At 38.3% G+C, this 576,716-nt stretch overlaps 2 protein-coding genes and 1 long non-coding RNA gene across 5 annotated transcripts; all 3 read right to left on the bottom strand.

Annotated features, from left to right (window-relative positions):
- Window positions 1-153,373: 153,373 nt before the first annotated feature.
- On the bottom strand, window positions 153,374-486,281 carry GABRG3 (gamma-aminobutyric acid type A receptor subunit gamma3). Of its 2 annotated transcripts, XM_068681340.1 has the most exons (10): window positions 485,753-486,280; window positions 482,937-483,085; window positions 468,174-468,241; window positions 303,185-303,405; window positions 300,809-300,891; window positions 203,108-203,245; window positions 171,133-171,285; window positions 162,532-162,728; window positions 160,942-160,971; window positions 153,374-155,791 (listed from the first exon to the last, which is right to left on the bottom strand). In XM_068681340.1, exons 1-10 carry the CDS (start codon window positions 485,803-485,805, stop codon window positions 155,513-155,515), a joined length of 1,371 nt encoding a protein of 456 aa, XP_068537441.1. In that variant the 5' UTR covers window positions 485,806-486,280; the 3' UTR covers window positions 153,374-155,512. The 2 variants fall into 2 exon arrangements, with proteins under 2 accessions (XP_068537441.1, XP_068537450.1); XM_068681349.1 differs by lacking the exon at window positions 160,942-160,971 and having other exon boundaries at window positions 485,753-486,281.
- LOC137850154 (uncharacterized) lies at window positions 424,412-436,748 on the bottom strand. The gene is made up of 3 exons (XR_011092303.1): window positions 436,477-436,748; window positions 428,281-428,360; window positions 424,412-427,240 (listed from the first exon to the last, which is right to left on the bottom strand). It is a non-coding gene; the product is annotated as an uncharacterized lncRNA (long non-coding RNA).
- A 6,564-nt stretch (window positions 486,282-492,845) lies between the features above and the next one.
- On the bottom strand, window positions 492,846-549,757 carry GABRA5 (gamma-aminobutyric acid type A receptor subunit alpha5). Of its 2 annotated transcripts, none has more exons than XM_068681330.1 (11): window positions 549,622-549,757; window positions 549,046-549,104; window positions 548,302-548,454; window positions 539,934-540,055; window positions 538,692-538,759; window positions 538,358-538,578; window positions 522,046-522,128; window positions 502,811-502,954; window positions 496,939-497,091; window positions 495,311-495,522; window positions 492,846-494,396 (listed from the first exon to the last, which is right to left on the bottom strand). In XM_068681330.1, exons 3-11 carry the CDS (start codon window positions 548,385-548,387, stop codon window positions 494,094-494,096), a joined length of 1,392 nt encoding a protein of 463 aa, XP_068537431.1. In that variant the 5' UTR covers window positions 548,388-548,454; window positions 549,046-549,104; window positions 549,622-549,757; the 3' UTR covers window positions 492,846-494,093. The 2 variants fall into 2 exon arrangements, with proteins under 2 accessions (XP_068537431.1, XP_068537419.1); XM_068681318.1 differs by having other exon boundaries at window positions 549,050-549,104.
- Window positions 549,758-576,716: the final 26,959 nt, after the last annotated feature.

Genomic DNA, 576,716 nt, shown 5'->3' with positions numbered 1-576,716 from the left:
CCACCAGCCCATCCTTGTTGGTGAGAATGAGGCCCATCATAGCACCTCTCCTAGTTGGCTCCTCTACCACTTGGAGAATGCAGGTATCATCAATACATTCCAGGAGTCTTGTGGATTGCATGTGCCCTTCTGTGTTGTCCCTCCAACAAACATCAGGGTGGTTGAAGTCCCCCATAAGGACCAGGGCTTGTGAATCTCCTGTCTGTCTGTAGAGGGCCTCATCTGCTCAGTCTTCATGGTTGGGTGGCCTGTAGCACAAGCCCTTTTTCTCCCCTGCCTGTCCTTCCTCAAGTCCCTCTATCCCTCCATTCCAACATGCTTGCCATGGGAGCCATCCCACCATGAGTCTGTAATGCCAGTGAGGTCATACCTGTGGGCGAGCATACATCTCTAACTCTTCTTGTTTATTCCCCATGCTATGTGTATTAGCACAGAGACATTTAAGTTGGACCCTTGATTAAATATTAAAGTGTACTTTTTGTTTTGTTTTGTTTTGTTTTGAAAAGAAAGCATCTGTGCTCTTCTTTAATGGTGAAACTTGCTTATTTGTTTTCCTGCACTGGGGCTTAGATTGAATATTTAAGATTATTTATCTTGGTACTGTTTTGACCCTCTGCACTAGGAGAAAGGGACTGAATTTGTCACTGAAAATGTGCTGTATCTAGTTACCCCATTTGTACATGCAACACTGAATTTGGAGGGTTACTAAATAATATGTCCCCATATTGCAAGCCTTTAATAGAACAAACCTATCTGGCCTAAGAAATTGGAAGACTAGCCATATCAATGCATGGACCCTTCATAATCCTCCAGAAATCCATGGGACAAAAGACAGTGAGCACTGTGTGTGAGCACAAATTCAGGGTGTCTGAGAAAGTATGGCTTCTCCAAAAAAGAGCAGCCGAGGAGAACAGGTTGTTTGAAGCAGACAGCATTCTTATTATGTTAATAGGTTTTGTGCTAAAACAAAATCTGCATTAAAGTCCTGGATTTTGTAAACAAGCTGTCAACAACACTTTTTATGTATTCATATTACATTTTGTCTTATTATTCTTAGTAAAATTGTTGCCAACTTGCATTACATTTGATTGTGAAATGATAAACACATCCCAGGGATAGAAGATAAAGGGATTCATACAGATTTCTCCTCTATAAAGCTGAGCAAAATATCTTGCATACCATAAATATGCATTTAGTTTCTCAATGTGTTTAAGAGGAAAATGTCTCATAATTGCAAGAGGTAAGCAACAGTGAAGGCACTGTGTCTCATTACAATTCAGGGAATGATAGAGGAAAATGATGGCAAGAGGTCTGATGCAGCAAATGGAAAATGTATGTTCAATTTGAATTCTCCGTGCCATTTAACAGTACAGTTGGAGTCAGACCTGTTCTATTTTCTGCAGTTTTAGTTATCCAGTGCCTAGCAGCTTGTTGTAAGCTTTTCACTTCTATTCGCTTTATCATCATTACATTGGGGAGATGAATTAATCAAAGCTACTTCAAACTGCACAGCAGTGACATTTGCTTTGGTAACTGAAGGATTACAGAGCTCAAGGGTGACAATGAAAGGAAAGAGGATAACCTTAGCCCTGCTTATGAGCCAGACTAGCCCTTGGGATGGAGCCATCGATTCTGACATCAGACATGTTTGCATCTTGGTGGGCTTTACAGCTCCCCCTCACAGATAATTTAGGACTCTGTAGTGGATTCTCCCAGGCTGCAATGGAGCAAGAAGTAAGATTTTGTTTCTGGTGTGCTCTGACTGGTAGCACGAAAATAACTCCTTACTGCCTCCACCCCAAACTATCCAGCTGGTCACAGCTCCCAACAGCTCCTGACAGCAGCTTCATTTCATGCTGAGTTGCTCTGTTTTGTGGAAACTATATTGTTTGTCATTGCATCCAATGACAACTCAAAACAGCTGCTTAGTACAGCCAAGGGACCATCACAGAACCAAAAGCAAAAGGCAGCAAACATTAAACAAGCTCCCCAGAGAAGACCGATGAAAACAAAAAACAAACAAGAAAAACCCCACCAACAAACACCAACAAAATCCTGGCTGCATGGCTCTTCTAAGAAAGAAATGATTTGAACCCTGCAGCCTACTGGAAGTGCCTGCTCTCCATTTCTGGCGTAGTCACAAAGGCTGTAGAACATGGGATGAGGCTTCATGGCTATAAGCAACTGCCAACCAATAGTGTCTCCTACAGCAATATCTCATGCCACAACTAATATGGGAGTGAGAGGGTAACCGAACCATGACCAAAAAGCCTGCAAGGTATCCTAGCAGTTATCTAGTCATTTATGTAATTTCAAATGTTTTTCAAATGTTTCCAGGGCAGGTGTTAGGTGTGTTTTATTTCTGATTTTGTGCAGGAGCAAATGATTGTGCAGTGGAGGAGAAGCCATTTAAATCACTTGGCACTCATAAAATCTTGTATCTTATGCAGGTTGACTTTTTTTTTGGATGCATCTAGGGATGGGCCAAGGAACTGTGAAGGAAAAAAAATGATTCTTCTGGTGCAAGGGTGGCTCATACCTGTGCCTGTCTCCAGCCTGGAAATAAGCTTAGCAAGTATGATACAAACACTATGAGTTGGATAAATAGTTTTGAGGCAATAAACATGTGCAGAGCTTAGTTCAATTCATATCTCAGTGGAATTCTCTGTTTAGGAGATGTTTTAGTCCCCATTAATTCTAATACTGCCTCTTCTGATCAAAATAGATGTCCTGACCTTTTAAACCTGCCTCAGCTAAGTACCTGAAGCCCTGAAGTGATCTTGTTGCAAATTTATGCTAAATGCTCATTTCTTCTCCATGCTTTTTGATTCCTCTTGTTTATTTCTGAGGAGTTCTCCCAAGTCTTCCTGCAGCTTGTTCACCTCTACAGTATAAAAGGGTACTTTAATGACTCCTAAATAAATGACCAACTAGCTTTGGAAATATTGTGAATTTGTGCCATTGTCAAAGGAAACTATACTCGGAAGCCTAAGCCATCAACAGGAACTGAAATTTCACTTATATGTGGAAAAATAGTAGCTCTTCTGATGAGATACACAAGTCAGAATACTAGCATAAAATGACTGACTACACATACATCTATCTATAGGCAACTTACTCAAGAGGTCAGAGAAAACTGACACACAACGGTCTACCTGGCTGTTACCTTTGTCACACCTGATGATAACCTTTTTGTGACTCAAAATGCAGTCAGATGAGCCTATGTTTTTTACACAAAGAAACCCGATCTGGCAAATTCATTGCACCTCTGTTATAAAGCACCCGTCTTTCTGATGAAAGGAGAATGAGATCTAACCTTCCCATACATCTGAAACAACTGTTGTTCAGTGGCCTGATAGGGACATAAATCTGCCTCTCTATCAATATCTTTTTCTCTAATAATTATTAGGTTATGTGTTAGTGTGTTAACATACACTTACCTATGTTATTAATGAGCTTAACTTCACTGATTATCACAGAATCACAGAATCACAGAATCACAGAATTTCTAGGTTGGAAGAGACCTCAAGATCATCGAGTCCAACCTCTAAGCTAACACTAACAGTCCCCACTAACCCATATCCCTAAGCTCTACATCTAAACGTCTTTTAAAGACTTCCAGGGATGGTGACTCCACCACCTCCCTGGGCAGCCCGTTCCAGTGCCTAACAACCCTTTCAGTAAAGAAATTCTTCCTAACATCTAACCTAAAACTCCCCTGGCGTAACTTTAGCCCATTCCCCCTCGTCCTGTCACCAGGCACATGGGAGAACAGGCCAACCCCCACCTCTCTACAGCCTCCTTTAATGTACTTATACAGAGCAATAAGGTCACCCCTGAGCCTCCTCTTCTCCAGGCTGAACAAGCCCAGCTCCTTCAGCCGCTCCTCGTAGGACTTGTTCTCCAGGCCCCTCACCAGCTTCGTCACCCTTCTCTGGACCTGCTCAAGCACCTCGATGTCCTTCTTGTAGCGAGGGGCCCAAAACTGAACACAATACTCGAGGTGCGGCCTCACCAGAGCCGAGTACAGGGGGACGATCACCTCCCTAGCCCTGCTGGTCACAGTGTTTCTGATACAAGCCAGGATGCCGTTGGCCTTCTTGGCCACCTGAGCACACTGCTGGCTCATATTCAGCCGACTGTCCACCATCACTCCCAGGTCCTTCTCTGCCTGGCAGCTCTCCAACCATTCCTCTCCCAGCCTGTAGTTCTGCTTGGGGTTATTGCGCCCCAGGTGCAGGACCCGGCACTTGGCCGTGTTGAACTTCATACAGTTGACCTCAGCCCATCGGTGCAGCCTATCCAGATCCTCCTGCAGAGCCTTTCTACCCTCGAGCAGATCGACACACGCACCTAGCTTGGTGTCATCTGCAAACTTACTGAGGGTGCACTCAATGCCGTCATCCAGATCATTGATGAAGATGTTAAAGAGGACCGGCCCCAGCACCGAGCCCTGGGGGACGCCACTAGTGACTGGCCTCCAACTTATAATTTATAATTAATTATACTTCATTATGGAAATGTCTGTAATATAGGGATGTCTCTATCGCTGTAGGACTGGGTTTATTAAAATGCAGATTAGTGAGATGGGGCCATGTCACCTTTAAGACTGACCTACCCAGGACCTCACTTTGGATCCTTGCATCAAGATGAGCTTCTGTGGTGATGTACCTGCTCACGCTATAATTAAAATAGGTGCTCTGTATTCACTTGGTGTGAAACTGAATATAAAAATTACAGCAGCTCCAACTCTGCTTCGATCTGGTTTGTTAAAAGTGATAAATTGATAGAGAAAACCCTTTTAGACACGAATACACAGTAAAAGAAAACCAATTAATTAGAGCTTGGATTAAACGAGCATCAGTGTTTAGTGAGGAAGTGGTCCCTGCTGCTATATAGAAAGCTTTAGCCCTCAAGAGGATGTGACTAAAGGACACCAGACTGAATCACTTAAGTAGTCATGCTGTCAGTAGACATTAACAAAGGTTGCTTTTGCATACTGATAATAGAGACCCTGGCCTGTATCATGAGAATCTTTATTATCTTCTATCTAAGAAAGCAAACCAACTGAAAAAAATGTTAATGGTAAAAAGGGAAAAGCATAGCAGTAAGTGCTGATCAGCTGTGCTTGAATTATCTGGCTTCACATCTACCAAGATGCCCTTGTTGCCCAGGCACTGGTTCATTCAGCTGAAATCCACAGTGCCTCAAATGCAGTGTAATTGCTCTGAAACTCAAGAGAAAAGGGGATTAGTCTGTACAGCAATCTTGCTCTCTTTGATGTGATTCTTAACTGCATTGGAAAATGTGTTCAAAATATTTAAACACCAGGCTACCTCCCCAGAGTCCAGCACTGATTGCAGCACATCCCAGCACAATATATGGGTATTCCTGCCACCTACATTTGGCCTTGAACATACGTGCAGAAGAGGACTGAAGCTAGAAGCCCAGAGTTCCAAGTCTGCCCCCAGAACCTCAAGTGTGCATGCAAGGGGCAAATACAATTACCTAAGCTGAAGAAAATATACCAGAAAATATGCAGTCCAGGTCTGTGTCTGAAGTAACTTGGCGAGGGAGGGAAGCGTGTTTTGAACACTTTGGAAGCTGAGTTTATTGTTTGATTGTAGAAGTGAAACCTTTCTGCTATCAAATTTAAAAGGCACCATTAAAATGCTGCTCTGTTGCTACTGCTGAGCAGAACGTGCAATTTCTTATCTCTCTTTCCAACTTGACTGTTGCTTTGTCTTCACTGCTATTAGCTATATTCCTGCCTCGCAGATTTTCCATCTCTTTCATGAATATGCTCCACTGATACAAACACATTTAGATCTATACTGCTGAGTCTATGCTCAGGAGGTTTTACTAGTGTAACTACATAGCATGATTAGAGTAATATGACTTCTTGTGTCCTTATTCTTTCCCTGTGGCTGTTTTGCCTCAGATACACTTTTATTCAGTCTCACTAGAATTTTCCTACTTTTTCTCCTATTACATCTCTGTTTTATTTTCCCTTTTCAGATGTGTACATTAAACGTTTCTGTCTTCAATTTTTCCAATTTTTCTCCTCATTTAATATCTTTTTTTTTTTTCTTTTTTCTTTTTTCTTTCCTTTTTTTTTTCTTCTTAACTTCAACTAGTTCCACTTCCCCCCCCCCCCCTTCCCCATCTAGTGCCTTGTATTCTCTTCTCTTCTTCCAAATATTTACAGGCTTCTTGAGAGCAGAAATTGGACCATTTTGTTATTTGCTCACTCCTCAACTTTCTGACATTACAGGTATCTACCAAAGGTTAATTTTGTAAAAAGATATTCATATTTGACGTCTCTATGTTCTTTTGAGGGAGGGAAGGAAAAAGATGCTACTGCTTTTCCAAGTTATCTATCACCCTGTCAGTTTTTGTATTTTTCTCCTAAAATTGTGGTAAAAGATTTTGGCTACTTGTATAAGATGGTCCTTTAAATTCTACATTGTATGTGTGGTACAGGCATGGCACATATTTCTGTATAAGAAATCCCAGATAGGAAAATGAGTCTGTTACAGCTTACTAGCCAGGATGCCACATTTGGTCTGTTGAGTGGTGGCAGGTGTGTTTATAGCAGCATAGATCAGAATCCTCTCTATGAAAGTGTATTCCTCACACTACTATTTTCATATGACTGCCACCTTCCTCCAAAGAGGAGCTTAAAAAAACCAGAAAATCTGTTTGTGGCAGGGTATATATGGTGTAAACAACACATGTTGCAGTACTTTTAAGCCAGAAATGATCCTAATGATGCTTTAAATAAAAGAGCTTTTGTGCATCACAATAGCACAAAATCAAAGACCTGTCAGGAAAAAAAAGGTTTTCTGAATATTCAAACAATACAACTGCAGCCCCCAAAACAGATCTGAGACATCCATAAATTATAAATGCACCACCTTGAATATAATTAATATTAGCTTCCTTTGAGCCCAATTATAAATGCACTAAAACAGTGCCACCTGCAACAGCAAATAAGCATTTTGTAACACTGTGGAGGACTGACACAATGCTTAAGCATTTTACAAAGGTTTGCGAGTGTGACCAAAGGAACAACAAAAGATTTGTGTAGCCACAGGTAGGAGACATGGGAAAACGTAAACAGGAACATAAATTGCCAAATTTTAGGCAAAATAGCATTAGCAGGAACATGTTGTAAGCAAACTTGGTAACAGTTTGTTTTAAAGTTTAACCTTGGCCTAATTTGTCCATCTCTTAAACATTCCCATCATAACAACCTAATGGATCTGTATGCATATACCTACATGCACAGTTGCAATGTAGCGCAACTACACTGTAGGAGAGGTTGATCTGAATGGGTTCTGTGCCTCAGAGTTGAAGCCAACACAAGCACCACTGAGATACGTTGTCGCACTGACCAAACCAGCTGAGAGCAAGACTTACTCTCTCTTGGTAGAGCTGGTGTTCCTGGGGAGATGAGAAATACCTCTGTAACCTCCATTATCTTCTTACACCTCCGAATTTGGTTCTTCTCAGAAGTCAAAACCCTTCAGCAATGTCTTGCAGATGTACAGGAAGGAGAAAATGCTCATTGTTTGCCTGTGACATGTGGGAGGTCTCAGCAAGGAAGAAGAGCTTTTTTCTGCTTCATTTGTTGTTACTCCTGAATTTCATCTGAATGGATGGTCCCCAGATCCCCATAAGTATCTCTTTTTCAGAGTTATCAGTGCAGGCAGTTTTGAGTATAGCAATGAAGTGTACTGTTTGATGCCCAGCTGGCTTTGGGCTTTTAATCTTCCCAGCATGTGGACAGCAACTGTTGAGAGGGGACAGGGAGAAGGTAGCCCCTGTGGACATCAGCAGCCATGGGGATGTGATGGTCAGCAAGTGAGCACCTGGAGTCTCCTGGTGGGCAGGATGGTACTTGTTCAGTGGTTCAGGCCCAATGGACATCCTTGGAGTGGGGCTGGAAGGAGCCTGATGCTGGCCAAGAGGACTGTCACAAGCAACTGGCTGGGACCTGCAGAAGGATCCAGGAGTTAAGCAAAAAGGCTTCACAGCAGGTAGAGGAGAAGAGGAAAAAAAAAGGTGAGTGTGGAAATTTATCTTGATTGAGTAGTATTTTTTCTGGCAAGGGAGGAAGAGAATATTTCTTTAGCCTAATGGGGCAGGAAGGACAGGGGAAGAAAAGGTCAGCCTGGGAGATGTGTCAGGTAGTGGTTAACCACAGTCCCAAAGGCTTGTGCTGCAGCAAGGGTTTTGTAAGCCAGGAAAAATACGCATGTGGAGCACTAGTAACCTCGCCTTGGTGGTTCTTGCATTCCCTTTGAAAATATTTATGTGCAGCTCTTGGTGTCAGAGTGCAACCCTTTCAAATGTTTCCACTTTTCTTCCAGTAAAACACTTTTTCTTAGACACATAAATCATAAAGATTAATTTTCTCTAACATTTCCTGAGATAAACACTGGCTAATAAAGTCCAAAGAGACATAAATGAATTCTCATTATTAAATTAAAATTGTAGGGTGCATGTCAGCAATTTGGTATTTGTGTACAAATATTCAGCAGCTACAATGAAAAATAATTCCAGGATTAGATTAATCTGCATATTCATCTTTAGTTGTGTTCAAAATGGAAAACAAGAACACTTGAGAAATAAAGTTAGTTTAACTAGCAATTTATGAATATTCTGAGTTTGATTAATGGTCTTTAAGTTGCCATTCTTCTACTGGAACAGAATCACCTCATCACAGTTCCTCTTATCTTTTACTTTATAGCAATGGTTGCTTTCATGTCTCGCTTGCTGTAGCTTGGATTTTAAATTTGTGTCTTATTCTTTCTTGACAGTATTTGTCTTTCTTTTTTGCCTCATTGGTTCCAGATAATTATTTATACCCATTTTACTTTCAGATTTTTGTAATCTTGACAGCTTTGCCTACAGGGATGTTTTTCTGTTTTACCACACAATTTCCTAACCACCTGGCTGTTCCGATGGGATTAGATTCTTTAATAATTCTCCTTTATTGACAGGGATAGGTAACTCGTGGTACTAGACTACCTTTTGGGGTGCTGCCAGTCTTGAGTGACTCTTATGCTACAGAGTGGAGAAATTTTGATTGCCTTTTATACTGCCTTTCCAGTGATGCTTTGTGGTGGACCTCAGACTTGTTCAGGCACTGTGACATTAAAGTTTTAGCACTGAAGTTTTGGTTTAAATTATTAGGGAAGTTGACTCTGGATGTTTACTTAAATGCTCCTGATATCATTTAAATTCTGTCTCTGCTACCACAAGAGTTATAGCTCTGATCACTTCTGATTTGGTGAAAGACCTGGATGACATTCAGGTCCATAATCATCGAAGCCTATGCTGCAATGATGGTTTAGACTGGGGAATAGATGCCAGTCTCTATACAACAGGCACTTCTCAAGGAAATACATGTATAAGCAAGACAAAATAGGTTCTCCAGGAATTTTCCAGCCAAAGCTGGGAAGTGTTTAAGGAGTTGCAGGGCTTACAGTCATGAGAATCTAGCACTGAGGACAGAGATAAGTTTTCAGTCTATGAGTATTGTAGATATTTAAAACATTTAATTTTATATATATAAAATGTTTGTCTGTGTATATATATGTATATATATGTATATATATGTGTTGTCACAGGTATTACCAAAGTGGATTGACTTCTTTGCATAGTTTTGTAAAACATGACTGAAATACTCATTTTAGTCTATTGTTCTGTAGCAGAAGTGGTGTAAAGGATAAAGAACAAACTGTTGAGTACAGGTAGAGATAAGTGACTCAGAGCAAATGAGACAATTAAATTCTCAAAGATATTTGAGTGCCCTTTTCCTGTTTGATTATTTTTTCTATTTTTTTACTTTTTTTTTTTTTTTTTTTTTCCATTGGGAAAAGCAAAAGGGTTTTTTTTTTTTTTTTAGACAATTGAGTTTGGCAGACTGTAACTATTGCAGATGATGGCATCATCCTAGTTCCTGAGAGGGTTCATACAGGTAAGGTGCTGCTCTTGCCTCTACCACTGTGCTGAGAGAGTCAGTGGGAGAAAACTTTAGATGTTGCTTTTTTTAAAAAGTAGTAAATCTATGTTTCCATTAAAAATAATGGAAGTTCTGTCACTAGGTTGAAAAAATGTACGGATATGTTTTCTTTTTGTTTTCATGTTTTTCCAAATATTTACCTTGCAAATTGATACAACATCTCCTAACATTGACACTCTGGTGGCCTAGCACTCTTCTCCTCTGTATATAGTGGGTTCCTTCAGACAGTTGCTGACTCCCTTAGGGATGACCAAAATCCCTATTGCACTGCCTACTGCCAGAGGCACCTGTGTGCCTTAGGGCATGCTACATGCCCTCTGGGACCTCAGGTGAAGGAGAGAAGAGGCATATCAGGATGAGAATATATCAGGAAATCTTGACAAAAATGAGTGTGTGCATACTCGTATGTATGTATATATGTGTATATCTGTATACAAAGTAGTTTTTGTAACCTTGGCATGCAGGAACCCTCTCTGTCTCCATGTTTCCCAATGACCTGCACTGGCTGCTGCTAGTGTGCAGTTCAGCAACCATTTCTGTAACAGACAGCTTCCTGTCATGTCTCTGTCCGGATGTCAATACACTTGTATCTGAATGGAGATCGACTGGAACATGCAGTAGGTATTTCTTGTTTTTACTTTTATTATTTGTGTGCTTACTCTCTGGCATTCTTCACATAAAGAAGAAGAAAAAAGGCCTGCAGCATATGTTTCACAATCCCATTTACTCCCATTAGCACACAGACATATTCTGTTTCAAATTGACTTTTAAAACAGACTTCATATCAAATCCATTTTAAAAATAGTTTGTACCTACCCCAGGGAGATCTGGAATCCTTTAAAGCCTACAGCAATTTGCATTCATAAAAAAATGTTCAAGTCAAGCTTTATCAGCTCACGCTGTGCACAGTTTGGTGTGTTCAGAGAGGATTGTAAAAACTAAGAGCTTTGCAACTTGTAGCAGTGTGAACATAGGGCTGATACAGTGTTTAGGATAAAAGAACAGCTTCTTACTCTTAAATAAAAGGAACAAAATCAGTGTTTTGAACCTTGCATCTTCTCTGCTTGATTAGAGGTGTTAATTATTTCAGCATAATCACTGTCTGTGTTCACAAAGTGTGGTCCCCTCAGGACACTGTGCTACCTCTTATCAGCTGCCTTTGAATGGCACCACTCTGCTCAGCTGGAGTCGTGCTTTGCAAAGCGTGTCAGATGGGGTCAATAGATCTTTTCAGTTCCTGCTTTACAGCCGTGTATCTGCCTGAGTGCTCCTTGGTTATTCATCTTCTTTGTGTAACTGGGCATTACAGGAGGAAAAGTCATTTTTCCTTCTGCATGTTTTAGTTACACACAGTTCCATCCTTATTTTAAGCTAAGTTTTAGGGAATCATTTTGGGATAAAAGCAAAAAGCTTTATTGGGTCTTCTGTAAACCCACCTATAAAGCTTTCAACTGCCTCTCTGGAGTAATCCTAGATGTGTTCTCGAGGACAAAGGCCTTTGGACATCTGAGTTCTTGAGCTTCTGATGGGTGCAGCTACCTTTCTTTCAGCAACAGCAAATGTGAATTTACTAAGGGGACACTCTTTGGTTTTTGTGTCAACAGTGTTATTGATAAGCCTAGTATATGGAAGGAAAAGAACAGAAAAGTGATGGGCAACCCAGTCTTCTGAATCCAGGCAGCTTCAAGTGCTGTTTGCTCTTTGATGACTCAAAGTCTTGAAGAATTTGTGCTCAATTTTTATTGCAACAAGCCTTTGTTGACATTACTATTTTTCAATATTCTCCTTGTTTTCTATATCTCTTCATGCCAAGTAATTGCTTTTTTACCTTGGCAGTTTTCTGCACAACATGAGCCGTCCTGGGAGAATTCTAAATATTAGCAGCAGAGCTGTGTCCTAGATTGGATATTATATTATAAATATATAATAGAGTGAATATAATATTATAAATATACTCTGTACCTGAAAGTTAGTTTTCACTTTCTCTTCTCAAAGAGAATCTCTTCTTCTTCTACAACATCTCCCTTGAGCTAAGTTTTCATGGATTGTAGTCATTATCCTTTGTCTTTCTGTATCCCTCACAAGAAAAAATTAAAGTCATAAGTATTTCTTTGTATTCTGTTGTCCTGATTTCTTCTAGGTTATTGCCAGGTTATAATTTTAAAGGCAAAACTGGTTGGAGAAGACAAATCATTTCCTGGTAGGAAATTTCCTAGTAGGAATTTGTAAATCAAGAAAGAAACACATCTTTGGACTGTGGTGCAATGTCTGAGCATTTCCAGTGAGCTGAAACATGATTCACAATTGTCTGCATATTGACAGAAATGTTCTCTGGCGCACTCTTGCTGCAGGTCCTATAATTCATACCCTTTAAGAGCTTCAAGAGCAAGCTGGAGCTTTTTAAATAATAATTTGCAAAAATGATAATTGCAGACCTGTCATACAGTGGATAATGCCATAGAGACATTCAGACAAGGGAGGCCTATGTTTTTTAGGAAAAAATCATGATTGCCTCTAAGGACAGATGAATTACAAGTAACTGTTCCATGACATGTCAAGAGAGCAGCTGGAGATCAAGCACAATCTGTAGCTGAAATATTTTAATGGTGGACTGCAAAGAAAAAATCTGACTTTTTGCCTTTCTCTTTCCATCATGTGTACAATTTTTCAAGGACTAATGGATTTCTTCTCTTTACTTGTTAGTATAATTAGCAGCTATGTCCCCTTATTCAACTCCCTTTAGCAGGAGAAATCTATTATTCACATGGGTGATATAGAATCATAGAATCATAGAATATCCTAGTTGAAAGGAACCCACAAGGATCATCGAGTCCAATTCCTGGGTCCACACAGAACCACCCAAAAATTCAGACCATGTATTTGAGAGCGTTGTCCAAACACTTTTTGAATTCCTGAAGGCTTGGTGCCATGACCACTTCACTGGGGAGCCTGTCCTAGTGCTCAACCACCCTCTTGGTGAAGAACCATTTCCTGGTATCCATTCTAACTGTTCCATGTCACAGCTTCAAGCTGTTCCCTCAGGTCCTATCACTGGTCACCAGAAAGCAGAGATCAGCACCTGCCCCTCCGCTCCCCCTCATCAGGAAGCTGTAGACCATGATGAGACTTCTCAGTCTCCTCTTCCTTGAGCTGAACAAAACAAGGGATCTCAGCTGCTCCTCATATATCTTGCCCTCTAGACACCTCAGACAATCTTCACCTTATTATGCTTTTATCTAACTGTATTCTGGTCATTTTGTCCAGAAGGATACTGTGAGAGACAGTATCAGAAACTTTATTGAAATCCAGAAAGTTTACATCGTCTGATTTCCTTTGGTCAAATAGCTGGGTAATCTTGTGACATCAACATTTAGGTCTTTTAAAGGCCTTACCGAAACTGTAGAAGAAACTGAAACAGTTTAAGAAATCAAGGAAAAGAGGCAGTTATAAGCACAAGACACATATGAGCGCAATAAAAGTGGCCGTTTAGCACATGCATGAGCAGTGTTTTGTAGATAATACAGCACCATCACCTCTGCAATAACAGGAAAATTGATGCAAGGGAAGGACTCTGTGTAGCAGAACCACAGCCTCCCTCCCTCTTTTTACTAACTCTGTGAAACAGGAGGGGAGATATGAAAAGGACCCACTTTTTAAACTTTCTAACTCTGGTGGAAGAGATGATTCCCTATGGGGCACCCACAGGAACGATCGGCTCTGGGCTGCCACTGACAGAGCTGAAGACTGGTCTGCCAGGGAACCTGCTTACTTCCCTCCCATGCTGCAAATTTACTCCCCAAGAGTCTCATTTGTCTCTGTTCCGTATTCTCTCTCTATTTTTCACAGGTCTTCCTGAAGCATAGCTAACTGTTTCTTCCATTTCATAAATCTTGCTACTTGTTTTCATCACTCTGTGTGGCAGTGCTCTCCTATCTGAGACCATCTGAGATTGCCTTGCCATTTCTCTGAGACTGACTCTAGGTCTCCCCACTGACTTTTCTAAGTTATTCCTTCCTTCCACCCCCATATGCCTGTGGTTTGTTCTTTCACGAAGAGAAGAGAAACAAGGCACTGTTGCATACCTGAAGCCTGGGATGTCTCTGACTTGCCTGTCATGCCTGTTAGTCAAACTTCAACTATTTCTTTGTTAGAGCATCTTTTGACAGAGGATTAACCTAGGAGAACAGTGAAAACAAAGGTTATCCTGAATAATCACTGCATTATGCTTATGCTGCTTCATCTCTTCCCAGTGATTCAGTCTAGACTATTCCTTATTTGTATGTTCTAAAAAGATCTGGGAAAGAAAAAAGAAAAGGAAGGGTGGGGGAGGGGGGAGGAAGAGAGTTTGAAGGAAAATAACAATAACAACAACAATAATAATAATCAGATTTTGTTGTTGTTGTTTCCCAGCAAGTAAGTTAACTTTTCTGCCTCCCACTGTTTCACCAAGCATGCCATTCCTTTCCATGTAAATCACTTTGGGAAGTGGATATGTCCTTTCTGCTCATCCAGGTTCAGCAGTTTCAGTGGTTCCATCATTCTGGTATCAGTGACAATGAGCTGTTTTAGTACTGTACCACATTTGGGGACAAGCTGTGTCTAGCTGGGCATATATGAAAAATAAAAAATAAAAAATTCTTGAGACAGGAACTAACACTCAAAATCTAAACAAACAGATCTTCAAATTTCCAGTAACCTCATGACGAAAGAAGCCTGAACCTGTTAAAAATGCTAAGTAAGAAAATAACTTATTCCTTGAAGGTTGCTCTCAAAGAATTGTGGTCAACTCAATTTACAAGTGGAGATCAGTAATAAGCGGTGTTCTGCAGGGGTCAGTATTGGGACTGGTGCTGTTTAACAACTTTGTTAGTGATGTGGACAATGGGATTGAGATCAGTAAGTTTGCCAGTGACACCAAGCTGTGTGGTGTGGTTGACACACTGGAAAGGAGAGATGCCATCCAGAGGGACCCAGAAAGGCTTGAGAAGTGGGCCTGTGTGAAAATCATGACATTCAAAAAGGCCAAGTGCACCTGGGCTGGGGCAATCCCAAACACAATTACAGGCTGGGTAGAGAACGGATTAAGAACTTGTAAGCCAACCATATCCTGGGCTGCATCAAAAGCAGTGTGGCCAGTAGGTTGAGAGAGGTGATTCTCCCCCTCTGCTCTGCCCTTGTAAGACCCCACCTGGAGCACTGCGTTCAGCTCTGGGGCACCCAGCACAAGAAGAGCATGGATGTATTAGAACAAGTCCAGAGGAGGGCCACATAGATGCTCAAGGGTCTGAAGCACCTCTCCAGGCTGAGGAAGTTGGGGTTTAGCCTGGAGAAGAGAAGGCTCCAGGGAGACCTTGCAGTGGTCTTCCAGTACCTAAAGGGGGCCTACAGAAAAGTTGGGAAGGGACTCCCCAGGACAAGGATTACTGGTTTTAAACTAAAAAAGGGTAGATTTATATTAGATAATAGGAATAAATTATTTATGCAGAGGTTGATGAGGCCCTAGAACAGGTTTCTCAGAGAAGCTGTGGATGCCCCACACTTAGAAGTGTTTAAGGCCAGGCTGGATGGGGCTTTGGACAACCTGGTTTGGTGGGAGGTGTTCCTGCCCATGGCCAGATCATCAATTAGATGATCTTTAAGGTTCTCTCCAACCCAAACCACTGTATGATTCTATGATTTTATGGTCCTGTGATCTTGCTGAACAGGGTTTCAGTACAAGGCCATCATAATAAATATAATGAAAATAACTAGAAAGATTATTTGCCCATTTATTCAGCTGCCTTTAAATCTGAGCAGATTATGATGTTGATATTTCAAAGTTGCTGAAAAATTGTGGAGACAAGCTCATGCTGCAAATCACAGCTTTTGAAATGACAAGTGATATTTCTCAGACTTCTGGAAAATGACATGCACTATTGCTGATGAAACAACAGATCCTGTCACACTAGCAGACATTTAAAAGCAGAGACAGACTCAGTAAAGATTTTGAAAATGTTGCAAGATCACTGAATTAGTTAAAGAATTGTCCAAATGACAAGGAGTACATTAAGATCTGAAATATATTCTGATACTCCACTGGGCTATCATCCTGCTATCCACCTGCATGTTATAGCAGTATCAAAACATCAATTTCAAAATTTTAGGCATACAGCTATAACATGCTGTTCAGCTCCATAGACAAACAAGACTCCTCATATCCTGCATTTCAAGGAAAGGTGTTCTGAAAAGGCAGTGAGTTTTGTTTTATTTATTTTTAATGACTCAAAGACTCAACAAAATGGAGTATCAGGCAGAATCTAAGCAAGAACTGTGCCTGGATTTATGGAAAATTTGAACTGACTGCTTTCAAAAGGAAAAAAAAAAAAGTATGAGGGAATTGCCTTTTGCATGCTTCTCCTGACTCAGGCATCTTTAATCTTCACACAGCCATTTGTGCATACTGTCAGCTGTGCATGAATGTAATTTTATTGTCTTCATTGGAGTAGCACATATTTTAAATTCTCAGCAATGCAATGATTATATTTAGGAGATTAATATAATTAAATATTGTTTTCCCTTATTTTTTTCCCATATATTGGTGCGTCACCTACCATGCTACATCATGTTGTATGGTATCTCATTGCAAAATTATCCCACATTAATTAAAACATTTTAAAAGGAATTTTTATAAAACTCCTTCATTGTTAAAAAGCTTCATTTCCATCCAAAATGTCAAAAGACACAAACAGTGGTTAAGAATGCAAAGCACTGAAATAATTTATTTAATCAGGTAGTATCTGGTTTTGGCCTGAATCAAAATAATTAAAAATATATTTTGCATTAGAAATGAATCTTAGGTCTTTGTGCAATTATCTGTGATTAATAATATGGGTGGAATTTCCTTTTATTCCTCTTGCTTTTGTCTTCTTGTAGTTACAAGGAAACTACCTAATGACTGTTTACCTCACTTTCTGCACCTGTAAAATTGGAGTTATACTACTAATTCCTACAGTGCTCTTATATGGGTGAATGAGAATCCCAGAATACCAGAATGATTGAGATTGGAAGGGAATTCTGGAGCCCACCTGCTTCAAGACCTGCTCCAGCAGGGCCACCCAGTGCAGGCTGCCTGGGCCCATCTCCAGGCGGCTTTTGAAGGCCTCCAAGGAGGAGACCCCACAGCCCCTCTGGGCAGCCTGTGCAGGGATCCTCACCCACAGAGCACAGAAGTGCTGCCTGGTGCTCAGAGGGAGCCTCCTGTATGCTTGTTTGTGCCTCTTGTCCAGGCACTAGGCACTAGGCACCACTGAAAAGAGCCTGGGTATTTCTTCGTTGCACCTGCCCTTCAGTTGTTTATAGGCATTGGTGAGATCCCCCTGAACCTCCTCTTCTCTAGGATGAACAAACCCAGCTCTCTCAGCCTGCTCATAGAAGAAGGGTTCCAGTCCCTAAAAAATCTTTGTGGCCCTATGTTGGGCTCTTTTCAGTATGTCCACGTTGCTTCTGTGATGGAGAAGAAGCCCCATGCAAGTTTTCTTTTTCTTTTGCTAACTCTTGAATAGAGAATTTTGAATAATTTTTGAGTTTCTCAAGTGATAATTTAAAATGTTGGCATAATGCTTTGCTAATACAGACTCCCCTCAACTACCACCAGCAGAAGTTGCTGTCTCCCACTGCTTCTATTCTCTTTTATCTTTGCAAAGACTCTCTGGGCACCTGGAATGCAACCATTAAAAGCTGCTGGGATGAAACAGGGAAAATCTTTCCTTTGGACACTTGTTGGCACACACTATACGATAGTAAAGGAATATCCTTTGTGCTTCATTGCTATGGTGATCTGAGTTAAATAAAGACAGAGAAGACTTGCAGGACTTGAGCTGAAAAAGACTTGAGAAATCACGCTGGTTACACAGGGAGTTTTGAAGGTGGTGAGCTGACTTTTGTGATGCCACCAGTCACCTGGTACCAGACAAACCCAGGGAGGGGAGAGATGCACTGAGGCTGCAGGCAGCCCTGGCATGTATTACAGAGGGTCTGGGTATGTTTTTTTTTATAAAGACTGATTGTGTCCTTCAACAAATTTCCTTTTACTGGTATAACATTTAATTTTCACATATGAACTGATGAAGTTTCATCTGATGCTAATCACAGAAAGAAAAATCATTGGATTTTTCCAATTTTTTGTGTTTTGAAAAAACACAATTGAAAATTAAGTTTTAGTTTCCATTTTTTAATTAGTCCAATTTTTGTCTGGCTAGTAATTAAGTGAGAATGGGCTTGATTTTTATGCCTGTATGCAATGGTACATAAATAATAGGAAAAAGAATACATACGCACACACACAAACAACTATAACACACCGAATCTGATAGCCTGAGAGAGGTGAAGCTGTAGTAGCTCTATGCCCCAGGTCCAATCAGTAGTGGAGCTGAAGATGGATTTTCAGTAGGTTCAGAGCACATATATACACCACATATATACTTACTTGCATATGTATGTGCATATATGCCTGTATACATGTCTGGCCACACAGATCACAGACAGAGAGAGTACTCACATACACACAAACAGCACTGATGGTCTTGTTCTGTCTCTACCCCAGCTGAGCAGGATGGAGATCCACTGGTGTGAACATACATAATATACATATGTAGACAATTACAGTGTGGATCCCTCCAGCAGCTGGGCTCCAACACTCACTCTGCCCAGTATCTATCCCTGGATCCCAGTCTCCCCAGTTGTTGGACCCTGAACATATGAGTCCCTGAGGCCACGGATCCCTTCCAGTTGGTTCCTTCCCTAAAACATCCCATAAAACATCCTTCCTTAACATCCCATAGTCAGCTTTGTGCAATCCCCAGATGCTCTTCCCCTGTAAGGTGTCCCATGTACCTAGACAACCTCTTGGCCCAAAACATTCTTCAGACTTGATTCATCTTGATGGGTTTCATGTCTGGGTCATGGCGCTGAAGCTGTTCTGGGACAGCCTTGAGAAGAACCCAGACAAGTTGTCCCTTCCTCCAAGTAAGTCTTTAATTTGGGTTTGCTTTTGTGTCCCTTTGCTTCTCTGGGCTTGTGAAGATAGGTATTTGATGGGCTAACAGTGCCTGTGATGAGCCTAGGAACACCTGGGGCATGATGTGATGTTGTCTTTCCCCTGGTACTCCTTTGAGGTGTGCTGACAAACTTTTATCACATAACCTATGATGAATATGCTCTTATTACTGCACCACCCTTTACATAAAACTCCTTCACTCCTCTGCAAATTTTACTTATTTGAAAGGGTAGATTTTGTCTTTGGGCAATGCTAGGAGACAAAATTTTCATTAGACTAGCTAACTGGTTTAAAGGCAAACCCTCTAAAAATCAGCATTACAATAGTGAAATTTAGTAAGTGTTTTGTAGTCATGTTTTAATCTCAGTATACCAGCAGAAATATTCCTCCCACACTGTCCTACAGGCTCAGAATGACAGTACTAATGTAATTCTGCAAATGATGTATAAGCATGAAGTCTTCTATCTGGACAGGAGCCTATCAACCTCAGCAGACTCTTAGCAGGTGTAATAATGTCCTTGTAAATTCAAAGGTAACCTGCACAAATCAAAAGGTCCTCCGTGTGAGTCTCTTCCTGTGTCCTTGGAAGAGATGTTGCTAACTTTCCTGATACTTGGTGTTGGTCTCAAAGCCCCTGAATCTTGGTTTTCATTTTTTCAATTTTCAGCATTGCAGAGAAAAACTCGAAAATGCCAGACCTGTGGCAACTTGAAGAAGAATAAAAGGAAAAAAAAATTTTTTTAAGTGTTATTTTTACACATCTCATTCAGTGTGTTTCCATGGCATAATGTATGAAATCTGGATAGCCACAAGAGTGTTGTAGAGAGGCAATATAACACATTTTTAGTGTAAATTATTATTAAAAATTGCAGTAGACTCCAAGGACAAGCAATTCAAAAGTTATGAAAACAACCTTACACTGAGATGTAAAAATAACAGTTTATGTCATCTGGAAATAAAGCATGAGTGTTGAGGAAGGAAACAAAATAGTTGCTTTCATAATTCATTTAAGACCATTTGGGCCTAGGCCCCAAATCCTCTCTCATTTTCAGTTTGGCATTCTGTACTTACAGTCCTCTGAGGAACTATAAAAGCAGTATCTGCACCCAACATACAGAAATAACATTTGAAGGCAGAATACACACTGGTAAAACCAGAGCATTTTCAAAGCTCAGTAAACCCTTAACAGCTCCTTACACTCAAGCTATTATTCGTGTTTCTACAGATATTTAGGATTTTTTATTTATTTATTTTTTTTTAGCCCAATGGCGAGTGGTAGATAATGATTCAACTTGGAGGCACAACATGTAGGTTAGATACTGTGTGTTTATACATTTCTTTTTAGAAAATCTGTATTCTATAGCAAATGCTTCTGATAAATGCTCTCTCTTTGTTTTATCTGGAAAATAAGTAAATTATTAAAAATAAAATTGAAAACTGTGTGGGTCTGGAAGTTCATCATTGAGAAAAACTGTCATTCTAGTAAACTCCCTGTTTTCTAAAACTTTTATCCATGATCTGGAAGGGTGGAAATGCTTAGTATTAATCAAGAATTTTAGTGTGCAATATGTCTATAAGTAGTAAATATTAATTTCTATAACTGAGGGGGAAGTAACAATGCTCCACCAAAGATGCTTAATACCATATCTTTATTTTATTTATTTATTTTTTATCTTCTCTTTAAAAGTACATTTCTCCCTTCCCCCTTGATAATCTGGGAAGATCAGATGTATGAAAATCTATCACATTACATTTGCTTGTTGTAGGAAGTCAAACACTTAACAAATAAGATATCTACTGAAATGCTAATATAGCATCAGAGATGATATTTACATTCTCAGTTTGCCTTTTTAAAGGTGGATCTTAATGTGATATTTCTCATTAAAATGCACCTACAAATGTAAACTGAAATAGAAAACTACAATTTTGTCTTCTCTAATAAGAGCAGCAGTAGGTTTTTTGACTTTTCTGATGTAGAAAAACTTCATCTCGGATTCACTGCTTTCACTGTGTAAGGATTTCATGATGTACTGTGTATACAAATACAAATCTTTTACATTTGACCTCTGAAAAGCAGTGTGCTCTTACTGCTTGAAGAATAGTTTCCTTGCATTGCTACTTTTCTCTGGTGACAGTCAAGGAAATTCAAAAGTCTTTCAAATGTATTTTATATTTTTTGAGAATTTGAGGAGGAAACAAAGAAGCTTTTTGGTGGTATCTTTGTTTCTGTCTTCAGAAAATACCATTAATTTAACTTCTCAGGAAATTATATTAGCCTCAGAACAACAAAGCCCCAAAAGATTGCTTCTATGACATGCATTATATGTAGAAGAAAAAGAAATGAATGAGTATCTGGTCTAATTTTTTAAAACTCTGAAAATAAAAGAGCATGTTCTCTACATATCCCCAGATGGGTGCTAGAAAAGGAAAATGTGCAGTTAAGGTGATCTCATTTGGAAATGACATCCCAGAGATCAGAGGCACTGAATTGCTTTCATCTCTGCCTACAATACATTTCCTTTTAGAAACCACATATGTTCAAATAAAAAACATAGGCCAAATTAGTTCTGTGGCAGCCAGATCCCTGCAAATGTACATCATCTTCAAATATGCATTGGAGAAGAGTTTAAATTTGTGTTTGTATCCTAATCCTCTCAGGATAACATCAGAATTATCCAGACACTGTCACTGCCTCTAGGTTAAGTAAAAGCTTCCAAACCTGCTTGCATCTGTCAGTGGCAGATTTCATCTAACACCATGCAATTGGCACCATGCAACCGGAGACTGATTAGAAAGAGCCAAGAGATTTTGCTGCTTAGTCCTATTCTTTTGTTTGTTAATTAATTAATGTATACATTAAATTAAAAGAAAACAAACAAACAAAACAAAACAAAACAAAAAACTAGTGCGTAACTTACCCAGTTTTGTTGAAGTCGTGTGTAATGAGGATGCATATATTTTGTATGGTTTTCTGTAGGTGTATGCTGTAATTTCCCAGAACATCAGAAAAATGTGATAAGACATAACTTTTTTCAATTCCACAACTGCTCTTTGAAAGATTGCTTTTTGGTTTATAGAAGAAATTTATTGCTGGACAGATTTTTCAACCTACTGAATTCCTGTTAACAGCTAAAAATATTGATGCCCGCTATTTCAGAAGTCTTCTATTTAGCTAAAGTATTTGGATAGTTATGTACTGTCCTCCTACTCTGAGACTTTCCTACATCTAAATAAAGATTTTTCCTACACCTAAATTGCCCATCAACGAGCAGTTGCTATTTGGCAGACAATTAACATAATGAGAAAAAAAAATGCACATTGGAGCAGTATGCTTCTTTCAGCTGAGAAGAGGAACCCTTATAAGCAGAAGCAATAAAGATATCCGATTTTATCTATTGCCAGTAAAGATGAGGCATTTGTTCAAAGTTAATGTATACTACACAATAAATTAAATACATGACTTTCTTTATCAGAGAAGCTGCAGGCACCTCTGGGAAACCATCCTCATTTATGAAGGAAGAAAGAGGAAAACCTGCAATGTAGTTTAAGATTAGCATCCTACAGCATGCTAATGCTCTTCTGCTTCCCCTCCTTGGTCCAAACAGAAGGCAGTAAGTATGGGAAGTGTTTTAAAAAGTGTTTGTCTCCATCTTCAGCATTAAACTCAGGCAAGTGACTGTGTGCATAAAAGGTTGCTTTTAAAAAGAGGACTGCTCTTGGCTGATGTGTCTGGCAAGAACCTGCCGCTGTAGCTTCATATAGGGAAAAGAAAGCAGAGCCAGTCTTTTGGTCCTTTCAGTCTAGGTCCAGATTAAGGAATTAACAGATATTTAGAAAGCAGAAATACAGGAGATGATTAACTGAGTTTCTAAGAGCAGGTATTTGGCTTGTCCTTGGCTTGCCTAAACTGTGGGAACATGAGAAAGTGATGTTCTGCAAAGCTGAAATGCTATCTGAATGAATCATAGAATGAATGGCGCAGGAGCGGTCTGTTCCCATGTGCCCAAAGATGAGCCAGCGGGGAAGAAGACCAGCCTGGCTCAACAGAGAACTGTGGCTTGAGCTTAGGAGAAAAAAGAGGGTTTATAATCTTTGGAAAAGTGGGCAGGCCACTAGGGAGGACTATAAGGATGTAGCGAGGCTGTGCAGGAACAAAATTAGGAAGGCCAAAGCTCATCTGGAGCTCAATCTGGCTATTGGCGTTAAAGATAACAAAAAATGCTTTTATAAATACATCAACACAAAAAGGAGAACTAAGGAGAATCTCCATCCTTTACTAGATGCGGGGGGAAACTTAGTTACAAGAGATGAGGAAAAGGCGGAGGTGCTCAATGCCTTCTTTGCCTCAGTCTTTAGCGGCAATACCGGTTGTTCTCTGGATACCCAGTACCCTGAGCTGGTGGAAGGGGATGGGGAGCAGGATGTGGCCCTCACCATCCACGAAGAACTGGTTGGTGACCTGCTACGGCACTTGGATGTGCACAAGTCAATGGGGCCGGATGGGATCCACCCAAGGGTACTGAGAGAACTGGCAGAGGAGCTGGCCAAGCCCCTATCCATCATTTATCAGCAGTCCTGGCTATCGGGAGAGGTCCCAGCTGACTGGCGGCTAGCGAATGTGACGCCCATCTACAAGAAGGGCCGGAGGGCTGACCCGGGGAACTACAGGCCTGTCAGTTTGACCTCAGTACCAGGGAAGCTCATGGAGAAGATCCTCTTGGGAGTCATCATGCGGCACTTGAAGGGCAAGCAGGCGATCAGGCCCAGTCAGCATGGGTTTATGGAAGGCAGGTCCTGCTTGACGAACCTGATCTCCTTCTATGACAAAGTGACGCGCTGGGTGGACGAGGGAAAGGCTGTGGATGTGGTCTACCTTGACTTCAGCAAGGCTTTTGACACCGTCTCCCACAGCATTCTCCTCAAGAAACTGGCTGCTCTTGGCTTGGACTGGCGCACGATTCGTTGGGTTAGAAACTGGCTGGATAGCCGGGCCCAAAGAGTTGTGGTAAATGGAGTCAAGTCCAGTTGGAGGCCAGTCACTAGTGGCGTCCCCCAGGGCTCGGTGCTGGGGCCGGTCCTCTTCAACATCTTCATCGATGATCTGGACAAGGGCATTGAGTGCACCCTCAGTAAGTTTGCAGATGACACCAAGTTAGGTGCGTGTGTCGATCTGCTCGAGGGTAGGAAGGCTCTGCAGGAGGATCTGGATAGGCTGCACCGATGGGCTGAGGTCAACTGCATGAGGTTCAACAAGGCCAAGTGCCGGGTCCGGCACCTGGGGCGCAATAACCCCAAGCAGAGCTACAGGCTGGGAGATGAGTGGTTGGAGAGCTGCCAGGCAGAGAAGGACCTGGGAGTGATGGTGGACAGTCGGCTGAATATGAGCCAGCAGTGTGCTCAGGTGGCCAAGAAGGCCAACGGCATCCTGGCTTGTATCAGAAACAGCGTGACCAGCAGGGCTAGGGAGGTGATCGTCCCCCTGTACTCGGCTCTGGTGAGGCCGCACCTCGAGTATTGTGTTCAGTTTTGGGCCCCTCGCTACAAGAAAGACATCGAGGTGCCTGAGCGGGTCCAGAGAAGGGCGACGAAGCTGGTGAGGGGCCTGGAGAACAAGTCCTACGAGGAGCGGCTGAAGGAGCTGGGCTTGTTCAGCCTGGAGAAGAGGAGGCTCAGGGGCGACCTTATCGCTCTCTACAGATACCTTAAAGGAGGCTGTAGTGAGGTGGGGGTTGGCCTGTTCTCCCATGTGCCTGGTGACAGGACGAGGGGGAATGGGCTTAAGTTGCGCCAGGGGAGTTTTAGGTTGGATCTTAGGAAGAACTTCTTTACCAAAAGGTTTGTTAGACATTGGAACAGGCTGCCCAGGGAAGTGGTGGAGTCACCATCCCTGGAAGTCTTCAAAAGACGTTTAGATGTAGAGCTTAGGGATATGGTTTAGTGGGGACTGTTAGTGTTAGGTTAGAGGTTGGACTCGATGATCTTGAGGTCTCTTCCAACCTAGAAATTCTGTGATTCTGTGATTCTGTGAATCCTTGTCTTGGGTTGGAAGGGACCTTAAACATCACCTGGCTCTAACCCCTCTGCCATAGGCAGGGTTGCCATCCACTAGATCAGGTTGCCCAGGGCCTCACGTAACCTGGTCTTGAACACCTCCAGGGATGGGTCATCTACAGCTTCTCTGGGAAACCTGTTCCAGTGTCTCACCACCCTCTAAGTGAAGATTTTCCTTCTAACATCTATTTTAATATAAATTTAAATTTAAATTTATACTTTTTTTTTTTTTTATAATATAAAACTATTCCCCTTTGTCCTGTCATTATTTGATTGAGCAAAGAGTCACCCTCCATCTTTTTTTATAAATCCCCTTTATGTCCTTAAAGGCCACAATGAGGTCACCCTGGAGCCTTCTTTTCTGTAGGCTGAACATCTTCTGTGTCAAAAACCTTACAGGATTCCAGGTAGATGACATCGTTCGGTCTTCCCTTGTCCAGTGATGCAGTCACTCTGTTGTAGAAAGCCACCAGACTGGTCCGTCATGATTTGTTCTTGGTGAAGCCATGTTGGCTGTCTTGGGTGACCTTTTTATCTTTCATGTACCTTGAAACAGAAGATACCGAAACATCAAGAATAGGATACCTACATCAACTACATCATCCATAAATATAAGTCTTAAACTTCAGACTTCATGAACAATGTTGTGTTTAGACTTCATGGTGGGGCTGTTCTGGATGAGGGCTGAAAAGAGAAGTATCTGATGTAGGCACAGAACCATTTAGCTGGGTGGGATGGGAGGCTGGTGTGAGGGATGGGAAGGAGACCAGTGACAACAAGACAGAATATTGGCCTTTTCAAGGAAGCCTTTGCAAGCCTTCCATGCATGCCCTCCAGCCCTTTCAGGGCTGATATTACTCTGAGGGACCTTTGCAGAACCTTTGACCAAATACTTCTACTGTGACAGACCCCAGATCAGCCTTTCTTGCTGGTCCCTAAATCATCTGAATACCTACCAGTGAGGTGGACAGTGCATTCCTACCATCTCAGCCTACCTTGAAGCCTGTGAAGAGTGGCCAGTTCCTGACTAAGACATGCCTGGTGGTCCTTTGAATGTGTGGTGAGTGTTGGCAGTTGTGGAAGCACTTGACTTGTGTGCAAGGCATTCTGACATTCCACCTAAAGACAGATGAAAGGTTGTCACCTCTTCCCACCCTGTGACACTGATCACCCTTTGCCCAAATATGCAGCTCCTCTATCCTCACCACTGGGACTGCTGCTTCCAGAGTAAGGATGAACCTTTTCATATGTATGTCTGTGCTGTTAATAGAATAAGTGAATAAGAGCAGTCTGGAGACCAAAGAAGGAGGTTGTGAAGACCTGAAAGCCGCCTTTCAGGGAAATTTATTTTGGATTAGAGCTGTCTTGCTCTTACTCACTGCATGCCCAATAGGAGCTGGAGAGCTTTAGGTGTGCTCCTGGCATGAATCTTCTAGTTTGCTTTAATCCAAGAGTAACTTTGAGCATTCTAATGTCACTCCAGTGATGTGAACCAAGGTCACACCATACGATGCATGAGAATAAAATTTGCTTCAAAATTGTGCTTTCAGTGAGACACCAATGCAGACTCACTCAAAGAAACACAAAATATTTTAGACTGGAGAATCTGTACCCAGGGTGTTAAATGTACCCCTTGAACGTGCCTTCTTTTGCTAGTCCAGGCCCTCTGTTTTGTGTATTTTGAAAGATGTACACAGAATGTGATAATCCTGTTGAACATAGTGAAATATTTCCTTGAGGTGATGTCTTCAACTGGCACTGGGTAGTCAGAACACCTGTGCCAAAAACTGTAATAAAAAAGTCTCACTCAGGAAAGGATATAAAAAAGAACAGAAGGGTTTGTTGACCTTTCTTTTGCTACAGAATACTAAAACCTGAATAAATAATTAGGTGCATAAGTTTTCCTTCCTAATACACCTCTCATGATTTTATAGGGATGCTGAGTGCACCACCTCATAGAAAAGCTGCACACTGAGTGCTTTGGAAATGTTATATGCAGGGCTTTTCCATAATCAGCAACTGTTACTGCCTTTTCCTTAGAAGACCACAACAAAACTGAGAGAACAGTAATATCTGAGCTGTACAACTGATTGAATTTCTTTTTCAGCCAATACAATGAAGCATTTGCAAACATTTATAAGTTGATGTGAAATAAGGCTCTTCACTTATAGCTGTTCCACTTTACATTGCTAAATATTCTTCAAGCTAGAGAGAGGAAGAATATCTCAGTGGTAAGTTAATTAAGGGCCTTACTGAAAAATGTAGTTTTAAATCCCTGTTTGTATGAATATTCAATTTACAGAAAGTATAACAGGAGACACTGTACTTACTGATAAACTAATTAGCTTCTGTGAGGGCTGAAATGCTTGCTGTTAGTCAGACAGAATGGGGATTTGAATCATGGCTTCTGGCTTGGAGTTGCCAAGGTGGGTTCCAGGGCTGTTGTGGAGGGAGGGAGGAGAGAGCCATGACACCTCTTTTCCCTTACTTTTATAAGGGAGTATGATCACATGCCTGGCCCTTAAAAAACAAAACAAAACAAAACAATGCTGATGGGATGCAGATGCCTAAATGTGTCTAATGCCATTCTATCTGTCTTAGGATAGGTGAACATGGAGTTAATTGGAGGTTAGGTCCCGGGCTGCTTTACAGTTGGAGCCAAATGGGATATTCACAGGCATGTCAAATGACTTTAGGTATCATAATAGGTGGTGAAGCCTCAGTCTCAGTTTCAGAAATGCAAAAAGAATATACTGATTTTTAGTTTTTTGTACGTGGCTAAAGTTGAGTGTTTATCAGACTATGTCTCTCAGTAATCTCCCTATTTATGTGACAACAGGTACTTACTTATATGATAATGAAGAATAAATTGCCAAGAACAATTGGCATGCCATTGTTGTAGGTAAAGAGCAAAAGAGATATTTCAGTCCATTGTTTCACTCACAGATACTTCTCTAGGAAATAAACACAGGAGCAGAAATTCTTCAAATGTCACATGCAGGCTGACATTATGAAGCTTTAAGTGTCTGGAGAAAATGAGGTGGTAGCACAGGGCAGCAAATTCCTCATTTCAGTGGAAAAAACATCTCTGTGGCAACCAGAGTGATCCAGCACCAGCAAAGGTTTAGCACTGTATACCGTACTGGGCTTTCCTAAACAAGTATTTGATGCCAGCACAAAATCACATCTCAGAAGATAGAGGGATTTTGCTTGTCAGCTGAGATCATGTAATATATGGGCTTTATATAAAAATTCCTCAGGTTTTCTCAACTCAACCATTTGCTGCAATGCATATGGCAGCTCAGACAAACTGGCACAGTCTCCCTGAAAGTATTGGCTAAGTGCTTTCAATTTCAGTTAAAAATAATTTGCAGTTTAACTACAGTCAGCTTTAGTTACATGAAAAAATGGGGGATGATCAACAATATTAACATTTAAAAGTTCACTTAATGAATGGAACTACTGTTACAATGGGGAGCATTCTGGTTTCCACATGATGGGCAGGTTTTTTACAGTTTATTTTGCATAGGTCTCTCTGGTGATGTCCATGAGCTCAGATGCTGCCTGCCCAAGAGCACCACTGCTGTCTTTACATGGGCTGTCTGAGCAGCCGCACCACCTGTGCATTCCATTTCTAACACCTCCTCAAGTAGAAGAATGAGCTGAACAATGTCATATGCCCAGGGCAGACATTAGTTATCAGATTGTTGTTATGTAGGTCACTGAATGCACAGCTTTGCTCAATGTTTTTGCAAGCCAAGACCCACGTGAGCATTACTCAGATATATTTTAAGAGGACAACCTCATAAGTTTTATAAAAGTCTGAAGAAATCTCATGCATTTGAAAGGTTGATATGAATTTCAGCATAGTCTGCTAGGCCAGAGACATACCTGTCAGCTGTTTGCTGTAAACCACAGTTGTATTAACACCTAAAAAATTCTCCATACTACATAGGTCCTTGGCCTATGTGAATCTCTTGGAGAATAATTTAGTAGTGTGTGTGTATTTTTGAATTATGTGTTTCTTCCATACTCAGGACAGCTGATTAGTTAGTTTATGATCACATTACAATTTAATTTGTAAAATGGTTTATGTGGTCTCTCCTTACCTTGTTTAAAACTCATCTCAAGGTGTCCAGTCAGTTGTCGTTGCAATTATTTGTCTGTCAATAAATAAAAACAAAATGTCCTTGTGTTGAGTGCACCTTACAGTTGAGATGGTCTTTTCTTCAGAAAGTGGAATAACATATACTCACAATTGCTAAGTTGAGAAGGCTTACACTGTTTAAATCAGTCCTCTCCATCTTGCATACACATTGTTAGGTTTGGAGAAAGTCTTTCTAGTAATCCTACTAGAGCCAGTCTACAAACTGTCACAAAGGTTTGCCTGGTATGATGTGGTAAGGTGCTAATTATTTTTCCTTGCAATTTAGAAACTCCCATTTTTCTTTGCTATACTCATGGCATAAGGAGTCCCTGGGTCCAAAAAGATTATCTTTGCAATGTTAATCCTCACGATGTATGATTTTACCCTGCTATGCAGCCAAACTCTACCACAGCCACTATCTCACTCCCCAACCTCAAAGGGAAAGGGGGAGAAAATATGATGGAAAGGTCTCAGGGGTTGAGATAAGGATGGGGAGATTACTCAGCGATTGCCATCATGGGCAAAACAGACTCAGCATAGGCAGATTAATAGATTTTTTTTTGGCCTATCACTAGCAGGCAGTGAGTAACCAAAAGCAAGTAAAAAACACTTGGTCTGGATTATGTTTTACAGTGTAATTCTGCATATTATAACAGCAAATCTGTCATTTAATATATCTGTGCATAAGAAAAGAAGGATTTTGTTTTGTTTTGTTTTTACTCCGATTCATTATGTAGAATTGCATAAAGCTTGACTGTGGTGGTATAGCTCTGTCTTGACCCAGGGATGTCTGTAAGAAACCTAAGGCTTCGATTCAGAGAAAAAAAAAAAAAAAAAAAAAAAAAGGTCAGCAAAAAAAAAGCAAACAGTTTTGCTGGTACAATAGCTTTTCATCATAGATATCATTTTAGTTGAAGAGCTCACTGCTCTGGGCTAGATTTCCTTTCTCAGAATATAAGATTTTTACTCAGAAATTTAACTGGACAAGTAGTAGACTTTTCATTCTAGTGGCTGAGTAACAAATTAAGAAAAGTGTGAGACAGAACAAAAGTAAGCATGTATTTATGTATTTACTTAATCCTTGAAATGACATTTAAACATATACTCCCCCGAGTTGCACAGAAAGATATTTGCAGGTCAATAAATGAAATTTACTTCAGTGTAAGTCAAAGGTGTTTTTATGTATGTGTGTATGTATATATTTCTTTATTTATTTTTATTTGTCAATGAGGAATTATTTACATCCATTATATACAGATTATTATTTTTTTTTCTTAATTTAATGTTTAAAACTTCTCCTGACTGTCATCAGGACATGGCTTGAGGTCACTTATAATGCTGCCAGCCAAGCATATTAATCCATCCTGCATTTCAAATGTGGAAAGAAATAATTTACAGATACTCAGATTTCCTTTCTCCTTGCTCTGTTGGAACTACTGGGGTAGAATTTAGTTGTTTCTTCCAGATTACAGAAAAAGAAAAGAAAAGAGAAGAAAAGAAAAGAGAAGAAAAGAAAAGAGAAGAAAAGAGAAGAAAAGAGAAGAGAAGAGAAGAAAAGAGAAGAGAAGAGAAGAGAAGAGAAAAGAAGAGAAGAGAAGAGAAGAGAAGAGAAGAGAAGAGAAGAAAAGAAAAGAAAAGAAAAGAAAAGAAAAGAAAAGAAAAGAAAAGAAAAGAAAAGAAAAGAAAAGAGAAGAGAAGAAAAGAGAAGAAAAGAAAAGAAAAGAAAAGAAAAGAAAAAAAGAGAAGAAAATAAAAGAGAAAAGAAAAAGCAAACATTAATGTATCAAAGCTTGATCTATGGTGTTTGATATATATATTGGTCAGAAATGTCACCGTCTGGGCTGATCTGACTTAGGAAAAGACTAGATGAGTCCAGACTTCCATTTTCCTCCATGACTCCCAGTGAGCCTCATTTCTTTTTGTGCCTGTCTCTGCACATTCAGGTTTGCAAAACACAGGCATCCTTTAAATGCTTTTGGTTCAAACTCCAGTAGCCCTGAGGTAAAGATTAGCAAGCTGCAGTACTGAGCTGGTCACTGTGACATTTTTCATATCAACACCTGGTTTGGAACATTTTAAGAACTATAAGTAATGAGGTTAGCTTTCTCATTCAACCTGCTTTTGATTAATATGCTGAGACAAAATGTCCTCATCAGTTTTTTTTTTTTTTTTTTTTCCCTCATGGTGTTCTATATAAACAAAATATACTGTAGGAGTAAGTACCCCATGTGGCTGACTGAGCTAGGCTGTCCTGGGAAAGCAAAGGTTGTGTGTGCAATAATTTCTTACAGCACAGTCAGGAAGATGAGAGAGCAAGCCATAACACCTTAGTCACCCGAGTCCTCACAGCCAGCCCACAAAGTAACAGTACCGTGCTATTTATAATAAACATTATGTCTGTAGAAAGGATTACAGATGCTCTGAACTTTTTCAGTATTTATAAACCAAACAATACAAAAGTAAAATAATTCTCAGAATATTACCCTAGGTCTGAGGTGGTGATTTTGGGAGGTTCTGGTCATGTTTCTTGACATTTTTCCCATAGCTCATGTGAAAACACCATTCCTGTCTCATAAGCTTCACAGCGCTTCTCAAGTAGTTAAAAAAATAAATTTAAAAATTAAAAATGACAGCAATATTTGTCAAATAAATTTAAAATCTTCTTTTCATTTAGTAGCCTGTAATGTGAACAATGACTTCAAGCTAGTTTTTGAGACATCTTCATAGAAGAGGAAGTCTAAGCACTCAAAGAAGGCTAAGCAGTGTGGATGTGTATTACTGGGTAAGACTTATCAGATATATAAATGACTGTTATGCACTATGTTATTCCTAAGTCTTTTTTTTTTTTTTTTCCTCTAGTGTAAGCTAAATTTTAAACAAGAAGGTATATGAAAAAGCAGGAAAGAAGAGGTAATTGTCATATCAGGGCAATCCTTTCCTCTGAGAAACCTGAAGCATCTTTGACATCTGAGTTTAGAGGTGTTAGAGATAGAAGGACATGATAGTAACAGCATAAGGATACCAGCAAGAGAACAATATAGGGAAAAAAAAGACACAGCATTTCAGGTGAAAGATTATAGAGCTGCAAGTGAAAGACAGACTACAGAACTGCAAATCTAAGATCTTTAACATCACAAAGGTTAAGGCAAAGACCAACGTGGGGACTTAAAGAATTTGATGGGACATTCATTATTCCTCAAAGAGAAGAAGATAAGATCAATAGGAGAATAAATAGACCACTTGCAGCTTGACAGGGTTTTACAGGTTCCCTTAATTGCTCAGTTCCCTCCCTTTGCATCTTTCAAAACAATAATGATACCTGGTTCTATAGGTCAGTGACAAGAATCAAGAATCCAGTTTGACAACTTTGAAGGAGGAATTTAGATTTCAGTTTAGATCTCCCTCATGGTTCCCATAACTGCTCCAGGAAAGGGAGAAAATATTAGGTGTATGGTAAATATGCCAACAGATGTGGTTGATGGATGTTGACCTTTTTTTTTTTTTTTTTTTTGGATATTTGGAATCAGAATAATTCTGTGTTTTTTGGGGCTTGCTAAGCCTGAGATAATTTTATGACCATCATCTGCTGTCATGCAAAATGACACTGGGGGAAGGTCCCAGCTTCTTTGTCAGCCAAAGTTTTAACTGTAACCAAACTCAGGACAACCCTTGTGAAGCCTCCATCATTTTGACCACCTGGGGACACAACTGAAGAAAGTTAAGTATTGCCAGGAGAATTTCTTAATCATCTTTGCTTAACAGCAACAGCTTGGAGTATTGAAGCCAAACATCTGAAACACTAAATAAGATGAGTAAAAGAACTTACAGGTGGGAATCTGTTTGCAGTGTTGCTTCCTTGACAAAGAACAAATGCCTGGCAGGGATTTCTATCATAAAAGGAACTTGGTGGTAAATAGAGAGAATGGCCTCTCTGGAGAACAAAATAATGCCCTTAGTGGCATACACTGTGGTGGTCACTGATAGAGTACAGTAGATGCTAGTGGGTTGTTCAGACTCAGGTAATTGAAATGACTTTGTTGCTACTTCTTTGTTCTAAATATTTTCAAGTTACAGATGTTCTGCTACTATAAATTGAACACAAATAATTTTGTGTAAGAGTAATAATTTAACAACAATTTAACAATCAATTATTTGTACACTGCCTAAAACCATGCTGCTACTATTCGTTTCATGGCTCAGTGCTCAAAATTTGTAAAGAGAGTGGCGCTACACTGAAAACCCTTGAGAAATGATTGTCTCAATTGTCTACTTGGGAATGACATTAATTAAAGAATACCCAGGCACAGTAACCACGTAGAAAGCCGTCAGTGACAATAGCATGAATGCTCCTAAGGGCTTTGTTCATACAACCAGCATGCTTTTGCATCAATAAAATGTTAATTAATAAGATGTCAGATTAAAAGGTTGTTTTTTTTTTTCTAACCCTAAAATTCAAAACCAAGCATTGCTACAAATCTCAAAATTGTACTCCTTCTGTTATGATGCTTCTTTGGGCCGTTTATGCTGCACGTTTAGCCATTTACAGAGACTTTGCAAACAGGGTATACACATATTTAAATGATAAGAAAATTATATCTTGACCAACACACACAAAATTTAGCCTGTATTTAACAAACCACATAATTTGTTATACTATCCACACCAGTAAGACATTCAGAGTATTTGCAGGCTGGGCAGGCATTAGTCAGAAAGGGAAGGATTGAATTGCTTTGGTGTATGGCATGGAACATGTTCCCAAGCTGTAGGCCTCCAATTTTTTTTTTTATTTTTTTATTTTTATTAGAGATCCTGTCTCAGCAATCTTACCTTTGTGTGGAACGTTATGTTCTTTATCTTTGTTCTACAGACTATTTCACAGTTCTTTCTCAACACTCAACAATGTCCACAGCACTCTGAACTAAGGTTATGCAGCTGAGCCATGTCAGTAGCTTCCCAATCCTGATATGCAGGAAGCCAAGTCCCTCAGACAAGTTACAGAGGGGTAAAGGAAGGGAGACTTACACTGTCTCCCATTTCATATTCCCCATTCAGTTGAGGCCAATGAAACAAGGAACAGAAACCGCAGCAGAGACTTTCCCATATGCTGAAATTTAACTTTAGAAAAGATAATAGTTGAAAGATATTCTGAGGTAAATCCTTTGATTTTTTTCCTGACCCCTTTCAAATTGGATAGTTGGTATTACTCAAATTGCTCTGCACTAGTCAGATGATCCTGAAGTACAGGTTCAAAGTGGTTAAAAAGGAAGGATCCCTGCATATGAGTTTGAGTTTCCTTCTGGTTGAATATCATCCATTCACAAACATAGAATCATAGAATCATAGAATATCCTGAGTTGGAAGGGACCCTTAAGGATCATCAAGTCCAACTCTTGACACTGCACAGGTCTACCCAAAAGTTCAGACCATGTGACTAAGTGCACAGTCCAATCCCTTCGTAAATTCAGACAGGCTCGGTGCAGTGACCACTTCCCTGGGCAGCCTGTTCTTGTGTGCAACCACCCTCTCTGTGAAGAACCCCCTCCTGATGTCAAGCCTAAAAAAAAATAAAATGGCTGGGTTTGCTTTCTGGCAGTGAAGCTCCTGCTCCTGTCCGTCTGTCTGTCCGTCCCCGTGGCTGCTGGTGGCGATCGCCACCTCTGCTCCTCAGCTTTGTGCCTGCTAACGTGGCTGAGCAAATCAACATGATGTCCCTTGTATTTTCCTGGCTCACACTAGACTGTTATAAAGATTATAGTGATATCTCTTATATTGTTAAATTATTTATGGAATTGAACAATATTTTAAACCTCACACAAACCTCATATAAGTTTGAAGGAAGCTCAGGAGTTCTCTAGTCCACAGCCTGATCAAAATAGTGCTGGCTTCAAAGATGTATCAGGTTGCTCAGAGCCTGTTGTCCAGAGAAGTTTTGAAAACCTTCAAGGATGATGATCACAAAAAATATCCAGGCAAGATGTTCCAGTATTTGACAGTCCTCATGGTGAATATTTTTTTCTTTACTTTCAGTCAGAATTTTTGTGGCAAGTTGTGCCTGTTGCCTTTTGTTCTTTGTAGTGCATGTCTGAGAAGAGTCTGACTCTATCTTCTCTGCAACCCCTTTTTACATAGTATAAGATGGTAGTAAAATTCTCATTTTACATTTTTTTTCCAGGCTAAATAAGTCCAGCTCCATTAATTTCATATTTTAAGCCACATGCTCCAGTACCCCTCATTTACCCTTCTCTGTACTCTCAAGTCTGTCAACATCTTTCTTGTACTGGGGAGCCCAAACTAGACACAATGCTCCAGAAGTGTCCCCACAGGTGAACAGCAAGGAGAATAACCACTTCCCCTGACCTGATGACTCTGATACTGCTCATACAGCCCAGGATGCAGTTGGTCTTCATCTCTGGTCACTCTGCTGATGACTCTGATACTGCTCATACAGCCCAGGATGCAGTTGGTCTTCATCTCTGGTCACTCTGCTGACCTATATTCCAGTTGATGTCCACCAGGATATATAGGCCTTGTTTGTAAATCTGTTTTTAAACAGCCTTCCAGTTAGCGCCCAGCATGTTCTTATGCTAACCCAGGTGTAGGGCTTTGCACTTATGTTTGTTGAACTTCATGAGGTTCCTGTCAGCCCTTTTCTCCAGCCTGTTGAGGTCCCTCTGGATGCTAGACCTACCTTTGAGTTTATCATCCACTCCTCTATGCCTCTACTTTGTAAATAATAAAAAATTACATACAAATGTGCATAATTTTCAAACTTACACTGCCCTTTTTCCTCAAATGCTGTCAGTAAGAATACAGTAGTTTTTCCTAATTACAAGGGATAAGAAGCAATCTTTGAGCTTGGGGCAAATTTTACAAATGTGCATTCACCTGATTATGTATAGGGTCAGATCTCCAGTGGTTATGCATTATTCCCTCTACTGGCTTTAATTTTTGCTTTTCCACTGCTTTTCTCCCCTTGCTTTTGGATGATCAGGAAAGAAGTGAAAGATATGCAAAGTTCTCCCAAAACAGTGGGAAAATCATCCTTTACTTCAATAGACCAGCATTCCCTTCAATATTTCAGCTTCGCTGTTGTAAAAACAAAAACTTCAGCTGAAAGAATGCAGTGAAGAACATAACAGGACATTTTATAGTTTACACTGCTAAACAGAACAAAGCATAACAATCTTTAAAAATGATATAAAGACACAAGATGTTTACTATAGAATAACACATTTTGCACTTTATGTTCATTTTGGCTTCTAATTTGCTTAAAAGCCCTGCAGAGAGAAGCATTTACATTTTGATAAAAAGGGCCAGCATATACATTAGCGCACTTAGGTGGCCTTGTTTGCATGGGCAATGGAGTTTGATTTTAATCTCATCTAATCTAAATGATGTTTATGTTAGATTGTCCCAGAGAGCTGCAGTGAGGGATCCCATGTCTGTGCAGTGACGGAGGCACTTCCCAGATTTCTTAAAAGAAACACCATTTCCAGATGCCTTTGCTTATATTTTGTCCTTAGTTCTACTCAAATGTCAGAAAGCAATTAACTGTTTTCATCCTTGTTTCTGGCTGGATGCAGTCAGAAGGAAGGTGCTTCATTTTCAGAACATTTGATGTGAAGGGCTAAATTTTCACTTCAGTGCGTGGGTTTCGTCCCTCTGCCTCTTATTAATGCTAATGGGGATCCATTCACTAAATCCTCTGTAGTACACTGAAAATCTCTTCCTGTTTATAACTCAGTGTCATGTTGTTGTTTCTCCCTGGATTGTTTCTTGAGTGGATTATTTCCATTTTTATGCCCATGCTTTCATATAAAATAGGAGATGGTTTTAACATTTCCAGGCAGTATAATTTGCCTTTCGTGAGTCTAGGAGCTTTAAGATGATTAATATGTTGTAGTTTTCATTTCCCTCTAAACTTGCACATTCAAAGAAGCACTTCTTGCTTCCCCCAAAAAGGAATAAAGTACACATCCTTAGGTTTTTTCTTCAGTTTTATTGCAAGTTACTTCTGTGCCTACTTCTTCAAGACACAAAATCCCAATATGTGGCTCATCCTCACCAACACCTAGCAAGAGTACATTGCAGTTCCTGCAGGGGCCATGTGCTCAGGTCTTATCTTAATGTATTGCTGGGAGTGTCGAGGAATTTGAAACACTGGAAAACACTCTCAAATTTCACACCATACAAGTGCTCCTTCTGTGGAAAAGCATTGCTCTGGGCATGTGTAAGGTGTGTTACTGACTTGTCAGCTGGAGGTACATAATACCAATTAAATACAGAGTTATGTGGACAGATGAAAGCTGATCACAACTGCCACTTCAGTGTGGAGGAAAGCTGCAGCAAGAAATGAAGTGAGAAAGCTGTGCAAACATGAAGGTTTTAAGAAATACCTGAAATGTCTAGCATGCCTGGAGAGCAAAATGAACATGTTGTGTTCAAAGGCTATGTTTACAGCAGTAAATAAAACACGGCTAGGAACTATCCTGGGCATTGATGTCAATTGGTGCTGACTGGTATGATTCTCTGCAAAGGAACTGTCTTATTCTCCGAAGTGGTTTGCCTGCGCACAAACTGTATGCATACTGAGGATAGTCTCTGGCATGTGCAAACTCCTGAACCATGCCTGGGAATCATTTATATGACATGGGCCAGTTTGAGCTTGAACTGTTTCAGAGACTTGTCCACCTGCTTAACAGTACAGAGGGTTACACTGCTTAATTCACTGGTATAAATATATCCATACTGTTTTCATATATACATTTGCCACTTTGGATGGCTGACATGAGAAAAATAGCAAAGGTAGGTCAGCTCAGGCTTTATCTGAGATGGCAGCCAAGGTGCAAAGTTTTGACTCAGCAAGCTGACTCTGAATGTAGCCTTCTAGCAGCACATGTTAACACTCAAACTATCCCATCCTTGCTGTTGCTGTCCTTCCTATCTAGATTAAATCTGCCACATTCATTATATGATGTGGACAGATAATATGTTCCCTAGAATTCAATTTCCATTTTAAAAATCATTTGGGTGTTCAGCTTCCTAAAACTTCCAGAAAGTCAGTAGAGTTTAGGTCTCAAACTATTCAACCTCTTTTTCAAAGGCTGCTCTGCCTATCTCCCTATGTGGTTCACTCCCTATTGCTTATGAACACTACCAGCAAGTCTCTAATAACTATAAATGGCTAGGGATCATGATTGTGGTTCTCCACTGGAAAACAAACACACAAACAAAACACACAAACAAACAAACAACAACAGAACCCACAAGTTTTTAGTTCACTGCCCATTAAAAGTAAAACAGATTGAGTAAGATGGAAGAGTCCTGACAGCTGAATGATTCACACCACTCAGAGAAATCTTAATTATTCTGGCTACTGGCACTTCTACTTCTTTAAATAAAGACTGCCATAGCCTGTTACAAAATAAAAATACACTTTTAAATAGGAAAAAAAAAAAAGAAAAAAGAAGAAGAATAGAAGGGTTTGGGTCTGTTGAATTTATGCCTGAAAACCATCTCCATCATATCTTACTTGAAGATCAACAAAAGGATCTAGCATTTCTCCTTTTCCCTTCCAAATAAACACTTGCATTTTACAAAAAGTGTAGATAATGTGCAGATGATTTTTAAGTTCCAATTTAAAACTACAAGTGACAACAATTATCATAGAGTCACAGAATCATGGAATAATTAAGGTTGGAAAAGACCTCCAAGATCATCTAGTCCAACCGTCACCCTACCACCAATGTCACCCAATGAACCACCCAATGTCCCTAAGCACCAGGTCCAACCTTTCCTTAAACACCACCAGGGAGGGTGACACCACCACCTCCCTGGGCAACCCATTCCAATGCCTGACTGCTCTTTCTGAGAAGAAATGTCTCCTGTTTCCAACCTGAACCTCCCCTTGTTCAACTTGAGGCCATTCCCTCTAGTCCTATTGCTGGTTATCTGTGAGAAGAGGCTGACCCCCAGCTTCTCACACCTTCCTTTTAGGTAGTTGTAGAGAGCAATAAGGTCTCCCCTGAGCCTCCTCTTCTCCAGACTAAACAACCAGAGTTCCTTCAGCTGCTCCTCACAGGACTTGTGTTCCAGGCCCTTCACCAGCTTTGTAGCCTTCTCTGGACACACTCACACTCTGGACACACTGGGGCCTCGGTGTCTTTCTTGTAATGAGGGGCCCAAAACTCAACACAGTACTTGAAGTGTGGCCTCACCAGAGCTGAGTACAGGGAGATGATCATGTCCCTGGTCCTTCTGGCTGCACTATTCCTGATACAAGCCAGGATGCCGTTGGCCTTCTTGGCCACCTGGGCACACTGCCTACTCATGTTCAGGTGAGCATAAGTCAGCACCCCCAGGTCCTTATCCTCTGCACAGCTTTCGAGCCACTCTGCCCAAAGCATGTAGCATGGGGTTGTTTTGACCAAAGTGCAGGACCTGGTACTTAGCCATTTTGAACCTCATCCCATTGGCATCTGCCGGTTGATTCAACCTGTCGAGGTCTCTCTGCAGAGACTTCCTACCCTCCAGCAAATTGACACTTCTCCCCAACATGGTGTCACCTGCAAACTTACTAAGGGTGTGCTCAATTCCCTCATCCAAATCATCAATAAAGATGTTAAAGAGGATGGGCCCCAACACTGACCCCTGGGGAACCTCACTCATGACTGGTCACCTGTTGCAGGAAGAATGGCCGAAAACATGACAGACACTATTATGGTCAAATCATGCTCTCCCTTTATTACCCAAATAGCCCGACTTTTATAGCAAACTTAACAGGGGTGGATAGTGTCTCACACAAGATTATTGGTCAAAAGCGCTCAGACAAACAACTGCAAGAAAACAACCCCACCCGCAAGAAAACCACCCCCTTGTGATTAGCAGTCACATAGATCCCGTCCTTGAAGCCAGCTGCTGGCAACAATATTTTTCTAAATTCCTCAATTGGGTGATGTGGGAACACTGTCATGGGAACTTCTCATGGTCATCCTGGTAGCTTGGTTTGCTCAGCTGCAACAAGTCATGGGATCTTTGCTGTTTCAAAAATCCCTCAACAGTCACCAGCTGGATTTCACTCCGTTCACCACTACTCTCTGGGCCTGGCCATCCATCTAGTTTTTAACCCGGTAAGGAATGTACCTGTCCAAGCCATGGGCTGACAGCTTCTCCAGGAGAATACTGTGGGAGACTGTGTCAAAGACCTCGCTGAAGTCTAGGTAGACTACATCAACAGCCTTTTCTGCATCTACCAGGTGTGTCACCTAGTCATAGAAGAAGATGAGGTTGGTCAGGCTGGACTTGCCTTTCATGAACCCATGCTGACTGGACCTGAGCCCCCAGTGGTCCCGCATACTTTCCATGATTGCATTCAAGATGACCTGCTCCATCACCTTTCATGGCACTGAGGTCAGGCTGACAGGCCTATAGTTGCCTGGGTCCTCCTTACGACCCTACTTACAGACGGGTGTCACATTAGCAAGTCTCCAGTCATCCAAGACCTCTCTGGATGATCACGACTGCTGATGGATGATGGAAAGTGGCCCAGCAATCATGTCCACCAGCTCCCTCAGCACCCTCGGGTAGATCCCATCTGGCCCCATGGACTCGTGACAGCCCAGGTGGAGCAGCAGGTCTCTAACTGTTTCCACCTGAACTGTGGGCAGGTTCCGTCTGCTCCCTATGCCAGACTTACAGGTTGAGAGGCTGAGTACCCCAAGGATAAGTGGTCTGACAAGTAAAGACAGATGTAAATAAGGCATTAAGAACCTCAGCCTTTTCCTTATCCTCAGTAGTCATGTTCTCCCCTGTGTTCAGTAAAGGATGAAGATTCTCCTTGGCCCTCATCTTGCTGTTAGTATATTTATAAAAACATTTTTTGGGGGGTTATTGTATGTTTTATTATAGTTGTCATATTTCTTTCAGTGAGCTTTGAACCAGACTCATTAGATGGTGGAAAAGACTGAAGTGCAAGTCCCTAAACATCAGAAAAAAACTCTCACAGACCTTCCATTTTTTTTTTTGTCAGCTCATGAATGAGTGTCAAGAATCACATTTCTGAGATTCACTGACTATGTTCCTGCTGGCTGTTAAAAGGCACTAATAACTGCAGTTACATTTCATTTATCATTGTCTTCCAGCACTTCAGAGCATTGTTTTCCCCCCACACATTTCAATGGATTTGATACCAATTTTTAAAAAAAAATTGGGGGGTAAGTTTATGACAGCCATATCCTGATAATGGAACAAGTCAAATCCTCAAGGAATGCTGGTAGCTCTTTTCAATTATACGCACAACCAGAGTCCAACTGACTGCACTTTACTCCCTTCACATTTTTCATTCAGATTATATTCCTCTGAGGCATGCTTATTGTACTCTAATAAATTATGTTGGTCAATCTATTGCAAACAATATTTTAACTCATGAATATCTCTAGAAATTATTGCTATATTTGGAGAGCCTGATGTCTTGTGGAAGATGAGACCTTCTACAGAGCTCAGGTGAGCTGAGTTGAGCTTGAGTTGACAGACTTTGGGCAGCTAGAAACCTAAGAGTTACATCCAGGTTTTGAAAGATCATGTAATGATGTCTTTTTCATCCTATTCTCCCCATGTTCCTCTCTCAATTATTTTTCAACGATCCTGGGAGTCTGGAGAGGTCCCGGTAGACTGGAAGCTGGCAAATGTTGTGCCGATTTTCAAGAAGGGTCAGAAAGAAGACCCTAGCAATTACAGGCCTGTCAGTCTCACATCAGTGCCTGGTAAAATCATGGAGAAGATGGTTCTCGAGCGTATTGAGGCGCACCTGGGGGACAATGCAGTCATTGGTCCCAGCCAGCATGGGTTTGTGAAGGGTAGGTCCTGCCTAACTAACCTGATTTCCTTTTATGATAAGATCACCCGTATGGTGGACCAAGGGAAACCAGCTGATGTGATTTTTTTGGACTTCAGCAAGGCTTTTGACACGGTTTCCCATAGGATCCTACTGGACAAAATGTCCACCATACAGCTAAATAAAAACATCATACGATGGGTGAGCAATTGGCTAACGGGCAGGGCCCAAAGGGTTATGGTAAATGGGGCTGCGTCAGGCTGGCGGGCGGTCACCAGTGGGGTCCCTCAAGGCTCCATTTTAGGGCCGGTACTTTTCAATATTTTTATAAACGATCTGGATGTAGGAATAGAAGGCATTTTGAGCAAGTTTGCTGATGACACCAAACTTGGAGGAGTTGTGGACTCGAATGAGGGTGGAAAGGCCTTGCAGAGGGATCTGGATAGGTTGGAGAGCTGGGCGATCGCCAACCGCATGAAGTTCAATAAGAGCAAGTGCCGGGTCCTGCACCTGGGACGGGGAAACCCTGGCTGCACGTACAGACTGGGCGACGAGACGCTGGAGAGCAGCCTAGAAGAGAGGGATCTGGGGGTCGTGGTAGACAACAAGTTGAATATGAGCCGGCAGTGTGCCCTGGCAGCCAGGAGGGCCAACCGTGTCCTGGGGTGCATCAAGCACGGCATCGCTAGTAGGTCAAGGGAGGTGATTGTCCCGCTCTACTCTGCGCTGGTGCGGCCTCACCTCGAGTACTGTGTGCAGTTCTGGGCACCACAGTATAAAAAGGACATGAAACTGTTGGAGAGTGTCCAGAGGAGGGCTACGAAGATGGTGAAAGGCCTGGAGGGGAAGACGTACGAGGAACGGCTGAGGGCACTGGGCCTGTTCAGCCTGGAGAAGAGGAGGCTGAGGGGAGACCTCATCGCAGTCTACAACTTCCTCGTAAGGGGGTGTCGAGAGGCAGGAGACCTTTTCTCCATTAACACCAGCGACAGGACCCGCGGGAACGGGGTTAAGCTGAGGCAGGGGAAGTTTAGGCTGGACATCAGGAAGGGGTTCTTCACAGAGAGAGTGGTTGCACACTGGAACAGGCTCCCCAGGGAAGTGGTCACTGCACCGAGCCTGACTGAATTTAAGAAGAGATTGGACTGTGCACTTAGTCACATGGTCTGAACTTGGGTAGACCTGTGCGGTGTCAAGAGTTGGACTTGATGATCCTTAAGGGTCCCTTCCAACTCAGGATATTCTATGATTCTATGATTCTATGTTTTTTCCTGTAAAAGGATATAATTTAGACAGAGGGCCTGTTTTTCCTGTGTTTCTTGTTCTGTGTTGAAATAAGGAACAGCACATAAAGAACAGAATAAAGAAAGAACAGAATAAAGGTTAGGAATTCTCTGTATTCCAGCTTTTTTTTTTTTTTTTAATACATTCTTTATTATTTGAGGTTTTAAAAATTCCTTGTAATAGAATTAGTAAGGACATTTTTTTTTTCAGGATGTAAGTCTCCCACTTTTTCAAGGTGCTAAACCTTCTGATAAGTATTTGCAGGTAATCACTGGAGGAGATTACTTGGTGGTGGATACTAAAATTGCCTTACTTTAGGAACCTCTGCTAGGAATGTCATAAGTTTAGCAAGATCAGAACTGGGTAGAAGCAGACAGACTGAATGACTTCTTGAGGTCTCTTGTAAGCATTTTCTATGAGCTTTGTATGAGTTAAATCAGAAAAATAAACCACAAAGAAGTAAAATTACTTAGGAAGACAGAGGACTAAAAACAGTACTTCTGTTTCTCTTAAAGTTTGTAGAGTGAAAACTGGAAAAAAGCATTGATTATCGTACAAGATTTATGTGTACAAAATAAGCTTCAAACAAGTTTCAAAAATAAAATAGTGCCCTTGGAAATATGCCCTTGGAAATAGATATTCAACAAAATGACTGTATTGATTTGATTACTGCCTTCCTAGTGTTTCTGGTTTTGGTGGCTTGCAAATGCTCAGAGACCATGTGAAATTTCTTAGGTTTGTCATCTTCCTTGTAGAAAAAAGTTCCTATCTGTTTTCTTCAAATATTAGAGTTCTGATATTAAAATTATTAAATTAATTGATATTATGTTATTAAATAAACTCACAATATGTGAGACAGATTTTTAAATCCCCTTCCATTTTACAAGACTAATGTAGCTTTCTACAGTGTTAAAACTACAGTATCCACATAAGGACAATTTATTCAGTGTTTTACAGAAAAAGGACATTTTTATTTATATATATATATATATTTGTTAAGATATAATGCAAGGTTGTCCACCAAATGTCAAAGACACATAATTGCCTCTGTAACTATTACTTCAGCTCTTTCCACAATTATTTAATGACTAAGATGTACTTACTTAATTAAAATGTTGGAAATCAAGGAAGCAAGCTCAAAGAAATGTTGCCAGGGCTCACTGCTTGTGTTTCTAAGCCGTTTCTCTGCACACTTGAGTGAGTTCTGCTTCTTCTCTCTGTTTGTTGTCATTGTTCGTTATGTGTTTTGGTGGATGACTGTACCAGGAGAAAAAAAATAATAAAGAGAGAGAGAGAAAAAAAAAAAAGATAAAAAGAGGGAATACAGGTCAGAGCTGAATAAAGTTATCTCTTGGTAAGCCCAGAAGATGTCTGGCAGTTGGACTAGAGGACCTTTGAAGGTCCCTTCCATCTGAACTGTTCTAGTCTAGTATAATCTAGTCTATGAAGGAAATCTGTTGAAACAAGAGCATATGAAGTAAAAGTGAATTACATATTATTTCAATTGCCCTCTATATTTTAGCTTTATAACATATTATACATTATAACATCTGTCTATATATTATGTTCCATCACTATAATAGTTTTTAAACAGTTTTTCAAAAAGGAAGAATTATAGACAGTTATTTATGCCAAAGATATGCTCAGGAAGTTTGGAAAACTGTAAATAATTCAGGTTTTATGGCCCATCTTCCAAGAAAAACTTATAGCATGGGCAGTTCTACAACAATACTTCTAGAAGGTCAAGTGGACTGCTTAAATGAGTTCTGGCTCAGCTTATGAGAGAAAGCCTGGTCTTGATACAGGTATGCTATTAACACCTTTGCCACTTGATTTCTGGCTTGTGACATAAGAATTCAGAGAACAGAAAACTCTCTCTACATAAAGAATATGTAGCACTAGATTTCCTGATACCTTTTTAAGATTCTCATGTCCTCTGAAGAAAGAAAAAAATGCTATCAAAACAAAACATACTTCATAGATTCACGGAATATCCAAGTTGGAAGAGACCCACAAGGATCACTGAGTCCAACTCCTGGGTTCTTAAAGGACCACTCAAAAAATCAGACCATATGTCTGAGAGCATTGTCCAAATGCTTCTTGAACTTCTGCAGGCTCAGTGCCATGACCACTTTCCTGGGGAGCCTGTTCTAGTGCCTGGCCACCCTCTCAGTGAAGAACCTTTCCCTAATATGAGCCTCCCCTGTCACAGCTCCATGCCATTTCCATTGCTGGTCACCAGAGAGAAGAGCTCAGCACTGTCTCTCTGCTTTCCCTCAAGGGGTAGTTGTAGACTTAGATGAGGTCTCCCCTCAGTCTCCTTCTCTGGGCTGAACATTCCAAGTGACCTCAGCTGCTCCTCATATGTCTTCCACTCTAGACTCTTTACCATGTTTGTTGCCCTCCTTTGGACACTTACAGCTTTATATCTTATACCATGGCATCCCAAACTGCACACAGTAGTGAGGCCACACCAGTGCAGCGTAGAGTGGGACAATCACTTCCCTTGACTGGCTAGCTGTGCCATGCTTGATGTACATGATGGTGTTCCCTCCTGGCTGCCAGGGCACACTGCTGGCTCATGTTCAGCTTGCTGTCAAGCAAAACACCCAGATCCCTTTCTGCGGGGCTGATCTCCAGCATCTTGTCCCCCAGTCTGTATGTGTAACCAGGGTTGGTCCTTCCTAGGTGCAGAATCCAATACTTGTTCTTGTAAAACTTCATATTGTTGGTGATTGCCCAGCTCTCTAATTTGTCAAGATCTCTCTAAAGTCTCGCTATCCTTGACAGAGTCAACAGCTCCACCCAATTTTCTATCATCCACAAACTTGTTCAAAAAACCTTCAAGTCCTTCATCCAAATCATTTATGAAAACATTGAAGAGGACTAGTCCTAAAATGGAGCCCCCAGTTTGCATTCATTTTGCTGTAGATGATACAAAGAGGTGGAGAACCTGTCTCCTGATATTTTTGCTGTTTAAGGTGAGCAAATCACTTAGACATGTTAACAGAAAATGAAAAGAGGTGAAGTCTCTGAAGAACTCACTGAAGGGAATATAAACTTCCAGTGAACAGAAGTGTGCTGTACTAATATAGCAAGGATTTCCATATTTCTTTGCTCATAGGCCAGTATGGACAGAGAAGACAGTAGTGCTGTCACTGAACTGATGATCTATTTGTTTCATGCACTTCTGAAAGTTATCATGATTCATGCTGACACTTTCTCTGCGGTTTATTATTGCATTGAAAAATACTGTTATACATCAAGTTTTTCAAATTGGTCTGTGGAGACACATGCTACTTATGGAATCATATATCAAAACCTCATTCAGTAAACAATGAGAAAAGCACATTTTCTTAGTATATATTGTACAAAACCTATTATGGAAACTATTGATAGTTGTCATAAAGGTAAAGAGCTTAGGCCTCAAATTGATTCTAGACATGGTTATGTAAGCTTGAGAGGATGCATAGTATGCAGTAAATGCATTCCTGTTCATTATGCTCCAAGCTCGGACAGGAGATAGTAATAACAACTATAAAAATAGTTCTGCCACTGATTTTCCAGTTATATTAGGAAGACAGGATTTTCTAAAATCATATATCAAGTCTTTTCTGAAAAAGCCTGAAAGAATGAGGACTTGGGTGTAAACATTTTATAAGTTTACTATGAATTATTTTTGACTTGTGAAGTGGCAACAGTAGGACCTAATGGTTAAAGAAGATATAAATGCAAGTGATAAACAAAAAGAAAGAACCAAAATTTGACTTTAGGTCATATTTAAATGCACAAGCAAAATCTGTATACTGATGGCAAACCAATTTCATCTTAATGACTTTCTTTTTAGAAAGATTCTGACAGATCCTGGCAGATCACCTGGCACATCTACAAGTTACATGAGGAATCGTACAGAAAAAATTATCAAATTTTTCAGGGAACATCAAGGAGAAGCTCTTAAACACTTAGACACAGTTACCTGTGGAGGTTAATAATCAATAAAAGGCTGTCATGAATTAATTACAAATATAGGGATAACTATATTCTTTATTTTAACTTCCCAGGATGTCATGCTCTATTCCTCTGGCAAAGCTCCCTGTTCAGTGATGTGGCATTTAAACTGAAATATGGGTCCTGCTTGGAGATCTGAACTAGTGTGCAAGCATTGTTCTGGCCTTTGATCCCCAAAAGAGAGGATTTTCACAGAAGATGGATATGGTTTTGTTAAAACATATACAAAATAATTCTGAAAAATAAGTTTAAATCACCCGATTCCACACACATAGTTAAGTTAAGATTCTTTGATATAGAATAGTATTCAATAGAGTATTGAATAGTGTTCTTAGGGCAAGAATAACATTAGTAGCTAAGCATAAATGCATATTTTAACTTAACCTTTCAGTAAAACATACCTAATGCAAGGTTTTAATCTTCTTTCCCATGGATGTTCTTCTGCAATGTACTCTTATTCCCTCCTAGTATCTTCTCCGAAAAAAAACAAAACCCTCTGTATTCATGAATATGATATTCATGACTATTCAGAATGACTTTTGACCATAAAGATTCATCAAGAGAAGATAAACAAAATCCATCAGATCTAATGCTGTGAAATAAGAATTAACAGTTCAAGTTTGTTTAGACTGTACAAGTATGTAAGGGCAATTATTATCCAAACACTCTATCCAGATGAGAACTGCACTGCAGATTGGATTTAGAATAAGTATAATAAATAAATAAATGATATAAATATAATCTATAATGTATACTTTGGAGTACAGTTCTCACCTATGTTTGCTGATACTAAGACAACAGCTTGTCACTCACTTACACAGGGAGATTTTCTAATGACATTAGCATTTTGAGTAGGTTTGAATGTGGCCAAGACCCTGAAAATAGCTGCTTTGATATCTGTGCGATATTCACTCTGGTTCATTTTTTGTGTATTTCTACTATTCTCATATTTACAGCTTTTTTTTTCTTTTTTTCTTTTTTTGTTTTCTTCCCCTGTGTTTGAATAACTCTTCAATTCTCAATGGCTGAACTTGCCACTTGTGTGACGTCAGCTGAGGAGTAGACTTTTTGTTCTTTTTATGATGGCAGTAACATACTAACTGGTTTATATAAACTCACTTTACACCTCCCAGTGATGCCAATGAAGATAGCTTACTGTCTGACCTTTTTTATTCACAGAAGATTTCAAATCAATCTCATGTTGGACTTAAAATATTTTTTTCTTTTTAGCCACAGAAGACTAACCCTCCCAATTTTCTCCTGTAGCCTCTGCCCCATAAATCCCTCATATTACTTTACTCCTTCCTGTGAACCTCAGAAGTGGTACCCTGCACTGTGTTTCCCTTGTAGAGCTAGCAGGATATCTCTGTGCTGGGTGTGAGCAGGGCACTATAAGAAAGGGAAGTGAGATAGGGAGCGAGTGTGACAGCCATGTTGGCTGGTCTCTACCTCCAGCCTACCTCAAAATTTGGAGTTTGGAATTAGGGCTCTCACATTCTGACATACATGCCAAACAGAGCTGTGAGAGACATCTGTGCTGTTTTCTCTCATTTGTAAGGTTATAATGCTCAATCTGAAATTTATTCAGGACTTTTGCTTGCCTCTCCCTCCTTTTCTCTCTGAACCTCCTGAGAGTTTCCTCAAGTACTGAAGTTTGGGTATGTAGGATCATTCTCCTAATGTACATGTTCACCCTACTAATTAAACCATTTGTTAACCAGTTAAACCATTTGTTCCTTGTGGAAGTGTACTTCAGTCTTCCTAATATGTCCTTCTGTCTTTCTGGTAAGTTTTCATCATAATCTCTTCTGGCCTAGACTTCACCAGATTAGACACATTATGTTTAATCTCCTCTCATATAGTACAGCCTTAATTTTCCTCCTATGTTAACATCTCCTTCTGCACTTTTTCCAATTTTAATTTATTTTTTCTAATCATAGCTGACAAGAAACGTGTGCATTCGACACACTGTATAACATGTAACACTGCAATAACACTTGTATTTCCCTGTGACCACAAACATCTCAAAGATATCATTTCACCTTTCTGAATGTAACCTTGTATTGATTGCACATAATTATGGTGTCAGTGACAAGACTTTCCAAAGCTTTGTCCCTGGCTCCTTTCCTACTTCAGAGTCCATCTCTTTGTGAGAGATGGAGAGGTGAGACTGTCCTATGTGTCACAATGTTTATCTAGTCAAAGAAATGAATAAGGAGAACTGAAGTTTATAATTTTCCTGGCAAGCACAGTTAAAAAGTTATGGTGATAAAAGTAATGAAAAATCTATTGGAAAAAAATGCATCCTAATAGCTTCCAAAAATCTCACAAGCACTTTAAAGAAACTTGAATAATAATTGCAGGGGAAAATGGGGAAAAGAGGATGCAGTAAAAATGGTATAATGATCACTTGCTAATTTTGGTTACTCATCCCACTGGCTAATTGACCCTGTGTATATTCCTCTGTGTTAATCACCATGCATTGTATATCATAATAGCTAAGAAGACCAGCATTTTCTTTTATTGCTATTTTTAGTAGGTTTTACTGGGTAATATTTGAATTCTTTGATAACCAGTAACATTTCTTTCTGTCAGAAGAGATTTACACATTTTATTTCTTGCCTGGTTAATTGCTAGTTGTGTGTAGTACAAGGAAATAGTGCCACTTGCTAGTTATAAATAGATAATGACACCTTAAATAGTTGTATTATGACCTATACTCATAAATAATATTATGTTGAGTTCCTGAGGCTCTGAGTGAAGTAGATGGACAGTGAAAAAAGTATAGCTGTCTTTGAATGAGATTCTTTTGCTTCGATAATCATGGCATTTTATTCAAAACTATGCAGAATAACTGCAGCCTGCAGTGCCCTGTAGACACATTAAGAATGTTTCAACAGATGCTGATGCAAATCTGATATTTAAATCTAGCCTCATGTTTAGAATGATATTCTAATTTACTTAAAGTCCCCAGTTTCCAGCTGTGTGTGGTTTGTAAGCTAAAGAATGCATTATTGCAACTATATTCAGCAGAAAATATTCCATAATGGACTTAAAAAATGATCATAGTCAAGTAAATATATTCCTTTCTGAGTGGTGAATCAATAGGCACATAAAATTTTGCAGTAGGAGTGGATATGTTTCTTTTTGCTTCAGAAACATGAGAAGTCTAGGAAAACTTTAATGAGAAACAAGTGCATATAACAAAGGTTTCGTAGGCCTAGTTTATCTTCTGCAAAAGGAATGGAAGCTAGGCCTGGTGCTGTTGTGGAAGTGATGAACTGAAACATGGAATTAGCAAGATAATACTCAAGAAGGAAAACAGAAGTTTCAGACTATAAAACCAATGGAAATAACTCTAATCTTTGTCCAAGTGATTTGCTTAACTTTCTGGTAACTTCCTAAGTCAGATATGACTTTCTGGGAGGCATTGTTAACAAACTAAGGAAAGTCTCAATAAGGAGAATTAGTTATCTGGTTAATGTTGAGATGATACTTTGTGAGTTAAGGACTCGGGCTGCAAAATAACTTACTTAAATACAGTGATTTAGACTGATCAACTGTTACTCTGTGAATTTAGTGACAGCAGGTTTTAGATATAGATATCTCTCAAGATTTTAGACATAAATAGCTCTCAAGCTATTTCCTGTAGTGTTTGTAGTCCTGCTAATTTAGTTTAATCTCCTTCTACATTAAAAGGAGAGGCTCAAATTCCCAGACCAGCTTCTTAGCATATGTACACATGACACATTAAACTAAATGAATATCTGATCTCTCAGGACTCACCTTCTTTAACTGAGGTTAAATCTAAAATATCTTTGGTATTCATAGTAGAAAGCACCTTCTTGTGAACACTTTTCCCAAGAGTTTTTCTCTAGAGCTCCAGACCAGCTACTCTCTATTAACTTTTACAGCTTGAGCTATTCTGCAAGGTTAATAATTTTAAAAATGACCCTTTAAACCACCTGTCTGGAATTCACATATACTTAACACCATTTGAATAAAAGCTGAACATGCTGACTTTTTACAGAAATCACCTAGGCCAGTTTTCTTTTTTAATAGATTGTTAAAGAATGGAAGAAGAGTCTTATCAGTGGAGACAAAACACACGGTGAATCCTTTGTTTTGTACAGAAACTATAGCTTTCTTAATTATTAGTAGTAAAATGTGAAAAAATACTTGAAAAAGATGTATTATTTTTAGATATCAGGTCACATAATGGTGCAAATGTTCCTAAATGGGGAAGTTTTATGTACTGGGACAATAGTGCTAATAACCGTGCACTGGGGAGTTATTAGGAATTTTTCCCCTGACCACTTCTATGTGGAGTATGAATAGTCTACTTACTAAAATTAAAGAAAAAAATATTCCTCTAATTGTGTTGCTTTTGAAAGAACATTTATGCAATTAAATGGTCAGAAAAAAAAAATCTCAGTAACCGTCTTGGTAATAAAGGGATATCTCTACATAAAGCGTTTCTGAAGAGGCATGCTCCAGGCCAGCCAGCAGCCAGCTATTAACCGTGGTGTTGCCAAGCAACACCACCTTGCTTTCTTAAAATTAAAATGAGATCCTCTCTCATTTTGCAGAGCACTGGGGTTGAAATGGAGGGGACACAGAAGTCCTTCAAGTGAAAAAAAAAAAGAGCTGGAACTTTGCAGAGTTACTTATTCTCTATGTAGTTGAATAATTTATGATTATTTTTATTCTGTAGCTCAAAGATTCATTTGTTGTGGCTATCACTGTAATGTTTGAGCAGGTGTGTATATCAGATGTAGCATACCAGCACTTCAGTATAGATTTATCAAAATCAAATTACAATCAAATTACATATTCTTAGTGTTTTGTTTTGTTTTCAGTCACCACATTGTTCTGTGTTAGTGCAGTTATCTTTCTATCATATATCTCATGTTGAACTGGAAAGTAAGATCGTGATAACAGGTGACTAACACAACAAAGACAAGTGTGGATTATGACCTCTCATCATCATCATAAAACAGCAGCTGCAGTCTAGAGGACCAGCTACTCTACAGTGTTACCCAAAAAATCAACTAATGAAGTCCCTGGATGAGGTTTGTGAATTCATAAACTAGGGAGAAACAATGTAATACACTGTAAAATCAGGGTGTAAGAAGACTTTCCCACTGGCTGCTTGAGGAAGGAGAATGTTGAATTTTGCAGGGTGAAAGCTTAGACATGGACCTGAGAGTTGCAACAGAAATATCTCTTAGGGATTCCCAGAAAGGGAGACTGCATTATACTCTTTTGCTGCCTATCCATAGTGCCTTCCTGTGGGAGAGAGGTATTTGTTTGCAGATTTCCCAGAAAAGGCTGCATGAAATGTTCACTCCACTAGGTCTTGAAGAGAGAAATAATGTATTCACAAATTTTAGCTTCTTATTTCTGAAACATTGTGAGCGTACAAGAAATCTAGTAGGGACCTGGGAGAGCTGGCACTAATTTTTAGATGTAGGAAGTTGATTTCTGATTCATTGCTAGGAGTATGAAACTAGAAAGAGATCTCAAAAAATCCCCCAAAATCAAAGGGTTGGGTACAGCTCTGGATTGAGACACTGGTCCTGTAGGTGTCCACATGTGAGACAGGTACCTAAGCCACTGTGATGGAGCCAAAATAGCATAACTACTTTAGAGAGTTACCCATCTCATCCTCCAAGGATTGCTTAGGTGCCAGTGTTTGGTCAACTGAACAGATGTCTTTAGGCTCCCCTGTCCTTACTGATAAATTCAGTTGCCTAAATCTAGGTGGTTGAGTGAAGATCTAGAACACCAGTGATGATAATGAACACTTAGGTAGCTCACAAACTAAGTCACAGACACTTGTTGATACCTGAATGTTAGGCTAAATAATTCCTCCCCATAGGAGATAATTCAGTTACCTAACATTAACACCTATTCCCATTCTAGGTCACTGGAGATAGCCACCTGGCTGGTAGGTGTCAGTTTTGAAGGATAAAGTCCTACATTCTTCTGTCATTTCATCTCACCCACAAATCTTGGACATTGCAGGACTTCTAAAAGAATACTGGCTGGTTTTTTTTTTTTTTTTTTTTTTTTTTTTTCCCAGGTGGAAGACTCCATAACATCCACTGCTTTGCTCCACATGAAGAAGCCTGCTACCTGTTTTCTGAGGATCTGACCAGTGCAATTCTAAAGCAAAGGGTATGATTCGTCTCACCAAACTTCAGAGATTAGAAGTGTAGGAGCAATTTTCAATTGCCAAGCATACCTTTCTAGTGCCATTTCAGACAGCTGATATGATCTGAGACTTCTGCATGGGCCAGTTAGGTACTATACAGCACATACAGGAGGACGGGTCTGGAAACAAGGTGGGTTAATGTGGTAGATTTAAAATAGTAATAGGTACCAGTGTTTAGGTAACTAAATCCCATTATAGGTGTCTATATCTAAGCTAGATACTCTCTACTCATTTAACAGTCTACATAGGGAAAGGGGGCCTGCAAAGGATATTTTTGAATGCAGATCTAGGTCTACTTCAGTAAAGCAGAATGAAGATGTCTCAAGAGGTGATAACACAAGATTCACCTATGGTTCTCATGACTATATAAGCATTACTATTGTGCTGAATATGTTCTGCAGAGGTCAACAACCTCCAAAGCAGTAAGGTAATAAAGCTTAATAGTCTAAGATATAGTGACATTTTTTATGCTGACATTATGTCATGCTCTCTGATCCACTGTGCCGCTTGCACTGCTTGGTAAAGGTGAAAATTATTTCTGATCTCATTCATATAAAGTTTGCTCCTGTGATACTGTTTAAGCAAGCCTAATTAGTGAGGTGTGAATTAATGTAAAGCATTGCATTATTACACAGTAGATGGCAGGATTTCCAGGAGTGAAAGGATATTCTACCTTTGTATTGTTTGTAGTCACAAGTGCTTAGCCGTACTTTTTTAACAGAAAAACAAAACAAACAAACAAACAAAAACCAAATGATGTAAGTTAAAGATAATTACTGTTTCCCATAAGCAAAACAGAGAGTTTTTCTTCAGGTACAGACAACACAGCCCTAACTGTATAAGTGGAAGTGATTTCCATAGTAATCTTTCAGTTGATCTGTCAGGTTTCTTTGGAGCCTTATAGAAGGTCATCTGAGGTTAACCCTTGTTTTTCATGTTACACTAAGCAGAACACCTTTAACTGACAAGAAATTATTAATGTATATGTGGGACTTTCATAACCTCCTCTGATTACAAGCTGAAGATCTTTAGATCATTATCATATTTTTCCCATACAACTAAGAGGAAAAGTCCAGATTCAGCCCTGTTGAGGATAAGGTCCTAAATTAGGAAAAAATGGTGGGAAAAGACTATTGGTGTACCAAAAACTAAGAGGCCCTATTACAGTGTAGCTAATGTAGGAGATATTGACAGTCATATTTCCAAGAAAATTTCTATCCAATAACAGCATAAAAATCTCTTGAATTTTTTAATGTTTGTTTGTGTGTGGTGGCATGATAATATTTTTTGTCATATTATTGATTACTATCTCAAATGATCTATTTTTTTTTGTGTGAGGATCTACTAAGAGGTTTTTACATGGGAAAAAATCTGTCTTTGCCAAATCACAGGATCACAGGATGGCTGCAGCTTGAAGACAACTCTGGAGATTAGCTCATCCAACTTCTTACTCAGAGCAGGGTCAGTTACAGGGTCAGCTGCCTAGGGTTGTGCTCAAATACAGATATTAATTGTGCTGATCCTCAGGGCTGGCCTTTGAAAGCATCTATGATACTTTTGTGATGCTATTTGGGCTTGAACTGGTGACTACCAAGAAAAACTGGTAGAAATAAAGTCTTCAGAAGATTAGAAGGGTTGAAATAACGGTTATAATTGTCTAAACTCATATACTATAAACAAAATAAGACATATACATATGACTGATTGTCCTAAAACTTCTTTGAAATATCCTCTCAGTCTGATTTATAAAATGTACCACATTCTTTGAATTAGAATGACATTTTATCTTATTTAGATACATCTGGACTAGGACAGCTCCCTTATATTTTATTTATATGTGCCTGATTTTTCTCATTGTCCCATCTTGTCTTCATGGTTTTAATGAAACATTCGAGTGCCCAGTAGAGATAGTAAGAATGTCTGACATTTACAAATGCCACTTTAATAAACACCTCTGGAAACCCTGTGTATTGTCATTGGCTTGACTGAACATTAGAAGAATGAAAAGCAACTGCTCCTTTCCAGTTAGAGCTTATGAACCATTATAACCTATGAATAGCAGAAACACTCTTCTGCTAGCTATCAGGATATACAGTGTACCTCAAAAGTACCTTCTTCATCATAATTCCTGTTGATTATCTTACAGAAACATACAGTTTAAAGTTCACTTGTCTTCCTCAATTACTTCTTCCAACTACTGTAGGTTTTTTCACTTGGCTTTCATAAATCTTAATTTTAAACACAAGGATCTTTTTGACAGCTGTTTTGTTTGCTTTCATTAAAAAGAAACTAGCACTTTTCTTCTAAATATACTTTCTATTACTGTGTTTTGTACTTCTCTGACAAAAGTCATAGCAAGATTTGTCTTCTCCAGGTTTGGCTGTCCTAGAGTAGCCATGAGTACAGTGGCCACTTCTGCAGTATGTGAGAAAGAGACCCAACTTCTCTGGGTATATTAATGTCATCTCTTGGGCTGCAAAGGTGATTTTAAATTCTTAGTAGAAAACACTACAGACTTAAAAGCCAAAGCTGCTAATCAGGATACATTCTACACTGTAGTATTTTTAAAAGACAATGCTGCAAATAACTAACATTTTATGGGACAGCTGCTGTTGAATACCTAGAGGAGCAAGAGTAAATGTACTGTGGGAAAAAGAATTTCCTTGGCTTCTTTCTTATGGATATACTACAATGTTACTGTCAGCATGAACTTGCTGGAAGAGAGATTGAGAGCTGTAGCTTTCTCAGTTTAGTGTTCAGGGACGTCTGCCAGGTGGTGGAGAAATCAATGTGAATGAAACACTGGAGAGCGGCAAGCATGAAGGAACATGCATGAACCTGTCATTTGGCACAAGGCAGTAGCAAAAATCATAATACATACAACTAATGTTGGAAACAAAGCAAATAAACTTAGGGAAATAATGTATAACTGAAGTACCAACAAAACTAAGGATGATCTCAAATACCATTCTACTGCATGTTGCTGTAAAAATATTACTCTAATCAAGCCCTTCACATCCATTTGAAGCACAAAAGGTAAATATCATTACCCATAACTCACACAGAGAGAAATGAATCAGAGAGATTAGATAACCCAGGATAACAGCAGAGGACATTGACAATGGGGACAGGATTATAACAAAGAATTCCTGGGTCCCCAAAAGATCATACCCTTTTATGCCTGAAAAACAAAGCAGAAGATTTTAAGACTGCTGGAGATAGTGATTGGACACAGAGAAAAAAATGATGAGGTAGGTGACAGTGTCAGGAACTGAAAGTTCTAAGAAAATAAGAAAAAGAAGATAAAATTGTCTTGAAAAATGAGGACTGCCTTAGTGTCTGAGTTGTGAATGTGCAAGAACTGAAACAACTCATTAATGCTGATATTTGCTAACATTCAGTGTTAATCTCATGTTCTGTCCTTGAAAAATCCAGCACCCCATCGCTGTGGTGTAGATAAAATTTGGGGAAATAAAAACCTTTTCCAGTAACCTATCATGAATATATTTGGTCCAAATATTAAATTCAGGGAAAAAATGCAAACATTTGTATTTTGGACTCCTGGCATTGATCTATATGCTGTTTTCATCCCAAGAGCACTTTTGACTCTTACTGATCATTCAAGTTAGCTGATAAAGGTGTTATTTTTTCTTTTTTACTTTAAAGAAAAAAAAACAAAAACACAACAAACTTTGGTTGTTTTTGTTTAATTTTATCAAACAGTTACTTTCCATCTTTCCATTCTATATGCTGTGTTTCCATGCTATTGCAAGCTTTGGGGTTCCTTTCAGATATCCATTAATGAAAAAGGAAAACAAGACTCTTCAGGGCAGCAGAATGATCAGCAAAAAAAAAGCAGAAGCTTGGGTAATAAGAGCAGCTATTTGAGTCTTAAGAACAACAAAAACCTTTGGTATATCTGAAGATTTGACTTGTGGTGAAATTGTGGGGAAAGAACTGTGAAGCAATGATATAAGTCTTTGAAACACCAGAAAAGATGAAAGTGTTTTGGGTAAAAGATAAGTAGCTTTGTTAGAAATGTTGCAGTGGCTTTCTAAGAGCTCCTTATGGCAATGGGTCTCTAAGGATCCTGGTGAAGTGTCACTTGACCTCAGACAATGGTGAATCAGAAGACAATGAAGGAAGTTCTACAGAACTGGAAATATCATCCCTCTAAATTTTTTTTTTTTTTTTTTACATATGTTCCAGTGCCCACAAACAAAGAAAATGAAGCAAACTGCAAAAGATGAATAACAATTCAAAATCTGGCTTTAATTGACTGTAAATGAAGAAGCTGTACAAAGTGTTTGAAGCAGCTCCTTATCTCAAAAGCTAGGAAAGATTGTTCTCATGTTTATGAAGCACATTTTGATCATCTTAACAAAGCACAGTGTATTCTTCAGCTTGGATGAAAGCACAAATGGTTTGTGAATAATTAGCAACAAAGCAAGGATAGGGAACACTTCCATAAGTTGAAGGATCTGTTCAGCACTGACAGTGTTAATAGTTGCTGATGCAAGAAGCTATGTGCTGGTTTTGACAAAGTTTGCTTAGGACATCATAAATTACAGTCTGTAGCATGCATTGATTTGTATTTCTATCTTTCCCACCAAACCAAATGAACTGTAATTAGGAAGCGTTTTTAGCTGATCACTGTTCATACTTCATCTGCTAAGATGAAGCTTAAAATGATTTCATACTTTTGTGTGAAACTAGTGCTTGTGCAATCTCAAGGACTGAGTAGAGATGAGTTACTCTCAACCATGTTAGTGTTGTGCATTTTAGATTAAGGTTCCAACATTTTTAAAATTTTGAAATAAATAACTGTTTCATTTTAATGAAACAGTTATGCCTGTCACCCTGAAACATCACTGTAAAATGAGTTTCATTTAAATTGGTGCAAATCTGTGGAGCAGCTTAAGGGACTATAAATTTGATTAGTGGGGGATTTAGGAGAATAACCACATTCACATACTTTCTTACACTATTTTCGATTTCAACTTGTTCTCAGTGGCTGTTTTCACATATGAGATCACCTCAAAATTTCTATCCCAGAAGAGCAGCTTGCACATAAATCATTGTTATGTTGCCTCATCCAATTTGTTCATCATACTTAATATACTCTGCATTGCAATACCTTTTATCAATGGTTTCAAAAGCAAAATAAACTTTTCTGGTGTTTGGGTATGCAACACTGCATCCAGAGGAACTTTAGGCTACAATTCTGCTTTTCTCCAGTATTCATATTCAAAACAAGTTCTCCAAAGGAGACAATGAGATGAAAAGGACACATATAATGACTTCATTATTTTCATGTACTATGAGCTTGTCAGGAGAAAGCTATTGAAGCTCTATTAAAACCTGTACATTTCAGCAGTGCTGTTATAGCTACACAGTAAACACCTGAAAACAGAAAGAACAAGAGATGAAAATGGGATGATGCTGTCTTTATTGTTCAATTTAAGTTGCTCGGAAGGGCACAAAACTCAATGTGGCTTTCCACATTATCTCTGTAGTGGACAAAAAGCTTTAAGAAGCATTTACATTAGTGATTTTGACTGCATCAGAACATGTGTTTCAAGAAAATCTCTAGATTGTCCATGCTTACCTCAACTTGATTCATAACCTGGAGCAACGCAAGTGTGGAAATTGGATTCCTTTAAATGAAACTTAAAGTAGAGGTTGCCCAATTGCTAACTGTTAATTATAGGAACAGTTTAAGGTAGTCTGAAGGAGCCCTTTATTGAGTGGATATAGCAGGGATATCTAATACTTGGTATGAAAAGTCACTCTCCATATCACCTCCTACTGCACTATGCTATTTGCTAGTGGAGCCAGAATCACATATATTGTCAGGGAATCACAGAATCACAGAATCACAGAATTTCTAGGTTGGAAGAGACCTCAAGATAATTGAGTCCAACCTCTGACCTAACACTAACAGTCCCCACTAAACCATATCCCTAAACTCTACATCTAAACGTCTTTTAAAGACTTCCAGGGATGGTGACTCCACCACCTCCCTGGGCAGCCCGTTCCAAATGTCTAACAACCCTTTCAGTAAAGAAGTTCTTCCTAATATCCAACCTAAAACTCCCCTAGCGCAACTTAAGCCCATTCCCCCTCGTCCTGTCACCAGGCACGTGGGAGAACAGACCAACCCCCACCTCTCTACAGCCTCTTTTAAGGTACCTGTAGAGAGCAATAAGGTCACCCCTGAGCCTCCTTTTCTCCAGGCTGAGCAAGCCCAGCTCCCTCAGCTGCTCCTCGTAGGACTTGTTCTCCAGGCCCCTCACCAGCTTCGTCGCCCTTCTCTGGACCCGCTCAAGCACCTCGATGTCCTTCTTGTAGCGAGGGGCCCAAAACTGAATGGCCAAGTCTAGAGAAGAAAACTAAGAAACATCCAGAAAGGGCTTTCAAAATTTCCCTAGGAATTCAAAGTCCATCAAGTACTCTGTATGAAGAATTGCACACAAATATTAAAATCATGAGTTATTAAGCAATCTGAATGTTGCTTGTTTGAGATGGAAGGCTTATTTTTACCAGGAACAGAGCTTCTCAGCCAAAATGGAGCTGTTGATGGTTTTGCAGGCATAGCGAAAGATCTGTTAGGTGGCATTTGGGCTAAGAGAGGTCACATCATCTTTGTCAAACATGGAGTTAACGATTGCCAGCATCTTTGACTATAAGCAAATAAGAACTGTTTTTGGTATGGATGTTACAACACTCTTTCTGCTCTTGATCTTCCTTAGAATTAACAACAATAAAAGGGTGAAGCAGTGAGAGAGTGACTCTTGTCTCCTCTTGAGCTGTATCTGATGTTCAAGAAAAAGAAAGTTTATTTTTTATCCTTAGGAACCCAAAATATTTCGGTGTGATTGACTTAAAGAAGAGGCTTATCAGAAAAAGAAACCTCAAGAAACTGGCTGCTTGTGGCTTGGACTGGTGTACGCTTCGTTGGGTTAAAAACTGGCTGGATAACCGGGCCTAAAGAGTTGTGGTGAATGGAGTCAAATCCACTTGGAGGCTGGTCACTGGTGGACTCCCCCAGGGCTTGGTACTGGGGCCAGTCCTCTTTAATATCTTAATATCTTTATTGATGATCTGGATGAGGGGATCGAGTGCACCCTCAGTAAGTTCGCAGATGACACCAAGTTAGGTGTGTGTGTCGATCTGCTCGAGGGTAGGAAGGCTCTGCAGAAGGATCTGGATAGGCTGGACCGATGGGCTGGGGCCAACTGTATGAAGCTCAACAAGGCCAAGCGCTGGGTCCTGCACATGGGGCACAATAACCCCAAGCAGAGCTACAGGCTGGGAGATGAGTGGTTGGAAAGCTGCCTGGCAAAGCAGGACCTGGGAGTATTAGTTGATAGTCGGCTGAATATGAGCCAGCAGTGTGCTCAGGTGGCCAAGAAGGCCAACGGCATCCTGGCTTGTATAAGAAGCAGCGTGGCCAGCAGGTCTACGGAAGTGACTGTCCTCCTGTAGTTGGCTTTGGTGAGGCTGCACCTTGAGTACTGTGTTCAGTTTTGGGCCCCTCGCTACAAGTGAGGTGCGGGTTGGTCTATTCTCCCATGTGCCAGGTGAAAGAATGAAGGGTAACGGGCTAAAGTTGCACCAGGGGTGTTTTAGGTTGGATATTAGGAAGAACTTCTTTACTGAGGGTTGTGAGGCATTGGAATGGGCTGCCCAGGGCAGTGGTGGAGTCACCCTCCCTGGAGGTCTTTAAAAGACATTTAGATGTTGAACTTAGTGATATGGTTTAGTAGAAGAATTGTTAGTGTTAGGTCAGAGGTTGGACTTGATGATCTTGAGGTCTCTTCCAACCTAGAAATTCTATGATTCTGTGATTCTGTGAAAAAGTCTGATTTCATATTAAACAAGTTCAAAATTATATCTCCAAGATTTGTTAACGCAAGAGCTACATATCAGAGGTGGTTCAGGAAAATGCTGACAAGACTATGATTTTTAGTCATTTATGTTGAATTTTAGCAAAAGTTGGAAGGACTACAAGTAACAAATAACATATGGGGGTTTGTTAGGAATATATTTGCTTTAAAACTGGTGAAGAGTTTGTTTATTGATAAGTGTAGAGAAAAGTGGGATTCATCTTACATTTGCATCTGACCTTGTTATCTCAGCTTTCTTCAGTAGCTGGTTAGAGGAATGGACAACTTCAGAGTGTAATTTTAGGCTTCTACTTTAAGATAAGTATTAAATTTTCCATAAAGTTTGCAACTATAGGATAACACAGGCACTTCAGAAGGCACTGGGGAGCACGGTGCATAAACAGTCAAGTTGGCTCTACACAGAATCAGATCTTACTTGGCTTTAGCATATTGTGGAATATAAATGAAGTGCTTAACTTTGGACCTGAATTAAGAATTAACCATATGCCTACTACTAGCTCAGCATGGCATAAACACAGTTATGTGGCTATCAGACCAGAAACAGTACTACATCTTACTCCATCTTCTTGAAAGACTTATGTTTGCAAAAAGCAGTCAGTACTTGGAGGCAGGTCATTTTGTTCCCCTCCAGTCTTCTCAGGGCACAGTTTGAACCACTGAAAGAACCCAGACTGTCCATGGAAAAAGGCAACTGTGTCCACCCCATAGGACTTAGGTATGCTTCCCTTCATCAGTGCCAGATTTCTACAAGCCTGAATTCATTGTTTTCCATTTATTTATGAATGTCTCTTTTGACTTTATGTTGATAGCCATGTAAGTTTGTAACGAATAAATTACACTGAAGAAAGGCAGGATATAATTTAACGGTATCTAAGGTCCTAATAATTCATATATTATTTTATATGGGTAATGTATATTTAACATATTGTGAGCTAGGATAAAAGGTATTAGCTCTTTGAATTTTAGCTATTTGTCTTGTTGAGAGGGTGAGGGGTTTTTGCTTTAGTACTCTGGCACTTTTCAGCTGCTTATGATTATCTGCATCAAGTCACAGATTGGTAGTCCTAGGCTTTTGCCACAGACTGGTTCAAGCATTGGTAAACATCACAGACTTGTAATGCTCCATACCTCATGTGCTCTTCCCACTTTGCCTTTCCCTTTCCTTCCAATGACTGGGCACACAGTTTTCCCTGTCTTCTAGCCTACCACATTCCTCCTTCTTTCTGTGCTGGCCCTTCTTTCCATTCCCTTAATGGTCATCCCCTCTGCTTACCTTCCATGGTCATCTCAGTTCACTTCCTTGTTCCCTGTCACTCCTTGCTGTCTGCTACACCTTCCCATTTATTAAAAAGAGGTTTTATGGGGAAGACAACATGGTTGTGTGTTTAAATGATGCCTTAGGTGACTTAATACTGTGAGACTAGAGCTTGGTGACACATGCATTTTTTTCAGTACCCCAGATTAGCACCCCATTGTGCTTAAAGTCATGAGATAATATTACTAAATATACACACATAATATTCCTGTATCAAAACCCATGAAGATTAAATATTTTCTGTACATACACACAATTTTTTTTTTCCTATTTTTGCTTTCTGGAGTATAACTTCATGTGTTCAAATATTTTCCCAAACAAAGGCAAGAAATCTGCTATTAAAAAAAAAAAAAAGGTAGATAAAAATATTGTGCAGATAAATATTGTGCAAATGTAACTTTTTTTTCATTTTTTTTTTCCTTTGCTTAGATATATATGGTAAATGTAGAGTATTTCACAAATTTAAGATGGAGTGAAATTTCATACTGAGACATAAGACCTAGACTTGGCTCTCAGTGCCCCGTGTGCAGCCAGAAAATGCATCTTGAATATGAAGTGACCACTGCTCCTGTTGTCATGTTAATGTGGCACGCGAACACAGCACTTCCTAGTGACAAGGCGACACTTCTATACTATCTCATAAAAAAGATTAAAAATATTTTTCTTATGAAAAGGACTTTGATGTTTGCATGCTATTTTTATATCTATTCATCAGCTTCTCTTCATACTGATTACACTTTTTAGTTAATATATACAAAAACTGTTTCCAGGCAAGTACTAATTAAAGCTATCTTTATGGACAAATAGGAGAAAAGAAAGAAAAACAGTTTGAATACAGAGTTTTGCATTTAACCCTTTCATACACATCTGGGAATTGTCTTCACAGCTTTGTAAAGAAAAATTAATAATTCTTGCTACTACTTTGTTTCCTGAAACACATTAACATAATTATTTTTTCAACCATTATGATCCCCTAATAATGTAAGTAAGTCAGAATTAATATCCCTATATAAGAGAAGGAAAAATAGCTAAGTCAGGGAATTATCAAAACTCAAGAAATTCAGGGTTCACACTGTCACTGTGTCTCACTGCACTGAGATGCCAGTAACCTCTTCATATCTTCTTCACAAAAAATAGAGTTTCAGGATATTTTAGGCACATGTTCTGCTCATAACTTGGGAACAAATGTTGTGAAACCAGTTCCTAAAGCACATATATTGATGTATTTTTCTGACATCGGTGAAATTATAACGCAAATCTGAAATACTAAAAATATTGCCACTCACTTTATTCAGAGCAGAAATGGGTTTAAAAAGAGATTTTCAGTGCTGTTCAGAACCCAAATTCTGATTGATTTAGCTAATTCAGTAATTCCCTTCTCAAATTTTAGTCTGATTTTGTAAAGAAACATAGCTAACAAGATTATAGTGAGTATTTATCTGTATAGTCAAGTGTGTCCAGTGAGATCTGGACAATATTTAAACTACAGATCAAATTCAGTCAAACGGATGGAGAGGGAGAGTTATGAAAATAGGATATCAAGTAGAGAATACAGAGACTTTAGTTTGTTTTCTTATGGGAGAAAGGCTGAAAAAAGCACACACTTGCATCTTTTATCTCATCAGAGAATCAATATATGCTTTGCTGTATCATCTGCTCACAAATTTACTCCAGTGTGTTTTTCCATATCACTTGTTTATCCTGTGCCTGTAAGTTCTCGCATGAGTATACACAAATATGATTCACCACACTATCTTTATTCACCAATAAGCACATCCTTAGTGAACTATGTTTACCAGGATCTACTCACAGATTGTGTTGAATTAGATTAGGGTAAAAAAGATAAAAAAGATGGTGGCTGTTTGCCTCCTCTTTGTACTCCTGAGTGACATAGGTTCAGGTTGGCAATGGCGTTGCAGCCACGCTGTGCAGAAGGACAGCTTGTTGGGACAAGATTGCTAGACATGCTTTCAGTTAGTTAATCTGGGTACTCAAAGTGTAGTGTAGTGTAGCAACTGCAGGTTTACCCTCCATGTGTGTGACTTCTTGATGCCATGGCTGGATTGCTTTGGACAAATTGGTTTGGACAACCAAATTTTTCTGGAGCAGTTATAGGCATGTATGACTTAGGCTGCCTGTTTGCTTTAGACATATTGCTTTGGTTGAAGGTGTGTTTGCTTTGTTATTGTATTGTTGCTTGTATCGGACTCTGATCGGTCAATAACCCACAGTGAACGGTTAGTCACTGCAAGTTGACAGAGAACCTTGAAATAAGACATCTGAATTTAAATGTTGCTAGTTTCAAGGTTTGTGGGTATTCATTAGAGATAAAAAAAAAAATAAATAAACATAAAATATAAAACCTTTGCAATTCCCAGTTCTTGAATGGAAGACAATACTTAAAATGAAGGGCTCGGTCTTTAACTTAGCCATATCTCTAGACCTCAGATCAAGAAAAATCTTAAAAGAACTTAGTCTTGATCCAGACTGTTCAAATTACATGAAGGTTACACGTGTGTAAGGACGTTGTTGTAACGGAATGACAACATTCAGCAGAATTGGGCCAGTATTTCTCCAAACTGCAAATGTAAAACCCATCTTGGCAATTTCATGATGTAAAAGTGCAAATTCAGCTGGTTTTACTAACCAAATTAGATTAATATACTAAGAGGAAACAGAACCCAGCTATATTTTTTTGTGTGCTGACAGGTTATGAATCTGTGAGAAATGCAACTACACGCTAGGTCTGCATATGTCCACATGAAATAGGCTATGCATTTTGAAAAAAAATCTTTAATTTATAAAAAAAATAATAATAATGAAATGGTGGATGACTATAACTGAGCAAATTGATTGCTTAATATCCAGTATATATAAATACATACATATATAATACAAATATGTACAAAATATTTGTGTTTGATGTATCCATCATTGATTTGACTTATAAAAGAAGCTGTTGAAAGTTTTTAACATATTCCACACCATTTCATCCATATACATTTTCTACTTTTTCCTGTGCTATGGAAAACAAAATATCTAAATGCAGTTACTATATGTTTGGGTTGGCTCAATTATCACTAGGAGATTAAAAAAGAAATAAAAAAAATATATATATATATATAATAGGTATATTTGATTTTGGCAAAAGGTTAAATCCTTAGAGTTATACATAACTCTTGAATAATCCCACTTTGTCAATATACTCTTATTCTCAGTAAAATACATCTTAATTTGGCCAAGGACTCAGAACTTTTGAAGTTCCTCACCTCTTCGAAATAAGGCTTTTGTGTGATAGAAATCATATTAAGAACCTGTTTTGGCTATGTGTACATAAAAATATGTCTTGTAGACAAAAGAATCCGTGTTACTTTGATGTTTTACTGCTAGGAGTTCACAAGGTCATGAGGACATGTACAGAAACACCCTCACAGTAAGCCAAACTATCATTATTTTTTAGCCAGACCATCAAGTAAAACATCAAATACTGTGATGTTGCCAATGAAAACACAGCAGAAAGTCCTAAAACTCCCTGCTCTTTTATTATTTTTCTTCGTATAGTCTGTCAAATTTTCAATGACAAAAAAACAAAAAACAAAAAACAAAACATATTATTTCAGATGCAAGTGTCTTCATTTGGATGTGTGATTGTAAATTTAGAGGCAGTCTATTTGCACGTTGACAGTTAATTTCATCTTTAAACACTCTACTGAACAGAGATTTCTGTGGACCTAAAATTTGTCAGTATTTTATGCTCCTTTGAATATGTAGCTGTCTTATATCCTGTACTTACTGAATGGACTGACATAAAATCATGACAAATGTGTTACATGGAATTGTACAATGTTAATACACACAACTCACTTAAACTGGAAAGGTCATTTAACGATAATCTTTTGTTGAGGTGAGTAAGGTGAGGGTAGGGGCTGATTTAAATATTTGCCTTAGTAGCTGTAATGACTATGACTCAACATAAATTTTTGCTGGTAGTTTTTCACTTCCCTTTTATATTTTTTTTAAGTCTTTCCATATGAACCAACAGTCGTTTAAGAAAATAGCTACACCATTGCTTCACTCATATTAAAACAGCACCCCAGTGAGAGAGCTCTGGTCACCTGTTGTCTTTGTTACAAACAAATGTCACAAATATTGTACCCTTCAAAATTTTTATGGACATTTTTTCACATTGGAAAGACTGAACGGGTCAATATTGATTGAGTGGCTGAGATAGCTGAAAGAAATGATTTAGTCTTTTTCAAAGTCATACATGGCTGCAAATAGACTGAGTTAAGAGGCCAAAGGGAACACACAGAACCTGTAAGAACCAATTTTTTCATTTCTTTCCTGTTATGTGTCACTTATCTTCAGCTGAGATGTTAAGGTGAATAATAATGAGAATGGGAAAAATGGTTATATTATTTTCAGGGCACATATATATATATAAATATATATATTGCTGCTTATATTTTTTTTTTTTTTTTTTTTTTTTTTTTTTTAAGTATGATAAAGGACAATAAATGCTTTTTTACATCTGAAATTATGCATCATTTCATTAAGGTCAGTGAAGAGACCATGGCAATTTATCCCCGGACATTTCCTATACTAGTCTTTCCTGATTTCTAAGTATTGCAGCACTGCACACTTAGCTAGTAAAGAAGACACCCTGTGACTCCTATCTCTGATGAGTTGCTTAAATTTATTCCAAAGCTTTAGTGGAAGCATGACTCAAAGTGAAGTTGAACACATGATTAGTCAAATAAGTCATCAAGAAGTTTATCAAATACAAATGCAAAATTAATTCTAATATTAGATTAAATATTTTAACATCACTTATATGATATGTGATTTGGAAAATGTGTCTTTATTAGCTTAGTGTTGACTTTAATGTATTTTGTCTTCATATTGCACCTCCAAAATCATTTTTTAATTCAATACATTTTTTACATTAGTACATCTGCCTGCTACCAATTTGAATTCTGTGCATGTTGGTTATATTTTTATATGAGCAATTATATTATTGATATTGCTGTGGTAATGAAAAATCAAATGGCCCTTCAATGTGTATAACACTTAATGGAAACAGATGTCATTCGAGCTAGTGAAAGTGCTGAGACCCACAAGGGTCCACAAAGAGACTGAAAGCTGAATAGTTTATCCTTGCAAGAGAAAGAAGGCTATTGCTGTGAGAAATTATAGCTCTCCTTTCATTCTCTATACTGATCCAGCTCCTATTGGAATGAAAGGAAAGGCTCCTGTTGTCAGACTGGAGGTTTATAATGCAAGCAAGTTTCTGAAATAGAATAAATCTTCCTCTCTTGTTACTTTTTAGCTGCCTGATTTGTAAGTGCAGAGTTCTGCTGTTATCTTCCATGCTGTGCAATCCAAAACATCACCAAAGCAATTGTACTAGTTCCTCCATGCTCAGCCTCCCAGATGAAGTTGGTGCCATGAGTAGGATGTCAGAAGGGAAAACGGGTAGGACAAGATCCATGGTGCTTCTTAATGTATTTCAAGGCACAGGTACCAAGAACTGAAGGGAGGAGACAGAGTGAACTGAGGACAGGATAAGCAGCAAGTTTTTTTTGTTTGTTTGTTTGTTTTGTTTTGTTTTGTTTTGTGAAATTAAAGAGATGTATTAGAATCAAAGTAAGAACCAGAGTGGGGATAAATTATTGATAGAGGCTAAGGAAATAATAATAAAAAAATAAATGTTTAATATATGCTCATCTTTAAATAGCAAACCTACTCTTGGCCAGTTCAGTACAGCACTTAAAATACACTCTGTATGTTTGTCATCTAATCAGTTCCAGCTGGAATCAGAGACTTTGTTTTCAAGTTTGCAAACCTAGCCTGACACAGTGCTTTGTTGATTCAGGTACTAAAAAGGAAGTGTTTTCAGGACAATAAGATTCAAAGATTGCATAGAAGAAGAAGAAGAAAAAAAAAAATCATTGCAAAATATCATTTAAAATGTATAGAATAAAGAACAGTAACATGAATCACTGGGGAGACACAGTGATTACAACCCTCTAACCTACTGCAATTACACAATTCTAATTCAACATTGAATTTAAATTCATTGAGAAAAGATATGTGGAGTGGGAATTACAATTTATTCACTAGAATTTCTGTGTGCTTATTATTTCTGCATTACGTTGTCAGGTACCTCATAGCACTTACTCAAAAAAGTGGGTTCAATTACTTCCTTTCAAGCATCCCTCAAAACATACACATAATGATCTGTTTTGTTTAAAATATGTTTTGTGGAAAGGTACAGTTACGGAATAGTAACTAGGCTCATATCCTGGACCTTATTTTTAGATGAACACTCTGGATACGTTACAGCCATATTACAGTCTATGTCTAATGCAATCTGTGTATTGCAGTATAATGAATATCAGCTTCTCCCCACTCCCTTCCTAGTTCTTAGTCCTAGTGTCTCAGTCTTACCAGAATAAAACCTGAACGAACAAGTTGCACAGGATCTCCAGCATAATCCAAACAGGTTTCTTATTTTCCATTTTTATTATTTATTTATTTATTTATAGGGATAGAACTGTTCCCTCTTTTTTTCTGTAAGGCCACGTGCATTTATGAGCATGATCCATTAGGAATATTAAGATAGCATTTTAATATACAAAAGGAAAACAATAAACATAATATCCGATATACAGATAAATCTTATTAGATTTATTTAAATATGAAAGATGATCACTTTTTTCTTGACTAATAATGAAAATTTAATTTTTTCTTAATTTTTCTTTCTGTCACAGAACGCAATCAGCACCACTTACTAAGTAAGCACTGTCCCCAGTAAAGAAGAATGCAAGAACTCAGATAACACCTCTGGTTACTCTTTTTATTATTATTATTATTATTATTATTATTATTATTATTATTATTATTATTATTTTCCTTCTACCTCTTTGAGAGAACAAGCAAAGGTTATTGCCACTTAAAGAAACAATTAATACAGGATCAGTTTTATGGCAAATATGCCTTCCAGAGCTTCTGTTAGTGCAGCTTCTCTCCTAAAGGAGCTTGCTCTTATTGTATTACCATCACTGCTGGTATGATGACTTGAAAGCATAGGAAGGTTCATGACCCCTCTAGAACCTTCCTAATGGCGGTATGGATCATTGCATTCCTTCATGGTATGTCTCTTCCTACCCAAAGAACTAAATAGTTGGATTTGTTTTACTGTATTTTATAATACATGTTTAAGTGTCCTAATAACAAAACAGTGCTTCAAGAACAGTTTTTATTTCAATGAAACAAATCCAGTCACTCTTTTTTGGTGGAGAAGGTGGCAGACATTTGACCAAAATCAAAATATTTTCTCTATGACACTTATCTTCAGCTTCATTCCCTTTCCCAGAATTTAAATCTGCAACCTTCCTTCTCTTACCTATTGTTAATCTGGCTTGCAGAGCTAAATGTGACTATGTGCTATTCGTGCTTGGGGCAGGGAAGTCTGATTTTGCCTACTATGAGTTAAAAAGTTTCTAGCATTCATTCTTAACAATAAATGCTATCTTGGTAGAGATAGCATTGACAGGTTTTCCTCTGTCAGTCAATTTCTGTTTTAGGTGTGAGCAAAACTCCAACAAAATATGACTATGTTTGTAATCTAGCAGATGAAGGATATTTTTCACCTTTATAACATATATTTCCACTTGTGGAAGCAAGAGTAATAGGCAGGGTTATTTGAAATGGAGTTTAGGTATGAGTCGAAGCCTACTGTCAGTTGCATGCTGAAATGCAAATATTCATTATGCTTGATTTGGAATTCTGTATGTGGGAGATGCTATGAATTTGTGAAATGATGGGACAATAGAAGTATATTTTTGGGATTTAATTTGTCCACAGATGTTAATTAAATAGGCTAAGTTACAAGGTATTTTTAATAAAATACTAATAAAAGCAAGGCATACAGAGATGTGTTTCTTCTCTGAGTTGCAACGGGTAATGTACCACTGAATATTTTGTATTGCACCATTGCAAACAAGTGAAATACAGTTTTATTCAGAGCTTTCTGTTCATTTGTTTACTGCAATTACAGTAAAAATGGTTTTAAGAAGTTTTACAAGCATTTGGAAACTATTCAGATTTTGTAGATGAATAAGCCAAATGCCATCTTCTAGTAGCCACATGGATAGGTCCACCTGGAGCCAGCTTGGCACATCTGAGCCAAGACATCATATGATTGTTCCTGCACTGTGTGAGCTACATCACATGATTGATGAGACAGACTTCTTGCATATGGGGTTCCTGCAATGTCTAGCTGCTCAGTGCAGACCAACACTGAGTCTGGATCTACCAAAATGGAGGTGTGGTAACTCATATGTTGGAAGCTATCTGGAGTTCACCAGGAGCTACCTGACCCTGATCCCCTTTGCATGCATTCTCCTGACTTTGTGGGTGCCATTCCCTGTATGACAGGAAGGAGTTTGCTGAGCAATGTGATGTGAAGGCCTCAACCTTGGCACAGGGTATGTGTGGGCACCTTGGAAGAAATGGAAATGTGGTAGGATCAGGTTATTAATGTCTCAGTGTGGAGTGAATGAGTCTGGCTCAACATCTTGCTAGCACAGCAGGCATTACAAGTCCTCAGTAGTTTGTTGTTTTGATGCCAAACCAGTCTGTTTTGAAGGAAACTGATAAGGGAAGGCAAATCTGATGGCTTCCAAGATCCAAAATTTCTTCCCAGTTTAGACTAGACATTAGGAGGAAATTCTTCACTGTAAGGTTAGTGAGGCACAGGAACAGGTTGCCCAGAGAAGCTGTGGATGCCCCATCCCTGAAGGTGTTCAAGGACAGGCTGGATGGGGTCTTGGCCAACCTGATCTAGTGGGTGGCATCCTTGCCCATAGCAGGGTGGTTGGAGTTAGATGATCTTTAAGGTGCCTTCCAACTCAAACCTTTCAATGATTCTATAATCCAGCAGACTTCTCATCCAATTTCCTGTTTGCTGTTGTTGAGCGGGTTCTTCAGAGACACTAATACACACACACACACACACACACACACACACACACACACACACTTCCAACAATGGCCAGCCAAAAAGACCAATAGAAAGTGAGGGAGCATTCCTTAACCAGCACAAGAACTTTGAATGGTGGGAAGGCTCTAACAGCATGTGAACTGTGCTTTATCACTCTTGAGCTTTCTCACCACTCACCTACACGGACACAGACTCTGGCTGTGGAGGCCCGTTTTATGTCTACTCCCCTCCATTTTCTTACACTTCTCCCTGCCTTTGGCCCTTCTCCTAAGCATCCTATAAAGAGCTTTGCATGTTCCTAAAATGCCTTTAAATAACCCTTAGTAATCTTGGTCTTCCCCTGTAATACTCATGATTATATTCTTGCCTCATTCTAATTTACTGAGATCTGTCTGAAACTCTTCAAGGCAACCAGATTGTCTTAAAAATTGTTCCCTTGACCTGAGGTAGGTAGATGCACCTTAGCTACCTAACACTTAATTAAATTTTGGAAAGCCTTCTTAGATAAATTCTCCCTTTTATGAATTCTCTGATGAGAATAAATGGAAATAAGATTTTTCATGTAAGTTTTTTTCTTAATCCCTTATTTTAAAATTCGTTATTTGAGGCTATGAAGTTATTTAATAAATAGGATATCTTGTAAGAATAAGAGTTGCAAAAGTAAGTTTCTTGGGCTTGAAACGTGCTGCCTAACTACTTCTAGGATGTCTCTTCTTGCACTGTATAGAGAATGTGAGTTCCTAAACTTGGAATTTACGTTCTTCTGAGTAAATGGGAGGGTCGAAATTTTGCTTACTCAGCTCTCACCATCTTATGAGCTCTTCTGTGGATGTAGCCCTTTATATTGTAATGCTGTTATTTATATTATTCATATTAAGACAAAACATGTGGAAAAGAAATATTTTTCTTAGAAAGAAAAACAGAACTTGTGAGTCATTACACCTATTTTCTGATTTTTATATTCATTTTATGGACTTTCTCAGTCTATAAATTGGAAATAATCCCAGAAAATGAATAAATGGATTACTCTGATTACATTTTCAATTAAAAAAAAAAAAAAGATGGAGAGAGAGAATGCACAGTGTAGTCAATCAGGAAATATTATGCTAATTACTGTAAAGATAACAGCTGTTCATACTCTTCAGATTATTAACACCTTCTACACTCCAGCAGGGAAGCATCCCATGCAATGCTAATCTTCCATGTGCAAACAACTGCTGTTCCTTCACAGGGAAGTGGGTAATACATTCTTCTCTCTGACAGAACAATAGACAAGCAACAGCAGCCAGAACAGAAGTTTTATGACTTTCAAGATTTTGTTAATGTCATTGGTGCTACAAACTGTACAATACATATGCTACTAGCAGAAAACAAATGTGGTTCATATAAAGAAAAAATCACATCCAGACTTTTATATTTAAATAAATTACTAGATTGTGCCAGTTTTTTTTTTGTTTTTTTTTTTACTTTTCCTTCCTTTTTTTTTTCCTTTTTTTTTTTTTTTTTTTTCCTTTTTAAATTGATTTAAAAATGGTGAATACCCAACATTAGCTCTGAACTGCTATTCTTAAAAGCTATGTTTTTGACTTTGTAAATCAGATCTATAACCAGATTACTATGCTGCTCACTGTTGTTCATTTTCTGGATTATGGAAGTAACTTCCAGCATATTGGTACCCTACATGTTCAGTTCATGCTACATAGCAGATAAAAAAATAAAAATAAAAAAAATCTATTGAAAAATCATTTCCTATCATGGAATATCTGCTGTGATGTGCTGAAGTGATGGAACAACATTTTATGTACAAAATACACAACTTGAAAAACAAAAATCTCCACTCTACATCTCTGCAGCATAGGCTTTGAAAATGAAGTGATACATCCAACAGAAAAAACACAAGTGAGTTGTGGAATTAGCAAATATGAAGGCTCTCTGAGCTGTTACACTTTATGAGAGTTAAATTAAAATTAAATGAGAAATTTAAAAGTTGTAAAGACTGACAAAAAGAGGGGGAAAAGTCATGTAACCCTTGAGCAAATGAGATAATTGCATAATAACACTATCCTTTAGCATTATGTGTGGATTTTGTTCAGTGAATGAATCACGTATCAATGCAGGTGCTGTGTGCTAGTCTTTGCAAAAGTGTAGGCAGGTTCCTGTGTTGTGGCTGGAAATTAGAAAGTTTGTCACACTCAGCATCCCCAACTTCACCACTCCCACTAGACAGAAAGTTGAAAATTGATATTTCCTACTCTGATGCATAGGCAGTTCCCTCTAGTATGGTCCTCTCAAAGTGCTCTACATCTGCTGTTCTTCCTCCCTACCCCTCTTGGAGCACTGTTCAGGTGCATGAACTATTTTGAGTCATTTTGACAACAGTGGGACATTCTGAGAGCAGCTGTGTCAGCAGAACTGAGGGTTTGTAACTCTTGACAAAGTTACTAATTTATAAGTTCTGAAGAGTTCAGTTTTCATTGCTCACAAACATTCATGTTTTGCTGTTACTTCTGGTCAGCCTACAGATAAGGAACGTCATTAACAGGGTGAGTCACTGGGTGAATCAGTTCTGCAGAACCTTGAAGTGTTGAAAAGGGTTATACTTCCTCACCTAGACTAGGGCTGAGCTCAAGAAAAAAGCCAAATGACCTCCATAATCCACATACAGAAGGACAGCAGTGACGTACTCTTAACCTTTTTCCTCTTTAGTTTGTCCACAGGCTTCATTATCTCAGAGATATTTAGTGCATCAGGCTGCTTATTTGTGTGGATGATGAGCTATTCCACAACACATCTCAAACAGGAGGCCACTTTACTTCAGCATTCATGGGACACCAGAAAATGCAAAATGCTTTATTATTAACAGATCATCTAGAAAAATTATTTTAAAAAGAATTACACTCTCAGGTGTGTGACATAGATATCAGATGTAGACAAGCTGGTAGCAGACTGAGTTTAGCAAACTGATGGTTTTTCAGGACATCTAAATGAATGTTAATATTTCACAGCTGATCTGATTGAGATTCTCTTCACCAAACCTTAGGTGTTATCAGCATAGACATCTGAGCTAGCTGGCAGTCCTTGTGGACTTCTTGACAGGCAATGGTTACTCTGAGGGCAAAAGTTTTGAAAAAAAAAATATCTGAGCAAATGGTAGTGCTAAATTTAGGATGAGATCAAGTGAATCACTGAAATGCTTCCACAGACTAAAAAGAGAGGATACAGATATTCACTGGCATGCATTGTCTCTATTCAATCAGATTAATACCATCTTTTGTACAAAAAGATGTAATTTACAGTAAACTTCGTTCTAATTTAGTTGAACATTAAAATACAGTAGATGCATTAGTGTATAATTCTACTTTAGAAGCATACCATGCAATAACAACATTTTTAATGAAGAAAAACTTTCACAGAAGGTGACTTATTAAGTATTGTCTTAAAATCTCCAGACATTTTTTAAAATCTGAAGCAAAACAAACATCCCTGCCCCCTCCCAGTTTTAATAAAGGACAGTGCCATATTAAAATCTTCTGTAAGGTTTGTTCTCCTTTAGACATCTGCAGCTCTGTTAGAAGGAGTTTGTAATGAATTCAATTTTAAGAGTTTGTTTAGATATTTAAAATCTCCAAAGAGTGACTTCCTAGCTTCTGTGCCAGGGATTATGTGGTGCTTGATTTCTGAGTCCAACTCTTTCTAAGTAATTACTGTTTTAACTGGAGTGTAAAATTACGCATCTGAAAATGTGTATCTATTGATTATAGTAGTGAAGAGGAAAAGGAAAAGATAGTCTTTAAGAAGCTCTTATCTGTAAGTATGATAGAAACATGTGACATATTAATGAAACATTTATAGTCCCCCAAAATGTAGTGCTACTCATGTTTTACTGTTAGGATGGAATGTACAGGAAGAATTTAAATTAGAAAGTATTTCTCTTGTGTACTAAGAAAGTCTTTAACATATGCTAAAGTTAGATGTATACGGAAATGGTCTTTTCTACATTTTTGACAGAAAAATACACTAGATACACAATGATCAATGACATTCAAGTCATGAGGTTAAAGATTTCTCTGATCATTTCATCTGTTGTGCTTTTGTTTGTTTGTTTCTTGTGAGTATAACACTTTCTAACGAATATGTATACACGTTTTAAAATTTAAATGTGGAAAAATTGGAACATTCCAGGGAAAAAAATCACTTATTAAATTTAGGGAAAAGTTGTCATGTGATGTACAACTTCCTTTTTATTTATTTTTATTTTTTATTTTTTGGTACCGCTTCCTGTAAGAAAATGAATGTCTCTCCTTATATATGTGTTCCTATGACCCCCTCCCCACAGAACAAAACACCCCATCCTTTCATCCTTTCTGGTGGGGTTGTGTTCTCAGGAAAATATTTTGTATACTGTGTTCTGTGTTGCAGACTGTGGCTGTACTAGATTTGCTCTGAGATAAAACCCTGACAATTAAGCTTGGGGAATAAAGAGTTTGGGGAACTCTGTGTGCATCAACATTTTGTCTGGTTCCTTCCATCAGCAGGAGTTGGAAAAAAGCTTCCCACATTCATGAAGGTGTTTGTGTCATGTTTGTAAGTATATGTTTTCTTACTTTGGGTCATCTTGGGTTTCCAGTTCATGTGTTTGAAGCCTGTTTTTGTGATATATGTGTTAGCATTCTGTTATTCCATATGAAGTTGGCTGAATGTTTTGGGAAGCCTGGGATAGTTTTCAATAGTTGTTTATAATTAGGAGCATCTCAAGTGGTGGTATTTTTTCACATCAGTGAAAAATAGGAAAAATAGTTACTTTTAGTACTCATTTAATCATAAGCATTGCTAAACTATATTTTTTGTATAATCTTTTTCATTCCATGTATTATGCATTGCTCCTTTTCTTCTGTATTATTATTTTATTTCTCCTGCACAAGAACATTCTGTCATTTTGAAACAGGAACTGCCACAATCTAGATTGAAAGTATCTGTCATAAAACTCACTTAAATTTTCACCCTGTGATTCCATGGGCTTTGAATCAATCCCAGAGAAACTGGTCATTGAGTTGGAGGTGGTTATTACTTCCACAACACAATTGCTAATTAATGCTGTACTTGCTTTGCTGATTCATGGGAAGGTGCTGAATTAACCAGAGCAAGTGATTCATGACATACAGCTGAGCAAAGACATAGTCCTTTGTGGAAATCTTGATTGTCAAGTTTGTAGCTTTCTTTCCTGTATTTAGAACCTACAGGAGGAACTGATACCTCCATGCAAACTAGCAGGATTCTGGAGGATACTGTGTAATAACTGTAAAGGTTGGCTCCTGTGCTCAACCTCCTGCTTCCCAGTTCTTCTGACACACCAAAATTAAATTTTATCATACTCCCCTGACAAGAAGTAAGTATACAGACAGTTATCAGTTCTGGGACAAGGCTTGACTTCTCTTAATTTCTCAATCTAACAACATCCCCTCTGCTTTCTTAGGGCCTGGGTCACATGAGATCAGGAACAAGAAAGCCTCTTATCTTCACTGAAGCCAACTGTAGACAGAAATGACATTTATTAACAGGTTATTGTATCTGTATTCCACTTTCCAGGATAATTTATAGAGGTGGAAAACTGCAAAAGATTTTTCCAGACTTGTCCGAAGACAAGTCTTTATCCTGGAAAGTGGTGAAGCTCTCCTGGAGGGGAGTCCCTGGCTGTGAAATGGGGCTTTGGAACCAAAATTATGTAGGTTTGCTAAAAGCTCTTTTCCTCCCTCTGTCATCGCCTCTTTTATACAGAGTAGTCAATTATGCTGTCCTCAGCCCACTCACCAGGTAAAGGTCCCATACTACCCTCACATCTTCTGGGGGGAGAGTACCGAGGAAACGGTTCTAATGACAGAATTAGTATCCAGATAAGACTGGGATGAGGCTATTTCTTGTCCAGTCAAGAAGATATTCTGTAGCTAAGAACATGAAAGACCAATTGCACACATATCCGGGTTAGGACTTAAAGGTCTGGATGGCTTGACAACTACATGGACAAAAAGCTGGATGGATTATCAGCGGTTGACAGGTCATGCCTTACATACATGTAGATGCCTGTGATGTGTACTGAAGAGGTGTGTCATGGGACCTGTCTTGTTTAACATCTTTGTTAATGAATAAGCCCAGCAGAGGGCCCAAAAGGTGGTAGGGCTAGGGCACTTGCCCCATGAGGAGAGAGGGAGGGAGCTGCCCTTATTCAGACTGCAAAAGGGATGGCACTGGGGAACCTAGCAGTCCCCCCATCCAATACCTACATTGAGGAAATGCAACTAGGTTTGTCATGATGGTGGGAAGGGTAACAGACAGTGGGCACAAATTGAAATAACAGAGGAGAAACTTTTCCCCATGAGCAACTTGATGAGGTCTCATAGCTGACCCTACTTTGGGCAGGTTTTTAGACTACCTGACTTCCTGAGGTTCCTTTCAACCTGCATTTTCCTTAAATTCCTATGATCCTCCAACATCTTCTCCTAGACATTTTTTAACCAAGATTTCCATTGTTACAGCCTTTCCAGATCCTTTTACAGCAATTTTGACTTTTTCTATTTTATCTTTCTATTTTATCTATCTCTCTACTCATTATTTCTATCTGTGATTCTCTGTAAAGTGTCTCTTATCATTGGATGAAGAAGGAAATTCAAAAATCAATAACCTGACTGTTAGGATGTACCAGCATAGATCCTTACATTTAGACTACTTGCCCAGAGGCCCACTGTAACTCACAGAGAGAAAGAGACATTTTTGGAATTACATTCATCTTATCAGAAGGTGGACATTAAAATAGCTTGTCTGGATAGTGTGTAAGAATACTTTTCTCCACTGGCTATTCAGGAAGTTTAGATGAATAGCTTAGATGTAGCTGCCTGTAATACAGTTGCCCACAGAGTTAAATGAGATCATTCATACCTGAAGTGCCTGCAATTACCCACTACCCTTTCTCCCTTCTCTTTACACTGAGAGCTGTATGACAGACTGAAACAAACTAGCTCCTGAGATCTTTTGCCTTTGTTGGTGGTGGCGTGTGAAGCCCTGTGGGAATAATTCAAGAGTAACATGAATCTGTGAGTAAAAATGGCTTTGCCCATTGTACAGAAACCATAAATGGCTGACAGGTCTTCAGAAAAAAATTGATCTTGATAACGCTAATGGCAATTTTCTCATACTTGTCACCATAGCATGAACTGGCCAGAAATATTTTCCCCTTTCCCCTACTTTGTATTTAGTAGATGATAACTCAATTTTCAAGGCTTAATATTTCTACGGGTGGAGGAAAGGAGAAAAAATACCAGGAAAATGATGTTGCAACTCTATATCTTAAACCTACCAGCTGAACGATAATCCCAAATTATTCCTTCTGCTCACAGGAAGATCAAGAACTGATCTTGAATCATTCATTAGGTCTGTGCACAGATCCTCTGAGCCCATTAGATTTATGAAAGAATTGTATGCTGAAGAGTCTGGCTGTTGTTGCAAAATTTCAGGAGGAGGAGAGGAATACAATTTTAAGATTGAAGTCTGAGTGATCTTTTAAATCTCTTATATGGGGATATACAAACAAGTCTGCAGAATACCTAGGTTATGGGAAATTAATCATGCTATCTCCAGTTGACAGTTACAGTGATTAATGTGCAGAGACCTTTCATATCTCAAAGCACCAGCATATTAATCTCATAAATTTAGGCAAGTGACATCAGTTATACGCAGTCATATCATAGCAGAAGTCTCAAATTTGCAATGATAGTGCTGTGTTAATTTATTGCCTACGTACTGCATTGGCTTACAAGAAAACTTATTTTTGACTGTTGAAAAACACATAAGTTCCATTTCTAGGTAGGAGCTTTTCATAACTAGATTCAGTCCTGTAAATCAGAGTGAAAAATTTAATACTTTTGGTCCTGTTCCCATTAAGTCAATGGCAAAAACACAATTTTGCTCTTTATGTTCCTTTCAGCAAGTAATTTGTGACTCATAAATTTACTTATTATTACCTGACAATATTTTTCTGTCTTCTTCTCCCTTCTCCCTACTGTGTGATTTTCTGTGAATGGTTTGTGGCAGATAATGAAGAAACAGCATTTGAAACCAGATTTATTCTGGCCAAAGCTGTTTGAATTTTTTCTTCTTTCTTATAGAGTATGTGACAGTCAGTATGAAGTGTACCTGAGAGAAAAGAGCATTTAAGATGTCAACAGGTAAGCAAGGAATATGCCTGGAACAGGTGGAGGTTTAGACGTGATAAGGAGGAGTTGGAAGAATTTTTGCAATTAAAAATTTTTCTTTTCTTCATCTAAACTATGCCAGTGAAGGAAAATAACCTAACATTCATGTTTCTGGATCATTATTGAATAGAATTTAAGAATTTAATAAAAATTTAATTTAATAGAATATAAAAGTAATTTTTCATTGCATTTGACCAAGGTAATTGTACAAAAACATAATAGAAATGGGAGGCATATTTCTTCATTAAATTCACATAAAATAATTGTACATAAGCATAATAAAAACAGTAGGTGTATTTTTGGTTCTGATCCTGTTAATTAGGAAGATAGTTGTCATTGATTTCAATGAAATGATTTCACACAAGTTCTTTAAAGTTTTCCAATCTAGGTAGAGCATATACAGCACGTATAGGAGACAAAAATGATCTATGGGTTTGAACTCCTTTTTTTTTGTACGTGTACAAATAAGTGTGATAAGTCTTGCAAATTTAAATTACTTCTGTACTTTTTTTTTTTTTTTGCAGGTAGAAATGGATAATGAAAGAATATTTGAAACCATGGTTTATAAAGTTAAGGTTATGGAGCACTGAACAGACCAGTTTTTGACACTTCTAATGAAAGAGAAGAACTTTAATGAATTTGTGGATTAGAATGGAAAGAATGTTAGCAACTGAAAGGTAATTAAACCTGAAGAGGGAACAAAATGTAAAATGCAGTTATTGTGTAGCAGCACACAACTGGCAAGTGTGTGCAGCTCCCTGAAGTCTAAATATCATAGGAAAGTATTGACCACATGATTACAGTGGTGAGGGTCAGAGAAAGACACTTATGCCTCTGTTTATATTGAAGGATACTGAAAAGCTTTAAAAAATTACTTCTACCTACTGAAACAAGATGGTATGGATTTTCTGGCTTAAGAATATCTGAAAGGGAAAGAAAGATAAAGGTTTATTTGCTCAAGCTTCATAGGAATTCCTACAGAAAGATGGGAAAAAAAAAGAAAGAAAGAAAGAAAGAAAGAAAGAAAGAAAGAAAGAAAGAAAGAAAGAAAGAAAGAAAGAAAGAAAGAAAGAAAGAAAGAAAGAAAGAAAAAAACAACAAACACAAAAGAGCAAGAGAGAGAGATAGAAAAGTTTTGGGATTTGAGTGGCATAGATTTATACAGTATATAATGACAACTACTTTAGCTCAAAATCATATGATTGCAAACCACTTATTTGGTACAGAGGGATAGAGAGGTCTTTATTTTTATGGATGTTTGTAAAAGTTTGTCCTGGTATTGGCCGGCAGAGTTACTGTTCTTCACAGAGGCTCATACAGCGCTGTGTTTTGAATTTGTAGTGAAGGTAGTGGTGATAACACACCGATGTTTAGTTGTTGCCAAGCAGTGCTTGCACCGATTCAAATACTTTTCTGTTTATTGTGCTGCCCTCCCAGCAAGGAGGCTGGAGGTGCACAAGCAGCTGAGAGGGGATGTAGACAGGACAGCTGATCCAAACTGACCGAAGGGGTAACCCATACTGTATGGTGTCATGGTCATCAGAAAAACTGGTGTAAAGGAGTAAGTGGTGGATGTCGAAGTGATGGCATGTGTCTTCCCAAGAAAGGTTACACTCAAGCTTCTGCTTTCCAGGAAATGGCTGAGGGGAAGTAGTGAATTCTGTGTTCTGCTTTGCTTGTGCATGCAGTTTTGCTAGACCTAGTAAACTGTCTTTATCTCAGGACATGAACTCTTGCACTTTTACTTTTCCAGTTCTCTTCTCTCGTCCCATCTGGGAAGAGGGAGTGGCTCTGTACTGCTGAGCTGCCTACTGGGGTTAAACTACAATAAAGCTAGTGTTTACTACTATGTAATACTTCCCTGTTCCGTTCAAACAGAGAAGAGATATTTAACTTACTGGGTAATAGACTGGCACTGGGGGATGTTACTGGATGGGATGGGAGTTTCAGCATTTTGTCCTCCCATTACAACAAACACTCTTGAATAATGAAATAATTGTCTCTGCTTGCACCAAGCTTTGACTGCTGGAAGTAACAATAATATTGTCATACTGAATTAAAAATTGTTTCCCATTTAAATTTGAGAACAAGTTAAACCGAGAATCTTCTTCAGCAAAAGACCTGGAATCTCAGTTTTCATTCCTTTTCTTTTTTAAAGTCTCTGTTGTATTTATCCTGTAGAATGAAGCATCCCTCAAAGACTTTGCCTGATCTCTAGTTCTGCTGAAATCAAATACCTCTCTGTAGAGACCAACAATGTCATCATAAAGTACTAGTATGTACTTTATAACACAGGGAATAACATCGTTCCCTGAAAGATAGAGAAAATTAGATTCATCATAGGCAGGTGTAAGCATCGAGGATCATAGAAAGTCTTGTGCTTTGACACTATATATCGTCTTCTGAACAATTCACTCTGATGTTCACTTTCCTTGTAGTTGATGGAGAGGAACAGGCACCTTTAGGGCATGATTAAGCTACTGTTTTAGATAACTATTCAGGATGAGTTCTGCTGAACATTTTTTTTTCCTTTTACTGTAGGAGAAGCTTGAGGTCATTAACACCCATGTAGGTGCTGTAATGTGTTTAGATGAATACTCACTTGAGAGTCTAATTTTCTCTGAAGAAAATATTTCTGCCTTCTTTTCCACCTGTGACTGAACAAGCAGAACTGCCTGGCTACTTTGGGAAAACTAGATGGCTTTATGAAGTAGACAAATGCAAATATAGAAAAGCATCATCTGTCACCATCTCTAAACAAAACCATGGCAGCAGAGGAACAAACAAGTCCTTATATTAAAGAGCATTATATCCATTTTGGCAATGTTGGCCAACATGGTAATTCTATCTACCAAAACCTGCAATAGTAGCTGGTAAATTTGATCAAATAGTGATGTTTATGGAAGCTATATCAATCTGTTTGAGGTAAATGATATTTTTTAATTAACAGTTGTGTGCATTAATTAATTTATGTATTTGTTGTTTTCCTAGTGAGACTTGCTTTTTAAACAAATTTTTTTTTTTTTTTTCAGATAATCAAACTGTTGTGTTATCATCTAAATGCAGTACTGTATGTGCACAGGAAAATACAGAAATTGTTATAAGTCTTCCTTTCAGGGTGAATAGAAAGATTAATACAGATATGAAACCCATTAATATGTTGATTTAGACAATAACAATAATAACAACAAACACTCCCCATAGTCTCCTGATTAATTTAGTCCACAATGCTCTGGACCTACTAAAGTAAGAAACAAAGGACCAATGAGTACTGGGATTATAAGTCTCTTCCATGTCTTTGGTTTTATTACTTCTCAAATTCATTCTTTGAAATGTACCGTCTATCAAGTATAACACTCTATTTACACAAGTAGTACTCCAGCAGTGCCAGGCTCCCTCCTGCCACCCCAAAACCCCCAGGCCAAATCTCTCTGTGCAGGATGTCTAGAAGCTGCCCATACACAAATCCTGCCATACACATCGACAGCTACCCATGCAGATAGATAAGAAGAAACGAAATTGCCTCTGGATAAACACCTATTCCATGGAAGCTGCAAAGAATAGACTTAATTAGTATAGTGCACTTAAAGGACGCATTGTTCCACCTGGAATAAAAGCTCTTTGAACATAATCTCCCTAGCAACCACAGCACTGAAAGCCACAGCTCCCCCTGAAAGGTCATAGGGTGCACCCCTGTTTTGTCCAGTCCTTTTAATTACTAATCCTGCCAGGAGCTTGGCAAAGAGCAGGTTCAACATCTTTTTCAAAACAGACCACTGTAATTCTAAAATTAACTATTGAAGCTGCCTCTGCCAAGTGTAAGTAAAGAGTTGAAAGACTATGGGGAACAAGAAGAGGTGGAGCTGAAGCTTTGATCTTCTTCATGAATTCAATACTGATTGCAAGTGGACTGAGAACACTACAGTAACTGCACTGACATATCCTGCTTGCTTACTGTAGTGTGCCAAGATGCTTTGGACAGTCGCCTTTTCTGAAAGCGGGTCTGTCAAAGTGTTGTGGTACAGCAGTCTCTGAAAGTTTGACTCAGAGGAATATGCTAGAAGAGAAACAGTACCAACTTCATCAGTAAGAAGACACAGACTGCTTGAGAAGTCCTCAATACTGTGTACAGCCACAGGCAAACACATGCTTCTGTACAGTGTCAAATAAAGTAAATGATTCTGATGCCTGCAGTGTGTTTATTCCTCTGCCATGCTTCCTACTTGCTATGAAGATACGGAACCATTGCTCTATGCCATTAAAAGCTCACCCCACTGAAGTATGTACTGCACATCAGTCCAATTTACCATAAAAAGATGGCTTTATCATAACTTTTGGCAGCAGATGACTTTTCAGAAGCAGAATGAGTAATCATTTGTGCTTTCAAAACTCCTCACCTAGTTATTCAGCTGGCTTGCTCTGCATCCTCCCAGGCAGCTGTTACTTCCTCCATCTGGCTTACTTTGTCACCACCCCTTGCTGCTCCTTTTGGCTTTGTTGATTCTCTCCTAAGTTCCCTGACTACTCCTGAGTTTGTTGCACTTATCAAACCCTTTCAGCTGGTGCTGTGATCTCTGGTTGTCCTGCAGTAAGTATTGCTAGGGCTGACTGTTCCATTTGGAGGAATGATCTCCAAAGAATATTTGAGTCCCTCAGGAAATGGCATTATGCAGTAGAGCAGTTAGTAATCTTTACAGGCATTAATATTAATCCAGACCCTGGCATCATGACAGCAAGCTGTGCTGCTTGGAAGCTTTGTCTTGCTGAGGTGATGTACAGCTAAATGATTGACTATTCTTGGCTATTAATGAAATATTTCTTTGTGGGTCAAATGAAAATTGAAATGTTTCAAATGTATTTTGATTCAAGCTGATTTTTTTTCCTCTCCAGTGTGATCATTAAACAGAAAAATAAATTATTCACACAGCCGTACTGAAGATATTTTTTACTCTCTTTCTGTTATTATCTGACACAAGCAACATTTAGTCACAATTCTAGACAGATATTATTTGTGTACAGCTAAGAGAAAAATTACCTTCTTAATCCTAAATCCCTGCAAATTGTAAGGGAAAATTGGAAGACAATAACTAAAAGACCAAATATGAATGACCACAGAGAGGAAGTACTGGTTCTTTTGCTACTAGACAAAGATCTTTTTTTGTGACTAATACACGATGAACCTGTATTTGCATGAAAGCATATTTACCCCCTAGAAGGTCCCATAGAAATGCCTGTAATTATTCAACTGAAATCTGCAAAGGGTTGATAATATGAGGCACAGAAAATGAGAAGATGAAGGTAGAGCCCAATTCACAATCCTTGCAGAGCCAAACACAGGGCGGTCACAGCCACTCATCAGCATGATAAAGGTTACGGGAGCCACTGGAGGGCTAAGCTCTTCTGTGGACATCTCTCCAGCTGTAGGCAATCTTCCCATTTCTGTTCATTCCTTGGACCCTTAGTTTTGAGACTGGACAAAGATGTTTCTTTTTCTCTCCAATTCCAGTGGGACTAACTCAGAAAAGGAACAGTAAAAGGAGTCAAAAAGGATAGTAAAGGGTCCTCATCTGGAGAAAGCTTATTAGAAGTTCCTGCTGTGTGTATGTTAAATGAACACACAGAGACAAACACACAAATCATCTGCAGAGATAGACTTGTATAATTGCAACTATTTTGTAAGCTGATAAAAACAAAGAAGGAAATAACTTATTTGGAAAGAGCAGAAAATTTGCCCCCTCACAATACTCAAACGTCCGAATTCTGAAGTCCTTTGCATGGACAAAGATAATTACACAATTTTTAATCATTTCATGATGATCTTATCCAGTTGTTACAGAGGTGTAATTAATGTATGCATTACACTTTTTTTCCCTAATTTCTATATGTGAAAATTATTTTTAATAATTTGCTTTTAAAAGCAAAAACTTGTAAATTATTACTATCACTGAGAATGCAGAGATGAAATTTGCTATTTTAACTTGTTTATGCATTTGTCAGTACATAGTTTTCATTGTTATGTTTGCAGAAATAGGTCTGAAATCAATTTCCTTTGACAGTTTTACATTTTACACAGCAATAGTGTAGAAAAAGATATTTACAAACTAGGAAAATATCACACCACAGAAATGGGCACAGAGGAACAAAGGCAATAAAACACATGAAATTATTTTCACAGCATTTTTGTACAAAAGGACTAGAATTTACACCTTGAAACAGCAAATTATGTTAATATATTTTCATTCTCTAAATAAAATATCTGAAGTACCTTAGAGCATTGCATGAATGAGAGAGGAAGAAGTTAGCAATGTTTTGATAGAAACTTCTATGTGTCCTATAGCAATTTCATTAGACAAATGTGGGGTTGTGGACAGTAGGATTATTCACAGCCTTTCTCTGTGAATGTGTACTTTGAGCATATGATACAAACTGGACAGTAACTGAACTAGGAGTTCATGTAAAACTGAAATTGTGAAGGATGACTCAGGTACTTCAAGTACTGACAAATCAACTGCTAAAAGCAAACAGGGACAGATTTGTTCTGCTAACTTAAAATTTGACTAAGTTAATTAACACTGATTTATTACTGACTCTTACCTTGTAACCCCAATCATCATCAACAGATCCTCCTCTGCAGACTTGCTGTTTATCCAGTCATTCAGACTTCATTCCAGGAGCAATACTTTAGATTTGACCCTACTGTATTTCACACTATTTCAGTTGAATGTGGAAGTGTTAACAGGTTGTTTTAATATTTTTAGTTCACATACATTAGAAATCAGTCGTATGAAGTTTTCAATACAGGTATGTATCTGAATATATTTTTCTTTCTCTACAGGCAGGACATTTGTCTTCGTATCACAGTAGGAAACCTTCAGATAGCTGTGGTGAAATTCCAAGACGGAATGAAGTGAACAGCTTTCAAAGCTAACCATAAATCATAATCTGAATGTCACACAAGAGTTTTAGGAGGTGGAATTTCAAGGTAAATGCGATGCTTTCTGAGAAAGTTCCCTTCCCTTGCCTTGCCTTCCCCTCCCTTGCCTTATTCTTCCCCTATCCTTCCCTTCCCTAACCTTCACTTCCCCCCCCTCATCCCCCCCCTTCTCCCTTCCCCCTCCTCCCCTCTCTCCCTTCTCCCTTCCTCCCTCTCCCTTACTCTTCCCCTTCCCTTTCCTTGAAATTTAACTAACCTCAAAATCATAGAATAAAATATCCCATGTTGGAAAGGACCCATAAGGATCATCGAGTCTATCTCCTGGCACCACAGAGAGATAGGGGGTCAAAAACTTCCCTCAACTGACTAGCAACGCCGTGCTTGATTCCTCCTATGATTTCTAATTAATTTTTGTGTCAGGTAGTATTGTTCATTATTTCAAATCTACTACTCTGGTTTATATCTTATGTTAAATGTGCCAAGTACTAAAGCTTCCACTACTCCTAATTTACCCTTTTTATTATTATTTATTTATTTATTTCTTTTTTCAATGTCTTTTCTTCACACATGACAGGTGCCCCTGAGGAAACAGGAACTCTTCTCTTGTGCAGACTACTTGGAGAAATTAAAAAAAATTCCTTGTTTAAATGAAAAAGACCGGGGTACAAACAGTTCAGAAAAGAGTAAAATAAGCAAAATCACAACACAGGCATGCTCACATTCAAGGAGATCAATCCTCTGTATACAGATCCTTCATTCATATCTTTCATGGAAGATTCATCTTACTCAGTTAATACCATGTAAGTCTCAAAGCACATCTTCTTCCTCTGAAGTCTGAGGTATCTTTTTCTCATCTCTTTTTGTGTGATGACTGATGTCTAGATAAGAATAGGTCCACAGTAGGTCCAGGGACTTATTCTTCCAGGACAATTATTTTTAGATGCAGAAGAAAGTCAACCAGGACTCTGCAAATAACTGTGTTTCTATTTATAATTAGCATCCCTTTCTCCAGCTGAGCATTGCAGCTTAAAGGTCAAGTGATGCTTGATACTACATACAGCTTTCTTGACAATGTCATTAAAGCCCTAACCATCTACAGAATTTGTCGTTAGACAAATGTTGATGTGTTCTCCTTAATATCCTTCTCTATCCCAAAATAGATTAGGTGAATTCTAAAATCACCTAATTACAACAAGAGGAGATTAATTCTTTATAAGAAATTGCCTATCGTGTGTACATTTTACACACTTTTTTCTTTTTTTTTTTTTTCCCCATAAAATTATTCCAGATACAAATGGTTAAAGGGGAAGCACATTCATACTTGCTGGGGAGTGGAGGCGGGGGAAATCCCTTACTCTACCCATTTATAATTATATTAATTACATGCATATACAAATATACTGTTCCTTTGACATTAATTGCTTATAGTAAAGAGCTTTGTGAAATATTCAGTGCTGCACACACAAAAGTGGCTAAGAAACCAATGGTCACAAATATAGTGGGAACTCAAGTAAGGATCATAGAAAAGTTTCCTGTTAGCAGCTGAGAAAGAAACATAAAAATACAAAGATAAATAAGCTGTAGGTTTGTTTACAAAATATAATTCAAACTGTCTTTGCAGATCGAATCTTTGATCTTTGTAGTAATTTTCCACTAGAATGGGTAGTCTGTAATAGACTTTTTTTTTTTTTTTTAACCCTAATAAAGTTTAATTTTGTTAAAGTTTTGCTTAAGTTTCTCCCCAAGTCTTAGGTCTTTGTCTTTATATTTCCATTTCTGAACAACGGAGAAAATTTCACAGAACAGTTGAAGTGGAAAGGGACCTCTGAAGATCATCTGGTACAACCCCCTGCCGAGCAGGATCACCTAAAGCATATTGCACAGGATGGCATCCAGGTGGGTTTTGAATATTTCCAGAGAAGGAGACTCCACAACCTTTCTGGGCAACCTGTGCCTGTGCTCTTTCACCCTTACAGTATAGAAATGCTTTCTCACAAATTTACCACTGAAGGGAACAATGGTAGCATTGTTGCTTTTCTCCTTGCAAGAAATGTTTTTATGGCTAAGTTTATGCAGGGGGGAAAATCCAATTAGAGTTAACCAAAGTCCCAGTAGTGAATGAAGTAGGGCTTAGAAGTACTAGTAGGGTATTACATGGAAGTTCCCTCAAAGGAAAAAATAAATCCTATTATGCCATGAGTGCCAGATTACCTATAGGTAGAGAAATTATGTCATTCCGCTCTCAAATTCCAGCCTGACATACAAGCATGGCATGTCTAATACAAATGTGTGTACTAAGCTGTTTTAACCACTGGTTCCAAATATCGTCATAGTTTCTGTACAGTTAATTTAATTTGAAGTTCTGTAAGCACTGCCACCTAAAATATGAAGTCAAAACAACATTATATAATTGTATAATATTTGTATAATAATTGAGTACGTCCTCAAAATTCTGCACCTTTAAAGCAAAAAAAAAAAAAAAAAAAAAAAAAAGGTGTATTTGAAATTAGGTGTATTAGGGAAGTACTCTGATTTTATAGCTTTGGTACAGAGGAAAAGACACAAGCAAAACTGAACACTTATTTCTGAATCTCACACAGATGACTGACTTCACAACAAAACCGCTTACTTCCTATAGTCATATGGAGACGTACAGTGACTTAGCTATAAGTACATGGACATTTATATGGAATTCTAGAGGCTTGTGTGGTATAGTTGCCACTGGCTAAGGGCATCAGTCTTTTCATCACTAAAGCCTTAAAACTCTTTCAAGCAGTAGCTCACCACATCACCTTTGTTAAGGCTCCCATGAAAGACTTCACTGCCTGTATCCTCCTGCTTAACTACTACGTACGTTTGCACATCTTAGGTAATTGTTTATATTTCTGCTGTTCTTCCTCTTTTTGCATGACTCATTCTGTAATTGATAGATGTTTTGCAGGATAAAGTGTTCAGGAAAATTATGCTTGAACTTAAATATTGTTAGATTGAATTTTATGGCTTTGTTTAGCTGTATTTGTTTAGCTGTATAGGTCAAGTGCACCAGTGTGATAACTGAAAGTGCAAATGAGTCACTGCTTGCTATCCTATTGCTCATCATTAATTTTAGAATAATACCGGTTCTCTGTTGTGGAAAGGAAATGAAGTCTTTGAAATAGCTTGTATGCAAATGCAACTCTGATCCCAATAACATAAGTGTTGTAACAGGGGTTAACGTTAATTATGTGTGGAAGGGTTTGCATGATCAAGCCTCCCATCTTTCCTCAGAGCAGAAAACTACTTTTACCTAATGAGTAGAGGTGTATTTAGTCCAAGCTTTATAAAATGTTGGGTACCTCAATCAGTGAAAGCTAATTTGAGCTATTTCAAAGGAACTTATTTTACATATATAGTGCAAGAAATACCTCTTTGAATATATTAATCAGGTTTAATTTAGATATTTCACACTAGGAACCTAAAACACTTCTGAATCTTCTAAAAATTTATAGACATGTTCTTTTATTTTTCCAGAATTTAAGAAGAAATGGAAAACTATATGCAATTTTAGAGAAGGAAACAAAACACACAAGCTTTTTGCTATACATTCGTTTCTTCCCTAGACTTAGAATGATTATAGAGGAAAAGAATTTTCTCAAACTGAACTAAAATCTTCATGTGGTCTATTTAAAAATTCCATTTTCAGAAAGAAAATTGTCACTTTGACAGAACTTGCTTCTCCCAGGATGTCAGTAATGGCTATCTGGAAAAAACAACAACAACAACAACAACAACAACAACAAAAAAACAAAAAACAAAAAACAAAAAACAAAAAACAACACACATACCTAGCACATTAATCTGCAAAACCATCAGGGTATAAAAAGAACTGACTGTATGAAAGACATTGCAATAAACGCAGTCATTATCTTTACAGGTTTACTCAACTCATTTAAAATTCAAACCCTACAGCCTAGAAAAATGCATTATGACAACTTCTCTGTGTATTGATTTCTCTGTTATATGTTGAAATAAAGAATACAGTGTAGGAAACTGACTCCTATAACTATGTTTCTAGAGTTACTTTTGTCATTGTAGAATAAGAATATTGAGAATGTACCTTCTTTAGAAGATAACCCATTTTTATTTTGTGTCTTGCACTGAAAAATTATTCCTTAAGTGCCAGGAAAAAATAAATGAATAAAATAATTGGTGCTTCGCAAAATGTATAATGTTTATGTTCCACACCTGCAACAGAAAATGGAAGGGCTTGATCTTTGAGTCAAGTCATATTCTTACCTTAACAGTAGCATTAGGTTCTTAACCTCTAGAATTTTGGCATAGTTTAGGCATTCTTCATTTTCTTTCTGAACTCCACCTTGAGCTGAACTAAGATTTATGTCATCCCGTGCATGTTTTGTTAACAAATAATGTACTTAAGGAATAAGAACCCACAGAATATAAGAACCTACAGAATATATATTTTTTGGAAGATAATAACTTACCTGGGTGTTTAGTCTCAGAGGATTTTGTATGTTCCATGATTTTATAGCTAGCTATTTAATAATTGTCCTGTGTGAAATAAAATGGACATGCTGATGTAAAATCTATGGCCAGCAGAAGAGTACCGTAACTAACATATATTTATTTATTTGTTTGTTTGTTTATCCTGAATTTAAAGCCACAGAGGATTTCCAGTTCACTTCTTCTGACCTGTAGTATATCACAGGTGGTATATCATGTATAGATTGGCCTTCCAGACACCGTTATTTTATTAGTGTAGTACTTTTTAATGGTGAATGCAGAATGCACACTTTGCAGGTGCTTTTTTCCAGGTCAGCCCAGAATCTGTAAGAGGATGCTTGTCTCAACATGAAAAAGTAGGTAAGTGCATATTATTTTGGTAGTGCAGGTACAGATAGAAGAAGGGTGAGAGTGACAAGACACTGTGCAACTAGAAGATGTTTCATGATTTTTCTTAGGTTACTACACACAAATGTCTGACCCCCTTTTGTGAGAAAACTTAAACCTTGTACTTCTCCTGAAGCCATTGTGATGGTATTGAAGACTTAAAATAAATTTTATGTACTAGTGCTGTTAAAAAGAGTGATGGGAAGGAAATTTCTGAGAATAAAATAAGCCTGAAGCTTATCTGGTATACCCAGTATACCCTTCTCTACCGACTGTTAATTCAACAATGAAGGGGGTGAAAATTATATGCTGTGATCTACTTATTTTTTCCAGTTATTTTCTTATTGTGTTAATTCAGAATAACTAAATAGCTGTATAAGGCCACAGAACTGTGTCTTTATGCTCAAATAAACAAATAGAAGCAACAATTGTTTAACTTGGCAACTATTGTGTGGCAATGATGAATGTGAAAACAAAGATGCAAGAAACAAGCATCAAAATGGAAGCTCTCTTTCCATCTGTTTGCTTCTGTTTAAAAGAGGTTGAAATGAGGGCATGACATCAATAAAAGTTGAAGATATTATCATTCCTGCACCCTTGCTATTTGTGCAATATGAGGAATATTACAAACCTACCCTTGCAGAGTGGGATTTCAGGATGCTGTGATTTTTGCCATGTACAGATGTGTGAGGCTTGTTTAACTGTGCAAGGTTCCCCATACACCGAAGGCAGGGATAAGTCATGAAGAGCTCTGCGCTGTTTCAAAGGAGACCCCCTAGCCTCCACATACAGTGGGACAATCAATCTAGCTTGAGGATGACTATCTCTGACACTCTCTGAGCTATTGAGGAGCCAGCTAGCTCCAATCTAGCTGTTTTTAACCTAACCCAATGAGTCTTGCTGGTATAGACCTTGCATAACACCATATGCATCAGTTCTTACTTCTGTGTCAGAGCTAACTGGCCAGACAAGTGTCTGGCCAGCTCAGAGTGGACATAGGCATACAAACATGTGTCTGTCTACCCCATCCACATATTTTCGTCCCTCCATAAATGCAAAAAAAAGCACACAGCAACATAGAGCCATCAAAGTAAAACACACTGCTAGAAATCATGATTAAATGGAAATGATGTACTGAGTATGATTCACTCCACAGAAGTCTCTCTCAAGGCCAGCTGCATGCACAGTATATTGAGGAGTTGTGCTTTTGTCTAGATAAGTAACAAAAATATTCAGTTAAAGTTATACAACAGTGGCAACATTAGCCCATTGTTGTTTTGTACATATAAACCAAAATCAAAACAAGTATGTCACTGGGCAGTTTAGTCCAATGCAAAGACTGGACGTGTTGAAAGAGAAAAGCCTGACTAAATTATTAGTTATTCATGGACCACAAGGACAGGAAAAAAGTGTGCACCTTTCCTTCCCCCACTTGCCAAACAAAAGAAACTTACTCAAAGTTTGAATAATTGCACGTAAGATAAAGGGGAAAAATGCAAAACATTAATGAAGAATAACATGTAAGAATTTCTGAAGGTGAATTATCTGAGGAGAAAAAAATGCAAGGAAAACATAATCCTATTGCTCAATAGAAGTGGAAAGTTCTATAGCAGATGACTAGTAAAACAATTAATAAGAAGGTCAGTGTTTGCTGTCATTTTGCCACACTTCACTAAACAGGTCAATCGTAATCAGGTGGGTAGCTTTAAAAAAACAAGTTAGCGAATATCAAAATCTGTCCTACATTATCTGAGTGACTGAAGGACTTTCAAAACTGCAAGTAGTTACTTTTGAAAATGTGAAGGAGATAGCATTGAATTAAATATCCATGACTGGAAAAAGACAATGAAAATGCCTGTGTCCTTAAAATGAGAAGGCAAAAGAAAAGGAAAAAAAAAAATAGAAAAGAAAAAAAAAAAAGAAAGAAAAGGATGACAAATAGCATGCTTAGATACTCTAAATTTCTGGAAAATAAATTAATTATAAAAAATATAATAAAGCAAATCTTGTTTAAACACACATAAAAATAACTCTTCAAAATTATAATTTGTCAAATGTATCAAACCAATCTAATGCAGTGAAGTAAGAAGCCCTATGTTACAAAGGTTCTTATATCTATCTCACTTTATCATTTGGAATGCAAGCTATGAAAATATTCAACAGAAAGGGTAGACTGAGGAAGATAACACCAGACCTCCAGATATTCAAGGCCAGTTGAAGAAATGGTGCATCTCAGGATTCACTTCCATGAGAACGAGAACCAAGTGAGACCTGCAGGCGGGAACTGTGGGTTTTGCAAAAAGCAGGCTAGAGAACATCTGTTGAGACAGCAGCTCAGTGAATGAAGGTGTGTCCCTGGATGTATAAACACCTCTATCATGTATTTGGGACTTGCAGTAATTCTTCTTCTTTGATCCTAGTAACATGTGAGCAGAACTCTGAGCAGTGTTTATTACATAACATAAATTCAACAAATAAATAAATAAATGCATACCTGGAGAAAATCAGATGGCAAATATGGTTTAGAAAATATTATGAATAAGGAAAAGTTAAAGGTTTGGAGTTCTTTGGTTCAGAAAGGAAATAGCTTAATACAGTGATGAGATGACATTTCAAAAAGTTAGCTATAGAGACCAAAGGAATAAAGTCTTTATATTTTCTGTGAAAAGGACAAAATGTCACTGAAAGTCTTTAAGTATTTGACAGGACTGACATAAGTATAGTTGAACCTGCCTTGGGGAGGGACAGGGGATGGATGATCTAAGTGCTTTCCAGTCCTGTGGTTTGTGAACTGTAGCCCAATATCTATATTAAGTAAAGCTGAGATATTAATTTATTATTGATGGCGCAATTTTTAAGTGGTTTTATTTAAAAGAAGGATTTTTGAGATAAATAATCCATAACATTCATACCTTTTTTGAGCTGACTTGGAGAATAACTATATAAATTGAGTAAGTCATCATTTCCCTGTCTGATCTCAGCTGGACATGACCAGAATCAATGCAAGAACCTGAGTCAGATCTTTAGAAAGGCTTCAATTATTTTGGATTGATTTCATTTTAAGGCGTTACAGTCACACTGTGATTAATGACTCTAGTAATGGTACAGTTTTTCACTGGAGCTGTCACAGGCAGTCCATTTTTAAAGAGATCTTTTGGGCTTTATTCCAAAGAACAAATGGGCAGCACTGACCCACCAAGAAAGCAATTAGTTATAGCTGTTAGTATTTCCACATGTATTTGCCCACCAAAGCTTCCCACTGACACACATTGGTGTCGCCAGCCATTTCAGGTTCTTGTGCCTAGATTCTTACCATTACACACCACATCATGCTTTGCTGGAGCATCCCAGCAAGAGTGTTCAAAATCTCTGTGTTTTCTGAGTCAAAGCATGAACTTGCATCCATGGAGATTCTATGTTTAGACACTGAATATTAGGATGAGGTCTTTTCCAGATGCTTCTGCTTCAGGAGCATCATACTTTGCAGCAGGTATGCAATATTCACTTTGTCATGAAGAACAAGAGGTACCTGCAATCCCATTGCTTCATGTACTCACAGGAATGTGAATTCCATTCACCAAATCACAAAGCAAGCTTTTGGTTGGTGTTGAACTAAATTTGAAGTCTTCCAGGACTTAGAGGAGGGAAATGTTTATTTTATCTATCTGCTGGTTTATCAGCTAGGTATTTTGTTTTTCAGCTGCTTGTTTGCATGGACATGGTGTGTCTTGTGGGTAGGCTATCCCTGACTGAAGCCGTGCTCTGGCCATTCCCCAGAAAGTTCAGTCCTGTGGCAGCAGAGGCTGGGGAAGGCTTAAAAATATTAAAAAAATGTCCAGGAGCTGTGACTGTGCTTGGCTTTCAAAAGCCTTGTGTATTAAACTGTTGGCCAGCATCTGCCTTCTGGCAGCTCCGTACATACCAAACAGCAGTAACTGAAGAATTTGCTGCATAAGATAACTGCCAAGTGATGGGTTGAGATGCTTAGTGATGCTTTAAACCCGTAATGGCTTGTTCCATTGGTGAAGCAGGGAATTTGAATCCTTGAGCATTCCCGGTGTCTCACTGAAATCAGTTGTGCATCACCACTGCTGGAGACAGGGTGCTCTGCAGCCTCTGGAGGGCTCAGTCTCGGATTGTTCATTTGCTGTGTTACTGGTGGCTGCTCTACCTGAGTCTGCCATGCCCTCCCACTCTGCTCACAGATTTGTGGGAGAAGCAGAGAGCAGCAGAGCAGTACATGTTAATTTACTCATGGCTTCTAAACATTCAGGAAAGCCTATGTTAGGAAAGAGATTTGACCTACATCTTTGCTCTTTCAATATTGAGTTAGCATGAGTGGGGTTTCATCTGCTGAACTCTTGACTTCTGAAAATGTAACTAGTTGTCTAGACTCAATTTATTGTAAGAAAAAAGAGAAAAAGAGTGTTTCAACATGGCATTTGTTCTTACTTATTTTGGATGCCTGCTCTGAGGTTGCAGTGATTCTCTCTGTAAAGGTTAATATTGTGGGAACCCCAAAGACTGCCGTTGTTGGATAAAATGCTTGAGGTGTATATGCAGCACCTGTTCATTTACGCCTTTTTACTTTTTTTTTTTCCTTTCCTTTCCTTTCCTTTCCTTTCCTTTCCTTTCCTTTCCTTTCCTTTCCTTTCCTTTCCTTTCCTTTCCTTTCCTTTCCTTTCCTTTCCTTTCCTTTCCTTTCCTTTCCTTTCCTTTCCTTTCCTTTCCTTTCCTTTCCTTTCCTTTCCTTTCCTTTCCTTTCCTTTCCTTTCCTTTCCTTTCCTTTCCTTTCCTTTCCTTTCCTTTCCTTTCCTTTCCTTTCCTTTCCTTTCCTTTTCATCACAGCGTTCACCTTCACAGGTGACTTTTTCCACCTTTTCTCTTTCTTTCTTCTGGTTCTTTAATATGTCTCCTTTTCTAAGAAGGCCAGCTGCATCCCAGGCTGCATCAACGGAGGAGTGGTCAGCAGGTTGAGGGAGGTGATTGCGCCCCTATGCTCTGCTCTTGTGAGGTTGCACCTGGAGTACTGTGAACAGGTTTGGGGCCCCCGGCACAAGAAGGGCATGGAGCTGTTAGAACAGGTCCAGAGGAGGGCTAAGAAGATTATCAAGGGGCTGGAGCACCTCTCCTATGAAGAAAGGGTGAGAGAGCTGGGGCTGTTCACTCTGGAGAAGAGAAGGCTCTGAGTTGACCACATTGAAGCTTTTCAGTACTTAAAGGGGGCTTACAAAAAAGATGGAGAGACACTCTTTGCTCAATCATATAATGACAGGACCAGGGGGAATGGTTTCAAACTAAAAGAGGAAAGATTTAGATTAGAGATTAAGAGGAAATTCTTCACTCAGAGGGTGGTGAGGCCCTGGAACAGGTTGCCCAGAGAAGTTGTGGATGCCTCATCCCTGGAGGTGTTCAAGACCAGGTTAGATGAGGCTCTGGTTAACCTGATCTAGTGGGTGGCATCCATACCTATGGTGGGGGACTTGAACTAGATGGTCTTTAACGTGGCTTCCAACCCAAGCCATTCTATGATTCTAGGTGTCTTCCCAAGATCTGCATTATCCTGAAATATCAGCTTGGTAAATGCTGTGTGATAGCAGAATTGGCATCCCAGATGAATCATATTTGACATACATTAAAATTATGCAGAAACATGTAATAAAATTATGACTAATACAGGAATGACACACTGTCTGACAAGTTAGGCAAACATAAGTCACTACCCTTAAATGGAGATGCCAGAATCAGCTGAAAAGCAGTTAACTTTTTCAACCTGGAATAACACAACCTGTGTTTATTGATCTCTGTCTTTGTGCACATAAGAAGAAAGATTGATCTGAGATGTCTAAGCTCCTCTGTGAATGGTCTCTATTTAAAACTTTTAAAGGCACAAAAATCCATCTCAGTGTTTTACATCAAAGTGGATATAACACAAAGTGGGTATGACTGGCCTGGGATGGATTCATGTGAAGTGAGTAGTGCAGGTGCTGTCTGCAGCACAGGCTCCACTGCCTCTAGGTACCCAGGGTCCCACTGGCCCCTGCCAGGCAGAGAGAGAGCCTCAAGCTTTAATATATAAGGCTGGAGAAATATAAACTTATGGGCACTGCAATAGCATGGCCACAGTGGTGTGGTGCTATTCTAATTAGCCTCATCTGAATTAATTAACAAACGTGTAAACTGAACTCAGTCAGGCGGTGCTTTTGCCTCCAGTTCTGGAAGAAGCTCATTCAGAGCCTGTTCGGGGTCTGTGCACTGAGCACCACTGCACCTTCTAGCAACACCCTTCAAAAGGCAGTGACCTAATGCCACTTTGATGCCAGCAGAGGCTCAGGGAGCCATCAGGACTCAGAGGGCATGGTCCAGCAAAGAGGCAAGGTCACAAGCAGTGGTGCTGTGAAGGTTGTCTGTGCATTGGGGCAGGTCAGGGAGAGTGAACTGGCACTGGCACAATGACAACGGTGGCATCAGAGCAGGGACTGGGGAGCTGCCTGCAGCACTGACTGCCCCTAGCAGTGGGCTTCCAAGCAGCAGGCTTCTCAGGAGACAAAAGCTGTGCCTTCACCGCAAATACATGCTGCAGCTTTGCGGTCCCCTCTTATGCCATGTGTTGACCTTGCTTGTCTCCAAAGAAGGTAGGAATAACAGCAGCAACAGAAGCCCTGCTCTATCTCGACTATTTTTTCCCCTTGAAAGAAAGGAATTAGTCTTTTCAATACAGTATAAACTACAGTCATACAGGAGCTTTTCTTATAAAACTTCTCATTGAAAAAGAAAAGGATTGAGGACATCATTAAAGTAAAAGCTTCCTTAATACCTTATATCAACATGGCCTTTACTGCTTTAATTTTCTTCCTTTCCTGCATTATTAATAGGTCTTATCAAGATTTTTAATTTTAACCATTACTGTGGAACAAAGCAACCCAAAATCACTGTTCAAATCCCTGAACTTTTTAACCCGTTTGTTGCTGTATCTGGTTGTCATGTTAACTCTGTTGTGACACTGGTCCCACTGGTTCTGATAAAAATAAAACACTGTAGCACAAACAATTCCAGCTTCTGGATCTGAATCTGCACCTGCAGCTCTCATGGGACTCTGTGGCTATGCACAACACTGCTCATTGTAGCTGAGGAGCGACCAGAACCAACACAGGAGGAAGATTTTCCCAGTGTTACTTGATGTATCTGTTAAAGAAACAAAGACAGATTTACACAGTTCTCCTAAGCTAGTTCAGAGTCTTAATTCCAGATCACGATGTCTACATATGTGCTGTTCCAAGGATGTTCAGATGTTCCAAGGAATGTTAAAATGAATACATGCAATAATATGTATTTAAAAAATTTCTGGAACTTTTGTTTCTTTTCCTGAGTTTTTCATATTTTGTATTTGAAAACCCTTCTGAATTTAAAATTTGTGTAACTTTTTGAATCAGTGCTAAAAGATAGTTTCATTAGCAGGTAACATCTGATGTGCTCTGGACCAAATATTTTTGAGGTGACTGAATTGTTCCTGGTTAAAACATGAGGGAAGACAACTTTGGGTCCAATTTTATGAGTTCAGAGAGCATTTATTCAGCCATTTGAACAGTTATAAGCTGGGATACTTCAGTTATCACCAAATTTGCAATGTGATAGCCAAAGCATCACAAGGGTGACTTTTTTGTTTGTTTGTTTTTTCCTACCATAGGACAAAATATGAAGTTTCTTTGGTCAGTAATTTTAATTTTCATCTTTATTTTCTGAAAATCAATGCTCATACCACCCCCCCAGGGGGCATGTTTTCACAGGGCAAGGACAGATGATATTTTTAATGGGATCTGTGCAGCAAGTGTGGCAGAGCTTATTATTATTCTCTCATAGGGTGCATTGAAAAGTAACACTTAATAAAAAGGACCACAGGAAGCCAACATCAAGTGGTACCTTTTATTAAATACAAAGCATCTGTGGCTTACACATTTTGGGGGAAAGTGAAGCTTAGTCTTATCTTTTGTCTATTCTTTTAAATGCATCAGGAAAGAAATTACAAAACTGTTTAGGGCCCTAAACACAGGCAAGCACTCAGATTCATCATAAGCACTGGAGCATTGCCGTGCAGCCCTCAGCGGAACCTAACATTCAGGTACCAGATTTTCTAGAAGCAGCCACATCCAGCTAGTGTACCCCAGAACCCCTCCCCCTTTGCCCTACACACCCACACCCAAGAAGGGGACAGTGTGTGACTGAATAAAGCAGCCCTGTCTGGAGTTATAGGTACTTTCTGTAGGGACTCTAGGATTTTATTTTATTTTATTTTTTAAATTGGAATCCACAGTCCTGCTGCTATCTAACATGTAAACCAAGATTATTATTTTTAAAATAAAAAATTATTAAGTGTCTTTGTTCCAGCTCCAGATAACTAAAAATGTAGGTGAATTTACAAGTCCATGCTCTGCATAAGGTGTTTCAACTCTGAGAATAGCACATACAGAGAACTGTTCAGTTTAACAAATGTAATATCAACTTTAGAGTGGTTTGAACAGGTCTCTGTACTTCAGTGAAGTGAGATTTACTTCCTAGATCAAATCAAATGCTTACTTGTGGGTGTCCAGCACCTTGTCAGTTGCTCTGAGGCACCTGGCTTGTTTTCCAGATGCCCTACCAGGGGTTCTGCCCATGTCTTGCAGGAGTCTCAGGTACTCACTCCATAGTACCAAATGTATGTATACCAAATGTGGGCAAATGACTCAAACTCTTCATTGTCTGTCATGGAAACTTAAACAGTCAGGGTGTAACTCAGTTGACTAACTCTAGCCAGTCATAGAACACCTTTTTAGGAACTATGGGAAATCTCTCTGGGCCTCCAGAAGTTGTCACAAAGGCACCAGTCCTCTGTCACATCCATGCATACAGATCATAAAATCACGGAAAGGGACTTTAAAGGGAAATTGGAAGGGACTTTAAATATCATCTAGTTCCAACCCCCCACCATAGGCAGGGATACCACCCACTAGAGCATCAGAGACCAGAAGGTTAACTTCAGCTCTCAGAGCTGTAATTTCATTGTCTTGACAGGCTTGGCTGGAGAAAACAAAACAAAACAAAAAAGGTCACTGAAAGCATCTGGGGAACTTTTTGATACTTCATTTTCAAAATGAAGGCTAAGCTGCAATGCAATCAGGTCATCCCAGAGGTGAGATATGCAGCTGAGAGTTACTACAAGCTGTGCTGTTTCAGTTGATTGCAAGACAAATCAGGACATTTTAGTAACTCACAACTGTTTTCAGGAGTTTCAGAAATTTTGTGAAGAAAAAAACTTCTGCTTGGAACCACTAGCTCCATGACCCTGAAATACTTCATTCAAAGCTTCTTGGAGTCAGCACAGTTCCTCTCTAGCCAAAATAGGTTTGTGCCTATCACTGAGCTTTAGATTCCGTGAGCATCAGGTCAGAGTCTTGGCATCACACCAACTGATCTGCTGTGGACAGGAGAAAGAATAGTGAACCCCCTGCAACAGCTCTCATAAATCAATGTTGCAGCTATTTTTAGTTAAACTGTCAAGGATGTTGCTTTCGCAGAACCGTTGCTGGCTCTGGGGAATTTCTGCTTCACAGTAAATTTTTATAAAAGTGGGTTTTAATCTGCTTTGAATTAAGATCATATGTCAAAAAAAATCCTTTTACACTGAAACTTCTGTTTTATTGGCTACAGTGAGACAGGAAATCATACTGGAAAAGGGTGGTCAGAGTATAGCTGAAACTAAAGATGTCTCTGCTTTTACCATGCCATGTCTGCAATTGCCAAGCACTTAGAACCAGTACACATTCACTCATTGATACTGGATTAAACCCTCCTGTTCATTTTATTAAATTACCCAGAATCAGCCTAAGGTATATGAAAGTAATTGTTTCAGTCTCAATGGCTCATCTAAATCCACATATTGAAGGAAAAAGGCAAAATATTCTTTCCATGAATTTCATTAGAAGTAATAAATAAACAGGAATCAATTCAACAAAGACACGATAGTTAGCTAATCCTACTACAAATTCTTCCAAATCAGTTAGGAGTAGATCTGTGCAAATATCAAATTATGGTTGAAATAATATCATGTAACAATTTGTCAGTATCACTAGCAGTAAATCCTCAGATTAGTCAAAACCATCAAATGAACACTGCAAATAATCACTTCTAAATCCTAAAGCAAGAAGGTCAAGGAGGAAACCATTCATTTAGTTCCAAAACACAATTGACATACAGCCATGGCATAAATCCTTAGTTGGGTAAATATTTTAGCATAAAAAGCAAGTGAGCATATATCTACATTACAATCTCAGAAGCCAATTAATATGTTCTTTTGGAAGTTCACCATCTAGTACAAATGTTAATCAGCATGCTCTCTCCCAGGGAATATAAATATTACAAAGGTATGTTGATGAGCAAGTGTATCAGCAGTTCTCTCACTGATCTACTACTGACAAAAACCTAGGAAAATCACAATGTTTCATTGGAAAGGAATACATTTTACTTTACTGCAGATATATTCTCTGGTGCTTTCCTGTGCAGCTATAATTCAGACTTAGACAAGGCTACAAGGATTCCAAAGATTGCACACACACACACACCTTGCCACCCACCAATGGAGTTCAATGGTTACATGGATAACATAAAAGATATTCAAACATTTCAGCTCTTGTAGTCTGTGGACCTACTTGGAATGGGGAACTTCCACTGCAGTTAGATGTATTTCTGATGTTTGTTTTCTGCACTGCAAGGTGTCTCTAGATCTTTCCCTCATTTCAGACTGAAGAACGAGGGTTGTCATTTCTCCCGGGGATTTTGGAAGGGAAGGTTTAAAGTGATGGTGCCTGGACATACATGCAGGCCTCAGAGGGGCTTATGGTGGATGGATCATCCCTACCTCATCTTACCCCACTAACTTCCTTGGTCATCAGTCAAACAGGGATGTCATATAACAGAGAGCAGGATCTGATGTCAATATAGTGACCACATGCAATTTGTGGCTAATTACAGAGTCACTTTTGAAACCATCCATCTTTCACATCTCCTAATTTTGACTTTCATCCACAAATGAAAAAAAAAACATCAGGTGAATCTTTGAGAATGAATCTAAGATTTGGATTTGAAGTTTCACTTCTTCAGCTTCTGGGACTGGTGACAAAACAACACTTCACCTGGTTGTCCAAAACAGCACTTAAACAGCCACTCCAGAGAGCAGTCCAATAAACACATTTGTTCCCTTCACCTCTGTCAAACTTCTGTGCACACCTCAGAGTAAATCTGAATATATTTAATGACAGCTGTCAAATCAGTTCATTCATAAGGGAGAATTAGGGTAGTCTGGCTTCTTGTTTGAAGGCTAAGAAAACATCTTTTTTTGTTGAAGGTCACTACATTTTCTGTATTCTAGAATAACAGCAAAGTTTTTAAATGGTAATTAAACTAAAGCCATTAACATTTATTTAAGTCTGAATTTGTATAAGGACAATATTTTACATTTATTCTGAATAGTTTATTACACATTACATTTATTTCTTTTACCTCTTTCTTTACCTCTTTCTCTCTCTCTCTCCTTTTTTTTTTTTTTTTTCTTTCTACATTTTTTTAATGTCTTAAAGGAAGAAATTTTAGGTATTCAGATTATCTGCCTAGATCCTGCTTCCATATGAAATCCATAGCCCTGATGTTGAGCTACTGGGGCCTGCAGAAAAATTACAGTTTTATAGATGAGTGCTGCTAACAGAGGTGAAGTAAAATGAATTACACAAAAATGTGCCTAGTAGACCCAATTCTCATATCTAAGCTCTGGAGAGGAGCTAAGATTTCTGATCTATTCTGGGCTTTAGAACTTACCACTAGGTATTTCCCTGCTTACCACAAAAAATTTGGAGCACCTCTAATTTGCAGTGTTCTCCATGCTGTCACTAGGATCTCTAGATGCTTTGCATTACAGCTCAGACTCGGGTACATGTACCTGAAAATATAAACTTGGTAACTTACAGGAACAAAAGTCTTCTAGTAGATCTGGCCCAAGGTGACTATCAGTTGGAATGAAAAGTTTACCAAAACATAGACATTGAGAACACCATAGAAAGCAATGTGAGCAATTCTGTTGTGTTCAAACACTTGTATGTACATATATTTTAAATAAGAAATAATTTTAAAGAAACTTAGTCAAAATTAAAGTGATTTTTTCTCTCTGTAGCACTGCAGACAAGTTTTCCCTCATCAAGACTTCAGCTGAAAGTGCCAAGACTCACAGTTCTTGACAGAAATTACTCTAACTGAAAACCGAATGAATGGCTTTGGGTGCAAAATTGATACTGTAGTGCAGTCCAGACAGGAGAGAGCTGTATGTTCAATGGGTCCCATCTTTGTGAATAATACAGACAAAGGAAAAAAAATAGTGTTGTCACATCAACTTAGATGAATGACAGAACATTAGGTCACACTGTCCAGATGTTCGTTTAATCTCATCTGATAGTTTGTTCATGACTTTTTGAAAAGAACCAGTAGGCAAAGAAAAAGATATATCATTTATCTGAAAGGTTAAGATGTATCTTAACTATGAACTGCTGTACTTATCTAGAAAAGATTTCTGGTGGAAAATGACAAGAAAAAGAAACAGTCCTACTGATATTAGGCAGACCTTTCAGACTGTAAACATTTTTAAGTCTAGATGGACCTTCATTTGAGGCCTGCCTGTTAGTACTTATCCAGTCACAACTATCACTCCTCAATGCCAGAGTATTATTCTCAAATTGCAGTGATCTGAAACAGAATAGAGAAGGACAGATACCGCTGCAAAACTGACAAGCAAAGTGGAAAAGCTTTGCTGAAGATCATACTCTTCCTCGTCATGTGAGCTGGAGCACATACTAGCACAGATGGACAGAGAGGCAACCACAATGCCTCCAGCTTCCCCAGAAAATGATCTTCAGCTATTAAGTGTTGCATAACAGTTCATAGTTTTTGGCTGAGAGAGTGGTGCATCAAGACCTGACAAAAAATGATACTAGAGTTTCTTCAGGTTACATCTCCACTATACTCACAGTGCCATGATGTGTCACCAAGGCGAAGCCCCAGCTCAGTGGGATCCCCACTTTTATGGAACCCCAGAGGAGCTGCAGAGCCAATGGCAGATATAGTGACTGAGGTACTATTTCTCACTCTTCAGCCAAACTGGGCCACATCCAGAAAATGTTCCAGATGTTTGGATTGCGCTGGTGGTGTATATCATTCTGGGTGATATTTAATGCTTGGGAGGAAAATGTCCTAAAGGCTAACGTCCATCTAATCTCTCTCTTGCCATAGTGTGACAGAGATTAAGTAGTAATGCAGCTACCAGCTGAGCCTGGTAATCTGAATTTAGATTACCATGCACTCTAAAATAAACATTTTTTCCAACTATATGGCAAAACAGTTTACATTTGTCATATCAAACTGGGAGACTGGTGAAACCTGCTAGCACAACAATGATCCCAGGTATGGTCTGAATAGAAAGCATGATTTCTGAGCAGTTCTACTGCAACGTTTAATGAACAGTTTGTCCTGGGATTTAAAATGTTATTAATTAAGGTTCACAATTGCCCATAAGTACTGACTGTCTTATTATAACCAATACCTGTAAATGGTATCATTGCTAATTGTCATGTTCCGTGTAATACTGAGTCATAATATTTAGGAATATAAATGAAACTAAATAGTGTAACCCTTTTCTTGGGTTAGAAAGAAAAAACAATTATTACATCAATGACAGCAAAAAGAAAAGATTGCCAGTTAAGGTGGTTTTGAAACTATTGTTACCACAAGACAAGATATTATAATATGGAGCCATGAATAGCTACTGGAAGCTTCCATCAAGATTCCAGTCAACTTTATAGAAACCCTGAGACACAGTTTTCTGCAGAAAGATAGGTAGAAAATATTCAGTTGGTATTGCTCAGTCATTTTAAGCCACAGTTCTCTTACAACAGTATTTAGCTCTCAGCTACACAATATAAGGCAGCCTCTAGCCTTTAAATTGTCTTTAAGTGAGTTTCCTGTGGAGATAAAACAGAAAAGAAGCTATAAAATCCAATCTCGGTAATGGATTGCTAGACTAGTGGTTCCCCAATGAATTTTGCAGCCACCGTGATGCTGGCTATCATTTGGACAGTTACTGTCTGATTGCTATTTAGGGGTATATATATTTTGTTACACCAGGAAATTGTTGCAGAAATTATTAACAAAAATAGATTAACATTTAACCTTTGAATTGAATTGGGAAACTATTTTAAAATTTAGGAACGTACCCTTAGTTGACATATGTCCCTCTGTATCTGTCAAAGACAAGAAAATATTTTACTATAGTTGAGGAAAGAGGTTTGGGCTAATATGTAATCTGAAATATTTATATTTTACCTGTGCTGTACAGGGATTCATATTAAAAAACATCAAGTGGCCAGGAGATACACACAAATTACTACTGGTCTGCAGACTTGGCTTCGTGCAGTTCCCATATCTCATAACTGTAATAGTAGTTGTGTGTTCCTCATACACTTTTAAAATAGTGACCATAGTAATCAGAAGCCATTACATGACTAAATTATTTCACTGGTCTAGGTGAAATACTAAAAAACAAACAAAAAAAACGAATGCATTTTTTTCTGTTTGCCTTGACTGGTACCCACACCAGAACTATTTGGGAGACACAGTGGAATCTCTAACACTGAGTAAGTGTCAGTGGAAGAGATAAGCGAACAAATCACAAAATTATTCTTTATAAATTGCACTGTCTTTTCTTGCAATTCACCCAACAGCTCTCTAAATGAAGAATATCTGAACTGGTGCACAACATTAAGCTTACAATTACTTCCATGTTACAGTACCAGGCTATTGTGGCACAATTTTCTGTAAAGGATTCCAGGTTAGGTGTAATGAAATACTGAGCGGTAAGCAATTCGGAGGAACAACGTTACATGAATAACTACTAATTATTGGGGAAGACTGAACACAGATTTTGTAAAGGGAAGTCCCATCTCACAGAATTGCTACATTACGGTGAAGGCATTACTGTAGACATGATAAGATCTGATTGCCAGGTATATTTGGTGTTCCGAAAGCAATTTGTCCAGGTTCCTCACCAATGATAGATTCTTTAAGGGCATAACAGGGGATGCATCTGCATTTGACTAAAGAGAAAAGGGAAATAAATGTTCAGGATTCAAGCTGAAGGAAATAACCAGTGAAGTTATCCAAGATAATAAAAATAAGGGTAAAGGTAAGGTGTAAAAAGAGTAAAGACTACAGAAGGTCCTAGTGACACAGAGTAGATGAAATAGCAGATGAAACTAAATAAACATAAACCACAGTCAAAGTTTTGGGATGGCTTCTGTGCAAGGAATAACTGAAATAGATACAGACTCTTCAGCCTTGAAAATAGACAACTGACAGGATACATATGATACAGCTCTAAAAAGTCTTCATGGATAAGGGGTGCAGGAAACAAATTCAATGTAAGAACTAAATGGCCTCCAAACAGGATAGCAGGAGGAAAATTCAAAACATTGAAAAAGAGGTGAATCTTCAGTTAATATATTGTTAAACTAAAGATGTTGTAGACATGCAAAGTGTTGTACATGTAGGTACTATCTTACAGGTTTTCAAAGAGTTACTAGATGAAGCAATGGGAGACAAACCCACAGAAAGGTTTGAAATGCAAAGAGACCACTTCTGCTTTGGAGTGTCATGATATGAGATGCCTTGTGGTATACTCAGCCAAGGTGTATTAACTCAGCCACCTTGTATTTGTATTTTTATTTTTTAAATCATTATTTTAAAGTAAAAATGCAGGATTGGGAAGAGGGAGTGAAGGGGCAGTATCAGGTCTGGAGTGGGAGCTCAGCTCTTTGCCCAGTCTGGCAGGGAGTTGCAGTAAATACTGGGAGTCCCCAGGGATTGGTTATTTCAGGAAGGAGAGGACCAGGCTGCTTCACACCATGGAGTGTGGAGCAGTAATGAATGATTTGGAGGTGTACATAATATCGACAAATCAAGATGCAGATAAGTAGCGACGGTGATGTATTAATATGTTAAAATAATTTCAGAATTGCAAGCTATTATACTGTTGTAACAACACTTGATGTATTAGCATTTTGTTGAGTTATGAATTTGTTTCCTATAAATCCAATATGTTTAAAATCCTTGTGTTTCTCAAACTGTTTTGCAATTAAGAACATGGTGCTGTTTCATGTCTAATCAGTGACGTAAACTAAAATGAATAAAGACATTTTCATTTGAAATTAACAGAAATTGAGATCCTTTAATGAATAAAATATAAACTGCAGCCCCTTCACACATAGCAATCACCTTCAAAAAGACCTTGGTAAAGGTATGGCAAAGGTTGAAGATGTTTACTATAGAATATTACTGTTTTATTATATTTTCCCAAATAGTTCTAGTCTTCAAGCAGAGACAAGATATATAATGTCTTGGTTGCCTCTCTTTCTAAAAAAAAAAAGACTGATCTGGAAAGTATATACTCTAGATCCCTTTTCACCTATTTCTAGCTGGAAGATAGTGGACAGCAAAACTTTTCTGGATTATCTGTTAAACTCTTTTCTGGTCTCTTCCTTCAAGTCTGGTAGAAATACTCAGTAGCTGTTTTAAATATGTCTCCTTGCTTTAGCATACAGTCTTTTTTGGTGTTTATATCTGGTATATTTAATCTGCCTTACACTAATTCTCTCTCCTCATCACCAAAGGAGAGGTGCATCATTATGACTTTACCTAACAACCTCCTCTACCTGTTGAAATACACATAATATACTTTCATTGTTTATCATCTGATCCTTTTGCCTAACTATTCTCTGATCCTTTTGACCCAGTAATATTTAGATTTTTAAAAATCTGTCTTCCTCAGTCAGTGCTTTGACTGTAAATTCAACTAAAATTAGGACTCCAATCCTAATATGAAATGATGGCTCAACAAGAAGTAGAGGAAGTGCTAGAGTTACAAATAAACACAGCAGTATTTAATTCATCTACTAATCAGTTCCTTAGGATTTTGAAAGATCTAAAACAGTCTGGTACTGAGTGACAGATGTTCAACCACTGTATCCGGGCTCTGAAGACATTGCAGCTGCACCACAAAAAAAAAAAAAAAAAAAAAAAAAGTATGTGGGCTCTCCCCAGATGCAAATATGATGTAAATGCAAATTTATACAGTCAGAGGCTATGTGCAAACTTTCATGTGCAATCTTATTTGCTGCAATTCCAATCAATGTGATTCTGTTGGATGAAAATCATGAACAGTGGGGCCATTAATCAAATAGAAGAAAGGGTCACCAGCACATCTGACCTCCATAGTGCCAACGAATATGAAATGTGAAAGCAGTAATTCTGAATGCTGTAGGATTGCTGATTGCAGAGTCTTTATGCCTCATAGTGATCCTGAGATATGCCATTTATTCTGTCATATCTGATAAGTCCTCCGACACTTGTTTTTGAATTCCCTCCCTTCCCCCTTCTGACTTCTATCTGACCAGATCTCTTAGCAGAGAGTCTCATAACAAGCAGTGATTAAATTTTACATCTATAAAAAAATATCTGATTTTCCAGACACCTAGTTATTTAGACAGCTGGTGGCTTTTGTCAACTACATTGTGTAGATATGTGATCTGTGTCACTGCAATGAACTTTGTAACAGGACATGAAATATCTCAAGATGTGCAGATAAACCCTAGATTGGAAAGTACTTGAATTAAGACAGAATTAATAAAATGGGACTGAATGATTTGCTATTGACTGTTTTATTGATCATTTCTGCTCCAGTGATTTAACTATACAGTTCATTAGAAGCTAATTATTTTCTTGTAGCACTTAAAATGCTAATGAAATATGGAGTGCTTGCGAGCAAATTGCTTCCACACACTGAAGAGATAGCACAACTGACAGGCATCAGTCTGTCTAACTATCAGCTCCACAGAACATCAGGTGAACTTCACTAAAAGCTCATGTGAATATCTGTTTCCACCCTATAAAAAGTTTTATGTGAAGAAAATATTCTAGGTGTGACTGTTGTGCTCGAGACTGTCATGTAGAGTACCAATGACTTTCAAGTTGACCCTAATTTTGATTTTTGCCTTGATGTTCTTGTCTTTTCTGTTTTGTATCCTTCTAACATTGATGTTTCTGGGAGGCTTCCTAGAAAAGTACTCTTAAAAACAAAACAAGAAAAAAACAAAACAAAATAAACAAACAAAAAAACCACCTTCAAATACATCTGAAACTGAACAGTATTATAATTCTCATTTAACTAAAAATAGGTGAAACAGTGTATGCTCTTCGAGGTTATGTATGTTGTTTGTCTACATAATGCTCCAATGCTTGGACTTTTCACAGATTTTAAGGAACTGTCCAGGAGATTGTTTGCAGAAAATGAAATTTGCAGTAACGAGGCCAGTCAAAATCACTAACTGGGTAAAGCTTGGTTGTTTTCTTTCCAATAGCACTTGCTGTAACTATTAACCAAAATTGAGAAAGGTGTTGTATGTTACTGCAAGTATACGTAGTAGAGTGTACACTGACGGCCAGATTTCATGGTTACCTTATCTTCTTGGAAAGCTTCAGGAATAATAATGAAATAACCTCAGCATAAACAAGGAAGTATATTGTTTCCCAAGGGATTTGTTAATTTCATTTTCATAATATGAGATTTCTTAAAATGAAAATCTGACAGTCCTTCTGACCTTGACACAGTGATGAGCATTACCCTTCAGAAAGCAAAATTTCTTTGATATTTCTGTTTTGTCTAAGATTTCTGGCAATCAATACCTGCTGGGAAAAAAACTTATTCTGGATAGGAACCAACAGAAAGGATGTCTGTTTTGTTGTTGTTGTTGTTTGTTTGTTGTCTCCTAAGTAGAAGAAGTAGATTTGTGCATAGACTTACTTAACATGTCCAGTCTTCTGTGGCAGGAATAGAGTTAATATTGCAAGTAAGCTCCCCCAAGAAAGAAAGTCAATTAACTGAGAAAAAAAAACATTAACTGCATAATAACAAAAACATTGTTTTGAGCCTTTGGGGCTACGAAGTGACTGTTCTTAATCATTTAACCAAGAAACATCAGAAGAGAAGGCATAATATGTATTTAAAGAGAATAAAAATATCAGTGGACTGTTTTGGATCATCTGGGCCATCTTAGGTTCCACAGAGCACCTCTGGCACTTCATGCAGTCTTCCTCTACATGTGAGGGAGGTTGTACAGTATTACATAATTTCAGAAACACTTCAGTTTTCTCTTGCTAAGAGGAAACAAAACAAAACAAAAATCTAAGATTCCTGCAGTTGGTAAAAACAGGGGATAGTAGGTAGGTCTCATACAGTGATATCAGATACTTCTAGCAGCTTCAAACAACAGAGTCAAAACGGCAAAATCATATTATTCTACTCCAAGATCCATTTGACTGCCACAGCATCCTGAAAGTTATATCAGTCATGGCAATGGGCTCGTCAGTCTGCAGTTTTACTCATAGGGATTCTTTGATAAATTGGGAGGGACCTCATACTTCAAATTCATTTTTGTAGATAACACAGGTGCTTATTAGTGCAAGATATATGGTTCTGTATCTACCACACCTGCACAAAGCAGCCCTGCTGCAGGGAACGTGGGTCACAGGGGGGAACTGTACACACCTGGGCATTTCACAGAGCAAGTGAATGAAGTGGGCTTACTGTTTTGTCTCTCTTGATGTGTGCTGAGGAAGTTACGTCTTTGGATCTGTGATTTCCAACCAGGTAAACCTCTTTTTTTTTTTTTTTTTTTGTGGCACAGAGCATTCATACTGGAAGGAGGGGAGACATCATGCACTGCTTTTACCACATGCATGGCTAGAAAGAGGTGAGGGAAGCTGGAAAACTGGGTGAGAGAGATACTTGATTTAGGTAAATTATTTAATCAGTAGGAAGAGAGATACTGGAGACTTGTTTGTTTCTTTCCTGATTTCACCATTAGGAATGTTGTATTGTATTACAGAAAATGGCTTTCCTCTCTGATTCCATAGCCCCAGAAGATGCTAAGATATTATTTAAGATTGTGTATGATGCCTTCCTTAAACAGAGCAGGAAAAAAAATCATACAGATTGAACTGTATAAGAACTCAGATAATTCCTCTATGGCATTTCCAGCTGTGAAAGACAACATATGTCTCCTGTCCTGTTCATCTCTGGGAAACACAGGCTTCCTCCATTACCCATCTAAGTTTAGATCACTCGTGTATGCGTGGGTATTCACATGAAGGTTAACAACTCCTAAGGCTATTAAAAGTTAAAGAACAGATACCTTCTTTATAAATCCCTGTAAGATTGTTTTATATTAAACAATCGTAGGAAAAATTGTTTGTAGCTTGCAGCATCTATTTTGCTGGCAAAGGGATAAATGTTGTAATCAATATTGCAGATTTTTCCCAAGAATATACTCATTTCCATCATTAATGAGCTAGAAAGTTGAACTGCCTCAAGTTTCATTTGACTGGCAGCTTCAGTGACTTGGTCAAAAACAAAGTGATGTTAAGAAATTCTGGGAAAAAAAAAAAATCCTCTTTTTTTTTCTTCCTTCTTTTTTTTTTTTCTTTTTCTTTTTTCTTTCTCTTCTTTTCTTTGAATGTTCTGAATTTGCTGATGCTTTGAAGCCAAACTTACCTGCAGGAAAGGCTTGTTCTTTTCAGGAGTTTGTGCTAATCTTAAGCACAATTGTTACTGAACTGGGGACTTCTACAACTGCACATGCTTTGATAACAACCACAGAATAAAGTACACATGGTTTTTGATAGGTTCAGTGCTGAGTCAAAAAGGGGCTGAGAACTGTACAAATTTAATTTGGCTCCAGCCAGAGCCTGCTTGGTACCAGCTCGGTCCCCAGCCCAGGAATGCCTATCAGGCTCTAGTGACTCCATGCTCTTGGGCAGGGAAATTCTCTTCTGGGAACAGCTTCTCACATTTGGCATTTTAATGTCCAATGTTCATTACTGAAACATGTTTTGCAAATAATAACAATGACAGCAACTACAATAGTAGCAAGAAACAGGAAATAATAGCAAGAAACAGTGTTGTTACCACTGATTTTATCAAGCCCTTGGTTTTCTGTTCAGTCATATTCACAGACATAGCATGCATGCACTATTTTAACAGTTAATTAATTAACTCATTAATACCTCAGAGGGTTCCTGCTATTGTCATTTTATTCATAGGACCTCTCTGTTCACACCCTTTTTGGAATAAATGAGTTGCTCGTAGAAGTCAAACTGTGCTTTGTGGTATGCCTTTTATTTGTTCTTGAATAAATGTCAAGAGAGGCTTTCTTGGAAGCTTTATTGTGTTCCTTTGGCCCCTGGCAAAAAAGACAGACTGCTATAAACTTAGACTGTTATCATTGAAGTTGATTACACTGTGGAAATTTTAGCATCTGACCACATGCTAGTTATCCATATTTTGTACCACTTCAGTGTTACACACTTAGATGGTGACTTTCAGCAAAAAAAATAACTTCTCATGCATGTTCCAGGTAAGTAGGATTTACACTAAAAACGAACTTAGAATGGAGAATTTTGCTGAATACTACAACTATTTACAACAGGAGAAGCTCTGTCTTTCTACTCCTGATTTCCAAACACCTTTTTTTGCATTTCCATATTTGGAATCAAGAACTTGAACAGGGATGTACTTATGTAATGCAGCGCTTAGTGATACATCTGGCACAAATACTTCTTATTCATTAAAACAACGACTGTAAGTACTATTCATTCAAGAGCTGCAGTAATACAAACTCTGCTAAATATTTCAGATCCAAGTCCAACACAGAATGTAACAAAATAACTTGCACTATTGTAATTGGTCTTCTTACTAAATAATATATATATATATATTTGTGGATGTGAAAGCAGCAGGCTGTTAATCATACTGCTGTTGGCAAAGGATAATTTGCATTACTGAATTTGTTACATATTTGATGAAATGCCAGGATAAGATAGGTTGTATCTCTCACAAACAACAGAAGATAAAAATTATAAAGCTCTAGAGGCACATTAAGAAATACAAGCATTAGCTACTCGCTGTGGGCCAGATTTTTATAGGTGTATGTGATAAGTACTGAATACATAATTTCTGGATATGCTTTCATTTCAATGTCTTAGATCATAAGCAATATGGTTGGATTAAATCAGTATTTGCCACAGTATAACTAAAAATAGAACTTGGAATGAAACGTGAGAAAAAAAAATAAAAATTCTTATTTTCCTCAATAATATTACTGCCTTTTCTTGTTGTAACACGTCTTATCCTACACATTCATAATTAAAATGAAAGTCTCCCTTTTATCCTTTTATCATGTGTTATAGATTCCAGTGGATATGAAATCATTTTTTTTCTTCTTTCTTTCTTTGTTTTTCTTATGGAATAAGGAAGCACATAATAATGTACAGGTGTTCATAGTCATAATTTCTCTTGCCCCATAGAATGCTTTTTTCTTTCAGAGATGAGAAGAATTTTTTTTTTCTCCCCTCTGTAAAGGTGAGGAGGAATAAGGGATGGGGTGGGTGATGCTCTTTGTAGCAGAGGCAAATTCTGGAGCACTAGTGATATTTATGGCTCCAAATTGACAAGAGCTCACAGTGTCAGTTATAGATATTTAAATCCATGAGGTGTTATTAGATCACCTAGTCTGACTTCTGAATAACACCTGCATTACACTTCATCCATTTCCCTCTGTTCTGAAACTAATAGCTTGCATTTAGCAAAATCATCAAACCTTGATGTGAAGACTTCAAAAGATGTTTTTCTCCCAGTTACTAATCATATGTGCTTTCAAAAGTTTCTTCTGTATCTTGAAGCTCTGTGTGTGTCTTGAAGCATATAAACCTTGAAGCTCTACATGGTTATATAATTTGCACTGAGCCTTTCTGTTTTTACTTCTTTCTGTTCTTACTGCTTGGGATTTACCAATGTGTCAAGCAAAGGCTCTCCCTTCTGGGACAGGGACTAGGGATCGACTTCTACTCTAGATGGCCCTGCTTGGGCAGGGGTGGGACGAGATGATCTCCAGAGGTCCTTTCCAACCTCTGACATCTTATGGCTCAGTGAAACACCTCCATGTGTTAGGTAGTGGCAAGGGCAACCTGGGCAGGGTTTTCAGGAGCACGAAGTGAAACCCTCTCAGATCAGCTGCAGTCACATGGATACACAAGCTGATCTGTGAGCCTTTCTTATGACTCAGGTGAATATTTTAGAAGACGGTGAAGCCATGGAGTAAAAGCTTAAAACAACAAAACACTTACATGGCTGGACTGAGATTATTTGCCACACTATTTGACACAATGATTCATCCATCAGCTAAAGCTCATCCATGGCTACAGATTTGTTCAGCAACCAGCCATCACACAGGAAGGGGTCACATTGGTTCTGGAAATGAGGCTGTGAATGTGAGGTCACAATTCAGGTGCTACCCAAATTCAAAGGCTTGGCTCCCTACATTTAGTAGCTGACTGTTTCAAACTCATAGGACTGGGTGAGGTTCTGGGAAATAAGATGTTCTTAAACCATTATGACACTGGCCTGTAATTTCCTTTTTCCTAAACAGAAGTCCAGATGGTCAATAGCAATATTCTTCAATCAAAATTTAGATAAGTCAAGGGAAGTGCAGAAAATAAATAACATTTCATCTTTGACTGAACTGTGAAGTTTTTCTTTCATTCCAAAAAGACTAGTCTAACAACAAAATGCAATAAAACAAAACAAAACCAAAAAACAAACAAACAAACAAAACAAAACAAAAACAAACAAACAAACATAAAACAGTCCAAATTAAGCAAAATATGCAATTTTGACTGCATAAAACAGTCCAAATTAAAAACAAATCAAAATCCTGTCTTCCTCAGTATTGGTCTATATAGTAAGAGTATGCTTTTTTTCTTTTTTCTTTTTCTTAGAAATTCACATTTATTTTCTAATGGTTATCACACAGTAAGCCCATAAGACAGCAAAGACTAGAATATGTTCAAGTATTAGTCTCTACTTTCTCACAGTTACATCTAAATTTATTTTTTGGACTCTTTTGTCAGAAAAAAAATATAAATAAAATTGAAGTAATAAGTATGTTAAATAGATTTTGTAGTAGCTAGGCTGACAGATGCACATTCGATTGTTTTCAAAATCAATTTTATCCAAAGTTGGTCTCAAGCATATGTATTCCCACAGGAGAACTAATCATGAAAACTCTGACAGCATTATAACTCAATGATGTTTGACCTATTTTTCACCAAGAATTTGTACGGTTCTTCTTGTTTATTTACATTTTCCTACCATATACATCTACATCTGAGATGCCCTGACATGTGATAGAGGAAAGTTGGCACACTGAAGCATAAATCCTCTGAGCAGACAGAGAGAAGTACATCTTAGTGCAAAGGTTCACCCTTGAGCGTTATAGCCTTTCCTATCTGACAAAAGCAGGAAAGAAATGTGTGACCAGCTCTGAGGTAGCTACCAGCCTCAGCCACTCCTAACCAAAGCATCCTCACTCCTATGCCTCTTCAGAATTTCTGCTAGGATAAAGCTAGTATTTTCTTCCTCAAGCTGGCTAGAATAATGAAATAAAGAATTAAATAATTAATGTACACATCTTAAGCAGCTGTATTGATTCCCATTAATTCACCTACTTCATTTTTGTAAGAATGCAGATTTTGGTAGATAATACTACCTTCTAGGAGAAAAGTTTTGTTGTCAAATGTCAATTAATTCTCTTGGATCAGAAAAACTAGGGATTACAATATGTTATCCATATTTCCATGCAACTGGTGATCTTATAACATTAGCTAACTGTCAGTGAAATCCCAGAGGATTCCTAGCCTATGCAAATCATATTTTTTTTAAACTCCAAATTATGAGCTTTGAGGGAAGAAATAATATTAAACTGCAGTTGCCAGAAACCCAGGTAACAACTTATTTGAAATGTGACAGGTTGAGACCAGAATGATAAATTCTATTTGACTTTGAAACCCTTCATGTAAGATTAAAGATGCAGTATACTTCAAGTATATAACAGGAAAAAATAATAATAAATAATAAAAAAATGTTATGTGATATTCATTCAGATATAGGACAAGTTCAGAAAATTATTCAGAAAAAAATATGACTTACAAAGCATGTGCACTCTAATTGACTTGAAATTTTTCAGAGAATCTGAAATGGTTTCCGCCTTATCAGAAAACACTTCCACAATAGAAGAAAATTGTCTTCCTATTGTGATTTCCCTACTTACAATAATCCTTTAATCAAACACTGCAAACCAGTCTAATAGAACAAAAGAAGGGAGCTATATGATGTTTTAAATTTATTCGGGTCATAAAAGCCCATGAATTCTTTATGTATGCCTCTCTTTCTCTATGCTGCTCATTCTGGTTGGGAGTCAAGCTACAGGTAACTGAACCATGACTCATGGGCTTTGGCTCACTGGTATGAAAGTTTGGGGAGAAATAAAGTATGTTCTGAGACCTAATGGGCTGAATACAAAATAGCATTTGGGGCACTGCCATTGCTTATTGTGGAAACTTTTAGGAGTAGACCAGGCCCATATATCACACCAAAAGACAGAAAAAATCTTTGTACTCCAGATGAGCTAAGTTACTTCAAGTGGTTTTTGTAAATGAAATGAGAGACAGAAAAGTGGGAACCATGAGCATATAACCAATGCTTGATAACTCTTCAGCACGCACACTGTTGCCAAAGTGATAAATCTGGGTAGTGAGCAGTTGAGCAGTCAGCAGCTGAGACAAAGACAGTCTGTCCTCTAATAGAAAAGTTCCACTGTATATATATACTACTGTGTGGAACAAAGCAGTGATTTGTAGTCCTCATAAACAAGATCTCACCAGATAGCCTGGGGCTCTCAGGTACCTGTTGTACATAAAAGCTCCAGCAGATTCCGATTCTCTAAGTTCAAAGTATTCGTAAGTCCAAAGTAGCCACAGGCTCTTTGCTCTCGTCAGATCTTAAAAATTTTCCAGTTCTTTCTCTGAGTCTGGTAATGCCTCTTTTTACCTCAGTAGTTGCTTTTTCTGTTTCATCTTCATTCACTTCAGCTTATTCTCTTCATCCAGGGATGGGTGTCAAGAGGATGGAGCCAGTCTCTTTTCAGTTGTGCCCAGTGAGATGGCAAGAGGTAATGGGCACAGACTGATGCACAGGACATTCCAGCTGAATATGAGAGGGCACTCTGAGGGTGACAGAGTACTGGGACAGGTTGCCCAGAGAGCTTGTGGGATCTCCTTCTCTGGAGATATTCAAAACCCACTGGGATGATATCCTGTGCAATGTGCTCTAGGTGATCCTGGTTGGAACAGATGATCTTCAGAGGTCCTTTCCAGCCTTGGCAATTCTGTAATTCTGCATTTCTGTGATCTTTGTGAGTTTTCAGTCACACACTGGCAAATAACACTTCCTGAGTTCTGTCATGCTTATGTATGACAACTGTTCCTCAAGTCAGTGACTATTAGCTATTTACAAAGCTGTTCTCAAGTGATAACAGAAATTAATGTTTATTAGTAACACAACCTGAACTCTCCTTGATGCTGTTTTGGGAGACAGCAGTGCAATTATTCTGGACTCCGGGTGATGAGAAGACCCTTTGGACTCACTGAGGCTGCAGGACAGACAGTGGACTGGAGGGAACGAACAAGGAACAAGGACCCCCATCAGTCTGCCTCCAATTCAGTAAAGCAACAACAAACAAAACAAAACAAAGCAAAGAAAAAAGGAATACTACTTCACATTAATCAGATTAACCAACGTGAGCAGTACTGGCCTTGCAGTGATGGAAACCAAAAATATCTTTAATTTTTGAGAACTGACTTACTGGGGGAAAAAAAAAAAAAAAAAAAAAAAAAAAAAAAAGTAAAAAAAAGAGAAAAAAGAAGGGAAAAATAAAAGAGAAAAAAGAAGGGGGGGGGAAGGAAAAAAAAAAGAAATAAAGAAAAAAAAATTGGTTGGAAACTATCCTGAAGCTCAACATTGTAACTTTTATAGTTACAATAACAAGTGCAGCTTATAGCTTCATACCAGTCTGTTTCTAAAAATAAGTTAATGTATGTGGCAATCACACAGTCTCGATGCTTGTTTATAAAGCAGAGAGCCACAATAAGAGAAAGCTCAGAAGAACAGATACGAAGCAAGGATACAATGTGTAAGAGCTGAGGGCAAGAACACTTCCTAGATTTGACTGCCTGCTGTCTGCCTAACTGATGGTAAGCCCAAAATAAGTTTTTAGCCAGGCTTCAGAACCCAAACACCTTAAAACAAATGGGCCTGAGCACATATTAGGAAAAGGTTTCTGATTACAAAAATCCTTGGCTATTTTTTTCTAAGGTTATGCATTATCTTAATTATATGATACATGCTGAAAACACGTTTTCTTAGCAGGTGTATATACTTTAACTATTGACATTTATATCAAATGTATTTTAATGACCAGATGCCTGCTATCACAATTCTGTAACTATAAAAGCTGAAACAAGCAACTTTCTATAGCACCTCTTGGCTTTGAAATTTGTGCATAAGAAAAACAAAGAAACAAACAAACAAAACAAAACAAAACAAAACAACAAAAAAAACTCACCTCACCAGCACATTCCCCCATACATTCTTGTTGTGTCACTGGAATCTCCAAGGTTGGAAACATATGGTTTAAAAAACAAATAAAATGGTTAAACAGTGCACTAGAAATATATGGAAATATTTATTCCTTAATGTATATAGAAAGAAATCATTATTTCTTTGTTATTTTGTCATACTTTACTCAGAATGATCAGATTCCCCTGTGTAGCTAAAGGTGACATAGACTGCTGATTTTAAACAATCAGCAATTCAGATTTAGTCCAGGAACTCCCGAAAAACTCAGCTGATTCCAACAAACTACAATTGAGAGTTAATTACTATATTATTAAAATATTGCTTTCATTATTCTATGCTGCAAAAGGAAATAGCAATGCAATATATACAGCACAGTATTGATGTATTTTTTAAATAGTCAGACTTTTTGAAATATCAAAATTGAGAAGATCATATCCAAATACCCACTTGCTGTTACATGTGCTGTTTTCAAAGTGGAACTTGGATTAATTTCATACATAGCTGAAATAATTGATAGATATTCAAGTTAGGAAAAAGGGAGATACATTTTGAAAATAAATACATAAAATCTTACAGATTTAAATGTCTAACTACTAAAACCTAACCAGAATTTTGACACAGAAGATGTATATTTCCCCTGATAAGATTAGAAAGCCTCCTTCTGAAATGTGCACACATCTTCCCTTCGAGCAAGTTCATATGCTTTTGGAAAGATCTCTCCGTTCTGCAGGAAAGAGGTATATTTGTCATTTATAAAATATTCACATGAAACATAATGTTTTATATGCATAAATACAAGTTTTTTATGCATGTTTTATATGCACAAATGCCTGAGAAAAAGAAAACAAATTAAAAATCAGCCTCTGATCAAACAATAAATCCACTACACTCTAAGAAGGAAAGAACATGGGATATATGTTGTTCCAGGTAGGATATAAATAGAAGAGGAAAATATCAGAAATAAAACGTAAGTCCTAATTTTACTGATCAAAACATGGTATTGTTATAAAAGTACTGCAAGTACTTTTTTCTGTTTAACAAAGGGTAAGATCATACAACCTATATATATAACTGTATTGAGTTATTGCAGATTAGCAACATACCATTTCTCATCTGATATGGGCATTCTCCTGCTATTGAAAATGTCACCATCAACTTTGTGGCATAACTCAGTCCTTTAGAGACATATGAGCAAACCCTAAGCACAAATTCTCTTAGGAAAAAACAATTACTAATTTTTTGTTTTCTGTCTGAGCCTGAATTTATACAACATCACTCATGCAATCATTGTGTCTCTACAAAGTAACCAGCATCATGCCATGAAGTATAATTCATTTGATGTATATGTCTCCAGGAAAGCTAGCCATTTAGACTCCTGTCAATGGCAATGGGGAGAAACTGGTGTTTCTGGACTGTCATTCAATTCCATCCAAAGTAGCCATGTAGAATAAGGCAGGCAAACCATGATGACTTTTTCACACCACTGACTGTAAAGAAACCTGAGGGTGACTACCTCAGATGTGGTTGTCAATGTGGACTGGGCATTTAGAATTAGCTCATTCCTGAGCTAAAACTACAGCAAGCACTAACATATACAGGAAGCGAAAGGAATTTAAAAGGATGTTTTGGAAGCAGAACCTCTAAAGATGAATTAGCAAAGATCCACTGATGATAGCAATTATTCCTGTGGGCCTGGGTCTTCCTGAATAATCTAAGTGCTTTGAAGTTATGTGCTGTGGTACCTAATTATGGAGTGGTTGGAACCCAGAATAAAAAGTGGAGCTTAAAGCAAGGTGACCAGAGTCACCTTGGCACCAAGGGCATTATATGAAATAGGCATCTACCTCAAAAAGACAGTATGAAATATCCTCACAATGAATGGCTGAGATGCATGTGAACTGCTGGTCTCTCTGGAGTTCAAGAACTTGACTGAGACCTTGCATAAAAGTACTTATAGTCACTTGGGAGTAAGACCTTTGCACCTTGCTTAAATCCTTGCCTACAACTCCTTTGAAAACACTGAGCTGAGATCACTGGACTCTTTGATTACTTCATGTCAATGTGTTGAGCTTTTACCTACCTATGCGTATTTTAAAACACCGCTGCAAATGTTTGCAAAGAAGGTGGGAGAGAACCTTTTGTGTTTAGATGGATGTACCATGCAGCAGAGAGTGGAAGATACGGAGGACAGGAGAGAACATTTGAACTTGCAGTGTGGAAACCCACACCTGACAAAGATTTCTTGGTACTCCCGTGCTTCTTCTGAATGTCACTGCAATCCTACCATGTTAAAAAAATAATGTAAGGAGAAGAGAGTTCAAACATTGGTAAAAAAGTAGAAGCTCAGTCTTAAGATATCATAACTGAGAGGATGAAATCTGTGACATAATATATTGAATAATAATAGAAAAAGAGAAATATTGACTGGAAAATTAAGTGAACTTAGAGGTAAAGGACATACTATGGCAATCATAGTTGCATTAACACCGCATTAATACTTCAGTCTTTTATGGAGACAGACTACATATTCAAATTGCCATTAGAAGAATATTTATTCCACATCTGCTTTATTTAATAGATATTTTGTAGAACAAGCATGAGAGCAATATGAGAAGATGCACATAAATCTTCTGGAAATACATATATATATCAGCAGCAATGGAAAAAATATTAGTTTAATATACTTCATGCCCTGTCTCTGTTAAGCTACAGATTTCATTTACTCTACATACAAAGTGTCTCTACGTAAAGATACTGACTGGATCAACTAAAGCGTGGAAATTATGTTTTTATTAGGATGTTGGGTACCCACAGTGGGGTGGGGTATGGACATGCAGTTATGTAGGGGCACTTTTACCAACTTTTTTTTTTCCCCACATTTTATTTTTAAGATGTCTTTCTCCAAAACACTCCAGTTTTAGAGTGTTTTGAAGTAGTTAACCAAGCATTGCTTTCAGAAAGCTCTTTGGACAGGACTCTACTGTCACTGCTTTCAGAGGGTACAAAGTATCTCAGACTTGCTGTGATAGTCACAGATAGCCTCTGGCCTAATTTGAAAGGAATGGGTCATGGGTGGAATGAGCTGAATCAGTGTATGAGATCTTGAGACTAGAAAAGAAAAGCATCCAAATCCTGTGAATTAAACCTGGGCTGTAACAGTGATATTCATCTGGGTATGGTGGGCCTAGTTATGTGTGTCAATGTATATTGTCAAAGTTTTTACAAGCAAATTTGTAGCTTTACTGACATTGAGTTTTGAATGGCCCTCCCCACTGGTATTTATAAATGCGTGAAATCTTGGGGATACACATACCTGGTACTACTGGCAGTACTGCCATTCCCGTGTTTGTGATATACAACTTGACTAAGGTTCAACATATGTTTCATCTCTGCTTCTTCCCTTTCTTCTCCCATGCCCATCCGTCAAATTGGTGCCACCAACATAGGGTACTCACTTACAAAGGAGAGGAAAAGTAGAGTTGTACTCATCCTTTCTCCTTCTCCTGGTGACAGTGTTTCTCTCCCTAAAGCACCAGCAGAGAGCAGCTGTGTGCACAGGACCCAGGAAATTGCAAATTGGATTGGCAGTCCTATTCCTAAGAGCAAGGAGGATCTTCCCTCGGAAGAAATTTGGGAATAGATCCAAAATACTTCCATGGTCAGACTGTCTGGGGTAAAAAAAGCAGAGAGAAGAGGCTTTGGGCCCCCATCTACAAACATCTGCACTAACACCTATCTCCATCCAAGATCTAATGAATGTGTGACAGTCACATGAGGACTTTTATTTTATTTTATTTTATTTTATTTTATTTTATTTTATTTTATTTTATTTTATTTTATTTTATTTTATTTTATTTTATTTTATTTTATTTTATTTTATTTTACTTTATTTTATTTTATTTTATTTTATTTTATTTTATTTTATTTTATTTTATTTTATTTTATTTTGTTTTGCTTTGTTTTGTTTTGTTTTGTTTTGTTTTGTTTTGTTTTATTTTATTTTATTTTATTTTATTTTATTTTATTTTAATCTGTATCAATCTGACAAATACTTTTGGGAGGACTGCCAACAATAATTATGAATCTCGTCAGTCCTATCTTAGATACCACAACATCTATCAGCATGAAAACTCACCAGCTTTTTGTCAGGATATACCCGTCTTCTCTATTATACCCGGCTAACTGAGAAGAGCAATATATTCTGCTAAATAATAGAATCATAGAATGGTTTGGGCTGGAAGGGACACCATCCAGCTCCAACTCACTGCCATGGGCAGGGACACCTTCCACCAGACCATGCTGCCCTAAGTCAGCATCCAAACTGGCCTGCTTTGAACACCTCCAGGGATGGGGCATCCACAACTTCTCTGGGCAGCCTGTTCTAGTGCCTTACCACCCTCAGAGTAAAGTTAACTGTATATTTGATAGACTAATTCCACTCCATTTATCTGGACACTGAAACAGAACTGTTAAATAAAAAGCCTAAACATCACTAGTTCCTTGGTTATCTGTCACAAGTTTTCATGTTAAATAAGAATTTAATCTACTGGTTGAATTTATGCAGCAAAGAAACACCACTGTCCCTCAAAATCAGTTTGCTGCACAAATTTTGCCTATGAATGTTGCTAAAAAAGTAGTTGCCATTCTACCAGGGCCTTTTTTTCCTGTCATATTATTAAGAATGTAGATGTATAAAATGTACATTTAAATATATATGTGACAGTAGTCTGTCTTTAAAGAAAACAAACAAACAAAAAACAAACAAACAAAAAAAAACAGTGCCATTAGTTTATATGATATACTCCATAATAAAGTTATAAAATGAATTTATATTATAAGTAGCTTCCAGTCAGAGATGGACTGAGCAGAATTATGATTACGTCTTTTGTCTCAGAAGGGATCATTTCTCCTGTTTGCAGAACAGATTGGCATTTATTTACACTGCAAAAGCAAATCACCATGAGTTCCTTTTAAATATATTTATTATAGCTCTTGATTTCATTTTCTGCATTACTGCTTTTCTAAACAGCATTTTCCAGCTTTTTATCTCTGCTAATTATTTTTTTTTCTCCATAAATATATTACTTTACATTTATCTATTTTAAGTCTCAATTACTTTTATCTGCCTCTGCTGTCTTGCCAATGGATCTGCAAGACTGCTATATGCTCTTTTGGGCAGACTTCAGCAGTTCACAGCCATTATCATTAGACCAACTCCTTATACCTTTTGCCTTTTTTATTTTGTCTTCACCTGTTCATTCCTGTTGTATGATTTGTTTAGATTATAATTACTCATAATATTCATTTGGTAATTGCTAACTATATGACATTGTCCCCTGCTTCACTGCCAAGATTGACAAAAGGACAACATTTTAATGCATCTGAATATCACCAATATCAGCCTCGAAATGGACATGGTATGCCAAACTGGATTCTGATCTTAAGCAAAGTGTAATGCTGTTCAGAATTGTTGCTTGGCTGCAGTTCCCACTTCTCAAGGCAGATGAATGTATGACTCAAAAAAACCCCCACACCAACAACCAGCACCACCAACACCAAACAAGCAAACACACAAACAAAAAAACCACTGTTCCTTAAAGGCTTTTTGAATTGCAAAGGGAAAACAGCTTTTCTCTTTACTATTTTTCACTTTTGTCTTGTTATTTTGAGATCTCAGGCAAGAAACTGTTGGGCAAACTGTTTTTGACCTCTCCCCCAAAATGGTCATTTATAGTCATTTAAATCTTGTCCCACACTGATTTTCAAGATACAGTCTAGACAGCAGAAAACTATGCATGCCTCACAATACAGACTGTATACAAACTAGAAGAAGCTGGAAGAAGATTGTACCCTTCATGAGGCACATGACGTATTGCCAGTTCAAAATTGTCTCAGTTCCACAGTTGTTCTTCCATTCATTAATACATGGAAATCAGATCTGTCAAATCATTAAATTGCCATTATGGAAATGTTATAGATATTAAATTCATGATTCGTTCCCAGATTTCTGCTTTACAGTTTCCTCATCATTCCAGGAGATATATATGACAATCAGGTTTGTGGGTTCAGCTATTATCATTTTGAACAAATTACAGAGGAAAAAGGGACATAAAAGTACAGATGTTCAAAACAGCCTTTATTCTGTTTATTCTCTCAGTTCTCAGTGTTTCTCCACTGGACCTTTACCTCCTTCTGTGTCTCCTCTTTGCCCCTATGCAGGCATCTCTGCTCCTGTTTGAGTGACTCAGCTGCTCTGGCTCTTTAGGTCCCTTGGTGTTTCTCTTGTGTTCCTTCATGTCCCTTTTTCTCTGGCATCTCTCTCCTGCTGTGTTGTCTGGCTTTGTTGTCCCTCCTAACATCTTTCTCCACTTCTCTTTCTGTCTAGTGCTAACTACCCTTTCATAAAATGTTTTCACAGAGGTATCATAAACTCACTCCATTGGTTCATTTTGGGTTGCAGTGGGTTGCTGTGTGTCCAGTGCAGGGCAGTCGCTGTCCTCCTTCTCTAACACAAGTCACTCCTCCAGCCTGCCCTGTGCTGGAGCACCCCTGGGCCAGTGTCTTCCCCAGGCAAGAGATGACAGCGCTAACCCACCAGAAGTGGCAGGACCCAGACTATTCCTCGATTCAGCAATGACCTGGCAAAAAAAAAGTTATTTGCTCACTGCTCATATAGCTCATACGATGGAAAAGAAAGACTTGGCAACAGAGGCAAACAAGAAAAAATGTGTAGTGACCTGGAGTTGAAACACACGTGCTTTCTGCATATGTGCAAAAAGTGTAAAAAAGTGTAAAAAAACTTCCAAAGCTATTTAACCTCAGACTCAAATGATAATAGCTCTGTTGAACTGGCTAATTCATGATATTTTAAATACATGTACATATTTGGCATTAATTCACTACATAGTAATGGTTTGCTCAGAATCTCTCATTTCATATGTGAAGCTAGTATTCATTTGTCCCAGATACATTACTGTGAATTTACCTGGACTTATTTTTTTTTTTTCCTCTAGTACTTGGTCTCCAGGCTTTCTAGCAACTTCTTATAATCAGACCTTGAGTTTGCTACCCTGCATACATTAGTGCCATCAGTAAATTCTGTAACCCAAGCACACACCTCTGTGAAAAGCTCATAGACTGAGTTACTTCTGCATTTTGTGGAAATTAAGTATGCTATTTCTTTGCCAGTAGAAAAATCAGTGTAGGCTCCATTCACTCATTTAAATAAGAACTTTCATCCCTTCCTGATGGGAGTTTAATCTTTGTTTAAGGGTAGAGGAAGGTCTGTTCTGTGTCTGACTTTGAAAGGAGGGATCTTGTTCCTCTCAGATCTTTGTGACCAGCTTCTATTGCCTATCCTCATCTCAGTCCCAGTTGCAAAAGACACCTCCCTGTCAAAAGCCTACAAGACTTTGGACATCTGCATTTAACTCACTTTAGTATGTCAAATTGCAGAGGATATTGCGCTCACTGTCATTGGGTCCTTCACAGCATGCCTGCTAACTAACTAAATTTGCAGTCACTTTCGACTTGACTGATGTGGTAATACACTTGCCAAGTCCATCTTGAGTTATACTCAAGAATTGCATTTTCAGTTAAGGAGCGCTAGCAATTGTGATATAACTGCCTTTCAGCTATACTTTGCTGTTTGAGCGTTTCCAAGCAGACAGGTACATTTAGCACACTTGCATCAGTTAGTTGCTTCTGAAAAGAAAACAGTCATGCAGGCACATCAATAAGCACCTGAAACTTACTTTATTCCAAGGAAGCGTGGACTGCAGTGATGGACAGGTCTTCTACTAGTAGTGATTTATTTATTATTTTTCCCTGCCTGAGAGTGACATACCTATTTAGGGTATTTATCCTTAGCATTTAACAAAACTGAACATTGAAGTGTTGATTTAATATGAAACTTTTTTTTTTTTTTTCAAACAAGCAGCTTAATAAATACTATCGACTCTTTAGATTCAGAGAAAATGTTCCTTTGAAACATCTTGTGAAGATAAATTTATTTTTTTAAAATTTTTTTTTTTGTAGATGGGGTGACTGCGAGGACAGGGATTAGAAGCCATGTACTACCATATCTCTGCTGGGAGAAGTCAATAAAACTGGAGGAGGAGAACTATTGATCTAGAAAACCTGTGTTCATGTGATTTTTTTTTTTTTTTTTTTTTTTTTTAGCCAGCTCAGTGGTAAAAATCGTACTTGGTTTCCTAGAGTGCTTACTACATTTCTTTCTGTTGTCCATGTCCTTTACCAGCACTATCTCTGTAAAAAAGGCTGCTCAGGCTAGGCCATACACTAACTTGGAAGATGAAGCTCCACAGCTGTCTCAGCATCTCTCCACCGGACCTTGGGCAAATTGTGCATCAATTTTCTATCCAACATGTAAACAACCCATGCTTCTTTTCCACACCTTTCTGTTTTACCTTTTTGGGCTCAGACTGCAACTGGGAGCTAGGAGTATCCAGTTCTATACAGTCCTTGGAGATAGAGAATAAATTTTGTGCTACAAATCTGATATAATTAAGTGTTCAGGAGCTCCTGCAATACAAATAATTACATTGAAAAAGTCATTTAACATAAATATTCACACTGTCAAATCAAGCCTCCAAACTTAGAATATATAAACACTGAGCTGAAGGCTTCAAGGGAATCTCTCTTTTGTATCAGATACAAGACCTGCTCAGAGAAGAAAGAATGAAGTGGTAGAGGATTAATCATAAGGTGCCTGGACAGGACACAACAATTGTTCAATGTCTCTTCCAGTGTAAGAAATAAGTGACACACAGTAGATGTAAAACACACACAGAAAAAATGTGTTTCATCATGCTTTCTAAGCTGTGAAAATTCTTGGCACAAAATGTTAAAAGTTTATGTGAATTCCAAAAAACAGTTGGAAAAAAATCTTAGAAGAGAAAACAGTGGAGTGGTTCTTTCATTGTTCCCTAGGTATCCACTATTGGCTACTGTGGTATTTTTGAGGTGAATCTCCTGCCCAACCGCACTTCCTGTGCTTTGGTTTGCATTGTGGATTTGTGTCAAAAAGCATGAAGAGGATTCCTGCTATATTGGACTAAACAGGAAAGTGTGCTCTATGATCATGCATAATGCACCATAACTACGCTGAGTCACTCAGTCCATGACCTACAGCTAGTCTGAAGTGTAAAAAGAACATTGACAAAGAACCAGTCTTCCTAACCATACATGCTACCATACTCAAGGGAAAAAAATATATTTTTAATTTCAAAATAGACTGTCACACTGAGGTGGATACTGCACCTAGAAAGTTACAAGTTGATGAGTAAAAATGAAACCTTAAAATGGCAAGTGTCCAGCTCCTTAACTCTACTGGTCACAGATGGTGTTCCTTCCAATAATGTAAGGGTTAAACAGTCCTCTGTATAAAGATAGATGCTAATTTTTATTGATGTTTTTGTGGGATTGAGATCATCTAAAACGTGTCAGAATTTTTCTTTCTCCATTAGTAAGTAGCTGACTTGAAAAACAAGGCAGGTACAAGATTATATATACCTGTGTTTTAATTTTTAATGTCAATTACATATTTACTTGTGAATCTTATCGTGCCCTTTTCTCTCTCACCTTTTTGCCAGCATACCATTTACTCAAGCCCGTAAGGCTCAGCTGGAGTCCTGAAGGGGTCAAACGAATTACATGGTATCAGAGTAGGGGCCCATTTTCTAGAGAACCATCCCACGCCTGACAAACACATACAGTTTTATTCAGTTTACAGTGAGACCTGAAGGAGAAGAAAATGAAGGACCTTTCCCCGCACCTTGGAAGTAGTAGTGTTGTAAGAATAAATGAACCTCTCCTGAGCATCAGCCTGAGGAAGGCTGACTGAGTTCTTTGCTGGCAGAAGCAAACACAAAATAAAATGACAACAAGTTTTAGGGTGGTAATGGTGAATATAAGCCTAATCTTTCATAGCAGGGTAAATATCACATGAAGTTTCCTTTATAATTTTTAAGTATAATTGAATGCTGGTATGTACCTGGGTGTAATTAGGTACGGAAGGAAGAGCTGGCAAAGTTGACTTAAATAAATATATTGATGTCCATAATGAGAGAGCAGTTGATGAATTTCCTTTAAACCACAGTAACGTAGGTAGAGTAATAATAATAAGTATTGCAGAGGACTCCCTACTGGCTTAACTTATTAACAGATAATTTATTTGCAATCAGTGGAGAAGTCCAAAATAGAGTAAATGATTATTAATTTTCAACTTGTATGCACACATCTGATGGATTTTTCTTTTTTTTTTTCCCTGTGAGTCTGTCACATCTCAGGTAAGAATTTATTTTCTTTCTGTCTCAAAAGAGGGGAAAAAGTATTGTAAGCATAAGGAAAAAAATCACCTATAGATGGCACCAGTGAGCAGGAACTATAGCTTAGTTGCATGACAATTGTGACAGTGAGGGAAAGTAGTGTGCTGCGAAGATGTTACTAATTGGGCTTTCTTTTGTGTCCTTTAAATGAAACTAGAGGAACACGGGAATAATACAACTCACTTGTCATCACTGCAAATCTCAGCTGCACTTCTTCAGGTATCAGAGCAGGTCAGACAAAGGCATTTGTCAGGTGGCTTATAGGAACAGATGTGTCATGCCAGCTTCTCTTTGCTTCCTGGTAACATACAGACAGTAATGTCCCAAAGCAACTCTTTGCAGAAATCACAGAGGATATAACATCTGGAGAGCACATTTTTCCATCAGTTCTGGAAATATTTAACACATGCTAGAAAGACTTCCACAAATTCAAGCCCAGACAATTTAACAAAGACTTCCAAGGCAGCCTTCTGGTACCACCATCACTCACATCTGGGTTCATCCCAGACAGTCCATTCTCCCAGTCCTGACTGCTGGTATGAAGCTTCCTGTATGGCATGGCATTAAAAAATTGTACTCCTCAGAGATAATAAAAGAGATGTGGGATAACGTGGGATTTCCACTAGGATTATTTCACCATTTTTCTATTTCTAGTGTTTTTTTGTTTTTTTTTTTGAAAAAGAAGGCATTATCAGGTCATGTTGCAAGTTGACAAAATAGGCAAAATATATTTTCATTTTGTATCCTTAGGCTAAATAAAAAATATTGAAAACTTCATATAATAACTCACTTTGCCATTGAACTTTAATGTCTATGCTGGGCGATTGTGTGGAAATATGTGGTCATATGAAAGACTAAAACATGAAAGTAATTCATTTATATTTCTACAGATTATGAAAGGCAGGAGACAAGCTAAATTGTATATATATGACAAATTCTCAAATCACATGGCTATGTTTTCTCCAGTTACACTACTTGTCACCAGTTTCTAGATTTCTCCATCTCTAGATGTAGAGGTACTCAAAAACAAAGGCAAGTATTTTAGAAAATTGGATAGGGGAGAAGCTAAGAACAAGGACTTGAAACAATGCAACATTTACGTAATGCATGCCAGAAACTTTTTCTTTATTAAAAAATGCTTTCCAGATAAATAACAGGCACTCAAGACAGCCATTATTTTCCTCTGCAATCATCCTTTCATGTAATCTATACAAGTATTCTCACAGGAATAATTACAAAGTATTTTGATGACTACTATTAACAATCAACTGAATTGCATTTCAGAATAGTTCCTCTCAGATTGTGACCATTTAAAAAGTATTGTCAACATATGCCCAGAAGTTTGGAGAGAAAATAGACTGAGTCTGCAAGGGAGGCGGAGAAAAGGAAAGATTGAGCCAGATAATTAAAGACACAGATGCAGAAGCTACATGTATGAAAAGAGGATGAATATAATTATAGAATTCAGGCTCATGAGGAAGAATTTAATTTTCCAAGCTTCACAAGAATAATCCTTATGAAAGCTTCTTAGAAAGTAAAAAATAGGGTGCCCTTTTCTGAATTAATTCCAAATTGTAGAAAAAAATAAGATTAAACAATAATTCAAATGACTACATCTGAGTTTAACTGCACCATTTCAGTTAACATTATGAAGTATATAGTACCAGCTAGTTTTGATGGCCTCTGTCCTACACTGTGAAGGGAGTCAGCACAAGAAGTTGCAATGCAACATTATTTTTTCCAGTTTTCTTCTTTTTTCTTTTTCCCCTTTAATCTGTTATTTCAGGACTACTTCGATACTTGGAGAAGAGTAGCAAGTAGAATTTAAAGTGTGGGAGTGAAGTACGTGATTCAAGGAAGTAGATGTTACTGTGTTACTTGATATGATTATTTTATAAAATCCCAGAAAAGATTGCAAAGAAAAGCAGGAAAGGTGAAGACATGGTGTCTAATGAGAAGTTGAATACCAAAGGTAGAGCTGTTAGTCTGTTCAAAATCTTTGTTACTGCTAAACAATTTTTCAGAGATGGCTAATGCAGTGAGTTAATCTGTTTGTACTTAAATATTTTACCTAGTGTTCAAAGGAAATTGTTCGAGGCAATAGAAGTGAATAAGTTGACTAAAGCAGAATTATCAGGATTGAAAAAGATGACCAGTGTATTCTTTAGGGATAAGACTTGAAATTTTCCCTGCTGCAGATATAATTTTTGATATCTTAGGTAGAACTAGGCAAAAGCTGCTGATAAAAAACTCAGACTTAGAGAGGTATTCCTGAAGAGGAACTGGCCGTAACACAAGAGGAATTGAATCTTTTCATCAGCTAGTCTGACTAGAGGCGGGATGAAATCCTCTGAAAAATCAGAGCCCTATATTGGGAGGCCAATGATAAGGCTGCGAGCTTGGGAACTACAGGAGCCTTCAGCCACACAGCACTGAACCAGGCACAAAAGTAGACAGAGGGACCATGCTGGTAGGCCATGGCCCATGGTCATGGACAGGACACAGACTGGGGTGCAAGGTCACTGCCATCACCCCACATTGGGGAGAAGCTGAAGGGAGATTTTCTTGTTGCTTATATTGGAACACGTCATACCCACACGAGCTCAGAGCACAATGCCCATCTCTTTTTTACCAGGAATTAATCATAGTCGTATATACGATGTCTATCTATATATATACAGTTATATGTACATAAACAATGTACAAATGTGTAAATAAATATTTCATTTATTTCTAAACAGATATACTTTACAGATACATCTATGTATATGTACAAATCTATATAAGTATATATATGTACATATTCACATATGTGTACACATGAATATGGCAAATATATACACACATAAAGATCATAGAATCATAGAATCATTTATGTTGGAAAAGACCTTCAAGATCATATAAGTTGTATATCACATACATATATATAAATATACACACCACATATATATAAATATACACACCATATAAGATATGTAAGTTAAATGTCCCTTAAAGTATATATATAAAATTCAGGAAAAAATCTTTAACAAGAGCTATTAAAATTAATAATTGAAGTTTAAATGTGAATAGAAAGTAAACACAAATAAAAGGCAGGGTCAGATCCCCTCACTTGACAAGGCTGCTGAACAAGCACTAGCATGTTGGGGTGTTGGGGGAGGAACGTGCAAAAAGGTTTTGTGTGGTGGGGTGGCAACACTATGCTGGAACATACCCAAGGCCCATGGCCCTGTCTTAGGAGGTCACCAAAGGCTCCTGCACAGCTTCACCATGTGCCAAGCAGAGTCCAGTCCTTCAAGCCACACCAAGAGGCCCCTGCAGCAGACACCAGTCCAATGGGACAGCCCTGGACTGCTACTGGGGCTGCCTCTGATCTTGGCATGGGACTTCAGTGCATGGGCAACACTGTCTGAAAAAATATAAAAGCTGAACAAAATACTAGGTTCAGAAAAAGTGTGCATGGGACCAGTAAGGAAAAGCCCCAGAGGGGTTCCCAGGAAAGAGCACATGAACTGGAAGAACTGTCTGATGGGCCCGTGAGACAGGTGAGCAGATAACTGCAGCTGGGTACTGGGTGTGCTGAATCGGTTTGGGAAGGACCTCTTCTTGAATGCAGCCCTGTGGAGCCAGGCATGACAGCACATGGGGAACACCATTTTGGGATGGGGTATTTTTTTCCTCCAAGGGCTCCAGGAAAACAACATACAAGTTTTCTCTGTCCTGAGCTCTCCACACTGTCTAATCCAGGCAATGCTGGATGGGATTCCAAGGAGCTAGCTGTGGGGAGAGCCTCTGGCTCCTCTCCAGAACTCACAAACAGGAAAAAGGGGCATAATGAGCCCTCCTTGTTCTGGTTCTGGAAGGGCACTTGGAAGGGTTGTGGGAGGGCAGAGCAAGCAGGTTCCTCATCTGCTTGAAAAGTGATGGCAAAAGGAGGACTTGGAAGAAGCCCAGCAGTCTTACCTTTCAGAGTCATGCTCAGGGTCCCCAGTGTCTGCATCACACCTCCAGGAAGGCAGCAGGCATCTGGGCACTGCTGGCCCAGATCCTGAAGATCTACCTCAGTGGCTGAGGTACCCGTTTATGTTAGAGCCTCTCTGGAACTACTGAGGCTAGAGTGAGTGTTGCCTGGAGCTGATGGAAAAGTATGTAATTTTCTTCCCATTTTGGTCCATGAACATATGGATTTGTGTCTGTCCATCTTGGGCAAGGCAGCAAATCCTACAGCTCCTTGGCACCTCCTTGGGTCCTTGGAAAGTGTTCCCCCAAAAGGCTTGCTCTTTCTCTGCCTTGCTGGGAGACAGACAGGGCTGAAGCTGAGCAGCATACACTAATCTCCCTCCCTACACAGCTGTCTCCTCATTTCTTGTTGGCAAGTTAAGTAAACTCATGTCTATTACTCATCTAGTGAAACTTAGATCTCTGTGAAATTGCTGCCTACAAGTGGCTTGGCTACATAGGATTCTTTGAAAGTCAGTCCCACCCTTGCACTCTAAAGCATATTTCAATTCTTTGGCCAATCTCCTTCAATTTATTTATTTATTTGTTTATTTTGCCATTTTTCATGCTTTATCTTAAATTGTGAATAATTGAATTTCATACAGATTTTTCAGAACATACTGATGAGTGGTCTAACGTGAGTTTGGAGTGTGTACTGCAAGGAAATATCCCATTAGAGATATCCTGGAAAGACCTCAGTATAGAAGAGAAAATACCTATCTAATTTTAAGATGTATCATGGCTGACTTCTGAGATGGATGCAAATGACATGATTGGGAATAATAAATTTGATCAGGATCAAGAAGGTCACTTCCTATCCTATGACTTATTCCAGTAAAAACTGTCCTCTGACACATGTAACGTTGCTATTGCTTCTCTACCCATTGCTCCCCTGCTGAGACATCCCAAGATTTCATTAGCCTTTTGACCACATTACAGTAGGTAAGTAGGTAATTTTGATCCTTGGGCCAGCATCCAGAAAGGTTGCAGCATCATTACGGACAATTAAAGAGAAAGTATGAAAGAAGAAATGCATAAATAGATGACTGTTCATTAACAAAAAAATTTTGTACACTAAGGATGACATTTCTCAGAACAACTTCTTACAATGTTAATCAAATTTACATCACAATAAAGGTTCAGAATTCAGCTTGTCTGAAAAACTAGATTGATATTTTTAAAGGCATTTCTGTGGTATTAATCTCCATGGCATTCAAGCACTTCAGAGGAAGAAGTGCTGTGAGACAGTTTGAAGTGTGTTTCAGGATACTTAGAGTGCATTTATTCCTTTTCACACCATATAGGATAGGAATTTTTTTGTTGTTGTTTAAATGATTGACATTGTAAAACCCACGTGGCTCCAGTCTGAAATTCATTTATGTATAAATAGCTGTCTATGAATTCTCCCATATAAATAGTTTTGGTTTATTTTTTTAATATATTTTTATTTTTATTTTCAAATAAACTTTATTATGCTCACAGGTTCTTTAAGCCTAAAGAAACAATGCTACACTTAACTTCTTATTTAAGAGGAAAGACTAAGCAAGCTGGGCCTGTTTAGCCTTCAGAACAGGAGACAGAGAGGGGATCCTATCAACCTCTATAAATACCTGAGGGTACAGTGTAAAGAGGATGGGGCCAAACTCTTCTCAGTGGTGGCCAATGATAGTACAAAGGGTAATTGCTACAAATTGAACCACAGGAAGTTTCATTGCTGTATGAGGAAAAACTTCTTCATGGTTCAGGTGACAGAGCACTGGAACAGACTGCCTAGAGAGGTTGTGGAGTCTCCTTCTCTGGAGATATTCAAAACCTGCCTGGATGCCATCCTGAGTAACATGATCTAGGTGACTGTTATAAAGAAGGGGGGGGGTTGGACTAGATGATCTTTGGAGGTCCCTTCCAACTTCAACCATTCTGCGATTCTGTGAAGACCCCCCCAACATTTTTTATTTTTTTTCTTCCAGTCTGTGGACAATTTAATGAAAGAAATGGGGTTTGATGGTATCTATTTCTTTAGCACCCAGAAGGAGAAAAAGCAGGTTTCATCTGTGCTATTTAGAAGAACCTTTTAACTGTATTTTCTCACATTTTTTATTGCAGTTTCTAACAGTGCCTCTGAGTTAAGGAAATGGCATTTTTTTTGTTGTTGTTGTTTTGCAGACAAAGAGCTAAGGCTGTTTGCTAAATACACAGGTTTGCAACCTGATGACCACATCATTGTCAGACTGCAACTCTGCAACTGGAATCATTTTCTGTGTCCAAGTGCCCAAATCACTATTTTCTCCTGCTGCTCTCAGTCAAGTGAGCTAAAGATCTTCCCTGAGACAAAGGAGATGCCACAGAATAGCATAGCTTGCTGCAGCTTTCACTTTAGTGAATACATGCATCTGTCATGTGTCATGTCTGTCATCCAAGTGGGTGATCTGGGTACTTAATCCAGCTCTAGCTGTCTTGATTCCATTTACCTGAGGTAAGAGAGGGTATTTCTGGGGAATTTCATTCAAAGGTGAAAATCTAGAGTTTGATTCAGTTGCTCTTATATACATATAATTTATCACACAAGACTTCTGGAGGCTAGGATGGACAACCCGCTGGGCCCAAACTGGCATGAGAGCAAGTCTGAACAAAGAATTCATATGCTATGTCTGAGCAAAATGGTAAACAAAACAAAACAAAACAAAAAAGAGTCCCATTCTTACCTACACAATTTTGTTAACTGTAAAGGGACTTTAGATGTCTAGATTAGTTTTAGCCGTCTGAAACTGAGATCAATCCCTACCCTGGGCATGAGTGTTTTTATTGTAGAGTTAGGTTAACAATATACACATATATATATTTTAAATATCATAGATCATAGAATGGTTTGGGTTGGAGGAGATCTTAAAGACCATCTAGTTCCAGCCACCCTGCTATGAAAAGGGACATCTTCCACTAGACCAGGTTGCTCAAAGTTCCCTCCAACCTGACCTTGAAACTCCTCCTGAAAAGATTACCAAAGCCCATGTATACTTTAAGTTAAGATCATGTTTAGTGCTATGAAAAACAAATGTTTAAAATGAACAAAGCCTGTAGAAACCGTATGTGTATTATTACTGCCATTAGATGTGATGTGCAATTGGGTGTAATATACATCGTTGTACATATTGTTATTTCTCTGTTTATATATTAAAGCAGCATGATTACGAAGTGTATGACTAAATCTGTAATAACATATGTAGCATAAAAAAACCTTCTTTAATACTTATTAATATGCAAAATACTTAATTTAAATGCTCCAGGGCATTAATAAGAAGGATATTATACTTTTTTTTCTAGCTGGAATGCATCAGTTAAAAACTTCATAATCTCAGAGCAAGGATGTTATAATGGGAAGCAAACCTCTTTACAGTATAGCACTTCACAGGAAAATAGGGCCAATAATTTACAGAAAGATGAAATTACAGTATTGACTGACAAATATGAAATTATTAAAGAGCATGGAGAAGTGCTCTCAACATGCTTACAAAGCTCAACTTCCAGAAACATTTTCACTAAAATGTATGTGTGCTGTTATGCAAAATGCTCCTAAGTGCTGAAGTACATAGTATTTTTGTAAGGTCTGTGTGGAAAGTACCTACAGTGTCTTCAACGATATTTTTTTTTAAATTAATTTTGATATTACTAGAAATGCTGGACTATTTACTTAACTATTAATAGAGTATGAGTTACAGAACAGGAGAGCAAATACTCCATATGGCTCTAACCATGTTTCAAGTTTGACTTGAAGAACCTAAGCTGAAGGGTAGGAACCTTGAATATCTCTGCTGACTCAGACAAAAAGCATGCAGTGCTGCTACCTATCCATCAGCTTGCAGAAACAAGTAATTATGCCCTCTTATCTTTGTCTGTCAGGGTAATTTCCTGTGGAGTGAGAAAATAGTGATGAAAAGAGCGAAAGAGTTCATCTTATCCAGGGAAATGCATGAAAACTGTTTTTTACTAATCCTCGAGGAACCCTGCTTAAACAAGCAGTGTTACTGTTTTCCAAAGGAGAAGGATGTAACTCCTGTTCTACAGGGGACTCTCAATGTAAGTACTGTGATCTCCACAGGTTATGAAAAAGGGTAGGGTAGGGATGCAGAATAGAAGTAAAAAACAGCCCTGCTGCAGCTGGATGGCAATAGAGTGAAGGGGAGCAGTTACACTGGAGCCGGAGGACAGGCTCAGCAGGGGCACCCTTTTGGCAGGCAAGCTTTAGTGGGATAAATTAAAACAGCTGGTTGGTTGCCTGTGGTGAGTCACACCGAACCAGCATTCAGACAGCAATGGCCATTGTCTGTCTCATACAATTTCTGTAGCAATTATGGCCAGACAGAAGTGCAGCCCTACTCCCTGTTATGCTGATAACAATGGCCACATCCCTGTTTGTGAATGGAGGCCAGTCTCTGTCAAAAGACTGTTGGATGATATATGAGAAAAGCATGAAAAACCATTCCAGCTAGGATTCACATTCATGTGGCTCTGCCAGCTCCGAGTTATTCTTTGCATTGTGCCAAGTACAGGATGAAATACAAGTCAGAAAGGGAGGATTGCGTACCTCCTGCAACAAACCATATGGATGTGAGAATCTGCATGCTCCATAGTTGTGCATGCTGAGCACTTTTCCTCCATACTTCATTGGTAAGAGTTTTTTCATACATAATGGTATGTATTCTCAAAGCAGATAGGTATAGCAGATAGGTATACCCTGCTGTCCACTGAGGGTGTGTTCCTGTAAAGTGTGATGGTCAATTATTCAACTAACAGGAAGGGAGTCTGTGTGCAGGGTTTGAGAAACTCACACAACTGAAAAACACAGGGACAGTAGGTCACTGACAATAATGTAAAGTCTTCTGATTCCAGTATCACTGCTGAAAAAAGAAAGATTTCAGTGGTATTAATGAAGAGCAGAGGCAAGAGTGATGCTGCTGCATAGCCATGCTCAAGGTTCTCAGTATGTTTCTGCTAGTGTTTGTGTGATGCACAAATAATATATTAGTGGAATATTTAAAATACTGTGTCATGGACTACTATGTTTATATTCTCAGCAGTAATTTTAGCAACAGGTGTTTGGCAGGAACAGTTCAATATGACTGGATGGCTCAGGGTAGTTTTGATGAAAGAAGGAACAGTTATGACAACATTTAGCAGAGACACTATGAACTGATTGATGATGAGCCTCCAAAATGACAGTAGAAAAATGAGAGACACTGGGGAGCTGTTCACCTGAAGTCTGATGCATACCAAGGAGAGCAATGTAATGTGCAGCACATCACTTTACTTGAGTCTTCCTCATTTAGAAGAAGTCATTGCAAGTCTGGTAACAATTACATTAAAATCACAAGGCTGTACATAATCTCCAGAATGCAGTTATTTCCTGTTTCATATCATTCTGTTTTTCTAGTTGTTACTGTCTTTTGATCCTCACCCTGTTTAGAAAAGCTTGAGATCATTCAGAACCTAAATGGAAAGATATTTAAGAGACATGGGGTCTGTTGCAGAGAAGCAACCACGACTTTTTGAGACTCCTGTGCCATATACTTTCTTTATATAGATACCTTTGGATATGAAATTGCTGCATGCTATGGTGAAATACAGAAATGTTTGAGCTGATTTTCTTCAAATGTCTTGGTGTGGAGAGGTAGCCCAACCTCTTTAGCCCAGAGCTCCCTGTGCAGCAAAGTGAGTGATCTCATGTACAGCTCTGTGTTGTCACAGTGAAAACACTCCTTGTACTTCTGCTAATGTAAGCAGTCTACACTTTGAAACTGCAGGCACACAATATGCACAATAACATAAGGTTATATATATAGCAGGTACTGTAGACATATTCGTGTTGGTATTTTCCTTTAATCCTAAAAAGAACATGGAAATCCCTAAATGTTCTTCATGACTGTGCTACTGCTTATGGAACTTCCTTACAATATTATTGTTCTACATTCCTCAGTGTAGAATCCCTGCTACTACTGTTTAAGAGATAATGTGCGTGGGATTCATCTTCCACAATTGTTTATGGCAGAACTAGGCTTCTTTTAGGCTCCCTTTATAGTAGCTGAAAAATGAATGAATTCTTTTAGAGTCTGGTTTATGTGACTCCAGTTTCAGATGCCTACTTTAAGATGAGTTGTTTTCTAGAAGGAAGTGTCTATGTGTCTCTATCAGCTGTAAAGGGAATTTAGATGATTAACTCCAGTAACAGTGTTTACAGATTTCTATCTATATTTCTGCAGAAGAACTTTGTTTTGTGTATATTGCTTTTATTTACTTATTTATTTAAATTGAGTTTTGGTTTGACTGGACTTTTGCAATATAGTAATATGAATTTATTTTTGCCTGATAACCACCTTCAGTAACTCATACAATAGTGTGCTTGGAAAGGTCCTTTCTTTTCCTGCTCTCATGGGTCTGTTGCTCATAGGTGACACAGTGATGGGGACTTCTCACACCATGGAATCTTAATGGGGTTTCAATTTGGGGTGATGGGTAGAGCAAAAGTGCTGGTGATACCTGTGGTCCTATAGCATAGGAAGTAAAGCCTGTGAATATTCAGATTACCTGTCAGGATTATCAATGTCCTGAATAATCATCATTCTTTGAGCCTTTTCTGTCTCAAGTACATTGCTTTCTGCTGCCTGGCACCTTGGGTCATGGGAAAATTGCACTCCCTGTTGCTTTTGTAGAGCTGTAATGGGCAACTCTCTCCTGTCCTGCATGCTGACATGAACAAGCACTTCCTAAACTACCTAATGCCTAAGAGTTTAAGCTCTTCCTGGCTTTTGCATTTCTGGGGGTGTCATCTGTGTGCAAGTGCTCGAATCTGCTCTGTGACTTTGTGCTATGTTTTAGTAGCTTTCAGAGTTGCATTGTAAATTAGCTCATGCTGTGAATTCAACTCACCTTAGGATATATCCTGCACCAGCCAATTTACGTAGATGCCACCTATCACTGTGTCATCCAAGACTTCGTGCCATGTCATGAGGACGTTGTCAAAATTTTCCAGTACTTCATCCCTGGAATGAACTCTTAAACCCTTCCCAGAACCAGCTGCACAGCAGATGCTACTTGATTTGATCTGCTTGCACAAAGCTTAGATGTTCTGTTTTGGTAGGCTTCTCCTTAGATGTATGAAATCAATTCCTGTACTGGAAAGATCTTCATGTGGTCATCAGTTTCAGTCTAGCTTTGTTTCATACATGCAGAACTAATGAGTTCAATGTCTGTATTAATCAAATAGGTGTAGACACATGGCACAGGTACAGTAGCAACATTTGGGCCAAAGCTACCAGATAGAAATAAGCTCACTAACTCAGTTTCTTAACCGTTCTCTAAGTTTTCCATGTTCACCTATCCATATAGTCTCCCCTTGTGAATTGGCTTTGTACATGGCTAAAGAGGAATGAACTTAAGAATCTTGTAGGGAATCATTTTTTTTTCACCCTTTTGGATACAGCTGTCCACTGCACAGTAGTTACAAAACAGACAGTTTATTTTATTTGTATATGTAATACATAAGAAGAGTAAAACAAAAACAAACAAACAACCCCCCAACAAAACAAAACAAAAACAAACAAACAAATAAAAAAAAAAAAAACACCAAAGTTGCTATCTACCTGTTACTGTAATGACTGTGGTTAGGTCTTTGGAAGATCTAGTACACATTACATGACAGTAAAGGCTAGACATGCAATTATTATTATTATTATTATTATTATTATTATTATTATTATTATTGTGTGTGTTTGTTCACTTATTTGTGTGCTTTCATATACATAAAATTTCTTCCTATATGTTCACACAAGATGAACCACCTTATAAATCCTCTGTAACAATGCACCTGTTACTCTGTCACACACTACATTATTCAAAATTAATACCTCTGCCTATTGCAGTCTGAATTTATGTAGAAATGTAATATGTATGTTATCCACTACAGCAGCTAGGGATTTTCCTTCATGTAACATAATATGTAAATGCTATATGTTACAGACTTGCAAAGGGAAAATAAGATTGGGATCGTGTCAAATACTTCTTTTAAGAAATTATATGATAAATAAATATGTTTTATTTGCCAAAACCAGGACAGCAATATACATTATAAAAATCATTGACATAAGTTACATGTTCAAACTGAGACTTTGAATAGTCCTAAAAAAATAAATTAAAAAAAAATCAGTTTCTACAGAGAGCACTGAGAAACCTCACTAGGAACACATAATGTGATCCTTGACATGGCTTAAGTGCTATATAAAGATAAATTGTTCAGAGACTAAACAACAGTGGCTTTTATGGTGGTTTTAGTTATGTCATTGTTCACTGCATATCTAGTTGAATATTATGGAAGAGATAACTGAGCAAAGAATTCCTTTTATTGAATCATAGAAATGTTGATTAGAAGAAGGTGAGAAGGTTTTTTCATTGGTTGGTTGTCTTTGTTTTTTTTTGTTTGTTTTTGACGTTCTGTAGTTCAACTTCATGCTAGAAGAACATCACCAACATTAGATCAGGTTCTGTCCAGCCAGATCTTGAAAGCCTCGGTGAAGAGAGCTCCCACAGCACTTCTGGGTAGCCCTTTTCTGTGCTATACTGCATTGTGGAAAAGCCATTCCTCATGTCCAGCCTGAGCCTCCCAAGGTGATATCTGTGCTCCTTGCTACATCATAGCAGTAATGAGAAGAGACTGAAATTCTGGCTGTAATGTTTTTGTAACTTCCTTCAGGTATTTGCAGTTTGTGACTGGAACATCCCTTAAGGTGCTGTTTATCAGTTCAAATGAACAGTTCCTCAGCTTGGAATCATAGAAACACAAGGTTGGAAAGGACTTACAAGATCATCTAGTCCATTTGTCCTCCTATCACCAGTACTACTCACTAAGCTACTAAATCATATCTCGTAGCACCTTGTGGCCATTTCCTTGAGTCCTATCATTTGTTATCTGGGAGAAGAGGCCAACCTTCTTCTCATCATAACTTCCCTTTAGGAAGTTGTAGAGTGCAATGAGGTCTCCCACTTTTCACATTTCATCTGCTCTTGGTCCTTGGCTATCTTAGTAGCTACCTAACTAGTCCCCACTAGTTTTTCAGTATTCCTCCTAATCATGTGATTTGGGGAGGGTACACCATAACAGGCATATTATTTCATGTGTGGCCTCACCAGTACTGAATACAGGGTGATAATGAATTTCTCTGATTTGTTGAACATAGTCATAGTCATAGCTCTGCCCATTTCAGAGTCAGACGAGCTGTATTGAGAGCACATTTTTACCTTATATTCCACCTGCCAATCACAGTAATCTTCACCAACTTTTCATGCTATTCAGCTAGCTGGTTACAAGCCAGTATTGATGCGTGGGTTTGATCATCAGCTGGCACAGTATATTACACCTTTCCTTGATGAACTCCATGAGGTTTCTGTTTGCTTACTCCACAGATTAAGGTCCAGGAATGAACCATTTAATGGTTCAGTGGATTTGAAAGATGACAGTATTCAGAGATGTGCTGTCAATTGCAATATCAATTTGTAATAATGACAGCAAATTTGTAGTATGAATCCAAGGAGGTCTGGGGGGATTCTTAGTCAGATCCTATGTATAATCATTCAAGAACCTGTGGTAGTTTTACTCAGCTGGGCAGCTGAACTCCACCACAACAACCCTCTCACTCCTCCTCCACAGAAGAAAAGGGGGAGAAAGCACTATGCTGGGAGAAAAGAAGGGTCACGGGCTGAGGTAATTTAATTAAAGGGAAAAGTAAGAGGGAAAACCAAACCAAACCAAACCAAACCAAAAACAAAACAAAACAAACAAACAAAAAAGCAAAGTCTGTGTGAAAAGACACAGAGAGAAAAAGTATATATTCTCTACTCTCATTAATGAGCAACATTTGGCCACATCCTGGGAAGCAGGGCCTCTATAAATACAAGCAGCAGATGTTTAGGTGGACAGACATTTTCATAATGAGTTCTGCCCCCCCCCCCCTTCCCCTTTCCCAACTTTTAAGGAATATCCCTTTGGTTCATTTAGGTCAGCTGCCCGGGCAATGTCCCCTCCCCACCTCTTGCCCACCGCCAGCCTGCCGGCTCTGGGGAGCGTTGGAGGGAGTCCTGATGCGGTGCCAGCACTGTTCAGCAATAGACACAATGCTGGTGTTATATCAGGACTGTTCTGGCTACAAGTGCAGAGCACAGCACTGTATAGGCTACTTCAGGGAAAGCTAACTCCATCCCAGCCAGACCCAGTACAGAAGCATTACAGCTTTTGCTTATATTTCAACTAGTATTAACACTAGAAATTAAGGGAGTCAATGGGAATTTTGTGTTTAGCTTCTACAGGTATAATTTCTTTGAGTGGAAAATTCTATAAAAGACATTGGTCAAAACACTTGACCTGGCATTGGACAAGTGACATTGACCTGGCAAATGGACAAGTTTCAATGTAGAAAATGAATATCTTTAAAGCAAGAGTCATAGTCAACCATAGTCAAACATATGGAAACAGAATGCCTCAGGGCTTGGGAGAGATTTGGGATGAGTACAAACACTGTCAATTCAGTTTCTACTTGAAAGTAGAAAGGATTCTGTAGTGCCCTGACCGACCCTTGGATGTATCAGATCCAATCTTTCTGATAAAGTCTAACTTTTCATTAATATACTAATGTCTGCAGGAACCGAGGATACCTTAGCAAGGATTCCCTCACTTGCTAAAGAAGGGTGAGAATTTTTTTTTTTTTTTGGTCTTATTTCTGTGGTATTTGTGGAGTTTTGGCTGATGATTACAAGAATCAAGAAAACCTAGCTGCACCTAAAATAATAAAAATTCAGAAGACAACCTAAAAACAAAAGCTGATAAGGAATCTCTCTCTGTATGTGAAAATATGTGTCTATGATATGCATTAGTTGTATAATACTTGAGAATGGGCTAATGAAATGACTCTTGGCCCAGATGTTGCCCAAATGAAAAACTGCTTCTTTTAGGGTTGGCTCTATTGCAGTTTGGAGGAATATATAATAAATTATAATAAAAATAAGCAAACGTGCAAATTAATAAATAAAAGACCTCACTGGCACAAGTTGTTGCATATGAATCTTTAGCATATCTTACTTATTTTGCATAGGTAATGCAAATGACTTCCATTTGTAAACCAATTTTTTAAAATGTGAGTTATTTTACTATGGCTATTAACTGACGGTTGTCTTCTAAATACCTATCAATTGGAAAAAAATATTCTATTTGTTCCTTAATTTCTGAATAGCTCCCTGATATTCAGCTTTGCTCATTTTCCATTTCACAGCCTGAGCTTACTTTAACTGAAACTGCCAAACAGTAATTCAGTTCTTAACTAGATTTGTGGTGGTGAGACAGAGGGTAACATAAAAAGGCAGAACTTATTGGCACAATTCATCATACTAGTTTATTGCACACTCGAGCCTACTGGGCAGGAAATGTTATTAAATTGGAAGACATATCAGATCCTTATGAATTTGGCAGGATGAGCACCTTAAATCTCTGGAAGGTCTGATGTGCTCAACTCACATTTTGTCAGCCACAACAACTGACTGCAAGAATGCAGGTGGTCCAGGTTATGCTCTGCTACAGACTACAGCTGGCATTATGCTCACACTAGCAATGGTACGCTTTAAGGGCTAATGTGTAGAAGGCAAATGTCATGACAAAAATTATGCCTACCTGTTATTCTGGTGTTTGGGGCACAACAACTGCTACTGGTTATTGCACGTCAAACACCGTTTGAATAAGTGCCAGCCATTGTTAAAGAAGTGAAGTGCAGAATCTATGTTTATTTCTGAGTAGGTAGATCAGTACTAATAACCAGACATATTGAAACACAAATGGAGATAAAAAATGAATTGCATAGCAAACCAATAATTGGAAACAGTGGAGTTACTGAAGGTAAGGAAGATATCCTACTGCAAGTTTATGAAAAGCTATAGAAGAATTAAGTATACTTCTTGTTTGTGAAATGAAATAAAATATATTTTGGATAAAAAAGAAAAAAAAAAAAAGGGGGAAAAAAAAAAAGCCTTAGTGGTAAGACCAAAAAGAAGGTGCAGCACGTTTTGACAGGGAAATTCTTAGTGCACTTCCAGAGAAATCTGGGAAGTTTCTGCTTTATCTGTGGCCCAGCTATCAACTCCAGTATCACTATGGACTGGAATCCTGAAAAGAAGCAGGGATTTCACATCTGAGATGGCTCAGACCTGGCAATTCTATGGTAATAAACATACAGAAGAAGGAATGAAGTTGCATTCCAAGAAGACACTCTTACTTAATAATAAGTGACTGCCAAAAAATTATACTTGTAAAATACTGAGAATAATTTTATCAGGAAATTTCATTGTGTACGCAAATCCAAAGAACTAGCGTTCTAATAAAAAAAAATGGATTAGATGAATTAGAAGAGTTTTGAAGACAAATTTGATCAAAGCTTTTAAATTATGAAGTGTTTATATTTAAGCAGTTTTTGCTACAGACACAACTTATTTCTGGATTTCTCTTTAAATTGTATAGGATATTCTTTCCACTTTGTACTAGCCTATGAGTAAGCCTTAGTTTCAAATCTTTTTGCTTACTGGCTGCTTATACTGACTATAAAAAATATTTTTAAGAATCTTCTGAAATTCGTTTCAAAAACACCCTGTCAGAAGGGTACCACACTATATATCTACCCTTAGTCAGACTTTCAGATATTTGTTTCTGTTCTTTTAAGTTTTCATAAGATAAAAAAATAAATTTTCATAGGATAAGAAAATACAATCACATATGCACACAATAATTGCATTTTTTCTTAATGTGTATTTATTTGTATCCAGAAATACAAATGTTGGGATCAAAATACGAATATAAATAGTATTCTAGACGCACAGCCCTACTCCTTAACACAAAGTAAAGTGGAATGGATGTGGTCAATAGGGCAAAGTCATTGTCTGAGAACTTGAGGAGATGAAGCACACAGGTGTTTGTCTTTTCTGGTTAGGTCATTCTGGAGGATCACTAGGATGGCTATCTAACTTAGAAGGACAAACTGGTACTAGTGCTACCTGTATTATTCAAGGCACATTGGGCACATAATTGTACTTTCATTTCACTATGACATCACAAGCTGCACTGCTAGCAAAGAAATCACACACCCCTAAGAAAAACTTAGTAAGGAAGGATAATTAGAAATCTAAAGTAGTATTTGTGTTCAATAAGAAAATTCAATTTGGCACGTAGTTGGCAGAGTTTATGTGATTACTAAAATTGCACTCACCTGAAAATAATAAAAAAAAAAATCCATATATTGTCAAGTATTGGAAGAAAAAATGTTTTGAAAAGAGCATACTGAGAGTTTAAAACAGGATTGTATGAGATGTTTGGTGACTGCCTGTGAAAGTCACAGACTGGACTCAAATTTCTTACAGCCTGATGTTCCTACCTGTGACAACTGTCTGTTGGCTCACGATTTAGGGTTACTATTGCATGTGAGCATGAATGACAATAAAGTCACAGGACTCCTTAAAACTATAATAGAGAATATGGAGGCTGATACTGTAACCTCTCTGCACAAGATTTGCCACTTTTGTTCAGGGGAGCATTGCTTTGTGGAAAGTTATTTTGAAATGTTCTTCCCTTTTGGAGCACTCTGGTAGTGTTGTACTTCCCCATTCTGCTTGTGTAACTCTATTGTATGCAACTATTTTACTAACTTTCTATGAATTCAAAAGGAGCTCACACTGTAAAGATCCCATATTGTCTTTAAGTATAGAATTGACCTTGTAACATGCTCTTTGCTGCATTCCTTTCTCAGCGATATTTTACAAATATGGTGTCAATATCAGTATCTCCATTTTCTTTGAAAGTGCAATTTAGAAATTTTGGCCTTTACCTGTCCTAGGCCTCTCACTTTACATGCGTAAATTGCAAACCTCTCTCTGTGCTTTTAGGCCTAGCCAATCCATCCAGAACAAAGCTCTTCCTTTTTGCTTGTAAGAATATTTTAACCTAACTCCTTCTTTGGTCAACAGCATTGATGAGGATTTTTAACTCAGGTAGACCTGGAGACCTTCTCTTTTAAAACTAGTAATCATAACACAGTCTCAACAACAATCAGTCACCAGCTTCACTGTGGATATTTCATCCTTTGTATTTTATAATATATTGTGTCTGTACAACTTCACCTATCTCAAGCATTGCCAAAGGCTGCAAGAAGGTAAACAAACATTATGAGAATATTGATTGCCTTGAAGAAGCTGTTGGAGTTAGTAATGGGGGCATTTGGGTTCCGCTATAGGAAGCTCTGCAGCCTGGCTTAGGCTTCCAAGAAAAGCTGAATTCTGTGACTGCTTTGATGGCATCAAATAGTCTGTTGTGGCTTCTCTGGCTAGTGTCATTCGTTACCTAGATAAAAGAATACCTGTCAAATAACTGACTGCATTACTGCCTGGTTTGCCTGTCTCAGTCCTTGAGAAATCCTGTTGAAGGCATATGAATAAACATAAGCACAGATCTTCCACTCTTTTACTTTGTCCTTCATAAACAGCAAGTGATTAGAAGATCAGAACACAAGCTTTGACAGAAAGTAGAGTATTCTCAAGTGTCTAGCTCTGAGGCACAGAACTTCATGATGAATTTTATTGTCTAATTTAATATATATTCTTGGAAAACCCTTGAGGAATCTAGATACATACAGATACTGATTTGAGAACCCACAACAAAAGAGGAAAACTAAAATAAAGTAAAGTTTGTAGAAAGGAATGCATAATAACAGAACTTGGATATACCTCTTGAGGAACGATATTGGAAACTAGTGAAGTGCTGGAAGTCAGTCATAATCCAAAACCATTTAAAGAAACAGCTGCTAGGTAAATTGGATTATTAAAACCCATATTTAGGACTTATTATTAAGCCCTAATTTAGAACTTAGTCCTAGACTGTGTTACAGGGCATCATATCTCTTCCAGTAAGCCACCACAGGTACACTGTATAAAAACTCATTATCTTGTCAATATTTTTTTCAAGCAATATTTTTTTTCTCTGTTAAAACATGATTTCATTATAGATATAAAACATTGCTTTATTTTTAACATCCAAAACAATTGCCTAAATTTAGAGAAAAGTAGATTATCTGTTTATTCTTTCCAGACAAACCACGAATCCCTGGGGAAAAGGCAAGAGTATTAAGGCCACTGAGTCTTGAAGGAAGGCCTTTATTTTTTTGCTTATGTACAGGTGTCCCTGAAGAAGACAATGGGCTAAAAATCTTATATACATATAAATAGGCTATAAGACTAACAACACTATGCTTTTTCTAGTATGGAAGTGAAAATTTCAAACCTCACTATTGAATAGGTTAAAAATCAGAGTATTTCTGCTGTGATGTGATACAGCCTGCTACTGGATCGGTGGCACTTTTAAACATCGCTTCCAGAAGACCCTGAAATATGAAAATAAATGACACATGCTCTCCCCAGATTGTTTTCTCTTGTGTTCCCCTGTGTTTTCTCTTGCCTTGTGTCACCACAACCAAGTGGTAAGTCATTAGTGGAGGATCATTGCAGGATGGCCACTCTGCATGAGTCAATGTTTCAATCTGTTGGCTTCTCCTCAAATATCTTCTAGAAATACACAGTAAATATTTTGTAAAAGTTGACAATGAATGCCTTACCAAAAGAACACCCTGTTCTTTGTGCTCTGCACTTGCTACTAGTGATGGAGCAAAATAAGAGGTGGAGCAAAAGAGAAATTATAAGAAAATAAAAGAGGATTAGAAAGTGTTGGCATTAGTCATATTTTTACAGTGTTGTCCTTGAAATTTGTTCAATGTACTAGAATAATAATATCAGAATAAGCTTCTAATCTAGCACAGTCTCAGACTTCTGGGAAGTGGTGATTGAATTAGCAATTAAATGTTAACTGGAGAGCTGGAGCATGTCAGCATCACAAGTTAGGGCAATGCTGTCTACCCCAATAAAGTAGAGTGAGAGTTTAACCAATGCCACAGAGCATGACTATAGCTCTCTGAAACACTTCAGTTTGATGTTCATTTTCTTTCAGTAAGATTAAGCCTGGCAATACTTAATAATTATTTCATTCATTGGCAGAAAACGAGCAAAGGAGTCTAGAAAGACAAGGTTGGTGGGGGAGTAACACTGAACCCTCCCACGTTATAGATGACAAGTATCGCTACATTTGCCCAGCATTGGCTAGGAGAAGGTTTGTGTCTTGAACAGCTGGTTCTCTCTGCACATCCCCTATGGCCTCCATTACGAGGACAGTTAAGGCAAAGCATGAAGATGCCTGAAACTAGTTTGCAGTTGCAGGACCCAACAGCAAAGAAATTGAGCTGATTTTGTGCTTGCCAATGATGAAGGGAAGGAGAGAAGGAAAGAAGGGAAGGAGGAAGAAGAAATCTAAACTGAACCAATAGAAGAAAAAAAAACCCTCACCTTTCAACCATGAAATGCCTTTCTAGAGAATGGTCTGTTTTTTGCCTGCTTTAAACAGTCTTTTAGAAAATGAGCTGGATGAGGTAAACATCAGCCTTGAGCTGATGCTCAGCACTTCTCAAGTAGAATCAAGTTGCTGAGTGAAGAAGGAAGGATTTTCCTAAATTTCTGAAATCCCACTGCAGTTTTTTTGCTAGTTAAGAATTAGGGAACCTACAGACTTCTTAAGAAATACAGAAAAATCAGTCAAGTCTTGGTGTATAAGCTGATGACATCTAGAACAACGGTATTCAGGAAGAACTCCAGTAAGGTCGTTGGCCCTCTTTCTGACTCAAAGGCCAGGAATAGTATATCCTTCAATATCAAGAAATGCTAAAGGCACTAATGTAAGAGGCACAAAGATTTCACTGCTACTTTGAAAAAAAATCACTTACTTGAGTGAGCAGCTAAGATCATTGGACATGGCTTGCCTTTTCTTTGTGCTTTATGGAAATAGAGAAAAAGCAGCCAATGGGAAAAGTACAGTGAATTATGGACAGCCTCTGCAAGTTGCAGTGAATGTTTGGTTGGCAGCTTAGTAGGTAATACCAACTGTCCAGATTGTGACGCTGATGAAATATGTCTTAAAACATTTACAATCTTCCTTCCCACAGAATAACCGGTACGGCAACTATGATTTTCCAGAGCTGTTTTGCACTTGTTCACTTCAAGCATGGGCAAGCCACTCATCTTTCTAAATGTATGGTGAAATTTGGTGTAAAAAGGAGGTAAGCATCCTTCCCTAGGTCACAAAAAGATTGGGGAAGGTAAGTTGTAATAAATTCATGAAGCAACATGAGGTTTTAGGCTCATAGACAGATTAGAGATGTAAAAGTGTTGGAGATAGTTATCTGAGTTATTTGGCAGGATGCTTCCAGTTCCTGAAATACCATTTCTTATCAGCTAAAGGCTCATATGTCACTGCTGTTCCAGCTGATGAATACGTAAACCACCAGGTGGATGATATGGAATTAGCTGTTGGTAGATGGTGTGAAAAACGGAATGAGAGGAGTGGGACAGCAATAAAAACAATCTCCTCCTCCTGTTTTTGTTTCACATTACTTGTCACTGTTTCTATGAAGACAGTTATGGATTTTTGGATTCTTCCTGCTGTAATTGTAATCACTTTTATTGACCCAACAAAGTGAGAGATGATGAGGGAGGAAAGAAAAATCTGAAAGAGAAAAAAAAGGTTAACAAAATGCCTAAGGAGACTTAATCTAAAAAAAAAAAAAAAAAAAGATTTAATCTAAGAAAGTTGCACTAAAATTGTGTAGAGTATTTCAGTTCCACAGTACTGCTAGACATGGAGACAGCATAAACTAGCTGCAAGTTGTTATATACTTATTCATGGTAGAATGTCTGTAAAAGAAGGAGGCATGTTAGACATCAACGCCAGAAGAATTAAGAAGACTGAATTAAGCTTAACACTAATTTTTTACATTCTTAATTGCCTTGAAAATGCTGCTTTTAATGCAGGAAAACACTGTCAATCAACTTTTAAGTGAAGGGATCGAAATAAGAGGTTTGATTTTATGTCTAGTCATCTTGGAAAAGTTGGTCGTCTCACAGCAAAAAAAAAAAAAAAAATAATCCAAAAAACCTCACAATCTTTCTGTAACTTCAGAGTGGAAAGAATGCAATGTGAAGTTCCTTCAGTTTGTGGTTTTACATACTTATCCAAATACAAATGAGTTGATTTTAAGAATCTTTTTTTTTTTTTTTTTTTTCCTTCTTTTTCTTCTTCCCTTCCCTTTCCTGCCTTGGAAGAATATAAAATATAACAAAAAGAAGTAGGTCAACAATTGCAAGTCATGAGTATGAAATCATCTGATTCAAAAACATTCTAAAAGGCTGAAAGATGCTTCTTATATTTCTCGTGCACAATAGTGTTAATCCTTTTCAATTTACAAAGGAAGTAAAAGAATATCTGGAGGTTAATAAGGATATTCCTTACTACTACAGAAGGGTCTGGCAAACAGATATATGTGGACCATGTTATCTAGGTGTCTAGAATAACTACATTTTGAATGATGCAGAACCTAGAAAACTTATCTTCCCTGACCTCTATAGTTTCACAATTGCTGCCAAAGCACAGAGCAGTGAAGCAGAGAGAGCAAATCAAACAACTAGGAGTAAGCAGACAAATGTATTCTGGAACATTTCAGCTTACAGCTACTTGCCCCTTTTGTCTTTTTTTTTTTTTTTTTTTTTTTTTTTTTTTTTTTTTTTGTCTGTGTGTGTGTGTGTGTGTACTTAAATCCAGAGTAAAATATATTACAAAGTAGAATATGCCCTTTGTTGTCAGTATAACAGAGGAAACCAGTACTGTCTGCAGATTCTTTCTTGTTTAGGAGCATGGAAAAGAGTGGAATTATATGCTTTCAAGTTCTGCTTATGAAAGTAGTCAGAAAGAAGAGGCAATATAAATGGACTTAACCTTAGTCTTTCAAGTAAGGAACTGACAAGACTGTGTGCTTTTAGCTGTAGTGGACAGGCATGAGCAGAAGTGCATAAATACACACATATCATAAAAAATGGAAACATTTTACTTCCATACTTACTCCTGGGACATTCACTGATATGGAATTGCTAAACAAACTTTACTCATTCAGGATTTAGAACCATAGAATCATTAGGATTGGAAAAGACCTCCAAGATAATCTGGTCCAACCACCAATATCACCCACTAAACCATGTTCCTAAGCACCATGTCCAACCTTTCATTAAACATCCCCAGGGATGGTGACTCCACCATTTCCCTGGGCAACCCATTCCAATGACTGACTGCTCTTTCTGAGAGGAAATTTAATGGTGGAAGCTACCTCATTGTGTTTCATGTCTAAATACTCCCACCCAAATCAACTGGTTGTGCAGAGGGTTTGCAGGATCAGGTCCTCAAAAGGTAATTGTTTCCAATTTCTTATTTCGGCTTGATGGTATTTTTTATTTTATATTTATTTAATATTACTGGTATTCTTATAAAATATGGCTGAATGTGGCTGTTAGGATAGACTAAAACGTAATTCCAGACAAGGATATTAAACTTCAATTCAACCTCCTTCTTTCATTACTGAAAATACAAGTTTCATTCTTAAATAATTTCCAATTTCCTACATTTCCAATGCAGGACACAAAGGTTTACATAGTAGTAAGTTTACAGAGTAATTTGTGACTGAGAGTTGGCAAAAGCTTCAACAAGTATTTTGAAATCAGAAGGTCATTATTGTTTTACAAGACAGATTTTTTTTTTTTTTTTAAATAAGGTTTTGATACTGCCCACAAATATTTCTTCTCTGTGTTTGCAATTTGAGTTTCATTAGTTCTTGGAGAAGTGGTTTCCCTCTCTCCCTAAACTCAGTTTTCATCTCTGATATTTTAGACAAGTAAAAAACAGAAGATAAACTAGATTTATCTTTCATATTAGTAATTTTTCTTAATTAAAATTTACTGGAAGCACAGGGAAACAGCAATGACAGACAGTGATGTTTCAAAGAACATGACAGCATTTCTCTTCTAATTATCATTGCAATAGCTTTTTCGTGTTTGCAGAATTTTCCTTCTGAGGAGACAAGGAACTGCTGGAACTGCTCTTAAATCACATCTACAATTAAAAAAAAATTCCAAATACTGTATGGAAGAAACACACTTTTTTTTTTTTTTTTTGAGGTGAATCTGTCTAATCTTTTGCAACAGTTTTGTTATCCAAAGGGTAGTGAAAAGCCATTGCTATCTAGTCTTGAATTTGTTTCATTCCTTAATAACAACTGAGACAGTCTGTAAAAAAAGTAATCGAGTTTAACACTGTAAAGCTAATTGTTGAAAAAAATGGTCCTTTTAAGAATACAATGGTCAAAAGTTTGAAAAGTACAAAATACCCCTCTGTACTAAAATGTAGTTGGTAGTTTAGGAAAGATCAAGACAACCTTCTCTACATGTGCCAGCTATTCCATGTTTGATCCAGGGGTGACAGTCCCATAAAAGTATTCAGTCTTCAGGTCAGATCCAAGGAATATATGACATAAATAAGGACTGCAAAATTTAACTTTATGGAAGAAATTAAAATGGCCTTTGGCATTCTTTTTTTTTTTTTTTTTTTTTTTTTTTAATTTTTTAAATTTTATTTTATAAAATAACTTTGGAAGAGAAAAGATAGGAATGCATGAGAGCACTTTTTAGTAAATTACAATCTGAAGAAAGTCACATATTCCTAGTGTTATTATTATATAGTGATTTTTACTCATGGCCTATAAACTGTGATCTGCTACAATGACACAAACAAGCAGGAATCTTGTCCTGCTTCAAGTAGAGTACTTTAGAAATCAGTGACCATCCTGTGTTTAACCAGTCATAAAAAAAGATAGTTAAAAGCTTGAAAAACAGTAGAAGTTATGCCTAGAGTTGTCTCAGAGATAGTCAATTTTTATTTATATCAAAATATTAGTGTTCTTAGAACTCTGCCTTTTCATCTCAAATTAAAACCAATAGATTTGGTAAGTGGCTAATTCCACAAATTCCAGACCTTTGCAGTGAGTAGCTTCCCTGTTTTAATCTCACCAAAGACATTTATTACTGTCTTTTGGTGGTTTCTCTATATCAAGGAGATCATCAGGAAAACATTTCCTAGAACCTACGGGAAATAGCTCAAGCAAGTTTAAATATAAATGGGTGGTTTCACTGGCTTTAGCTTGTTTGCTAGTGCCAGTGTATGTTGCTCTGAGCCTCAGGGACATGGCAGCATTTTGAAGAAAATATGGGAATGAAGAACAAAAATGACATACTTAACCCTTGCCTGAATTGTGTATAGCTTCTATGCCAAGGGAGAATAGTAAGAATTCTAATATACAATAATTATTCATAAACATTGTTTACACTACAAATTCAGCTGAATTTTGTAAGAATCTTTCCCTTAAAATGAATAGCAGTAAGGAGAGAATTCTTCCACATTTTTCTTTTTCAGGAAGTTACATATTAAAATTCTTCATCAGGCTCTGTGATGGTGAAGGTTAATGTGGCCTCTATAATTTGAGATGAATCTGACCATGTCCTTCACTTTTTCTGCACCTCCACAGTGTGAAAACACGACAGTCTTCACCACTACAGGCAACATTTAAAGATAGAGGTATCCAACCCAGTAGACCAGGTTAAACAGCAGGAAGGACGTAGGAAAAAAGACCCTAGAGTAAGAATCAAGTTCTAAGATGTCTATGTGAATCCGTCCTCTCCTCCATGAGCCTGATTTACATTCTTCATAACAACAGAAAAAGCTCTGGCAGTCTTTCCCATCCAGACATTCATAGACACACGCCTCTTCAAATTCTTGCCAGTACATGGCATTGTTCAATGTGATGACTGTAGTTGGTGGTCTCATATCAAGTACAGAATAATTCTGAGGAGAGAAAAAGAAATCAACAGTTTGATAAACTTTTATGGATGATGCACAATTGATAATCATGGGAAAAAACACAGGAGACATGAAAGATGATAGGAGTAAGATGTCAATACCACAGGAATTCTAGACTTAGGGAACAACTTTCTTTCCCTCGAAGGATGCCTTTTCAGATGAATTTCCATATAGATTTTGTGGAGTGGCAACTTAAATAAGCTGCAGTCTCTTAAATTACCATGATTTGTAAAAACAGATATGGTTAGCAACAGATAACTATGATTTCATCACAGGATTTTAAATGCCACTCCTAGGCATGTGCCCTTAGTGGTTTTTGCATTAATCATGCTCAGAAGCAGGACACTTGGATATCATGCCTCAGAGTTTGACTCACACTTACAGATCTCTCCTTCTTCAATGAAATCCCTATTTACATTTTGTCACCTTTCCTGTCACATCACTTCCTGTTCATGAAAGGTACTTTCTCATGATAATATCTCTCATCAAGACAGTCACCCGACCCTCACAAAGGTCACCTCCTCTGCTGTCATCACCAGGAAAGCTAGGAAAGCTCCTATCTGCTTTGCTGCCTGTCTGCACCATCCTGACAAAGCAGAGCTCAGCGCATCATCATGGTTTTCTCCAAGTGTTTTCTCAGGGGCCCCTCCCCTTTCCATTGTACTAAGCATTGCCATTGCCTGGAGGAGCCATGTACTAACAAGCTACGCATGCTCCTGCATCATGCACTCTAGAGGGAGCTCTCTAGGAAAGTCCAGGCCCCTTCTATGCTTGCTATACAGAATATACCTTCTGTTGAAGGTGTGGAGACATACATGAAAACTTTCACCCTGCATGTGAAACAGGTCAAAGTTAAAGTGCCTCTTGGGAGGTTTTCCTTCTTCTGTTTGATTTTGCATGCCACAGTATTACCCATCTCATTACATATGAGCTAAGAATTTGATGGGGGAGCTCTCCTTCTCAGATGTTGGTGTCTGTGATGTAGGTAACTATTTCTGCACATGGTCCCTAAGCTATCCAGCCATTTACTTCTTGGGCACAATTCATCTCAGTGTAAGTAAATAACTAAAATCTTCCAGGTACATTGTGAAATGAACAGCAAACAGATTCCAGTTTAGAAGCAGATTATTGTGAATCCATTTATTGTGAATGACTATCTCTGAGATTAGATAACACAAATTACACCGTCCTGGTCTTCTCTTTCATTTGTAAAGTTTCAGGTGGCTGATGTCAGAGTTTTACAATGGGCTGCCACATGGAAAAGGTCTCAGGTTATTGTACATTCCTGTAGCACTTTGGAGAGAAAAATGGTTATCATTAAAGTATACATGGAATTGTGCTGTACTACTATATTATATATTGTCCATTTCCTGCATGCTTTTTGAAAATTTCCTACTCATGGACTAACTTTTTTATATACCTGGCTACAATTTTTGTTTTAAAAAGTATAAAGGCAAATTTAGATCCCCCATATGATTTTGGAAAATGAAGAGAAAGAAATACCCTGGTTTTGCAAAGAAAACATTCTCATCTATCAATATATATATTTTTAATTTGTTATTGTTTTGTTCTACCAAGTTTCTGTTCATGGCATAAGATGAATATCCTGATAAAACAATTAGGTTAATCTGGATGCTTTAATTTCTGTCAGTTAAGAAGGGTCTAGAGCTGACTAGATACCAAGTGAAGGTGAATGGTATCTGCTTTGTCACAGAATCACAGAACCACAGAATAGCCGAGTTGGTAAGGCACTACTGGAGGCCATCTGGTCCAACCCCCCTACTCAAGCAGGGCCACCCAGAGGCCTTGCCCAGGACCATCTCCAGGAGGCTTTTTAAAATCTCCAAGGAGAAGACCCCACAACATCTTTGGGCAGCCTATGCCAGCACTGTCACCTGCAGGAAGTACAGAAGTGCTTTCTGATGTTCAGAGGGAACCTCCAGTGTTCCATTTTGTGCCAATTGTCTCTGGTCCTGTCACTGGGCACCACAGGAAAGAGCCTGGCACCATTCTCTTTGCATTTTTCCTATAAATACTTATAGACACTGGTGAGATCCCCCCTGAGCCTTCTCTTCTCCAGGATGAACAGGCCTAGATCCTAGCCTTTCCTCACATGTGGGCTGCTCCAGTACCTTTTCATTTTCAGTGGAATCTCTCCAGTTCATGTCTCTTTTATACTGGGGAGCCCAGAACTGGACACAGTGCTCCCGGTATGGCCCCACCATTGCTGAGTAGAGGGGAAAGATCACCTCCTTCAACCCATTGGCAGTGCTTTCCTAATGCAGTCCAGGATACTGTTAGCCTTCTGTGAGGCAAACATTTGATACTATTTTCCACAGCATTCTGCTAGTGAAACTGGATGTTCCTGGCCGGGATGGAAGTAATTTTCACCAGGTAGAATACTGGATGGATTGCCAGGCCCAAAGGGTCATTGTGAATGGAGTTAAACCTGGTTGTCAGCCAGTCACAAGTGGTATTCCCCAGGGCTCAGTATTGGTGTGAGCTATGTTTAATATTTTTATCAATAATATTGATAAGGAGATTGAGTGCACCCTTAGGAATTTCACAGATGACACCAAACTGGGCAGGAACGTTGATCTGCTCATGGGTAGGAAGGCTCTGCAGAGGGATCTGGATAGGCTGGATTGATGGGCTGTGTCCATTGTGTCCAGTCATTTAACAAGGCTAAATGCTGGTTATTGTGCTGGGTCACAACAGCCCCATGCAGTGATACAGGCTTGGGGAAGAATGACTTGAAAGTTGCCTGGCAGAAAAAGACCTGCGGGTGTTGGTCAACAGCCAGATGAACATCAGCAAGCAGTGGGCCCAGGTGGCCAAGAAGGCCAATGGCATGCTGGCCTGAATCAGAAATAGCATGGCCAGCAAGACAAGGGAAGTCCAGAGTACTTCATTCAGCTCTGGGCCCCTGAGCACCAGAGGGACACAGAATGAAGGCATTGGCATTGTTCTGGAGAAGAGCAGGCTGCAGGGAGGCCTTATAGCAGCCTTCCAGGACCTAAAGGGGGCCTACAGGAAAACTGGGGAGGGACTTTTTGTCAGGGAGTGGAGTGACAGGACAAGGGGTAATGGCTTTAAACTAGCAGAGGGTAGATTTAGATTAGATATTAGGAAGAAAATCTTTACTCAGAGGACAGTGAGGCAGTGGTACAGGCTGCCCAGAGAAGCTGTGGCTGCCCCATCCCTGGAGGTGTTCAAGGCCAGGCTGGATGGGGCTTTGGGCAAACTGGTCTGGTGGGAGGTGTCCCTGCCCATGGCAGGGGGTTGGAACTGGGTGATCTTTAAGGTCTCTTCCAACCCAAACCATTCTATGATTCTAAGTGATTGTCCCTCTGTACTTAGCACTAGTGAGACTACACCTTGAGTACTATGTTCAGTTTTGAGCCCCTCACTACCAGAAAGATAGTGAGCTGCTACAACACATTCAGAGAAGAGCAATGAAGCTGGTGAAGGGACTAGAAAATAAAACATATGAGGAGCAGCTGAGGAAATTGGGCTTGTTTAGTCTGGAAGAGGCTGAGGGGAGACCTGATCACTGTCTAACAATTACCTGAAAGGACATTGTAGTTAAGAGTGTGTTGGTCTCTTTTCTCAGGCGACAAGTGATAGGACATGAGGAAACCGTCTTAAGTTGCACCAGGGGAGGTTTAGATTTCATATCAGGAAGAATTTATTCACAGAAGGGTGATTGAGTATTGGAATGGGCTGCCCAGGTGTCATGGTTTTGGCTGGGGTAGAGTTAATTTTCTTCATAGGTGCTCTCACAATGTTGTGTTTTGGATTTTTGATGAAAATAGTGGTGATAACACACCAATGTTTTCAGTTGTTGCAGAGCAGTGCTTACACAGAGCCAAGGAGTTTTCAGCTTCTCGTCCAACCTCTGCCAGCGTGGAGGATGGGGGTACACCAGGAAAGGTGACCCAGGCTGACCAAAGGGATATTCCATCCCATATGACATCATGCTAAGCAATACAAGCTGGGGTAAAGAAGTATGGGTATGTGTGTGTGTGTGTGTGTGACGTTTGGAGTGATGGCATTTGTCTTCCTAAAAAACATTACATATGATGAGCCCTGCTTTCCTGGAAGTGGCTGAACACTTGCCTGCTGATGGGAAGCAGCAAGTGAATTCAATGTGCTTTATTGACTTAACATTTCAGAAAATTATTTCCAGAGAATGACAGCAGTAGGAAGTATATAAATGCAATGTCTCCTATAAGCCATTCATTATCAATAAGCAGACTTTCAATGCTATATGAGCTCTTTATAAATACTTCAGAAAACTTTTTTTTTTTTTTAAAGCATTATTTTAACAATATTTACAGAAGGTGAGCTAGTAACATGGAGCTAGCAGTTGTAAATCATAAAGTTCAGATTATACAAATCAAGAAATGTGAATACAACGGTTTGGTTCTGTTGTTGTACTTATTTGTATCTGATTACTGAAAAACAGATCATCCAAGCAGCTGATTAATTGGCCCTCTGCCTACTTTGTGTATATTGTAGTATGTATCATGGTTACAGATTTCATACAAAATAGAGACACAATTTTTTGCTCAGTTTAAATTTTATTACAGTGGTACTTAAACAAATAGTTACCTTGAAGTTTGGGGAATAGAATTAATTCTATTTGTAGATACAGTACTAATGCAACTCTGTGCTAAACTTTTGTTCCTAAATTGTTTGAAAATTCAACCGAAAATTTGCTAAAGACTTTACAGATGCACATAAATGAATTATTTTCTATGAAATTCAGTTAAAACTCCATGTACATTTATGGTAGGACTTGTGCTTATTACCTTTTACTAGAATGTAATGAGAAACTGTAGTATTACATAAAGCAGACACATGACATTCCTAGGTAGAAATAGCACATAATGTTTACACTTCTCTTCTCCCTCCCAAATCATTTGATAAATCCTGATAGAAAGAGGCAGTTATGTTCCTCTGCCAAAGCCAAAAACAAACTGACCTTTTATCAAAAAAGCAAAACAATATTTATAGCAAAGTCAAGGTAAAGCATAACATAGCGATACAGCTTTCTTAGAAATTATTGCAAATAAATGTCAACCATACATTCCAGCCTCCATTGCTATCACAGAATAAAATAGTATACTTACCATCACATGACCAAAACTGACATCAGGTAGCTTAAATAAAGATAACAAAAGAAATATTCAGAAGAAAACATAATTATTGCTTCATATTCATCCAATGTTCAATAATGTTTCTTAAAATAAACCCTAAAATGCATTTCTCCATAGAACTATTCATACTGAATATTCAGTATACTTAGCATAATATTCTTCACACTTTATAGCTGCATGAATCCTCAGCAGAATGTGCACCTAGTTTCCATCCACTTTGTCTTTATTCAACACTTTTTTTTTTTTTTTTAATTTTTAATTTAGCCAACAATAGCTAAGTAAGGATTTCTTCTTGTGTTAACCTAAATATCATAAATGTTGCATGTTTTCCCTCAGCTTCTTTCACATGTCTGGAAATATATCCAACTCACAAAGATACTAATGGCTTTTTCATTCAGTCTCCCTATAGGATGGCAATTTTAGTTTGATCATTAGCAAGTTCATTTTGATTGTCTCATAAATTTCTTTTGGTAACACTCTTCTTTTGCCTTTCTCATGCATTGCATTTTTACAAGAAGCTATTAGAGGTTTAATGGAGTTTTCATTGACTAAGTTTATGGGTTTCTAGGCTTTCTCTAATTCCATATGCATTCTGTCTTTTCCTGCATTAGTTCTTCATTCAATCACTTTCTGTAGCACTTCATTCAATCCATTTCTGTCTCATGATCTATGATGCCTTGAACCTAGCCTTCTCTCTCTTCAGTTTCCTCCTTCACATTTTTTCCAGTTATGCTTCTTATTCCTGTTTTCCTGATTGTTTCCTCCATTGCACAAAATGGCATCCAATCTCTCCAACTACCAATCTCAAACACAGATTTTCCAGTGATGTTGAGTGGACAACCTGCTTCCCCTTCCTGGCATTTAAACTGAGGGTTTTTTTTCTTCATTATACTGCCTCTTGCCATTCTCTTAGTCAATTATGATGGACACCAGAAAATTCTTCCTACGTGGCTGTTTTAATTCTACATAAAGAACTTTTGTGTTCATTACTCCTGGGTGAGTCTTTTTGTCCAAAAATGTAACCACATATAATACCTTTGTAAGTGACCTCATCTGTTTTTGTAGTTTTTGTATGTGGAAACATTTGTGCATAGGGTTAAAAACAAATACTGGTTCCCACCCGCCCCCCCCTCAAAAAAAAAAAAAAAAAAAAAAAGAATGAAATCTCGTTTGTAAAGTTCACAAATATTTCCAGACCTGTTAAGCCACAAGATAGCATATGAATTTGAATATACATCGATATACATATAATTGTATAAAAAGCTATGAACTCTCTTCCAGTGGAGTCCTTTTTGAATAACAGCACAATAATGGGAGGACAAAAGATACATGGGCAGGGCTTCTGCTTCATGGCCAGCAGAATGCTTCTGTTAGGAAACTTTCTGAGCAGTTAGGAAAGTTTCTGAGCAAACTTTCTCCATTGGCTTTTAGTGCAGATCATACCATGAACTGGGAAAAGCTAGGACGAGTGGAGTGTCATGAGTGACAGGATGTCACTGAATGATTCTCTGCTCTCAGGGCCAGATACAGTCTCAAAAATAAATTAAAGCACTCCCATCTTACCGACTTTTTCTTCTTAGTACAGTTTGGTTTCCTGCAGCTGGAGTAGTAGTTGAGGGTTGCATACTCCATCAGAGCAGCGAAGACAAATAGAAAGCATACAGTCACAAACAAATCCATAGCGGTGACATAGGAGACACGGGGTAGTGACTTCCTTGCAATGGTACTCAAAGTTGTCATGGTCAATACTGTGGTAATTCCTGCAGAGGAAATCTGATTTTAATTATATGCAACATCCTTTCTGCAGCCACAGAATAACCTTTGGAAACCAACACATAAAACAGAGTGCCAAAGCCTACCCAATTAATTAAAGGAAATTCATTAATTTCATCTGGTAGTATAAAAGCAAGGAAAAAAATAACATCAGTAGAACCACTGGTACTTTGTAAACAAATATTTCCTCAGCTGTTTACATTTGTCTTTGCAAAACTGAGGTTCCCATGCCTCTCAGTGTGGTTTTCCTCATCTCTTCGTTTTCTGGTCCCAGTTAGGTTGGAGTTGGGGGTTCAGAAGGAGAAAATGAAATTTTTGAAGAAAAGTGTAAAGCTTAAAAGATATTGAACCCAGAACATTTAAAGAAGCAAAGAAAGAAGCAACAAGGACAACAAAAGTAGGACAACAACAACAAAGAAGGAAACATGGAGTTCATCACAGCAATACTGCTGTAATGAAGAATATTGTACTAAGGGGGAAGGGAGGGGAAGGGAAGGGAGGGGAAGGGAGGGGAAGGGAAGGGAGGGGAAGGGAGGGGAAGGGAAGGGAAGGGAAGGGAAGGGAAGGGAAGGGAAGGGAAGGGAAGGGAAGGGAAGGGAAGGGAAGGGAAGGGAAGGGAAGGGAAGGGAAGGGAAGGGAAGGGAAGGGAAGGGAAGGGAAGGGAAGGGAAGGGAAGGGAAGGGAAGGGAAGGGAAGGGAAGGGAAGGGAAGGGAAGGGAAGGGAAGGGAAGGGAAGGGAAGGGAAGGGAAGGGAAGGGAAGGGAAGGGAAAAAACTTGCTGCAAATCTCTGACTATGAAAAATATATTTTTTACAGTGCTGCTTTCTTGGGATTGCTCCATTGCTATTTTCCTTCTGACTCAGGGAAAACAGACAAAATTCATATGTAACCTTAATGGAAATAGCCTTTTCAATTTGTACAAAGCATCACATCTTAGATTGATTTAGTAATAATGAATAAAATCAGGATTACTTAAAGTGAAATATCCTGAAACAATAAAACCAGTATTAAAATGAAGTCTATGGGGTGTCAGTTGTTTGGCTGCTGCGGTAATTCATATCATTTGTGTTCATTTCTCAGCAATAGAAGTCTTTTCATTCCTGCTTTGGACTGATGCTTTTAATCATCTGTTATGTACTGCAAGGCTTCTGATAGAAAAAAAAAAAAAACTCCTCAATGATTTGGAAAGAAAAATAAAGCTCTCACTCAAATAAGTCTCAAGAGAGAGCCTGCTCTAAAAACAACATAACTGTAAGGTAATCTTGCTTTTTATAGTTAAAGTGGTATTTTGCAATGGTACACAGTGTTTGAAATGGCAGGGAATAACTTAAATTATGCCTTATAGTAAAATTACTTCCCACAAATGGCACTCTGGAGAGAAAGAAGTTCTATGGATTACTTTTGACTACTTTCTCTTCACAAAAGAATGCCCACCTTTGATTTGTAGCATTTGATAGAAACTACAGTAATTCACAAGAATAACCCTCCCCATTCAAATCATCAGAAAGTTCCTGGAACAGCCAGAATAGTTCCTGAGCCTAGACCTTCTCTTACAACAAATAGCAAATAGAAATGGGAAAAAATGTTGCTGAAAAAATCACCACCCAATAACTAAGATCAAAACAATACTGGTAGGAAGTGGGAAACTCCCTTACTCAGTGCATGTAACCTCAATATTTGGCTGTCTTGCACCAGAATCCAGAGCATCCACTGTACTTCATGCAAACTTTAAGCTAGCCAGTTCATCTGTCAATACAAATATAACAGCACAAATAGTACAAAAGAGTTGCCCCAGTATTACAGATTTTTTTTTCAACTTTCTCTGAGGTTTTGTGGCTTTCGCTAAAGTACTACTACTACTAACTTTAGTCTACATATGAACTGCAATTACATTTCTGAACTTCAGCATAGACATGTTTTTAGAATTTGTAAATATATTTTGTATCTAAAAGATATTAGGAAAATATATGTTTCCTCTCAGCTATGCCACTTCCCAACATATGTGGCTGCCATGATCCAGCTACAAGTCTCCAGGTCTCTATACCCCTCAAATACAGCTCTGGAGCTAACTGATGCTTCTAAAAGCTCCAGAGACAACCTCCATAGGTAACCATTCACCATAGCAGTCAACTGCACAGATGTCCAGCTGCAAAAGATGTTGGCTCACTAGCCTTGATTTGGCCCATACTAGCTGTAAGTTAACTTGACTTTTTGTATGACCATACCACAGGCCTTGGTGTTAGTGGCCACAGGCCACTAACCTCAGAAGTACTGCATACGGCTATGACAAACTCTACAACATGAAATAAAGTTCTTTAATACTTTCTAAACCCCATTTAGATTTCTAACATAAATCTGTCTTTTATAGAGCAGCATTTACATGCATCAGCACTCAAGTATTTTACTGCCTTCAAAAAAATTCTCAAAATCGATAGTCTTTGTCTTCCAACACAACAAATATTGTCCTTTTTACCTGGACTCAAGGGCAAGTTTTCAGTTCCCTTTCATCCAATGATATTATCTCAGATTACTTTAGGACACTTTTTTATTAAAAGGAAAAAAAAAAAAAAGGAAAAAAAAAAAAAGGAAAAATGCTTGAAATGCTTGGAAGGGCCATTTGCAAAAGTCTATTTTTTTTCACATGGAATGCAGTTATTAACAATGTACTACTTTTCCTCTATTTTCAGTGAAATTGGAGTGTAACTATGTATTATTTATGATGAACTATTTTGTTCAACATAAATCTATCTATAATGATAAAACTATCTATGATAAAACTATATAAAACTATGATAAAACAATCAGCTGCCACACTGAATATGGACTGAAAGGTGGAGAAGTGAAAGAAAAATTGCCATTGGCCTTTGCACTTAAGTACAAAAGTCCTCAACTCAGACTATGTCTGTTTCTTGAGCCTAAATGTGATATCCTGACAGAATTATGCCCAAGACTGACAACCTTAAAGCTTTTGTTGAGAACTAAGAAAAAACAACCCAGCAAATTGTGTTGTCTATACCTCACTGCTACAGGATCTTGGAGTTTTGAGTGGCTACAGACCAATTTTAACCAATTGAAGCACAATAATTTCCACTAAATTTAAAGATTCAACAATGATATAAGATTTCTCTCTCTCTCTCTTTTTTTTTTTTTTTTTTTTTTTTCTTTTGAAACTAATACTGCCCGTCACTTTGACAACAAACAACTCACATTTTGCTATCAGAATACAAAACCTCAGGGAAAGGAAAGCTTAATATTATCACACGCAATCACAGTTTCTGGATTATGTGCCACATTTCAAATTATGGCAAGGACATGAGGCAAGTGCTAAGCACACAGATGGAAACATCTAACGGTAAAAGAAACAGATCTCTACTTCTATTATTTTTTATAAAATATTTTTACAGTATATGAAATCCAACATAAAATAATCATTCTTCATTTAAACTGGGGATTGGACTTGGATTCCAACTCAGATCATAAGCAAATAAAGAGTTTTTGAAATAATTAAATTCTCTCTATCAATTTTATCAAATTTTATCAAATCTGACACATTTACACAAGTTTTGAAATATTAAACTGAGTCTTATGGGGACACATACAGAGAGCAAAGAGAATGAGGTGCACAAGATTATATAGTTTTGTATTCCTATTTATAAGTCAGAATATACAGATATGCACATATGCAACATCTATCATTTCCAAACAGAATATCTAGATACCTTACCCTTATCTCATTTTATCTATCCTACTGAGAAAATTCAGTTTGTTGACTGGTTTCAAATACAATAAATCTTGGCAGATGAAACTGTTAGGTCTCTCATTTTGGGGATAGAAGGGCTGTAAAGTGAGCTTTGTGTCTGTTATTGAAATTTGCAGTCCTGTGAAACTGTCTTTGTCAACAGAAATCTATATTTAAGCCATAGACAGATTTGAAGTGACCTGGCTTCAAAATGTTCAGGTAGACAGGTGTGAGTGGCAGCACGTTTGTGAATACCATTTGTGGCATTTATATTCTCTGGGCAAATTCCATACCAAAAATGCTATTTAATAAATCAAAAGGTATTGTCTGGTAGATCAATGATGTAGGGATACATAAGGCATGAGAACACTTTAACCTTTAGATCATTGGTCTAAACAGTTATTTAAGATTTTTACTGGCTGAAAGCTGCTTACTGTATAGCAGTTGGCCAAGTGAGGTAGCAAGACTATCAGTGTTAGAAACTTTTTGGTTAGGGAGGCTCAAATTTTCTTATTTTCTTGTGGGAAAATGTATACTGCCTTACTTGTTTATAAATTTCATCTCTTCAACATTTCTGGTCTGTCACCTGTTTTTTCCCCTTGTGAATGAGCTTAAGATGGAATGGTAAGGAGAGCAATGTTCATTTTTTTATCAAACATCATCTGTATCTTCCTTTATATCAACGCATTGCTGGTCTTGATACCCACTGCATTTTTTTTTAACCTACAGTTTGAAGTTGCTGTGTAGCAACTGCCCAGTCATACTATATGTTATACCCATTTTATAAAAGCAGGGGGAAAGCTCAGATGAAAGCTTCAGTTTAATCTAATTCCCTTCATCCTTGTGAAAAGCAACCTCTTATTTTCCAAATCATAACTTTTCTTCAGACACTTGCTGTCTGCTCTTGACTGTGAACATTGGGAGAAGATCATTTTGATTACTAGAGATGGGCAGAAACAGCAGAGAGCCATTTTTTTTCTTCTCTTTGAATGGAGAGGAATATAAGCAAGGATCATAAAACACAGTTCTCATCCAACACTCAAATTCTATTTCCATTTTCCCACTGACTCTTCAGGTGGCCTGGAATGAGTCACGTTGTCACTCTGGGCCTCAGCCCCTCAAAGAGCATGTTAAAAAGGGGTTATGATGCCAAGTTTTAAAGTGCACTTTGCTGCCTCTGGACAGTGCTGCTGAAAGGATTATTATGGTCCCATTTTTCCCCTCAGTCAAATACCCCTGATTGCATTTAGTTTTTCCAGTACAGAAATAGCTTATTACTTAAAGATATTCAGAAAGGGGTAAAACCTGTCCTTCATGTAACCCTGAGTAGTTGCCAATAGCTTAGGAAATTACTCATTAATTTCAGAGAGTGAAATGTTTCCCTGATGCTAGTCCTTCACATTAATGCAGTTATACTTGGGGCATTTTTGGTGCACTGAGTCTACAATTCATTTCAACTAATTAGCGGGAAAATTTCAGTGGTTTGCCTTTGGCTGTATTACTCACAGTTTTGCCATGCACCACTCTCCAAATGTGCATGTGTGTGTTGTTGCTCAGACAGATTTATAGGCTGCATTATGCAAGGACACCTACAGTAAACTGGGAACATCTGCTTACTGCATCCCAAGAGTCAAGAGGCCATTTGCAATTTGGGAGCAACAGGACTCTGTGCACAGAAAGAGGTGACCCACATACATACATTTTGTAGTCATTTGACTTTATTTATTAAAAAAGTTATATTATAGCCCAGTAATTAAATTCTCTATGAGAGTTTTAGGAGTTAGTCACTGTTACCACTGAATACAGCCTTGGAACATTTCAATTCATGACCTCAATATATGAATACATTTTTTCTCTGAAGTTCCTGCTGGTTATGGGGGTGAGGCAGGGAGAATAACACTGTTGTGACCAGAGCTCTAACCTACATCTGAGTCTAATTAATTGAAAAAATGAACTGTATGGTGTAGGGAACTTCCCTCAGGGACAGGATATGAACGCTTCTTCCAGAAAATTAGTAACGCAATCTGTTAGACACCTTTCTTCCCGTTTTTCTTTTCTCTTAAATAAATTAAGCATTATGAACGATAACCCAAATTGATGTTGTGTGACTCTCTGCACACACATAGGGCTTTCCACGCCTAGTTAAAAAAGACAGAGTATGGCCAATCTTTCCTTATCTCCATTGAGCCATCCAATTTAAGAAGAAAGTTCTTCAGCAGGGAAGTATGCTAAAGGCCTGTTGCTCAATTTTCTGGTCACTAGAGGCAAGTCTACTCAGCCAGCAACAGACGAATGCACATCTGTTCCATCCTCACCTTTGGGCCATCTTCACACAGTCCTGGAAGTGGAGGGAGTCACAGAATAACTCTTAGTCTTAGGGTACATCATGTAGCCAGAGCCACAGTGTAAAGGCACTTTGGCATTCACAGAAGGGGGATGAAGACTGAACATTCCTTTCTCAGAAAATTACCTCATGAAACTAGACCCATGTGATGCCACATGGCTTTTAATGGTCAGAAGTGCTATGTTTGTTAGTTTCACAAATTTCTGGAGCAAATCCTGGAGATTATGGTTTTGTGCTGACCTCATGAAAAATGGGTTTTAGCACAGAATTATCTGTAAAATATGAACCAGTGATCTCTGTTTGCAGTTGTCTTATTATAGGTTTTCTGAGATTTTTCTTCCTATTGATTCTGCTGTATAGCTCCATGTCACGGAGCTGCTCTTGGCTTGAAAGATGCCCTTTGTCACTTGGTAAGATTTAAAGCTGAAATAGCCTCCACCTAGAAAGGTGCCTAAGGACTGATAGCAGGAATGGGTGCCATACAACTTAATTGCTTAAATAAAGCTGAAGTTATTAAGGAATTTACACTTAGAGGATATGGTAAGGTTATGGTATTTTTTCTGTCATTCAGTGGAAAGTTAAGCTATTGAAACAGAAGTTTTAGGAGGAAGAAGGTTTTTATCCTATGCCTTAGGACACCCTGAATAGGTGGCTATATGTTTTTTTCCATAAGTCAAGGACTTAGAAAGTGACTTCTGTAAGAGTTCAAGGGACATAGCAGCTAAAATCTCATTCAAAATGAATGGGCTTCAAAATCTTGTTAACACTTCCCATTTTTTTTTTTTATTTTAATTTTAATTTTTTTCACTTCAGAGCCTTCAGGGGGTTTCTACTGGAAACTACAGTAGTCTTAAAATTGGTGGCTGCTCAGATTTATTAGTGTAGGAGAGGGACAGACAGGAACAGGACAAGTCCTTTTGAAGAACTGTATATAAGCTGCACAGTTGAATAAGTTGTCTTCCTCCTGAGATCAAGTACTGTACCTCTGCTTTGGTGTTTGGAAGGGAGCTAACAGAAATGGATTCACATGAGAAGTAACAAGCATTTCTGGTAAAGGCTTAGTTATTTGGGTGGAAAAGGATTAAAAGTACTGTTGGCCCTTGATCAGCTATTGAGGAGAGACAAAAGGTTCATACAAATGGCCTTTTCTATCCTGTGGCTGAATGAAGACCTGTGAGTACACAGCAGCCCTTGAGGACACCATGCCTGCTGCCTTCTTGTGACCTCTGAGAAGGTTTAGCTTGTTTGCAGCTTTTATTCTTCAGTAATTCCTTGCAGCAGTATCACCCTCTCAAACCTGGGGACTCAGGTTCTCTTACAAATGTTTCCTATCCATTTCTGTCCAAAAATTGGGCAGGTGGGTTTTTAATAGCTTGTTGTTTTGTATTTAAATGATACAGAGGATCTAGCTGGTTAAATGGAGATGGTGAGAAACTCCAGCAGGAATAAGCAGTGAATAGCTAGGAATGCTAACATTTGCTCTTGAAAACAGACATTTAAACCTTGACACAACCTCCCCTTTTTCCTAGACTTCTGAAAAATTTAGTTATTTGCAGCTCAGGAGTAAAATGTTTTGTTTTGTTTTGTTTTGTTTTTCCTTTAATTCTGATTTACACCTGTATTTGGCTATTATACAGCCCTATGCCCTTGGTGCTTGCAAAACTTGCAGGTTTTCATATAGACATAAGAGTAAATGGTCAAAGTTTCTGAGTGTATCCTAAAGAACAATGCCAAAATGCACACAACAGTCCTGACATAAATAAGCTGCTCAGAAACCTTTCCCAGCACTTCTTCTCTACAGCACTTTTTCTTTCCAGCAACTTTTTCCTCTACAACCTGTGAAAAATATCTATACACCTAGTGTGGAGCTTAACTTCAAGTGTACAAGCTTCAAACATCTTGAATGAGTTAATGTTATTATATCCTACAGTTTTCAGGTTGCATAGGACATTATATCCTGTGGGGAAGCATTTCAGAAGAGAAGGAAGCCAGCAGTGCAATTAATTAATTCTTGAAAAATGTCACCAAAATATCATAGCGAGAAGAAAGAGACAGCCATTAATTCTAGAATATTATGCAAAATAGGTGGCAGTGTCATTCCAAACGGCTGGGGTAGATTACTTTAAATTACCCTCTTAAAGGCAGAAAACCAAAGGCTTCAATGATAAATATATCCAGGTCTGCAAGACATGGTAGCATTAATCCAGAGTATATATCTTGCTGTGTCTTTGAAAGGAAGCTGACATTTTCAAATGATAGTGGAGGAACTACATGAAAAAAGCAGAGAAAGGAACTATTAACAACTTACCTAATGCTGTTCTTGCTGGTGTGGCATCTTTTTTAATCCAAAAGGATACCCAGGAAAGAACAACTGTTAATATACAGGGAATGTACGTTTGAATAGTGAAGTATCCCATTCTTCTACTTAAGTCGAAGTATATAGTCATGACTACATAATCACCTGCAGTAATAGCACAGAAAATAAATTGACATTGTGGTGAGATAAAGTCAGATGTTCATTGAGCTGCTCTTTTAAGCCTCATAAAATGCTGCATATGAAATATTTCTTAGTGTTTTGACAGCATCTGTATTGTAATACTTGTATGAAATAGAATTTAAATAAACATTTTCATTCTAATTTCCTTTATTTTTAGGTCTCTGTGGAAATGTTGACCTGTTTGGACAGAGGCTTTCAGGAATCATTCTGGATGAGAAAGTTTTTGAAAAGCATCTTGGCTTTCCAGAGTTGGTATTTCTGGATGGCTACGTGGCCACAAACATGAATCTACCATCACTCACCAGATTCTGTAACTAAGCACACAAAATCCCTCTTTCAACAAACTTTGCCTTCTCTGCCCTCATTTTAGGTTTGAGTGACTTCTGTTATCTTTTTCTGAGATTTGAGTCAGGTGGTTGGGGTCTTTATAGCAAGTGTAGCATGGACATCAATATGCCTTTACATAAGAAGTTATTTATAGACAACAGAGCTTCAGTGCTGGTGAAAGAGGTCAGACTGTATGCTTTTAAAGGTCTCATCACTACAAATCAAGGGTCTGTTTTTGTCAGCATTCCTCCATCTCAAAGCAATAGTGGTCACTCATAGTATCTGTTAACTTTCAGAAGATGAGCCTGGATATAATGTTTATTATTCTGCTGGATACTAAAAATCATAATATCAAGAGCTCAGTAAGAAGTCTGGTTTATCTCACATTATGTGATTTTCCTCACAGTATCTCTTCTGCTAACCTTTATGACTCCACAGGGGATAATAATCTGTCCCTCTCTCTCTACCCAGTAGAGGCTACCGACCTTATCACCTCTATCCTTAGCAGTAACTCCCGCAGCTTCACAGCTGTTAACTATCTTTTTCTCTCAGACAGTCACAGCGATTAACAATAATGAAACTGAACTGAGACCAATATCTGTACTTTGCTTGAAGTATATTTGTTGATTCAATTTTATATGTGAATAGGAGCTTATGCATCTGAGAACTTTTTTTTTATCCGATTACATCACTTAACTAATAAATTATTTTGCTTCTTGTTACAAGCCTTGACTTTGTAGAATAAGATATTTGCACGAGAGATGATTTCCTATAGGTAGGTAAATCTGTCTTGTTGCTGTAAAACTCCATAAGACCAAATAAATTGGTAACAGAGATTAATCCTCAAAGAAATGTATACATGACTCTTCCAATGTTAGAGGCAGAATGAGTTAATTTGGATTTGAGAAAATTAAAGCATATTTTTCTAGTATCAGAAAGAATATGAACAAAAGAATTAAATACAGTTGGTATTTGATTATAGCTAAATATGATGTAGAAATTAATTCAATACAAATAACTTCCACCCAAAGACACACCAAAGGCCAATATAATATGAGTGAACTACATAAATGGCAAAGTAAAAGGTAAATAAATATATGAGGATGGCATCTGGGGACAGAAATTTAGAACAGCGTGTCAATAGGAATTGTTCTATGTGTAAGTACATCATTCTGAGATAGATATATGGAAGAGGTTTGATAAGACCATAGGTGCTTCTATCACGCCTCTGTTAGATTAGCCTGTGCATTTTTATGAGTACTGTGCAAGTACAAACCTTATGACCCCGAGAAGTTGGACATCATTCCAAAAGATTCGGGTGTTTGGCATATAAGGGCAGAGCTTTAATGGAAGAGCCCAGTGCTGTTACAAGTAAGAAGCATTGAAGTACATCATGGCATAGAGAGTCTTGTGGGTTGTTCACAGGCAGGGGGTTACTTTCATTCCACTGATTCATAGCACTTTTCCCTGTGCAAGGAATGGCACCAAGGAATTGACATGGGTAAGTAACCATTGGTTCTTTAAATTACATCAGTTTCCTAATCTGGTTTACTATAATGAAGAAAGATTTACTCTACAACAGCTGAGGTCATTTGGCAGAAATAGGAGTACAAATTCAGAGGCTGTGTAAACCAGTTCTTCTAGTGACAGGAACAAACCCAACTACCATGAAAAAAGCATAAGATAATGTTTCAAATTCTGTCTGTCAAGGTAGATGGGTGAGCTAAAAAGGAAGTACGAGACTACAGGAAATGTAATATGTCCTTACATTTTCTCTTACTTCTTGCATCTAGAACTGCACAGCTACTGATAAGCTGCTTGAGAATAATAGAAACCAAAGCAAGCTGCTGACTTCTCATTGTGTACCACAATATATGATACACTCAATTCCAGTACACACACAGGTCTCTAATCCTCTGACTTGCATTACAGTGATATACAGCAGAGCAAATAAGAGTGAAGCTAGATATGGATGGCAAGATACTCTCTAGTAAGATAGACTCTGCTTCCAAGATCTTCAACAGAAACAAACCTGACAAACTGAAAGCAGTAGAAAATTAACAAGCATTTCAACTATTTTGCAGACAAGAACACTGAGGCATAGATTCAACGACGGAGAGAGTTCACATTTAGCTAGGAACTTATTCATTGTATTTCAGGTATGATTCACTTCACCTGTCTTTAGACATCTAAAAAGCAGATTCTACAAATGACCTGCACATTGTGGTCTCCTTTGTTTACCCAATGAAGAGAAACTGGTACTTCTAGTACACGTTTTATCTAATCTGTTTTAGGGCTTCACTTCAGAAGGAAGTCACTCTAGAAGAAGGTGAATGTGCCCGAAATATTTACATTTGTTGCCAAACATTAAAAAAGGTGAATGATAGTATCAAATGTGGCCAAAGACACTGTAGATACTTAGATCAGCTTTTTAAAGGATATTTTATTTACTTTTCTCCCTTGTTTCATGGTTCAACTTTATGCCCTCTTTCTGGAAACCATGCACAGCTTTTTATCTGCTTGTTCTCAGTTCATCTCAGTCCTCCATTCCTTCCACTGCTTCTTCTTACAACAGAACTCTTTTTTTTTTTTTTTTTTTTTTTGTCTCAAATAAAGAAACGACCACAATATCCTTTATTTGCAGAAACCATGACTTGACTGAATTTTACAAAGAACTTCAAATTCCCAAATACCCAACAAAGTCCCATAGCTGTCTAATAAGCACCCAGTGAAGTGAATTAATCCTTGGATAATGACTGTCTACATTCATTTATTCACTAACCTATTTTCTTGTCTGAAATTCACACAAAAATTCTCATATGAAAAAGAGAGACCCAGTCACAAAGGCAGCAGCTGTACATAACCGACTTATATTGTACTCTCTGTGCCATACTTTACCTTACACGCTGACAGACAATATACAAAGACATTGGTCAACAACAGTTTGGTTCAGTGGAATTACTGGCACAAAGGGAAGGTAAAACTTAAAGATTAGAATTAGCTGTTTCTCCTACAGTACTCTCACAGTACTTGGAGAGGACACAGCTTGGAGAATATGAATGTTGATGGAAATGCATAGGAGGAGGAGGAGAAAATCACCACTGCTGAAATGGCAACTGAAAGCACAAATGTTGGTATTGCTGTCAAAACCAAGCACTTTTCCGTACAATATGTACTAGATGCATTTTTAATAGCTATGGTGAATTATGTTTTGCAACTAAGTGACCACTTCAGTTCTTCTATCCTCAGAAAAGTCAGCTTCTTTTGAGACACCTGGATTGTCTCTTTGCATACAGAAGAACAGGCTTGTCTGTGAAATGGCTGTCTGTTTGATGTATTGTTTCAAAATGCATTATTGTTATTAAAGTCTAAATTACTCCTACAAACCTACATTATCCTCTATATATCTAAAAGCACTTTGCTTCAGTTTAATGGAAAGTAACCATATTATATATATATGACTTTCTCTATACACACAAAATAATTTGACAGGTATTTAAGGTTTATGGAGAACTAATTTTCAGAACAAAGAAACTCTATTCAAAGAGACCTGACCTGTGATCTGTTGTGTTCATCCTGCAGGCACAAGCAACCTGAAGGAGAGAAAAACCTTTCAAACACTGCACTCAGCCTCCTTGCTCCTTCACCGGCCTTCAGAGCTCTGCCTGCCATTACTGTGACTGCTAGGAGAAGAGTTGGGGCTCACTATGTGACAAAACCCTGCAGTGCAGACAAGATGGGAAAGCCTCCTTCCAAACTGCATATCATTAAATCAGTGTATTTGGTTTAAAAGTAGTCACAGAGTGATTGCCTGGCTATGAACCACTGAAATAGCTAATAGTAAGAAACTTCACTTTGAAGCTCAGAGAGGAATTCTACTTTTTAACAGCTTGAAGAATTTGCTAGGAAGGCAAACTAACTTTTAACTGAACTATCACACCAATTCACTGAAATAATGAAAATTACCTTGAGGCAAAATAGTGCCTGACCAGTTTTCTATAATAAGAACAAAAATGCATCTGGAGGCAACAAATCTGGAGTAACAGGAATAGTGCAGCCAGGCTTCCCATGAAACCAAGAGAACTGTTGTCTGTGACCCATAGGACTTGTATTCGTTTAACATTATAGTATGAAAGTAGGACACCATTTGGAACAATAATGATTTTTTTTTTCTAAGGAATAACCACTGTGGATTTTGATGAACTAGGCTATAGTCCATTTCTATTTGCTGTTGAAGACAAATGGCAGAGTTTATCCAAGTTGTTGATAGTTTCATTGCAGAGGAAAAACAACAACAACAACAAAACAAAACAAAACAAAAAACCATAATCATTAGAAGGAGGACTTATACAGTATATCATGAGTATTTCTTTATCAAAAAAAAACACCAAGAGTGCATTGAGGTATCTTCTTTATTATCAAATTTACCCAGCAGAAAACAACCTAATTTTCTGATCTTCAGTGCTTTTTATTATTATTATTTTTTTTTCCTATGTTGTTTTTATTTGGAAGCCAAGAGAAGACCCTATTTAATAATGCCATTCACTCTTCACCTCCTCCCACTCTGCTTTTTAAATTTAGCTATCAAAGTCTCCCTTTTTCTTTCCTGAACTAGGCTTCTCTAATTTTTTAATAAGCTGAAAATTTTCTACTAGTTTGACCACTGCCCATCAGGCACACGGTAGTGTCCTTGAGTGACAAATGCCTTCATTTACAATTCTTTTCTTTGATGCCATGGTAGAGCTGTATTATGGGTGATTTGAAAACCGTTAGATAAAGACAAGGATTGCTCCTGTTGTTGAATACCTTGGTCAGACAGATGACAAGTAAAACCAGTGGAAAACAAATTTTAATCTAAGTCAATATGTACAAAAGTTTTTGGGACTCATACTTGTGGTAGTGCTGGTATCAACAGGAAACATGCAAGTTTCAGGTTCAAGAGCTGGTTTTGGGTTCCAAACTTTGCACAATCTGGAAAGAATATTTCAGTACAAAATCAGTCAGAAATAAAGACTGTGATACAAAATGCAATCCTGCAGCCCTGTCCAATTCAGAGAAGGAAAAGGAAAACAAACAAACAAACAAACAAAACAAAACAAACAAACAAACAAACAAAAACAGCCTTCTGTGTCTCAAAGTTTGTGAATTTATAATTGCCTTTGGCCTCACCAGTGTGTGTATGTGTATGTGCCTGTACACATGCACAAGCACAAGTACAGTGTAGCCCAGAGCTGGCTTTCAGTGCTTATACCTGCAACACAGATTTTCCAGAAATGCATGCACACCGTGAGTGCCAATTGATTACTTATGCTATCATAGACAGTCATATCTATGCCAGTATACATCAAAAAGAAAAAAAAAAAAAAAAAAGAAACCTAACATCAACAGCACTGCTTCTTCTGGTAGACATCATGTTTAGTTATATGCATATACATACTTGTAAGCATGTGTAATAAAAATCAAATATTGTCATATTACTCTGGAGTGGGAAAAGCAAAGACCAGATCCCGGGTTGTCTGAACAGAACTTTTTTTTTGAAACTCAGGAAAGAACAAGACTTTGTCCTAAATTATCAGAACAGAAAAACTTAAAAGTTTGGTTTGGTTTGGTTTGGTTTGGTGTGTGTGTAATGACGTGAAGAATATTATATCAGGGATCATATTTTTATTTGAAGCTATCAATTTCTTTATATCACTATCAAAATTTGTATTTATGCTATTTGTTCTTTTGAAACTCCACACAGTGGAGTTTCATTTTCTTTGATGCAAGGAGCATTCTCAAAAGATTTATGTAAAATGACAGTTTTGTTAAATGAACTACTACCTGCTTTTAAAAGGTACTGACTATATTTCCACCAATTACAGTTATTTCATTCTCTGATTCTGGCATTTATCATTAAATCTGGAAAAACAATGAAGTTATGTAAAGTTCTAATTTCTTTCTAATGATATTATTTTCAGAATTATTTGCATACATAGGTTGTATAATTGAACTTTTAATGAACGACTGAAATTGAATAATTAAAAGGCTCTTTTATTTCTTGTGCCCTAACCAATTCAATGGGGTACCAGCACTTTCAAAAGCAGTTACTTTTGATTTCAGTGTTATCATTATGTATGTAGCTGTAGCCCAAATCCTCTGTTAAATTTATGGAATTCTTTGAGGGTACGCAGGAGATAGATCAACAGACATTAATATAACTGACCTCCAAAATTAATTCTGAAAATACAAGCTTTGCAACAAAAAATATGATGATAGCATTTATTTTCCTTATCTAAGAATGTTTTGCTTATTTGTGTACTTATATACTTACACGCTTTTATACTTATATAGCCTGCTCTGCCATATCCTACTATTCATTCTTCCCAGTCCTGCTACTGCACGTAATACTCTCTTCCAAAGAAATCTGTGTGAACCTATAGTATATTATTTCTCTATATGTTATTACAAGAATATTATAAGCATCTGGATTTCTTTCAGACTGTTCAGGCCTATTGTGTTTAGGCATAATGACATTTTTGTTTTAGAACATAAAGTATCATTTTGTATATTCAAAATGGGATTTCAAATAGGATACTAATGAAGATTATGGATTTTTAATTTGACTATTATAGGTACTAATAATATTGGAAAATCCTCAAAAAATGCAATTTCATCAAGCCATATAATGAGAATAAAAATATATTACACCACAGGCAAGAATTTGATCCATGGCTACAAGTCCAGCTTGATTCCTCACTTAATAGATGAAAAGCTTCACACATAACCTCCTTTTACATTCATGCATCAAGCTGAGAGAAATTCAATAAATGAATATGGTGTAGCATGCATGATCCGTTGCTCTTTATTCGTAAGAAGATCTTGCTATTTACCATATCTAGATTTTTTTTTTTCTTCTTAAAGAATAAAGCAAGCAAAAGCAGATGAAATAAAAAACAATAATAAATTACCTATGTTAAACTACCTATTATTAAAATAGATGCCTGTGGCAGTGAAAGTAGGAAAAGGATTGTAGTGAAAATGAGTGTCATTTATGTAGGGTCTTTTTTTTTGTTTGGTTGTTTTTTGCTGGTTGTTTTTGAGAGAGTGCAGTTTTGTTGATGGGAAGCTGTACAGTGCTTTTAGAACAGAACACTCTTTATGCTCCATGGAGTATCAAATACTGTGGGACGTCTGGAAAGATACAACATTAAGGACTGTGCATAAAAACACAAGTTTTATGTCATCTGTCAATGCTCATCATTACTTTATTTAATTAGGAATGAATTTCTTGAGAGCTGTTTTTTCTGGTAGGAGGCCCCTTTTACTGAAGTTTGTTCTGAAGTTCCACGGGACTGGGTTTGGTGAACTTGTAATTCCAGAAACAATTGAAATAGTTTTCATTTTATCAAAAACATCTTTCAGAAAGGCATAATATATTCATATAAGATTTTCTAGCAATGGCAGTTGTACTGCAGTCCTTGAAGTTCTTTCAGGGATTACTCATTTTCATTAATAAAAACAGGTGTTTTTTTTCTTAATCTGCAGTTGTCTAGCATAAACTCAGACCTTGAGCCTTAATGAATCTTTGCTAGACTGAAGGACTGATTGGTTTTCTTTTTCTTATGCAGGTATGTTAATCAACTACCCTTTATCCTTCAAGATAAACACTTATGGTCTCTTAACACAGGGAATGATTTCCGGTCTCCAATAAATCTTCTTACTCTTTCATGCATTTTCAAAATAACTCCTACATTACAGTCATCAGAGTTAGGTCTTATTTTAATAGCAGTTGCCTATGATATAGAGATAGAATAAATGCCTTTCTTCTAGATGATATTTCTCTGCCTATGTACCCAATATCTGTGCTCAGTATTTTGGCCACACCAGGAGTGTATTTTAAACTGATTATAAATTGACAAGAAATATCCCAGAATCTTTAGACCTGCAGCACCCAGAATGAGAGGTCTCCAGTTCTGGGAAAGCAAAGTCTATGGGCTTCAATCCCAAACAGATGTCCAGTAGTAATGAAATGCCTATTAGACATGAATTCAGGCTATAAAACTATCTGAACGTCTTTCCATCCTGACTTGTCCTTCTCATTATTGACCACTCCCTCTATCATTGTGTCACCTATAAACATAATGAGTTTTAATGTTACATTTACTTTTCTGTCATTAATAAAAGGTACTAAACAGCATGAAGCCAGAAAGCATGGCATCTGAACAGAAGGTCCTGATGAACAATGTTTTTAAGCGATCTTAAATATTACCAGGTAGTCAAAATTTAATCCTTTCATATATGCCACAATGATTTTCTTATCACTGTAGCTTCTTAATCAAAATGTCATATTGCATCAAGTGACATGTCTTAAAAATGTACATTATAACAGCACAAATGTATAAACTCATAAGATGATATTGAGTTAGTCTGACAAGAGCTAGTTTCTATGAATCAATGTTTATTGGTGTTAATTATATTATCCTCTATGTTTGTATTAATCCATTCCTGGATCAGATGTCACGTTACTTCGATTGAGATCAATGCCAGGATAAAAGGCCTGTAATTACTTTGGTTGGTCTATTTAGAGATTTTTGAAAATGTAAAACAAAACCTAAATCTGTATTATTTCTCCTTAGTCCACCAAAATTTCCATGAAGTCTTGTTACAAATGGGCAGTAGTGATCCCTGGTCAAACCTTTAAACAATTATTATCAAGTTACTAAAGGCTTAATGAAGAAGTTGTGTTGAGGAAGTGGCTGGTAACATATATTCACAATTTCCCACAAATGGAAAAGAATAAGTGATTGATCTTATTCAAAAACCCTATACTACTTTTTCTTTTACATTTTAATTTTCTATCTCACATAGAATTTCTGCATGCTAGAAGCAATGCTTTTTGAGCTAAGAAGTTGTAAAAGGCAATGTCAAGAAATTCCCAGAGATAATATTGTTTGCAGAAGGGGTTTTCTGGTGTAGTCTTTCAGATTAAAGCTGTCATGCACAGCTATTTTTCACTTTACATTGTAGGTAGATGTGTTATGTTTTTCTACAGAGCTATTTGGTAGTCCGAAGCACATGGAAGCTTGCATTCTGTTTGCTTTTTATCTGCTAGAAGAAAAATATCGATCCACATGCATTCCTAATTATTTATTTCTAAGATATTTGATAGTTGGAAAAAGTTAATGCATTTTCTAAATGTTATTTTAGCTCCTTCTTTTGCCTACTCAAGCCTTTCTTACTGGATTATTATCAGTCTTTTTTACATTCCCAACAGGGACTATTTCATCTCTTCCAATTTCATTGATAACAACTTTTTAAAATGTATGTTCATAAAAAAAGCAATCCCTCTTACCTTTATTGATTTCCCTAGATTATACCTCCGGTATTTATTTCATGTTTTCTCCCTTATATCCCCTTGTGCTTTTGTTGCAATGTGCTGTTAATAAATTAATTTTGTGCTAACTAAAAGCTCCCTCTTTCCTGTTCCTAATAACTCTTTTTGTTTTAATGTACTGCCCTTCTGGATTATTTAGTCAGCCTGTTTGGTACTTCCTAGTTCCTTTGTGATGAATGAAAAAGCCAGTCTAAATCTCATCCAAATCCAACTACTTCTCATATGTTCATCCCTATTTATGAGTAATATTTTTCATTTCTGTACTGCAAACTCACAAACTTTCACTGGTGTTCATCGGAAGTATTTCCTTCTTTTAGTTCAGCTGGCAATAAACTTGGCTTTAACTTGCCAATAATGTTAGCTTAAAATTGTTAAAGACATAAAATCAGAGATTTAGCCCATCTGTTTATATTGCTTGCTCTCTCTAAGGGTTTGCTTTTGCTTATTGATGAATTCTCTTTACCTGATATTCTGCAGTGTGAAATATTTAAGTTATAGGAGAATAATATGCATTGAATTTTCAAGGGGCTTCACTTAAATTACATACTGTCAGAAAAACTACTAGTGCCATCCCTGTTGCAAATTAAAGACCAGAGTTATTTTCCCTGAATACCTTACAGTAACATGTTTTAATAAATCTCTTCACTCCTGGCCAAAGGCCTGAAGGTCTTTCTGCATCTTCCCTATAAGGGGAAAGGAAGCGTGAGCATGAAGAACAGAAGAGAGAAGTTTTCATAAAATTCTGGAGAAAGGAGTGAGCAGCATAAGAGGTTCAGGGATGCTAGGGTAATGTTTCATTCACAGTTCTTGGTGGAACATAAAGTGGAGCAGTTATAATAAAGGAACATACCTACATCCACTGATGCCAGAAATTAATTAGTTTTTGGCAAGCAAAAAGAGTTCTGTGTAATGAAGCCAGACCAAACTATGGATTTATTTTTCAACCTTGCTAACTTTTTGAAGAGCTATTTCATCTATTTCATCATTATTTCATCAAAAATAAATACCAGTGAAATTACCTAAAAATGTATGAATTCTGGTGGAAGTAGAATGGCCTGCCATACTTCGACCCATGAATCAACATGAAAGACATGGTCCATTCAAACGGAGATTGAGAATTGTGTCAGATCTGTGCAATTTAAAAGACACATGAGATGAACAGTAATTGTAATGTTAAAAGTTCTCAAAAATTCAGCAACTTCAGCTAACTACTTATAAGAGGAGGACAATCTGAGAATGGCTAAACATGGGATAATCTACTTTTTTAAAAAAGCTATTTAATGACTGTGCTGCTGTGTTAGTTGACACTCCAGTCTTCACATAGAAGCAAACAGCAGAGAGTGAAACTTATTTTTTCCTATATGTCTGTAAAACATTAAGATTTCATATATATTTGATTGAAAGGGCCAAGTCTGTTTCATTCATGAAAAAGGGCTCAGGTATTTTAAGAGCTGTTCTTGTGAAACAGAATAACTGGAAGCTGGCAGCTGGTAATTTTTTTGTACATCTGGTTGCACCACTTGTTTTCTGTATGAACAGTCTTCATCTCCAGTCCTTGAAGGCCTGGGAATTGTAACCATGCCTTGATTTCATTAACAAATGTTGCGAACTCTCACCTAGAGGATGTCTTCTGTTGAATGCAGCCTAAATATTGGTGGTAACACTTTCAAAAGCATTTCATTCTATTGAAAATCAATGAGGTACAGGTTTCTAAGTCACTTATGTCACCTATTTACAAGGGAAACTGGATGAGCATGAAAGAAGCTCTAAGTGCAGTATGCTCTGTCACCAGCCCACATTACAGCTGTAAGAATGCCTTGGTAATACTGATGGACTGCCAATCTCAATAAGGTCACTTGGGACCACTGCTACCAGGAATCCACAGCATACAAGGCCCCTTATGACTATATTCATGCCACAGATTTACCAACAGGCTCTTTTGAGAGTTTTGTCCCAGCACACTAAGTAACCTAGTACACTAGGTTTGTCCTAAGTACACTAATTTTACATAAGCAAACACAATCTGTCAGCACTGGTGGTCTAATAGGAAGAACATGGGAACAACATTCTCTATATTTCACTCATATTAAATCTGAAGAAGAACAAGTAGCAACGTTTATATTTCTGAAGGACTTAGGAACTCAAAAACTAGGTGTTTAATTTGGCACCAGATGGGCACCATCCCCCCCCTTTTTTTTTTTTTTCCCCACAGCCAGCATTATCTTTGCCCTGTGCTTTGCTTCCAGAGACAATCTGAATGCTGCAATATGTATACTGCATGCACAAAACAGTAACAGGTTAGAAATAACCAGCGGGGGTGATATGATTCATCCTTGTGAAGAGAAAACAGGAAATTCATATCTAGGGTCCCATTTAAACAGGATAAGCACTTTTGCAACCTGACCACATACAGAATAGCTATCACAGTTGGGACCTGTTTTGTCTAAGAGCTACCTGAGCAAGAGTTAATTTTGGGAAAGACACATAAGCAAGGTTTTCATATTTTTCTTCAGTAACTGTACTGATTTTAAATACCATCAAGACAGATTTGGGAAGGAAGTACATAATTTACACAGGTTGGTCACAAGTCTAAGATCATTAATGCTTAGTGGGCATCAACCTGTTTGGAAGAGCTGGCTTGAGGAATAAGACTGGTCTGAAGGTTCAGACCTTGAATCTTCCTTGAAGGGTGCTCTAAACGAGTGCCATGGCTGGGTCCACGCTGACAGCACCTGCATACTGAACACTAGTTTTTGACCATTTGATGATGTGCAATTTACACAATATTTCAGAATGGCACTAGATTAGTCCAGAGTAGAAGTCAGCAGTGTTTAAATAGGTGTTCCAAGAGTTCCTGTCAACATGGAGTAAAGATTGCTGTGTCCAGTTGTTCCAATAAAAAGTGCGTCAGCAAAAAAATCTGGGAAATGAAAAACATACTGTGTCTACACTTTTTATGATTTTTTTTTTGTTATTGTTTGCTTGTTTGTTTTTGACTATATAATTCAAGTCTTGACTACCAATAATTTGCCAAATATGCAGTAATTTTGTGATAGGAGTAATGGGAATAAACAGACTTGTGCTGTACTTAGGTAAAAGGCTATTGAGCTAAGACATTACATGGTTTATCCCCTGGAATCAGGTGTCGAGAGGCAGGAGACCTTTTCTCCATTAACACCAGTGACAGGACCCGCGGGAACGGGGTTAAGCTGAGGCAGGGGAAATTTAGGCTTGACATCAGGAGGGGGTTCTTCACAGAGAGGGTGGTTACACACTGGAACAGGCTCCCCAGGGAAGTGGTCACTGCACCGAGCCTGTCTGAATTTAAGAAGAGATTGGACTGTGCACTTAGTCACATGGTCTGAACTTTTGGGTAGACCTGTGCGGTGTCAAGAGTTGGACTTGATGATCCTTATGGGTCCCTTCCAACTCAGGATATTCTATGATTCTATGATTCTATGATTCTATGGCACTGCTAATCAGTTATGGAAAACTTTATGTCTTTGTACATAAATAAAATGTTAATGAGATTCTGAGTGCAACTCCCTAAAGTTGTCAGAAAATGAATAGGAGGGTCTATTAAAACCAAAGTGCTTGGAAGGACTTGAAAAATTACATGTAATGCAAGCAGGTTGCTTTTCCATTAATCTGTAAGAGTTTCTTTAGGATAAGGACAACAGTACTGATACATACCAAATTGAAAATGACAGATCACCTATAAACAATGCCTTGAGTTGTGTTTTTTTGTTTTGTTTTGGTTTTGGTTTGGTTTTATGTTTGGTCAGCATTTCTTTGCAATTTTAAGGATGCATGGGCCATCTGTAAAAATCTATTCAGAAATGAATTTTGTCAAACTGTGCTGCAGCCTTGAAGACTTTTACTTTCAGAACTTTCAGAAACACTACCCTAAATTAAGAAGGTTAAAGAGTTCTTATTCATAACCTGGTTCGATTTAAACTGATTTTGGTAGATATTGTAATTAATTACTGACATAAAATAATTGCCAAAGCCAAAGCAATTATTTTATGTGCTAAAAACAGCATATTTGCATACCCATAGTACTAAAACTACAACAAAAAGACAACAACCAAACCAAAATAAATCTGCTTTTATTCTGAGGACATATTCAAATGAATTTATGAAATCTCTAACCACTTCCTTCTTGCATTTCTCCTTGAATCAAGCTTCATTTACCTGGTTTATCTTAGCTGTAGCTACCTATCCTCAGGCAGTCTTCATTTCTGTTTCACTAATTCCTTCATATGATTCCCTTCTTAATTTAAGCAAAGAGATATATGCAATTTAGGTCATTTCAACATATCACACTGTTTTTTCCCCTCTAGTTTACTCTCTTTTACTCTTTGAATTACTTTGGAGATTAGCATTCTAAGAGTTTCCTATACATTTAATTTTAATGTCAGAAAATGCAATTTGTTCTTTTAAATAATCATTAAACACATTTTTGATGAAGCCAATAGAATTGATAACTTCTAAATACTAGCCAGAGTGACCTATAATCTTGCAAGATAACTCCATCAGAAATGGCAATCATAATTAGTTCCCATGAGCACTCAAATATCTGTCAATCCTTGTGGTGTTTTTTATAATGCCACCCATGAATTATTAATTTTAAGTGGTTTTAATCAAGGCCTGGATAATTTAATGCAGCAGACAATATTATAAAAATGTTTCTGATATATTTGTATGGCTGTGAAAACACATAGACATAAAAGATAGCTGCAACAACATATGAAGGTGGCAGTAAGATCAGGATTTGGTTAAACTTGGTATATATATACTGCTCTTGCTGTTGCACCCCGTCAACCTTGCAATAATGAACTTCAGCAATAGCTGATATTCTCACTGATATTCATACTTATGTATCTCTTCCATCCAACAATAATTCAGATTTAAAAAAAAAAAAAAAAAAGACAAATAAAAGATGAAGTGGAGGTCAAGTCAGTCACGATTATTCTTTTCCACAGATAGGCAGTCCTGGATCTGAAGTTTTAAATCTACGTACTGTATTTCTAATATCTACAATAAGACTTAGATGGATATAATCAAGAACAGCTCTAAATCTAAATCTAAATCTGGTATGTTCTGTTTTCAGTTGTCAGCTGTGTATCTTTTCCTTTGTAAGACTTTTTCTGGAGGAGAATTGCCATTCATTTTAGCCTGTCCTGCTAAATGAGGCTCTTCAGATTCTCTCTTGTATTGATTGTCTAGGGTAATTCTTTAAACAGGTTAATGTCAAAAACAGCAGAATATAATGTTAAGAGCTGAAAACTTCCTTTTTGTTCCCTGTGTTCTTCAAGGTGTCTTTCGGTACAGACTGGTGCATTATTAATGCAGATTGCCTTGATTTTCCCTGCAGGAGCCTATCAAATCTCACAAAGCCTGAAGCCCTGCAAGCAGGGGATAATACACTTTTGGCAGTTCCCTCCAGATAGCAGTGAATGACAAAAGCTGAAATGGTCAAAGCTTTGTGGTTGTTGCATTTAGGCAGTTTGTTTGTGATAAAACAAGAAGCCTCCTTTCTTGATTTTCATCCAAAGTTTTGCTAGATTCAATGGCTTGTATTGAATCTATCCAATTCCAAGTTCCCTTGGACCACTACTGGCTATGACCTCTTAGAACACTGTGCTAGAAAAGAATAAAACATTTCACCAGACATTTTGTTGATAGCAGAGAATTAGATATATCTGAGTGTTTTGGATTCCCAGGGTTTGAACAGCAATGTAGTATTTTAACAATGGTTAATATATTCTGCCACTTTCCAAAGTCTTTTCTCACTCAGAGCTCTGACTTTCTAGTCAGTTTATGCAAACAGCTCTGATATCAGGTCATAGCTTCTTGTCCCAATCCCAGCCTCCTCATCCCTGCCCTAAGCGCCAGTCTTTCCAACATTGCACTGCTGCATTGCCCATAACGTGACAGTTTTCTTGTCCAGCCTTCTCTGTTTTCCATTTTCCTTCTCTCCTCTTGCACACATCTTTTACACTTTGTTTCTCCCTAGGTGTTAGTGACCTTGTCCAACCAGTCCCAGCCCTTGATCTTTTAAGATAGTTTAATTAATTCATTAATGACCTGTAAAGAGCAATGCGGCAAAATCACCAAATGAGGCATGCTTTCAGGTTAATTAAGTTTGGAGAAAAATGGAGAAGATTCATTTCACCCTGGGTATAGAGGACATTTTTATGTTTGTCCTTCAGTGTGATCTTCTGACTGAAGGGAGCCTGGATTGGGCCCACAAACTATTCAAACAGAACAAGGTGAGGGATTTTCACTGGAAAGCTGACACTGGATTTATTAACACTGAAGTGCAAGATCTTCCTGGCATGCCTTATGCCTTAATTCACAGGATGACTTTGCACAGGCAGAGTGGGGACGTCTTAAACTTTACTATCCTTCTTGCTTCTTTCTCAAATTGATTTACTTTCATATACATTTATTTTAACAATTACAAGTATAATTTTATTATTACAAGTATTTATTTATTTTTTCATTTACTTACTATTTTGGAAGCACAATTTCTTCAGTTGCTCTTGTGCTTTGAACAAGAAGCAACTAAGCATTCAACAAAACACTCCACTGACCAAAACTGCTGAAAAGTTAGCTACCTAATAGACACATAGAAGTTGGACCATGATCCTAGAAACATCAAGGCATGCCAACTTATGATTTACATTGTTGGATAACATATTTCAAGAAAAAGTGAGTGGAGAGCTAAACATCTTGTAGACACTTTGTTTACCATTAAGTCAATATTTCATTAAAATATTTCCAGGTGCTTAAGTATTTGCAGTATTAGGATTGTATCAGGCTTTAATTATATTTGGTTGGTTGAACGTTTGATTCATAACACTGCCACTTTTCATTATTAATGCTAAGGTTGTCAACTTAGTAAAACTTCTGAGTAGGAACATCAAAGCTAGAAATCATTATAGATCCTGTAATACTAACGCTTGAGGCTGTATTTACATGGAGTTGCAGAGGTAGAAAACTGTTTTCTTTCATCAATGAAAAAAGTACATATTTAATTCCACAGACATAAAGAGGTTTTCCTGTTTTTTTATTTTTTTTTTTTTTATTTTTTGTTGTTGTTGTTTTTCAGTTGATTGTTTGTTTTGTTCTTTTAATTTTAATTTTTACTTTTTGCTTTTACTTAAGCATATATAAGCGGTACTAGATGCAAACCTAAAATTTTCTATATTGCAGTGAAAAAAATAAATCTTCCCTCTTTTCCATTTTCTTGTCTCCAATACTGCAAATCATTGTACATTTTTTTTTTAATGAAAAAATGATATAAACGCATTTGTAGTTTTATAGTAGAAAACAAGTATACTTAAATTACATATAGTAAAAATTCTGAGGCCAAAACCCTATCTCTTGGCTTTTTATGAAGTCATGCAAACCTAGATAAAAATATTTTAAATATTGTATTCTGATTGGTTGTTATTTTTACATTTCCATTAAATAAGCAAAAGTTACTGCAGAAGGTTCAAGGGAAGAAAGAAGCACTTCCCTACCACATCTCTTTCTTTCCATTTTTCTGATTTTAAGTGTAATAAAAAAAAAATAATCTACCTTTTAAGCAGTTTACCAAATTGATTTTGAAGTGTGAAAAGCTGCAGATGTCAGAAGACTGTTGTTGTTGTTATTTATTATTATTATTATTATTATTATTATTATTATTATTTATTAAAGATAGAAAGTAGAGGAGGGGGGGGAAATCTTTAAAAGTTCACTTACTCATGTTTAAAAATATGTTACTTACTCAAAGTTAAAAATATGTTTCCTTTTCTCTTTTTGATAGAAAGTGATCTAAATGTCCAGTAACAGGATATCTGGTAATATGATGTGGTGGAGAACTGGGGGAAAATGATGAAGAAATGGGAAAGAGAAAAAAGAAGCAAGCAAAGAGTCCTGAAGGGTAGGTGTGGAAATCTGAGTTGGCTTTCTCATGTCAGAGTGGAACTGGCATAAAATTGGTCAATGCAGATAAAACCCAGCATTTTTGACTACACCTGAACGCCATAGTGATATTATTACTGATCTGTACTATTTACAATGTGTCTGTGGCATTTTTCATCCAATACCAGGAGCCATAAATGACACCACATCCCATTATTAAATTTTTAAGATTATAATTAAGTGTGATAGGCTAAAGAAGATCTCATCCCCTCTTTGGTTAACATATCATTCTCAAATTCACCTTGACTGTTGCCAAATGGATTTGTTGTTATATGTTTAGTATTTGCTGAATAGCTTCAACTAGTAATTTAACTATACAGTTATTAAAACAAAACAAAACAAAACAAAACAACAACAACAACAAAAAAAAACACACACACACAAAGAACTTTATGATTTGTAGACCAAAATTTCATTATCTCTGCCTTAACTGTAAGACAGTTTTTCTAAATTGGAGAATAACAAATGACTTTAAGAACAAAGCAAATAGGAAGTAACAAAAAATGGCAAACCATTGTGTTAATGTGCAAAAAGATTTATGAATTACATGAATCAAAACAATGAATGTAAAGAAAAAATCTTCAACATTATTCTTTTCTTGGTCAGTTCCACTCTGAAATGATTTAAGGCCTTCTTTACTTACAGAAATTCAAATGAAATAGTATAAGATGAAGACCTTTCTGAATACATAATGCTACAGTTACCTCATCATTGCTGTATTTCAGATTAGCTTTTTTTTTTTTTTTTTTCACCAGCAATGGGAACATTGACTTTTTATTGTCTTTGACTTTGACTAAAAAAAGTCTTCAATAAGTTTTTATTTCTGTAGGTTGCAGCACTTGAGATTTATTTATTTATTTATTTATTTATTTATTTATTTATTTATTTATTTTCCTTGCCAGATTGTTAAATTCTTTGGGAAGCAGTGGAGGAAATGTACATATATTTTTGAATTCACGGGCTTGCAAAAGAAGTTTATCTCCAGGAGTTTTGATAGGCAGAAATTATCTTACAATGCAAAGCTTAATAAGGTATTAGCATGTTTGAAACTGTATTGGTATGTTTTTGTTGGTTTAAGCTCAGATGAAACTATGGGAGTAATTTCCTCTTTCCTCAGGTGGACCGAGAAGCAGGTGCAGAATAATTGCCAGTGGTACTCATATTTTCAGAAATTGTTTCAAGTATAGGGCAAAAAGGGGGTCTACTGGAAGCCCAATATCTGAGAAAATCAGAAGTTACAGAAAACAGGAACAATGAAAAAAGTATTCTTTGCTATAATTTCTAAACTTCTCCTGTCATAAAACATCATTTATTGTATTTGTTTTTGGTGGTGGTAAGATTTTAGGTTTTGCACAAAGGAATTAAATCTGTATAAAATGCAGTTTTATTTTAAGGTTGTGACAAGGCGAAAAACATTTCATTATGTTTTAATAAATCCTCCATTTCTGGAAGATTGGGTATTTATTATCATCCTGTAATACTTACTTACTTATTTATTTATTTATTTATTTATTTATTTATTTATTTATTTATTTATTTATTTATTTATTTTCTGCAAATCTCACCATGGTTCTGATTTTTAAATGTATGATGTTAAAGAACAGGATTAAGCATTATGTATAACAGGCCTCAGCCTGAAATGAGTTATGAGCCTACAACTGAGCAAAAGGGACTTCTGTTATCTCAGATGACATGATTAAATCCAAAGTTTCTACAGCTGTAACTACAGAGTAGAGGGGCAAGACCAAAGCAGCTGTCAGCTACTTTAAATGATGCTCAAGAAAGCTAAAAGTCAGCTCTGCACCCTTGCTAGGGTTCCCTGAGGCTGATGGAGGGGAATTTCATCAGCTCAGTATTGAGAGTACTCTTCAGGAATGCTCTTCGTTGCAGACAGGGTAGTCCCACTGCACTATGCAGCCTCCCCGCTTCAATGTTTCTGGTGACTTCAAGGGGAAAAGAGAGCCTAAGATGGTTCCTTGAAGGCTTCTGATGAAGCCTGTGCCATGGATTGACACAGTCTGGAGATAGCTTGAGAGAGATTAATTAATTCCAGATGTGTAAAGCCTGATGTGTGCCCTGAAGTTCAGAGTCTGCTGGGGAGATATTTACAGGCAGTGTTCAGATCTACTCAAGGACTCAGTTTTCACAGAAGTGCTCTTCAATATGTGGCCTCAAGAATTAATCTATCTATTCACATAAATAAGAAGAAAGTACAACAAAGTATGCTTCACCTTTAAATGTGCTTCTATTTTTCTATTGTGTTAACACAGGCAACATTTACTGAGGTTTCCTCTTTTTAAAGGAGTCATTTAGAAAAGCAAACAGGCATGCTTTATCTCAGAGGAAGAACTGAAAAATAAGGATACAATAAAAAACCTGTATTGGGAGTGTATAAATTAGAATTAATACAAAAGACATTTGTACCAGTATTTTGTATTAGTAGACATATGTTTAACAGTATATATTTCCTGGGAGGTATTGTTATTAAAAAGAAAAATAAAGAGAAAAAGGAAAAAAAAAAAAAAAAAGGGAAAAAGAAAAAGACTAAATGGAGAGGAATTCTAACAAGAGTGGACCAAGACACAGATTAAAACTATCATCCAGAAGTTTGGCTTCAGCTTTGCCTAAATTTTTTCATCGTTTTAACAAGTATGCAACTGCTGCATGAAAATGTATAGGAAATTCAAAGCATTTTTAATATCCTTACATGCTTTTAGTAGCCTCCATCTAGTGAATGATGTATAAGATGTATATTCTTTTTTTTTTCTCTTCAAGCTGCTTTATAATTCTTCTATGATTCTTGTACATCATTATTCTAAGAAAATTTAAGTTTTGAACCAATAATACTGAAGTAATAATTTGGCACACTGTTTATAATATGCAAAAGACATGCCTGAAGCTGTGAACATGAAGAGCAGAAAACTCTTTAGGTGTTTTTTTCACTCTAACTGCTCCTACTTGTAGGAGGCCTGCAATTAAGTTTGATAGTGAATTGAATTAGAATGTAGGTGGTGGTTCTGCACTTCTCAGATGAAAATCTTTATTTTATACTTAAATAAAAATGCATTCTTCTCTGTATGCACAAAACTATACATTGTTTTGTTCTTGGGGTGTGTGTGTGGGGGGTGGGGATTGTGTTCCCCAGGTTCAAGGCAGGCTTGAAAAAAATGAATAAACTGAAGGGAACTTCCTGTAACTAACGGTACTTAAAACTAGCACTACAAATGTAGCTGTGGACTGTTTCTGTTAAAGAAAGAAAAAGTAGATGAGTTTGTGAAGCCTTCACACTGGGGAGGAGCATAGCTGAAAGTTTTCCAAATGCCAGTCTTTAGAGGGCAAATCAAAAAGACAATTTTGATTCTTCTCTCCAGCAGGGATAAACACCAGATGATAATGTTCTGAAGAATGGGGAAAGGTTTGAAAAACAGACTGAATAGAAAATGCCCCACTATCACACAGAATTTTTCTACATAAGGATATTGTCCACTATACAAGGATATTGTCCAAGAATATCGTTCTACCAATGTTTAGTGTGACAAGATATAAAAAGACTAAATGGACTCAACCTGCAAGGTGGATTCAAAAAGGAAATGTATTCAGGAGGATTCATCTGCTCAGAAGCAGAGACATTGGGAGAACATAGTAGTGGATCAAAACACTCAGGTGTTTTGATATCCTTGGCTTGATGCAACTTACCTATCCACATTTGGGATTATGTATTTCCCTCTTGTGAAATAATGAAACAGGTCCACATCTCCAGTTTGTCTCAAGAAGACTAAGACTGTTCCTCTGATATAATGGATGATAAACTATTTTGGTATCTTCTGCCAAGTTTATTTTGTAAATACCACAATGAATCCTGGCTGACACCAGCTCAGATTTTGTCACTGCCAAACTTGGCACAAGTGGCAAGGGTTCTTGCCTCTGGTTTGCAGTGGGATGCTGTGGCAGCCTTGGTCATGATAGGCTTCCTCACATTTCAGGAATGTTGCATGTTATCCCATATCAATATTGTTGTTGAATAGGAAGGTTTGGAAACTTCCTAAACACTTGTACATTACTTAAATAGTACTGTCCTGTACTATTTCCTGAGCTATCTGACATTGTAGCTCCTACTTGCCAGCCTCTACGGCAGGTAGTGGAAAGATGTACATTGGGATAAATCCATCATCCGGCAACTGTTAATAGAAGAGATTTTGGTTCTTGCCAATGTAACTATCTCACAGAAGGTGTTGACTGAAATGGAGTTGCTACTAGGAACAAGGTACAAATATTGTGAATATTAGTGGCAGAAAAGGGTCCTAGAGGTAAAGACCTACAAATTGCCACATGGTAGGAATCTGGAAACATGACCTGATGTGAAAGAGTAAAAATTAAACTTAGAGAGACCGTGCTAGCATTTAACTAGTATGTGACACACTTTTTCTAAGGTATGCTAAATTAAAATCTAAAAAGCTACTTGCACCTTTCTGCTACATGTGAATAGTCATCCAATTTTGTATCTTAAAATTCTCATTAAGATCTCAGATTCAGCAGTGAGTAAAATATATAACATCCCGTGCAATACTATGAGCTCTAAATTAAGTCCAATTGCTGCTTTTTAAAGACTTTTAGATAACATTGTAGCAACCTTAGGCAAAGACCAAACCTTCACAGTTTGAATTAATGCAAAATTTTTGATTGAGCCAAACCTAAATCACCTATACAGCAGTATAATGACACAGAAGTAGAAATAAAAGCCAGAGGAGCGACAAATACAACATTACCAGTGCAAGACTAATTAATTCAAGAACATCCTAAAGTTATATAGACATGAAACTTCCAAATATGGAACTATCAGGTAAAAACTCTGCTAAAGAAAAAAAAGCTAATGGGAAAAAACTGTGTTTTTGCTTATATATTTATTTATTTTCCATGCAATGTGAAAATCATTAAAAAAGACATTTTGAGATTCTTAACAAGTACAACAGGAGATTTTTAAGGAAAAAATAGTTTCCTGCTGAAATTTTCCCTGGAGAAGAAAACACAGGTGAAGAGCTGCCTTTGAGACTTCCACTGTTTGCTTTTATCTTTTGCTTTTACCACGAAGTAAAGTTTCTTTATTTTTTAATCTCTCTCCCACATTTGCAGCAATAAAGGCCTATACAAGGGACACTACAAAGCTGTCTCCACAAGACAAAGAATAAGAATGAAATCAGTTATTCCTGCAGTTCTGCCAATCATAACATATGGAGAGTAAAATCCACTTGACCAGTTCTAGCATTCATTTGTATTATTCATAAATAGAAGAAGGAAGATGTTTGTAGAGCAGGTTATCCATTCCCTGATTGATAAACTGAGCTTTCTTAGTTGCAAGTGACTGAACAATTTCTTAGAGAGAACTGTACTAATAGCTAATTTCAGGCTTCTGCATTTCAGGGCCTCATCCCAGGCCATCAACAGTTAAAAGTTCCATTAACCTTAGTAGGCTATGGATCAAGCTGTCAATCACTCTCTTCAATAGCTATCTTACATGAGACATTTTTGTTTAAGAAGGGCTACTGCTGGACTTGCAGGGTGATATAAAAGTTTTGATTCTCAAAAGTGTCAGTCAAACTCATAATCAACAAAGAAAAACACTACTGGAATAGAAGTGTTGTTAGTACTCATTCATTTAATTGTTACATTCCCAACCTCAGTGGCTAATGACAAGCTTATCAGAATCTATCATACAAAGCGTACAAATGCATACGACGTGTACAACTGTTGTAAAATAAATAGTTGAAATTTCACTTAGAAAACCTATGGCTTTTTCAAAATATTCATGCTGATTGATTATCATTTGACATGAATATCTTTTAAAAGTCAATATAGCCACTGTTGATTCTCTCTGCTAAACTGGAATTTGATTTATTGCAAATATTGTATCAGAGATAAAAAAAAAAAAAAGCAAATGAAAACATTATTGCTAAATCTTCTTATAATCAGTCTAGTTTTCTGTTTTCTTGTGAGTTGGTGTTTACCGTCAAAAAAGAAGTCTTAATATACCCTCATTCCAGAGGCAATTACAGTGGCAAGGACTGGGTTTAATGTATTTCATTAAGGACAAGGCTGTGGAGAAAGCTGCAGAAAAGACAGAAAAAATAAGTGAAAATTAAGTTGTGAATGCCAGGATGGTGTGCACCTCAGTGTGTGTGTGTGAAGGTAGCAAGCAGAGATATCTTTGGCACTCGAGATGGAGAGATGGACAAGAAGGGCTTCAAAGGGCATGTTTCTGGTACTTACCAGTTGGCAATGCTGGGGCTGCTGTAGATGAGGGCCCATAAGCACAGAAGACGTGCAAGTCTGAGTCTGTATGTGTGTGCTTGTGTAGATAAGGTGAGAAAGGTGAAAAAGAGGGGAGTATGATACAGAGAAGTGGGCAGCAGAGTTTGGTGAAGCATCACCAAACTCTAAAGCGCCTAAAGCATCAGTTCTCTCTTTATGGTTCTATTGCCTTGTGGTAGTTATACCCAGCTGGGCAGCTGAACTCCACCACAACCGTTTTCTCGCTCCCCCTCAGAAGAAGAGGGGAACAGAAAGTATACTGGAAAGAAGAAGAAAAAAAAGAAAAAAAGAAAAAGAAAAAAAAAAAAGGCTTGCAGGTTGAGATAAGGATTATGTAATTAAAGGGAAAAGGAAGAGGAAAAAAATATCAAAGGCTGTGTGGAAGCACAGACATAGAGAAAAAATTCTCTTTCCCATCAACAAGTGATGTTTGGCCATGTCCTGGTGTCCTGGGAAATGGAGCCTCAATACACATAATGGTTGTTTGGGAGGACAGACAGTCTTCATAACGAGAGCCCCCCCTTCCCTTTCCCTTTGTCCACCTTCCACCTTATATTGCTGAGTGTGACAACACAAGGTAAGGAATACCCCTTTGGCTGGTTTAGGTCAGCTGCCCCAGCGATGTCTCCTCCCCATCACTTGCCCACCCCCAGCCTGCTGGCTCTAGGGGGTTGCAGGGAGTCCTGATGCTGTGCCTGCACTGCTCAGCAATAGACACAACACTGGTGTGATACCAGTGCTGTTCTAGCTATACGTGCACAGCATTGTGCTGTATGGACTGCTGCAGGGAAAATTAACTCCATCCCAGCCAGACCCAGTACACAACTGTAAAAAAAAAACACAACATATTCGGCTTCAAGACAACAAAGGATTTTAGTTTGAATCCTAATTTCTTAAGAAGCTATGAGTCTAAATGACAGACACAGATTTTAGAAAGCCCAAACCTGATTTAATGAACTTTGGGAACAAATGCAAGCATAGCTTGTAGATTTGCAAGGTCTAAAATTCAGACTCCAAATTTCAAGAGCCCAAGAACAGCTATGAATATAATTACACATACAAGACATAAAGGAAGACCCCAGAACTGTGAGGATGAATACATGAAGTCTCAAAAGGCCAGGGGAGGTGTGTCAGGACTGAAGAGCTGGAGAGAGGAGCATTTTGGTGGGATAATTCTCCCATCAAAAAGCATTTGCTGTTTTACCTCTTTGTGGAGGTGTGACTGACTCTTTCCACACACAGATGCCTGACAGACAGAAGTTTTTGTCTAGCACTGAAAGCAGGTTCACAACTCCTGGAATCCAGCTGCAACTGCACTCATACATTCAGACTTAAAAAGCAAAAAGCCCAATTATCTTTCTCCACTTCTGCACTTACATTAGTCAAGCAGGATGGGACAGGGGGAGAAGGGAACACTATTTGGAAGAGGAGAGGACACTATCTGGAATAATGAGAACCCAGAGTAGATGTCCGTTGAGGGCTAGAAACCAAACCCTAACCATTAGAGCATTTGAAATTATGTAATACCCTGGCAGAATGAGGCCAAGTTTCTACAAAGCCATGTATGTTAAAAAAAGTGGTAATATTTTCATGTGGTATGGGACATTTATTTCTCCACTTCTCTTTTGAATGCCATCTGACTAACAACAGCCTATGCAGCATGGCTGGCTGAGGTGAATCCCAGCAAATTTGGTATTTGAGAAAGAAAAAATATAAACACAAAAAATATAAATACACATTTGTCTTGAGAAGAATATACCAATGACAAGCACCCTCTGGTGTGCCATCAGGGCTCAGTAGGACATTAAAAAAAGTCAATGATGTTTAAAAAACAAAAGAGCTTCATGAATATTCATTAAGTAAATATCCTCAGATTAGTTAGTCTGTACAGGAGAAGATGTAGCTGAATCAGTTCATTAAAAACAAGCATACACAGACTCACTTATATTCATCAGTTATGGCATCTGGTGCATCTTTTCTCGCTTACTGTTGTGAGTGAACCAATTGCCCCAATCAGCCTGTGATCACCTTTCTTTGCTATCTCGCTTGAAATCCCTTCCCCATGCTGAGGGGCTCAGGTGCTTACTGTTGCCCCTGGCCTTGCTTCATCAACCTGATGTCCAGGTTGGGTGGTGGTCCTTCCTCATCAGCTCACACCTATGAGGTAATGGCTGAACCCCAAACTGCTATGGGGCTGCTTGGCTCTTCTCATGCTGACACTTGTGAAACTTCTGCACCTACAACTGATTGACTGGGGGAAAAGTGACAATGAAAAGCAGAAGTGTTGATTTTGAAATGGTTTCTGAAGCCAGCTGTTCTTTGATCATCTAACTCAAGAGCTAGACACCTGAACATCTCTTCCTGTGGATAAATCGCTGGGAGTGTGTTACTCTTGTGAAAAAGCTGAGAAACATCAGCTAATGTCTGTATTCACCTGACCCACCCCTTGACCTGATGGGGGCTCCCTCAGTGAAACTTGACCTTCCTATAAAATCATGTTTATTATTCCCTTCTCCTGCTAAAAGCTATTTTTGTAGGTGTTTGCATATTCTTAAAATACAAGCAGTGAAGCAGTGCTTGCTTTCTTATTTTTGTTATAGGATAGCTTTTTACTTGCCACTGAATGTCTCCTTCAACAGAGTGTGTACTTTAAAATGTGTTGTTACTAACATTATCCCACAGAGCTTTACCTGAATGTGTGAAAACAGATACTGACCTTGCTTTGCAGTCCTGTGATGTAGGACTGAGAGCATTGCATAAGCTGAGGTTCTTGCTGAAACAGCAATTTCAAAATATAAAACACAATTTAAAAGTTATTTGACAAGAAGTCTCCACTAGTCATCACCCACCTGTTGTATGCAAAGGTGTACCTTTTTATGGCAGCAGTTATGGCTATTTATTGGGTATGGGTATTACTTGGGGTTATTCAGAATGTATGAAATAATACTTTGTCTGATTCCCTGTATTTCATTTGTAATGATCAGCTATTAAGGATTTAAAACAGGGCACTTTTATAGTGTTTTCTATTTCTGATGCATTAGCTTGAACTTATTTATGCAAAAGCTTCTTTGGACTGCAAGAATCTCTCAAGCTAAAGGCATCTTAGGAAAAAAAAAAAAACAACAAAAAACATAAATAGAACTTATATGCTGCAAAGAAGTTTTCACATAAATGAAAATCCAATGCAGTAGCTACAAGGTCTTTGTGTTTATCTAGTAGTGTAAAAAATCGAGTGGTTTAAAAAGAATGAATACGCTTTCCCTGGGGAGGGTGTGTGTGGGAAGCATGAGCAGAAAGCATAAGCTACATCTCACTCCATGAGATTTACTTGTGGATTCCTCATGATTCAGAGTGGTGTAAGGTGAGGACAGGAGTTTTGTTTTTTCTTTGTTCCCCACTTCCTCCCTGCTCCCTTTCTTCCACCTGGAAAGACTGAGACTGGAAAACCTGATGTTTAACACCTGGCTACCCAGCTATTCTCATCAATAAGGCTTTGACTTTTTCAATCGTGGAAGGTACTTTGATGAAACAGGTTACTGGGGAGAAACGAGGCCTGGCTATCTAGGATAGATAGGAAGGAGAATCTTCTCTGGCAGGCTGGCTGCCTTAGTGAATTAGGCCCTAAACTAACAAACCTGGGTGATTGGGCCCTAAACCAGGCTATTCGCATGTTTGTGAGCAACAGGGTGGAAGAGTGCACCTATCAGAGGTGAGGAATGTCCTCCAGCTGTCCAAAAAAGGCTTGGTCAAAAAGGATGGATAGCTGGTCCAGATTAAGTGCCTCTATACAACCACTCACAGCAAAGGTAACAAACAGGAGGAGCTAGTAGCCACTGCACAGCTGGAAAACTGATTTGACTGATACTTGGTGGGACAAATCACACAAAGGGAGTGCTGCAACTGATGGCTATAAACTATTCAGGAGGAAAAGTGAGGCAGAAAAGGTGAAGGAGTTGCCCTCTATGAAAAAAAAAAAAGGGGGGGGGGGGGGGGGGGAGGGAGGTATTGACTGCATGGAGATGTCTTTGTGGAAAAACAACAACATACATGTTGACCTCTTACGGGTGAAAATTAGAGACCAAGTGCAGGGTCCTGCACCTGGGATGGGTCGGTCACAAAAAAAGACTGGGTGATGACTGGACACAGAACTGTCCTGTGGAGAAGGACCTTGGGATACTGGTGGATGAACATGTCTATATGAGCCAACAATATGCATTTGTAGCCCAGAAAGTCAACTGTTCCCTGGGGTGCAACTAAAGAAGATCAAGGAGATGATTCTCCCCCTCTGCTCTCATGAGACCTCACCTGGATTGCTGTGTTCAGGTCTGGGACCCCCAGCACAAGGACATGGCTGTATTGGAATAAGGCCACAAGAACGATCATAGAGCTGCAGCACCTCTCTTGTTTAAACACAGGCTGAGAGGGTTGGTGTTGTTCAGCTTGGAGAACAGAAGCTCCAGGGAGACATTATAGTGGTCTTCTAGTTCCTAAAGGGGACTACAGGAAAGCCTGGGAGGGATTCTGTCAAGGCATGTCGTGATAAGACAAGGGCTAATGGCTTTAAACTAACAGAGGGTAGATTTAGATTAGATATTAGGAAGAAATTCTTTACTCAGAGGACAGTGAGGAACTGGCACAGGTTGTCCAGAGAAGCTGTGGATACCCTCTGCCTGGAATTGCTCAAGGCCAGGTTGGATAGAGCTTTGGGCAACCTGATCTAGTGGAAGGCATCCGGCCCATGGCAGAGGACCAACCCAAACCATTCTGTGACTCTATAATTTACTGTGAACACACAGTGATGTCTCTAAATTATGACTCTCTCTCTCTCTCTCAATCTCTCTCTTGTTTTCACGATCACCCTTCCATTGGATGATTTGCAAGTTTAAAATTTCAGGTTTTTCTCCTTATATGCAGTTCCTTTTTTTTTTTTTTTTTTTTTTTTTTTTCCCCACAGCTCAGTGCCAGGTGGTTTAGTATTCCCTCTACTTTAATTATCTTTATAAACCTTATTTGACATTGTAGCATGAGAATTGTTCTTGCTATAGTATTTGAATATCTTGCCAGATGGCAACAGGGGAATTCTCTCATACTTGTGAATTAGTTTGACATCACCTAACAGTGAGAGCTTGCTTAGGGTGTAAAGGTGCATGGCGACAGCACCAGCACAATGAGCTCTGCTGTGCATTCCATGTGTTCATCAGATGCAGTAGGTATTAATTGGGTTATATGTGTATCTTAGCATGAAATTCAAAATCATCCTCAAGAAAAAAGATAAGTACCTCTTCCAGATGGCCATGAAAACTTTTCCTAGCTGACAGATCATTGTAAGAAAAGACAGTATTCTTGCAAGAGTAAAGCACATCACTGTGTTAATGCTTTAACTCACTGCTGGCACAAGGTAAGATATGTCAGCATTATGACAGCATTTCTCATCTTGCTTAGATTTCAGACATAGTCTTTGTTATAGCTGGCTTCCTACCTGTATAACTCCAAAACTGCCAGATTAACATAAGGGTTATTTAAATGTTTGGGGAAAAAAAAAAAAAAAAAGGAAGACAAATAATATCAACTAGCAAAACTCTGCTGAGTACAAAATCTAGTCATTTGGGGAAAATGAACTGGCTTATACAAATACTGGAAGAAAAGCAACTTGTTGCCATGTGGTCAGTGTGACCTGTCTTCATTATCACTGTAACACTGCTGATAAGGAGCTTAAAAGGTACATCTGAACTGGATACAGGTAGGTGATGCTGTGGCAGCTCCCATATTGTAGATGAACACACACTTTATTGAGAAGTAATAGTGTCATAAAACAGCAGGAGGATGTAAGTTAGAAGTAAAAAAAGATGTTAGGCTTTTGAATCCATCTTCTGTTAGTGAAGGACTGTGGAGGACTGTTGCCTGCAGTACATTTTCTCATACTTTGTCTGATCTACTTTGTCCTGTATAATAGTAGTTTCCGTAATTTCCCTGAGGAGGAACAGATGACAGTTTAGTAGCTCTCATTGTCAGGAAGCTGCTGTTGGTACTCTGCCTGCTTTCCTTTTCCCAACTCCATCTCATAACTCTGAACAATTTCCTGAGTTGCACTCTAAACAATGCTGCTCCTTCTGTCTCCACGCTGCAAAAGGATGGTGACTGGTGGGACATCTACGGGCTCCCAGAGGCTAGTCCATGGCAAGTGGCATCTCCAGGGAGCAGCCCAAAACCAAGGGAGCTCCTGCATCCACATTAATGTAGGGGCAACCCTAACACAGTCTCCCTGTTATGCATATACTTCTGTGCTCACTGCAGGTAGTCAGAGAAATATCTTAAATTTTGCCTCTGAGACATATTCCACAGTCCCAGGCAGGCTTTGTGCCCCACCCTCCTTTTGGGAATCCTTGCATTGTAGCATAAAGCATGCTCAAGGTTTCCCAATGCACCAGTTAATTTTCCATACTCCGGGCCCTGGGTTGATGAGGGCCTCAAAAGAACATAGGAAATATATTTCCTGTGGCATTAACAGACGTGCCTGCCTTAGTGGCACTAAGAAACATGGTTTAACCATGCGACTCAGTAGGTCAGGCAGGTAATTGGACTTGATGACCTCGAAGGTTTCTTCCAACCTCAATGATTATATGATTCTATAAATAGAAACTTTAATGAGTTGTTATTTCATGCTTTGTTATTACCCAACAGCACCTGGTTCAATTTATTGATTACTCCTCTGATAAATTTGCATTCCTAAGAAACTCGCAGACTTCAAGGATTTGTATCCATAACATAAAAAACTTTTACATACTTGTAACATTTTGATCTGCTAAATTACCAAAACAAAATATTCGCTAAAACTTTAGTGACGTTTTATTAAAAAATAAAACAAAATAAAAGTTGCTATCCGGTCCTGAGAATACATTAGTAATGTCAGTTGGTAGGCAATCACCCAACAGCAGTAGTTTCAGAGATTAATCATTTTTATTAATTGTTCATTTTTTCCCAAATTGTAACATAACACTGCTTATAATAATAATAATAATAGGATTTTCAAAAATTTACCATCAGTTAAGCAGGTGGTTACTTCTAATCGGTCTCTGGCTGAGAGAAGACTTAACAAATGATAATCATAGAGCTTACTACAGAGTCAGAGTAATCATGAAGCTTACTTCAGTCATGCATAAAGTTTCGATAGTGTTTGAATTTCATAAGAACTTATCCAGCTCAGCTAACATGTACTATTTAAACACCTTTTTACCCATGTTGCTGTTATTACAAGAAAGAGTAATACTTCTGAAGAAATAAAAGAGGCATTATTAGATTTTAATTACAGTCAGTCAGTAAGGTCATTAGCAAAGGCATTTATCAGCTGAGAAATAGAGTGCCTTTGAAATATCAAGAAAAATACTAAGCCTGTGGCTAAATGATTAACTACTCAAGAAAGGTTCTAGCATCACTAACCCTACCATTGTGCTTAAAATCTTTAATTTATGGTGAAGATATATGTCTCAATGCAGGAATAGCTTAAATAAACTTAACCGAGAATAATATAAAACTTTAAGTATATAACAAACAGCCATGCCAAGGTATCATTTATTCTTCAGTTTGTGAAATTACATAAAGAGTAAAGAAAAAGAAAATGAAGTTAAACAAAAAAAAGGAAGTTAACCAAATCAACAGTTTTAAAGTCTTCACTTTAGAGGTCTTATGTCAACACAGATACACATGACAATCAACTTACATTTGAATGAAAGCAAACTTGGAATAAATATTTTGAAATATGTAGTTTTCTAAAATAAGCACTGCCATTTGTGTCATTCTTACCTGCAGAGGTTTTCACAATTTCTGAAGTATTTCTGAGACCCATAAAGTCAAACTGATAGAGTCTCCAAGACTTCTGGTCAGCAGCCTCTACTGAGTTTTTTCTCCATCTGTAAATCATTTCTTCTTTAGGGTAGCCATCTATAAATAAATAAATAAATAAATGCATATATACATTTTATTTCATAAAAAGGACAGTGCCAAAAAGTATCTGCCTCATATTTGAGAACAACTCAGTTTCTGATCTGATGCTTTGTCAGTGATCTTGGTAGCAGAATTCAACAAAAGAGTAACAACACACACAAAAATAGAGCTGTAATTTGAGGAACGCTATGATTCTGCATGATTTTTTTTTTCCCAATGGAGAAAAATTCTGATTTGTTCTATCAGAAGTAGATTTCTTCAGAGATGCCATTGATCTGAAGTCCAGACATCCAGACATAGTAAATATACTGATTTACATGCATTCTGAATATGTTGTGAAAACTAATAAAAGGAAAAAAAAATGGTGGTGGGAAAGATGTAAACAATTGAAAAGGACAGATTGTTTTAAATGTGACAATAGTTCTAATGGTATGTGTGCTACTGTACTTACAAGATGAACTCAAAACAACGCAGAAACTTGTGAATTTTTTAATTAGCCTGGGATTTTTAATGTGATTATGCCATCAACATACTTTAAAGGCCACAGTATTTAACAAGGCATCACCTGATCTACACAGCTGAAATAGCTTCTGAAAGTCTTCCCTTATCAATTTAGAACTTAGAAAACAGAATTCTCATGCCAATATTTAATTTCCTTTTTTTTGTAAGAGATTGCATTTTCCAATAGCAGTCCAACAGAAAATTTTCAACCAGCCTTAATCATAATAATAGACCATCTAGAAAACAACATGCCTACAACAGTTAAGACTAGATTGTTCTCTAATGCATAATCCAATACATTCCTATTCATCTAATAATTAATACAGTAGGTGTAGATTACAAAGCAAATTAAAAACCTCACAATAGGCAGTTAATATACCTATCTCATCAGTATTTTTTTTCCCCATCAGTTACTAATAAGTTTTGATATTTACGTTGCAAAACACCTTCTGTGGTCATGGTGCTATTTCTTTGATGTGTTCCTATCTGCAATTTTGTCATCTTGTTTAAAGTTTCATCCCACTGGGGCATTGTTATAAGGTGTACATGACCTCATTTATCCCTTTTCATAACACAGCATGAAAATTACCCACAAGTCCCTCAATTCTAATCTGTAGAAAATTACTATGTGTTAATTCAAAATGTAACATTCACATATTTTCCATCAATGTAAATAAAGGAACAACACATGAAGAACCCAACTGAATAATAAGCACAAGCCCTGCCACTCTCCACAAGATCTCTTGCTGCCAAGCAATTTTCACTGCCAATTCTGTTGTGCCAGTTTGTGAGACTGATTTAAAGATTAATTTTTTTTTTTTGACTGGCAGATTATGGCAGAAGATGCAGAGGTACAGTGAAAGAATAGAGAGCTTTGCAGGGTCTGGTGGCCTTAGCCATGAACACTCTGAAATCTCCTTGAGCCTGACTCCTATTTGACTGAGCACTCTGATCACATTTCTAACCAAACAATGTCTTTGTCTAACTGAAAGGCCTACATTTTACCTCAAAAACCTTCTTAACTTGGTTTAATTTGGATACTTTTTCCCCACAGTTCAGGACAAAAGAGGCATCAGATGTCCTCCTCATCATGCTGTGGCTGCTGTGTTCTCACACCAGGTGGCAGTGCCAGAATTGTCCCCTCCCTTCAAAGCAGAATTGGGATTACAAGGGAGGCTGCCAATTTTGTTTCTGTACCTCCTAGTATGCATGTGCTTCCCAATACAGAGGAAATGAAACCACTGTCCTCTTGCACTCCCTGCACCAGCTCACACTGCAGAACTTGTTGCCCAAAGCACTAATTTTCAGATTTTGTAGCAGGCAGGACCCCTTTTCTCAGGTGAATTCAAAAATATTCTCTCATAAAAATCACATTGAAGACACCAAAATATTAGGATCTGAAAAATGTGGGATTGTGTCTGCATTATGATAGGAGAAATTTGATCAGCAAGAGATAACTCCAGAGAGTATGGATCTTTCTTTGGTGACACACTGAGTTCACTAATATTTTGGAAGGAAAGAACAGTTTCGGGAGAGTTGAAAGTGTCAACTTATTTCATTTGACATATTCAAAATTAAAGATTTCAGCTCTGAAATATTTCAGTTGAACATTTTAAAAATTAAATCTTTAAAATTTTAACTTCAAAGATATATTTTTATTTTATTTTATTAAGGTTTAACCATAATTATTGCAAGTAAAAATATTTTAAATATCCTGGAAGTAACATTTTCTTAAACATATTATTTTAGGTGGATCTAAAATGAACATTTTACTTTTCTTCCAAGCTTTACTGAAATAGTTGTGTCAATTAGTCTTTAATTCAACTTCTTTGCCCCTTTGTATGTGCCACTAGTGAGACCACATCTTGAGTACCGTGTTCAGGTTTGAGCCTCTTACTACAAGAAGAATATAGAGTTACTTGAGCATGTGCAGAGAAGAGCAACAAAGCTGGTGAAGGGACTAGAAAGGGACAAGATATAAGGAGCAGCTAAGGGAAATGAGGAGGTTTAATCTGGTGCAGAGGAGGCCTCATCGCTCTCTATTGGTACCTGAAAGGAGGCTGCAGCAAAAAGGATGTTGGTTTCTTTTCTCAAGTGACAAGTGATAGAAAGTAAGGAAATGGTGTCAAGTTTTGCCAGAGGAGGTTTAGATTGGGTATCAGGAAGAAATTTATCATGGAGAGGGCAGTCTAGCACTGGAACGGGCTTCCCAGAGAAGTGATGGAGTCCCCATCCCTGGAGGTATTTAAGAGACATCTTTGTGGTGCTTAGGGACATGGTTTAGTGGTGGACTTGGTACAGTTAGGTTGGATCTGATGACCTTAAGGGTCTTCTTCAACCCAGATGATTCTATGATTCTTCCCGATTTTTGGTCTTTCTACTTCATGCCATGGGCAGCCCACCTAAAATTCATTACAGTGTCAGTAACATGTGAAACTTGCTGTCGTATGAAGTAAGACATAGCTATTTATCCTGGTACAAGTAGCACATAGTCAGGAGCAAGCTGATGATTCTTGTTGTTCAGTATTTTTCCTGTATTTTTGTCTAAGAGACAGATTCAATTTGAGAACGACTACTTTCAGTATTACTCATTGCCATTAGATAGTAAGCAATTGACTTCAGGAGACCATCATGCCCTTTCAGTAACAGTCCCTTTTATCCACAGATACTGACATCTGCTCTTACAATGGCTGGGTTACTTACATCACAGGAGGTAGGTATGTGTGGTTCAATGGGAGTTTCAACCTGTTAAATAACAGCTGTTATGTTCAACTCCAGTGCTGGGTGACTTTCTTTTTCAATTTATTTAAAAAATATAATATTTTTTATGGAAAAAATGACACATCTGATTGAACAGTATTTCACACCTAAGATTTACCTAACTTTCAGAGTGGACTATGACTGTTCACAATGGTACTTTCAGTGATAAGTAATATTTCTTGTATATAGCCTAATTACTTCTAGCACTCTAAATGTATCATTTTAGAAAATATCAGACTTGGAGTTTTCAGTGTTTCCAGAGGAAAACACAACCTCTACTATTCAGCCTACAACACAACTATGAATATATTATCTATAGAAATATCTGTTTTCTTTCATTTCATCAGCATACCAAATGGCAGTAAATTACCTTAAATTCTTGACCTTGTGGCATCAAGCCATCCATGCTAATCAAATTTCTATCAAATGTATTTAACCTGACAATTTGCTCTAGGGTATGTGAAAATATCCATTCTGCAGCAGAGCAAGACTCCAAGAGAACAAGGAGGGTTTTCAGTGGGTGCTAGTAAGTCAGCAAGGAAAACAGAATGGGAAAAAGACAACCCCAACAACCAAATGACACTTCTGTGTTACAGCTGTCCAAGCTCTGGTAATATAAAACTCAGGAGCTGTTCAGCCTAAGACCTCCATTCACACTCCCCCTCCCAATAATTTATTTGTGTGCCTTTATGTTCTGCCTTTTTTTGGCCTGATAGTTGTTTTGTATGTTCTGTTGTAGCTATTCATATCTTCCAAAGGTTTATGATTTATATTCTAATGTATCAAAGAGAGCACCTTGAACATTTTTTTTTTCATAAGACTGGCACTTACATGCATTTGTAAAAAGAAATCAAGAAAAAAAATGTTGAATTTATTTCTTTAAGAGCCATGTAGGAAGTATCCATGTAATACCTCCTGTTTACTTTCACCAAACATATTTAATGGCTATTCCAGTTAATACAAATGATTGGTACCTTGATGTTTTACTCAAAGGCTTAAACATACATATTTACAAAGTGTACCACTAATTTTAACTCCAGTAATGGAAACATGGATAAGTAATAAATGCATTTTTTGCTGTTTGGGAGGTAAATTTACTATAACAGAAAGCCAAATTGTCATGACAACCTGTGAGAGTCTGTGGATTTTGTTTTATTTCCCTTTTATTATTGGAATAATTGAAGTCATGTTACCACATCTTCTCACATCACCACCATAGCTTTTATAACTGACAGGTTGAAAATAGTTAAACTTAATTCTTCATGCTCATACTGCTTCACTTTCTCTGGAGACAAACTGGTTTGCACAGAAGCCTCTACCAAACTGCTGGAGTAATGGTCAAGACTAGAAACATCACCAGGCTGGATAGATGTGTGCAGTCACAAGGTAGGAGAGAAAAATGGTGTCAAGTGGCACTTGAAGAACATCTGCTATAGGAATCAGTCCTGATGAAAAATCAGCAACTTCCATAATATGAGAATTGATAATATATTCATGCCTACTAGTGCATACTGACTCTAATCTTGATTTCCCCAGTGCTGTTGCTGTTTTGGGCATCTCTGATCAATGCTTGATTTCTTTGTGTTACCTTCTTTTCTGTGATAATGAATCTATTTTAGCAAGGGTATAGAAGGGAGGAAGACAGCAGAAAAGGGGTCATATCAAAAAGGACACAGACAACTGAAGGAACAAACTTCCATCCAAAAAATCTTTTATTGGAAATGTCCTCCTGAAATTAATAAAAATGAGAGACATGGAAAGATAAAGAAAAAAAAAAAAAGGAAGGAAAAAAAGGAAAAAAAAGTCCTTTGACTTTTCAGACATCGATTTTTTTTTTTTTTTTTTTTTTTACTGCTGGTTCTTCTCACTTAGTATTCAAATATAACACAGGCAGACCCTGCTTGTAGCAGAAAGAATAATGAAACAAGGAAACTCATCTCTTCTTCCTAGCCTTAGAAAAATTTATATGCCCAGAGTGAGCAATGAGGAGTTAATGAAAGCAGCAGCAAAGCTGAAAATGTAGGGGGAGCAGGCAAGAAATGAAGAACCAGTTCGGTTAAGTATCTGCCAGGAGGCTGATGCTTATGACTGGAGTATATATTTGAAAAACATAGCTGGATTCTGGGAATGTTCTGCTTTTCCAGGGTGGTAGAGATACACTTGAAGTCAGGAGAAAGTGTGATCTGACAGACAAGCTGTCGCCATCAACTACTACTCAGTTTACACCACAGACATGGAGGGTGTGTGGTAGATTGAACTGCTGCTGATTAACATACTCCAGCGAGAGAAGGATACCCTGACACAATTAGATGCAGGCCATTTGAGATAGCCCTTTACACCTTGCAGCCAGCTGCTTCCATACACACTTTGCTTCCTTGGATGCAAAATTCTTCTTCAGGCTAATCGGGAGACCTGTGTCAACACTGCCTTGGACAGACAAAGAGGATAATGAAGTCCAGAAATGCAACTTTCTCTGGTACCATGCTATGGATGGCAAATCAGATGCTGTCTGAGCTTTTTTCTTGCTATCTGTCTTCTAAATGCTTCCTCATTGGAAAGCAAACTGCATTTAAAATCCTAAATTCTCGGTGTTTCAGAGGTAGGGGTTTCACAGTGATCTAATCCTGTATCTGTCTGATGTTTGTCCTCAAAAGGTGTATGTGCTTTTAACTAGAAGAATCCTTCAGGTTCCCCCATTAAAAATGACATTACCTTAGATTTCATGACTTCATGCACTTATTAAGCAAAATTGTATCACAGAAAGTGCAAAGTTCTATTTCAACTTGTTTAAGGTAGAATAAAATAAAAATAAGGGGTATAGAAGCTTCATTATGTCTTTTCAGAATGATTATTAGGGTAGGGAGAAGTAGGGTAAGAGAACTGAGACATTTCTTTGTGTTTACTTAGGACCTATAGGAAAAAAAAAAAAAAAAAAAAAAAAAAAAAACACGGTTTAATGCAAATTGAGTTCTCTGTTCACAAATGAAGGTGATTAGCTTTTTTTTTTTTTTTTTCTCGCTGATTTAAAAATAAAAAAGAAAAATGATAAGAATGATGAGGCATTTCAAAAGGTAGCTATAATAAAAAAGACAGACAGGGATGCTGTAAAGATGGCTTTAAAACCTGAAGTGATTTATTTCAGCAGTTACAGATAATTGCACTTCAGTGATAACTACAGTAACTATAAATGTTATTCTTTGCCCTATTTTCTTGCATTGGTAATTGACACCTTATTAACTGTACATTAGCTCATGAAAAAATCGACCAACATAATTATAACTGTAGAATAATGGATCTAAAACTGCCCTGATTACATCTCTTAAGAAGAGAGAAAGATTTTATACTAAAAATGTATTTTAATATGATTGTGATATCACTTTGGCAAAGAAATAAAGGATCCAGTCACTATCATCAACAGTAACGCTTAATTACCCTTTTACCCTGGACTAATTCTGTTTTTTGAGAGAAGTGCTAGAACACTAATACAATTTACTGGTATATTACATAGTAGCTTAACTTTTGGGAGGAAGTTGTGGCATCAATGCATCTTTTGGGCCTTCAAAAGAAAAGACAAGTGTTGCTGTCAGCAAAGGAAGTCCCAAAAGAAGGATTTTCTGTTAACTAGATCTTGCAGGAGGTAAACAAACATTTTCCTCATTTCTTGCAACTCATAGACAAATTCTAATCTCACCTCAGAGAAAACAGCAAAGCTAATAAAAGGTGAAAATGAGAAGGGAAAGAAGGAAGAAGAATGAACAAGACTAGACTGAGAAAAGAAACAAGTTTTCCATTGAAGATGTTTTGAGATGTGGCTTTTCTGCTTGCTACTTTCTGAAACAATCACAGTTTTCTTTTAAAATCAAACAGATAGTTCTCATCTATGAGTGCTATGATTTGGTCACAAACAGCCCCAGTAGTGAGAAATCATATTCAATCATATCATAGGTGGAATAGTTTGAGATCATATTTAGAAATTATGGCAATTCTATTTCAACATCACATCTTTGCACGTCTTTATGCCTAACAAACATTTTTCCTTTTAATTCATTTGAAATTGGTACCAAGAGTGATTTGTTTTGGAAAACTTTTTTTTTTTTCTATTGTCTTGCAAATGACTTCACCACCACCCCCCCAAAAAAAAAACACAAACAGTTTCATCATCATCATCCAGCCAGCTTCGTCATCATCATCCAGCCTATCTTAATGTTTTGTTATGCGTTTTTATTTATATACTTGTTTTTACTGCTTGTTAACAGTTTTATTTGGAAGGCAATTTTCAGAAGCCTCACATACAGCAAATGCTATTGCCTATCTCTTTGCACTGCTCTGGCTAGCAGATTATCTCACAAATTATTCCACTGATAATTAGTACACCTGCTAAATGTTCAGATTTGTCTAATTTAGCTATATTGCAACTCTGTTCTTATCATTAATGGCAGATGGGATCATCTTGCTCCTGGCTTACTGGATATAAATTGCACCTTTTCTAAGGAGCATTCTTGTATAGATCTATATACTAAGGGCATATATAGAAATCTTGCTTAGCCATATGCATTTCATGCTTTTTATGGAATAGATGCTTCACCCCAACCTCATGTTCTATAGCGTACAGAACAATGTGAAGATTTTACCTTTAGTTTTCTGCCACTGTCTTGCACAGAAAAATTCAAGTCCTGAAATTGTTTTTCCTAGTCTGAGTTCTCTCCTGATCTGAATTTTTCTGGAATATATATTTGTTCTATTCTCCATGTATTTAGATGCTTTCTGATTATTACAAAGGTGCCAGAAAGAAATGGAATTTCATTTTCTCACCATGTGCACTGATTTTTCCTTACTCACATAGCTATTTCATAGTCTTGCCTTTTCTCCTCTCCTTAATCTGTATTTAACGGGGCCTACAATATTGTCTGAGTGATGCTGAGATTTCAAGAGCTGTATGCTACTACTGAGAGATCAGCCTTATTATTGTACTGCTAAATGTATACATTGAGTTCCATAGTAGAAAACAAACAGTGCAAAATGAATATTCTAGCAGCTACATTTTTGAGATTAGGTGATTACATGAACTCGAATGAGAAAACAAAAAAACAGTTCTCTATAGAGCTTGTAAGTGACTGTCAAATAATATTATGATGTATGCAGGATTTTCTCATGTTTCCAGAGGAGGTTCAGACTAGATATTAGGAAAAGTCTTTTTGCCATGAGGGTGGTCAAACACTGGAACAGGCTTCCTAGCAAGGTGCATTACACACAGCCCATAAATGCTCATTATCAACTTCAACTACTTTGGATATTATAAGCTAGAAGCTTTTATAAGCTACTGTACTATTACTAAGCTACTTGTAGTTATGCATTTTAATGGCAATAGTTAACTTTATCTTCAGTATAGTACTGCTAAGATTTAGCTAAGACTATCCTAATGAGAAAGACAACATTGTTTACTTCATCCATTGCTTTGTTAGACAAATTGCTGGGAAAACGTGTTTTGTATCATCTGAAATCATATAATGAATAAGCTAAGATTCCGTCAGGGAGTCAAAACTCCAGTAATGTAAACAAGATGGTCATAAAGAGCTAAGAAAATTAAAAAATAAAAATGCACCTGTAAAGTTTTCTGTTTTTTACTGCAAACGGGGGAAAAGGAGATAATTTACTTACAGGCTTCTTCCTTTCATTTGCAAGTAAACTATATATATAAACTTTTTATTTCAATATTCGATATGCGGATCTTTTTAACACTGAGCATTCATTTTATGTTTCTCACATGAAGAAGAAAGCATTCAAAGATCATACTAAACACGCATAATCCTGATATTCCAACTGCTAATCAATTATAAGTAAGTTTATATGAATGCAACCAGACAAAGGGTATCTATTAACAATTTGATAACACAATATTATGATTAGAAGTGTAGTTTATCAACATGTAAATATAAGTGAATAAGCTATTCCTTGTAAAAAGTAAATAGAAATAACTGGCAAGGAATATCCTACATTTCTTAAGAGAGGGAAGAATATTTTGTATTCTCAAACAAAATAATAATAATAATTGGGTAAGTATAGTTAAAAACAAATGACATTCACTGTTTGAAAGTAGCTGCTAAGATGAAATAGTAATAGCATCCACAGAAGTAATAACATCCACCTATTTACCAATTCTTGGGGTAGAAATACACGGCAACCTATGCACATTTTCGCCTGTACATAAATTTTCTATTCTATTTCAATTACAAAAATAATTGTAGTTATATATTAAGTTTAAATAGTCCACAGGGTTTGTGACTAGCCTGTCCAATATATTTCAACACCCATGGAACCAGATATCAATAATGTTTTTATTTATTTATTTATTTATTTATTTATTTTTTTTCTGAATTGCCATGAAACCCATTTCAGACTTCACTGGAAAACCACTGGAATACCAGAAAAGCCTATGAGCTTCCAGAAGCCTTCAGAAATGTGCAGTGCTTCATCAATGGAAGCAGGTTATGACTGAAGATTTCCATGCAAGACTATCAAGTCTTCAAGCATTCTCAGAATGTGTCACAAATGGTTAATAAAAGGTAATTAATTTGGGCACCAGAATGCTCAAAACTGAAAATGCAGCATCTTTTTCCAGTGTCATTTCACAGAACAAAATGACAGTTTACAGTATAAACTACATTAAAAAGAAAAAAAAAAAAAAAAACAGGCATGAGATTAGGTGAGTTTATCTTTTCAAAGATTTTTGAAGTACTTTTGCAGTTGTTGAAAAAATCCACCACCACCACCAAAAACAAATAATAAAAAACATCCAAATAACCAACAATAACGAAAAGGGGAGAGAAAAAAAAAAAAAAAAAAGAGAGAGAGGAAAACCAACCATATTTTTTTTTTTTCACTAAAAGACTCATTATTTCTCTTTCTGTTTTACATCACAATCTAATTTAACACGTGGAACAGTTATTTACATCTAGGTTCTTCCACTCAGATGTTTTCAGTCTAACAGCTCTTTACAAAGAAACAAAGAAAAAAACTTTATTCATGTGGTTGTTATCATTCTATAGGTAGATTTATCAGCATTTACACACTTTTTTTAGTCATTGGCACACATGTCAACTTTCATACAAAATGAAAAAAATATATATATAGCAGTCTAAAGTAAGGCAACAAAGATTCCTGTTATTTGTAATAGAAATATTATTTGTAGCTTGTTTCAGTTTCAGCTCCCTGGAACTTGTCTGCACTTTACTGGCATAGCATGCAAGAGTAGGCAACTAATGATACATGTTAACAAACTTTTGGAATCCCATAATGCTTACAGAAAGAGTAGTTTCTGTAAAGGCTATGGCTAAGATCTAATAACAGCTCATTAGAAATTATCTGATGAAATGAAGTTTCACACAAACAGGATACTTTGTTGATTCTGATATATTTATATTCACACTCCATTAAATTAGGAAGAGTACTGCACACTGTTTTTCTTTAGACATCAGCAACAGTGTTATGATGAATTAGTATATACATTAATTTTGAATTCACGAAATACAACCTGCATCTTCTCTGGTAATATTTATGGGTGCCTTGGTTTGGAAATTTACTTTCCAAGCATCTCAGGGTTGTTGCTTCTCCATTTAATGCCTTTCTTTCCCAAAATCTAATATATATCTCATCTCACTCACTGACGGAAATTATATGATACTCCTGTGTAGTGCACCATCCCATGTCCTTTCCTCACATTTTGAGGTACACATTGATCACAGCAACATTACTGTGATGAGTCCGTGTACCACAGTGACTGTAAATCTCATTATATTATACTATACTATAGGATAAATTCTGAGTCTCTTGATAGCTTCTTTCTCAATTTTTGGTCCCAGACACTAATCAATTGATCAGTATGTACTCACTCAGTCAGTGGCATTCCAATACGTAAAGGAGGGCTACAGGAAAGTCAGGGAGGGACTCTATCACGGAGTATAGTGACAGGACAAGGAGCAATGGCTTTAAACTAAAAGAGGGTAGGTTTAGATTAGATATGAGTAGAAAATTCTTTACTACGAGGCAGTGGAACAGGTTGTCCAGAGAAGCTGTGGATGCCCCATCTCTGGAACTGTTTAAAGCCAGGTTGGTTGGGGCTTTGGGCAACCTGATCTGGTGGGAAGTGTCCCTGCCCATGTCGGGGGGTTGAAACTGGGCGATCTGTAAGGTCCCTTTCAACGCAAACCATTTTGTGGTTCTATGATTCTATTATTATTGCTCTAAAATTGAAGGACTGTGGTGGAGCTAAGGCTGAAGAAGCCAACTCACCAATACTTTTGCCTAATAAAATGAAGAGATCAGATGTCATCCATGTTTTGGCTGGGATAGAGTTAATTTTCTTCATAGCAGTTGGTATGATGCTGTGTTTTGGATTTAGGATGAGCAATTAAAACTCACTCAAGTTTTAATTGTTTCAGAGCAGTTCTTACACAGAACCAAGCACTTTTCAGCTTCTCGTGATGCCCTGCCAGTGAGATATCAGCCCAAATGGATATCCCATACCATACAGCATCATGTTAAGCAGTAAAACTGGGGTGAGTTGGCCAGAAGAGCTGCCATTGCTCAGGGACTGGCAAGGCATCTCTTGGCTGGTGGTGAGCAATTGTATTACACATCACTTGCTTTGTTTATTCTTTTTTATATTATATATATTTTTTCCTTTTATTTCCTCTTTTTTATTTTTCTTTAGTATTTAACTGTCTTTATCTCAACCCATGAGTTCTTGTACTCTTCTTTTTGATTCTCTCATCCCTCTGCAGGGGACAGGGAGCGAGCGAGTAGCTGTGCAGCGTTTATCTGCCTGCCAGATTAAACCACAATAGCTGTACTTCCTTCATGCTGTTCATTTTTGCATGTGGTGCAGTATTCCTCAGTTCTTAAGTCCATATAAAGCATTGCTCATAGTTAACTCAGAAGTATTGAATTGTTCTTCAGTAACTTCTCTGAGAACAAAATAAATCTAAGTACCATCTACAGGTAGTTTTTTCTGCTTCATTTTCCCCTGAAGCTAAAGTGACCGTGTTGTATAGCAGCACACCACACAACTGACTTCAACAGCTCTGAATCCCCCAGAAGCTGTGGTCCCCCAAGTCCTTCCAGACCACCAGACATCCTTCTCAGCTCATAAAAAAACAAAATGTTGTGACTACAGAGGTGCTCCAAGCTATGCCAGAAAATCCCTTCCTCGCCTTTTGTGGCACTGGGAGCCTGGCAGGCCTGCCCCAGGCAAAGGTGCTTTCTGGCCCTAGTTAATTCACATACCTGCCTTTCTTACAGCTGGTAAAAAGGCAAGGATACCACTTTCACAAAGCAGCTGCCAGGTGTTGTCAGAATCATTTGTTTTTGCAAAATATGTGCCCATGTTTCTGAAAGAAAATATTATCTGTATATCCAGCTCATGGGAAACCCTTTTTAAGAAATGTTTGTGTGTGTCTGTGTTTGTATTTAGACCAAAAAATAAATGAATCTCATTACAGAACAATGAGATTCTTTGTGCAAGATCCTATTTGTGAAAATCCTTTTTTTTTTTTTTTTTTTTTTTTTTTGTAGACATTTGGGATAGGTTGAATCTCTGTTTCTCCCCAGGCTCTCAATTGCTCTGTACTCTTGTTAATCCTCACATCCTGACTCTAACCTGAACACCTATCTTCTGAAAAGTGCACAGCTGCCATTTCATGGCTATTCCAGACCCAGTATAAATCATACTGACAAGTATTAGTAGGAAAAAAAAAAAAAGTCAGAAAATCAAAAGCTCAGCAATTTTTGCTTCATGTGTCTCTGGGCCAAGTTACAGTACTTAAATCTTTTTTAGCATGGTTCACTTAGGAAATGAGGCTTATGTAATTATACTCCTTGTGTATGTTTGTGTCTGCCCTTGCTTCAATAACTTTGGCACCCATTGATGGATTTTAGTGAAATTTGACAGAAGAAGGTAAACCTTACAGTTGATGTATTCTGTAAATAAAAGATCACAAACAGGGAAGACAGTTCTTAATAATGCCCCCAAAGGAGGAAAAGGCTGCAGACTTATTAAGGATCAGAGAAAGGCCACAAACACTCATCCTTAAGTTGCATGCCCTTAAGATACCAGTCTTCATTAGCTTCACTGTTCCTGCAGTCACAAATTTGGCTGATGGGAATGCCATGCTACTCCGACGGGTTTAGAGGACTCGTTCTGCAAAGAAGAGGAGGGGGAAAGAGCACCTGCTCTTAGAAATATAAATGTGGACTCATCCAGTCCCAACCCATGTTGCAGAGCTCAACATCTCAATTTTCAGTCTCCACACATCTCCTGACCGTGTCTGTAGCATATCGGTTCCCTTGTGTTGCATTCATCTAAGTTTTTCCAGCAGTGCTACTTGTTTTACCATCCCTCCCAAGGGATCTTCTCCTACTACCACACAGTGATTTGGCAGATGGTGTGTCTAATTCAGATTTAACCTGCTCAAATGGCTTTGGCCAGGGACATGGATAAGTAAGAGACTGCATCCTTCAACCTATCGGCAGGAAGGTGACTTCCTGGACACTGCTTTCTGCTTTTCAGCAAGCATAGGTTTTTCAACTGTAATTGATGACCTTGCCTTGAAGTTCTATTGTTTCATGCCACATGTATTCATGCGCATATTCAAAATGTGCCCCACCCAGATCACCACTGACACCAGATCTTTTCCATTTACATTATCTTACCCTTTTTAACTTCTGTCTTTATCTCAAATTTTAGTCATGGACTATCTTTCCAGCCTATTGCACTGCCTTTCCTTGAAAGTATTTTGTAAGAGAAATATGTTTTAATTATCTCTTTCCCCCCAGCTGTTTCCTACTCTTCCTGATAATTTAAAATGCAGAGCAAGTGATCTTCGTTCTGTCTGTCTGCTCATTGAGGACAGATTGCTGAAGATGCTAGAGGCAGCAATCATTCAAAATGTTGCCAGGATGGGAAGCCAAACTCCAAAAAACATGGCATGTCCTATGGCTGAGAGGATTCACTGAAACACGGAATAAAGCAATTCGGATGTAATGGGCTCAGATGGTGGGTCTAAGTCTTTAAATCTTGTACAAGCTTTCCAGGACTCTGGCACAGACAAAAGAGTCATCAGAAACATGCACACTGCTGCCCCAGAAAGCAGACTGTTGCTGACTATGTCTGTCCTAGTGTTACCTCTCTTCACTCGCCAGGAGGAGGCTTTTAAATAAAGGAAATAAAGATAGCAAGAATGAATGCACAAGTGAAGGAGGAGAGCAAGAAGAACCCTATAGCCCAAACTATGCTCCTTGACTTATACTTGCATGCTGGAACACGCAGAAGAATAGCATGTGAGACAGGCACAGAAGACAACATTTGTTTCATCTTTCAAATTGAATCCCACTGAGAAAGGAACCAGATAACGTTCAAAGTGAAATCTGAATATCTTGAAAACTTGAAATAATCTGTTACAAGATTCCCAGATAAAGAAAGGATACAATTTTGTGAACATGAGAGCTGTATATCTTGAATAATAGACCAGTTATTCAGGCTTGACTCTACGAACAATGAAAACCATGTTTCTCAGTTAAGGGAAGGAGAACCGCCCACTCATTACAGCAGCATATCTATCTGTACGAGTCTCCCTGTCCTAATTGTCAACGGTTTCCTGTTTCCTTTGAAAGGGGTCACCTAAGCCCAGGGCTGCTTGTACAGAGTCAAGCAGTCCCCACACCTTTCATAGAAATTAGACCATCTGTAATGAAACCATCTGTCTGTATGTGATAAATCCTGATCTTTTCTGCAAAAAGTTTCCCATGTCTGCTAATTTGGCAACATAAATAAACACATACATAGAATAATAACCATCCAGTCTTCTCAGCTGGTTTGGCAGAAGAAATTTTCAAACAAAACAACAGTAACAGTAAGGCTATCACACTGCAAAGCAGGCAGTGCAGCAGCACTCACAGAATCAAAGGAATCCTCATCATTATTGACAAATAACACTGACAGTGGTCCCATGGACTTCCATGAACCAAGTTGTGTGATAGGTAAGGAGTGAAAATGTAGCTGAAGTCCAAGAGTCCAAGTCCATCTACTTCAGCACGGTTAGACAATTTGAGCAGCATGCAAAACCAGGTACTGAACCTCAGAATAGACAGAGATTTTCCTACAGTAGGTTAGGATAAGAGAATCATCTCCAGAAAATACTATATCCATCTTCAATTTATTTATTTATTTATTTTATTTTTATTTTTTAAAGGGATATATAACTTACACTGGATCAATCTTCAGCTTACCACCCCCATATCTGGATGAAAAGACTCAGAGAAATGGCATAGCGAGGAGAAAAATGAGAGAGAGAAATCACCTATGCTTTTCAGTGGCAGAGAGAAGATAGGATTCTCTCTATGCTTCACTTACCTTGCTGAGGACATGAGGGTGGCACCCACTATTTAAAGTTTTTACTGGCAAGTAAGTTTTTACTTCAGTATCCTCTTCTGCTGATCACTCTGTACACACTGCCATTTGCTCCACAGAGCTTCCTATTGTGATACTCAACTATTTCGAGCCTCTAAGCCATTGTATTATTAAAAGAAAAGTATATATTTCTCATGTTTCTAGAGGTGCTAATTAGCATGCTGGAGATGTTAATTAGCTGAAGTGCTCCTCACTTCAGAACAACAGGACGGCACATGTGAGAGGACACCATGCAAACATCCTCCCTTTATGTGAAAAACTGGTCATAGCTTTTTTTTGTTCCTTGTAGCCCAGCCTTCTGATGCATGGAGACCCCTTGGTCTGCTTCTCTTTAAAAATGTCATCCAGTTTCTGAGCAATTACTTCAAGCTTATATTTCCCCTTACTTTTTGATGAGATTAAGATATGGGTGAGAGTTATTTTTAGGAGGTTATAATAGCTACAGATGCTTTGAAGAGATCATTTCATGAGGCATGTTTCCTCTACAACTGTACAGAAGTCAAGAGAATTTTAAGAGTGAAAAGTCACTTTTCCAGACTCAGCATCTCATAATGAGATGGCACCTGCTGCTCATCTATATTATAATGAAGCAAAGCCAAGCCCTTTAAAGCTGGCTACATTTTGAAACCATTCTGAGTTATGACATATGGAGAGGTAGATGTTGATGCTGCAGCAAAGGCTGACTAGCAGATTGCTTCAACAATGTGCTATGGGTAACTGAAGTTATTATGAAGTAAATTTTAATGACCAAAGGGGCCTTAAAGTCTCACCTTTAAAGTAGACTGCCATAGCAGAGTTTGTATAAACCATGAGGAGATAAGAGCTGAAGGGAAAAATTCATTTGTCAGTCACACTGCCAGGTGCGTTTTTGTATTAAAAAAGTACTGCTAGATATTTTTTATCAAGAAACAAACAACAACACAAATACAAAGCCAACCAAACAAAAACCCTGATCATTTTAAAAGCAGTGGGTGCTTGTTTTTAACTATCACAGGAAATGTGAACTATCCTGTGTATTTCTTGCATCCTTTCTAAATGTGACAGTGTAATTAGAAAAATTTCAGGGAAGTGCAGCTGCAAAGCTAAACTTGTCCTGTGGCTGAAGTGCACAGACAAAGTTAGAACTCTGGCAGTGATGATGGAGCTCATCCTCAGGAGGTTTTTAAGACTTACTTGGGGTTTGACATGTGATACAGAGAAAGAAGCATGTTACTGTGCTGTTACAGAGCAAAGACCAAGAAGTCACCATGATTCTGTTCCCAGATCTTTTTGCCTGAGGAGGCAGTCATATATGCTTCTGGTTGAGACTCTGCTGTTTCTCACACATTAGCTCTGTTGGTGGGTGAGAAGGCAAAGTAGAGCCCTCACCTGCTCCCTGTTCCTGGGGTAGAATGCAGAAACGTTGCCACCCTGAATTTGTTCTCCCTCTCCCTTCTTTCCTAACTGTACAGGCAACTCGCCCAGGGGCACAAGGAGCCTGACATCAATCTCAGTCTGGATCACCATGAAAGTCATATGTTCAGTCTCCATTCCCAGAAGCTGCAATAGGTCTCCTACATACATACAGTTGCCTGATGCACTGGAAGCCCACACACACATCCAAATTACACCATCCTGATCTTTACGGTTGCTGAAAAATGAAAAATGCAGCTGAAGTTAGACACTATGGTAGCTGGTATTTATGACATACACAGCTTGAGCTCAGACCTCAGAAGTCCCTTCCATGGGACTATAAAATGAACATTTGCAAGAAGAGGGAGTTAGTAGAACAGCAGTACTGAAGATATGTATGACACCAAATTAGTATGTCAACAAAGTGCACAGACTACATGTAACAGGCTGCTCTAATAATTTTTCTGTATCCTTATATCCTTCCATTGTGCATAATTCTTTAGTTTGTACCTCACTGCATATCAGTCTGGACTACTATGTTTTAAAAACTAATAAGAATAGCACTTCTGTAAATCTTCAAAAATTAGTGCTTTTCTCAAACAGATAGGAACTTAAAGACTCATAGAATAGTGTTCTGAGTCAAAAAGTTCTTTTCTGCAGTTTTTTTTTTATTTTATCAATCTTTACTTTTGAGAAAAAAAACATGAGGGGGCAATGCAGAAGCATGGTAATAAATTCAGAAACTCTATCAAATTTGGAAGGATTATCACTGCTTGCATAACAGCTTGTTTCAATAGGATGTCAGATATTGTTTTAAATGAATAGCCTGGCATTGTGGCTAGGTGTGATTCAAGACATTCAAGTTTCTAGGCGATCTGAGAGAGATTTTTTCTATTCTTCTTGCAATGTACTGTCAAATTAACAATTTTTCAAGATAAAAACATATTTCTGTAATGGAGAAGCAGATATTTTATGTCTATGTGGCTGAAGTTCTGATGTTGCTCAAGTTTTCTCACATCTGGCAGGACCCTGATGCAGTAAATCTGAGCCTAGGAGTCTTGCCACAGTATGCCTGTTAAGGCAGGGCTGGAGATGGTCATCCTTGGGACAGAACAGCTTTTCTCTGAGGAAGTGCCAATCCCATTCACTTCCAATGTGAACACTGTCATTCTGCCACAGGGAATAATGCAGGTACACAAGCTCTTTTCCTCTAGGAGATTCAGGTGTGCAGCAGAAATATAAGATGTTAAAATCCATGTTGCCAAGAATCTTAATTCATTTATCCATCTCATATCTACCCTACTACTCAGGGATGATAATCTGAAACATTTCACCACGAGCTTATTAAGTATCTGCGATCCCCTGCAACAACTCTTAAGAACTGACCGGTGGATCCCTTTCACTTCTTGGGTCTGTACCAGCACAACACACACCAGGTGGAAGACACTGAGTTACACAGTCAGTTTTCTAGAGTCTAAATTAAAGCTGTAACAGCTTTTGGAAAAGGTCTGGTAAGATCAGTGAAAACCTTGCTCTCCAAAGGGCTGCAGCAGTCAGAAAATAAATACAAATCAAGTGAAATGTAAGAACTAACAAGAATGGGAAAGACAGTCTGAAAATGTAACAATTCCTTTGCAAAGTACACTGTCACCTGAAATACGGTACTCATCTCCAGCTGTCCTATTAAAAAAAAAAAAAGAAGAGGCAGCTAAGAGGTGAATGATTGGAATGGCTGGACTGAGAAACCTTTGTATGAAAAGAGATTGAAAAGTTTGGGACAGTTTACTTTAGGAAAAAATAATAATAAAGGACTAAGAGGTGTTGACAACAGCTTTCAAAATAACGGATGACATCTAGAAGGTGGCACGAGTGCTTCTAGATGTGTCCCCACAGACTACAAAAAGGAGGAAACATGCTATTAAAGTCAGAGTGCAGAAAATTAAAAAGAAATATATAACTATTTTTCAATGAAGTACACAATCGGCCAATAAAGTTTATTGTCCAGTGACAGTTATTATCAAAACTATCATTATAAAACTCCAAAGACACTAAACAAGCCTGCAGTTAATCAAGAGACCAGGATGTATGGAATAGGAATTTAAGAAAAATGAAATAGGCTCAGGAAAGTTATAAACCCTCTTTTCTTTTCAGCACACATCTTGACCTGTACCTGAGAGCATCAGGAAGCTCCCCTCTTGGGAGGAATGATGGGTCCCCCCTGGGGAGAGGAAGGCAGAAGGGTTACCATAGGTGCTGCTAGGAAATCTGCCAGTGTCAATGGAGGGTCTTTTCTTCCTTATCAGATTGCCTGTGTTGGCAGTTCCTCTCAGCTCGAGGTGCATAAAATACTACAGAAGTGCAGAAATCACCAGTCTTGTCCTCTTGTCACCTGGTTTACCTTGGACAAGTCTCTGGCTGCAGGGTAATTGTCTGGGAAGGCATGGATACCCAGCATAGGCCTGACTCAGATCTGTGCAGAATCCACAAGCTTCACATTGGCAGATTCTCATATTAACTAATTATTTAATTCTCTCTCTCAGTTTCTCAAAAACGTCAGGTGTTATCTGTTGCTCGAACATGAGGCTGGACTAGACATAAGAGATGTAATGGTCTGTTTTGATCTAGTAGTTCTTGTGCTTCTGACAGAGTACTTATGTTAATAAAATGCTCTGCTTCTGCTGTCCTTGCACACCCAGGAGGTGTGAGCCAAGATAATTTTCTTCCTTGCAATATTGAGCAGAGCTAAAAGGGTGAGTCCTTTTCCAAAATAGCTTGGAGACACATTCATTATTTTAGTGTTCTTCACACTTTGCTGATAATGCATTTCTTGTTTATGTCTGGGAAGCAAATATACTCCCTTTTGTCATCAGTCTTAGATCCTGCTACACTTCTGCTGAGCTCTCTACCCTGGACACCATTCCACTGGTTATGTTGTAAATCATTTCTTTGCCTCAGGACCTTATATTTGCAAGGTCAATTGCCACTGAAATTATGATTACTATAAAGCTGCTATGCACAAAGAGGCTGACAATCACAGTGCCCTTGAGCAGTGACTGTAGGAGGTGGCTACCATCCCACTTTCTGCACCAGACAAAACTATAGTTAACCATTATAATGTTCACTCTTCGGTAGGGTCCCAGAGAGGGAAAACTGAAGAGCAGTCCTGTGATTTCATTGCTGGTATTAATATTAAACAAAAATATATTCAGAAAGGTCTTCAAAATTTGAGCTTTTACAGACATCATATTGATCCTGGCTCATAAATTTACTTCTTAGATAATCTAAATAAAAGTCCCCTTACTGCACATTTTCATATTTATAGCTGGAACCCAAGACTAAATTCCTGATCTGCTACAGAAGAACAGAGTCTAATTTTTACTTTATGAATATAAATCTAAACAAAGTAGAGGAATAAGACTTCCTTATAGGAAAAATTCATAAGGTAACTCTGTTTCTGAACTGACACTGGATCATATTTGGGTAATGTCTGCTGAACCCTAGGTCTCAGGAGAGCAGAGAGACAAAGCCAACAAGCACCAGTACCCAGTGGCATGGGAGACCTGTGTGGAACCTCCTCCCCATTTCGGACAGAGACCAGCAGGGGAGGCAATTCAGAGGAGAAGTGACAGCTGCATGTCATCCTGGAAGACCAACAGTCATGAGAAGTACTGAGGACTCTGGTGTCTCCAGCTACATCAGCTACACTGCACTGCTCATCCCAGAGGGTCACTGGTTTCCCAGTGTCCTGTTGCACATTTGAGATGATCCTTTGAAATGTTCCAAAGTCCTGTTGTTACACTAAGCATGTTTTCAGGTCCATACACTTTGCTAGTCTCTTGACATTCAAGCTTATAACCTTGAATATGTCAATTTGTTTGACTATTATTGAACTTGCCAACAGTTCATCCTATTCTTAAGAAACCAGACATCCAAAACCAGATGTCATATTCCACTAGTACTTGAGGTGGGACTATCCAATAAAGGACAAGCATTTCACAACCTCCTCCTAGCTGGTGCTGGGAACACAAAGGGGCAACAGCACTTGTGCAAACACAGGCACCTCTAATCTCCACCTAGGTGTTCTTTCTGGGCAATGCCATTTTCCAGACACCTAGCTAAATGGCTCCATTTTCTCCAGAGTGGGTAAATATTTTAGGATAGAGCCCATTTCTAACCATATCAATTCAAAAGGACTGTAAGACATCACCAAAAAGTTAGTAAGATCCCTTAATACGTTCCTCAATCCTGTGTTCCACCACAAACTGCACCAGCACTGGTGTTGTTCACCAATTGGGAGCTGGTGGTTTATAGCATGTTTGCACCTACAGTAATTCAAAGGAGGAGCTATTACTGCTGATGCTTTATTTACAGGGCAAACCTGCAGATCCTTCAACCTGCAAGTTCCCTGGGAAGGCTAAGTAAATTCTACATTTTGGCTCAGAAGGAATTAAAACCAGACAAGGGTTTTGCCAAGGGCCACTCTGCAAACTTCACAAGAGAATTTTGGATGCATGGGACTACATTAAGGAAAGCAAATGACATCTGTCCTGCTTCTCTCTCTGTGTTAATTTCAGAGCAAAAGGATTCTGTAATAATGAAAAAATATTGATAGCCTTTCCTCAGTAATGAATTCAAAGTTTACAGAACACAGCAGGGACTCTGGCATAGCAACATCGCATTCCTTAAGAAACATGGTTATTACAAAAGTATTAAATTATTTTTCAATAAAATATTTCACTTGCATAAACACATAAAGCAGCTGGAAAGAAAAATCAAATTCTATTTCTGTTTTTAAGCCCCAGTGATAACTGGTTTCCTTCAGATTCCAGAAGATAGATAAATTTAAAGACAGGCTTGCACGCAGCCATGCTTTCTGCTATCCTCTCATCGAGAGCTCAGGAATGCCGTATTGAAGATAAAATTTAATTTTCATGAGAGGACAGGATGACTCAGGGAGCTGATAATGGCACGTAGAGCCTTTCGCCTTTGTAAGCTACTGGTTCAAGTAAAGGTCAAACTGTGGCTGATCTTTGCTCCCCTTTGATGATAGCTGGGTACATGGTCTGTGACAGAGTTGCTCCTCCCCAGTTACTTTTTATGCCTTCACAGCTGGCACAGTACAAATTGTTTTATCTGCCAAATACTGCAGAGATATGGGGATGGTAGTGGTGGTGAGGAGGCCAACAACTTCTTTGTCATTGCTGAATGTTTGGCCTTCTTCCTTCTGATCAAGTTGGAAAATTTATATTTGGCAGCAGAATGAAGATTCACTACTCATCCTGGATGATTTCTGTGACTGGCAGAGAATTTAATTCTCCAGTGTTTTCAGCCCAAGAGCTTTCAGGAGGATTTGAAATCAATTTTAAACCAATTTCTCCTTCCTCCTCCCCCAACACAATGAATATTCATATATACAAAAAGAAAAAAAAAAAAGACTAAAAATATCTCCACCTTCCTACACGTGAGCTTCCCTTTGAATGACTATTGATCAGTGAATTTATAAGTGAACTGTATATTATTTAGCACTGACCAGATATAAGAGGGGAAAAATAGACATGTTCTTTCAAAATCAAAAGGTTCTTGTCATTCTGGCACACAGTCTGGCACAAAGGGGAAGAAAAGGCACTGAAAAGGTGCATCTCCCAGAAACTGAATGAAACCCAGTGACAGTTCTTCCTCGGAAGCTATTGCTACCTTACCATCCTGGTATGGAAATGAAATATTATCTGGAGTTGTATTTATACATGCTCACAGGGAATACAGGAGAGTAGCTAATGTCTTTCCAAAGGAGAGAAAAGCTTACTCCATCAGTGGAGTCTGCTAATATTTTTATATTATTTTCTGTCTGAAACCTTCAAAAGGAGGATATGATGTTAAGAACACTTTTCTCAACTGTGCTACCTTCAGTCTGAAGAACCCTGACCTTTGTGAACACAATAGGTTTATATTTCTATGCAGTGGAACAACACCATATTAAAAGCACAAGAAGTGCGGAGTGACTGCATATGATCTGATTTTCATGAAGGGAAAATAAAAGGCAATTTAAGTCTTTGAATTTTTTCTGTGTTTCTTCTTATGGAGGCAAAATGAGACTTGACTAAAAGAAAAGGCAGAAGTAGAAGGATGACATGCATCCTCATCTCCCTTTGTGCCTCTGCCTCGAGCTGAATCTGCTATCCTGCAGAGCCTTCTGCTCACAGTTGCCAAATCACTGAGTATATGTGAAGCACCTTGGTGTGGGAGGTTTTTACTATTTCAATTATTTTTCACATACTACCTACAAGATTACCAAACTGTAGCTCTCTGTGGTACTGTAAGTCTGTACAGATCAACATGAAGTCAAAATCACATTGCTGTGACCTAAACTTAGGGTTGCCAGAAACATTGGCTATATCAATAATCAACTTTCTGCTTCTTTTGGATCACATCAGAATTTCATTCTGTTTCTGTTATCTTCTCAGCAAGATACATCAACTACAACAACAAGATTCAAACTGTAGTTTTGGCAAATGGAATTACTTGAACTACAGCAACATTAGAACTTTCTGTATGTTTTACTATCTACAAATATAAAACACTCACTCTGTTTAGAAGAAAAAAAAAATAAAGGGCATTTAGTATCTCTCTGGATAAGCTTAATTTTACATGGAAAACTATACCAAAACATTTAACAAGAACATCTATCACTAATATCATAGACATTAGAGAGATCAAGCAACCTATTTAGTTCCAGGAGGAAAGGGCTATGTTCAATGAAGAATACTTGGATATTTAATACAGTACATAAGAAATTATTTATTATTTTTCATGAAATATGAATTAAAAATTACTTCCACAGCAGCTACATTTAGTCTTAGGGCATTTGTTTATTTTAATGCTAAGGAAACATTAAAACAAACAAACAAACAAACAAAACTAGAAGATTTGGGAAAATATTTTTTAATTGATTGAAAACTTTCTACATAAAATTATTTTAAACTTGATTGCTTTTCAATTAAATAATTTTTGAACAGACTAATATAAATTTAATTTAAAAGATTAAAAAAAAAAGTTTGTGTGCTAAAGTATATGCATTTGTATAGTTCCCAGGAAAGACAAACTTCAGCATATACCTAATTTTTAGCAGATCAGATCCCTGGAATACCTCAAGGTTAATAAGAAGTCAAAAGGGCTTTAGAACACATTTGTCTGGGTCACAACTCAAAATTGAAATTGAAGAGATCTGCAGATATTCAGCTGTGGAATACTTAAAACTGGAACTCTCCCTTGGACAGAGAAAGACCATATTCATCAGGATTTTGTCTTTTCCCCACTACACAAAGCCCAGTGGAATCACTGATCAGAGGTATCACTGAGCTGATACCACTCGCACTTCTTTCTCCGTATCACCACTTGCAAATTCATTTACGCATGAATTAATAATGATTATGCAAATCTATAGAAATACTCAAAAACACTTTAACACATTTAAATGTGTTGTGATTAATAAATTATTCTTGATTATCAGCAAATGTTCAGCCTAATGACATGAACCAGTACATTTAACTGGCATTTAAAAGTAATGCACAAAACAGGTTTCGAGATTTACGTCAAAAGATTTGCTGCTGTACTTGTTCTAACAAAATCTGTTTTCTTTCCATAAAATATGAGTTACTTCCCTATATTCAAATACTGTTTATTGAAAATAAAAGCTTAATGTGGATGCACATGCAAACTGGAAGGGTTGCAGCTAAGATATTAGATTTCTTAGTTATTATTTGATTTTCAGGAATCCATTCAGAAGGAAAAAGTAATGTTGTGATGGCTACATACAAAACAGGTGTGTACAGTTAATTATTCCAGAGTGAAAGTTTGCTTTTGTGTATGTTAGCACAAAGGATTCATTATCTGTCACAAGAAACATAATGGTAAAATGAAAATGTATTTATTAATTATTTATAAAAGCAAAAGTCATGTTGAAATGCAGAGGATCTATGTTACATTAATCACCATGTGTCCAGTTCTTCAATGACGCAGTCAAAAATAAAAAATATTATTTTTAATAATAATAATAATAATAATAATAATAATAATAATAATAATAATAATAATAATAATAATAATAATAATAATAATAAATGGTTTCTCCATAACTTCAAGAGGCCAATGTGAAACTTTAGTTCAATGATTTAGTTTTTTTGTTTACCCTATGTTCTTGGTTCCATATTTCCCAACAAATGCTTTAAGCTAATTTTGTTGAGGAATATCCTTTTTCCTGGTCTGCTGCCCAAACAGCAAAAAGCACTTACCATTATTTTCATACTATGCTATACAAAAATAGAATGAATGTAAATAAATATTCCTGACACAATCACTGGGGCAAATTTGCTGTGTAAATTCAGAGTAGCTTAAATAACAGCAGCAAAATCAGATATGAGCTGATATCAGTTCTGTACCATGTGTGTTAATACTAAATTAGTCAGATTAATATATTTGGGTTAACACTGAATTTTAGTGGGTAAATATATGCCTTCCTTCATTGAGATGGCTAAATTTGGCCCACTCCACATAGGTTTGGATCAAGACAAATATGGACTCTACTTCTCCTGGAGCACTGCCCATTAAAAATGTATGTCCAGTTTCCATCACCTGAAACTGATCCTAGTGATTAATGCTTAACTCTGAAAGTAGCTCCCTTAGTTAGGACCAAGGATGGATCAAGAAGATGTAGCCTGTAGTGCCTTGACAGTCTGAATCATGGTGTTCATTTTGTTCATTTTTCTTTTTATTTCATTCCTCTTTTTTTTTTTTTTTTTTCAATTGCCCTCCCTCCTGTCTTCAATGGAGGGAAGGGCTGTTATCACTATGTTTCCTTGTTCTTTGTGTGTTTCAGCAGCAGGCATTATGTAGTGAATGCAGCACTCTCCAAGAGGTCTGTTATAGCCCAAAAAGGACCAGCAACTCCATCCACTATAAGCAGCAGATGAAAAATGTTCATTATGTTTCTAGTGCAGCCTATGGCTAATTATATAGATTTATCAGTCCATGAATTGCTCGAGGATGTCTTGAACCTTTTAAAGTAAACAACAGACAATTAATTATTCATTGAATAAATTAATGGAATAAATAATTGAATGAATTGAATAAATTGAGTGAATAATCTGGTATTTAAAATGTATATTCATCTTCAAAAGCATCTGGGCTCATGCAAGTGTTCCTTATTGCAGAAGACTTTAAAATAATTACATTTTGGTTGAAGACAAAATGTGTCTATTCTGTCGTACTGGTGGAGATTATAATACCAAGATGGTTGTTTTTTGAAGAAAAACAAAACACATAACACTAGGAATTGATTTTAAAATAACAATAATAAAATATATTCATCTTCTGCAGGAACATATTTTCTAAAAAAAAATAATAAGTATATATATGTATAAATAAATCTTTTACCACTTCTTTCTGGGTTTTTGATTTATTTGCTTGCTTCCTTGCTTGCTTGTTTGCTTGTTGTTTTTTTTTTTTTTTTCACGGCTGAACCTCAGAATAACCCATTAGTTCTTTTTCACCATTAGGGAGCAGGTAAAGGTATATATTCAAAATCAGATAGAATATTTCTCCTAGTAAACGAGAGCCTCAAAGAATACTTTGCATTTGGAGTTTCCCTAAAGAAGCCAGGATACAGTTAAATTTTCACCTCCTATGAATTTCTTGGCGTTCTTTAGGAATGTGTTAACCATACTATTCATTACTGAAATCTGTAAATAAGCATCACTCAGTCCAACAAGACATTAATTATAAATAAATCTTCTGCCAGATCTAAGTATTGGATGTTTATGGAATTTATTTGTGCATGTAGGGCAAAGACTGTAAAGCATAAAACCAGTCATTAACTTGAAGAGTATGTGCTTTTCTCATGTATTTCCTAACATTTTTCAATTACTTAAAGTTCCATTTTGTGAGGTGAATGATCTCTGTGGAAGCTGATTCCTTCAGCATTCATTTCTCTTCCCTGTCTCCTCAGGGCTTATATACTTCTTTTGCAAATTAAAATCCCATTTTTCTTCCAAATATTTATTTGCTTGTATAAATGCATGCATATAGCTACTCCATCAAATTTAAATGATATAATAGTCTGAATGAATATTATGACTTGAATATTAGGTTTTCTACAGCAGAGCCACTGAAAGTTTGTTGCAGTACAGATAAAGCAAAACTGTGACTAAGATGGAGAGTCAGACCAGTTAGCCAAAGCAAGATTTTCTAAAACTATTGCTCAGAAGTTAAAATAAAATTGAGCCCTTTGGGAGCAAGAAAGTATCATTGTCTGTATCGCCTTATTTTACAGTTTTATGCTTTTTCCCACCTTCTGGTCTCCAGCCAGGATCATAAATGAAAAAAAAAAAAAAAAAAAAAAGCAATGAAATAGGCTATTCTAATGCCACCTGCTCAGAAGCAGAATCCAACAATGTTCACAGCTGCTGCTGTAGGAGTTACAGCACAAGTTCATGAGTTGATGAGCATGATGTTTGGAGGACTGCAGATTTATAAAAACTTGAAAAATTCAGTAAAACTCTCTAGTTGTTCTGTCAAATTATATAATCTGTACCTGGACCCAGCCACATTCTGTCAGAGAATAGAATATGCATCATGTACCTAAGCACTTAAATCAGGAATAATGTGAGCCTGATTAAACCTGGACTCATTAGGCAAGCTAGATATAAATCCAAGGAACAGCTAAACGGAAGCGAGGTAACAAATATGTCCAAGTATTAACATTCTTATGTAGATCTATATGCATCTCCAGATAGGTAGAGTGACTGCTTTTATAATTCCTGTGAAACCTGGGCCTGTCTGCACAAGCTATCATAGAGAGTGAAGCTGTAAAATGATGGAAAGGGAAAGGGAAAGGGAAAGGGAAAGGGAAAGGGAAAGGGAAAGGGAAAGGGAAAGGGAAAGGGAAAGGGAAAGGGAAAGGGAAAGGGAAAGGGAAAGGGAAAGGGAAAGGGAAAGGGAAAGGGAAAGGGAAAGGGAAAGGGAAAGGGAAAGGGAAAGGGAAAGGGAAGAGTGCTCTGAGGGTTAGATTTTTATTTATTTATTTATTTATTTGTTCATTCATTTTAGCAATGGGGGAGTTGGTATTGGAAGTACTGTAATGGCCCTAGAGCCTTTTCATCTGTTCATGGACTGCAGAGACGGACTATTCCCAGAAGATGGTCCAGAGGTGGTAAGAAAACAGCCAGTACCAGAATCTACTTAGACCAAAGAAAAGTGTAAAAAGCATCTAAGTTCAACATTATTTGACCAAAATGTATGTGTCTGGAGAGTGTCCAAGTGGCTATGCTCCTGCAGAACTCTGTGGTAAAGGATCAAATTGGGTTGAATATTTTTCAGAAGTGAAATGTTTCTGATGACAATGTCACCTCACACCAGACTTATCTTCTTTATTCACTCCCCACCCTAAACATGCACTGGTTCACAGGTGTCCATTCCGGCTCCCAATTGCTCCCATACTCAGACGCATGGTGCTGGAAGTCCTTGAGTACCACCCCCCAAACTAGTGATGTTGCAGGACGTTTCACAGGCAGTGCTGCGAGGAAGTTCAGGGAGCTGTAGTGTTCCAATACAGGTATGTCCTTGCAAAGCTCTGTTTGAAAGACTACAACTCCCAGAATATTCCACTGTTTCATAATTGCTGCAGAGACTTTTGTAAGATGACACCTGCTACAGGAGAAAAAAAGATGCGGGGAATCAATTGTTAGTGTGGAAAAAGTAATCAGGAAATTGTATTTTCAAATTAACACTCCAGACATATTACATATTGAGTTGTTTTTAGATAGCTTGAGAGACTCAGGTACAGAAGAGGACTTTATACAAAGAGAAAAACAGCAATACAAAAATGATTATTTGTACTTCATGGATTTTCTTTTTCACATTCCAAGGTAGCACTGAAAAAGGGATCCTCTAGATCCCAGGTGCTGAACTCCAAAACAAAACTAGAAGACAACATTTGGGGCAAACATAACTATAGTCTGAATGGGAGAGCTTAGCAGCTGTACGTACTTGGGTACACACTCCTCATTCTGGCAGGCATTCAGTGGCAGGACTATAACCCTGTGTCATAAAGAGACATATATCACCTTTTTCTATTCAAATACACATATAACTTTGTCTCACCAAATCACAGAAGTCACCTAAGCAGTGCAGTGAAGAGTGCACTTGAAAGGGACTTCTCAGGACTTCTCTAAACTTCCAGTCCAGGGTTCCACAAATCTTCCCAGTCCTGATTCCCAAATATTCCTACAAGATTATTTTTGCAACCGTGAACTTTTTTAAAAAAACAACAACACAAAAACCATCTACAGAAGATCAGATTCTAACATATGCTAGAAGTTTCTATATCATTCTATTTCTTACCTAAAATTATGTGCTCCCAGACGGAGACATATCTAGAATATTTTTTACTGTGCAACTGCTTCAAATCATTTCCTGGGCTAAACATCCTGAAGACCAATAATAAACTGCACAACAACAAAATGAAATACCCGAGGACTAACACTCTAAAACTTTTCTGATGAGCAACAACATCCCTGAGAGAGGCCTGAAAACAGCAAGTAAAAAAATGGAAACTGACACAGAAACAGATTCCTCCAAATTCTGAACACCTCTAGCTTCATATTTTATTCAGTATTTAATCAAGAACAGAAATATTTTGTCAATATGTATGCCACACCAAATTTTGAAGTTTTTTAGATTGGCTCCAGTTTCTGTGTGCATCTTGGACATTAACACTCTTCTGCAGATGAGGTTCCCTTCCCCTCCCTCCCCCTCCCCCCCCATTATTACAGAGCTTCTCCTTTCCAGAATGCTGTAATCTGCAAAGACTAACATCAGCAGTACAGTGATAATGACAGTAGCCAACCCATGAATTGTTTGTTGTACTTAACTTCAATTGACCATGAAAGATACACACAACAGAAGACGAAAAGACTATCATAACTGTAAACATTCAGAGGATAATGTGTTATGTACTCTATTTGCATTTTCAATTTGGAAGAACAGCTGGAAAGTTAGACAGGAAATACTCTATGAATTTACATGCTCCATAAATAAGTCCATTGTACTGCAGGCTATATATCAAGGTCTTTAACACATGAATCAATTGTACTGTAGATTCCTGGCCTGTCATAAGGGAGTCCTCTAACTGCAGAGAGGGTTTTCCAAACATGTGAATAAATAAGCTTCCTATTGCACATCACCGAAAGCCAACCTCTTTCAACAGACTTCATCTTCAGAGGTCTGCTCTCCTCCCCTCAATCAGGTTTGGTACCTGTACTTTGAGGCAGTGAGTCTCACCTTATATTGAGAAGTGAGAGCTACTGCTTTACCTTGCCCTGGCATTGTCTACTGTAACGTAGCAGGCTCTTGTACCTGCAGAAGATACAAGATATAGCCTTCAGGATCTACAAAAGCTTTTCATTTTCATTTTGTCATCTACTTTTTTCTTTCTTTTTTTTTTTAATTTTATTTTCTGGAGCTTATCTGGGATTGATCTGGGTGAAAACTGAAGAGAAAATTCATCTTTTAGTCTTTACAATATTTTAACCTTTTAAAGCTAAGAATCAGTCAAAAAACTGAGGAGCACTAAATTTCATATTTAAGGATTTAAGGATTTCACCTTTTGATCTCACTGGAGATCAAGAGAAATATGTGTGTACATGTATGTTTTCATAGTGTACTAGAGAATGGCATGGATGGTTCATGGTGCATGGATGCATTTCTTCCTGGGAAACCCCAGTATGTTAGAACATCTAACTAAAAGCAAGTAACATAGACTTTAATGTGGATCCTGGGCTCACTTATATGATGGAAAATTACCTTTTAATAATACTATGACTGTTCATGTAATCTGGAATCTTCCTATGCTAAAAATCACCATTGGTGCAGAGTTTACCAAAGTGTCAACAGCTAAAGTGTCAACAGCATCTTCTCTGAGCCCAAAGTGGGGTGTAGCATGAGGTACAGGAGTTCATGTTTCCAGCTTCGATTCTTCTATTCAGCCAGTAACATGTCAGACAATATGGGAAGTATGGCAGTCTTTTCTTACAACCAGAACTTTTTTCCATTTCATTAAAATACAGCTTTCCAGCAGATTTCAGTTTCACAAGAATATTTTCCACCCAGAATTCCAGTTTTGCATTATTTCACTACATTGTAGGGAAAAAAAAAAAAAAAAAAAAAAAAAAGACTTTTCTACTTTTTTGTTTGTTTGTTTGTTTACACAACTTTACCAAAACTGGGAACATCTTAACCTTGCTGCTGGTAACCATTTGTTGCAAGCTTATCTTCTCAGAAAAAAATGGAAATGTAGAACATGTAACTCATGTTTAGTACCCATATACATTGCAGAAAGAACAGAAAATAACTTTGAATTTACTAGATGTGTCTGCTTTCAGAATAGGATCTTCAGAAAGGATTTAGCACTAGCTTATACTGAATAAGCTGCTTCTGCCTTAAAGAAAAGAGAGGTAAGAAAATAAATGAAAGTGTAAATTCTAGGATAACCCAATATAATATTCAGATTAATCTCCCCCAGTTTAGGTATCTAAAACTTAGAGCTAGTCATCTGAGACTATCCAGGCAATCTTTATGTGTATGTCCTTAGAAGGTGATTCAGCATATCCTAAGAGTTTTCTTACACATATCAATTGAATCACATTCTGGAGGTACATATTTTCCTTCATTTATGAAAGACCATGGGATCACTCTTCACTAGGTGAGATGGACCCCATCCTCAAAGGCCAAAAATTCAAAGATGGTTAAAAAATAGTTTAAAATATATCAGTTGATATATTTTCATGCTAGATTTACCTGTGCTGACAACTCATAGGACAGGAGTTAAATGAATAGAATGCAATTCAGATGCATTTATATACATCTATACTGGTATAAAGATCTTGTTTTGGTTTCAAGGAGTGGAGCCTGGTCTACAGGTGTGGACTTCCTCATGTTCAATACAACTGGTAGGGAGAAGAGACCCTAGAGCAAATAATCACTTTGTTGTTGTTCCTGTTGTGCTTCTCCCAACTCTATAGAAACTTTGTGTACTAAGCCCACAGACAAGTCTGATGTCCATAAATATAGGGTGTTGGGGAAATTAGAGCCATGGAGCAAAAAAAAGGAGTAAAAGAAGCTAACAGTATATACACACCTATTAGTTCAGTATTGCATTGTCCCACATCTCTATAGTGATGGGTTGAAGGAACTAAAGACCCATTAGATGCTACCTATCATGTGTACTTCTTTGTACAAGATATACATGCCTTGTCTGGTTTCAGAATTCCACACAGAAGATGCTTGGTATGTTTCCTGGTTCTGTTTTTAATTAGCAAGAAAACAGAAGGGACAGAAGGTGCATGTTCTGTGTCACCTTTACAGTGGGTTTTCTGTTACATTTTTATTCCTTCTGTCCTTCTTCCCTGGTTATTTATTTTGTTAACAGTCTGCCTGCAGCTACTTTTTTTTTTTTTTTTTTTTTTAATTAGCACTATGTCTGATTTTAGTAGAAAAGCCAAAGAAGAACAATCAATGTGTAGAATAAATCCCTTCTATACTCATCTCTTCAATACATCATTTAAGGCTTTGTTTCAGAAATCCTGCTTACAATCACTTGTCTTCATATATCACAGCCATTATAGAGAGAGTAGTAGTATTACTGCGCAATAGTTCGGATGAAAAGACATTTGCAATGTGGATGGTGTTACTTCGTTTGGGTGACTCGTACATCTATTCTTTCCACCATTCATGTAGCCATCCACATATATACTACTACATAGATATAGATACCTGTTTCCGTACCGAATTATCATTCTTTCTTTAAGTCAATTAGTCTACCTTTTCGTTAGATATATCTGTAATTTCTCCCACAGTTAATTAGCTGATGTTTGTACAGTATCTAATCTGTTATGTTTAAATTCTCTGCTACAGTGTGCAGAACTGGAATGCTATGCTAGAGAGACATTCAACACCTTTACTGCTAGAAAGTAGCAGTAAATGGGTGATCTTTAGTCTGCAGAGGAGAAAAAAGAAGTAGAAGTGTTAGGAAAAGAACGTTGTCAGAGGTTTACACTAGTGAAAGACAATTTGATTTTAAATTAGATTTAAACTATGTACAGTGGAATGAATCATTGTTTGGTGGAAGAGGATGACTTTTTGTTCACCAAGTTAAAATCTTAATATTTTCTGCTCTGTGTCAGATCAAGAAATCAATCTGACTTCCGTTCATGCTACAGATACATTGCATTCAGAGAAGGTAACTCTGGAGAACCACTGATAAACCTGCCTGTGGTGAATGCTGTGGGATGTATAAACTCATCTGTATGCCAGATATATGTTTTGACACTTCCTGTTATTGAGTACTATTGAGTTGTTAACTAAGCTGGAGTTTAGAAGTGTCAGATATAAAAAATGCAGATCTATGATATGTTTCTGATGAACATTGCTTCACAGGTCACATTTTATTGGGAAATAGTAATGAGCTGACAAGTAAGAAAGTTAAACTGATCAGAATAATTGCTCTTTTATCAGTATATATATTCACCCAGATTTAGCACAGGAATCAACTGAGCTTATGCTAAACTAGTGATCAGTCACAATCTTACGTGTCACTATTTTGATATACAAGCTGTTAAAGAAAGATTAAAAGTAATAATTTCCTCCTTGCGTTGCCTAACTTGGTGAACACAACCAAGGTTGATGAAATATCAAGCAAAGTGCTTCTTGATCATGTTTCCTCTCTCTCTCTCTTTATATATATATATATATATATATATTATCCAAAATGATGGATAAATGAAAAAGCACATTTAAAACATAAAGATTCATTAAGTTGAATGTGTTAACACTAAATCATCAAGTTGAGTCAAACTCAAGCTAAATCTGAGACGAGTTTTGTGAAATTAGACTTTGTAAAATATTACAGATTTCATATTTGTATTTGCTGAAGATATTACAGTTACATGACTAAATATGTGTGCCTGCAAAAATGATCTTTTAGTATACCAAATACTACACAGATATGTAGCAAATATGAAGAGTATTTCACTGTCATTGTTTTCATAATTTTTTTTACAGAGTATTAAAAAAAAGATGCAATTAAATCCACCAATGTGGTACACAAAATGTCCTGCAAGATCAATGACTGCATCTTCACTGTTTTAGACTGTTATACTGAGGGAGATAAAAATCTCACAGGTTCATACAAGATCTTTCATACAAGACTTTTTCTCTGACTCCTCTGCTTCCATGAAATTTTTGGATCAATGCACCAGCAAACTTTCAGTATTTTTCTGTTATTGTCTGCCATCTCTTGCTAACTGTTTCAGGTGACAAGCCACCTCCATTAATGATTTAAATACCAGCTAAGAGTGTACTTTAAGAACACTCAGAAACTCACTGAAATGTGCATGCTTGGTGGGAGAAGGGAAGATCATTGTGTAGAAATGTTGTCATGGCAGTGTTTTTGTGGCAGTCAGATTGAAAACACTCTTTCAGCTGTACTCCGAAAAGAGAATATCTGAGTTGAAAGAAAAGCTTGCTCTTTCACATGAACTGAGCTCCTTCAGTGAAAAAGTGAGTTCAAAGTGGAAAAGGAAGCTTGAACAGCCACTCCAAAGACTGCAGAGGTTTGGATGTGGGTCAGTACACTGATTTTTAGAAGTAATACTCTTTGAAGCATCTGGACTCATTGTATAATAAGCTCCAGAGTGCCTTGTTCATAAATGAACTTCATCTAAGGGTAGATCTGAGTCTCTACTTGCATGAAGTATGCAATTACCTGTTGCAGACACCACTCTCATATGTTAAAAAAAGAGTGAGTAGTACTTTTCACTAGTTTCAGTGTGTGATGCTACTGTGTAAAAAGACCAGACAAGGAAAGCCCTTTATTGCTTAACAAGTACAGTCCTCATGAGAATTCAAACTCAATTCCATTGGCTTTACTGACAAATAACTTTTTAATAATGCATGTTCTATGTGAGCACAGTAAAGCTCACACAGAAAGGAAAGATAGAGCGGGGTTTTCTACCATGAGCTGCAAAATAATTTATCAGTTTCCAGCTCAATTTCTCAATCATACTGCAAAACAGTATTTTTGGAGAAAGCATTTCTGGAGAGAATAAGAAAGGCATAAAATAAATATTTTTCGTTTGATGCCAAGATTATATTGCAAATTTCAAAATGGAAAGAAAATATATCTTAATTTGAAAGTTGTGTGCTTTTGCCATTGTAATACACATGACAGACTCTTGCACTATATTTTCTTGGACATTTCGCACACCAAAATTTTGCTTTAAACCTTTTATGTTAATGACATGAGGAATTCAGTACTTTGACAAGCTAGCAGCTCTGTCAAAGACTGCTCAACAGTTTTAGAGGCATTCATACCTGTAGAGTTAATAATACTTTTAACCTGCCTTGGGAACAAGAAGACAAGAGTTTTTCTTTGAGCTTTCTACATTTGAGGAGTTATGTCACACTTCCAACATCTCTTTGACAACACAGATGTCATTTTTACAATGGATTACTGTGTTGTTTCACATAATGGTATGCAGTAGTGAAGGGGCACTGCTTATGAACACATTTTTTCTCTTACCCTTGTATTAAAAAGATGCTTAAAAATGGCTGCCAAAAGAAAGAAAACACACAAAACTTCTTGAGATGGTAGAGCTTTATCTGATTATGAGCCTGGGCTGAAATCTCAGAGCAAATGAGTATTCTATTTGTGTTTTGGTTCATGAGCTGTACCTGAAACTACTTTGTCCTTTGTCATATCATATCATACTGAAAGACAAACAAGCAAACAAACAAAAATAACATAAATCCTTCACTAAAAAAAAAGAAAAAGATTACAATTTTTATATGGAAAAGTCTTCCATATTGTGGCTAAGATTCCTTACTGAGGGTATCATGAGATTTTCCCTCAGCTCACATTAACTGTAGCAGGATTCTTGAGTGCTAAGAATAGAGACTATCCCCCTTTCGTTTAATTTGTTTAAATATTAATAGAGCAACCTCACTGCAGGCCACACAATGACAAGAGGAAATTGTGACTTCAAAGAAGTTACATTCATAGAAACAGAGCAAAAATAATATTAGAAGGGATCTTAGGAAGTCTTTTTGTTCAAGCCCCTTTTTTGTTCAAAGCTGGGCCAATTTCAAAGCTAGATCAGGCTATGTCCAGATGAATTTTGAAAATCCCCAGGGAAGGTGAATCCACAGCCCCCTTTGGGCATATTTTCATATATTTAGCTATTTATAGACATTAAAAAAAAAAAAAAAAACAAAACAAAACAAACAAACAAAAAAACTTATACCTTTCCAGGATTTCCTTTCCTGCAACATGTCAGTCATCATTGTTTTTCATTCTTCTGCTATGTGTTTTTGAGAGTTTGGCCCCAGAAACAACATTTCCCCTTAGCCTTCCCTTTTCCAGGCTGAGTGAACACAGGTCCCTCAGCCTCTTCCCAGCCACCATAGTGGCATTCAGCTGGACTCTGTCCAGTTTGTTGATATCTGCCTTGTATTGAGGTGCACAGAACTGGTCTTACCAGAGAGGAAGAGGAAGGAATAATCACTTTTCAAAAATCTGTTGGCTTTGCTTTTCTCAGTATTTTCCAGTGTACAGTAGTCACAAGAGTGCGCTGATAAATCACATTCAACTTTCTATCCACCAGGATAGCCATGCCCTGCAGAGCTGCAATTTAAATCATTCTATGCCCAGTCTAAATGTTCCTGATCCCTTGATCTTCCACCATACCATCAGCTTCAGAATAGTTTTAACCAATATGCTCTCCATATTCAAAAGCATTCTGTTTAGGACCATATATCTCTTAAGCTATGAGGAAGACCAATCAAGTCATTGACCGGGGAAACTGCTATCTGTCTTGTCAGTGCAAGGCATTGAACTGGAATTAAATTGCAAACAAACCCTGTAGGAAGTGCTGTTGGGACTTACAGTTTAACCCACCAGGAAGCTAAGCACCGCACAGCTATTTGTTCACTCCCCCCCTCATGGGATAGGGAAGAGAATCAGAAAAACAGTAAAATTCATGGGCTGAGACAAATATAGTTTAATAGAACTGAAAAGGAAGAAATAATAATAATTAATAATAATAATAAAATACACAAAACAAGTGATGCACAATGCAATTGCTCACCACCAGCCAAACAACGCTCAGCCAACTCCCAAGCAATGTCAGACTCACTGGCCAACTCCCCCCATTTGAATTGTTTATCATGATGCTGTATGTTATGGGATACCCCTTTGGATAGTTTGGGTCAGCTGTCCTGGTTCTGTCCACTTCCAGTTCCTTGTGTACCTCTACCCTCCTCACTGGCAGGGCAGTGTGAAGAATCAAAAAGTCTTTGACTTAGTGTCAGCCATGCTCTGCAACAACTGAAACATCAGTGTGTTATCTATCTATCTATCTATCTATCTATCTATCTATCTATCTATCTTTATGTATTTATTTATTTTCTGCTAAATCCAAACATGGTGTCATAACAGCTGCTATGAAGAAAATTAACTCTATCACAGCCACAACCAGAACAGTCCTGAAGCCCACAGAGCCAGGGATAACCAAGGCCACAGGAACGGGGACACAGGGTGAGTAACAGGATTCCTGATAAAATCTCTTAAGGCTTTTTTTCAATGCAAAATTTCTTGCCAACTTGTAAGTCCAATCTTTAAAGATACTCAGAGATATCTAATGGAGAATTACAGTGAAGGAGTTGAAGATTTTTCTCCCCACGTCTGCCCATATCACCTCTCTTCTAGATATAACCATACCAGAAACAGGAAAGTATAAGGAAGTTAGATTTATTAGCCATGTAGCTTAAATATGTAATGTACTCACTTAAACTGTAATTAGTGGGGCAGCCATTAAGATAAAATAAATAAATAAATAAATAAATAAATAAATAAATAAATAAATAATCTCAGCAGCATTCACAAGAAGATATTTGTCTAAGCCTTTGTAATTCTAGGCTGTCTGAATCCTGTTATCTTCTGTAGTTACTTGCCTGTGCTTCCTTAACCATCTCTTAGCTCTGCTTCAAGAAGAACCAGAGCTATGCTGTTTTTGCATCATGACTCATTTTTTCCCCCTAAGTGGTTTGTAAAGGTTCCTTTATGTATGTTGACAGAATCAAGATGCCCTTTTTCAACAGCATCTTCAAGCACTCAGCTATCAGTGAGATTCAGCAAGGTTTCAAAATATTTTCCAAGAGCACCTGGAGTGACTGTTTTCTGATTGTTTATCTGATTGCCATCCCACCTATAGATCTTACACACATACATGTATACAGGGAGGTTTTATATTAAACTAGCAGTTGACAGTTCTGAAACAAACTGAAGGTGATATTTGTTCCCCAAAACATGGTACAATGATGGAAGTCATCGGCACAAGATGTTGTAGATACCAAAAGATAGTATAAAGTTTAAAAGGCAACAAGAAATATTATGGATGGAAAATGAAAACACAGATGAAAACACAAAGATATCATCTTTAGCTCAAGACTTGTGAGAAGTCATATAGAGGACAGGGGAATGCACAAAAGAGGAAAGACTATAAACTTTCCTGATTTTGTACTCTTTTCTAGGCATCTGCACCTGGCCACTGCTAGGAATTGATACAGAGCTGGAACTCTAGGCTGACTGTGTACAGCTGATCTTATGTTCACAAGTGAGTTGCTAACTATAGTACAGCAGTGATAAGAGGAAAAATAAAGCTGTAATTCTAGAACTCAAACTATTCAGAAAGATATTCGAAGACCTGTGTAAATCATATCTTATGGCCAATCCTGTCTACATAATCTATATATCATAAATAGCATATCTGTGAGATTTAAGATTCTGCACAGAATGCTCTGAATTTTCTTCCACCTCTAGGGAGTCAATCACCTACATCAAACACCCATTTGTTTTGTTGGATAACAGAGTTACCATACAAGAGTCCTGTAGTAACTCTTCCTGTTGAACGGTTCAATCACCATGTTTATTTTAGTATACAATTATTTCTGTCATGAAGCTGTATGAAGAAAAGATTTTTAAGGAATATTTCTGACAAAAATGCAGAATGCACATTATAGAGTTATAAAAGAAAGCAATACTCGATATAGAAACATGAACTGATTTATTTGGCTATAGGGACTCTGGGCTGGAAGTAGCAAAGATTTTCTTAAGCAAGCAAGCAAGCAACCCCCCCCCCGCCCCCCCCAAAAAAAAAAAAAAAAAAAAAAAACACAAAACAAACACACAAACAAACAAAACTAAACTTAAATTTATATATGTTTGCAAAAGTTTACAGGATGACATGGCAATTTTTCCTGGTATAATGTAAGTACTAAGGAATCACAAATTTATTGAGACTTGGTCAGTCTTTCACTTAAAATCAGTCTTATTTTACAAGAGTAACAGAACTTCTGCTGTGCTCCTGGGAACCAGGTAACCTTGTTTTAGGTCAATTTTTTCGTCTTTCTCTCTACTTTCAAAACTTTGCTTTTAAAAAGCCTCCTAATGACTTTTGAAATCTCTATGCAATATATAACTGCTGATAGACTAACTGGTAATGCATTATTTATTATGTAAATTGTTATTACATGCTAGCCTTGACGTCCAATCTTTGTGGGCATGTGTAGGTACTTTGTAAAGCACTGGCATTTCTTCTGTGTTTTTTTTTTTTTTTTTTTTTTTTTTTATGACATATAAAAGTCTGCTTGCTAAAGAGAAAAATCCCGTGGTTCTGTGATGTGAGTACCCAAATTATGCAGCATCAAGAATCTCAATTGAGTGGATTCAACAGTAGACTACCGAAGTACTTCTGAGCTTTTCACTCATTTTGGGTTTTATCTGTTCTTTGCTTGCATTCTGCAAGAAGAGGATGATAACTAAATTCAATTTAGGAACTTGTGTAAGCTCATCCTTCTTTTGTCAGGCAATTCAGAAAAATAACAGCAGCTTTCAGAAGAACTGCAAACATTTTGGAGGACTGGATCAGAGTAAAATGATCTGGATAAATTGGAAGTAGGGTCAATAGGGTCAAAAATCAACAAGATGCAGCTTGTTATAAACATATTAACTGTGTAGCTTAGCAATGGCTGTTCAACAGCTTCGCAGATAAACACACAAACATCATTCAAGGTTCATGTCTACTTACACAGTGTGCCAAGCTTTATGAAAAATGCAGAAAAGCTGCAGAGAATTCTTCAGACAAGATGAGTGAAAACAGATACAAGATGCATGAAGACAGGTTGGAAAAAATCTGATAAAAACTAAATGCTTAGTTTTGGGGAAAACAAACAAACAAACAAACAAACACTAAAAGACTAAAGCTTAAGTAAAGGAAAATTTGTTTACACTGTAGAATTCCCTCCTGAGGGTTTTTATTTGTTTATTTATTTGTTTATTTAGAGCTGATAAAATTAGCTTTTATTAGGGTTGATATTGGTGTCCTTGACCCTCTCTCAGTGCAAAAGGTATTAGACAACCTCTTGAATTTTTTTTTTTTTTAATTTTTTTTGAAAGCACCACTGCCTTTAAAAAAAGAATGCACTGTGAAAGTCTCCAGGGTATCAGAAGCACTTCTCTCCAGCTACAAGAATGTGGCATTCCTGGTACATAGACATCTGGAACAGGTACAGTACCTGTAGGAGTAGCCACTTTAAAAATGTCACATTTTTGCTTTGCCTCTGAGGTAAGCTCATTCATAGCAATGGTGAGAGGAAAATCTGTATTTTCAGGTGTCCATTTGAGCATAATCAGGCTGATACTGGTTTACTATAGAGAACAAAAAGTTCCTAAATACCAACACCATTCTAAATCAAAGAAGAATATTTGTTTGGAGGGTTACTGTCAGTGCTCTTCTGCCAGCAGATCTTGGGGATATGAATCAGCTTCATTACTGGAGTTAAGTAAATAACTCTCTCTCTTTCATAAGTATTTTATTGTTACTATCTTTATACTACTATCTATATACTACTATATTTATTGCTATTTTATTGTTACTATCTTTTTTATTCTTGGCTAGACATTCATTAATTGAGTATTAAAATGGAAAGAATTTGCAATGGGAAAAAAATAATAAGAAAGTTCTGATTTTTTCCTCTCCGTCTCTGCAGTGAAACCTTTCTATCACAAAGAAAACATCCCGGGGACAATTCCAGTTTCATAAGAGATGTGGTGTAATTGCACTGAATGCAAGAACTGTTGGTTTGTACCACTCTGGTCACTAATCCCTGAACGGATATTCAGGCTGTGCCTATTCAATGGAGTGCCCCCGTGTGCCAGCCCCCGTGTAGCCAGCTGACCAGATTTTGTGTTCACCAGAGTAACAATACCTTATACCGAGCTCACAGTTGGGCAGTGTTGCCGTGGTAACTGAAAAACCTGGTAGCAAAACATCTCCTGCATAAACAAAAGCTCTAATAATAACTAGCGAACTATTTACCTTTTTATCCTCAGTATCCAGCGGTACTGTGGGCTCATTTGTTAAGTATTTCCTGCCTCACAAACACGTTGACATTACTCAGTCTGCAAGGTCTCTAGCTGAGCTTTAGTGTCATTGTTAAGCAGACTTAGCAAATTGTCCTGGTTTCAGTTAGGACAGAGTTAATTTTCTTCCTAGCAGCTGGTAGAATGCTATGTTTTGGCTTAGGATGAGAAGAGTGCTGATAACATGCTGATGTTTTAATTGTTGCAGAGCAGTGCTTACACCAAGCCAAGGATGTTTCAGCTTCTCACTGTCCTGCCAACGGGCAGGCTGGGGGTGCAGCAAGAGCTGGGAGGGGACAGACCCAGAGCAGGTTACCCAAACTAGCCAAAGGGGTATTCCATACCATCTGACGTCCTGCTAAACAATATGTAGGGGTGGCTAGCCAGGAGGAGGAGGGCCGGACTGCTTGGGGTTAGGCTGGGCATCAGTCAGCAGGTGGTGAGCAATTGCATTGTACATCACTTGTTTTGTACACATTATTAGTAGTAGTACCATTATCATTATTATTGTTATTATTATTTTCCTGTCTTAATAAACTGTTTTTATCTCAACTCACAGGCTTCACTTTCCCATTTCTCTCCCCCATCCCAGAAAGGGAAGGGGGAGGGTGAGCGAACGGCTCTGTGGTGTTTAGCTGCAGGCCAGGTTAAACCACAACACAAGTATACTTCAGAAAATGTATGTATCAGTACAGAAATTTTACTCCTGGAAACCAGTTTGGAGCATCATTCATACATTTATTCTGATATTTTGACTAAAAACAATATAACTTTTTTTGGTATGCTAATTTTAATCACCTTACAGCAGCACAGAAGTAGAATAATATAGAGCAGACAGGCCTCATGTATGATCCATTTTTGATGGTTCTTGCAAAAAGTCTTAATTTACTTGTTGTCAATTTAACTTTGCAGTCGGGTAATAGAAATTACAAAATGAACTTTTATACTCTGTTACTGTTTTGTTAAGCATCAGATTAATTTGTGTTCTTCTGTGTTTGAATTTTTGAAGCACATTTATTTCAGAACATACTTAGTAGATAAACATCTGGGAAGTAAACCATGGGAATGCACCCACTCTGACATATACCCCTTGAAGAGAAGCTTCAATTCTGCAAAACATCTGTACTTATGAGGGACAGGTTTTCATCTTTCCCAAGATCATAAGTTAAAGTCTAGTGAAAATCACTGCAGTTGACTGATAACATCCTTTAAAAACAACTACATGACACAATTACTCTAAATATGCCCTTTGAAAGTTCTTCACATACTGTATGTTCTGGTTTTATCTCTAAGAGCTCTGTAACCCTTTATTAAAAACAGACCTCTGACACACTCTCTAAACAAGAACAGAGAATATTACTTCAGTAAATCAGGTTTGAAAACATTTTGCAAAGCAGTTAGGCATTAATGAAATTGTTGCAAAGGTCACTAGGTTTAGTTCAATTTCCTGTTAAGTGGAGATGAGAATTCAGTGAATAATTAATAGCAAATGAGTGAATGAATTTCACCTTCCCATTGTAGTTACAAGTTCTTTCATCAAGTCACCATACTCTAAAGGATGTTCTGAAAGCATCGCAGCATTTCACAATTTCTGCTCTTGCAGTGTTTGAGCTGGTTTGTCTCTAGGCATGACATTGTCAGACCCTACGGCACGTGGGCCTGCTGCATTCCCTCATCTCTCCAAGTTGCGCTCCCTCAGCTCCCCTTGAACTGGACATATAATACAGCAGCAGTACATGTGCCTTGTCAATGGCAGAATATCACAGTTGATCAAACATACTGGAAAGAAATTAACTGTAAAAAAAAGGCTAACAATTGCCAGGAAGCTTTTGGAAGTTTTGAAGTCTAGGATCCACACTAAATGTGGAGTGGAGCCCCAGGATATGATACACAAGCACATTGCATTTTTTTTTTTTCAGGAAAAGGTTAAAGAAAAATCCAGGTATCTGAGGAGAAGATGCCTGCAGCTTTAAAGTCTAAAAAAGAATGCTCTGTCACTGCATAGCAGTAACGCTGTTAATCACTGTAATCAATTTTTTTAAAGCTAAGAGAGCAATTCAGCTGAATGATAAAACTGCTTACCACAGTGATTAAACACAGAGCATGCAGCATCGTAAGAGCACCAACCCATCAAAATCAACAGCTCCAGGCTCAAAAGAGGTTACAAATGTCATATGATAAACTGGATAACTATATACACAGTAAAAAAGCTTCTTGAGGATGAAATCAGGAGCAGCCTGTCTCTAAAAACCTTCCGCAAGTGATCAGAAACTTCTAACACATGGAGTCTGAGGGATGTCATTGTAATATAAAGAGAGCATAGATCTTTTTGGTTATGCAGTTCATTTACAACTGCAGTTTTGTGTATGATTTAACTGGACTTCTTCCCATAACATGAAACTCAGTGACCGATTTTAGTGTTTCATCACATTTTTTTTCACTGCAGATTATAAAAAATGAACTGAATTCAGTGGTTGCCAACAATAAAATGAATACTTTTGATAGGCTTATTATCAAAATGAAGAACATTGTTGTCTTCCATATGTCACTGCATGTTCAGCTCTCTACCTAGCATTTTCAGCTTTTTGTATATTTGCATTTGAAGCATGTCCAAGAGCAAATATAGACATACAATGGAAATGCTTAGGTTTCTCCACTGAACACTACTAACCCTCTTAATCCATATCTGTATCTAAAAATATAGCATAGGGACCTGTCACAGAATGACAGAAAAATCAAGTAATAACGATTGGAGAACCACTGAGGTCAGACAACATGAGATCCTGAAGAGAAGACAGATTTTCAGTCCTTCCCTTCTGAAGGCAACAACCAACAAACCAACCAAACAACAACAACAACAAAACCCACCTCCCTCTTCACTTAGTTTCCTCTGAAGGACTGAGAGTACCCATACATTTTTCCTTAGAATCTAAGATAAACAATTATTTTATCAAAAGCTTTCTCAAAGGAAGCTTCTGCTCAGTAGTTGCTGTGGGGATATTATTCCACAAAGATGTAGGAAATGTGGGTTCTTCTACCTTGCTGAATAGATAGATCCAAGTTAACTTACCCACGGTAAGCTGACAAACTTTTTCTCTGTTCTTTAGACCAAGAACTGTTCGCTATGGAACAAAGCCTGAACAAATGTTGGAACTGACTTTGCTTTAACTTTTCTATTGGAACTTTTGGAAATGGAAGTTTACGTCTATGGTATTAAGTTTCTTTTGTTGCACTTACAAGAAATTCATTGGAACAGGCTGCCCAGGGAGGTGGTGGAGTCACCATCCCTGGAAGTCTTTAAAAGATATTTAGATGTAGAGCTTAGGGATATGGTTTAGTGGGGACTGTTAGCGTTAGATCAGAGGTTGGACTCGATGATCTTGAGGTCTCTTCCAACCTAGAAATTCTGTGATTCTGTGAAATGTTGAATTAACAACAGGGAAAATAGCACAATGCCAACCAAGATACTGAAAGTCCCTGGAATAGTCCAGGGACACCCCCTAGTAGGTAGGGTCTAGAGAACTCCCCTTAAACTGAAAAGGGATTTGATTTCAGGGCTCTTCTATTCTCTAGACAACCAACATAGTGACTAAGGATGCTACACTGCTTCTTGCTGGTACACTCTTTGAAGTCCAGGGAGGTGGATCCAGCAGACAACATAGTGGAATACAAAATCAGTATTCCCTAATTAGTGTCATAAGTGCAAAAGGTGCAGAACTCAGTCACCACAGTACAAAGATGCTACTCTGTCTAAGGGCTGCTGTCTTATAATAACGGGGAGAAGCAAATTTCTAAGCAAAGAAATTTCTACAAACTTAGATAGCCTGTGACAGTGACCTTTTCCAAAACTGTTTGCTAGCGTATTTAACAGAAACTGTGTGATGTTCCCTACAAAAGTGAATGCCATCTTATTTAGAAAGGTGGGAACACAACACTTCCCCACCATGTGGTGGTTTTACTCGAGTGGGCAGTTGAGCTCCACCACAGCCACTCTCTCTCACTTCCCCTCTTCAGAGGGAAAGGGGGAGAAAATACGATGCAAGGGGCTCAAGGGTTGAGATAAGGACAGGGACATCGCTCAACAATTATCATCATGTGCAAAACACAATCAGAGTAGGGAGACAGTAAAACTTACTGTGTATTACTAACAAGCTAGAGAAGTGAGAAACCAAGGAAAGGAACCAAAAACACCATCTCCACATCCACCCTCTTCCACCTCCTCCCTCTCAAGCAGCACAGAGGAATGGGGGTAATGAAGGCTGTGGTCAGTCCCTAATGCTTTGTCTCCACTGCTCCTTCACGGTCCCTCTCTGCCCTTGCTACACATGGGGTCCCTCCCACAGGATGCTGTCCTTCCTGAACTGAGCCTGCGGGGGCTTCCCACAGGCAGCAGTTCTTCAAGAACGGCTCCCACATGGCTCGGTACCACGGGGTCCATCCCCCAGGAGCAAAGTGTTCCAGCACAGGTCCCCCATGAGCGGCAACTCCCCCCAGACCCACTGCTCCTGCATGGGCTCCTCTCCACGGGCTGCAGCTCCAGCCCAGGGCCTGCTCCTGTGGCAGATGCCTCCTTGCTCTGGCTCCTCTGATTTGGCTGTCAGTTGAAAGATTATCACATTGTGGTCAATGGTAACAAGATTCACCTCTCACCACCTAATGGTGAGAGCTAGAGCTATTTCAGTTGTGAAGTTGCCTAGAATTTCAGCCCAACACAGATCTTAGGTCCCAATGGCAAGACTCCCTGTTTAGAATAACAGTGGAACAACCAAAAGAAAAATAAATATAAAACATGGAGGCTTTATCAGTAATGGCAGTGGAGTTTGGAGCTCAAACTGGAAAAAGATGATGAAGAAACAAGAATAATATCTAAAAAGAATGCCAAGCTCCCTTCCTCCTCCTAAAATAGGTTTCTTCTCTCTTTTAGGCTTTAACTCTTTTGAATTCTGGGGAAGTGTCTTCTGCTTCCCTGCTACCATATTTACCTTGGCTAGCTATTTTTATATCTTTATTTTGATGTTTAATATCTCTTGATGTATTTTTTTTTCAACGTCTGGAAGCTTGGCTAAGTGCTTTTTGAACCATTTATATTTTTAGTCTCCGTAGCACTGTGACAAAGAGTTTAAATATTAAATTGCATGGCATATAAGGGAAAGTAGATCTATCTGTTTATAGAAAACCTGCCTTCCAACCTCTTCACTTGATGCTCCCCTGTTCTCAAGTTACTAAGAAACACAAAATAATTTTTTTTTTCATTCTTTGTGTCACTGATAATTTAATACACTCTATGTAATCCATTCAACATTGTCATGACAACTTTCCAGAGCATTTGGCAATCTGGCAATCTTTTAGTTTTTTAAGCTTGAATACTTTGGTGGTATACACAAATTCTTTCTCCTCATTTCATCTCTTTTGTTCTGGTCATTTATAAATATGGTGAACAGCAGAGCTCCTTCTGAGACCCCCATCTCTGCTGCTGCATGCATCACAAAATGTTTTTTTTTTGCTTCCTACTTCTCAGCCTCCAGTAATGGCCACATTTCTGTTTGCATCTAGCTTGTCTTCCATACTTTGATTTAATCCTGAAATGATTTCTGGGAAATACTATTAGAATTTTTTACCTAAAAAATTCCATAAAGTTTTCTGTTAGTATATCTTATGACCGGAACAGAAAATTAGAGTGGGAACCTGAAATGGAGTACTATTTTATGTTTAATTTACTTAAGTCTCTTGTTTCCCCTCTAACCGTAGATATCAAAGTGCTGCACTGACAAGATCCAAAAGTTACCTAACTAAGAGAATAAGGACTGAGAGATACTGAGGGAAACAGTAGCAGGAATATCTCTGTTTAAGATTTGTGCCTGTTTTTGTGTTTGAAAAACAACTTTGAAAGAAGTGGGCTGGTTTGGAGTCCAGGTATTTTTGTGCCTTTTTTTGCATTTGGAATATATTAAAAGGCATGAGAGCAGCAGCTGGGAGGTAGATGATTAATCACAGAAGGAGCTAAGTTTAACTCCCTTGTAGGACCAGCTTTCTCTTCACACATAACCTTGTTCATGCTGAGTAGTATTTTGCTGCTGTGAATCATTCCTCTGAGATTAATGTTGCTGTTAGTTTCAAAAAGGAAGCCCCACTGAAGACAGTGAGGTTTGCCAAGCACTTAATCTAAAGACAATTGGATTATATATTTAGCAGTGAAAGTACATTTTACCCTAGACTATGAGTGGCAATAATCAATTATAAGATATAAAATAAAATTCACATTTTTCAGTCATTCTGATGTTCCTTGTTGCTGCTTCCATTCTATCCCTGATTTAGACTCATCTTCGTATACCTAGATGAAAAGTTCATTGGTGCATTATTCCTAATATAATAATAATTATTCCCTAATTCAGCTAATTATTCCCTGCTGCCTTCACTGCAAAACTTTCCTTTTCAGTACACCCAGATCTTTTTTTTTTTTTTCGTCTTTTTATTCTTTATATGTCTCAGCTCATCCTTTCTTTCACTTCAGGAAAGCATGAAATCTTTATCCACATATTCAAGAAGCTCCTCATCAAGGTCCTTAAGTATGTGTGACTGGAGTCAGCAGGGCTACTGAGCTGCTTAATACAAGCACAAACTTTTGGAAAAAAAAAAAAACACAAAAGTTTCCAAATATGTAGATAAACAATCTATAGATGTTCAGAACTTCAATTAAGCTGGAATCAGAATGAGCAGAAGAACAGAATCTGCATTATAACAACAAACAAATGTGGGGCAGAACATATTTGAGAACTTAGTCTTTCCACTTCAAAATTGTGGATGAGCTGTATGGTATTACTGAGCCATAAAATATGTGAGACTTTTATGGGGTTAATTTTAGTCTGATTTCCAAGGAAATCAGCTATCCTCTTGTCTGTCTGCATGTCATCTCCTTCTGCACTGATTTATGAACCAACAGGCCAGCTTCAATCAAATATTAAAAAACAAAAACCACAAAAAAAAAAAAAAGAAATCTCAAAGATTTGAAGTTTTCACAGGTTTCCTGAGCCAGTAACAGCTACAGCTCCTTGGCTATCTGAACCCTGTGTGCACAAAGTAAGTCTGTGTCCCCTGTCTGATGAGCATGCCCTAGGATTTGGGGCACAAGCTGAGGATACTGTAGGTATTGGGGACAAAGTGTGTTGGAAATGGGGTTTTATTATATCCATGTCTCATTGGAACAACAGGCTGCACTTAAACAACACAGGCAGTTGCTAAAATATGACTAGTATCCCAAGTACACTTGTTACGGGGAGCAAAAAATTGCTATTTAAAGCACGCCTTTTTTTTTTTTTTTCCTCCATCATGGACTTAATGGACTACAATAAAATTTCTCCAAGAGTAGAAGCTACTTTAGGGATTTAGATACACATTTTCTGTTCCAGCTAAAAGAAACCTGGTATAAAATTGGCATTCACTAGGTTTTGTCAGTGAGTTAGTCATGCTGGAAGAGTGGCTTAGAAAAGACATGCTCATTTGACATTGTAAAATTCTGTAACTCTCCTGACTGCCTGTAATTCTTTCTGGTGGAAGGTTGAGCAGTACCATTCTATAGTGTAGTCTGTGCTGGTAGTGAATCAGAGTATTTTAATGCTTTATCTAATTTAGTAATAAGTGCTCTCTGCTTCCAGTGCAGTCATTCACAGCTATTCTATATCACAAATACATGTACTAAGTCAGCATCACACTTCAAAAGCAAATGCAAAATCATACAGCTGAAGTTCTAGTTCAGAAAAACAAACAAACAAATAAATAAAACTACCACCTTAAGCTATTTTAACGTTCAGTTACGTACTACTATTCTGGCTACTTTGGTTCCTCAGCAGGAATATCTTACTTGGAAATCACCTCTTGTGGTATTACCCTGTGGAACACTAATACCAGACATTAAAAAATATTTGCTCATTATCACACTGTAGATTAACATCCTTGAGGGGATTCTATAGAGAGAAACAGCAAGCAAGCAATTGCCTTTCATTAAATTATACCTAAAAGATTAATGTATTATGAAGGAGACAGAGACTACATGCATTCACTAACTTCAGAATCACCCAGAGGATGCCTGTTGAGCTGGGGTATGAACATAATAATAGACATTATTTTACCCCCCGCCTCCCCCAAAAAAATAAAAAAAAATTATTCCGCTTTTCCCAAAATGTAAACTATAATGTGGGCAGATGGTATCACCAAAGTAGACATATTTATATACATATGCTATTATATTTGTATTTACAAGTGGTTTTATTATTAAAAATTACTCTAATCTTCAAATTCTACCTCTGCAAAATGTGAATTGCGGATTGCACGATTTCCAAGTACCTCTAAATGAAGAAAGCACTACAGAGAAAGCTTTACAGTTATTATTTATGCTTGCAGTTCTGGAGGATGGAAAAAATGAGGAATTCCTTGACAATCCATTTATAACACTCGATATCTGTTAGGCAGCTTCTCTTGTAACTGAATTTGAGACCAGTCAGGCTGTCAAGACTGTATTGAAAAATCCGTGCTAGTCATCAGTGACAGTCCTGCTACTGATATTCTGTCAAGGAAAAGGCAGAACACATGGCTCCATCAAATGCAATCCAGTGGTCTTATTATAGAAAGATATCCACTCATAATAATGTAGCAGTTATTAAAACAAATATGGAGAAAGAAAAAAAAAAAAAAAAACACAAAAAAACACAGAGACAAAAAAAAGAAAACAAGATTGGTCTCTTTTAAAAGCCAACGATCTCTTTCTTGGTAGGTTCTTCTTCCCTTTTTTTTCCTCTTTTTTTTTTTTTTTTTTTTTTTTGAATAAAACACACATGCATTCACACACTTGTACAGAGAGGAAAATGGCAAAAACAGAACAGGGTGGAACTGAATACAAAGTGAAGGGTGTCTTCTCTTGCACCTACAAGGCAGAGCTTGCTCTAAAGTTTTCATCTGAAATGTCATTTATCAATGACATTTGTACTTATACAATACAAACAGGACTGTAAAAAGATAAAGGGATATCCCAGTTCACATATATGTCATGAATCAGAGTAATGAATATATTTCCTGGAAACAACAGTTCAGTATATATAGTAGTAATCATAAAGTACATAAGGTCCAGAAACAAACAAATGAACAACAACAACAAAAGATTATGTAAATTTGCCAAAATGATGGGAATTATCTTCTCAACTTACATTCATCTCAAAGTGGCTCAAGACATCTACTTAGCTATATAGTTTAACAAATGAGCAGTCATACATTCACCAGGCTGATGCAACAATTTAATAATCACTGAGTAGTTAGACTGGCTTTACGAAATATGACCAGTATCTCCAATAATGAAATGTGACAGACAAAATGTCAGTAAGATATCTTCAGATAACATTCCTTGCACAGTTGATATGTGAATGAAGATTGAATTTAGTCTTGTTCTTTACAGCAAAAACAGAAAACACAGTACAAGTTTTTTGTTTGTTTGTTTGTTTTTGTTTTTTCCAATGTTAACTTTCTCTAAGAGATGTTGCTTTCAGTTTCAGGAGTCAACAAATGATTCAGTTTTGTTAAAGGGAATGTGAAGGGGAAAAAAATCTCTCTCCCTCATTTCTGTTAAAAACAACTTGAAGTCCTTAATATAGTAGGAAGACTACTGTATTAGTTTTCCATGGCAATCTCTCTATCAAGTCAACAAGAACCATCATCAGCTAATAAATCATCCAAGGATGGTAACCGTATTCTTCGGTGGAAAAATAAATACCCAGTTAGAACAGTCCTTTGGGAGGTAACAGTAAATAACTGAAAACAGAACATCTCCACTTAAAATAAATTAAACTGTAATTCCTGGATGATTCAAAGTGGATGAACCTGGGGGAGAGTGAGAAATCCAAGCAATCAAAACCTATCGGTCATATTTAGTAACAGCACATAAGAAGAATTATAACTGTACTCATTTATTCTGTCTAACAAATAAAATATACATAGCTCTTCAAATAAAAGATCAGGTGAGGAATTCTCAAACCAGACTGATGATTTCCAGCAGTTGTTGCATATCTAAAAGGAGCTGAACTCTCCCAGGAGAATGCAGGTGCACAGCACAGCAAGAAACCAGATGATGTGTTGTGCTTGCTTATGTGGCAAGGTTTTTGTAGCATGGGGATGGGAGGGCTGCAGAGCCCAGCAGCTGCCCCATGTCAGATCAGAGTCAGCTCCAGCTGACTCCAAAAGGGACCTGCTGCTGGCCAGAGCTGAGCCAGGGAGCGATGCTGGGTGGGCCTCTGGGACAGCAGATTTAGGGAAAACCAAACCAAACAAACCATCCAAGTAAACAAACAACAAAACAAAAACAAAACACCACCAACAAAACACCTGCTGCACAACAGCAGCTTACAGAGTGAGGAATGAGGAACTTTTGCAGCCCCCAAGGTGAGTGCAGCAGGAGGGCAGGAGGTGCTCCAGGCACACAGCAGCAGTTCCCCCATGGCCTGTGGAGAGGCCCCTGATGGAGCAGGGGCAGGGAGTGACCATGAAGATGCAGTGGAGACAAAATGTGAGGGACTGACCACAGCCCCCATTCCCCAATGCCACTTGGGGGAAAGATATAGAAGAAAGGGGGAGGGGAGGGGAGGGGAGGGGAGGGGAGGGGAGGGGAAGGGGGAGGTGTTCTTAGTTTGCTTTTAGTTCTCATTGCTCTACTCTGGTATCAGTAGGCAATAAATTATATTAATCTCCCTATGCTGAATCTGTTTTTCCCCTGAGAGTACCTGGTGAGTGATCTCCCTGTCCTCATCTCAACCCTTGAGACCTTTTTTCATTATATTTTCTCCCTCAGTTCCTTTGAGGATTGGAAGTGAGAGAGCAGTGTGGGGGAGTTGAACTAGCCATCACTGTGAAATCACCACAGGAAAATGGGATGCAAGTTCCCATGCAGAAAAGAAAAATAATACATAATTTCTTACACCCCCTTGAAAGCTAATTGACTAGATCCTTAGATATCTCTGTTTCTGCAGTGCAGCGGTAGAGAACAAAGCCCTCAGCTGAAAATCCAGAGTTAATCTGAGTAGCAGCACAAGACACAAGCTCCAAATACACATATGGAAGTATTCTATCCCCCTGTGCTAGTACTGACTCAATGGTTATGTTCTTTGCCTGCCCTCTGTCTCTCTCACCTCTACCAGTCAGTGAATGATTGTGCCCTAGAAGCCACTTCTTATCCTTCTTATCCACTTACAAGGGAAATAGCCTCAACTGTATCTCTGACCTTATGTTGCAATCGGTATCAGTGGTGGTTCACCTTAAAGTGCAATTGGCTTTAAAGGCCGAGAGACAGTGATTGTTCTCTCCCAACTGTAAATACAAGGGAATAAAATGTGTTTTCTGTGTTTTAGCTATTTCTCTGCAAGTAAAGACATTCACTGAAACTGTATTAGTGTTTCTGTTTATTCTCATTGCCCATCAAGTTTGGACATGCATAGTAATGGCAGTTTTCTTGTTCTAATTTGGTTCCTGTCACTATTGTGACTCTTAATGAATGTTTTGTGCACGGTGTTCCTGCAATTTGCTTTCAGGAAGAAGTTTTGCATTCGTTTGGGATGCAAATCAGCCAAGAAAAGATGAGAAATATAATACTACTGGAACTGTTCATTTATTTCTCTTAGAATTCAATATAAGAAACCCTTTAGATATTTAGAAGAGAAACAAAACACTATAAACAATAGTATGAGTTGAAACTGTGACTTTATACTTACAGGGTTCTAAGTGAAAACTGCAAGTCATTGTAAGAATAAGTGAAAGACCAATTTCATTAGTTCAAGTTATTAGACTAAATCATTGTATTTCTTTTTATTTGTTCAAAAACAAGTCAGGTATAATAAACAAATGAACCATATATTTTTAGCATTCTTTATACATATTCTATTCAAAGCATACGGTTCCTCTGGGAGTGTTCTTCACTTGAGAGAAATTCAGATTTTGCACATTCTATTTCTTCACATTATTTACTCATCTGTATCCCAGACTTTACAACAAATAGCAGAGTAAGAGAATCTACTGTAGAAACACTAAAGAACTTCATGAAATCACAACTGCCGACTTACTTCAGTCAGCTGTTCTTCACCTGATAAACTTCTGAAAACATCTGGCAGTCTTTAAACCTTTGTGAAATACCAGAAAAAAAGATAATTTCATCTGAAAAATAATGACCTCTTTCCACATGGACAAGATCTTTGTTTTCCAGGAACAAAAGGGGAAAATAATATACTTGCCTTCAGAAGCCTATTAGCCAAAGGATGCAAAGGATGCATAATTCAGTCAGATGTAAAAATGAGTCAAAAGAGAGCATATTCATTGTTTACAAAAAGCACAGAAACGTATGCTTCCATCTTTGCCCAAATTCCATATACAGATGAGTCTCACAGTGTTCCTGGAGATTCAGAAGGGGAGATGAGTCTTGTAACTGTAAAGGTAGAGTACTTCCATAGATGCTGGAATTATTAAAGTTGCAAATATTCATATATTTTACCCAGCAGAAATGCTATACAGGTAGTTCAGTCTACGCATACAGCAGGTACTTCATTTGGATAGATGGTTCTAATAAGGAGAACACCTACAACAGCCATCCCAGAGAAATAAACCACTCATTTTCAAGGAAAAGCACAAATGGTGTCAAAAAAAATCATCTAGGAGACAAACAAAACAAACAAGTCTTAAGAAATCAAGGTTCCCTAAACAGAGTGTCTAAACCCTCAAGTTCACAATGAGCCACTATCTTGATTGTCATGCAGCCGGTCTGTTTGCAGGGCATCCATTGGTGAGTTGCAGCTGTGGAAATGGGAAACTGAAACCAACATCTAGTAACAAGCTGTCACAATTAACAGAAGCCTCAGACAATTTCAATGTATATTTACTGGCAGTTAACTAAGTTCTCTGGTTAGCTCCCATTCCCTGGATCCCTGATTGTCCCTATTGCATGTATTTATTTCAAAACACTCATTTAAAGTAAAACTGTTAACTTCCCAGATGAAGATACAGTACTGTTTTGGATTTGATTCACTCCAGGGACCAATCCTAAAAGACAGCATGGATAAATGTAAGCCAGGTTTGTTCCTTTCCTCCTTACATGGTGGAAATGTGTATCCATCCTGGCACATTACATCCTCAGATATTCCCCACACATTCCGATGCAAATCCAGATCGTGGACCTGGACATGGACAATAAATGCTCTATTGCAATCTCCATAAATATCATTTTGGTGGTCTGCAGCACAGACCCATTCAATGATGGTATCAAAGAAAAAGACCCTTCAGAAAATATTACTCGTGTTTACAGACACAGCACCACAGTACAGAAAATTAGAAAGATCAAAAAGAAATGCAAAATATTACGCAACTCTGAAGTGACTGAAATTTGTACAGTACCTTTCATGTGTACAATGCCTTGCTCTCAAGTACTTAATCCGGACTCCCAACTTCTGGGAGAGGTGTGTGACTACCTTTGAAGTCCAGCAGTGAAATTGTCATAGCTGACTGAAGTTATAATCCACAAACATGAGAGAGAGAGACAAAGGTGTAAAGCAGCACAAGCCTTAAATAACTGTAGGTAAAGCTCAAGCTCACCCTCCTAGAATGTTTCTTTGCTTCACATGGGAGGAAAGAACTCATATGCAAAGAAAATGATAGTTCTGTGTTTAATGGCAGATTGTCCCTGGAAGAATGGTGGTGGAGAAGTGGTTTTCCATCTAGACCAAAATAACTTATTCATAGCTAATGTTATCTTAATTAAACACAGTAATTTATTAAACACAATGATTAGATGCAACAATTAAACCTATTAATTAAATACTGTAGCTTACCCCATTTTCAATGGTGAGTTGTACCTCTTTACACAGTCATTATAGCTGAGATGATTTGTTTCACTTTAATCATAAATAACAAAATCCACCAAAGCGATAAAACAGAATGGAAGCGCATCCGTTTCCATTTCTAACCCCCACAAAGCCTTCTCTTATCTCTCTGTGATAAACAAAGATTTGGAATTCATGAGGTGTTTCTCAACTTGACTTTAATTCTTATTAGAAGGCAGTATGTGACCAGAAGGTGGTTCAGGCTGAGAAGACCTGATCAGAGGTCAAAACCTCTGCAGGGGAACACCTCCACTCTCAGAGCTCATTTTGGTGGACTTTTTCATATCACACCTAAAAGACAAAACCTGAAACTGTCAGATTCACACTACATTCAAGTGAGACAACAGAGAAGTGATTCACTGAATATTAACCTAGAAGATATGAAAAAATGTAAAAAAAAATAAATAATCCTCTCTCAGTCTCTGGGGTTTCAAATCTACATGATCTACTGGATACAGGAGTGTCTCATGTTGTATAGAAGGTTGGGTGGATTAGGATTCCATACTGTCTGATAAGGACAGGCCAAGTATAATCCAAGATTCACTGGGTTAATTAATCAATGGCATGACCTATGGTTAGGACAGACTTGGTCCATGTTCCCACATCTATTTTTGTATTTTTCCACTGTCAGCATTATATAGTGTGGAGAGATTTAAAGCCCTTGGAGATTAAAAAGAGAATGAAAACAATTCTCTTATATGTAGGGCAAAAGCTGCTACTTGATAAGGATGAAAATACCACTCTATACCATTTTCATAAAAAATAAAAAAAAATAAAAAATAATAATAAAAAAAAAGATTTTATAAACCTAACCCAAAAGAGACTCTGGGGCAACAGTAGCAGACAGTTTTCTGAAGCCCTTACTAGATGTCTAAGGGCTGGAAAGAGAAAAGGTCATTAAACATCCCTCTCCTTACTTTGTCTAACACCTATCTCTAAGCAGCTTCAGTCTCTGAGTACCAGCCTTTGGGAATCCAAGCAGCCTGTGCTGAACTTCCCCTGCCATGGCAGGGGCAGGCTGCCTGGCTGTGCTCTGAATTCCTCTGTGGGGATAAACTGCCTCATTTCAAACTCGTGAGCATGCCACTGGATCTAATGGAGACTCCCTGCTTGATTTAACTAATTTAACTAATTTAACTCGTTAACTAATGGGGAGATACCTATATAACAGAACATAGAGTCGATACCCGGACAGGGAATGCTTCTCTGTCAAAAACAAAAGTGTTCACAAAGCAAAAGGGAATTAAACTGTTCCTGAGTCTTTCTCTCCCTGAACTCTCCAAACATAACAGCTTAACCTTCCTTAGAGACTCCTGCTTCACAGACTGAGATTTCCTAACAACTTCCCAATAGGCAAACTGTGTTCCTTTTCCTTAAAACATGAAGCACATATTTCAATTTCACCAAATAATCTCCATTCATCAAAAAAGGACATTCCTGGTTGCATGTTTGAGGGCTACCTCTGTGCAGGGAGAAATACTTGGCCAATTTCCTTCTTCTTGGTTTATACTTTTCAGGCCACCAGAAGCCATGTAGTAAATAAAGCTTTAAATTCCACAACAATTCCACAAACTTTGTAAAATAGAGATTCTCCTTATTCTGGAATGGTTCCATGTAATACCATCATCCATGGCAAACAGGATACCAACTGTGAAACAAGAGCTAGGATGTAATTACAGTAGTCATGAAAGGAAAAGGAGCAACAATCAGAGAAGCAATCACAGCCTTGATGAAAAATGTAAAAACTCCTGAGAAGAATGCAAATATCAAACAAATCAAAACCATACCACCACCTCAAAGCAGCTCCGCTCCCATTGCCCACTCCCCCTCAAAAAAAAAAACACACAAACATAAAACAAACAAACAAAACAAAAACAAGCAGATAACTGGGACCATAAAAGAAAGACAAAACAAAGAGTTTTGTGCAGTATGTTCATTGCACTGTGGCATATGTAAAACCACAATCAAGCCGTTATCTGGAATAACATGTTAAAAAATGTAATTATGCCTAAATAAAGTTAATGGGCTAGAAAAATGGCTCAACAGCTTAAAATATCTAATGACTTTGAGAGCAGCTTAATTATAAGTACATTAATTCTAGTCTTAGCTCATGAATATTTTCATCTATAGTAACAGTCATGAAAAAATGTTCGAGTTTTTGTTTAAAAAAAAATTATTGCAAAATAGTATTTTCTTATTTCTTTCTGATCTACTTTCTATTACAAAATCCTGTGCCTGAACACAGTAAACAAATAGCAGTTTGAGCTGATGTTGCAAGTTAACCGGGCAGGCAGCTAAGCACCACACAGTTGTTTGCTCACTCCTCTCCTTCACCCCCAATCCCTTCCTGCCCAGTGGGATGGGGAAGAGAATTGGGAAAAAAGCAAAATTCAGGCATTGAGATAGGGACAGTTTAATGGGAAAGAAAATTGTGTGTGGCTGGCAGAAGAGGAATATACAAAGCAAGTGATACACAATTGCTCACCACCAGAAAGATGATGCCCAGACAGTCCCTGAGCAGCAGTAGCACCCCCTGGCCAATTCCACCCGTTTTATTGTTCAGCACAATGCCATATGGCATGCAATATTCCTTTGGCTAGTTTGGGTCAGCTGTTCTGGTTCTGTTCCCTCCCAGTTTCTTGTGTACCCCCAGCCTCCATGCTGGCAGGGCTGCATGAGAGGCTGAAAAGTCCTTGACTTAGTGTATGCACCATTCAAGTGTGTTGTCAGCATTATTTTCCTCTTAAATCCAAAACACAGCACCACACAAGCTACTAGGAAAAAAAATAAAAATAAAAATAACTCTATCCCAGAGAAAAACAGGACAGCTGGTATGATAGCAGACAGTGCAATATGATAAGATACATGCTTGTGAAAAGCTCTGAGACTGAAATAGTTTTAGCCCAATATTGTGCTAATGTGCTGATTCTCCAAAAGAAAAACAAATGCAAGGTTAGTACACACTTTATCTTTCAATGGCACTTAGCAGTGCTTTGATGCCAAAACAGAAGGTACCGTTCCACAGAAGTCTGTCCTGGTTTCTCAATATTTTTACTAGTAGCAATAAAATAAACCAAAATTAAACTTTCCAATGACATCAAGTCATCAAGTTCAAAATAAACTGGGCAAACTAGGGAAATGCCTTGAGGATAACAGGATATATAGTTCAATAGGAAGAAACACAGATATTGAATTTGTGATGTAAGTTTTCCATTCCATTTAATTTAACTTAAAAAAAATGTGAAAAGTAATTACAGAGAGGGAAATAACTATTTATCATTGATCTAAATACATGAACTAAAACCGTCTGTTTAGACTAGAGAAGATTATAACAGGCATAAGAAACCTAGGTAATTTTTTCAGCTTCATAAAAGGACATCTCCTATATGAGAAGAACAAAGAGTAATGGCTTTAAATTGCATGAGATGAATTCATTCAGGTAAAAAAAAAAAAAAAAAAAAAAAAAAAAAAGCCCAGACAAGACAGAACGGACAAAACAACAAAACATAGTGGTAAGGACAGTGAAATGCAAGTACAGACTGCCTGGGCAGGCTGGTTCCAGCCTTCACAGCTGGCAGGCTGGCAGCTCTGAAGGACAGGCATGGGGTGTATTCATGGGGACACCATACATACACCTGGCTAGTCTTTGCTTTGGACCTCCCAGGCTTCCTCCACCTCTATTTTCTACTGCAACTCAGAGCTGTGGTTAGTTTACACTTGTCATGTTGTTTCTTGTCTAGAAGGAAATGTAGCCTCCCCATGGAGGCTCTTGAGAGTTGCCAGTTCCCTGCTCAGTGCTGTGGTGAGTAATTTACTGAAAACGGGCTGCTTCTTTATTGTTTTTTAAAAGTTTAAGAAATAAATACTTGAAAAAACAAAACAAACAAACTAACAAAAACTTGTTATAATGTAAAGGGGGAGGGGAATGAACTGATGGATCGTTCTTGTCATTTCTTTGCTGGAAGGCATAAGTTTAAGACAGCAACTAACAGAAAATGAATTGGGACTTCACACTCCACTATACTGTGAAGTCTTCACAGTGCTATTCTTATTATTCTTCAGATGTTACCACTCCTTACACATCAGAGAGAGAAACACTCCCTTTCTGAGGCCTACATGTCAGTTGAGCCCTAGATAAGGTGCTAATGAAGATGGCAGTATCTGAATGTTGGATAGGTGTGAGGTGGACAGATGTCACCCATTCTCTGGACATGCAGATCTACTCTGCATGGCATGGCTTCTCTCCAGTCTCAAGGCCTGGTTTTCTTTCCTTCAAAATGAAGGCTAAAAAAAGCTAATTTTTTCCCCTCTGCCTCCAAAAGTAATAGGGTAATGTTGGGGACCATACTCATACCCTCTGCTATCACTAACCTACTTCTAAACCTGGACTCTGTAGGGAGCAACAGACCAATATTTGAAGTATAAACACTATCATTTTGTTAGCCTCATCTTTACAAAACACGAGGGAGACTGAATTGTGAAAGAACCTAACCCTTGCACAGACATAAGAAGCATCCTTGAAGTTGAGATGTGATGCTGAAAACATCAAGGCACAAGAGCTCATACACGATTTAGTGCTAACATTGATTTCAGATCAATATTTGGGAAAATGAACATTGCTTTACAAATAAATATTAAAGCTAAGGACTTTAAAAAAAAAAAAAAAAAAAAACTGAGCATTCAGTCTTTCAGCTTTGTATGTTTTATATTTTATTGCAGTGTTTAAGTTCAGGATAACCACAAGCATTGTTTCAATGGAAATGAAATTTGCAAAGTGCCCTAATATTCTGTGAATGAAATGCCGTATTGTCTTTTGGTCCCAAGAGACCATGGTTCAAAAATGAAGACTTTTATGGAATTTCCAGAGATTAGGAAAGCTAAAAGTCACCAAATAAATATCAGTATGATCACTTCTTTTTCTTACTTACATCCAGACCAAGAGGTGTCCCTGCTGCTATGCAACTGTGTGCACTGCGGCTTTTATCAGAGCCATTAGAGTAGTGTACCTAGGTGGGTGATGGAGTCTGACTGAAGGCAGGGCACTTCAAACAGGCTGAGACCAGCAATCACTCTTCAGGATGTATGATGTCTGGGTGTGGATGCGTTTTGTTTTGTTTTGTTTTGTTTTCAGCAGATATGGGACAAATAAGAAAAGATCTCTCCTCCCTGTTTACAGAAGCCAGATCAAATCTGACTGAGCTGCTGACTTCAAAGGTCCAAATACATTGGCAGGGATTCACTTTTGCTGTGGGCTATGATATTGTATACTAAATATAAAGCTTGAGTAAACAGTCTGCTGGGCACACTTTGTATTTTACTTGTGATTCGTATCAAGCTGTATTTAAAGGGAAATTCGGTTCAATTTTAAGTAAACAAAACTGGCACTTAGAATTGTTTCAATAAAAATTGTTTCAATAAAAATACCTCAAATATGTTGTACATAGAACAAGAAAGCTTTATCAAAACATATTCTAAATCTGAACATAAGCTTTATATTGAAGAAATTAAATATTATTTGTACTTAGTTAATTGAAAAAATTATGTCAGATCATCCTAGCCAAGATTTTAGTGAAACTAATTCTGATCTGCTTGCATCTCAGATTAAAATATTGCATTATTAGATTAAAAACACTCTCTTTTTTTTTTTTCCTTTTTTTATTTATTTTTTTTTTTCCCCAGCTTCTACTCAGTTTGACTAGAAATGAAGCATGTATTGAATTGAACATGATGGATAATCTGGAGAGAAGATAATCATTTTTCTGAGGTTATGGGATCAGTTTTACCTGATGAGGGTTCAGTTTTGCATTGCTGTAAAACTTCAACAAAATAAAAGTTCCTCATTAGTGAAACTAATGCCAAAATGATTTGGTCTTTTTCAAAACTCCTCTTCTCTGCTTAACTGGTGAAGCATTTTTCTGCCTTCCAGTACAGATAATATTGGCTGATGCAAATATGATTTAAATATCTTCAGAACCAGAATAAACAGAATGGTACTTTAAAATAATAAAATCAACATTTAAATCCAGCATACACTATTTATTTAGGCTGCTTCCATAGACAGTGGAGTACCAGAGATATAGTCACAGAAAATGTATATGCTTTGATTTCTCCAGGACAGGCAAAGCCTGTTTCTTGCCTCTTCTTTCACTTTGTCCTCAACTTTTACTCCTCCTTAGCTGTGCAGAAGCAATTGCTGGTGCTGCACTCTGGACCTGACCAGTGAAGTGAGCCAGCACCTGTGCACCAACAGAGAGGTCAGCATGTTGTGTTGGAGACAAGAAGAAATTACAAGCACCTTAGAAGTGGAAGCGTGTGGAAATTCTTACTCTGGTTTTGTTTGCCCTTGGTCTCACAGTGTGAAAGTGTCACCTATCTCACCTTCAGGATATGTGCAGGCATGTGGTCTGCATGGTATTGCAGGCACCATGGTATTACAGGAAATCTGCACTATCATCAGCAGAGATACATGTATATGCACATGTATTTTACCTGCATCTGATGCCCACTTCAGAGGGCTTTCCATTTTGCCTGATGTGAGATGAGGAATTTTTCACTGAGTTATTAGCCCCAGTGGATGCCCCCTCCATGGAAGAGTTTAAGACTAGGTTGGATGGGGCTTTGAGCAACCTGGTCTAGTGAAAGGTGTCCCTAGCAGGGGAGGTTGGAACTGGATGGCATTTAAGGTCTTTTCCTATCCAAAGCATTCTGTGATTCTATGGTTCTCTATGATAACATGGCTTTCACTGAGGTCAAGAGGAGCCATACGAACATAGAAGGGCAGAATTTGACCCTTTTGATTCTTTATTTTCTTGGGAGAAAATGAGAACAGAAATGTCATCATTGTAGGAATAAAAAAGTTATATTCACAGATCTGTATTTTTTTAGTATCTCAGCTTCGTATTTTTTGCTTCTTCAGTCTTCCTTTGACAAAGTTCTCAGAGAGAAGGTCCCTGAAAACCAGGACATGGAGGACACTGCCCTTTCACAGTACTTTCCTATATAAATGCATGAATAAAGCACAAGTCACATTTGTCAGATGGAGGGTCATATTGAAGTCATGTGCATGCTTTTCATTATTTCCAGTGAATAAAAGCCCTTCTGATGATATGCCACCTTTCTCTCTTCCTTAACCATCATGTAGCTATTCTGACAACTCCATGACAGCTGAATCCAGAAACTTTTCATTTATGTAATCTCCAAAATTCACTATAAACTATCCTGTGCAAGGATCTAAACCTTCTGTCTTCTGTCATAAGATATGGTTTAGTTATAACTGATGAAGACTTGACACATGCATTGTAGTTATTAAGAAATGGTCATATTTCCACCAGTTTGCCCAATATTCTAATATGTTGTTCAATATTTTATATATGTATGTATAAACTGTTTGTTTTTTAATTATTTTTTCCCAACCTCTGAAATGTAGCATTTTCACATTTGTCAGTTACTCTGAGTAGTTGATTTTGCATTTATGGAACACCTTTATATATTCTGCAGAACACATCCCCCACCCATTAAAATTTAGGTTATGAAACACTGAAAAAGAGAAGGGAGTTCTTGGTTACAGTTACGAAAATAGCATCATATTAGTATCATTACTGTCCCTGAACACTGCAAAATAAATACAGTAAATGCACTTAAAATCATTATGACACATTGGGATAAAATACCATATTGTTCTTTTTGTACTATTTATATGCCAATAAGCTTTGTTTTTAGAAGTTCAAAACACTATGTTGTGTTGTGTTTCAAAGATGCACTACAATATCATAGAACCATTAAGTTTGGAAAAGATCTCCAAGATCATCTGGTCCAACCATTCCCTTACCATCAATTTCACCCGCTAAACCAGGTCCAACTCTTACTTAAACACCCCCCCCACAAGGGATGGTGATGCCGCCACCTCCCCGGCAACGCGTTCCAATATCTGACTGCTCTTTCTGGGAAGAAATGTCTCCTAATGTCCAACCTGAACTTCCTGTGGTGCAACTTGAGGCCATTCTCTCTAGTCCTATCACCAGTTATCTGTGAGAAGAGGCCAACGCCCAGTTCCCCACACCTTTCTTTCAGGTAGTTGTAGAGAGCAATAAGGTCTCCCCTGAGCTTCCTCTTCTCCAGACTAAACAACCAGAGTTCCCCCAGCTGCTCCTCACAGAACTTGTGTTCCAGGCCCTTCACCAGCTTTATAGCCATGCTCTGGACATGCTCCAGGGCCTCGATGTCCTTCTTGTAGTGAGAGTCCCAAAGCTGAACACAGTACTCGAGGTGAGGCCTCACCAGAGCCGAGTACAGGGGGACGATCACCTCCCTGGTCCTTCTGGCTACACTATTCCCGATACAAGGCAGGATGCTGTTGGCCTTCTTGGTCCTCTGGACACACTGCTGGCTTATGTTCTGGCAAGCATCCGCTGACCCCCAGATCCTTTTCCTCTGCACAGCTTTCCAGCCACCCTGCCTCAAGCCTGTAGTGTTGCATGGGATTATTGTGCCCCAAGTGCAGGACTCTGCACTTAGTCATGTTGAACCTCATCCCATTGGTCTCTGCCCATCTATCCAACCTGTCCAGATCCCTCCAGCCAGTTTTTAACCCAGCAAAGAGTGCACCTGTCCAAGCCATGGGCTGCCAGCTTCTCCAGGAGAATGCTGTGGGAGACTGTGTCAAAGGTTTTGCTGAAGACTAGGTATACTACATCAGCTGCCTTTCCCTCATCCACCAGGTGAATCACCCGGTCATAGAAGGAGATGAGGTTGGTCAGGTATATGAGTGCCCTGCAACCAACATTTGAATTAGGGAGTTCCCAGCCCATGTACAAGGGATACTTCCACTTCAGGACATAAGAGAAACCAAGGCATTAGAAGGCAATCTTATCCTCATTTTACCACCTTGTCACAGTATTGACATACTTTGGGGTAAATGATTAGACTACTGGTATAAATTCAACAGTCTTAGAGAGAGTTTTAATTGCTTAAGGCTTAGCTTCATGAAATGTTAATCTTTTCCACTTAATATTTACTTAAAGCTTATTATAGTTCATCCTTTTGCACAGGAATTGAAATTAGTTATCTAATTGTCTTTCTGCAAATTTGTATATTAAGCATGGATTGGTGATTAGAGTACTCAAAGAGCTGTGATTAATGCATTTTGCTGTATGCTTCGGGAACTTACAGTTTATCTAGTGAAAAGATGTAAAGCTCAAAAAGATTATTTTAAAAACACACATTAGAACTGACATTCCAGTTGTGTGAAAGATCTTTCTCTGAGGCAGCTGATAAAATATCAAAGGATGTTTGAATTACTCTAGTATTACATTCAGTAGGAAAATCTACTAAGGTGGTTATTAAATTCCTATCAGATACTACTCAAAATACATAAAAAAGAAATAAAGATAAATCTAGGGACACATTCCATATGATGGGGAACTAAAATGCTCTATCCTTTCAAACAGAAATATATTTATTCAAATAAACACTAACTCAACCTTCATAACCATGCATTTTTTGACTGCATAAATGAAACTATATGGGAAAATAAAATTTATGGTTAGATTGATCTACTCTTATTTGTTCTTGCTGGTTTCTTAGTTCATTAAAAATGGAATTGATTGAAGTGAGGTTAAAAGAACACTAGCTAAGGAAGCACATAGCTAAATACATGATTCTATTCCACATGTAAAAATCACAAATTACATTTTTTTTATTCTAAGATTAGACATGCTCAGAACAGTTCCATAATACTGAATCATGAGCTCAGTGGTACTATAATTCTGCAGTTAAGAAACCTACTGACAGCACTCATTACTACTGTAATTCCAGAATCATGATAGTTAATTCAACAAAGAAAAAAAGCTTTTAAAGGCTACCTAAAAATAATTTGGCTGAAGTATATATTTTTGAAACCTCTGTTTGAAAAGACAAACAAATAATACATTGTGTCCCTTCCTTGGAATTTTCAAACTGCTGCAGTGGAGGCATTATTTTAGATTTATTTAAACAATACATAAACTCTTATCCAAGCATTTCAATTGTATTTCATAGACAGCTTAAGATCATACCTGGCATAATCTTATGTTTTTTTGATTTTTTTTTTAATTATACAGTAATTAATGACACTGGGTTTCACATAAATCTAATGTTCTGAGTTACATACCTTTGTCTACAAAATCCTCAGTTAGAAAAGCAGTTAGATTTATCCTTCTTTATTCTATATGCTCACTGTCCTTTCCTAATCTTTGAAGTATGAAGCTATGAGTTGGCACAGTTTAATGAAATTTGACAAAGAGAAAATCCTTATTTACCTGTCTGTAAATATACATGCATTAATATTCTCTTAATTAGCTTAATGGTGTGTAGTATATGGGCGGACAACGGGTGGACAATGTTCCAAACATTTTCTTATGAAATATTCTGCTTTATTTACAACCTCTTAAAATCCGATCTCCACAAAATTTCCAGAAACCTTACTATAAGAAAACATTTTGCTTTAAATACATGTATGCGGAGAGTGTGCTACTTTTAACTAGACTACGTCTAATTCCTGGCTACAAAAAATGTCTACAGAGGAAATGCCTACTGCTGTGATGTTCTTGTTCTAGAAATATTATTAAATAAGCTTTATTTATTTATTTATTTATTTATTTATTTATTTATTTATTTAAAGAGCTAAAAATTATTGTATACTACAAATAATTCAGTTTTGCTGGATTACTCCACTGTTAACAAGTGTTGATTACACATATATGATTGGGTTGTGGTACAGCAAAGTTGATCAAACTCCCAGACTCCCAAGCCAGAAATCAAAATTGAAAGTAAATAGTGTCTGCACCTGATTCACTTTAGCTCACCTCATCATTCTTGCTAAGAAACTTCCCTCAGTAATAATTGTCCCTCATTGCAGTGAAGTTAATCCATAAGAGCAGGTAAATATCTACCTATAGAATCATAAAATCATCTAGATTGGAAAAGACCTTCAACGTCATCGAGTCCAACCATCAACCTGGCCTACCGAGTCCCATCCCTAAACCATGTTCCTTAGTGACACATCCACACATCTCTAAAATACCCCCAGGGATGGGAACTCCATCACTTCCCTGGGCAGCCTGTTCCAATGCTTGACAACCCTCTCTGTGAAGAAATTCTTCTTAATGTCCAATCTAAACCTCCCCATGTGCAACTTGAGGTTGTTCACATACTATCATTTTTTCACCTGAGAAAATAGACCAGCTTCTGTCACTAAATGTATCACTGTGGTTAACTTCTCTAACACATTCCTATTAACAAGTTTTTACTTTGGTTGGTTGGTTTGTTTTGTTTGCAAATACTGCAACATATTGTTATCGGTTATTGCATTTTATGATTATAACCTGATGAGAAATCAATGAAGATATTTATTAAAATATTCTTCAAACATTGAACTTGCCAAAAAAATACTTTATCTTTTTTTTATTTGATAGTATAGTATATGATGTTTGCTTACATAATCTTCTCTAGAACACACAGTGAAATATACCTCTCTTAATATACATGTAACTTCTTGCTATTGCCCCTCTTTTTCTTTTAACCAGTGAGAGGACCACCACTTGTTTTATCTGAAATTTCTTCTTAAACATTTCAGACACAAGCTGTGCTCCCATGAAAATAATGGGTATATAACAACAATGTAAAACTGAATTACTATGTTATACTGAACTGAAGAGAATATTCAGATCAAGGTTTATTATAGGTTGCTCTTACTTAAGATCATTTAGCCACAGCTCCAAAGTTTTCATGATTCTGCATACTGGAGAATACACAGACTTTGATCCACAGCCCTGTATGAGTAACCTTTGGGAAAATGACTAGACTAAAACTAATCCTATATGTTCTGCAGAACTATAACATTTGAGGCTTTCATAACAGCAAGGTATGCTGAAGCAATGATGATAATTTATATCTGAACTAATGATAAATCCATCAGAACTTATTACATGTCCTTAGAAGCATTTATCTTGCAAGATAACTGCTTTCTCATACAGACAAGTATTTCAGGCAAAGAGAGAACATTCAACTTTCTCAGTTATATAACAAATCTTATCCCTAATTTGATTATTATATTATATTGGATTACTTAGAAGTAAACAGAATATGATGACTTAATATATTTCTGTTTTGAAAAGTACATTGCTACTTTACTTTTCAAATAGCAAATTTTACATTTTGAAAGTAGTACCTTGTGACACAAGTGATCAAGGATGTTCCTCAAATTTGGCTTTTTTTTCCAAAATATTCTAGCAAATGAAGAGAAAATATCATTCAAATATTACAGACTGTTTATATACATGTATTTATACAAGAGCTTGAAAGAAAGTTCCAATGCAATATAACAAAGTGCATCATTTTTTTAGATCACAGTTCATGCACTGAGAATTTTTTTATGGAAGAACTGCAGCATGTCCAAAATTCAAATACAATTACACTAGTACCTTTTGGACGAATTTAATGTAATGTCTCAGATGCTTATATTAGCAGATGGAATAGTGTTGTAGAAATAATCCTTTAAACCATGTATTCTGATGTTCAAATAAGCAGAAAAATAGAAAATTCAGACTACCACTATATACTGAAAATTAGCAGCAATTTTGTGACCTCTCTCTGTTATTATGTTTTCAAATTAGCCAAGCTTGCAAGGTTATCTGAACAGTATTTGAATCTCTATAGTTATGTTACTCAAAGTATGATCTGTCCTTTACTATATCTTCCATACACCTGTAGCAGGCTTACATCTACTGAATGCAATATTATTTTATTTATTATACTCCATTGCATTAGTCTAAATTGAATTATTCTGTAACAGTCTTTGAATTCATTTAACATGGCTTTCCACTGTAAATGATTTAACAAACAGACCAATACTTCTTGTTAGACATTTTATTGAATGCTTTGAATAGACAGAATTTCATGTCATGACTATCAATCTCTACAGCAACATGTGCTTAATTCTTAGTTAGCCTCCAGTTAGTTGAGACCCCTGTCCACATCCACGAGTATATTTGGATAATATGAGCAATATGAAGCCTGAATCAACAAAACAGCATACTAAGTTTGAAGCTGTAAGGAAACAAAATTGATATATTTGACCCAGAATTTTACAGTGGCCTATATACTTCTGTTTGAATATAAACTCAAGGCCCTGATTAATGTAGTGATAATTATTTTGCTTCTGCAGTGAGTGTCTGTGTACTCCACCACACCCAAGAACCTTAGCAGAAAAATGGAGTTTCTTTGTTTCTAGCAGATTTTTTTTTGATTGTTCATTAAAGCAGATGAACAATTGTAACAAACAGGAAATAAAGACAACTACCACCAAAAGTATCAAGACTGAATTCTGTTGAGAACTGCACATTGAAAAACAAGGAACAAATGATACTAAGGGCAGAACATGGCTACACAGCAGTACCTTCTGTAGCTCTCCACCAGTTCAATTTCATAATATCCCAATGGGAGGTTCCACTTTTTAAGTAAAAGATAGAAATTCTATTTTTTTCTTATTTATTTTTTATTTTTTTAGTAATAACTCTGCCTGTTTGCATTTTGTGAGACAAAAGGGTAAAAAGATAATTATATTTGGGTGGAGGTTACCAGATGACTAATAACTATTTGAGTTGCCGTCTCAACAATACTTAATCAGTAGATTATGATAGAATTTTAGTTTACAACTATCCAGACATGAATCTACATTTGGACATATGGGAAATTTAACACATGGAGGTGGAAGAATGATTATTTATACCATCTAACTTAAAATGTCTGACTTGTAAGCTCTCAAAGCAGCTGTATAGCTCAGTGCTCTGAATCATCCTGTTAAAAGCCAAACCTTCTTCACTGACTACCTTGAAAGTCTTCACTCAGAACTTTAGTAGCTCAGTTAGATGATGGAAATCTCCCTATTCTCCTCCTTCATCTTTCCTACATATCAATATAGCATATACCTCATACCTGCAAACATTTAGAAAGGGTGTAGTAATGAAAGAACAGAAGAGTAATGCTGTGTAGAGATCATAGGACATATTCAATATGTACTTCATCTAGGTTGTCATTACTAATAAAAGACACCATATAATTTAATAACTGAAGGGGGGTTAAGTAAAATAATTGATTCTTTTACACAGAACTCAGAAACATGGGATGAATAAGGACCATATTTTAAGTGGAATACTTAAGGTAACAAAGGAACTTTTACTCCTGTGCAGGAAAGACTAGCGCACAGAAAACATCCTAAGAGTGAGAGATAAAGTACTGGGGTATGCAGAACAGTCTTAAAGGCAACTACTTAAAGAAAAAATAATAATAATAATAATAATAATAATAATAAAAAAATATATATATATATTTATATATAAATCAGATAAGAAGTTTTGTAGAATTAGAAAATGACATTTCCTTTTGCTGATCTTTTCCAAAAACTCCTACATAATAGAGCATTAATCTCTAATTTGACATCATGCACTTTCATCTTGCTCTTATTGTCCCATTTCGGTGCCTAACATTTGGAAAAGGTCTTTTCTAGGTCTTTTCTACAGAGTCTTACAAATCAAGAACCCGTCCTTTAAAATGTTGCAAAAGATGACAGCACTTTTGACTGTCAAAAAATGCTTTCTAATAATTCCTCTCTATATAAGCAATCTTTGTAAATAATTCACTCTGTATATGTGCCATGACCTAACCTTATTGTTAGTTTCCCAAAGAAGGCAAGTTACTGATATCTTCACATACTCAGTATCACAGCTTTAAGTACCAGTTTCCACTGGAAACTTTAGCATTTCAAACATACCAATGAATAATATTGAAAATATTCAACTATAAAAAAATTGTTAGACCTTTGTTATACATAAAATAAAATAGTTTCAATCTTAAAATACAATTCACAATCATCACATGATGCTTCTAGTTCCAGTGAACAATGCATTATTTCCTTAGGAAGTAGACGTAATCGTAGAAGTAGAAGTAGTAGAAATAGAATTAGAAGTAGAAGCAGAAGTAGAAGTAGGTAGAAGTAGAAGTAGAAGTAGAAGTAGAAGTAGAAGTAGAAGTAGAAGTAGAAGTAGAAGTAGAAGTAGAAGTAGAAGTAGAAGTAGAAGTAGAAGTAGAAGTAAGTAGAAGTAGAACACATGGATGTGCCACCTGTCAAATTGCCTGATTTTCCTTGGAAGAGGTTGAAATGCAATAAGATAATTCAAATACTGGTGAGTCTTAAAAGTAAACTAGGGAATGACTTACACTTCTCCATTCCCTCATGCACAGCCTAGCCAAGGTGATAATATCTACCTCTATGCCTTTCAGAAGTAATGTGCTTTTGTGCACAAAGAAGCAAATAAGTACTCTCAGACTGGATGCAATTAGGGGTCAAATTACAGAAAGCACCTACCCTGAAATCTAGACACAGCTAAAATATTGATTCAAGTTAAAATAAGATTTATCTTGCTTGTAAAGATACTTTCTAGAAGTGGTAATACTTGAGTTAACTGAAAATTTTCCACCTGAATCTTTTTCTGTCAAAAAAGACGCTGTCAGTGAACTGAATTTCTCTGCAGAAACACACCGATTTCCACAGCAACAAAACCTGCAAAGTCAGTCATGAATTTCCTTCAGAGGAAAAATGTCTCTTGCACACTTGCACAGTTCTACTGATGGCTGCAATTGACCTGTTAACATACATGTATATATTTGGATTCAGACTGACAACACAAAAATGTATTTTATTTGTGAAACATTACATAGTATAATACCTTAAGGCTATTAGAGTTTGAAAATCTGAACACAATTTGCATATGATTGCATATTTTGTGCTATTCCAATAATGGACAAAGCTAGAGATACAATGTGTTTTTGTTTGGTTGGTTGTTTTTTGTTTGTTTGTTTGTTTCTTCTCCAAATTCACTGAATGTCAGAGAACTTCAGAAGAAATATTTATTTATTTATTTTTAACTCTGTTGCCAAAGGGAGTTTGTCATTGCCTTCAGAAGAGCAAGTATTTTTCTTCAGATACTTCATGAATAAGGAAAAAAAAAAAAAACTTGTTTCCTCTGTTAGAGCCTCTAGTACTCCCTACAAGAGTTAGTTGCTCTCTACTGTCCAAGGCACATCTTCATAGATACTAATGTGATTCCTGCATAATTGTTCTAACCATGTAGTACATCCTTCTCTAATTTGAGAGATGACAAATCTTTTACAATCTTTTTTGACATCTATTCTTGTCAACCTACACCCCAGAGAGGGTGGTTAATGAGGGAAGCAAATAACTTGACTGAACGTTTTCTGAACTTACTCTGCTTCCCGGTTCTATCAACCTTTGTCCTTGTTCCAAGTGAATCCAGGAAGAAATGATGAGCTTAGCACATTTGACAGGGAAGACTGGTGGTCTGAGTCACCTGCGTACTATAAAATGATGGACAGTACATGATCTGGGAGAAGGCTTTGCTGAATGAATTTCTCTTCCTTCTCCTTACTTTGTTAATACATTGCTAGAAGCTGAATGGTAACAACTATTTTTACATTATTAGTGCAGCTACAACAACATGTTATTTTCAAGCATGAACAGAGACACTCTTTAAACAATGGCACTCTGGGGGTTCATGGGACATTCAGAGATGTCCTTCTGTACCTTCCTGCATCCATATAATGTATGCCATTGCAATGGCAGCTATCCAAATGTACAACATCAGTAGGCCTAAAGGCAACATCCCTGCTCCCAGGGCTCCATTTTAGGACCAGTCTTCTTCAACGTTTTCATAAAAGATTTGGATGAAGGACTTAAATGTTCAGGCTGGATATCAAGAAGAGGTTCTTCACTGGGAGGATGGTTTTGGCATTGGAACAGGCTCCCTAGAGAAGTGGTCATGGCACTAAGCCTGACCTAAGGCACTAAGCCTGAGTTCAAGAAGCACTTGGATAAGGCACATGCTCTGATTTTATTTATTTAATTATTTGTTTGATGGAAGGGGTGGGGATTTGGGGGGAGGGATCCACTTGGGGCCCAGGATTTGGACATTTGGACTCAGTGATCCTTTTACATCCCTTCCAACTCAGATATTGTATGATTCTATAATCCTCTTTGCAGTCTTCCATCAAGTATTTATACATGTTGATTAATTTCTGTCCACATAAATCACCAGATTTCTAATGTATGAGGAGAGATTGAGAGAGCTGGGACTGTTCAAATTGCAGAAGACAAGGTTCAGGGAAGCCTAACCTTGTGTCCAGATGCAGGAGTAAAGAAAGTGTAGCCAGGCTCTTCTCAACAGTGCCCAGTGAATGAACAAGAGGCAACGGGCACAAACTAAAATACATTGAAGTTCAACATAAACATAAGAAAACACTGTTTTCACTGTGGGCATGGTTGAACACTGGAGCAAGTTTTCCAGAGAAACTATGGAGTCTCTATCCATGGAGATATTCAAGACCTAGCTGGACATGGAATGGAGCAACCTGCTGTAGCTGACCCAACTCTGAGTAGGTGGGACTGGAAAATCCCCAGAGGCTCTTTCCAACCTCAGCCATCCCATGACTCCATGATTCCTCTTGCCCATTAAAAGCACACAGCCTATGCAAAGAAATAAAATGCCACAGTAACAATTAGCTCCTTTGTGGATGCTGGGATGAAAGTAAATTAAACAGAAATATAGCCTTCTTAGAGATTTGAGAATGGCTTACATTACAGTTGGTTACATTTGTAGTAGATGACCTTGTGTTACTAGTGGTAATAGTCAGGATGTGATGCCCAGGGCACTGCTCTGAATGTACTTTATGTTTCTCAGGTTCTTATGGCCAATGTTTTCATTGCACCACACGTCTACTATGCAGTGGGAATTTCTTCATTTTACTTCAAATTGCATTCACACAGTTCATTCCTCCAAAGCAGTGAAAACTATCCTCTACTCATTTATTTTTTAACTTTGAAATTAACCGTCTCTGACTTTTCATACATTCAATTCACAGGGAAAATGTCATGCCTTAAACTAATCAGACCACCTTTAATTCAGGAAGCCACTGTCCCCTTTTACCCTAGATATCATCCAATATTAGACACTCAATGCAGCACTGAACCACAGGAGAGAAAGCTATAATTTAATTATAGGTTTGTTATAGTATTTTAACAGACACAAAATTGTTCCATCACGCTTGTGATTTGAAACAATCAGTCAGTCCACCATTTGACTCTTTGTGGCTGAGCTTAAGAACAGAAATAGCTAGGTGCACTTACATTATTGTAACTGGTTTAACAGTAAGTATAGGGGACATTGTAAAAAGGAAATGATAATTGTGAATAACAGAAACATTGCTATTTTAAAGTTTAAGAATTAAAATTACATTTAAAATGGCTTTTAATGGTTCTTTCCATCTGCAATAAATAGTAAAAATATTCATCTTTGCTCCTTGTTTCCAATTGAAATGTCTATTTATGCAACTAATACAGCAGATAGTGTACACTACTTGTGTAAGACAAGCTTTGTGCTGGGAAATAAAGAGGAGTTAAGAAGGTGCATCCATAGTCTACAGTAGACACAACAGAGACAGTAGAGACAATGCCAGAAGGAATAACTGGTAGACTCATGAGTTGAGAACAAGTGGCCCAGGATTCCTGAACTCTTGGTTTTCATGAGAATGAAAATACAGGTGATTTTCCTACCTGAAACAATTTCTCTAAATTGCAGGCTAGCTGATGCCGCTCTGGAGTTTATTTTCCAGTTTGCAGAGTGATCAGGTAAGCAACTTTCCATAAATTCACATTGTGGTGGCATTTCCACAAACTCTTTCAGTCCCAAGTACCTCTGAGAGCTATAATAAAACCCAGCTGGTAGATTTGGATGTTAGAGTGTTCTGTTGATCAAAGTCTGGAAAAGACCTTGTCTTTTTTGACCTGTTCTTTCTTTAAGCATTCTCTGCCCATGGTCTTCAGTTTTATATGGTTTAAATGGTTTACACCTTTGGTGCCCCCCACCACCTCCACCACCCCTCTCCACCCAACTAAAAAAAAATTACCTTTGAGCAAGCAGGGAATATCCCAATGACCTATTCTAACTAAACACTTGTTTTTCTTCCTGGAATTGAAATTGTGATTTGGGTTTGAAAAAAAAAAATAAAATCTCTCTGTTCAAAAGCCATGTTTGGAATAGTATAAGGAAAGATAGCCTTATCATATCATTTTTATGTTGTCGATTATCTTTTTGAACCATGTGGGTCATTTGAGGAATCACTGCCACTGTGATACTTGTCATGGACTGTACCTGACTTGAGAACAAGAAGACATCATTATTCCCATACACAGGGCATAAAATGAGCAAAATGGAGTTAGGGGGAGATGGCGTCATTAGAAAATGTATGCCTCGCAAATAACATCAGTAGCACGCAACAATATTGAGTTACTATTTCAGAAGAAACTGAAAGCAGGAGGCAGCCTTGGAAGAGAATCTTTTAGAAGATATGGCCAGGTACATATTGGGGAAAAGTATTAAAATACTACTCTCTGACAGAGTTTGGAAAGCAGACAACGTTCTCTCACAGACAGTTCACAAAATGCTGGTGGTTTTTGTTTGTTTGTTTGTTTTTTCCAAATTTTAAAATCCAATTATAAATATTTAAATGCAAAATGAGATTTCCCACTCTAAATCTGAAATTGCAAGTGGTTTAATCAGAATAATAGGAAAATGAAGCACCAATAAAAGGAAAAAAAAGTCACAAAATTCAGATGATATAAATTTGCTTAAGATGTAGCAAATACCATTTCTATTTGCTTCTTTGCCTCTAATCCAGAGGTGATATCAAACTGAGAGACATGGACAAAAAAAAAAAAAAAAAAAAAAGATAAATGTCTAAATGGGAATAGGCTGATGGCATTTTGCTTTACAAAAGTACTACTTTTCCTTCATCTACTAGGTTATTAAAATCGACATGCTGATGTATTGAAATAACCTTTTAAAGAAGAACGTGGCCTTGTGCCTGGCAAAGATTGACCTTACTGTGACTGTTTCAGTAGCTTGACACAAAAAGTCCAGTGACACAAGAGTGAGGACAAAACGGAGCTTGAAATCCCTTTTCATTCTTTTTTCCATTCTGTAAGTCTGCCTGATCTCTGTATCAAACACAGAGAGGGCCATTCCAGCCATTAAAAGGTATGCGGCTTTCAGGCAAAAAGTGAAGTTCCCAGTCTGAAGCATGTAGGTATAGGTTAAACATGGAAAAGAATAAATTCCCAGTTCAATCCAGAAAATTACAACTGTCAAAATAAACAGAACAAAGCTTTAACAGACATGCTTACTCCTGAGGTTTCCTCCTTTTGCTCAAGAAAGTCAGGAATTCTCCAAACTCTCTATGAATGCAGAATAGAGAAAATCAGATGGAAAGGGACATTGCAGTAAGAAACCAAAAAAAAGTTAAAAATAATCTCAAATAATCTAAAAAAAAACCAACAACAACAACAACAACAAAAAAAAAAAACAACAACTATAATCTGGTAAATCTGTAAAAGGTAGAGTTCAAAAAATGAGCAAAGCCACAGGAGAAAAAACCCTGATGGTTCTGTGAATTATTTTTCATACCAGTGTATAATTTTCTGTACATTAAATAGAAACACATTCATTACCTGATAAATCCTTTTTGTCTGAATTAGAACACAGCAGGACAAAAAATTTCCTGATTTCCCCCATCCTGATATCTGTATAGATTAATGCTGAGTAGGATGATATTATAAAGGTTAAGAACATCCTCTGCCCACAAGCATATTTAAAAAATACATTTTCTATATACAAAATTTAAAAAATTAATGTAAGATGATTCACTTTAGCCCTGAAGAATTTTATCCTATTTTTCAATGAACTGCATCTGGAAACAGTGAGTCTAAAGTGACTAGTTTACTAAGTCTCACCAAGTTTTAGACAGTTATGCCATCTTCACTGTCCTTCTGTAAATGTGTAATTTAACGCTGTGATTAGCTAGCTAATGTCTAAGAAATACAAAACTAGAATCCTTGTCTAATTTTAACAGGAAATAAAAAGCCAGAATTCTGTTGAGAAAGATTAATTAATATAAAATTCAATACTGTTCAAATACCTCTAATCGAATTCACACAAATAAGTTTGTTTGCTTGTTTGTTTTTACAAGAAAATACTGATTTTCCGGGAAAGTAGTCTCCATTAGTAACCTAAATACACAGCCAGTTTCCTGAGATTCATACAGCCTGATCAATGGCTGCCTTACTTTAATTTCTTCACCAACAAACTACCACAAAGTGATGTTTATGAGACTTGGGCTGAGTTGTCCCTGTTAGTCACAAGTGGTCATCACCAGATCACAGCTAGCTATAGCCAAATAGGCATTACTTTTCACTCCTCACAGTTCCCTGAAGATCTGCTACCTCTTCTATGCTTGCTGGTGTGTGTGGGAGGGAAAGGTGCTCTTCTAAAAGCAACACCTCTACATCAGTTGAGGACATAATATTCTCCAAGGCAAGATTAATCCACAACATATGGTTGATACAAAACAATGTGCACAAAACACAACTACTAAAATGTTCAATTACTGCATCCAATTAAACTAAATAAAATGCCAGTGATGTGCCACCCAAACCCAAAATAATAATACAATTAGATTGAAGAATTTAGTTTACTGCAATAAGATTTGACCAAAAAAAGGAAAAAATGAAAAAAATAATTGCAATAATAATAATTAGGAAAACAAAAATAAAAACACAACAACAAGAAAATAAATCTTTACAATTTATTTGTAAACTCCTATGGTCAAACATTTTAGGAGAAAATATTTCTAAAATATTTGCCAAGCTTAGTAATGCTGCCATAGGTTTATTGCCACAGATAAAAGAAGAAGCAAGTGTAAACAGAATTGAAAACCGAGGAGGCTATTTTCAGTGTTCAAGTGGCAGAAATGCAAAGAGATGAAGATCAACATTATCGGTGAAGAATAGATATGGTTTCTTTCCCACTTGCTATTCAGAAGAATACTATACAAACGGAAGTACATATCTGCTGAGAAGAATTATTGCCTATCTCATCCTCTTAGCGTGAAGACAGACTACATCAAAGCCTGTACCTGCCATCAGTTTTTACTCATGGTTCTTGGTTGAAGCTGATTCAGAAAATATACTGATTAATAAAAATATTTTTTTCTGCCACTCAACTTGGGAGATGACTGACAGAAAGTCAAGAACTACATCAGGCGATATGGTGCTTGAATGACTTGTACTACCTGGTCATCTGCTTTTTCATCTATTGTTGACTTTTGTCTTAGAGAAGATGAAATAACCTTTACTGTTATTTGACTTCTGCAAAATCAGAAGCACTGACAGAACCAGGAGCACTACATTAGGAGTTAGCGAGTCCTCTTTCTAAAATTAACTCAGGCACAAACATTGTTTTGGAAAATGCTCAAAAAAAAAAAAAAAAACCTACAGTCTAGAGCAAAATCTATGTAAGATACCCAAGAATTTCATTATGGGAAATACAAGTAGCAGCTGTAGAGCACTGTAAGCCTATATTTAACACACACAAAGACAGCCACAAGTCTCTGGTGTGCATTCATCACAGAAAGGCACTGACACCATATTCAGAATGGGAAGGCAGCAGATGCTTCCTCCATGGTAACAGGTGGCAATTACTATGGAGACCAATGGGCCTCTGATACCAAATTTGCTTGCTATGCTGACTATGATTTTGTATGCAGAGTGTTTCTCTTGTGACATAGGAAAACAGCAGAGGTGGCGTAGCCAGAAACATTCAGGCAATAGTCTGAAGGCAGTATCTTACAACATCAGACTGACCAGTGACCAGGGGTAAATGAGAAAATAAAGAGGAAGGGGACAGCAGGAAGTAAATAAACTAAGACCCATGAAAAATGAGAAAGAGGGAAAAATAGATTTTCCTGTAGTCCTAAAGAGTAGACAATAATGGTAGAAAGTGGAAAATAATGACAGAATGGGTACACTTCCTAGGGAATGAACTGGGGAGAAATTTCCACCTGACTTTTCCAGGGACATCATTTTTTTTTTGCAAGTTTATCTTGGGTATTGTTTCCTTTTTATTTTATTTTATTTTTATTTTATTTTATAATTTTTATTTTTATCTTCTAGATAATTATCTGGGTTGTGTGCCTTTGTAGAATGTTCTTTTCAGAAAAGAGGAAAGAATATATTATACAGAATACCCATTAAATTTGAAGCAGAGACATTCGTGCATCTTGACAGTCTCCATTTCATTTGCTAGCCATCAGGTATTTTCATCAATTTCTCTTTCGATAATATCATTATTGAAATTGTGAAAATTGAGGAATATTTTTTGCTGTAGAAATAACAGAAGAAATTTTAAAGGTTTTCTTTACTAATTCGTCCTTTTCTCTCTTGCTTGGTTAACGAGATGAAGGAAAACACAACTAATGAAGACTGAATAGCTGAATGAATTTGTAGAACACATATAGGGAATCTAATTTGAATAGATACCATACAAATAATAGTTGATGCAAGCTTTTAATGTACGTTATTCAAGCCAGCCAAAAAGAAATCAAAATGTTATTTCCAGTTTTCAAAACCTCCTTTGAATATTGTGTGCCTTCATGGGGAGTATTTGATTTGCAAATGAACTTAAATCTGGATACCAAGTTACATTTACTTTTGCCTCTTTCAAAAAAAAATAAAAATAAATAAATAAAAGGAAAAAATATATATTGCATTGCCCACCCCTACCTGTTTCACTGGTATTGTTTGTCAAATATTCCATTCATATGCTGGCGATTGAAATAGCAGTGCTTGATTTTAGTTTATTAATAAATGTTTCCTACAAAAAGATCTATGGCTTGTCCCACCCTCCTTCACCCCCCGCTATATTTTGAAAATTATTTCATGTCTATGTTCCCACTGACACATGGTGTTTTCAAAGTTGTTCCTTCTCTGTAGAAAGTCCTCCAGGACAGCTAGGTACTATTTTTTTCAACTCTGCCAGTGAACCTACAGCCAGCAACACCCTCTCAAATTGGATTAGTCCATCTGAGATACAAAAATTTGCATTTCTCTGTGTTAAGCTTTATAAGATTCCTGTCATTCCATTTCTCCAGATTTTTTAGGGTCCCTATGTGGGGCAGCCTTGGACTCCAGCGTACTGCCACCAACCGCCCTACTCCCTCCACCCTTCCAGTTTGGCAACACCCTCAAGCTTGCTGAGAGGTCAATGCTGTCCCATCATCTAGATCATTTTAAAAAGATATTAAACAGCATTGATGCCTGAGGGATGCCACTAGTAAGTGTTCATCAGGTAGATTTTGTACAACTGATCCTTCGAGCTAGCAGCTTGGATAATTTTCCATATAACTTGCAATTAATTTATCTAATCCATAGATCACTAATTTGGCTACAAGAACGCTATGGGAGACCATGCAAATGCTTCATACAACATCCACCATTCTCCCTTTATCCACAAAACCAATCATCTCATCACAGAGGGCAATCAGGTTGGTCTGATTTGATCATGATAAATCCACGCTGGTTATCTCATGGATAAATAAAAGGTTTAATTTCTTTCCTGTGCTTGAAAACAGCTTCAAGGAGAACTTGCTTCATAACCTTCCAAGGGACTGAGGTTATGTTTCTCCTTCTTCAAGATAGCTGTGATATTGCTTTTTAACAGTCATCAGTAATCTACCTTAATCAACATGATCTCTCAAAGGTGATACAAAGTGTCTTTGCAATGGCATTATCCATCTATCTCAGCTCTTCTGGATGCACTTCACCTAGTCTAATGGAATTGTGTATGTCCAGCTAGTGTAAGTGCTTTCTACTTCTGTCTTTCACAGTTCACTTTGCAGACTCTGCCAATAAGCTCAGGGACCTAGAAACAGCTTGTACTAGAAACAAATGAGGAAAAAAGGCATTAAGTACCTCAATTTTTGTCAATGTCCTTTGTCACTAGGAACATTATCCTATGGAGCATCAGGCCCACATTTGCCTTAGCCTCCCTTTTGCTGCCAATGTTCATGTACAAACTCCTCCTGTTGCTATTGCATCACTTGCTAGTTTCATGTTTAGCTACTCTTTGGCTTTCCTAACTCCATTTCTGCACGCTTCAACATTATATTCCTTTCAAGGTAACTTCTTCCTGCTTCTACCTCTGTGTACTTTCTTTCTGCATTTGAGATCAGTCAGGAGTTTCCTTTCATCCATGCAGGCCTTCTGTCCCATTTATTTGACTTCCTGAAGACTGGAGCAGGCTGTTCTTTTGCCCTGGTGTCAGAGTTATTACTCTCTGACCAGATTCTTTTTGATCCTCCACATGATGAGGGATTAATGTTTCATATTAAGCTTACTTATTTGTAGGTATTTGACATTACACAGGATTTTGATTTAGTAGAGTGCAATGCCAATGCACTGAAGTGACAAGACAATATAGCTATTGCAATACACAGTTGAATTGCTATACAAATGTGATTCCCATTACCAATCTCTTTACACTCTACCATCATGACACTGAGCTTCCCCAGACACTGGGAAAGAATAACTGGGTTAAAGACAGCTCAAGCACTTTGCTCTCCTAAAAGCACATTTTTTTACTTGTTCAGTGTTTATGTTGGGCTGAATAACAAATGCACTTCTTCCCCTGCCCCCCCCCCCCCCCCCCCCATACTGGTCTGGCTAGCTCAGGAAAACATTGCTTTCTACTAATTATCTCACAGAAGGCTGTTTACAAAACCACTTCCTGATGATCCACTAATACAGCTGTATACCTAAAACAAAGGTCATTCTCCAATCCCTTTTGTGCCAAGATAATTTCATCTTTCTTTACAATAATTGGAGTCATCCATTGCTCCTCATTCTCACCCATCTCCTCTGAGCCTACTTCTCTTGTAGGGGTTTGTGGACTCATCATACCTGAAAAGGCTGTCCTTGAAGGTCAGTGAACTATCTTAAGCTCTGAACACCTCTCCAACCCCCATCCCACCTCTCCCTTCTTTACCCCAGATTTTATTGCTGAGCATGATGTCATATGGGATGGGACGTCCCTTTGGTCATCTTGGGCCAGCTGTCCTGGATGTGTCTCCCCAGCTCCCTACAAACCCACAGCCTCCCCACTGGCAGGGCAGCACGAGAAGTAGAAAAGTTCTTGAATCCATGCAAGCACTGCCCTGCAACAACTGAAAACATCAGTGTGTTATCACCACTACCTTCAGCAAAAATCCAAAACACAGTAATATTTAAGCCTCTGTGAAGAAAACCAACTCTAGCACAGCCAAAACCAGACAGTTCCTCATTGAATAGGCCAGTAGTTTATATCAAGTTATATACTGTTATACTCAAGAATGAATTGATAGTCTATGTAGCATGTGGGCAGAAGTGAAATTTAGAGGAATCCTAGGCTGGGACAACACAGAAGAAAAATGGTAATTGTATGAGAGATTTTTCTCTGACTAAAATACTAAATCCCTCTCTTAAAAGCAAGAAAACCCAACAAATTAAGGAAATAAAAACACCAAAGCCAGAGATTTAAGATGTCCTGCGCTTTTCCTTTGTTATCCAGCTCCATGCTATATAAAAAGCGTCTTGGTAGATCTGCTGTTTCACTTAAAGACCCAATGCCTATAAACAACAAAAACATATACATTCCTAAGCTGGCATTTTAAAACAAATTTTTCAAGTCTCACAGTTGCAAACTGATAACTGAAAATAAGACTCAGTGAGTACAGAAATCCTCTGGAATGTCCCCTCTCTGACAATTTGGTCACCTGGCACCATTAAAATTCTTACATTTAATGTTGGCCATGCACAGCAAACTAATCAGTCAATGACTACAACATCAAGCATTACAAGCACTATGTGTTCAGTGATGCCCCTGCACATATTCGTGGACCAGCAAGTTTTGCATTCAAAGATCTTTAGCGGATCTCCTATGCCATATAGCCAAAAGGATATCCACAGCTCTAAACTTCTTCAGATCTACCTCTATTCCATCAGGGCATGTGAATTTTGTGTCTCTATGCTATCACAGCACATAAGTTTGGGGTTGGTTTGCAACATGCCATGACACAAAAGTCTCTCCTCCTCCAAGCCAATAACCTGAAGTCTTTCTGGAATCAGTCTATTGGCATTACTGACACCCATAGATTTCTTACAGTATCAAAGTGCAACACAGCAGTCCAAACTGAAACATTGACATCTTATAAATCCATCAAAGACAGCAGGGGCTTATTTACTTTTGCACAAACACTGAACACATTTAACCTGGGATAATATGAAATATACCTGAGGCTAATACTCAAGTAGTTATCCTTACCAAAAATAAAAATGCAGATAATACCACTTACAGCATTTTAATTAATTCCTGTACATTTGCTAGATCTCAGCCTTTGTAAGTGGGTCTGTTGCTCTTTTCATTTATAAGATCATATCCCATTCACAGTGGTATAAGAACAAAAGAACAGACAATCTGTAAGATAGTAAAAATAAATAAATAAATAAATAAAAGACACAGACCCAGAAAGCTATGGTGTCTGTCAAAAGCTTTTCTATATAAAACATCACTTGAAAGGTTTAACAGCTAAATGAAGAAATTCACACCAACTGTTCAATTTCTGGCTTTGCATATAACATAAATAAGTCTCTCTTTAAATGTATTTATCCATTAAAAATTAAAGATAAGGAACTGTGAGAAGCAACTTCCATTACTTCTCTCTTGAGACAGATCAGCAATATTCATTTCATATGTTACAGTTCTATAAATGTGACTGCAGTATATCTTATGCAGTCACTAGTACTTGTAAGGTGTAAGTTCATTCTTGCAACTGTAATAAGTTTGGTAGGTATAAAATTGCTCTAACTTTGAAACTGAGAGCTTTAAAATCCTTCAGGACTGAAAATGAAAGTTATACAAAGAGAGGATGGTTATTGAAAAAAAGAGCTTGAAAATAATGACACTTAATAGATTAGATAAATATTTTAGGTCAGTTCTTGAAAGCCTCTTCAGTTTCTAATGGCCTTTTATAGTTGGGAAAGTAGCAATTAATTCACCTGACTTGAGAGGTAAAGGATAAACTAAATACTATTTCAAAGAACTTACAAAAACCACTCTGAAAGATACCTGAAACCTTGTTTCTCTAATTTTAAGGAGATACAAACTTTCTGACTATTGCAGGCATTGGGTTTTCTTACGGTTTCAAAAGTTCTTTAATCCTGTGATGGATATTGGTTTAAAGCTGAAGTTAAGATGAAAATGATGAAGCAGATTTGGAAGTGCAGTCATTCATGATAGTATTAGTATTATGAGTTCTTTCCAGAACTTCAAAAGGTTTTGTTTTGATAATCACAGAGAAGTGTATGTCTATCTGAACAATATTTCAGTCTTACATTCAGTTATCACAATTGTCCAGAAATCCTACAGAGGTAAAACCGCTAGTGAGGGATTTCTGATATGTCTTTCCTTTTCATCTGAGAAATACTTAGAGAACATTTTTACAGTATTTTAGCACTTCTGATCCAAGTTCTGATTAAAATGAAAAAAAAAAAAAAAAAAGAAAACTATGGAACAGAGAATTGTTGATTTGTTGTTGTTGTTGTTGTTTGTTTGTTTGTTTTGTTTTGTTTTTAAGAGAAATGCAAAAGCTGGACAGTTTGTTTCAGTAAATGACAAAAATTTCAGCTCAGTTGAATTGATCTGAACTGTTTTGAACTGATTTTTATGAAACAGAATTTAGAAAAACAAGACCAAATAAACTATATGAATTCTGCAATAAGCATGTTTTCTCTCTTTTTATGTTTAAGCCCTAATCAGTAATATAATTATACATTTTTCTGTTGGTCTTTGTCTAGTTTGTGTACTAGCTTTCTGCCTTCTCTCTCTACTTCCCAATTCCAAACTTCTTGTTACTGTGAATACTTTACCCAGATATTTACTCATAATCACTCCACTTCTTTCTAGATTTTTTCCTTATCTCCTTGATTTTCTGGACCTGTCCCTTTAAACATGCATACAATTATCCATTTTCCCCTCTGTCAACATCTGTATCATGAGAAGATTTAAGGAAAGTCTCTAGTCCTTAAATCTTCTTGTTCCTGGTTTTCTTCCTTCAACTTTTCATTCTTCCTCCTTTTTTGTCCAGACGAATGTCACTTGAGACTTGCCATGCAGAGGCCACCCTGACCTTTCAAGCAGGGAGACTTTCTATGGTTTACCACTGTGGTTTCGCAGGTGCATCTCAGCCTCTCAACTCCTTGCTGTTCCTTGCCAAAGAAGGAAGAAGCTGGAAGGAACATCTTTCCTCACCAGACCAGATAAAGGGAGGGAATTCTGGCCACAGCCAGTCCACGCAGGAATGCAAAGTAACATAGGGTAGGTGGAAAGAGGTAATAGTCATGAGGAGAAGACAATGGAATGAATGGAAAAAAGCAGGGATGGAGAGGAAAAAGGCAAAAGAGAAGAAAGTACATGGGGTGTGTGTGGAGGGTGTAAGGAAAAATAAGAAGAAAAAAAAAAAAGGGAGAAAATGAAAGGGTTGTAGAAAATAGAAACACCTAGAAGACATCTGAAAACCATTGTGAAAGGTAAGAAGTGATTCTGTGAGAACTGACTAGATGCCAGAAAAGAGAGTAAACAGATCTCATGTACCTGACCTGTGACAAGAACTGGAATTAATGTCTAATGTGAGCGGAGTGGAAACAACTGCTGGAGTCAGTGTCAGAGTCAGTGCGTACTGGTGTGGTGTGAAATGTTGATAGCCATTGGGTGGAAAAATTAGCTCTCACAGCAGTATGCTGTGATGTAAAAATCAATTCCCAGAATCTGCAGAGAGTGGGAAGAGCTCTAGGGAAATCAAAGGATAAATTCTATATCCTCCCTGACTTTTGAACATATTACCTGATTATATTAGTCTTTGGAAGAGTTGAAGGCTTTGATCAACAAAAGTTTACCTTGCTTGCTAATAATATACCCATGACTGCTGGTGGTAATAACCATCATAAAATAAAAACATACAGAAACAGCATTACCATTTCTAATAGGATACACACTCAGTAATCCAGAAAAATAAACTGACTACAGGAAGCTGCAACAACTTTTAATTCTTTGCACTCCCTCATTCATTCCCCTTTTTTTGGTTCCTTATGAAAGCCAACATTGAAAATTGATTCTCTTAAAAAATTGACAAGGAAAGATGGTTTTCACAAACACAGATTTATAACTCTGAATATGATCAAATTAATTTATAAGGAAGATTGAATATTTACAAAAAAATATCTATCTTGTTTTGAATGTAAAGAAAAAATGTATCATAGAGTCTCACAGGTTGGAAGGCACTTCAGTAAGTCTCTTATTCAACCTCCTGCTCAAAATAGGGTTGACACTGAATTCAGGTCAGGTGTTTCAAGGCTTTATCCACTTGTGTCTTTAAAACCTCTAATAGCAGAGACTGCACATTGCTCCCGGACAACCTGATCCAATGCTTGACTGACATTTCTGGATTGACTGCCAGAAAATTTTTTTTCTTCTACCAAGTCAGAACCTCCTTTGCTTCAATTAATGACCATTATCTTATTATACTGCTGTTCATGTTGGTGTAGTGTCTAAACGTTAAAGATTACTACATCATCCACTGGTTTGTGTTCTCTTTTGGTATATACGGTTAAGTAAAATACTTGCTGGAAAACACCTTTTTGTGGGTGTAATGAATCGCAATAAAAAGGATTGTAAATAAATGTGCAACTGTCATTCTGGAATCACAGAAACACCTGAATTTTCCTTCTGAAACTCCCGTATGAGTAGTGATTAGTCTCAGCTTGCTTAACTTTTGAAATCTGGTAGTATCACAGACAAGGATTTTTGGCTGTCGATATTGCTAAGCCTTGACATAATAAATACTGCTATATTTTGCACATAAATCAATAGAAGCCTACAGTACAAATCCCCCAAACAACTTTGAGGTTTGCAAGTTTCTGGGAGCAGCCTTTTACCTTCCTCTCTGCAGTCTTGTGTAGGTTAGACAAGAAAACCTTTAAAGATTTCAACTCTGGACTTTAGGGAAAGGTTTTGGGGACAAAAAGAAAGAAAGGAGAAACCATGTTATGAAACACTTGGGTATCACGGTTTCCTTTTAATCATAAGAGACATTTATCCAAGAGTTTGCGGTTGCCTTCTCCGGCTGCCAGAGGCAAGCAATGTTGTCTTATTGAAATGTTGATTTTCAGACAACTGCTGTGAACAAATACACTGTTCAGATCACAAAGTTCCCTTCTGTTTAAAGTCATCACTATCAGGCAAACTTCTCCATGCTCATGTGGTCTAGTAGCTTCATTTAAAGTCAATCAATACAGGAAGAAAGTACCCGTAAGATACAAACATGCACCTCTTGCTTCTTTCTTTCCTCTTTAACTTGAAAATGGCAACAGAGCTTACAGAATTTAAAAGTGGACAACACTGACTGTTTGCTCTAAATGATTACCTTTCTTTTTTTCTTTTCTTTTTTTCTTCCATAAATTAGGTGGCATTTCTGTTTTGTTTCAGACAAATGCATAGGAAGTACAGTAAGTGTAAAATAGCTATTATTTTTCCCTTATGTCTTATATTTTGAAATACATTAAGCACATGTTCATCACATAAAACCTTTTGCAGTGAGAAAATCAGAGTCAGAGATGATTTAAAAAAATGTAAAACAGCCAGTATGTGATCAAGAAAAATTTAGAAGTAAATAGAGAATCTCTCCATTGTCCTTTTCAGAAAAGATTTGAAACTAAGCATTATGTATTCAGTATTAAAGTGTTTCAGGATATCACAGGGTGCATCCCTCATTCTGTTCAGGACAAAATATTCCTAAAATATTTCAGAAAGATAAAATCATCATAAATGAATCATAAAGTCATCAAAAAGTTATGTTTATATCTCACTTCCTTCCCCCCTCCCCCCCCCCAAAAAAAAAAAAGTGAAAATTCCTCCTCAGTTCTGACATTGTCTTCACCTGTTCAAATGGCATGATCAATGCAGAGTATACTATTGCAATTTACCTAGAAAATAATATTCCCCCCCCTTTTCTTTTTTTTTTTTTTTTTAAGCACCATTATAGGAAATGTGCTTTCAAGTGTCAAATCAGTAAGTAAAGATAAGAGAGAGAGTTATAAGCATAGCAGCATCACAGTGTCTCAAGGCTACAAGTGAATATTTATTTCATAGTCCCTTAAGAACAGCTAAAGTGCACTCAGTTTGTGTGTTTCAGGGGATTTACAATAGGATTTGTTCCTCTTTTTGCTTCATTCTGTTTTACTCCAGGCAGCTTCTTGCATATTGCTTATTGCCTTATTAGATTATTACCTGCCAATAATAAAAAGATTGAAAGCTTTTTATTCTTATCAATCTATTTTCTCATCCTCTTTCATTCTTCTGGGTTTGTGTACGTGAGAGTAATTGTGCAGAAGTATGCATACCCCTGAGAGAGAGAGATTAAAAGAGATTCTTTATGCAGGTTTGTAGTTGTTATATTCCTTGACTTTTTACTGAGGACAAAACTGGAGCAGATGGAGACATCAGGATGGATGTTCTTTTCTAAGATACTCATCTACAAATAAGGACTACCTTCATATCAACCTTCATATCAACATTTATGCTTATCATCTACTCCAGTGCAGTAATACTTTTAATTAGGAATTTTGTAGACTTCAATATATCATGGGACATGGTATAGAATGACTTGAACTTAGTGACCCAGGCCAGAAACTTTGTTAATCTTTTCTTTCTATGAGAGGGCTATATCAGCCATGGAGTAACTCTAATGTAGTTTACTAGTAACCTGTGTTGCTAAAGACAAAAATAGAAATATATTGATGACAGCACCTAAATACTGTGAATTTCAATTCACTCCACTTCCTGATAATCAAATTTATTTTTAATGAGGTTTGTATTTTTTTCACTGGTGGTGGTTTTCCAAAAGAAATAAACACAGACGTCCAATCCGGCTGCCAGAGTGAAAAAAATAAAGGGCATTAATTGGGATGTTCCTAAACTGATGCAGTCAGGACTGACCAAGAAGAAGTTCAGCTTACTTTGTTTACCGGTGCCCAACAAAGGACATCAATGCAAGTGGCAGCAAAGCAATGGATGAATTAAACCAGTCTACTTAAGGTTATGTAGCAGCTGGTGGAGCTGGGAGAACTTACAAACTCCTTGATGCAAAATCACACCTTAGACAGCTCTTAACTCCCATCAGGACAAAACAAAGTGACACAACAGCCCTCCCCATAGTCACTTGGTTTCCCTGGGAAGGAAACTCAGGCAGAAGATGATGGAATGGATGGGACCTCAATGTTTTCTGCATAAGCTCTGTGATTTGTCCAATTGTACAATAAGAGCATGTACCTTTAGTTCAATCTACATGCCTCCCTATGTAATACAGGGAGGTAATATACCTCCCTATACCTATATATATGTATATATATATACATATATATATAAAGGTAATATATATACATATATACATAAAGGTAATATACCTTTCTTATAATTGATGTAAAGATTTTGTGAGAAAGTCATCTGTTCCTGAACCATAACATTAACAGCAAGACTGACAGAAGCCACAATATGAAAACTTAGGGAGAAGATAAACTATAATATTCATGACTAATGCAAACATTACATCATAACAATTTCCATTAAACAGTTAATGGGTGACATCAGTAGTAAGTTGATGGTTGGACCAGATGATCTTGAAGGTCTTTTCCAACCTTAATGATTCTATGATTCTATTTAGATATACAAAAGTACAGTGTTTTGTGAAAAAAAACAGAGGAATCAAACAAAAATCTAAAGCATATGGGAGAATATAAAAATATTTAAGAATAAAGTTAAATTTGATGTCTCAATTTATGTTACTGCTTTTCTCCCATCTTAATCTTATTTCATGTTTGTCTGAGGGGTTCTCTGATATTAAGATAATAAAATGCCCATGCATTTTATTTTGACAGATATATATGCTACACAACAACAAAAAAAAAAAAAAAAAAAAAAAAAAGGATTAAAGTTTTAGTATTTGTCTTGTAGCTTGCACATTACAAAAAATTTAATTGCCTTTTAAGGAGACAGACCTGTCCTTCATAGCAAGGGATTCAGCTGGACAGACCTCAGAAACATCTTTCTAATGGGAGTAAATACAAAAGACATTTCTATGACTGTTTCTAGCACTGACGACAAAACCTCTTTCAGAGCTGCACTACTGCATTAATTCCTTCTCTTTCTTAGTTCTGTGGACCCTGGTGATATGTTTTTATTTCTCCGTTAATTTTGAAGAAGCAGAATCAATACACAAGAAAAGGAAGTTTTCTCATGGAAGTTTCATCTTTCCAGGCTGACTTGTTTTGCCAGGCACTGGCAAAGGTAAACACAACTGACAAGACTATCAGGCTGAGGACTTGATGTTTTCACCCTATTTATTGAATCTGCTAGACACTTTTGATGGTTTCTACTAATTTCATCATCATTAGTCAGTCAAACTGAGCGAAAGTAACAACCATTGAACAACAACCATTGACTGGATTCTAGCTAAAACACATCTAATCTGAGAGTCAATAGTTGTTTTTTGTTTTGTTTTGTTTTGTTTTGTTTTGTTTTTAATTTCTGTAGCGTTGTGAAGGTTATCCGACCTTGCCCATTCGTGTTTCTCCTTTATCTTCTTTTCTTACCTCCCCAGTGATTTTTCTTGGCATTTAGCCTGCTTCTAACATTGATGCAGTATTTGGTTCTCAATGTGCTAAATGGCTTCTCTACCCTTAGAGGCAATTCTCCAGTATTCTTCACTTCTCATAAGATACCAGTGAATTCAAGTACACAGTTGTCATTGTTTAGAGATGCATCACTAAACAATCCTCAGTGTGGTTTCTGAGGCCTTTCTTCTTTCCAGAAGAAAGCATTGGATCCAATTAAAAAAAAATAAAATAAAATAAAAAATCCACCCATTACAACAACTAAAGTAATTAGAAAATTATGTGCTCTGCATATGGGGTAACACCAGTGTATATACAATGGAGCATGAATCTTGGAAGGTGCCTTAGGAAGTTTCATCAAGAATCAAGTTCACCACTAAAGAACAAAATCTGTCATAACCCAAACAGGAGTGAAATGTGCACAGCATCAGAGTTTGGGCACTGCTCATTATTGATCCATCTCTGATTATTGCCTGTAAGAGCAGCATGATGCTTGCCATTCAGTTTGCTTTCTCATGTTGAAATAAAACACCCACAAAGGAGCACTTTTATCTAACTTACAGAAAATCTTATTGCTATGACTCTACAACTGAGACAGAGCAGATTTCTGTTCCAGAATGTCCCCACATTGTCCTCATCCTGTGATGCAACTGTTTCTTACAGAGTGCCAAAACCAGTCATTCTTTCTTATGGTAAAAAAAAATAGGATGCCAAGGAATGTGACTGTCTCCTGATGCTCTGTATATATTACAAAGATGATCTCTATAAGTTAAGGTACAAATGCAGTGTTGCTAGGAGTTTGAGTGATGGATCAGTCTCGCCATAGAGATCAGATTTATTTGCAAACCAGATATCACATACCTAAATAAGCAAATAGCAATATGTACAATAAACATGTAGAATATAGTAGCTGTTATATTACATTTCCAGGTGAAAGTTATTTTCTTTCTTTCTGTGGAACTTTTCACATTGTCAAAAAAAAAAAAAAAAGCTCACACTGGCACATGAAAAGATGCTTAAAGGATGCTTAAGGCGGTTTTGGCTTCAAGTAAATAATGAATATAATGAGGCATGTGATAAAATCTTTGGAATGAACAATAACTGTCACATGACAGAGGCTCTTATGCCTTCTGCTGATACCTTCAGCTGCCAGACAAGTGAAGAGCCACCTGCCTTCCTTCAGAGTTTTTCTCTTATTTTCCCCTGACGCTGTAGATATGAATTAGTTGTCTATTTATATTCTTGATCAAAATTGCTCACTGGCATTTTTTTTCCAAACTTATTTTGGTACTGATTAAAAATAAATAAATAAATAAATAAATAAAATATCATCATTTCTTATTTATAAAAAAAAAAAATAACAGAGAAAGAAGACTAGATTCTCTGGGAAACTAGATTGCCCCTGTTTTCGTGCTAGACTTGCTGTTTTCGTATTTGAAAGTAAGTCAGAGCTGGGAATCACAGCTATGAAATCCAGTTGCCTACCTTCAACATTGGATCCTGGAATGCTAACACTGTTCTTGCTCTGCAGCAGATTGCCTAGAGAGTTTGTGCCTGTGACACAGTTCTCCTATCTTCCTCTCACAGCTGTGCAGGGCAAATGGAGATATCACAGATCCTCAGAAGACTGATTCAAAAATGGGGTAGGTATGAGCTTCCTGGAATAGCCTACCATCAATCCAGTCTCAGCAAGAGTTTGCTGGAGCTAGGATATAATGAGTCAAGCATTTTAGGCTTTGCTAATCAGCACTTGCTGTAATTTTACACTAGGGTTTCATTTTTTACTGGAAGTAATGGCAGCTGCTGCCTCTCCAGAGGAGCCCTCAATCTCATGGAGAAAAGTCTCAAGAGTCACTATAAAACAAGAGAGAGATTTGGTCTGCTATTAGCCCCAAACCTTAGCCCTCTGTGAGGAACAGAAATCCCCAGAAGCGCAAGGGATAATATATTAATTAACCACCACCATCAACTATCCCTGATCTAGGAGACCTAGGCATCCTTAACCTCAGCAAAATTTCACTGCATTTTCTGTTAAACAGAAATTGTGTGTGTATTAGTGGCTATGTACAGAAATAATATCAGATGGCTTTAACTCTGATACACTTGTATCACAATGTAGGGCTTAAATTTGGAATCGGGATAAAACCATAGAACTGTAAATGTTTAGAAAGATATCTCTGGTATACCTTATACAATATGCACTAGTTTGACATAAATCTACCAGAAATTAGATTTAGAAAGTATAATTTTACAATGAATGCACTTATATAATGGATGAATTTGGCCAATTTCATAGGTATATAGCACATCTTATTGGAGTAATTAGCAGAATGAAAATGATCAGAAATTCCAATTCAAATATCTTGTAAAATTTTATGAATCTTGGCTTGAGTAGGAGATGGAGGGTCATAAAAATCTAAAAAACACTTAACACAATGTCTGTTATGTATTGAGAAATGCATTGAGTCCTCCTAGAAGAGGAAAAAGCTGCAATAGCTTAAAATATGCTCATCACAAAAGCTTAATCAAGAATTCCATTGATGCCCCATGATCTGGTTCAGTCCATTACAGAGAGCACATATAGGAAGTTCAGATTTGGATTAAAGTTCTTTCTGTGCATTGCAAAGTCTTCCTAGCATCTTTAATGCTGCTCCCCTTGAGACGTGAACATTAAACAGTGTTCCTTCTGGCCTGTTCTTCATCAGGAGTAAAATTCTGCCCTCAAACTTTATTAATGATTCTACTGGTGATACATGAGATGAAATAAAGCACAACTCATTCCACAAAACCAGCATTTCCTTTTCTAGGCTAGAAGGAATAATAAAGAAACATATTAAAATTGGTGATGACAGCTACTTCTGTTGGAAAATTAATATGTGGCTCAAAGTACAGATCATCTAAATTGCATATCCATAAGTGGTTTCATGTTCAAAGGGGTAACATTTGATTGAACTATGTTTATATTTAGAAAATGGGCATCTTCTTTTTCAAGCACTGTGTTAGATTTCGATGGATTCTTTTTAAATGCATTTCACATTTCCATACCTTTTTGCTGCAGTACTTTACATGCTTTTGTAAGTCACTTTTAAAAAATACTTGAACTTTTTAGAAGGCTAAAAGTACATGCCTTAAGGCCTGTCTGAGCAAACTAACCATCTACAGCTGGCAAATTTGCTTGCCCCTATTTTCAACCGAACTGAAAACATTTGGGTCGTTCATATGCATATTTTAGTGTTTGCAGTAGGAATGGCATTCCAGGGACGCCCACCCTTTCCTGCCTTGCATCAATCCTCCAATAATGGTCCACTCAGGACTCTGTAGACCTTCTCACTTGGTAAAAGATAAAACTGGCTACAAAAATACCATTGATTCTATAAGCTAAATCTAAGGGGCTTTTTAAAATGAACAGTATTGTTGGGTTTTTATCAGAACAGCAGAAAGAAAAATAAAGCAACAAAACCCCATTACTCAACTCAGAGTGATAATTTTTGTTCTGTCATCTTGCACTGCAGCTCAACATTACTGCATCTGGTAAGGCTTCATTTTGGTGTGGCTGTCATATTGTCTCCTGAAGAAGTGTCACAAATCTAGGATAATCTTGAGCACTCTGTACAGAGTGATCTCTTTATGCTTAATAGCTACCAATGCATTTCTCTTCCAATGATTTGTCCAAACAGTTTTGGATCTTAGTCAATTTTAGCATCCAGAGTATCCTATGGCACACATTTCACAACAAATTGCACTTCTCATTTCCAGTCTGCATTTTTCTGCTTGTGTTTTATTTGTTTATTGTTGTTCTGACATTGTCCTGTAGACAGAATGCCTCTTCTTCCTTACTGATATTTATGTAATTCCTAACTACCTTAATAAACTAGCTTTTCTGGCAGTATCCTGAAATGAGGATGAACAATCTACAATGTTCAAACCAGCATAGAATATATATAACCAAGGCAGTAACAGCATACTTGAGTACCAGAAGTATCACAGCAGACTCCCTCAGCTCAGAAAGATAAATTAACCCACATGAAGAACCACACTTATAGAATATTTTTATGCAACAGTAGATAGTACTTTAAAAGCATGTGAAGAATATGTGATCACCCAGAGCAAAATCTAACACGCCTGCTACATAGGAATCAAGTCACAGTATTCACTTTTTCTACCCATTCACAAGCAAACACACATCAATAGAATTCATTGGCATTTACACCAGTGTTGCAGCATCTCTGTATGAAGGAAACCTGCCTGTGACGTGGTTATTCTGACCAGACTGGCTCGCAGACTGGGAAAGATCTGCCGCATCGCAACACTGATCAGACTGCTCCAGGAACGGTTCTTGAACAAGACTAGCTGCTCAGGCCAGCTGTTACTGTGGAAATGTTCCCCAGTCAGTGTCCATCTCCAAATTGTTTTTATAAGGTGTTCCTTAGATGTAACTAAAAAATAGGCACTCAAAAATCACTTTGGAGGATAAATAATATGTTCCAAACAACAGGAAGGGGTAGATAGGTTTTAGTAAGCCCTGTTAGCACGCTTAGCACGCTCTTTTTTATAAACTGTTGTTCTTCTTATTCTGGCAAGTGGATCAAGTATGGTTTAGTATTCCCACCCAAGGAATATTAGCTGTCCCCAGAGCAATGAAAGGGTTAGGGTGTAAGTTTGTTGGCACTAGAGGAAAATCCTCTAGAAATAATTCTAGTTTAGTTTCATATTTCTGAACTATCAAGGGAAATGTATATAAAGGGTAAAAAACAACCAACCAGAAAAAAAAAAAAAAGGAAAAAAAAAAAAAAAAAAAGGCACCACAAATATCAACCTTGTTTGTGTTTGTGTAGAGATGCAGGGAGTATTTTCCAGAACTTGTGCTTTTTTGTGCTTGCTTACAGTGGAAGCTGCAAAGATTTGTCTGCATGCAGGAGAACAAACAAAAGGGATTCAGAGGGAAGGGGTGCTACGCTGTGCATTCTACAACCATTTCTATTTTATCCAAGGATATATGTCTTGGAATCAGTAATAATCTTGTCTACTCAGAAACTTATCATAGCAGGCAGTAATAAATCATTCAGGCATTCACTCAGTCATTCCCTTTCTAAGTCCCACTGTGTATCATGTATCTTGGGACCGCTATGAATGCACATAACACTGAAAATACAACAGATTAAGAAAACAAACCAGTCACACAGGAGATTGTCCTACGACAATTGTAGTGCTAAAAGAGTTCATGGAAATGAACAAAACTTGGTATGAAACTAAAGACATAGGCTCTTGTAATCAACATGAGCAAGAAGGATAACAAAGCTATAAAACACTATTTTAATATTCTTCCACGTGTTATTCCATCTGACAAGAAATTATAAGGAATACATACAGAAAAAATTGGGACACAGATTCTGTTTAATCCTATGGAACCTTCATCTCCTAGATTGTAACACATGCATGTTTTCAAGGGTAGAATTAGGGGGCATATCTTCAAATCAAGATGTAATTTGAAACTTTGCCAAGGAGTCTTCTGAAGTTGGCACTGATAGCCTGTCTCTTTTGTTTTATTTTATTTTATTTTATTTTATTTTATTTTATTTTATTTTATTTTATTTTATTTTATTTTATTTTATTTTATTTTATATTTTATTTTATTTTATTTATTTTATTTTATTTTATTTTATTTTATTTTATTTTATTTTATTTTATATTTTATTTTATTATTTTATTTTATTTATTTTATTTTATTTTATTTTATTGTATTTTATTTTATTTTATTTTATTTTATTGTATTTTAATTTTAATAAAATTTCAGAGCATAACTTACTTCTTACTTGCATTCAGTACTGCCTAGCTACTAGTGAAGGTGAGGTTTGAAGTGGTTTCCTTATCTATTAGTGTTCACCTTCTTCTTTGGATATTGCTAATACAGGACCTATCAAATTTGTGATACATTTAATTAGTATCTCTGGACTGGGACTCCTTTTCCAGTACTGGAACAAAAAAGCAGTAGTTTGCCACAAGGCAAGGGCAGCTTTATGCAATAACTAAATGTAGCTGAGGTGCATATAGTTCAGTGACAAGTATTCATTAGCAGGAAAGCTCATTCAGGAGGTACTTGCTTCCTGTCCATTTATATATACATGTATTGCACATATCCAAATTAAGCACATAACTGTGTATTTTTGCCCAGGATCACTTATCTATGTAGATCATAAAACCTAGCAAAATAGTGTTAATATGTTTTGGGGAATTCAGATGTTTACATTGGCAGATGTTTTGTAAACACTTTCCTGGGTAAAAAGAAGAAAACCTGGATCAGCTGAAACCCAGATCCAGTTTCTAATTGAGTTTCATTGTTTGCATAATATTCATAAATGGAAATCAATACACTTCCATCACAGCAGTATATCTGTTATGAAGGTATTAAAATAGTTTTCTATCACTTCTTAATAGATAGTGAAAAAAATACTATTTTCTAAGTAGAAAGACAATACAATGCATTTCCCATTCACTTTCGGAGAACACAGATATTAAGACCTGTAGTTTATCAAAGGAAAAACCTTTAGTAGAGACTCTTTTAAAATTGTTTGTAAAACATTTGTGTTGTATAACTTTGGATTACATGACTGTGCAGCTGTAACTATGAACAGACAACTCTCAAGTTTTTTCAAATGAATCAGTATGAAATGAACTTTCTCTCACAGTAACATTAGATCTCAAGATAAACTTGTTTGACTTTTGTTTTCCATCCATTTCAATAATGCATTTGTTTTACCTGCTACATAAATTTAAAACAAACCAACAGTACATACAATACAACATTAGGATTACTGGACAAGCTAAGAAATAAAAGGGAAATAAGTTTCTAAGTATCTACTCCATTTACTTTAGATTATGGAACAGAGGCTACTCTGTGCTACTTGCTATACTGTGCTACTTGCTATAGACTCACACATTCAGAGATTACTGGGTTTATCCCTAAACTGTGCACCTTCACAAGAAAACTGCAATTTATTTTCTCATTTACATGTGATATGATTTTATAGATTAACACAGCACGGAATGGCATGAGTATCTGCTTGTGCTGAAAGTGACTATAGGATCAAATAAAAAGGCTGGTTCTAGCAAAAATAAAAGAATAACTCTATGGAAAACTTCATGGCATAAATCCCTCAACCAGGAATGCTAGAGAGGAAACAAAAAAATCCTCTGAATATATAAGCAACCCTAAATTTCCTATACCTGTTGTGGAATGTTTGAGAAACCTAACAGAAATCAGAAACAAATTCATGCCTCTACATGCCACTCATGTACAACAATAAAGTGTCAAAATAGTACTTACAGCTAGAGAATATCAGTGGACATGAGTGTTCATCCATTGGGAAATTGTGTAGCTGCAGCTGGCACTCAGCATTGATGGTAAGCCTGTGGAGAAACCAAGTGACTGTCACTAAACACCAGCAGAATGAACAGCTAGAGGAGGAAACTGGGCAACCTTAAGTGGTCATACCAGAGAGCTTTGATATTTGTAAATTGTCCATTGGATATTTAGACCTACTCCAAAACAAATATCACTTAAAAAACATAAATAATTTCAATAATATCATTAAGACTTTCCTGATCCCAATAAATTTGTGCATATGTTTTTCTTGACAAACACCAATCAATTCATCATTAAAGAACATGGGATAGAGACAACTATCCATTAAAAAAAATAACAGAAAACTGGCTTATGTGGTTTTATGCAATTCCACAAAATTAAAATATCATAAAGAATCTGATGAGATTGGGAATAGTCTCTTCATTAATTTATATTATAGTGTGAATTTAAAATTCATTCAGTCATTTTGGGATGTCTCTTAAAAATGTATAAAAACTCTGTATACCAGTCTCAGCTGTACAGATGTTGTAAACACAAATCAGCAGAAAGGTCTTCAGCCCCATTTGAAAAGTTTTTTTTTGTGATATCCTAGCCCAAAGGACATTATGAATGGACTTGATATAAAAACAACTATTATAAACAGGTAAATTTTATTATGAAAGATTACAAAGTGAATTTATAGTAATAGTAGATTGCCTTAAATTCTAGTTTATTGTCTAGTGTTTTTCAGTAAACAGATGCTACATTAACTGCATGTCTGAATTTATGTAGCAAGTGTGAGGCATGGTTTTTGTTGTTGGTGGTGGTTTTGTTTTGGTTTTAATACTCAAAATCTAACAAAATGAATTGGCTAAGGTCTGCGTATCTAATTTAGGATGGGATGAAAAAACCTCCGTGTCCTGGAGAAGGTCATTTATAAGGAACTTTGTGTTGATGTTAGAAGAGGATCTGGGGTGTTAAAGCAGGAGTAGGCAGGCAAGAAGAGAGAGAGGCAAAGAGCAAGACTGAACCTTGTGCACAGAATTGTACTTTCTCCTGAATACAGAATGTTTATCAACACATCACAGAAGCTAGATATGCAATAATTATCACTCCCATGCCATACCGATTCTGTGTGGTCACCTAAGTCAAACAAATTAGTTGTTTCTGAATTAAAGAGTGTTATCTGTGAGCAATGGTCATTCTAACAGCCTCTCCCATGAGAAAAAGGAGGCTGGCATGAGTGTAGAAAAGGATTCAGAACAGCTTTCACAGCCCATTCAAACTTGGTCAAATAGTAATCCATTTTTAGCTGGTTTGGGTAAATTTTGCAGTCTATGTGTCAAATAGATTTTTAAATAAGTATGTAAGTCTAACAATCATTAGGGAGATATGCAACTTGCCCTGAAAACTGAAATAAGACTACAAAACAAACAGACAAACAAACCAAACAAGCAAAAACACAATAGGTGATTACAGCTGTCAATTTAAGCACCAAGGTCTTTAGCTAAAGGCTACTGAAGTAAGCAAGGGTTCTGTCACTGAGAAGCAAGCCTAAGAAGGGAAGTGCACTAAAAATGTCAATAGCATTTTCAATTGTTTAATTCATTACTTGACATTTCACTGACATAAATTTCACTATTTGACAAAGACTTGCCATTGGAGCCCAACTGCAGTTGCAGGTATGACCAGAATATGCTGTTGCTCTGAGAAGGCTAAACACAATCAGTGCAGAAAACGTAGCATGAAAGATGCTTCTGAAAAAGTTTGCCTCGTGGAGTCTGGCTCATGGCAGAACTCCCTTCTGAACAATTCATCTCTTCTGTAAGTAAACATTTTGATTTCCACAGGCTCTTTTCATGCAAATATATACAGTATTTCTAATACCATACAGTCGATGGTATCACGAAGATTAGAAAAATTCTAAAAGCCTTTCCTCCAGCAATTCACCCTTGTGATGAGATGTGACAGACTATCTTTCAGCGTGACTTATTTGAAGAATCAAGTATTGGCATTAGCATGAATTTAGAAATATTTTATCGAGTCCTGCATCTAACTCTGATCAGAAAGGTTTCTGGCAGATTTTATGGACTGCATGCTCCTGATTTTTTTACAAACCCTGAAAAAAATTACTTCTATAATTTACACAGACCTGTTTCCAGTACTTAGAGTCTCATTTTTAAGAGACAAGACTTTGCTTCTAAACTGCAGTGCTTACACCTGAATATTTCACTGTTTTATCAAGAAAGGTCAGGTAAGCATCAGGCAGAAAACAGCAGAGCAGAACAGGAAGAATGCTGAAAATTACTTTGGAGCTAATAGTGTGAGAAGCTTTCACCCAGTGCTCTGACTGCTCACCTGAGGGTGTACAGGATCTTGCCATCGTTCCATATCCGGAGGAGCTGGTTGGGGGTGGTGATCCAGTGAGCTTCTGCCGTCTTGGAGTTCCGAAATATCGTGTCTGGAATCCAGATCAACCCAACCATGTTGCTGTTCAGAGTCAGTATTTTCATGGTGCTGTTGAAGCGAAGACGACTGTCTGTCCACGTCTGGGCAAAAAATATATCAATTTGATATTCCTGCAATGAAAGCATGATATGCAAATTGAAATCAGTTCCACACTTCTCATTACTGTTTGACCTAGAGTAAAGGTTTATCTGGACATAAAGTAGCAAGGCACATTCAGGCTAAGGGAGCTGTGTTTTCTTATTTATTGTGAGCTTTTTTTTTTTTTTTCTTTAGAAAACAAGCAAAACAACCTCTCTTACTTTTGTCTTATGCTGTAGTAATTTCTGCACTAGCTCATTCTTTTCCATTTTCTCTAAAAATTTATAGCTACAAGATACAATTTGTACAGACTTCTTTGTCATAGGGCAGAATGATGAAAGAGGTGTGAAAAATGAACAAGAACAGCACAGGTAAACTGGGGAATTATAAATTCCTCTGACTTTTGCAATGCCTTTTGTGTGTATGTGTGTGTGTTGTGTGTGTGTGTGTGTGTGAATTCAATAAATTAATTATTCTGTTTGTTACCAACTGTTTAACTACTCTTGCAGCAGAATTGAAAAGGCATGTTTGTGCTTCCTTAAAGACCCTCAAATGCTAAGAGATGTTCAGTCACTAACTTTCTGCCCTGAACAGATGAATATCATAGCTTAAATGAATCTCATTCTTTCTTTCACTCCCCTTTTAATTTTTTGTTACTGTAGGTAAGCAGTCATAGTAGGTATAACAATGCAGAAATTAAAATACACACAGACATACAGATAGAACTATATAGCTGAATACATCAACACACTGATATATGCATTTAATACTCCGTGGAAGAAACTGTGTTAAAAACAGTTTTGCATTGTGACCTGCAGTCATTTGAAGACAGAACAGCTCACATTTGCATTAGTCCCATTTCCTCACCATCCTTCCAGACTGCTTTATCTGCAAATCCTGTGAAGACATCTGATCACGTTAAGACCCTCTCAGTGCTGCAGTACAGGTTGCATCCACAACAGTGGTGGCATTTGCTCATATGACGCAAAGTGTGTGCCCTACAACACAGGCTAATGCAGAGGCTGAGCTACACCAGAGGAAGCAAGCTCCTTAAATCACCTGGTACATGCACTCTTGGTATATCTAAACAAAGGAGAATTTAGGCTCTGGAGAATTTAGGCTCTCTAGTATGCCTTTGCTTTTGACTGCTCTGAACTGCTTTTATTGCATTTCTTTTTCTCTTTGTCTCTTCCTAAACTTCCCTTTTAAAAGGGAGTGTGTAAAAAGAAACGCTATTATACCAACAGTATTCTATATTGTTTTATTTATAGATTGTTAGAGGAGCTTGTAGTCTGAACTGAGGACAGCATTTTTGTTAAGAGCCATCTGGTTCTGCTGCACTATTAAATTTTTAGCAGGCCGTCCTCTTAGAGATGATGCTGTAACACCAGTAAACCTAACTCACTGACACTGTAATACTAATCCAAAACATGCTCTCGGCCTCTCATCTCTAAATGGCAAATGATCAATAGGGGATCAATACTAGCAGTGCTAGCATGTATCCAAGTATTAAATAATAGATCACCTTAGGAATAAAAGCCAAGCCACCAAATGGATTAAGGACCATGTTTCTTTGTAGCCTATCTCATTGCTGTTTTTCATTGTATTAACCTGATTTTCTTAGGGAAGTGGACAGATTTGAATCTGAAGAGACTCTTCTTTCATCTTGATGATCACAGTTACACATCTTCAGACACTTAAAGGCTGCAATGTATTGTACACAACACACTGTTATTGCTACCCAGAGAGCTGATCTTGTTTTATTACAATGAACTCTATTATTTTATCCTTGAAAGTCCAGTGACAAGAGTTAGTTTGGCATATTCTGCTTCTATAGAAAAGCATATGCCAGACATGTCTATAGGTTTCTCCAAATGCTGAGTGAGTAGAGTTGCTTTTTTTAGTTCACATGTGAGAATCAGTATTTATAGAACCAAAGACCATTTGTATACAGCTGGCTAATGACAGTTCTGTCTTTTCACAGGACGAGATTTTGCATGATATTCATATTTGAGGTTATTTTATATGAATGCTTTATTTTGGCTCTCAAATGTTTACTAAATATAGGGTTAGTCATAATTCCCTTCTGGTAGATTGTACATATGTGATGATATTTAGGATTTTAGGATTTATAATATTTAGCATTTCTCCCATACCAAAGGAAAAAAGCTCCTGAGCTATGTAGTACTATGTCTTGAAAGGTACTGCAGCTAGATCTGAGCACAGTGGGCACCAGAAACAGCGTAGATGCATCAGTATGGTTTCTAGCCAAGTAGACTACTCTGGCTGAGAAACAGATTACATTAGCAGGACCATGCTAACACCACTGTCCAACTCCCACTTTGCTTTTCCTTCACTTATTATTGCAATTAAAACACCTCAGAAATGATCATTCATCAAAATATCTCTCCCATGGGATACTGTAGCTCTGCACATTAATAAAAATGTTTTGGCTCTGATTAAATGGTTCACAGATTTTCTGAAGTATTTAGGCATTTATTTTGTTAGCAATACACTTTTCTTCTTACAAACCTTGGTCATAAAAAGCAAAATAATAATTCAAAAAGGAAAGCTGATGAAAACTTGAAATCAGATGCATTTATTTTGTCGACATTTTATCCCTATTTTTTATTTAAAATATTTACAATGCTTAGTTCAGAATGTACAAAAATTTGTCCCTACAAGACAAATTTTCTCAGTACAAAAAAGCACACATTTCCATTTAATATCTGAATTTCAGTTTCATGTTTTATATTCTCTACATTAATCCTTTTTAGGAGCAGATGTTAGATCAGTACATCCTTTACATTACTCTTTGTAATTGCTTCAGTTTTCAACCAAGCAGATAATGGGGTGATATTGACTCTACAAGGAAGAGACCGAGGTCAGTTTCTAGACACTGGCACTCAGTTCTTCACTTCTAATGGAGCTAGTTGCTGGGCACACTTCAGCAAAATTACCTTTATCTTCACTGAAAACAGATACTCAATTCCTAGTGAAGTCAAAAGCTTGCATACACTGCTTTGCACAAAGCTAGTACAGTGATCTCCAACACACAGCATCCAACAAGAATCAGCCAGAAGAAAGGTTTCTATGTTGTTCCCACATACAGGCCAATACAATATAATACAACAAAAGAATGCTCTTCCTTTGCTAGCTAATAGCTGCCATTTAGATGAATGCCTATATTCAAAGAAAAACCTTTAGGAAAGGTGATGGTTGCTTTTAAGAATGTTCAGGCAAGTCTGGGTTTCAGTGGAAGGATGCTTCAGATGAAGCAACATCCTACAGCTCTAATAATGTTCTTTATGTGCTTGTCTGCCACCACACCAGAAGTGTTGCTAATACCCTTCTGCTTCTTTCTTTTCCTGTTTAATCTTTGGCAGCAACCACTGATTATTACAATGAACACTGGAAGAAATTGATAATAATAATACATTTTCAATAGGGCTTCTCAACTGCAGAAAGGTGAAACAACATTCTCAAAAATGTTTCCTTATTCTACAAGCATCTATCTTGCCATGCTACCAGTACCAACTTAAGATTTTTTTATTATTATTATTTTTTTGCTTATACCATGTATACACTGTATCTGGATATGTTAATTGTAGCTATGCTTCACCACAGACACACTTCTGAAAAGATCTTGTTGTTGAGAAGACATAAGGGACAACTATATGGGGAAAAATAGGTCTACTTGTTAACAGGAAGGGAAATTCTAGGGAAATATTGTTTTCTTCAGTATAGCACGTATTTCTGAAATAATATAAAAGTTCTCTGATACCAAATTCAATTATAAACTTGAAGGCATTGATAGAAAAATACTTTATCAACTTTATTAGATGTCATTATGTTTGGCTTTTAAAAATAATTTCACAGAGAATGTTACATTTATAATTTAAATTTCTTATGCTTGTAAAGTCCATCAAAATGGAATCTGTTTGCAGCAGGGTTTTACAATCTTCCCAAATCTGATTACATAAGGGAAACATTTTTTCCCTGTGTTGTGTTCACAACATGGTAAATGAAATGAATTTAAGAAATTGAAAGAGCAAGTAGGTGAAACTAAAACATGAGAATGTTTCCCAAAAGAAGCCTACTGATACACACGAATACTCAGTTGAATCTCTACATTCACATCATCAGACCTTTTTAAAGAAATTTTATATTTTCAATAATTTTTATTGCTTCTGGAAAGTCTAACAATTTTCAGTAAAATTAAATCCATTAATTTTGTTAGATCATCTCAAAATACAAAGTTTCATATCTAGCAGCTAATGCGTAGCTGAGTAAAATATCTGTTTTTTTATTTTTTATTTTTATTTTTTTATTTTCCCCCATGATGACTAGCTTATGACCAAAGAAACTGTAATCAATTGTTTTTCTTTTTCTTTTTCTTTTTCTTTTTCTTTTTTTTTTTTTCAGTTTAACCTTAGGTGACTACATTATCTTATACTTGCCATGATGTAAAAAGTCAGTTCTACTTTTAAGACTTATTTAGAAATATTCAGTACAATCTGAAAGCAATGTAAGTAACGTTCTGTCACTGAGAAACTCTAGCACCTCCAGCAAATTATCTTTATAAAGAAAACTTTAGAATTGGTGTTTTACAACACTCACTTAACTTCCAGAAGTAACACCCAAATCCAGGAAAACATATTATGAGCCTTGCACCTATACTGCAGCAAGTAATAGTCTCATGGAGAACATTTATTTCCATTCAAATTTTATAAGCACTCCTTTAGATCTGAAACTTTTGCTGAGAAAAATGTCTTCAGATAATGAGAAAAAGTGACTGATTTTTTTTAATTTTTTTGCCGCAAATAAAATGATGATTTAATTAGAGTTTTTGTTTGTTTGTTTGTTTGTTTGCTTGCTTGCTTGCTTTATGATTATGAACAGAACAGTAAGCTAGATAAGCTAGAGACAATTTTTATTTCTTTCTATTGATTTATGGGCAGAAGGACATAACCAAGAGGTAACACCAGTATCATCACCTGCAAATAATGACTCATAGGGTTCATTCTACTTGATTTTAGCATATTTTTCACATTTTTAAATATTCTTAGTATGGTTTCATTAGTACCTTAAAAATCAAGCCAGCAGTGAATTATCTGCCCTCCAACTGTGCATAATGACTAATGATTGGAAACACCTTGAAAGTGCTGTGCCTTGAGGCATCTGTAGTCACAGAGAAAAATACACTGTTTACAACCAGGTCTTCAATTGTTTTCTCAGTCAAAAGAGGAGTTAACATGTGTTGGCAATACAGGAAGCTTTTCTCCAACCATGATATATCATTTTAGCTGTGGGTTAATCCTGGAAAATACTATTTAATTGACTGTCACAGTTGGGTGATCTATTTGAATGACTATAGATAATAGTATGGTATGCCTTTGTTGCTTCTGCTGCAGCCTTCTCATTTTCTGTGTTTTCACAATTCCTTACAGCAACAATAACAGCAATGACAACATCGAGAGTCCTGTTCTTGGAAGACATGCAAGAATTTCCTGCATGATGCTTTCCAGATTCTTATTATTGCCTATCAGACAAAACAGCACCACCACAAGACACTATTTGCCCACATTATATGACACCTCTAGGCTTCACAGCTATTGCTATTTTCCTGATCTTTTCAGAGTATTTTCTCCAATTCTTCCACAATTTTTTTTTCATTGTTGAGACTGTTTATTTTGTTGATGGAGTAAGACTACCTGATTAAAGCTGTTACTGGGATTTCTATGAGACTGGTACACAATCAACTAAAAATACCTAAATAATTAGAGTCCAATGTAGATTATGACCATTCCGTGCCGTCCGCATCCCTTATGTAATAATTCAAACCACTGCAGATGCTGCTCCCATAAACTTGAAATTAGACCAATAAACTGTGTAAAGGATAAAATCACCTTTAATTACAAAAAAAAAGGTTGACTGCACCAAAGTGGGTGATCCTGATTGTAAGTCTTTAACTGTTCTGGAAATAAATAAGTTCCCTTTTACATTTTATTACAAACCATTTTGTTGAAGTATGCCAAAAAAAAAAAAAAAAAGAAAAAAAAGTAGCATCCTTAAAATTCAAACAATATAAATAATATTACAGAAAATTACAGACAGGTTTGTTCAGGGAAGCAGGAGAGAAATGAGAGGAAACTTCACAGCTCAAACAGAAGAAACTTTGTAGTTTGCCCTTTAGAAGCGGAAGACAAACCAGTCTAAATTCAGTCTCCTATGACAGCAACTGCCTGTAACTTTTGTCTGTCATTTCTACTTATTTACATCAGCCTGGTCAGATCCTTCACAGCTGTAGCCCGGGTTTATGATTCAAGGTCATTTTCAGCCTCAGTTCTCTGAACCCCTCACTGAGTCCTTGTCTTCATCAGAAATTTGTTTCTTTCTCATTCAACAACGTGGCTCTCTTGTCCTCCCAACACATTACACCACCCTCTCAGTAGAGGAAAATCTTTGAAGGGTGGGAGTTTCCCTCTTCTTATATTTAGCCACAGCACACACTAAACACTCCCAGAAATGTTATTTCTACATGCCCTTGCCACGCTCAGACTAAAAGTACAAAAATAAGGTTTTGAGATACTTTGTTTTATAAGAAATGTCCCAGAAATTGAAGAGACATTTATAATATCTGCTTGTTTAGTCTGCAATATGGTGCACTTGAAGAAGTCCATTTTCAATGAAAGAATATTTTTTTTCCAGCCAAGCTCACTGCTGAAAGGTATAAGTTTAATCAACAACTGAATTGCCAAAGATTACCCTGCAAAGGGCTGTCTGACTGATTCAGTCTCCTCTTGAGTTGTGTGACAAATAAAAGAAAGAAGAAATGCTCCCTGAAATAAGAAAAGAGTGGTTTCTTTTTCCTGAACCAGAAGATTCACACACCTGATTTCAAAATACCAAGAGTAATTACAAGGTGCACAGCCCACCTTCAACTTCCCTGATTTGTGATATCTTACCCTGGATAAACAGACCACAAGAAGGAGAGAATTGTCATCTGTTTGGGTGGAAAGCCTTTGGAATCGGCTTTTGATCATTTGAAAGGGAACAGGCTGTGCTCATGGCTAGATTTTATCTTGGTGGAAATAAATACTCCCACAGCAATTGCTGCATGATGTATGCTGTTTGTTTCCCAGATTGCACTGTACAGACATTATAAAAAGCCAGGAATCATGGCAACTCCAGGAGAGACCTGTAAGGCTTAAAATGTTACCTCAGTATTTGTTTTTGAATCACGAGTGCAACTTGCATTCTACTTTCAAAAAATTTGTAACAAACTCTCAGATATGCTGTGGAAAGGAACTGAAGGTGTTGGGAGAGCCTAACACTTTCCAGTGAAGTCATTTTGAACCATAAAGCCTTTTTTTTTTTTTTTTTTTTTTTTTTTTTCCATTTTAATGTATAATGCGGGAAGAAATAAATCTGCTGGAGAAGACATGGTAAAATAAATAGCGCATTTCATTGGCAGTGTGTATGCAAAACCCTTTTTGTATCAACAGGACCCACACAAGCCTTCTGTGAGGACAACCTTTATCAGACACATCCTGAAAGTTCACCTAGCTTTCCGCATGGCTTAGGGGGAGTGGAGCCCACCATAACGGCTGCCACAAACTTGGCCTGAAGTAGCTCTGCCAGTGCAGAGCTATCATGTTCTCAGAGGTTGTTCAGGAGCTGAATTTCAGGGATTTGCTTCACATGACCCACAATAATGGATTTCAGGGCCTCAGGGATGGGACTTTATGGCTCATCTTCCCATTCTTCTGCAATCTGCTCTGTTTCAATTCTCCATGCTCCTGCTCCACCTCCCACTTCTGCTGCTATTATTTGTAGGCTCCGAGAGGTGGAAGAGCTCAAGAAACATTTCCCTACTTCTGAGCTTTTTTCTTCTCTTGATGAGTTTATCTTCCTTAGCATCATTGAGGCAATACCTTTAAAACACCTCCAAAATAAATATACAGACAAAAATACTGGATGATTAAATTTTCAGTGGCATTAAAATATGTATTTCCAAGAACTTTCCAAACTGTTTTTTGTTTAGAAATACTTTTAATAACTTGCTCCTTCGGGAGAATTTGGTTTAACACTTTCATAAAGCTACAAGCATGATTGTTACATGGAGAAAATACAAAGGAAAGAAAAAGTCAACTTTGAGATTGCCACCAGTGCTATTTAGGTTAACACTGGCAAAAAATTTCTAGAAGCAGATACAATCATCAGCTGAACACTTTGAGTCAATAAATAAATAAATAAAAGCTCTTCTCATTGTAACTTCAACAGGCATCTTAGAGCAGGGAGGACGGAAGCGCATCTTCTTCACTGTAGTTCTGCCTTCTGGCTGTGTTAGGAGATTATTTCATTGATTTTTTTGCTGTTCTATGAGGCAACAGATAGCTAACCTCACGCTAAAAACAAAACATGCAATTAAGAAAAATCATGTCGCATTTCCTCTCCCTGAGGAAACATTTATCTGTGTCACTGAACCTATTTTGGCTCCTCGGAGGCTAGCTCCAGTCTTCTTTATTCCAGACAACTTTTGACACTTGGTAGAAGGAAGGCCAGGAGATGTTTGCCATAGCATATTCCCATAGATACCTCCATGCTTCCTCTTTATTCTGCACTGATGAATTATCTCTTCTCGTTCAATCAACCATGCCACAATCAGAAACAAAGCATGAAATTAGAACAAATACTGCTTATTTTAGAAAACCAAATGTAGATCTGCTATTCTTTACCCATTCCTTTTGATGGAAGACCAGCCATTCTTGTTGAATATTGCTGCCTACCATTTCTTTTGGGACTTGTCTGTTGAATATGTTTTCTTTTAGAACACCACCAAAGACATCCTGATTGCTATCACCACTTCACAACTGCACTTAACACAGGGTGTGTGAAGAGGGATAGAGTTCATAACCTGATTCAGGCAGGGCCTGATGATAAACTCTGCCTTGATAACCCGTAACTATCTGTACATAAACTTGGCCCCTTTAGAAAAAGGGATGCCCAAAATATGCAAAGAAGGCACAGGGGAAATAGAGGTGGGGGGATATGTGGCAAAGGGCAGAGTTTTTGTCACTGTATGTTGTCAATATAATTCAAAATGGCGATCAGAATAGTCACTCCTAAAGAGACTGTTGCTTGAAGAAAAAATGTTGTTGGCATTGACAAAGAAAGTACAGTGGCCACTCTGACCTGTAATTTAAGTTTTACAAAGACAGCAAACAGTTCGGGATTTACTTAGAGGAGAGATTGGGGAGGGTCTCTGGAAGTTTCATTCCATGTGGTAAGAAACCAAGGTTTCTTGTGAACTAACTTGTGATTTTAGTAAGATAGATGCACGAGGACAAGCTTAACTTCTGTAGAAATAGTAAAGAAATAAAAATGAATAATCACTGAACAGAAAAAAAAAAAAGAAAAAAAAAAGAAAGAAAACATGAATTCTGTGAACGTATGTTAATGACTGTACTTAATATAATAAAATACACTATTAAGGTCTCCTAAGAATATTTGATATCTGAAAAAAAAAATCATAAAACAAATTATAATGATACTCAGTATTTTTCATCTATTATAAAAGACTAATCAACTTTATAAGCATACCTTTTGGAGTGTTAGCTTATTCAAAACAGAAGCTAAACTTCCCTCTTCCTGAAAATAAATGCACTTTCAGAGATTGCAGATAATAATACCTTATGCAAATAATCTCTGTATTAAAAAAAAAGAGTTTGTTTTAAAGACGGCGAGAAAGCCTGTTGGCCAAAAAAGTGGAAGAGCATTTTGAAACATCTTTTATGCCATTGGCAAAATAGAAAAGAGGAGGTTACCCTAATACATGTATTTGTATGCATATAAAGAAGAACAGCTGTAACGAAACAGAAGACAGGGTAGGGGTGAAAAGACATCCATCTCAGCCTGAAGGATCAGGTACAGTGAAGGTCTCATGCAGAATTGGGAGTGAGAGAAGAGATGGTAAGAAGCACTTTGTAAGGAGGAAGGTGGCATAAACAGTTGGAGAAATTCCTGTTCGAACTGTCCCCCTTCACTGTCATTATTAGGGTATCTCCTGAGGCTTGAGAACCCACACACTGCTCTACTACAGTAGCCATGTTTCACAGAATGGTACTCACTCATCCTTATGACACCCTCATTAGGTAAATAAAATTATAAACTTCATTTTCTTTTTCAGAAGCTGAGATAGTGAGGACATCAGTATTTCCTCCAGGGCTGTGCAGGAAAGCTAGAGCTCAACAAGGATTTAAAAATCCAGTCCTTCAAAACCCCTCCTGCTGGAAATCCCATTTACCAAACATTTTCAAGGGTAAAAATAAATAAATACATACAGTTCTGCATTTGTTGGACTTTCCTCAAAGACAGCACTAACACAGTGATTACACCCACACAGCTGAACACAGGGGGACTGCAGACATAGCTCAAGCATTGCGCTCCTTGTCATTCACCAGCTTCATTGCCAGCTGACTTTCTTGCCTTATTCCTTCCCAGGCAAATCTCCCACAGGTTCAGCTCACACTAAAAATCTAGACATACTCCAGCCAGTGCCACTGAGTCCTGGGGACAAGTATTAATCCCTGGCCATCTTATATTCACACAAATAGACATACCCTGGGCACAAAGCCTAAATTAATTGCAACATAGATAGAATCTAAAAGGATGACAGAAATCAGGAAAATAAGCTAAATAATAGTGACAGAGGGAGTTATATCCTACATCCCCAGCAATATTTGAATAGGTGCTATTGGCATCCAACAAAAAGATGCACAAAAAAGCCAACAGCACTCAATATGCTAGAGAAAGCACATTTGTAAAAGCTCTCATTGGCATTTGAGGGAAATGCACTTGTATAACCACTTTAAAACTGAGAACAAGACTGTTTTGCCACAGAGACATGGAGAGACACTCTGCAATGTGCCTCAGCTGAGCTAAAGTGCTTTGTGCTTGCTCTCAGCCTCCTAAGGAGCTGGCACAAGTCTTCACTCCTTTGCACTGTTGGCTTTGGCAGAACCAGACCCCTCTGCTTCTGCCTTGCTGGGGGGCATGCTCAGAGCTGAGGCTCCACAGCCAAAATACATAGCCTGTGAGATTATGCTGGCTACCTTTAGCAGGCTGAGCCTAGCCTTTCCACATCTCCAAACAGAGGGCACTCCAGTTATCAGAGCTTAGATCTTCAGTCAAATAAGGAAGGGAAATGGCTTCAGGCTTCACCTTCATAACACAGCAGGCATGGAGACATTTCATTGTCTCCATGTCTCTTCAGTGTCTCCACCTTTGGGGCTCTTTTTTTTTTTTTTTTTTTTTTTTTTTTTTGATTCATGTCCAAAATGTCCTTGCATGCTGTTCCAAGGTAATCCCTGTGCTCCCCTCAGCCAGGTCTCAGCCAGGATTCCTTCCATGCCCTATCGTGTTAGGTGGCTTGATACACAGAATAGCTTTGTCTCCCTTTAAGACCCTACATTCCAAGCTAAATTTGATCAAATTCCAGCTCCCCCTAGATTTCAGTCCATTCTTTTTTTGATATGAGTCTCATATTAAATCAGCTATTGACATTGGTAATTCTTCATTGTCCCTAGTCCGGGGGGAGAAAAGTGACAACAGATGAAATAGCAGATGGCTGATTGCCATTCACTGGGCCATTCAATGACAGCAATTTCAGGAGTCTGGGCTGTTCAGTTTCATATGAGCACATTCCCCTTATAGTCACTAACTCCATCACTCCCCAGCTGGGGAAATTCAAAAGGAGTTTACCAGAAATTTTCAATACCTGATATTATCAGAAAAAAAAAAAAAAGGAGCACCTAAAGAAAAAATAGTAAGATCTATCTTTCAAAGATCATTAGGAAAATTGAAATATCGTCAAGTAATGATGTGTATCATAAACATACTCCCTACCACAGTTTAAACTCGCTTCCTATCTCAGCATCTGTGCTAGCACTGCAGGATTACTAACTGATACTGGATTGTAATTTTACAACATATTTGAAAGAATAAGCAGTGATTCTGCTACTACTTGTGAACTGGTTATACTCTCATTAATAAAAAGAGATTCAAATGAGTGCACCTTGTGTGATAAAAAAGCTTAATCTCTAGTACTGTCCCAGTGCCTAACTAGAAATGAAGTCAGTAACGCACACAGGCAATAGCGTAGGTGCACCTTACACGTTGTAGCTAACCCCCTGGCACCACCAGGGAAATAGAAGTAAGAGCAGCAGCATCTCCAGCCCAAGTGGCACTCCATCCTTTGCTGTGGAAACACTTCCATCTGTGCCCCCCTTCTGCTGGTCCCCTCCCCATTGCTATAGTAACCTCTTGACACCAGCCCCACTTCTGCAACCCCTGCGTTTCTCCGTAGCTCTGCTGGACACCCACCCAACCCTACCTGGGTTAACCTTCCCTCAGCACTGCGCTGCTGGAAACGTAATGCAGGGAGGTGTAGGGAGAGCACCGGTGTACCTCAGACAGAAGAGGCTGCAGGGGTGTTGCTTGTTTTATTTGGATGCACTTCTTCAGGGAAATGCTACAGGGGAAAGGCATAAGGTCAACATAATGCTCATATGTCACTTTCTGTGGTGTACAGACTCAGGCCGATCCTTTGCACAGCAGTGAGTGTCACTGGTAATTAATTTTAGTGCAGCCTCTTTGCCTGTATAATTTTGCCTGTATTATTTTAACAGCAGAAGAGAAGCAATAATATTGACCCAGCCACATTTATCTAACTCTATGTATTTTGGCTTTGATCTGCCTTTCCTTCATTTCTGAGCACTCTTCTTATACTGATAAGAGTGTTACTTTTATTTCTGTTTTGTTTTGCTTTTTCCTGATTTTAACAAAAGGAATATGAAAATAAAGCTCAGTATCTTACGGTATTTATTGCTGAATCCTGCTAAAGGTTCTCCATCCTTGAACATTTTCCACTGCAACTTCATAAGCTGTCAAACACAAAGTTTTCTGATTTTTTCTTAACTGCTTCAAACATTCCCAGCTTATTAAAGCTCCTTTCACCAGAGGAATATGATAAATTTTTGATGACCAATCCCACAACTGAACTGTAAGAGGCATACATGTATAACCTGTTGTCCAGCAAGAAGGCAACTGGAAGTTTAAGGGCTAACAATAGCTTCCACTTTTACTATCAATCCACATTCATGTTGTTTTCTTCACTTAAGCAGTTCCAGACTTGATGCTGATGTGACAGGAGTTAAAAACTCAGCTCTAATTCAACAACTTGTCCCAGTATGGAAAAAGTGATCTATTTTCTATGGCAATTTGCTATCTCACTGTTATTCTCTAAAACATATTTTATAATGCCCAGCTGTGAAGTTTTGCTTTAAAAGTGTTTCATGAAACAATTCATAATACACATTCCAATTGCCTACGAAAGGGAAAAGTTATTATAGCAGTTTCAATACCAAAACTAGTTCATTGTGAACAACATGAAAGAAGTGGACATGTTTTTTTGCTAATGGAACCCTGCATGAATCCTTACTTTTTAATTTACTAGGATAACAGCAAGAATGAAAACAAAGGACCCAAAGCACAGATTGTTCTAAGTAGATATTTCTCATTCTTAAAATGTGGAATGAAAGCCATGAGAAAGATGGTTGAAATTGTTCTGGAGGCTATAATTGCATGAAAAAAAAAATGAACTAAGGAATGTAAGAACTCTTGAAAACAGCTATTGAACTACTGAATTTTTAATTATGCATTTCTTAAAAAGCAACCTTCTGTCCTAGTAGATAAATACATACATATAAGCCAGCTGTCATTGGAATGAGCAAAACTTAATGCAGTTTATGTCTTTCTGTAAATCCATAAGAACAGTCATCAGGATTGCATAATGACCACCTGCTGCAACTTTGCTCATTTTAGTTTAGTGACCTTCATAATAAAAGTGGCATTACCAGGCTGGGAGAAATGAGTGATCAAATAGTAAACCAAAGATTCTGAACCTTCATTTGTGGTTCATTTAATCTTGTTTTTATTACAACACAGAGGTTTAGAAATTCTTCAGAGATTAACGAGATTGAACAATCACAACAGCAAAGATGGGAATGGTTCTACCTGATTCAAACTCTGGACAGTTTTCAGTGCAATACAACTAAATGCATCTAAAATTGAAGACAATTGATCTGGAGACTAACAATGGCATGACAGCTGAAGACAAAAATGTAAACTTCTTCAAAAACATGGCAATATTTATCTAGATGAGAGTGAATATTCATCAAAATATTTAAGTACCTAAATCATGCTTCTAAGTTTAGAAGCAGAAGTTCAGGAGAATAACCCCGGACAGTTCTTATGAAATTTGCTGAGATGCTTCAGACTTCCTAAATGTCTTCCTAAATTCCTTAAAAATTTGCCATGGAGCAAAGTCAGTACAATGTCAGTAGAGTCCTTGTTAGTGATGTGACAGGTAAGCTGGCCATAGCCAAAGGGGTTTTAACCCTGAGCTCCCACATCCCAGAATGGAATATTGTTGGGCACAGGCTGAAGAAGAAGGATGTTCTAGATGGTAACTAGAACACCCCTATGGTAACTAGATGGTAACTAGTCAACAGGAGATGAGAACTTCATATTAGGCCAATACTGGGTCTAAAAGAAAAAATAACACAATAAAGCTTTGTCCTCCTGCGTCCCGCAACCCAGCCTAAGAAAGTGCCGTCTGGCCCTGTCTTTCACAGTTTCACAGGAGCACTACTGGTTATGCAAAAGACAGTGATTCAAAGCATGTCTTCTCAAATAAAATGTACTTTTAGTTAATTTAGGTACCCCAGAACTCAGATTAGTGCCATTATAAATGTAGAAATGGGAACAAATCTCAGAACTTGCCCAGTGTTCGAGTACACAGGGAGGCAGTCAAGCATATGGATTATAGTACAAGAGACTGGTGATAAATGCTTAAGCCTGGGATGAATGCCACAACTCTTAAGACCTCTTATTTTAGTTTGACAAGCGTTGCAATGGACCAAGAAATGTAGCAGAAAAAACAGTACTTTTCCACCACCCCTTGAAAGTTTCCATAATACATAAAAATCTATTTTTCATAACAAAGATTGAAATAAAAAGTCATTCTAGCCAGTTGAGTAAGCCTTGATATTTGATGTGGTTCAGTCAGCTTTCTTACATAGAAAAGTAAAGACAATAGAAATAAAGACACAAAGCTGATGTGACATTCAAATGCATTTAAGCAGGTGAGAATTCTTAAGTAGATCAAAGATAAAGTAATCAAATGGCAAACAGCCTAAACTGATCAAGATGAATAGCAAGCAAATGGAAGTAAATGATCAAAGCATTGCACCTGCTGCCCAAATGATATCTACGTTGGAAATACATTAATACCCTGAAGAACCATCTCCATTCTTATTAGGGACCTAAATATTGAATCTGTTAATCACAAGCAAGCCCTCACTCCTGCCAGAAATAGTTTCATATATACACCCAAGTGACTTGTACTCAACACATTAATGGATCAGGAAAGGATTATAACAAACAGTAGGAACAGTAGTATATAACACCAAAAATTCCAAATCTTACAGTAAAACAAGGTTCGCGTTAGAGAAATTTAATAGGAAATATAGTTCTATTATGTGACTAAGAGTTTATACATCAAAATCATTTTAGTATTTGCAAGTGAGGTTTATAATGACACTAGTCAGTATGGGTATCTGACTTGTCCCATTATAGAAATTTATTTTCAGTACATATTACAAATGCAGTATCAATATCAAGTAAATGACTCAGAATGACTCCATAATTATTGTTTTTATTTCAGTAAAAAGTACAGCCATTTCTGAGTATTAAGTTATAATAGCAACATCATCTTATTTAAAATTACAAAGTTCTTGAAAACTCTTTAGAAACATTCTTGTGACTTGGATCAAGAACACAGAAGTTGCATAGAAGGGTAGCTTTGTGTTAGAAAACGTACTTGATTTTGTATGCTGAGAATCTGCCCCAAATGTGATCTAAAGAAAACTAAACTAAATTAAACTAAACTAAAATAATAAGAATAATAATACCCCACTCATATCACAGTTTGTGCATTCTTGCTAGAAATTTTCTAGATTCTTGCGGCTAAATTTCCCAGAAAATCTGTAGATATTTTTTTCAGTAGGCAGTAAACAGGACTTTGTAATCATTGCTCTGAAGTGCCAAAGCCTAAGCTACTGGGCAAAAGTAAATATCTCATCTTTTCTGATCTGCACATTCTATTACAGAGTGAAAAAAAAAAAAAAAACCATCTTTTCTGACCAGTGCATTATTTTCTTCACATGTACTGTGGCTGGAGGACTTTTCTTTCAGAATTATACTTCAGCAGAACCCAGAAAGACTTCAGCACAACATTCCTAGCCACGTGGCAGAGATAAAGGAAAAAAAGAACTTGACCAAATAAGTTTCCATCCATTTAAGAGTTACACAATTTCACAAAGAGCACTGCATCACATCAGGTATTTCAGAGGTTATTCAATCTGCGCTGTTTACAGTGGGATATGGGCATGAAGAGAGAAATGACTGTGACTATGCATACAAATAGTTCAAAATGTATGTAAACTGCTGTATTGTTGCAGGTAAATGCTGACTTATATAGCAATGAACTGATAGATCTGATAAATCAATCTCAGTAAAGTATTGACTTTGGTTGGACAAATTGGTTTGGACAGATGCTAGAAAATGAAGGATAAAGTTTGGACATGAGATTTCTGAGAAAAACTGTAGCAAATTTGGATTTATAATGATAAGAACTTCCTACAGAAAATATACAATTAAATTGTTTGGGGTTTACTAAAATATCAGTAACAACTGAAGACATTCACAAAGCTTTCTTGCTCCTGCAAAACCTATGGAGATTTCATTTTCCACATAAGTAAGTTGTATTGAAGGTCCCACTACACATAAAAGAGCTGAATTCAATCAGGTTTTCTTCCTTACCTCTCTCCCCCCACCTGCATAAGATAAGTGTTACTTGTCTTTTTCTAATATACAAATGGGACGATAATGCACAGAATTTAAGATACCTATTTAGAATTTTCATTATGTACACAATTGTATTGGGTTTAAATGGCAAGGTTTAGGTAGCAGGGGGCTGCAGGGGTGACCTCTGTGAGCAGTGCCCAGCAGATGCCCCATGTCAGAGCCAAGCCACGAAACAACACTGGATGGGCCTCTGGGACAGCAGATTTAAGGAAGGGGGAAAAAAAGCTGTGCTGCAGCAGCTGGGAGGGTGAGGAGTGTGAAGCAGCCCTGTAGCCCCCAAGATGAGTGCAGCAGGAGAGCAGGAGGTGCTCCAGGCACACAGCAGCAGTTCCCCTGCAGCCCGTGGAGCAGGTGGATGTGGCCTGGAGGAGGCTGCGGCCCATGGAGAGCCTCTGCAGGAGCAGACCCTGAGCTGGAGCTGCAGCCCGTGGAGAGGAGCCCACGTGGAGCAGGGGCCTGGGGGGAGCTGCCGCCCACCCGTGGGGGACCTGTGCTGGAGCAGTTTGCTCCTGGGGGATGGACCCCATGGTACGGAGCAGTGTGGGAGCAGTGGTTGAAGAGCTGCTGCCTGTGGGCAGCCCCCGCAGGCTCAGTTTGGGAAGGACAGCATCCCATGGAAGGGATCCCACATGGAGCAGGTGCAGAGAGAGACTGAAGAAGGAGTGGAGACAAAGTGTTAGGGACTGACTGCAGCCCCCATTCCCCATTTCCTTGTGCTGCTCTGGGGGAGAAGGTACAAGAGGGGGGATGTGGACAAGGTGTTTTTAGTTTCATTTTAGTCATTCACTGTTCTACATGTAAACTGCTAGTGATAGGCAACAAATTACATTAATCTTCCTATATGAAGTCTGTTTTCCACCAATGATAATTGCTGAGTGATCACCCTTTCCTTATCTCTACGCTTAAGCCCCCTCCATTGCATTTTCTTCACCTTTCCCTTGAGGAGGGGGAGGGAGAGAGAGGTTGTGGTGGAGTTCAGCTGCCCATGAAGGTAAAATCACAAAAACAATTTAGTTATGACAACACGGCTTCACTTAAGGGCACATTGTGCCTGACAGATCTGGTGGTCTTGTACAACATGGTTAAAGCATTGGTGGATGGGGTAGAGACACTGACATCATCTGCCTGGATTTGTGCAAAGTATTTGATAATATCCTGCATGACATCCTTGTCTCTAAATTACAGAGACATGGATTTGACAGATAGACCACTCAGTGGGTAAGGAATCAGCTGGATGGTCACACTCAAAATGTTGCGGTCAATGGCTCAAAGTCTAGGGGGAAGTCAATGATAAGTCACATTCCTCAGGGTTTTGTATTGGGACCAGCACTGTTTAACACCTTTGTTGGTAACATGGACAGTGGGACTGAGTGCACCCTCAGCAAGTTTGCCAATGACACCCAGCTGTGTGGTGTGGTCCATATGCTGGAAGGAAGGGCTGCCATACAGAGGGACATGAACAAGCCTGAGAGATGGGCTTGTGTGAACCTCATGAAGTTCAACAAGACCAAGTACAAGGTTCTGCATCTGGGCTGGGACAATCCCAAGCACAAATACAGGCTGGGTGGAGAACGCATTGAGGGCAGCTCTGATGAGAAGCGACACGGGGGTGTTGGTTGATGAGAAGCTCAACATGAACCGGTAATGTGCACTTGCAGCCCAGAAAGCCAACCTGGGCTGAATGAAAAGCAGTGTGGCCAGCAGGGTGAGAGAGGTGATTCTCTCTCTCTACTCTGCTCTCATGAGACCCCACCTGGAGCACTACATTCAGCTACTACATTGTGAGGAGCCTCCGCACAAGACGGGTGTGGAAGTATTTGAACAAGTCCAGAGGAGGACCATGAAGATGATAAAGGGGCCAGAGCACCTCTCCTGTGAAGACAGGATGAAGGAATTGGGGTTGTTCAGCCTGGAGAAGAGAAGGCTTCAAGGAGATCTTATACTGGCCTTCCAATAACTAAAGAGACCTATATAAAAGCTGGGAAGGGACTCTTTGTCAAGGAGTAATGGCTTTAAACTAAAAGAGAGTAGATTTAGATTAGATATAAGAAGGAAATTCTTTACTCAGAGGACAGTGAGGCACTGGCACAGGCTGCCCAGAGAAGCCGTGGATGCACCATCCCTGGAGGTGTTCAAAGCCAGGCTGTGTGGGGATTTGAGCAACCTGGTCTAGTGGAAGAACAGGATGATCGTTAAGGTACTCTCCAACCCAAACCATTCTATGATTCTCTGAAATCCAAGTTTCATTCCGAACCCCTTATTTTGATTCCTATTTTTATTAGGCTATTGCTCCATTCTATACATTCAATGGATGTATCCATATTCTGCCTCTGGACTACTGCAAAAAAAAAAAATCTATTTAATATCTAAAGCTGTTTAAAATTCATCATCCTCACGTTCTCAAAGAGTGGTGATATTCTTCTTTGCCTTCTACACACTAAGCATTTTATTTTCTGTCTGCTTTTAAACATTTTGTAGATCACTGTGTGGAAGGTAAGCTTGTCTTACCTGCTTTCCATAACCTAAACAAGAACTAGTAAAATTAAAAAATAAAATAAAATAAAAATCAGCCCAAGCTAAAGCTAGAGATCTTCCCTTTTAATATATCAGCTGAAGTAAAACAAGTTAGTGTGTCAATATACACTAACAAAGAATCCAAATTTTTAACTTTGGTAGTCGTACCACTGTGCTAGGATAAAGCTTTGATCAAGCAAAATAGTTCTGTTTTAGTGGCCTATCTGTGAAAATGGTTTGTGTACCTTCCAACCCCTCTATATTTGGAGAGAGCACAGGACACCTTCAGGTGTCCTCAAATTCTATTAAAACTCAGAACTTCAATCTATCATGAAACCACATAGGCTGGTTTTCAATACTTGCTGTAGAGAGGTGGATGTGGAGAAAAGCAGAGATTGCCTGAGCAGGTGTACAATATAATAGCAGGGTAAGGAGGAACAGCCCAAGTGGCTGCTTGACAGGATGCTTGACTGAGCCACAAGGAGAAAGATTCAAGGATTTGTGCTCTGACTCACATCAAAGTTAATGTTATGCTTTCATAAATATTATTATCACAAATATGAAAAAAAATAAATAAAAATAAAGCAAATGATGTTCAGTTTAGGAACACGGATAAAAATCACAAGAAATCACATGAAGCTTCAGCAGAGGGACCTTGACACCAGAAGCCACCTGAACCAAGTGGTGAATCATGGAGCTTTTTAAGTTTGGAAAGCATTTGCAGCTGGTCAGAGGAATTGTCAAGAACACTCTGGTATGATTTACAGTAACATAACTGTCATTAGCTCTTCTGTCATTTCTTGATTCTCAGGTAAGATTTATACCTTCATGTGTTTGCAACAACAGTGCATCTTCCATTATCCCTCTGTTCTTTCATTTGTTATTGACTTAAGCTCCTAAAGGTTAAAGGGAATACCCAGAGTGCTATATTTCTCTGTGTCTTTAATAAGAAAAGGCAGGACTATTTTTTGTTTTGTTAAGCATTAACAACATGCTGAACAATGCTGGCTGTGTATTGTGCTAATTGATTTGCTCTCCCTAAAGTGCTATCATAAGGCAGGGATCTGTCAATCTCAAACTATTTAATTTCCTTACAACAGCTACCTTATCTGTACTCTCTATTTTAAACAGTCTCTTGCAGTAGGGCTCTGAAAAAAAACAACACAGTACATCTCAGATTTAACATACTTTGCATGCTCAGTGTGACCCTTTGCTTTGGGTGATATGACCATACAAATTAGTGAGACATTTTATATGACAGAATAATATTATTGGTACTCTATAAGTTGCTGAAAAGGATTTAAAACATCAGTTCTACTACTATGGCAGCTTGGTACAAACTAAGAGAGAAATTAATTGACTGATTTTCTTTATGTACATGCAATTTTGATGCAACAAGTAAAATGATTTCAAGTATTACTTCCTAATGACTTCTGACATTAAAATCTTCAAATCAATTAGTGCACTTGAAAAAAAATACTTGCTACACTAGGCACTAAATAACTATATAAAGTACAAAATACATAGCTCATAATCAAACAGAATCAGAATCACAGAACTGTAGGGGTTGGAAGGGACCTCGAAAGAGCATCGGGTCCAACCCCCCTGACAAAGCAGGTTCCTCAGAGCAGGCTGCCCAGGTAGGCGTCCAGACAGGCCTTGAATATCTCCGGAGAAGGAGACTCCACAACCTCCCTAGGCAGCCTGTTCCAGTGCTCCGTCACCCTCACCATGAAGTTCTTTCACATGTCAGTGCAGAACTTCCTGTGCTCTATCTTGCAGCCATTCCCCCTTGTCCTATCCCCACAAACCACCGAGAAGAGGTTGGCTACATCCTTCTGTCCACCACCCCTCAGATACTTATATACACTGAGGAGATCCCCTCTCAGCCTTCTCTTCTCCAGGCTGAACAGACCCAGGTCTCTCAGCCTTTCCTCATAAGGAAGATGCTCCAGGCCCCGTATCATCTTTGTGGCCCTCCGCTGGACTCTTTCCAGGAGATCCCTGTCTTTCTTGTACCGGGGAGCCCAGAACTGGACACAGTACTCCAGGTGAGGCCTGACCAGGGCAGAGTAGAGGGGGAGGATCACCTCTCTTGACCTGCTGGCCACGCTCCTTTTAATGCACACCAGGATCCCATTAGCCCTCTTGGCCACAAGGGCACACTGCTGGCTCATGGTCAGCTTGTCATCCACCAGGACCCCCAGGTCCTTCTCCTCAGAGCTCCTCTCCAGCAGGTTGTCCCCCAGCCTGGACTGATACTTCAGGTTGTTCCTTCCCAGGTGCAGGACTCTACACTTGCTCTTATTAAATCTCATTTGGTTTCTCCCTGCCCATCTCTCCAGCCGGTCCAGGTCTCGCTGAATGGCAGCACAGCCTTCTGGTGTGTCAGCCATTCCTCCCAGCTTTGTGTCATTGGCATACTTGTTGAGGGCAGACACTATTTCCTCATCAAGGTCGTCGATGAAGACGTTGAACAAGACCGGACCCAGCACCGACCCCTGGGGAACACCGCTAGTCACAGGCCTCCAGCCAGACTGCTCCTCTGATCACCACCCTCTGAGCTCGGCCTGTCAGCCAGTTCTCAACCCACCTTGTCGTCCACTCATCTATCCCACATTTTCTCAGCTTTGCTAGTAGGATGTCATGGGAAACAGTATTGAAAGCCTTGCTAAAGTCAAGGTAGATGATATCCACCGCTCTCCCCCCATCTACCCAGCTGGTGATGCCATCATAGAAGGTAATGAGGTTGGTCAAGCATGATTTCCCCTTGGTGAATCCATGCTGACTACTCCTCATAACATTCTTCTCTTACAATTGCTTGGAGATGGCATCCAGAACAAGCTGCTCCAATACCTTTCCAGGGACAGAGGTGAGACTGACTGGCCTGTAGTTTCCTGGATCCTCCTTCCTGCCCTTCTTGAAGACCGGAGTGACATTGGCTATCCTCCAGTCTGCAGGCACCTCACCCGTTCTCCAGGACCTTTCAAAGATGATAGAGAGTGGTTCGGCGATCACATCTGCCAGCTCCCTTAGCACACGCAGATACATCCCATTGGGACCCGTGGATTTGTGTGCGTTGAGCCCACTCAGATGCTCCCACGTCCACCAGGGGGGGAGCCCTCCATTTCCCAGACCCTTTCTCCTATTGCCAGGGGTGAGGAGTACCAGGGGATTGTCCTTGAAGCAAAGACTGAAGCAAAGAAAGCATTCAGTATCTCTGCCTTCTCAGTGTCTCCCATGACCAGGACACCCCCCTCATTCAGCAAGGGACCCACATTATCCCTAGTCTTCCTCTTGCTATTTACATACTTGTAAAAACCCTTCTTATTATCCTTTATCTCTTTTGCAAGCCTCATCTCTAGGTGGGCTTTAGCCTTCCTTGTTGCGTCCCTGCAGGCCCTGACAACACATCTATACTCTTCCCAAGAGGACAGGCCCTTTTTCCACATTGCACAGACCTTCCTCTTCCTTTTGATCTTATTGATGAGCTCCTTGCTCATCCACGCAGGTTTCCTGCCCGCCTTCCCCGATTTCCTATTCTTCAGGATGCACCAATCCTGAGCATGGAAGAAGTGATGCTTAAATGTAGCCCAGCTCTCACAAGCACCCTTGCCTTCTAGCAACCTATCCCATAAGATACTCCCAAGCAGGTCCCGGAAGAGGTTGAAGTTGGCTCTTTGAAAGTCCAGGGTAGCAATCCTGCTTTTAGCCTTACCTCCTTTGCCTAGTTCCATCTGGAACTCCACTGTTTCCTGGTCTCTGCATCCCAAGCTGCCCCCAACCTTCACATCCCTAACAGGGCTATCCCTGTTGGTAAGAACGAGGTCCAGGAACACCCCGTCTCATCGGCTCCTCCACCACCTGCATCAGAAAATTGTCCTCAACGCATTGTAGGAACCGTTTGGACTGCTCGTGCCTGGCCGAGTTGCTTACCCAGCAGATGTCCCCCATGAGGACCAGCGCTCGTGATCGTGAGGCTACTAGCAGCTGCTCCTAGAAGGCCTCATCGACTTCCTCCTCCTGATCTGGAGACCTGTAGTAGACCCCCACCACCGTGTCTCCCATACCAGTCTGCCCCTTAATTCTTACCCACAAGCTCTCCACTTGTCCTTCACCCTCCCTTAGCTGGAGCTGGGTACACTCTAATTGCTCCCTCACATAAAGGACAACCCCACCCCCTCGCTTCCCCAACCTGTCTTTCCTAAAGAGGACATAACCCTCAATGACAGCATTCCAGTCATGCGAGCTGTCCCACCACGTCTCAGTGATCACAATGAGATCATGGCCCTGTGACCGAACACAGATCTTAAGCTCATCCTGTTTATTTCCCATGCTCTGTGCATTGGTGTACAGCCACTTTAGGGAAGCAGCAGGTGCAGTTACCCCTGGGGGGATGCAAGAAGAAGATAATGGACAGGGGATCAGGAACACTACTTTCTCTGAGGAACCCTCAGACAATCCTATGGGAGAGCTCAGAAGTTTTTCCCTGTCTTCAACCATGACAGTAGTGACAACTTCCCCCAGCCCTTCTCTGTCACCTTTAGCTCCCCTCCCTTCCCCCATCAAATCTGGTTTAAAGCCCTGGTAATCAGCCCAGAGAGCTTGCTCCCCAACACTCTTGCATCCCACTTGCTCAGTTGGTTTCTGTCCATAGTCCATATACCTGGCTTCTCAAAGGACAGCCCAAGATCAAAATACCCAAATCCCTGGTCCAGACACCGTTTGGGTTGCTGCCTCGGACCGACCTCTGCGACGGTTGCCCACCATGGCAAGGTCTAGGTTCTCCTCCCTGCCCCGCTTGAACTGCCCTACTCAAACTGCCTATGCTAACTGCCAAGCTGGTCCTGTTAGCACATCCTCTTTGCGGCTCTCCAATCGTTTTTCCTTCACCCAGGACTCAATTTTCCTTGTGAAAAATTTGCCACATTCTTGAAGCAGTGCCTACCTCTGCATTTGCAAAAGCAGTTAGCTCTAAAGCAGTTCATGCTGGATATATTTTTGTGATGCTGCTTGTTAGGTTTACTCCAAGCATTCACTCCAGTGCCACAAAATGGAACTTGAACTGCTCTGTTGCAAAAGTGCCAGCTCAGACCAAAAAAAAAAAGTTATCAGATTGATCAATTAATTGCATAAAAGGGCTGCTTATCCTGCAAAAGGCAGTCTCCAGAATGCCCTTCCAAAGTAGCAGCTATGGGTCCTCTGTGGATTTAAAGAAGGACAGAGTTTTTATTACTGGTCTCTCCAGAATGATTTCGGAAGACATTATAATAAACTCCCTTCAAACAATTCACACAATGGATAAGGCTGACCCAGTGGAAATTATTTCTCCTTTTTCAATTATAAGCCCTTGAAAAATTACCTTGTACATGATTACTTTAGCAGCACTAAGCTTGTTAAGTTTGCAGTTTAAGAACACATTGCTGTGGAATGCCTGAGCACCCCAATTGTCAGCTGTGCAGGGAAGAGGAAGCTAAGACCTAGGCAGAGTGTTACAAGATGCTACTAATACTACTACTAATACTACTACTAATAATATATTACTCCATTTTTTCCTCACTCTTTTTTTTTTTTTTTGAAAAAATTAGTACACATCTCCTGACCAGTGTGTTAGAATCCCCACAGAAGATTTATGTAAAGATCCATCCATAAAGATATAGAAATTCTACTGATATAATATGAATTGAAAAGTTAAGAAACCTACTCATACTGCAAAGCTAATTGACATTTTGTATTTGCTAGAAATGGCATCAAAGTCACATGAAGAGGTAATTGTAATACTATGGTGAAACTATATAGGAGAGGATTATTGCTGACATTGCAATTCTAATATTGACATTTACTTACACAAGTGCTTAACTAAATCTATGTATATATTACCTTGATATACTTGTAGAATAAGACACTGCTGTTTGATGTAAACATATTTTTCCCTATAAGCTTTTAGGAAAATATTTAAGTATAAATTTGTGATCAGTGTTTCAAGTTTTGTTGCTTGTGTGTAGTTTCTGCAGCAACATCTATGCCACCTAAATGCTTGATTGGCAGAGTTGTAAGGCTGATAGCTGGCAGGACAAGCAATTACTGACAGCTGACAGGTAGGTGGTGCATACTTTTCAAGACAGGACTATGCATCTGAATGCATATATATGGTATCAAGCCAAAATTCGGGCACCCAAGTTCACATCTTTTACTCCATTTAACAATTACTTAACATAGTCATTTCAGTTTTTATATGGAGCAAGTATTCCAGTGTGGATTTACACCATTTGAATTATGGGCAGAAAGAGAAGTTTAGAAAACATCCAGCCACTTCACTATTTGTGTTACAGGTCTTAGCTGGACCAATAAATAGCAACGAACTCTATATGCTTCACAGATGGCAATATATTACATTAAAAAAAGCCAGATAACAGAATACTGTCATTTGCCAGGGAGAACCCTACTGAAGAAAATAAAACTGAACCAGAAAGCAGCTCCCCTGCTCTCCAAGGACTGCACTGAAAGCTAGTGGCAAGTGCAGAAATCCCCAGAAGACTTTCTAGTGGCAGGAAAATTCCTCCTCACTGTGATAAATGCCTGTGACTCTTACCGGTCATTGGAAACAGCTGAATTCACAGTAGGAGATTTACTGCAGAAGGAAGCCCATGAAAGCTTCTGGCTGCAGGACAACAGCAGGGAGAAAACTATCAGAAGCTCATACTTGTGTTACCCGAATTGTCCATTACAGAAAGGCAATGGTCTGCGTGAAGAAATCTGTGTCTGCAAACCTGTGACAAGTCCCCACTGTATGTCCTTCCAAACAAAAAAAGACTCAGCCAAAGAGGGCAGTTGTATATTGGTGGCTAGTCCAACAATTTTCCAGCCTCAAAGTAGTCCCCAAGGCAAAGGAGCAAACACCAACATCAAATCTTCCCCTAGAATGTAAAACAACATTTCACTATACTTGCTGGAACTGCAGCAATATGCAGCAGTACAGGTCTGAATTGCTCAGGTTGTATGTCATATTTTGAATGCCACCAGCATCTTCCTAGAGCAATATCCTGTCAATAGAAGTGCACAGTCTAAAATTCTTTCATTATATTCCTTCACCATAACTTGCTTATAAAAAAAAAAAAAAAAAAAGTAAGTCCTGTTCTCCGATTAGCCTGAGGTAAAGACTTATCTGATAGACTTATCTGATTCTGAGTTATGATGGAAACAACATATTTTTGTGTACATTTTGTGTACAAATCATCACTTCATGAAGCTTGTTAACAGAACACTACTCACAGTCTAAACACTCTCCATGGGACCGTTTCATGGAGACTTCCGTCTTGGAACAGTTTATTTCCATGAAGGAAATGCACTGAGTTAGGAAATCAGATCAGGACTAGCCTCAACTTTTTCATTCAGAACTATATTTGCTATGGGTGTATGTCATTGCCTCTGCTATCAAATATCATTGCACAATTAACCAGGGTTAGCCAAAAATTCTGCCCATGTTTTTGAAAGTTTTAAGGTACCAAGTCACTTTTTTCACTGTGACTCAGTAAGAAACACTAAAATATCAGAATTGCTCACAGAGTAAATCATTCAAGACTATTTTTTCAACCTTCTAGAACTTGTTTATCCATAAACATCTTATCTTGATACATTATAAATCTGTCAAGAAATGAGAATCTCAATAATATTCTGCCAAAACCCCTTTTCAATGAAAGTTATATTCTCTCCTAAGGTCTTAATTTAGTTGAATCAACATTTCCTAGTATATTACTATGAGAATTTTTTCTCCCTGGCCTCAGGAAGCAATAGCATTAAATTATTTGTTCAGTAAATGAAAGGAAAACTTACAAGGTTACTCAGAGTGAAACTGGGAACAGAATAAGATTGACATCTTCCATATAATAGAGCAAAATATCACCCATTTATCCATATGGCCTACTAAAATGACTATGCCAAATCTTACAGTCTTGGCTATTGATATAAGGTGATACTAGTGTTTGATAGCAGATAACATCTCCACACCATTCAGCTGCAGCTTGGTGGAAAAAGCAGTAATTCCAAACCTTGGTGCTTTAGGGTTGAATTATCAGTTTTGTAATTCTTACAGGAAAACATGAATTATTACCTTTTACTAACTAGGGAAATTATTTACCTTTATTCTTACTCCTCTAATAGCAGAGAAGCACTCTGAGGCACTAATTGAACCAGCTTCTAAGACTGCACAAGACAGTTCCTTCCAGCTGAGCAGTGTAGAAGTGCTATGTGCTGTTTCCAGCTCTCTCTGAAATAAAACTATTTATTTAATTTACATAATAGGAAAACCAAATGCATAACAATTTTTAAGATCATAGAAGCATCATAGCGTGCTGTAGAATATAATTATTAGTAAGCAACTGCTAACCAGCAGATAGTTATTATTTCTGCTAGATTAAACAATATTAATTTATGTAACACCTGAAAAGATCTGGGCTTGGTCCCTTTTAGTCACCTCTCTCACCTTACCTCCTCAGATATGCCTCTCCTTCAAGCTCAGATATATGTGCAACTGCAGAGCAAGGCAAATCAACTTTTAAACAAGGCAAAATATTAATTTTTACTACACTGACAACTGAATAAAGGGAATCCACTGAGTCTGGATTGTATAACAAAGAAACATTTTCTGCTTCTGCAATGTCTTGTGTTTCTACAAAGGAGCAATGAAGATCCCTTTCACTCTAGGCCACCACACATTGGTTGAGTCTCAGACACAATGCATGAATCTTGCAAGGCCTGAGCATGGCAGCTAGTGGGAAGGCACAGCAGCAGTGCCAGATCCAGCTCAGGTGGCTGAAGCTGATGTCTCTCCATTTCCATTGCTCCCCCTTCACCAAAGAAGATGCTCCAAAGTCAGCTTGGGCAGGTCTGTACTCACCTCAGAACATAACAGCCAATCTCTCTCTGGTGTATATGGTGAACATATACACCACCCATCTCCACTGTTAAATCTGTATACACTGTTTACTCATCCTATGGTCATTCACCACTGCCTCTCACAGCAGGCTTCTGGGGTTCAAAGATAAATTGACACAAAGTTCATTTTATGTGTCTATCTAATTTTAACCATCATTTACTTAGAACGGCTTCTGAGAGGTGCTCAGTTATTAAAAATTCAAATCAAATTGTATCATTGGTGCTTTAAAGAATATCATGCTGACATAACAGGTACACAAAGCAGTAGTATATAGATGCAGTTAATAACCTATAACCAGAGAAGGCCATCAATAAAAATAAAAACTAAAAAAAAAGAAAAAAAGAAAAAAAAAGAAAACAGCAACACAACTATATTCAAAAATAATGAAAGCTACACATTAGCTTATGCTCTCTGAACTAACTTGAATGGGCTGTGGCTTATGACCAATTTAGAATAATTTACCATCCAGATAGTCAGCACTGGAACAATAAAAATCCCATTTGTTTAGATTTATTTTAACAGCAAGATAATCATAGACTAATCACATATGCATCTTTTTCCCTACTGCATAATATACGTTTTCATTTAGGCAAAATTATAGAATTTTAAATTCACTGGCCTTAGAAGAACGGAAAGGTAAAACCAATTATTTAAATGAATAAAAAAAAGCCTTTGGGTTATTGATAATTCAGACCTCTAACAGAGAAAAGGCAATAATATTACATCATAGATTGCAATATTAAAAGCAAGAAAACTGTCTGGTTTATTTTTATACTACTGACTTATCTCTGATTTGAAGATACACCAGTGTCATGCTAGGCACCTTTCTTAAAAATAAACAAGATAAACAAAAGTAAGTTGGTAAAACTTAAACAAAACAACCTGAGCAGCCAAACTCAAACTGTCTTAGCTGTTTTCAGAATGTATCTTCACTTAAATAATGTTAACCCAAGATTTAGGTCTGGATGCAAGTGGTTAAATTTCATGCTAATTCATGAAAATAGCAGGAATGATTTTATGGGTATTTTCTTCCATATCAGTGTTTCTTAAGTTGTTTTTCATAGCTCCGAATGGCTCCCTCAACAAATGTAATGTGTCCAAGGACAATGATGGGCCAGAGGGTGGCAGCTATTTGAAGGGCAACCCAGGAGACTGGCATTTTGCTAGCAGGTGAAAAGCCAGGGTAATATTCACTGTTCACCTCCAACAAAAGGTGGGGAAGCGTCCTGCAGAAACTTCACCAGAAGTAAATCAATGCTTTCAAAGCAGCAGTGCACAAGCAAAATATTTATTTGCAGTGAATTTTTTTTAAGCTTTCAGCCAGGAATCATATTCCTCTATACAGTCCTGCATGTGTAAGTGGAATGCAGTCCCAGAGGCAGGAGTGCAGGGATGAAGCACCACTCCTTGTCTCTCCACTTATGGGCTCCAGCCACAGAGGAGAGCACACCTGGACAAAAGGCCTCCCAGAACTGGTTATGCATCAAAGGTCTCTTTGCTGCACATAACCCTTGAACAGCTGGTAGCACCTTATACATTTTGAGCAATGGACATATGTTGCCTTGCAGGCTTTCAGTGCTCCGGCTCTTCTCTCTGATTTTCTAGGAACAGAACTACTCAATGATCACTTCCCCTCTGATCTTGTGGGTTACCTGCATTATTCATAGTTATTTCTCTACTCGTATGTTTGCAAACAAAGAGCTGTAATCGTGAAGAATAATGAAGCCTGATATGCAAGAGGACATTAACATAGATATACATGAAAAATAATGGTGTCATTCTTTTTAATTAGACTTTGTGAACTATTCCTCCAACAGTACCTTATGGCTCTGAGGGTAAAATCGGTTAAGCAGCTAAATAAGCATGTTGTTGGGATGGTTACATCATGACAGACTTGTCTGTAAAAAACAATCCTGGGAAGAAGCTGATCTTCCTTTTTTTTACTGCTACTATTCATCAGTAACTGAAGCATAATCAGCTGTGACTGGCTGAGGAACCTGCCTGCATGTAATTTAGGAATTCTGGTTAATTATGTAAAATTGCTCAATATTTAATGTCTCAGTGTGTAATGAATCAGCCGTGAACTAGCTAAGTCCTTTGCAAATTACTGCCCACTCTGTCTGGAAGATGAGCCCACAGATAATGAAAGACAGAAGTTAACTGAAATATTTAGGGTTTGGATGAACCCCACAGTCAAACAAAAAAAAAAAAAAAAAAAAAAAAAGGAATTTGGGGGATTTGGGGGCAAGTCAGTGAGAAAAGGAAAAATAAGGGAAAATGCTTTCACTTTTGATTTGAGAGCAGCTGAGGAAAGAGACACCAACTGCAGAGAAGAGAAAGAAAGGGGTGATGGCTGGCAGGAGATGCCAGTTGCAGACAGGGCTGTGGGTGTCCTGGACCACCTGATAATGGACCTGGACCACCAAAGAATGAGGGAATTCAGGCACAAAAAATCATCCTGACTTGCTATTGTTTTGCTGAGATTTAGCTCTCTCTTGGACTTTCAAGGACAGAGAAAACTTCTCAAATTCCATGTTTCAACTAGCATTTGTCCTTGAAGAACAAAATCTTTTATCTAAGCACTAACACAATTAATTTCTGGAACAAGTGTCCTTTAGTTTCTGCTGTTTCAGTCACTATGCCCCTGCAAGCCACTGAGGAATGATCTGTGCCAGTCCTGAAGGCTTCTCCTGGAACCAGAGGGAAAAGAAAAGGTGGGGGGAAAGGGAAGCTAAGTAGCTCATCTGACCTCATCAAGAGGATTCAGCAGGGTAGGAGTGGACAGAGGACTGGGTTGGACCTCCTGGGTGTTAATATGGAGGTCAGTTCATGTGACCAGATGGAATCTGTGCTGCTCCTAGTCCATCACAGAAACAGGCTCAGATGTCTAGTGTCTGTGCTGAGAAGAAATGTCACAGACCCCACAGAAAACAAGAAAACTCACACCTGGAAAAATGAAGGAATAAGTAGATGTAACACTGTGGGCCCAAACACAAAAGCATGGTGAACCCTGGGGACCTTGATTGAGGTTCTGAGGCTGGGTAGAATGGCCTTTCTTTGCAACCTCTCACTTCACTAGCAGGAACAAACAAATGTTCAGTTACTCACCTAGAAGAATTTTATGTTCTATGCAATTTAAATTCTCATTTTCAATATCATTAACTGTTTTGTTTTTGCAGGATAGAAAACTGATTAAGCTCCATTTCTACACTGTACTATCAAGTTATTTTTGATCACATAAAGATGATTTTGAGGATACTGTCACTATAGAAACTAGTGTGAAAGGAAGTTCTTTTGCTCTATTTTCCCATTAGACAAAGCACAGAAAATACTCTCTTTATTAGCAGGTAGAAATGGATAGAGTTGCATTTAAATATTTTCCTCTTGCTCCTCTTTAACCACTTCTGTATTTGAGAATATTGCCTTTATAAAAGCTTTTATCATCTTCGTTTAAGACAGGGGTTTTCCCTTTTTAACCTGCAGGTTGTTCTGTTTGTATGTGCGTGTGCCTCTGCTTGAGTGTGTCACAAACAGCAGAGTACCAGACACCACGAACAAAATACAACAGAAAATCCTTTTAGATTGAAACTGATGTTTTTTAAAGGCATTATCAAAGAACATGCATTTTTGGACATGGGAAATCTCAAACTAACATTCTTTCCACAAAGCCTAAGTTTGTCTTCATGCATAATACACAATGCAGTCAGGATGAGTAATGGCTTAGGAGTGGAATAAATCTGAAAAAATCATTTCTTAAATTATGATATTACTACGCATAGGATAGTAATATCTAGATGCTCTGAGACACACAGTCCCCATTTGTGCCCCAAATTGTGCTAGAGTGTCTATACCTACACATTATAAATCAAATTTTCACTTCTAAACATTTATGATTTCAGTATACAAGGGCTTTGGAATGATCCTGTGGTTTTGGCACCTCATCATTACTCTGCCTACAATGTGAGCATAGCCATCGTTTCTCCTTGCTGCCTGTCCTGTGAGGAAAACCTGCCTCTTTTGTGAAGAAAGGGCTTTAGACCATTCTCACAAAGTTAGAGAATACCATCAGAAGGCAGGCACAAGAGCAATCAGAGCTGCACAGAGAACCTCAGCTGCAGCAGGTATGCAGGCTGTGTGGTCAGCCATGGGGGAGCAGTGACGGTCACAGATGGAAGGTGATACATGACCACTTCTGCAACCGACTGTCAGCTGCGTCTGACTAAGCAAGTGCTCCTGACTCACTCTCCAGAAAAGCCAAACAGCTTAAATCACCAGTGCTCTGCACTAAGCATCCCAACACCAGAAACTACAAGATCACAGTACTGCTGAGACAGGGAAAAGATTTTCCATGTCATGGTCTCACACGAGGTAAAATGCTTACCTAGGCATTAGGCTGGGCACAGGAACAGCTGTGGGTCATATCCCTGGGTAAAACATACCCAAACATACATGTAACTGTTGCTCCATGCTCAGATCCCCTTCCAACCTGCCAGTAACAGAACATATGGGTCCCTTGTGACTTGCCTCATGGACATGTGGGCAACATCAGCAAGGATTTTAATCCAAAAGCCATCGTGAAAGAGACACCAATTGAAAAGGCATGTTGATCATCTTTGGGAGACATCTGTGAATGAATGAAGACCGACTGGAAGTGAACACAATTTCAATAACTCGGACTTCAAAGACCAACAGCCCCATTTTTTTTATACCAACAGTAAATCTTTTAAGACAAAGAAGTTCAACAAATATAAAGCCACTTTAGCACTATTCAAACATCAAGTGATGTCAAAGCCAATAGGAAGGAACTGACAAGCAGCAGAGAAAATACTTGACTCCTTCCAAAAGCCAGTCTGGTATGATATTATCAAGACAGTTCAGGGTTGACTTGTTTAATGCCACAGACTGAAGTCATCATCTTGGCTTTGGTTTCCAAAATGCTTAGGTCAATAAAATTCTCCTATCCCTCAGTTTTCCTTATGTCTTCCTGGGAACACGTGTAGCATTCACAACTTAATTATGCTTTCTGCTTTTTAGATTATTTTACAGGGTTCTTTACCCATTTATTTTCATATTTATGGAGGACCAAGAGTGCACGAGGCAATAGTGTGGACCACTTTCTGCCAAAGTAGTAGGTTGCTACTTACAGATACATCTGCTTTGAGTGAAGGACGCTGACTTAAGGTGACCAGAAGAAAGGAAGAGAATGTTGTGGAAGGTCGTGATTTAACCGAGCCGGCAGCTAAACACCACACAGCTGTTCGCTCACCCTCCCCCCTCCCTCTCTGGGATGGGGGAGAGAAATGGGAAAGAGAAGCCCATGAGTTGAGATAAAGACAGTTTATTAAGACAGGAAAATAATAATAATAATAACAATAACAATAACAATAATAATAATAATAATAATAATGTGTACAAAACAAGTGATGCACAATGCAATTGCTCACCACCCGCTGACTGATGCCCAGCCTAACCCTGAACAATTCAGCCCTCCTCCCCCAGCTAGCCACCCCTATATAAAGAATCATCCAATTACACCATTTAATCCAGTATAGAAAATTGCATTGCACCAGTTGATACATAGAAAAATTCTTTGTCTGCAGTGCTTTGCAGCAGATCTGTACCCATCTGTAAATGAAATGAAATGGTCTAACAAAATTCAATAGAAATCTATGCTTTATTCACTACTAATACCCTGCCAATAAAGTATTTAGAGTAAGAAAATGCTATCCTGAGAATTACTAGTGCAAACCGTTGATGAAACATACTGATTTGGTCTTCATAGATTATTATTTTTTAAATAATGTTTTGAAATCAGAGAATAGTCTGAATTGGAAGGGACCCATAAGGATCATCAAGTCCAATTTCTGGCACCACACAGGTCTATCCAAAAGTTTAGGCCATGTGACTAAGTGCACAGTCCAATCGCTTTTTAAATTCAGTCAGGCTTGGTGCAGTGACTACGTCCCTGGGGAGCCTGTTCCAGTGTGCAACCACCCTCCTCTCGGTGAACCTCTTCCTGATGTCAAGCCTACATTTCCCCTGCCTCACTTTAACACCATTCCTGTGGATCTTATCACTGGTATCACGGATAGGTCACCTGCCTCTCCACTCCCTCTCGTGAGGAACTTGTAGACCACGATGAGGTCCCCCCTCAGCCTCCTTTTCTCCAGACTGAAGAGGCCCAGTGCCCTCAGCCGCTCCTCATATGTCTTCCCCTCTAGGCCCTTCACCATCTTTGTCGCCCTCCTCTGGACACTCTCCTTTTTGTACTGTGGTGCCCAATGGATTTTTCCAATTGAATGGATTTCCAATGGAACGGGTTTTTCAAAAGAGGTTTTGGAGCTGAAAATACCTATCACTTCACTAAAATTTTCTTTTTTAAAGAAAATTTAACCTACATTGTCACAGAGAATTATCTGAGCTCTCTCTATGGTTTTCATCTATAGTGCTCGCACTGAAGCTAGATGAATATCTTGCACTTTGTATAGAATTTATGCAGATGCAAAAGGAAGGCAAAGTAAGGCTAAGTACATAAAATGTTGCCTATTTGCAGTAGTATAAATGACTTCAGAGTTGACAAGACATCAAGATATAGCTATGTAGTCTATACATTTTGTCAGAATTTGTCAGAAAGATTTCTTGTGACTCCAGGATAAAAATATTTTATGATTATAGGATGATGAATATTGAGTATTTTACCACTCACAGACACAACTATACTACCATAACCTGAACATGTGTGGAATAAATAAAGTCTTTTATGCTGAAAAATAATAAATATTCATAAATTAATGGGAACTACACTCCTGAGGTTAATGGATGACTACCTGGAATTTCTCACTTTGGTGTACCACAACTCCTGCAGATCATTTGTTCTTGCATAAATGGATATGTTAACAACCCTTATACAGCTACCCAAGCCAATGACATTTTATCATGATTAACATTTGTACTAAATAAAAAATATAAAAAATAAAAAACATAACAACACTAATGCTGAGCTTTTAAACAAAAGCTAAGGAAATCTGCAGGAAAACTGTATTTGTTCCTAGGCAGTGCTATTTTCAATTACCTGTTTGTGCACACTGACATTTTATTTTTTAAAATTGTTTTAATAGAGCCCAAAGTAGCAATTTAAAACCGCAATGCCCAAATCTAAATAGAGCTGAAAATACCCCGAGGTGTTCACCAAGGAGGCGGCTTTTTAAAATCAAATGATGCGCCTTTGGCACTCAGAACATCAACAGGTTGAACTCAGTGAAAGAAGACAATAGCAAATGATGGGCAGGGGATGGCAGAGCTCCCTCCAACTGAAATTGAATTTGACTGAGGAGAGATGGAGTGATGTAGTTGGAAACACACTTCCATCATAATCAGAGATCATAACAGGCAATCACATCAAACTGTGTACTGCTCTTGGAAGGTGCTGTGATGCTGCACTTAGAAGGCACAATTACAGGAATACCTGGAAATGAAAGCAATGTGTTGTTCAGTGTGAAAGGATACATAGAGAAAATATAGATACCAGCTTTTCAGAGCTGAAAAGTAGTGTTATGTTGTTGAACAGAAAGAATCTAACACTGATCCTTCTGGGGTCAGGTACTCCAAACATTTACCAGCTCTCAGATTTTGCCTTGTAAAATTTATTAAGAACTGCACTTGCAAACAGCTCAGCATTGAAAGAATGGAGGACAATGAATAATTTAACTGTACTCAGTCTTCTGTGAAGATATATAGAACATCAAGAGATAAAAATACGTAAGGAAGATTTTAATATTATTACACTTTACACCTCCAAGATTATTCTTAGAAATATTCTGAAACAGAAAATATATTTTTAAGATGCAAATATTTACATTTAAAGCTCTTCTCTCAAATATGCTTTCATACTTCCAACTTAGTACTCTTTTTAACAAAATCCACAAGTTCTGAAGCTTAGTTTTGTTTCAAAGTTTATACTAGCTGTTCATTACTCACTCATTTATGGTTCACAACACACACACATTCTTTTTATCCCAAGGCATGCAGAAAAGAAAAAGTTCTTCTAGAAAGTGGGGAGAAAACTTTCAATTTTTGATTTCTGTTTTTATTTTTATTTATTTTAATCAAAATATTTTCTCCAAGGTGTTTCAGTCTTTTTTGTCTTTACTGAATGGGAGGGCATAGAGAAAATGGAGCCAGATTCTCCTCAGAGGAGTACAATGACAGAACAAGAAGAAACAGACACAAGGCATAGCAAGGGAGTTTCTGATCTCATGTTATGAAAATAAAAAAATAGATAAAAAATACCATAACAGTGTCAAATATTGGAATAGTCTGCAAAGAGAGGTTTGTTGGAGATATTCAAAATCTGAATGAACAAAAGCTTGAGCAACCTGATCTGAGTCATCTGTGCTTAGTCATCTGTGAGTAGGACCAAATGACAACCAGAGGTCCCTTTAAGTCCATGTCATTTCATGATTCTAAAATGTAAGGTTATCAGATATAAGCTAGAGACAGCTAGTTGGCTTCATACCAAATGAATTAAACATGTTATCTTTAAAGCAAATAATAGGAAAAAAAAGTAAATAAATAAATAAATGACATTTCTACATAGCATGGAACTCATATTTTAGTTTCTTTTTATACCAAATTCTGAATAAATTTACCATTAGTTATTGCAACAAAGATATGTAATTCCATGGAATACTGTTTCTTCAAAACTAATTTAACTATCTCTGCTCTTTTGATTGCTATTCATTTGGAACAATAATTAATTTTGTATAAAAGCTAGTTTTTCAAAGCAACTAGTGAGTTGTGGTGTCTCCATGTTGTAGTTCTTATGAGATACCCAAAGAGGCCTTGATTTTCAGAAAAGATGAAGAAAGTCACCACCTAAAAATTAGCTCCATTTATAGAGCTTCTTTTTTGGATTCAGTGGTCTTTTTTGTTTGTTTATTTTAATAATTCTGGCCAAGCAGACTATGAAAAAAAAAAACACATGATTATCCTTCCTCCTGCCTTGTCTCTGTGTTCTTTGCCTCTGCCATTAAATATGTTATTTGGAGTTCTAGTTGGCAAAATATCCACTGTGGTAATGAATGATTTGTATAAATTCACTATCTCTGTTATGTTCACTACAAGTCAGAAAATTCAAGCAACAAACAAGGTTTGACTGGCCTTCTTCAGGCTTTAGATAAGCATTTTCTTCAAGCATGTCTTAAGCTTCAGGGTAACGTAATTAGAATGAGTCACCATGATTTTGAGATTGAGGTCTTTTATTTTATTTTATTTTTTATTTTTTGGTTTAACCCTCTGTTCAGTGCAGATCCATGTAAATCAGGTAGAACAGGATTTTATGTAAAGGACCTCTTAATACCTCCAAGGAAGGAAATTTCACAGCCTCTCTGGGCAGCCTGGTCCAATGTCTGATAAAGCTCATGGTATTTTTTTTCCTTATATCAAATATGAGTGTCTTCTGTTGCAGATTTTGTTTGTTGCACTTTTTTTTTTTTTTCTCTCCCCACTATGCACCAGACAAATCTGGCTCCATTATGTTATCTACAGTTGAGCTAAATCTAAGCTAAGGTAACCAATACAGAAAGCAGGCAGATCCTGGGGAGAGACAAAATGCCTTAGTCCACATTTAAGCCTGCTCTTAATCACATTATCTAGACATAACTTCAGGCACAGCAGAACTGGAAGAAAGAGAACTTCTTGAGGAGTAGGCCCTGTCTCAAAGATTTCAGCAAAGACAGTCAATTTGTTGCAGATTCAGAGGGGAAAAAAAAAAAAAAAAAAAAAAAAGTGTATGAGTGTATGTAAACTAATGCTAACTAAGTATGGACTAAATTTAAAATGAAGTTTATCTCAAAGTTCTTGTGAACCTAACAAACTTCAGGCTTTGGAAATTGAAAAGATATGGCAAGAAATGAGTTAGTAGCAGCTAAAAGATAAGCGGATGGTGCATCTCTAAATAAAATTAAACTTGTGCGTTGAGACCGTTGTAGGCAAAACAAAACAAATGACAACAACAACAACAAAAACAACTTAAATTGTGAATGCTTGTGGCAGATAATTAGATGTAAGAGGAGCAGGTGAAGGTTCCAAACTGAACTTTTGAACTCTCATATACAAGTGCGCAGCTTGCTATCTGCAGACTGTATGGATTAGTTGGAGATTTTGATAACACCAGGTCTGAAGAGGAGTGCTGTATCCTGAATCCTCCAATTAAAAACAAACATGAAACAGTACCACCGATTAGGATGATCATGCCTTGTGATTCTGGAAAAGCTGTGTGCTAGCAGGTTAGAGTAAGGGTCCCATGAAGTGAAGATCCTCAATGAAAGAAAGACCCTTGAAGTATGGGAATACTCTGGAGATAAGGGAGGTTCATGGGAACAAACACTGGGGACACCGAGGGACCTTGGTCACAAACAGATGAGACAGGAAAGCAGCTGCACAGCACAAACAGACACGACTTTCTGTTCCACCCTCCTAGAACAACAACGATCTCCCTGATGGGAAGGGAAGCTGAGCCCTGTTGAATGCACTGCTGAGGGGTGAACAAGTGACTGTATGAGACCATCAAATATAATCTTAATTGTTCCTAAATAAAGCCAAGTATCCAGATGCACTATGGGTAGTTGTTCACTCTATCTCAACCATGGCAGAGACAAAAAAATAATAATTCATATAGCAACACTACCTGCCAAATGGAAAGTCTCTATCTTATCCTCAGTTATCTCAGTCTTCACAGCACTATACCCCTCAGGTTATGTAGGTATGCAGCAATGTAGCAAGACACAATGCTCCTTAATGCACATGACAGCACAGGCAACATTTCCTTGTGTGCAACATAATGTGCAAAGCAATTCTCCAATTTTTGTAGCTGATCTGCAGTCAACAATGAGGATGTTTCCATTTATGAAAGGAGAAATCACAGCCACAGGTAATCAGCTGCACATTTTATTTGAGATACATAGCAGTTATCAATTTCAGATAATAGTTTTCTTACAAAATGAGTGCAATTGGCATGTTCAGCAGTGGCAATGCTTTACAATATGCAGAAAAAGCAGCAACACAAACCAAGAGTCAATAGAAAAAATTAAGAAGAAAGGGAGAAAAGAAAAATGTTAAGTCTTCAGAGGACTAATGAGAGGTGGCTTGCACTAAGTCTGTCTTCCCATTTTCATAAATGCAAGTGAGTCAAATACATTTGTTCAACCATTATCTCATCTAGAGAGGAAGTAGCCAATAAAAGCACCACCTATAAAGGGCAAAAAAGGCCAGGTGAAGGCCAGCAACACAGAAAAATGAGACTAGTACATAGAAGAGAAAGAACTAATGAGGCTTTAGGAATAATTGAACCTGGTCCCTGTACCGGGAGGTCATGATTTTTCAAGTACTAAACCCAAATAATTTTAATCACACTATACAGAAAAGAGCATTTACATGCAAACACCATCACCTACATTAATTAATGTGACTCTGACAAGTTATTGTTCCTTTTTTTTTTTTTTTCTTCTCCCCATTTATAACAGAGTTTAGCTGGCCCATGAACGAATCCACTGGCAAGCCAAGTTGCATGCCTACTGTTGACCTTTCCGATTACCTCGAAGAGAGAACCAGCCATTTAGACATGTTGCAATTTCATGACTTGTAAACTCCAAGGCAAACACAAGCTACACTCCTGAAGGCATAGTTCTGGCAGTTGCCACTAAGTGTCACTGTTCACATAGACTCAAAATCCCCATTAGGATGCAAATAAAACCTGGGCTTGGAGAGGACACAGTGGGGTTGGGTGGTTTTGAGTGTAGAAACCTCTTGAGTTTTCACCACTCATGTCACCACAGTCAGCTACTGGATAACTATTGGGCTACTTCACCTCCCAGGTCACAGACTGGGATCTGCTGGGAGACAATGGTGAGAAGGGATCATAATTACTGAGGGCAAGCATAAACACTGACTAGGGAGTGGTGAGCTAGAAGAGTAACATGCAGTGCAAAGAACTTGAGGTGAAATATTTGAGATTCAGTAAGAACAGCTCCTCACACCACCTCTGTTGCAATGACTGTGAAAACCTTTCTAGCCTATTTCACAGAAGTCAAACAGTTTAGCTGAAAACACTAGTCAGTTGTTATTCTGCATTGTAGTAGGGCCCACCTGTGCACTTATTTGGATTTTAAACAAAAAAAAAAACAACAAACAAACAAAAAAAACAAACACAAAATAAACAAAACAAACACAAAACAAACAAAACACAGTAGCTTGCTGAGGCAAATGTAGAACAAAGGCTAAGCTTTTCTTGGGAAGACAGTTCAATAGCATTAGTAGGTTTTGTTCCTAGAGTTGAATTACTTCCTAGAAACCAGATATAAACTAGAAAAAATTCTATTAATGGTGTTTGACCATCTATTTTCAGAACCAGTCTATATGTGAACACAAATCATGTTTAGAATGTACCAAAGACAGACACCACCAGCATCTCCACTAGAGTCATTCTATCCATCTTTCCTCACTCTGAAACACAGCACCAGTGTCCAAATGACCAACAGAATCAATAATAATGGTGGAGAAGATAATACTACCTCTAATATGGACAATGGACTAGATACTTTATGTAGACCAATTTTCAGTGCAGCTTGGATGACCAGAACCTGCTGAGCAGTACTGGCTGTACTTATAAAAACCTGAGAGTCAAGAGCGAGTGAGAAAGAAACATGTATAACCCAGGTACAGATACTTCTTTCTCAGTCTGATAACAGCACAATTTTTTCTAGAAATTCAGCTGCAACTTTCTTCAACATGGGATGGGTTTCAATGATGCTAGCACTTTTCCACTCATCTAATTCCACTGTGAGTTTGCTCAGACTCAGTTGAGTTATTTTTAATTAGCTCAGTCATTGCAATTATTTAGATAATACTTTATTCAATGTATCTATAGATGTGCAATCTACCTCACCTATCTTATTCATACAGCATTTCCTTTGCAGATTCTCTCTCTAAAATACCTTTTGCCTTACTTTAATAGTCTTTGCATCTGACCTTTCTTTACATTCATTTATACATTGTTTACACCAGGACAACATTTGATAAGGACAAGTGAGATGCAAAAATAATCAGTCATACTGGGGTTACCTATAACACTGGAATAGGTTGATCTTGAGCTATCTTAATGTCTTTCTTCTTTATACATTAGTAATGTAATAAACAGAAGAAAAAAAAAAAAGCAAAACAAAACAAACAACAACAAAATAAAAACAGTAATAATATAAAACCATTGCCATTTTAGCTGCCAGATAATATATTTCTTCTGCAGAAACTAAGATTCAGTGAATATTTCTACGACCAATATAGAAATATCTGTCAAGGACTAGGAGCCCTCTCAATCTCTTTCAGCTTCCTCATTTCTCATAGTTTAGTCTCCATATTAATATTTATAAAAGCCTTACTTTTGGAAGATAGTGAACTCCCATTTTGTGCTATGAAACCAAGTAATTCTGGGTCATTTAATACATCTATTGCTAATGAAATACAACACTAGGCACTCTATAACACTTTCCAAATATTAATTCAGCTTTAATACAGCATGTCTCTTGTCTCTGAAATATTTTCTAACCCCATAGTTCCATTGTTCTATTTAGATGCAGTTCATGAGTCCAAATAAACATGTCTTGGTAAGATTTCCCAGCTTCTTATGCTCTAGTCAGATGCTGCTCTGGCTTACACTAGTTTGGGGTCTCATCGAATGTTAGCATTGTTGATGAGCCACAGTCATGTGAGGAAAGAAAATATGCAGAACATGACAAAATGTGGAAGAAGGGTAGGGCCTGAAAGAGCTCCCGTGTAGGAAGAACAAGATATGGTACATCACAGTCTTCTCATACCTGATATTGAAGAAAGTCCAGGTGTCACCTGGATGACACAAGAAGAGATGTTTAGGTCTCTTTGGGTATATTTTCCTTGGCTATGAATTTCCTTGATCCCAGTAAATAAAAGTCTTTCTGCAGTATATTTCCTCATCATCTCTTATGTGCATTATTCCTCACATGTACACTAGCCTTTAATCAAATAATTAAATATATTAATTGCCTGGATGAACTGCAGGAACACAACAGTCTCCTCACCCAGCAGCCATGTCTTAAACCCACTTTGCATGGCACTTTCAATTAACTCTCCTGTTTATCAACTCCTCCCATTTGCTGCTTTTGAGTCTCTTGATAACATCATTAGAAGCGATATTTACATAAAATCTATTATTTGTTTATCTCTCTTGTATTAAAACATTTACTGAACTCATAAGAAAATAATGAAAGTGGTTGAAGATAATTCCGGTTCACTTGTTTAGTTAATAAAAAAAGGGGAAAAAAGATGACGGAGGTGGATTTGTAAAAGGCCTCTTTTCAAGTGCTCTGGTAAGCCTACTGAGGATGATTGTGGATATCTTTCTAGTCAGCTGCTCTTTTGATGTTTCTTTCACCTTTAAATGAGAATAGAAAATATTGGTTTTTGTTATTGTTGTGTTCTCCTGCTCCTTTGCTTTTGGTGAGTAATTCTTTTCATTGCTTGTGTCTTTTCTATAAGATGGCAAATTTATGTTTTGTTGCTGTTGTTAATGTGTTATTCTTTTACAAGGTTCCCTGGGCAAAGAAATAATCAGCCCCCTGTAACTTCCGGCCTGCACCTTTTGATCTTTCCCATCAGCAAGAATTTGACAGACAGACATTTGAGAAATAAAACCTATAGTCTGGGAAAGGAACACTGAAAAATAGTTTGGAATGTTGATCCTATTGGCCTATTTCTTTACCACTGCCTTCATAATTATTATAGATCACAGAACACCAGAGGGCTTTCTGGAGACCTCTAGACAAAATCATAAGAGTCTAATTGAGTTATGAGATAAGAGATAAGCAGATACGAGTTTAACCTCCTCAGTAATGAACAGCGGAAAAGGGGAAAAGTGGATATTTATTTATTTTAGTGAATCCTATCCTACCTCCCTCTCTCTCTCCAAGAAACACTTGGTGCTTCTGAAATGCCTGCGGGGCAGTACTAGAATTGGAGCCAATCTTTTTGCTGGTGTGAGAGAGTGGGCTGCCAACAGACCCAATTCAGATATGAGCAGAAGTGCAAAAGCCAAGATAGAATCCAGAAATAACCAGGGTTGGGTTAAGAGTCAGACTGAGCCCCAAATTAACACACATTCTACAAAGGAAAACAAAAAACTTCAATAGTTAAAAACAGCCTTTGAACTTTGATGATAAAGTCCTTTATCTTATGTTACTTCCACATTAGGAATAAGCTTTCTCTATTCCAACAGAAACCAGAAGCTTTCCTATTTCCGAATCTGCAAATGCATAAAAAGTTTCAGAGCTTGCCTAAGGTCCAGAGTAAAAAATAATGACAGGCACAATACATGTATTTATTGCCCTAGGAAAAGTACCAAACTGGAATATGGGAAAACTACATTCAAAACCCAACTCATGAAGTACTCTTATCGGTAGAACATTTATATTATTTGGTGTCTCTCCTTTCCTTCGCCTCTCTTGAAGCTTTGTACAGTGAATAAAAGAAGAATTAAATCCTTACTGAAAAGATCTAAGCTCTCATACAATCCTATTGCAGCTTTCTTTCATATTTTCAGTACATCTAAACAGACTTTTGCAGGCAATGATAGCACACTGAACTCCATGCCAAGTTTCTTAGCCAAAACATTGCAAGACAAGCTACATGGCTGCAGAGTTTCTGATTCAAATCCATCTGGCAGGTATGAGGTATATGCAGGCTTCTTTTGAATGCACTTTTAAAACTATCTATAAACCTATAAACACAGTGAAACTAAGCCCTAGAACAACAGATTTACAGGCATTTCAGAATACATGACTGCCTGAACTTCAGAAAATCATCTAGGATACCTACCTTTTCATCTGAATGAGCTGAGTGCTTTGTATGTGTGAATCTATGATGCCTTTCTTGAGCACAAAATTAATTTTCAAATACCTTGCATTTCAGTCTAAATCACATGATTTTATTACACATGGAAGCACACTTACAGGGCAGTTGATTCCTGATGTGAACTAAGATCTTGTCCCTTTGGAGCACACAAGGACCTATATTGTGCTCAGCTGTTCACTGATGTCTCCATCAATTAAGCTCCTTAATTAGGAAGTGTTCTCACCACTATAATCTCTCTCCTGAGGGCATGTAGATATTGAAGGACATTCTCTGCTCCAAGAAGCAGCAGCTACTCAGACCATTCTGAGCAGCATGGTCCCAGGCTCCTGTCATCCTCGATGGACTTACATATGAGGGCAATTCTAATATAGGACAAACTGCTACCAGCTTTCAAAGTTTGAGTGGGTTCATCAGTAGAAATAAGATAGGAAACAGATCGATCACCTTTGCCTTTTGAAAATTTGCTTTGAATGGCTGAAGCCATCTGAAGCTAATGACAGGCAAGGCACACTTTCAGCAAGGTTCAGGAAAATCTTGGGTAGCAAAACTAGGAATTTGGATTACTTCTGAGGATGGAAAGGCAGAGAGAAGACTCGGTCTTAGTTTCATTACATAAATTTGGCTGTCACAAATGATTGCAAAACAATCTGGCTTGAGCTTTGAGATAAGGATAACTATTAAAAGCAAACAACAACTGCATGTTGAAGAGCTTCAGGAAGTTGAAAAGATTAGGAAGAGTATACGAACACAGTTCAAGTCTTCTCCTGTCAGTGCCACAAAACAACATTGTTAGTTTAGTCTAGGACTGACTTTGAGCACCATTCTGCTATCAAAATGAAGTTAAGAAGCACAGAGAGGAAGAGAAGCATAATACTAACTTAACTTTGAAAGACTTCATATCTCTCACCCTACCAACTCTGAGCAAATGTCAGCTCTTGGTTCTTTTAACCCCTTTTCTTTGTAATTCTTCCCTAAGCAACCCAGGTGGCTTCCCCTCAGATTGAGCCATCTCTTCCTGTTCATTTTGTAAGGAGCCTATCCACCCAGCTCAGAGTAGGTAACAAGCAGGTGGCAAGTTGTGAGGGTTTCGCTGACAAAGGGGACAACAGTTTTGCTACTGCCAAGGACAGTGGTATAACACATAATGACTTCATTTTTACACTAAAAAGCCATAAACTCATATTAGAACAAACAAAAAACCTCTCTCCCTTTGTGCTTTGCTGCCCTTCTTATCAGGTACAGTTAAAAAAAGAATCCTATTAAATGGAAAAGCAAACACTTGCCATTTGCTTAGCAAACAGATTTATTTTCATTAAATACACTGGAGAACAAGATAAGCAAGGCATCTAACCTGCTTCCAGCAATCCGAGCAAGAGCTTAAAAAAACATGTCTATACCCAGCTTGTGTTCAGGCAACTTACAGAACATTCTCCAGCTTGAACAATCAGAGGTGCAGGCTGAGACATTATTCTATAAAGATTTGAATGCCTCTCAAGTCATTTCCCTCTGCTCTGTCAGTAGACAACTTTGATTTATAGACTTGTCACACCTTCATCAGCTATCACTGTTGAAAAGAAAATGACTTGAGAAGAAGGAGAAAAACTGTAGCAAGTGATTTCTGTAGTTACTTATACGGGTGAGGAGTAAACTGACTGCAAGTGTTATAGAATGAGGATAGATAATGGGAAGGCAAGAGGTTTTTCTAAAGCCTGGCTCCATCTGATTATCTCACACAACAATGAGAACAATGAGAAAGGACTGAAGAGCAGCAGTCATGGCATTCCCTCAGAAAACAAGAAGTGGGAAGTCTCCTGCTTCTCCCACTTGTCCTGATAAGCAGGCCCATCTTGCTTCAGCATAGTATCAGTAACATGTCCTTTCTATCTGTCATTGGGATTGACACAAGCATTTCTGCTGCATTACAAAAAGGGTACAAACAAATAAGCAAAACCAGGCCCTTTGCAACATATAGGACTCTTGTTTGTTTGTTTGTTTGTTTTTTTGAGGAAAAACGGGGATCTAGATCAGCTGCTTACAAAGACTTGACATCATTACTTATTTTCCTCACAGTTCCAAATAGCCATAGTCAGTTTATAGTCAGGGATCTGGAGTACTGTAAAACTGTGCTTTGCAGTACTATGATACTGTTGATACAGCAGAAGATATGGCAGAAGGCAAACACAGTGGTATAGAATCATATCATAGAATCATAGAACAGCTTGGGTTGGAAAGGACATTAAAGACCATCCAGTTCTAACCCCCCTGCCATGGGCAGGGATGCCACCCACTAGATCATGTTGCCTAGGGTCTTGTTCAGCCTGGTCTTCAACACCTCCAGGGATGGGGCATCCACAGCTTCTCTGGGCAGCCTGTGCCAGTGCCTCACCATCCTCTGAGTGAAGTTCCTCCTACACTTCTCTGGGCTCATTAATAAAGGCATGCCAGATCTTTCACACAGAGGTAACCATATGTTAGAATAAACAGGAATGTGGTGCACAGACATCAACATGACCCCAAAAAAGCATTCAGTCCAACAGATATTACTATTAGCCCTGAAAAGGGTGAGATCTCATCTCCTCGAGATAGAAACACCCCTTCAGAACCATGGGCACATCTTCCTCACTAACTTTAAATGCAGGCAAGCATCAGTTTCAAAAAGAATTTTAGATCCAGATTACTCGCTTACTCTGGTGGTTGGCTGCTTTGGAAGGTTCATGCCAGAACTGCTAGATGGGGACAGTGTCACAGTGTACACCAACTAAGAGGCCCATCATTTTGATTAAAGGAGTAATTGCTCATGTCTCAAGTCTTCCTAGAGGATTATTCTGTCCACTGTTTGTTGAGCTTTCTAGTTGTGTGCTCTTCATAGTTGTTGGTTTTGTTTGTTTGTTTGATCGATTTTTGTTTTTTGTTTGTTTGTTTGGTTGATTTGGTTTTATTTTATTTCTTCCCCAATTTTAAGCTTGTGTTTTTTTCTCTTTCTTATCTCCAAGGCTTGTCCTTTTTCTTATTTTTGAATTTAAGCCTGACCTTTCCTATTCTGTCATAGTGTTAGATGATTTCTTTGTCTTTATTTTGTTAGATTTACTTTCCTGGGCTTTTCACATTTTACAGCTCAAGATTTCTCTCAGCAAATTAATACCTTGTCTTTAACAGACCATCTTTTTTATCTGCATCATTAAAACTGCTCAGTGGCAGCTTTAAAGTTTTCTTTGTATTTTGAATGAAACCTAGCTATGTGGAAAATAAATTATCCCTTCAAGCATGCTGTCCATTCAGCCCACATGCACCTTGTTGTCCTAGGTTAGTTTTAACACATTTCAGAGTTTCAGATTTTAGAGAAACACAAGATGAAGGATCAGACAACACTTGTAAGGTAAGATGCATCTGGATGGTGGATATATATGTTACTTCATAGGTTAAGTGAAATAATATCTCTTAAGACTACATGGATAGCACGCAGACTCAAAAAATGCTCTGCAGTTTGTGAATATTATTTCTATAATCACAATACAGACAGTGTTATCCCAGCCATTCCAAAATCAGCTGGGTTTACAGGCATGCTAGCTAGACTTACTAAACCTAGTTTGCTTCACTCAAAACAGTGATTCACAGTCATGCTTTTCATTCTTTATATATTTTTAGTAGTGCCAATGCTAATACTTTGCACTGACTCAGAACAGCTTGCTGGAGCCACTAAATTCTCCAGTCTCTCTAGAACTGAGATAAGCTTTTTGTATTCTGGATAGATATTGGCTGTCTTTAAAACTACTGCAGTTTTAAATTTCTCCAAGCCTCCTTGGTTTTATTCTGGTACATATGATTTTATTTGTATTGCTCTTGTTTGTTTGTTTGTTTGTTTTTTGCTTGTTTTGTTTTTGTTTTTGTTGGTTGCTTGCCTTTTGTGGGTTTTTTTTTGGTTTGGTTTGGTTTTAAAGTGCCATCATATGCTTTTGTCTAGTCATAAAATTAATTGCAATTAAATGCTAAGGGAAGTGTTTGTCGTTTTTTTTTTTTTTTTTTTTTTTTTTTTACCACAGAGAGTAAGACAGAGGGGAAACAAAAAAAAAGGAATAGACAAAGTTTAGCATACCAAAAGAGCTGTGGAAATTGGTGGAGATTGATGGAAGACATGCTTCTCAAGCAGACGAATTTCAGTATTTCACAGTGAATCTGGAATCAGAAAAAGCTTTTGGGGTATGGGATTATTTTGCTTATATAGAATGTTGGGTAACTTGCTACGACAAAGGAAATCAGTGAATGTGCTGATGAAACCAGGAAGGAGTCAAGTTTATGTTATATAAAAGTATCTAAAATAACATTTGTATTCCTAAATCAGTCAGTTTATTAGAAGAATTTGACATAATCTAAAATTAAAATCATGTTTCTTTTTATGAGTCCTTTGTAGAGAAAAAAATTCAAAGATATTTTGGTGCACTAACACCCTTTCATGAACACAGAGTTTCTTCTACCTACAATCTATCACCTTTTAAGAGGTTGAAGAAACATGACATTGAAAAAAAATAGAATCATTCTTAAACCAGTTGAGCTACAGGCTTTCTGCTCAAGTGTCCACACAGCAACCAGTACCTTAAAAGCAATCATATCAGATGTTCTGGAACAAACTTGCCTGAATGACCAGGCTTCAATCCAAATCATTGCTTTCACAGTGGTAAGCAGTCAGCACTGTGAATAGGTATCCCAGTCCTGTTCTGATGGGCACTCTATTTTGCATGATGTGCAGTTTTGCTCCATAGCATTTTGCCAGATAAATATCAGAAGCCAAACACAGCCAACAAAAACAGTAAACTCAGGAGTTTAACTTCCAAAATAGGCTAACCATCTTGGCTAACCATCAGAGGTAGGAACATTTTAGGATTACAACTGGTCTTTGTTTGGAGTTACCCATGGATATCATCCATCTGCTCTGTTAGCTGTACCTGATACGAAAGCTTTCCTAACCATCTGGGAAAACGGTTTTTAATTGGCAATGGACACACCTCCTTCGCTGCTAGCCAAAGGATAACAAGTTTGTTCTTGGCAGACAGATTACTGCAAAACTCTTGATGGAGACATGAAAAGGCATACTTGGTATAGACTAAAAGAAGTTTCTGACTTGACTCAGAAAATGTATGGAACAGTATTCCTGATTTTCATTCCCTGTGCCAGGCTGAGATGGAAAAGGGCACTTTTCTGAATTGAACCTGTACTAATCACATGAATTAATTCAGAGTGAATTATTACATACCAGATGAACTACTATGCGAGGTCAGTTTATTCCAGGACTATGATAAATACTAATGATGTTTATATTCTGCATCTCTCCAGAGTGCTTTCATGCTGGCTGATGAGGCCATTTCCCAGCCAACCAGACTGTATGAAAGAACTACCTAAATATCATGGAAGAGCATACATTCAGGAGACAGCAGTGTCTCATGACAGGAACAGGAGGCTTGTGAGTAATCTCTGTCATGTTATGACAGATGCTGTGCAACACAGCGTTTAGTTAAAATAAATGAGAAAACCTCACCCAGTGTGAGCGAACTAGATTGTTATAACCCATGATGCCCTTAGTAGACTAGTCCCTAGCAGAGCACATTGGCCATATTGTAATTAAACAATGAGATGAGATTTAGTTACACATCATACCTTAATTGCTCCCAGTTTATTTGGAAAGAAACCCAGGTGTGAGGTAGGATAACAGTTGTGGGAAGCTTCTGTAGGTCTCCCACTTGACAAGAGGAGAAGTGGGGGGTCTGTGGAAACTGGTGCAATGTATACCTCTCCCACCACACAAACTCAGTTTATGGGGAATAGGTGGAAATCCTGCAGGTGTGTTCCAAGTGTTATGACACAGCTAATGACATAACCTCTTTTAACTTTAAATGCGACAGTCAGCAGGGGAAAGGAAATGCATCTGGGACTTCTTGGTCTGCTCCCCAGTTGCAGGATTTTTGGGAACATGGGAACTGCTCAGATTCTGTGTTATTACAGCGGAGGAGGTTTGCAAAGGCAAGGTTGTCTCTGATCAGACTCTGTTATTGAACTGTCTTCACTCATTTGGCCAGAGGGAGAAAAGTTCTCCAAATATCTAGCTTTTGTCTTTTGCCTCCCTTCAGATTTTCCAGGAATCAGGGATCTGATCAAATTTCTCTCCTTGAGACTCTGGTAAAAAGGAACAAGTAACAAGCAATAGCTGGTTTTGTTTGTTTGTTTATTTATTTCACTATTTCTAGTACAGAAAAAATATTTCAACTGAATTCTGAGTTGGCACAACTGCAAGTCTTCTCCCAGAACTGAATATCTACACAAATGGCATAGTCAAGCTTTCTTCTCCATGAAGTGCTGCTACAGCGTTATGGTGTACAGCATCTTGAAGAGGCTAAAAGAGTGACCGAGTAAGGAAAATACAGATGTTGGTGATAGGAATTTACTTTGCTGCTTATGTTGTGGTTTTGTTTGTTTGTTTTTTGTTTTGTTTATTTATTTATTTATTTATTTATTTTGGGGGGGGTGGGGAAGGGGAAACAAAGGCAGATTTAGAAACAGGAGGGTGGATAGAATGAAGGTTAAGAACTGCACATGCATTTAATGTCTCTCTTTCCTTTGGTGACATATGATCCTTGTGACCAAGAAACAGGAAGTACCCATTTAGGAAACCAAAGGAAAGCTCAACAGGAGGTGAATTAGTACTACTCACCAGAATAGTCCCCACCAGCAGAAGTGGAAAGATTAAAGGACAAACTGAAATAAAATAACAAAGCTGCTCTGTCTAGTCCCTTTCATCCAAAAGAGAGCACTCACTGTACCTTGAAATCTATTTTGTGTCTCCTGCAGAAAGTCTGCTGTGAAAGAAATGGAGTTTTATAATGATTATTTGGAGCCTTAGGGGTTAAGAGCATCCTCTGGTTCACATTACTGCTGCCTTACTACCCCCAGCACATTTTCATGTGTATCCTAATCAGTTTATTTACTTTTTGGATGCTATTTTTGATACCAGTAAGAAATGTCTGGGTAGAACACTGTAAAATCTCTCTCTTCATAGGGAATGATGAAAATGCTTCAAAATACATTTCAGACTGCATTATAAACTGTATCTGATAATGTGAAAGCTCTGTCTTCAAGCAGAGCATTGGACAAATTAGTTTTAGGCTCTGACTGCTCATCACAGCTTTAATATGTGGGTTTATTTTTTTAATCTGACATGTCAAAAGAGAGATGGCAGGTAGCGCAAGGCTGCCCCTCAGATGTAAGGCATGAGGAGAGTTTCCCACAGCAGGCAATTGAAAGAAACAGCATCTAGAAATGAAAAGAAGGGGAGAAAGAAATATGTGAATGTCTCAGGAACAGCAGCAAAGCACCATGATTAGAAGCATGAGAAGCAAGAAAGGGAATTATGGCAGATGTCAGATGGGAAAGAAGAAAGATTTGTCTTGCCAAGAAATTTGATTATGAATGCAGTCAGAAAAAGAGCAACTAGGTAATGTTCAAACAATATGGTGGCATTTAGTAGACACTCATGCAAAGCACTTGATATAACTTCTGTGTGATAAAGTTTCACAGAATCACAGAATCACAGAACTGTAGGGGTTGGAAGGGACCTCGAAAGAGCATCGGGTCCAACCCCCCTGACAAAGCAGGTTCCTCAGAGCAGGCTGCCCAGGTAGGCGTTCAGACAGGACTTGAATATCTCCAGAGAAGGAGACTCCACAACCTCCCTAGGCAGCCTGTTCCAATGCTCCGTCACCCTCACCGTGAAGAAGTTCTTTCGCATGTCAGTGCAGAACTTCCTGTGCTCTAACTTGCAGCCATTGCCCCTTGTCCTATCCCCACAAACCACTGAGAAGAGGTTGGCTACATCCTTCTGTCCGCCACCCCTCAGATACTTATATACACTGAGGACATCCCCTCTCAGTCTTCTTTTCTCCAGGCTGAACAGACCCAGGTCTCTCAGCCTTTCCTCATAAGGAAGATGCTCCAGGCCCCGTATCATCTTTGTGGCCCTCCGCTGGACTCTTTCCAGGAGATCCCTGTCTTTCTTGTACCGGGGAGCCCAGAACTGGACACAGTACTCCAGGTGAGGCCTGACCAGGGCAGAGTAGAGGGGGAGGATCACCTCCCTTGACCTGCTGGCCACGCTCCTTTTAATGCACGCCAGGATCCCATTAGCCCTCTTGGCCACAAGGGCACACTGCTGGCTCATGGTCAACCTGCCATCCAACAGGACTCCCAGGTCCTTCTCCGCAGAGCTCCTCTCCAGCAGGTCGTCCCCCAGCCTGGACTGATACTTTGGGTTGTTCCTTCCCAGGTGCAGGACTCTACACTTGCTCTTATTAAATCTCATTTGGTTTCTCCCTGCCCATCTCTCCAGCTGGTCCAGGTCTCGCTGAATGGCAGCACAGCCTTCTGGTGTGTCAGCCACTCCTCCCAGCTTTGTGTCATTGGCATACTTGTTGAGGGCAGACACTATTTCCTCATCAAGGTCGTCGATGAAGATGTTGAACAAGACCGGACCCAGCACCGACCCCTGGGGAACACCGCTAGTCACAGGCCTACAGACAGACTCTGCTCCACCAATCACCACCCTCTGAGCTCATCCAGTCAGCCAGTTTGTCGTCCACTCATCTATCCCACACTTTCTCAGCTTTGCTAGTAGGATGTCATGGGAGACAGTATCAAAAGCCTTGCTAAAGTTTAAAGTTTTTTTTAACTTTTTTGGAAGTTTAATTTAGAGTATGTAAACATTTTGTACTGGGTGTAGATGGTTTTCTTTCAGGAAGTCTTCGTGTCTTTTGTCGAAAAGGTTGTTATTGCTCACCAACACCCTGGCCACCATCAAAGTCCTTAGTGTCTGTATTCTTCTTGTGTTATGCCCAGTAAAATGAAAATTGATGTTATTTCTGAGTAAGGTCATACCCTGTTCTCTGGAATAAGATAAAGTGAAGTACCATCTCTAGTGTTCTTTTAAGCCAATACATACTTCTTCACCTCCATTTGGAACTGCATCTTTGTAGCACTGAGATTAAATATATCCTTGTTGTGATAACTATACTCAAAGACTTCCTGACCCTTTGCTTCAAAGCTCAGGAGACATCAGCAACGAACAGTTTCCCAACCCCAGGCAAATACACAGGCACTCTGCAGATCCGTAAGTGTAGTAATGCAAATTACAAGATGACACTTCTAAGGCCAGGAGCCAAGAACTGGAAAGGATTCAACCACAGAAGCCCACCAGCCTTTAAAACGGGGTGCTGGAGGATAACCAGTCTATATGAAGCCAAAGAATATCAATGGACTTTTTTTCACTGAAGGTGTGAAAAGTGGTTTAGAACAGCAGCTAGTTAAACCACAATCTAGGGAGCACAATAACATAATAGCCTGTTAAACCCATAATTATTTCCAAAAGGTATCTATGACATCTTCTAATTTCAGCATTTAATATACCCTTAGCTCATTCTTGTGTGTAAAGGTCATTTCCATATGCAAGTCATTTACAAATTTAATGTAATAACCCTCCTTATAACTTAATACAGAAGTTATATCAGAACTTCTTGTTAAGTTTGAATGGGGTTAAAATATCTGAGAAAGCATAAGATACTGCTGGTGTTTTCCTTGGTTTATGGACTATGAACACTAAAAACAGAGCAGTTCTAGTATTCATTTTTTATATATCTCTTTAATGGAAATGCACCACCTACTCGTGCTTTTTTTTTTTTCTTTTTTTTTTTTTCCTAGAACAAAGGCAGTGCCAGAAGATAACTATCTGATATTCTATCTGATATTTTACTGTGCTCTTCAAGTTCTATTGCACTTTCTTTTCTTAGGAGACACAAACCTGTCAAGGACTGGTTAGTACTTCACTGAATGCTTGATTTTCTAATGGACTCAGTAAAAAGATGGAAAATGGCCTCCTAAAAAATACTGGTGCCTTTCTCCAAAAAGAAAAAAAAAAAAAGTCATTAAAGAGAGGAATTTCATTTACAGTGAATTAAAGAAAATTTGTGAGTTCATCATGGATATGGGATTTCTTACTATTTCATTTCATATGAATTATATGAAATATTAGAATTCCTGAAGTTATACCTGGAACAGTTTAAAGGGATAGCTGTGGAGACAGGCATTGGTTAAAGCACACAGCCCTTCAAGAGGATCACTTTTTTGTACTCTCTCTGCTCATTCCAACACAACAAACCAAATTTTAAGTGAAAATGCTTGCAGAGAGCAAAATATCTACATTAATTAAAGTAATATGAAAAGTCTATATTTTGTTTCTTCTCTGTGTCTTCCTCTGGGAAGACTATATTTGTTTGAATCTTATGTGTTAAATGTAGCAGGAGGAGGCTGGAAGGTACTTAAGATGTTCACCTCATGTTTTTTGTGCCCAGAAAAGAAAAATAACATAAATGTAGACACAGCAATGGACAAATGGATAAATGGGTATCTATTGGTAGAATGCTGGGCTTTATTTCTGGAAGAGGGAGTAAAGTACTAATCTGGAATATGTTGATTATATCAGTAGAATGAAATGCAGTTTAAATGCAGAACTATGTGCCTAGCCTAAGCTAGGTAACATAGGTTACCTCTATAGTCACTGGACCTCATTGTAACAAGCAGCCATGGATCTATGTATGTAAGCCAATTCACTTTAATGTAAGTGAAAGGATGATACTTCAAGCTTCCAGATTTTGAAAAGGGTAGATGCTGACTTAGTTGAACTGTAGAGCTTAAGGAATGTGATGCAGAGGCAGTTTTGAATTTCTGTAAGCCAAAGAGATCATTACTGGTTCTTGACTAAGATAAGTGTTTGGTAGTAACCGAGAAACTTACACTAATAAAGTGTATGGGGAGGCTGATCTACAAAACTTTCTCTGAGGAATATCATGGGCACAGTGTGGATAACATTTGGTCTAAAAGCTCAAAGTTGTTCCTACTGCAAGAAGTCTTGCAAGACAGCTTTTCATCTATGCTCCTCAGAAGTTCTATGTTTCAGTTTCTTTGAAGAGGAGAAAGGAGGCTTCAGCATTCCTGCCTCATGCATGGCAGAAGGAAACCTGATATAAATTAAAGACATCTGGGTGTCCTGAATGTTCAGTCAAAAAAGAATGGAGTCAGTATATTTCTTAGATAGGGACAATACCATAAAAAGTGATCAGAACAAAAGGGTAGATTTCAACAAATGTTAGTAATGGAAAAGCAAATAATGTTTAGAACAACAAATAATGGACATCACTGAAGAACAACTAAAATATGAATGCCATGTTTTTAAAAACATAGAAGTTGAAACATAGAAGTTGTAAGACCCAGTCCAATTGCTGAGTAGTTGCACTAAACTCTAAGAGTATCAGCTAAGTTTAATAGCAAAAGTTAAATCCACAACTTGGGGTATTATAATACCCCAATCAAAAAAGACTGTATGTATACAAAAGCATCAATAGTTTCTTGCAGATGTTCCAGCAATTATAAGACTGCTTTGGTAACTCAGTGTGTAGCTGTAGCCTGACACGGTTGCATGGTTTAACTAGCATTCATAATTATTAGCCTGCAATGCATGTTTAAAAAATTGATTTATTGTTCAACTGGTTTGAAAATGCTTCTGTGTCCACAGACTTTATGACCAGGAAAGGTTCTGAAACAGAGTACCAGTAGGACTTAGAGGAGAAAAACATTTAACTACTTTTAAGACTGAGCTATATCAGTTTATGAAGTGTATTGAGACATATCAGGATACCAGGAGTTGCTTTTACCTTTTATTTTAAATAAAGGTATCAGGCATGCCTACAATAAGAAAAACAAACAAACAAACAAAAAAACTAAACTTTCAAAAAGCAGTGTTCTTTGACAGTACTACTAATGCTTACTTTGTATTGTATACATTTTGCAGCCAGAATCAGCTCTGATTCTAAAAGATGCCAATAATTCAACTTACTTAAATAAATTTTCAGAAAAATATCTTGGAAAGAGAAGGAAAGAGAATTGCCATGTAGTTTGGTCATGTTATCTTTTGAAGTTAGAAGAGACTGTAACTCAGTAAAAAAATTTCACCTCTTATGGACAAATATTCTACATCAGTGAAGAATGATATATTATTTTCATTTACACGATGCATCCACCTTTATTTCCGAATTGGTTCCAATAAATTCACATAGTTTTAAAGTATATACATTTATTTTTGAAACAGAGGAATTTCTTTTGATTCTTTTTCCTCCACAGCCATAGTTTAAGAAAATGCTGAAATGATGGCTGAGTGCCCATCATAATAGATATATACTTTTTTATGATATTATAATTTATGAGATATCTTTGAAATAGACTATGCAAATATATGAAAGAAAACTCACATGACGGAAGTGAATTATCAACCACACTTCTTACAGATGGAATTATTCAGTCTTTAAATATTTTTATATATATATATATACTTTAAATTGCTTAAATTCACTGATGCTACAGTGGAAAATGAATAGGATTATAAAGAGAACAGCATAATCATCAGGTACACTGTATCCCAAATTACACAGTATCAAAACCGATGGGAGCTTTAGGGATCTGAAGGCTGAATGAAAAGAAGGAATCACCCTTAGAATTAGGGCAACAATACAATAATAAAAGAAGTATACTTGGTGTTCTTCAGGATGATCCAGAACAGATTTAACAAGAAGCCATAGCACTCTTCTCACCATCTACACTATCTGGTATGCCTCATCTTCCAGGTCAGATGATAAGCCATCCACTGTACCACCATACAGTCATTACTCAATTCACATTCTGGCTGCACCCAACCCTGGATAAATCTCATGCTTCTATACCATTTGCAACCTGAGAGCATTTGTATACATACCGATCAGGGAAAGTGTTATATGGCTGTGAAGACTTATACAAAACTTCACATTAGTATTCAGACAAAATAATTCATATTGCTAATTTAGAAGCTCTTGGTGGGTTTAGGAGTCATCCAGTTAGGAAACTAAATAACTTAGCTGAGCAATCTCAGCATGAATAACAAATTAAGAACAGTCACAGAGAATAGTTTGAGAGTAAGCTGTAAGGTGAAAAGGCTCATATCAGAGTTTATGCTGAAGGATTCAAAGTAATCAACAACTCCATGAAAAAAGCAATGCCTGACAGTAGATTATTCACACATAGCAAATAAAGTTAGCTTCATTCACAGTGTTTGCTGTGAATAGCTGGTCTTTTGCTGCTCTGCTGTGTGAGGAAGAACTATAGCCATGCCAAAAGCTGCTACAGCAACTGGAGCACCAGCATGCTCCCTGGGGATAAAACTGGCTTGACCAGTGCATCTGTGATGTTGTTTAATCTTCAAAACTCCTAAAGCTTTTAGAAATTATTTTTTGACATTCAAAATCTATATTTTGAATCTATTTTGAATCTATTTTTAAATCTTTTTTTTTTTTTTTTTTTTTTTTTTCTAGACAGAACTTATTTCAGTGCACTTGGAAGAGCCCACTGAAACAAATATTTTTCTCAGTCAGTATATAAAAGAAATACATTCTGAAATTACTCTCATCACACAATGATAACAGAGAGCATGACACCATATGCAAGTATGCTTTGGACAATCAGATAACTATTTAAAGTCACACACTGCACTTTCACAGAACAAAACCACTTTGACCGCAACACACTGGGCATTAACATATTCTCCATAATTTTTCATTTGCTGATACAACCTTGCAAATGTGAGATCAAATAATTTTAACCGGATCTGATGTAGAGTCAAATGTGGGTTGGTTTGTTTGATTTTTTTTCTGAGTGCATGGATGAGTAGCCAAGAGAGATGCTAGCCACCAAGATGCCCCAGAAAATTCTCCGGTCTACCACTTTTTCCATTGAACTGTAGTCACTTCACAGAAATAAATATAGCTGGTTAGCTAGATAAACAGATATTAGTAATGTATAACAGTATTAGTACTACTGTAGCTAGCAGGCCCAGGGACATTCCTTCCTCTCGATTCAGCTCTTGCGGTACCACATCTATAGAACTGTGTCCAGTTTGGGGCTCTCCACTGCAAGGAAGATAGTGGAACACTGAATTAAATCCTGTGGTGTTCCCAAGATGGTCAGAGACTAGAGCATATGACATGCGGGCAGAGGCTGAGAGAGCTGGGTCTGTTCAATCTTAAAGAAGTGAAGGTTTGGGGGGAGACCTTTACACTGTTTACATCTACCTTATCAGAAGACAGAACAAGATTCATCTTAGTGGTGCACAAGATCAGGGTGAAAGGTAAAGGACCCAAGGTGGAACATATGAAAATATGATTAGATAAAGAGAAAAGAATATTTTACCTTTTAGGTGGTCAACTACTAGAAAAGGAACCCAGAGAGGTTGAGGAATCACCACCCCTGGCAATGTTAAGATCTGAATGGACATGGCCCTCAGTAACCTGATCAGACTTGCCTGCTTTAAGCATAGGATTGGACTAGGTGACCTTTGGTGTTACCTTCCAGCCTAAACTATTCTATGACTTTGTGATTTTAAATATATATACAGATATATAAAACAAAAAGTTAAACATTAGAGTACAGAAGTTACTCAAAAATCAGACCTCATATCTGGTGCTTGGAAGTAGGGAGAAGGAAAGAGAGAATATCAGATGTTATTATTTGAGGTTATACACTCTGCCATGCATACAACCAAGTGACTATTAGAATTTTCAGATGCACTGCAAATCATGAAAACAAGGAGAAATTAACATGAGTTTTCAAAGAAGAGGAGAAGCTTTCTAAGTATCATAGTCATTTTACAGGACTTTCTGCTTTTGAACCTACAGTCTCCCACAAAGACGGTTAAGAAAGTTTTTAATGGGATTTGAGAAATCTGCACTCTAAATGTATAATTCATCTCAGTTCGTCCCATGTGATGGATGGAAAAGGAAGAATTCAAAGCCACTTAAAATCACACCAGCAAGTTTGAGAACAGTTAACATTTTGTTTAGCCAGAAATTTAGATGGGTAGCAATGTAATTTTTACTCATGACACGAAAAAATAAAAATCTCAAGTTCTCATGTGCATGATTTCAGTAATTTTACTGTTAAAATTACTTGGACAGGGCAGGGAAGTGGTTGTATTAATATGCAATACCAGACAGCTAAAACTATTGAAATGAGAACTAAGTTTAATACTGACTGCTTTAGTGGGTGAAAATAAATCATAAGTTCCCATTTCCCCATCCTGTAAAATACTATCTGCCTACATCCTTTGTAATGTGAAGGAAATGAAAATACTCAAATAACATTGTAAGGAAAGGAAATTACTAAATTATAGTTTTGTTATTAGCAACAATAAAACCACCACCCGTTGTTCAGAAAAGTCAAAAATTACATTTAGTAAAGGTTATTCCAAATGTCATAGTATTCAAACATAATTAAAATCAATATAAAAATATGCAGATAAACAACATTATCCTGCATTTCTTTCATTTTGCCTGCTAAAAAACAAAATGAATTCCCCAAACAGCTGTTGTTGGACTGGAAATATTTTGGCAATTTTTACTATCAATAGATTAATATTTATAGGAAAATATTTTGTATTTTGAGGGGGCAGTCTCTTGGGCTATCACTGTGCTTTTAGCACTGCAGATGTCTCTCAATATTTCCTTATAGCTAGCTGCTGTGAAAATAAGTACATACAGACGGAAGTACAGCAAGGCGATACAGATTTATAGTACCCCAGGCACTAATGTTTTATGCACTTTTTAATGTTACATTTAAAAATTTATGAGCATCTACTCTGCTAACCAAGACCATCTCGATTCCTGGCAGTTAAAGTGGGGCTTTATATATAACCAGGTGAGCTGGTTTAGGACTCTAGCAATGAAGCCTGTTTTCAGAATCCCAGTAGTGTCTATATAACATAGTGTCTAATTAACATAGTAGGCTCTACATTAATTCCTTAAATTAAGTACTGGAAGAATAAGCATTGATTCTGTGGTCATTGAGATATCTGAGGTCATCTGAATGATCTAAAAATCCTTCTACCATTGTAATCTATGAATGTAGGCATGATATTTGATTGAGAGTATCCAACCAGGATAACAAATAAAACATAAAAACAAACAGGAAACAAAAGCAGCTTAATGAGAAAAGAGCAGCTTTCAAATGCTAATTAAAAAAAAAAAAAAGGGAAAACAGACTAAACACAGACTAATAGCATTACTAAAAACAAAACAAACAAAAACAAACAAACAAACCTCCCGTAAGTATTCTCTCTTATGTAAGTCCCATATTTGGCATTAAGCCTTTCCTTATTTATGGAGTCGTTCCAAATTTGATTACTCAGCCATTTATACAGAATTTTTAATGTACAGAACATACAGCACTGCTTTCCTGTTATCTTTGAGACTGGAAAACTGAGGGCAGAAGAGTGGTGTGAAACTGTGTTAGCTTTGAAATATATTCCAGTTCCCTGTTACTGCTTAACTACTTCCTTCTTCTTCAGAATACTTTCTAAGGCATTATGTGGTGTAGCTACAAAATGCAGAGGTGATAGCATGGGCAGAATGATTTCTGAACATACTTCCCCAAACATCAATTTAACCTTTCTTAGCAATTATGAATTGGTTGATAGATGTAATTCAGTAAAGCATCTGATGGAACACAGTTTCAAAACATTATCAGTGGGTGATTTGCATTTAACATTTACTGTACAACTCAGTCGCTGCTATTATATTAAAGGTGTGGTGATTTATCACAACATAATTAGCTGAAAAGCCTGGCAATATAAATTAGTCCCACTTCAAGACACTAAGAAAATTCAACCTCCTACTGCGATTTTTAGTTTATTTATTAAAGCTATGTAAATTTTTGTAAAAGAAAAATTCACACGTAACATCTCTTGACTCCCTAACTCTTTTCTAGGAAGACAGCAGATACAAGACATGACCATGGGAAGCCTAATACAACATCTCAGTTTCTTACAAAACCTTACATCCACACATGCAAGGATCGCTAGTCAGACTAAACCAGGACAGTCTACAATACTCATTTTAAAATAATGTCTAAAACTTCTAAGATGAGGCAAATGCAATCATCATCTGCAGTGTTTCTTCATCACACTGTATTCCATGCAATACATTTTATGGTTAATAAAATGGTTAGGACCTGCATATGCCAAGGAACATCAAATGAGAGTCCAAGTGCTTCCAAAGCACAAATTACTGGTTAAGCAAATGTCGTCATGACATTTAGATAAAAGTCCATATTGCTGTAACTGGAAAGGAAAATGTGGAATATATAATGAACTGCAAAGATATACATATTGGTTATCCTGTTGTAGTGCACCAGTTTATGCTGAAGAAGTTGGTCTTGCTCTACCATAACACCAATTTTCATATGGAAATGTCTTCCTTGGTCTCAATACCCACATAAGTGAATACCAATTTGAACATCTCAAACACAAGTGGGGATAGCATGCTATCGCAAATTGATTAGTAGATCCAGAGGTGATAGCTCTTCCTAGAATCTTAGAAAACGAACGAAACCTAATATATATATATATACAACAATGGTATTTGCTTGTGGCTTAAAATTCACTGCAAAAATGGTTGGCAACCTCATTGAACTATATATACTAGGAAGCTAATTAGATACAACCCATTTTGTTAATTTACAAAAGGTCCTACAGACATAAATAAGCCCCATTACAACATATAATGAGTACAAAAAGAGAAATGAATCTTTGATGGTATTATAATACTAAATAGGGACACATAGATCATATCTAGTTATTCTGATTTCATAAAAGTAACAGAAAAACCTGGTGAAGTAAGTCAGGGAAAGTGCCTGCTGACACAGGCAACATATTGTAACATATTGTATTTATGTATGCTACATATTGTAACAATACAATATTTTGTATTGTTATAGAAAATAGTAAAATGGAAGTTTCTAATTACTATTAACAATAGAACAGTAGGTTCTATTGTGTCTTCATATCTGCCTACCAATCATCTTAAATAGCTGAAGCCACTTAGATCATACCCAGGTGATTTTTTTTTTAAGTCTCTTAAAATCCAGTCATTCTCTTCCACAAGAATAACTACAAATCTGTAGAGGGCACATCCTCTTCCGTTCCAAAAATATTCATGAAAGCAAGATGTAATTTATGACTGAACATCATTGTATTACAGGGTAAGTTATTTCATCATTTCCATGTAACACTGACAAAATATAAAATCCTTAGGAGCATTAGGTATAAAGTTAAACAAAACAATAGGACAGGTCCTGCTTAAAATTACTTTGATGTGAAGGAATATTTTTAGACAATTCAGAAGGTCTTGTCAATCTCCAACAAAAGCAAGTAGTTGGCTGATTTAGATTCAGAGTGTTAAAGCCTGTACAACTGAAAACCTCTTTAGGAGAGATATGCCTTTAAAGGACAATTTAAAAATTCTCCTCAGACAAGAATTTTATACTGGGAAAGTGTATCTGATGTCTCTTTGATAGCTGATAAGCTATTAACTGTCCACTGGAAAGCTCATTGAGCACCACCCTCCTTTCACTTCTCAGCAATGAAGGCAGATATTTGATTGCAGTTTAGTGCACATTTGCAGTCAAAGTAGTACTTAATCACAGGTAACAGCTGAAAGCCACAATCTGGATGTAACCACACTGAGAAAGATTTAAAATTGCCTCTGAATAAACCCCTGGCACAGGTGGGACAGAACCTTACCCCACACAAATACGTCTCATCTAGGTATAATGCATTACCAAGTATTCATGTATATCCAGTTGTTTGAAAGATGTTCCATGTATCAAACTCTATTCTGAGATACTAATCCTTAGAAATACTCTACAAGGGTGTCTGATTTGGCCTATGATTTAGCAATACACTTTCTTACATAAAATAGATAAACGTCAAAACAGCGCAAAGTTTGTTAGTCAAGGGAATCCAAAAAAGATTGTGTAAAGGTATGTGTTGCATAGATTACTTCTCATCTTACATTGTCAGACCTATCTGATGCTATCTGCCTTTACAAACTGGTCTGCTGTTCTCCTTTCCTATGGCTGACAGTGGTGCAGATGGCCACAGAAGCAATTTAGATAGGTGGGTGCCTTCCAACTAAGGGAGGAGAACATGCTGAAGAGGCCACTTGCTCCCAGAGAACAGCAAATTAGTCAGAAATAACGGAGAAAGAGGGGATGAGTAGGAAAGGACAAAGAAATAAAGACTGACGAAAATTACGAAAGAGAGAAGGTTCTGGAATACCTTCTGAGTGGTGATTTAAAATAGAATTGATTGGTAGATTTAAAGTAGAAGTAAAATAAGAAGAATGCTGCCTCTTTAAAGGTAAATATTTCAGGTAGGATCTATCTTACTCAACATTAGATATGTACAAAATAGCTGTCTACATGCCAACGACTCACTTTAGGATTCCCAGGAGAAAAACAGGTTATTTAAACCATTTATACACTAGTAGTGTCTGGTTTTATTCCTCCTTGGAATATCCAGAGAGGATAAATGCCTTTTTCAGAATTAGAAATCTACATTTGAAACCTGTGGGGAAGAATCATACCCATAACTGATTTGAATGCATACCATATTCTTAATGGGATGAAAAATACAGGATTATATGAAGAAACATGTTGAATTTATGCACAGGTTTACCAAATGTTTTTACAATCTTACATTTAGAAAGGGAAATTGTTTTTGTATTGTTTTGTTTTGCTTTGTTTTTGTTAGATTTTCATTTTTGCTGCACATATATCTTAGGACAGGTACGCTGCATAACTTTGAGACAAACCTACTTTAGTAACTCCACATACTGGAGCTATGCAGGCATTTGTATTGTTTGGTTAATAACCAATTACGTTTAAGCTTTGCTGCATCTGGCTTTTAGATTCTGATAATTGGTTTGGTCATCTCCACATTCCAAATAAGCCATTTTCTTTAATGTATTTTGAGACTTCTCATTTATTTTAATATTATATCCGTCAGGGAATAGTGTAGAAAATTTCAGGGTAGCTTTGTCTGCTACATTCAAGGTAACCTACATACTCACTACAGTAGCCAAATGACTGTCAAGCACTTGATTTACAGACATTTTATTTTTTTAAGGTCATGCTAAACTTGCAGAGATTGAACCTTCTGCCAATATAACTACAGAAAATAAAAAAATAAAATAAAAAACTTTTGTCTAACGAAATGGTCTACCCTTGCAACATTTAACAGTGGTAAATATGACCCTTAAGGTCATATTTCTCCCAATTCAATGAGGTCAGAATTTTATCTCTGAGAAAAAGTATTGTCCTTTAGTTGAATTGAAAAAAAAAAAATAGGTCATGCCTCAGATATCTTGTATGTGAAATGGACAAGCATCAGCAGGAAATATTCACAATACTATGTATATCACATGAATCGTCCTTTATCCATCCTTCAAGATTTGAGGCAGAAATGGACAAAGGAATGGGAAAGGAAATTAAATTTTCATCAGTGAAGAGAGAGGGGAAAAATATGCATGTATTTAGTTGGTTGAAATTATTCTTTCTGCATGAAAAAAACAGCACTGACATTTTTGCAATATGAAGGATCCAAAAAGTCTGGCTGAGAGTGAGACTGAACCATTCCTATGGTTCATACATTGTCTGAATCAGTTTTTTTTGCTTATATAAGAGGCAGCAATTATATGTTAGCATGTCTAGTCAGTTACTGTTGTAATACATCTACCTGTTATTCTAGTCTTAGAATGGTAACTAAGAGTTCTTAATGACTTATAGAGTATGCATGTGCACTCTTTTTACAAATATTTTTTGTCCCATAACTTACACTCTGATATGTTCCATAAATTCAACTTTTTAAGTTGGACTGCAAGTACACATAACACAGATATATTTCTCAAGTCAGTTCTAGTTTATACAGCAGGTTCACTTCATTTCCTGTGAAGAGAAGTTCTAAATGGTTTGAACTCCACATGCTCTTTGAATTATCGACAAATTGTTTCACACCCCTTGCAGCATTTCTGAGAAAAGTTACATATTTACATTTCAAGTACAGTTTTGCAGTGCCTTACTATTGGTATATGTATGTTTGTGAAGAAAATATGTATCTTTTCCACTTCCTCAAAGCACTGTTAGATATTCCAGCATTCTGAGACTTTTTTCACTTTTCTTTAAAAAAAAGACTGAAACATTTAAAAACGACTATATACTGATAATCTTAGTCAGATTAAAACTGTGTGTTGACTGGTTCTATTTGCAGCACTTGAACAGTATTAAAATTTTAACTCAGTGAAGGAAAAGGTTTTTTCTCTTCTTTTATATTTATTTGTACACTTCTTGGGATTTTGTGCCCACCTATTTTCCACCTAGAGTTAGCTAAGAGCACGGTCAATAGGATCTTAATTCATATGCAAAACAGAACCACTCTGGTAGAAGCAGAGAATAATAGCATAACATTTATATTTATAAAAGTGCTCAATAGTTTATACAAAGCATGCTAGGAAACTGAATTAGAGGATGCTGTTCCATCCCCATGCAGAGGAGAAAATAACCACAGAGGTGTACAATTCACCTACTTTTGACAAGAAATTTGTGTCGCAGCTAAGGTAACTTTACTTTTCTGTCCGACTAATCACTAAGACATAAACACACTTTGTTGTTTTACTTGAAACAATTTGAACAAATTGACCCTAAAAATCTGTGTGCAACTGGCATTTATTGGAACAAAGCTTAAACAAAATAACTGGTATAGCAAATAAAATGAAAGTGTATGAAATGAAAACCAGAGCACCATTTTATGTTAACAAAGTGTCTGGGACAAATTTCCCTTCTGGTACCTGTAATACAATATGAAGTGCTATAACACAGCACAGTTTGTGAATTTTTTATGTTTTGTTCTTGATCTGAAGCTAAAGCGAAGGAAAAAAAAAAGTATTTTATTATATACGAAAGTTGCGTTGACATGAAAGAGGTGAAATTGCTGCAGGACTATAGAACTAGGCAGGATAGATTTGTAAAGTCATCTACCATTGTAGCAGAGAGATCAGCATAATGCTGAGAAAAGCAGCATACATTTGCCATGGATTATTACAGAGAGATGGTTGTGTACTTTCAACTGGTCTTTGTGGGCATTCTCAAAAGAAAGTTATATTTGTGAAGAGGAGAAAGGGGGAAAAAATGCATTAACCCCCAAGGCTCCCATTTGACTACCTAATATACTCAATCATACAATAGGAACAGTTTCTACAGATAAAAAGAAACCTAAAACAGATCAGTTGAAGGCTTATAGACACTGATCTAGTCATACCAAGCATGCCACAAGACAATGTGTACTGCTATGCAAAGTAGTTGGGAATACTTGCATTAAGTTTGTAAAAAGTTGTAAAGTTGTTGTAAAAAGTGATAATCTCCATTCTTCTAGTTAGAGAGTAAGGGAATGATGTGAGAGTAGACAGACAGCAAAAAGGTGGAGGTACTCTTTCCACAGCCTCAGATCTGCCTTTCCCAGGCTTTAGAGCACAGCAAATGTTGAAAGACTGAAAAGGGAGTCTCATGCTCTGAATTTGTTAGTGTTAAAAATAAAAACAAATCTAACCATCAGAGAAAAGCTTGTGACATACCAGGGTGGCTAGAGAAGCTGACAAAGAAGAAGTTCGGAAGCATGCATTCATCCATTCCTCAGGCAATAGACAAAATTGATGTTCATGAAGGGAAAAAAAAGGAGTTTTTTCCTACCCCTTCTTGCACTAGAGAATTTTTAAGAAGTAATTGACAATGTATCTAAACACTTCAGACTCAACAGGATTTTCAGACACACACCTATCTATATGCACATTCCACAGATGTGAATTATTCAAGATGCTTGAGTCTTAGAAAAACAAGGTTGAACAGATTTCCTTAATAAACTTATGCCACTTGCATTTGTGTTCATTGCCAAAAATATTAAACAACTATGTCAACTGGATATAGAGGAAGGGAAAAAATAAACAACAGGATAAAAAAAAAAAATAAAAAAAAATAGACCGTTTCTAAAATATTGCAGAACTTCAAGATTTGTTTTTCCTCTATTCTATTTTCTTCTATTCTTCTAGTCTTCTATTTTTGCAACCCCTTCGTGAAGGAATAACCATAGAATTGCTGTAGGTACCACTGATGTGATTAACTTTATTCTTCTAAATATTAGCTGAACTGGTTGAAACTGAAGTACACATTTAAGAATTAATAATAATAAAAATAATAAAAAAAATGTAAAGTTAAAAAAAAAAAAAACACTTCTAATTATATAGGAAGATGAAGCTTTCCCTTGTTTGTAATGAACAGAAACTAACATAGCTTATGTTTACCTGCTTTTGGAAATAATTTTTCAGAGATCTTGAAAATATTTAGTATAGAATATTGAATGAAGAAATGTTTAGAAATGACCATGGAGTACTTTGATTCCATAAACAAAATCCCAGCATAACTCCCTCAGCAGTTTTTGATGAGAAGATGAGAATAGGGCTATATTATATCACAGTAAAAACAATAATTGCTATTTTTATTTCTGATACCCCTTGCAGATTTTTAAACTGCTACATCTATACAAAGAGGGAAAAAAAAAAGAAAGGGAAGATGAGAAAGGAAAAGGGAGAGGGAAAAGGAAAATGAGAAGAGAAGAGAAGAGAAGAGAAGAGAAGAGAAGAGAAGAGAAGAGAAGAGAAGAGAAGAGAAGAGAAGAGAAGAGAAGAGAAGAGAAGAGAAAGAGAGAGAGAAGAGAAGAGAAGAGAAGAGAAGAGAAGAGAAGAGAAGAGAAGAGAAGAGAAGAGAAGAGAAGAGAAAAAAAAAGAAAAGAAAAGAAAAGAAAAGAAAAGAAAAGAAAAGAAAAGAAAAGAAAAGAAGAGAAAAGAAGAGAAAAGAAGAGAAAAGAAGAGAAAAGAAGAGAAAAGAAGAGAAAAGAAGAGAAAAGAAGAGAAAAGAAAAGAAGAGAAGAGAAGAGAAGAGAAGAGAAGAGAAGAGAAGAGAAGAGAAGAGAAGAGAAGAGAAGAGAAAAGAAAAGAAAAGAAAAGAAAAGAAAAGAAAAGAAAAGAAAAGAAAAGAAAAGAAAAGAAAAGAAAAGAAAAGAAAAGAAAAGAAAAGAAAAGAAAAGAAAAGAAAAGAAAAGAAAAGAAAAGAAAAAGAAACGAACAAGAGAGAGAGTGAAAGAGAAATAAAGAAGGCAGGAAGGCAGGAAGAAAGAAAGAAAGAAAGAAAGAAAGAAAGAAAGAAAGAAAGAAAGAAAGAAAGAAAGAAAAAGAAAGAAAGAAAAGGAAGAAAAAGAAAGAAAGAAAGAAAAGGAAGAAAAAGAAAGAAAGAAAGAAAAGGAAGAAAAAGAAAGAAAGAAAGAAAAGGAAGGAAGGAAGGAAGGAAGGAAGGAAGGAAGGAAGGAAGGAAGGAAGGAAGGAAGGAAGGAAGGAAGGAAGGAAGGAAGGAAGGAAGGAAGGAAGGAAGGAAGGAAGGAAGGAAGGAAGGAAGGAAGGAAAAAGAGAAAAGGAAGAAGAAAAAAGAAGGAAAAGGAAAAAAGAAAGAAGAAAAGAGAATTAAAGGAAAAATGGGAAAATAGAAAAAAAAAAAAAAAAAACGAGAAAAAAAAACTCCACATCACTATAAGTGGAGAAACTGAAATCAAAGGACCAAAATTGGTTCATTTGTCAAAAATCATTCTTTAGAAGAAAATACACAAAAAGATTTTTCTTCTTTAGAAGAAAATACACAAAATAGGTACTAAGGTCTGGATTTCTACTTCAGATCTCACCTATGAGATCACATTTTCTTAAATGTGAATTGCATAGCTAAAATGACAGCCAGAGTCATGAAAGAGAAATCAATGAACACAGCATATGCATGTATGCACCTATATGAGTATCTGCAGACCTATGTATTTATATACAAATTCTGTGAAGTCAAGTTGGCACACGTAACTTTAGCCTTCAGTTCTAGGAGAAATCTGCAATCACCATTACTTTGTTCATGAAGAATATTCGTTCTTTTTACTACACAGAAGGTACTGATGAGGGAAAGGGGTCCCTAGGCCTTGTAAGTCTCTTAAGTGGAGGAGCTTTTTTTGTCAACCATTCATCCCAAAAACAAAACTACACCAAAAGCAGTTGCAATAGCATGTCTCATATATTCACAATTTGCAGCATTTGCTCAGCTCATAAAAGCTGTATTATGGGTCACTGTGGATGAGGCTCTTCCCACGTTGACACGTTAATGACAGCTGCTGCCTCTCAGGTGAACTTCTCTTTGGTATCTACTCGGTCAAAATAATTATCAACAGTTTTTCTTCTGGCAATTCAAACTTCAGCCTCCTTTCATTAATGCATACCTGTGTGCAACTTCACTGCCATGACTAATTCAGTTGATTTAAATGGAGATATTCAAACATTCAACTTCAGCAGCATACAGACAGCATTTGTGGGATTGGATCTTCGTATTAATATCAGTATCTTTCAATTTCTGGCAAACAAAAGATCTAAAGACCTGAATAACCATGAAGGAAAGTTGAGAGCTGCCGGCTGTCATGGCACAACTCATCAACAGCCTCCTCATTTAACTGTTCTGTTAGCATATTTATTTCCTTCTTTTATCCAGACAGCCATAAGTGAAAAAGCTCCCATATGAATATACTGCTATAGGAATATTGCTTGCTCTGAACTTCTAAACTCATCTTGCACCTGAAACATTATACCAAAAAAAAAAAAAAATGAAAATTTGCTTCTGAGATTTCCACAACTTTGAGTTTCTAACTTAAGAATTCTTCGCCAGAAGTGCATTGGTGCAATGACCATTCTGAATACATAGGACAAATGGAAGAAACCTTCCACAAAAAAAAAATAAAATAAAATAATAATAATAATAATAAATTAATAGTTTTCAAGATTTTAAAAGGTCTGCTGATGTTACATGTATCTGAGGTGCTGAGAAGGAGCTATATGGTCTTTGATTTCCTTGGATAGCTTGGGGATGACTTAAGATCCATTACATGGACCTGGCCTCCAAATGTAACCTGCAGTCATGCCCTTTACTATACTTGAGATGAAGAACATGATGCTTCCAGGACATCTGTAAAAACAAACTTTTACCCATGTAATCTAAAAGCTTGAAGAACTACAAAGAAAGAGAAAGGGGACTGAGCTAATCCCTTGCCTTAGTTTGTCTTTACTATAAAAGTTGTTTGGCTGCTTTGCTGGAAAAGAAAGAATGGAAAAAGAGTAGTGCACAAACTATCTGAAGATATCACCAACAGTATATCATCAGTGGTAAGCTAGTTTTAAAATTAAGTATAATAAAATAAGGAGGTAGTACATTTCTCTCCTGTAAAATGAGCTCAGAAATGCATAAGGATGTATCATATTACAAATATTGTTCACCTTGAACAGTTTCCTCTGTAATGAAGGGAAATTTTAAAGGTCAGACATACATTAGTTGGAAAAGAAATTATCACCATAACATTGTTCTTGTTGAGAGGACTAATAGATTGTCATTGATAAATTTATTTCTGTAACTACAGTAAGCACCCTTTGTTAAAATTGGACAGAGATAAATTATATTTTTAAAGCTATCAGTTCTAGAAAATTAAATCTATGAGCTTTGAAGACCGCTTATAATTTTACACTCTCTGGTACAACAATGCTGTGTAATACTGTGAAAAGACTATCAAAGTTTTTACTTCATCCTAGCATAGATTTTATTTTCTATGCTATTAATGGTTTGCAGAAACACTTCTCCAGCAAAAAATCCTACTAGAAGCAAAGGCAAAATGACAGTCCAGAAAATGATCATTTGTGTGCAGGAAAGCACTCTGTCCACATTTTAAAAAATTCACATCACTGAAACTTTTTGCATATCACTACATAAATCGTGTTGCTAGTTGAGCATATAATTCAAATGCTGTATAATAGGTATTTATGTACCCAGTTATACTTTTAGGGCTTACTCTAAACCCTTGCAAAAAAATCCTGCTGTCTTCAAAGGGATTTAGATAGACTTGCTAGCTATCTGCCTATAAAAGTTTCTGGCTCACCTGCTGCCCAAACAGAGATGCATTAAAGCAGGATAAAGAAAGGCAGAAAAAGAACCGAGCTCATTTTAAAGTGGCACAGAGTGAAATGGTCCTCTGCAGGCACATAAGGCTGCTACAAATGAATACATGGAGCCATTCCTACCTTCCCAAATTATTGAGACAAGCTAACCTGCTGCTTATACCTCTAGAAAAGTACAAGTATAACCACAATTAAAATTAACAATGACCGTATTTCAGTGAGTAGCTCTGAACAGTATTCCAGATAAGCTGAAGAATAAACATTTGCTGGAAAATCTTCAATAACAGTTTGAACGAGAAGGTATCACACAGTTACACATGCAAATAGTGAGGCTTTGCCCTGTGCATTTTTTTTTCCTCCCGTTACATAAATGTATGCTTAAGGTGAGTAGACACTGTATTATTTTGTCCCATAGACAAGACTAAGAAAGCTTTGAAATAATCACCTGTTCAGCATTCATCTGATACCCAGTAAATTTAGTGAGGAATATGTCAGAATTCTGGTTTCATATCCAGCATTGCCACAATCCTGTGCATTTAGGACAGAATACTAATCATTTAATGCAGAAGAACTCATGCACAACCTGAAAATACCCATTATAATTCCTTATTAATGGACAAAACAGGCAACATAGGGAAGGCATGTAGAAACACAAGGGAGACCAGAATAGATGAAGGACACGAGAACTAAGAAAAATAGTTATTAACAGAGTTAAATAAAGAGAAATATATATATTTTTTTTAATGGTGTAGCAAAAATATAAAGAAAGGTAGTCCATAATCTGCAAGAATGTAAGACTTTCCCAGTCTTTCCCCTCACCCCCCTGAAACATCATTTTAAAATTTTGCAGTGTAGAAAGGAAGGAAACATTAATATGTAACCTGTCTATCATGCTAATTGTGAACTGATGCTTCAAACTTGGAAAACCAAGTGTTTACAGATATTGTAGCAAGAGTCAGAATGCAAAAGAAAACAAAGATTTTGGGAAGAAAAAAAAAAAGCATACATTTGGAAAAAAAAAATAAATTATACATGCTCTGTTGCATTCAGAAGCCTGCTAACTTATAATTTCTACTAGTATGTGTCTAACCTTGTCAGGTAGCCCTGCTGAATTCCATGCTCCTGTGGGTGCTGTGCATGCTTCTGCACCCTGTTGAAATGAATTCTTCTATGCTGGAGTGAAATTAATGCCTTTCTAACTCAAAAAAAAAAAAAAAAAGTAGAACCAGAACAAGGCCGAAGTTTGGAGTCTCACAGAGGCTTCACACTTATTTACTTTATTATTATTATTATTATTATTATTATTATTATTATTATTACTATTACTATTTTAAGGCTAGGAAGATTTGCCAGTTTTTTCTCCAGGATTTTCCTCACAGGAATATGATACATGCGTACATGTATGTATTGTATCATGTATGGGTGATGGGGACTTGAAGAGCAACAACCCTACCATGACAGGAAAGGTTGGACATGTTTTAGTAGGTGATATTGGTAGTAGGGTGATGGTTGGACCAGATGATCTTGAAGGTCTTTTCCAAACTCAATGATTCTATGATTCTGTGATATATTAGCACAAGCTGTGCATTGCAAGAAAAGCCTCTAATGGGGAGTATATGTCTATCCTCAAGTGGATGGTGAAGAGACTTACTGAACACTTGACTTATTGAACTTCAGCAAAATACTAGGAACCTTGGCTTTTATCCTATCTTATCTTTGCACAACTTCTCTGGTCTAGCCACCTACAACATTGCAACTCCAGCTGTGCTTCACAAACCACACATGTAAGAGAGTAGAAAGACTTTCTGTGTTCAGTTGCAAGTCCTCTCTCTCCTCCAGGAAAAATCTTAGAATATCAGTCTAAGTCTTAATGAATTTCATGCAAAGAGCATAGAGAGAAACATTCTGAAAAAAAAAAAAAAAAAAAAAAAAAAAGTAATATGCTGCACTGTTGTTTTTTTGTTGTTGTTGTTGGTTGGTTGGTTGGTTGGTTGGTTGGTTTTGTTTGGTTTTGTTTTTTGTTAAACCAGAGATAATTTCAGATAATGTCCTACAGGGTCAGGACACCTGAGTTTTAGATAATTCTTACTTGTTTGTCTTTATAGATGTGATTAATACTTAGAGTTGAAAAAGAGCGTATCTATTTATAATTGAGACATAATTTAAAGAATACCCTTTGTGGATTTGGTGACACCTTGCTATATGCAAAATATGAGCAAAGTTTTTCAGGCTCTGTAAATTGCATTTTCTACTCTAAAACACTCAATTAATAGATATTTGAAGCTTCACAATTTCTATTTTTTCCAACTACTATATTAAACTTATTGCAGTGATTGACTGATAAGAGTATCAATTCTCTTCACAAATCAAACTTTAAATTTTAATTTAGAAGGCTAAGTGGTGCTTAATATATTAGATGGATCAAATTACTTTGTTCACATTCTGAAATTACTGTAAAACTAGTCATCAACATTCAGATATCTTTTCAGTCTAATCAGAAATGTACTCAAGTCATCTTTCCTATTGCAATGTTTTCTTTGAAGTTTACTAATTATTTCATAGTGTCAAATTTCCTACTATCTGCCAAGAATCATTCTCATTAGAGAGAAGTAAATATTTAATTTATTGATTCACTGGAATAAAAATATTATGTTAAGAGATGCTAATTCAAATTAAATTACTTCTTGTACCATAATACTCATTGCAACTTAAATATTTTGGTGTTTTAGTGACAGAATTAGAAAGCATCCATTTCCTTTAGATGTTCGCCACCTGAAACATAGCTAATTGAATCACATAATTGTTACATTCAAAAAGCACATGATCGTTCTACAAATATCAATTTTATTATTTCAATACGACCCTATGTGGCAACTAAGTATCTATACAGAACCGTATTTATATATGCAGGTAGATATGAATCTACCTCTATTCAAACAAACAAAAATACTGCAATTGGAATGCAACGTTAATAAAAGTCATAATTAAAAACAAAAAAGCAACATATTCATAAGTCAAATTCTGAAACTAGATTAAGCTTTACATAGCTAGCATGTAAACCTACTGATTACAGTTGTGGTCATTCCAAAAGAAAAGTGGTTGCTTTTGGGGGGGGGGATTACAATGAAAAATAGCGATACGGTTCAAGAAGCAGTGAATACTTCTCTCCAGTTTTCATCATTAGGTGCTATTTCTAAACAATTCTATTTTCAGGATTGTAGAATAACACATTGATAAAGTACAAAAGTCTATTTCATAGAGTCCTCTTGAAATAAGGCTACTTTGAAATCTCTTGAGGAAAATAGTTTGTCTAATTTTTGATATATTACGGAATTTTATCACTCACTCCCTATATGCCTTAGAAGCAAGGATTCATTCAAAATCCAATAAATAATAATTACTCATTAAACAATAATTTTGTGAGTCAGCAAAAGTGAGTTTTAAAAGTCTAAATTAGAGTTTACATTTTCAAATCCATCACTATTTGCATTCACTTTTCTACAGTCTCTGACTGATTAAAGACTGAAGCTTGATCTATGAAGGGACTTCGGCACCAAAATATTGAATGTTGAAGCTCTCTGGCCAGGCAGTGACATTTGACACACACATTTCCTATAAGACAGGAAGAGTCTTACCAGCTGTCTGACCATTGTCTATGGAAAAGGTAAGAAGAAGGGCTAGTTTTAAAAACTCTCTCTTTTCAAATTAAAAAGCTTTTTGTATCATAATAGTACATGTATTTATTCGGGATTCAAAATTCCAAAATTGCTTCTGAAAGCAGGCATTTAAAAAGCCCTTAATTTAAAAAAAACAAACAAACAAAAGAGCTAGTGAGGAGGTTATGAACATCATAACCTTTCTTTTCAAATATGGTAGAAAAGGAAAAAGAAATCACTCATAAAGGAAATCACTCAAAACATACACTACAGGTCTACAGTTAATGCGATGGTTTTATAATAGAGACTTGAGCTTAATTGCCTCATCTTCCTTGGACAGCTTGAACCCCATCTCAGGAGAACAATCAGATCCAGAATACAAGGAAAATCAGTACTTGATGCAACTGAACCTATTAGGTCTTATATGCAATAAATAAATATTAAAAATAAATAAATAAACAAACAAACAAATAAATTATTGCAGGGAAAGATAGCCTACTAGCTTAGCAGTAAAGGCAGTCACTTGGGTAGGGGGACTGGGTCTCCTTGGAAGGCCATATATTTTCAATAAATGAGATGATTTGTAGAAGCAAACAAAAGTGCACACACGCTCCTTCACCTTACCATAGTGGCAAATGGAATTTGCAGCAACTGAATGGCAGTTTGGGGGATCTAGGTTTTCGATTTAGGTATCTAAGATCTAATGCTTCATTTCTTCGCCTTTTAGGAAATACTGAAAGTTATCTTGTCCTCTCCTTCTGTTTTCTTCAGTTCAAGATCCTGGAGAATTACTAGAGCTTCAGAAGCATAAAATTTAACTCACAGGAAAAAGAAATTTCAGCTTAAAAAGACAATGTACAAATCGTACACTGAGAGAGATTAGGCATGCAAGCCGTAGAACTTAATGTGAGTAGAGAATAGTCAGTAGTGTTTATATAATGCCCAATTTTGCTGGTCAGTACAATCAGCAATGTATAACCATCTGCCCTTGTATCCCCTGATAGGCCTTGGCAAGTGGCAGCAGATGGGATGTAAAAGCAACAGATCTCTGAGTGTGTGAAATCTAAGTAAAAAACAGGGTGTGTTCACAGTCATGCAAATCTTGGGAATGATCTTGAATTCAAAGGGCTCCTATGGATGGCTCCTATTACTACTCTGAAACCACATGTTGAACCATCCAACATCAGTTCCCTAGCACTTGATTAGCTCATGAAGTTGACAGCCAAAGAGGACCAGGTGATCTTAATCTCCAGCTACAGAGCAATTTGAAAAAGTCATCTTTATCTGGATGTAACCAACAACACCTTGTCAAGTACACACAAACATTTACTTAGATAAGCAACATTGGCCAAGACAGACAACTTCACAGAAATGTCTTGAAAAGTAGCCTACATACAACTGGCATATGATTAGCAGTAGAGTGGGAAAAATAAGTACACACAGAAAAACACTTTTCCGATCTGTTTCCTAGGTGTGCATCACTCCATCCTGGATTTCAGAGCATGGGGCACAGCGGATAACACACCACTGTTATGCTACTCTGTGAATGAAGCCGAGCACTAAATCTCAGCAGGCGCAAGATCCCAAAACTCCACTGAAATTATAATCAGAGCATGTTCTGAAAATTATTCATCCTCTAAGTTATATATTCCTTGGAAAATAATGGGAGTGATAGACAGGAAACTGCAGAATTAATTGCTGACAAAAACCCAGCACCTTCCACTAACACCTAAGTACTTTTTAAACAATTAGTTAAAATATACCGTGTCTAGGAGAGCTGGAAGAGAACAATACACTTCTATGGACTTGAGCTACCTCATGGCTTGCAGCTCCAGTGGCTTTTGAAGACTGTTTGTTAATGACAGTTTGCAACATTGTAGCAAACCGAGGCCTGTAATTTGCAGATTTTATTTTTAGAAATAGTTATTGGAGCACTGTGGCATTGATGGCTATGAAAGAAGAAATAAAAGAAAGTGGGGGAAAAAAAGCCCATGCAGAATTAAAGGCTTTTCAAGTTTCCTGAAGAGAGTTTTTCAGAACAAGAGGTGGATTGTGGGTTTATTTTTTTTCTGTTCCTCAGGGGAAGGGCAGGAACTTAAGTTCAAGGGCATAACATGTAAAGCACAATCAGTGTGAAATGCCTGCCATTGTATCACATTCATAAAAAGTTACCACCAGAAAAATATGTAGTTGAATTGAAACACACACACAATTTCTACAAAAATAGGGAGAGAAAGTATTAGCTAGAAAAAATGGTGTCAAGATGAAGAGTAAGCTTTCTTTCAGTCTTACTCAGCACTGCAGTCAGGGTCATACCACAAAAACAGATAGTCTGATCTCAATTAATTCCGAATGGGGTCATTAGAGGCAGAAAATACTCCTACATGGGTTAATTTAATTATAACTTCTAGCAACTGGAAAGCCTTTTAACTTTGCTAGAACATAGACTAGTTTTCAACAGTTTAGTCCAAATGCTCAAGCAGTTATTTTCGAATGAGTTTCTTTCCAGAGCTGACAAGTCTTGACACAGCTGCTTTTGTCAAGAGGCTCTGAAACCCACTTATATAGTTATAGCTTTGTTTTCTGTACCAGATATATTTGTGTTCACTGTTTTACCTTGCACTGTCAATTGTACAGCTACATGCTATCTTAAAAATCATCCTGACATTAGCATATATCCCCTCTCTGACTGCCTGCTGAAAGAATGCAGTTTGTTAATGCCACACTGCAACCTGTTCCCTCTATTTTGCTTTTACAATTTCCTAAATACATTATGGTCTTCCCTGCAAATATGCAGACATTATCTGCACTAAACAGACTCCAGAAGAGGAAAAATCACTGAAATAAAGGTCATGACATATAAAACCAACACTCACCTTTCAAATATCATCAATGAAATTTAAAAGTGCCAAACCGAAATTTGCTTGGAAGGCCCTGACTGTGCACATCAACGCTGTCACCACCCCAACCTGCTGGACCAGCTATCTTCAGAAAAAGTAAATGAAAAAATCAGCCTGCTTCCTCATGCTCTCTATGACCTTAAGAGTGATTCAAAACTGCAAAACAAGCAACTGGTTCATCTCCTGTCTGGGTAGATGATGTAACGCACAACTTCAAATAAAAGGCAATTCAGTCATTCACAGTAATTTCACTGTGCTTAAAAGTTCAAGAGCATGGACAAGTCTTTATAAATCATGTTTTAACTCACTCATTGTCTCCTGTCCCATTCTGTTCTTTCCATGGCTTTATGTGATATGAACTATGGGTTTCTGTGCAGTTCATAGCTAGGCTATAGCATTACTTCCAGAAGAGCATGGAGGAACAGAGTCAGTTCAGAAGGCTTCCCAGAGACTTCAGGGGACTCTGGAACTGATAATATTCAGCAGCTAAAGTATCAGATCATGTAGGCTGCTTTATGCTCTTTAAATTACATCCTGCTTCTAAAAACAATTTCAAAAGATATTGCACAGCAGATCTCATTATGACTCTCATGGGTGGCTGGCTGGAATAAAAAATAAAAATGAAAAGCTCTTTCAAGACTGAATCTTTTTATTTCTCACTACAACTACTATGAGACCACCTGCCTTTTTACAGTGTTTGTAAAGCCAGTATCTTAACTATCATGCAAAAGTTTCCATTTATATAGCTAGAAACATTCAGTATCACAGCGTTTTCCTTTCGTTCTCTATACAGACGTTTGTGATGAAAGCAGTTGTACAATCTCTCTTCCCAGTCAAATCCTGTCAAGTCCTGCCTAGACCTCCCATACAGTTTCTGGCATGATGCAGCAAGGCATCATTTAATTGACAAAAACAAGGAAACAAAACACACTTTGAAAAACTGTGTTGCACAGTGTGTGGTGTAATTTGTACTAGTTGTACATGCATCTTTTTCCTGATTCCTAAACAACATGTGCATGAGTATAAACACACTGCATGTTTATTATTTTCTTCCATGTGGTCCTACGAGGTTTATTTTTTCCTCAAGCTCTTTAAAAAAAACAAAACAAAATAAAACACAAAAAAAATATATTATTTGGGACAACTTCAGAATTTCTTCTTTATAAATAATGGCAATAATAAGACTCCAAACCTGTAATGAGCTCTGTGCAGAACATGTCCTTAATTTGTCTGAAATCCTTCCACTTGGAATTTGTGCTGCTTCAGAGATCAAAGCTCTGGGGTGTCAGATGGGTTGTATATTGGTACCTGGAGTTCATGGTAGAATTTACACCTGTTTTATAAGCCACAAACCTAGTTCATGGCACATATTACCTGTTTTCCATTGGCTCATTCTGCCTAGTCTACAACTTGCTGCATTATTCAAAAAGAATTGAATGCCTTATTTGGAAGCTAAAACATCTTTCAAAGTGTTCAAAAAGTCATAAATAAATTTGCAAGGACTGTGCTTTCAATTTCTAAGCCAAACAGCAAAATATATTACTTACTCTATTGAGCTATCATCATTTCCTTCCTCTCCTTCCTGTACCTCTGATCTATTTATAAAGACCTTTATGTGCAAATGGTATTCATCTATCATCAATTTTTTATTACATTATAGTTGGTTTGAAAAATAACCAGTTAACTTCACTTCTTTTCTCTTTAATATCCTTTAGACTTGGTAGAGCTTGTTTTTAAAATAATGGGTTTCTATGATTTTTAAGCTGTCTTGCTCAGTTCTACTACTCTTTCCCCTCTCACCCACCCCCAGCTTGGCAGCTCTTGTATCTGTTAGAAATACGGGGGGGGGGGGGTGGAGGTGGAAATAGAATCACAGACTGGATTTCCACTCACTGTAAAGAGGTAAAGTAATGGTTTATCAATTATTTAAATCAGTGTGAATTCTACCGTGATGTAGGAACATGGTATTTTTCCATTAGGGTTCTTTTTCTTTTTTCTTTTTGTTGTTTTACTATTGTAAATATCTATAATGCAAATGTGTCTCAGACAATAAGGAAGCTATGCGGTGCTTCTGGCTGAATAGTAGCTTTAATTTGAATACATGTAGTCCAAAAGAGTAGAGCAACTAGCAAGCATGCATGAAAGCCATATAAGTAATTTTGTTATAATTGTTCCTACATCAGCTAGCAGTACCTTCTTCCACAGTAGTCCCGTTACTTTGGATGCAATAGGCTGTTGAACTGGCAAATAACAGGTTCTAAATCAGCATACCAGACAGTCAAACCAATAAATGGGATAGAATTGTTAAGTGAAACTAGTCCCCTCCTCAAACAGGACAGCTTAGATAATAAATAGATTTCCTCGATGCTGAAAGCAGAACACCACATCCAAATACCACAGAACTAATCAGCTTCTAGGCTAAAGAGAAGGACAATTATGTGGGAAGTTGTGAGCGCCCCCATCCTCACTAAACTAAACTTCTCTCCAAGAGTATTTGCTCTTTCTGGAGCTTCAATATCCTATATTTGTAGTGACTTAACTGCAAAAGTAGGCTTTTGAAAAACAAGACAGTGCTAAGAGCTTTTTTCTTCTTCCATTCCATCCTCTGGGATGCAGGAGTATTCCCTACGCTGGTCCTGTAGCCATCCACATGTGCTTGGACATGAGGTGTATCCCTGAGATGGAAAGATAAGAGAAGCCCGGCCTGTTTTCTACATCTTCCTGCTGTTCAGAAGAGCTCAGACAGGCAGCACAATACCAGGGAGAAGCACAGTAGAGAAGCACACAAAGTTAGTGCAGTGGACGCTGAAACAGCAATAGGATCTATAAAGACTGGAATTATTTGGTATCTATGGCCGTGTTTAAAGCAACAGTGCAACCTTTCTAAGCACTATGCGACCACCCAGTTATGAAGTGCTTGTCTAACACAAAGGAAATAGTAAGAATAGCTCTTCAGAAAGTCACCCAGCAGAGGCGTGTGCTCCCCTTGACAAGCTATCAAGAGAGGGAGTGAGAAGGTCAAAAACAATACCTTGAGGTAACTCAGCTCACATTTACCCAGTTAAAAGGGAAGACACTTGTTGCAGGGGACAGGAAAGACAGAAAAAAACATCTCTATCCTCTTCTCACTGAAAGTTTATTCTTGTTAACAGCTCTTCCAATAATGGGATGCTTCTTTTACTCCATGTAATGGAAATTGGAGGAGAGGACTATTGTACCGAGAAGCTGGTACACTTGGCTTTTCATTAACCTGGACCTGACTGTACTGTTGCTTTGAAATGATGCCTCATTGCAATGATATACCAAAAATCACATTGACACAGGTCCATCTGCATCAAAATCCTATGCACAGGCTCCTCAGTGATGGAAATGATATTAATGCTATCACTGATTTTGACAAATTTCTAACGATTGTAATAGAAAAATCAGATCTTTAAGGATCTGATGAAAACTTTCAGACAAAAATAACCTTTAAGCTTTTCCTTTCCAAAGATAAGCCAGCAAAGTTTTAAAGGATAAGTGCAGCTATTTTCCTATGACAATCAATATATTTTACACACTTTTTTCTGCATATTATGCTATGCAACAGTCAGCTGAGAAACAGATTCAATGGCAGAGGTTAAAAACCTGAGACAACATCACATCCAAGGCAGCCTATTTCTGCATGTCACAACAATGATAGACAGTCTGAAAGGTGCAAAAATAAAGATTAGACAGTCTATAAATGTGTTTTTATGTGCAAAGTATACAACTTAAAAGCTTACACATTATACAGGTTCAAAACAACCCTTTGAAAACAAAGAAAGAGCTCCTTTGAATTGCTTCTTAATGCATCCAGCAAAACAGAAGTAGGGAATTAAGCAGATTGGGTATTGTCAGGAAAAGGAGTAATTAATGCAAGGAGATAGGAGGCAAGCTTCAAACATAACCATAGTAGCACACTGACATTATCAGTAATAGATGAACTGATGTACTTAAACATAAGACTGTAACTGAATCTCTGGTTTGATAGAAAAGCTGGAAAGTACAAAGTTGTACTCTAGAAGTGCCGATTTTCCTCCATTGGCCCCAGAGCGACTGCCGCCCCTGCAAATGGCATGCAACTTTGGTGGCATCCAACTGAAGTGGGAGATTCTGGTAAAGCCAGACCAAACAATGCCAATTCATCCTCAACAAAACTAATAAGAGTATGGTGATGTTACTACACAGACTTCAAATAAAGGATTAAGCAGCCAGTAATTTCATTAAAAGAATCCCACATCCTTATCAAATGACAAAGGTAATGCCTCATCCTCTGCCCCAATTCAGTCCACACCATGCTTGCTCACAAAGTGCTGATATGGCTATTAATGTCAGCAAACAGTGTGTTGCTACCATTCAGATCCCAGAGGCACAAGAACACCCATTTAATGTGGGCTGATGATCCAAACACATCTTCATGTTTGTTGCCTGAGGATGACTGAAAGCTTGAGGTCAGAAAATAAAATAAAATCTGTCGGCATTTTCAATTTGAAAATCATCCTTATGACTGCATGGCTTGGATGCTTACATATGATAATGTAGACTTTGAACAGCATTAAGCACAGAATACATTTGTTTCTAGCTGACAAAAAAAAAAAAAAAAAAAAAAAAAAGGTGCAAGAAATCCATTAGCACAGTCCCTGTGTTTTTTATGCTCCATTCAAAGAACACCAAGAGTCAGTGGGAAAGCTCCTACTGTGTGTGGGCTAAGTATTTCTCAGAGGAAGAGACATTTTTGGAGCAGCGGGGATTACTTAGGTTCTGGAATTTCTCTTATCTTGTCTATCATTTTTGCCACCAGCATAATAGTAATGATGATATTCCGTATGAATATCGAAAAGAAAAGATTGGAAGGGACTTTGTTGTTTCTTGAATCCTTTCCCCACCCCCCACACTCCCCCCCAGTTCCATTCTTTTATTAAAAAGTTATTGAAAACTGGAGTATTCACACCAAGAATTTTCCAGAAACTACCAACTGAGACTGAGGTTTTCACAAGGCCAGAGTCTGGGTATGAACCTCTTTGGGTTATATTGCTTTTTAATATCTGGCTGACTGACAGTCAATTTAAACTTCAGTGAGAGAGTCAGCAGCAGAATTACTGTAGTTCACTGACCAGCCTTCTTCCTTCTCTAGCCAGAAATCCTACTTCATACTCATTTAAATGGAAAATTTCTCCCTTCCAATCCAGTATCATTGCTGTATCATGAGTTGTCATGAAAAGAAGAAGGAAACCTTTTTATTTCATAACTTGTATAATCTTAAGGGTTTATGAGGATGTGACTTCACTTCTTTGAATTTCGTGAACAGTAACCATTTTTTATTCCTGCCAGCCTGTTAACAGGGTTTTAATGCTTGTTTAATGAAGCTTGGAGAAATGGAAATGTTATTCTGTTTCTGTCTGCTTAGCTGCTTTCTTAGGGGTTGTATTAGCTCTTTCAGAATTTTACAGTTTTTTAGCAGCAATATTTTTCAATTTCACAGGAATTACAGCATATACTAGCCTTTTAAGGAATTTCCTTTTCTTTGTTTTAGCATACATTATAAACAGCCTTCCTGGGCATTCTGCCTTTTAATCTCATTACAATTATTTATTTATTTTTATCTATTTTCTCTTCCATTTAAATTAGGTATATCAAATAATGTAAAAAAATCCTGTAAAAAAATCCAAATTTAGGAAACAAATAATTATATCATATTGTTAGTATATCATGAATAAACATGTTTTTAGGACTGCCATTCCATCATTAAGATTTTTTTCCTCCTTCCCTGACTGTTTTTAGAGTAAATTGTAATTTAGTTATATTAGGGATTGTATTTATATAAAACTCATTTGAGTTATGCAATATCATCTTTACAATCCTCTTGGTTAGAACATATGTGTTATTATTAGTCATTTCACTGAATAATACAATATTTGATACAAACAGATATTTCTTAGTTTAAACATTCAATAGAAATGTCTGCCCTGAGGATAAAGGTTTGTCCTTTATAAAGATGAGCTTTCTCCAGGGATGGTTGAAGGCTATGGAGAGATCTCTTAAAGGATGAAAGGCATTAACATTTTGAGCTCTCAAGTTCAAAAAAAGTTTCTTTGACCCTGCTTCATATAACCTATTTACAGTAAATATATACAGTATAGATTTCATAAAATAAAACAAACAAAATATTTCACTGTACACACTTCTTCCCTTGGGGTACAGAGAAAAGAATAAATATGCGACAGATGTTAGTCATTGCTAAAGGCACTTAGATAGCATGGTGAAGAGAACAGCTTGGGAATCAATATACTCTGCAACTTCTCTATGATAGTTATGCAGCATATGCTTTCATTGCCATTCATACCTCATTTTAAACAAGTATATATATATATATTTTTTTTTTTCCAGAGCTGATTTCTTCATTTACTTTGCATCTCTTGTGCTGGGGATTGAGAGTGTAGTACGCTATCAAAGTACGCTATCAAAGAAAAAACTAGTAGGGTATCTTCCCTAGGAGCTTCAAACAACATTTACTGTCTCTCCTCCTCTTGTCCTCTCTCAATACCTTTAGGAATTTTAATGTAAACCGTGATGACGAACAGTACAAACCCTTCTGTCAAGAGTCATCCTACATGGCTCTGTGGATTCCAGAGGCTCGTTGAAGACAGAGAGAGGGTTTTTTTTTTTTTTTGTAGTAGTAGTTTTAGAGCTACAGTGTTAGTTGTGGAACTCTCCTATGTTAGATCCATATTTCACTTATATGCATCATGCTAATTTGGAGTCTCATGAAATATATTTTAACAGGATGAATAAGTAATACAATATTTTAAGTACCTTCACAGCTGAGATCACAAAGGATTATTCTAAAACATTGTTTTGAAAAAACATTTTTCTCGTTTTGGATGTACACCGCTTCTCTATTACTTGTGTTAAAAGTCCCCATCAGAGTAACAACATCCTTTGAGACTAGGTAAAAACAATCTGTGTTCAAAGTAAAGTGTGAACTGAATCTGTAACATCAAACCTTTGCAGAGCTATTAAAATTCATGTTCTAGAAGATGTAGCTTGATCTTCTTTATTACACCATTTGGAAAAGGAACCAGTTTTTAAATGTTACTGAAAAATACAGTAGAAAAATGTAATCCAGTTTGCTTTCCAAGTCTGGAGGCTTTATATTACATAAAAATTCCAAAGGAATTTTACATACAAGTAAACATCAGACCTCTACTCCAAAACCTTGCATTTTCTGTGTGCAAAACTATCTTATCTTTTGTTTTATTTACTTGTGCTTCTTGATGGGGAAAAAACACCCACATAAAATATGATAATGAAAATCAGCATAATGTTTAATCTTGTGAAACTTCAGCTGTTCTAAACCAGTATGATGCCATCCACAGTTCAGGATATGTTACAAGAAGAGTCAATATTTCAAATATATTTTTTATCAATAGGAATTATTAGAACATCCAAATATTGGGCAGAGTTTTTAAACATAATTGGTTTCTCTTGAAAGGTCACCTTCTCTTTGAACAGGTTTTAAGAGGCTTTAACTTCAGGAAAAAATAAAACAATTTTCTAGAAGAGTAAAACTGACAAATTCCTGAGTCAGTCCAGATGGTGTGGGGGTTTGGTATTTTCCTTAAGTAAGTCGTTCTTCTACTTCATAGTTTGAAAACCTAGGTCAACACCAAATAAATAAATAAATAAATAAACTGTTCTGGGCCCTTGTTTAAATGTCTTTTGCAAGGAGTTCAAGCAATAGTTTAGATAACTGATGAGGGTGAACATTAAAATAAAATAAAATAAAATAAAATAAAATAAAATAAAATAAAATAAAATAAAATAAAATAAAATAAAATAAAATAAAATAAAATAAAATAAAATAAAATAAAATAAAATAAAATAAAATAAAATAAAATAAACCTTCTGGAATAATAGATACAGGGCTCAGAGTCTGCAAATAATCATACTACTTATTTTCTGTAGCTCTCTAAATAGGCACAACTGATAATAATTAAGTTTGAAAGAGTGCTGTCTAAGGACAAAGAAAAGAAGTATAATCATTCTGACATTCAGAATTAATTCAGATCGAGGATTATTAGTTGAGATCTTTCCCTTAACATTAATATTGATTAAATTTATCATGAAATTGTATTTGGCCCCCTCCTCACTCATTGTTACACATGATCCCAACAACAACACACCTTTTCATGCACTCTTTCCCTTGGTCATCAGGCGAATCAAGGTCTCATTGAAAATTATTTCCACTGTTATCTTTACAAACTATTTCCGCTGTTTATCTTTAGTGCCACCAAAATAATTCAAATGATATTCTACCACTGTAAGAACTGAAAAACAAATTTCACCCAAACCAGTATTTATGGTGGAGTCATAGAATGGTTTGGGTTGGAAGGGACCTTGAAGATCATCCAGTTCCAACCCCCTTGCAGGGACACTTCCCACCAGACCATATTGCTCAAAGCCCCATCCAGCCTGGCCTTGAACACCTCCAGGGATGGGGCATCCACAGCTTCTCTGGGCAACCTGTTCCAGTGTCTCACTACCCTCTGAGTAAAGAATTTTCTCTTAATATCTAACCTAAATCTCCCCCTTTTTAATTTATAACCACTCCCTTTTGTCTTATCACTATCTGCCTGTTTAAAAAGTCACTCTTCATCTTTTTATAAGCCCTCTTTAGGAACTGAAAGGCCGTAATGATGTTTCCCTGGAGCCTTCTCTTCTCTAGGCTGAACAACCCTGCCTCTCACAGCCTTTCTTCATAGAAGAGGTGCTCCAGCCATCTGATCATCTCTGTGTCCCTACTCTGGACCTGTTCTAACAGCCTCACATCCTTCATGTGCTGGAGGCCCCAGACCTGGATGTAGGACTCTGAGTGGGGCCTCACAAGAGCAGAGTAGAGGTGGACAATCACCTCCCTCTACCTGCTGGCCACTCCTCTTTTGATGCAGCCCATGAGTTGCATGAGTTGGTGTCATGGTTTAACCTAGCCGGCAGCTAAACACCACAGAGCCGTTTGCTCACCCTTCCCCCTCTCTCTCTGGGATGGGGGAGAGAAATGGGAAAGTGAAGCCCATGAGTTGAGATAAAGACAGTTTATTAAGACAGGAAAATAATAATAACAATAATAATAACAACAACAATGATGATAATAGTACTACTACTAGTAATGTGTATAAACAAGTGATGCACAATGCTCACCACCTGCTGACCAATGCCCAGCCTAACCCTGAGCAGTCTGGCCCCCCTCCCCTGGCTAGCCACCCCTGTATATTGTTTAGCATGATGCCATACGGTATGGAATACCCCTTTGGCTAGTTTGGGTCACCTGTCCTGGGTCTGTCCCCTCCCAGCTCTTGCTGCACCCCCAGCCTGCCCGTTGGCAGGACAGAGCAAGAAGCTGAGATGTCCTTGGCTTGATGCAAGCACTGCTCTGCAACAATTAAAATACTGGGGTGCTATCAGCACTCTTCTCATCCTCAGCCAAAACACAGCATTCTACCAGCTACTAGGAAGACAATTAACTCTGTCCTAACTGAAACAAGGACAGTTGGCATTCTGGGCTGCTAGTGGGCAATTGCCGGCTCATGCAGAGCTTTCCGTCCACCAGAACCCACAGGTCCTCCTCTATAGGGCTGTTCTCAATGAGTTCTTCTCCCAGACCGTACTCATGTCTGGGATTGCCCTGTCCCAAGTGCAGCACATTGCACCTGGATTTATTGAACCTCATGAGGTTCACATGAGCCCACTTCTCAGGCTTCTCCAGGTCCCTTTGGATGGCATCCCTTCCTTCTGTTGTAGCAACAGTTGTATCAACCACTCAGCTCGGTGTTGTCTGCAAACTTGCTGAGGGTGCACTCAATTCCACTGCCTATGTCACTGATGAAGATATTAGACACCATTAGCCCCAAGACAGACCCCTGAGGGATACCACCCATCACCAGCCTCCACTTGGACATAGAGCAGTTGACCTCAAATCTCTGGATGCAGCTGTCCAGCTAATTCCTTATCCACTGAATGGTCCACCTTTCAAATCCTCTCTCCAATTTAGAGAACAGGTTGTCATGAAGGACCACATAAAAGGCCTTACAGAAGTCCAGGTAGATGATATTGGTCAGTCTTCCCTTGTCAAGAGATGCATTTACTCTATCATGGAAGACCACCAGATTGGTCAGCCATGATTTGCCCTTGCAGAAGCCATGCTGGCTGTCTCTGATCACCTTCTTGTCTTGCATGTACCTTGACATTGCTTCCAGGATGATTTCTTCCATGATCTTGCCAGGCACAGAGGTGAGGCTCACCAGTCTTTAGTTTCTACCCTGGGCCCTCTTTTCTATCCTTTTTAAAAATGGAAGTGATGTCTCCATTTTTTCCAGTCACTAGGGACTTCACCTGACTGCCAGGACTTTTAAAATACATTTATGTTGGAGGGAGGCTTGGCAACTATGTCAGCTAGTTCCCTCAGGCCCCCTGTCAGGGCATGTCATCAGGTCCCATAGACTTGTACCTGTTCATCACCTGTTCCTCACCTGTTCATCAGGTGATCTCGAACCTGTTCTTTGCTTACAGTGGGAGGGACTTTGCTCCCTCAGCCCTCACCTACAGGTTCAGGGAAATGAGAGATGTGGGAAGCCTGACTGTCAGCAAAGACTGAGGGAAAGAATTTGTTGAGTACCTCAGCCTTCTCCTTGGCAGTAATTAACAGCTCTTTGTTATCATTTATCAGAGGGGGAACATTCTCCTTGCCATTTCTTTTCTGGCCAATGTACTCATAGAATTCCTCCTTGTTATTTTTTTCCTTCCCTTGCCAATCTCAGTTCTACCTGTGCCTTGGCTTTCCCACCCCCATCCCCACACATCCAGACAGCATCCCTGTACTCTTCCCAGGCCACATGTCCCTGCTTTCCCTGCCTGTGCATTTCCTTCTTGCACTTCAGTCTGATCAGCAGGTCCTTGCTCAGCCATCCCAGCTTCCCATCGTCCCTTCTGGATTTCTTACACATGGGGACAGGAAGCTCTTGCACTCAAAGGGAAGCATCTTTACAGAGTTGCCAGCTCTGATCAGTTCCTCTGTCCCTAAGGACAGTGTCAGGATTTACAGTACTGATAGCTGCAGTGAGAATCCATAATGTATTTTCAGGCAACTAAATAAATGTATTCCTTTGCAAAAGGTTTGCATTCCTGGGAGATCACACCAGAGAAAAACATCTAATTTCCTTTCTAGAACTTTTAGAAGTAGTTCAGAAGGCTTCCTTTCTACAAGATCCTTCTTATAAGACAGGCATAGTCAGTGTCTTAACAGTTATGATTTTACCAGTGGTGGCATTCATTTCTGGGGGAATACTCCACATCTGAACTGTTGAAACACTTCTTTTGTTATCCTCCTTCAGACTGAATTATTTCCCAAGAACACTATAATTCATTCTTATTCTATAGTGTTTTAAGTTACCCTTATTTGAGTTCAGTTCTTGGAGAGCTGAAATCCTATCTAAAATATTTCCTGTGGTGTTTCCATTCTGATTTCCTAAAACAACATTTTCAATTTCATGGGGAACAAGTCATTCCGCTTTGAGTAAAAGAAAAAGAAATCCTTTGAATTCACTTGACCTTTACCTGAACAGGAGTAATTACTCCCATTTTCAAAGCTATATTGCACTTATAGAATATATTTGTTCACCTTGTGATGGAGATTACTGATGAAATTCCATCTGAAAAGAAAACACATCTTTATAGCAAAGCCGGTCAAATACCAGAACAAGCTGCTCAGAAAGCTTGAGGAGTCTCAATGTGGAGATATTCAAAACCTGCCTGGACACAGTCCTGTGCAACCTGTTCTAGCTGATCATGCCCCAAGCAGTATGTGGGATTAGATGATCCTTGAGGTGTCTTTTGAGGTGCCTTCTTGACTCAGCCATTCTGTGATTCCATGTGAAATGAAAAAAATAAGGTTCTTCATCCATCAGGACAGTAAAAAAAAAAAAAAAAAAAAAAAAAAAAAAAAAATTCTGGAAGATTTGTCCAACCAAAGGAAGGAAGGAAGGAAGAAGGAAGGAAGGAAGGAAGGAAGGAAGGATTACACTCACATCTAGTAAGTGGATGGCTTTGAAACATCTTGTTGAGCAACTATTTGTTGAAATGTGTATCAACACAGCAAATAATAAAATCCCAGTTTAAAATATCTGATATGGAACCACAGGACCTTAAATGATGTCCTCATTATACTATACTCTAGTGTCCTGTCTTTATCTGTAAAATATTTTACAGGTGTGTGAAAACATCTTTTAATCAAAGGTATCACACATTGAGCTTCCTATATTTTATACAAGATCATATTTCTCTCTGTGCAGAAATCATTTACAAGTTACACTTTTTAATACAAGTCTGATTTAGAAATTGGTCAAGAAACTTGCAGTGTATGGTCCCTTCCTCTTTCAAGCATACACTGTTCTCCCTCAAAAACAGCAATTCATAAAGAAATTATAAACTTTTCCTAACTGTATAGAGGGTTTTCATTTCCATCATTCCCCAGTGAGATGAGGATCTCATAGTCTGATGAATAGAAATCTGAATTCCCAGTCTTCATTTGTTGAGAATAAATCCATGAATTTAAGCATTTCTGTTACATTCTTCTTCAATAAAAGTTGCAAAATTCTCACCCTTGAATCTTCTAATTATCAAACAGACAATTGCAAGGTAAATGTGCAGTAATCTATATTGCATGGCAGTCTTCCTCCATGAGAAAACCCTCTCAGAAAGCAGAGCTTCTGACCTGTCTGCCTATTCTAAAACACAAACATCCCTGCAAGCAAAACTTTATTTTCCCTTAGTTTTATCTTGCCTCTCTACAAACTTCTTTCCATGTCTCCCTCCTCATCTACAAAATTGTATGGCACACATTGCAAGCTCAGCTGTAGCTAACTTCTCATTCACCTGGACTTGATAGTTCTCCCTGGGCCCTACTAAAGAGACACTTTCTTTTCTCATCTCTCTCTGGCAAGTAGATTTTGAGCTGTAGCACACAGTTGCTACCTTTCATCAAACACTGCATTTTAGTAGTGAATGAAGCAATTTCTGAGTAATCAGTAAATTAGGCTATAGAGCACTTTGGGATGCTTCTGGATGACAGGTGTTATGCAAAAAGAAATCATTATAACCAAATCATTTGTGACAAAGTCTTTATTAGCTGATGGCGGGTTGGTAGTCAAAGTAAAATGAATTGCTATTCACTTCAGTAACTCATTTTAATTTGTCACTGCCTAAACCAAAAAGCCCATTTTGCAACACTAGGTGAGAAAGGTAGCTTTAGCCATAGCTATAACTTGGTGGTTCCTCGTGACTCGAGGTAAGCTTGTAGACCCCCTGCAATATAGCATCGGTCAAAGGGCATCATTTCAAGGGCAGAGCAGGTAGCTTAGTCTTTCTGCACAAGGCTGTCATCAGCTGAGCTCCCCGTGATGCAAGGAAAAACATTTTTTTGCAGTGACAGGCTACTTCTAGATAGACAGTCCCAGGGCTTCCTGCCCAGCATTTTATCTCCAGAAGAGCCCCAGGCCCAAGCAAACCATATTCACAATCTCAGTTAAATTCAGTTATAACTCGTTTTATTTCTTGATGTATTTTAACTCACTGAAACTCAGTCCCAGAATTTGTGATGATTTTCATTATTCTGTTTGAAGTTTTCATTGACATAGGTTAAAATTCTTCTTCTTTGAAAGAGGACTTGATTCATGTGTGGTTTTTGTGGGTGATGGTAAGTGTATCTACATAATTGCAAAAACAGCAATCCAGCAATCATTCTTTAAAAAGCAATCCATTTAATGTATTTATATCTTCTAGCAGTATTTAAATATCCAAGCTAAGTATTGCTTACCACCACATTTTATTAGATATGTAGTAAAGTATGCCAATAAACCAGGCAATAAATGGACTTTATATCTGATAATTCAACAGAAAAACAATCAAAGAAGAATCAAACACTATGTTTTATAGTAATGCAAGAACTATACTAGCAAAATAAACGTGTTTTTATTTCACACGATCAGTATTGTCTGCTAACTGTGTTTTCATATGGTAGTTCTCCAAGGAACATGTTGGTGAAAAGACAAGCTAATGCAAAAAGTTTATGAAGAAGACATATCCCTCTACATTTGCAAGTATGGCAATCTGCAGTCAGGTCCTGCTCTTCTCCCAGACACAATTAAGCTGGGAATCTAATGAAACTAAAATCTGTGTTACATGAAATCAATTTTTGTAGTAAAGAGGCAAATTAAGTTTAAATTAAAAAAAAAAAAAAGAAAAAAAAAAGAGCATTGCTTTACAGACCCAGCAACTAATTTAATAGCTGTCACTTTAAACATAAAGGATGAAAATAAAACACCCGTGATTGCTGTGTTATTTACTTCTAACAACCCTTACCATTACAGATCACAAATGTATCTTTTGGGAGGCTGCATGTGACATATTTAATTGTTGTTACCCCATCTGAGTCTCTGGAGAACACTAAGTATGAAATTCACTGTGACTGAAAATACATAATACAGACAATTAAAAGAGTGCACAATTTGCCATCTCAGATTTATTACTCTAATGTAATCATTAACAATCACTTGATTTGGCTTATTAAAATTGCAGATCTAACCTCCTATAATCTCCCATCAAATCACACGAATGACAGAAGTCTAACCTTCTCATTTACAATAACCTATTCTTAACATTTAGGGATTGGAGTTAAAATTTTAAGTCATGACTGCAAGAATGACACACTGAGAAGTATCATAATTCAAACACATTTCCAAACAGCCCAATAGAAAGCCCTACATTCATATACATATCATAAGGCATTTTATGCTGAGGTTGTACATTATCCCAGGAAGCAGTAACTCTGAAAGTAATGTTGGGTCATGGAGAACAAGCAACCGACAGGCTTCTGGGATTGATAAAGATGTTGATGTAACCAGTGTTTATTTGCACAAAGAATAATGGGACATTACCTGCGATTTTGTAATGGTAATGGTTCCCACATTTTAAATATGATATTGGAAATTCAGAGCTAATGCAAAGATATAAACAAAATTTGATATGTAAGATTAGATATTGATATTGATATATAGGTAGCAATGTTCCTATTTTCATTCACATTGGTACAGAAAGACTCATTTGTGATAGCAGAGATTGCTAATGAAGTCAGTGACAATCTTTTGCTGGTTTTGGAAAAGAATAATTGCTTTCACACAAAATATAAATAATGTAAACTAAAACAAATGTAAAGGTCTAGATCCGAATATTATGACATTTAGACTAATGGGTATAGCTCTAATTCATCCATATAAGGACTCTTCTCCAATTCACCTGTTCAAAGCATTTAAATTAAAACAAACAAACAAAATCTGAATAGAAAGGGAAGGGGGCTAGTTAAAAATAAGGACAGGAAAAAGGACAGAAAGACAGAAATGACAGGACTAAAGTGTAAAAAAATATCTGAATATTCTATGCTAAATATTCTAGGTCAAAGTTGTGATGGAAATGAACATATATTTTGAATTTACCATCTAAGTCTTCCTGGAATAGAAAGCACTAGAGCAGAAACAATCTTTGGAATATGTATTCCTCAGACTAAGAAAATCCACTACAATTTCAGATGTCATGCATTCCGTGTCATAGATATATTTATGGCAGTCTATTATCCAAACAGGCTGTTTGAACTTCAGTCTGTTACAATCTATGACACATTCAATTTTCTGCCTTTGCTGCTTTCCACATCAATGGATTTTATATTGTCTACAAGAGGTTGAGGCATTTTCCTACTGCTCACTTTAGAAGATACAGACAAAAACATGTCCTCACTTCAAACTAATTTTCAAACACTTCTCTTATAATTCAGACTATTTATTTCCATGACTTTTATTTGCATTTCCAGTCTCCCATAAGAGCTGAACAATCTTTTTTCAGGTTTAACGGACTACATAAAAACAGAAGTGAGCTGACAGTTCAGAGATCCAAAAGTGTTTTAAAACAACCCTCAAACTACATTTACAGTTTTTAAGGGAAAACTCCAAAAATAGATTAAATTTTTAACTCAGAAAGGACAAAGAATCACCATACTGCCCATGCAAAGTTTAGCTTTTTCCAAATTTGAAGTCTGCAAGGGATATGTATACATGTATATACAAAATATGTACCGGGGGAGCATTTTGGATTGTGTGGTACTGCTTGTTATAACAAGTCATTCTCTTCCTCTCACTTCCATGATTTTTCGCCTGGTTCACCCAGCATTGTCATTGTGGCTTGGTTTTGTAGCTTCCACTGTTTTCATACATAGTTTCTTTCTGTTTCACTAGCAAAATATAAGGTAAAGCATGCTTGTATTTCACCAAAAATAAAGTGAAAAAAATATCTAATACATCTGGCAACCTGCTCTAGGGAACCTGCTTTGGCAGGGGAGTTGGACCTGACAATCTCTTGAGGTCCTTTCCAACCCCTACAGTTCTGTGATTCAACACAAGAAGTGACAGTAGTTTTTATACATCCATCTTTGAAGGCAACTTTTTATCTGGCTAGTTCAAAGATTTTATACTTTTAAATAACACCAGATAGTTTATAACTAAGTGCTCTTTTAATAAAAAAGTATTTTGAGGACATTCATGATAACTGGTGGATGAATTCCTAAGCTTTTGGGATCAAAAGGAATGGCTGCAGCCTACACTTCAGACTGGTCTGCAGAAAAAGTGAGAAAGTAATCATGGAATACCTCTGGGTATAACCCGCATTTTGGAAACTGAAAACCACCGACATTTCTTAAATAGTGATCTTTACCAGAACACTGGATATATACTCACATTTTTTTAATAAAATCTATAGAAATACAAATTAGTGCTTTTCATAAAAATTATCAGTCCATGGTGCCATGCATTAAGTAAGTCTTCCATGGCTAGTCTTCTTTGTTTTTGCAGTTCAGCCCTTGTTCTGTTCCTGAAGCTAACTGGTTTCAACAATAATATAAATGACCACAGCGAGCACAGAGGTGTTTGCACAATACAGACCTAGACTATATAACACAGTGTGGTGGTTTTACCATGCTGGGCAGCTAAACCCCACAACCGCTCTCTCACTCCCCCTCTTTTTAGATGAGGAGGGGGAGAAGTAAAGCAAAGAACAACTCATGGGTTGAGATAAGGATAATTTAATTAAAGGGAAATAATAATAATAATTAAATAAAGATTATTATGAACTAAATAATTTAACTAAAGGGAAATAAAAAGGGGAAGGGGAAAAGGGAGGGGGAAAGGGAAAATAAAAAGAAGGGAGGAAAACAAACAAATAAAATAAACAAAGGCTATGTGGAAGTGCAGAGGAAAGAAATTACTCTCTACTTCCCACAAATGAGCGATGATTGACCACGTCCTTGGAGCAGGGCCTCAACGCACACAGCCGGTGTTCGGGAGGAGGACCAATGTTTTCCCAAGGAGAGCCCACCCCTCCCCTCTTCTTCCTGTTTCCACCTTTTATTGCTGAGTGTGACATCACATGGTATGGAATATCCCTTTGGTTGGTTTAAGTCAGCTGCCCTAGTGATGTTTCTCTCCTCACTTTTTGCCCACCCCCTAGGAGGGTTAGAGAGAGGCCCGATGCTGTGCCACTGCTGCTCAGCAGTAGACACAACACTGGTGTGATAACACTGCTGTTCCAGCTACGAGTACAGAGTACGGCACTGTATGGGCTGCTGCCGGGAAAGATAACATTCCAGCCAGACCCAGTACACACAGTAATATTACTATAATGTAGTAATCTCCCTAATCAAGAGCATTGGACAGCCAAAAAATGTTCTTATTGTTGATGGCTCATCCCTGCAAGTGTTTAAGGCCAGGTTGGATTGTGCTTTGAGCAACCTTGTCTAATGAAAAGTGTCCATACCCATGGCAGGGGGGTTGAAACTAGGTGATCTTTAGTGTCCCTTCCAACCCAAACCATTCTGTGATTATGGTATAACTTCCTAGAATCACATCTGTGCTGACAATATTTATACTGTTGGCACAGAAAGAGTAGCAGTCGGTAGGTGTTTCACTAGAAACTAAAGAAAGCCTTGGCTGTCTTCCAGTTTGCTTTTTTTTCCCTTCACTTACTCCTGTCAACATCTCCCTTGCTCCTAGTGGAAAATCAGATGCAAAGGCAGAACAAAAATAGTACCATGTCCTGCATCATATTAATCGCTGATTCTCATAAATCTCCCAATTTACTGTACTTCCTAAAACAAGTCCAGAGTGCTTTCACAAGAATATTTTCAGAGGGATTTCTCAGTCTGGGTCCTTCTTCTGATCAGATTTACCTAAGAATGGAAAAATCTTCTCTGGAACAGCAGAGCTGACTGAGTGAAGACAAAATCCTTCTTTCTTCCTTCAGTTTGTCTTATTCTGTGTCAAGACACTGAAGCTTGAGACTGGGGAGCCTCCATTTACCTGCCCTGGCTAGTGGTAGTAGCAAGGGCTTAGTACTGATCACTGTCACTGATTCAGGGAATGTGCTATGCCAGTGCTTCACAGGATAAACATTGATGTGTTTGGTTGTTACATATATGGCATAACACATATATGACACAGGTGAGGAATGGGAAATGGATAATCTTAGAAAAGGACCTCAAGACACTGACCAGTTCCTCTCCCAGCACAGACATTTTGATCATGCATGCCCACTGTCATGCAGTCAGATTCTGGTCTAGTCTTCAAAACTGCTGGTTATAAGTATCCCACTACCGTTCCGGAGAGTTTCTTTCAGAATTTCATTGCACTTTGAAGTTATTTCTAATATTATTTTATTATATTATTATTTATTATATTTATTAATATTAATATTAATTAATTATTAATATTTATTATATTATTATTTATTATATTATTTCTTGGGTTATTTCTAATAACCCAAGTCTCCCTTTCTGGAAGTGCAACCAAAGTTTCTAGGCAAGTATGAAAACCAACCCCTAAATGACAACCTTCTTCTTTTCTGTCTGAATTGACAACTGTATTGTTTCATATGTCTTTCATGATGTCATAGCATCATAGTGACTCCCTGCAGCTTCTAAAATTGAGAGATAATAAAACACATTTTATAATGTTCCCCTATAAGCTTAATCATTGATCTACATGTATGATGCTGAAAAAGAGGAAAAATATTTTCCAAGTTTCTAATTTACTAGTCCAATTCTTAGGCTAACCAAATCATCTAATGGAATTTAGAAGAATTTAGGTCTTTTGTATTTTTTACCAAGTCCATATCTGTGTACTCAAGTGGTAACAACTAGTTTATGAATGATTACTACAGGTTCTTACTTTCAGAATTCCTGATGATCAAAATAATTGCAGAACAACCTTCATCTACCATTTCTCATGTGTTATTGTAATCCTATCATATTTATTCAATTAGTTTAGCCTTTTTTTTTTCTCTCTCTGAGAAGAGCTTTATTCTGATTGTTTTCTTTATTTGAAGATGTTTGCCAAATATTCAGATTTCTACATCTGGTCTTCCTAAAATATTGACTTCAAGCCTGCCTCTGCACCAAGAGAAGGCATTGGAAGCTTTAATCAAGAGGATAATGCTTACTGGCTATCTGTGGGGTATAATCACCTGCATCACAATAGTTTTGCTCCCTAATTAGTTAAATTAACTTCTATGACTATGAGAAGATGGGAAAAATCAAAGGCTTTTCAGAAGAGGTAGCTTAGATGCTGCCATCATTAATGTCTCCATGAATACACTAAAGAAGTTGAGATTTTTGCTTTTCAGATGCCTTCTTGGGGGCAAATCATTCACAAGAATGTTTGTATACAACTAATTTAAAGGGTGTTGAGCAGTATTGAAAGACTTTCACGGCTTTTACTAAAGGAAATAATCACCCCATGAAGCTTATTTCAAACAAAGAGTTCCATATTCAGCAGTAACTTATGAAGACTGTTTTTCTATACAGCCACATGCACAGCAGTTGGATTATGAAGTCAGATTATCATTTTACAAAGTTGTTGATGATTTTCATTATGGACCCCTTAGTGTTTAATAATATAGCTAAGTTCGTGTCTTACTGGGACACTATTACAGTGACTCTCCTCTCCATACCACATTATTTTTTATGGAATCAGTAAGAGAGAGTAAATCTTTAAAACAATTACTCTTGTATTAATTTGGTATAAGCAAGTAGGTTTGGAAGTTATCCTGTGGTAGAATGAATGCAAGTAGAGACATTGCTTCTTCAAGAAAACCACCTAAGAACTGTAGCCTCCTCTTAGCACTTCATCGGTATACGTTTTATAAAATACAGGTTTTCTATGAAGTATTTTTAATCTGAAATGTAATATTGTTCTTAAGGAAGCAACACAGATGGTTGGCCAAGGTGAGATCTGCATTTATGTTTAGTTCCTCTCCAGCCTTTATTTAACAAGGCATCCATGGCACAGGGCAACCAAAAGAAGGTGTGGGATCCAGGAGTCTCTGATGAAGAAGTACACCAGACACACATTGCTTGCTTAATGCAAGTTTCTCATTTCTTTAGGCCTAAGTCCTCTTCTTCTGCTGTATTTCAGCCAAAGACATCTAGTTTGCATAATAAAAGGAAGAATTTGTTTCATTTATTTCTGAGGCACACTCAGAACCCTGTATTAAAATGGAGCACTTCAAAGTACCATCCTGATTTGTTTTAAGGAAAAGCTACAAATGGATTTGGCAGAGGAAAAAAAAAAAAAAAAAGAGAGAGAGAGAGAGAGAAAGAACAGAGGCTACATGACCCTCTCCGCGTAATATTATTGATCAAAATGAAAGTATTAAATCTTTGTTGTTCTGGCAAAATTCCATGTTAATAGCAGTTCTATAAATACACAGAAGGCCCAGATGGAGACCTGTGGATAAGTTGCTGGAAACAGAAAGATTGCTTCTTTCATTTGTCTGACAGTCCCAAACTGTAGCTTCAACATATAAGAAATACAGGGGGAGATGTGACAACTGGGAAAAGGCAAATATTGTCATCCATTTTTTAAAAAAAAAAGGCTGCAAGGTCAGTTCAGGGAACCATATGCCCATCATGCTCACTTTGGTTCTCAGGGAAATCACAGAGCAAGTCCTCTTGGAGTACATTTCTGGGTACAAGAAGGAGAAGGTGACTGGGAACAGTGAACATGGATCTACCAAGGATATATCATGCCCAACAAACCTGCTTTCCTTTTATGATGAAATGACTGGACATGTGGGTGAAGGATGAGCTATGGATGTAATCTTTCAGCAAGGATTTCACCACTGTTTCCCACAAGATTCTTGTATCCAAGTTAAAATGATATGATCTGAGCAAGTGAGCAACTATACAAATAAAAAAAAGGTTGGATGATTAGGCTCAGAAGGTAGTTGTCAATGAGTCATACTCTACCTGGAGATGAGTAACAACTGGAGTACCACAGAAGTCTATCCTAGGACCTGTTTAACATCTCTGTTAAGGATCTTGGACAGGTGACAAGGTTCAGTTTCATTAAATTTGCAGGTGTAATCAAAGTGAGCGGAACAGTTGATACCTTCAAGAGAAGGGACCATCCAAAGGGACCTGGGCAGATTGGAACCAACAGTAACCTCACACAATTCAGCAATGACAAATGCTATTATTCTATGGCTCTACATTTTTTTTTTCCTGAATATAATGCTCTCTTCTTAAGAGCTTTTCAATTTTATTACTAGAACTCAGTCATTAGAGAGCAAGTCTTACGAGGAGTGGCTGAGGGAGCTGGAGTTGTTTAGCTTGGAGAAAAGGAGGCTCAGGAGAGACCTTATTGTACTTTGCAATTACCTTAAAGGAGGTTCTAGAGAGGTGTGGATAGGGGTCTTCTCCCAAACAACAAGTGGTAAGATGAGGGGAAATGGCCTCAAGTTGCACCAGGGGAGGTTTACGTTGGATTTTAGGAGAAATTTATTTACTGAAAGGGTTGTGTGGCATTGGAATAGGCTGCTCAGGGAAGTGGTTGAGTCACCGCCCCCAAAGGTCTTCAAGAAATGTGTAGATGTACAACTTAGTAGCATGGCTTAGTGATGGACTTGTCAGTGCTAGGTTAAAAGTTGGACTAGATGAACTTAGAGGTCTTTTCCAACCTGAATGATTCTATAATTATAGATTTTTTTTTTCTTACTGTATACAGCTTGTTAAAATTGTAGCTCATAGTTCAACCATTTTATGTTGCAAGTTAGGTGGTTTTTTTGTTTGTTTGTTTTTAGCACAGAATATTATATTAAGGGCTTAAACAGATGAACAGACACCTGTACGGCAATTAGTTATAAAAAGCATTCTCTGAAGATGGAAAGACAATAACAAAAGTCTGTCTTGAATGACACACTTATTTTCCTCCCCTACAACAGACTATGGAGAAACTATAGGCCAGATATCATCACAGTATCTTAACCCTTCTTCAAACATTTTTATGGGTTAGAAGAAACACTCAAATTTTCTGAGTTCTTTAAGAAATAAATTGTCAACTGACATAACCAGATGATCTTGAGGGTCTTTTCCAACCTTTATAATGCTGATTCTACAATGTGCCACCAAAATGATTAGTCTGATATTGTAGTATGCGCTTGCAGCTTAGAAGGCCAACAGCATCTAAAGAAGTGTGGCCTGCAGGTTAAGGGAGATGACTATCCTCCTCTACTCTGCCCTTGTGAGGCTCCACTTGGAGTCCACTTGGAGTCCAGTCAGGAGCCCCTAGCACAAGAAGGATGTTCAGAGGTGGGCTACAAAGTTGATCAGAGGGCTGAAGCACCTCTCCTAAGAAGAAAGGCTGAGAGAGCTGGGGATGTCGAGCCTAAAGAAGAGAAGGCTCCAGCGTGACCTCATTGCAGTTTTTAATACTTAAAGTGGACTTATAAAAAAGATGCAGAGCAACTTTTTGCTTAGGCACACAATAACAGGACAAAGGTGAGTGGTTTTAAATTAAAAGAGCGGGAGATTTAGATGTTAGGAGGAAATTCTTCACTCTGGGAGTGGTAAGGCACTGGAACAGGTTGCCCAGAGAAGCTGCGGATGTTCCATCCATGGAGCTGTTCAAGGCCAGGTTGGACAAGGCCCTGGGCAACCTGATCTAGTGGGTGGTATCCCTGCCCATGGCAGGGGGGTTGGAACTAGATGATCTTTAAGGTCCCTTCCAACCCAAGCTGTTCTATGATTCTCTGACTCAGATCTAAGTTTGAAGAATACTTAAGAAAACTGGACATATATAACTGCATGGGCCCTGGTGGGATGCAGCCACATTGCTGAAGTAGTTGGCTGATGTCACTGTGAGGCCATTCTTGAAGATCTTTGAAAAATCGTGGAAACTGGGAGAGCTGTCTGAGAAATGCAGAAAAACAAATGTCACTGTCTTCAAAAAAGGCAAGAGAGGGGATTGAGGAACTACAGAATAATCAGCCTCACCTCACTCCCTGGGAAGGTGATAGAGCATATAATACTGGAAACCATTTCCAGGCATGTGAAAGACACAAAGGTGACTAGGAGCAGTCAGCATGGATACACAGAGGGGAAGTCATGCTTGACCAATCTGATAAGCTTATATAACAAAATGACTGGTTTGGTAAATGAGTGTAGAGCAGTGGATACTGTCTACTAGGACTTCAGTAATACTGTCTCCCATAAAATCCTCATAGGAAAGCTGATGAAGTATGGCTTGGATGGGCAGACAGTAAAGTGGATTAAAAGCTGGGTGTATGATTGGGACCAGATGGTGGTGAGCAGTGGCACAAGGTCTGCTTGGAGGCCAGTAACTAGCAGAGTATGCCAGAAGCCAGTAATGGATCCAATCCCATTCAACATCTTCATTAATGATCTGGATGATGGGGATAGAGGTGTATACCCTCAGTAATTGTGCAGATGGCCCAAAACTGTGAAGAGAAGCTGGTATAGCAGAAGGCTATACTACCATCCAGAAGGACTATCACAGGCTGGAGAAATGGACTGACAGAAACCTCATGAAGTTCAACACATAGTGCAGTTCCTGCACCTGGGGAGGAATAACCCCAAGCACCAGTACAGGCTAGAGGCTACCCAGCAGGAAAGTAACATGATAGAAAAGCACCTTGGCTGTACCCAACAGTAAGCCAACAATGTGTCTTTGTGCCAACAATTGTTGCCGCAAAGACAGCTAATGGTATCCTGGGCTGCATTAGGCAAAGAGTTGTCAGCAGGTCAAAGGAAGTGATCCTTCCCCTCTACTCAGCCCTGGTGAGGCCACATCTGGGGTACTGTGTCCAGTTCTGGGCTCCTCAGAACAAGAGAGGCATGGACATACTGGAAAGTCTAATGAAGGGACATGAAGGTGTTTAAAGGACTAGAGAACCTCTCACAAGACTGACGGCTGAGAGAGATGAGACTGTTCAACCTAGAGAAGGCTCGGTGGGAAATCTTGCCAATGTATATAACTACATGAAGGTAGAGTAGAAAGATGAAGGCAGGCTCTTCAGTGGTGCCCAGTGACAGGACAAGAGGCAGTGGGCACAAACTAAAACATAGAAGGATCTGTCTGAACATCAGGAAACTGAGCACTGGCACCCAGAGAGGTTGTGGAGTCTCTCTCCTTGAAGATCTCCAAAAGCCGCCCGGAGATGGTCCTGTGCAACCTGCTGCAGGTTGCCTTGCTTGAGCGAGGGGGTTGGATAAGACAACCTGCAGAGATCTCTTCTCGTGCTACCCTGCCAGCCAGCATGCTCCACCAGGGGGTGCACCAGGCGCTGGGAGGGGCACAGTCAGGACAGACAGCCCAGGCTGACCAAAGGGATATCCCATACCGTGTGGTGTCATGCTCAGCAATAAAAGCTGGGGGAAAGAAGGAGGAAAGTGGGGACATTCAGAGAGGTGGTGTTTGTCTCCCCAAACAACCATCATGTGTGATGAGCCCTCTTTTCCTAGGAATGGAAAACTTGTGTGTCGATGGGAAGTTGCAAAGGTATTCCTTATTTGCACATGCGGCTTTTGCTTTACTTAGTGATCTGTCCTTAACTCATCCCATGAGTTCTCATACTTTTACCTTTCCGATTCTCTCCCTCATCCCACCTGGGGAGCGTGAGTGAGCAGCTCTGCCTTTGAATGAACTACGATCCCCTCTCTTGCCCTTTTTGAATGTGTACACATTCACACACTCAAGAAAGATCCTGAAAATTAAATTAAATATTAACTTTACTTCAGTGGAAATCTGGGAGAAGTGCAGTAAGAGCATCTTTCCAGACTATGAAAGTTCTCTTCAGGAATCAGAAATCAGAACTGAACAGGAATTTGAATGACAAAAGAAATAGAAAACTCTACAATCAAAACCACTGCTGCTATTGCAGTGGATACATATGGGAACTTAGAGGTAATCCTACCATGACTTCTCCCCCCCGTGAGCACGTACACAGTTTGTGGACTTTAATATCACCATATGAATTCTGCATCTTGGCCCCCTGTCTCTTATGAACAAGTGGCATTGCCAAAACTATCTGACTGCTACTTAAAAGCTTCAGGATGCATTTGGCTCAGTGAAATTTACAGCCTGTATTAGAACAGAGCCCAGAAGCAGTATTACAGATTTCTAATCAGCACATATTCTCTAGCAATGAGCATATTATAAAAATCTACAGCTAGATAAAGTAATTCTAAAAATGGACTGCCAAAGATAAAGGTGTAGATACTCCTACTGAGCTGAGTGAATGCATTTGAAAAGAGTCAGTATTTCACTGGGACGCATTAACCTGTATAGAACATTAGCAGTAAGTTTCAATTCTGTATGTGTTTAAGCATAGATCTAATTTTAGTTCAATGTGGCTATTCTTCCTGAAGTCATGGAATCAAGGGAAATAACTCTGGAGAGGACTGGATATTTCACTGTACCACCCTGAAGTACAAACATACAGTGACACAATTCTGAGTACCTTTGCACTGGTCTCTGTTCCATAGGAATACCCTGAGCTTTCATGTGTAAGGCCTAGTGTACAATGAGGGAAAAAAAAATGTCTGGGCTAAAAGAAGCTAACAAAATATTCTTAGCAATTCTAAAAGCCATATAGAGGACTGGTTGATATACTGGTTTTCTACTGATCTACCCATCAGTAGAAAAAAAAAGTTTATAATAGCTCCCTGCAAACTAATACTATTCCAGGAAAAACTTGCTTTTTTTTTCCATATCACTATATCTCTGCAGGGGCGGGCATTGCATGAGAATATCACCTAGAATATTGCCTGTTTTTTAATGTTTGCATTTTTCCTGTAGAAATCTGACCTGTGATATATTTCAACAATGTGCATCAGGAAAAAAAATAATAAAATAACATCAGCTTTCTGTTCTGCTACAGTTCTTGACCTATAAATCAACTTGACAAACAAACAAACAAAAAGTTATCTCTGCTTTGAATTATACTTACTATGGAAAATTGTGGGGAAAAAAAAAAAAAAAAGATTCTTTAATAAAGATTACACATAAGATTACACCTGACTATTTCTATTGGGACTTAATTAAAGTTGAGTTTTCCAAAGAGCATTGGTGTTATATATGCCATTTTTCAGTAAAACCCATCTAGTAATGATCCTTGAAACTATGAACTCACTTTTACTTGTCCTGTCATGGTGGTGATGCCAGTCACACTTCTGATGAGGTACTGTCCCTGCAAGGTGCCTCTGCTTCTCTTTCTCACTAGGAGGCAAATTGCAGAATATTTTCTTGTTCCACCCAACAGCTATATTCTGGGTGACTAATTGGTTAGAAATGCTTACAGGGAATAGAAGTGCAAGTAAAACAAACAAACAAACAAAAAATTGCATTTAAGCCTGTGCAAAAATTACAAGATTAGGAGGAGACATGGAAAAAAAAATCAAATAAAGACAGTGATAAAATGGAAATGTAAACCTTATTTCAGCTAGATTAAGGAGATAAAGTTCACATTAGCAGTATTTACATGCAAACTACAACAGAAGTAAATTCTGACAGCACCCTCTTCTGCCTTGCATACAAAGATCTGATGTTTGTTCAACAGCCTGCAATGTTTGAAACAAGATGTTCCACAGCAAGGACTGCAGGACGCTGGAGACACAGCTTGTCAAGTCCAGCAGTGGAGGGAAGCGTGAAGATCCTAGCTTTTGATGGTCTGCTGGATTCACTTTACACTAATCTTTTTAACTACTTGGCAATTTCACTGCTGAAAGCCTCTTGTGTCTGCAAAAGCAGAGTGTGCGAATGGAAAGAACTCATGTTGGGGTGATGCCAAGCTTGCAAACCGGGTTTGGAATTGTCTGCACAGCACCAAGTGGCATAGTTTCACTTATGTATAGCACTCTGGTAAGCAGCTGAGTCAAGACATGCTGTCTCACGGCTTCTCTCTTCTTCTGTTCCAGGCACTGTGAATATTGTCCAAGCTACAACTAATGCGGAAATTCACAGTCTGGTGCTCTTCTTCAGTGCTATTATCATATTCATAGCTTTTTCTAAAGCCTTGAGATTTGCCATTATGTACACACAGGGTGGTTTTGGTACTGCACACAGTGAATTCAATGTGATCACAAGAGTAGTCCTGATCCAATGCCACTCTATTGCTATAGGTTAGAATTTGAAAAAGGGATGCAGATTCCTACTAAGATTTTTCAGAAGTTGTGTGTTTCCTAACTGTCAATGAAACACTAGGAACTGTAAATCTACTGACATGGTCAATTACTTGCTTTCGTCCTAGGAACTGTAAATCTACTGAAAAGAATTATAAATCTGATTTACAGTAGTTCATTTACTCACTTTGGTGCTCCTCTACTTTCTGAACTCAAGGACTTTTAAAATTTAGCCCCAGGTCAATTACAATTTACCATGAAACAATGTGCATAAAATCTAAAAACCTAAAACCATTTGTACTTCCCCACTGACTTACATACACAGTCTGGAAGCACAGCCCATTTGAAACTACAAGCCTCAGTAAAATTTGTTACTTCAATTCAGCTCTTAATTTGCGGTAGCTTTTATTTCCTCAGATATGGTAAACCACTGTTCATCTCCTGCCTGACCATTCAGTAACAACATTTGTCAGCTTTGTACTTATGCCATTACTTCCAATTTATTTGACTGGTTAATTCTAATTGCACCCCAGTAGAAACCATTTATAATTCACTCCTCTGAAAAACTCCATAAAATCTAAAACAAAACCAGGGCATTTGAACTTCCTACTCAGACCCAGAGTCTGGAACTGCTTCAGCTGCCATTTCAGTGCCTCTAATCTCTTAAAGTGTAATTGCTTTTATTACATCAGTATGGACCTTACTGGCTGCCACTCTTTTTAACCTATTTCTTTCAACAATCACATTTAACCTCTGTCAGCAAGTGTGGATTATTAGTTGAAAGCAAGGGCATAGGCAGCACATTATGAAGAGAACTGTAATGGGGAGAACAAGAAAAATCACTTGCGGTAGGGGTTTTGAAAGTATTTTTTATCCTTTGCCTTGGAATGCACGGCCACACACAGCCATGCCCGCTTCCCTGTGGGGAAAAACGACAGTGACTCCAGGATTTTACAAAAGGAGCTTTAGATTTCTAATCTGACTTTAAATCCAGCTGCTGGGAACTAACTCCTAAATCGTGATCGTCCTCATCATCTGTGTGAGGGGTACCTGCCCAACGAGTGAGCTCTCTTCTTGCCTTACCCAGCCAGCACAGAGGGAGATGACTGCTGTCACCCACGGCTCCAGGACTCTACAGGCAAGAATGCAACAAGTGTGAACAGACAGCAACAAGAAACAGGAGCCTGCTATATGTACACTTTGCTGATTCAGACTCACTGCGAAGGCTTTATTTCATAAATGTAGCACAAAGTTATTCTCCAAGCCACCCTCAGCTTTCCTGCAGATACAAAACTCTTAGCTGTCTATAGATTCTGACCCCATTCAGTAAACATGACCGTTTACACCAACAGCAAACCTCCTCCAGGCAGAGTCCCCTCATTACCGAAGTGGCACAGGAACAGCATGCCTTGTCTTATGTTGTCTTCTCACTGTCACCGAGATGTGGAAAAATCTCCAGCAAAGATGTGTCCCCAGCACTACAGAACATAGCAACCCCACAAGCAGTTCAAGTAAGCTTCCTTGAAATGATGGATAAGTGATAAAAAAAGAACAGGCCTGCTTCAGTTTAAGAACAGTTTATATTGATAGAATATAGGAGCAGGCTTAAGCTGACTTTCACACTCCCATTCTAGTTTGTATCAGTCATAAACCAAAATGTGTTCATACAAGCAGTGACCTTGCTTTAACTAGAACATGCTCGAAATAAACACACCCTAATTTGAGTTGCATGGTGTGATAACTTTATGCACGTCTCAGTGATGGAGAGAGATTTTTTAATAGGGACTGTAGTGACAGGACAAGGAAGAATGGTTTAAAACTAAAAGAGGGCAGATTTAGATTAGGTATAGGGAAGAAACTCAGAGGGTGGTGAGGCCCAGGTACTCAGAGAAGCTGTGGATGTCCCATCCCTGGAAGTGTTCAAGGCCTGGTTAGATGAGGTTTTGAGCAACCTGGTCTACTAGGAGGTGTTCCTGTCCATGGCAGGGTTGGTGGAACTAGATGGTCTTAAAGGTTCCTTTCAACCCAACCCATTCTGTGATTATATAACTTTATGATTTACAGACAGATATTCATCAATGCCAGCAGAAGACCATCATTGTCATCTACTGATCTGATATCCCCAAACCAAAAGAAAAAATACTAAAAACTCTCTTCTATGTTTAGGAACATACTACAAGCCGAGGGGACATTGAGAACTTTTTCTCTGGCACCAGTGGTGGTGAAAGAGTTCAATAAGCTACTGAATATTTCTTTTTAACAGATGCGAGGTCAACAGAGATGTCATGACTGTATTTCCATTTTTAAATACAAGGTCATAGTTTGGCAGGGTACTGGGAGGAGGAGGGCTAGTTTTATTTATTTATTTATATTAAAATCTCACTGCCTCACTTGGACACAGTACCCTAAACACTAAACAAGGACTTCAAAAATAGATTATGGTGAGCTTGCAGTTCAGTCTGTTTCCTAGCAAATGGGAGAGAGAAGAACTATCCTGGGTAAAAAATCTGTCTTAAAAACATCATAAAAAATCATTTGTTATATCTGTGTTTGTAAGTTTTAACTTAATTGATTTATCACAAGGTGTTATAGGAAGGCTGATTGTCATTTGTAAACTGTTAATGGAAAGCAAATCTCATGTATTACTTCCCTCTATCAACAGAGAGCAGCTAGAATTGGAAACTTTGCATAAAAATAAGTAGTTAGACCAACTGAAGAAGCACGTTGACAGATCAACTAAACAGATTGTATGGCTGCAGGAGACAGATGTATTACATGTAAAAGAATCTGAGCATTGGAAATGTCTTGGGGCTAGCTTGGCAACATGTTTTCTTGCTGAGAATATTCTACAAGACTGATTCTAGTTACTGTGCCTGAGAAGCACATATGAAATTCAGCTTAAGTAAACAGGAAACTTGTTTTGTTAAATTCAATTACAGAATTACAGAATTTTCTAGGTTGGAAGAGACCTCAAGATCATCGAGTACAACCTCTGACCTAACACTAACAGTCCCCACTAAACCATATCCCTAAGCTCTACATCTAAACGTCTTTTAAAGACTTCCAGGGATGGTGACTCCACCACCTCCCTGAGCAGCCTGTTCCAGTGCCTAACAACCCTTTCAGTAAAGAAGCTCTTCCTAACATCCAACCTAAAACTCCCCTGGTGCAAATTAAGCCCATTCCCCCTCGTCCTGTCACCAGGCACGTGGGAGAACAGACCAACCCCCACCTCACTACAGCCTCCTTTAAGGTATCTGTAGAGAGCGATAAGGTCGCCCATGAGCCTCCTCTTCTCCAGGCTGAACAAGCCCAGCTCCTTCAGCCGCTCCTTGTAGGACTTGTTCTCCAGGCCCCTCACCAGCTTCGTCACCCTTCTCTGGACCCGCTCAAGCACCTCCATGTCCTTCTTGTAGCGAGGGGCCCAAAACTGAACACAGTACTCGAGGTGCGGCCTCACCAGAGCCAAGTACAGGGGGACAAGGTTCTATGTCTATCTCTGTTCATGCCAAACACCATATTTTTAATAAATGAATACTCAGTGTTACCCTGACACGTTATACAGAATTAAATCAAGATGAGTTAGGTAGTTACTGCATTAGACTGCACTAGCAGTCTTTGCTGAGGACTTCAAAGTTCTTTTACTTAGCATACCATACATTTTTTTTTCCTAAGAAGACTCTCTCATGCAAGTTTCTCCTTGTGCAGAAAAAAAAAAAAAAAAAAAAAAAAGTGTCATATGGTAGATCATATTGCTGTCACTTTCCTGGAAGCAGCTCAGACTTTTTGGCAATAGGCGCACTACAATGATATGAATAGTAGTTAATTGAGCACAGTTCGGAGAGTTATGTAAGTGGCATGTTATACATTTACCCATAGGGAGAACTCTAACAGCCATGTTCATTAGCAACAGTTAATGGGTTGAGTTAGGCATTCTAATCTCTTTGCCCAAACTGTAGTGACTATTCCACCCAAGTGGTAGCATTAGCCTATTGAAAATCCTTTTCACAGAAAAAGAAATTGTATTGAAATATTCTTAGTACATGGATTCAGTAAGTCTGAAAACAAATACACATTTATTTTTTAAATTCTGTAAAAATTTTTGATAGTAAAAAATATCCCAGGTAGTGATACAAAGCAGTGATACAAAGGTTTTAATTGAGAAGGAAAGAGACTTACTTTCCTGGATCCCCATTCCACTTTCCCTTGAACACCTAAACTTCCTCTACTAAGGTGCATGATGATGTATGTATATGAGCATGGTAAAATGATGCTGTAATATAAAACTACTTCATTATAGATTATGAATAAAACCAAACAGAAAAGCTGAATAAGACAAGGTATCAGGGAGGATCAATCTCAGTTATTATATAAAACTATTATCAAATAGTTTTATTAACCATACAAAAAATAGGTGCCACCACCAAAAAGAAATAATTATTTTAAAAAGAATTATAACATTTTCAGGTGCCATGGGAGTGGCTTTAAGCAGTTACAGGACAGAATGAGAATTTAAAATTAAATTTTAAATTAATTTTAAACTAAGAAAATGGAGAATGTGCAGGAGGAAAACTAGATGAAATTTGATACAACGTATGTAATTTTCCATATGTAGGTCATTGTCTTCAGCTACACAAGCAAAAAGGGTACCTGAAAATATCCTTCTGCTTTATACGACAGTGGTAAGGCCTCAGCTATAAAATGAATCTGAGACCTACTTTCAAGCATGAAACCAGGATTGGCACAGACTGTCTTGAAGTTAAAAGGCAACACAGAGTATGATCACAGAAGTAAAAGATTTCAAATTCCTGGGAAAGACTGAATGAACTGTTGAATTAGAGACATTAATCTGAAAAATAAGAGACTCAACAAAACCTCATAGTCTTCAAATATGCAAAAGGTTCATGCACTCTGCTCTCCATATTTGCAATGACCAATGCAGGAACGGGGTATTTGGGTTCCTAAGAGCATGGAGTATGAAGTACTGGAGTGTGAACAGTCTAGAGAATCTCCATGCTTGCATGTATAAAAATTGATAAAACAAGTAATGATATGGTGAGCAGGAAGATGGGCTAGCTCTCTCAATTCCAGACTTTTGATTTGATGTCGCATGGGTTAGCAATGAAGGGGAGGTTTACCGGCCTACTGAGAATAGGATGCAAGCATAAAGACAAAAGAAATCATAGGGAAATGAATAATTGTCTCAAAGAGCCTCCTACATCGCATCACTATCTTTACAGCCTCTAGCAACACTAACATTGACTATCTTCTTGCATGCAGTTCTGTGATCACAGAACAAAAAACATCTCCCCAAAACTTCCTGGCCACCGTTCATTCCTCAGGTAGCATGGAAATGCACCATCTTTTCTAGATGTGTTTTATTTGTTGAGGTGAAAGACGAGATCTACAACCCCAGTGTCCTTGAGATCAAATTCCCCTACAACGAGACAACTGTTCTCATTTCCATTTTCTGAATGCCATGACTGCTTTGCTGTCCATTCTGCAGTCCAAAACCAGCTTTTCACATGAAGACAGCAAGAGAGTAGGCCAAACATATTTACTAGGACAGTCAACCATTTTGTTTCTGAACTCTGAATTGTATGAAGCATGTATTGTAGAAGCATTGTAGAAGCTTCTAGGCAGCCTTACTTGCTCTTTGCAGTCTGGTGAGATGGACAAAGTACTATCAGACTAGAACAATTTCAGGAACCTGGAAAAAAGAGGAAGGTAGCTTGTCCTCAGATAGGGAGACAGTACTGGAGATTGGATTGAGATGAAGCAAACTCAACTTGAACTGTGATTAAAGATCACTAGCCATTACCTCCTATTAAAGTCAGTTTCTGTACTGAATTTTTCCATTTCTATCTGTACTCATGTCCACTTCTGCTTCTATGCAAAAGGCTTCAAAGCATGCAGATTGTATTTAAATAATTTAACTATCATTACTTATCAAACCAGATCCACTATCCCTCTTGGTCTGATGTAGCTTCATTGCTCCAATACTGCATAAAGAAGAAGAAACACAAAGGAGAGAAATAATAACTATAATAACCACTTGCTCTTTGTGTTCTGGTTTTGCTCTTTATTAGTAATTTTATAGATGGTGTTTTCAGGCACATTTTTCAAAACAAATTAAGATATATATTTTTCTCCAGGAGTGATTGGAACTATTTTGTTTTTAGAGGATTTCATTAAAAGCAGCTGATGTGCTGCTCAGGACTATATTTGTCTTCTGCTTGTTCCTGACTTAACATAATATTCCTGTTTTTTATCTTTTAACTTCATGACAAGTTACTCACCTAAGAAGTTCAAATAAGGGATGGCATCTTAAATATATATATATAAAAGGACAGCAACAATCTCTAAGAACCTAAGAGCAGGAATGGAGAAAGAAGTGAAAAAGTGTTACAACATATGTAAAAACAGAGAATTCAAGAATTGCAACGTAGCATTCATTTACACTCAGTAAGTCTTTAAGGTTCTTTCATGAAAAGAAAAAAACATTTTCCTGGGGCCTCTTGCTGACTAATTTTTTCTTGACTAAGTAATTCCATGCTTGCACTTCCAAGGTCAGGAAGCTTGGGACTGTTCCAGGATCAATTAAGACTCTTTTCCTGGTTTTGTTCAGGCACAATCTCTGTCTCTTGCTTGACATATCTCTATCTTTGGTTCTTGGACAAAAAAAAGTAAACCCCTTTTTTAGTTTATTACCTGTTCATTCTTATAAGAGCACCACCTTGAAAGCCTTTTTGGTGGTTTTAAATGTTAGTTAATATAAGGAGATTTCTCTCAACAACATATGCTTTATCTGTCCATCAAAAATGTTGCACACACTCAGTACTGGCAAAACCTTCAGACTTTCTTCCCCTTTGCTTTCCCATTCTGATATAAAAACAAGCAGAAAACCCACAAGCTAGCTGCCATTTGTAAATATTTAATAAATACTGTAGGAGAAGGTTCCAAGAATAATTACTTCAGATTATGTTTTGCTACACCACAGCTATCTTCATCAGTTGCCATGCTGAATGACAAACCACTATAAAAGCAAGCTTAAAGCAGTGAATATTTATGCTTGCATGTGATTTGCATGAAGAACAAACACTAGTTACAAGTAATGCAAACAAACTTCTTTGCAGTAAAATAAGGCACAAACAGAACCATTTGAGGATCAGCTAGCAGCACAAATGACTTTGGGGTACAGCTTTCCAGACTCTTACCAGTAAAACTTCATGCTGAAACCAATTATTGTTCTTATAATGTCTTTCTAAATTGTGAGAGCTTTGCTACTGATTTTAGTTGGAATCAAGTCAGTATTACAACAGCACAGCAACAATTTTAAAAGTATGTCTCCCTTGGAAAAATGTATCAGGACATATACCTTTTAACTTAAAACACCTTTCACTCAAGAATCCTACCACATTCAGAAGTGCTGGGACCATCTTCTTTTCCCTGGACACTGGAGTTTTTTTGTTTGCTTGCTTTATTCCCTGAGCTCATTTTGAGTAGATAAACTCCATGGAATCCTTAAGGAAACCAATTTTTGTAGATTCATGAACCAAACCAAGAAAAGCTGAGGAGACTTGAAGAAAGAAAAACAAAAGAAACAAAATATAATACCTTAGCCTAAATAAAGAACAATAGTCTGGGATCTGCTAAAATCAAGCACATGGCTAAAAAAGAAAAATACATATATATTCTACAAAAAAATATATATATATCAAAGGATTTTTTCCAGTACCTACTGTACTCTGATAATAAAACTATAGATACCAAACTATCAGTAGGTAGAAGAGACAGGTGCAAATGTAAATCAGTTTTAATCTCGTGGAAGAGCTGTAGATCAACTTTGTTTTTTGTCTGTTGCAAACTACTGTTCTAAACCCTGGTAGAGAGGTTCATAGACCAGGGTTTTCCCATATTTTATCAGTTGGTTAATCTTCCCACTTTTACACAACAAAAGCCGTCAGACTTTGGAAGGGTCTTGCCACATACTTTGCTTCCAACCTCTCCAGACAAAGGGAACAACAATCCAGTAAACTTAGACCTTTGTTTCCCAGCTTTTTTTTTTAAGTGAATATCAGAAATGAAGTATTTTGGATGGGACTAAATTAAGCTTTTCTGTCAGCAGACCATAAAACTCTGGGGTCTTCTTTTCTTAAAAGAAAAATCACTGAATTTTGTTAATCTGAAGTGATTCTGCCACTTCTCCCAATTCAACTGATTGGGAAGCTAAACTTAGTCAATTAGTCATATTCCCAAAGGGCAAATGCAAACGAGTTATCAATGTTTCTTGAAAAGCTGACAGACTACCTCTACTAATTAATTAGCACACAGTTCCCATTAAAATGGGTGGACTTGTCATTAAGTCATTAAATTCCTTGGCTACTTGCAGTGATTAAAATCCACATCCCCAAAGCCTTGAAGGATATTGCCTGTGTACATCAAGGTGCTACTGCATGAATGATGAGCAATAAAAATAATTTATAGAAGTCTGAATTTAATTGACCATGCTGCCAGCTTCCCTTTCAAGGGATTGGAGGGACAAGTTACCAGTTTAAATTAAAATCCCATGTATCATTACAAGAGCAACAGAAACTGATTGCAACATCTCTTGATTACAATTCAGAGGGGATTAGAAGCTCTAAAAGTTTCATAATTCAAGAATATATGTCTACACATTAGTCAATCTACCACAATATCAGAACTCCTACTAAGAATACAAAGGATTTTTCTTAACAGGATCATACAGCTAGATCCAGAAAGAGAATATTTTAGTCAGTAAAAATAAAACATAAAAAAAAAACAAATTTTAATTTTACATTGAGCACAAAAACAAATTAAAAACAAAAAGCACAAAACAGATCATTAATGCTTTTCCATGACCAGTTTTTAACTAAGTAGTGTTAATAGATGCATTTTTATGTTCATAACACAATTAAAGACAATTTTTAATTTTTAATAACTTCAATACTTCCCTTTTTTCAGAGCCATATTCTATTATTTTCCTTGTGTGCCCCTGTTATGGCCGAACTAATCACCCTGTCCTATGCAAAGGACTGTGATAAAAGTTAATGAATAAACACCTACTGTGCAGATCTGATTACTAGTAGCACCAGCTCGCAGTAAGAGCACTAAGGGAAGAACAAACCTTTATTTGACTGTCTTTGCTTAAAAGCCATAGCACCACACTGCAAGCCATCATTGTGGCACCAGGAGTTGGACCCAATGATCCCCATGGGTCAATTCCAACTTGGGATATTCTGTGATTGTGTGATATTCAGCAGCAAGTTGGTGGAGCAGGACAGTCTGAAAGAATCTGACTTCCTTCCAACATAAAGAAAGTGAGGCTTGGGCGTCTTGCTGACAATCATAGCAATTGGCAGCAACAGTCATTTTCTAGGAGCATTTTGAGCCCAATTCACTTTTAATGGGAAGAAAGTGAGAAGCACCCCAATAACATTTCTAATGTATCAGAGGCAGGATCCTCACATGCACACACAAGCCCTGGAAATTTCTTACCTGAAAGTTAGGTAAGAATCTTCTCTTTTATTACATGACAGTATGCCAGGGTATCAAAAAGAAACAGAAACGGAAGGCAGGAAGGAAGGAAGGAAGGAAGGAAGGCAGGCAGGCAGGAAAAAAATCAAACAAAAAGCAGTGTAATCCTGTTGCAATTGGTATATTCGGTATTGACTGTCAGAAAGATCATAAAGGATCTTGATAAAGGAAATGATGATAAAGGAAGGCATCTACAAGTTTTATTCTTGATCACAAGTATACAGACGCTGAGTGTCTGCTAAATAGTTAATGCTGTAGTGCTGCAACATTGTCTTTCTACAAACATCTATTTAGGTGCAGCGGAAAAACAAATAAACAAAATGCAGTCTCCGGAACTCAGCTAATTTTGAGTCAGCTTATTTCAAATGCCTAAACTACAAAAAACTCTTAAAAATGCATTTATTTCTTAATCACTCCTCTTTCAATTTTAGCTATCACCAATGCTGCTGGACACATCGCTTACTAATATTAAATGCAAATTTTCCATGGCTAGAATAACACTCAGCTCCAAACTGAAGTTTGGAAGAAATCCTTATTTTCTTTTAAACAGGTAAGTATGAAACTCAGCATTGATCAAAATCCTAATATAAATACAATTAAATATGTTATGCAGAAGCATCTCCAAACTAAAGCAGGATTTTATTTTTCTAGGCTGAACAGTTTTCAAAGCTCCCAGATCTGCATTTTGAGCTTCAAACTCAACTTTGAGTATAGTAGGTTCCTTTCTGGCAAAGCAGTGGTTCTTGCTCTTGACACTTGCCATGGATGCTAAGTTTAGTCTCCTGATGAACCAAACAGGACTTAAAAATATAGCAAAGAAACCATAACAGTTTTCAAAAAATTGCTGTGAAGTTGATCTATCTGATATACTCCAATAAACATGTTTGAGGGACACGAGTAGAGCTGTCCATGCTTTGAGTGAAAGAGTAACAGTCTCCCTCTCACCTCATTAGAATCACATTAAATTTCTTTTATTTAATGTGAACTTGTGGCTAGAAAGGGAAATCCAAACAATTCTTCTTTTAGATAGAAGCATTGATCAGAAAAAGGTGGAGGAACAAGAACTGAAATGATAGGAAAAAATCTATGTCAAAGCATTACTTAAAAACTTAAATTACTGAAATACTCAATTGGAAATGAGTTGGGGGGTGATTTTGCTTTTTTTGTGTTGTTGTGTTGTTGTTGTTAACGCATCAGCAGGTAGTGCTCTGTGGAAGAAATGGGTTCTTTATTTATGTCAGATGTTTGACAAACCATTTGTAGAGCTTAATGGATGTTTTTATAAATCATTTCCAATTCTTCCTTTGAGCTTCTTTTCAGCTATTTAGACTCCGAAGGTTAGAAATATTTAAAGCTCATATTCCAACCACAGAAAGGCTTCATTGCTACAAATACCAGCAATTACCTCAGACTTTGTACTGCGGATTGCTGTTAGCTGAAAAGCGAAAAGTAATTAATATCTCTAATTTAATGAAAATGCTCTGTTAATTGAAAATAGTATTTCAGAAATTATTTGGATTACCTTAGCTATTATATCTTACTACCTTAATTTCTGTATCTATAGAAAGAAAAGCATCAACTTGTACATGGGAAGATAGAGTCTAAATTTTACACAAGGAAAAAATACAAAAGAAGTTCCTCAATATATTTTTCTCAACCACCTTTAGAAAAGCCATGAATGAGAACAGGTATATAAGTATTTAACTAAGTGCATGTCTTCAAACTCCATAAATTCAGGAGGTTTCCTTCAGTGTCAAGGAGTAGTTAGAATATCACCATGCAAGGAAGGCTGTTAATCTCCAGCTTAATGTCACTGAAGTTAACTTGCCAGTCCCCTTGGTCATGACACTGAAGAAATTTAATATTCTGATTACATTTCCCATTACAAACACAGGATGGTACTGGCAAATTCCTACAGTTTCTCAAATTTTGCTGTTGTATTTGAATAATGGTCTGTTATGTACTATCTTTCCCACTCTCAAATCAGAGCAAATCTTGCAACATACCCAAGAGGGAATGGAACAGAAAATACTACTTAAGCCTAAGATTAAATGGAGAATTTTAATAACATATCTACAATATGCCTGCTCTGGGCTTTATAGTGGAGAAGCAGACCTGTACAGACAATTTCAACATACCTATCTCAGCCATCTTCTATGAATGTTTATAACACACTTTGCAGGTCAGCTTTATTCAGAAGGTCACAGGGTGGCTGAGGCAGGAAGGCTTCTCTGGGGTCATCCAGTACAACCCCTGCTCAGGCAGGGTCAGCTACAGCAGGTTCTTCAGGTCCATGTCCAGTCAGGTTTTGAACATCTCCACAGATGGAAACCACAAAGTTTCTGGGCAAACTGCTCCACTATTTAACTAACCTCACCACACGGAAGTATTTTCTTATGTTTAAGTCAATTTCTTGTATTTTAATTTGTGCCCATTGCCTCTCAATGGAAACCACCGAGGAGACTTCAGTTCTGTCTTCTTCCTCCCTTCCTCCCTTCCTCCCTTCCTCCCTTCCTCCCTTCCTTCCTTCCGGCATTTATACACATTGATGAGAATGCTCAAGTCTTCTCCAGGCTGAACAATCAGCACTCTCAGATGTTTTTGTAATTTTACAGGAAAAATTATCTTAATGGGATTCTTAATATTCATTTGTTTAACTTATGTTGCAAATATAATATATTTCTTAATATATAATATATTACTTTTATATATATATAATATACATGTTATATATAATATGTATATTATATATAATACATTACATATATTACATATAATACAATACATGTATTATATATAATACATGGGATTATATATATATATATATGTTATATATAATATATATGTATATATATATATACACTTATATATAAAATATAAGTATTCTGGAGGTCCAAAACCATTTATCAACACAGACAAAATTATGTTTGATTTAATCCATTTCTTCACTCATAGTAATCAGGGATTGATGTGTGTCTTCACATTTTCATACAATAAAATTGTGAATTAATAGCCTTAGACAATATAAAATTTGAAAAATATGTAAATTCTCTAGCAACTAGTCTTTAAAAAAATCTTTAAAAAATCTACTGTATTTCATATGGAAATTTGTGATGATGAGCATACTGTTGCACCACTGGCATTTGGAGAGGTTATTTTTCCGTAAAGAACTAAAACATGTTATGTGGCTGTCTTGCTAAAGTAGACTTCCCAAAGTGTCTAGAACTTTAGAATAAGTACTGTGAAAGAAGAAGGAAGGGGAGAAAATTAAAAGCATTTTTATGAACTGCACAGAATATTCATCTGGCAAATTTCTGTAGAATGACTGGGAAATTCCGCAAGATGGATGTAGATATTTTGAGATGCCAATGCATTTCCCCCTCTAAATTTGCAGAGAAACAATGAAACACCAATCTTTCACAGACTTGGCACATACACAATTAAAAATCTTTGCCAGAAGTGTCAAAGCAAACACTCCTCATACAAGCAATGCAAGAATAGCTTCAACCTAAGCACAGGAATAGAACATGCAAGTTATTTTTTACCTCAATTTCTCTCATGTTATATTGGAAAATGTTAAGATGTAGTTGATATGCTTCCATCACCCAAGGGTCCCTCTTTGGTCTCTTTCCTGTTAACAGTTCATTTCTGGAACAAGGAGCCTCTGTCATCTCTCCTTCATCCTCAGCTTCACACAAACCATCACTCAATTTCATTTAACAGAGATTGTTGTCATAGCCAAAACTTCCCCTACCTGAATCTGTGCAACATCTTTCCCACTTTGTTCTTTGGTTTGTTTCTTGGTGGAGGGAAAATATTTGTTGCCCAGTAATAAGTTCAAGCATCACTTAAATTTGGGGGCTTGGGAACTCTTCCAAGCTTCAGGGTCTGGGCACTTATCCTACTCATATCTATAGCAAGGCGGGGCTCAGGCATACAATAGTCTTTTGCCTAAACCCTAAAAGGAAACCCATCCACACAGGCTGAGCAGGAATCATAACTCACATTGACCAGGTCTCTACAGCATAGTCACAGTTTGGCTTAGAAACAACCTCAGCTGAACAGATGGTGTCCCAGTTCAGGCAGCCTCATTACCTTTACAGAGCACAGTTGTTAAGAATTAACTTCTCTGACAAGTTCTCTGTCTTCTTCCTGACAGGGTAGATGGTATGTGACAATTTTTTGTTGGCTAGTGGCTGAATAACAGACCCTTAAAAAATCCAATGGTTTCACATTTTTAAACTGCACAAATTGGGCAGAACCCCTTTCCCCCAGTCATCACAGAGTTGGATGATCTCTCCCTTTAACCAGATTCCCCAGTTCCTGCAAAGAAAATATGCTGTTAGCTGGCAAATTTTCTTCTCCGGAGTGTGTGATCACATGTAGGTATAAGCCAACCAGAAATCGCTGCCAGACCATGAAAAGATGAGGATTAACCCTCTATAAAATGTTATTTATAGAAGGCAAACCATTAACTATGGGCAAATTAGTGATTCTCTGCTGTTTTCACAGTGACATTCCATACTCAAACTTTCCTAAATTTCCCTGAATAAAGCTCTTAATTTTTTGACAATCATTTATTCTTCTGAGTTTCTTTTCCCCCCATTTTCATGGTCGTTGCTCTATTTTGACAGTAAAGTTTTACCTGCTGGTGAGGACTAGGCTGATCAGAGACATTCTCTTGTGCATTAGACTTTTCCAGTATGTGTCATCACTGTCCTAGAAAGCCATGAGTCACGGACTGCTAAAAGTATTGTTCAAGTAAAACATGAAAAACACAAACAAACAAAAACAACAACAACAACAACAAAAAACTATACTACTCATTACATGCACACAACAGATTAAATGTGGTTTATAAATCATGCTAAGTGGTTGGTCAGATTTTTGGCTGGAATCTGTTCCTACTTTTGATTGTTCTGCCTCATTATTTAAACACAAATTTGGGAAAAAAAAATATTTTGAAATTTGTGTTAAAGCAGGCACCTATTCAGTAGATGTCTGATGTAGTAACTAGAAATCTGTATTTGCAGGGTTAATCTGAAAAAGAAGTACATTCTATCAAGTATGAAAATTGAGTTTCAATCAGTGGAAGCAGCAATACAAGAAAAAAAAATAATCCTAAAGTTTGATGTTTTCCCTTCTGTAAAATACTCAGATTGTTTTTCCAATGCCAGTATATCTCGCATCACATTGCTATCAGATTTTGTTTTTCCATTTATTTTTTTTTTTAAAAAAAAGGAAGAATATAGCAAGTGTTTGATAAAATTGTAAATTATTTATGGGAATTATCCTTAACAACATTGCTCCATTAAGCTGTAGCCTGTTGGCTAAGATTTTAACCAGTCTCAGTTTAAAGTCTGAAATTGATCAATAAGTGATGTCCTTCATGCACCAGTAAGAAATATAATCCAACAGTGGTTTTGCTTGTGTGCATTATTATTCCTCATCTTTTCCTTCTTACGCCCCTGGGAAGATGCTAATATTCCATCCAAAAATTGCTATTAAGCCCTTTGGGGCTAGAGGCAGAAAAGTGAGGGCCTTGAGTCCTTCCAGACTTTGAAGAGTACATGATCAGCCTCCTATTCTCACTGTCATATGCATCTTGTAGTCCAAAACAAAAGTTAGACAAGTCAAATACAATGCAAAAGAGCAATAACTGATAGGAAAGGTGATATTCCTCTAAGAATCAAAACACATATTAGCCCAATTCTAACCTAAGAAATGGATTTCTGAGAATGTCTATAAGCTAAAGGAAAATAACAGTGTCCAGAAAAACAATACTTTAAAAATAGCTCTGTATATTATATTATACATTTACTTTTCTGATATACTTTCATGTTCTAATATACAGAATTTTGGATGTGCAATCTTTTACAACATCTTGATTTCAAATTCAAACAAGAAAACAGTTTAAGTAGTACATCAATATTTAATTAAAATCCTGTGTGCTTGCATATTTTCTTCCTGTTTTTAAAGGGAAAGAAACTAGAGCTATTTGTCTTCATCTTTTAAAGCACCACTGGCTATAATCAATGAACTTTTGGGCTTTTTGATCTCACAGCCACAGGCTATATATTTCAGAGCCAAATTATGGTCATTTTTGCAGGAGAATACTTTGGGCTTTGAATACTTTGAATACTTTGAGTAATTACCAGTACTCAAGCCCCAAAATCAAATACGAGTAACTAATCTGTTAGCAGAGTACTAAGCTATGACATAGAGTTGCCTTTCCATCAGAGATTATTTAAATTAATTCATCACTAACAGGAAAGGACGAAACAAACAAAACCAAAATCTTTCTCCAGTCTTCTCAGGATTTCAGTCTCTGAGATCCACTTTAATTTTCCTGAACAATGAGGATGCTTATCAGCAATCCTACAAATAAAATGAATACAGATCCTGCAAATAGCTAACAAGTGGTACTATTCAGCATAAGGAGCTTTCCAAAATGAGATTTGTGTCAGTCATTTTCCTACTGCCAGTTTCTTCAAGGCTTTGTGATTACAGCAGGGGGCTTTGGGAAGAGTTACATGGAATGATAAGTGATTGACAACTGGCTACACATTTTCCAAGGGATCTATATTTCATAATTTAACTCCAAATGAATGCTTAATAGATGGAAATAAGCAAGAGAGGATGCCTTATTAGTATATGACCTGCCTTCTAATGAGAGGATTTAAAAAGGGAGGAAATACAAATCAGAGAAAACAGAACAGGAAAATTGAAGATGAAAGACAAAAGTGAAAAGCTGAGCTGACAAAACAAGAATGAGATAATCTAGTTTTACCCTTGCAATCAATAGAGAAGTCTACAGGCTATATTTTTAGACAGTCTTTTTTACAGGTGGCACTTCAGCCAGAACGTAGAGAATGTACAGGGACTCAAGGTATAATAGTCCCAGGTTTAACAAGATTTATAGTCTCTGAAAAGAAGAATAGGAAGCAACTTACTAACAGTGTCTTGCAAGACTAGAAGACTTGGAAATCAAAGAACTTAGTGGAGACCAGACTCTTTACATGGAAATGAACAGCACCATCAAACAAGCTACATTTAACTGATATATTCTGTAATTAGTATTTCCCACTACGGTGCTTAGAGAAGGGCACATATACCGCTTTTACACACTACATAAATAAAGTGTGATATGGATACATCCTCAGAATTAAATACAGTCACATTGAAAGCCTACTGGTGTTAATGGAAATCAGCTTTGATTTAATCCTAATTCTCACTGTTAGAGATTTTGACTGTGTGAAAAATTCTGAAAAAGGCACAAACAAGTCACTATGAAGTATGATCTAAGATTATGTTCTCTTTACTCCTTACTCATTACTCCTTACTCATTACCAATACTGTAGCAAAAGGTCTTGAAGTCTCATTTAACGCTTTTTTTCTATATGTTAGTGGTGAACCTTTTCTCTCTTATACTGACAAGGTAAAGTGACCTGTATTACCTAATAGAAGAGTAGAGGCATCTATGACCAAAGGAGCAATGCAACAGAACAAGCACAGAACAAAACTACTTCTGAAAGAAACAGATGTGTTGGAGTGTGTCTCCTGATAGCCTCAGCAACACAATACAAAGTCTCTGCATGGCCTTTATTTGGCAATGTTTTCTCTCATCACCCTAATTTTGTGATACTACATCTTCCCAGGAGACAAAAAAAATAAAAAAATAAAAAAAAAAAATGTGGAGTACTTCTAGCCTTATGGATTAAAAAGTGACAATGTAAGATGTGGTGGGCATCTTGGCGAAGAACCTGCACCCTTACTCATTGACCTACTTTCCTTGCAAGTCCAAAAGGAGATGTAGCCTAGAGTTTTCAGTACATTTACAGAGCTAAAACAGCTCTGTAGAGCCTAAAATTAGGAGTTTCTGAATTTGCATCAAATTTCAGCAAGACAAGTCTTCTATGGCAAGCTAGTTTTCATGGCATGAGTAGCAATTAGCAGCCATTAATGTGCATTTTATTGAAGCTACAATGAAAGCATATGCCAGAGCCCAAATCCTCCCCTCACAGTGATCTCACATGCACAGGACAGAAGCTGATGCAGAAGGTTACTTTTCTAGTTTGGTAGCCACACAAAATAACTGTCGCAGTAAGAAGAAAGTAAACTGAACCAAGCTACATGTATGCCATTTGTAATTTCAAGTAATTGTCAGCCCTGACACCACACTTCAAAAATGACGTATGTTCCACCTCAGTATTGATTGCTAAACCTACAAAACAAACAAAACAAATAAAACCTTCTATTCGTTCTATTTAATCAAGTCTTCAAGACTTAAAAAAAAAAAAGTTACGTTCTCTAGATATCTGAACTGCAATACAGCAGTCATAGCAGAATGTCTTGAACATTGTCCTTACCAGTTCACTCCCTAGATGGATAGCAATACACACACCAAGAAATAGGTTTGGTTGAACACCTCAAAAGTTATCAAAGTGAAAAAACACATGGCTGGGACATTGGTTTGTGATAGTCCAAAAATATACATATATCTGTATATCTATCTATCTATCTATATATATATATAAATAAATAAAAGTGAGTAGCAAAATATTTGCTGTAAAAGACAAATATTTTAGGTGCACAGATATCCTCATTACAGACAGTAAAGGGAAAGAATGTAGGAACTCTGTATGTTACTGTAAACTGAGAAGTTAAAAGTAGTAAAATGTAGTAAATTGCTTCTGCAGTTGGCAGCACTGTAACAGAAGCACAGCGTTCTGAGCTGATCCTAGCATCTTCAAGATCCTTTAACAAGAAGAGGTCCCTGAAAAAGGAAAAAAGTTAAAAGCATATTTCTGTTTGTGGAGGAAACTATCCATTGTCTGAACTGCAAAATTCTTAGGTAACCTTTTTAGAAAAACCCAGACACAGCTGTGTTTACACTTTCAGATACATACTTATATTCATCTGAATATAACAGTAGTAGGTAATTTTACAAATTAATTAATCAAATGTGTTCTGTAGGAGTCTGCTGTCTCATGATACATTTTTATATTCTTGGTAGAAAGAAAACAATGCAGGCATTAGTATAAAACCTTGCTTATTATTCATAATGCTCTCTCTGGATTCCTAGGTAACGAGTGCAAAAATATATCAGAAGCATCCTAGTGAAAAGAATTTCTAATGCATCCTAAGTCTAAACATTACCATCGTTTTGAGAGGTGCTTCCAAATGTCAGAAAGCAAATTACATTTGATGTTGAGCCAAAGCATTTCAGTGTAGAAGCATCACTTGAAGCTTCTATTAATAGTATGATCTATTTTAAGGAAGAAACACTACTCTGATTTTATATGGTCTTCCTTAAAGTTTCAGGAATTCATCTTTAACATCTCACCGTCTTTTCTATCTAGCTCATTTAGATTTGTGGTTTTCCAGTGAACTATATGGCCATAGCGTGTGCTCTTGATTTCAATTAGATAATTCCATTATTTACTGATGTTTCCATTCATGGTCTCTTAGAGTACTTCTAAATGTTTAAGGTTAAGCAAATTCCAATCTGTTATCTTACAATTAAACATTAATTCAATGTGAATTATTGTTCATCTCCAACCATAGTGTCATTGCTTCTGGCTTACACAAAGAAGTCTGCACGAGTTAAAGTGCTTACTGGCCAAGCTTTTAGAGATGGCAATGTACTTAGTATTATACCCATCTGAAGTATCTTTTAGCATTGAAAAGCATCCAAAGCTTTTCATATCTCATGCCTTAAAACATTCAGGCAATCTTTTCAGAATGAAAGAAGCTCTTTTCAAAGAGATCACTAAGAATATTAAGTGACTGCTCCTAGCTGCTAGTTCTACTTACAAAAATAATCATTCTGTAGCAAGAACAGTAGTTGAAGGTGGATTTCTTTCAGCTTCGTGAGAATTTTAGCACCTATATGCCTTAGTCAATGAAAAGAGAGACAGGTTAGAATAAATTGTTCCTTGTAAATACATAGGATAGATGTCTAAAATGGATAGGGGCAGTTGACCAAGCTGTCTTTGGATGTTGGACACTGTGCTCTCTTTATGTGGACTATATAGTCTGCATTTCTGATAATTAAACAGGATTTGCAACATACTTATTAGCCCCAGAATAGCAGTGTTTAAAGACCCATTTTCTCACAGATCTTTCACTCTTTTTGCTTCCCTCACTTAAAAAGTCAGTCACTTAGAGCAATGTAAGATCTGTTTACTTTCATAGTGCCTCAGATACTGGAGACGTGGTGGCTACAGGGCAGAAGTCACAGCACTAGCCATCCTTATCCTTGGTTCATGTTTCCTGGACCCTTCCTGCTGTAAAAATACAGATTGAGCCATTCTTTCTACTTTGTGTTTTTGTCCTTTACCTCAATTGCTTCAAGAAATTATTTAAGTGATTAGTTAACAGGCTTTTCTAAAAGGTGTTTAATAACCTGTTTCATTATGACTTTCTTGCTTTAGGAACATTGAAGTGTCCATTCAAGTAACTCTTCGTTATTTATTTGACCCATCATACCTTTAAATATTTATGCATGCACCTGCACTGAAAGCTATTCAGTTTTGCATTGCTGGATTTATTCTTCCAGGACTCTCTACTCAAAGAGGACATTCAAGATATTGCTCTAAAAGAGCAAAACTTCAATGGTCTTTTCTAATTGCAATGAACTCAAACTCTTAGATGACCTTTGGAAATCCCTATTCATGGTATTTGCACCACATGCAATCAAAAAACATGTACTGTGAATGTGCAGAAAGTAGATTAGCATTTTTCATCTTTCCAAAAAATCAGAATTACATACATATATTTATTTTTCCTAGCTTCTTTCTCCTATTCATAAGTTTTATTTCTTTGGCAGAATTACTGCAACCAGCAGTTTCCCCAGTGGGAAAGGGTAGGGGAAGGAAAGATACACATTCCTTTCCCCTAAAAGCTTAACTTAATTAGTCTAAAAAGTATCTTTCAATCTATAAAAATAAAAACATCAAGCAATTAGGCAGCAATAGAGTGTTTTATTCATCTGTAGTTCAGACCTTGGAGTATTAAACACATCTGTGTACAAAATGTCTTTTTCTACTGCTAAATAAAGTCACCATGTCTTCTCCTGTCTCCCATGATGCAATAGGAATTAGCTAATTATAGCATATGTAATAAATGCTTAATGCTTTGCTACCCTTCCCTCTAGAAATTAACTGACCATGCATACATTGCAACCTGATGAGATTTCTTTGCTAGACCAAGTAGCACACATCACAATGTTCTCCACAGCCCTGGTCGTTTGTCATCCAGACTTCAGACCTGATCAGAGCACATGCTATTACTCCATTATGATCTTTCTGATGAAATGAAAGGGTATTCTGGTTTATTCCCAGCAGGTAGTTAAGTACCACACAGGCGCTCGCTCAGTCTCCCCAGGTGGGACTGGGGAGAGAATTGGAAAGATAAAAGGGTGAGAACTCGTGGGTTGAGAACAAGAAATTAATTCACTACTTTCCATTGGCAGGCAGGTGCTCAGCCACTTCCAGGAAAGCAGGGCTCATCACGCATAATGGGAAGACAAACACCATCACTCCAAATGTATCCCTCCCCCTCTCTTTCTTTCTCCCAGCTTTTATTGCTGAGCATGATGCCACATGGTACGGGATATCCCTTTGGTCAGCGTGGGCCAGCTGTGCTGTGTCCCCTCCCAGCTCCTGGTGCACCACCAGCCTCCTGGCTGGTAGGGCAGCATGAGAAGATGAACAGTTCTTGGCTCTGTGTAATCACTGCTCCGCAACAACTAAACATCAGGGTGTTATCAGTACTATCGTCATCACAAATCCAAAACACAGAATTGAGAGAGCCTCTACAAAGAAAATTAACTGCATCCCAACCAAAACCATGAAAAAGGGAAAGCATTGGGGTTTTGCCTCACTATGATATTGGGATCTACCTAGGACTGCACCCAGACTTGTGAGAGTCACAAGCATTTCCAGGTCTACAGGTTTAACAAAGTCATTATTGTCACCTGATAAAGCCAATGGTCTAATGACTCAAGCAGTGACAGTTCACTACATGAAAGAGATGCCCAAAAGAGATGCCCAAAAGAGATGCCCAAAAACAAAGCCAGCAGAGTTAGCAGTGCCAGCTACAATTCTTTACATGGCTCCTGCCACATTTCTTTAAACTCATGCAACCCTACATAATGGAAATTTACGTCAGTGTCTCAAGGTTTGTCAGTTTTACTTGTTCCATTACATATTCTACTATAAAACAGACCTCCTACCATGGGAAGAATATCCAGAGCCACGGGTACATGGATGGTCTTCTATAAGTAACAAGAAGAGTATCCAGCTTAATACAAGGTTTTCTTCCTGATTTTGGCTACCTATTAGAATACAGTCTAGACAAAAAAAAAGCTATAAAGGTGCAGCCAAGACAGAATCCCAGCAGTACCTATGACAGGATTCTGCCTAAAGGGAGAGAGACAGATCTGTAGGTGAAGCTCTGGCATGATCTATGCCTCCTTTGGATAACCATGACACAGAGCCACATAAGTGTCTGTTTCTCATCAGGAAGCTTCAGTGAGAACATACCAGCATTAACTACAGAACAGCAGCGACATATGCCCTTTAGTTCAGGGACTGGCAAGGTGGGCTTCAAATTACTCAAGAAGTGACAAGAACAGGTTCACAGGTGAATTTGGCAAATAAAAGAGTCAAGAGGGGAAAGCAGGAGGTAAGGAAAGGGAGAAAAAATATTAGCAATATTCTGTTTGTGGAGAAGAGGGAGGAGTTGAACTTTTGGGAGGAAGGATACAATTGTGTCTGTGTTATTTCCCCCTCATTTTTAGCAGAGAAACAGTTGTACAGCATCATTTCTATTTAAAACAAATGCAGCTATCATGAATCCAGAAGCAATTACTTCTGACTTGGAACTAGTTCAGGCTTAACACCCTTCCTGTGCCATCTCAGGCTACAATTTGTTTGTGGGCTGTTAACTGTAGCAGCAAGATTGCTGAATTTTACTGCTTGGTGACCACTGAGTTAATATGAAGAACTCAAGTGGTTAATAAATTGTCACACTCTACAAACCTCAGAGAGAGTCCTATGACCTCTTTGAGATCGCCAGGATGTAAAAAAGTGCTCTGCAGCACAGAAGCAGTCCTGTCACTGGTTGATTGATACGAATCAAATTATTTGAACATGATCTTAAGATTAATACACTGAGGATAAGCCTAATACACCATTCTCACTGGGCAATATTATCTCCTGACTTCACTGACATTCACAAGCTGATCTGCTTTGAGGGTTTAAAAAGGAAAAAAAAAAAAAAAAAGAAAGAAAGCTATTTTGTATATCTTTTCATCCTCTGAAAGATACAGCTGCCCTCAAATAGAGGACACTTTTATTTGTATACTACTTAAACAAAGCAAAATCTCTTTCACTTATTCATGTAAAAACTTATTACAGTTAATTTTTAGCTCCTGGTGCATTTATATAGCCTGTTTATGCCATTGCTATACCTGCAGAGCACTGTTACAATGATAGTTTAAATCAAAAAATGTCTAAGGTTGTTTCTTTTCAACATTCTTTTGTTGTATTTACGTTCCCATCCTCAGCTAAAGACTCAGACTTTTTCCTATTCAGCTACATATTGAATCATCAATTTAGTTTTCACTTTGATGAAGCTCTCATCTGGCTCAGAAGGACCTGTTAAATAATGGCCCTAACCTCAATGCAGTCTCTGTGGAGTATCAAGCTTGTTTGTGCAAGGTGAAGAACCTGTTGTAATCACTTTGGGAAATCGTTTATACCACATTGTGTTCTCAAAGCCTGTGGTGTTCATAATGGGTACTAGAAGGCTGAGAATTTTAAAGATATCATACCAAGAGATGTAACATTTGAATCAACATCTTTTATCTACCTTAAGACATGGTAAACAAAAAGTTTTGCTAACATCTTACAGTGGATTGGACATACAACTGCTAAAAGGAGACAGACTTGCAGAACTGAAAGCATGTCTCCCTTGAAAACCAGGAGAGAAAAATACATGCTTGGAAGGTTCAACTCATCTCATCCTAAAGTAGACAGCTATTTTTGGTCAAATGACAATTAATCCCAGAAATACTGTATACAAGTACTGCTACTAAATCAGAGGTAGCTGTCATAAATTAAAGAAGATGAAATCTAACTGAAGTTTTTCATTCAAATTACTTTCCAGTTTTATTGTTGTAGCTAAAACAGAACTCTAGACAAAGTGAAAACAATACACACAAAATATAAATGTCATTTCCGAAATAATTATTGAGCATAGAGTCCTCCAAAAAGTCTGTTCATATTTTTTTCCTCTCCAGAGAGGCATCTAGCTGTTATTTCTATAAATAGACCATTTCTTGTTCAGTCAGTTTCCTTTCTCTTCATGTAGTCATCCAGGGAAGCTGGATTTTCCTTTTACAAGACATGCTACTCTCTTCTGTCCAAATCCCATAATCATCTATTCCTTCAGCATTTCACAACCTTTGCATTTTTACAACACTATCTTCTCTCTTCTGTTTCTAGGAAATTCCACTAGTCTTAGCTTTAATTCTCCTTATTCACCTTTCCTGTGTCTCTTCTCTGTCCTCAGAAGAACAGGAGCTCCCTTGGTTAGAAGACTTCCATTACAAACAGAATTTCAATTTAAAGCAAGTGGTGGATATGCTTGTACCTCGAGTTGTTCAATAATATAAGCACACAATTTCTGGCTGACACTATTTAACAGGTCACACATGAACTTTCATGTAACCCATGCCACGGACCACTGTTGAATATACTGCACTTTTTTTTTTTTTTTCTTTTTTTCCCCAGAGTGTTCATGCATGGTTTACATGAGAATTGCCATCACAGGATTCATCTCTACAACCACACAATATGAATCTCTTATTTCTTAGCATATGAATCTCTTATTCCTTACTCTCAGATGTCATCATTATAGTAACTGGAAGTGATTTTGAGATATATGCATTCCTGCAGTCTGAACATTTTGAGTGAAAGAGCTGAAAATGCTTTCTTCCCTGGAAAAGGAGAATGTGATCAATACTATTTCAGAAGTACAGATAGTAACAGACTTGTGTTCAATTAGAATTATCTTTAACTGACCTGAAGAAGATTTCTGAACAAAAGAACCAAGTTCCCAACTAGAATGGTAACACCTGCAAAACAGTGTGTTGTGCTACAAAGGGTCAAAGCAAGAGATGAAATGATAAAACACCCTCTTTACAGTTCTATCTCACCATTTCCAACTCGGAATAGTCCCTAGAGAAAATGATCGTGGGAGAAACAAACTACTAGTCCAATTTTTATTACAAGTTTTATTCACTACTGAACACTACAACAAAGTTGCAATAAGTCATCTGAAAGAATTTAAGTTCCCAGAGCCACCATGCTGAAGCATATAAAGTTAGATGTAATTCTGACAAAAGTTTAATAGTGCATATTAACTTATTCTAACATTAGATTCTGCACTCTGTTACATTTCCTTAGGTCTGGTTTCTTGGAAGCAAACTGTGGGTGGGAATACAAGTTTCTTTTTGTATAGCCTTGAAACAAAATGGTATATATCTGCCAGAGGGGAAAAAAAAAAAATCCTAAGTACTGAGGATTTCTGCAGCAGAACTCCTACTGCAAAACCAGAAATAAATTCTAGCTTTAGGTTAGCTCCACTGTTGGAGGTAAACCCTAACTCCATGATGGTTCTCTAAATAGCTAGACTCCTTCAGCAGTCAGTCTCATGTTTAGGCACAGTAACAGGGAAATGCATCTGTTTATTACCTCTTTTAATCCAATATACCATACCACTGGTGCCCTCAGGATAAAAGCCTTACTATCTGCTGCTCAGTATGCAGCTCTGTCTATGTTATGCTATAATATAAAATGGTTCAGACTTAACACAGTACCAGGACACACAATAAAGATTATTGTAGCACAACAAACTATTATACATATACTATTGAAATTAAACCTGTCTCTCACTAAATAAAGAATTCACTGAAAAAACAGTTCACACCAAAGCAATGATATATGTATATGTAAAGAACATACCCAGTCATCAAACATATGAGTGCAATCAGACCAGTCCGTCAGCTAACTACCCAGTAGTTTGTACATGTAGGCAGTGACCAATGAATTATGGTCAAATACTAGTTTTTAGATATATTTTAAATTTAATTTGTTTATCACTATTGAATTTACAGACGAAGGGAGAAAAAGGAAGAAAATAAAAAAGGAAGAAAGAAGAATTAAGCTAACACCAAATTACTTACGGATACAGAACAATCACCTAGATCCTCCATGAAAACCTATGCACCTCGTTACTTCTAAATACTGTTGCTCTTGTTCCTCCACTGTTGACAGATTATGATCTCTACCTTAAACTGACTTGGTCTGGGTAGCTTCACCATAAATGTACCCATCCTACCACTGTGTCAAAAGTCTTCTTACTCATTAGATAACTTATGGTACCTACTTGATAACGATGTAAGGAACCAAACCAGATAATGTTCCAGGCTAAACATAATGTACAAGATGCTGTGAAGTATTTTATGATGAAAATGTTGGTGCAGACCAAGCATCAAAAAAAATCTTCCAGATAATAGCAGGTCATCATTCATTCAAATAAAAATGATAAATAGATACTAAAAAATACCAATGTCAAATGCTTGAAGATCTTTCTAGGACAGATAATATACTATATTTTATAGAATAAAAGTAAAGAAAGATTTAATGAGAATAAAGAGTCTTACTAAGCTAATTGCAGACCCTATTAGAAAACTCTTCTCCCATATCCCAGTCTGCTGATTTCAGAAACAGTGTGGCAAAGCAGCAACATGAACTCACAGCTCAGTTCCAACAGCAACATCAATCAATGTTCAGAAAGAATCAAGGAATATGACCCTTGCACAAACGTCAGAATTGTTTTAAGTATGTATTCCTTGGTGTTGTGAAAGAAAAGCAAAAAGGAAATCTATTGTTATCTCAAACATTAGCCTTCAAATGTATTAGCTGTATATAATTTACAACACCCAGACTAAATTTTAGATTAGCATTTGGTTTAGGATTTGGTATATTCAGGAACACATTTTAAAAGAAGAATTAACTGTTCAGGCAATTTCTATTTATAACTGAAAGAATGCATTCAAATAGCTTTTGTCATGAAGAAAAAACTGAAGTGTTATTTTGTAAGCCCACAAGCTGTAGGCAGTTAGTTCTTAATATATGCTGTTCCTTTGGGAATTTGAGGGCTGGAAAGGACAGTTAGAGAATCTGAAAAAGTTTAGGTCTTTTGCCTGAAGAGAGCTGCTGAGCAGGGAGGTCACTAACTACTTTTCGTTGAATGTTTAAAAAAACACATTAGTGCTCTATTCTGTTGTTAGTAGTATTATTATAAAAATGGGATTTCCCATTTCAGCACACAGTATTATTACTATTTATGTGGTGATACTGTAACACTTAACTGAATAATACATATTCATATTCTGACAGACTATGCTTGGAATTACAACAGTTCATGCATAGCCTGCAATTTCTGGCAATATGTATAGGAACACATTCTGGCAAAAGAATGCTCTCTTCCAGTTTCATTTTTATTAGCAAAGACCATAAAATATCCTGCTCATTAAAATCTGAATAACTTCCATTGGGAGTGCACTTTTCTGAAAGTGTTTTCTTACAGCTGGCTGCAGGATAGATTTGCTGGCTAACCAGGGCTCTAATAGGACATTATGCAATCTACAGCATAGCAAGAAGACAGTTGCATAATCAGGACAACTATTAACAACTCCACTAAAAATGGTAAGTGCTTAAGTGCAAGTGAGTAACATGGAAGAAACAAAAGAAGCTAAGATTGTCAGTCTGAGGTCCTGAATTAAATGTTTACACATTATTTTATTGCTTTCATTGCAAGGATGCTAAGAATAAGTCCATCACAAAGGCAGCACCACATAAAATGAGACCATAATTCACATGTACTAGAAATGTCATTATTAACTGGAGCACAGGACTCCAGTGAAGATCACCATGCCTTAATTCTCAAGAGTTGCTCCAGTGCTTCTCAAGCCCAGGCAGCCATCTGATGAATATCTAGTTTAAAGGATCTACAGTACCTCTGCACCAGAGTGCTGAGTGCACTAACCACATTTACTTGCCCTGATCAGCATCACCTGGGACCCTCACTCATGCCTTCTGCCCATGGGGCCTGATTTCAGCACATGCGGGAGCCATCAGTCCCTGCCCCAGAAACCCTGCAGGAGTGCTCGTCTCTGCAGTCATGCCTGTGTCCTGCCATGGATCTCCTTGATCCTGACCCTAATTTGCAGGCTGACATCCCAGCCTGGACTAGGTGCAGCCCCACCAGCACTGAAATTTCAGGCAACCACTGAGTTTCCAGTTTGTCTTTTATCTTAGCTAGTTCAGTTATCTCAGTTATGCAGGCAATCCAGGGAATTAACGACTGATGTTTACTATGATGGTATGACAAATTGTTACAGGACCTCCCTGGGTGAGACCTTTGGAGAGAGTTCTAGAGATGTAGTGCTCTGAAGAACACTGTCCATGAGTCTTTGCAACAACTGCATGAAGAAACAGGCAAATAGTTTGATCTAGAATTGTGCCTCAGAGCAACACTGATTTGTGTAGATACAGCAGCGCTTACAAGCTTCTATATATTCACTAGTCCCTGAGTACAGGGTCTCACTAGTCACTGAGTATATTCACATATATTCACATACATTCACAAAGTCCCAAAAGTATTGACCTCTCCAGTACTCTGGCTATTTCAATTAATTCAGACAAAATGTGTGCAAGCAGATATCATTTAAAATTCCCATCCTGTTACCAAGGTATAGGACACAAGAAATATACGGTGTGATCCCCTCACACTTCTGTTTGCAGCAAAATCTCAAGCAGCTCTTCCACCTTCGTATCTTACTCCACACAAAATAAACACAGACAAAAATATGTTTCAATGACTGTATGATGTAGTATTTAGGTGTCAATTCTCCACAATTTCAGCCTAAAACAGCAATGGGAAGTTCAAAGTCATGCTTATACTGAAGCAGTTAATTAAGCCTCATTGCTCACACTTAATGGTAAGATTCTTGTTGTCTTTCTTATTTGTGGTCAAAGGACCACTACTGGCCTCAGATGTGGGGGAAACAAATCAGCATTTTGATACCACATGGAAGTTTATTACAATAAAAATCCCTGCAGATCAACATAAAATTGAAAACTTCATGCAATATCTATCATGGTGATTTAGTCATATCTATATTCAAAAGTCCCAAAGTAAGTACTAAAAAAAAACGTGTTATCTAAAACCTTATTGAAGGCCTATGAACATTCATAGGAATCTTTCAAGTTTCTAATAAAATGCATGTTTTCCTGGAAGCAGATTAAAGATTCTGTTCAAAGGACTTCTAACAGATGACTGTAGATCTACTTCAATAAACTGCAAAGGCTAAGGGATTTAAGACAAGTGCCATATTGTTCAACTGGAAACAACCTGAAGTTAAAAGATTTTTTTTACATGACGCTGAACATTATTACATTGTAAATCTACACATAAATAGCAGAGCTATACAAGAAAGCACTAGGGAACAAAAAATGGATTAAATACTTTATTACAAGTAATCTGGTGATTCTGTGATAACATTTGTCACCTGGAATGATGGAACTGGACTAAATTTGATTAAATTTTCATCCCACAAGGATTAACGCGTACCTACAACTGCATGTTTCTATTACCCTTGTGCTTTGAACTTCTTCCCTGGTGTTGAGCCTCATAAGAGTATATAATGATCAGCAATCAAACATCATGTTATTAAACACATCAGACTCGCTTACATTGTTCAGCTTTACTGTTCTGGTGGAGCTGAGTTGGGTTAAACCATCATAATACCAATCTCCAGATTATCTATCTCTTCAAGTGAGGTGGCATAACTGTGTATCAGCTCATTTCCTCATTTCTTCTCCCAGTTCTGCCAAAGTTATCTTAAAGCATTTTTCTGAAGCAGGATTTTCTCTTTTGACAGAAATGGGTTGGATAACACATAAACATAATATCTACTATGCTCAACTGCAGTCAAAATGGCTTATCTGAGATCAGCTTTCAGTTTTCTTCCTAGAAAGTAGAATTTTAGTAGCTCTTCTCCACACCTTTTCCAACTTTCTTAGAGAGTTTCAGCTCTCATCCCACCTTACACTATCATAGTCTTATGCTGGTGATAAATTTGAAATTTTATGCATCAGGTAGAGAATGGCTAGTCTCTTGGCCTGACTGCACATTTGTACTTCACATCTTTATTCCTTCATTCCTTTCAGTTATTCTTCCTTTGCACAGTCTCCTAATTCAATTTAGCAAGTATTCATTTAATTTGGGGACCATACCACACCCCCAGTGCACAAAAGCCCTAGTTTTCCATAGTCTGCTTGTACTTGGCAACTAGGAGTTTTGATGTTCTTTGCACAGCACTTTACCTTTTGAATTTCTTACTTTATCTCCAGACTCTTTTTATAAAAGTGCTGGCTTTTCACTGATTACTCCACTTTCCATTCTTAATAGACTATTTGCTGACTACTAATTCCACTTTAGCTAGTTCTGGAGCCCTCTCCTTCATTATCCCTTTCAGCTCCATCCTACTCCTCCTTTTGCTCGGGATACAAGTCAGTTTTATAACTTTGAAGTAACTACAAGCCTCTTTAACATTAAATTTCTTGAGATGTGCAATCAACCTGATTTCATTAAAGAATTCACTTAAAGTTCTGAAGATATGATTTTTAAAATAAATCAAGTGGAAGGAAAATCGAAGCAGTTCTACAGTGAAAGTTAAAGAAAACCAATGTGTGACCCCTTAAAATAAACAGGTTTATTTCTCAAAAAAATAAAATTTTCAATACTTATAAGACCCTGCATTACTGGGTTTTGGCCTAGTAATTATTTAGTAAAAAAGTCAGACTGCTATTACACCCAGGAATAAGTGAACTTTATGCTGACCTTCACACATTAGCTAAGAAAATTACAAGCCCTAAAGTGACCAGTCTTTTTCATTAAAAAGAAAAATTCTTTTAAGCTAACAACTTAATTATGCAGTGCAGCCAGCAAGGGTAAAGCACCATAACAGATATGACATGCTACACTGATAAGAAAGGGGTGCAAAAGATGTTTAACTAAAAATAGAATGAAAATAAAAGTCTAAAAAGGAAAGTAAATATTTTAAATCAAATGTAATTATTATTTCAAAGAACATTAAGAGTAAAATTACTTCTACAGGCAGAAATCTTATATAATCTATCTAAATTGACAAATAAGTTTCAAGAAAGCAATCATATGATCATACCTTCTTTTCTTTTAATTTCTGTTTGAAATTAAAAATATCAAACAATAATTTGGCACTCATACAGTTTCTTAAATTTCCTATATTACATTATATCATATACTATATTTAAACCTACTAAAAAGTTCTCATTAAGTTTTTCATTGTAGTTATAGGAAAACTTAAATTCACATATCAATAACAGTTCTAGCAAAACTTTTCACAATAGCATGTTGAAAATGTCTATTGCTACTAAAGTCCAATCCTAGGAATATACAGGACATCCTATATATCCTATATATGAAATTACTTTAAAAGGAAAAACAAAAGAAAACATCCAAAATCAACCAAACAAGTATTTGCAAAAGGAAAACGGAATTCAGACAATACCTGTTCCACTTCTACCACAATGTCATTATAGAGCTATCCCACAGCCAACCAACAATGCTATTAAAACATAATCCACCTTCCCGTAATAGTACATAACAATCAGACAGATATCTCTCACTTCCGTAAAACATCTGTTGTCAGAAACTCTGGATCTTATAGGTGTTGTTGTAAAGAGACATTGATGCCCGTCAGAATGTTTTCCCCTGAAAGATAGTGAAATTTTGTTGTAGAAATCCTGGAACAATTGGTGGAGCAAGTATCTTCCAACCATGCAACCCACTGCAAGTTTTAGGACTCAAAGATTTCACATATCAATCAAGTCTCTATTTTAACAATCAGTTTTCACAGTAAACCGTTCTATGACAGTTCAGTTTGTCGCAGAAGGAAAAATCTTCCATGTATCTTCTTTTACCTTTATTTCTTGCCTTCTCTTATGTTTTGACAGCTTCTCCTCCTCTGTTTCCAGTATATCCACCTCTTCCTCCATTCTCAGTTTATTCTTCAACTTCATCATCATGGTCATGTATTTCCCACATTACACTCCCAGTACAACATTCTCTTTCATGTTGTCTTGTTTTGTAGACAGCTGCAAATATTTGAGTTGTACCCAAAACTTTCAATCTGTTTTCTTACTACCCTTTAAATTTCAGCAACATTTCAGTTGCATTTTAGGCCTCCATTCTCTCTTTTGTAGAGGTAAAAAAAACAGCCTTTCATCAGGTTCAAGTACAATGTCCCACACCTTTGGCATCCAAAAATTTAAGACTATCCTTCTTCAGACAAAGCATCCAATATAAATTCCTTCATCCACTGACTTCTTTCATTTTGGCTTCTCAGTTTGACATTTTATTCCCTAGTAACAGAAGTATCTTAACACCAACACAGATTCCTGCTAACACAATGAGGATCAAAATGTCCAATTTCAGCTTAAGAAATACAGGTTCCTATTAGGACTCTATTTATTAGTATTAGATATTGGAAATACTGCTGATCAGATCAATTTAGATAGAATAAAGGTTTTGCAGCTAATCGATCAATCTGTTTAACCATACATAATACCTTAATCTTTTGGCATGCATGTATAAAAATACACATAGATATTCTACTTTTCTACAGAAAAGCATTTCTGCAACATTCCCATGATCTTCCAGACAGCAATATCCCAATAAGCATTATTACATAAATTACAGCATCTTTGGGATGGTCTTGTTGCGTGAATGGTACCAAGCACTAGTGCTTCAGGATTTCATGACTTTTTAAGGGTGTGATAGATTAGACATCTGGGTCCAACACAGGAAACAAGTTTGTTACAACCACACTCTGTTGTCTCTACTTACCCACAAGGAAAGGTAAGAAAAAGTACAGTAGAAAGAAGAGCAATTAATCAATTAAAATTGCATAACGAGCCTGGAACACAATCAAAATTGTCCAAGTCCCTTCACAATGCTCTATACCCTACTCCACATCACAACTCGGTGTCATAAAATTTGAACTAACGTGGACATTCCTTAGTTTCCCTACAATCAGGTCACAATTACAATGGCAAGCTTTCAGAAATGAATACTCAGGCAATTGTAAAGAAAAGTAAAACTACCACAGCTTTTGCCAATCTACTTTGGCTGTTCCATGCTTTATGAAGTATGTCTTATTTTTTAGAGTTCTTATGAAGAAACCCAATATTACTATATTAGAAGATGCCTAATTCAGTTCCTAACACCTTACAGCTATACTTGCAAGCTAATCTGCAGACTTCAAAATCTGTTTAGATGACAGCTGGTTCAAAAAAATCATTTTAAAAAAGTAAAAATATTTTAGTTTTTAGTATCTTGTGGTCTGTTATCTACTCAGCATTTTCCCTTCTGATAATTTAAGGGAATTTCTCTTTTATAGTTCATAGCGATATTTATTAGACTTGCAGATTTTTCTAATGCTAGCAAGAAGGAAGACCAATTCTTCCACATAAAGATGGATAAGGCAACTGTAAAATAAGTTGCCTTAATAAAAGCAATGTGATATTAAGCAAGAACAGACTCAAGCATTGGAAACCATGAAAAATGGAATACAGCTGAGAAAAATCTACATAAATTACCTGAACGTACCTTTAAAATAACACTACCAACTTTAAAAAGCTTCTCTTTCAGCTACTTTCAATAATTTTAGATAGTCTAGAAGCCTTTGTCAGCCTTTCATGCCGTTCTTGTACATTCAAAACTCCCTTTGTTATGACCTACCCTGAAATTAATCTTTTTAAAAATTCTTTCCATCATGGCATGGTAATGAGAGTCATATCTCTATGAATTATCAAAGGCTACTTAACTCAAGATAATCAGGCACAGCACAGGAAACTATGAGACAAGTTTGCCAAATTCCAGCATTTTTGTTTGACTGATACACTATTCAACATTTTTCAGTAACAAAAAGTAGTAGTTTACTATCGCATTGGCTTGAATGTCACTGTTGACATTATAAAAATATATTCATATATTTTTATATTTATTGAAATATATTCCATACCTGGATCCTAAGATCTTTAGAAAGGTATTAATATTTAGCAGTTAAACTCCAAGGACTTTCTCAGTTAGGCCCTCTTGTCACAACCTTTATGAGACTGAGGTATTTTCTCACAAAAAAAAACAAAAAACACCCTAATTCATCTGGAAACCCATCTTATACAACAAGGATTGTGAACAGCATCTTACAAGTAACAGGATGAAGTGGCAAAACTCTAGATAGAAGGCAGCAAACTTTGATAAATGCATATAGATAAATTAAAATACTAGGAGTTGATAGGAAAGACTTTAAGATGTTTATTAAACACTATTTTTACTATTAATTTATGAAACTAAGCACATAGTATTTGTGAAAAAAATACTCCAAGAAGCTAAAGGAGGCATAAGAACACTAATATCACACAGTGCTGTTTACACACTGCTGTTTTTCTTATGAATTCAGAAAAGAGTTACAAAGCCGGAGCAGGGCCTGGACCACAAGTCCTGTGAGGAGCAGCTGAGGGAATTGGGGTTTTTTAGTCTGGAGAAGAGGAGGCTCAGGGGAGACTTCATTGCTCTCTACAACTACCTGAAAGGAAGCTGGGGGTCGGCCTCTTCTCACAGAAAACTATTGGTAAGACTAGAGGGAATGGACTCAAGTTGTGTCACGGGAGGTTCAGGTTGGAAATTAGGACACATTTCTTCTCAGAAAGAGTAGTCAGGCATTGGGATGGGTTGCCCAGGGAGGTGGTAGAGTCACTGTCCCTGGGGGTGTTCAAGGGAAGGTTGGATATGGTGCTTAGGGACATGGTTTAGTGGGTGACATCAGTGGTACCAGATGGACCAGATGATCTTGGAAGTCTTTTCCAACCTTAATGATTCTATGATGCTATGATAAGAGAAATATAATGAACAGGAGTTATTTCAAATTTTCTTAACTACATTATCATTAATGGTGAACAAGTAAATACCAGATGGATGATGGCATATAAAGTACACATAAATGATCATCCAAAAGAGAAGGTAAAGTAAGAATAAATTCCAGTAACTTGCTAGATGGATAACAAGAATTCAGAACAGGTTGAGTATATTACATCTTGCCCTTTGACTTCCTCTGCTTGATTACAGTATTCATCTCCCAGTTTTTCCACAGAACAACTCACTTTCTTCCAAAGAGGTCTCAAACATTTCCAGAATAGGTTTGACTCCACAGAAATAGGTAGACTTCCACATTTTTGGAAGCCACTACCAATCTTTGAACAGAAGTTTAGCAATGCATAGAGGAAACACAGGTTTTGTTCATTTTTCATTTTTCACCCTACCACATAATTACTTTGCGCTGTTCTGTTGAATTCAAGAGAATAATTGCATGGTCATTTCTGCAAATAAATGTTTCATGAAATCTCTCATCATCTATCTCTCTTTAGCTTTTAGCTAAAGCAAGCCTTTACAAATAATATCTGTAACAGTAAGAAATGAGCTGTTTGCTATAGGTAAAATATAGTTTAATTTTACTTTTTTTTTTTTTTTTAATTTTACAGTTTACAGGACACTTTTTTTTTCAGCTCTTTTGCACAGCATAAACATATTGCCATGCTGAAGCCCCCTTGATCTGGAAACACCCCTCCACCCTCACAATGGGGCAAAGCTACGGTCTTCCTCAGATACTTTCTCATTCGTGAACCCCACATTCTTCCCTTGAAGGTCAAAACACACTGGGAACAATGCAGGTTGAGGTCACCTCCCAGCCTGAAGCCACAACACAATCAAGGTGTGCAACTGCAACTGGAAAGCGCATAAATATTTTATTATACTTCATATTTCTGAGCAACCAGTAAGAGAAGAAAAATGAGAAGAGGGAGACTGTCACATACCTACAACCTGCAAAGTAGGTAAGTGACAAGGAAAGCTGGTGTCTTTTTCCTAGATCTCCGCAGTTTGATTTGGGAAGGATGGTCTTGAGGCAGCCTGCTGTCATGAAACTCTTTTTCTGTGACCTAGCATAAAAATCTCTAGAACATGAGGAATAAGGTTATAAACTCATGGAGGATTACTGTAAACCTTTGTTAAGATATGTATAGAGGTGCACCATTTTTTATTTATTTTTTATGTTTTCTTAAATCAAAGATAGAAAAAATGCAGAAATAAATAGCTACACATTCTTGCCTGTGAATCACTTCTGAGTTGCCAAAGCAGACACTTCACAATACTTTTAATGAGTTTGTCAAGGAGTTGTATCTTGCCCTAGTTTGCTGGTATCAAACACGCCTTCAGGACACTTTGCTGACACTCTTTTATAATGATCACAAAGTCACGGTTATCAGGAATGAAGTACTGAATTGCTTAATTAGACCAAACACATGCATGTACATTTGCAGTTTGCTCAACTGTAATAACAGTTTATGAGAGCTGGAATAACTCCGTGATCAATATGGCTAATCTATTAATAAAAACTAAACCCCAGGAAACAAAAAACAATTCCTTTTTAAAAGAAGCAAAAAACGATTGCTAAAGGAAAGAGCAGCTCTCTATGTTTAAACATCAGCAGTGTTATTAAACCACCACCAACTATTGCCAGCTTTAATCCCATGGAAACAAATTGATGATATCTGCATTGCCATATATTTCTGTTGATAAACTGTCAGACCCTGAGAGATAGCCTGCTGTAGCTGGACTCGTACATACTTGGACTAAGTTCTGTAGATACCAGGATTTCGTAGCTTCAAACGGTTGCCTTGGACACAAAGTGACCCAGAGTTTTAAAAATAGAGCAGTTTCTACATGTGGATTAGATAGTCAGCATTCTTTGAGTCAGCCGAATGAAGATAAATCAAAGCTCGGAAGGGCTGGGAAGAAGCTTCCTAGCCATTCTGTCTGATTGCTAAATTAAATCAACTGGGGTTGAGAGAATATTGCAATTATGCGTAGCTACACCATTATTTCCCCAATGGGAAAGTGTTCTTTCATCCATAGATTAGCTCAGCCAATAAAGGTATTGCACAGTTAACATTTCACTTTTGCTACAGTAAACTTATCAAGCAAGATCGGTTACTGCATTAGAAAGCCATTGAAAAGAAAACTGAATAATCTCTCGTGAGAGAGATTTTGACAGCCTGACGTGTAGCCCTTTCCCAATCCTCCTTCTCACCCTCAAATTAACTTTTCAAGGGTATCAATTATAACATATATCCTTCCATGACAACGATCAGCAACTCTCCTAAATAAGAAGAAAATAAGAGGTACCCGTCCATTTTCTTGCCCCTGTATATGGAGTCCAAAAGCAACAACAACAAAAACAAAACAAAACAAAAAAAAAATCATGAGACTACATATATGTTCTTAATGCCTTGGTCAGTCTTACCCTGTAATAACTAACCACATGTTGCTACATTAAAACTGTGCCACCAAATTCATCACATATTTGTCTGACCCAAGCATAGTCAACTGTCATACTAAGAATGCATCCTTGATCTAGTGTGCACTTCCTATAGAACATCAGTCCTGCTTAGATCAAAGGAATAGTTGAACCCTGATTAAGAGCATACAAAAACACTAAAAGGGAAAAATAGAACTCAGAGAGGTACCATGAGATACAAATGTCATGTAAATGACTCTCCCATAGTGTGCTGACAGATGAACTGGTGAGAGGGTGATTCAATAACAGGCTATGAAGTGGATGGAAGAGTTGCTGAACCACTGTGCTCATGTGGGTGTCAGCAGTGGTACAACAGGATCAATATAGTTCAGTCCACTATTATTTCAGGTCTCTGTGAATGACATGAGTAATGGGACATGCTGCGCTCTCAGAAAGTGTGGATCAAAGCGGGGGAGCGATGAACATGCAGGGGGACTGCGTTACTGTTCAGAAATACTTCAATAGGTTGGAGAAGTAGTAGGCTGACAGAAAATTCATGAAACTGAACACAGACAAATGGAAACTTTTGCATCTGGGATGAAAAAACTCCATGGAATACAATAGGCTGGGTGCTGACAGGCTAGAAAACAGCTTCATAGGAAAGGGCTTGAGGCCTTAGGTGGACATGTTAACCATGAATCAGCAATATGCTGTTGCAGAGATAAAAGCCAACCACCCATGGAGCTGCATTGACAAGAGCATAGCCAGTGGGTTGAAGGATGTGATTATTTTGCTCTGTTCAGCACTCATGAAACTGCATGTGGAGCACTGTGCCAGTTTGGAGCTCCTCAGTACAAGACATTGACATGCTGGAGCAAGTCCAGCAAGGGACCATCAAGACCATCAGGAAGCTGGAAAACATGACATGAACAGAGATGAAGAGAAAAGGATACGTTCAGCCAAAGGAAAGGGATGAGGAGAATTCATCACCTACCTAGTGGGAGGGTATAAAGAAGACTGACCCATACTCTTCTCAGAGGCACATAGACACAGGGTGAAAGGCAATGGACACAGATAGATTTCCAATTATATATATATTTAAAAAACAAAAAACAAACAAACAAAAAAACAAAACACATGGCAGTGGTCAAATATACTGCAACAGACTGTCCAGAGAAGCTGTGGAATCTTCACCCTTGTAGAAACACAAATCTGCACTAGCTGAGGCCCCACGCAACCTGACCAAACTGGACCTGCTCCTGAGATAGACTAGATGACTGGATTTCCAGATGATCAGATATGTAGATTTGTCCCTGTCAGCCTAAATTATTCCGTGATTCTAAGCATGAATGCAGAATGTCATTTTCCTACATTTTTCGGATCGGTAGCAACATAAGGATATTTTTGCTGATGAATTAAAAAGCAACCAACAATGTGTTTAATAACTTATTTAAACTTAACCACCTTTTCTCACCCAAGACGAGACCATGTTTGGTTGATTCACACATTCCTACTCAAAGCAGAATTGAAAGCACAAAACTGCAGTCATGCTGAAGACAAAAACTTAAGTCACGTAATCATTTAGTGTACATTAAGTTCATTACAAAACAGAGTGGTATGTAAAAACAAGATACTGATTCAGATCCTGCAACTGAGAAAAACTGTTTGATAGACTGGAACACCACCCAGGTGTCCAACTCTGCTGGCACAGGTCTGATCCTTCTCCTTCTAACTACAGAGAAACTGAGTGTCAGAATTCTCTCTGTTCAGATCCAAAGGAATCATCAGGCTAATACATTCTGCTTTAACTGTGATTTTTTTTTAAGTTCTTTATATTTGGTCTATCACTTGAAAAGCCCAAGATTAAAAACTGAAAAAAACACTGCCTGTAGAAAGGACTGCTCCCTGCTCTTGCAATCACCACTTAAAGATTTCTATTTAAGAAGAAAAATTGAACAGAGAAATATGAGAAACCTGAATTTCATCACAGTTTTTTCAGCTGGCTCACTGATTAGTCAAAATCATCCCCCCTTGATCCCTTCCACATGCCATTTTTGTAATTGCATGTATAATGAATGAGAGGCCTCTGCTGCTAATATTTTTTTCTAAGACCACATAAGCATGTCTAAACTGATGAAAATCTTCAATCATACACCTTGGGCAATGCTTTATAGCCCAGATTCCTTGGGGCTGCAATTTCATCTTCAATGCTTTGGCATTTTCTTAGTTAATTCCGATCCATCTTGATTTCCTCTCCATATGCACATTGAAAAATTTCAATACTTTCTAAAAGCATATAAACTTTGGACTGATTAACTTTTGTGAACTTTGGAAAGTTTTAAGATTCATCCATCAGTGATTATAATGTACTTCACACACAGGCAAACACCATTACATAGCATACATTGACATTTGCAATCTTAAAATGTTACAACTGTAAGAGCTGACATTTATTCAAGTATTCCTCATATTTTTAATTTCAAAACAGACTATGTATTAGGCAAATAGTAGGCATTTAATATTAATCATATTTATTAGACAGCAATTATACAAAATCCACTACAGTCCTGCTGTACACACTGTTATAAATATTCCATGTCCTAAAGAATTGGTGTCATGACAGAACAAGGGCAGAAAGAAGGCAAAAAATTTTGCAGTTACAGAAGAGTAGCCAGCTAGGTAGCAGTTGTGCTGGAAGAGAGAAATCAATGTTATGAAGATGTGGAATGGGATAAGTAAGGACAGGATAAGTTGCACAAAAAGCCAAGAAAAGACAGAAACTGGAGTTTTCAAGAGAAATGAAAGTAAGAAATTAAGAAAGAACTGGTCTAAAGGCAAATTAAATTGACTATGGAGAAAAAAATCAGGTGAACAGATATCAGATCCCTTTGTTTGCAATATGTTCTCAGTAATGGATTTCAGTAGCTTTTCCATTCACTTGCTACACATTATTCTCATTATATATTTCTCTTATGTTAAATATAACCATATTTGGTTACTAATTATTGAGAATTTTTTCTTCCCCTTTACTAATTCAGCTTTGGTTACTGCCATCAGTGCTCCCTCTCAGGCACAGAGTTATTCCTTGCCCATAACAGAGTCTTTTTGTTCCTTTCAGACAAAGAAATCTCAGCCAGGGATTCTATTCCCAATGAAGCAAGCACTGCAAAAAGCACAGACATTGTCAACTCAGTGTTCACTAACAAAGACCTAGCCAATCAATATACAGCCATAACAAACAAACACACAATTCTATGGTCTACAAAGCAAGTGCCAAGACAGCTACTGTGAATTATATATTAAAGTAAGTGCAGCTTCATAGTCTTTATAAGAGCATGGTACAGAAAGGTCTCTCTGGTCACAAAGCCAACTGAAACTATCAGAGCATTCAAGACACACAAATATTCCCCTGACTTGAAGACCCACCTAGCAATCCACCTCTCTTTTCTTTATAGCACATCTTTTATTCCCTCCATCATGAAACATTACCTGTATTACATGCAGGACAACATCCAATACTTTTTCTATTCACAACTTCTCTGAGTCAGCAGTGACATCTCCCTGTCTGAAGCATTTAAAAAGCCTGTACTATATGTCTTGCATACCTGACATAAGAATAGTCCCAATGTTCCCACTTTGCTGAACAAAAGGCCTGACAAAATTTAATGGCCACAGCCTGTAGAGGGAATAACTGGCAGCACTAAATTGCCTATTACAACAGGTGGAAGACTGCAGGTACAAAGTGATTCTGTCGTTTCCTTCCAGCATCCACAGGCAAATCAACAAATCCTCTCAGCAGGACTTTTGGAGTCTGTTAAATTCAACAGAATTATAGCATAATAGGAGTAGAAAGGACCATGTTGCCATGCACTTGATCCATTAAAATATGGAATTGAGCCACTGACCTGTACAGTTGAATCACATTAGAAAAAGTCAAACACACTTAAGATTCAAAAACACCTGAGAACTCCAAAAAACATTTCAACTTTTTATATTATGAGGAAAAGTGGAGGTATTCATGAGCAATCAGATCCCTCTTCCTGCTTTGAGCAGTTAACCTGTTCAGCCAGCTTAGCACGACATACAAAAATATGATAACCTGATATAATGGAATGTTTTTGTTGAGGGGCAAGACAGGAATGGTCTCATCATAGAAATTTATTCTCTTTTTGTGTCCTTCCTGAGTAAGAACCAAATCTAAAAGCATTTCTTCTCACTTTGAATTTGGGTTCCTTATTAAAGGAGTAGGTTGACCTATCACATGAAGTTTGCTGTTGGCAGATTTTGTCTGTGGGCAGGCATTTATTAAAAGAAATCACTGTTTTCAAAAGTTAGGACAGTTGTGCTAATTCAGTTCTCACATCTAAACAGTTTTCTTGGATTAAAATTTCTTTGCATTCATTACGCCTTTTTGTGTGGTTGGAGACAAATGTACCTACAAAGCCATTAGTAAAGACCAGCAAGGAAAGAAAAACAAAACAAAACAATAAAAAACTCTTGAACTGTCATCAGTGCAGAGGGGAAATAGACAATTGTTTACATGTAACAGCTCAAAATGTAATCACTAACACTAGAGTGAAACAAGATGTGGAGAAAAAGAAAGAGAAAACAAAAAAAAAAAAAGAAAAGAAAAGAAAGAACCATGAACCAAGGAGACTGCAACTTTACCACACGGTTGTCCTCTAAAGAAAACAAACCTCCAAATCCCAAAACATCATTATCATCATATTTACTTCAAAAGCTTTCTAAAAATACACACATTTTTTGAGAGGGAAAAAAATGGGTTGAGAAATATTCAGATGGAGAAAAAAAATACAAACGATCTGCTGAGAATCTTTTGAATAAGCTGAAAAGCAGCATACTGTATTTCATATTGCCCTTAAGCTACACGTTGAGTAAGTCTGTCAGGTTTTGTTATCTCAAGATAAACATAGAGCTAAACAACCTCTCTGGGATGTAAAATTTTGTTTGTTCCACTCATGTTTCTTCTTCCTACACATACAAGCACTATTGACAGTATTATAATAAATAACCCATTAATTAAAATCTTTTATGCAAAATTCCTTCTATTGAAAACAGATGGAGATTGCATCTGTATGGATATTTAACAGTTTGACCATTTACAAAAATAACATTAAAAATTGCAGGCTGATTTTACAAGGCACTAGATTAAATCAACAGGTGAGCAGGGAAAATTTGTAAAACCTTGCCTCCAACAATCATATTCTCTTAACATGGTATAGAATTTGCCATATGCCTTCAAGCAACATACATTGAACATCAACCTAAACCTATCTTCATATTAAATTAGCATTCCTTGACTATCTACATCAAAATATTTAGAAGGAAAGCAAGAGGAAAGATTCCTGCTAAATCTTTGGACCCTGCCAGCCCCAGCAACTGCATGCAATAAATTGTATGGAAATAGATTATGGGGAATTATTCGGAGAGTATCAGTCTCTCACTTCGAACTATGGGTTGGGGCACAGAATATTTGTGGAATTGACTGTGAAGCAGAAAAAAAGATAACTTAAAACTCACTAATTACCCATTTACAGTAGCATTCAGCTAAGAGGTGTAAACTCTGGTGTTCAGATTTCATCTCTTCCACTAAGGACAAGACAGCTGATCTGCACTCCCCCACCTGTCAGATGAAAGGACTCTGATTACTTCTTCAGTCACTGCATTTCTACGTAAAGTTCAAGAAATCCTCCTGATTCCTGAGTAGAAAACTGTTCTTTTAAAGACTATGTGAAACTCACAGGTTTCAGATAAAAAATGCTAGACTTTATTTAGAAAACATTAAAAGCGGTCTGCTCATTCTCAGCAACCTCGATTCTGCAATTCTCATCATTCAAGCTCTCAGTGCTGAGCTGCCCTTCTGCCAAAGAGCAGGCTGCCACAGCTCTTGCAGGCTGATTGACTGTTGAATGTGGCAGTGTCTGGGTGAGTTCAGGCAACCTTGTTTATTTTTTTGTTTGTTAAAAACCAACAGATCTAGCCAAACATGCAGGCAATCCATCCCTCAGAAAAATTTTGTCTAGTCATGTGTATGTGGCTTCCACTTTAAAAACAACAGCTGAATTGTCACCAGAAAGTGAGATCCCCAGCTACTTCCAACACCTCCTACACAGAGACATGAAAGGTATGTGGTAAAACTAAGATTAATTCAAGCACTTCACCAAAGATGGAGCTATACCTACACCTAACGTAGTACCCGTGAAGGATGCCTTTTAAGTCTCAAAGCTACTGGCCATCCCAGAAATTCCATCAGTGAACTATTAAAGAAATTAGCACTTCCTTTAAAGAGTGACAGAATTTTAACACTTACTTAAACCATGCCTAATTGCAGAACTTATACCTTGCTGCTGTAGACAGAGGAAGATGGTAAAATGAGAACAAGACAGAGTAGTTTTCAGTTGTAGATGAAAGCAACACCAAGTGGAAATTCCTATTTTCTAGTGCTCTTAGGAGAGCCAATGAAGTTTGTAGCTAGCACCAATTCACAGTCAGACAGGCACTTAAGGATATAGTAGAGAAAAATATATGGAAATATAAGATTTTATGGACAAGAATATATATTTTATGTATAAGAATATATATCAGAATGCTGTGAAGGTCCTTTCCACCCATCTTGTTTTAATATGTGCCAGGTAGGTTAACATACTCATCTTCCAATGTTAACACAGAAAAGGAGCTCAGAGAAGACTCATCATACTCTCAGTCTCAGAGGCAGCAAATAAATAAAAAAAATAAACGATTTTTTGGTGTTCTAAACAGAGGTCGTAGTTTTCCTGAGCATTTTCCATTAGGCAATATGTAGAGCCACAGGACTTACCTTACATTCAAGATGCACCAGCTCAGTATCTATTGCAGTGTTGCATATCAGACCACAAGTGTCCAATTACATTCTTAAAGTAAGGAACAATCAACTAATTGTTGATAAGGAACAAATGAACTAAGAGCCATTCTGAGAAGTTTGCTATAAAAGTCTTTTCCCATGTCTTACCGGATTTTCTTTGACAGAAGCAGAATCCAATTCTACTGAAGCAGCATCATGCTGCTTCAACCTCAAGACACACGTTGTCTCCTTACAAACACCTGCTTGTACTGCAACAGCAATAAAGAGAAATATTTAATGAACAGAGTTCCTGACACGTTTGTGTATGCTGATGGAGGAATTGTTTTTGCAGAAATATAGTAGATCAAGAAATGCTTGATGGCATTGTCATGCCTGACTGCAAGCGAATAAGAAATGTTAACCATGACTTCAATTTTTCAGTCAAAAAACAGTATTTAAATATAATTTTTGTGAATATTTTCCTAGTTTTTGATGTACAGAATAATCTAGTACATGCCACCATACCGTATGCAAGGTTCAAAATACTAGCTCCATTACAGTGAGCTCTGTTTGAGCTAGAAGATCATCTTAGTTCTCGGTAACTATTAATCACTACTTGCCATCCTCTTCAGAGACCAGGAGAGTTTGCCAGTTTCACAAACATATGATGTCACGATAAGAATGGTAATGAATTTGGGACAAAGCCTGTACTGTTCACTCAGATTAAACATACCCAGGCCTAAGCCTAAATCATATGGTTCTCCTTCCAGTTATACACTGGCCCTGTACATGTATGACAACATCAGAGTGATTCAGGTAGCTGTCCAGATAAGGAGAAATATATGGACACTAGTCCATAGCTGACAGCCATCCCCACTAGCAATATGAATAGAACAAAACAGATAGTTAGATCCAAACTTGTGCACAGCTACCAAAAGAAATATAAGCATAGCCTTCAATTCCCACTTAGGTTTTAAAGAATCTTGAAGGCTCTACTAATAGGTTTTTCTATCCATTCTCCCTAGCATATCCCCTTTTTTACCCCACCCTGCTCTTTCTTTTTATCGCCAGTCCAGATTTCTCCATACCCCAACTCACGGCCAGTCTCCTGTCCTACCTTTTACTCTCTTCAAAATGGCCATGTCTCAGTCAGTTCTTCCTACACTTATTTCATGCCTTTCAGCACCTGACACTACCCCAAGCCCCATGTCCACTGCAGTCGGGCAATTTCCTCCTCCATGTTGCTGCAGTGCTGCAAGATCCCTTGGAGCAGAGAAGACCATTCTTTCAGACCAGCTGCAGCAACTCAAATGTAAACTCTCCAGGAAATATGGCCCACACTCAGAATGAAACATATGCAACATGGGTGGAATCAAGGGATTTAAGCTGCTAAAATCGTTATTCTCTGCAGAGCATGTGCAACCAGACTTGCAGGCAGGTTTTCACAGTGACAACAGAAGGCATCCCTGATATAGAGGAAATGCACTTGTCTCTCTCACCCTCCTCCCCAAAGTCTTCAAATTTTATGTCCTTTCCAACTAGCCTGAGGCAGTAAAGTTCAGGGAGAGGCAGAGGGCCGCTCACTTTTGAATGTGAAAAAACCAAACACCTCCTAGTTTTGCTTCAGAAGAAGCCAAACAATTCTGTCTGAACCACCTGTGGCAAATAAAAGCTTGTTGATGTATATCTGTTGTCAAAGATATACATCCCCAAATCTTAATAATACTCAACTGAAAACTGGTATTTATAAAGAAAAATATCACATAGAACTTAAATTAGTTTCTATTATTAATTCTATTATTATTATCTATTATTCTTCTATTCTTAGTTGTATTATTATTATCTATTAGTTTCTCTTTTTATTTATTTTAATTCTTCTATTAGTTTCCATTACTTACAGTTTCCTAAGTAAAACTGACCTAGTCCTGCATCAATTCCTGGAAAACACATAATTAAAAAAAACAACCAAAGACTTAACTCATGGAAGGGCTTCACTTTCTTAATGAAAATGGAAGCTAGTTTTGCAAGTTCAATTACACAATAATAATGAAAAAACACTTTCAAATCCAGTTCCTGAACTTGACTTCCATGTGATACTCTTCATAAATCATGCCACTTTAGAGGTTGACAGCTTTTTCACAAGTTCCCTCCTGGTTATTTAATGTAGCTTTTGATTAATCAATGTTTTTTCATTTTATTAAAATATTTCTACAAAGACCCTTGGTAATCTAGACCTATAGAGAGGTTTGAAATTTCAGAGATACTAATCTGTGCTATTAGAACCTTCGTGTATGTAACAGGGTAAGATACATTAGCAACAGCAGAAAAAGGATCACCGAGTCCACCTTCTGACTCCACAAAGGGCAACCAGAGAATTAAGTCATGTATCTGAGAGCGTGTCCAAATGCTGCTTGGACTAAGGCAGTCTCTGTACTGTGCCCACTGCCCTGGGCAGCCTGTCCCAGTGCCCGGCCCCTCCTCTGGGTGCAGAGCCTTTCCCTAACCCCCAGCCTGACCCTCCCCTGTCCCAGCTCCATGCCGTTCCCTCGTGTCCTGTCACTGTCCCCAGAGAGCAGAGCTCAGCGCCTGCCCCTCCGCTCCCCTCGTGAGGGAGCTGCAGGCCGCCATGAGGCCTCCCCTCAGCCTGCTCTGCTCGGGGCTGAGCAAACCCAGGGACCTCAACCCCTCCTCATATGTCTATGCCCTCCAGATCATCTTCACTGCCCTCTCAGATACCCTCTCAAATGTTTGATGGAATTTTACTGGCACAATGCTACCAAATGTAACTGCCAGTAAAGTTACTTCTATCAGAGAGTTGTACCCAGCTGCTGGTTGTCCCAGCACAGTGGGCTTCATTAGCAAAGCATGTTTACTCCATCCTCTAGCTGTTGGCTTTTCTGATGAGGTACTCTGAAAGGAGTCCCAGTCCTAAACATTGCTATATCAGCAAAGGTTTCATGCATAAATCTGGGCTAATCTGAAGATCATTCACAAGCTGGCTAGTCAGTGCATCACCTGCCATTGTTCCCAGTAGCTGGAATATTCATATGATGCCAGTTTAGACAGACATTTTAGAAACCCAAAAGAAACTTTAAAATAATTCCTTTAATCAACTTCTCTTTGCAGTGTATCAATCTAGCTATGCCACAACCTGTCAAATCTTTGTGCACTAGTCCAGTTAGGCACCTTCCAAAATACAGGTCTAATTTTATTTTTTAAGGAGTTCTCTTAGCCTTCTTACATTTGTTTTCGCTTTCTTTATACCCCTTTTACAGAACCTTCCAGATGGCAAAGAAATGCTCAGCCATACTTACACAAATACAATTTCAGACACTAGAAAACGCATTGCAGGGAAAATAATGAAGATAAACTTAGCTACTTTCAGGTGAGTGCAATCAGACAATCCTGCAGTCTTCTTTTTCTTTTTTCTTTTTTTTTTTTTTTAATACACTCTACAAAAGATTTTAGTATTATGCGGAAAAAAAAAAAGAGAGAAAGACAGAAAGAAAGAAAAGAAAAAAAAAAAAAAAACACTGACCTGATACCTAACCCTTTGATCTGGAAACAATGATGGACTAGAAGAGACGGGCACATTTCCATTTATGCTGATGCAGTCAGCTGTTTACATCAGGTGAGAACCTGGCCCCTCTGTGGAAATCAGTGCACAGCATCAGGCACCAGGCAGATCCTTCATTGCTGTGTACATCATGTTTATTCGGCCCCATCCAACAGCGTAGAAATTCCCCAATTTACTGGTGTTTCTCTTTGCCCTTACCACAACAGTGCGAATTAAAAGAAAAGACAGAAGGCAGTGAGGATCCAACACGCTCAAAATAAACTTGGGTTTACTTTGGATCTTATTATTATGAGTCTCTCTGTACGGAATATTTTAGGAGAACACGGCTCAAATTTATGCCTGGCACAATTCCATTCACTTCCTGAGAGACTAATTTAGCTTTTTTATTGTTTATGCTGTTTCAAACATTACACATAGGTATCAGCATAAGTCAGAAACAGAGACAAAATCATTGACTGCATTTACCTAGATCCCTATGTATGCCCTAATTGAATCACAAGCAAAAATGATTGCATGAACTGAATTTTTCCAAAATTGTTAGTCTGATTTCAAACCAGCATCGAGACGAGAAGCAAGCCCACATTATTCTGACCAAACAATATAGCTTGATAGCTCATCTCAGTGTCTAATGAAGTAACGTTTGCATAATGCATGAAGGCCAATTTAGGAAAATTGAAACTGCTTTGCCTTAAAGATGGCCAGATGTTTAGTGAGCATGTGATCAAGTGACAATTTCACCCAGAGAAATGAAGATCAAGAACGGGGCAGGTAAATAATACAGGAGGAAATTTTTCATTTCCATTTACAGTGGGGAAAACCAGCAACCGGTTTGGTGATCTCAATTCTTCAATCACCAAAAGCAGTAAAATTAAGTAACTGACATTATTAGACAGAAAGTTGTTTTATTACAGTACAGTGATCTCTATAAATTGAAAGAATAAGGTCATACCTTTCTACAGTTCACACTTTTGATTGCCTTGTAATTCAACCTCAGTCTACAGACCTTCTAGGTAACAAAAATATCATACTGTGCCCATGCTGTAAATACACCTCAGGGAAATATCCACCTACAATTTAAAAGCACAGAACTATCAGAGTCTGATATATGGAGTGTGTGTAAGTGGATGGCAGTTATTTCTTTGTCTCAGTTGCCTGACACACCTTACCAAACATGAATTATCCCTTGAGCCCACTAGCTACTGTTTCCAAAAATAATTCTGAGAGGCAAGGTCTGAAAACATGGGTAATTTATTCTTATTGGGTAGCCAATACAGGTGAAAAAAAATATAAAAATAATAATAATCACAAAATCTTGGGCACTCATGTCCTTTTTCTGATCCAAGACGAACTTTACAAACTCAGACCTACTGAGAAAAATATGTTCTGGGTAGAAATAAGTTACATTAACCAATTGACAAAAAAAGATAAAGGTTAGTATTTACAACTAAGGTAGAAAAAGGTGCAACTGACAGGAGAGGTGAAAAGTATCTGCCACTTGTGGAGGTTAGCAGGAGCATAAGTTGTTCTGAGACATAAAACCAATGTCTCAGAACCACTGTCAAGCCTATGCTTTTCCGTGTTCAATAGAATTATGAATTTTGTTTCAAAGCTTCTTCTTTTGAAGATATTAAGTAATCTTTCTAAAGGATAAGGACCAGGAGGTCTGAAATTGCATAGCTGTCTTATAAAGCGTTCTCAAAATAGTACCCACCATTTTTGTCTTTCCCCCTCTGTTGCAGTTCACTGTGACAAATCACATTTGTTCTGTTTCTCCCATACGGTCTTCACAAGAACTTTTGGCTTCACAGACGAATATTAATACAGAAGCAGATTACGCAACAGCTTAATATTCACCAGGTCTATGTCAAACATGATGACGTGTCTGCATGACCAAGTGTGACCTAACTCCTGAACTTGACATAAGCCTTCCTCAGGCTTATTAACCACAGTAGGCCTCAATGTGACTATTCCCTAATCTGGACAGTTCATTAACGATAGAGCACCTGGTGAGTGCTATCAGCCTTGATCATGAATAATGGGGGTACGGCCCTAGAGAAGGTGACCATTCAAGTCCCTTATGGGGAACTAAATGACATTGGAGGTCAAGAGCAATATGATAAGAATTCTAAGTTTGACTACAAGCCAATCACTTTATCTTATAAACACAGCAGACAGAGAAAGCCTAATTTGAGAGCTAACAAGGAGAGCTCCTTGCTGAAGCAGCAAGCTGCATGGCAGTGATCTCCCCTTGGGCAGGGATGCCTCTCAAGGTTACTCCTTGAGGTCAAGAGATCCTTGCTGACTACGCTTGTTGGTGAGGAAAACTTTAATTTTTAATGGTACCTGATTTACGTTAACATTTAGCAACTTGAATATGCAGTAGACTAATCAGTGTAACTCTTGTCATCATAATGAATTAATGATATCAGTCTCCTTACTATAATAAATGAAATCGCTGCTGTATCATTAAAACCAAAGCGTTGGATATCTCCCGTGGCACCAAGAGCTTCTCTGTTTTACCAAATTTACCTTCTTTATAAAAGCCAGCCTGATAGCCCTCCTTCAAATCTTGTTTTACTATACCTCAAATCAAAACAACCCTACTACTACAATATTGCTTTTATGACCAGAATTCCTATGGAAGAATGCTTAGCAGAAAGCACCAAGAATTCTACAGATTTCTTCTAAATTGCTAATCCCACCTAAATTGAGTGTGCACTATGTATGCAAGGAAAATATCAATGGTACAAAGGTTGATACAAATATTTAAGTATCATCAAAATTTATTATATCTAGTCACTGCACAAAAGAGGGACACCTTCCTACCTTTGTGAACATGGGCCTCAATTTCTCAAGTCACATGTATGAGAATTACAACAGATTACTGTTGCTATGTATTTAACACCTCCCAGGTAAAGGCACATAACTAAGTTCCTTAAGCACTTTTGAAAATCCCACTCTTCTTGCAAAATATGCCAAACAACTCAGAGACAGCAAGATACAGTTTCCAAGTCTCCAAAGGAATATAATTTTCTAGATAAACTCACAGCACACACAGCTAGCCTTGTGGTAAGCACAGAAAGGGAGGTAGTAGTTTCTTTGGTTTAAGAATCTCACAGCTTCTTCAAGGAAGAAACCTATGAAAACATATAAAGAACCTGGCAATTGTCATAAGTTTTGACCACATAAAAGTCTCTTCTCCAGATCATAAAAGTAATAAGTGAAGACTACAGTGATTTGTAAGGAGAAAAGTGTATGATGTTAACAAAAGCATGGAGGTATTGAGATACAAATATATCCCCAGAAGTCTGTAGACTTTTGTAACTGCAGAAATCTAGCTTTTTTATTATTATTATTATTCAGTTCTTTGTAGTCACTCAGCAGAAATACCTTGTCTGTACCAGAAAAGGCATTTCTGTAAGTACTGAAGAGTCAAAGGACACTGTGATCACAGAAAGCTTGGAAGGAAATGAAATATAATTATCTGAACCTTAGTTCTCAGCAATGAGACAATAAAGGAAATTATGTCCAATTAGATTGATGGCAAGTTCTCATGCAGAAAAAAATAAGAGTACATGGGTTCTTCTGGGCTTTATTCATCATAAGAATTACAGGAAAAGAATCACAGAATGGCTGAGGCTGTGGGGGCCCTCTGGAGGCCACCAGGCCCCAGCCCTGCCCCAGCAGGGCCACCCAGCGCAGGCTGCCCAGGCCCATCTCCAGGCGGCTTTTGGAGATCCCCAAGGAGGAGACCCCACAGCCTCTCTGGGCAGCCTGCGCCAGGGCTCCTCACCCGCACAGCACAGAAGTGCTCCTGGGTCTCAGAAGGATCCTCCTGTGGGCCAGTTCGTTGCCAGTTTGTTGCCCAGCAGTTTTTTTTTCCCTTCCTTAACTCTGCTCTCCCAGAGGTACACCCAGAATTGCTCCCTGGCTCAGCTCTGGCCAGTGGCTGGAGCTTTTGGAGGCGGCCAGAGCTGGCTCTGCTCTGACCTGGGGCAGCTGCTGGGCTCTGCTCACAGAGGCCACCCCTGCAGCCCCCCACTACCAAATCCTTGCCTCATAAACCCAATACAACACCTTTTAGGATAACGCTAAGACCAAGCCATCTGTATTTAGTGTTCTGCTTGAACTCTGTAAGACAGAGCAGCAAAGAGAAGATCAGTCCATGACCAAAGACTTGTGACAGAAACATCTGTAACTATAATTCATCCAATAAGCAAACTGAATTTTCTGCCAATGTAGTAAATTCTAGCAACAAACATTTTACAACTACATATTACAACACATAAGCTGCATTACAGGAATATGAACATTGTGCTAGTGCTTCCCGTTTCACTTCACGTAAGGGCAGCTTAACACTTATCCAACTGTTTATCAGCTGCTACATATTTTAAAACAAGGTACTAGAGGAGAATACAAGCAGAAATTAACAAAGTGATATGTGAAATATAAGTATAAATAAATAAGTAAAATCCACAGTAATTTTTTTCCCTACAGGTTCCTCATTTCCACTCTTAAGTTTCACTTCTGAGACTATGTTTGCCTCTCACAAGCTTCATGGTGGTATGCGAGTAATACATACGCTCTAGTTTCAGCCTACAACTACTACTACCTCCCAAAAACATTTTCATAGCCAGGCACTGACTACCAGAGCTTGAATCAACAGGAATGAGTCTGTATGTGAGGTGAAGTTGATTTATCTGCAAAAATCCATGAAGCCTTGAAGTTTTCTGTATTTCATACCTTTTTCTCTAGACTAACCCAAGCTCTATGACAACATATGAACATGCTCAAGAAGTAATAGTAACTTGACTGTAATCTAGCAAAATGCTTAAGCATACAATTAGTATCTTAGTCCTCCTAAATAAATAGTCTCACTCAAACTGAAATTTACAGAGCAAAAAAGAGGCTTCTAAAATTTGAAGGGAAAACTAAAAACATCCTGAGGCCTTCCATTGTTTTAGAGACAATCTGCACTCACCAGGTAGAAAACTCACCCCTCTAAAAAAAATAATTAATAAATCTCCCCCTAGACAAGTGCTTTACAAATAGATTCAGAGACAGAGAGATATAGTTAGAAGATATATTTTATATCTAAATCAGAGAGATACAGATTTGAAGGGTGGACCATTCAGCAGATAAGCAATTGGCTGGATGGTCGCAACCAGAGAGTTGTGCTAAATGGCTCAGTGTCCAGGTGGAGGCCAGTGACGAGTGGTGTCCTTCAGGGGTCCGTCTTGGTATCAGTGCTGTTTCATATCTTCATCAGTGACATAGACAATGGGATTGAGTACACTCTCAGCGAGTTTGCAGACAACACCAAGCTGAGTGATGCAGTTGATACAACAGAAAGTAGAGATGCTATTCAAAGGGACCTGGACAACTTAGAGAAGTGGGCCCAAGTAAACCTAATGAGGTTCATCAAATCCAGGTGCCAGGTGATGCACCTGGGTTAGGGCAATCCCAGACATGAGTACAGACTGGGAGAATTCATTGATACTTGATTTGTAGAGAAAGGACTTGGGGGTTCTGGTGGACAAAAAGCTCGACATGAGCCAGCAGTGTGTGCTTGCAGCCTAGAAGGCCAACTGCATCCTGGGCTGCATCAACAGAGAGGCCAGCAGGATGAGGGAGGTGATTGTGCCCCTCTGCTCTGCCCTTGTGAGGCAGTACTTGGAGTACTGCGGCCAGGTGTGGGGCCCCTAGCACAAGTTAAAAAGTGTCCAGAGGAAGGCCACCAAGATGATTTAGTGGTTACTATTTGTGATAGGGGACAGTTGGACCAGAGTTGGAGATTTCTTCCAACCTTAATGATTTTATGATCAGAGGGCTGGAGCACTTCCCCTATGAAGACAGGCTGAAAAAGCTGGGGCTATTCAGCCTGGAGAAGAGGAGGACCTTATTTCGGTACTTAAAGAGGGATTATAGAAAAGATGGAGAGCAATTTTTTTACACAGGCAGACAATGACAGGACAAGGGGAAATGGTTTTAAACTAAAAAAAAAAAAAAAAAAAAAAAAAAAAAAAAAAGGAGATTTAGATTAGATGTTAGGAGAAAATTCTTCACTCTGGGGGTGGTGAGGCCCTGGCACAGGCTGCCCAGAGAAGCTATAGCTGCCCCATCCCTGGAGGTGTTCAAGGCCAGTCTGGATGGTGCTTGGAGCAACCTGGACTAGTGGGAGGTGTCCCTGCCCGTGGCAGGGGGGTTGGAAATAGTCCTTAAGGTCCCTTCCAACCCAAACCATTCTGTGATTCTTTAAAAATTACACTCCAAGTTCACAATGAATACCAGCATATTATGCCTGTGCTCAAATAGTGTTCTGCATGATCTTTGAAAAGCTAAAAAAGAAGCCTGTAAAGCAAATATTGGGGGCTTCACAGTGGGGTAGAAAACAGATGAAACATGGGTTTAAATTAGCTTTAGTTATGCTTCTGTAGTTATAGATGCTCCAATAATAGTTTTAATTATCACATAAATAGGAATACATGCTAAAATTATGCAAGAAATTCAGACTTAATCATAAACTCTGAAAATTATTTTAGACTAGTCTCCACATCAAGACTGTTCTTTTAATGCCTATCATGTCTAGTAGAGAAGCAAAATGAGCATGTGGCGACTTTGAAACTGAAGTTCAAAGAAGTCTATCAACACATTAGGGGGCAAAAGAGAGTAAAGATTGCCTTTATTCTACAATACTGAACAGAACAAAAGGCAGCATCCATAAAGATGTATGATATAGGCAAGAGCGTGGACAGAAAAGAATGAAGTGATGAAACACACCAGAGAAACACTCTATGAATTACATTTTCAGATTAACTGAGAATAAAGAAATCAGCATATATCCAGCAGATAAGCAATTAATAGTTTTATGAACAGGTAAGTACAGTTTCTGAGCTTGTTTCTCATGGTGCTTCTTCAATATATTTCCTGTACAGCTGCAGTACAATGAGATTCTGGTTGCTAAAACCACAGAGGTATCAACATTTTCCTTCACCTCCAACTTGTGCTGCAGCCTCATGTTCCTGTATCTACTCAGTTAAAAAAGACTGTAGGTGTACACACACAGACACAGAAGCACACACTTTGATGCTACTGAGATTGAATAGTCTATGTAATCTCAGTGTGTTTATATTTCTGTTCAACAAAAATGCTCCTAGAGGACGGTTTTTTCCCCACCATTTACATCTGATTCCCACTTTGCATATTGACATTGTCTCTTTTCTTTTTCTGTTCTTCTATACACAAACCATTTCTAGTTATCTATAAAAAAATAAAAAATAAAAAGCTGCGGGAAGCCACATTAGTATCTAAGTTTTATACAACAACTTAGAAACCACTTATGGTTGTTAACAAGAATCAGATTGTTGACAAGAACTGGAGCATGGATTTTAATATAAAATTATATGCTTCCTGGACACCATTTTGAATGGTGTAAAATAAAAAGACATTAAGGTACGAAAATGAAGTAATCTTCAATTCACATGCCTATTTTAAAATATATAGTGTGGGGAAAAATAAAATCAAGATTTGAGATGAATTTACTTATTTTAAAAAGTCACGTAGAAGATCCCTAACAGCAGTAGAAATATGTTCATTATGATTACAGAAATAACAACACTTTTAAATGTCAAAAGGTTTAAGTAAATTATTGTGATAGATATGAATATTGCATCCCACAAGTCAGGGTCTCCAGTAACATTATAACATGAAATGGCAAGTAGCAGATTTTTTTAACTCACTCTGTAAAAAGATAAAAAACAGAATAAAGGGATATAATATAAGCACGAGGAGATCTGAATTGGCTCTCAACATCCATGTGTCAATTACTTTAAAATCAACCAGATTATGGTTCTTTTAAATCAGCCTAAACTTACATACTTTTTTTTTTTTTTCCGATAAAGGACAGATAACAGTGTATTTATATGATGAATGGCTTTTATCTTTTAAAAAAGCAAACCTAGAAATTTTAATGGGGTTAAAATCTCAGTGTTTTACATTTTAAAATCCTTGTCTATTAACAATCACCTCTGTCATTTCATAACATCATACATGGCATCAAACACTGAAATAACCTTCTTCAAAGCTAGTGCCAGTGGAGACTACATCCTAGTTTATTATTCAGCTTGCTTTGACTTCTTTATCCTTATACAATGCCTATTTCTTGATACTTAATACTATCTTTTTCTTAGACTACGCCTCAGAGAAATCTTTAATGTCACAGGCAAAGGAAGAGTAACTACTGTAGATTCAGAAAATAAGTTTCTATTGTCATCATAAAGAGGTTATAACGATGAGTCTCTAATAGAAGAGCACATACACTAACTTCCTACAATCACCTGGTTGTTGTTTGTTTTTTTTTTTTTTTCCTGGAGATCTTGAGATTCTAAAAAGATATTTTTGAAAGCAACCAGGGAGTGAATCACTGTTAAGGCCTTTAGGGAAAGCAACAAAAACCTGTCGTGTGGACTATGCCAACTTTGGCACAGAAAGCATTACCTTTGCCTTGATTGAAAGCCTTTTTAAAGCAATTCCTAACATTTCTTTCCCCTGTGGCACTTCCAACCTCATTCTAAGAGGATTTCTTTTTTCTCAGGGCCATAAGTATTCACATACAATTTATCCGAGGCTATCTTTGCTGTAGGCAAGGATCTGGCAGCTACTGTCTTTTCCATGACTGTTAAAGAAACAATGAGAAGTTAATATTCATACTCAAGTCAAATCATGATTACACAAAGTTACTGACACCTAAAAATGTCTGGTCTACGAAATTGGCTTGAACATTCGGTTGAACACCCACTGAATAGACAACTTTAAGAAAATAATTTTACTTTCAAGGTTTCACCCACAGGATGAAAAGTGCTGATCAAAACTGATAAGAAAATACACCTGCAGAGTTTGACCTCTAGAGAAACTCCCCATGATTTTCCCTCAGAAGTATTGCAGATTAAGAAAAATGTGATAGAGCTAAGGGCTAAGTTTGGAAGTACACAGCAGGGAAGTCCTCCTTGTACATGTTGATGATCTCACTCTTGAAACAGAGGAGATGGAAATCAATGCAATCATCTTTCTTTTTGCTCAATCAACTGCCATCTTGCTGAGTTACCTTGACAGAATAGCTCAACTTTTAATAACAATTTAGGGGAGAAAAGCTAAAAGTTCCTGTCCTGCTGAGAAATATAGAGGGAGGTCTATATGTAGTTTCTCTTTTTTTTTTTTTCTCCCTAGAATACTGATCTGAATTCTGTACACAATTCCTCTCTCTTTGAGAGCTCAGTTATACAGTCCCTTCCTTTCTCTTCTTCTGCTGCCCATAATTACCTGCTAATGTTTCTGTTCAGCTCTTTGTGTATTCATGTTCCAGTGTTTCATGGGCTATCTGAAACACTTATATAATTAATAAAAAAATAAGTGAAAATAATTTTTGAATTTTTAATTTCAAAAAAAACATTTTGTGCTTTTTTTTTTTGTTTTCCCAGTAAAGCATCACAGAGCCACTGTTTGCTGTAGCCAAACAGTTGACATTGTAGTATAAGTAAGGGCAAGCATAGCTCCCCAGAGTAGTTCTGCCACTGACGACACAAGTCATCATACAGAACCATAACCTGTAGGTTTTTAAAGAGAATTTCCTGTATTTGTTGTAATTTTTAAACTACAAGCTCATTTCTGCTCTCTCATGTAAGTCTGGACAAACTCCAAAGTCAGAAAGCAGAAATGGAGCCTTTGGACAAAGGTTTGCTACATTTGTGTGCTTTATGTTAAGCTCCTACATCTATAATTAGGTTTGACAATAGAAGTAAACCTCAAAAGTGCTTAGCTAGTTCAGATTCAGTTTCAGTGGGACATACTGTCCACAAACATATCTGAAACTCTGACCATTTATATGATCATCTATACATTTCTATTCAGTATAAATACAGCTTTAAGCAGACGTGAGTTTTGAGACTTAAAACTTCAGGTTTATATATTCTGACTTTTCATTCATCATTATTGTATTTACCTTCTTGCCCTTACAGACTATGCTATTTTTTTTCCATCTGTAAACAAAAAATATCCCTACACCATATTCTTATTGACCATCCCAATAAGAACATCCACTATCAAAGAGATACAGTGCACATTCCTTTAATTGACATTTTGTTGTGTTTTTCCATCTTCGCACCATAATACACCTTAAACTCAAAGTTAAGGGATAAATAAACTAGTCATGTTTTGACTGTGACATAACCAGCTTCCAAGAACCACTAGTTGTTTTTATTAATATTTTTTCCATCTTCCCACCTGAAGAAGTTCCTATTAAATGCTGTCTTAAATAACATTTCAATTTATTTTCCATCACCATAGTATTTTATTTAGAAGGTAATTCAGTGAGGCAAAACAAGTAAATATCCTCACTATTGTTCCTATTCCTTTTGAACAGAGTACCCATGTTAATGCAAGCCATAAACAGAACAAATCTTCCATTAAATCATTCCCTAGAGAACTCATTTTGGTACACAGTTGGGGAAGGGCAAGATAATTAACTATTTATGAGTTCAAGAAATGGAGCAGGTACACCCATTGCTTGGTATTCAGTGCTTCACGTAAAGAAATATGATCAATACATTTCAGAGTCTTTGAATATGTGCCCAAGTTGTTCCTAGCACATAATTTGTTCTGTCTTTACTTGCCAGATTTCCCATTGTCAGAGGCAGGAGGAGTCTTCCCCCAACCCGTGTTTAACACGTTGCAATAATTTGCATCCTCCTTTATACATAGACAATAACAAACACTTGGGCTAAATGACCAGCTTTCAAATTCAGAAGCATTTGTTCCAAAACCACAAGCCATACATGCAGTACACTTATTAGATTCTTATATCACCATAGCACCCACCAGCCTTTGAATGTCAACGGGTACACAAGACCCTGCTTTGATGAGTTAGTATAACATCTTCACTAATAAGTAAATTAAGACATTAACAAGTATTTTTCTTTTTCAGATTCTACTTTTCAGAATTGTAAGATAAAATCAACCTATTTTACAATGGAGGTTATTTCTCTGAATTCAAACCCACAATCACATAAGTAGTCACAGCAACCTATACCTCTACAGCTAAACAACATTCAGCTTGCTTTCTAACTTGTATGTTTTGTTGCAGAACTGAGGAACTTCTTGGAAGTAAGAAGACCACAACAGCTGACCAACCATTACTATTCAATAGGTTCATTTTTGTCACAGTATCACACAAACTATTTTACCTGCCTTTACACATACAATACAGATATGGATAACTTCTTCAAAATTATACTGTAAGGCTAAAGATTGTTGATAACTCGGTGAAAGAAAAATAACCACTGAAGGGATGATGAATTTCAAATAAATATACTGATAATACATGGTATTATTCCATGTTATCAAGTTACTAACTCCATGTTATAAAGTTCCATATATTCAACCAACTCTTGAAACAGCAATCAAGAATTTTCTTGACAGTAGATTTGTTTTATATTTATTTTTCCCTGACTGCTATTTTACCATTCAAAATCTACCTGCATTTTATGGGAGACAACACAGAACATGATACTGCTTGAAGGTTTGTTCTCCTCTTGAAGAGACATAAAAGATTTATCTGAAAAAAACAGAGCTACAGCTGAAAACAGAACTAAATCAGCAATCAAAACAACTTATGCCAGTGTTATTTATTATCTTTTTCAAAAGCTAGTATTGATGCCAAGACCAACAGTCCAGATAAAAATTTTTGTTAGCAAGTCGCTTACCATATTTATTGATGATACAGGACCAATGCTGTTGACATAAATATCAACATCAATAACTGTTGGTTTTACTGTGGAGAAAAAAAAAAAGAAAAATCACTTAATATTATTTTGCAGAAAACATAAGTAATCACTTCAAACAGTTTCCTCCCCAATATCCATAAGGTTTATTCTTCAGATAAAATCAGGAACTACTGAGAAATAAGGATTATGTATCTTCAAGGAAGACAAGGTTCTTTTCCTCCCCACCAATACAAATTACCACAACTTACAGCCTATGGCACTTCATCATCATGATCCTCATTTATCTCAGCAGCAATTTGTTTCAGAAAATTTTATTGATAAGTAGAGTAGCTCAAAGTCAAAACTTAAGTTGACTGACATGAAAGTAAAAAAAATGCAATGTGTATCTTTTTTCCATTTCCTCAACATCCAGGTAGTTTAAAGGACGTTTCTTCCGCACCAATATATATATATATATATATTTATTTTTTTTTTAATTTTTTTTTTTCAGATTTTCTTGTCTCATCAGTCCTGATTTTATCCTTAGATTAAATAACTATAAAATCAATTTAACTAAACTTTCCTCCTTTCAATTTATACTCATTCCCTTCAACTCACATTGCCTTTGCACTCATTCATCTAAAGCATTTTGAATTTGATTTGGTTTAGTTAATACTAGTTTCTCACAAGAACTTCCATGTTTTTAGACTTCCAGAGTTTAATTCAAAGACAACAGGTAGGCCAGATGTCCTTTCTTTAGCTTAGGCATCTAGGATCTATCTTTCTTTCAGCATATTCAGTGTCAGCATACCTGCTGAACATTATTCAGATAGCTCTTCCAGATAACGTAGCATAACTAAAATAATGCCACTCTTCCATAAAGAAGCGTGGTTTTTACCTGTACTGTCTTCCTTCGGATTCTGCAGGATATACATTAACTTCTACGCTGAGATCTGAACTGGTGTATTACTTGTCTCAATAGTTAGTTACTTCAAAACTAAATAAACATATATCATGTTCTAACCTGCATGGCCATAATTGATACAAACCTGTCCCTAATAGGCCAACAGCCTCTGTTCTCCCAGAGGCACCTTCCCTTTTCCATGGTCTTTAAAAATCTCCAGAGAGCAATACAAACCACTGAAGTTGAGGAACTAACACTTCTATCCGACTATGGTGAACTCTGGACTTTTTTGTACTAAACCTTAAGCCACCTGGGCTTGCAGGTACATCAGCTACCCAAAACTCAAGAGAGCCTTCCTCAGGCAAGCTCCTGAGTGGAGAAGTAAGGAACAGTTAAAAACCACAGTTGCAAGGGAAGCTCAGGAGGGTAACAGCTAATTTGTCTGAAGTTTAAGAAGCCATCCAACACAAAGCTGAAGACAGAAAAGAATCTCTGCATGCAAAAACAAATAATTTTTGCCCTATCCCCCAGATTTCAAACAATGAGATGCTGAGGAGTTTTAAGAACCTGAGAAGTTACATGGTTCTGAAAAAAAAATAGGCAAGGCAGGCTGTCTCATCATTTAAAACTTTGTAATGTACTTCTCTCCTCATGAAGACCAGATCTAGTGTTGCAAAAAAGACATTAAGATGTGTACAGATAGTGGTCAAAGATGATAATCATTCTCTGTAATTCATGAAGCACTGCACACTTCTTGAACTGTATGTGGTCAGAGCATCTGGGACCTCATTTAAGGTCATGGTTTCAAATTGTCTGCAGTAGTGGCTTATAAATTCAGATCTTCCCTTCAGCAAAAGAAAAACTGAACTCAGCTGAACAAGCACAACTGATTAATGCAACTCTAATTGTACCCAGCTAATAACTAAATAGGAGTCTAGCAGCTTCTGGTAATGAGACTCGCCTCAAAACGCAGTAATAAATGTCATTACGTAGAAATTGGTAATAGCAGGGAACTACAGCTAGCAAGATAACATACATGGAATAAAAGGCTTTGATCCAGATGGAAGTTCAACACCAAGGAGTTCTGGTAAACACTCTCGCTCTACTCTGAGCTTTTTCCTCTCTGCACTAGTGTGGCCTCACCTCAATTACTGTGTGCAGGTTTGGGTGCCACAAAGAAGGACACAGAACTATTACAGTGTCCAAAAGAAGACTACAAAGATAGTGAAGGGTCTGGAGACCAAGACGTATGAGGAGCAGCCGAGGTCCCTTGGTTTGTTCAGCCCAGAGCAGAGCAGGCTGAGGGGAGGCCTCATGGCGGCCTGCAGCTCCCTCACGAGGGGAGCAGAAGGGCAGGCGCTGAGCTCTGCTCTCTGGGGACAGCGACAGGACCCAAGGGGACAGCATGGAGCTGGGACAGGGTCAGGCTGGGTGTTATGAAAAGGTTCTTCATCAAGAGGGTGGTCGGACACTGAAACAGGCTCCCCAGGAAAGTGGTCACAGCACCAAGCCTGCCAGAGTTCAAGAAGCATTTGGACAGCACTCTCAGATACAGGGTCTGATTTTGGGGTGGTGCTGTGTGGAGCAAGGAGCTGGGCTCAATCCTTGTGAGTCCCTTCCAACTCAGGATATTTTATGATTCTGTGATTCTATGAACATTAACAAGATTAGACTTAGTGATGCACATCAGCATGCAATTGGATCTTGGGAGGATCAGGGACAAAGTTCAGGACCAGAACACAGTGCTTAGAATCCATTTTTTTTAATCACTGCAGTTAAATATATAAATAGGTTATGAGATAATAATTTCTCCTGAATGTGCTGGGCCAAATTCCCTCCTGATGAAAAAGAAATAAAAGTAAAAATAAAAATAAAAATGAAGCACTGTTTTCATAGATGCTAAAGAGTATTTGGTATTATGCACAGCAAAAGTCTAATCTTGAAGCAGAAGAAAACTAAACAGCAGCCATTTCTTATGTCAAACAAAGTCATCTTCTAGCTTCATAAAGTCCTAGAGAAATTAAAATTAAAATTAATAATAATAATAAAAATAATAATAAATCTATATAAGATACTATATTCCTACAACAGCCAAACAGACTGAAAGTTTCTTTGAGTGATATTTTGTTTTCCTAGGCAGAGGTATCAAATAGAATTGTGATACAATTGTATGGTAGGTATGTGTTCAGGTTTTGAAAGAAAAGGCAAAAAAGTAAATTTCTTGTTGCACCCGGTCTTTCATGGATATAAACATATACATGGGAGAACCATCACGTATGAGTTTTAGAGTCCTTACACAAGATTTTAATTCAGAATACCAACTACGATGGGGCAAAGATTTCAAGATTACTTTATTCAAAATGCACTATGAAAAAGAAAATAACTGAGTCTGAAAGTTACCATGTCTTCTGTTTAGAAAGAACTCTTCCTCTACCAGTCTTCAAAAATAAACTGTGATGCATGGGAAGACAGAAATAATCACACTATCAATTGTTCTAAGGCCTGCTCTGTTTTTCTATGTACTACATACAATTGTGAACACTCAGTTCAAGGACTGACTAGGCCCTGCGTGGAGATGCTGAGCTGCAAGCAGATGGAACCTTTCTTCTTGCACAGTCTTGTTGCTCAAGCAACAGAAGTGTTAGTACCTCACTAAAAGTGGCAGTAGGATTACAAATGGATCCTCAGCTTTAGGACTATTTTGATATCGGCAGCAACCCAAAATCATTCAAAAGAGCTGTCAGAAACCCAAAAAAATTACTGACAGAACCACATATATATCACATACTGGACGTGGTGCTTAAGGACGTGGTTTAGTGGGTGACATTGGTACTAGCATGATGGTTGGACCAGGTGATCTTGAAGGTCTTTTCCAACCTTAATGATTCTATGATTCTGTGCAGTAGAGCAACTAAAGGTTGTCGACAAATGTACCAACCTTCTCAAAGTTCTTTGATACAGTTTTTAATATATGGTGGTTAGGTTTCCCTGAAAGACAGTGTAAGCACATCCAAGTAACTAGTGTTATACTGCTACACAGTGCTATCTAAGGTTAGCTAACTGTTTATCGCCATCATTCCATCTTCAAACATGTTGGTTTTAATCGAGAAGGGGACTTATCAAGCCAATCAAAATATCTGCAAACAAAACTAGAGGTCACATGAATATTTAGCTAGTAGTCCCCATCTGATCCAAACGTCATGTCTTTGAGACAGATGAGTGTTTATATTCCGGTCAGTCTTGTGACTATCACATTGCAAAAACATCCAAGTGAAATTTGTCTACAAACTTCAGACAGTTTAAGAGAAATCTCGACACAGGAGTTGTGAGTTCAGCACTGTCTGCAAAGCTCAGTAAAGAAGCCAGGTCAACACTTGGCCAGTAAGCCTAAAGCTAGGTCAGGTATGTCCACACAACTACAAAATACAGAAACAACCGATTTTGTGTAGTCCTCTCTTAGATATACATTGGTGAAATAAACAGTGCCAGAACTTGAATCTCATTAAAATCCAAGTAGATCTTACTTCTGGACACATGCAAGCAGATCTAGTGTGTAAAAAACTGGGCAAGTAAATCTGAAAGAGAATTTTAAAAGATTTGCGAGGAAATGAAAAAGGGTTTGTTGAATAAATTCACACATCTTTTAGTGATAAAATCTTCAATAAATTGCCAATATTTTAATGTGCTTATTTTGTATTTTAAATCATCCTGTCCTTTTTAAATCCCTCTAAATTTTGGTGGATATCTGCTACTCAGAACTGATGCTTATTTCATGAATGAGACCGATTTTGCTTTCTCCCTACAGAAAGCTTCCTCCACATTTGAAGTCTGTCCAAATAGCATTTATGATTCTGCACAAATCATAAATATTTAGAATTATTTTTAAAAGTTTAATGTCTATAAATATTTTTATTGGAAAGCTCATTTAAGCATGAATAGAACTGGCTGGGCTCTCATAAATTTTAAAATAAAATTCATTTTTGTAGAGGTTTAACCTTTTTTACATTGCTCAAGCAACTCTCAAATCTAAATTGCGCTTTTTTTAATCAATGTACTGGTAGTAAAAATCTTATAGATCAATATACACTTATTTATAGAAGCAAAGCAATTAGCAGTAGATTTTTAGAAGGCATATAACCTGTTCTGGAAATACGCAGACCCTAAACTCAAAGTTCCACAAGGCTCCTGATCAAAAAAGTTTTCTGAACACGAAAGATTAACAAGATTGGTCTTACGGTAATGAAATAGTCCTTGAAATTACCCTGCAATTATATTTTACATTATCTCATTTGCACATAAATTGATATTTTTTAACTGCAGAAAAGCAGTAATAAATCTTTAGACAGTTATTGGTAACTGTAGTAGTTGTGATTATTGTGTTATTGTTTACTTTCCATTAGTGGTGATGACTATTAATATTTTCCTACATGACCTTACAGGTGATATCTAATTACTTTTTTGTTCCTGTAAAACAAACTGCTATTGCTAACAAGTCCCTTCTCAGAGAGAGTTGTAGTCAGCTAAAACTTCTGTATTTTAGGACAAATTACCACACTTGGAAAAAAAAAAATGGTTAATGGGTCAATGAGAGGGGGGGAAATTAAGGAGCCATTTTTTCAGCACAGCAGACAATGGGCTTGACCAAGTCCTTCACTTGCTACAGCCAAGTAAACTCTGACAAAACAGTCACCCCCATGATTTAAAATCAAACTACCAAAAGGGAACTGCAAATGAAAATCAGAATGAAGATTAAAAATTGGGTGTAGACTTGAAAGACAATGTGAATGAACACAGTACCAGGATGAGAACAGAGTCTTTCGAACATGATTATATTCACGTGCTAGGTTCTGTTGCCTTTCTGTCCAGGACTGTGAATGACAACGTACACATAAAAAGACTCCCTCCGTCAACTATGAATCTTTTACCACTTTTATTCTTCTTTCACTATCAGCATCAATCAGTCATTAGCACTTTCATCTTTCATTTATCTTTCCCCAATGCACAAGCTGTGATTTTTATGGTATTGTGATGTTTGGCAATGAAAACTGTAGCCCTTACATGGTTAGGCTGGTTTTACTATGACTCCCTGAAGTTTCCATTATGGCTTTATTTATATTCATGGTGGGTAGTTCCTATGTGGTACCATAAGACCCAAAAACAATTAAATTTGTTCCTGCAAAGTCTGGCAAGCTAGCAAACAAGGTCTGGATGAATAACACTAGTCACAGGAAAACTATACAATTGCAAAAGAGAACAACGTTTTCAAATAATATGTGCAGAAAATTCTCCTTCCTTAAAAATGACAGAAAAATCTTCTGCTTTGTGCTACAACCTTGAAGTGAGAAATGTACATCTGCCAAATTTACAAATACCTGCCCAGAAAGCATCTTTGATAAAACAAAAAATAAACAAACACCTGTAAATATATTTCTGCATTTTGAAGAGCCAATATAGTCTAGGTAACCACAAAAATAAGGAGAGAGATAAAAGGGGATGTGTAATGGGTATCTCAGACTTTCCCTGATTTTTGCCTAACTTTCGATCTATGGCTTCCTAAAACTATATGCTGCTTTCCCTGCTTCATCTCTGATTCCTTAGGTGAACCTATGGAAAAGAAGAGAAAAGAACTGAAGCTGCTGTATATAATTTTGGGTCTGACAGTTTAGCTAAAGAGTTTGGCAAATATTAATTGTTAACTAAACTTCCCTACCAACAATGCCTCTTAAGACTCAGTCTGAGTGTGTATCAAGTCATTTCAACAAGTAATCACTGCCAGGAAACAAGACTCTGAATAAGTTATCTGAATAAATGAATTATTTACATTCACACAGATCGTGTCTTATTGCAAGGGACCTTGCTGTTAAGTACTCAGTTTAAAGGTCTCTTTCTCAAAAACAAACCCAGTATGTCTCTGTCAATCCAATAGACTACATGCAAGACTTAACTACTGCTAAGGTACAAGTGGCTCCTGAGACATGAGACAAAAGAGCAGTCTTATCTGCAAAGAACTGTATTACTTGGGTTACATTATTAGATTAGTTTCAGAAAAACACAATGTTTGAATATTGAAATATTTCTATACATTGAAACATTGTCAACTTCAATTAAAATTTTGCTTTTCAGCATTGATTTAAACCAGGTCTTAAAAAAAAAAAAAAAAAAAAAAAAAACGCTAAATAACAATAAGCCACATTCTTTTTTCTATTTAAGCAGAAACATTACATTTGAGGGCTGCAGGGTCACTACATTAGAATAAAACTTCTCTAATTATCCTTTGAGTATGTCCCGTAAGAGTTTTACCCAAGAGGAGGAGGAGCAAAAAGTACAGTTTTTCCCCTTGACAGCTGAGAAGCTGTGAACCAAACCAGGTCAGTAATCAAACTCACAAAATCACCTTTGCTCATCTCCATGGTTAGTATCTTAGAAAAGCGGAATGTATGTGTGAAAAAAGTTAATCGTCAACAGCCTATGCTAATAAGGTATATTCTCATGCTAGATTTTGAATGAAGCTATGTTTGATGTACTGTCACTACACTGGCACCAGAGTAGGATTAGGTGCAACAAGCACCTTTTTATGTCATGTTTTAAAACTCAGACTTGGACTGCAGATTTCAAAATCTAAAGCTTGGGCTTTGGAGTAGCCATAGAGCAGTTTATCCATTATTTATTAGCCTTGTTACTAATATTTGGGAAGTGTTTGTGGTAAAGTTTGCAGAACAAAATGTCAATTACTAAAGATGCTACAGAATTAAAACTCCTGCAAGCAACTGAGAAATCCCTTCTATCCTCCCACACAGAACAGAGATTGCTCTTACTTGTACTGAATAGCAACCCTTTTCTCAGGAACATTCCTCATATTGGTGTGCTTTTACATAAAGCATGGGAAATAACTGGCACCAAAATAAGTTTCATATTTACTGTATTACCCGTGGAAACAGGCAGCTAATGGATTTCCAGTTTGGTGGCTGAACCAGAACAAAAGTTTTCTGGATATCCACTTTCCTTTCCCAAAAGAAAGTATCAATAAAAATCAAAACATTCCTGATTTTTTTTCTTATGCTCTTTTTTACCTCCTGAGCTCTCACTAGATTCATCCAATTCCTAGCTGAGTCTTGACCACAGCATTCCTAAATTATTTTATATAACCTATAAACCGTCCCTATAAACCATATAGCCTCCCATATAAACCTAAATTGAACTAGTCTCCACAATCTTCTGCGATGATCAATACTAGAAACCAGGACTATGACTCTTCCTTCCTGAGATCTACCATAACACAAACAAGTTCCTCTCTCTCTCCTTCCCGTTTTGTAGTACCTTTAACCACTGCTGAGACCTCCACGTAGAACTGTCTATAATCAGTCCTTAAATGACAGCTATCTTTCTCACTACTTCCTAAGCACTCTGACACTGTCTCTCATAAGCTAGCACAAAAAGAGCCTTACACCAGAAAGTAGTAATTTTGCCTTGCATGACAGTTTACAGCTTTCTCTGTGCAATGATCTAGGAAATATTTTGATCTGGGAGGCAATAAGCAACCCCCTGTCACCACATATGGGGAAGCCTTGCTGGAGCTAATTTAAAGAATATCAGGTGTGGCAATCAGCAGCTAGCAAAAATAACTTGACAGCCACGGCGGTAATAGCCTGTGGTGCACTTTAGGGTGCATTTCTGCAAGGCCCGCCGGGAAGGCAGGTCAGAGAGAAGAAAGGTTCTGCTGCAGCCTCAGAACTCAAGGTTTTCATTAAGCATGTGCTTGAAAATGCACATCTTCTTTAAAAAGCAACAGAATAAAAGTTGTGCCCACTCACCCAACAGATCTGCTCCTGGCTTGCACTGAGAAACTGCTTAAATCAGCTATAGAGAAAACTTTCATCAGCCTGAAAAGAGAACTGCTATTAAACCCTGCCTGGCCAGCACAGTAAATGCATGTCGGACAGAACTTACTCTACTGTTTGTCAACAAAAATGAGCCCACCTATTTCTACTTCCCACGCCTTTACAAATCTATGCAAGGCACTGAAAGTTGCACAGCTGTTTGTGAGACTACTCTGGTCTTGACAAAATTGGCTAACAAAAATACTTTAGGAGCAAAGAAAACCAGATTGACACTCTATACAGACAGAATCTGTGGAGTCAGAAGACAAAAAGGCATTAAAATAGGTTTATGTGGGTGGGCATAAATATAAACAAATAAGCATACACTTTAAAGTGAATTTATTTGAGGTTGTAAATAGACAATAAATACAGGGGACCAATAGAGGCTATAGGGATGACATAAAGGATCACAGAGGAATCTTAGTTATTGCAGTTTTATCAAAAAAAAAGAAGAAAAAGCAGGCATTAGCAGTCAAACTGCCACAGAACACAAGTTGATAATTCTACCTTCAACACGTGCAGTTCAGATCTTTCCCCAACAGAATGATACATTTGAAAAACCAAAGATGCAAACATGCAATACAAATCATCCTACTGCTCTTTTCTACCCTTTAGTGAATAATAACATTAAAATCAATATTATTCATAGTTGTTTTGTCTCTCCCATAATGTTCTTGCCTCAGGTCTGACTTGATGTCAGCTAAGTAACTCTGAGGCACAAGAAGTTCTGTCTTGTAACTTTATATTCCTTGATTTTTTTTTTCTTTTCTTTTTTTTTTTTTAAGCTTCATTGCTAACACTTACGATCACACTCTACTTTCAATTGCCCTGGGTAGTTTGAATACACTCTAGTAGTCCCCTCTAGTTGTTTTTTTTCTTAGCAGCACTATTTTGCCTCAGTCTCTGAAATAGAGGCTAATTGAAAGTATTAAACTTTCCCTGGCAGATCATAAATAATTGCAAAGATCATTGCAGCAGCCTGAAATGCAGGGGAAATAACATCTACATTGTTGGGCTTTTTTAGGCTTTTTTTTTTTTAAATGCTAAACCAGAAATTTATCAATTTCCTAACTCCACTTTCTTGCATTAGGAACACCATGGGGAAAGGTAATGGACAGCAGTTCTGGCTGTTTATACCTGGCAAGCATCTGTAACTCCATGTTCTAGTCCTGTTGTGTTCTGGGAGAGGTATTTCAGGAGCTGGGAAAAAGCGCAGGTAATTGCAGGAAGGCTGGAGAGCACTTGGTCAGACTGCAGGGTGTGTTTAAGAATACCCTTTGCACTGAAATTAGAGTGCTGAGGTAACTGCTTGCTAAAGATGCTTAGGGAATGATTGTGTTCTCTACAAAGTACTGGAGAAATAACGTGTTTTCTTCCACAGCAGCAAGTTGATATTAAGAAGGAAGCTCAGAGTTCAGCTCAGCTTATGAATTAACGTTAATATTACTACTGCCTTGTCATGACTTAAATTTTGCACATTAGTTATTGCTTCTTAGAAAACAAGATGAAATAAAATCTTCTTCCTGAGGTAAGCAAACTAGCTACCAAAAGTCAATTCTTGAGACATATAATGCTCTTCATGCTCCAAATGAGTACTGTGTCCCAAGACCAGTTTAGGGTGAGTTTTTTTCCTCTCCCTACTAATGTCAAAATTCCAAAACCTCTCACATAGTAACCTTTTTTATGGGTTAGGTGAGTTTCAAAACAAAAGAAAAAAAAAAAAAGTTACTAATATCTCTCACACATAAAGCTCACTCAGGGAATATGATGACCCACCTTGTAAATTGGGTGAAACGTTTACTTTGGAGGAATACACTGTTACATTTTTTTTTTTTTCCGTATTTAAGACAATTTAAATTCCATATGAAAAGTAAGTGCTAAACAATGTAGTGTAATAAAGCTAGTTTTTATTTTCTAGGACTCCATTGTGCACTAGGCTGTTCTTTATGGAAGGTGAGAATGAAGGCTTCATTAAAGTAAACTGACCTGAAGTTTATTTTTCTTTGCCATGGGCTATTTAATTTTCTTGTGGTTTGAGTTTTCTTAAAAATAATAAAATAAAATAAATAAAATAAAACAACACAGAACTTAGATTTTGAATCAGTTAATCAAAGGAAAAAAAAAAAAAAAAAAGAGCAATGGCAAAAAAGCCGGGATATTAATAAAATACATTAAGACTGAGATTTTTCTAGATGTAATCATCATCATCATTCTACTCTGTGGCCTGCTGATTTGTCTATTATTTCTGTTGTTGTTTTATTTGATAAACAGAGAGTAAAATTTCAAGGCCAGAACTTGTATCCTACTAAATGGCAGGAGTTAATCCAGTGTGATGTCAGGAAAAAAAAAAAAAAAATCACTCCACACACTTAGAAAATATTGTGTATTCTGTGAATGGGTCTTCACTTCGAAGGACTTTAAAACATACTCTGGAGTACCTGCCTAAGGAAGAGATTTTAAGACCTTCACAGTTCAGAGTATATTTACTTGTTACCTGGGACTGGTTCATTTCAGACCATGTAACAGAGCCATGATTCTCAGCCCTATAATTGTACCTGGTAAAAAGCAGATAGAAATGATGCTAAGATGCTTTGTCTCCATAAAACACTTCTTTAATCAGTACACTACCATAAGCTCTTCAGTGTGAGGTGCTTTCTCTTCTCTTCCTTTTTCCTTTTTTTGTTTTTTTTCCCCCCAGTTCCATGAGACATGCATGTTCTGTGGTATGCTGGAAAACCACCAGATGCTACCATTAAAATGAAAACCCTCACAAGTTTTGATAGTTACAGAGACAAGAACTCTATGAAATGTGTGGCCACAGGGGATGCAGTCAGACATGCCCCTGCTGGTAGAACACTTTGTTTCTGAAGTCTGAAGGCTCCTTTTACCTACACGTGTTTAAGTTGTCATATTTCTGATACCCTTCACAGCGTAACTACTCTGCCTGATCCTTGTTCTGTTCAATCCTTCCTTTAAAATCCTGGCTTGAAAGCTTGAACGTAATGCCTGTACTGCCCAGCACCACCAGCTGAACACAGATCTGAGCACGTGTTCTGACCAACATTCAATTACATGAAAACCAAGGCCAAACATAAGGGAGGATAAGAAACAAAACAAACAAAAAGCACTGCCAAAAAGAAAAACGCAAGCCCTGGCCTGGTATATTAGCATTGACCTATAGACTCTTTACAGTACTTTAGATGGGCTGGGTGGGATAGGAGGAAGGAGAGTGGCTGAGGGTCTGTTTACAAGGGTCCACTCACTGATGAATATACTCCTGGCCTGGAGGTGATGTGATTACTGAATTACTTGGTGCCCAGAGTGCGGCAAGTGGGCACTCACAGTATGCCTGTACAGTGCCAGAAAGTACCTGGACATACCTGAGTTAATCAGAATGTCAGGTTCCCTAGGAAGGATTAAAAAAAACACAGAAAAGCCACCACCTGAGCCAGCATGCACTCTCATTTGTCATATTCTCCTCCCTGTGGCCTTTGGTTTCCAAAAGTGTGTTCCCCAAAAAACTAAAAAATCCAGTCCTAAACTATGAAAGTCCAGAGAACTCCATTCCAACTACATTCAGAAAGGAGATAATTTCTTAAGGAGCACCGCTGAAGCTACCCACTGTTAGAAATAGTGGTTTTGCAATAGAGGTTGGAAAACTTGAGTGTAGAGCAATGTGGCATGAAATGGTCAATCTCCTTTGTCCTGTAGAACAACTGATTTTGCTTACAGGCAGCACTGCACAAATTTAAGGCCATAACAAGTAGCTGACTGCATGTGAGTTCTGGATTTAACCCTCAGTGCCTTTCATATGCTGCACTTCTGCTTGATTCTGAAGACTACTTCTCTCTTCCTGCTCTGGTTAATTCCATGCTTCTTATAAACTCCAAAACATGCATTTTCTTTTTCTACACTCTATGTTATCTAGTCTACTCCTTTCCCCTCCCCTAGGGCTTTTACTGATAACATATTAACACTGGGACCTTCAGGGTAAGGATGCAGTTCTGTGGCCAAGAGAAGTTGACCATCTCGTTCAGGTGATAACCTTCTCCCAGATGGAAAGGAAGATGTGCCAGTCTGTGAGCAACCACCTGGCATTTCAGGGAAGCAAGATTCTCTAACATTCTGATTCTCTAACATTCCCCTGATGTTCTCCTTAGTCTCCTCAGCTTCAAAAGGGCAACGTTATTTATCTGCAAAGGTAGGTGAAGAGGGAAGAGAGACCAGGGAAGGAAGCACAGAGGTGAAGTAACTTCTCCAGCATCTGAACAACACTCAGCGCAAGTTCTGAAGTAGCCAGATTCCTATCAGTGAGAAAAACGGCTTTGGGCTGAGATGCTTAGTAGAAATAGATAGATGTAGTCAAGAACTGTAAAGTATTTCTTTGGTACTATATACAAAGAGCTATGTAATTTAACTCCTTTCTCTAAAACAGGATTTATGAAAGTTTGTGGAGAGACAAAAGGGATTACTTTGGTAACAATGATTTTCCAGTGCTGTAGGCTATGTCTGACCTCTATAATTTTACAGCAACTGACGTGGGGACTTTGAATGATTACTTTGCCCCACATTGGCATAACATAATTTACTTCAACTGAAGTCAGTGATATGAAGACATAGTGTACAAAGTAAAATTAAAAAAAAATGTCTGAGAATGTCTTCCAGATGTTGATATGGATTGGGGAACTGTATTAAAGCACTTTTCCATAAGATATTAAAGATCAGCTGAATCCAATATGACAAACTAAGTAGGAGAGAAAAATGACACTCCATCATAGAAGCAGAGACGTCTATCAAATATGATCTTAGTAAATACTACAGAAAAACAAAGTAGTATCTATAAAAAGAAATATAAAGTACCCTTCTTTCATAGCATGGCATAGTGTTGTTTTTTTTATGGTGTTTTTTTTTCCCCTCTGGAATTGTTGTAACATGTAGCTGTGAGACACAAATAATTCTAAAGGGAAATACCCACAGATAGCTCTTACTTACATCTAAACTTACCCAAAGGGATGACCTAGTAAGTACATCAACACATATGCCATCACAAAATAGTGGTCTGTTATAATCAGTGGTAGAAGTTCTCTCTTTAAACTCTTTTCAAAAATTTAGCAACAGTAAATTATCTTAGGTGGCTGTTTCCAGCTTCCCCTGTTCCCAGTTTATTCTGAACTACGTGCAAGGTGCAGTAAATGTAAATGATAAGTTATCTCTGATTTCTGTCACACAAGCTGGACAGCAGTTGGGCTACAGCCGTTCTGATCTAAAGATGCAAACAAGACATAACCATAAATGGTAAAAAATATTGGCTTGAAATAACATTATAAAAATTAAAAAGAGATTTAAAAAGAAAATAGCTCAAAATGGTTATATGTTATACATAGGTAATTACTAGCTCGTATCTAAATGTATTCCTATATGTATGAGTACTGCCTGTGAGACACTTCATTCTATCAGATTTCACTGGAGATAAGGTATTTGCTGGTTTGGGGGAGAAAATATCTATTTACACAGGCAAGTCCTAGTGCCTTCTTCTCATCACCAAGGAACGTAACTTCTGTGATCACACTTTAGAGGCAGTAGATGCACGCTCTTCTCTTGCTGTGCCCTACTTTTTGATTTTAATATACCTTTTTTTTTTTTTTTGATTACTCCTCAGAGCCTGTGGCTTAAGTTTTCCATATGCGTGTATTGGATGACAAAAGAGGTAAGTTTGTTCACAAGCCTGCCAAAGACCTAGAGCTAGCCTTTCCGTCTCTTTGTACAAACTATACACACAAACTAGAGTTTAGCATGCCAAATTACCTTCACATCTTCCCATGAGAATTAGTATTTAGAGGAAGCTCACTTGGAAATGAATATGAGCCAAGGACACTTAATCTCCACTCTCACAAACATTTGTGTGCGCTAACCAAAATGTAACATAATGCCTTTTCGGTGTCCGTAGATACTTTTCCTCCCTGTGCAGAAAGGAGTACTTACTTCCAATATCTGGCCGTAGTTTTTTGTCATACTCTCGCAATAGCTTGTTTAGTATGAGAGTCACATCTGTGTCCTGTGTTTTTGGAGCTAAAACCCATTTTTGGTTGGTTGTTCCATCTTCATATTCATCTTCTTCAACCTTTCTGGAACTGCAATAACAAATCAAATAATAGATATTATTTTACATAACTACAAAATGAGAATTCACATTCTGAGTACATCTGCAGAGTCTTTTTAAGAAGTTCTAGATTTCTCCCTTGGTTTTGTCTATCTACCCAGTCTTAAGCTGTTTTTACAACAGGATGTTCCCATTAACAGCTGATGAGTATCTGAGGATGGGTCAAAAGTGAAACTCATTTTGAAGTTGTCTTCTGCCAGTCTCTCAAATAAGTAATTATCTGTGCGTCAATACAGCTATCAGAATAGTATTTAACATCCTATATTTTAAACAACCTATCCCAACTGCATAGTTACCCAATACATTTACAATACACTCTTACAAGGAGCAAACATCTGCAGTATTATTTTATGAATCCATCAAGACAACTGATCCATCTCTTGCACAAAGGCTAATAAGAGTATTAAAAATTCAGACCTTTTAATACTTCCTGATCATTTTATCTTATTAATAAATTATTATATTCTCAGTGCCTGAATCTCAGAGTTTAATGTATTACAAGGCTTAGAATTAAGAGCTTGCTCCTTGAATATAAGATGGATTATCACAAGCACACAAATACGTTTCATAAATTAATTGGAATTTCAGAGTCTCCCTGTGGTTTTCATGACATTTTTAAAAAACAGCTCTACACCAAGAGTTATGACTCTCTTTTCCTTCACAGGTGGATTGCTTTTATTTTAAGAGAATGGTAATGCAAATGTGGTGAAACTACAGTTGCCCAGGAATCACAGCTAGAGCTACTTTCACACGTGACTAATTTCATTTGTGCAGTTTTTTTTGTGCACGAACAGTAAAATGTTGATTTGAAGATGTATCCTTTGGTATCTTAGAAACCAAATCTGTTTGATCTCTCTCGCTGGAGAAAATCCATTACAGTTAAACTGAGATGAAGTTATTGGGAGAAAAGGTAACCTCAGTGGCAGAACCCACAGCAGTAATAATCAATTGCTTGGACCTGCAATTGCCCTGGCAATGTGCTGTTATTTTGCATATTAGCCACAAATCGCTTGATATGACCTCACAAATTTCAGGTGACCTGGGTACAATTTCTTAATAATTTTTTGAAATCTAGCCCCTAAGAATCTTGTACTGAGAGAGCTCATATAACCAAGTTCCAGAAGTATATAAAACTTGGGGAAATATTTGAATAGATGAGTTACTTCTCTGTTAGTGAGTTGTATTTTTTATAACTTGATCTTTTTTTTGTTGGAATTCACACAATGAGTATTTAAAAACCCTAAGAGGATCCTTTGTTTTTTCTTTTCTCCCTCAGGTTCACAACAAGCCATATGTTTTAATATTGCAGTTCCGGGACCATTCTCAAAGGAGGCACCATCTCCAAGCACACACAGTTGATATTCCACAGCTGAAACACTGCAGTGATGCTGAATTGCTGATAGGAAAGGAGTACATGATCATACATCTTTTTCTGCTACACTCACCACAACTTTACTGGAGACATTCAGACTGCACGTGGAAACAAGAATCGAGTTCATGTAGGATCATGATTCCCATTTCAGGGAACAGCTTCTTTATAACCAGTTGCTAGTACGATTCTAGGCACTAACAGAGCTCTTAAATCCCCTCAAACTAGCAGCTTGCTTCCTAGAAAGCACCTCCAAGTGATGTAAATTCCTACCTACATCCCAAATTAAGACTGGGGGTGGGAGAGGTTTCACAGTGAATCAGACCAACACAGTAGATAGACATTTTTCAAGGTGTTTTGTTCTCCTCCTCAAGAGTTTCACTTCTCTTGCTCGCCTCTGTGCAATTAGATTCTTGGAAGGCACCTGAGGTTGCCATTTCCCCTGTAGCCTTACTGGGGACTGCCAAACTCCCAGCTTATTCCTGCTGTCCACAGAGATGATGTTGGGCCATTCCCAAAGGGTGAGGAAGAAGGGCTACACACCTTCCCCAACCCCCCCCTCAGGGGCCACCAGCTTTGACCCTATGAGGAGACAGAGGAGGCAGCAAGCAACCCACCAAGCAAAAAGGCTTTTCCCCAAGAAGCTGTAGGGGAATGCGCTTATTTCATGGGTCAAGAGTGATCTGCACTGGGGGTTGCCACGAAGCAGCTTCGGGTTCCTGTGAGGACTTGGGAAGGGCAGAGGGAAGGGCAGAGGGAAGGGCAGAGGGAAGGGAAGGGAAGGGAAGGGAAGGGAAGGGAAGGGAAGGGAAGGGAAGGGAAGGGAAGGGAAGGGAAGGGAAGGGAAGGGAAGGGAAGGGAAGGGAAGGGAAGGGAAGCCCTGCCCGTCCCCAGGCCCCTCTCCCGCCTCGGGGTGCCGGGGCGGCTGGCAGCGCCCAGGACCCCTGGGGGCCGTTTTGCCCCGCGGGGTTCATGGTCGGCAGCGGGCGAGGCGGGCAAGGGCAGCCCCGGGCGCGCTGAGGCGACCCCGGGACCCGGCAGCTGCAGGCAGGGTAAAACTTTCTGCCGGGCCGGCTCGGGGGGAGCCCTCTCCGGCCCCCTCCGCCGGCGTTTGGGAGGGAAGCCCCGGGACGGCGGCAGATGGGAGAGCCCGGTGTCCGCACCGGGCGGCGAGCACCCCCAAACTCCGGAGAGCCGCCCTCGCAAACCCCGGCGCGGGGAGGAGAGGAGACGGAGGGGTGGGGAGGCGAAAAGGGAGCGGGGACTTACCGGGCGTGAAACACCGAGAGGAGGAAGAAGACGGCGAGGAGCTTAGCGGGCATGGTCCGGGCAGAGCTGGCCAGGTAAGGGGTGTAGCGGGACCAAGGAGAGGCTGCGGGAGGCTCGCATGCGAACGGCAGCGAGGAAAAGCTCTGAGTCTCCCCTCCCGTGTCTCCGCAGCTTTATACCCTGAAGAAAAATACCCCCGTTCACACTGCTCCGGGAAGGGAGGGGGGAGTGAAAAAAAAAAAAAAAAAAAAAAGCCAAAGTGGGCTGGGTAGGGGGGGAAATCCCCGTCGGAGAGCCCCTGCCGGGGCCAGAAGCAGAGCGGGGTCTCGGCGGTGTGAGCGAGCTGCGGCGCTTCCCGCACCCCGCCCGCAGCCGTCGGGAGCAGCGGGGCCGCCCCTCCCGCTCCCCGCCGTGCCCCCCCCGGCTGCCGAGCCCCGGCCCCGCCGGGGAAGGGGCGCTCCTCGCCTCCCCGCTCCTCCCCACGCACGCACACACCTCCCTTCCCTTCCCTTCCCTTCCCTTCCCTTCCCTTCCCTTCCCTTCCCTTCCCTTCCCTTCCCTTCCCTTCCCTTCCCTTCCCTTCCCTTCCCTTCCCTTCCCTTCCCTTCCCTTCCCTTCCCTTCCCTTCCCTTCCCTTCCCTTCCCTTCCCCGCCGCGCAGAGCCCAACAGGTACCCCCCGCACCTTCCTCCCCTCCTTCCTCCTCCTCCTCCTCCCCGCTGATCGGGGGTGCCGGGTGCTGTGCCGCTGTGCCTAGCTGCTTGCTGCATCGCTACAGGCATCTATATGCGTGCCTACACCCGTATAGATCTATAAGGCAGAATGTATACATGTATGTACGTATGCGACAGACCGGGCTGCGTGGCTTTTTGAGGGGCATCGTTGGGATAAATGAGGTTGTGTTTTGTTTTGTTTTGTTTTTTTTTTTCTGCAGCAAAGTGTGTGCAGGGCAAAAAGAGTTTGGGTCTGGACATCGCGTGTCTTTCTGCTCCGCTAGGATGAGATTTTTTGCGACTCCGGGTGTCTTTTCAGCAGGCGTCAGGGTGATAAAGAAAATCCCCCTTTGCTCTCAGGATCGGAAATGACAAAATTTCACTTACGCTGTGATAAGCTGGAAACAGAAAGCCCTGCTAAGGTACAGCGAGCGATCGTTTCACTGCGATAAGGAAGCCCAGAGGCATGCATCTCTGCCTCCTCCTCCGTTAAACATTATTTCCAAGTTCTGGGGGAGTCTTTTTTAATTAGGACATTACATTAAGAAAAAAAGTTCCGACGGAAGATGCATTCCTGCTTCTAGCCCAGCTTCCACGCCTAGAAAAGCTGCCCAGAAAGCGCTTTCTGTTCCCCAAGTTATTTAACGAAGAAACGAGCCCAGCTTAGGGAAAATCCGCTGCGAGCCGGCCAATTCATTCACAGCCGTGGTGCACTTTCCCTTTTATTTATTTATTTATTTATTTTTCCTAAACTTCTCCTCGCTACATCATACAGCGGTCCTTCGGGGTTGACCCCGGCTACTGGCCACAGGACGAGCGCCGCTCGCCACCGCCGGCGGAGCAGCGGCCGCGGGGGCCCCTGGCGGCGGCGGGGAGAAGCGCGGCGGGTGCTGGGGGGGGCTCCCGGTGGGCACCCCTCGAGCCCCGGCCGGGGGCTGTGTGGGGCTGCCCCGGTGGAGCTGACCTCAAGGAGGATGGAGGAGGATGGCAGCGAGTCCCGGGGCTCGGGCTGGTCTCCCGGAGTCGGTGATCTTCGCTGCCTCCTCGCCAGGGTGCGAGGAAAAAAAAAAAAACCTCTAAAGAAGCTTGAGATTTTTTTTTCTCTTGGCCTCGGTGGGCTGTGTTGATGCCCAAGGAGTGCTTTAGCTCCGCTGTCTGTTATACTTCAGGCCTGTGACATTTCTACTTCTCCCTTTGCGCTCACGCTCACATCCTTTGCTCTTTAAAGCTCCCCCTGCCTTCGCTGAGGCTTTTCAAGTTGTGTATTCAGGTAAGGATTATGATTATCCAGCACATGTTTTAATAAAAGAACGTTTTATTACCCACTGTAACGACAGGAAAATGCGTATGCTCTGCAGAACAATAAAGTGGATCCATATTTTAATTTACTTTTCATTGCGTCTCCACAGAAGCTACTACTATTTTTTTCCACCTGAGGGGTACCAAAAGCTGAAGCCTCTGCAGCACTTGTTGTTTGGGGGATCTAAGGGTCTTGGGAAGCTGCCATGAAGGAAACTAGTGCACGTAATAAAAGCGGAAATGCAGAGGGAAGGAACAGGTCTCACAAAGCAAGTGGCCCGCTTGTGAGAACCGTGTGCCCCCCTTCTAGCCCCAAGCACTTCCCTGCTGCTAGGCACCTCAGCTTTCCTGTGACTGAATACTGAAGGCAAGCCCTCATCAGTGGCTCTCTCAGCTCCTCAGCCACCCAGGAGCAACACAAGGGGCTGCTTGGAGGTGTTTTGGGGTGTCGATGACACCAGCCTGCGGTGAGTGGCCAGCTGAGCCCGGGTCCCCAGAGGCCAAGCTGGCTGAGAGTGGCTGCAGCTCCACAGTTTGTTAGCACATGTGTGACAAGTTATGCAGTGTTTTTCATCCTGTGTGCAGTACGTCATTGTGTTCCCCACCTATAAACGTAACCCATCACTGTCCAGCATGTTGCAATCTATTGGTTTTCCTCTGAAACTCTCAACATTTGTCTAACTGAAATAAATGACTTGGTATCTTCAATCAACGTTTTGCTTTTCATTTTGTTTTTAGCCAGTGCCAATTTAAACAGCAACTTTTAAGACATGATGATCGTGAGAAGTGATAATTGCTTTTGAGGATGGCAATGAAAAAGCCAGTAATGCAGTACAGAATGGGGCAGTTACACTTTAGTCTAAATAAGTGGCAATCCAAGGGAGATCCTTCAGACGTCCTTTGGGCTTCATAAAATATAACCTCTATTTTTTCTTCCCCAGAACTGAAGGAATGTCCATAACAAAACAGTGGAAGATGCAAAGGTGGTAAGGTGAGGATGTCATCTGAGACACTGTAACCATGCTGTGTCCATACTTAAGTGTTTGTAATGAAATAAAAACATACAAAAAAAACCCACAAAAAAACGGAAGAATTGGAGCAATTTGATCAAGCACTGCTTTAGAATAGTTTAGGTTTCTCTGAACATTTCAGTGTCAGTTCCAATCTGAGGAGCAAGGGCGTTAGGGGAAATATATCCTTATTACGAAGAACATTATCTCCAGATTTAAAAAACAAATAGCTGTTCAAGTGCTGCATTCATCTTGCCTGCACAAGCTGAATAACAAAGCAGCTTCATTGAGCTTTCTTGAAAGTTTAATTTATATGTTAAAGAAGATTTTTTGAAAGGCAAGATTATTTCATAAAATCATTCCTTTCTTACTTTTGTACAAATTCATTTAGTTATTCCACAGAGAGCACATTCCGTTTACAAAAAAGCAGAACGCAATTCAAGGTAGCAGAACAGGGTTAAGCTTTTGAAATACATTGTTGCCTAAATTCATCCTGGAGTAAGCTGGCACAGCTCGAATATCAGAAATAAAAACCTTTTCCATTGCATTTGATTTGTTCTTTCATTCTTAATGGGCGCAACTGAGGAAATTTGGCAGTAGAACAGCACGCACTTACTCTCCAGTGCTGAATTGTTGTAAGCAATCACTTTTCAACAGTTTTTCATGAAAGCACACAGGCAAAACCCAGCAACGAGCCATCCCTACTCATTAGCCTCTTTGGCCGTGACCAGGCTGTGAAGGAGATGCGCCCTGCAGGGCCCCAGCTCCGCTGTGTTGGGGAGCACAGCTCCCCAGCTCCCGGGGGACCGATCTCCATCCAGGGGAAGCCCGAGGAGGCTGATGTACTTCCAGCTACCGCCCAAGCCTGCTGCAGGATGGGCCAAGGTGTTTTCTTGGAGCCAAGATCTGGGAAATGCTCCCATCTCCCACAGTTCAGATGCCATTGGTGAGTAATGGTCTCCCACGCAGAGTGTTCCGCTGCTCGCAGCGAGTTTATTTAAATTGTTAGGTGTTGTGTGGCGTGAGGCAGTGGCATTTACGTATTTCAGCCTTGAATCGATCGGCTCATTGAAGCATCTCCCGAACCATGGGGCAACACCTACTGTTCAGGCAGCAGCTCACACTGGGAGGTCGTTTGTTCTTCTTCTGTCGTTTCAACTCTGAGCAAGGATGAGGAATGTGTGGGATCCTCTGAGAAATGAAAGACAGGCAGCTTCTTCAGGAGTTTTCAACGTGATTTAGCAAATCCACGGTAACAGAGCAAACCCTAACCACAATTTACTGCCTTTATCTTAAAACACAGAAAGCAATAGTCAACAACTGGAAATTACATTTATCACTGGAAGTGATAAAACGTCTCTGGTGTCATATGCCTTTAGCAGGTAGTTAATTGTTGGTTCTTCTACACATCAGGTAAATTTCAATACATCGTCTATTAAATTAAAACAAAGGGCCCAATCCTGTAGCTCCTGTTTGCAGGCAGTTCTGTGTTCAGACTCTTCATACGTGTAAAATTAGACTCTGAGCTCCTGGCACTGAGTCCAGAAATGGAGACCAGAAAGTGATGCTGAGACATTCAGGGTAAGAGTCAGGCTTGGGTCTGAGTGAATACAGCAAACATGAAAAAGCCTCTAAGGCAGACAGAATGGCTCTGGAGAAGGTGCTTTAAAGAGGGTTTTGATTTTCTCATTCACGTAGGGGAAAGCTTCAAATTGAAAGCTTTTTGTAGGAGTTAGAGGACAGTAAAAAGCAACTTCTTGTGATTCATTTCTGTTCTGGGATTTGTGAGTATTTAGATATCCTTTTACCACACATGGTCTCCTCTGGAGGTTCACAGATTGCTCATACTTTTCAGCCATGCAGTAAATACAGCCTCTGTAGAAGCATGCTGGTGCCACTGCCACAAGTACTGTGTGACCTACGGGTCTGAGCAGCTATTGCTGTCCTCCAACCTCCTCTGCTGGAGGACATACACTGAGGAGCTTTATGGGGTTGGTACAAAGGTCTGCCTAGGGCAGTATCCTTTCTATGAAAGTGGCCAAAAGAAGAGGTTTATTGAGAAGAGGCACTGAGTATGTGTCTATGATATTCCTCCCAAGTACTCCTCTAGCTTCTTGCAAGCAACATCTCAGGAAGGCAATATAGTTTCTGTCAATTTAGAGAATTGTGAAGCAACAGTCCCACACTCCAGATTGGACTTGAACCCATAGCACCCAGCTTTGGTCAGTGTCTATCACACTAATTCCTTAATCTTTCTCTGTTCAATAACAGGTATTTTTTTCAAACCCTACAACTACCTCATGTTCCTGTGGGGAAGGTGTGGGAACAATACAACAAAACAACTCAAAACTAAAACAAACAAAGAGCAACAAACATTATTATTATCATTATACCACAAAACCCACCACCTTGTTTTTGTCACTCGAATGTTTGCTGAGGGGAAGAAGTGTTAAATAACACTCTTACCATCCGAAGTAAAACAAACAAACAAAAAAACTCTTATTGAACAGAATCCAGCTTGCCTTTTATGATTGCAGATGTTATCATAAATGATAATGTGTGATAAAAAATTTTGAGAGCCTGTGCCACCTTTAGGCTGCAAGAATGATTGGGAAGGGATCGAACTTACAGGTACTGATACATACCTGCCAACAACTCGGTAGTTAGTGTGCATAGTTTTGGGGTCAAAAAAAAGGCAAGTCTCCACATGGACTACCTCCTAATTGATCCTTATCAGTCCACCCACCATTCCCTGACACCTGGTTGAGCAAGATTAGTTTGGTGCACTGCATTGTGTCAGTGATGTCGTGAGAGTTACATCTCATCTGTCACTCTGGTGGGACTGGAAGCAGTGAGCTGTGGGCAGATTCCTAGCAAGGAGACTTGTCCATGGTCATATGGTTACCAATGTCCATGGGTATGCACATCCCATCTAGGAGCAATTGCTGTGTTTGCCTGTCCTGGACGCACGTTGGGCTCTCCTCTCCTTCTCTGGATCTTCATGGAGCCCTGCCCTGAGTGCAGCTCTGCACTCATTATACATTTCTGTGGACATAGGCAGGGAGGGGCAGCAGAGGCTGCAGCTGAGAGGGTCTGTCTTGTGTATACATGAAGATCTTCCCTCTGTCGGTCACCAGGTGTTTTTAGCTGTTTTGGAGGTGCACAGTGAGCAAACTACTGTGGATGGCCAGTGCAACATGTGTGCATTTTGCTGAGAAAACAGGAGGTCTCCCAGGCTCTCACCTTTTTGTGGGAGTAACCTATGTGCAAGAAAAGAAATAACCACAGGGATTTATGAAGCTTTGCCGCCCAAAAGGCTTTGCATTTTTTCACTGCTTTGATCCCCAAAGGACTGAATTAATTGCATCCAAATAACATCATCCCACTTTAAAAAAAGTGAAGTGAATGAGGAGCTACGTGGCTGATAAAAGCCACATGGGAAGCTGAAATTAATACAGAGATCCAAAGCCTCACCTTGCCTCAGGGCAGCCCTGTAACTAATAGATGGGCATGCCCCTTATGGGATCCTCCTTGCCAGCTACCAGGCACCTGCTCAGTCACCTGGCTTTTCCCTGGCCACTGGGAATCTGCAAAAGTCCAATTACACAGCAGCATCAGGAAAAAAAAAAAAAAAAAAAAAAAGGAATACACTCATGAGCTTTTTTCTCAGCAATGTTTAGGAATGAAGGGGAAGAAGAGATGACATGAGAAGCCCAGACAGCTCCCCAGTCCTGGAGTCAACCCTGACCTCCAAGTGAAGCAGAAACTCCACCCTTAAACAGAGACTTTGTGAAAGTCTGAGGAGAGACCAACATGCAAAAGGGACGTCTCAGGAAGGGCACAGGCTCTCCTCTCTGTCCCAAATAGAATGTAGGACTGATGCTCCACAGCAAAATAACACCAAATTCTGAAATATCCCAGTTCACTGTCTTCACTCCATATGTACCTTTCTGGGCAACAGTGAGGATGTATCATGCACACACATCTGCTTCATTGCATGCATTTATGCAATTCTTCTGGCTCCAGTGGTGATTTTTTGGTCTCTAAAATGATAATCAGTATAAGAATGACATTTTGCAATCAAGTGTCGAATGCATTTTTTATTTAAACATTAAGATTAAATTACAAAAGCTTCTGGAACAAAGAAAGATGCCAAGGAGAAAAGAGCTGAAAACTCAGATTGCATTTTCTCATTCATTGTGAAAGCAAAACACACTGGCAGCAGCAAGGCGTTTTATAGAAAATTTTCAGATGGACAGTACAAAGACCTTTCTGTCAATATTGTCACTGAAATACCTTGCTGTCATGAAGCACTTTTTTTCTTTTTTTTTTCTGATCACACTTCTTAGTGTTGTCTGATTGGTTTTCACTGTGGGAAACAAGTAATAATTATTTCAGAATTACTGTAATTCTTTACTGTTTATCTCTGCTAATATAACACAATCTTCTCAGGAAAACGTCCAAACATGAGCTGCTTTACCTTAATAAAATGTCTACTGCCATTGTCAAAAGTTTTATTTGCACAAATATGTTCCTAATCTATGTTAATTTCATGCAATATATCTCTAATTTTTGGAATAGATACTGAGAACCATTCAAGAAAATTTTCTTGGAATGCAAAACCCAATTTTATTTTATTTTTTAAGGGCAAGATTCCACCACCTTTATTTACACAAGTAGCATCTTGCTCTCCATGTTACTCCACTGCAAGCTAGAGACTCAAGGAGTGAAAATCAGCATAGCCCCATTAGGATTAACCACCTTGTATTAACTTCTATTAATGAAAATTGGGCTGAGCAGTTTTATCTGTGGAGTAATGCGCTACCTATAACCAGTAAAGGTGCTCAAACATAGCCCTACAGTTAATAATTTGGCACATTTACAACTGGCATTACTCACAGTAACCTATCAGATGACAATAGTGGAGCTCTTCTGTAAAATAGAGGTTAAGCCTACATTTGTATGACTGTACATCTGAAGTATAAAAACCACGATATGTAGTACACGTGAACAGTTAAAAAATATAACTTATTTTATTTGTAAACTATCAATGCAAGATACTCAGCAGCAAAGAAGCCATGTTCAATGTCTTCTGATCTTTTATCAAGATCTGTTGCTGTAAGTAATATAATTGTCTCCGAAACATCTGAGGTTACATGTAGAAACAATCAAGGCAATATTATTTGTACATATTATTAAACATGCAAAAAACTTCCTGAAGAATATTGCCCAAATGTAGAAAGTTGTCTGGATCTCAAATTTTCCTTGGTAGCATCTGCTTTGTAAGTATGGCTCACATGTGGCTTTAGAGTCCTTCAGTTTATTTTGGAGAATTGGCACCTTTAATGACAGGCTCCCTATTCAAATATGTGGCCCAGTAGACTAAGTTAAAAGTTCCGAATAGCACTGGAAAAATTATCCGGGACATTTTGTCAATCTTACTGATGCTGTTGTAAGTCTTTTTGCTTTCGGCAGGCTTTTCTTCTGTGGACTTTGCTGGAGCAGAAGCTGTGTTTGAGATGACAGATGGGGTTGAGTCCTTTGGCATGTTTGGGGCGGGGGTCATCTTCCCAGTGCTGTAAGTATTTGTTGATTTATTTCCCAGCAATTGGCGCTCTTTTTTCTGCAGTGCAAAGACCAAAACGTTAGACCACAGAAAGAGAAAGTGGAAACAGGTTCTAAGGATACCAGACCCCAAACTTAAGCACTGTAATCAATCATGCTAACAAACGCTGGGGGGCTATTCTGACTTTGACTCCCAAACAGCTGTTTCTGCCTCCATATTATAGCTCTTACTCAGGCTAAAGCTTCCCTGATGTCAGAGATAATGAAGCAAGGCTGTCTGGACCCAGATCCCAGGGGGCATGTATGTTAGCAGCTTCTCCTGTCAGGGTGAAGCAGCCCTGCAGCTGGAGAGGCTGTTGCCCCCATGCCAGCCATGCCCTCTTGGTTGAAAGCAGCAGTGCAGTGAAGGGCTCAGTGTCTCTGCTAGCCCCCCTCCTGGCACTGCTCTGGCAGGATGCCTGCCAACATAGACTTTCTCCAGGACATCATTCGCTAAGAGTCAGTCCTATTCCAAAATGTTCCTTTTGGCTTGAAGCTCAAGGTTGTGTTTTCACAGAGTGCTCTTTTGCCTCAGTTTATCAAAGTTATTGTGGTGGGACCATGACCCATGGAGCTCAACGTGAGCCTTGCCATTTATCTGGGAGAGCACACAGAGTCCTCCACAGAGATATCTCTTATGGCTTCATAGCTGATTATCACAAATTTGGTCACTACATGTCACACGCACTCAATGCCCTATATTTTTTGGAAAACAGTCTGCTTCATATAGATGGCAGAGACTGACAGTCTACCTCTCTGAACAGAAGAAGGCATATTTCCTTGCAAATATTCCTCTATAGGAAGGTAAGAGTATATCGCAAATTAACTAAACACCTTCTTCACAGAGAAGATGGAAATCCTGCATTCATTCATATGAACTATGCAGAGTTAGTGCTTTTTATTCTGGGTATTTAAAACACGTAAGGTAAGCACCTTGATTTTAGCAGCTTCCTGGGCTTTTTTGCCATCCCATGCCCAACTCCTCTTGGTGAAATAGTTGACTGTTGCAAATTCAATCAATGCAGAAAATACAAAGGCGTAGCAGACTGCTATAAACCAGTCCATTGCAGTAGCATAGGCCACTTTTGGCAAAGAGTTGCGGGCACTGATACTTAAGGTGGTCATGGTGAGGACTGTTGTTACTCCTGTAAAGGAGGAAAAAAAAGAGGCAGAGATCAGCTTGGTAGCCCTTAGGAGATTCCCAGTAAGTTATGAGTGGGCCCCAACTCAGTGTGATAGCTAGAAAGGCCACATGAAGTAAATCAGTATTTGCAAAGTTTGGTCTGAAAGAATGAGATACTTCCCTGAAAAAAAAAAAAAAAAAAGAAAGCCTCTGTCCTCAGGTGTTTACTTCTCTGTGTTCAGGTTATCTGTAGTTACAGTGTACTTAAGCATGATTTTAAGGATAATACAAGCCCAACTGTTGCAGAAACCAAAATCCTACTAGCATTTTATCCTTGTACAATGATGCATGATATATATAGGGTGTCACTTGTCAATTGATAACATTATATAATAAATGATCAACCTGTTCAGCAATAACTGTCATAATAAAGTGCGATTATTGCTTTTATTTTCTCACACGGAGATTTTATCACTGAAATTGCTGACTTATTTATTCCCTTGACTATAGCTCCTCCCTCCACAGAAGTCAGTAGCTGACAGAGCTGCCACTAGTTCCATCTGTGGACAGATGCCTCCAGCAGGACAAAACTGAACTCTCAGTTATGCCTTCATGAATCTAAAATCAGCATCACCAGTCAGCAATGTGATGCTGGCACCTGTACTCTCCCTGTACAGATCGTGAATTGATTTTTTATCAAAGGTGCTGACAGATTTCAGTAAGCTCCTGTAGATGAATGGCTCTATTAAGAACTGTTGGCCAAAGTTTCACACACAGAGCTGCTCCCACTCCCCTCATTTCTCATCTAGTAGGTTTTTTGATTTCATCAACCTTCAGTTAAGACTGTTTATTTTTTTGCAATCTTCTAGTGATAAGTCGAGTAATTTAAGAGACCCCAAAGGATTTTTCCATGACAGCTTCTGTAGTAAATATACATTTTCTAAATGCAAAATCATATTAATTTGTTTGATGGTAATAGAGATAATTGTCACTAATTAACCTCTACATGGTTTTTCCCAGATAAACATCTTGAAAACACAGATAAACAAAATGTTTTGAAGTGAAATCTGTTTCAAATGCTTAGACTAGAGTATGTACTATCATCATATGCATAGCTTTTTGTTCTAAACCATCACATATGTCACCTGAGTGGGAAAAAAAAAAAAACAAAAAAAAAACGGAAATTACAACAATCCGATTCTTCTGTTTTCCATCCTTAACCCTCATATAATTGATTCTTATGCTTTTTTTTTTTTTTTTTTTTTTTTTTTTGAAAAAGCCCAGACAGTGTTTTTAAATGGATTTTGAGTTTAAACTGGAAGAGAGCATGAGAACATCTACAACACAAGCAGAAATGAGCCCTGTGGTTTTGTTACAGAAAATCACATCCATAAACAAGTCCTTTCCTTCCTCCGTGCTGTGAGAGTCAGGTACTCACCAAAGACAGTCCGAGCAGGGACAGATTCTCTGTTCAGCCAAAACGACACTTGTGATAAGATCACAGTCATGATGCAAGGAAGGTATGTCTGGATGACAAAATAACCGATTTTCCTTTTGAGATGAAAATGTGCTGTCATAATAGTATATTCGCCTAAGGGGAGAAAAATGCATACATGGCTAAAATAAGAGAGGCTTACTGATTTGGGGGCTTAAGCAGGACAGCTACACCTCCTGTTTCAGGATACAATTTGGCCTCTCTTAATAGTATGAAGAATATCTAGATTTCTGTACTATGGAATACAGAAGCAGAAGACAGTGACTGACTACTTCTGAACTGAAAACCTGCAGTCCTTTTATGCACCTGGCATGTCTTGATGTTCACAGGCATGAAATCTCCGGATTGCTGGCAGTGCGTGTTTTTGACCATGTCCCACAAACCGTCCCGTCAGAGTAACAATTAAGGCCATCTACTCTTAGAAACCCGATTTAGAAGCAGGGCTTAACCTCATTAGGGACTTGTTAATGCCAAGCCATCAGTTTTCAAGAATGACAACAGGTCCAGACGCTCCTCCTGCACCACACTTTAGTGACTGCCTGTCCCAGTATCTGTGCTTCAAAAATTCATGCTTTTCCCAGAGATTTTAAGAGGTCTTGTTGATTGGAGTATCAAAATCCATCAAATTGCTTCTCCAGGAAAAAATAAATCCCTCTGGAGCATGCAGTTTTCGTAGAATTTTGTATGCCTTGACTCTTGGAAAGATTACATGTTTCTGGACAGACATTGTGCCATGTCTTGTTCACTTGGGCAATTATTAGAGTACTGCCTTCATGAAGAATTCACTAAAAGCTGCTACAGCAGTGTTGAACTCCATGTCTTTTTTATATGCCAAATTCACAGCATTGCCTTAATCTGGCTTTTGTCAGGCCCTCTGAATTTCAATACAAGCCTAAAAAAAATGCACTCCAAAACAGACATCCAGATGACCAGCTGTCATCTTCCCTAACAGTTCAATAAAAAATCAGAACTTAAGCAGCTCTTTCAGACTGTTCCTGTAAAACCATAGTTGTTACTGATGGCCATTCATTGATGATAACTGCTCCCCAAAGTCAAAAACTTGCTATCTGAGAACAGGCTACTGTTTTTCTTGGGAAAAATAGAGCTTAAACATAAGCATAAAAAACAACCAACCCCCTTCGAGCCCTAGCAGATCTCTACTTATATTGACTTCAAATTAATTTAAAAGCATGCATTATTCAGCTGGATGCTGATGAATCAGAGTAATGCTTGTTCTGAAAAGTGTATTGTCCTCTGAGAATAAAACAAATATAATTTCCCTTTTGACTTATGTATTTTTCAGATCCTGGAAATTTTCGGGCACATAACTCAAATTTTCTAAAGAACAAATTGAATGAAGACCTTAACGACTTGAGCAAAAGGATTAGCTATAATCTCTGTTGCAAGAATGGACTGTTACCTTCCATAGAGCAAACACTAAAGGAAAATATATAACAGACTGAATCTGTGTTGAGTAAATTGCATTAAGTTGCAGCCAGCATTGCTAAGCAGTTAGATTTGGTGGATTATTGCTAAGCGACAATATGGCTAATTAGCAGACAACAGGTCTACAGTGAGAGGTCTTCTGCAGGTATAGCTATCCTGAAGAGTTGAGGTAGAGGAGTTCTGTTCTTTTGGATGAAGTTTACAGACTCATTCACACTGAGAATTTTAGACTGAAAGACTGGAATAGCATAGAACTGCCTCACCTGACAGCCTGCCTTAATCTTTATGATTTCCTTCTAGAGTCTGATTTTCTGGTGAAATGGTTTCCTGACGAGGGATATGGGGATGGACAGGGGATGCTGTGAAACTGGGGAGAAAATCCCTGAGAAGCAACATCTAATTTCCTGCCATTTAGTGCAATTTTGAACCAGGGATGCTGAACATGCTGTGGTGTCACTTGCTCTTTATTTAGGAGCTCTCAGTTTGTGGATTACCAATAAAATATGCCAGGAGCAGCGGGGTCTACGTGCCTGTAATCTCCTTCTGAGTTGCTGCTGCACTGGGATGTGTTTGAGTCCCAGTGTCTCTGCTTGCTAAGGAGTGACGATGTGCATTATTGATTTTGACAGTATGTTTTCGGAACTGGAATAAAAAAAAAATCTGCACAGCTTCAGCAGAGCAACAAGATCTATCTTTTTCTTTTGATGAATACAGAAAATAAATGCCTATATTTTGATGTTCTTCCATAGCTAATTCTTACCTTTTTGTTTTCTTTAACCTACCAAACCTCTTGTCTCCACTGAAATAATATCACCTGGTTTTGTATTTGCTCTTCTTCCAGCTGCTATTTTTTCCTATTTTCCCTGTTGCCCTTTTCAAAAATGCCTGCACTAGGAACATCCTCTCCAGCAGACTTGGGGCTGGCAAAAAAAACAAAAACAAAAACAAAAACAAAAACAGAGCTTGTTTTTTAATGCCCTGGGATCACTGCTTGAAGTAATGTTAAAAGCTGCCTGAGTTGGCCTTTTGTTTAAAGAGAAGGAAATCCTGGCTCTGTTGGAGTGGCAAAATTCCCTCTTACTTCTGTAAGGCCACAGTATATCCTTAGATCATAAGCTTTCTTGAACAAGGGGTAATTGTTATTATAGGTTTCTGTAGCACTTATAGATGAGAGTCCTGCTCCTGGTGGGGTCCACTCACCACTGCAAAAACAATTCTAATCACAGATTTAGCACTGATGAAAAGCTCAAGAGTGCATTTCTTCCCAGAGCTATGCTACTGAGCTGCTGCTGGTCTTAAGTTTTTCTGATGCTTTAAAAGCTAATATAGTGGCTTTTTTTTGGTACCCAGGTAATGGAGTTCTGGAGACTGTGCTTACAAATTTTCAGGATCTCACATGCATTCTTCCAATGCCATTATGCTGGGATTCACAGGAGTATTTTAATGAGGATGGCCAGACCCTAGGCTTGTTTGGTTGCCATATATGCCTTGAATCAGTTTTATCAACAGTTCTGGCACAATCCTGATGTTAGGTCTGTGACACTGCAGTCCCAGATCATGCTGACATCCACAACATTTTGGTCCACAAGAGAAGCCTGTGTTATTTTGATAGTGCTGCACAGGAAACACTCATCTCAAGAAAAAGAAAAATAAATCAGACTTATTTGGTGCAGAATGAAGGGCTGATTTTTTGCTGTATTATTTAGGCTTTGGATATTTCAGAGTTTGGGCTCCAGCTGGCAGAATTGAAAAGAGTGGGTTTGTGTTTTGTTTTGTGGCACTGCAGATCCTAAGTTAGCAATGAGAGATTCTGGGTCTGGGCAACAGAGCTGGGCAACCATTTGCAGAAACCAGCAAGATCCACGTGGACCCAGATCCCATATCTAAATGCTTTCAGCAACGCAACAGCAGGATGCACCAGATGTTGGCACTGCTGGAAGCAGTGCGAGATGTCAAGTATCTTCTCTTCTGGGGGAATAATATTTGGGGATGTTAGCACAAAAAAACACACCACACAGGTGGCATATGTCAGAGCCATTTTCTGTGGCAAAGCTAAAATGTTCCCGATTTCAAAATTGGTTGGTGAATTGGGAGCTCCAGGATACCTTTTCTGAGAAGACAGATAAACATAGCAGCTTGGGTACAAAATCAGCAGAATCCCACAGGACTGCTGCAGGTCCAGTATTTGAAATAAAAAAAAAAATAAAAAAAAGTTAGAAAGAGAAGCATAAATGTCCTGTGACATATACAAGCATTTTGCCTATGCAACTGCAAGGGCTGTGTATTTTGACTCGTGTGTCAAAAAAATAAAAATAAATAAATAAATAAAGTAAAAAATCCCAGCAGTTAGATTCATGCAACAGCTATTTTTTTTTTTTTTTTCACATTCAAAAATGCAATAGAAGGAAGAAATGCCTTAGATGGCCATTCATAAGTAACCCTGATTTCTGGCCTACCACGAGCTTGATGAAGTCCAGAAAATCCATCGTGGACTGATGCTTTCCCGAGTGCAAAATCGGATTTTTGCATTTTGCTAATCCCCAGTTACAATCTGTGTCCTGCTCTTTGTGATCCACCCTGCAATCAGAATCCAGCCACCCCAGATGCAACCCTGGACATTAATATAAAATCTTGACATTGGAAAACAAGCATTTGTTAGCCTAAATCTTAGTGTACAGGAGGGAGGAGGCTACTGGGCAGCACCCTTGGGCTTTGGAGAGTGCGGCGTTCCCTTGGGCTGAGGACTACAAGGAGCTTTCTGAGGCAGACTGCAAGCTGGTGGTGGCCCGGAGCTGACACACTGGAGCACACGCTGCCGGGACTGGGTTGTTTTCTGGCTCTGAGGAGCAGGACAAGCTTGTAGGAGATGTCCCAGTACATCCTCTGGATCTTTTTTTTGGCCATGATGAAGGCAAGAGGGGAGCTGCCATTCATCGCAGAGAACAACGCAGCTATGATGGTAAACTGGTAAGGACAAAGGTGTCTTTCTTTGCTCTTTAATGGGGGATAGCAATATGTATTTGTCCTTTTTCTACCACGGTGGCTCCTCTGACTCTGACATCTCTTGACTTTTATATGTCTTTGCTTTAGAAACAGCTTTGTGACTGCTGAGTTAGGCAAAGGGAAGGGATGAAGCTCCACAGTGGTTGTGTGTTGTGGGTCCCTCGTGCTGCCTGAGGCAAGCTTCCCCTTGCTTTGTCTTGTGTTTGGAGAGTAAGAGACAAGCTCAACCACCCCCTTTACTGGGCACATTTGGACATTTTGAGTAGAAACATTTATGTGCCTTGATGCTTTGGTCAAAGTAACCTTGTGTGTGAGTGTAGTACTGCCTGTTTTCACATCTCCTAAATTTCCTGTGGATAGTAACCAGTTCCTAACTTGATCTATACCTCATCCTCTACAATCCTGCCCTCAGCTCCAAGCCTGTCATTTTTCACCAGGGATGCGGCTGCATCTCCAGAAGACACCAGGCAATTAGACCGGCTTTGTCATTGCTAATTACATTTCTTCCTGCCTCAGGGTGCCCCCCATTGCCCCCCAGGCCCCGCAGTGGAAACCTCCTTTCCCTTCAAGGCAGGCTATGTTGTTCCTGCGGGCTGAGGAGCCCTCACGCTCCGTGCCACTAATGCTCTCAGGACGAGTGCATTGTGTAACCTGGTTAAGCCCCTGTCCCACAGGGCCCCTGTGACGCCTGTCACAGCCTCGCCCCCCCCGGGACCCCCCCACCAATGCGCGCCCAGGGCTGCCCTTGCGTGGGGGCCTTAAGAAGCAAGGCGGGGACAGCGCACGTGGGTGCCTGGGCCGGGATTAAACCTTCTTTGCCTCCCTAATGCTGCCACATCTGGTGCCTCCACGTCCAGCTGGGGAGGAAACGGGAATCCTCGGGGCTGGCGGCTCCTCTCCAGCAGCGGGGTCCCCTGGGCACGCTGCAGAGCCACGCCACCGCGGCCACCTGCCCTCCTCTCCCTCCTCCTCCCCCCACCGTGGCCTCATCGAGCAAATCATTTTAAAGCGATGATTGAAATGGATCAAACGCGTGGGTGGTGTTTGCCTCCCGGGGTGGTTCCTCCCACAGGGAAATACGCCAGTAATAGCGCTGGCAGCCTGGGCAAAGGCAGCTGCCAAGAAGCTGTGTGCGGTGTCTCCAGCGCTCCTGTTAAATAGCGAGAGCTTGGATGCATCTTCTGCAGTGGCTTTGTAAAGTACCTAACAGCCAGCACAGGGCCCTCTCTGATTTAATACCTCTGCTAAGTAGCCAGGAACCTGCCTAGATCTCCCTAGCATCCCACATCCTACAGATGCATCCCTGTCCTCCCTGAAAAACAACCAGAGCCTTTCAGCAACCAGGGGGTGGAAATAGTCTGCCTACCTGTACTGGTGCTGATGTTTTCAGTTCCTACGGTCTGTCCCATCAGGTGGTACTGGTTAAGTCGTGAACCATCTTCTGCCACCACCACAGATGTTGTGGTGCTATTAGTCCACACATAGATCACTTCAGAATTGGGATAAGCATCTGTTGACATAGGGAAAAAGAGATGGTGATGAGTAAAAAACACCGTGTAATATTTTAGTGAATCCTTAAATGATAAATGGTGGGGAGAGGGAAGAATGGAGGAGTGAGAGTGAATGGAGAAAAACAAATAAAGATGATATAATCATGTTCCCATATGCCCAGCTCAAAAAATATTAGGTTGAAGCCTTCTAATATAACAGATGTGTGGGATGGTTTGTCAGAGGGTGGAACAGTGCAGGTATAAATATAATCCATCACAACCACTCGATTTGAGAGAGCAGCTCAGACCCATACTCACGTAGCTGGCAGCTCCTAAACCCCAGTGAGCTGCAGAAGGCATTTCTTGAAGTCCCCCCTCAAAAGCATTCGTGCACCTCGAGTGCCTAGGCAAGGGGGAGCTTCTGTGTCTCGTTCCATTTCCATGATAAAATACCAAGTGATGCTGTGGGCAAGCATGGGATCTGCTGTGTGTGCTGAGTTTGGGATATGTACACATGGCACATGGGTGAGGGGATGTGTGTGTGGGACGACTGCAGATGAAGGAAGCTGGGACAAGTGTGTGTGTCCCTCTGTGCGTGCATGTCTGTGACCCAAAAGAGCAGAGAAAATACTGAGGGGTGGGATGGCATGAAGGGGAGCAGGAGCTGGGTGTTGTGCTTACTGGAACAAACTGGTGGTGGTGCAGATGCACCTGCACACCTGGAGATGTGAACGTAACAAGATCTCTCTTACGAGCATTTGGAAGTCCTTGGAAATAAAGGTGGTGGCAGAACTGCCAACTCACTCCCTCCTCAGTAATGTTGCTGTTATTTTTTAAAGCCTTAACACCTGGAGTAATTAAGCTATTATAAAAGAATCTCATTTTTCTTTTAGAAGTACTGACAACGCTGTCTTTTATTTTTATTTTTTAAGCTTTCTCTGCATATTAAGTAAAAAAAAAAAAAAATGGAGCTGACTATGCTTTTAAATATATTTTGTTTAATTAAGGAGATCTCACACTTCTTACCTGAGCACCCTGGTTATTGAGAGCTTTCGGGTAACTTTACTGCAGGCATGTTACATAGGCAGGAGTCCACTGTACTAATATCTGGACAACATGCAAGGCTTACTTTCCCAGTGCGATGTGAAATGCAGATAGAGCTTGAAGGAGGTGAAATCAAATACAAATATCTCACTTTCTGCACTCTGTAACTAGTAAGTTGGTGGTGCAGAATGTTTTCTTCTGAAAAAACTCATGTCCTACTTCAATACAATCTAGTAGGCAACATCTGGTGGCCTTCCAGATAAGAACTTGAAAGGCAAAGGCAGGTGGCTATCTTGAAGGTTGTATGTACAGTGTACTGTCTCCAACAGACCACAAGTTTTGGTTGCCAGAGCCAGCAAGCTGTCTTGGAAAGCAGTGATGCCACAGAGGACTTAAAAACTTTCCCAGAGAGCAGCTCAACATGAACTTCTGAGGCACTGCAATGGGAAAAATTTGCTAAGGCAGCCCCTGAATTCATACAACCAGGAATGTCAAGCAGCAACTGGGAAGACATCCTTGTTCAGGTTAGGAGCAGCTGTAGCACAATGAGCTGCAGATCACTTGGATGCAGCAGGGAGGAAAGCAGTACCTTGTTTTCCTTGTTGCTAATCTTCCCTTAGCATCTGTGGGAAGTGCTACCAGAGGCAGAATGCTAGGCTGGGTACACCTTTGATCTGACTTTTTACAGCTATTCTTACATTGTTGTCCACACTTTTGAAAATCTATGGAAATAATGACAGAGAAAGATGGTTCAAAAGAGGGTCACAAGTATCTCCAGGGACTGGAAAACAAGTGTTATGATTTGCAGCTTAAGGAGCTCAACTTATTTAGCTCACTGACAAGAAGCTGAGACGTGACTCAATCACTGAGCATAGATACTTTCATGCAGAAAAGAAATCTAAGAACAGGGTGGATTTTTCACACTACTGACAAAGGGAAAAGAAAAAAAATCAGTGCCTGAAAGATGGTTTCAGAGAGATTCTGATGAAGAATAGGACACAATTTCCTAATTGGGGGTTGGGGTGTGATTAAACAGTGGATAGCTAATCTTCCAAGAAAAGACCATGGGCTGCTGTCACTAGAAATATAGAGGATGAGATCTTTTTCATCATACCTCTGACAGTAGCTTGTTGCTGCTGTGCTCATTGCTGGAGCTAATCCAAGTTTTGGAATTTGAGAATCTATGAATCCTCCATCCTTATTAGCCATGCAGCCATGCAGGACTGCCCACACGCCTTTCATATGCTTGTATTTGTAGCTGTGGAGTAAAATTACTGTAATTACATCTCATGATCTGCTTTGAAAAACTACGAAGGAATTTCTTCCCTACTGCAAAATATTTGCATCACAAAAAATGGTGGAATTTCACCTTTCCCTTAAGAGAAGAGATGCTCTCCTCATTTCAGAGATGATTACAAGTTTATAGCATTTTTAAGTAATTCCAAAGCTAGATCTGGAGAAAAGAAGTAGGAGGAGATGGATTGGTTTAAAAAGATGCTGCAGAAAACCCTCTTTCTAAAATGGGTTGTTGTGGTATATCTGGTATATGTTGTTCATATGCTGATAGCCCCAGTGAATGTTGGATTTGTGTAGGACACTTTTCTGTTGAAAGCACTGCAACCAAATTCCACTGAAATTGAGACCACAATGGGACACAGGCCAATAAGGTTTGAAAGGTATTCAGATGTATTATTTCTTAGCTCTACCTACCCTTGATGGTCCTAAACTAAGCCAGTGTCTCTGCTTTGAATTGCAGCCTTTATTGGGTAATTAAACACATGCACCTGTGCAAGCTTGGGGGCTCTTATCCTGGAGCAGCCCAGCACATTCTCAAGTAAAAAAATAGCATCTGTAATTCAAACAGAGGCTGGGAGGTGCCAAACTGCACCCAGACACACCAGATCTCACAGGCAATGAGGAATTTTACAGGAATTTTCTTCTCTCTGCAGTACAGTCTCCTTTGCTTGCTTCTGCTCTGACTTCAAAGTAACTATAATGGGACTGCAAGAGCTTCGTGTGTAGGAGCAGAAGGGTGGCTATTGATAGGGCTTGACAAGATAAGGGTTGCACATATCCTTATGGAGCCCACCCCAAATGGATGCATTCAGCAGTGACTTCCCTGCCTCCAAAGAAGTCTGTCACATTAGGAATAGGATGAATATACCCCAGACTACAGATAACCTGTTGCACAGGATTGTGGATATGACCTCTATCTTCCATGCAACTGTAAGAAAAAAAAGCCTGTGTTTTAAAAGGCTGTAATAAAGGATTTTTTTGCTTAATGCCTCACTCTGGGCAGGCTATGAGAATCTAAAATTCCTTGTAAGAAAGAGAAGAATTGAGAAAATGTCAAAACAGGAATGTGAATGTAAAAAGATGCAGCCACCCCCTCAGTCCCTAAGCACCCTTGAGAGGAATGTACAGCTCTGACAGGAATGGGCTACCCCACAAACCTTGGTGTGGCAGCAGAACCATTGACCATGTTTTCTTCCTGGTCATCTAGATAAACCTGTTGGTGCCTGCGTAATTGTACTACATGGATGTCTTCCTGCCTCAAACCTTCTGCTACACCTTCCCAGAAGCCTCAGACTCCAGTTATCCTGAGCTTGACTACCAAAAGCTCCAGCTCCACTCCCAATAACCCATGCAGTATAATTAGGCACAGTCATATTGAAAGCTGAAAGTGTGGGAGTAGTCTAGAATAATGTTATTTTGCTATCGGGATAGAGCAGCTGCTAATGGAGAGATGGTATTATTCACTGTCATACCAAACTGTAAAAACCTCCCTCTATTTCAGTAAAGCTCCCAGAAGGTTTCCAGTCTGCGTTGCTCACTGAAGGACTGAAGAACTTCAGCTCCTGCTTTCTAGAGTTATGGGAAAGGCTTACTGCTGATCAGGGAATGAGGCCCTCACCTCCTCTACACGGTGTTCACACTGAGCAAGGAATCTCCCAGAGACTGCCAGGAAAATGTAGTAAATGCTTTGGGTTAGCAAGCTAGAAGAACACTGCTGGTGTTGCTGTAAAAGCAAACCCAAATTCAAAGCCACTGAAAATACAATTGAGACTGCTTGGCTTTCATTCTAATTTAAGCAAGTAGGCTTCTGCTATTCTGAATCTAAATAATTAATTTGGTGTTCTTTACCATCATTTTGCTAGCTTGCCAAAGAAAGGGGGAAGCCTCATTCAATTATTCTTTCTCTTCTACGCTCACTCTTTCAAAAAGCAAGAAAAAAAGGTAGCAGTCGAGATGAACGGCTGAAAATACAGAGAGGTATGATGTTATTAGAAGAAAGAAAATGACAACAGATATATTTCTAGTGGGCATTTGATAAATGACTGCAGACTTATCACCTACCAAAATGATGAAATAAAGTCATTTCTTCTCTTATCTGTTTATTAATGAGTGGATCCATTTTTCTACGTTCCAACATCCAACATACACCGCAGTGAATATAAAACCCATAAAGAACTCCTTTGTTGTTTTTCCAGCCTCTCCACTATCTTCCTGCTCTCATATATCTGGCAAGGTGAGCATGAAATGGCCCTTCTTACACCAGTGAACAAAGGGCAGGCGAGCAACCACAGTAAACGGGAGGAAATACATTAAGACAGGGTCTAACAGAGCAAAACAGCCAGCTGGTAAGACCTAGAGGAACCTTGCCATTCATTCACCCCTTGCGGGGTGCCCTGTTTTCCCTTGGACAGTTGTACCTGAGCAGGAAAAGACACACTGGGACAACTGTCTGCATTGACTCATTGGCCTCTTTCAAGGTGTTTCTACTTCAGTTTTAGAAAGCCTTACAGTAAGGATTTTAAAAGGACAGAAATTAGATCTTCAGCTGCCCTCTCCAGTGAATGAAACAGTGTGAGTCACGCAGCACTCTCCCAGCGAGCAGTCCATCAGCAGGAAGTCTTCTTCTGAAACTGCTCCCACCATAGGAGCTAGCTCTACCTGTGGCTACTGACACACATTTTCCCTTCTCCCTTTTCTTTCTCTTCTACGTTTAAATAAACTCCAGGAAAAAAAAAAAAAAAACAACAATAATAATAATAATAATAATAATAATAATAATAATAATAATAATAATAATAATAATAATAATAATAATAATTCTTAGCTCCTTAAGTCAAATAAAACCAAATATGGATGTCTGAGTCCAAACTTTAGGTCTGTGAGACCCAGATGTATTTCTAGGACTGAATTTTTTAAGCTATAATCACCCACAAAAAAATCTACAATTGCATGCTACAATTAAACAAACTGCCTAGCCACAGTCCGTGACTGGATTTTTTCTTTTAGAAATACACTACTTAGAGATACCTAAAGAGATAACTGTAGAAATTTGACTCAGCTTGTTTTCTGTTTTACTCATTACAACTGTGCAGCTACATTCTTAGCTTTTACTATCATGTTTATTACATGCCTCAGGATTGTCAGACTGCCTGATTTTGGAAGCATTGCTAACCTCTGTCGAAGTCTCTTGATTGTGAAAACTGTACATAAATTGTTTTTAGAAACTCTAGTTATAATAGCAATATTCAAACAAATATCTATGTCCATCTCTCTGTCTAAGTATTTGACTCACTTAAAAGAGACCGTTAGATAACTCAATAGAGATCCAGATTTACAATCTTGCAGATTTCTGCAGGCAGTAAAACAGTGCTGCTAAGAAGCCATAAGGTAGCAGCTTGAATTCCAAAATTCAGGCTGGGTTTCTCCTCATCGGTGCTTGAATACTTTTTACCTTATTACACAGCACTGTCAATGTTTGCGTCTATACAGCTGAGGCTAGATTCGAGTTCTGTAATTGGAATTTCCCATTAAATTGAGTTGATGAGAATGAATCAGTGTACAAATGAGATCACTCTATAGGAAGAAGAAGTGATTGAGTAAAAATGTAAATTTAAGTATAAAAATAACAAACGGTTCTAAATATGCATGGACTAGGTCTAGGGGGAAATAGCTTTTTATAAAAGTAAGTTATTAAAGTAAAACAGTGATTTAAATTCTAAGAGAAATGTATTCACTTATTCAATGACTAAGAGCATAAATCAAGACTTTTCCATAGTGTGATGCTGAATTCTGCCGTTCTTATGGGAGTTTGAGGGTCACAGAAATTACTTAAGGGACCTGAAATCATCGGAATTAAAACCGACCATTTAAACTGGCATGAGCTTACAGCATCTTGATAAACAGCATGAATGACTTTGAATATATGCCATGGACAAGAAGCATCACGTAAATGAGAATCACTTAGAATCACAGAGTGGTTGGGGCTGGAAGGAATATACTGAAATCATCCAATCCAAACCCCTGCTCAAGCAGGGCCACCTAGAGCCAGTTGTCCAGATACACGTCCACACAGCTCTTGACTGTCTCCGAGGATGGATACTCCACAACCTCTCTAGGCAACCTATTCCGCTGTTTGACCACCCTCAAAGTGAAAATGTTTTCTTGTGTTCTGATAGAATTTCATGATTTTAAATTTGTGCCAATCATCTCCTGTCCCTTCACTGGGCACCACTGAGAAGAGCCTGTCTCTCCCCTTTTTATTCCCTCCCATGACATATTTATACAGATGGAATAAATCCCCTTGAACTTTCTCTTCTCAAGGCTAAACAGTCCCAGCTTTCTCAGCCTCTCACCATATGAAAGATGCTCCAGCCTTTAAATTTTATTTGTGGTCCTGCACCTGATATGTTCCACAAAGGCTATACCTTCCTTGTACTGGGGAGCTCAGAAAGGGACACAGTGCCCCAAATGTAAGTAGAAATTAAAAACTCAGAAGGAAATATACTTGGAATGGCATAATATCATCTAAATAGGACAAAAGAGGACCTACAAGGTCATCGTCATGGACTTAAAGCAACTCTTCTATGAAACTGATGAGAAAAGATAATAGGACACCATTGACTGTGAAATAGTCAGCAGGAATTTCAGCCTTACTAAAATGATCATTGTTTCTGTCCTTCCAGAATTTACAATAAAAATATACCTTGATAATATCAGCAGTATTTTAGATGTTTTCCCAATACAAAGTTTTATTCAATCCTTTTTTTTTTTTTTTTTTTTTTTCACATTCCACAGGGAATGGAATAGGATGCTTTAAAAAATGTGCTAGACGGGTCTCAAGAGACGTCATTACTAAGCAACACTAATATACTGTACTGATCATTACTAAAAAAATAAAGCCCTAAGTTAGATCGAAATGACTCTGTTTCAGAATGTAACTTATAAGTCACCTTAGGAAAAGGTGGGAATAGGAATGTGATAGAAGTGTCTACGGCTTGGAAATTAAATGGAAACACCGACTGCACCCACAAGGTGGTGTGAAATACAGAACTGAAGATGCCTGTGAAATTTGTTTTGAGACACAGAGTTTTATGATGTTCCTTCAGCTTTTCAAAGCAAGTGACAGGTGGAAGGTCCTACTTAATTTTAGAAATTCCAGTTCATGGGGGAAAACTCTAAATGTGACCCTACTTAGAGCTTAAAAACATAAAGCAAAGGAAGAAAAAAGCCTTGTGATTTTGCCTGAAAGAAACTTCGTAAATCTGGAGGTGTGATTCATGGTTAGCATAGGCAAGGCTGCTGACTGCTTTAATACAATAAATTAGCTATTTGCAAGCTGGTACACTAAATCACAGTCATACCAATGATGAACGCAATACAAATACTAATGAACAGTTGCACTGATAATTCACCCAGCCACAGTACCCTCCCAGGATGCTATTACACCACCTAAGAATAGCCCTGAGGTAGAAGTTGTGCAGAGTAATGCAGAGTTTCTCTCAAGGATCACTGTGGAGACCTAATTTGGCAACTGGGGCACTGCCCCTCAGAGAGGTGTGCATATTTGCCCTCATGCAGGCAGTGTCACCACCAGGACTGTTGGTGATTCGCTGCTCCATCCTGCATGCTCACATGGCAATGAGGAGCCATCAGAGCAGTGCATATATTCCCCAGGCACAGGAACTGCAACTGCAAACTGACTCCTTGCTGTGAAATCTGACAATGTAGGTACCTCATGCATGGCATACCAACCAGAGCTGGGATCCGCAGGCTCTGCTCAGAGAAAGAGAACAGCAAACAGGGAAAGTTTTTCCAGTGGGATACCCTGGACCACATCAAAAGGGCAACAGATGGGCACATTTAGACAACTAACCTGTGCCACCCATGCCATGGGCAGACTGAAAGGGGTGACTAAACAGGGGCTGCTGCTGGGTTATTTCATGTCCACATGCTCTGAGGCATAAGGTCATCTTCCCAAAGTACCTGCTCTCATCTGAGAGCTGACTTCAAGGAGCAGGTGATGTCTTCCTTTTTTTGCCCATTCTTTTCAATGCCCCTTCCCATTTCTTCCTTTTTTTGCCCATTCTTTTCAATGCCCCTTCCCATTTCTTCCTTTCACTGCAGTCAGTATTTATAACACAACATCCTCCTTTATTTTGGGATTTAGTCTCAGTTGTCTTGATCTAGAACTAATCCAAGAATGGATTCTCTACCATATGCAGTGGTGGCTGCACAACTAACTTTCATATGGAAGGGCTCAAAATCTGGTATTCTGGCCTTGATGTTTCCTTTTTTTTTCTGTTACGGCTGGTAAAAATATCTGTTGCAAGAGTAATACAGCAACCGAGCAGAAGGATGTGCTGGGATGACATTTAAAAATCTGAAATATCCTGGAACCTCCCTGACCATACGCTGGTCTTTGTAGGCCTGGCATATGGCAGTTCCAAATTGGTTGGCCAGTTTGAGTGCCATAGGAACATTTAATGAACTTTGAATTTTCAATCACTATATTAGGCAGCTATATTAACTGCTTCATTAGATAAAACAGCATGGTCATGAGGAAGACGCTAGAGATTTAATTTACTTTTTGCAAAGCAAATAAAAGTATCCTCCAAAGTGTGACTGACAACATTATTCACACTGCACAGTATCTTACTCTGTAAGCAATCTTGATTGCAGTGGTCCACTCATTTTGCAAGCTGCTGCTTAATATCAGCAAAGCTAATGAGATCAGCTCTCCAGGAGTATCGCTGGGGTTTCCTTTGAGAAATTTCCTTTCCCTTTGGGAAATGCTGAGTGAATGTTAGGAGGTTTTAAAGGGTGCTTTCAAAAACACGGTAGTTTTGGCCAAAACTTGCTTCATGGAGTGAAACCATGACCTTATCATAATTAATGGAAGTTCATCCCCACCCACTTCAGTGGCGCCAGGCACTCCCAGGCAGAACATCTACTGAGCTACCATTCAGAACATCATGATTTATGCATCAGTAGGGCCTGAAACCAGGCAAGAGTGATTAGGACTACTTGCAGAACTAAATATATGTCTTTGTTTCCGAAACTGGCCTCTTAATGAAGACATTTACAACTCTCAGAAGTACTGCTACACTAATAACACTGTGCGAATGCATAATCAATAGACAGGTAGAGGCAGTAGGCTGAAATATTATTGTTCAAACACTTTAACACTGCTCAGAGACTACAACCACCAGAACTTATTCTTTATGCCCAAGCTGCAGTCACTTAAGGCTCAGCAGTGGGATAACTCCCCAAACCCCAAGGTCAGAAAACAGATCCTCTTGTTCCCATCCTCAGCTGCTAGCCTCAGCTCAAACTTATCTGGGTTTTCCTGAACCCTGGAAGCCAGCCCTCTGGCAGGCATATCACTATTTTGTATACCATCACATGCTGCAGCATGATTGAAAATGTCAGGCACGCAAGGCTACTTGAAACTCTGAAGAGCATCGTCTGCTCCAGGGCCCTTCAGGGCAGCAGTGCAGAATGAGGAGCACCTGCAGTCCTGAGAACGGGTGCTGATGCGGAGACCCAGCAGCACAGCTTCTATTTCTGCTCCTGACACTGAGCTAGAGGGTGACCTTCTGGAAGAGACTCCAGCTTTTTCAGGCCGGGACTAGGCTCCTTTGTGGGGTCACAGCATAGCCTGGTATTTAGGAGAAGGGGACTGCTCCAGTTTGCTATGTGAGGGCAGCCACATGCTTGCTCTTCTTTCTCCCTCCCTGCACCTTCCACTTGCGTATCACCAAGGCTTTTTCATTTCCCTTCATAATGAACACAAAAGGAGTGTTTTGTTAATGGGCACAGAACCGCCCGAGGCCATCAGTTGCTGAACTCGGTGGTGGATAAAAGCCCTTTCCACTGGGAGCCTTTCTGAAGGGAGCTGGTGCTCGTCAGAGAAAGCCCCATTTTGCATGCATGTGTCCGTCACAGCACTAAAATGTCCCCTCTTTGGGAACCTGTCCCCTCTGGCCACAGAGACCCGGGCCCAAAGGCGCTTAACTATTCATCTTCCCTGTACACAAGTAAAACATTTCCTTATTGACAGCCATCAGCTGACCTATTTTAGTCATCTGCTTTAGGAGGAGATTAACCTGAGTGTAAAAATATCTGCTTCTCTCCCCTGACTATAAGAGGGGTGAGAGTGGTTAGCTCAGCTGTATATATTTACTCTGCAGAAATATAAATTTAGGAGAGAAGGATCTCATCTTTGCTGACAGATTTACTACTGGGATGCTTTCAGCAAAGCGGCTAGCTGGTAGCACAGGCTGGACGTGAGCAGACTTTCAGTGGACATGGTATGGGAATGGGGAAAAAAAAAAAAAAAGACAGCCCTTCAGGCTTTCCATCTTCCCTTCTATTTGTTCACCAAAGACAACCTGAAAAGACTACTTATTTTAAAGAAACTTGCTGAGCTCAAACTGCAGCATGCAGTAAATCACAGCTTGGGCTAACCTGGCTTTTGGTACAGGGGATGAGGCTAACATGGGACCCAGCAATTTGGAGGAAGGACTGATGGCTGACAAGAGACCGAGGTGTCAGGAAGGAGCTGCCAGACTGGAAACTGAAATCAAAGTTTCGGCAGTGTCTTGCAGCTTTTTTTTCTTTCTCCCAAAGCTGTAGGCAAGTCATTAATGTACTGCAGTAGCACTGGGAGGCTCTAATTGAACCTAGGGACCCATAACGACAGAGGCAATAAAAGCAGGTAATGAACCACTCTATCTTTGCTCAGAAGAGACTGTAATTGCTCTTTGCCTCCTTCATCCTCACCTGCAAAATGCAGGCAGAGGAGACCTACCTGCCTCACACCAGTATCATGAGAATGATTTCAGAAGCGTTTATGAAATGCTTACAAGCCACAGAAACAGCCACCTTAGAAAACAACAGCCATTAAAAACCTGGCGTGTGAAGCAGTGGAGCAGTTTTTACCCATTTGTCCCATTTACAAATAATATCCCATTTACTGGTGGCATAAACCTGTGATCCACAGCTGGCGACTTTAAGCCCTCACTGTGCTTTTGGGGGCATTACGGGCCAAATAACGTCTTCACAGGTTTGCACCCAAGGATCATTTGAAAGCTATAGATGCCTTAAGCCCATGAAGCAGAGAGTGTCTGCATGTTATTTTCCACTGCTGACAACTCAAATTGAATCACAGCTTTCCTGCAATCAGGCAGTTGCGCAGCTTTTAAATGTAGGATGTAATCTCCAGAGTGGGAAATACATGCTGATGCTTGTATCATCAGCAAAGCACCTGGATCTCCACACTGTTCCGCCACTACAGCATAGAGACCTCTTTTAGGCGAGGGGAAAAAATGCTGTTGAGTATCTCCACACTAGTTCCTCCCCCTGCTTGAACTTTTGTTTTCTTGAGCTCATGCCAGTCAAGCTTTTCCTCCTGAAAAACCTGCTGTGTGTGGGCCACCTCCTGATGAAGAGGCTGCCCACCAGGCAGGAGGCTTGCAAGCTTTCAGCCACGGCTGCTCAAGCAGCTACAGAAGATGCCGGCTGAGCCCCAGGGAAGCACTCCTAACAAATACAAAACCCAGTTTCGATAACCATGATCCTGCCTGCATGTTGGCCCTCCAGGCTGGGAGGGAGCCGAGCCCATAGCCATTGCAGCCCAGCTTTTGTGCTGACTACAAGCTGGACAGGGAAGACTTTTTTTCAAGCATTTATTCTGACTTTTCTTTTCTTCTCTATTATGAACCTAAGGGGAAAAAGTGACTGGCATCTGAACAGATGATCACAAAAAGTAGGAACTGACTGATCCAAACCCAGGCAGTGTTTCACAGGAAAATAATCGCACCCAGAGGATGGGATGGTAGCAAATGTTGCATTTTTAATGTATTTTTAAAATTCTCTTGGTGCAGACCTGAGTATACGTGATAAAGTCTTTGAAAAATTAATTAATGACAGTGACTACAAACTCCTAGGAGGAAACTAGCAGGTTCTCCAACTTTTTCTGGAAAGTCCTGAATGTATCATTGATGCAGGTGAAGGAAAACTGACTGATGTGACAATTTTGGGGAGCTTTTAGAAAGGGACCTTTTCACTTCTTTCACGCTAACAGGTACCACTTAGTTGGGAAACCTAACAAACAAGGGAGAAGCTAGGGCCATATTTATTGGTAAGTTCTGCTCAAGGACAGAGTCCCATAATAACACCTGTGGAAACATGGTGCACACAGTCCAGGCTCAGGAGACTACTTTTTAAATTCTAAGCAGATTTCTCTTGAGAAAGGCTTCTTAGATTTCTGAAATACTCAAGTATTATAGTATTTCCTTTTAAGCACCACGCTCCTTCAATCTCCTGCCCTTTGGGAGCTCCAGGCTGCATTGCTCCACATTTTGTATGGGACTGAACACAAGAAATTTGTGAAGCTGCTGACTGCACTGACTGTTTAAAATGCTGGACTGAAGAGGTACCTATGTTCTTACAGATGTGTGTTTGAAATGAGTACAGGCAAGCTGTACCACCTGTGAGATCACAGAAGTAATTATTGGTATAATCTACTCCACTCAGTGTAGAAGAAACAGCAAAGCTCCTATAAGATGCTTGCAGAAATAGTAAAGTTGTCTCTATACAAAAGAGCATTGCTGACTTCTTCATTAAGACTCCTTGAAAAAATGTGACTTCCAACATAAATAACTAATATAGTACCTAGAGGAAATACAACAGCTCGCTGCCAACATACATGTATGCAACACCTAACTGATCTACAGCAGCAACTGTTTCTTCTGAACAATGTATAACAGAGGTATCTAATCCTGAGCTGGCTACATAGAGAAAAATAGATTTCTAAGTTTCTCTGATGAAGGCAAAATGTACTTATCTACTTCTGAGTTAGTATTGCAGAGAAATAGGGACTTCTAAAATATGATTCATCTCATCCTTAGGCAGTAGTCAAAAATAGTTCTAATGAGCTGTACTACAAAAGTACTTACTTCCTTTCAGTGGCCATAAAGGGAGTCCAAACAACTAACTGATACAGTTGACTATCTAAAATTGTCGCAGACCCATTCTGTCCATGTTCTAATGTTTCACTAACAATGTAAGACTTTCAGTATGAGACAAACCACTCCGTTCATTCTGGAGCTGAGCATTTCCACATCCCAGAACAGAGAGGAGACACAGCAGATTTGGGCAAATCTAGTAGAGCCTAGTGGCTCTTGTGAATCCCTATGAATTTATGAGTGTGTTTCAGTCAACACAGTTCCATGACTAGTCATGTGTCCACAATTCCAAGGAATCTAAAGACAAATAACGGCAATTACTGTTAAGTAGTCTCAACCTTCTCCGCTAATTCTAAGGCATATATGAAAAATTAGTTCAGGCTAGATGACTATGCTTTACTACCTAAATTTAAGTAAAATTAAAACGCAGGTCCAAGCCACTTGTTTAGATTGCTATTGCCTGACACCACCACAAGCATCTCTTCCAGCATGTCTACAGACCCAGTCTTTAAACAACTTAAAATTAGCAGAGACAAATTACAGCTAAAATGGTTGTTGGTAACCAGTGGGAATATGTGATAGGAGGAGGGAGCTGAGAAATGTATCAAATGTCAGAAGTTTTAGTAATCAACTAGCTTCACCTTATTTTAGTCATTCAGGTGTCTACTGCAATGTAGGTATCTAAGTAAGAAGTGAAATGTAAATTTAAGAAAATGTAAAAGACTTTACCTGAGCAAGCAGCATACCTCCCTTGACTTCATCTAAAGCTTATGTAAACCACATAGAGGCCAAACTTTAAATGTCTATATTAAGTAACTTTTCCTTTAAATCACTAAATCTCAACCTAGTCTTGAACTTGGCCACTCTTAGCATTTCATTGAGAACCTCCCTGCTTCTCTCCATGTGCCATTTCCGAAAGCAGGCACCAACGCTTTCAACACACCTTATTGCCTATTTCAGCTTTAAGGAAAAGGCTCAGGAACCTTTTCTGGCCAGCTAATAAGGGCAAGTAATAGAACAATTCTGCCTCTCCATTTGGGCCTGTGGCTCCAACACTCCCTGGGAACAACCTGTGAAAACCTACTGAAGAGTCATTTCCCTTTTCTTTCAGTGTCCTAAAATCAACATCTGTGTGTTTTTTTTGTTGTTGTTTTTTTTTTTTTTTTTAATTATTTAATTATTTAATTATTTATATACAAGCCTTTTATCCACACATTTTGAGACTTTTTTTATCACACTTTACTAAAAAGGAATTTAAGTCTGTTTTTCAGATTCTGTTTTGAAGTTGTCCCTCCACACCTGCAGTTCTACAGCTTCACAAGTGCTAATGGGGGGAAGCACAAAATTGAGAAACTCCCTATAGGTGTCTTCACCTCAGATCTATCTCAGTTATTCCTGAGAGTTATGAAGAAACTTCACCACCAGGGGGATTTTCTTAAAAAACTTTTTTGGAGAAATGTCTCAGCAGCTGTAGGTGCATGGATAGTTTGTAAACAGTGAGAGCTTTACTAGAGCTGTCTCACTGCTGCAATAAGATACCTGGGATGCTGGTGAACCTCTTGCCCACTCACTACTCTGACTTCACCAGCCACCTTTGAGCAAAATAATTTGATCATGCCATCTGCTATACAAATATCCTGTGCACTTTTTGTTATCAAAGACCACAGAAGACACCATGACTCAGTATGAGCTGTTACAAAGGAAGATGTACAAAAACTATGTTAAATTCTTTCTTCAGATACTACAGATTTTACTTAGCACTGTTTTCTCACAGTCTGCAATCTCTCTATTCAATCTACAACAATCAATCTTCTCCATCCACATGGCCAAATGAAATTCATCAGGAAAAAAAGCCAGGCCTGTTTTTCCACAGCACTGCTTGTGAGCTAGGGGATCACATTATTTTAAGAATATTCATTAGAATCTCCACTTACTCTAAAAATAGTAGGATTTTTTTTTTTTTTTTTCAGTTGAGTGACTAGTGGGCAACAGATTCATGCATATATTTGTTCCACAACACAAGATAAATGTATGTACTCAGACACCACGCCTTCAAAAAGCAGTTGCCATAAATAGAGTCCACGTTACAATATTTGACATTGTCAAAGCACCAGTTAATGTTCACTAATAGCAATTAACTAATTCATCTTCAGGGCAACCCTGCAAGCTAGGTAAAACTGATATAATTAACGCATGAGTAAAATGAGATTTAGGAGTTAAGTCAGTTGCCTGGGCAGAGGCCTTTGTGGTCGAGTGGATTAGACATCTGTCTCTCCAACCAAAGAAGTTGAGTCTAATCCTTTTTCTGACATTGATTTGCTGTGTGACCTTACGGAAAGTCAATTAACTTCTCTGCCTCAGCTGCCCTAGCGATAATGATGCTTACCTTCCCGGTGACACATGGGCGTTTGGAGACTACACTGAACGATACTTTTAATGTACTCTTAAGGCCTATCAGTAGAAGAGGTGAAACGTTAAAGCTTCCTAGCTTTAACATCCTTGCTGTCTTATCTAATTCCTCCCTCCCACACCAAAAATAGCTTGAGGGCAAGAAGGAATTTCTTCAAGCTAAGACCCAGCTTGTGAAAACATGGCTGGCACCAGGAAGTGCCACCAGATCCTGTTTAGCCTAGAAATTTACTAGAGTACAGGTCAGTACTAGAAATACAATGGGAGTTTCGGGAGGGACTCTGTTGGGGAATGCAGTGATAGGACAAGGAGCAATGGCTTTAAACTGAAAGAGAGATTTAGATTAGATGTTATGAGGAAATTCTTCACTCAGAGGGTGGTGAGGCCCTGGCACAGGTTGCCCAGAGAAGCTGTGGATGCCCCATCCCTGGAGGTGTTCAAAGCCAGGCTGGATGGAGCTTTGGGCAACCTGGTCTGGTGGGAGGTGTCCCTGCCCCCGTGATGGGGGGGTTGGAACTGGGTGGGCTTTGAGGTCCCTTTCAACCCAAACCTTTTTGTGATTCTATGAATTTTGTTTTGAACTTGCCCATGAAAGAAACTAGGAAGAAAAATGCCACGTTGCTGTGATGTGGCACACAGACTGCTCTGGCCATCCAAACCCAGCACCCCTGACTCAGAGTGAAGCTTCTTTGCAGAGCTTAGCTCTGAGAGGCTGTGCCCATGTACCATCCTCACCTTCCTGGTAGCTCTAAATAACATTCCTGTGGGATGATTTCTACAGGTAGCCTTAGTGCTAGCAGGGACACAAGCCCAGAGAGGAAGTACCTCTGTGTACACAGTGCCCGGAGTAGACCCCCTCACCATGCTGCAGGCTTGGGCTGGCCACCTGCAAGCACCGGGGAACTGTACATCTAAAATCTGCTCTGTTAGTTCATTAGCAGCTGTCCTTGAGCTTCTGTCCTCTAGCCAGCATAGCATTTCATGACATGCCATAGGGCATTTAGAGGTATTGCTTCTGCGGTTGGTGTCTGAACTGCCTGGCAGGTATCTAGGCTGGGGGTGCGTGCATGTAATTTTATACCTTTTTCTGTATTTGACCTTGCTTTGAATTATTTCTGCAAAATATAATGCTGCCTCAGCCTATAAAAAATCCTATATTCTAATACAGCAAAACCCAGTCAAACGGGACATAAGAAATCAACATTTACCTTTATATCTGTGAGCAAGATTAACACTCGTTCTCTTTAATATTGAAAGAAATGTCAGAGTTTTTTCCCTTTTGCCTGCTGAATTATAGCAAGCACAGCCAGAAAAATAATAACCTGCTGCTGTCTGTGATGACACACCGATGCTTCCTGGAATCCTTTCTCCTGTGCATCTGCCCTGCGCTGGCTGCTTTGTTCTGCTGTCCCGTGCTCCCCACCCACTGACCCGTTAGCATTCGTCTCTTCTCCACCCTCTCGGCTCTACTGATAATGTGTTTAACATTTGCTTTGATGCTAGTCCTTGAGGCTTTTCAAAATCCTTCTTGGAAAGTACACCATTAAAAGGAAACCCTTTGGGGAAAGACGGGGAGGAAAGCTTAAGCAGAAAGTGCATGTGCTTGTGTATAACAAACTCCTCTGTGTTTGTCTTGCTGAAAGCTTGAAGATGACTTAATGCAAACGTGCATTGCTGGAAATAGGGAATAAACACTGTGCTCTCCTAAAATACAGCTGGGCTAATTCAATAAACTCTGACTTGTTGGCTGCTACTTGTGCAAATATCTGCATATTACATTACAATAAAGTACTAATGAGCTGTCAGATCAATAATACAGATATTCCCAAGGCTGAAAGATTGATGATAGCTTGTCGCTATGTATTTGCTTACTGCTGAGACCACCAGTATGGACTAGCACGGGCCAAACGGCTCCATGCCAGAAGCTGTGGAAGAAATTAAAGAAAACCTGAAGTAGCTTATAAAATTTACTCTGCAATTGTCTACTGAGTGTAGCACATAGCATGAATTGAAATCGTATTCAGCTTTCACGTGCCTAAAATAAGACTTTTCAGTGTTTTTCCTGTGGGTTAAAATTACCAATACAGTAAAGAACATGTAATACCAAGAAGGACATCTTATTTTTCTCTCTTTTTCCTCTCTCTCTTTTTTTTTTTTTTCCAGTAGACTTTGTTTAACCCTACATACAAATAATCACACTTTCCTGTGCATTGCTTTTCCATGTTTAAGTTTGGACTGAAATGCATGGTTTGCCTATAATTTTTTTTAAGTTGGATGTAAAGGAGCATGAGGTCTCTGGATCTTTATTAGCCTTGAAATAAGTCAAAGTTGCCGAGGTAAACAGACACACTTGAACTTGCAGTGACCTTGCAGAATACTGGTGGCTGTTCAGACAAAACTGGATTGCAAGATGGAAGGGAAATCAGTTCATCTTAAGTTTGGTAATTTGGTAATCATTACTGTAAACAGTGTTTTTACTTCTTATTATGATCACAAGAAGACAATGCATAGCCAGTATTAAACCAGTGCAGATACAGAAGATAAAGGCAAAGCTTAATCTTGGTAGGATTAGTGACTCTAAATTGATATGACTGAAAAAAACATTGAAAAATGCTGAAGCTAGGTAGCTTCAGGGACAAGCAAAATGCCTTGTCTGGTAATTTTCAAAAGTCTTTAGAGACACTGATTGCACCTGGAACCTCTGATTTGATTACTGAAATAAAAAATGCCTATTGTAGTAGCCTCATCTGTACTTTAATTAAGAGCTTTGTATTTAAATATAACCATCTGATCCCCTGAGGTTATTTTTAAAGTAAGCTTCTGGCAAGGCACCAGTATGGTAGATTAGAGGCTTGGAATTGAGGGAAAATCATCATTCAGCATACAGTTTAGAATAATGTGTGCATATATAGAGGTATATACAAAATCATGTAACAAGATACAGGTCTGGATTTATTAAAGCCAAATGGAGAGATATTTCTTCTTTTAATGTTCTTGTTCTCTTTTAATACATGCAACGTACATATTGCACTGTGGTCTGATTCTTGTAAGCACCACAACGACACAATCAATCTACACAAAAACTACAGCCATCACTTAGCTGTCTGCATCTACTACTACATCTCACGCCAGCCACTGAATGTGGTATGGGTACATCAGCTCGCAGTTTACCAGGAAGCACACCAGCATGAGCTGAACAGCAGCAGTGACAGATGAAGCACATTCATGGCAAGCGAGCAGTGAGAAGCAGTGGGGGTGGCAGACTGGGGGTGCCAAGGAGCAGTCTTAAAAGGGGAGGGTGAAGGAAGGGCAAAAGACTCATGCAAGACACTGCTGAACATGAAAAGCCAGGTAGCAAGGGATTTTTCTGTATCTTATTTGAGAAAAGAACTTACAGCTTCCAAATTTTAATGGGCAAGCATGTGCATCCATGGGGAAATCTTCAAGCTGCATGGGACACTCAGCAGAGATGGTCAATCTGTGAGGAAGGAAAAGAAAACCTGTCATTTTTTATCGGCTCCTTCCCTCTAGGCCCTTTACGTGTGAGTGCTGACACAAGCAAGCTTTTCCTGATGGCTCCTGGTTCCTGCTGAAAGCACAGCAGCCCCCTGCTAACCTGAACGGGAGATAAACCAGGCAGAGAATGGTGCTTGTGGGCCTTATCTAGTGCTGCTCAGCCACACGGACTGTTTTTTTTTTAATGCAGGCTCTTTCAGTAAGATCACTCTTTCTTATTTGTACGTTCAGGAGCTCCTGTGCTAGAGCTTCTGCCACAGACCTCATTCTTATCTGCTTTGTGTAGGTACTACCACCAAACCAGGAGTCTGACTGCTGAGTAAAGCACTGGTACAGACACAAAGAAGCACTGACTTTTCCTATCAGAGCCATTGAAAAGGGCCTAGTAATTTAGTTCACCTTCCTTTACCCCAAATTCTCCTCATGCAAAAGGGGAAATATTGCCTGCCTTCTGCAAAGCACTTTTGAACAAATAAAAACTGCTGTATATAAAATAAACATAACTACATTTGTACGACAGACTGTAACATCATCTCCCAATCTCCAAATACTTTTTTTTGTTGTTTTCTAAGTGAAAAAAATTCTGCCTGGCTATGTGCTTGCTGCTGTATATTACCATAGTGAAATGGATATTCTGGATATTCCCACCAAGCTAAGCATATAGTACTGGAGTTAGTTTCTGTGCAAGTCATGTGGTATGGGGGCAATCCACTTTGGTTCAACATCCTGTGAAGTACTGTCAGGAAAACATGACTGGGACAGCCCTGCCACTATGTGGGAACTCTTGAGCTACAGTAGACATATGGTAAGAAGAAGAAAAACCCTTAGAAAAAGCAGACACATCCCATGGATGTTCTGCTTGATACGCAGATCGAGCTGAATGCAAATAAAAGTCTGAGGTACACTTCTGAGCACTGCAATATATCAGTTATACCTATACCAAATATATCAACAGAGCCAAAGCTGAGTTCACTAGGTGTATGCAGCACATAGCACAATGAAAATCTATTTTTAATTAGGCCATTTTGATATTTGCTTGGTACAAATGGTTTGCTTGGGATGGTGAAGACACAAATCTCATTTTACATTATGAATACCCATATGCCTTTCTCACATAATGCAGCTATCCCATCTCAGAGGTGACAGAGCAGAGACAAAGCACCAAGGACTGCCTTGTGCTGGGGTAATGCAGGGTTCTGTTGGAGGGGAGCCCTGGTTGCTTACCAAGCTGCTTCCCCATGGAACAAATCTCTGCAAAGAAATCCACAGCATCCTACTACCAGCACATGGAAGTACCCTTTCATATCACACTAGAGCCATGTAGCCAGACTGCCTAGCTATACGCACTCAGTGCTACCACACTGAAGTGAGTACTCTTGCTATGAGAACTCCTATCCAAAAGGACCATAAAGTGTGACAATCTGTCTGTGTACAGATGGCACAGCGCTTAGACAGTCCAATTCAATACAACACAATGATGCCTTACTGGGGCACTCAGGCTACATGGACAATAAATTGGGGGAAACAGCTCCACTCACTGCCAACACACAGAAATTCTGGAGCTTTACCAGCAGCTGGAAATGACAAAATAAGCACACAGAAATGTAATAGTATCGTTGGCTAGGGATCATATTATGAGGATGATCTGGGAAACAGGGAGGGAAAAAGGCAAACTGCAAACAGTAATAGAAGATATAAAGATAATAAACCATATAAAGCAAAAAATGTCCAGCTCAGAACAGAGATAATGTATCATTTTGTAAGAACAGACAGGAAGCCTACAATATAGAAAAGAAGTAACTGAGGCCTGAGATACCTGCCCTTAGGCAAACCTGCTCTTGGAATTTATTTTTATAAAAGAAATTTCAAAATCACTAAAATATGGAGTTGTCTGCAGAGGAGACTGCCCTTAGGCACCAGAGCGAGCAAAGCCAGTCACTGAGAGTGCTACATGGATAAATTTAACGATCTGGTGCTAGCAGCATCCTGTCCAGAACCTGCATGCTTTTCATAAAAATTAATCTAACTGGTACCTGAAAGGCAGCCTGCAACCCTTCCTGTGCATTGATATATCTTCTGTATTAAGTATTGCAAATTTAATTTCCTTGATAAGTTCAGAAACCTTGCTCTAAGATAAAGTTGACATGTTTTACTGCAGTACACCTCCTCTCTCTTCATCTACCAATGGTTATAGTAAGTTGTTTCATACAACCACAGAATGGTTTGGGTTGGAAGGGACTTTAAAGATTGCCCAGTTCCAACCCCCCCTACCAGGGGCAGGGACACCTCCCACTAGACCAGGTTGCTCAAAGTCCCATCCAGCCTGACCTTGAACACCTCAAGGCTGCAGCTTCATAACACTTACAGTACTTCCCATCTTCAAACATCAAAGGAAAGGATCCCTATATCCATCTTACCAACAGAGCATCTGTGGAATCATGAAGCTAAGTGAAGGAAGATTCAATTCAGAATCATTAATAAGACCTTCTGTTTCATCTGAATGTCTTAGGAATTACAACTTGCTGCCTGAATCTCTGGAAAAAAAATAGTCTTATGTGTAATGAGGAAGGCTGTTGACATTCCTGAACTGTAATTGTGGAGAAGTAAAGGTGAGGTGCAAAGAGAATGTGACCTAGTGGAATTCAATTACCTCTGCCCCCCACCTCCCCCCGCCCCAAAAAATTATATATATATAGGTATATATATATATATATATGTATGTATGTATGTATGTATATGTATGTATGTATGTATGTATATATCTGCCTGTATTAAATGAAAGGGTATCAACTACAGCTTTAAGGAATTGTACTACCAGAACCTGTCTCAGAAGCTGCAATATATCTCAGGTACCAGGGCTACTCTTCTGCCCCCTCTGAAGTCCCCAACCCACAAAAGGCAGCACATTCGTTAGGATGACACCTGGTACTATCTCCTGTGTCTAGCCCAGGTGTAAGGAGAAATGAGTTTAGCAGCTGCAAATGCACTTGGTTACATCCTTTCCTTTTGTTGTATGGATTCTTTGAAATAAGTTCCTTTCACTGTTTCTCTCTGATATCTGCATGTTTCTTTCCCTTTCCCATGACTCCATCCTAGGGCCACTCCTAATCTGGCCACCTTGAGCAAAAGAGCTGGCTATGCCTGTTATATGCTTGTCCTAGGAGCACACAGCTGAATCTCTTATGTACTTTTAAAATGCTTGGTGAACACTCCCCTGGTTACCTTTTACACAGCGTGCTCTGCCTGATGCTGGTGCAGGGTCTTGTAAAGGGGAACACAACAGAAGCCTTGACTGTGCATTCTGATATATTGCGTAAATGTCACTACCCTAAGCTTTTGCACAGCACTCTACGCCCAATGATAGTTATTTTTCATTGAAGTGTGAGGACCTGAAAAACAACCCCACTGTTTGACTGTGGCCAAAATTGACTTCTGGTTCAAAGAGACTAGATTTTCGGCTGCATGCAGGAAAAAAGAAGCAGCACAGCAGCCATCTGTTATGGTCTCAGGGCTGGAAGCGTGGGTCACTGCATACAGATTTGCTCTTAGGTGCAGAGTACGAAGTACAAATTCAGATAATAGCTCCAAGAGTCACAAAGAAACTGGTGTCCGGGTCTGCTCCTTCAAATATCAGCTGGGGTGATATTTGCACACTTCTTTTAGCATTGCATCACAGGTTAGGTACCTTTTGCATATCCCATCTTACACAGCTGATTACAACACAGCTACTCCCAGTTTGCAGCTATTGCACAAAGAGAAAGGAAATCTTGACATGCAAATATAAAACAGCCTTTGTATAATCCTTTTGACATGGTCACTGCAGAGTGACCTTACTGTGCAGTTACCTGAGCTAGAGGCAATCTCAAAACCAGGGTTTTTCTGTCACAGTATCAGCACTGTTCAAACTGCAGTCCTTTCAAACAGAAGCATTTAAAAGCTTCCCTCCTCCACTATCATTCTGTCTTAATAAAAGCTCTATGGGATTAGTTTCACTCAAACAGAGTTTTTGACAAGATTATAAGTAGTTGTTAAAGGTCCATTACAATGGGAGGATGAAACCCTGATTTTACTGAAGTTAAAGGTAAAATTCTCCCTGACATCAATGGGCCTGGTATTCACCCAAAATATGTAAGAAACCCTGGTTACAGCTGCTGATTTATTATTAACTACAAAATTTCACTTTCATAATGCTCCAAATACTTACACTGCTATTCAAAAGGTAATCATCCAGCAAAACCCTATAGCATACCTTTATTACCTGAGAAAAAAAAAGTTGTCTACAAATTATTTCACATATTATTCATAATTGTAAATGAAAGTTTCATCAAACCTATATTATGTGTTGCCTTTACTTTAAGAACATAAAATGATCACCGATGTTCTGTTTCAACAAAGCACACTTCAGATGCATAAAATGAATACCCTTCTAAGAAATATAGCAAGACTTCACAGCAAGACATCTTCAGTCCATAAAAGTCACCTTCAGACATTTCTTCTAGAGAATTAAGCATGCTGACTCTTTCATGAGGCCATTCCTTTTTAACAGGTGAGGGAAGAAGGAGGTGTGCAATGAGAGAATAAATGCAGATGCTTGGGACCCAGTCACCCACTGGGTGTGCTGCAAGGAGTTCCTTGGCAGAAGTCCTGGAGGCACAAGGCACCCTGCCCCTGGAGACACTTTTACAGGGCACTTCAGGGCTCTCCTCGCTGATCCTGCAGTTGCCCGAGGGGGGCTGAAGGGCACAATGCAGGTATTAAGGGATGGGGAGGAGAAGGATGGAGAAAGTTCAGGGATGCTGCCACATATTTCTCTCAATGCAAGGAGCATTTACTCCTACTCTTGGAAAAAGAGTTGGGAGATTGAGCAAAGCCGTCATGTCTCTGGCTCCCTGGAAGTGTAGAAAACACTTTCTGGAGTATTATCTGCAGCTGTCAGGCTACAGAGGTGACTGGTGAGGGCAGTCACCTGCTTGGAAAGCTAGCAGACAGCCATGGCAACCTGCTTTTTCTTATCAGTTACTAGGTCTAGTATGCAAACAAATAGAGAGATTTAGACGGAGAAAGCAGAAAGACAGAGTCACCAGTGGCTTTCAGAAGTAGTTAAAGCAAGTGTTAAATAATTGAACAGTTACTGATGAAGGTGATGCATGGGAGTTGCGACTTGTTGGCTTAGGGGTACTGGAGTCAGGGCGATATGAGGCTCTCCTGCCTGCCTGCCTTAGTCCCCAGACCAGCTCAGTCTTCTGAATTCCTTGCTTTTGTGCACTGCCCTTGCCTCCAATTAAAGGAAACATTTTAATGCTTTGCTTTGGCCCTGCCTATGCTGGCAACCAGTTACTACTGTGGGGCTCAGGCCAGAATCAATGCAGAGGAGCCAAAGCGCCCTTCCCATCATGAAGCTAGCCACAACTATTTTCCTTAGAAAAGACAAAATGTTTACTTGAAACCCATCTCAAAACTACTTCAGCATCTCCCAGGAATGCCAAAACAGAGTTAGGTGGATTCAGCCTTACTCAAGACACACCTCATCCAAAACAGCTGGCTGGTTCTCTGCAAAGAGAGACTTCACTGTTGGGACAGACCCTTCTGCTGGAGGGTCTCCAGAAGCTTCCCCAGGTGCCTACTCCAACGGGACCTCAGCAGAACAGTTCATGCCTTGGTGGCATCTCTGGTACGCACCCTTGTTCACTCACATGGATAACAGAAAAATATTTTTTTTTTTAGACTGAGTTCTGAGTTGATTGACAATTGATTACTCTCTGTATTTCAAACACCACCATGCTCACAAAGCTCCATCATCATGTTGGATAAGTGGCCAAAGGAGGATTCAAAGCCTTGTTCTGCCCCTCTTTGTGGGACATGGAGGCAGTTTTTATTTATAATGCTGTTTGCACACTCACTTCTTTGGGATCACCATGTAAAATGACCACAGAACAGAAATTAAAGCACTGAGCTGGAGTGAGGAGATCTGCAGAAACTTCAGTCTTGGCTTATTTCTCTTTCTTAATCATTCTGCCAAGATACTACCCTTTCCCAACTTTTCTGTGTTGCAGAAATGTATTATGTTTATGTGACACTGAAATGTACTTTGGAAATGCCAAAGAGCACCGTCTATGGAAGACTAAGAACTCCAATTACTGATGTTTTTCTGAGCTGTGAATTCAGAGGCATGGTGTACTTGGCAGCAAAACTCATTTTAAGTGAACCAAATCCTTAGCATAGCTTATGCAGAAGTGTGAGAACAAGTCGTTAATTGTCTACATTAACTGTGCTGAAGATTAGGTTATCCTGAGATGGTCTGAGGTGGATGGGATTGATTTCAAAAACTGTGCCACTACAGGAACAATCTCCCTGAACACAGAATACCTTGACACATCCTGAGCACACTCGTTAATGGGGGCAAGGAGAGATGTTCAGCCTCTACACACAGGATGTTCTTAGAAAGGCAGTGAAACAACCCATAGGGCACTTTAATTATCTGATTTTGATGGTGATTTGGGAAGATACAGAAAGAACTGTGGGGATCGTGGAAAGATATAGATTTTTATCATGGGGATTGGTCTATTCTCCCACGTGCCTGATGACAGGGTGAGGGGAAATGGGCTAAAGTTGTGCCAGGGGAGGTTTAGGTTGGATATTAGGAAGAACTTCTTTACTGAAAGGGTTGTTAGGCATTGGAATGGGCTGCCCAGGGAAGTGGTTGAGTCACCATCCCTGGAGGTATTTAAAAGATGTTTAGATGTAGAGCTTAGTGATATGGTTTAGTTGAGGACTTCTTAGTGTTAGGTCAGAGGTTGGAGTCGGTGATCTTGGAGGTCTCTTCCAACCTAATTGTAAAATGTGATTCTGCGAATCACATTTCCAACTCCTGGCAAAAGTTTACAGTAGTGGTAATACCTTTCATTCTACAGTATTTAATCAATATGGGTAAAAACAGTGAATGGAGCATTGAATTTATGCTTATGTATCCTTGCCATGCAAATCCAAGAGCAAAATAACTCTCTCTGAAATAAATCTATTTTTATCAGATTAACTGGTGCAGTCAAAAAAAAAACAACAAACAAGCTTTTGGGCAATTAAGACCTTCATTAGGTTTTCTGTCTACAAACCTTACTTTCCTAGAGAAACTTTAGGCCTATATGGCTACACTATAAATGCATAGTGCAGTATCACATCTAGCTGATAGTTTCATTTAAAAGGCTCTCCAAATATTTCTCCCTTTTGGTCCCCTATATATGATGAACACTCATTGACACTCCATGAAGACAGCCTTCACATCTCTCCCCTGCAGTAGCTTGTATTTTTACTTAATTCTTGAATTTAAAATAATAATAATAATAGTCAACATCATCATCATCATCTAGCTGGTGCTAGCAGTACCAATAGCTCATGTCATTTTTGATACAGGTATAATGGTAAATAGGTAAATATCTCAACCAGCCCACACTTCACTATACCATGCCACATATTGTCCCAAGTCTGCATGCTACATGTCTCAACCACGATCACCTAACCAACATGGCCAGTGACAGCAGTGGCCAGAGTCACAAAAGGGGTAATCTGAGCCTTGTTTTCAGTGGGAGAAGACCCAAGTACATGAGCAACAAGGGAGCACAGAAAGCTCCAGCACATGCCATAGGAAATGGAGGCTAAAAACTGTGATGGATGCAGCACAATGCACCTGCCCTCCAGTTTTGATGCTGCCAATTAAACAGTTTGATCAGTGCAGATTTTCTGACTGGCCAAAGGGGCTTTTGTTCCTCCATTTCTGTCTGTCAATGTGGCACACAGCCCCCCTTTGGATGAGCGCCACTTGGCTGCACAGCCATCCTTCCTCCCCGTTCATACAGCCTTTATATTTGTACAGATAGGCACAAAACCACATGCAGAATTTCCTATAGAAAAAATAAATAAATAAAGCAAAACAGATTTATAAAGTAATAAGAGGTGTGGGGGGACCAGATGGGCAGTACCAGCTTGTTTGGACTCTCTTACATCAAGACTGGGATGCACATGGTAGGATGGGTAGAAGGGTTTTTGATTTGGCAGCCCTAAACAAAAAGCTGAAATCCTCGATTATTTTCCATGGTTCGGATGAATGATCTAGAGTTCCAAAACATTACATTACAGTTTCCTTTCAGCAACACACATTTGACCCCAGACTCCACTTATTCACTTCACATCTCTACATCCACCTCCCAGGCCCCTCTCATCAAGATCTCTTGTCTTCTGAGTATGTTCCTCCACACTTCTGTGTGAAAGGGGCACACATCAAGTGATTTGATGATCTGCTCTTTCGCATGGAAACACATGATCTTTACCCTGCTCGTTCACACAGAAATACATGCATATGCATGTACACATGCACCACAGAAAAAGGCCAGCTCAGTGACACCTTCAGAAGTGACAGTAAAGCAAGAGCAGGTAAAACTGTAAAAGACATAATTCTACCATGTTCCAGCATTGGACTTTGCAAATGTAGAGATGGCATTTTGAGTTTTATTGATAATGAAATCAATTTGCATAGTTAATGTTTTTAAGATGCACAGTTAGTAGCAAAAACATAGTAGGTGTTTATTATTTTGACTGAAGAGTGTTTCTTTATTTTCCTGACCTTTTAGATGAATCTCTAAGCCAGAACACAGCATTTTTACATGGACAAGACATATGACAAGTTCATTAGCCACTGAAGAGAAGACTGTGGAGCAATCAGACATCCTCATGAAGTCTGAACTGAGCCTTCTAAATAGCCCAGGGTGTTATCTCCCCTTCTGGTCTTCAAGTTCCCTGGCTCAAATTCCTGACAAGAGTATACAAAGCGAAGGCCACCCTTACTTACAGAAATTCTTCCTAGGTTTTTACATTGGGTATAATGCATACAATGGACACAACCTCTGGACTTTAGCTAGAACCTGGTCAAAAAAAAGTCGCTTCATAATTTAGAGCAATTGGATAGAAACAACAGTTCAGAAATTTTTTAGATATATAAATGTAATTGTAATATATATTTGTAATTTATAATATATATTTGTATTATATATATTTGTGTATTTGTAATTTGTAATATGTATTTTCTGGAACTTTTAATTAACAGCAGTGAACAGAGTAGTCAGGCTGAACATCATCATAAGATGTGTTAACATAATAAGACCTCTTAGAAAATATCTGAGATCTCCAAAGGTAATGTCTTAAGAGCAGGTAACATGCTGCCAGTGGTACAGACTACCGGTTAAATGACAGACAAGCCATATATATTTCTTCACCCAGACTGCCATACCAAGACACTTTCCTGTAGGAAGGCTTAAGAAGAAGGCAAGTGGAAAGGAATGGCATAGGACAACAAAGACTATTCCTACCCAAAAAGAAACTAGGAACCATCCTGTTGCATGACTTTATTCCACTACACATTAGCAATATGATGAAACCTTCAGAGAAGGGCAAATTGCCATGAATTTCCTACAGGGTAATAACATGCTCATGTTATAACATGCTTTAGGAGTAATCTCTCACTCCACCATGAAGTGTTCATCTGCTCAGATGTTTCTGAAGCATGTTAGAGCAGCATGTTAGACTTCAGATGCCTACACCACAACCTGTATCACTTCCCACTTATTTCCGAGTGACCATCAGATACTCTCCTCAAAATCCTTCCACACCCATTTCCTACAAAGCCTTATCCCATGCAAATCCTCAAATGTGTCTTCTCAATCCCCAGCTCTTGGCTCAGCCATGGGTTCCTGGCCCACACCAGCACCTAGCTAGCCTCTGGCATCCCTCACCACACAGCCTTTTCCTCACCAACAGAATTCTTACCTAATAGACACCACAAGGGTTCTTCCCTTCATCAAAACTACCAAAGGCAGGATTGCAATTTATAGGGGTTTCTTTTACTCTTCCTACCATGCATTGTAAAAGTGCAGGGGTGAACCCAATTTAAGTGCACTCACAAGTGCTGCACTTGCACAGCCTTGCGTTTTGTGTTGCATGAAAAGGAAACAGTAAAAGTCCTCCACAACACCACTGGAGGGCCAGTTGCTGCTCAGAACATTCCACAGCCTTTAGTGGCTTGCACACCAGCAATCTCCAGTCTACATGAGTATGGGAGCAGAAAACCCCTATGGAAGTAAGTAAATGGGATAGGATTTGTGTCACTAGTCGTTGATACCAATAGCAACAATAGCATCCCTAGGTTCTTCTTTCTGCCATTGTGAAAAAAAAATAACAGGAACCCCCTTCAGCGTAACTGGAGAGAAATAAGCATCCTTCATACTGAAGTAGACATCTACAATAATGCAGACAACCAACTTCTTAAAATATTCCCTCCCTTGAACTGGGAGCAATTATGAGCCAAGAGGCTCAGCTGCAGCCATCAGCATTACAGATGAATGAAATTAGCTGAGGTGAATCCCACCCATACGGCCTGGTGTACTCCACCACTGTGTATTACAGATCACTCATTGGCAGGCTACTGCTTCAGCACAAGCATAACTGTACTTCTGGGGATGGTATTTCCAATTAGGCAGATGAAGATTTTAATTTCAGTTTAAGTGAACCAACTAGGGAGTTCACTGCAATGTTTTGCTCCCCTGGTGATAAAAAAGATAGAGTAGCCAAAACAATTCTTCAACATCTAAGAGGTACTTCTGAAGCCCTGAACATAACCTGGGACCTGTCCACATGTTTGTGCAACGAGAGAGTCACCAACACAGCTGTGCTGTCCTGCTAGCAGCAGCAAACGGTATTTGGCCTAGTTCATTTTTATAAAATGGGAACATGACTGAAATTGTACCATCTCACCTCAACAGAAAGATAGGTCTACATCGGTGCTCAGTGCTTAGCTGAAACTAAAGCTGGATCTTTTGTAACCCCTCAAAGTCCAGCCAAACATCTCCCTCATCCAAAAAAGGGCTGGCCCTGGTTTGGGTTTTGTCTTTTAATCAATTTTACCCTTGCTGTGAGAGTTCCTGTCTTTGTGATAGAGATCTCTGCAGGGCTCTGCCCACTTTTATTACTGGCAGAATAGGCTATTGTCATGCACTCTGCATAGGGACTATATTTGGGCAGGTAATAATTGCCCTTTTTGATTGTATTACATCACAGTCTCCTCTGATGCCTTTCCCTCCCTGTGGGTAATTCCAGCTCTGGATTTTTCAAAACAACAAATCTTGGTTCTATAAAGGACAACTTTTGAGAAATGGGGCAATGTGCAATAAAATCAGAGAAACTGGAACCGATAGGCCTGGTGTTAAAACAAGAATCCTGCTAATACGCTGTCTTCAGGGAAGGGCCCTTCACTTTGTATATCCCTATTTCTCTTGCTCTGTCAAAATGTGAATTGATGAAAAGCAACTGAGAGTCCTTGGCACCACAGCAATTTTTTACCGCTCTGTAAGATCCAGCCCAAAGTGAAGAAATTATTATTATTATTATTTTTTCTTCCAGCTTCAGGCTTTTTGAAGCTTGAATATGAAAGAAGAGGCAGAAAGCAGCAAGTCTTTAACACAGTGAAAGGAAATGTGTGTTTGTATGGTTTGATAGCTCCTAATTAGTTTTGTAATATTTATACAATGCCCAAAGCATTGCCAGATCCTTTTCTGTAAAAAATAAATGGATGCATAAATGAAATCTTCCCTCTGAAATGAGAACAACACACACAAATTGAACAGAAATGTTCCCGTCTAGATAGCTGGCTGATTGAAAATTAACATCTCTTTTTAAAGTGTAAATTTGCTGGTCACTCCTCACTCGGGGCTACACAAGCAAATCTGCATCTGGGAAAGGGCGCCTTCTGGCACTGTCAGCACTTACAAACCCACACATTTCTCATAGAATAATTTTCCCTTAAAAAAAAAAAAAAAAAAAAAAAAAAGAACAAGCAAACAAAACCTGGCTTTCCCAATCAAAACCTTGAAAACAGAAGTGTGTCTTCCAGTTAATTGGCTTTATTGTCAATAGCTCTACAGTTTGAAATGGTTAGCTTGCTAATGAAGTGTTTCATATAGGAGCAGACCGTGTGCTAACATGCATCAAGAACACATGTACACTTGCACATGCAGTTTTAACGCTCAGTGCTAATGTTAAGAAACTCGGTTTTCAGCACGGTTAAACCAGTGCATCAGCTACAGAGCACCCAACAGCGTGGTGATGCTGCCATCAAGTGGACGGCTAATCTACACACTGCAGAACAGTAAATGTCTTCCATGAATGAACGTATATTAAAATCTTTCATATTTTGGGCCTGTACGAAAGATTTTGGAGTTTCTTAACAACGTACTGACAAACATCTGCTCCCAAGCTGATACAAAACGTGTTTGCAGGTTAATGCTACAGGTTTAACTGCAAACACTCTCAGATTCTCAGATTTTCAGTCATCATAACACGGGGGAAATCTGTACTTCACACATACGACCAGGTGACGTTTGAAATCCCAAATTCCAGCAGATTTCTGGCTACCCAGAGGTAGGAAAGGTGGTATGGGGGTCTCTTTAGAAAGTGATGACACAAAAAGATTGCTCAGTACACCCATCTAAAAACTGCCTATGAAGTACTCTCCAAAAGTTCAAGTGTGATCCAAAAGTTTAGTTCCAGTGAGTGTGCTCTACCTCATATAATTTCTGGCAGTAAAGGCAGTCTGGCAGCACTTGGTAGCACTTTTTCCAGCATTCTACAGCAAAGCTTATCAAAGCTTTTATCTTTATAGTCATTCCCCACTGAGTAAAAAAAAGGCTGCTCACTGAGACATTTGAGTTCTATTAGCCTGAAAAGGCTACTTAAATCACAGTCCTTGAAATAGAATAGTTTTAAGGAATAAATGAGCTTTATGCCTTTTACAGCATTTATTTCTTAACTAAGATATACTAAATAATTTCTGAGTATTTGAAGGGAAAGGGGAATCTCTCTCTCTCTCTCTTTTTTTTTTTTTCCCTCCATTTACAAAGCTATTTTCTATACAGATCAGTGAAATATGAAGCACATTTACTAGTGCTTTTTTACCACAGTGCTCTTACTGAAAATAAATAAATAAATAATGAAAATGGAGCTGCAGACAATGCTCCCCTCTAGGGGCAGAAAAAGAATTTGCAACACTTACTTCAGCAGTGTTTCATTTGTAAACCACATTATCGAAATAAAACAAATAAGGCCCACCAAATCAAAACCAATCAGAATTATTACGCTATTCCCTACAGAGACTATTGCTGCCTACAAAATCTATCTAAAGAGCATATTGTGTTCTTATATTCAGGCAGAAGAGTTTTAATAACGCACATTATAGAAGCCTATTTATTACATTTCCCCAGCAAAATACATCCCATCAACTTCCGACCCAGACAACATATCATCAAATGCAATATGCAAAGAATTCATTTTTTCTTTGTAAGTAAACACATTTATCATGAAAATATATGTACTGACAAGTGCTAAAGCTGGAAGTTTGCTCCACTGATCAAACCGGGTATATTTGGAAGTCAAATAAGATGGAAGGTCAGCATTGGCTCGGCTGCTTTCCTCCTCTTCATTCAGGCAGCCAGATGCGAGGTTGCAAAAGCAATTCCGGCATCGCTGTCAATGACAGAGGGTCCGATCCTCCCTGCACAGATTACTCCTACGTACAGTCTGGGAAGCTCGCGATTCCTCCTTGGAAACGAGGGGAATGCAGAGCTAACGGAGGACTGTCTCCACATCCCCAAATTCTGAGGACCAAGCAAGCCTGGTGGGAGCTGCGGGACATGAAGTACATGCCCCAGCTGGGACCAGCTACCTCCAACCAGCACACCACCACCAGGACGAGAAGTTTTGCCCCCAAAAATCCCCACGGCGCCTATCTTCTTGGGGAAAGCCTCACTGGGTAGCGCTGATGAGCTGGTACCTCCGTGGGGACTTGTGCAGGGCTGGCAGTGGCTGGAGGGGGCTGAGTGAAGGTCATAGACACCACGGTGTGGGTCAGGATGGGCTTCTCCAACCACCTTGTGGCACTGCATCCACTGCTCCCACTGCTGAAGTGTCCATTGTGAACGACTGAGACCCCTGAGGTAGCACAGCTCTGCGCACCTTACAAAAGCATTCCCCCGGCTTGGGCTTGAACAGAATAGGATATACACTCTTTTATTTTTAAAGTTATTACTTGGAATAGTGGAAAGAAAGCTATTTAAAAAGCTTTGCGCTCCATTTCTTATCACATACACCATGGTTAGTGGGAATTTATTTCCACACACATGCACACCCCCACACAATACTCTACAAAAAATATATATTTTTTTAGGCTACAAAAGCATTCTGTGTCTTTCTCTAATCTATAAATACATCAATTCCAAAGAGCCTTAGCCTAATGTTTTCAGAGAGTGAGTATCCATCCCACCTAACTGTACAAGTGCCTCCCAGAGGTGTAAGTAAGGCTGCTGATGAAGTCCTCCCTTGTCACTGCTGCTGTCATCTGGGCTGTGCACCCAGTTTTTTTTTCTATGAATACCAGGGGAAAAGACACTGGGGGAGATGATGAGAAAGTCTGGGTCAAGCCCTAATAGCCCAACAAATCTGTGCTCTGCTGCATTTCTTTAACACTGCAGAACCCAGGGCTTTCCTCCCCAAAAAAATCATGCCAGCTGCAAATTTGACACAGTGTGTAATGTTTTGCTCCAAGTTGACTGCTAGCCTGCTCTGGGCTTCACCAACACAAGTAATTTACACAGATCATCATGAATCTCTTCTGTGGCAGCCCCTGGTGTTGTACGAGGGCAGTCCTGGCAAGGCTGGCTTTAAGGCCAGCATTAGCTATAGTTATTTTCACTTTCATCCGTCTAAACATAAATGTGCTTATCCTCACATTATTTCAGGAGTTTTTTATTACTGAAAGCAATAACTTGGCAAAAAGTGTGAGAAAGAACAGCGATACATATAGCCAGAGAGAAAATGAGGGGAAATTAGGTTCTTCTCCTTCTTGTAAATGTTACCTCTACCATGTCTTAGCCTTTTTAGCACTAGAGCAGGTACAACAGTGACAGTCTAAAGCTGTAAGACATATATAAGGATACCTTAAGTCTTCTAAATCTCTTTTCCTCTTTTCCTGTCAAGACAAGGGATATAAGGCCAGGGCCAAATAATAAATAAATCAGGGCAGCAACACCTGAAATAAAACTGGGGATGCTCTAGGTGCCTGCATACAGAAGCATAATACCCCAAGCCCCAACAAGCCCAGACAGAGAGAGCTTGGGGCTCCCATAAAGCCAGCCCCACAGAACCAGACACAGCAGGACAGGAGCACTCAGATTTGCTGAAAACCCCCATTTCAAGGCACTTCTCACTTAATGCCATGCTCCCAGCCTCTTTGATGGGTCTCAGACATCACTACATGCTCATATAAGACAAGCTTAGAATAGTTTTTTTCTTTCATCTCTTTTCAAGTGTTGTCCGTATGACTACACTCTCAGAGAAAGCCCTGTTGAAGATACAAGGCAGTCTTAATTACTACAGCCTAATTACTTTTAATGAGCAAATCGCTGTACACTGATGTGGGATTTAGCCCGAGAAGAACTTCAGACAATCCTCTAATGTTACTGATATTATATCTAATATCTAGGTTATGCAATAATGAATCTTGACAGTATCCTCTAATCAGATGAGGAGCACAACCCTGAAGAACTCAGATGCTGGTTTGCTTCTATGTCAGTGTAATGCACCAGCTTTGTTTTCAGGAAAATACTTGCTAAAACAGCTCCACAGTGCTTCTAACATGCATTGTTTATCCCTAAGGTGATTCACCTTTTAGCACAATTAGCAAAATTGAAAAAGTAATAACAAAAGCTTTGAAGGTTCAGGATATAATGCCCCAGAACAAGATGCCAGTCTCTGGCCTTTGGGACGGTTCTCCTGCAATCAGCACTGCAGCTGCAAACACAAATAGTAAGAGAGAACAGATCTTCACAAAAAATGCTGGACTGAATCATCAAATCTGTTGAGAATATGCCTTCCATTTAATCAAAGGAAATATTTAAGCACCAGCAGTATTCAGAAGCTACAAATTAATTGGTACTTGGAGGCAGTGATTATGTTTTCCACTTTTCTTGATATTCACACAAATATGTGTGAAGGACTGGTTGCCTGGCTCTACTATGGGTGGGGGAAATGGCATGCCCCACCAGTATTTGCAGAGCTAGTTAGGAAACCACATCAGGAGAAATGAATCCAGGTTATTACCTCATGGTATACAGCAGAGTGCCGTCATCCTCAAGGCGCAGAAGTTTGTTTGGGGTTGTCATGTTGTGAGCAATAGACTTCTTGCCATTGTGGAAAAAGGTGTCTGGTGTCCAAATCTTGCTGGCGAGCAGATTGTTAAGGGGGAGGCGCTGCATAGGACCTTTGAATCGAAGTCTTTCATCTTTCCAGCTTTGTCGGAAAAAAACATCAATGGTATATTCCTGGCACAAAGAAACAACCGGGTTATGGCAGGGTCAGAACAGTAGTGATGGTTCTGAAAATGGCTTTAGCCCCGTAAATACAACTGAGTTGGGAGCCACATGCGAGAACTTACCATCTCTGTGTCTGACACGGGACCAAAACTGGTAACATAGATATCTGTTTTCACCTGTGTTATTCTCTCTGTAATAAATATAGGCTCTGAGTCAGTAATTGCTTTAAGATGCAATTCGTGCTTCTGATGCATTTCTCTTTTAACAACTTCTGAATCACTCCAAGATCCCCAAAAGATTGAAATTAAGAAGACATTTGAGGAGGAATTTCTTCCATGATCAAATGCAAACATCGACCTTTGAGAGCCCAGGCTCTTTCCTTATGATCAGTGGAAAGAAACAGGCCCTTCAAAGGTGCAATTCCCCTGACTGATAGCTTTCGATGCCTGCCACAGGATGAAACAAAGTGTGCCTTGGAAAGGCGTATTTCCTTCTGCTGAACTGGGTGATTTGCTCAATGGCAGACATCTACATTATAGATGTCCAAAGCTAGGTGAAATTAATTCTACCTTTAAGACCCTTAGGTCTTGCTGGCATCTTTTCAAACTGAGGACTAATTTAATTTAAGGGCAGAAATTTCAGAAGTTCGTTACGTAAGATAGGAGCATCGAGCCCTATTTTCAAGCATCTCTGCGTAAAGTGAGAGAAGAAGGAGAGAAAGGAACGAAAGCAATGTGTTGGTCTCACAAGAGGAAGCGGTGGGGGTAGCCAGATTAAAAAAGGGCCAGGAAGAAACATAACAGATGGTTTACACATGGGAAGGAGATGAGAGAAATCTGGGGGAAAGAGAGCTGAGGAAGGGCTCAACAAGGTTAGGATGGCAAGTAACTATTCACATGTTATGGTTTTAAAATAGCTGCTGTAGAGGTTATCGAAATGACATATCAATAGAGATTTGCTGTAGCTGTCTAAATACGGATGGTTTGAGGTTCTGTTTTAAACAGATTTTTGTTGCTGGCATAATTTTATACATGCTGACCAGCTAAGGAACCCTGCGGCAACCTGCTAGCACCATGTCTCGCTCACCTTAAAAGAGAGAAAGGGAAACCAAAATGCATTCAATTACAGAAAGCATGCATCATGAATGCTCTTCTCATCCAACCTCAAAGGGTTGATGACTGAAATAAAGGGATGTCAGTGACCCCTATATGGAGCCCTGCTTGCCAGGAGGCAAGTCTGATTTCTGGCCTCTCTCTCATCAAGGCTGCACCAAGAGCAGGTGTCCATACGTGAGGGTGGCAGGGGTCAATCTGTGGCACCATCACGCACACGGTTCACCGGTCACAGCCAACATGCCAGTCTACCTCCCAGTCCCGGGCGCAGCCGGTTGTCATAGCCATCCAGCAGACCATCCAAGATCCTGGTGAATATGGTAATGTTATCATTGGCGTCCTCTTTTCCTGGTGCTGTTGGCGTTTGCGAGAAGCTATTTCATGCAAAAGAAAAGAAACACGTCAAAAACTGCATCAGTCTCAAGGGACCTCAAGGAAACTTCAAGATGAGAGCCTCCAAGCTTCCTGCCCTCTCCCCTCCAATTTCAACTGATCCTGGTTTTTCCCTGGCGATAGTTTTTCAGTCTTGGGAAACTGCGTCAGCTCATGGTGGGGCTGGATGAGCAGCACGGATTTTCCTGCAGATGCTCCCTCAAGTCTGCCTGGAGGAACTATCTAATCCTTACACACCAAACACCTTCTCATTTCCACACGTTACGTAACTTATCCCCAGAACAAAGGACAAATTCTAACCTCATTTGAGGATTACGAACTCCCACTGCATCCAAAAATCCCACCCCAGCTATCACTGGGGTACCTGAAAGGAATACTGCAGCACCAAGACAACAATTCTTCATGCCTCCTCTCTCTTCTGAATAAATTATCCCCCACACACCTTGTAGTATGCAAATAACAACAACATGTAGTGGGCTTTGCTCCATATATTTGCACCAGATTTTTTTTTCTACATTCAATCTGAACTTTTTTTTTTTTTTTTAAGTGACTTATGGACAGATATATTTCAGAAAGGGTCCTTCAAGCCAGCAAAATACCACTGATTTTTTATTTTAAACTTGTCTGCTCAGGTACCTAGGGCTCAGCCCTAGGAAGCTGGCTTACATAGAAGCACCCACAAGGATTCCCCAGCTTACAGCACAACCAAAACTTGCATTTTTAAATCCATTTCATTTTAATTTAAAGACACTCAGGAGAATCCCCTGCCTACTAATGCCTTTGCTTAACTAAAGAACAGATAAAAGACATGTAAGTTATCCATAAACAGGCTTCACTTGCAGCAAGCAATAAGACCCTCTTAAAATGGCAAGTTTTCTCAGACTTGGTGCTTATTCAGCTTTAAGTCTCTGCTGAAATCACCAAGAAATGTTCCGTCTGTGAAAGAGGGCACATCACCCCACAGGTAGCCATACCCTACTTTATGCACCTGATCTCGGTGTGAACTAGTGACCCAGAGATAAAAAAGATAATAATCCTTGGTTATTTATCACCAATCCCCAGGGAAATAAATCTGCAAATAAACAGAGACTCTCCAAGCACTCCTCTGAATAGATTGCCTTGCAGAATGCCTGTAAAATATGCATGATACTTACCGAACAGAACAAGAATTATAAGAAGAAAGATAAGTGACCTCAACCTGTACCTCCACAAGGTTTACACTAATGCAACCTTGCTGATTCCCATGCACTCAGCCTGGGCACAGTCTGGAAGTTTTATGGACACAAGACCTGGCTCATGACAAGCTGCTGGTGGCCACATACCACCCCCTACACACTAGTCAGACCCAGTCTGGGGGACACACAGTCCTGTGTCTGCCCCCACTACATCTTGCGTGCTTCTGCCGGAAAAAGAAAGGATTGCAGAACCTCTCAGGAAAGGGAGCAAGGCCAGGCTGGTCTGATTCCCAGAAATGCAGAAGCACATGGAAACTCCTGGCCAAGAGTGGTTCCTCACAGCATGGGTGAGGTTGGCAATGCTGCCACCCTCAACAAGCTCATCATGGGGAGAGCCTGAAGCCACCACAAAAGGACATTCCCGCTGCTGCAGTCAAAGGTTCATCTGTGAATCTCACCCATTTTTTAGGCTGTCCTATCTCTCCGTGGTCTGAAGATCAAACTAACAACCAGTTTTCTCTGTTGTGCAACAGTAAGGCAGATATGTTTGACTAAAATGATATGCAGTTAGTCCAGTGGATGCAAACTGATTAAAGAAACTTTATACGTCCTGGCACATTGGACCATTCAAAACAAAACACTATATATATATTTTGTCAGTTATAACCAAATGGATTCACTGCTTAGTAAAGGTATTACATACACATGGCACCTTAACAAAAAGGGACAGGAGATGGAAGTCACACAGGTTCTTCCTATGCAGTTATCATAACTAAAGCTTAGGTAAAAGCACTACTTAAAACTTTTCTCGGTTTCTCTTTAGCCCATTTTCTTGAGAAAGAGACATGTGTCATGCTGTCTGCCTGTTCCACCATATCAACATAGGAAGCCATTTCCATTTTCCAATCCATCTGACAAAGAAGCAGAGAGATCAAACTTCATTTTGTTCCCACAGGTTTCATGAGAAGCAGTGACTAGACAAGGGGAGAGAGATCTAAATTAGTGCCTCATTAAGTAAAAATGTGAGGTCAGCAGCCGCCTATTCCCTCTGGCTCGCTGACTGGGCCAGTCAGCATGCATGTAGCTCAAAAACAGCCTCAGCAAAACCAGCCCACCTCCTCCCTGCTAATTAAGAGATACAGAGGAGACTTGCAGGGTGATTAGGAAAGATACTGGGAGAAATAGACTGCAGAGGTAAAATGTAGGTATTGCAATGGGAGATGGGAACAAGAGATGCCAAATGTGGAGCTCGGGTTATTGTAAAACTACGGTGCTGAGGACGCAGCATACAGAGCTCCACTAGTTTCTCTGCTCTTGAAAAAAGCTTGTTATTTTTAGTGCTTACGTCTGAATTCAAAGCCAATTGAACTCAGAGGAAAGATTCCCATTGAACTATTTTTGGGGAGACAGGACAAAATATATCTAGTTCTCATAACCTCTCTTCTGCATCTAACATGAGTAATTGATGTTGCTTCTTTCTATCTTGGCTACACATCATTCCCCAGAACAGCATACACACCCCAAATACTGAAATACTTGTATAGCCCCACAAGAAAAGCTAATTAATAGATGACAAAGATGTGGAAATGACTACCGTGAAGACTCATAAAAAGTCTGCACCTCATCTGCAAAACAGCAATCCAATTTAGATTTGGCAGATCACTTCACCCATACGTGAAAGACAAACACGGCATCTGATGCTGAATTTTAGAGAAATGTCAGTATTATGTGAAGTTGCATCTGTACATGGATTACTGTTTGCCATTAATGCAAATGTTATTTTTTATTTCATATAAAAGTTAGGGTTTTGTTTGAATTTCTGAGATTGCTGGTAAAACAGCAGTTCACATTTCAGTTTAAGTGCTGAGGATGTCTTTTATGACATCAAAGCTTTAAGACTGGACTGGCAAAGTTGCACGCATTGTTGAGTATTAGATATTATAGCTGTATGAATAATACAGCTATAAGAAAAGAGGTGATATCCTGAACCAGTTGTTTCCACACATGTAAAGGTTATGTTTTATCAGCAAATTAGTAGGTAAACACATTATTGTCTTGCTGCAATCAAAAATGTTTTTGAAGGAGACATTTTCAGTTATGGAATATAAATAAACCTTGAAAAGAACCTTAGGAGATGCTAAGAAAATTCAAAGATAATTAAATTTAAAGCTCATTATTGGACATAAACTAAACCAACCAGGAATACTTCTCATTATATTTATTTAATACTGCAATTTCATGGTGACTCAAAAAATCAGAAGCTACAGAAAAGGCCATCAGTGTAAAATGTAATAACTCTCTAAAGATGCTCAACTACCTCTTCTGATGAGTTCATCGCTTACCATTTTAAACATTGTCTTTTTTGCTATCTAGTCAAAATCGTGACATGTTCTATTCATAACTCTGTTGTAATAAGAGGAAAATGTATTGTAGATATTTCATGATTTTCCTGAAACCTTTTTTAAAATAATAATAATAATAATAATAAAGTAAGACACACTAGAAAATAACTGAGGAATATTTTGCAATTGCAAACATTTTTTTATTATTATTTTTTTTTCCTCTCTCTCTTTCTCTCTCTCTCTTACAAGTAAAGTTTCCAAGAACTTGCTTTAATAGGATTGGGAATTTTACCAGAACTTGAGACAAATTAGCAGTTGGTAGAGAAAACAGTGGAGAATGCATTTGCACAGTTCTGGATGCTGTCAGCTGGACAGATATCAAAGGAAATATGTTTACTTTTCCGAGTGGGCTTCTTCCCATCCCTTTCTTACAGATTCTTCAGATCTAAAAACACTGATACTTTGTGAATTTGAGCCCTGAAAATTCATTTCTTTCACAACAGATTAGGATACAGGAAAGAGATGCCAGAAAATACTGAAACTTTAACAGTCCTTGCAGATGTTTTAAGAATAATTTCATTATTTTATTTACCAAGAGCAGTATTTCACTACCTGCTGGGAATAGGCAATTTTTGAGCAGTGTGACAAAAGCCTGCATCCCATAGGGTGGTATCCTATCACCCTCACCCCTCTTACCCCTTTATGTCCATTTCAGCATCCTGAGCTTCTCCCCAAAATGTTACACACCTCCCAGTACACCCTGCTTCCCCGAGCTGCTGAAATGCAGGCTGACAGAAAGGCAATACATGTGGGATGGCCCGCAGGTAGCACCTGCTACCTGGTCAGCCTGCTTAATGTTGGCAAGGTGGTGATGCTCAAACCACAGCTTTCTGCTCAGCAGAGGAATGAACCTCTGCCTGCCTTCCCTGAGCAGCAATTCCCTTGCTTTTCCAGTTGTGGGAACTGGCTGATGGGTTTCTGACATGTTTGCAAAGCTATCTGGAGGCATGGAGAAGGAAAGCAACACAGGATACAAAAAAAAAAAAAAAAAAAAAAAAAAAAAGATGAGCACGACCATGTAACCATATGATAATTTTCAGAAAATGAGTCTTAAAAATCCGAGGAAGAACTCCCCAGCATCTGCGACTACTCAGAAAGGCATAACCCATCAGAACAAACTGCTCAGAGTTGCAGAGACGAACTTGAAGCAAATGCCACAGCCTGAAGGAGAGGTATGTTTAGACTAAATAGCAGGATTATGTTCTCAGTGATAAGGACAGTGAGCTAGTGGGAAAGTATGTGAAACTACAGACCCGCTGCAGAGCAAATTCTCACCGCGCACAGAAAAGTGTTGCGTTGGCTAGAGCTACGTTTAATTGGGATCTTCTGTTTCCCGTGTTTCTACTATTATAAATATTATTAGCAGATGGTGACTGAACTGTGGTTACACCAACAACATCCGTCCCTGCTGGTTTAGGCTCTCGGACAGATTTCTGAAATCGCACGCCTAAAACGCAAGCGTGTGCAGGGACTGTCATCAGCTTGTCCCCAAAAATGTCCCCACATGCAGCCTGGGGCTTGTAAAAATGAGCCAAGGCGCAATGAGGCTGGTCAGCATGCGGCTGATCATGTGCCACCTCATCCCTGGGACATCTCCCTGCTAACCAGCAGCCCATCGCCCATCCTCAGGGCTGGGATGGGCAAGATGCTCAGCACTGCCCCAGCACCCACAGCATCTGCCAGGACAGGACCTTGCACGAACTGATTCCACCTGTGGGATGCTCGACCCCACACGTTCCACCTCACTACGTTGATCTTACAGGGCATCAGTCTGAAGGGGGTGGAATCTGAACTATTTTGAATTTCCACTGACCTGCTGCCAGGAGAGCACCCACTTTCTGCCTGCTTTTGACAGTCTGATCCTTCAGACCTTGCAGGCATGAAACTGTGAGTGAATTCAGTGCAACCCTTCACGTAAAACAGACAGAAGGAATCAGACTCCTGTCTCATCTGAAAACACCCCTCACAGTTATATTCGATATCTAATTATTGTCTAACCCTAATGTGAATTAACTTTTTTTTAGCCCTGAAGTGGTCAGCTAGTTGGACCAGATGATCTTTGTAGGTGCTTTCCAACTGAGCTATTCTACTCTACGCTATTCTAAATAGCTCACAATGTTCTGTAAGGTAAATATCTCCAAATATTTCAGTACTATATTGTAACTCATTAGATCATGATATAACTCGAGGCTGAAGTCATACAGGCTTGAAGAAGCCTTGACTCGTGGTGGGCTCTATGCAGAAGTAGGGTCATAGAAAAATTACACCAATAGGGATAGGGGAATCATATGCTCTTCTCCTTTGACCTATATCCTTGAATCTTAATTCTGTGATTTTTCCTTAAATAACTTCTACCAACCATGCCTACAGTCCTCCTCTACAGCCTACTGATGAGGATAACACTCAATAGTCATTCCACATTTATGTTAACCATTAATCACAGACTTTTGCTGAGATTTCTGAAGTAGCCTAGGAGACTGAGATACATAATTCCTGTTTATTTTACCAGGCATTGTGCATCAAAATCCCCAAAGGTGGCTTTAGCTAAGTCATCAAAAACTGTATTTATGATATAATATAATCATGGAATGACTATGGAGGATCATACACAAATCTCTGCCTTCATCTATAAAGTTCTGCTGCATTTTGCTTTTTAATTTGTGGTCATTTAGCCAATCACTTTTGTTTAGCACATTGCTAAAAGCACTGAAATGTGGCAGTGCAATCCAAACACGGATGAAGCTAATAAAAAAGAATCTGGTAGCAACAGCAAGTATTATCAGTATTAGGTTCTGGATCATAGCAGTTAATAAAGCAGCCTACATGTAAATTGTACCGTTCCGTCCTGAAGAGTCAGTCCCAAAGCACTTAGCAAATTACACTCTGAAACTGCTTCTGCTTCTGAAACAGAAGCGCTGGAGCATCCTCTGTCTTTTGAGCAGGGTCAAAATTCAGCCCTAAGGCAGCATGTGAATGGCGCAGTGGATTGGTGCTGCTTATCTCTGCAGGCCCTGACTACAATTATGAAATCAGAAATTGGGGGTGGGGGGGGTGAGGGGTTGTTACGTGATGATCTTGTTGTAGTGCACGGCAGCTTTTTGACTAACTCACAGAAGACGAGTGTCCTACATTCCTGTAACTGTCCTGCTCTGGTTACCTGACAGGTTATGGGACACGATTCCCACCTGAAACTTCTGTTCATAATTTACTCGGGAGTCAAAAGGTAGAGTTAAGCCTCTTTTTTTGCAGTCTCTGTTCTTCTGTTCAATGAGCAATGCAGAAGGTAGACAACCCCCCCCACCAAAATGGTTGTGCCAAACTAGTGCAGTTAACACCTTCTGTAGGGATAAGGGCAGTCAGAAAGGACTTGAGGCAACAGTCCTCAAGATGTCCTCAGTGTGGTAATACTTGGTTAAACCCCTACCGTGTCAAGACAAGTTCAACACCAGTTCCACACCACCTAAGCCCTCTTCATTTCCATCAAGAAGTCCAGTGAGTTTTGCCCTAGGCCATAGTGAAAGCAGGACTGAGCTTTTCCAAGGTGAATAAAGCAGCCTGCAGCAATTTACCTTCCCTGTGGGTGCAGGTCTGCAGCTGTTCATACATGGCACTATGGTCACAGCTTTCTGTGCACCTACTTAAGACACACTCTAAAGACAGGGCTGAGTCTTGCTTACAGTACAGAGAGTTGTCATTCAAGGTTTGGTCTTCTAGTTCCAATCTGGAAAAAAATACTTTGATTGAAATAAGAAGCTAATTTGCATCTCCATTTTGTACCTTCTTTTAGCAAAGAAGTGATGGGTATGCTTGTGAATCAGCACACTGGGAGGATTCTTTTTTTTTTTTTTTTGTCTTTTTTCTGGTGAAATCATAAATAATTGTTCTCCTCCACAAAAAAGAATCAACCTACGTTTCCAGAGCACTTGCTAAATGCTTCTTCAGGGCTCAGTGGCATAGTCTGATCTTGGAAAGTTCCTAAGATATCTCATTTTAGGGAAAACATGTAAATAGAGGTTTTCTGTCTGTTTTGTGTGTGTGTTTTGAAGAACTACAGTAGGAGTATTTCTTCAATACAGTTTTCAAAATCTCACGATCAAGAAAGCACCCAAAGCAAAAAATGAGGAAGCAGAATTCCTTGCTATGCACCTCAGGGAAATGCAATTTCTAATTACTCTAGCAAGTTTCAAATTCAGCTCTCCTCCTGAGCGGCCACAATCTTACTCACTAAGAAGCCTATACCAGCTAGGAGCATGCACCGGGTCCTGCTGCTGTTGCAGTCTGGCACTGCTGCCTGCAGCCTGTGCCGCCAGGTGAGAGGGAAGGTGCGAGCCCTCCTCAGTACAACCACACCAGCAGCCAGCGCATCAGCCCCCGCCTGTTCCATGGCCAGCTCAGGGCACTCAGCAGCCAAAGGCCCAGGCTGAATTTCCTCGTTCCCCCCCTGCAAAAATGATATGAGCATAGAGAGCTGATAGGAGACAGAAAATTGGAGCAGGAAGGCAAACCGCTCCTTTTCTCCCGGCACCGGTACATTCAGATCAAATGCAAAGCTTGCTTGTTTTGTGCTGCTGCTCCACACCACATGGAGCCAAAGCTTTTCATTTCCTTCAAAAAGCCACAGCAGAAATTCAAACACAATTGGCAACTTACCCGAAGTGGCTGGTTAAACTCATGGAAACGCAGAAGAGGAAGAAGTTTTTGATCATGATAAAGCCAGAGACCGTTCCATTGTCCATTCCAGAGGAGATGAGTAACGCAGGTGGTTGCTTTGGTAAAGGTGCAACTGCTCACTTTGTTCTCACGCTGCAACAATACAAAAAAAAAGAAAAATTATTACACGGACGAGCAGCAGGACAGCCGACTTCAGCTCGCACCGCATCTTCTGCTCTCTGTGTTTTTCACAAACTTCTTCAGGCTTATGTAAACATCATCTGTTTATGTAAAATTCTATATCTTCAAGGACATGTTTTACCTTCTGCTGACAGCAAACTGCAAAACAGGAAAAATTCTTAGTGGCCCAGTTTTCCTTTACATTTGTTTGTCATGTAAGTAACTAAAGAAATCGTTTCCCAAATGCCAGTTTTGACCGTTTACCTATTTCAACAACTTCCACACGCCTGCAAACCCCAGGCTGTGTGCAGCCTCCGCATCCCTTCGTTCCATCGCAATTTTTTCCCATTAAATACCCGGCTTCCCCTTCCAAAATCCCAGTTAAAATGCCAAGAAACACCTACTGCTTCTTGGAATTCACGCTGCTGATGCACGGCTTAGAAAAAGGAAGGGGGGGTGGGGGGTGTAAAAAAGTGACCTTCCTTGCAAAGGCACATAAACCTCACGCTAGCACCAAGAACGCCAGTAACGTTGCTGCTCCAGCGACCGCTGCTTCTCGGATACCTGCCTCAGCCACCAGATCACCAATTTCAGCATCGTGCTCTAACGTTTGCCTCCGTGCCCTATTAAAGAAAAGGAAAAAAAAAAAAAAAAAAAAAAGCAAGCAAAAGAAAAAAAAAAAAAAAACAACAAAAAAACAGAGGGCAGCTGCCTGGATTTTCCACCTGCACCCCGCTCCCACCGGCAAAAACTCACTCCCCCCTCCCGGCCCAGAGCCAAAGACACCAAACCCAAAGATGTCAAACCCAAAAATGCCAAACCCAAAGATGCCAAACCCAAAGATGCCCAAGCCAAAGATGCTAAGGATGCTAAACCCGAAGCCGAGCCGCCCCCGGGCTGCCCTGCGGCGAGTCCCGCTCGCTCCGCTCCACGCCGGGGGGACGCGGCCGCTGCCCTCCCGCACGGCACCTGCCTGCCCGCGACCCCCGACCCTTCCCCTTCTTTCCCATCTCTTTCCTTCCCCTCCCTTCCCTTCTCGTCCCTTCCCCTCCCTTCCCTTCTCGTCCCTTCCCCACCCCGCCGCCGAAGTTTGCCGCGGCCGTGCGCCGGCCCGTCGGGGCTGGGGGTCCCGGCTCTTACCGGCCGCCCGCGGAGGGGTGGTCGAGGGCGAAGGGGGGCGGTGTCGGCCCCAAAGTTGCGGCGCGGAGCGGGAGCGCCGCCGCTGCCTCTCCCGCCGCTGGCAGGCGCGGCCCCGCCGCAGCGCCGCGCCCGCGCCCGCACCGCCCCCGCGCGCAGCCCGGCGGCGGGAGCGCGGGTCGGTGCGCGGGGGGCGCGCACCCCCGGACCCCCTTCCCGGGGTCGTTCCTGGAGATGGGGACCGTCCAGCGGCAGGGGAGCGCGACGGTACAAGGGCGGGTGAGGCAGCGGGAGGTTCCCTATGTACCCAGATACATCCCCATATGCACGTATAGACACTTACATCCATGCCCACAACATGGATATACCCGAAGATATCCCACTATATACGTATAGACGTATATCCATGCCCACAACATGGATATACCCGAAGATATCCCACTATATACGTATAGACGTATATCCATGCCCACAAAGTGGATATATCCACATATATCCCCCTATATACGTATAGACACATATATCTGCGCCCGCATCCTTTCCCATAGCTGGTGGACCTGCACTATGCCATCCCAGCTCTTAAATGGAGAAGCTCAGATTTGTGCACCCAGTTTCTTTTGGAGCGCTCGTTGCTTTGCACACACTGGTGTTTCAGGAGGCCTGCAGTAATTTGGGGTTTGGTTGTGTAGGAAAAGGGGTGTGTTCCTTCGGCACCTCAACACAAGCAGCGTTACACTTAGCACCTGCTCAAGCTCGGGCTGCTTGCAGAGAATCATAGCATCCTGGCATCATCAAGGTTGGAAAAGACCTCCAAGATCATCTGGTCTAACCGTCCCCCTACCACCAGTATCACCCACTAAAGCATGTCCCTAAGAGTGGAGCAGCTGGTGCATTTTGACCCATTCAAAGGATGCGACGAGTGCATTATGGTTTCTGTTTCCCTGGATTCTATGAAGTGCTTGCAACGCTTTGTAGCATACACCTTATGTAGGATAAAAGTGATTTAAATGTATACTGCTAAGACTGTACTTTAATTAATACTCCAAACTCAGTTATTAAGTGAGATAATGTCTAACTTTCAGGCAACTTTATGGACCAATGAGGCATGTATTTTTCTTATATCCATTAAAAAACTCTGAGAAATTAATCCCACCAACAAAATCAATGTTGAATCTGTAGCTCATTGCCACCAATGGTGCTGCTATACATACACCTAGTTCATGGTCTGCACAACTTGAGTTGAAACTTGGTCCTTATGAACTCGAATCTTAATTTTTTTGGTTATTTGCGGTGCTTATCTGTATCCGGATTTTCAAGCAATGCGTGATTCTGAATGCAGAGCCAATGACACACACTGTTCCCCGGTGCTCCTCAGTGACTTCAGTAAATATGAAGTTGTGAATGAATGCTGCTATCAGAAGCGCTTTCTGCATGCTTAAAAATATCTAACTAGCATGAAGCGGCAGTACTTTCTCACGATAATATTCTTGCCTAGGAGGGCTTAAATCAGATTTTTTACAGTGCTTTGATTTCTAGTGCGAACTATTTATATCTCTGTATAGGTGACGTTGTAAAAATATGTTATCTTTAAATAATTTTACGAAAGAAAGACGGAGAAGTATTGGCCTAGAAATTCCCTCTGAGCGGGTGGGAGCTGCACGCTCTTCCGCTGCTTGCTCCAGTTCGCGGAGCCGGGCGTCAATTCCTCTAACTTGCCGGAGCTTCTCCTCAAAGCCATATGCTGTGGATTCACTTCACAAAATCGAAGGAGAAGAAAGCATTTACGTCTCCGGGACGCAAAACAGCGACAAAAATGTTATAACACGTGTTGGCTTCAGTATACAGGGAAAATAAATACAAATAAACATAAAAATAAATAAAAATTAAAATTAAAATAAACATTAAAATTGAAAAACGCCTCCCGCAGCGAAACGGTGAATTTGACGAATACCTCCTGAATTTAGGGTGCGCCCAGCCGACCCCCCCGCCCTGCCAGAGCCCTGCTGCTGCCCCCGAAGGGCCGCCAGGGGGCGGCCCCGCTCCACCGCACCCCGCTCGAGGCTGGGAAGGGGAACGGTGCCCCCACGGAGCCGGCGGAGCGAGGGGCTGAGGCTGGGGGCTCCTGGCAGCATTTTTCTGATTTTTTTTTTCTCTTTTTTTTTTTTTTTTTTTTTTTATTATTTTTTCTTTTCTATAGTCTTCTGTATGGCAACAGAGTAACCCAGACCTGGTCCGGTTTGCCAGCTAATTATAGCTAATGACGCGGTATCTCTGACACGCGTTGTTTATAACGCAAGGTATTAACTCCTGGGCAAAGGTCCCTTCTCTAGAGCTTGTCAGACATTACTTGTGTAGGTTTTCTAATTGGATCCCTGCAGGATGGTGGCTTTGACCCGTGCTGTTACAAGCCATAGAGAGATCTTCACTTTGAAGGCTACGGCATTGTGCACGTCCACCGCTGTGTGTTTTTCCAGGCACTCCCCTGTGATTCACACTGACCCTACTTGTATTCTTACCCTCCTTGTTCAGTTTTAAAGGATATGTTGAATCTAGTATGTGAAATAATTGCTTTTTATTGTGGTCAAGGATATTTTTTTTTTTTCTGTGCTGGTGTTTAGCAAAAGCTGGTGTAGCCTTCAATAAGCCATTTCATACTGTGATTTTCTTCAATATTAGGAGAAGTTTTGCATGGTACCTCTCTGAGATTTCTCCTCCCCCATCATTAATTAATGCAGCTTATTTGCTGAAATGAGTGCATGTGAGCTAGATCACTTTCTATATCAGGGGAAAAAAAAAAAAAAAAAAAAAAAAAAAAAAAACAGGCAAATTGTGCTGTGATTTTTTCCATGATATGAGGGACCACTTGCACACTGGGGAGCTCACCAGGAAATATGCACCAAGTCCTAATGCTGTGAAGCTTCATGCTGGGAGGTAGCCGGTTTCTCCAGCAACCACAGGCAGCTCCGTCAGGGACCAAGCCATTCCTTCTCCTCCCTGCAGAGCTAGAGAAAGCTCCCAACGTGTGATGTGCTGTGGGCACTGACCCAAGCAGTAGGCTCCTAGCAGGCATTCTCTACCACCGTTTCTCTTGGGACATCCAGGTGGAGAGGACTGCCTGTTTCCTTGAGATCTTCTGGCAATGGCCTCTCAGCTAAGACTCCTCAAAAGGCAGTTCTTGGGACTGTGGTTTTGGCGATATGAATCCTTTCCCAGCAGAGAGCAGTCTGAATTCATCAGTCATTGCATGAACTAGCCATCAGCTAACACTGGTCAGTCTCAACACAGAGACTGAAGGAAGGGTAGAAGCCTTATTTCCACTCCCATCTTTCTCAATATCCCTAGGGATCACAGGCAAGAGGTTTCTGCTCATCCCGGGTGAGTGCTGTCCTCCCTCCTACAAGAGACATGGATGTACTGCAGAGAGCCCAGCAAAGGGCTAAGAAGATAGTGAGGGTACTGGAGCATCTCTTATGAGGAGAGGCTGAGAGAGCTGGGACCATTCAGCCTGGAGAAAAGGAGGCTTGGCAGAATTTTATTTACGTGTATAAGTACCTGATGGGAGGGAATGAAGAAGAGGGAGCTGCACTTTGCTCAGTGGTGTCCAGTAACCTGACAAGGGGCTATGGGCACTAATCTAAAACTGAAATTCTATCGGAATACAAGAAAACAATTTTACTATGAAAATGGTCAGCAGCACAAGTTGCCCAGAGAGGCGGTGGAGTCTCCGCCTGTAGAGATGTCCCAGACCTGACAGGAACAGCCTGCTGCAGCTGGCCCTGGCTGGCCCTGCCACCAGCCACCCTGTGGCCTCATGACGAGGAAACAGCGTCATCCTGGGAAACTCTCTATTACTCCTCCCAAAACAGTATCTGGTAGCAAAATGATATAAATAACCTCAGTGACGTGAGAGAGATTAAGCCTGATAGATTTTGAAGCATCATTTTCTGTACTTCTGAACGATAAGAAAGGATACTAAAAGCTTTTTTTTTTTTTTTTTTTTTTTTTTCTCCCTCTCTACGGTGCTGTGGACACCCGTAAAACACAATCAGTCCATTCCTCTTGTCTGTCAAGCCACGCTGCAGACAGAGCTGCATTTAGGACCTGGTGTTTTGTTTGGTTATTTCATGCTTAGCATCCCGGTGGCAATAGAGAGTTACTAAATGGAGCTTTGTGAAACACAGCTAGGTGCAGCGTAATGCTGGGGAGGACTGCTTGGAGACAGAGTTTGTCCCCTTTTGTGTGACAGAATGCATCAGAGGTACCACGGGGAGAAAGAGGCATGACTGCCCTCCCTGCCCCAGCAAAACTCTAGCTGGCTGTGAGAAGGGATGCCTTTAGAAAGCAGCACTGATGCTTCGGTCTGCTATTTGTTGCAATTCCCAAATCTGCAGGTTCAAAGGTCCAAAAACTTCATCTGAGGCTAATCTTCAGTGGATTGCTTTCTGCACACATTCAGTTTAAAAAAGAACAAAAGGCTGCATTTTCTGCTCATCAGTTCATCCTCTCTGTTGTGGGCAAGCTACACTCCAACCCATTTCCACACGTTAGACTAACAGCTGAGCGAACATTGAGCGTGTGCCTGAACACTGCTGTCATGGATTTATAGGATGCCCTGAGCTTCACAGTGTTTCAGGAAATCAGACCAGACACTATACCTTACAGAGGTATGGGATAAGAACAGCCCTGTTTCTCAAAAGTGGCTGGCAAGAAATGCAAATGAGTCTGGACCTGTATTAGACACTTTGCCCCATTCGACATGGGAAATGATATGTAGAGGCAACTCTCCCCCTGCCATGGAAGTAAAGAACATTTCCAGCATTTCCCAGTCTATTGCAATGTTTTAAACCCTTGGATTAGAGTATTGAAGCAAAGATTGCCTGTTACTTACAATGGCATCCCTGTTGTTCTGCACCAGCACCGTCTTTCTTTTCCCAAAAACCTACCTTGCCATCTGACTCTTTACCATTCCCTCTCCCTTCCAGCTCCAATTATTCCTGCAAACTAGTCCATCTGGTCCAGATTTACATGGTTAAGTGCCACTAGTTGGTCAGGAGCATTGGGTCAGGGCCAAAGGTGGCCCTGCACTGGCCCCTCAGAGCCTTTTTGGGAAAGCACTAAACAGAGGCAGGTACCCATTGCTCACTCATGTCAGTCCAGCTTGCCGATGAGGCAGCCGTTTTCTCCTCTGCCCTGGAAAAATGGCACTTTTCTTTATACCACTGGGCAGCAATGCAAAGAGAAAGTGTGGGGTCAAGCCTGATCACGGGTGGTTTTCACATGAAAGAGCTGATGTATTATCCACATTCCTGCCAGGTTCAGATGTAAAATCCTGTCCCTGTTCATGCAGAGCCTACTAAAGTCTGCCCTTCAGATTTCAAGTCAAAGGGATTTGCAGCATGTGCCACATCAAGAACTGGTAGTTCATTGTCCCTGTTTGGGGGAAAGAAGGGGCCACCCAGCAGCAGTCCCATCCTGTATCCTGAAATTCCCAGGCAATTGACTGCGCATCTTCCACTGCTCCAGAATTTAAATTTTAGGCATGAAATACATAAACCCTACTTTTGCATATAAAGCGGTAATAGTGTAAAGGATGAGTAAGTGTTCTTCTAAACATGTAGAATACTTGTGACTAATGTGTTCAGCTAGATTATGCTAAACACTGGTGATACATGCTTACATCTAAAATGTTGCAGTTTTCTGTGTACGCTTAGATATTTTTACTGCACACAAGTGGGCATCGAATAAGAAAGCTTCTGAACTGAGACTTCATGATCTTATAATATATAAAATATCTTTAGTTAATTTCTTCAAAATGGCTAAATTCGCTGGTTAGTATTTTAGCTGGCTAGAGTAGCAGTTATGGCTATACTTGAAAAATAATGGGCCATTAAGGTAGCACTGTATTTCATCGTTAGGGCCTCAGTCCTCCTGTCTGGTAGTTCAGCTTCATCTTTTCTGTAAGTATCACAGCACATGGTGCACTTCTTGAGAGGACAGAGTATACTTTTAACTATACACGTGACCAGAAAAACAACTGACTGTATTCTGAAGCATCTAAGAAAGCACTTGATGGAGAATAACCACAATGATTCAGATTCATGCATATGATTCATAAAGACAGATTAATCAGGCTTAAACTGGAGCATACAAGTTGTACATCAATATTCAAGGTTTTATGCATACGCTACTATACATGTAATTCCTTCATAGCAGGAAGGAGAGAACAAATCTTAGAAGGAACAACATAAAAATCATAGAAATAAGATGGACAGACTGATGCTGATAAATTCTTCATTAGGCATTTATTCAAGCATCCATAATAGATGGAAGGCGAATGTACAATATAGGACTGAAGTAACCTAATGCACTTAGTGATGTTAAGAACAGAGCATGTGAAGTTTAGAAATTGGTTAAATACAGACAATTTTATTATATATACATATGTATGGATGGATATCTCTGTCATATTTAGGTTATAAACTATAAATATTTATGTCTATTGATACATATTTGTACATAACAAATCTACCTGTCATCTGGGTTTTGGCTATGTAAATGCTAAGATAAGATTGGATTAGCGTGTTTTAAGTTGTTTTGATGAACTCACATCTTTTTTGCCTGCTATAGTTGCCATATGTACTGCATTTCTCTGAGTTGTTTATACGTGCACTGGGCATATTGACAGAACTCATTATTTCTGTCTGTGATCAACACAGGTAGCTGTCAAAGATACCAGCAAATATTAGTTTCCACTCTTGTAAAATTTTATAAATGCTTTCAAGTCACCCTGTAATGATTCATAGTAATAATTAGCTGCTGCTACAAAAAATACATTAATGCATACCATTTGGAAAGCTGTAGACACAACTTACATTTATTTTAGGATTTGCAATATACTGCTTTTCAGGCTGAATTTATTGGCAAAGGTTAGGTGGGAATAAATGTTCTCAGCACTTCCAAATCCCATTAAAGCTGACTTCTGTTATATAGATTCAAGTGCTATAATTAATAAAATTTCAAGAAAAATTAGTTTTTAAATGGTTCGATCTAGAATTACCAGTTACAGAAAATGGAAAGAGCTGGGAAAAAAAAAAAAAAAAGCACCCTGTTTTGGAGAACATATTGGTAGGGATTTCACGGTGATCTACATGTAACATTACAGGATGATAAATCTTAATGATTGAACTATATACCACACCGATGCAGGTGATGTCAGGATGTCAGTCCTACAGCTTTGTGCAAAATCCTTTTGTCAGTTCCAGTGCACTAGAACGCAGAAAGATACAAATTATAGTATATATTATGTTTATCAGTCAACAAGCCAAATCTTCATGTACTATAAATTGGTATAAGTGAAGGGCAGTGGAGCTAAGTCTATACATCAGCTGAGGTTATGCCTTGAGCATGACCCAATAATTATGAGTCAGTCAATGAGAGCTTGCTGAAGAAAGAGATTTGAGCAAATATTAAGTAGAGTTCTTCCTCCCTCCTTCCCTTTTTTTTTTTCCTCAGTTTATTCAATAAAACATGCAGGTTGCTTGTCCATGAAACAACTGCACAGCAGTATAAAATTTGGCAGCTGGGAAAAAAAGGGAAAAAAAAAAAAAGTAGACAACAATACAACAATACTGGAGATATTAAGCATTTTGATTTTGATATCTATAAAAAAAAAAAAGTCAGACACCATTTGGGATGGAAGAAGAGGATATTGGCACAAAAATAGTTAAAAACAGTTGTGAGGAACTGGCATGCAACCCATGCTAAAGATATTCCCTTGGCCATGAGAAACGCAGATCAACCCTTTCTTATGGGCAGGCATTACCTCTTTGAACTTAGGGAACTTTGTATGGGTGTTCCTTGGTCTTTCCTGGCAAACTGTTCCACTTTTACAGAAGTGATTAAGTTTTCAGTGGGTCAGCAGTCCAGTGGAAATGAACACCTGCATACCAGCCTGCATCCTCCAGCAGCTTTCCTTGGTCATTTCTGCTGTAGTTTTGGAAGAAAGTAAAGGGGCACAAGGGCAGGAGGGACACCATGGCACACTCTCTCCAGGTCCCTGGGCTGCAAAAATAGGTATCAGGATCTGCCCAGCAGCCCTGCATTGATACACTCATGGCCTTGCTTGGAAGTCTACACCCACTCCACGAGATGCAGTTTTTGGAGAAATGGTACTACTTGCGTAAGCAACATGAGCTGGATTTATCACCATGTTTTTCACACCTTCAGCAACTGAAAACTAGTGCATTAGATTCAAATTTCCAGCTATAAATCTGAATGGATGTCAGACAGTTGGTCAATTGTATACAGGCAATCTATAGACTTTTCTAAACAGCATCGCTTGTGGATTCAGAGAGCTAACACCCAGATTAATTTTAGCATCTCTATGTTCACACGATAGCAGCCAGAGAGTGGGAATGGTCAATGAACCTACCATCTCAGGTGAACAGACAAGGATCAAACGGATATCTTCAAAGAGAAAAAAAGTGAACTAAATAAAAGATGACTGCTGGAGTGATTGCAGTTTGATCTACCAGTGTTTTCCCAGTTTGCTAAAGAGACACAAAACAAGAACCACCAAATGTGAATCAGTTGCTTTTGGTGTAGAGAGCGCAGGGGCAGAAACCTAGACATGCTCAAGACAGCAGGAGGGAATGAGTTTCAGGTGAATAATCCAAGAAAGGAGACCTCGAGTATGTCAGTAGGTTTTCCACTCTAAATGTGTTTTTTCATAAAGCACCATTTTGAAATGAAATCATGGTGCGTGTAAGACAGCTTTTTGAGTTCCAGCATGGTTGCTTGGGGAAAGCGAGTTTGCTTTCCTGCCCATCCTGCCATCACCAGCACCCCAGTCACTACGGCATTCACCCAGAGGTGGCTGGACCAGGTTCAAGATCATTTTGTAAACACTGGGCTCAAGTATTAGTTTCTTAACATGATGATAAACCCATTACTCTAGCAGCTGACTATTAACTGTGTGTCTTATTTCATGGATGACCAGTTTGGGCTGCCCAAGGCTTATAGAGCAAAGCTGAGCACTTACAGTGGTAGATGAAGTTGGTGAGAGCTGCAGTTTCTCAGCACCTCCTACAAGGCAGTGCAGTCTCCAGTAATGTGTATAGGGTTGCAAGCCGTGAATTTTAATCCTTACTCTGCCACTAATTCACTGTGTTGCTCCAGGCAAGTCCCTATCTCTTCAGCTGTAAAATGGGAATAATAATAATGGTCTCCTATCTTTCGACAATGATAAATTCATCTGTGTTCTTGAGGCATGCAAATACTACAGCGATGAGTGGCCCAGAAAAGACCAGGAAAAAATGAATAATTCTGTATTTACTGCAGGCTTTGGGTATGCAGTAAATAAGGCACTACTAACTGGCTGGTGAAGATTACTTTTCCAAGTAGCTGCTTATTCAGTAGGTGCCATGTAATAAGGTAAAATACATTTGAAAAAAAAGCTTAATACTGATGTACAGGAAAACACAGTTAGGACTTCATCGTCCATTCAGATTATCGTGTTCTCTGACTTTAAACCACTTGATTTTGGCAGCCATCATAACATACTTCTAAGGCAATTGTCTTCTGTGCCGGCATGTGAATAGGTCTGTAACTTGCACCTTGCCACAAGAGCTTTACTCAAAAGTAGCATTTTGACTGTGCAAATGTATCCGTTCTTCATGTGCAATTATTTTTGTCTGAAAAATGGGAAAAACGAATGGCCTTTTTAAATTTTATTTTATTCCTTCTTAATATCTGTTCTGATGACACAATCTCTTTCCTGTTTTGATATTGCTTTTTTTTTTTTTTTTTTCCTGGATTCTCACATCACTTGCAGGGTAGGCAACCTATTTAATTTCTTCACACTTTGTATAAAAAGGAACCTTCTTTCAACAAAAATAGCAAGGAAAATAATGATCACTGTACCCAGTGGCTTGCTTACACTTCAAGTCAAACTTTATTAGAGCAGTCTGACCATGTTTAATCTTCAATTTAACTGCTTAGTAGACCATTGCTATCACATCTGTGAAAAGCATGTGCAATACACAAAACAAGCTGCCAAATGTCCCTTCACAATTACATCATTCAGAGATCTGTATTGTCGTTCTCTGTTTTGTATTTGTGTATGCGATGTGTCATTGCAGCACTCCCCTGACAGGGCTCATTTGAGTACAGTCAGAGTCATGTTTACTTTTCTATATATGAGGAGATCTAAACTCTGCCAAGACAGAACTTGTACAGATTCGCTGGGCTTATTTCTGCCTCATTTATTGACGTTAGATTTAAAATTTGGACTTATTGAATTAGAATTGTGATATCTGAAGTAGTCTTGACATAAAAGGGAATCATCCACTGCATAATACTTACAACCTTTCAGTGTGTTTAATAGAGGAATATACTTTATTGAACTCCAATTCTACACATTTCTAGACATTTACTTGATTTTCTTATCTGTGATATCTGAGAGCTACTTGAGATAATAGGAACATACTATATAAAATAAAACAATATATGACTCTAAAGAAAAATTTAAAATGATATCTTTAAAGCATTTTTTCTTGCTACTTACATAAGAATCTTCATGAGCAAATATTCTGGAGCAAATTATTTCCATAAACGTCTCCTTCTATGCCCTGATCTTATGAACTGTGCACATGATTCATTCTGGCCATGTGAATTTGTTGCAACTGAACCCACGTGCAAAGTTAGCACTGTGATTAACTCACTAGAAAGATGTTTGCAACAATCTCCTTCAGGTTTCTACTTTCCGCTTTACAAACAGTGCTACCAGTGATGAGCAGGATACAACAATAGGCACAAAATTATTGTCAGGGATGGCTGCTACCTCTAGTCACTTATGAATTAAACATCTGCTGTCTCACACTGAAAATGTTTTAAGAACATTTTGCATATGAAAAGGATGACTGTAAAAGAGATTTCAGTGAAGAAATCTCTAGGTTGTTCTAAACACAGAAGCCTTGTTGCTCAGTAAAAGTCTGCCAGAGGTACATCACCCTTTGCGCTGCTGCCTGACAGAATCTGATGGCCTAAATTTCTTTTAATATATTTTGCTTAACGTTCCTATTGACTAGTTTCACATCTTCAGATACACCTAGATATAAGAAAACACAAGAAAATAAGTAGAGTGGGGGTCATCTGAACATGAGTTTTCATCTGGGCTCCCTCATGACAGAGAGGCCAGTCGAAAATACCCATTCCCCTTAACCACTCATGATAATACTCTGTAGAAAATGCCTCCTACCACAAAAATCCTGGAAAACTAGGAAAATAAATAGGAGAAAAAAATAGGAAAAAAGAACAAGGAAGGAAAAAAAAATGGAAGACAAAGGCCACAAATAATGCTGCTGTTGTGAGATAGGGGATGAACAAGACTGAAACAAGCAGAAATTCAGCAAGAATCGTGCCAAATATAAAGAATTCAGTGCTAGGATATATCAGAATGATTGTAACCTGGCTGTAGCTGGAGTTAAAACTCATGTCTTCTTGGAACAATTTGAAACTGTGATGTCTGTTTCTTGGTGTCAGGGAAGGAGATTAAGGAGAAAGAGCCATCCTTCATATCATGGAATGTACTTTGAAAAGGTCACAGTGAGACCAGAGCAAAACCTGAATGGAGGGTGGATGGACATATATCACTACTGCAGGGCTGGTTGCAATGCAGAGCTATGAGCCAGTACCACAAGCATAAGAATGATGTCTAAACCCAACATAAGCTGTGGTGGCAAGCAGTGGCTATGCAACAATGTTTTTTATTATTATTATTTATTTTTTTTTACTGTCAAAAGGAGCTTATGCTGTTTTGTTTGTTTGATTGATTGATTGTTTTTGTGTAACTGTTTTTGTTGAGACACACTGAGATAGTTGAGGGTATATGGAGGCCACTCAGGTGACAGCAGGGAAATGTAATGTGCCCCATTATGCAGGAAAACTGAACCATTCAGATTTCCTATCTTTGTGGAAAAAAAAAATTAAAAAATGAACAGATATGGCTGCTACTACATGGCTCTTAGGCCTTCAGATGCCTGTATAAATAATGGAAATCTTCCCTGCTATTCTCTCTATTGCATGTACATGCTCCACTGTATTGGTCACTTTGGCTTGGGCAGTTGCTGAAGTGGGTCATTTCAGTTCAGTCTATTATTTTATTTTTCATTTTCCTCCAATCTTTCCTTATATCTATTTCCCCAGTGGCTGAAAGATTAACGATTAACCTCCCATTAGGAAGGAACAAGAAGATGGCTGCAGCATTATTTATTTATTATTCTTTTTCTTAGCTGGAAATTGAATTATTGAATCCCTATTTAAGACCCTTCTAATAAAAACGTCAGTTATCATAAACCAAATGTTCTTTAATAGTACCAGTACATAGCTAGCCAGTAGAGCAGAACAGCAAGAGGAGAAAAAAAGCAAACTCAGGTTTAGAATTGTGCATATCTACACACAGAAACAGAAAAGCACCTTACAAATATGAATGAATAAATCCTCAGTGTTCCCTGGGATATGGTCAAATCTTTCTGAGTGACAGGAGGAAAATATTAACAAGGATGGCTATGTGGTTTGATAGGACCAAAATTTAAGTTGTCCTAGATGTGAGATAAGTGCTTCTATTTGTAAAATCTTCTGACTCCTCTTAATGAATATATGAAACAAAAGTCCTAAAATATCCCTTGCTGACCATGTCTCCTCGCAGATGGTGCACCAAGGTCTTCAAAGATCATTGGGGTTTCCCACAGTTCAGGCTAACCAACTTATTTACTCTAGTTGGTAGATGCTGCTATCCAGTATGGTGGGGGGTTTTCCCATACATTGAATTTGTTATGGTCAGAGAGCTCAAGCAATTCCTGCGTTTTCTGTATCTTTCTAACTGAGAACCCTTCTAATGTCTGAAATGTTAGGCAGAAATTCCGGGCTAAGTGACAGCTCTGAGTTGGGTTACAGCAGCAAAGCCATGCCCAGACACTGAATACTATTTAGAGAACAGGAGGAGAAGACTGGGGCCCCGCCTGGCCCCTGGATTCAATGGTGCATCACATGGCATTGCTCAGGCTCATGTTGCTTTCTGGGCATAGTGGGGAGGCAGTTGGCTTACATTGACCCTTCTCAGCTCAGTCTGGAGTGTGCTTTGATTATTCACAGGCTAAACAACATAACAGTTAAAAAGAGTGACACCCTGCATGTATGAAAGCTCTAGTCTTGGGGTTTTATCACGGTTCAAAGTTGATGGGAATATCAAAAGCTTTAATTCATCCATAGGCATCCATAAGAGATACTTCCTAAACAAACATATGACCTAACACAAGCCTACCCCTACCCCTGAAGTAAAGGGTGTGTGTGTGTGGGGGGGGGGGGGGATATCTGTGTGTGTGGGGTGTGTGATTGTGTGTGTCAACAGTGCATTTGAGGTGTGTGCAGGAAGGGGCACATGTATGTGTGTGCGCTACCATGTTCTTCCAAGGCAGAGTTGTGCATTTTTCTGGGGGCTGTGTCTGCATTGGGATCCCTGGTCTGCCAACCTGTGGTGGTTTTACCCAGCTGGACAGCTGAACTCCACCACAACCACTCTCTCATTCCCCCTCCCCAGAGGGAAAAGGGGACAAAATATAATGGAAAAGGCTCAAGGGTTGAAATAAGGACAGGGAGATCACTCAGGAATTATTATCCCAGGCAAAACACAATCAGCATAGGGAGATTAATATTATTTATTGCCTATCACTAGCAGACTAGAACTGTGAGAAACAAACACCTTCCCCTCCATCCACCCTCTTCTACCTCCTCTCCCCAGGTGGTGCAAGGGAATGGGGGCTGTGGTCATTCTATAGAGCTTCAGCTCCTTCACAGTCCCTCTCTGCCCCTGCTCCACGCGGGGTCCCTCCCACGGGATGCCGTCCTTCCCAAACTGGGCTTGCGGAGGCTGCCCACAGGCAGCAGCTCTTCAAGCACTGCTCCCACACGGCTCCGTACCACCCCCCAGGAGCAAACTGCTCCAGCACGGGTCCCCCACGGGTGGGCGGAAGCTCCCCCCAGACCCCTGCTCCTGCATGGGCTCCTCTCCACGGGCTGCAGCTCCGGCCCGGGGGCTCTCCATGGGCTGCAGCCTCCTCCAGGCCACATCCACCTGCTCCACCAGGGGCTCCTCCACCCATGGGGGGGCTGCAGCGTGGAGATCTGCTCCATGTGGGACCCATGGGCTGGAGGGGGACAGCCTGCTCCACCAGGGGCCTCTCCACAGGCTGCAGGGGAACTGCTGCTGCCTGCCTGGAGCACCTCCTGCCCTCTTGCTGCACTGACCTGGAGGGCTGCAGGGCTGCTTCTCACTCCTCTCTCCCAGCTGCTGCTGCCCAGCAGTATTTTTTCCCTTCATTACATCTGCTCTCCCAGAGGCCCACCCAATGTTGCTCCCTGACTTGGCTCTAGCCAGCAGCGGGTCCCTTTTGGAGCCAGAGAGAGCTGGCTCTGCTCTGACATGGGACAGCTTCTGGGCTCTGCTCACAGAGGCCACCTCTGCAACCTTCTGCTATCAAAACCTTGACACATAAACCCAATACACAGCCATCTTCCACAATGGGACAATAAAACATCATGGCCTTCCACCCTGGCCAAACACACAGAAGTGCACAGGACATAAGCCTGAAAAGGTGCAGCATCTGGTGTGTCTCCACTATGCCTGACAGAACTCTAGAGGTCCCAATGGGCTGTGCAGCTTGCCACAACCTCCAGAGTAGGCATGTTCATGTGTGGTACAATCTGGCCTGTAGTTTCACATAACTACCTTAATTTAACAGTAAAGTAGAGAGAAAGTTGTTACTCCTAACAATATTTTCTTTATCTTGGGCTTATTGCTTTTTAATTATTTTTCTAAGAGAATTGTATGCATAAGTGCCAGTGAAAACAGATTAGAAAAAAAAAAAATATAACTAAAAAATATTGATTTATGTTACAAGCTAAATTAATCTTTCCAGGAGAGAAACTGGAAAAGACGCCAAAACATGCCACACTGGAACATAGAAACTGTCAGCCCCATCGGTTCCTCTTTCAGTCTAGCATCAATTACAGTGGACTTATAGCGATTTCATTTAATACTGAAGGGATCATGTTAAGGAAGGAATAAACGTTGATGAAGTATGTGTTTTGTTCAATTTGCTACTGTTTTAAAGAATGAGGTTTTAAACTTTCTGAAAGTTATTGGATTGTATGCATTCAATGAAAAGCAAGAAAATTTGTAAAGCATAATATGACACTGATTTCTAAAGCAAAAAAAAAAGAAATTGGATCTAAAGTTCAGTGAACTATAACTTATTTTCATTATGGACATTTCTACCAAGATACTCTGCTAAGATTTAAAGCTGCTGCTAAGTATACAGACACCTAGTGAAATGGCAAATCTCTGTACAGCTATGAGTTTGTAAGAGTGGAAACATTGCATATCCTATTCAGTGATTTCCTGTAGAAACTTACAGAAAGTGAGAAAGAAGAGGACAAGTACTTACAGAGCCACCAGGAGAGAGGGCAGTTCCCTCAAGCCCAGCAGTAGTGAAGACCCAGCACATCCTGACAGCCTCACTGTGCTCCCGTTCAGCCGGGGCTCCGCATGCCCAACATCAAAAGGATTCAGGGTAGTGGTGAAAGGGAACAAGAAGTAAGTGGGTAGTTTTGGAGCAATGAGAACTTTTCTGGTATGGAGGAATTGGTGTCTCATTTGCCCAATGACCAAAATTGCATTCACTGGCACACAGCTTTCAGTGGGAAGTCAATTCCTCCATAACTCCTAAATTTCAGCAATCTCTAGTTCAATGTTAATCTATATTTAATCATGTACATCTATAAAAGAGTTATGCATGCCAAAATGAAGAGTATCAGAATGTCTGAAGTACTGTGAAATGGATGTTGAATTGATTTATTTTGTCTAAAGCACTCTTGAATATAGAATTGCTTTCATGGGTGGAAAATACCACCTATGTTTCCTAGAAAACAGAACAAAGTATTGGGTGTGAGGAGACACATTCTCCTCCTTATCTGCCAGGGAAACCTTACAACTAGGACTCATGGGATAGCATTGACAAATGATTTAATTCCATGATGCTTGACCCATATTCCTTAAGTGGGATTTTTAAATGGTGATGAAATACCCACTTTCTTCTCTGAGGTTTCAGGTGCCTCAGTACTACATCATCTAATATAACTACATATATGCAACATTTGAGAGCTTTGACAGAAAAATGCCAATTATAGCTTAAAACCATATTAAATCCTTTTAGCCATTTTGCATGTATAGTACAATTACTAAAGATGATGAATAAAGCCAGGCAATTTAGAGAATCTAGTGGGTGAATAGACACTGCATGAATATGAACAAATGAAGGAGTATGAATAGATGTTGTTGTTGTTTTCTGGGTATTTTAAAAAAAAAAAAAGTATCTCAGACTTACCCAAAACTCTTCATAAAATTCTTGATGAGCTGAGGTATTGAAAAATGTGTTTTGGATTTCAGCAGTCTTTTTTTTTTTTTTTTTTCACGCTAAAGCACTTCACCATGTTTTAAAATATAGATGGAGGGAATTTTGAAACATCACTTGAATAAAAATATCTCAGCTACTTAATTCTTTAAAGTCAATATTTTCCTTTTTAGCAAAGTCAAGAGGACACTGAGAGTTTTTCAGTGTCACTAGAAGTTCATTTTGCATTTTAAACAAAAGTTTAATCTGTGGAAGTTCCACTGAGCCTTATTAAAAGCATTAAATTAGAATAAAGGACTCCTGCAACAGATGGTGGGATGTCCCAGTATATTCAGGACAGTTTAAATGTACAGTCACATCTCAAAAACCTGTAAAAAATGCTGTTAGTTCCTCTGATTCATTTTTAAAGCAAAGACCATTTCCATGTTTTCTGATTCATGGAACATTTCCAATTTATTTTTTTTTTTGTAGCCTGCCATGACTGTTTAACTAAACTTTACAGTTCTCTCACCCTCACACTTGACATGAAGTAGGGAAAACGGAGAGATGCATACACTCTGTTACCATCTTGTTTCTCTTTTAAATCAAAACTTCTGATGTTTAAAGAAGAGTTGTGGATGAAAGAAAGTATAGCTCGAGGCTATGATACAATGCACTTAAAGGTCCCAAAAGAAATATTCTTAACAGTTACAACCAGCTCTGAAACATAACCTAGGAATGTAAATGTTAGGGCTGGGCTCTTACATTCAAATTTCCTGACACACTGTGGCCTGACAGCCTTTAAATTTATAAAGACTTCCTACCTAAACAACCAAAAGAGCTAAAGATCACTTAGAATAATTATTCTGATCTGTAGTTACAAAACAGTAGCAACCTGTGAGGAAGTATTATCATGCATATACCCAACTGATTATTTCTTCTGATCATACACCTCTTCAACATCTTGACTTTTTTTTGTTTGTTTGTTTTTGATTTTTCAGTGCACAATTTAGAGGCTAGCTTTGTCTGCACAAGTACATTGTCTGGTGTGTGTGTTTATGTCAGGGCATTCCTAACCCTATTACACACATTTCTGTAAAACAATACCATGGATTGAGAAGTTATTCTTCTTCATGACAGTTTTTCAAATAAATATAATACTTGGGTATTTCATGGAAAAAACTTCTATCCTCTCTTTCTAGAATTTTATATTTCAAAACAGAACAAAAGAAACAATTTTTTGGGTCTCCTGTGACTGTCCACAATCCAAGGAATGATCAATAAAAGCCCTAAATTCTAAGGAGAACAAGGGCACCTTAAATTTTGACACTAAAAGTATACCTGAGGGTTACCTAATGGGCCCTGTCAAATAGATGTGCTCGTTGGCATGGCTATTGTAGAACAGCACCAAGTTCAGCACAGAGCTTGTTAGCAACACTACTTTCATTCAAAACTGTCATAACTTTGGGTCAGGATGACCTCTACGTTGTGTAATACAGGTCACTGAGTAACATTTAAAATCCCCAGTTGGACAGAAGTTTGAGACTCAAGGCTCCCTTCTGCTTCCCATATAACTTTGCATGGAAAAGCTAAGGTCCCCCTGTGGGCAGCTGGCCTTTACAGTCATGAGCTGTCCAGAAGTGATATCAACTACTCTTCATTAATTAATTTTTATTTTACTTGGACTACTACCCTTCATTCTGAAAATGAAAAAATAAAGTAAAATTGGAAAAAAATGAAAGAAATTGAAGAGATTGAGAGAGTGGGTTTCTTTCTAAGTCGGAATTTCAAATTTCTCATGCTACTGAAGTTGAAATGCACTCCAATTCACATCAAAGGTGCACAATCCTTGTGCTGAGAAGTACATCTCACACTTTTTATAATTAGGACACTTGCTGAATACATATGTATTCTGGTCTGTGAAAGTGTAGAGAGGGTGTGGGATTTTTTTTTTTTTTCTTACAGGATTTTATGCACACTAAATGCATCTGAAAGGTTTTTTCTTTCTTACTTTCTTAAAAGAACACATGTATTTTGTGACAGCACTCTAATATCTCAGGAATGTCAAACTTTTGATCATTCTGGCATGTATGCAAATGCTTCAGGTGATGGGAGAACAAAAACCTGAAATATGCAACTGCATGAATTTCTGGGGTGAAGAACTGCTGACATAAGGACAGAGAAACAAAATCGTTGGTTTGTCTGTGAAGAATATAGTAATGCAAACTGCAGGACAGTTGAAGATCTGAAAATTGTTTTAGGTCTGAGCGACAGTAGATCAAGAACATGTATTTCTGATCACACTAAACATAAAAATTCCCATATGGATTCAAGCCAAAGCTGCATCCAGTTGAGTCTCCTGCATCTGAAAATGGGCAGTAGCACATACTTTGAGAAGAGCATAAGAAATGGGACAGATGGAAGGTAATTCTTTCCTAGGTATAACCTTCCAGCTTCAGGCAGTCTGAGGTTTATGGACTTCCTCAGCCAGAGGGTGCATTCAAAACATTGATTTTAATAGCCATTGATGGAGCTCCCTTTCATGCATTTGTCTAATGGATTTTTGAGCCCATTTATAACTTTGGCCTCCACAGCTTCCTCTGGCAATGAACTCCACAATTTAATTATGCATTGTGTGAAAAAGGACTTTGTATTGCTTGCTTTAGACCCATTGCCTTGGTCATCTGAGTGCTCCTTTATATATATATATATATACATATACTTATATATATATATATATATATAGTACAAGCAATAACAAATAATCATTTATGCAGCCTGTGACTTCAGATACATCTATCAAATCTCCCCTCCCTCATCTGCTTTCCAGACTTAACAGTCTCAGCCTAAGTCTCTTTTTTCTTACTGATGCCATTTCATACATCTAATCATCCCTATTGCTTTTTCCTGTACCTTTATCTATCTCTCAAGCTCTTTGAGAAGCACAGCACTAAGTTTACAGGATGTGGGTAGACCACAGATTTATACAATATTGTACCAGTCCCGTTCAGTCCTGTTATGTTCACGTTTACCAAAGAGAAAGAGAAAAGAAAAGAAAAGAAAAGAAAAGAAAAGAAAAGAAAAGAAAAGAAAAGAAAAGAAAAGAAAAGAAAAGAAAAGAAAAGAAAAGAAAAGAAAAGAAAAGAAAAGAAAAGAAAAGAAAAAAAGAAAAGAAAAGAAAAGAAAAGAAAAGAAAAGAAAAGAAAAGAAAAGAAAAGAAAAGAAAAGAAAAGAAAAGAAAAGAAAAGAAAAGAAAAGAAAAGAAAAGAAAAGAAAAGAAAAGAAAAGAAAAGAAAAGAAAAGAAAAGAAAAATAGAAAAGGAAACCCTGTAGGAAAAAAAAAAAAAAAAAAAAAAAAACATAGAAAATGATGGATTTCAACTAGAACTATACACTTCAAGAGTATCAGTGATTTAAAATGTGATTAAATAGGAGTCTACATCCTGACATATCCTGACTTCATCCTTCCCACCTTGCTCTTAAATGCCAATGAACAGGCTTGCAGACTTGCTAATTCATTGGCATGTTTCTGAGCAACACTAAACTTCCCAGCTCTGGCTGATGTCAAAAGGAGTCAAGAGTGGCTAGCCCTCATAGAATTGGACCTGAAAAGCATTGTTCTGGTAACTGTTTATGCTATGTGACATTGTCACTTCCATATTATTTGTGGAGCTTGATGCTGGGAAAAATGAATTTCTAGAGAGGTTATGAAAGATCAGGGATGCTATAATGTCATCATAATTACATGTAACTTGGGCATCAGTATTACATAAAAGCATATTGAATGCTTACTTAACATAACATTTGAATAAATCATGTTTAAAATCATCATGTTCACTGAAACATTTATTTCAGCTAGAGCCACATAGTTTAAGCTTCTCATACATAAACATTTTTGGCATTATTTATGAAAACTTGGCTTGCATCCACTTAATTTATACTTTCAAAAATAAAAGATAGCTATGTGAATTGTACATTTCTAGCAGAAACCTCCATCATCTGATGCTTACTGAGGTTTCAGCAGCTCTACAATGGTAATTCAATAACTGTGTCTATAATATCCCAGGAGTCTTAAACACAGTTTCCCATTTTTACATTTGGCATTTCAGTCTGTACTTTCTTATCTTGATAGGCTGAAATAATTTGTTAGTGCCTATCTTGCTGGATGACAGTGATGCTCTGGAATATCCAGCCCAGTTAGCATGGATTGAAACTCCTCAGAAAAGAGAAAGTGAATTTTTTGACTCATTGGTGTGGGTGCCTCACTGCTTCTGAAGTTTCTGGAGGGAGGGTTGGCAAGGTGAGTTGAGCAGTCCTGAGTCCAGAAACTGCTGTTCTCAGGAGGAAGTTTTACCTTGAAGCTTTGCATCTGGCTGTTACAATCGGTAGTTATTGCACCAAAGCCATGTAGTACAGGCTTAATTGGGACTCTGTGGTGTATGGTGGGTCAATCAACAGAAGTATTTTCTTCACTTCAGGATATAAAAGCCTCTAGGTATGCATTCTTCAAGTCTGTGGAGAGGGAGTTCAGCATCCCTTTTGTTTTTCATTCTGTTTGTACACGGCTTGTGCAAAGTGTGCAGAGTTCTTTTTAGAGTAGAAAAGGAAAGTATTCTCAATAGTAGTGTCAATGTTCAGATGCTTTCAGAATCTGAAGCTGAAATAGCTCTTTCTTGTTGTTAGCATTATCTTCTGAGCTATAAATATTAGCCTTTGTATCTCTATTTTTATGCTGAATCATTTTAGTAGATACACAACATCAAGAGTACTTGTTAAGCATTCTGTGATTCACTAACATTGCTTTGTGCCCTGGCCTGAATCCAGAAGGGGCTTTTACATTTCACTCTCCTAAAGATTATTTTCAAATGAATATGATATTTAACTTAATTTTTGCTTTTATATGATCTTGTAAGATTTAAAGGTGTGACACAAAATGATGATTTATGTTTAAAATTTAACTTACATTTAGTTAAAAGACACTACCAATTCCAGCAATAGAGTACTAATATAACAGCTTTCCTGTTTCTTTGCTGCCTAACTTCCATTAGCAGACATATTCCTCATGGAGATACAACTTAAAACACGTATGCAATCTTCATCTGATAAGCTTTTGGAGGGCAATATCCTCAATATATGGAAACACATCTAGCTTTCCTTCCCATTTAATCACCATGGGTGGAATTTATCTCATGCAATATTACACATCCAAAAGTTAGGGATCTAGCTAAGTACAGGCTCTGTTCATAGTTACTGCGAAGGATGATTCATCTACACTGCTTTAGTCTTTTTCAGTCTTCGGAGTTGCTTTCAGTCTTTGGACTTCTTGTTTGTTTGTTTTTCTTTTCCATTGATTATTAAAGTAGCCTATGGTAACCATCTCAGACCAGACACATTTAATTTTTGACGTTTACATCAGTAAGGAGGAATCCCAGTGACAGACATTCTGAATCGTGGTATCATCTAGGAACAGTTCAGGCTTTAAAAAAGACCATAAAGCTGTTATTTTGTAGTTCAGAAAAGTTCTAACCTTCCAGTATAGGTTGCTCATGGTATCTTTTCCTGTATTATACTGAGTGAGACTTGCAGGGAGCTGGGGAAAAAAAAAAAAAAAAAAAAGCAGAAATATGAGCTACTATTTTTGTTAGTTTAATAATCCTAAATACAAAACATTAGCTCTTTCTAGCAACAAAAACTCCACCAGCAGCAATACTAAAACCATATGCCCTCCATTTGATTTACCATCAACAACTGCCTGGCTGCACACAGAGCCTCTCTGCTAATAGTGGCTCTAGGCAAGTGCATGTATAATATTCAAAGCAGTTTTGTTCTTTTATTAAAGTTGTGATAAGGATGCAAAGCATTTTAATGGGAATAATCAATTATATAATGATATTCATATACAACAAAGTGCTTTTAATATAAGTACTTTTAATGTGGTGCTTTTGTGATGGGGGAATTACTTCTGTAATACTTTCAGAAGCATGTCTTCTACTGGTGCCAGGCAGACAGCAGTAGGAGACTTCTGTAGGAGATGAACTCAATTTACTCATCATTCACAAGGAGGCATTTTTCAATGCAGAGACCAAAGGATTTTACCACTCTGCTGAATAAGAGAATTTCAACATCAAGACGTGTCTACATTTTTCTATGAGAAGAAAAAAAATGGAGTGCATTATCAGTCTGAATAAAAGCCCATTGTGAAACTTCAACATTTAAAAGATGACATTTGATTCTTTCCTGATACATTTGCCTAACTGTTTTCCCAAGCTCCCTTGCTATTACAATTTTTCTTCCAAAAAAAAGAAGCTAAGTTAATTCTGTCCTGATATTGGCATTTTTGCTGATGGATGCTAAAAGTTATAAAATAAATGGTGGCCATACAAGATATTTGCGCTCTTTTGAATTTTTTTTTAATAAATATATTAACAGAAACTGTAAATTTATGCAAGCATCTTTTTATCTAATATATATGGATATATTTAGCTAAGGGAATCAAGACCAGACACTTATTCCATCTATACTGTACATGGTAATGTAGAAATGGTGCTCTCTTCCACCCATAGCTCATTTGCTATCAATCCCATGCCATTTTTCTGGACATCAGCTAAGATGCATCTTCAGCTGCCGTTCCTTTGGCTAGGTTTGGGAGCATAGTCCTAAAGGAAGACTAAGGCTGAGCATGCTCCCTCACTCTATATCCAACCTCTGCAAATGTAGAGTGCTTATTCCAATACCTTCCAGCAAGTGGCCTTGGACATTTTGGGAAAGAGCCCAGACTTCTTCTCAACACTGACCATGTGACTCTACCAAAAGGAGATATACGACCATAGTCAAGGGGTAAATTTGGGCCAATCCTGGGGCTTGAGATGCTCCTTTGATATCCTTCCTCCCCTCCTCTCTCCTTTGCTAAGCTAAAGAAATTACCCCAAGCCTACTCTGAGTCATGGTGGACCAGACAAGAAGTATGGACATCAGAAAAAACTGTCCTTGAGAATGGCAATCTAACCATAATAGAGGTGTGGTCTCAGGCATGCAATACTGTGATCTTTACAGCAATGTGGTTTGTGAATCCTGATTCCTAGACCTATAAAAAGAAGTATCAAAGAATAGGATTCAAGTGAAGATTAGATGTAGGTGTCTACATGAGAACTGGGTGCTCCCATTGTGTCAACAAAGATACAGTCAACTCAGTGAACGGAGCCTACATATTGGAAGCTGGGGATCTTTATCTTGTATGGGATCTGACCCAGGAGGCTCAACTCAGTTCCCAGACACAAGCATCCCTGGCCATTAAGATGCTCTGAGGTATCCCCATTGGACTCCAGTCACCTCTCCAGAAAAGTGTATGTCTCCTCTAGGTCCTGTGTTACATCGCAGCCCTATGCAGTGTCTCAAGTAACTCAGGGCATCTTAAATGGACTAGATGGTGGCATCTAACTGGAAAGCTGCCCAGCTCCACCAGTTCTGTTTTAGATGGCTGGCTATTACAAGGGGATCCATGGCATGAGAGACGCTCCACATCTCCCCACCCAATGTACAAAGCAATCAGGCATTCACAATATTCAGTGGTTAACATCCTTTATCCAGTGCATATTTAATGCGAGATGCATAACCATTCCAGGAACAGGGACCAAACCCAATATCTACCTTTCCCATGTAAGTGGAGCTTAATGCATTCATACTCAGGATCATTTACCCCATGCTTTTAGTTCCTTCTCTTTAACATCTCTAAGCAGACAGGTAAAGTAATGCACAGAGACATAAATCAGATTGGAAGATACAAATCAATATTTATTATGGAGTGCCCCTTACATTCATCACGCCTTATCAGAAACTACTTAGCTAAAGCTTATATTTTATTGCTGATTCCAGCAAAGCCAACACATTCCAGACAGTATCTCCTTGTGTTGTATCTTAAACCCCTTAAACCAGTGGCATTATTTCAGGGGAGCCTTTTATTCCCACATATTCTGAAACAAACCAAAAATGTCAGAAAGAAAATCTCTTCTCTAGTCAAAAAATTCAAAATGTGTTCTGCAAAGTCAGAGGGATTTCAGTTGAAGAAGCTCAGAAATACAGAATTAAGCTTCAAGTCTTCAAATTTTCCTCTTTTTAAATCGACTTCATTTCTTCAAACACATTAAAATATTCAAAATCTCACAAAATATTTATTTTTATATTGAATATATTGCATTCAACTTCAGTAGGATTTTTTGGTTAGACTTATAAAAATAATAAAATAACTGAATTGGATAATGTTCATCTGGATCAATTAGATTATTTTTTTTTTCTGAAAATTATTCACATAGCTTGATCGAAACTATATTGTTGTATTGTGTTTTTCACAAAAGCAGTGACTACTTTTTTCCTTTTTCATTTCTTGGCAACAGAGTTATAGATCTATAATTAAAAACCACTTAGACAATTTCCAAAAGATTATTACAATGCTGTGATGCCAGGGGTTGAACAAGTCAATTTAAAGATTTTCTTCCTATCCCTAGTTTCTACAATGATGGTCTGAAAACCTTTAAGGCCCTAAACTCTGTTTTTTTTTGGCAATGGACACAGGGCATGCAAATGATATTCTCTCATTCTCTCTTTTCAGGAATGCAGTTGAAGAAAACAAAAAATTATATGCAATTTATGACACAAGGTGAGTAACAAAAAGTACTTTTAAAATGTGATTATTATCTATAAATGGAATGTTAATTCTTTAACAGTAACTATTATTAACATTTATTTTAAAACCTTATTTTTCCTGAGCCATGACATAATCTTTAAATTAAGGAATAATAACAAATGTTTTAGATCATCATGCTCAAAATTCTATATCTACCTAATAATGTTTCCCTTTTATAGAGAGAGATTACCCTTTGTATACAGAGAATATGACAGAGAAATTTACTTACACAGCCATCTTAATTTACATGTTATCCCACAGATGGAATATGGCCCATGATCCCATTCTGTGTATTCTGAGCTTAACTGTGGGTGTTTCTGATGCCAGTGCTTTGGGACCCAGAGAGAAGGGCAGCTTGGGGAAGAGGGGATGCATTTAAAAAGACAACAAGGCACTTCCATGAGCACAGTGCTGCATCTTGGCAGTGAATGGTGGGGATGTAGCCTCTGTATAAACATACCTCCACACTCTCCACACTCTGAAACATTTCCTTTCCCCCTCCTTAGCATAAATTAAACAAACAAACAAAACAAAACAAAAACAAACAAATAAAACTACCTAGAGAGCAAGACATACATCAGAGTTTCACTTTATTCAATCCGTAGCTTTTTTTTTGTTACCCTGTATTATAGTGTTTTAGCCAGTCCTTATAGAGATACATCAGCTAGAATACTTATTTGATCTTCCTTTAAATATACATAATACTAAATATAAGCAATTCAAACACTTGTCTTCCTCACTCCGTATAATGTCCTGCACAATTTAGCTTTGGTTTTGACGTCAAATTTTGTCCACTCTAGTAAAAATGCATAAACAATAATTATGGCAAAATAAATTCATAATGTTATTGCCTAAATATGAAAACACAAAGAAAAGGGCTATAGCATTCTATTTAATCCAGACTTAGAGAGAAAAGGTAACTGCTTCATATTATTTTGTTAAGAGCAATGTGCTCCTGACAAAGGGATTTAGATGAAAACACTGAAGTAGAAACACTTAAGAATGAAGTCCTATGTAAAATAATTCTTCCTCAACTGCAGCTGCAGTAAAAAAAATATAAATCAAAACCCAGTTACTTGTTTTTCTAAACACAGACTGTGTCTTCATCAGGACAGAGACTTAAAGAGTTGTACTTCCAAAGCACTAAGGCTTCTCTAATGCATTTGTGTTATTTCAGCGCATAATCATTAATCTTTATGATGAAAAAATGTGAGTTATAAAGAGCCTCGATTATTTCTTCCTCTGCCAAAGTGTCAATGGATTTTTATTTTGATGTCTGACTCATAATGTGCATAATCCAGAGGTTTTGCCTCCAAAGAAATGGAACAGTGCAGGAATGCTATTCTAAATTCATTCAGATAATGCAAATTTTTGTTCTATTTTCTTGAATATGAAGAAAAATAACCATCTGAAAATTAAACAGAAGTTCAAAACAAATTGGGTCAAGCCTCTTATCAAAGGCAGGTTTTTGTCCCCATTACTCATATTGATTAATACCTCATTCTTGTGTGGCCCACTGAAACATTAAGATCTCTACTACATCAGAACTGTTGACATAACAACATAAATATTTCAGTATAATTAAATGAAAACCAGCAAATTATACAACCAAAGGAAATGGATTCATGCAACACTGCCTGACAGAAATGGGGACAATGAGTATAAACTCAGCGTAAACTCAACATCAACAAACATTACATACACTTTCTGACAAATATAGATAAATACATTACATACATTATAAACTAGGTAAATATAATACTGTTTTCCTTGCATAGCATACCCAACAACCATTGCTCATTATTTGAAGAACCAGAGCGCAGCGCATAAAACTGTCCCACTGCAGAGTATTCCCTAAGCCCTGATGCCATGCATCCACTCCCCAGCCTTCTGTTATCACTCTAAAGCTCAATTTCTACTAAGGTACTGTCGTGGTTTAACCTTCTTCCTTTATAGGAAGAAAAGCAAGA

The sequence above is a fragment of the Anas acuta genome, chromosome 1 (genome assembly GCF_963932015.1).
Source record: "Anas acuta chromosome 1, bAnaAcu1.1, whole genome shotgun sequence".
NCBI lineage: Eukaryota > Metazoa > Chordata > Aves > Anseriformes > Anatidae > Anas > Anas acuta.
Note: the sequence above shows the minus strand (reverse complement) of the source record. Positions and strands in the feature narration are given on the sequence as shown.

What these genes read in the sequence shown, in the direction of transcription:
- GABRA5 (XM_068681330.1), bottom strand. Translation starts at nt 548,387, where the DNA reads ATGGACAATGGAACGGTCTCTGGCTTTATCATGATCAAAAACTTCTTC. An exon ending in AGTTTAACCAGCCACTTCGG is followed by an intron (nt 540,056 to 548,301) that starts GTAAGTTGCCAA and finishes TGCATGAAATAG; the next exon opens with CTTCTCGCAAACGCCAACAG. An exon ending in CCGTGTCAGACACAGAGATG is followed by an intron (nt 538,579 to 538,691) that starts GTAAGTTCTCGC and finishes TCTTTGTGCCAG; the next exon opens with GAATATACCATTGATGTTTT.
- GABRG3 (XM_068681340.1), bottom strand. Translation starts at nt 485,805, where the DNA reads ATGCCCGCTAAGCTCCTCGCCGTCTTCTTCCTCCTCTCGGTGTTTCAC. An exon ending in CTCTCGGTGTTTCACGCCCG is followed by an intron (nt 483,086 to 485,752) that starts GTAAGTCCCCGC and finishes TTGTTATTGCAG; the next exon opens with TTCCAGAAAGGTTGAAGAAG. An exon ending in TCAGTTTTGGTCATGTGATG is followed by an intron (nt 155,792 to 160,941) that starts GTAAGTATACTA and finishes TTCTCTCCTCAG; the next exon opens with AATTATTCTGTACTTGATAT.